At 37.2% G+C, this 576,716-nt stretch overlaps 6 protein-coding genes across 10 annotated transcripts; 3 read left to right on the forward strand and 3 right to left on the reverse strand.

Annotated features, from left to right (window-relative positions):
• Positions 1-10,390: 10,390 nt before the first annotated feature.
• WDR70 (WD repeat domain 70) lies at positions 10,391-132,309 on the reverse strand. Its single transcript, XM_054283576.1, has 18 exons — positions 132,262-132,309; positions 132,109-132,171; positions 131,910-131,993; positions 130,974-131,088; positions 127,437-127,650; positions 102,950-103,009; positions 97,606-97,739; positions 93,049-93,202; positions 91,702-91,778; positions 63,955-64,129; positions 45,116-45,215; positions 39,129-39,213; positions 37,949-38,087; positions 23,326-23,426; positions 21,843-21,922; positions 19,059-19,175; positions 18,559-18,721; positions 10,391-10,864 (listed from the first exon to the last, which is right to left on the reverse strand). Exons 1-18 carry the CDS (start codon positions 132,281-132,283, stop codon positions 10,780-10,782), a joined length of 1,968 nt encoding a protein of 655 aa, XP_054139551.1. The 5' UTR covers positions 132,284-132,309; the 3' UTR covers positions 10,391-10,779.
• Positions 132,310-143,131: 10,822 nt separating this feature from the next.
• On the forward strand, positions 143,132-171,894 carry NUP155 (nucleoporin 155). 2 transcript variants are annotated; one of them, XM_054283450.1, is made up of 36 exons: positions 143,132-143,339; positions 144,340-144,477; positions 144,798-144,894; positions 145,987-146,057; positions 146,886-146,978; positions 147,745-147,911; positions 148,348-148,453; positions 150,430-150,503; positions 150,806-150,897; positions 151,025-151,122; positions 151,206-151,358; positions 151,644-151,744; positions 152,714-152,884; positions 153,937-154,047; positions 154,924-155,018; positions 155,545-155,633; positions 156,938-157,000; positions 157,963-158,022; positions 158,121-158,271; positions 159,104-159,170; positions 159,925-160,043; positions 160,270-160,373; positions 161,625-161,758; positions 163,509-163,700; positions 164,347-164,485; positions 165,130-165,265; positions 165,691-165,844; positions 166,105-166,209; positions 166,306-166,460; positions 166,897-167,026; positions 167,289-167,402; positions 167,871-167,991; positions 168,442-168,552; positions 169,331-169,467; positions 170,108-170,208; positions 171,408-171,894. In XM_054283450.1, exons 1-36 carry the CDS (start codon positions 143,204-143,206, stop codon positions 171,544-171,546), a joined length of 4,224 nt encoding a protein of 1,407 aa, XP_054139425.1. In that variant the 5' UTR covers positions 143,132-143,203; the 3' UTR covers positions 171,547-171,894. The 2 variants fall into 2 exon arrangements, with proteins under 2 accessions (XP_054139425.1, XP_054139426.1); XM_054283451.1 differs by lacking the exon at positions 156,938-157,000.
• Positions 171,895-176,233: 4,339 nt separating this feature from the next.
• Positions 176,234-242,161, forward strand: CPLANE1 (ciliogenesis and planar polarity effector complex subunit 1). Its single transcript, XM_054283435.1, has 55 exons — positions 176,234-176,350; positions 176,500-176,651; positions 177,444-177,579; positions 177,764-177,883; positions 178,674-178,900; positions 179,246-179,352; positions 180,899-181,055; positions 181,807-181,910; positions 182,070-182,252; positions 183,613-183,862; positions 184,984-185,136; positions 186,386-187,143; positions 189,459-189,643; positions 190,520-190,600; positions 191,448-191,612; positions 192,490-192,663; positions 195,549-195,777; positions 196,016-196,149; positions 197,715-197,932; positions 198,194-198,358; positions 199,387-199,525; positions 199,860-199,969; positions 201,022-201,183; positions 201,337-201,445; positions 201,810-202,107; positions 202,529-203,462; positions 209,697-209,860; positions 210,855-210,988; positions 211,549-211,631; positions 212,458-212,526; positions 214,716-214,798; positions 215,657-215,725; positions 217,619-217,808; positions 219,900-220,157; positions 220,330-221,079; positions 221,923-222,089; positions 223,298-223,427; positions 224,353-224,407; positions 225,515-225,619; positions 226,096-226,188; positions 226,833-226,945; positions 227,200-227,407; positions 227,684-227,925; positions 229,278-229,371; positions 229,991-230,158; positions 231,105-231,218; positions 231,586-231,616; positions 232,839-232,967; positions 233,814-233,979; positions 235,650-235,711; positions 236,124-236,288; positions 237,603-237,715; positions 238,046-238,129; positions 239,418-239,587; positions 239,997-242,161. The coding sequence occupies exons 2-55, from the start codon at positions 176,571-176,573 to the stop codon at positions 240,135-240,137; spliced, it is 9,729 nt and encodes a 3,242-aa protein (XP_054139410.1). The 5' UTR covers positions 176,234-176,350; positions 176,500-176,570; the 3' UTR covers positions 240,138-242,161.
• A 6,946-nt stretch (positions 242,162-249,107) lies between these two features.
• NIPBL (NIPBL cohesin loading factor) lies at positions 249,108-396,748 on the reverse strand. Of its 4 annotated transcripts, none has more exons than XM_054283261.1 (47): positions 396,455-396,748; positions 348,246-348,389; positions 345,574-345,739; positions 344,308-344,438; positions 334,332-334,431; positions 332,613-332,764; positions 331,424-331,584; positions 328,496-328,589; positions 318,533-319,165; positions 304,728-306,248; positions 291,170-291,352; positions 286,799-286,996; positions 286,544-286,615; positions 286,365-286,454; positions 285,090-285,193; positions 283,838-283,924; positions 281,413-281,644; positions 280,585-280,736; positions 279,806-279,886; positions 278,622-278,722; positions 277,513-277,651; positions 277,241-277,323; positions 276,408-276,540; positions 275,369-275,512; positions 272,897-272,986; positions 272,388-272,602; positions 272,184-272,286; positions 271,232-271,330; positions 270,995-271,141; positions 269,266-269,400; positions 267,819-267,917; positions 266,283-266,336; positions 265,005-265,113; positions 264,294-264,430; positions 262,663-262,803; positions 262,259-262,352; positions 261,994-262,148; positions 261,633-261,723; positions 258,364-258,537; positions 257,651-257,841; positions 256,799-256,906; positions 255,294-255,494; positions 254,745-254,891; positions 252,876-253,171; positions 252,426-252,600; positions 251,676-251,861; positions 249,108-251,108 (listed from the first exon to the last, which is right to left on the reverse strand). In XM_054283261.1, the coding sequence occupies exons 2-47, from the start codon at positions 348,307-348,309 to the stop codon at positions 250,743-250,745; spliced, it is 8,334 nt and encodes a 2,777-aa protein (XP_054139236.1). In that variant the 5' UTR covers positions 348,310-348,389; positions 396,455-396,748; the 3' UTR covers positions 249,108-250,742. The 4 variants fall into 4 exon arrangements, with proteins under 4 accessions (XP_054139236.1, XP_054139238.1, XP_054139239.1 ...); XM_054283262.1 differs by having other exon boundaries at positions 251,019-251,108; positions 251,635-251,861; XM_054283263.1 differs by lacking the exon at positions 318,533-319,165.
• Positions 394,479-398,813, forward strand: LOC128941478 (uncharacterized). Its single transcript, XM_054283254.1, has 3 exons — positions 394,479-394,631; positions 396,667-397,698; positions 397,787-398,813. The coding sequence occupies exons 1-2, from the start codon at positions 394,479-394,481 to the stop codon at positions 397,639-397,641; spliced, it is 1,128 nt and encodes a 375-aa protein (XP_054139229.1). The 3' UTR covers positions 397,642-397,698; positions 397,787-398,813.
• Positions 398,814-467,638: 68,825 nt separating this feature from the next.
• Positions 467,639-530,802, reverse strand: SLC1A3 (solute carrier family 1 member 3). The gene is made up of 9 exons (XM_054283383.1): positions 530,528-530,802; positions 513,824-513,961; positions 487,844-488,048; positions 486,006-486,048; positions 477,269-477,564; positions 474,973-475,206; positions 473,019-473,213; positions 471,487-471,621; positions 467,639-470,202 (listed from the first exon to the last, which is right to left on the reverse strand). The coding sequence occupies exons 1-9, from the start codon at positions 530,706-530,708 to the stop codon at positions 469,998-470,000; spliced, it is 1,632 nt and encodes a 543-aa protein (XP_054139358.1). The 5' UTR covers positions 530,709-530,802; the 3' UTR covers positions 467,639-469,997.
• Positions 530,803-576,716: the final 45,914 nt, after the last annotated feature.

Below are 576,716 nucleotides of genomic sequence, written 5' to 3' on the forward strand. Positions count from 1 at the left end.
GAAGAAAAAACAATCTACATTTTGAATAATCATTTTCCAGATGTACTATCTTGCATTTGTCAGAGTGACTTCTTGTTACTTCCTGCTTCTCTTTTTTCAATGGCATTTTCAGTATTCTTCTGTATCATCTGTTAATTTCATTAACACACTGTTTGATGATCTTGAAGGGGGTAACCTAAAATTATGTTACATAAAACCGGATACAAACTCCCTTTTCCTGCAGCATCCCACCACTTACCTCCCACTCATCTCTGTGCCCTATTACTTAGCATGACCTCTTTCCTCGCCTTCTGCAAGAGCAAGAACATAAAATTTTCAGGTGAAAATTCCTGAGCTACTGGGCATTGGTTTCTTAGCCTGGAATTACTTCTGGGTTTTTTTGGTGAATTTAAAGACTTAATTAAATTTCTCTGAACTGTTGCAATAGCAACAGTTTTGCACCAGTTCTGTGATGCTCTAGTAAAATATGGGGACATGCCTACAGACACTTCTTTGTTACAAATTATAGTGGTATTACTGTAACAGAGAAGGTACTTCATATTCTCCCAAAAATGTTACATTTCCTCACTATTAACTTTGTTAATTAATATATAAATACATAAGTATATACACATTGAAATTATTTTATGACTAATCAAGGAGATTTTACTGGAAAAATCTTACCATAAAACCATAGACCTATTGATGATAACCCTGCCTGCAAGGGCTATTTTGAAGACACTGATCTCTCTATTGGGAACATTCCTGATATTTGCCTCAGCTTAGTCAGGTAATTTTAGATTAAGTGTCAGCTGCAAGCCATATATAAAGTTACTTACAGAGGGGATTCCTTGTTAATGTTCAAAGTCATAGTGTTGAAATTTATTAGCTAAGACATATACTGCATTAGAATTACACAAAGTCTTTTGCTTGCATAACCACTGCAAACTTAGGGTTCACTGCATTAGGGACATGCCAAGTGGCAATGGACAGAAACAAGACAGAAAGAGGATAATCCTCAACTGGCTTAGCATAGCTGCACTCCCACTTGTGTAGTTTATGTGGGATGGAGAAGTGTTCCCATATGTGGGAAGAGATGGGATGGAGTTGAGCTGTGGGCTGTGGGATGTGCCTGCAGAAGCGCATGGCGGCACAGAGAGGCTGTCTCTGCAGGACCCTGGGGGAAGGAGGTGCCACATGCAGACTCTGGGTGATGGTAAACTATTTAGGCAGCTAAAGATATTACCTTGCTTATTTTTGCTTGGTAGTGCTTGTTGTTTTATTAGATGCAGTGTTTCACTGGGTTGAAAAATGTCCATGTTAGATATGGACAAAAAAAAAAGTGCAGAAATGGGATATACCCTCCACAAAAGTCTTATATGTTCTTAATAGTTTGAATCATATTCAGAGTGACCTAACTCCTGTCCAACGGCACTTTTGTAAATTACAAGCTCACTTAGATTTACTAAGAATCTTGAAAGTGGGAAATGGAAAAAACCCTTTCCGTTGATAACCCGGAGCTGAAGATACACTTGTGTTTCCACAGATTGCAGCCCATGTTGGGTACCTGCAAGAATGATCCAACCAGCCTTCATTACTCCAGCTCTATCATCAGCTCGTGGGGAAGCTGAGGGAACAAGATGAACGGAGCTTGTTTGGTTCAGGCAGTGGGCTAAACTTGTTCTAACACTAGAAATGTTTTGTTTCATGGTTCTTGTTTATATAAAACAAAAAACGGGGAGTTGTGGGAAGAGATGGGATGAAGTTGAGCTGTGGGCTATGGGATGCACCTACAGAAGCACATGGCAGCACAAAGAAGCACACAGGCAGCACAAAGGAGCACACAGCAGTACACAGGCACATGGCAGCACACAGAGGCACATGGCAGCACAAAGGAGTACATGGGAGCACAGAGAGGCTGTCTCTGCAGGACCCTGGGGGAAGGAGGTGCCACACGGCAGACCCCGATGGGACACGAGCCAGCTGGAAGCTGACAGGCAGGTTTACAGGACGTGATCACCCCACAGAAGGACATTCAGAGGCACCTTGCTGAGGTGGCAACATGGGGTAGGTCACATAGGGAGAGTTACCATGCAAGGAAATACTGAGCTTGAAGAAGTGTACAAAACCAGCTCATTTCTCTGAATAAATGGTTCAGATTCCTGGCCGGTCTGGGCCCCTTGCTGCAGTCATTACACCTATACAGAATGCTACAAAAATAAATACTTCAAATAAACAGATATGGCAGCAAGAGCAGCTCAGGCAAAGGTGCTGGCAACCCAAGACAGGTGTGGTGGTCTTCTCTGGAGGTTGTACAAAGCAAGTACTTCCAAAACAGTGTCACATTTCTGACCCTGTTACTTGCACTAGTGCAGTTATTTCATGTGTAACCCATACTGCAGTTGAATATTGTGAAAACTTTCAGCGTTGATCCTGCTCCCAGCAAGGTCAAAACTGAAAGTCTGGTCCAGTTTCTGCAGAGGCACCTATGAAGTTTTCTGTAAAGTTTTCACTGTCCAGCTTGTTTAAGCCTTGTATTGCAAATGTCACTAATCCTTGTCTTAGAGGTCCTAATCCCACTAAATCCAGAACCCCCACTGCAGAGCTGCTGCCTAGTCAATTCACTATCTAGTCCTTATGTATTATTCTTCGAGTTTTGTTCTTTGTGTTGAACTTCACAGTGAAGACTCAGGCAAAGAACTCATTGAGCACCTCGGCCTTCTCTGTATCAGTTGTTACCAGTTCACTCTTTTTGTTTACCAGCAGGGATACAACTTATTTGGTCTGTCTCTTCTGACTTATATCCTTACAGAATTCCTTCTTGTTATTCTTTGCATCCCTCTCCAAGCCCGGTTCCATCTGTGCCTTGGCTTTCCTCATTCTGTCCCTATACACCTGTCCCTATACACCCTATATCCCAGTACTCTCCCCAAGTCACCTGTCCCTCCTCCACTGTCTGTGCATTTCTTCTTTCCTCTCAATTTGAGGAGCAGATCTTTGCTCAGCCATGCCATTTTCTTGCCAGGCTGGCAAGATTTTCTACACATCATGATGGTGAGCTCTTGTGCTCTAAGAAAAATAGCCTTAGAGTGCTGCCAGCTCGGGTCAGCCTCTATGTCCTTAAGGACAGTTTCCCAAGACATCTCACTCACCAACTCCTTAAACAGGTCGAAGTTTTCTCTTCTAACCTTCAGAGTCCTGACCATTCTCCTTGCCAGGCCCATGCTCCATGAGATCACACATTTCACCAGGGCACGGTCACCACAGCCCAGGCTGCATGCAGACTTAACCCCTAAAATGAGCTCATCCGCATCAGCGAGCACCAGGCCCGGCCACGCTTCTCCTCGGTTGGTCTGGCCAGTACCTGGACCCAAAGTTGTCCTCTGCACACTCCAGGAGTGTGCTGGATTGCTTACAGCTGGCTGCATTGCTCTGCCAGCAGATGTCTGGGTGGTTGGACCCCCCATCAGGATGAGACGGGGTGAGGATGATGTGCCCTGCAGCCAAACCAAGAAGGCCTCATCAACAGGCTCCTCTGGATCAGCGGCCTGTATGTGACCTTGACCACCAGGTATTGTTTCTTCGTCCTGTCCTTGTTTTTTAGCCATAGACACTCAACCTGTCCGTGGCTGTTTCCCAGACACAGCTCTTCACAACCTATCCCTTCCTTGATATAGAGGGCAACATCCCTGCTCCTCCTTGCCAGCCTATCTCTTCTGAAAAGCTTGTGCCCTTAATTACAATGCTCCAGTTATGTAACTTGTCCCACCATTTCCATGATAACAATTGAGCTACAGTTTGCCAATTGAAAATGGTTTTCAGTTCCTCTTACTCGTTATGCATGCTGTGTGCATGGGGGTAGAGGCCTTCAGCTGGGCTGTTGACCTCTTCAGCTTTTGGCAGGAGTCCTCCTCCTTCCTTTTCCTTTGGGAAAATTTACAGGTATTTTGCTGCTGTTCCTTAAAGTCCTATTGTTTCCTGATTCCTCACTGACACTTGCTAGAGCATCATTTTGCCCACTAAATCTAGTTTAAAGCTTGGCTGTAAATCTTGTGAACTTGGTCCCCAGGCCACCCTTACCCTGTTTGGTGAGGTACTCCACAGCTGGTGCCAACATGCCCAGTCTCTCCAAGGCACATTCCAGACCACAGCCTCAAAGCCCTAAGCAAAGCATTGTCCTGCAGCCAGTTGTTCACCCCATCTACTTGTTTCACTCTGCCAGAGTCCCTCTGCCTTACCAGGAAGGTAGAGGAGGACGCTACCTGTGCTTCCAATCCTTTCAACTTCTTTCTGAGGGACATGAAGTCCCTTCCAATATTTTGGAATCTCTTTGTCCCAGCATCATTCAGTCCTACATGAAGGAGTAGAAGCAGATTATAGCCCTCAGCTTCCAGACTTGGTAGCCTCTTTTCAACGTTCTGAATGTGGGCCCAAGGTAAGACAATTCCATTGTGTGTTCTCAAAATGTGTCATTGTTTAGGTCAGATTATTTTGAGTTTTCTCTTGCATCTTAAGTGCTGCAAATTTTTACAGCTTCCAATTGTCAATGGATGTAACAAATGCAGTCCTTGTTCATTCAAATAAGCTGTGACTGAAGTTGGTGGTTAGTAGCAAATCCAAGAGGCATCCCATATGTGTGGGAAGGAAATGTTTCATATATGTTAATTTTCTTAAGGGTTCATAAACTTACAGTTAATGTACTCAGAAAATTTTGAGGAAACAGTTGGCTTTCATAGAAATTACTGGATAATTCCCTTAATGTTATTTCACTTCAGGATTTCCCAGTTTGTGTCTAGTAGGAATCCTTCTGACATTGAGTGTGTGATGTGGAAGACCTCAAGGCATCCTTGTGCTCAGCATTTCAATACTTATCATTCTAAATATATATCAAGCCTGTGTAAGGTGTTTTGATCCTGAATTCTCCCTTACGTTGATTTTCCTAAAATAAAAAATTCTATAATTTCGTGTAATTTCTGAATCAACAGTAGGGCCAGTCACACCCCCATAGGTGTGCATGTGTTCTGGTCTATGATGGGACTGAGTTCCTACATCCATGCCTGGCAAGAGCTGTGATACTGCAGGGAGATCTGCAGTTGCCTTTTTTGTGGGGATTGTGTTGCATGTATATGGACTTTCCAAAACATTTTACTGAAAATCATCATCTTTAGGCTTTCTTTTAGCCTTGGCAAATGCTTGTCAAGATCACCAGGACTGCAGTGCAGATGATTTAAGAAGGTAAGAATGTACATGACAGCTAAGAGCTTGCTGGTGTTGGGTGACCCTTGGTGTGCAGGTGTCCCTAGTGTGCAAATGTTGAGGATCATGAAGCATGTTAGAGATTTCTGGAAGTCTGTCTCCAGGCACTGCCTGTACTGCTATTCCTTGCATACTACTGACCACCTAGTATCCCTGTTTCTCTCACACTCAGAGGCAGCATTGTTCCTGAACTGAATATTATCTTTTGTTGTTGCTCCTTGATTTCTGCAGTGTGCACCTGCCTCTGAAATCTGCATTTCTGGTCCATCCCTGTGCTGTGCTATTTAACTCTGTGCAGCTTGGGATGCCCTTTAATACAGAGTTGCCATTGCTAGTAACAGGTCAAGGTACGTGCTAAGCTAAAGGCCTCAGGACGCAGCTGGATTGACACTGATAGTTTTCTCAACATTCAACTGCAGTATGGGTTACACACTAGTGCAAGGTCAGAAATGTGACGCTCGATTTTGGAGGTACTTGCTTTGTACAACCTCCAGAGAGGACCACCACACCAAGAAGCCAAGGGCAGTGAAGGACCAAAGGAGCTGCACCCACAGTGGTGACCATCTTCTGCTTGCACTATTGCTCTCCTTCCCTTTACACTTAAATGTTACCAAATAAAGTCAGTGTTGTTGAAGAGGCATTTGGTCTTGTTTGCACTTTGCTTTGGCCAGAGGACTTTAAAACTGAACAGGTCCTGAACATAAATCTGTTTGGCCAAACTGCAAAAAAAAAAGCAACTATAATGAGACATGCAAACATTTTTCCTGTTTACTTAGTAGCGCTAAAAAAGAAGCTTAATTTAAAACACTGTATAAATTGCGGGCAGTGCACTTCAGGAAATATGGGCAATCAGAACAAGGCAGAGAAAAGTAAGTAACTGGTGATAGGCCAGGAAACATAAATAGTAAAGCAAAACTGAAAGAATAAGAGAGGACATGAGAAGATAATAAAGTTCAAACATAATAAAAAGCTGCAGCAAAGAGGAACATCATAAACTGTGTTCAATGACTGCTGAGAACAGGAGAGGAAATAATAGTCTTAAACTGTTGCAAGAATGTTTTTCTTAGAGACAATTAAAAATTTTCTAGTGCTAAGACTGAAGCATTGGAACAGATTGCTTAGGGTGATTGTGCAGGGTCTATCATGGCAGCAATTAAAGGTCCAGTATACATGCCAGACCTTGTTCAGGTACAGATGCTGCCAAAGTGGGAGACAATACCTTCACATGTAGGATGGGAAGCAAGGAGTTATATGCTACAGACAAATATTCCAGAGCTATCCAGATTGCATGAAGCAATTAGGTGCTGAAGTCCCAGTGGATGAAGTGCATATTGAGTGCATATTGTATCCAAAATTGAGTTTAAATGGGATTAGCCAAAAATCCTAGGAGATTTGAAAACTGATGTAATAAGATACACCCTTAATTCCAGGCAAGCATGAGGACATCTCTGCTAGCTAACTATCCAACTCTTTATTCATGTCCATGCATGAAAGTCTGAAAAATGAGAAGAGCCCAGGGATTAACAACAGTGGACAGAACCTCCTGAACTCCCAGACTGCCCATGGTAATAAGTCAAAACAAAACTGCTGATTTTTAATGGGATAACTGTAGGACTTCCAGTAAATTCCCATTGATGAGAGACAGGCTTAGAAGGGCATACAGGCATTTAACATGACAAAAAACATAAGAGGGATTCTGCAACACTATTGTGACTAGCAGGCCACATCAAAATTCCTATGATTCAGGGTTAAAGGAAGATGTGAGCTACAAATGTCTCAAGTTGAATACCCCTGAAGTCATCAGAGTCCAAAGAAACTGGATAAAAAGCTAACCAAGAGGATGGTGCTTCAGCTCAGCAATGCAGAACGCTCATCAGGATAAAGCAGAGACTGAAGTGATAGGAGAAAGGATCATAGTTTCTTTTCCCATAATACATAATATTCCACAACACAGAAAATGCAGTTGGGAAAAGGAACACAAAATTAGACATGGATTCATCAGAAGGGAGCCAACAGCTGGACCCTCTAGGGGCAAATTCACAGTTCTTGCTATCAATCACAAAAACTAGAGGCAAAAGCATTCCTCTTCAGTTAGTTATAAGTCATAGGAAGGAGACCAGAGAGGAACTTAAAACAGTCACCAAATAGTTGCAATCAGAGGAGGCAGAGGAAAGTGCCAGGATTTGTCAATCTTTTCACCTGCTGCAGAAGACTTAAATAATAAGATAGGAAAATAAATAAGGAGGATGAGACAAGGCAAAGGACTACAGTTAAATTCAGATCTCTGTAACAGTGGCAGCAACACCAACAAGGAGTGGAAAATGGAGCTGACTGATAGCTGGTGGGCTGCAATGGTCTGAAGGGAAATGCCTTGGCCGTGATGACAGGTAAGAGGTACCTAACAGCTGGTCTACAACTGTCATTAGCACAAATGGACAAAGACCATAAATTACTATAAAGAGTTATCCAGAGGCTGCACAGAAAAATCTAGGTATGGAGAAAGCACCATGGAAGCCTTTATCCATGCAGTGACTGTGGTACTGATGACTTGAGACGCTACCCAGAACAGAGGCTGGAGAGAGTTAAAGGAATAAAGTAGGTATTTATTAGAAAGGCCTTCAAGGATACACCTTGGGCAGCACAAGAGCCTGGCCAAGACTACACCCAAGATGGACAATGGGTCACGAGTTTTCATTTTTATAAGTTTTGGTCGATTTACATATTGGGGTTAATTGTCCCATTACAGCCTCAGGTTATGAAGTCCCATCCTCCCAGATTGCTCTCTTTAATTTGCTGTTGTTTGTACTTTTTGGGCCTGAAGCTGCAACGGTGTCCTTGGTTCTCAGGCAGAAAAAGGATTGTTTTGTCTAAGTAAACTGTGAAGAGGACTTGCTAACACTTCATGTGAAGCTCAGAGTTAAGCAGTAATGCAGTACAGACTCTGGATAATAAGAAAGCTAAAACTGAAGGCATCAGTACATCCGTAAACAATTCTAAGGAAACAAACAAAATAAGCCCACCTTGTTTCAGTAATGCAGAAACAAACTCCCCTCTGGACTCTGACCACTTTAACACTAAATACAGACACATAGAGGACCAAGATTATAGCTTGGCAATTTCTAAAAGCTTTGAGGAACTTATAAGAAAATGAGATTTTTTAAAAATTAATATGATAGAGTTCTCATGTTCTAGTTTGCACCTAGAGTTCCATCTGTCATAGCAAATATTTATTTGTGTTGATATTTTTAATGTTAAAGATGTTTCCCAAGACAACCCTTGTTGGTGAACATCCCTGGAAATCCAGTTTATGGGCTATGCCAAATGAACCAATCCAAGAGTTAAAGTATACATAAAACTTAGGTTAGTTTTAAATACTTTTAATACATATCTGTACAGGCACTGCTTTAAATTCTAGGCTGCTAGAACAATCATTCAAGACAATTACTGTAAGTAATGACGATGAACACTTAAGAGAAATTTCAACAGAATTTTTCCAGTGTTCATTTACAGAACTAATTCTTTTAAGAATTAGGAAACAAGATCTAGCTGATATGAAAAACAACATAAAGGAGAAGTTCCTCTTATTCTCAGAGAACAGCTGCAGCATTTTTCCTCATCTGCCTTTCCCTGCAGCTCTGCTCCTAAGACACACTGCCTCAGTTAACAGCTAACAAAGGAAAAGATAAAATGCTAATATTCAGACTAAAATGAAGAACATACTAATCCTTTAAAATTATTAATTGAGATTTTAGAGAAATTTCTTTGAAAATACTTTATTTTGAAGGGCTATAATTGGATGAAACATAAGACAAAAAATAGTCTTAAATGAAACAATGCCATCTTATGATTTTTTTTTTTTTTTTTTTTTGCAGGAAGTGCTGTATAGGGAGGTCTTCAACAGGTTTTGTTAACAACTCCTCTCCATCTGGAATTTCTTTCTCTCCTCCACTTACTTTCCACCCATCTACTCAGTCCCTCATTCTACATATTACAGCTGCAATTTTAAATTAAACATTGATTTGTTATTATACACAAGTAAGTATTAAAATAATTTTACAAGGGTCAAAGACAAGTTGTTGACTATGTACTGAAGTTCTTCTCTTACCAAAAGACTACAGTACTGAAAGCAGTGGAAACATTTTGTAGTGGTTATTTCATGCTTCTCATTACACATTTTGAAGTCTGACTTCATTTTCACTCAAGTATAAAAATAATAATTGAAAAAGAATGATAAGCTTGCAAGAGGAAATAATATAAAGAAACAGTGATGCAGAACAATGCTTAAATAAAAAGTCTAAGCTCTCTTGACTATCAGGACCACCGTCTTGAGGTCAGGAAGGTGATTAAGGGCTTTGCTAAATATAGTCTTAAAATATGCCTCCAGGTTCTATTCATAAATAAGAAAGCCTGATTGCTTATCATGTCCATTATTCTCTACTCTTAGTGGAAATGCAGACTGCTTGTTATATTGTGTATTATTATAATCACAATACTAAGCATACCATGTATTATTATAATCACAACATAAAGGCCTAAAGCTAACTTGGGTTCTCTATTCTCCTCTAAAGGACATTCATTAGTTTTAAATCTGTCCTTTTGTTTATGACACTCAGAACTGCAATTCTGTGTTAAAAAATGAGAATTTTCCATATTTATACAAGCTATTTTATAAAGAATAGTATCAGTCTTCAGAAAATGTGAGGCAGGATATACATAATTCAGGTATACACCAAAGTCAATACACACAAAGATCTGGTATTAAATACATGTATCTGCTCTATCCTAAAACTTATCCATACAAACTAAGAGGGATAACAAACCTCAACGAAATTTTGTATCAACTTGGCAATAAGCATAGAATTTTTACTACACTAAATTATGTAACTGTCCATTGCAATTTCACATTTTTTAAAAAATATAAGCTGTATACAATGCTACTGTAGATACTACACATACTGAAAAGGAACATCATGCAAAGAAGTACAGACATTAGAAAACATGTTTTCTAAGATTCACACAGAGTGTGAACTGAATTGTAACTCATGTGAGCAAACAAAATGAACTGAATTTGAATATACACAATAACTAATCTAAACTTTGTTTCACTTGCAAAGCAGTAATCTGTTAGCTCTTAACTGGAAAAAATAAAAAGGAGTCTGAGAAATTGTACTGTTTTATTTGGATGTTTATATTAATTGAACATTGTCATGACATGGCATTTGTAAAGTTGGCAGTAATGAAAAAAACGCCAACATTTGGCAATATAATGAATTCACTATATATAAAGAAATATTTTTCACTTAACTCACAAAGCTAAGTAACTGACATACAGAAGTTATTTGCACAATATAAGTAATTCCTTATTACAAAATTCAGATGTGGGATTAAACCAGTGAAATTCAACAATCCCTTTTTATACTGCAGCAAGTTCTATAAATGGAAGTAATATTTGCTTTCAAACTTTGACCCACTATCTCAAAAAAAGAAATAAATGTTTCATCTTGTTTCAAATGCTCCAAAATTATTCTTTAAACAAATTATTTTTCAAATTTTACGTTTTTTCCACTCTGGCTTGTCTGTTTCATCATCTTCTGGTTCCACTTCTGCAAAAACTGTTTTTGGCTGCGTTCTAGAAAACATTAAAAAGATTAAAATAATGGTCAGACTACAATACTTCACCAGAAACTGTATGAGACAGGCACTAGACACCAACAAAATAGATACATATAGACACTTTCCAAAAAAGAGTATACTAGGCTTGACCATTTTTTATTTTTGACAATAACCTACCAACTAACCTTCTCAGAACTGAAGAAACCTGCAGCTCACAGACAAACAAGCACAACAAACACACACGTGTTACAAGTATTATTTCCTCATGAGCTTACAATCAGTATCTGTATATTCCATGAACAAAATTAATACAGAAGTGAGGAACAAATACATTTAATTCCACGCTAGAAAAGCAGAGCCACTGGCCTCCTCAATCCGTTACTTTTTGAAAAGAAACTTCCATTTTGATACACTGTAGAGCAACAACAGCCATAAAGTGAAAACAGAACAGCTAAGCCAGGTTTCTGGCTAAGCCTGTGCATGAAAAAACAGTTTCTTCCCCAGAGACTTTATCTAACACTACTGTAACATAAAAAATGTAATGATCTTCAGATGAGAATACAGTGTATCTGACAGTCAAGCTTGATAGTATCAATTCCTCCACTCTTTGTGCAAACTTTAAAATACCACTTAAACTTTACAAAAGTAATTACTGATTACTTTCTAAACGAACACAGTATCAAGTAGCAATTCAATAAATTGTTTGGACATTCAGTTCTCTTGTTTTATAGTTTAACAACTGCATGGTCCCTTTTTCCAACTTAATTCTCAGCAGTCACTGCAGAGCTGAAACTATCAGATTTCTGATGGTGGTTGTGCTCAACTTCTCAACATGACAACATATAAAATGCACCCAAGGCAGTCATCATCTCATTACTATATTAACTAATGTTTTTGTATCACCCTAAGGATGTGAAGCGTTATTATTGAAACAACTGTTATTTGGCAAGCTCTACAAATTGCATAAAATTGTGCCTCCCTTACGTAGCACAATAGGCAAAATCCCATGTTGCCTCTGACTTGTGATAGCAAACCATCCGCTCTTATGGAGCAGGTTCTCCACTTGTTACATATGTGACACAAACAGGTTCAAAAATCACCAAAACGAGTTAAAGACAACTGCCCTTACATGCACGATCTTTCTATTGCCCTGCCTGCCCCTCCATCCTCCAAGCTTGCCATGGAGGAAAGGGTCATGCTGGTAATTCCAGAGATGGCCCCACTCCGACTGGCACATGGTCCCTGGGTGCAGGCTGTAGCAGACCTTGCACCCAGATGAGGACCTACACTGTGGAAGTTACATGAGTCCTTCTACTGCCCATGGAAAGCATAAATGAGATTAAAAATATTTTCCAGTTTTAAAATTTCATTATACAATACCTCTGTAAACTCTACTTAACCCATTGCTGAAGAAAGAAGTTAGAAGTTAGAAAGAAAATCACCATTGAATCTGAAACAGACACCAGGGATGAAGGCCTTATTGGCTGAATACTGGATTTTGCTAGCCTCTGAAAAGGAAGAATGTATGGAATCTTCTCTTTTTTTTCCTACAAACACATACTGACAATGGTTTATTTAGCCCATTTTAGCAATGTACCCTCCTTTCACCACAATAGATGAAAAGTATCTAAATGTCCTCTAGGATGACCTCTGTATTAAGAGTTTCATTAGTAAAGCACAACTAATGGAGGCCCATAATTTCTGACCACAAACCTGCAACTGTCCTAATTCAGATAAACATTTCCAACTTACAGGAATGAATAAATTTATGAAACAAGCAGCAAAACTTAAGTTTTTTCCAAGATATGAGTGGCACTGAAAAATGTACAGACTTCAGAAAAGGTCATGTGAGTATAGGAAAGCTGAGGTAGGGGAAGAAGGAGAAAAAAGGGGAAAAAAAAGAGAAACCATACCATAATCTAGAGGTATTCATCTAGAGGTATTCAGCTAAAGCAAAAATATGCAGAGGAAGACAAGTTTGCTTGCTACCTCACTTTCTAAAATTACCATGAAATAGCTATAGCCTCAGCTGAAATGTAAACTGTTCCAGCTCCACAATCTACATAGCTGTAACTGAGGCATGTAGGGTGATTTATATGCCTGACCATTTTAAAACACTGTTTTTGTTATTGCTTTATCAGCAGTGATCATTTAATCTAATTTAAACACAATTTTTTTCTGCTTAGTAACTGCAGTAAATGTAGGAGTTTGCTGTATGATTAAAATTCTTACAAGTTTTCTTCTATTAAGTATTCTTATTTCTGAGGGCTGTGTTCTTTTTCCCCATCAAATTTCTCAGTTTTATTTATACTTGGCTTTGGGGGTTGATTTCAGTTTGCTAGGGATCTGTGTGGCAGATCCCATGGCAGAATACTATAGAGAGCAAAGGGCCCAAGGAAAGCTGGTTGACATTTGAGGAAATCTCCTCAAAACAGATTACATTTCATCTGCAGAAAGTACAGCCTGGCTGTAGCCTGGCATGGATGCATATGGATCTGACTGTGATAAATCCCAAACTCCAAAAGGGAAGAACACAAAGGAGGCAAGGGTACCCTCAGCTAAAAGGAACAGAGGCATTCCATGAACACAGAGGAACAGAGTCAGGAGAGCCAAAGCTTAGATGGAACTGAAACAGAAAAGAAATGTCAGAGGCAAGAACAAAGAATTTCTACAGCTACACTGACAGCCAAAGGAATATGAAGGAAAATGAGCAGGTAAACCACTAACATAGCATATGGAAAAAGCCAAGATACTCGTTGCTTTTTTCGGCTCCATTTTCCCTGAAAAGGTCTGTCCTCAGGCCTGCAAGCACTCCTACACTATAGTAGAGTCTTTGGTAGGGTCTGAGACATTTCCAACAGGAAGAGGAAGACACAGTTTGTAGCTCACAGGACGTGTAAAAATCTGTATCACATAGGTGGATCCAGAGGTACTGAGGGAGCTGGCCCATGTCATTGCAAGGGCACTCTGTCATCACTGAGGTGAAATGGTGACTGGGAGAGGGTCTCAATGGCTAGAAAAAGTAATTATCGTCTTTGTGAAGGGCAAAAGGAGGATTTGGAGAATTACCTCAGTTTGCAGGAAAGCTACGTAATGAATCCCAGTGGAATGCATTTCCAGATATATGAAGGACATCGAGGTGCCAGGGAGCAGCCTGCATGGACTTAGCAAGGGCATACTGTGCCTGGCAACCAAACTGCAAGAACAGGCTGCCCAGACAGGTGTGGGAATTTCCATCCTTGATGATATTTAACCTTGGTTCAGCAAACCCCCAAACAACCCAAATCTAACTGGATCTGAGCAGTGAACACACTTCATGCAGGAGCTTGGACTACATGACTTCAGGCATTACCTTCCTACCTAAATTGTTCTATGATCCTGTGTTTCCACATGACTGTCAGCTGAAACCAGTATCTCATACACTGAAAAATGCATTCCTATTGTGGGTTATGGTAACAGGCTGCAAACAAAAATGGGAAAACAAACTAGCATGATTTATTTATACTATGTGCTTCTCTTTACTTCAGTGGTTTTCAAGATATTCAGATACGCAGGCCTCTAGAAAATTTCCAGGGGCCATGAAGACTGCTTTAGTCACCACAATCCCTCTGGTTATGGGTGGTTTTTCTTAATTGCTTTTCAGGGATCCAGTAAAAGTAGCTCGTTGACATGTGAGGATAATAGACTAGCAGATAAATAACACTGCAGCAGCACAACCAGCTGGACATGACAACTGCATATCACAACATGTGACTCATGTCAAAGTAACTTCTGAAATTTGTGTTTATGTTGCACTGAAACAAAGAAAAAAGATTTTCAAGTATGCATGGAAACCAGAATAATGTCATAAAGGTCACTTCCAGACAGAAAAGTTAAGGTTTTCACATCATCAGGTTTTTCATTCTTCATCCCACCAACCAGCTTGACTCTTTTCTAAATCTCAGGGGCTTCCCTCTCAAAAGTACCAATTTATAAAATAATATTTAGGATAAATAGAACAATGCATGCCAACAAGGCTGCTATTACAAGACATTCTGCTTAGTCCTGATTTTTCATCTAACAATACTCGAGCCGTTACATGACTAACACTTCACAGACTGGCATTCCCCTTGAGAAAAGGTTCAGTGAACACAACACAGCTACAGACTCTTGCTTCAAGTCATTACCTTTTGACAGTGACAAACAGCAATGAAAAAGACTGCAAAATAGGGGTAACATCAGTGAAATGAAAGGTATTTTTGCTAACTCCAGTTTACCTTGTTGAGGAGGGAAATTTCACCCTTACTTTCTCCCTGGTACAGAAGAAAGCTGCATCTGATTAAGCACTCAGCTACAATGCTTAGTAATTCCTGCTGATCCTTCAGAGGGACATCTGAAGTCATTATAATATATCTGTACAGCTGTGTTAAAACAAACAGCTCACAAAGAATGTAATTTTCAAACATTTACAACTGATGCCTCAAGTTCCTTTCCTGTAGTTCTTTACTTGAAATCTTCAATCTGTCCTTCCTTTCCTTTCACTCCAGTGGAAAGGCTCTTGCCAAGGACTCTAACAAGCCTTTTCCTGAGAAATCTCAAGATCTTTTCCTTATCCTCATCCATTATGACTTTTCTGCTGTGTTGATCATATCTTATTTGACACTTTATTCACATTGGGCTTCTGTGACATGTCATCTCCTGATTCAGCATGTACTTCTTACCACCCCCAGTATCCTTTTCAGCAGCATCTGTTTTTCACCAATTCTTTTGCCTCTTACGTACTTCCCCCTCCTATTTGGCTCAAATGTCAGGAGGAGCAGAAAGGTCAAGCTAATGATAACAAGCTTGAAACATTTTTCAAGTCATAAATAATACAGATGAACATTCAGCTTCAAGAGTAAATTATGCACCTTTAACTCCAAAAAAAGAGATATATTTTTACATAGAATGCATAAACTAACAGAAGTCATGCATTTCTTAGAAAATTTATTGAAGTGAAAAACATAGAATGGTTTGGGTTGGAAGGACCCTAAAGATCACCCAGTTCCAACTCCCCTGCCATGGGCAGGGACACCTTCCACCAGAGCGGGCTGCTCAGAGCCTCATCCAGCCTGGCCTTGAACACTTCCAGGGATGGTGCATTCACAGCTTCTCTGGGCAACTTGTTCTGTGCCTCACTACTCTCTAAATAAAGAATTTCTTCATAACATCTAATCTAAATCTCTCTTTTTTTAGTTTAAAACTGTTTCCCCTTGTCCAGTCACTACCCCCCCACGCACAGAAGTCACTCTCCCTCATATACAATTTAAAAAGCATTACATCTGCCAGCTGATTGAGAAAGATCTAGCAACTACGGATCAGGGACAGGCAAATCAATCCAGTCATCATATTCCAAATTACGAAAACGGATTAACCAGAAAAGTGCATTTCTTAATCTTCTCAGACTAAAACTATTTAGTAACTATTACTGGAGAAAATGAATCAACTATAGTTTCCTTACACATTTTCTGAAGAAGGAGAGTGAAAACTTTATGTGCACAGACAGCACAGGACCAAAAGCCTTGTCAAACAAAAGATATATCAAGCGGATAGTTTTATACCATGTTTAAGTAAGAATTTACTACAAGAAATTTGTGGAAAAACTGGTAGCAGAAGAATAAAGTAGTAAAAGAATAAACATTATTTGAAGAAATGAAACATACTGGACGTATTTACTACAAGAAATGTGGAAAAGCTGGTAGCAGAAGAATAAAGTAGTAAAAGAATAAACACTATTTAAAGAAATGAAACATACTGGATGTATGGCTTTTAGGTCTTAAGACAGTGTATGATTTTTAAAATGTATCAGAATATCACCTTTCCTAAATCTATAGTATAACTAAGTCTACAGTGTAACTAATGCTATAGCTAAAGCACCTGTCCTGTATACAAACCAGTACTGCATGATAATTTGGATCAATTACTTCCAGTTTGCATATTTTATTAAATATAAGTCTGTAAGTACATCTGTAAAATGCATTTTATGTACAGGCTACATATCCATGCTTTGAAAAATCAGATGCAGGATATAATAATAATAGTATATATTATTGTATTGTATATATTGTAATAGCACAGCTTTATGTGGCTGTGCTATTATATACTCCTGAATTTCTGAAAACTAAGAACACAATCCAGTTTCTGCATTTCATTGTATTAGATATTATTAGCATTATTATTAGTGCTGGTTTTATTATTATTATTAGTAGTAGTAGTAGTATTACGCTATTGTTAAAATGTTATTATTCTTTGGGAGTTTTTTCATGCTCTTTGCAGAGACTGTATCTGAAATTGAAACTTTTAAAGCAAGGATAGTGGCTTGAGGCTCTCATCCTCACCAGGATGAGATTTATCAGCCGACAAAGCCATCAAGGCAGTGTGCTGCTGGCTGCAGTCCAATTCCCCCAGTACACATCACTGTCTGGTGTGTAAGTTAATAGCAGCCTGGATTTGCATCCTGCCCACTTCTCAGCCAGCTCTCCTCTTCCCCTGCAGCCACATCTTTAACAAGGAACTGTAATGAGATCTGGCCACCTGACACAGTAAACCTCCTCTAACATAGCTTTGTTTTAAAACTTTCATGTTTACTACATTGCAGGTGTTGGGGACGAAACTTAATATACAATCAATGAAGTCAGTAAGCCAAAAATATGCTGAAGTATCCATCTACCTGATGGAATGTGTGGTTGTACTTACTTTTGAGGATGGATTCCTCAAATAAAACCAGATGCCTACACATTCCAAATATATTTCCCCTCTTGCAATCAAACAGTTAAAAATCAATATTTAACATATTCATTACAACAACTGCTACAGAATTAGCTTTCAAATATCCCCTCTTTGGTACCAAGTTGTTCTATAATGCATTGGTTTGATGTATAACACCAAATGCCATACTTATCAATTACCAGTGTACCATATTTAATTAATTACCTGCTCAAAGCCAGGCTGGGTCGCTGATATTCTCAAGCTGCTTCAGAACTGCTATTTAGTTACCTTTGTGAACATGTGGGTCAAGTCAGAAAACAAATATCATCATCCAAAAGCTGAGATTCTGTGGATTTACCAAGGTTTTACCACAAAAATATTGATAAGGCTCTTCAACTTATGTAACACCTGAAAACTTATTTCTTTATGTTGAATTTTTGGTAGATTTTACCAGTTTTTAATTTTTATCAGCTGCAATTTTTAATATTGCTGTACCTTTAAAACCAAGTTAATTCAAGCAGTTATTTGGGTCCTCATATAGGAAAAATTCAGATAAAAACTTATGATAGTTGAGAAATCATCTTATCATAACACCACATAAATATTTTGAAGGTTTAGTCTAAGAATCAGTCAGAACTAGAGGGTGTGTTGGAAAATCATCTCAATATACCAATGGGACAGTACCCTATTAAAAGGTATACTGAGGTTTAAGACACTGATTTGGAGAAGATTCTAAACTCAAATCAATTTTGAAGGCTTTAAAATAACTTCTAGCACTGACAGGTACATTTTAGAAGCAGAAATGTGAAATTTCAACAATTTAACCTCCTGGAAACTTGTATCTTTATAAAAGAGTATATTCTTGGTTCAGATATTTGTGGCAGCAATCCAAAAAAGGCAAAGTATAGCATTAAAAACATCTATTTTAACTAAACTCCTACTGGCCTCCAGAAATATGACTTGTACTCTTAATTGTTTCCTTACTTAGCATATGCCGGAGCCACCCAGTATGGATTTTCCTCCGCTTCCTTCGCGTGACGTAGAATGGCCTCTCGAGGATTGCTGTCATCTGTCTTGTCCAGGGCAATGTTCTTGACTATGTATGATGACAGGGTGACCCCGTGAGTCCCAACACGGCCACCACGACCTGTGGCATGAAGAGAAAAGTACTTAAGAAATATGCAGAGCCTGCAACGGTGACCTGATACAAAGGGGTTATTTAATGCTATAGGAAGGGTTTAACTTAGGGCTGCATTCAGGTGGGTTTTTACTGACTATGTAACTCAAAGTAAGCCATTGTAATTACTAATTTTTTTGCAGGCAAGCACTCCAATGAGACATCAATGTCTTAAAGTGCTGGACACTGACCATACATCTACGGAACAGAGTCACCACCCAAAAAATGCAAATCCAAATGAATGTAGAACCAAAACATGATGGCTCCTTTGTCATACAACAGTTCAAAATTATTATGACTAGATTACCTGCTCCTGCTACTGGAGGTTCAGGTTTGTGAGACTTCATGGGGTCCAACCTATCCTTCTCCAGCTGTTTCCTCGTGCTTCGTTGTCGTGGTTCACGGAACATTGGAAGTGCATGGGCTGAAGGGTCACAGTTTGGACAAAATGAAATGTTAGAAATTCCATTTATTTTTTAACATTTTAAATACAAAGAGTTGGATTCTTCCTTGCAATGGAAGAGATGTCAGGAGCAGTAATACCATATCCAAACAGTGGTTTACTGAGTTGTATTTTCAGGCATTTCTTTCTGCTGAATTTTTACCAGATGAAAACAGTCAGATATCAGAGTTCCTACAAGCAGGAGCCGCTCATCTGAAATACTGTTATGCATATTTCATTCATACCTCTATCAGCATTGTGCGACCTATCAGTTACTCTCTTCTAAACTTCCCATGTTTCTTCAGCTTTCTCATATTCTAAGAGCACAACAAGGCACTTGATACATTCTTGGATAGGAGAAAGAGTGGAGCAGAAACCCCTCAATGATTCCAAATGTAACTTTATGCACATGAAGTCACAATCATGTTCTTTCTTAAATAATACGATTAATCACAATTGGAAAAATAACGTAACTGTGAAAGCCTGGCTAAATTGTCAGGATTTAGAACTTCTATTTCCTCATAAAAGTGTTATCTTGAGTCACAGTAATGCCTTTGATCCACTCAGACAAGAGAGTACTTTGTCAGCGACAAAGAAACACCACGTAAGTGGGCATGGCTTTCTTGCAGAGAGGCTTAGATGTCACATGCAGGTGTGCTCATCGCTACTGTTTCCCCAAACTTGGGAAATTGTGTAGCAGTCAAATGATCCAACAAAGACAAAAAATAACCAAATAAATCCTAAATTTAGGAAGATCATCTCTGTACTGAATTTTAAAAAACATCAGGTAGCATTCAGGCACTTAGCTTGAGTTTTCAGCTTATTTCTGTAAGCCTGTTCAGTTTATTAGACTGAATGAAGTCACAGCAGGTCTTTGGAAACAAATGTTTAAGCTTTATTTTTGCAGATTTCATTAAGTATGAAATGCCAGGGACAATTTTCTGGCAGGCACTAAGCTTGATCAGTTTCCACAGAGCATCTGAGGTGACTAACACACAGATCCCAAGCCTTTGCCATTTGTGGAGTCAAGGTTGTCTGAGGGAAAACCATGCTGTGTATTCCTATGTTTTAAAAGTGACACTTAATCCCTTAAAACAACATTCCTGCATTTTAAGTAGCCATTACAGGCAATTCTGATATTAAAGAGCAACAAGAAATCTGATCGGGAAAAAAAAACTGAAAGAAAAAAAAGGGGGAAAAAAAGAGAAGAAAAAACAGGTCAGTTCACTTTGCAAAAGCACTTCAGAGATCTTCAGGTCTTCCCAGTTCTATCTGTAAACTTAGACATCTAACCTCTGAAAAGTTTCCAAAATATGCAAAAAAATTAAAAATTTGCAAATTTGCTGAGCAAATCCTTACAGTGTTTTTCTGCATTGATGCATATGGAAGCATCTTTGTTTAGTTTCAAAATTACGTGGAAGAAACAGCTAATCAGCTAAAACTCAGCGATCAAATCCCAAAAATTTGCATAACTGGGACCTGCATCTTTCAATGACATTTATAAATGCCACTGAACACACAAGTTCCACTGGATTTTAAGCAGAATTTGTTTTAAAAAATCACAGAAGTTCTTTAGAATATAAACACTAATTACAGTGCACACAAATCATTACAATGAAGGATGCATTAAGAGCACCCAATGAGGAACAATATCCCTGATCCTTGGTAGTTGCTACTTAAATTTAAGGTCCCAAAAACTGGAGCTGGACATCTGTAGCAGTAAGATAGGCTGGAGACAGCTGCGGATGGGAAATGCCCAAGATGGGAACCTGGAACCAAAGTGCCTTGATATGGGTCTAGTTACCAAGACTGCCCCAACTTCTTCATTCTAAACCTCTTTATGCTTATTATGCTACCAAACAACTTGTTTGTTTTATAGAGAAATGGCTTTAGTATGTGTAAAACCAAGACTACTAGAAATCAGAACTGAACACCCTGGAACTGGAAGAGGATGAAGAGAAGCAGGACACCACAACCCGTGACTGTTCTCATTTCACATGAGAAAACACTACACAGGACAGTGCTAATGGGGATGGTCAAGATCTCTCAGTTAATTCCCTCATTCCATTGTAAAATCTGTCACTGGGAAAAAGCAGATCATTGAACACTCTATACTAGCAATGATAACTATTTCTTATGTGTCAGTGATCCCTACTGCAAACATAAGTGCTCAAAAATCCCCGAGGCTAAGGATAGTTAGGCTATTTTAAACCCTGTATAACTTCAGTAAATTATAAATTTTGAAAAATAATTTGCTATTTGTTCAAGACCTATCTCCCGTCTCTGATTTTGTCACTGGTACTGCAAAGGGGTAAAATTCTTCCTAAACCCATCTACATTGCACAATTAAGTTATGGAAAACTAAAGCTGTAAAAATGTTCCAAAATTTTTGAGGCTTTCAGGAGCACCACAATCAATAAACCAACCATTATTAACAACATTACAGAGCATACAGATTAGATATACCTTTCTGTTTCTGCAACGCTATAAAAAATTTGTATGAAGCACCAATACATGACACCAGTGATAAGTGCTCAATGAAAGACTGGTTTTTAGAGGAAAAAAAATAAAGCTAAACAATCTGAAAATAATTTCAAACCTAAGAATGAGCTAAGGATTCTACTACAAAGATATGTTTAAATTTCTTACGTGTTATAATGTAATCCTGTGTGAGAGTCTCTGCTTGTCTCTCTTTTCGTTTTGTTTTGACCACACATAATTTTGCTCCCCTAGGAGGAAACAGAACAGTTCAGTTAGTCTGTTTATACCAAACAGAAACCAGTTTTTATTCAAGACAGTCTCAACAAAATTATACAGCACTCTAAATATTCATGAATGTGTGTATCTTTGCCTGTTCATGCTCATGTGAAGGAGGGTAGGGAGATTACAGTGTTTCTGTTACAGAGCAGTTTATATGACATGCAGAAATAAGGATGGAAGATTCATTTCACACTTCATTTGTCCACAGTACTGTAGTGTGCACATTGGAAGTGCTGCTCTCCAAACTTGGGCACTCATGTGCTCCTGATATAATTCCTCCTAGGCAGCAGAGTTGGCCATTATCTAACCAGAGGTGCCTGTAACACTGAGGCAGGAAAGACTGCATAAGCCTGGCTGCATCAAGATCGATTTAAACCAGTGGTATTTACCTCCTGATGGTAAATACCAGGAAATAAACGAGGCACAAAACTGCGCTAGGACTCTGTGGTCCAAAAAATTATGCCCAACTCCCATGTTCTCTAAACTGCCAAAATCAGAAAAATAAAACTTATTTCCGATAATCTTGTTAACCAGAGTTTATTTTCACACGGAAGCGCCCAGGTAACAGTAAGTATCCAGAAAACATTAACTCAGTTTGGTTTTGGATGGCAGCAAACCACATACATAGGAAGAACACCTTATTTATTCCAGTCAGTATCAATGAATTGTACATTTCCTCCTGGCTGACAGGAAGGAAGAACGCCCCACTTCTCCAGCCAATTCAGATGGCAAAAGAAAATTAATCACAAAACAAGTATTTATAGGCCCTCTACTTAGGCCCTCTTCATCCTAGGTTGGCAAGTCACTGTCTGATAAATCAGTACCACCTTTCCCTTAGATGTACAGACAAAATCCTTGTGTGATAAATGAGGGGGTGAAGAAGACTAAAAGAAAGGTGAGGATGTGTTTCCTTGCTTTGCACATTGTCAAATTGGGTCTTCCAGCATTAGTTCATGAGCACTGAAGTTTGATGCTTCTAAACAAGATATTTACTTCAGGAGGAAAATATGTATTAAGAAACCTGAATACAATACAAAAACCTAAATACAATAAATACCGACTCAGTACCACTTCCTTGGCAACCTCCAACAGTCAGGATGAAAGGTTCATGCAATTAAAAAATGAAAGCACTTGTAAATTCAGGTAGAACAGCCAGCATACTGCAAAAGGAAAAGCCCAGTGGGAAAAGTGCCACTCTTCATAAGCAAACATTTTAGGATATTTTTTTCTTTTTCTACTGCTGCTGAATAAGTAGAACTCTGCAAAACAAATGTTACCAAACCAGTTCTACTAATTTCTTAGTATAATCATTGAATCACAGAATCAGGGTAAATTTGAAGAAAAAACCCCACAATAAATCATAATTACATACCTCTGGCTTTTGACAGGATCATAGTACACTTTGGCTAAACCATTTCCAGTACCAACCATGATCTGGTTCAGCTTAGGATGCCAAAGGCAACGCACAACACTCTGAAACAGAGTGAGATACTGACAGTTAGTTGGTCACTCATCTGAATCTTAGAATTAATATTCACATTGTCAAAGAAAGCATCACACTGGAGCAGGATCAAGCTTAAACATATGAAGGAGCATGTGAATACGTGAATAAATAACACCAGAGTAGAATACAATATAAAAGGAGTGACAACACCAGCATGTAGGCAGTGAAGGAAGTAAAAATTGGAGACAGTGTGATAACTAGTGGTTTCTACAGAAGATTTGCTGCCAGGATCTTCATGGGCACAATAAAAATGGAAAGTTAAAGAGGGATTTGAAGGAGAACAATTAAGTGCTTCAGATAAGATATAGCGATTCAGGCCCTCATGACTTTAGTATTCGTATTTTTAATTCTTAATTCTTCCACTTCATTCATCACTTTATCTGGTTTTTCCCTTCTTGTCATACACTGTTGACCTTTTCACTTGCTGACTGCAGGAATGGAAGAGATGCTGATTTTCACTTATGTTTCTTTCTTCCCCACAACACTAAGAACTTCGTATTTGAAGCCAGTGTCTCACAGTACTGTCACCCTTCTGGTCAGCAGTGAAACTCATTTTCAGACATTAAGAGTATTGTTCTACATGTGACTTTGAATCTCCATGTGAGTACAGTTCTCAGTCTGATTCAGCAGGACAGCACAGAAACTCTAAGACTCAAACTTCTGATTCCAGAGAGCCAAAGTGGGAACAATCTACCACAAAGGACAACATATCTCATCAAAAACACAAAAGAAAGTATCTATTTTTGACACACAGTAATGCCTTAAATGGATATTGTCCAAGGCTGAAGTTGGTTTGTGCCACTTATGTAACAAATGTATCCAGAGCTAGCAAGATGCATTATCTTGTTAGTATTTCACAGAACAATGCTCCCTTTTCTAGCCTTCCCTTTCTTCTCCCTCCAACTTCCCAGTGTATGTTCCATACTATTTCTAGTTTGGTCCAGCCTCCACTTTTTTTATGCTAGCAGACACATAACATTAAAAATATTGAAAAAATTCTGAAGCCTATTCAGCCATTATGAATCAGAACTTCATTTTACCACAACATGATGCATGGCACTCTCCTAAGCTGTTTTTTCTGCTTTGTATTCTCTTTTAGGAAGAAATACTGAGTGGGACTAAGTTTCTTTAATCAAACAGCCATTCTTTACGAGGCTCCCCAGCAAAGCATCCTCCTACATACACACAACATACAACATAACACTTCACCATTTACTTGCAGATACAAATAAACTTGGTTTGCTTATTAAAAGGAAACTACAGAACAACATTTTTAGAGGTAAACCTGAAGCACACAATACAGAGTTGCTAATAAGTTGTTGGATTTAAGTAAGAGTCTTACATATTGTTATGTAATGCTCAAAATGCTAAAGTAATTCTAAAACACCAGAGCTAGTAACAAATATTGAAGGTCAAAGGTGGGTGGCCTTTTCTTTTATTAATATTTATTGCATGTGGTTAGCCAGCCTTTTTAAAGTCTGTAGTTAATGTGGTTCTCCACTTTCTTCTGTCAAGTAGATGTATTTTATAGCATGGTAGTGGATACCAGCCAACAAAAACAAGCCTGAGACAGTGTGGCTCAGCACTGATGGGGTTTGCTGAGTTTCTAACTTGTCAAACATGCACAGTACACTTAAAACCACCATGGCACGTGCTACAGAGCAGGCAAAAGAAACTGCCATTAAATGTAGCCCTATAAATCTTTTGAAACCATAAAACGTTCCCAGAATATAATTTGTTAAAAACTAAACAAACTCAAGTTCTGAACATGCAAGTAATTTTATCAATCCACTGGTATATAAACCTACTTTATAAGAAATAATAAAAATTACTTCTGTGGTTTTTACATTATTTTAGAAACTGACAATTCTTCAAAAATACCAAAATACTGAATCCCTGAACTATATCCTAAAAAAATTTTCCAATCATTTAATCCGAAAGAAGTCAAAATTCTAAATAACTGTACAACAAAGGGATGATTGTTGGCTAGGTCTTAATACTGGGAGAGAAGGGTAAGGAGAATCTTTATCACACAAAAATAATTAACACTTAAAGAACATTTATTCTTTGATGCCTCTAACTTCTCAACTGCTTCCACCTAGAATAACTCAGATAGTCATCTTAATCACTGGAAATGCTAAATATCAAATTTCATGTCAAAGAAGGTCCTACCTCCCCCAGGCAAGTAAGTATGTTAATTGCAGATAAAGAACTGTTTTTCTGCCTTTGCCTATGTGTGCATGTAGGTAGGTACCCATCTACTGATACTGAATTTTTCACAACTCTAGAATGGTTGTGCTTGGAAGAGAGCTCTGGAGATGACGAGTTCAACCATCCTTCTCCAAGCATGGTCAGGTACTACAGACAGCTCAGGATATCACCCTGTTTGTTTCTTAACACTTTCCAGGATGGAAATTTGACAGCCTCTTTCAGCAACCTGTTTCAATGTACAACCAGCCCTACTATAAAAACAATCTAAAAACCACAAACTGCAAATAATTTTCTTCCATTTAAACAAGAAAAACCCATGTAGATTCTGAAAGTAATAAAATGTCAGGTCATAACTCAGCAAATGGAAAATGACTTGTAACAAAGAAGAATGATAAAATGCAGAATGCATCATTACACAAACATCTTCAACATTTGAAAAAATTACTTCTGTGATGGCTGAATGTTTTGGACACTATGCTTTTGGAGCATAAAGTCCTGGAAGCCTGTCATAAAAAATCCTGAAAATAATTTTTCCACAGACTGATGTGGCCAGCTTTGTGATTATAAGAAAATTACAAAAGATAATTACTAGTAATGATTTGAAAGTTGTTTTGCATTTTCGCTATGGCAAAAGCATTAAGTTCTTCAAATGAAATAACTCTGAAAAGCCTTTGGCAATGTCTATTCATACACAAACACAGTAGCTTGCATTGGGAAATACTGGGAAAACACAGCAAAAATATTTTCGTGAAGACAGACAGGGAAAATATTAAAAATATTACTCAAAAGAGAAACATTGAAAGTTTACCCTCTTGTTTCTCACTTTGAAAGAGGTTAGAACAGATTCAGTGGGTGGCTGTCGCTGTCTGTAGCCAGTTCTGGGGTGGCTCCCAAATAGTCGCACCCCTGTCAGTCTGTTCTCAGCTCTGTACTTCCCTTTGAGTCATGTGAACAGAGCTGTTGCTGCAGGTAAACAGTAAACAACACCAAATAATTTTTCTGTCAGGTTATTCTCCATCTAGGTGAGCTCACTAGGCAACTACACATACAGCTTTTCTGATACTGAACAAGTAATAGTGCTTTGACAAGAGTTAACAGCAGTGTCTCTAAATGAGAAACTGAAGCCTCATTTTCTGTAACACAGAATGGGACACTTATTCTGGCCTAGGAATACAGCCCTGTGTTTAACAGGCACTGTGAAGAATAACTGAAGCAGATTTGTCAGCAAGCAAAAGCTAATTACCTCAACTGAAACTTTCCAGAGTACTTGGGCAACACCCTGACAGGAGTAAACAACACAGAGAGGGCATTTTACAAGGTCAGCAAGAAAAGATTTAAATGATTTGTGGCATAGGAGTGGAAAATTTACCCCCTAAGATGAAACTATGAAGCTGGTAAGGTCATGAAAATTACAGACTGATGTCAAGGACTGGAAGAATTTTCCTGGATTATTGCTTATAAAGATGGTTTGAGACTGCAGCAGAAAAGGCAAAATTCAGCGACCACACTTCAGATAAAAACACATAGTTTTAGAGAGTGGATAGAGCTGAGCCAGGAAGGGAAGTAGAGTCTCAGAGGGGTCAGTACAGGACAGGCAGGAAGGTTAATTACTTCTAGCAAGAGGGACTATGAATGGTTAGAGATCACACACTGGGCAGTGATTATCTGGATGGTGAATAGCTTTGGAGAGGATGTGCTGTGATAAAATATAAAAAGAGAAAGACCATAAATACATTCATTAATGCTGCATCATGCAGCAAGTATTCCCAGTTCCTGTGAATTACAGAGTACATGCAGTCTTCACATAGATGTTACATCTTAAACCTAAAAGATTTTTCTGAAGCACTTCAGAGCCTGAGCAGTCACTTAATCTTATTAGCATCTTTTGAATATACCAAAATGGTTGCTTATAATGAGGTTGTTCATTATGTAACAAAATAACGAGAACATACATAAAGAATGTCTCTTGAAAGCATTATTCACCTCTATCCTCCTTCACTCTGCTGCAAAAGATTAAGGGAAGATTCAGGTTTCTGTCCATCACTGCCTTCATGAATTCCTATACTGACGTTTTACATGTCTGTGAGCTGATCTTGTACAAAAGCATTGAATTGGTTTTTATTTGGTGCATTTCAGCTGAGATTCAACAACATCTCACTAACTTTTTATGTAAACAAGCCCCATGATAACAGTTAATCTTTTTCTGTTAGCAAAATTTCATTAAACAGGCATGTATGTGTGTATGCATAATGGGGGTCATAATTGCAACAAGACTGGCATGATAATAATTTCACCATTTTCCAAAATATTCCACGAACTTTTATATTTTGGACATAAATAGGAATCACCATACACTTCTAGAGCACTTAGGTCAACAGGACTATATTCTCTCCTTGCTACTGCAAAATGAAAAATAAATTAGAGGGGTCCTATTTTACAGTGATGTTTTAACTTCTTTTCCCTCCTTCAGGAGGTCTTAGTGCTTCTCAGTCAGGCACTGTTTTCTTTGGAAGCTACGCTTTCTCCCTAAAGGCAGTTAAGTTTTAACGTTAAGTACCATGCAGTTATCTTTGAAAATGAACGTTTCATGTAAAGTGTATTTTCAGATAACTCATGATAATGTATCAGCTTTTTCAAGTTCATTACTAAATCTTCTCCTGTCATGCAGGTAAGAGGGAAGGCAAACGTGCTTCCATATCAGCTATGCACTCTTGGAATAAACATTTTCCATTTTTCTTTCTATTCACTTCAGGTACACATTTTCACTCTTCCTTGACTGTTCTTGACTTTTAACTGGCTTAAACACTTACTCCAAAACACCAGATATGACTAATGAGTTAAGAGCAGCTATCAGATGTTTAGGCAAAGTCCACTGAATTATTGTCTCCTCCTATGGCTGTTAGTGCAACCATTTAAATGAAAACACTAACAACAAATCTGCTTTGCAGACTACATCTATCTGCTTCCATCCCTACACTAAACTACCCTGAGAAACTGGAAATCTCTACTAAATGATTCTGACATAGAGCTAATATTCATACTTTCCCTGTGCTGAATGTGCAGTCAACATTCCACCTATAAACAGAAAATCAAAAGTGATTTACCAAATAGCCACTAGGAAAAAATACTCCTAATTTAAGAAAAATACTGAAAATGGAAAGGAAGCATGCTAATCCTAGGCTTTCACACATCTCTAACCTATGAAACAAGAATTCGTGAGCATTTGATGTTTCTTTAAAAGCCTTACACTTTAGATGAAGTTCAGTAACTCCATGGTGAAGCTGCTGATGTTTTGACAGTTGTTGGGAAATCAGGTGCACGTAAGAGAGCGTAGGCTTCGCTCTCAGCTAGCACAAGCCTTTCACAGACTGGCAGGCTTTTCTCCTGTGAATTGCCTACAGTCAAAAATTCTTAAATCAACAGAAATGAATGCAAAAGCAACCCATTATCTCCTGCTTTGCTATTGGCAAGGTCAGAAAACGAGAGATTAAATGTTCCAGCCCGTTGGTAGAAGACAATAAACACCCACGAAGGGAAGTGAAGACTTTAGGTGGGACTTGTTTCATCAAACTTAACATGTCTACACTTTTAATCTTTGGAGATCTATTCTTTGAATGTCTACAAATGTCTCCCTTTAAAGTTAACAGAGAGAAATAAGCATTTTACAGCGGACTTCTGCTAACCTATTTGAGAGGTCTATTTTAGGATGGGATAAAATCACAGTCTGAATATGTTTATTTTTCTCTGTTGATTAGAAAAGGAGCCTAGGGTGACTGGATCAACTGTAGACATCTATATTTGGTCAGGTGAATCCCTACACCCTACAGTGGCCAAAATAGCTATAAAAGAAAAACAGAAAACTAATGAGGATCCGTATTACAGCCTGTTGTGCTACTTAGATGAAACTCCACTGTTGAAGATAAAGAATCCTGGTACCCATATTGAATAGTACTAGTGCAGAAAGGATACAGTAGACACAAACTTCTAAAACTGCCCAACAAATCTTGAAAGCCTTAGCTTCAAAGATCAGGTGTAGCTCTGGAGATACTTAAAAACTGAATAGGGGTTAAACAGAAAAAATTGTATATTTGCCTTTGTTGCTTACCCCTTCCCTAACCTACAATCTAATAAATAATTCCTCAAAATCTGTTCTGAAGCTACACAATAAAAAAGTGAAAGCAGGAGCTGCTGACCTAAGAAAATATTTTCGGTCAGGAGCAGAAAAACCTAAACAAACCTTCTCTCTTTCCCATGTGAAAGCTTTGCTTCAGTGGCTGTGACGGTATGTGATGGGCTCTGTTTGAACAGCACTGCTTGGATTCGCTGCACTTGGCTGTCCAGGCAGTCAGATGAGGGACATGTCAGCAGCAAACATGTAAAATGACATTCTGACCGTGGTCGAGGATTCCGTAAGGACAGGTGACCCCAGCCATTGCTAAGTGGGGCTTTTCTGACTGAACTGAGTCCTTATCTTAAATGCAATCACTACAAATTCCAGTCTTTCTGAAAAAAGCCTTGTCTGTCAAAATCAGCGCAAGCATGCATGCAACTAGTTTATTTAGCACATCTATTCTGTCCTTTCTCCTATAAAACTGCCCTACATACTTACAGTGAAGAACCACTTGCAGTATCTGTTGCGCTTGAAGCACAGGAGCTCAAATACTACTTAGGAAGCTTATAATAAATTACCTTCCAAATTAACATAATCTATTGCCTAAGCTTATATTATATTTGTATTTGAGAGGGGTAAGCAATTTCAAACTTGGGCTGGATAGAGGGATGAAATCTCAGTGTAGCCTTCCACCTTTATCTCCCACAGTTCTAGGACTTGTATATTAAGTTCTTCTGACTTTAGCAATATGTCTCCCCATAAGAGAAGAGAAATGTACAAACTAATTTCAGGAAAACACCTCCATTTATTTAATACAGTTTCGATATCTTTGAATAAAATATCAAATGTTTAGATGCCAACTCCTGAAGACAGCTTCCCACTACCACAAGGTTGTTCCCCATTCCTGTTTGGTTACTACTGCTTTTAAACAACTTCTGTAATTAGGAAAGATATTAAAGCAGGGGCTCTCAAGCTTTTCCATTTTACAATAAGGTGTGGAACCATTTAGAAACTTCAAATATTTAGACTGCTGTGCAGTGGATATGAATCTAGTCTTTGTACAAACTTTCACAGACATGTTTTATGTGGCTCACAGTTTTCACAAACCAAAAAAAACCTCTGCCATGTTTTATTTTATACATCCCAGCAAGAATGCATACACTACTTAAGAAAAGAGAGGAAAATTAATCAAAATATGCGAAAAGTCTCATGATAAGGAAAGATCCATATGCATTCTAACTTAGAGGCAGTGGAAAAGATCTGTCTCAAAGATCTTAATGCTTTAAAAGAAAACACTTCTCTCACGCATACTCCATGAAGTTCAGAAGCAGGCCCTACAGACTTTTAAGCGAGTGTTTCAACACATTTTCATCCACGTTAACAAATAATATTTTTCCAGCTCTAAGCAATGGGAATTTAAGTGAAAAATTTTTTGAAAAATCAGAAACTTGAAATTTCAATCCGTAGATAATAGCAATTTTATCTGCAGAAATACCATCATTTCTATACAATTATCAAAGATCATTGACAATGATGCCAATTCCTACTGCACACTCTGTAATCTCTTTCCACTGGTGTCTTAGAGCAGAGCGGTGATACAAGAGTCATCTACCTGGCTTGCCATGCTGCTCCACCTGGAAACACCTGGTCAGCCTCCCGGAAGCACCAGAAGAGAGGATAAAACGGTGTAACTCTTATAAAACTGCTGAGTTTTAAACAATAATAAAGAAGTTAAGTAACAGATTTAGAAATATGCCATTTTCAAATGTCTGCCAAGCTGAATAGCAAATGCTTCCATCTTGTTTCTTCTTTTGAGCAAAAATACGGTTAACACACGTTCATACTATGTATGCTCTGATTTAAAAAAAGGCTGCTCACATAATAGAAATGTACTAATACTATATTTTTAAATCCACTGTAAACCCCGATCGCAAAAATCTTCACATTCAAGATTCGCCTGGAGCTCTTCCAAGGAAAAGAGCCAACTACAATAAATAAGGTGGGAAGCTAGGGAGTATCTACAATGTAGTGACCTGCTATCATTAGATTCAAAATACTCTTGAGAATACAGTAGTGGAGGAAAGAATACTAATGTTTTTCCCTTGTGAAACATGACTCAGAAAATGTCTGGAAATATTCAATAGAAAATGGACCAGAAATGGATAAAACTTACAATTCTCTACGTAGAAACGAGAAATACCCTAAAAATATTTTCAGAGGCCATTATTTTGAAGAAGGATTTCAATACAGAAAACATGGATAACAATGCTCTACCACTCAACTTTCAAGGTACAGCTATAAAATATATTTTTACAAGAGCATGGAGCCACTGGACAATATTTTCCTTTTTTGATTAATAAAAAAGGTAACTTAATCAAGGTGGCAACCTGTTTCCTTGTAACTGCAATGTCAGGCATTTTCAAACACTTGGTCTGTTAAAATTACAGCCACACTTTCATATATCATAAAATTAAGGAAGACAACCTTCATGTCCACTCCCACTCCCTGTTACAGGGATAAAACCCTCACAGTTTATTACTTTGCATACCTCAAACCTCTAGTGACATCTCCCCTAAAACAAAGTACATGCTGCTCCAGGATACACAAAAGGAAAGACCACATTGTCCTTATATATATGGAAGCAGAAAATAAAAATTGACAGGTAACCACACTATAAAAGAAAACACATTCTTGTGATTCACCTCTTATACTGGAGGGTGGTTTTGTTCACTTAAAAAAAATATAAATTTACTGGGCCTTAAATATTGCATTAACTTACATATTGTGGAAAATACGGATTTTCCATAAACATAAAACAAATGGCTTTAAAAACAAAAACAAAACAGAAGTTGCATGATGATTTCTTGCAGAAGTTAAAAGAATTTATTTTTCTTAAATGAAGAAAAGCTTTAAATCTTAGTGAAATGGGCCACAGTGGAAAAGCCCTTTACTAGATTACTGCACCTTATAAATAGCAAATGATATTGTTTAAGGTCAAGGAAAGAAATACTGCAATCCTAAAGCAACCACGCATAAAGGATGCTGGAAGGTTCATATTCCTTATTCTTTCTTTCCTTTTCATTCTTTCATCTAAAAAGAAGCTTTATTTATAGCTTGTCTCAGAAGACCTTCCTGAAACATCCCTTAGAGGTATTTTCAGAAGTATTTAATAATTTAACTTTTGCTTATATTTGAGAAACTAAGAAAATATTGCAGAGTCCTCCTAAAAGAAATAGATTTCCCAAAACAACCATAAATCTGTAGTTTTGGACTGCTGCTTATCTACAATATTCTGTAGGATTTTTAAATTTACATTAAAAATCAGCAATTCCTACAACTATACAACCAATTTTTTTTTTCTTTCTTTCTTTTTTTCTTTTTTTCTTTTCTTTCTTTCTTTCTCAGTGCCCATTCTTGCTTGGCAGTAATGGGGTGTAATACTTGTCCCTTCCATATGGGGAAAATGAGTACTCTACTGCTGCCAAGATCAATCTTGTCTGTAATAAGGATAACTACCGGGTGATCTGTTGAAAGTAGCCAAATGAATGACAGACATGTGAGAGTGATTTAAGTGCCCATCCACAGCTATTTAAAATTAAACTGACACTGGGGGAAATGTTGTGTACCCATTTCTTTTTCCCACACACTAGGTATTTTTAACTGGTTCCCATGAAGATCTCATGCTTGCATAACCAAAGCAAGAATTAGGAATAAAACCTCCCTGGCCCTCATCTGGCAATGAAATCTCCCTTCCCTTCCAGACTGCATATCCCAAAGGTGAGACCTCATTCCGCAGCAGCTACAGGTCTTCCTGCCTCTCACACTACCTGACAAAAAGAAAGGGAAACAGCCTCTGAATTTCTGGACTTAAGCTCTGTAACCCCATATTCTGGCAGTATTGTTTCCTGCCATCAGTTTGTCTCCTTAACCATGTAAACTGAGTAAAGAAAGGTTCTTTACTCAGTGTGCACTTAATATTTCAGATTAAATAAGCCTCTAATGCTCAAATTGATAAAGTTTCATAAACTTATTTTATTATGAACATTGACAGGGAACAGAAGAACCTTCATAAATAATACTGTCAAGATAAAAGAGAAAGAGACAGAAAAACTATGAAAACATTCATAACAGAATATTTTCAAATTCCATTAAAAAGACAGAATTCTGTACAGTTTAGTAAACATTACCACTGTTGCAAATCCCTCAAAATCTCCAATTTTACTAGTATACACTGAGCCAGAGCAAGGCTTAGGCACTGTACACACAGCATCAGCTTTCTTATGAGAGTGGGAGGCAGGAGTTCCAACCCCAATGTAATTTTGATGTAACCTGCAGTAAGTAAAGGACCCTGCCATAACCTGCAGAATGGGTGATTTCTCTCCTTGATAAACTCAGGGAAAGAAAGAAAGAATTCACTGAGTGCTATTAACTGCAAAATTCCACTATCTGCAACAAGACATCGCGAAAACAGCAGTTGCTGAAAGCAGAAAGGATGGTCAGAGAAGAACCAACAATTTTGTCTTTGTCCTGGTCACACCTCCTCCAGCTACTGGCCAGAGACAGAGCCTGTGGTCTCCAGCTCTTCTGACATTAGTTTTCTTCAAAAAGCATTGCTATTTATCTAAGGAGCTTGAATTCTACAGAAGTCCCAATGCCTACATGGTGGGATGGCATTCAGAAGTGTTTGATGTTTGATGTTCTATTCAAACAGCTGTTTAAGCATAGATTGTGGCTGAGAAACAAAAAAACCCAAAACACTAATACCAGAGGAAAAAAGCAAATTAATATTCTGTACCCAGCCACAACAGCAGAAACTAATCAGACTGCTAGCCCATTAGTAAAACCACGAAGTTTCACTCCATCAGCTCTGAAACAGTAATGGATTTTCCCATGAAAACTTGAAAGAAAAGGTGAAAAAAGGTTTGTGTGGTATGATGGAAAGGAATGCCAAACACAGCTTTGGTCAAACATTCCCATTAAATATTTTCTCATTACCCACCAAGTTCACTCACAGGCCAATTTCACTGGCTATTTACCAAGGGGGGGTTAAGATAATGTTTACTGCCATTTACTGCTCTTCAATTTTCTAGGCTTGCTAGCATTTCCCTTTAAAAAATCCTTGTGAAATTAAAAAAGTAATGAATAGTTTATACTATACTGAGAAAATCTCAGTAGATTTTCTGTTATTCTGATTTTATACATTCTACCACTAAACTGCTACACTATTACCTTCAAAAAGTTACTAAAGATGCCTTTTTTCTTTGGCAATATGGACTAAATCTCACTGAAATGATTTAATTAGAAATGAGAGCACATCAGGCTCTTTGCAGAGACAGACACAGTTGCACTTGTGCTTTTATTACACATACAGCATAGCATAACTTCAACTCTGTAATACCTAAAAAAACCCAAAACAGAAAGAGTAAAATTATGTATTTCAGTACTAGGTAATATGGAAAATGTAAAGAAGTGTAACACTGAGTTGCAGAAAACAAACTAAAGTCTTGGATAATATTATGTGTTTATCTTTAATTACACTAATGCTAATGCTATTTTTGAGAGTATAAGGGAAAAAATGGAAACTAGGAAAGCAGCCGGTAAAAAGAAAGTAATTACTGCACTGCTGAAAAAATGCTTTGATAAACTACACACAAGATATTAATCTCCCAGTTTACAGACCAATGATCTTTCCAATAAACAGCATTTACTGCTTACAGAACATAAAAGCCAGCTTCTTGAACATTGATTTGCTTTTAGCATGCCTTTATGCGTTTATATTTCATCAAACACAGTAATTTGAGAAGAACAAGTAAAGAACACTAATGAAAAAGCCAAAAGATACAAACAGTAGAAAGACCTTGAAAAAATATACTGCTTTTATTTTGTACAACCGCTTATAGGAATTTTTCTTCTTTTAGATTCAGATTGATATGCTAAACTGTGTTTTCCTTAGATGTGTAGAGTTAAAGTTATAAGCTAGACAGACTTGTACAGGTATTGGTACACTGACTCACTGAAAATTATGTCATAAGATCAGTATTTGTCTAAATTCTTCACCTTTTAGTTCCATTATTTTCATTTCCACTGTGCAAAGCATTAGAATGACAGTCTTAAATTTTATAACTACAAATGAAGAAAGCCAGCAGCACTAAAACTCTATAGACCAAAGTGATTTACTACAGTCTTAAAAAGTACTATATAAATATCAGCACCTATACAAATTTATAGTATAAAATTATGAACCTGCTTAGACTTGTACACATACTTAAAATTTTACTATATTAGTGGCCCCAGTGAAATTGTTTATTGACAGTTTCTTACTGTTGGGTCTCCATTTCACATCTTTTGCATTTTCAAACATAGAACAGAAATTTAGCTCTTGATTCTAAGAGAAACTGAGAGCAAAGGAATCTTTTGTGGACTCCCTTGTAGCACAAAATATCTTGGCAGGTAAACAGACCCTTAATTTTCCAGACTTAGAAGACAAAGTTACCAAATGAAAACAAAAATTTCTTCAAATGCATAAAAAGACTGGCGAGCAGTATTTCTCAATATTTAAATGGTTTTGGAGATACAGGATCCACCATTGACAAGCTTTTCCCACTTGCAGCCTTAGAGCTTAAGTGAAATTTCTGCACACTGTTACTGACAGGACCATTACTAAAAGGAGAAGCCATCATGACCACCTCCAAACACTCAGGTCTAAGGAGTTCAAATTCATTATGAATGGAATTATGAAACTATTTTGGTTTTGGTGCCCACAGGCAGGAGAGCTCCTAAAAAAAAATCTACTTCTTGCACTTTATCTTATGTAGCTGTTTTCCTCTTCTCTGTCATGAACTTTCAGAGGAGATACTGAGGCATTCATGTTTTCTCTCAGAAAAAAGTTATAAATACTTGGTTATAAGGCTTCTATCAGAAAATAAAAATCCCCTAGAAATTCTCATGAGTTTAGCTTGGTTTGTGGTTCGTTATGTTCCACAGGAGAAAAACATAAAAGCCAATTTCTGCTTTATTTGGTGAAATTATTTAGTAATAAGTTAAACTTCCAAAGTCATATGAAACCCCGTTCTATTTAGATTATATGTTTAAGATGAAAACAGGTGTTCTTCTGCACCAGGAAAAAACACGTGTTGTCTGCTTTGGTAAGAATTCAGCATTTTTAATTTCCGAGACAGCTGCCACCAAAACTATAGATATAAGAAATCCATCTGTAAGCAGATCCCATTTTGTCTTGGGATGGACTAATGGAGAAAGCAGAGTTTGAAAAGACAAGATAATACAAAGCTGGTGGTGTGAAAACAACCAGCAGAAGGAGGTTTGGTCTGCTGTGCTAGGAAAACCTGTTGTGCTTGCTTAAAAAATATGCAGAAGGAGAAAATGGTATTCTGAAACAAAGTGACAAAATCAATAACCTGAAATACTCCAACAACTAAAGGGACATAAGCATACACTGACATACTTATTAGTGGCAATTCTGTTGTAATTTCACCCACTCCTATGGGTGAAATAACACACCTTATGGGTATTTGTTATCACCCATAAGTTTACTTGTACATCACAAGAGTAAAAGGACTTTTCCACCTATGGTACTGAGCTTTTCCCTTCTGCACAAGGGAAAAGGTAGCCAGTTGAAGCCATGAACAGACTCTTCTGTATAACAGGTTCACAGCTGTAGGTTTTTGTAGTAACTGGTGAGAATAGTGTTTTTGATGGATTTCTTAATAATGCCTTCTTTTTGTAGCAAATTGTTGCATTTAGACAAGCAAGAGACACATTCTAAAGTAACCACTAATCTGGTCTCATGAGCAAAAACTAGTTTTGTCACAATAAGCCATTTCATCATGATAACTAGTGAAGTAAACAAATAAACATCTACATATTTTAGGATTTGTGTCTCACTTCACAGATCTAGAAGGGTTCACAGAAATCCTTGAGAAATGCAATGCTAACACCAGAGCAGGGAAGCTCTACTGCCTAAACACCTTGTCCTAGGATTTTTTTTTATTTAATTGAAACAATTATTCAGATTACTCTAGCCCTATCTCTTAATCATGGAATAGGAAAATCAGAATAGTGTTAGTAGGTAATGACCTGTATAAGGAAAAAGCAGCATATGAATATGATTTCATTCATGTTTTGAAGAGATGATTAAACTAAAATACATACCGCATCTGTAACTTCTATCTCATACAGTTTCTGGAAGGTCTCACGATAAAAGAAAAACAGCTTCCCACTGCCACCACCCTTCTTGACAGAGGTGCCTGTGACAAGGATCTTATCATCTGGACTGAAACAACAATCTGTCCTGTTGAAGAAAACAAAGAATCTTACAGGGCAGATAAATAATTAACATATCAAGAACTTAGATATAAATTGCACTCCTTAAAACAATTTTTTCTACTTTTTAGTCCTTTCCAGACAAAGCTTGAAAAGTATTTTGTGAGCTGTCACTTATTGCTGTAGTTATCAATTAAGAGTTATCTGTTACAATTGTTACTACAGTTGTGCACAAGATGTGCAAAACTGGTAGATTCAATAAAAATCCTCCTCCCAGCAAAATTCTCCTCCACTCAAAAGTCTTGCAAGCTTTTCAGTACAAGAAACAAACAACAAAAAAAAGTACTTTAAAATCTGGCTGTCATCTTAAGTAAAAAAAATGTGCTCATCATGAAATCTGGTTTTGCTGATGATACATTCTTCAGCGATGCAAGGTGGTGTGTTTATACACTGGCCAAAAATATTTTTCTGTTTATTTTTCCTCTGTGTTACGAACTGCAATTAAGATTGAGCTGTCCATGACTTGTCTTTCTAAGATATTATTTCAAAATTACAAACTGTCCTTAGGGGATTTGGCTGCATTACAGCAATAGAAATGCAGATCAGACCAATAAAAAAATTGAAAACAATACTTAGCACTATACAGCAAAACAAAATCAGCACTCCTGACACTGTAACCTGAATTCATATCATGTACCTTCGTGTTATGTCTAGTTTTTTATTCAGCTCTTTTTTTATTAATTACAGACTAAATAAGAATAAGATTTACATCTATATCTCATTACACACATAAGGGCCTCCTCCTGAAATGTTACTAATCTAATTAGACTTAAGACATATGAGACTGAAATATCACAAAAGTAAGATCTTTTAAAGCAACATGAATCCCTAAAATAGATGAGAATTGTCACTTCACAGTTCTCCTTGTACAGTCCTCTGTGCACAACTGTGGACCTAGTGACAACTGAGGATAAGAACTCCAGCAGAACTCTTCCATTCAGCAAAAATACTGCTATTTCTGCTAATTAATAAATTAGAATACTTTATTAGAATAAATTGGAATACTTACATTGGAAAGAAGCTGGGCAGTCCATCTGCTGAATTAAGAGGTTTTTTAAATTGTCTAATATCCCATAGCTTTAAAGTATCATCTCCTATGAAACAGAAGAGACAAAGGTTAGCAAAAGGAATTCAAGTCAAGAACTTACACACATCAGAAAATTTCACTCTCTAATTCAGAGAGAAGGAGAACAAAATTACATAATAGAAGCATCCAAAATGGGAACAATTTGTAAGTTTTTCCTTGGTAAGTGACTATGACAGTGCAAGGTTGAGAAGCTCAATATGCAGCACTCCAGTATACCAGAAACTTCTCCTCAATGGCTCAATTCTATTGTGGTAATCCCTCCTATCACAGTGGAATCAGATTCCTCAATCACTAATTTATTCTTTGTTTGTGAGCATTGATGTTTTGCTTCTAAGAGCAAATTTCAAGATATCTAAAGAAATTAAAAATGTTGCCATGAATGGTCTAGATCAAAAACTAAACAAGTTTTATATGTGTGGTTTTTACCTGTCCTGAAAATGCAATCAAGAACATGAAAAGCACATGAAAGTCTTCCCCCTTCTTTAGCAGGCAACAAACTGCTATCTCAGTATGGAGAAGAGGCCCTGGAATCAGTCAGAAATCCTTAGGGAAGGGGGGGAAGGGAAGCAAGTGAAACCACACATACTTAATGAAACATTTTCACCACACTACCTTTAGCTATAAAAGCCAAAATCAAGGTTACAAAAAGAGATTTGTAGCAATTTTCATCTGTGTTTGATAAACATGGTGTGACTGTAGGCCAGTAAAAGTCAGGTTGTTTATCCCTTTTTGAAAAGTTACAACATATAAACAAAATGAGAACGGGGTTAAAAAAAAAAAGAGATTAATTAGCTATTCTCAGAGACATCTACATCTCCTCTCTGATTGTCCTTCTGGAACACATATTTCCAGCATGAGATGAGCTACAGAATTTGAGCTTTGAAGTACCTCACTCAAGCACCTAGACACGTCCTAGCATTTAACAGCAGTGCCTCAGCACTTTCAAGGGTAAAAAGAAGGACATTTAAGCAACAATTCCCTTTGAAAATATCCACACAAAAAGTTACAAAATCCTTCTGACCTAGGAGGCAAGATCTGCTTCCTTCCAAAGTACAAATCTTGCAGGGAAGTCATTTGGTTATCTACAAGTATTTTGTGGATTCATAGCCTTTCAGCTCAAGAGCTCAAAGGAGGCCTTGGAAATAAAATGTTTTTAAAAGAAGTAACAAAAGAAATCAAGGCCAGCAGTGCCCTTTACAGGGAAAGCAGTAATGTGTGGCCTCGTACATCATGTATGTTTATATTAAAATCTAGGATAACTGCTTACTACAAAATATTTTTAAGAAGTGGACAACTTAAATAAATGATGTCTAGAGTAGAGTATATTTCTGTTCATTGGGAAGCTAAAAAACTACAAGAAAGAAAAATGTTGAGTCCCTGTTTTGGGAATATGTGTTTTCTTATTGTTTCCCAGTAGACTCCATCCCAAGTACTTCAAAGCATTTAGTCTCGTAAAATGAGCCATCCCTTTTCCCTCCCACCCCCCGCAAAAAAGAAAAAAAAAAGAAAAAACAAACAAACAAAACAAACCCTTATCATCGAGATGTTACATTTAAAGCACCAGCACTTTATAAATGTATGCAAAGGACAGCATTTGGCCACTTTGCAAATCTCCTGGATAGGGACAGATCTACGGCTAGCAGCCAAGGCTGTTCTGTTCCTAGTGGAATGAGCCTTGACATGATCTTCAAGCTGTAGTGCTGCCAGGTTTTAGCAGGAGAAATGCAGTCAGACATGTAGCTATAGCTCCTTTGCTAGCAAGAAAATGTAATTGGGTAGTTAAAAAATGTAGGACTCAAATTTAGGGTTGATTTCAAGTCAACATTGTCTTAAATTGAAATAGTTTAGAAATAGAAAAGTAAGTATTTGGAGAGGGGAAAATGCTAGTAGAATGACTTGACTTGCTAATGCTTTGAAACTTTACCATCATTAACAATTTGCTCCAATTCAGTTTTCCTAATTAAAACTCCCAGTGTGCAAATGCAAATTGGTTCCTAAATCTAATTTGCATTTCAAGTTGAAATCACTGTCACCAAGATCACAGAATATTGCCTTTCCTCAGCACCAAGGATTTTTCCCAGTAGGATCGTTCTATCAATGCTTAGGAGGCAGCTTTAACAGAACTGCAGCAGTTGTGATCTGTTTTTAATTACTTTATACATGAACAAAAATAGTTATGCTTAAACAAAAGCATATAAACAGAAGTTGTGCAATTCAGTATTAATATTCAAAATAGTCTACTCAGATAATTCAGTATTTTTTCTTGATGGCAGACTTCTCCAAAGCCTGGCAGGCTTATTTAAAGCTTTTATAGCATTTTTAGTAGCATTTCAAACACTATTTTTCACCATTTTAATAAGGATACCAATAAACAGGCTCAAGACTGACACAATCAGGTCAAGACACTGTAACGCCAATGGTATTGAGCACTGGATTTATCAAGAGGTAATAATTAGGTCCTAGAAAAACAGTCTTTGGTGAGCAAAGATAGGAATTTTCCAAATGCCCTTTAGTCAAAATAAGGCTGAAGCACTAATACTATAAAGATTTTATCTGTTTTTTTTCTTTTCTGTTCAGAAGATACTGACCAGGAAGACAAGCACATGAATGCACATAGGCCCAAAAGAAGCAAAAGTGCTGCCAGGAATTCACAAAGCCTACAGTCAGCAGCACTCTGTTTAAAAAGAGGGAGTCCTCTGCTGAAAGCAAAGCTCGATGACAGAAATTGTTCACAGAGATCAATGAGGCAAAGAAACATAGGAAATGGGAATTCTAAAAAGTTACAGCTTTGGGAACACATAGCATAACAAGCTTACCAGAATATGTTTATCAACTCTGAGCCTTTCTATGAAGGCTTATACTACATCTGTGAGAGACACCTTACAGAACAAGGTACAACCTTCTGCATTCTGCACTGGTTCTACAGGAGGAGCTGTGTCAACTACAGAGCAACCTTTGGAGGCATCAAAGATTAGCACCAAAGCCAAAGATCCTGTGAAGGAAATCACACATCGAGGAATCTATACCGACATTTGGAACACTTCTCAGCATCACCTGCATCCATACCAGCCTGATCAAATAAGTGCATCATCCTCTCTAAACATATGGAATGTACAGACAAACATATACCAAGAAGAATACCAGAAGACTTTCATAATGCATTTCAGCTCCAAGTGTTGCACTTACCTGACTATGCCTATTAAAACTAGTAAATGTATTTCTGCCATGGTTAGAATGAACACCAGTGTTCAGCTTCTAAGCTTCTAAAAAACCATCTGGTTTTTGAAATGCCAATGTTTGGATTTATTGTGAAGAGCAATATGTTATTACACTACACAAAATAGTCTCTATACATGCTGCTGCATAACCCTTGAGCATACATATTTCTATGTTTTAAACCAATTTCAAAATGAAGAAAGAAATACAAGTAAAATTTAAAAAGAAAAAAAGACCAACAAAAAAATATCAAGAGTCAAAAAAAGATTTTAAAAATTTTTACAGTAAGACCTCAAGTCCAATCCTAATTCTTATCTCTCCCCTGCTAAACAAAGAAAATGTCCCACAAATACTACCCTTCGTTGTTTCAAGCATGCAGAAATATCACTTTCTTAAGTTTCTGTCAAGTTACTACCTAATATCCAACAAGAATAGCACTGGAAACTTTCATAAGCAGCTCCTTAGGTTTTTATTTTCCCTTGTGCCTGCAGCTGATCCATGCCTCATCTTCTCATATCCAACACAGATCTACATCAGATGCAGGAAAGTCCATCAGGCTTTCAATGAAAGTTCCCATGCCCCAAACAACTATCCCCTCTTTGATCCTCAGCACTTGGCAGGTATGTTAATCTACAAATGCTGGATCCACATCTGCTTTTGTTGGTACAGATCCAAAGCAATACTCATATTAAAGCACTAACCAAACAAGTCAAAATAAGGTATGAATCCTCCTTACTTTCCAGCATAGTGCACACAGAGCTCTTTTTTTTCTTAATACACTAGACAAAGGTAGCACTTTTATCCACATTGAGTGGCCAAAGTTCTGTGCAGTCTTACGTTCTGCAAACAATCAATCAACATTTTGTACAGCTTAGTGCAGTGTGTGGAAGATAAAACCTGAGTAAATGAAAGTCTGTTTAACACGAGACAAAAAGTGGAGACAGATGAGGAAGAGCAGGCAAGTAAAAGTGCCACAGGCAATAAAAATAGGAAAAGGTCATTTATGTGGTCTACGTTCATAAATGTGAAACAGAAGAGAATTTGCATAAATGGAGGTTTCAAGACAGCAGTAGTGAATACCCCTCAATAAGTAATAGCTTTATTTGCTGTTTTATTTAAAAGCACGCCAAGGTTTATCCCTAAATTTCCTGAAATATGTTTGTGTGAAGTTTTTGGGGGCAATCACCACTGGCAGACAGACACAGCATTTTACTTAGTGCAGAATGGAAAGACACAAAGTTCACATATTTTCTAAGCAGGAGAAAGCCCACACATAATAAAAGTCTGGTTCAGTAAGGACAAAAAAGCTTGAGAGCTTTTACCTCACCACTTACAACCCATTCGTGATGGGCAGAGTGGCAGCAGAACTCTGAACAGCAGTTCAACTCAGGACCCTGAACAGCAGTTACAAAACAACACAAGTGCCATTAGTGTCCATATGCCTAGGGCCTTCCAGGATAAGACTACAAAGTCCTTACTCTGAAAGATGTGTTCTGGGAAACAACATTTGGAATCTTTGAAATGTGGCAAGACATACAAAGAATCAGTGAGGCCGCACCCAATATCAGCTGCATTTCACTGTACAGACATGCACCGGGTCAGACACTCTACCCCCTTCGGGGACAGGGGCACAGGGAGGATGCAAAGAAAATGCAAGCTACTTGGCTAGGAAACACACCCACTGCTTCAGAGCTTTTTTCATCTATGAACACCTACATTCTGGTATTTTCTGTATGTAATCTCATTCTGTCTATGTACCAAACTGACCAGATGTTCTAAACATATGTTAGACACAGTGTTAGCCAGCATTAATGTATACTGCCTCTCCCTAGGCCTGTTTATTTGGCCTTGGGGCAATGCTAATGCATACACAGAGCTTCTGGTTACAGCTGTTTTCCATCCAGACAGCTTGGCTTGTATGCTTGCACCTGCCTGCAAAATACTGGGCAGACAAATTTCTGCAGGAAAAGCTGTCTTCAACAGACACCATCCTCTCCCAGTAATGAAATTAATGAGTCCTCAAACACATCTCTGCCTTCTCAAGTCTTCTTCTACTATCTAAGACTCATTTATAGAAGTTTTATGTGAAGTTTACAATGCAATCCTGTTTTCCCAGTCCTGTGAACATTCCAAATTCTTTTGCCATTGAAGTATATTTTGAAAAGTCAATTCCAGTCATCAACTTTTGATGTTTTTAAAACAGATTAGATAAAAATTTCAATTAGGACCGCAAAAGATGTTGCTTAAAAAAGGTGTATGATGAATTAATACGTACAGAGAAGAGATAGTGTTATTGAGAGGCGCTTATCTTCCACGGAAGAACTAAGCAACAAAACTGGACTTTTTTATTTTTAATTAAGCTAATGATTTCCTTTCAGTGTATTATTACTGCTAGATGAGAACACAGATCAGGAACCGTGTAATACAATCAGCAAAGTTGTCTTAAAATATTTCTTAACTGCAGTAAAATTCTCTTTCAGGAACACAGTATTGCATGGTGTATCAAATAAAAGTAGTAAACTGTGAAATATTTCATATTTGAATCACTAGCATCTGATTTCACTACCTCACCTCCACCACAAACATCTACATCAAACAATTAACGTGATCTATGTGGTTCGTTCAATGAACCATTTCATTTCATTGAAAACATGTTACATTCAACAAGTCACAGGGCTCTTTCAATCACCTACCTCCTCTGCTGGCAAGGACAGTACCATCATAGGAAAATGTCAAACAGGAAGTGTCAGTGCCTGAAGCATGGGCTTGTCTGCAGTGGAACTTTGTATGTACCTGGTTGCCAAACAAACAAAACATTACAAAATCAATTATAGTTATGAATCAAATAACAAATTAAACAAATGGGACGAACATTTCTTCGTAGCATTTTCTGTGCTCTGCTGCTATTCATTATTCTAAACAGAAACCTCTACATTTTTAGGAGGTATAGTAGTTAAGTATTTCCAACAAACTTTTTAAAATGTTATTTTAGTTTTAAAATATGCTTTCATAACAAGAGCTTGAATGCAAGATTTGAATTCTTCATAGGTTTAAATATACAGTACAGATTTACATAGCATCAAAGCTCTTGGAAAACTCCCACTAGCATGGAACAAAGGCAGTTATGCCTGGTTAAGATAAAAATACATTCCAAGACAGTTCTCAACACTCCCCTAGCCAGGCATTTAGTTTCTCAAACTACCAAAATACAGTGTACATACTTTGAAAAGGACTGAAAAGGATTGAAAAAATTTACTTTTGCCAAATTTAATCCCTGTCAAAATTCATGGCTTACATAATAGAACAAAGTTCTATTGTGAGGTTTGTGTTCCATTTAGGTACTGTAAAATTCAAGTATGGGAACGATGTATGTTTTATTTTAATTATTCTGATTTTGCTGATAATCTTAAAGAAAGGTTGAAATTACCTTCAAGTTCACATTTTGTTCCTGTATGGTGATCACTTCTTATTATTAAGTCATTATTTAGTAAAATACCTAAAAATTCTATTAATAGGGAAGGAACCTCAAATTAAATTTAAATGGTCGTGACAAATCAACTTTTCCCACTTCCCAATCTAAAACAAGACTCTCAGCTAAGATTCCAAGACAGGAAGTAGAAACACAGGAAGGGAAAAAGGGAAAAGACAGAAACAGAGAGAAAAATTTGAGACAGGTTGATTCCTTTTTTAATACCTAGGTAATTATGCTTTTCATTTGCCCTCTTTTTGTAAAAGAAATCTAATTCACATAGTTGTAAAATCAGGCATTCAAGAGTTTAGAGTTTCCAGTATGACTGTATCTAATCTTCCCCTCTGTAACATGAGGATTAAAACACAGAGGACAAAATGGCAAATTAGTGACCTTGAAGTCCTTGAATTTATGGTTGTGATGAGCAAAACAAAATTCACGCATACAAGCATATCTTTTCAGATGAGAGGTTGAACAACATGCAGCAAAACCAGACCTAGAATCCCACCCTGAACAGTAGGAGGACAAAACAATGAGCAGCTGCTCAGTGATTTTTACCCAAACTATGCATTAAAATAGATACATTTCTACAGAATAAAAAAGAGAATACGATCACAAAAGGAGAATGTGATCACAAAATGCAATCACACAGACTGATTTAGGCTTGCAAATGAATCCTCAGTAAATTTATCTTCAAATTTTTAACTATGCACTTTACTAAGACTCTTTTAATGGGTTATTTTGTAAGAGCCACAAACTAGTGAAGTAATTAATGTTTATTCTTAAGAATAGTTGTTCTAAATGTGGTTCAAAAGCTAAAGAATTTTTGTGATGTTAATAATTATTGCAAGCTTATTTTGATGTGCAGATTTGGTCAGTCATTAAGAGGAGTCAAGTGAGGCATTCCCTCCACAAATTACTCTTCAACAAACAAAGGGGGAATCCAAATACCAACAACATGCTTCTTACAGTATTTGAACACAGAATGCAATGGCCTACACTTAGCCATGGTAATTGTTTTGAAATTACTGCCACTTCCAGCCAATTATGCATACCCTGAAGTCTATGAACAGACTGCGGTTTACAACTGTTTGTCTTTGATGGGAGTGTTTATTAATGTGAAAAACATATTTTGTGCATCCAATAGCATAAAATTTTCCAAGTATGTGGAAATGTGTAAAGAATAAAATGTAAATTTGGCAATCAGGAAATAAATTTTCTGTAGTATTTATTAAACATTAACAAGCAATTAAAACTATGTATTTTTTGTGTAAGAAATACTATGGACACTTTCAAAACCATCATAAATGGTTAATATTCACACTTTAAAAAATGACAGAAAGATTACATTATGATCTTAAGCTAATTCAAACAAATTGAAAAAACTTCACTTGGGCTCCATAACATTCCCATTCTTCCAGGCAATGTCACACTGATATACAAATATTAAAATACCATTTTTTTCACTCTGCTGCCCAACTTATTGTAAAGGTGTAGCGTTTTTTTCTTTCATTTCATCCTCAATCTGAAATTCTTTCCTCTTGCCTATAGATAGATAGCAAATCACATAACAGTCAGAATTTGTGTTATTTTCCTATGGTCAAAGATACTGACTTTATTTAGCATTTGTATGTGAATCCATCAATAAAATTTAAACCGTGTCCTTCAGGAATCATCTTATCATCTTAAATCGGCCCCAAATTGTGCCAGGAGAGGTTTAGATTGTATATTAGTGAAAATTTCTCACTGAAAGAATGGTCAAGTATTGGAACAGGCTTCCCAGAGAACTGGTTGAGTCACCATGCCTGGATGTATTTAAAAGATATGCCAATATGGCACTAGGGGACATGGTTTAGAGGTAGCCTCAGCAGAGTTAAGGTTGTATATAAGGTTGTAAATAGTGGGACTTGATGCTCTTCAGGGCCTTTTCCGAATGAAATTACTTTTTTACTCTACACTACGCACTATAGAGCCTTCTCCATTAAGTACTTATACTCTGACCAGTTTTTGCCCCTTTTTCAACTGTCATGTAGAGAAAGGAAAACAGCAACATAACATATAGAAAACATATAGATGTCCAAAACTGGTATCATTTGTCCCTTAATGACAAAAATTAAACCAAAAAACCAAATTTTGCCCAACTCTATCCAGCTTCGATACTTTAGGATTTCATGTAAAACAAGGCTTGACTGAAAGAGATAGTAAGATTGCATCAGCAATTCTATGTCTTTAAAAACAAATTTGCTCAGTTTACCAGTAAAAGATTGTTTTCCTAACTTTGAGCTCTGCAAGCTTGCCCTCCATATATTATTCTGCAAATGAATATAACCCTGAATTGTAGTAGTAAATCAAATATTCTAAAATGATTGAAGGTTGAAAAGAAGTTTTTACACATACTGGCAAACATTCATTGCAGTTTTCAAAGAAAATAATGTTTCTGGCCTCTGACCTCTTAGTATTTTTAACAGATGTCTAATCTTGCTAACAAATCATTAGCAAAAAAATTGTTATCAGAATGTTTCTAGCTGGAAAGACATGAAACAACAAAACCAATGTACGCAATTACAAAATTTGATTCAAGAAGGGAAAGGATGAGCACTGAAACATAAGACAAAGATGTCAAGATAATTAGGGCAAAGTGTATCTACATATCTCCCTCTTACCCTTCTCTTTTTGTTGCAGAGGTGCCTGCTATAATGAAGTAATAAGTCATGTGCCATGCAAAATTTGACAAGTTCATCAGTCCTTAACATTTTTAAAAGGTTTAGTTACTTCAGCAAATTCTGCAGTTAACCACTAGCTTCTGCAACTTATTTAAAGGCTTTCTAACATGTAACTCCACCAATGTAAGCACTTTCCTCCTAGCTTTGTATTAGCACGTATATTTTTGTTAAGCAATTACAGCTGACTGTACTTGTGTGCAAAATGAGGTGACAGGCATAAAACATGAAGCACATGTGAGAAAGGACACAGTTGCATGTATCAAAAAACCAAAAAATAACAGATAAATGTCAGGGGGTTTCCAAGATTGCCACAGTCCTCAGAGCAAATGAGAGCCAGAAGACAAAAGGAAACCAGAGAAGGGACTGAGAAAAGGTGGGATTGGAGGCAGAGGTACATGACCGGAGGAACATCAGCAATGAGTATCCCATAAAAATCTGTATGGACGGACTTAAGAGGACCCATACAGGAAGTGAAGATGACAGTGGCCACATGAATGGTTTACCACAAAAGAATGACCTACAACAGAGCCACATGGCTGCAGCTCTGCATCTCACAACTGCTCTCCTGCTCCAAAACACTCTATAAAACTTGTTCTAGGAAAAAGACAGATCTACCCAATTTGTTCACCTCAGAAATCCAAACCACATCTATGAGAAAAATAACAGTATGTCTAACTGATGGAATTTTTGAACTTCCCACATTGTATCTGGGATACAGTATTTCACAGTAAACCGACACTTTCCCAAGATTATAATGCTTCTCACATTCTGCCCCCCCTTTTCTTTTAACAAAATATTGAATGTCCCAGCCAAGACATTCTTCTTCCTTCTTATTCCTAACATCTTCTAGATTTTTTTTAAGCAAAGGCAGTAAATCAAGGCAGGCCTTGGGGAAAGTGGGACCTACAAAGACGGCTATATCAATCCTTCTCTGTTTTACAGATGTATAGCAAGATATTACTTATTTATTAGTGTGAACACAGTCAACCATAAAACCACAATCAAGATTTATGCTGATTTCAAACAGGACGCAGAAGGGCAGGACAGCTCAGCAGAGATGCCTGACAAGCAAGTCCCAGGCCAGCTACTTGAGTTTTAAATTAGTCTTTTCACCTAAGATACTTACAGCAAAATAAAATAGCTCACACTGACAACATTCAATTACAAATGTTTTAATTTTTAACAAACATAAATGCCTTCCAAGATAACATATTATCATAGGCCAGGCTCAAGGTGATAAAAGTATCAGCTACAAAGCTGCAAGATGCAAACAAACAAACAAACCAGAAATCTCCTTTTTAATCACAACTGACCAAAGCTGTCTGGGTCTTTGTTCAAAGTAATCCCATCAGAAATGAACAACATCTCAGAGCAGTGATCACAGCTGACAAGGCAGACAGGTTCCCAAGGCAGGAGTTACACTCTCCAAATGTCTACTTCCCCATCTCCCCTTCAGCCACCTCTACTGAAGGGAGCCTATCTCCTTTGCTATCAATTATAATCCACAAAAGAAATCTAAGTGCATTTTCTGGGTTTAGCGTATTAATTAAAAATTGTCAGGTCTACATATGTCAGATGAATTCAAGAATTTCTTCTCAGTATTTTCCCTGAGCAGGCAGTTGCAGGCTGTATCAGATGCTTTCCTTAAGTCTCTGTAAACACGATCCCAGGGCTTTCAGCTTATGTGACGGCTCTTCAATACCACTTCCTGTGGTGTAGAAATGGATGCTGTTTCAGTAGTGAGCACACTGATGCAAAACAAGATTAACTTGTGAAATCTGAGGTTTTCATGTTTACATGACTACACTCTTACATGATTTCCTCTTCTCTGTGACGTGACATCTACACGTATAATTATCAGACCTGAAACACTCCTTGTTTTCTCTCAATCCTAATTAATCAGTTATGAATACAGTAGCCTAACCTTACTTACCACAATCAGGACATCTGACTTACAATTGTATTTAACTGTCCCCTACAACCATTATATTCTCATCTGCTACAACTAAGGCCTTTTATCTGGGTGACAAGTCTTCAGGATTTATCTCTCACACTGAGCAGTGGTTCAACACCCATCAATAATCTCTCACAAGTATTTCACTTAGAAGCTTACCTAGTTATCTGCAATTACTGAATCCATAAAGGACTTGGCTCTTTTTTTTCCCCCAAATATTCTGTAGTTTTTCTTGAGCAATTACATTGCAATGAAAAACCTATATGACTGGGGGTAGAAAAAAAATGGTGTATAATTATTTTTAAAATTTATGGAATCTTCAATGCATCATGCATTATATTATGCAATTGTGAATGAAAATAAAAACACAAGTGTGAAATACTTAGTCAGAAAATGCTTGGAAGTTATGGAAAAGAGCAGTCTAAGAAGAGAAGTCATATAGCGATGTAGCCAGGCAAGGTGAAAAATTATTTAGTGTTTTGTCAATTGCAATTGATTCCAAAATTTCATTTCTATTTTAAAAAATCTAAAACATTTATGCAGAAGGCAATAAGGAAAGCCACCTGATACATTTGACTATACATTTAGGGTTTAGGCAAAACAAGGAAGCAGGCAGGCCAGCCTGTCCCAGAGATGTCTCTGATCCATTGCAGAGTGATGAGAAAGCCTTTCCTATCTGCCCATGCTTCATTCACCAGGAAGAACATCCAGCTTCTAAGAATATTGCTGACCACAGAAACAATTTCTTCTTGTTTAAGCTTATTCATCAAGAAATATTTCAGGAAACCATTTTAGAAAGATAGCTTCTTAACAGCATTGCTAAATACTTGCCTAAAGGTTTGAAAATGAAACTCTAGCTGAATGTTTGGCTGCATGGTCAAACTTTGCATTTGAGAAAATAACCTATCTTGGCCACAAAAATGATACATATTACTAATAAATATAGCTTTTGGAAACTATTCAGTTGGCTTCCTTAGGGGATTTTTTACACTGCATGAGAAAAACACACAAGGATGTAAAAGGAACTTTCTTCTGTATCTTTTCATAACTTATCTATCCCATCTCATCTTATCCTAGCAAATTTACATTTTTCCTCCTTTGTACTATCATAAATATGGCTTTTGTAAACCAAAAAAACAAAAGCCCACTCCTCCTTTTGCCTCTCTAGAAGTCAAATTGATCATTCTTAGACTTGCCTAGCTGTTGAAGGTTTCTTTGCCTTGCAGAAAACAATCAAATGTGATCAATGTTATTCTGCGAAAATCTCATTAAAGATTCAGTTAAGATACATTAGAATTCCACTGAAAATCCACAGATTTCTTCAAACTCATCTGTGCCAACCCTGGATGTTTCATACAATTTAAAAGTAGCTTTTGGTCTACTGGCAATAAACAAAAATATAAACAGGAAAAAAATTATAAAGAAGCTACTAAGTAGTCTTCAAAAGGCAACTATGACAGACTTATTCTCTGCTTATACCCAAACAGTCAATAAAATTTCTCATATTCTTTCAGTGTCCCCAAAGCTTAAACCACTTCTTAACAGAGGCACAGTGTAAACTGTGTATTTCTCTAAGAAATGAAAGCATTTTCACTAAACTGCTTGTAACATACCAAGCTATTCTTTCTTCTACATTCTTTGATTTCTTTCTGATAAAAACATACTGTAATCATCATGCCATATTATCTCTCTGCATATTATTTAAAAGTAAATAATTTTTAAAACTATGGATTTGGTTTTATTAATTCAGATGGAACCATGAAGATGGAACTATGCCTCAGTTGAAGGGGTGATATTTTTCCTTGTGCATGTCAGTGATAAACTATGCATTCTCAAGTAAATTTCATTTTCTTTTCATGCAATATTCTTATCTCAATTCCATAGTTCTTTCTTTGATATTGCATTTCTCTCACAATAGTTTCATATATTTGACTAGCTAAATAAGCAAGCAAATAAAACCCCCACACATGCAAGCAAAAAACTGGTGAAGCAGAAAAAAATTTAAAAATTGTTTATAGTGGTTTGTACTAACAGAACAGAGTGTTCCATGATAGCTTTCAGAGCAGCAATCAAGTTCCTAAGCACTAAATAGAGTGAAAAAGCTTGTAATACCCTTTAGAGAAAAAGTTGTTTGCTATTCTACAGTGCAATTTCTGATTAAATTTCAAACATGGGTCATTTTAAAAATTAGCTTTCTTTTTTAACAGACATTAAAAAAATTACTATTTTAAGTATGAAAGAAGTTTTTTTTGTTTGCAATTAACATCTTTGAATCAATTAAGCCTTTCTGTCTCATGTAATATAAATGAGATAATTACAAAAGGTATGGAAATATAAAAATGTCCAAATTGATATCCAAGAGTCCTTCAAACAGGCTGCAGCACTTCTATGAAAATTTGTCTCTGAGGACTGAGAATTGTTACAGAATTTTTCATTCAGCAAGTAGCCTTCTCTACCATTAATGTTTGCTATTTGCTTCAAACCCCTCTTTCCTCTTCTTTTTCTATTACATCTTTCATGATGCAATACCTCTTTCTGCTGCAATTCTCTTTGACCACTAGCATCCTTAGAATTCTCTTCCATCCTACAGAAAGATGCCTTTCATTCTCTCATTCTGGCCTCCTAATTTCACTACAGCCAAATACTCCACACTTATGACCAGCAACTTCATATTTCTTCTCCACCAGCAATGGCATCCTCACAGCACAGAGAGATACAAATTTCAGAAGCAGCAATTCATGTATCTTGAAATCTTATTTGCATTACCCAGTTTTCCCCAAATAGCTCCATGTTCCTCTATCTCTTGCCTTTTCATTCAGTACTGCCTTCTCCTCCACTTTCACTCCTCGTCAATCCCACTATATTCCATGTGAGAATGCTACTTAAATTCCATGCTGAGTCTCAGGATTATTTCTGACAAATCCAACATGGGATGCTACCCCACCCTTACTGCTACCCCACCCTTACTCCTGCACACCATCTACATGTTGGTTCCCTTCTTCACTATTCCCTCTGGTACATAACTACCTTTCTGTTTCTCTGGCTATTGACTGCTATGCAATCCCCTTGGTCATTGAACTTCTCACTCTACACTGTAGTTTTACACACCTTACTCACAACCATGACTCCCAATATCTTCGTGCCATAAAACTGCCATCCAAAAAAAGGAGTCATTGTCTCTCTCCTGAACACCTCAGTTCACCTTGACATCACTCAGTGGATGTTTAGCTGCCAATACAAATTCAACAGGATGAAAGCTGTTCCTCATTTTTTTAAGTGGATACTGTATCTTCTCAATTCCCTGGAAGATCTTACCTCGTTTAACCATTCATCATACGAAAAATGTTGTTATATGCATCTCAATGTATCATCTCCTTTGTCACATATTGTAAAACACACTGTAATAAATCCAACCAATTACCCACTGCCAGTATCATTATTTAGTGTGTTTTCCCTTTTTGTTTCCTTGATAATGGTTCTTTACTTTTAGGGCTCTTGCCTCATTTTGTCTTTTTTAACAGCTCTATTTCACCAATGAATTAAATACAATCTTTCAATTACAGATCTCACCACTCCTTTTTCTGCAACACATGAGGACATAGAGTAAATTCCTGGGAAAAAAATTATAAAAAATAAAAGGGAGAGTGGGAGACACATAATAATCCAGTTTGAACATTGCCTTGTTTTTGTTTGCTGGTATAAACCTCTTACCAACTTGACACTAAAGGATTCATTTTCTGACATAGCCACCTTTGATTAGGAAGGAAGTCAAAACTGAAATTTGTTTTACACATGCAGACAGACAGCACCACATATTATTGCAGCCCTACCCTGCCCTCCCACCTTGATGCAACAGCCAAGAAACCACACTGACCTGTCTGGAATACAGAAAACATTCCTACACCTCTGCAAACACCTACCCATAACTTCAACACATCAAATATTGAAATCCAGCAGCCATTTTCACATTTGTGATAAGTAACAAGCCAATGGTTTGCAATGCAATGCTTTCTGCTGACTGCAATAGGTGTCCATCCCTGTTTCTGAAAAATCATTCTGGCTCTTCAATATGCCAGTCTTGAATATATGCCAGTCCTCCTGTCACAAGGGCAGGGATGCACTACCTGTCCTCCTCCTGCTCTTGTGAGCCCTGGTGAAACAGCATCTATAAATGTCCACACAGCGTGCTTAGATGGCCTCAGCAGGATGAAGTTTGTTTACAGGTCTCAGATTCTCAAGGTGAGACCACAGAACTGCATGATGGTGAGGACAAAGAGCAGACTACTGAGCCAGGATGCAGAAAAATGCACCAAATATGAAATAAAATTTTTAGCGCTGATTATGGGTGACTCCTTTGAGCACAAAATAGTCACAACCTAAATCTCAAAGTGACACGTATACACATTGCAAAGTGAAATAGTGACCATAAAGGATTTTTTTTTAAATTCCATATACATTATTAATCTAAATTGAAATATCTAATAATGAGTTGTTTAAATTACTGCTTAAAATGGCTATACACATTCAGAAAGTCTATTGAACTGGAATATCATTATAAGTCTCTGGACATACTTAGACACATTGTATATGTATTTACACATAATGTGTGAAACACATAGGTAGTCATATCCAACTCCAAGTCTAGTTCTCTATCTCATGAGAAATTTAGAACTCAGTTTAAGGAAAGCAGCTGTTTCATGGATGTATCTGATTTCAGTCTGTATAGTATCACTGCACTCATACATTAAATAAAACACAGCTGGACAAGGCTCCACCTATTTCACCACCCTCTCTGCTAATTGTTTAGCACTAACATCTGTTGAAAACAAACTTTAGGAATAGTAAAATCATGAAAAAAAAACCCCTTTATTTTAAAATATTTTGCCCTGGGAGAAGTTTTGCTTACTTATGAAGGAAGCCTCACATATATTCAATCAGGTTTTAATTATGAGATATACACCTAGAGCTGCAAGAAATCTGTTCACTGAAGCTGTCTTACAAAAAGTATGGTATTATCACAAATACTTATGATTGGTTTAGTTCTGTACTTGCAGACAAGATATGTTTCAGCTGTGCAATTTATATTTTCATTGATAATCATGAACACAAAAATACCTTGTTAGACTTACAATCTTATTATGAACTCTCTAGAAATGCCACTCAAATATTTTCAGTTGAAGTTAACAAGACTTACATTCTTTAGGAATTGAGTACAGTCTCTAGTGTACTATGGCCAATTATTTAAACTGTATCCCCACAGAACTGCACCTTTTAATGGATGTAACCATGAATCAACTGCTCTTTCTGCAGAGAAAAGGTTGTTCTTTTTCAAACTTCCTGAGTTAAATGTATGTAATGTAATGTTACATACAAAAGCTATGCCTCAACTTATCTCCTGCAAACCTGTATGTTCCATGGCTCAGAAGCTATTTCCTACCTTTTTTGGTTTTAATTCACTTGTTCAAACTGTAATAGCTTTCCTTTTGGTGAGTATTTTAAAATGTGGACGTCTTTGGCTTCTCTAATAAAATTAATTTAATGATCAAGAGCTGCACCAAAAAAAGCTGCAGTTTTCATTGCTTTCACGAAATTCACAGCATAATCCTCCTGTTCATCTCCTTTCAAGAAACAGTGACCTACTACAAAGCAGAGTGAGATACATTTGGAGTCAAAACTAGCTTCCTAATATACACATCAAGCACAACAGTCTTTTCATAATTTACAAATCCTATCAGACTCTAGACCACTGAAGTGTTCAGCTTGCTTGAGCAATGCATATACTGCAGCATCTAAAAGCCATTTCTCTGATAAGCCAAACCACTCTGGAGTTCTTTCTAGATTTCTTTTTAGATCAGAGTGTAGTATTTGTATTTTCCACTTTTTCCCTCTGCAAAAATAGAAAAAATTTCACTTAAGTAACAAAGCAAGATCAAGAAGGCTCTTTTATTTTTCTCCATTATTTTTTATTATTTCATCTTTATATTTCTGTAACATTATTCATGTTATATAAATATTAATAGCACTACAACAAAGTAATAAAGTCAATCATGTTGCTGTAATGCCTACTCTTCTCAAATTGTAATTTTGAAATTATTTCTGTAATTCTACTTTTAGTTTTCCAAATAATAAGCCAAAGAGAGATATAGAATCCTTGTGGGATAAGCCTTTTTCCTTAACCATACACGAATCCAAAGTGAAATCCTTTAACCTATTTTCCTTGGGGTGTGACAGACTTCGAGATTTAGAATTGCCTTTCATCACTATATTAGATAGTGCAAACATTTAGATAGTTCTTAACTATAAACTGTTTATTACATAAGAGAGAAATGCACTTAGAAATACAGCAGGGCACATTTTATCTCAGCATATGATTGTCAGATTCTTTACTGTGGCTGGCTTCAGGGTACAGATAGTGATGTACAGGCTAACCCAGACGTATACAAAAAGGAGTAATATATGAATCTGTTAATATTTGCTGCTGGCAAGCCTGTGTGTGATTTCCAGTTTCTGGAACAGAGATCTGGCACATATACATATGGAATGAAAGGCTGGAATATTATGGATATGGAAAACTTACCTTAAGTTTGAAAGGGGAATATAGTATATTTGGATATCCTTCATCTTGTATTTACACAAGAAATTTCCAGATGTAGCCAGACTGCCCTCTTCAAAGCATGAGGCATGTTACATACTTGGGGGAAATTGGAAGATTTCCCTGCTGTTTAGCTGTAGTAGTGATATTCAGCAAATTTAAGAACAGTCATTGTAAACTGTTTCTATTAAATATTGACATTTCACTGGAATATTTTTAATGCTGTGGAGATATCAATATAAACATTGAATTCTATACATAAAAAAATCATCCAAATAGACAAGTGAATATTCCATGGTGAAAAAAGAGGAATAAAACCTAGCTGGTGTGAAAAAAGCATAACTCTCTAAAGCTGTAACGGACAGGATGCCAAAGATACACAACGAACAGGTAGAAACTGTATCTAAAAAGGCATATGTAAAGTAAAGCGTTCTAGTGGACAGACAGACATTTCAGGAATCAATTACTGAAAGCCATGTCTTTTGCATGCCAACATATCCAAAATGAATCCTGTAAATGTACAAAGATTCAACAACCTTTCCTAATACATGGGTATAAACCCCCTCAAAGGAGCTTCCAATTAATGGGAAAGTATTTACAGCAAGTCTCAGATCTTACTAATAGTTTTGATTACTCTGTCTTGGCAGCATCAGCTGTAAAATCTGTCATTAACAGCAAAATAAAGTTTGCAAAAAAAATTTCCAAATAAGATTTGGACTTCGATTCCATTCCAAAAACAAAACAAAACAAACCACCAACAACTTTTTCACATAAAAATTTTTCATTATCTAAATCTGTGTCCTTAGTTGTACAGTATTTTTTCAAAATGGCTTCAGCACTTGCGAAACTTTTCATCTCTGAAAACTCTATCTTAAAACTTCCAACAGCACACCACAAAACTAAAGCTCACAGAAACTCTTTCAAAGCAAACCATCACTAAATATAGAAATGTATTTATCTTACATCTATAAATCATGCAATTATTTGGAAAATACTTTTAACATGACTATTTGTAATTAAAATGTACAGAGCTTAGATCTGTTTAATTTCAGGGCATACTGTGACATTCCGCTTTACTTCCCCTTATATTTTGAGGACATGGTGGCTTAAGGGCGTGTTGAAAACAAGTTATTGGGACCACCACTTGATAACACCACATTCAGGAATATTTATCTGGGCAGTATGTTATTACAGTGTTGAATTTCAATATTATTGAGAATTTTAAGTTCTGCAAGTGCACTTTGAGCTTCAGCTAAGTAATTTAAACTCATCAAAATACATAAACTATTCTTGCAATTTAAAATCAGAGTAAGGTTTTAAAACAAGGAGAAAAGAAAGGACTAGCAAAGCAGTAATTCAGCTGTACTGTATCAAATACTCACTTTTCAGGTGAAGAACAGAGTTAAACCTATGGCTAAGTCTTTTATGAAACAAGAAACTAAAAAAATATAGGTTAATCACTCACTATAAAAGTATTTTCATGAGCACTGAATCAATTTGCTTAATGAAAATTATGCTGAAAATCACAAAACATTGTATCTTTCCTGTTCAGATTTGCACTATATATAAAAAATAAACCTATTACAGATGTAAAAGACAAACATATTACACAGGTATTTGTCCAAACTAATTCTTTACTACTTATAGTGCAGCCAGTAGATAGGTAAAAGCTTATAAAAACTACTCAAACTCAAAGTTTATAACCAAATTTAACATAGCTATGAAAAAACCAGACAAGATTTTGAGAGTACAAGCTGTTTTCTCAAAGGTACTTAAAATACATGACCACTTCTCTTACAAACTCTATCTCCCCAACATCCTTATTAATATCTTTGTATCACAGCTGCAATGTTTTACCATAAAATAGGTGATGTGTGAAACTGTGAAACATGATTCAGCCTGTCATACACAGAGAAGTTGTTTATGCAGTCCTGTGCTGAACACACCCAGGAAAAGCTGGAGGAAAAAATTCACATAACAGGTAGCCTCATCGGGTGGTTTGAGAGATTATGAAAGGCTAATTAAGTCTAGGTTTTTTTACCCCAAAAAAGCCTATTTGTAACTAATGAAAAACATCTCAAGGCAATCCTGCTTATTGTGGAAAATGAGGGGAGATTTTCTGTTCATTGAAGAGATTTCAATTTTAACTCATAATATACTTCAAAAATGACTTCATTCTTTCCCTATCTCGATGAATGAGATACATTCCTGGACAGAAATATCACGCACAGAAAGGTTTAGTGATGGCAAGTCACTCTGCATTTTGACACTAAAGACTGACTCTGTGGGTCAGTTTGTTCAGGAATATGCACTACTACAGGATTGCAAAAAGCTCTGAATGGGCAAGTGCAGGCAAGATGAGGAATTTGAACTCACTTGAACTGCAGGTAAACCTAGTGCTTTTACTGCACTGCCCTGTGAACCAATAATTTTTGAGGCCCTGTCTTCTTTTGACCACTAATGCTCTTCAACTCTCCAGTGCCAGACACTTTCCTCCACATCTCAGAACATTTGAATTGAGAGTGTTCTAATATGTTGTATTATAATTGACTACTTCACACTGTTGTTTCCACTATTCATACAAAGTTTGAAGGAAGTTATTTTTTACATCCTTTGAAGCTGTTATTTTAAGCCAAGTTGACAGTGTTCATAATATTTCAAATAGGCTGACAGATTGCTCTGCTAATGTGCACTGTAAATGCACATGTACGTGAACCTTAAAGAAAAAACATGCACTGACAAAATAACATACGTGAGAAAATAACACAGATTTATGACAAAACAAAAAAATCCTCTGAGGCAGGTGATTATAATGGATCATGATCCTGCTGAGGAAGTTTGGAAAAAGGCAAGGCAGAGCCAGAATGTATTTGGCTAACTTCAGCATTAGCAAGTTACCAATGTCAGTATGAAGGAAGAAAAAAATCTTCCCCCAGAAGTTCCAGAAGTGTTTTTGCTCTCACTGCATACAGCTGGGAGATTTGGAATCATACCAAAATAAGAGTGGAAGTAAAAAACTGAATGAAACATTCATGGTGTTCATTACTAGTCAGAAGTGAGTTGATCACACACCAAAATCTCTCCCTAGGCACAGCAACATAATTTAAATTTAAGAAAAAAAAAAAGCAGATACTGAGATGGTTCAAAAGTGGCTTTGAAAAAAACAAGTAACTGATGAAGCTAACTTACAACAAACAGCTACTTCGAATTCACAGAAGGATGGATAAAATATGATATAGAGATCTTGTCTTTCTCTAAACTAAAAATCAAAAATTATTTAAACACACCATTCTCTAAGTTCTACACTGTGGAGCAGTGTAGAACACAGGTGATGTGTCTGTGGTGTGAAGCAGAGAATGAAAAAACCCTATACCAGCAGTCAGAAACTATGACTACGGTAGCAAAGGAGATTTGTGGGGTAGCTTCTGTCTTGCAAAGTGGTACAGTATGGCTTCCCACCAACACTGCCCAATTGTGCCTGCTTCTAGTGAGTGCCCCTTTTGCTCTTGGAAAGGGCATCATCAGACCCTCCTTCCTATTGGGATACTCATTTCTGCCCTTGGAACTGCTGCTTCATACTTTAATAGGACAAGAGGCAATGGGCAGGAACTGATGCACAGAATGTTCCACCGGAACATGAGAAGGAACTTTTTTACTGTGCAGTGCCCACACACTGCAACAGGTTGCTCAGACAGGTTGTGGCGTCTCCCCCACTGGAGATATCCAAAAATGATCTGGACACAATCCTGTGCTATGGGCTCTGGGATGGTCCTGCTGGGACAGGCAGAGGGGTTGGACCATATGACCCACAGCGGTCTTTCCAACCTGACCCATCCTCTGATTCTGTGCTGCACTGATGAGCCTTTTTCTGTGGAAAAGCAGGGACCTCACTGAAGCAAACAGAAACCTTCCCCTCTAGTAGGCCTATGTTTGACAGTAGTTTGTACCCAAGTCAAAAACAAATGCATCTAAAAATCTTCACAGATGACCAGGACAACAGGCACTATGGGTGTGTATCTAGCGTGAGCTGCAATATGTGGATGGACAATCCTCATGGATTTCATTTGTCCAGTTACTGTCATACGCAGTGGTTCAGGCACTCAAGATTAGGGCTGAAATATCATTTATATTCTTGCACAAAGGCAAAATCAAATTCAGACAGTCACAACAGGCCTTTATTGGGTCAACCTTCATGACACTGTGGTCAAATAAGCAACAGTCAATTTTAAACACCTTGCTGAATCTCTCCTTCCATCTGCATAAGGACCAAGCACACAGCATAAATAATGATGCCAAAATCATCCCAAACTGATCAAGAATAAGAAAATAAGGCAATTATTTTCTGCTTTCAAACACTAGTGAATTTTGCTACTGACTCAATAGAGCCTTGTCAAGATAAACACAAAGACTCTTAATTTTGACTTGAAAGCCAGGCGTACAGTAGCAGCAAAATCTGTATATATATATGGCTCTACACTTGTTTTAACAGAACCAAATGACATCTGTTGGATGGGAATTACAGCTTTCTGTTCAAAAATCAGAAGTTAATATTGCTAATATATATTTCTTCAAGAAGTTTAACCCTCACACCTCGACTCTCCACGGGAAAATTTACCCATTTTCTTGTGTCACACATAATTTGTACCCTAAGAACTGCAGAAGAATTGTATAGATTAGAATTTTTTTGTTTGCCTTTGCAAGCATCCCTGTATCCTGTCAGGACAGTGAGTGCTTTCACCATTCCACTGCAGGAGTCAGTCTCATCCTCTTCTTTCTAACTGTTGTGTTGAACACATGGTCCATTTGAAAACTTTTTTCTTAACCTTTCCCCAATCCCAAACATAAGATGAAGGCTTTTTCTAATTGTTTAAGCAAGATGCCTTTTGAAACACTTGATTCTAGCAATACACAGGGATCTCCAGAGGACACCAACAGTCTTAGGTGAGAATACCAGTAAAAATCCAATTTACCTGCTCCTTTACCCAAAAATCTTGCACACTTCTTAGTGAAAGCAACAAAGCAAAGACAAAAATTCTTTAGATATTAAAAATACAAACCCAGGAACACCATGAACTTAACTTCCACTAGAAAATTACTTTAGTCTTGCCTTGTTATACAGGGGTCACCCATTGGAAATTGCACAAGATGCACAGGATATATCTTTAAATTACTCATAATCACCTTAAACTGCACTCAATCAGCATTGCAATATGTCATCTTACAGACACAGGAAAGTTCAAAAGGAAAAGCACATGAAAAAGCAGACTACCAAGAGTACTATTGTTAAAACTACACCAGAAAGCTTAATATTTCAATACTGTATATGTTAAAATAAACAACATACACAGGTGATGAAAGCCAGTCTCTGAAAAATTTATTATTCTGTTAGAACAAGTTTACACTTAGGATGAATTCTCAAGCTTCATGCCATTAGGAAGTTTTACTAGGTTTATAGTGGAAATAAAAACAGAAATAAAAATAGATTACAATCCCAAAATACAGGCTGTACTTTAAGTATTATCCACAGGCTTTCTTCTCCTTTTAAATCTATACATTTCCTCCTGCCTCCAGCAATCAGATCTTTTAAAATCTTTGTAAAAAGCTGCTCAGATTGTCTGTTTTCCTTTTCAAAATCAAACATTTTGAAATATGAAGTTGAACAGACTGTAACCTGTACTAGTTCAGTTTTACTTCCACAAAGCCATCCTACTGGAGTTGTACAGCTTTCAGAGATTTATGACACCAGTTTCACAATCCTGCTCTTCTTGCCTCATTTACTCTGTATTCTCATTTTGGCTTTAAAAAAAATTTGACTCTATTTCCATTTTCTCCTCCAATGCATGCCATTGGTACTTATCCCACTGAATCTTCTTGCATAAGATGGGTATAAAGAGAAGATATGGATGATTTACTAGGATGATTATTTTTCAAAGCAGTAAGGCTTAGCCTGGTGAATTTGCACTTGACATTGCATAATTAAACTCTTGGAACTGGATTGGTTTGTAAGCTATACTACACAAACCAACAGTGAGCACTGAATGCTCTAAGCTTCAAATTATAAAGTAGTAGCAAGAATTATACTTGTCAGTTCAAGTCATAACTACTGGAAATGGATTGTTTAGTTCAATATGAAGAGAAATATTTCCTAATTTTGTTAAGTTTGAAATAGTTTTCATTCTAACTCTTTCTGACCACAATGCATTTACATAAATGGCTCCAATTTGCCTCAGTGTTAATTTTTACACATTAGACAATATAATAACGTTTGCCATTTAATGTACAGCATTGGCCATATCCTCACCCACTTGGATGCTATTTTTCTCTACCTATTATATGGATTAAGGACTGCTTTCAGTATCAAGTTTTAAGAGTTACTCCTCAATATATTCAATAAATCAAATAAATTATATAACAACAAAAAATTACAGCTTTTCGCACAAGCATTCCATCATAAATGAATAATAATCTAGATATAGATATGTGGTCTTTTTTCCTTTTTTTTGAAAACACAGATTGTCAAGAATTTTCCCAAACTTTGAACTTAGTAGCAGCACACTTAATGATCAGTTGTGGAGAAGCAGAAGAAATATTAAGTCACGCCTAAAAATTATTGGGTTTTCAGGACAGAGGAGGAGAGGAGAGAAGAGGAGAGGAGAGGAGAGGAGAGGAGAGGAGAGGAGAGGAGAGGAGAGGAGAGGAATAAAAATATGGAAGTACCAAAATTGATTTTATCTGCTTCAACATTCACACTCAAAATAACAGAAGCATATATTGTTATCAAATACTGGACTTACACTCATATTCCTGTCCCAGATCTGGATAGAGCCATCTTGACAGCCAGCTGCAATAAGCTTCCCATCTCTGCTGTATGTGCAAGTTGTAGGAATCACCCGTTTACCTTGAACTGATCGTGGCTTAAATACACTTTTGTGCTTTTTTTCATTGTTAACATCCCAAGTCCTCACAGTTCTGAAAAATAGTTGAAATAAACAGCTGTTTTAGATAATGTTAATATGTATAGAATAATTCTTCTTGTGATAAAACCAAACACCTTTTTCAGCACAGATGGCATATAATATTGTTCAATTTAAGCTGTAATGGCAAAATAGCATTTAAGCCATGAGGACAACTTTTCAGATAAAAAACATCATGTTCACTAAGCAAAAAAATCCAAAACCAAAACACTTTTCCCCAAAACTCTCATGTAAGTAAGTACATCAATGATTTGGAATTTGTAAGATAACAAGAAGTTAATACACAGGTACTACATCATCTCCACTGCCACTGGATGTCAGGAGGAGGAAGTATTCAGTCCTCTACAAAGAATTAATACTTCAGGAAATAGGCATGAATGCTTATACAAATTCATAACTTAAACAGATTTCTTAACTATTCAGACATAACAACAACTGAATATTCTGCTTTTAACTGGTTGGTTATTCTTCACACTATACTTCTAAAAGGCATTTTAAACATTAATTGTAATATTATTGTAGTTCTCTTCCACTAATCCTGAAGGTGTTAAGAGTTCTGTAACAAAAATGTTCTTCAAATATTTTAGAAAGACTAATTTATTGTTTTTTCAGGTTGAGATTTTCCCACATTATTAGCAAAACAAATACATCCTTTCTCTTTTTAATGGAAAAAGAGTATCTGCCTGGATTTTCACTGTTCCTTAGATACAGAAAAACATCCAAATGAGAGAGAACTAAAACACTAGATACAGGTGGACCCTTTAAACTGTCTTAGATACAAATGTTTTCTGTCCATTTAATATGTTGAGGTCTTTCCATATAAAAATTCAAACCTCTTCTGGCATCTAATGCAGAGAAGAGTTTCAGAATTTGGCAAAAGAGGGAAGATCATTCATTTAGAAAGAAAAAGTCTCAAAGTTCTCAAGACAACCTCATTTGTTTAGACTATACAAACATTGCCTATGATCCAACAGCACATAATTCACCGGTCTCTAGCAAAGCAAACACAACTTTAACAGAGGCTGCCATTTCTCCAGAATGAGACAAGATACCACAGAACAACATTAGGAACTTCCATCAGAGCTACAGGACCAGACAGGCCACAGAGCTAACAAATAAATAATCCTAGAATAAAATAGACATGAAAATGAGCTAGAAATACCTCAGAGATGTTACAATCAACTGCATGTTTAACGACAGTAATGAGGAATCAGTAACTGTAAGTTAGATTGAATAAGTAGAATTAATCTTCAGTTTTCCATAAGAAAGTCAAGGTTAGTTTCATTTTTAAAAGTCTTCAAATCTCTTATGTGTAAGGCTTCACTGCTGTATTTGGAGCTCTAGCACGAGACATTCAAGTGTTCTGACAATTAGTTTGGATTTGAGATTTTGGCAGGTTTGTGGTTTGATGGTTTTAACTATTATTTTTATTTTAAATTACACACTATATTGCAATTATGATTCGGTTTATTAGAAGATCTTCAGATGTTGCTTTCATCCTCAATCATTATATGATTCTGACATTCCTTTTTCATCATCTTGTGTGGTCAATAGCCATCTCATTCTCCTGCCTTTCATTCACACTTTCTCCCACTGTGATACTTGCTCAAAACTTGAGTCTTTTTCCATTTCCCTTCCTTCATAATACTCAATCCCTCCAAAATCTCATTTGAATGTTCTGCACCTTCAGCTTCTCTTCTTCCTTCAGGGATGACCATCTCCTACTGAACAGCTCCGTCCTCTCTTACAGTGCAAGTTCCCAAGGTCTGCCTTGGCACACCCCTTCTCAGGTGGTGAACCTGGTAACACAGTTATGTGCAGGGAGCTTCAGAGCCCTTTCATTCCAAATGCCTCACAGCATCTCAGATATAGTTCCAGAAACGATCTCTTGAGAATCCTTTACCATCCTAATTCTTTATTTCTGCTGGCATGGAATGACTTTTTTAAACCCTGCAGTTTCCTGTTTTTAGGGCTCAATGTCCTGTCAAAACCTGGCTACACTAAGAACATATTCAAACCTTTTTATCATTTTACATTTCCACTGCAAAGGAAGAAGAAGCACTTGTATATTCTCATTCCTTATAAAACATTAAAAGAAGTATGAGCCCTAAATCAGCTGTAATATCAGCAGGTCAGTTGAAAAATCCAAGTTCTCTGAATTGCTGCTCCCACTGCAGACAGTTGGCCATATTCCCACACATATGAGCTACATGCTCTGTCAAAAATGCCCACATAGCCTACAGTATATATTTAATATTCCCTCAATGTTTTCTTAATGTCCCCACACCGAGCATGTTTTTGCTGTTGCCTTGCTGCTACTGGATTTAATGAAAAAAAAATGTATACTAAAGCAAATATCTTTTAAGAAACCACCCATACATTATTTGTAACCACAGTTACAAATTTGTCAGTCACTCCCAGAGAGCCTTAATTCTTGAGCAAAGACTGAGTTCTTTAATAAAGAAGTTAAATAAGATCTTATTTCATGTAAGATCTTTTAAGTCTTTCTCTTCTTTATGGAAATATTTCCTATTTTAAAATGGACATTATATTGCAAACATATCTTATGTGCAAAATTTATCTATGTGCAAAATTTCAGCTTAGCATGGTTTCTGACTGAATCACCACCAACTATAACACCAGGAGTCATCTGTAAACTATGTATGTGTTTTATATTTTCCTTCAGACCAGTGAGAAACTAGAAGCAGGGATCACTGAAGGACCTTGGGGACATACTTTCACTGGAAAGAAAGCAGGTTTAGGCTGAACATTGGGAAGAATTTCTTTACAGGAAGAGTCATTAGACACTGGAATGGGCTGCCCATGGAGGTGGTAGAGTCACATCCTTGGAAGTGTTTGAGGAAAAACTGCACATGGCACTAGGTTAAAGGGAAGACTGCACATGGCACTGAGTGTCGTGGTCTGGTTGACCATGGTGGGCCACAGGCTGGAATGAATCCCAAAGCCTTTTTCAACCTAATTGATTCTTTGGCTGTATATGCCCAGCCATGGCACTCACAGCCCAGAGAGTCAAAAATGTCCCGGGCTGCATCCAGAGCCCCATGGGCAGCGGGGGAAAGAGAGGAATCTGCCCCTCTGCTCTGCTCTGGTGAGACCCACCTGGAGCACTGCATCCAGAATAAAAAGGACAGGGACCTGATGAAGCAAATCCAGAGAAGGGAACAAAGAGCATCAGGAGGCTGGAGCACAACTCCTACGAGAACAGGGTGAGAGTTGGGTTTGCTTAGACAGGAAAAAATAAGGCTCTCAGGAGACCAAAGGCAACTGTAAGTACTAAAAAGGGGCTTGTAAAAGAGACGGAAAGTGATTTTTACACAAGCAGATTGTGATAGCAAAAGAGGGAACAGTTTAAACTGTTAAAAGGAGGAGGGATTTAGGATCAATATTAGGAACAAATCCTTTACTGCAACAATGTGAGGCTCTGGCACAGATTGCTCAGAGAAGTTGCGGATGTCACATCCCCAGAAATTTTCAAGACCTGGCTGGACAGGGATCTGAGCAATCTGGTCTAGTGGGTGGCATCCCTGGCTGGAAGAGGGGGGGACTTTGGAATTAGATGACCTCTAACATTTCTTCCAACCCAGCCTGTTCTGTGCTACTGTGACAAACATCTAACTCCTCCCATTCTAGCCAGAAGGAAAGGAGATAAAAAGGAAAAGAAGCATAGAAACCCAAATAATTTACCTTCAGGTAATATTGTCTTTAAATTGGCAATTATGGCAAAAATATATGGACTGCTTCCATATATTCTCTCCCCTTCTGACCCTCAATCATCATACCACATAACAGTCAGCTCAGGGTAGATTATGTAATTATGACTCTGGGGGTTTTTTTCTGGAATATTTTGTACCATTTAATGATTTCCTCTTCCTCAGACATAATGAAAAAATAAATAAATGAGATTGCATTACTCTTTGCAATTTTCACTTCCTAAGTCCTCTGAGCTCAGTCTGTTGTTTGTGTTAAAATGAGTAAAAAACTTTTACCCCTGCATTAATCAGATAATTTCCAGAGTACTCATCTTGTTAAAAAACCCTTCTTCCTAAGAGTATCTCCTCAGGAGTAAAAAAGTGGGAGATGAAACAATAACACTGTTTTGTGCTCTATGTTGCACCACTTAGCAGAAGTGTAACATTAATATTTATCTGTTGATAGGCAGAACTAAGATATTTTTGAACTCCAGTGAAAACAAAAGAAAAGCATTTCCTGAATGAGTCTTTTTTTCCACCTGAAAACAAACTGTTTACTGAAAATTTGTTCTTTAGTAAAAACTAGACAGAGGGATTTTTAAAAAACACTATACTTCTAACATATACTGTTGTTTCCTCATTACATGAAGTTTTAATATATTCATCCCATCAACATTTATGATTTCTCTTTCATAAATTCCTTTTCAATTCAAATATCCATGAAGAAGGCTTCACATACACATGTTTAAATTTAATTTCTTAAATGATGGATTCCACATCTGCAAAACAGATTTTGCAAAAGTGACTTTGTAAAGTTCTTACATTTGCCAAGAGCAATTCAAAGCAACTTAGAAAAGGAGGGGAATGTTCTTTTGGAAAGGTAATGTGGGTATTTTCGTGACCACTGAGAAATTAAAGGACACACAGTAAACAACTAATTTAATTACTGAGGTTCAAGGGGAGGCTTCGGCAGGATTTTCCTCCCAAAAATATTTTTTCTCTCTTTTTCCCCTTTGTTCTCAAATTCTTGTGATGTTATTACTAAGTTAAAATTTCTAATAAAATTAATTATTGGCAATGCTGCTGCGTTACACAAATTATTATAGCTATGTAGCTGCATTTCACAGACTGCAAGCACAGAAAATTTTTCTGTCATGAGTCAGCTAGACACTGCCCTAATACAATCTGTTGAAATTCAAGAAATGAACGAATGTTAACTTCAAAAGCCAGACCTGCCAAATTCCACTAAGCTTTTTTGTCTGTCCCATCTCCTCTGTTTCTACTGGACTGGAAAACTCTATTGCACAATGTTGAATGTTATTGGCATTTAATATGTTAAGTCGTCTCTGAATAATGAAGTCTACTCTTATCACTTGAAATACAAAAGAAGCAAAGAGTACGTTATTGTTAAAATGTATTGTTAAAAGTACAGAACAGGCTTAATGTTGTACATCTAATAACTTAATTATAGTGTTCACCTTTGCAATGTATTATAGTGCCTACCTGTGTAATACAAGGTGACAAAACTTAACATACTTCAAAATCATCATACAAATATGGTGGCAATGGAATTGATCATGCCACCATACATGTACAAGATGACTAAGTCATCAGTGATAGAAAATGCATTTTTAAACTGTTAAATTAGGACTCGTTATAAACAAAAAAGCAACTGATCTTACAATAACGGTTTCTTTAAACCTCTTTTATCACATAAAAAAAATATATGTACATGGGAATGGAATTAAGAAACGTATTGATACAGTAGAAAATTGCCTAAAGTAGAATATGTAAAGAGGTTGGTTCAGAAATAGCTGCAAAGTTCTGTTAAGATGTACTTCATGCGTATGGAAGTGCATCATTATGTCAGCAAGAAAACTTTCATTATTGTGTTCTCTTTGCCCTGTTTAAGTTATAGTCTTCTTCTGTTGAGCACATAGGACCCAAGGAAGGGTGAGTCACCTGCTAGGCAATGAAAAAATTTGTACACATAAATGGATGGAGAAATCCAGAGAAACTTTCCATTCTTGTTTGGCAGAAAAACTTCTAAATAAGATACCTACTTCCAGCATTTGAACAGAATTAAAATAATTTGAACCAGAATACAAGGAAAGTCACATCCAACATATGTAAAATCATAATTACAGAAGGAACTGCCAAAAATATGTAGACAACTTAATAATTTATAACAGCTCTACTTTTCTGTCACTTAAATAAACTCAAAATGTAAAAAGTAGAGAAACATTTAACAGAGTAAAAAAAAATGTATGCGATACACAGCAAAGGAGCTAAGCAAGTATGAAACCAATTTTTCTATATTTTCAAATTAAACTGGTAGCCTTTTTTGACAGGAGAAATTACCATCATTTGTACGTACAAAGTACAAAAGTAAAAAGTACATCATTTATATGCACAAGAGCAGCTGAATCTTAATTACTGGGGTGGAGTAAATTAAAACCTAATAACAATGAATGGGAACTGCTCCCATTCTCCAGTGTGAAGGAACCAAAAAGCAACCAGCTCAAAATTAAAATGACACATAAGCATGTCTGAGAGAGCATGGAGAGAAGGTGTTCTGAATTATTAAGCAAAAATCCTGCTGGTGGCCAATATATGCAACATTTGAGGAAAATTAAATTAGAAAAGGAGACAGAGAAGAACTGGAGGAATGTTAGCTCAGCTAAGAAATCAGAAGCAATGGAGTGCTGTGCAGCATGTTCATGGGAGGAAAACAGCAGCAGCAAATACTAGTGAGTTATGACATACAATCCCTTCTGACTGAGAACACAGTCATTCAGACACAAAGGGTGACCCACAAACACATCTGTGTGACGCTTTAGAGGTTACACTGTAAAGACACTGTAGAATACCTATTGACAGAACCTCTTACTTATGGCATAAAGAGTCTGTTTTTAATGAAATCAAAGACCACAAGCTTTCGGGACAGAGTAATTTTTGCTTTTTCCCAGATTAAATCACTGGGCCAGACTAACAATACAAAAAGGCACTCTTGAGGTTAAAATTTCAAGAGTAGAAACAAATTTCCTAGAAACAATTAAGCAAATAACATAACACAAGTCTTTGACTTTTCTTTTAATCATCAGACCCTGTATATAAAGTGGCATCATATTTGCATATGGATTACTTATCTATTTCATCTGTTCCCTTCTACATACCTCTCCAAAGTGATGGAAAACACATCCTTTGGAATTTTGCACAATTTCTTTTTAAGTAGTTCATTCAAAACCTGAAGATTCCCTCAAAGTATCTACAGATCAGTTCATCAAAATGACCAATTCCAAAATTCAGTCATCCTCAAAGATTACAGCATATTTTGCATGTCATATTGGCAGAAAGGAGTGACAAAATACTACACAGTAAAAACTCAATTCTACATTTTAAATGTTGCCATTTCTTAACTATCACCAACAGCTGCTAAGTCAAAGCTCAAGAAAGACCATCAAGTCACACAAACGGAAATATCTCAGAATGGATCTTAAAAAATTTCCAAGATTCTGCTCTATGCTGTCTTCCACCTTCACTGTGAATTTCCCACTGAAATCCCAAAGTAAAATTCAGATAAATACCTTGCTATACCAGCCTTCAAAGATTCTGAATGCTTTAATACAAAGTAAGTTTCATCTGGGACTTAAAAGTTTCACAAGATTTTTTTTTCTTTATAAAGTTTCTAAGATAGCCACAATTTGCTTTGAATGTAATTGCTACCTTGGAAGACAGTATAATATATTAATACACAAATCATATATAGGGAAAGGTCAAGATCAAAAGGACAGTAAATGATGGAAATTTTTCAATAAAAACAAAAGAACAACAATACTACATGTCTATTCCATTAACAGTTAATAGTAAGTTCCGATGCAGTTACTAATGTTCAGCAGAACTTTCCTCACATCAAAATAAATACTCTGAAAATAAATATAACAAAAGGTTTTGTGGAAGAAACTTTATAACCTCAGATGAAAACACAAAAACAGCTATTATGGGAAAGAACACACAAGCAGAATGAAAGGCTCAGAAGGAATACTAAAAAGTGAAAAGTAGACCAATTGTGTAAAACTAAAAAAAACCAAAGATGACTGCTGGACAGAAAGCAGTACTTCAGAGTATGCAGGCTTGTGATACCAGTAAGGATCCTCACTTCTAAGCAAGGAAGATTAATATTCAACATACATTATATATTCAGGGCTTCTTAGAATATGGAAAAATAGAAGAAATCTAAAAGCATTGATTCTGTTCTGAAGACAAGGTAATGTTAGGGGATGAGGTGGAAATGGGACAAACATCCCTTCCCCATCTCACCAAATCAAACCAACAACTTCAAGAACCTATGCACAAGAATAAAATCCATGGTAAGGAAATTACGTTATTGAGAGGACATTTTACTGAGAGGATACTGCACTTAAATAGAGTCAAATTCTGTAGAAGATTAATTGGAGGCAAATGACTGAGGTATTAAAAAACAAAAAAACCTCCAAAAACACCACCAAATTAAAAAAACGTCTAAAAACCAACACACAAACATGCTCCAGAGGGCTGTTTAAAATCCCAAAAGAGTGACACAGAAAAAGATCCCTCCAGCCTAAGAAAACGGTCTCCAAGTTAAAGGCATATTCATACTGAAAACAAAGGCTGCAGTGCTAATACTGTGATTAAAAATAATTCTTTTAGGAGTTTCAGTCTGTATTGTTGTGATGGGTTCCTTCTCAAATAATTTTTTCTCAAGTTTAACTCCTGGACTCTGTTTGCCTCCCTTCCAATGGCCAATATACAGGCAAAAAACTGAACATATTTATGCCTGAGTATAATAAGCCTCTCTCCCTTAGTATTTCCTTAAATATTAAACTATTCTTCCTTTCATATTTCCCTGAAACGCTGACTGTATTTGATTGAGATAGTGATAAATATTTGGGCAGCTAAACTGCACAAAGAGAAAAAAGTCTTGCTGGTTTTGAATTACCTTCTCACTGGGACTGACAGTTAATTTGCTTTGTTTCTTGTTGATAATGTCTTCACATACAAATGTGACTGAAGAAAAAGGTGCTTGTCTTTGCATCAACCATTAAGAAGGCAATAATTTCTTCAGTTCAAATCAAGGTACCAAAAAGCAAGTCTTCAGAAAACAGTGCACTGACTAGGTTAGAGAACTATCCCCTGAAGATATTTTCTTCCAATGAGTAACAGATTCAGTGATTTTAATGAAGGATACTAAGCATTGTAAGAGTCAGTATGCTTTTGACTTAACAGTAATTCAAAGTCTATGTTTGTGCTGTGCTATTTAAAAACCTGAGCACCAGTGTTTTCCTGAGACTGTGTAGTACTTTATGCATAAGAAGTCCTTAATTTACTATTCCAGCAACATCTAACATCAATTTTATTATTTCTATACAGAATAATAGATAAATTACAGATATTATGTGATTCAATTCTGAAAGTTGTGACAGTAAAAGCAGATATAATTTTATGTCATTTTCCAAATGGGGCAAACAGGCATCTTGAATGAACTGAGATCTCATCGCCCACTTAGGAAAGATAAAGTGGGATGTAATCAATCTCCCTAGGGGGTACATCTGATTAAGACCAAAGGGGAAGACTTCTGGTAAAGAAAATCTTGACAGTTCAAGTTAATGTCACCTGCATGAATTGAAATGACTCAAGAGCAGTCTTGCATGATACTGCAAAAGGAGGAGGGGTTAATCACTAGGATAACAGGATGCTTTCTAAAGGGCTGATTAGTCATGGCTATAAAATAGCTTAGGCTCACTTAGATCTCGAGTTTTTTTCACTCCATTAAATAACTTAAATTGGAACTAACACTCAGCTGAACTCTTCATTACACCAGTGAAAAATCAACTGAAATTTAACAGTCAAAGATTGAAAAGCTCTCTGAGACAACACCTCAGCTGACCCTACATGCATTAGTTTTAACTGCTTTTTGCTGGCATCTTAGATCTCCCTCAAGACACTTTTCTGCAGGTCCATTAGCAATGAACTGCAATCTGACAAAGGTAAGTAACTAAGGGAGCAAATTGTAAATACCTTACATTTAAGGTAAGCCTTAAATGTATTTTGGTTTCTGAAGTTACAGAATCTGCTCTACACAATGCAAAGTTTGACTCAGCTGCACAGATCAACTATGTAGCTTGGGCTATAGAAAATGAGTTTTATTTTCTCTTTATGCATGAAGTACCAATCTTCATACATTGCACAGTGTAATCACATCAAAGTTTATGACCTACTTATAAAGACCAGAATAAACTGTAGCACATAATGTAAATGTAAATTTAGGTACTTGTATTTAGATTTTCCGGAATATCCACCAAAGTCTAAGACACTTCCCTCATTCTCACAGGAATTCAGAAAAAAAAAAAAGAAGCATCTCTTCAAGAAAAGAAATGACAATTCTTAGCCTCAGAACTCCAGAGAGTCATGATACAGTCACAGTTCTGTCTGACTAACCGCATGGGACATTTTTTCATATATCATCATTATGGTCTGCTCATATCATAATACTTACACTACTGAGGAAGCCCCTGTGTTCTTCTCTTACTTTTGTGTGAAGTTAAAAGTTTAAAGTAGTAGATTAGTAGATAAAATAATATTAAATTTTATGACTCTCAAGGACAAACACTAAGGGACTCCCTTATTAATTATATTCTCCATATGCAGAAAAATGGTGGGGATTTTGCTGAGTTTAAAATGTGTAGGATTGAAAATAAGAAAGGCAGAACATATATAACTAAGAAAATGCTTCTAACAATCTGATTTTTCTTTCAAATTAAAAAAACAGCAGAGAAGTGACTTGTTCCACAGCTTAATTTGATAAAAATATCAGCTAGATCTAGAGTTTAAACATGTTACTTGCAGTCCTCTAGTCTTCTGTTTGCTTGAAGCCCTGAAATTTCTGACTGTTCAGAAATTCACCTTTTAGTTCACTGCACAACCTGAGCAACTTGATCTGAGTGAGCTTCGCACTAAGCAGGGAACTGAAACAGATGACCTCCAGATGTCCTCTTCAACCTAAATTATTCTGTGACTACAGACAACTCAGAAGGTACTCTACCATGCATTTAGAACATATAAATATTCCTGCCAGGGACACATACTTCTTAATATCTAGAATTCTACGAACCACAAGAAATCTGCTCAACAGCTAATAAGAACAGAACTAAGTCCAAAATCAAAACAAAGACATACAAATGTCACCAGCATCTCCAATTTTAGGAGCTACTCGAAGACAGAAAAATCTGAGACTGACAGAGACTGGAAAATCTGCAGAAGCTCCAGCTCCAAATTATGTCCACTGTCCTAAATGTTGTAAAGACATGACTTGTCTCCACTTTCTAATACATGCATGAACAGTTAGAAGTACTCACTGACATACATTGCAATCAAATTTTATTTAACTTGCCGCTGAGAGCACTCCTACAGAGATCAATCAAGTAGCAGGAAAATTCTCTAATGTTTTTTTTGTTTGTTTTTCCCCAGCTAGAATTCATGGATGCTTCCTCAATAACTCTGCTATTCTTTAAGTGAGTAGAAATGTCCAGCTCTACCCTTTCTTTTTACCTAGGGCATTAGCAAAATTTTTAATTCTTACTTTCTTAGAATCATAGACCAGAATCACATCATATCTCAGAACAGATGAGACTCATCAGAATCATTGTTCCTTGCAGATCTACACAAAACTAAGCTACCTGACTAAGAGTCTCATTTAAATGCTCCTTGAACACTGCCAGGCTTGATGGTGGGAACAATTCCCTGGGGAATCTCTTACAGGGACCAACCAGGTTCTCAATGAAGAACCTATTCCTAATCTCCAGGCTGAACTTCCACTGAAGTAGATTCATTCCATTTCCTCATGTCCTGCCACTGGTGAACTGAGATGAAATCAGCACTTTCCATCTGCTGTCCCCCAAGAGGAAGGTAAACATTCCTCTATCCCAGGCTGAACAAGCTCAGAGACTTCAGCAGTTCGCAGTTCCTCCTAAGTCTTTCCCTCAAGACCTTTCTCCATTTTGGTCCCACTTCTAATACACTGTAACAATTCCATGTCCTTATCTCCTTATCCTGTAGCACCGAAAACTGTCTCCAGGACTCAAGGCGAGGCCCCACCAGTGCAGAACAATAATTTAGCATATTTTGGTCCCAAATTTCCTCTGCATTGTTGGAACTTTCCCATTTGATTTAAATTTTTAATTTTTAAGATGATCTACCTGAAGCTGTGTGTATCCTTTAAAAAGGAAGTTATGCCATAAAAATGTCAGTTGAAAAAGCCCTCAAAAGTAAGCTCTTACCACCCAACTGCGTATCTTGTTCCAGCAGCTAACATTTGAATCAAGAAAAACTTCAGAAAAAATATTAATGTAAACGCACATAGTTTATAAAGACAAAAATAGCTTTACTAACCCTTTCGTAAACATACAGCTTTCAGCAAGGGCCAGTACAGTCATTATTCAAACTCTTCTTAACCAGGCCTGCTCATTTGCTGTACTCTCTTAATCAGCTCTGCACTGCGTATGTATCTATAAACAGATAAGTTAGTCTAGGAGAAGCCATCCTCATGGATCTGTAATGGACTTCACACCTTTAGACGTATCAAGACAAAAAGCAAACTACTATGCCAGTGCAGTGCAAATTACTACACACCTGTGAGATAACCGCACTTTTTTGATGGAGGTACTCTTACAAACAAGTCTCCAGAGAAAATTTTTCCAAAAACTTAAAATTATGACTTATCAGGAGATTTAAATAAGTGACAGAACTTTAACCCACAATGATCCCTCTTCCTGCAGAATACCATTGTTCTGCACCAAAGGATGTGAATTCTGCTGTTCCAGAGACAGAAGAAAGAAAAAAAAACTCACCAGAACTTAATTGATACACATAATTCCTAAGCCACACTGTTTCAAACAGGTGAATTGCTATGGCTGACATAATAAGTAAGACATCAACTTTGAGAGGATAAATAAAGTGGATATAAAAATTGCCCTAAATAATTTGATCTTCACAAATGCCAATTCTGATTTATTTTTACCTCATGCAACTCTTGAGAACAAGTTTTTAGATAATCTGCATGGCATTTCAATATCAGTATTTAAACAGTAGAAGATTCTATAAAATACTGGTTAAACCAGATTTGCGTGGAAGTAAAAAATATTTTATTTACATGGGTGAACAGTGAGATAAAGACTTAAAACCTCTAACTGACAAAATACTTAAAAATCACTTTAGTAAAATTACTTTATTTTGGGACCAGGTACCAGACAATTAGTTCCTTACTCTTGGAGTTCACTTGTGTGCATGCACACAAACATCAAGTTTCTCTTAAACTGTAACCTTTTGTTAATTCATGCACCTCTAGCTTTTCCCTTGTCTGAATTTTATGAATGTTGCACTAACCACATACATTTGATATTTAGTCCTAAGTAGTATTATCTGTAACAGTCTGGGAGTGTCTCATTTAAGTTAATTTCTAATTCACAAATAGTCATTACAAGAAATAAACTTGTTAGGCTCACTACTTTAAAGTCTAGCTACATTATGGCACCAAAAGTACATGGAATACATTTAAGTTATATTCCATAAAATGACACGTTTCAAAAAAAAAAAAAAGGGTGACTTCCAAATCCTTAATACCTTAAGAAACTTCGCAGTATTTTCTATTTCTCTAACACCTTACACTCTTGAAACTGGTAGACTTCATGAGTACATCAGCTTTCACTTGAAGCATTATGCAAGTTCCAACTAGAGGCTTGGAAACAAGAAAAGCAAGTAACCAACTTGTTAAATATTTTATTTATTTGCATTTTGAATAAATGGATGTTAGCATATATCTACTTGAAGATTTACTTGGCATTGTCCAATAAGTTACCATCTGTTTGTTTCATTGCTAAATCATTCATTTGGATGTAACCTGATGAGGAGGCTCTCCAAATCAAGCCACTGTCTTTCTAACAAAGCAGATCAGGAATGTTCACAATATTCACTCCATCAATCCTGTCATAACAGTGCTAGCCTTCAGAAGAAGTTTTAAACAAAAAAAAAAAAAAAGGAGCTTGCAAGCTGAATAGCTAATTTAAAATTACATTGATTTTTCCTCAAAATATCCAAATCTGTGAAACTAAATTATAATGCTATAATTTTTCATGTACAGTGCCTAACAGTCTATTAATGTCATCTAGATTCTTCTATATAGGTGTTTGGCTCAATATAGAGCCATTCTAGAGTCACTAGAGAGTGACTCTAGAATGGCTCCATATTGAGCCAAACATGTGAGACATGCGAGTAACATGTGAGACATTTACTCAATGGCCAACATTCATGTAAAATAGAAGAGACATCCTACATTTGCTTGAAAAAGTTTTTAGAGCAACCAAATCATGGCTATGGACTCTGGTCCTCTGAGGTTGTCTCATTGTGTGAAAGAACGGGAAATATATATTCCATTTAAATGACAATTTTGATTTAGTGGTCCAAGAAGAAAACTATATTATGTATTTTTTCACAGGCATAACACTCAGTTTTCTTGAAAGACTAACAAAAAACTTTCAAAGGAAAAGCAGTTCATGCTGTGAGTAAACAGATGCTGGAATGACACATCACTTATAGACAAGTAAACTAAAAAATTATTCAAAAATATTCCGAATTTTATAGTTTGAATGAACCAAAGTAGGTTTTTTTCTATAAGAGTTTTAAAGCTAAGCTTTATCTCAAACCAAATCTGCTTTAAGTTAAATTATTTGCTAGATTTTTTTAATAAACATGCTGATAGAATAATTAATTTTTAAAGCCTAAGTATGTACCACCAAAAAAGGGAAGGCATCTTTTTTCATCTCTGAGACTTTTCAGTACCTGCTATTCTGCTATCCATTTAATTCACTGTGAATTACACAACAGAAGAAAGCTACACATGAGTATAAGTAAATTATTTATTTTGAAAGGAGGAATGTATATGGTCTAGTAAGTTTATGATGACAAAAGAAGATCTGCATCTTATCTCACCAAAAGTTCATCCTCAGGAGACTGAAATGTTTTCCAGCATGTTCTAAATCATACAGACACAAGTGAATGTGGATCTTAATTGTAGAGATTAGCTGACCAGAAGTTTCCACTACCATTAATGAGCTAAGCTGAAGAGTATCAGAATATGTTTTCTGTCCTAGCAAACTGGAGATTTCACAAATCACATGGCTGGAAATATTTCAAGGAGAAGAAACATTTACAAAACCAAACTAATCCCTCCCAAGAGAAATGCATTTAATATAAAGCTTTATTAGAAAGTATCTGAATGACAATATTAGCTTAAAAAAGTGACATTATTGGCACAAAACAACTGCAAAATTATCTTTTGGGGAATGATTTGGAGATAGAAAGGGGGGGGATGAGCTAAAAAGTCAATGAGGAATTGGTTGATAAAACTGTGAAAGGAGACTGATTTTGGAGAAAAAAACCCACTCAACTGAATGTGCTATGGTAACAACAATGGGATACATATCCTACCTGCAGCTCCACATGGACAGTTCTGCCATCCTCAGAAGGACTATATATGGACTTCTTCCTACCCTCAAAAACTGAGTACCTTTAATGGAAACTAACAGCTCAATACCAAGCTTTTATCTACAAAAAGGCTAAGTCATATGAACAGCTTGATTAGTTTTTAACACTGAGAATCCCCAGCCTATTCCAATCTCAGATTGATTATATGGTGCTTTTATGTTCACTGGTTTGTCTGATAATTGAAAGAGAAACTTCATCCACAATTTCTGTGCACAAGCTACAACTTGTAAAGAATTTACTGCATTTCTTCCTTAATCAGTCTTAATAATCAGTCACATAATAAATCTGTTTATAAAGAAACACTCTCATTCTCCTAGACGTATCTTGCTAGTTTTCAACTACTGGGTCGACCTACATCTTTAGCAATTTAAAGACTTTTCAAATATTGGACATTTTATCTCTGTTTCAATTATTTTTTGCTATTGCAAAGTCTCTTAATGTCCTATTCGATAAACTGAAATGTATTCAACTTCCCGAATACTCTTGAATTAGCTGAATTTGAATTTCCTTTTCAATGTTTTCTAGCATTCTTTTTAGACTGCTGTCATTGTAACTAGACACAGAACTCAACGAGTATTGCTGAAATATAACATTAACATCATCTCCTTTACTAATGCCATTAGGAGAACTTCATTCTCTGTGTATGAATGCATTTTTACAGGATGTGTATCTGCTTTTCTGCAGCCTCATACTAAAAGCTTATACATAATTAACCCTACATAACTTTATTCTCTGTGCATGATTTCCCACGCTATTGTTTTCTAACACTAACCAGCTCACTTATCAATCTGCTCTCAGAATCAGTGGCTAATACTTAGTGTTCAGATTTCACTAGAAGTACTCACACTTCCTCTGATAAAATCTGCTTTAATTAAAATAATTTATAGAAATATAGAAGTTTGAGGAAATAGTTCAGTCTTATGAAATTGCATTAGAAACATGTTGTTTTGATTACATCAGATTATCAGTTTTAAGATCTCTTCCTATTAGCTAGCCCAGTTGATAGATGACAAATGTCTCACATGTATTTACAAGATTAATCCTTTAAAAGGCAGACACAAAACTTATTGGAATTAAGAGAAAAAATTTCAAAATATTTTGGAATGTAATTTACTGCTTATAAGTTACTAATGGATACTATACAAAAAGTTATAAAAGGTTTTATTAAATAAACAAGAGAAACTTCTTTCACAAAAACCCATACATAATTTCCATGTATTCAATCTCACTTGCGAAATGGGATTTATTGGCCTTAAACAGAATTTTCTGAACTGGAAAATTTTTCAGGCTTCATCATCTTCCAGTGAAACCATGCACCTCTGAAACCAGTATGAGCAGAGAAATGTAACTACAGGCTGCTCCAATTCACTCCATGAAAAATGAAAACCACCCAACATACATCTCTAAACAAGCAACTCAGCAGTGGGATTTTAACTAAAACATATATTTATATAACATGAGGACTCTGATAAGAGAAACAACTTAAAATTACATTACTCAAACAATGAAATTACCTGCAATTCTAAACGTCAAAAATCACAAAGCAAATATTTTCACAGAGTTTTGATCTATAGGATATTAAGTATCATTAGTCATTACTGTGTAGCTCTAATACAGAATCAGATTTAAACATTAATCACTGCAATTTAATTTTATTTTCTTAGATATAATGCATATTTTATCTTTGTAAAGAAATGTGCCAAAATAAATCCTTGTCTACTCTACTTCACTTCCTTACTATCAAACAAAAACATTTTAGTTTAGTTTACTAAGTCTATTGTACTTCCCATTATTGCTAGAATAATCAAAGAATTCTGGTCATTTGAATAACATGCATATCTCATGAAAAAATAGTCCTTTAAACGGAGTTAGTTATAGTTTAAAATTATCATTGAATCTGTGAGAAAAAAGGTTCCATCTTTATAAAATAAAAGATGTAATATATTTTTTATGGGAGAAGACAGGAGAGGAAATTGCCAGCAAAAGATACTTGTGGAACAAAGTCACCACAATGGAAGTATTTGCCCAACAACCTGTATATGACCCTAAACCATGGGAAATTTCTTATCAATTTCACAAATAGCAAATTCCCGTCTTCTTCCCTATCTGATATTAAGTTGAGCTGATAGAAATACTAAAACTTCCAGTTTCCCATAATTTCTATTCTTCCAGAAGTTACCCTACAGACCAGCTAACAGAATTGCACAAAAGTATTCTCTTTTCTCAGTCAAGATGAGCCAGGACCAGAGAAGATGCAAGAGAAAAGCTTTTCCAGTCTGACTGAAAGGAGTTAGGAAACAAGTTTCAGGGAAGCTTATCCATATGACCCAAGTATAGCACAATATGGTGAGAAGTGAACTACCATGTGTTCTGGGATAAAAGAAGCAGATATACACACCAAAACTTCTGCCTTCCCATCTAAGATAAGAACGTTGCAATTGCCTAGCAAAAGCCTCTGAAAAGATTGTCCCTTCTTGCTCTACTCACTGCACAGTTCTAAAATGAGCAAACTCTTCAGGAAGTACTGAGTTACTGTGAAAACTTAAATTCTGCACTTGCTAGATAAATCAATCAATTTTTTAAATGTGTAGTTGCTTATGACGCACAAAAATACTTTCAAGTTTCTTGCTGTAGTAAAAAACTTTACCTTGGTAAAACTAAAAATAAATCAGTTGACAGAACTGTATTCCTCTATGTTCTATATTAATTTGAAAAATCTTCCTAAACTGTACTATTGTACTAGGAATAAAAGTATCTCATAAAATCTTGAAGAAACATTTTCAAACTTAATGATTTCCCTTTCAATATGGAATATGGCACAGTAACTGAATGTATATGTGTATATACACCTACAAACATATGCGCTTGAAACAACTTGGCAAGAGTTATTTCTTTTTCTAAGATGAAAGTCCAAGTTATACTATACCTCTGGCAAATTCAATAATCTCACCATAATGTTATTTGCATTCCCTTATAAAGTAGTATGATGCAACTAGATATAATTCAGGGTGATCTTTTTGATGAGTAGGTACTTTGGACCCCAAAGCAGGTCCTACTCTCTATAACATGCAGCTTGTTTTAAGAAATAAATCTAGAAAGTGGAAACAAAGCCTAAGACAGCAATTAAACATTTTTAAATGATCCCCCAAGTGAAGGTAAAACATCAGTAATTATTTTCAAGCATGCTTTTTCCAATTAGCCTTTAAATCTGTGAAGACAGAAGCAGTGTTGAAGCTTAGGTTGCAACAAAGGTTTGTACAAATATCTTGGTAGTAGCGCTGGCATTGCTATCTTACTGTTCTCAGCAGTTTTCAAAGCTGCAGATGGACCAGTGTTAACTGTGTTTATTACATATAAAATGTTTCAAACACTGAAGGTGTTAGGACTATTAATACTTTTTCAAAGCTTGCTTCAATGTTGTACTTTGGGGCTTTTAAACAAAACAAGGACAATCTACGTAACAAGCTTTATCACTGTATTTCTTCAAATACATGATTCAGAAAAATTCTATAAATTCTGCAATTAAGTAAGACAAAATAACTACACTTACACTAAACCACACAAGTCCAAATTTGGCTCTCAACTATGTTTTCATATGCACTGTATTCCTGATATGTAAAAGCATTAAAGAAAAGTAAAAGTATAGCTTAAGTTCTCGAGTTGTCAACAACGCTGTTCCAAGCTTTAGCAGAGTTCAACAAACTCCAGGGTTGTATTCACTTTCAGCGAAATTAGCTTAGGCTGAGCTGCTGTCAACCTGGAGTAAGCAGACAGTATGTAACCTGAAGCTTAGAGTCTATAAATCTAAGGAGAAATGCCATATAATCCTATCTTCACGGCCAGTGGAGCTGTCCTTCACAGTGCACAGCCAAACAGGCTGGAGATACCAGATCTTGTGCACTCCTGAGAACATACTAAGTATGTGGTCTAAAACAGGTGACTTGGCTCTTAAGCTTATGGGGCACAGACTTCAATTAAAGAAAAACAGAATCATCTGGGCTGAAGCTCAAGACAAGCTGAACAACATCATGGGAATAAGCGATTGTTCCTCATGGGAATAAGTGATTGGTCCATGGGCAGTGAAACTAACTGCTGGCCATTTTGAGCAGTGCTATTCCAGACCTGCTCAAATCTCTTTTCTGTCAAATTACCAGGCTCAATGTAGTTCTGAGCCTAATAAAAAGCTAGAAAACAGCTGTCATGACAGAGAAGTCATTCACTGATAGCTCCCACCTAAAGAGACTGAAACAACGCAGCTAATAGGAGAAGATGAGACAGCAGGCATTATAGATGCAAACTTAGTTAACAGGATGGAAATAGTTAACATATGAAGACTGAAAGGTAAGCTGAGATAAAAGTTGTCATGAAACAGCAGTGTTCGCTAAGACACAGTAAATTTCAGAAGTCCCTAGTAGTGTCTAGGACATAACAGCCATGCTAAAGAAAAATCATCTGAACAGACATGGTTGCAAACAGCAGATACATGCTATGCAACCTACTCATCCTTCATTAACTGTATTTTGCTGCTTGAAATTACAAAAAAAAGGCACAGATAATATTTACTAAGCAACAATATATGGTTAAAACAAAAGTTAAAAACCATATTCCATATAGCAGAGTAACTTCATATTTGAAACATGCATTTGACAAAAGACTAAGAATTCAATTGTGCCTTAAATACAAAATTCTATTTCTGAAGATCTGAAGCTACTTCACTGAAATAATTAGAGATAGATCTGCACTGAAGTTGTCCCTAAAGAACTTATCACAGAGGTCAATTTGTGATGGCAGTAAGTACTCTCTAGGATACCTTTTAGAAAGTAGGAACACTAACTTAACTTACTAGAGGATGAGAGAGGAAAGACTTGTGAGAGGAATGCTCTACAGTAAACCAGCTGTTAATCAAGCATAACCCAAGCTGCAATGACAGATCATAAAGTTCACGACTGCTAAATTTCAAGTTTGGCTGCAATTCTGCTTCTAAAAGGAAAAAAATACATGAGAGTAAGGACATAGAACACCTGTTGCTGGAACATTTAACATCACTGACCTCTCTTGCTTATTCTTACAGCACTACCTATCACATTTGAGATAAGAAAACATCCAAATAACAAAAACAACATTATCCATTTCCTCTTCCTTCTTTGTTATTACATAGACATCAACTGATATTTTGGAATAATATAAACAAAGAGTTAGTTATGTCTTAAAACACAGGGTATTTTTAGAGGTCACTCCACTCAGGTGTATTTCCAGAGAATAAAAACTTTTTAAAGACTCCCTAAATTCCAAACCTTTTTTTCCCTTTTAAGCAATGTATAAATGTTGGAATTTCTGTTGCTATCACCCTTAATGCTGTTCTGAACATTTATCCAACATACTGCTGCTAAAATGAAAGATCCTTGCCTTAAGACAAAAGATCCTTATCTTCCAAATAAGCCCAATAATGTGGCAAAGGATCTACAAGAAATACAAAGACAGCATTGATCACACACTGTATCTGAACCTTATCTGGAATGGCAAGGAGTACATGCAATGGAAAGAGACCAATCTTTCAGGAATAGTTGTGGCATATTTAAAGGTCTAGGCAATATATAGCCATAAATGAAAAAAGACAGCTTGTGCAAGAAAATGGCTCCAGTTAATATCAATACTGATGAAAGCTTTGTGTATATACTTTTAAAACAGTGAAAGGTTGATTATAAATTAATTAATTAATTAGTCTCAAATTCATTAAAACTGAAATTATCTGTAATGCAAAATTGAGAATTACTGCAGTTCCATGGAGAAGATAATTGCTTTTCTATGTTTGTCTTTTCTTTTAACATAATTTTCTAATCACACGAAACATTGGGAAGCTGAAGCACCGAGAATATCAAAATTCCCACAAATGAGAATCTATGCACAACATTTATTCTTGTTTAAAAAATGCACTCAAATAAACACCTACTTTAGTTAAATCTCTAGGCTAGTGTTATTCATTCATATAGTTACAGTTAATCACCAAATTACTGACAGAACTGACAACTTTCTTACTTCCTTCTGCAATTAAAAGCCAATAAATGCTTAACAACCTGCAAAACCTCCCAAAAATTATTATTCATCTGCAATCTCAGAGTAATTACACTATCTGTTTAAAATAAGACCAAAAAGAAAACCAAACCTGGCCATAACATGAAAAAAAAAAAGAGTATAGTAAGAGTATTACATGTTTCCACAAGCCATCATCTGGAATATTTTCAAGGAAAATAAAATGAAGTGAGCTTGCTGAGATGTGTACGTATCCACTAACAACTGCATAAGTGGGCAGGAACTTGTACAAGTTAAGAGGAATTTTCAGACTTATTCCATAACTGCTGTGTCTAGGCTGTGACTCATTTCAGGGTGCAAGCTGACCAGCTTCTGTTCTCTCACAGAGGAGTCTGATGGAACTGTGTCATTTTCTTGAGTAGTTTTTCCTGCGTTTCCTGCATTGTGCCCTTGAACAGTGATACAAAACTCACTGAGACTCCCTGCTGGTAACCCATGTATCTGCAGTCTAAAGTAATAATTTATAAAAATATCTTTTTTAGGCTTTACAAAAAGCCTAATAACTGCACATTAGAATATTTTATCATCAAAACCTACTTGCATTTTTAAAATACATAGCATATTTGAATGCCATGCATAAGTCACCTAGGTATAAGAAACAGATCACCTCTCAAAATATTTCATTTACGATGGCAATTTTAAGAGCTTTCATTTGCATTACTTTTTAGTTCAGACTACTACTACACTCTTAGTCATGTGAAATCAAAAGAGACTGTCACATACATATAAAGACTATCCCTAAGTGAGTATTTGAGCTATAGCAAGTTAACATCAAAAGAAATACAGATTTAAAATATTTGAAAAGCATTTACTTAAAACATATTTAAAATGTGTCACTTTCATTTGACACAAGACCACTTGCAAATTTTGCTTTTTAACTTCTTTATGCATTATGAAAACTTCTGTTTCTACATGCCACCCAGAAAATGCCATTTTCTTTCCTTACTTTATTTTTAAAAAGTATGCAGGTGGCAACCATTCAACTAAAGACAGACAGTGTAAATGCTACAGGAATCAGATAAAATACAGTCTACAACTGGCAAATACTCATTCATTTGGTTTATGAATGACTGTTTTCTCTAGAGGAGGTATACATGCTATCTAGAACCATACAATACAGAATTAGGGTTTAACAGTATATTAACATCCCTCATGTGCTCTCCTCTGTCCTCTTTCAGCCTCAAACCCTGCCATTCAGTGTGCCCCAAGGAGCATGACACACATGCTTCAACCATTATTTTTAGCATCTTCCAAACTCCTGGAGTATTACTGAAAACCCTTAAATCTTTTCTTGCAAGCATCTTCAAAAAAAAAATTATGGTTTTGGCAACCAGGTTTGGAGTACACAGAACCTCTCCACATAGAAATACTCATCATGTAAGTAGAGAAGTCTCTGTTTAAGAGACAGCTATCACTGTGCTTTACTGCTCTGTGTGATGTCCAACACAGATTAAAACCAGCAAAAAGAGATCTTCAGCTTTCCTTCACAGCTGTTAAGAGCATCCCTGGTATCATCTTCCCACATCCATACAGCATGACCCTCTAAAGGATCCCTTTTTGGTGCTTAGCGTCAGGTGTATACTCCCCCACACATGCCAGTCATGGCAGTTCCTCTTCTCAATGTGTGGATTAAATCACAAGTTGTAGATACACACATAGTATCAACATTCCCTCTTAAAAGCTTCAGAGCAGTCACTGTACTTAAGGTAATTTACTCTTACACCAATGTCTAGTAAAAATCTTAGAACAAAACTAATAGTAATCTATGGCAGAATTTCCAGAGCTTGTAATCACTTTATACAAGATCAGCGGTGCACTCAGAATAAAAGACAAAGAGTAGATGTTTGCACCTTTTCCTCTGATATGCAATACTCTAAAGCTTTTAACTTCTCCTCTTATGGGTATAGATGGTCTTCTTAAATTATGTGAGAGTGTAATATGTCAAGTTCTATGAACATCAAAGCACATTAATGTAGCATGTCAGGAATGTCAAAACTGAGTACAAGCAGGTCTCCTGCCTTGTAAAAAGTGTTGGGTTTGGTTTTTTTTTTTTGCTTGATTTGATGTTGGTTTTGTTTTGTTTTTTGATTTTGGTTTTTCAGGTTGGTTTTTTTTTTTTTTAAAGTATAAACATTCGTACCAAAAATCTCTATGCACCAGAGCCATGTAAAGCTAGACTGGGCTTTGTCTCACCACTTGCTTGAGAGAAGACCTCAACAAACAGTTAACTCATTTACATGAACACCACACAACTCCAGATATAAAACCATTGCAAAAGTACTGTACCTTGAGAATCCACACACTACATTATCAACAGTAATGCTGCATGAAATTACATCTTAATTATTTACTGTCACTGAATAACATAAAGATATAAGAAACATCTGGCTACATCTGATCATAGGTTCATTTAGCCCTGTATGCAGTCTGGTCATTACAGTTAATTCCCTTCATTTCACCTTACTATCCACAACTGTCATACAAAAGTTATTATAATGCCTATTGCATTTCCTATCAGTTTATAAGTGCTTCTAAACATGTATTTTCTCATCCTTTTTTAAACTTGCCTCCATGTTTTGCTGTGACAACACATTACAGAATAAATCTGAGCAGCACCCAATTTTTCTTTTCTTTTATTAGTTCTAAACTTTACTATATCTACTGTCAAGAATTTTCTCTTCGGTTTCAAAGAGGTTTTCAAAAACAACAGTTCCACATTCAGCTCACCTACCATCTTGGACATTTCACAAACTTTGATCACATACTCCCCTACTTAGACCTCTCTTCCCTAGAATAAAGACTGCCAGTCTTTTGGTCTGACCTGAGAAGCCCACAGTCTTCAAAATTCAAGTTTTCTTATGATTATATTGTTTTCTTTGCATGCAACATAAACCAAGTTTTATGCTGGATTTCAACAGTTTCAACAGTTTCATCTTTCAGCCAGCATTTAACCAAGGGCAAATCTATTGGCTTGAACAAAAAAGCCAGCTTTACAAATTGATGAAATACTGTTCTTTAACACCTAACGGTCTAGTATAAATACTGGAATAAATGTAAAAAAATTAGACTGACAGATAGATACAATTATAACATTTAATGACATCCACAACTCATTCTATGCAAAATGTCAAATAAACAGTATTAAATGAAAAAAATCTGGTTTCTAGAATGCTTGGTACAAATTGCATTTACTTAAAATTCAGAAAACCTGTTTCCTTTAGGCAAAACCAATTGAAGTTTAAATTATATCTTGCTGACACAGACCATTTCCTTCTTTAGATTTAAACTCTCTGCCTTGACACGTAAGTACTCTAATGTTACTCTCCTACACAAAATATTCTCTGAGAATACCATATTAAAGCAATCTTACGGAAGTTATTTTTCCTCATTCAAAAACTACCACCAAAAAGAAGTCAGAAACTCACATGATACTGGTTAAAATAGCTGGTATAATTCCAGCAACTGCTGTCAATTGGAATCATTAAAGTTGGAAAAGATGCTGAAGATCATTGAATTCAACCATTAACCTAAAACTGCCAGATTCCCCACAAATACATATACCTAATCACTTCCAGGAATGGCAATTTCACCCCTTCCCCTGGGCAGCCTGTTCCAATGCCTGACCACCTTTTCAGAGAAGAATTTTTTTCTAATTTCCGATCTAAACCTACCTTGGTGCAACTTGAGGCCCTTCTCCTCTTGCCCTGTCTGTGGTTACCTGGAAGAAGAGACAGACCAACACCTGGCCACACCCTCCTTTCAGGGAGCTGTGGAGAGTGCTAAGGTCCCCTCTCCCCAGTCTCTTTTTCTCCAGACTTAACCCCAGTTCTCTCAGCTGCTCCTCATCAGACTTGTGCTCCAAATTTAATAATGGAACCTATATTTTCAAAGGTGTGCTACTCACTAACCCAACTCACCTTCACACAACATCGTTAATGAAAATAACATTACAGCTTTTATTTATGTCTTTGAATTAATTATGTTTTTGAAACTGACTAGATAGTGCCACGATCAGATGACCTTCTGTACTCAGCCTTTTTAGCTCTGTAGGCTTGCTGTGGGTCAGCAGTGCCCAGGCAGCCCCAAGGACAAAGCCCATCCCAGAGCACCCAGCAGGGCACAGCCAGAGCCCATCCCAGGGCACAGCCAGAGCCCATCCCAGAGCTCCCAGCAGGGCACAGCCAGAGCCCATCCCAGAGCTCCCAGCAGGGCACAGCCAGAGCCCATCCCAGAGCAGGGCACAGCCAGAGCCCAGGGAGGGGATGGGCCTCGCCTGGGGCCTGCTGGGCCCTGCAGGTGGAGAAGGATGGGAAGGTCCTTCCGTGCATCCTGAGGAGGGAATCAGAGCTGGAACCTCCTGTGAGGAGCAGCTGAAGTCTTTGGGCTTGTCCACTTTGGAGAAAAGGAGGCTGAGGTGTGCCCTCACTGCTCTCTGCAGCTTCCTGAGGAGGGGAAGGGCACGGGGAGGTGCTGAGCTCTTCTCCCTGGCATCCAGGGGCAGGATGCATGGGAATGGCTCAGAGCTGTGCCAGGTAAAGTTCAGACAGGACACTAGGAGGCAATTCTTTGCTGATAAGGTGGTTCCAGACCAACACAGGCTTCCAGGAGAAACAGCTGATGGGTGATTTTCCTTAACAACAGACTTTAACTTCTGGGCAGCCCTGAACCGGTCAGACAGTTGGATGATCATTCTAGGTCCCTTCCAACTGGAACTATTCTTTTCAATTCTCATTCACAGCTCCAATCTTAAGATGAATTACTGATTAAACTCAAGAGATTTTAGTTTCTGTTACTAAATTCTGTTATTAATTTCACAGACAGGATAGCATGTTCAAGCCCTGTGGGGCAAATTAAGCAATACAAATTGTTTACTTTCACAGGACATATCCAAATCCTTGAAATACCTGTCACTAGCATGAAGCACAATGCAATCAGTTTAAAATACTTTTGTTGTAATTTCAGCCATGTAGCGTCTGTGAAAATGCAATTATGCAGCCATTTATAGTAATGTTTATCTGGTTTTCTCTTACTTGCCCAGATAATTTTAATTCACAGCAATTCAAGTATCAGGAATGTACTGAGTGCATTTTTGGTGTATTAGTTAGGGGACTTGATTAGATGGGAAAAATTAGACAATCTTCATCATTTATAGTATCTTAATTTGTTTTCCATGATCTACAAACTACTCAATCTAAGAAACCTTACTAAAGTCTAACTGCATTCAAAATATCAACAAACTGTCTAAAGTACTGACTCTAGCATTTAATAATAATTCCTAAAATCTGGAACAATATACAGTTTGCTCAAGTGTATTTTTAAAACTTAATTTTTCCATAAAGCACAATGTAGTATTCAGGCTTTTCTCCTTCTGACACAGTCTTATCAGAAACTGTGAATTTTCTCCTTAAAATAATATTTTCATGTACCCATGTAAGTCAGTCCCTTTTAGGGAAAAAAAATGTTATTTAAAGAAATTGATAATTGAAGTCTTCTTTTTACAGTTGACTACTCTACAGATACTTTAGTGGGGAAAATCAATCCTTACTGCCAGTCTACAGTAAAGGAGATTGCATATTTAAAACATCAGTAAAAAATCATTCATGAACCTGCTACTGAGAGCTCCAATAACTTAATTAATGCAGATGTCACGTGACATTTTGCCATTTGATTCTAACTATGGGACATTTTGCCATTTGCCATTTGATTCTAACCACAAAGATCAAGACTGAAGCCACAAAATAATTTCTAGCAGTCTCTTTGACACTTGTCAAACAACATCCATCAATATTTAGTTACACCGAAAGTGAAACTTGTAACTTCAAATTGAAATCCTCAATCTTCCTAGTGAATTCAGTTACATTGAGTTTCTCCACAGGAATTATTCTACTCCAAAGGAATACCATATAAAGTAAAATTTTGTCCAAGAACTTTTGTAAAAAACAATTAACCAACAACTTTCATGAAATAGTATTAAAAATTATTTTAAGTTACAGAACTAAAATAGTACAAACAAAATACATTTATCATCTAGAGGCAAAACAAATATAGTATTTCCTTCCAGATCTCACTATATTAAGTAGTTACTAAAGATTAAAAAGAATTATATTTAAAGTAAATTAAACCACAGCAAAACACAACAGCTCAACAAGCCTCCCAAAATACAGTGCGAAAGATAGACCTCAATACTTACCCATCATTAGAACACGTCAAAAATTCTTCCTTTATCTTTGGATGCCAACAGCCTGAATTGAGCATTGCTGTGTGACCCTAAAGAAATAAACACAGAGGTCTTAAAGGGACTTGCAAGCTGTCTTACAAGATTTTACAACTATTACATCACATCCTTCAAGTGGAATCACATGAAAGCTGAGGCACAAATTTGGACCTTTCTGACTGACATCAGGATGATTTAACAGATTGTATGTACTCTATCCATTTCCTCCTTGCTTGTTTTCATCTCTGAATTAGAAAAACCCTTACACTCTTATGCTATTTTTTTTTTTTTCCTTTCAGAAACAAGCACAGAATCACACTTCTTTTTCTCTTGGGAGAATTGTAATGCAGAGTAAGGATGAAACAACAGGCATCACTACAGTGGCACACAAACTTTTTCAAGAGACAGAAGAATAAAAGAACAATGCCAGTGTCAATCTACACTAGCCAAAGACCCTGTTAGAGAAAACTGAGGAAACAGAATTTTAGAATCAAGAGGGGTATAATCTCAGATGAGTTTTTCATAAAACTGCAAATTGACTAGTCAGTTGTTTTGCTTTAAGACAAAAAAAAGAAGGTGAGTGTTTAATGCAAAGTAAGCAATTGCCATTATGATGACTATGAATATAACTACATTACTGGATATATATTGTCCAGTTGGCTTTATTTCTTTGAGGTACAGGCGCATACTCACTCTCTACATTCAAAGAGAAATTTGGAAACTACTCTTGCAATGCTGCAATAACTTCAGTTTGGTTTAGGCACAAATAAGGAGAGAAATACTAAAGTTAATGAGGCAATATAACAAATATTTTAGCATTTTGACTGTTGGACTACGGTATACTGGAATTCTAGACATTTACAAGAGAAAGAAAATCTAAATTATTTTTAAGCAAACTAGAACTAAAGCAGATGTTATTTGATGGTTTTATATAGGTATCACCAGCCAAAAGAAATAGTAATCTGACAAGAACAGCTTTAGGCAAAACAGCATTAAGCCTGGTATATTTGGCAATATATTTTACAAGAAATAAGTAAATCAATTTTATCATCAGTCTGAGCTTTAGATTTTATCATTACTTTTTAGGCTTAAGCTATTTTAAAAACTGACCTGAATTTAAATAATCTAAGTAAATAGAAGCATTGTATCGAAGTTTGTGAAAATACAAGGGCAAAGTGGTCCAAACACAATCAACTGTGGTTGAAGCACTTCAGAACTATGAATGAACCCTTCTTCATTCTACCATTAAAAACAGACACATTTTTGCTTATTAGTCTTACACTCACAGCATGCAAGTAAACAACCACGAGCCCCTGACTTTACCTTTGTGTTTGTCATATCCACAATGTACTGGTCTCCTTTTATGCACTCCATCACCGGGAAGCCATCTCTGTCAAGAACTTTTGCCTGAGAGTTACCAGAGACAACGAGAATGACATCTCCTGTGCTGCTATACTGCAAAGACTTGATTTGGTGACTATAAAGAAAGAAGAAAGAAAGAAGAAAAAAAAAGGGGAGAAATAAACCATTTCAGTTAACATTCCTGTAAACTTACACTAAAACATAAGTGTCAATGGTGAGAAACCATATTGCAGAAACAGATCTATATATAACCCTATATCAGAGAGGCAGGAGGCAGAAAGTCTTTTACTAATGGAATAGTTAATAGTTTTTTATTCCACTGTTGTGTGTGTCGTGTTTCTTTTAACCACACATAGCTTATCAACCATGTAAAATGTCATTTCTGGCAAATATATTTCTTTAAGAATGCTATTATAACTCCAATGGAAAAATAGTATGTGTCAGACTTAACTACCTAGAGATGAAAATTCTTTTTCATCTTCCCAAAAGTAGAATGTGGAATTACAGTAATCTGTAAATTACTGTAACGGGATGTTGTAGTCATACATAAAACTTCATTGTACCTCACATACCAGGATATTAGTCATAGGTCAGCATTCTTGCATCTTTTTTTGTGGTCGGGGCTTTAATTTCATCAAACTTTAAGATAACGTTAAATAATACCATCAGCCCTGGAAACATGACAATAGATAACCATCTGTCTAGGTTACTATGTCTTAGGTGACTGTTCATTTGTTTTAACAGCGTTCTCACATACATGTTCCATTGATTGAGAAAACCTGTGGCAGAAACCATGAAATAATAATACCAAGATGACAAAGATGAACTGAAAGTGCAAAGCTGACTGATGAATGAAAAGCCCAATTCCAGCTTCAGCATATTCTCCCAGCATCTTGAATTATGAAAAAATTTCATGGCTCTTGCTCTATCTGAAGATGATATCCCTTTGATTCCCTATACTTCATTATAAGGATAGCCAAGAATGCAAAGCAGTCTATCCACTTCACACCTGCCAGAGTTTATATCCCAGCACATTAATAGAATGTGCAAAGTAACATTACTTTATATTAATACTTCTTTACTTTACAAAGTAACATTACTTTATATTAATACACCTCTGCCTCTTGATTAATCTCAAGTACAAGACTGGAACACATTTGCCAGCTAGATTTGGATTCTCATGGCATCCAAGGTATTCTCGAAGAAATCTTCTTATTGCTTAAGAACATTACTATGTGCATTCAAATCCTAGCACCTTTCAGGAAACTTTAACACTATTTAACACTATCTTTTAACATTATTTTCCATTAATGAAGTTAACACTCAGATGACCAAAAAAACCAAGTGTGGAACTTCTAACTTAATATTTCAGCATTTTAGTTCTTACATAGTAGTGACTTCACATAATTTTTTCACCAGCAACTATTATCTATTAAATCTGTCCTCAAACCATGAGTTGCTACATGAAACACTTAAATTATTGTAATACTTACTTTAAAAGTTCTTCGTTGATTAGAGTAATGTAAACTAAGCTTAAGTTTCTTATTCAAAAAATGTTTGGCAAAACTGATTACATTACAATTCAAAAGCTAAAAATTGCTTCAAGCACCCTATTATGTAATACCAACTGGCAGCCAAATTGGACTGAGTATTATAAGCTGACTTTTAATAGAAAGGAGACATTCAAATCTGTGAATTTCCAAAATAGATCACAGTCAATGTCTGAATAAACATTCTGATCCTCAAGAGAAAAAAATGGATACTTTTTTAGAAAAGAAGATGGCCAGCTACATTAAGCTCAGAGGAAGCACTGAAAGAAATTACAGGAAATCCACAAGAGAAATAATATCTAAAGGCTAGAATATTCTCTGCAGACAATTGATAAACCTAGACTACAGAATGCATCAGATTCAGTTTTTGCAGAACAAACACCTTAGGAATTAAAAATTTTTTCTCAGTTGTACTTCCAAGCTCTCTTGTCCAACCATACGATTCATACAAAATATTCCTAAGCCCCACCTGAGTACTGTATACAGAATGCAGTACTCATTAAGTTATGTGTCTCATACTGTAATGCTGAAACTGGCAAAAGAAAACAGCCAACATCTCCAAAGCGCTATTCTGCACTTATCACTGTTGAAATGTAAAATTAAAAAGTAAACATTTCAAAACTAGTCTAAAACATATTTCACTTGATGCATGAAAAGGATCTGACCACTACGTAATAACAAACAGCTCAGAAGTAAAAACCTGATTTCTGAAAGAATCCCCAATACATAAATGGCCACAGAGTCGTCTGAAAAAACAAAAACAACCTGTTTTCAGACACCAAAATACTAAAAGTAAAACTACAGGCATTAATACTACTAACACTGCAGTGTTCATAACTCAAACAATGTCATTTCATTTCTTCTTAGTAGTTCTTTATCAGCATGTCTGAACAAAGTTTTCATTTGTCTTAAAATTTCTCCCCGTAAGGAAAGCAACTGATTTTACAGCAACTAGCACAATGAAATATAATAAATAATTTATCAAATCAGTCATGTGAAAATATTAGTTTTAGGGAAAAGATTTCCATGACTTTTACCTAATGAAAAAAAAACTTAAACCCATACCTTCTTGACTGTGCAATGTGATTTCTAAAACCATGTCTAAAAATTGCTTCTATGAGTTGAGTATTTGCAAAATCACAGAAGTTACCACTTTTCTGATGTTTACTGGAACATAACCAAAAGCGAGGCTCTACAAAGGCAGTTCTTTAGGAAAACATTTTTGGTTCTTATTAATGTTATAGCAAAAGTCTTGGGAAACTTATAAAAAACAGTTCTTTTTAATAGCATTAATATGAATAATTTTGGTTTAAAACTGCCAAATGTGCACAGCACTTTGTACCAGGACCTGCAGAACAGAGCTATATACATGGGTAAAATCATGACACACAAATATTTTCTACACACATAAAAGCTTTGCCTTACACTTCCTTTTGGCTTTAACACTAAGGTATGGCTTGAAAGTACTAGCTTTTTGTCAGGCTGGAGGGTTTGTTTCAGTTTACATCACAAATCCAAGGAGAAATTAAGAGAGTAACCTGATATTATGCTACAAAATGGAGCCTTGACAATACAAAATTGATCTCAGGCTCCTTCATTTTTAAAATTAAATTAAATTTATGGCTCCAGATCTGGATTTCTCCTAACACCTAATGTTTCCATACCAGAACTCCTGAGAATTCTTTGAAATTCAAGTCTGTGAATGCTAATAGCCCTTCAATAACAAACTTCACAGTGAAAAAGTAATATAAGAACATATATACACCTGGACACAACTTATATGATATTCCTCATAGTGTTCACCACCTTGTCTCAACGTAAGCATGAAAGAACTTGAAGTTGAATCTTTTTACCAGACAGAGATATAGTTCCAGTTTTATGTTTAGAAAAAGACAGAGAAGTTATATTTGAATAATAAGTTTTTTGAGCCCCCAAAATTATTTCATGGGACTTGCAGCATAAATGTAATTTCCAAACTTCACACCAGTCAAGTCTATTTTTAATAATACTTCATGTTTATGTTTTAAGTACTTTATTTATACATCAATGTACTCAAATCACAAGGATTTCACAAAGAACATTTATATAAAAATCCTTGCAACACACTAAATTAACAGTGTCAAGAATAACAAGAATTTTAAGTTCATATTTTACGATTAGTTTTTTCCTAAAAGGAGTTTACCAATTTATCTGCAAGCTATCCCTGAAATAGAGCATTAACATATATTCTACTTGTGATTTTTCTACAATATTTATGTTTTACACCATTATTAGTAAGTACTACTAAATTTGAACGCACTCTTCTGCTAAACTTGAAAATGCTTCATTAAAATAATTTCCCATGGTGGGAGTAAAGACAGTCAGCTCTTTCTGCTCAGTGATACCAGAGGAAGGATAATACCAATTATATCCTGCTAACTAATCATGTAAATGAAACTCATGCCAGAAATGTCTGAACATGTCACTTTACGTGTGAAAACATTTACTTTTTTAAAATTTTATTTATTTATTTATTCATTCTTAAGTGGTTTCTGAAACAGAGGACTTCATGAAAATTAAATTAATTACCCTTCCTTCAGAAATCCTGGCAGGAACTAGAGAGGCTCCCCACAAAGGGGTCAATTGTTTTAACTTGCTTCTTCTCTTAATTAGTTTTATGTAAGCAGAATATATATAGAAAGTGTATTCTAATAACGTCAGTTACAACTATGATAGTCAGCCTGTCTTTGAGAGGTTCCTTTTCTGATGTTCTATTAACAATTGCATTGGCAAATCCACCAGCTTTCTAAAAGGGGAAAAGATGCAAGTCCCTGCAAAAAGCAGGTAAAGAAATAAGCAGCCAAGTTCTTAGGTTCACATTCCTTGGTATTCAAGAGCCTTTTAAACAAGCTTTCTTCCAAGGCTTTTGTGCATTCTACCAGGAGCTTAACATGAAACATAAAGTGCAAAAGGCAGCCTTCACGCCTACCATTCACAAGGCTGGAGTGACCGAAAAGCTTGGAGAGAGGCATCCATTCCAGCAAAATCCCAAAATTTTACATCATAATCATATCCACCAGTTATCAAACGAGCACCTGAAGGATCCAATCCCAAAGCAGAAACCTGCAAAGAAAAAAAAATTATAATCATAATAATTCAAGCTTTTTTATTTTTCCACAATTCTTCAGGGTGTCACCAAAATATAAAATGCTACTGTTAAAAAAATACCCAAACTCAAGCCTCAAACAACACAGACCACTTGTTTCTTCCTAAAATATCTTAGCTATATTCCCATTTTGAAATTTCACTACCTTGAGTAAAGTGTTAAAAGTACTTTTTAAGTAATAGTAAGAATGGAAGTAACAATTACATCATCTGAATAAACGACTGAAGAGAGCTGAGCAAAAAATAGTTTACAGTGTTTACTTCCTAATCATCTCATTGCAAAATGTGGCTAAGTGTTTCTATGAAGAAAACTGTACTGTAGATTTCTATCAAAAGTACAAACAGTATTTCCAGCAAGATAACAAAATGGTATTTAACATTCACCAGTTTAAGATTCTAAGTTTATTTAAGACAGCTCTTGTGCATACAAACATTGCTTAGTTAAATTTCTCTTCTGAAAAAGGAAAAGAAGAATAAAATGGGGTATAAAATTGATTTTTTTTTTTAAATCACAGATTTAAATATATAATACTGTAACAAAACAGGTCAAAATAACTTCTTAAAACCAATTTCTTTTATATACAAAACCAGCTTCTCAGAGCTATTAGAAATTCGGAGGAAAGAATGCTTATGCTTATTATTCTCATCTGTTATTCTCAAATTACAGACCAAGTAAAATGGAAATTTTACTGAAAATCTATTTTAATTCTCTATTTGAAGAATGGTAATGTTCTATAGTACAATAAATAGTATTTCATATACTAAAACAAATCTCTACATGGAGAAATAAGGTAACAGAAGGCATTTCACTAGAAATTTAATAATTATTTAAAATCATTAACCTTCAAAATTATTTCTTTTCCTTTTACATTTGTAAAAATATCATATTTACTACTAAAGTTTTAAATATTAATGTAAGATTAGCTGGACAATAGGCTAAATTAATTTAGATATCAAGAGATTAATTCTCAAAAAATTAAGTTATCTACATAAGAGAATGATGAAAAGTTATATCAAAAAAACCATAAAACTAGAGTATTTTTGGAATTACTCAAAATTACACCTAATATGAAATGTTAAAATGCCTGAAGAAGTCTTCATTAAAAGACAAAATTCATATGGAATTCATGCTTACAATTTAATGGAGCCCATGGGTAAAACCTAGACTATAACCAGCAGATTACTTTAAAAAAAAAACAAAACAAAAACATGGGTCATCTCACATTTATAAGATAGATAATCATCACATTGAAAAATCCTTTCAGTAAGAAGAAAGATAGTCTCCAAGATAATAAAGTAGTAGTACTAGTACTTGTACTAGTAGTAGCAATGATAATGGTAACGATGATGATGATAATAATGATAACGATAACATTCTATAAAATGTCAGGAAAAGCATTTGAAGCGATAAGCCAGAAAATTCTGAAGGAAAAAGAATTCACCAAGAACATTTGACTTATACAAAACCATGGGGGAAAAACCCCCAATCAAACAAAAACACTGTATACAGAATAAAAAGCAAAAAACTCTTCATTTCTGAGTGGAGGGTAACACCTGAGAACAATGTCATGACTACAAGTTTGCAAAACCTAATTTCTTCAGGGAAGAAAAGAACTCAGGGAATTACTTTCAGATGTCTAAATCAGTATTAAAAAATCTAGATATGGAGGTACAAAAATACCAAGAATTTCACACAGAAGATGCTTACCTATATGTATCTAATGCAGACACATAGTAATACCATTAAAAAAAACTTGTCTCAAACATATATCAGTCTACTACTGTACTTTTATTTCAAAGCTTTAGTATGCATCTATATACACTGTGTTATGGACACTTTTAAAACTTATGTAAACTGTTGAATAGTTCCCACAGAAAATATTTTACAGCATGGAAACAAGTTCATGAAAAAAGTAACCTACAGAAAACAAATGTCCCAATAAAACAGCCTGTATGAATGAAATTTATTCTTTAAGATGGACAATTTGGTTCCCTAGAATTTAGATTTCCTTACATGAATTAGTATGGGCTTCTTTTGAGTTTTGTTTTTCCAGTTTCATGGAGAAAAAGTTCACTTAGCAATTCCTTATCTTATCAAAGACTCATTTTTAGTCATCTTCTCTTTCAGGTTCCAACTGCTGCTGACCAGCTCTGTGCTGGACACTTTTTAAGCATCACCTCCTAAGGCAGGAACAGGCTATTCCCCTGTGGGAATGCTGGAAATCAAGCAGGTGAGGCAGAAGCCTGGCTTGGCTGAGCAGGGATCTTCTCTAGGAAATAAGGCAAAAAAGAAAGGTATATGCCCAGTGGAAGCGAAGTCAGGTGACACAAGAAGAACACAGAGATGCTGCTTACTACTGCACGGAGAAAATCTGTGCAGGCAAAGCTCAGTTGGAGTTGGAGCTGCCCAGAACCATGGGGGAAAACAAGAACTTTTTTTTTTTTCAAGAATATTAATGGTTAAAGGCAGTGCAGAAATAATATCAGCCCATTACAGGATAAGGATGCACACTTCAGGAAGAGGTCAGAGACAAAGCAGATGTTTAAAGCTTTCCTTGCCTCTGTCTTTTAACAGGGAGGGTCAAAACCATGACTGTGAAAAATATCCCAGTCAATCCTGAAATTGAGCAGGATCTGCTGCCCCAAGTGGATCCCTACATCAGGCTATAAAGCCTGATAAGATTCATCTGAGAATCCTCAAATTCTCAGAGCTAGCTGATGTTATTCCAAAGCCTTTCTTGATGACTTTCAGGCAGTCTTGGGAACTTGGAGAGGTCAAAGCTGACTGGAAACTGACAGAAGTGGTCCCAGTTTTCAAGGACAAGAAGAAGGACAACGCTATCATCAGTCACCACCAGCATGGCCTCATGAGAGGGAAGTCTTACTTATCAAACCTGATTTCCTTTTAAAACAAAGTAAGCCATCTAGTTAATCAATGGATGCCACTTGATGTGATCTTTTTGGATATAAGTAAATCTTACATCTCTCACAGAGATGTAATCCTGCATCTACTCTTATATCTCTCACAGAGTCCTTCTTGATGAAATGCATTAGGAAAAGGTCCTTCACCCAGAGGGTGGCTGGGCACTGGAAAAGGCTCCCCATGGAAGCTGTCACAGCAGTTCACAGAGTTCAAGAAGTGTCTGAACAATGCTCTTGGGTACATGGTGTGACTCTTGGGAATGGTGCTGTGCAGGGCCAGGAGGTGAACTTGTTCATCTTTGTGAGTCTCTTTCCAACTCAGAAAAGTCTGTGATTCAGTAACACAGCTGCCTCACAGTATTTCAAATATACAATGCCCTAGTATGGCCAAGTGTCTGAAAATAGTACTTTCAAGAAAACCAAAATGTGGCAGACACGATGATACTATTCACCAGGCAACTGACACCTCCTTAATCTAAATGTTCTGCTGTAATTCAGGGGCATTCACTTGCAGAAATCTTTTAAAATGTGAAATCTCTTACGTGTTTCTAAAAAGAATATACCTCTTTTACAACTTAAATGGAAATTCTGAACCCTAGCCATTTCATTAATGATTTCTGACATGCAAAAAACTGGGCATATCCAGACTAATCAGAATACTCAAGTGTTCCATTCAGTAACTTCTATATGAGGAAGCAGTTGTGAAATGAGATATTAGAAAGCATATATTTCATATTCTTTCTCATACCCACCAATATATCAAAAGTATAATGAGAAATAAAAAATATATATGAAGTTTCATTGGGAACAGTAATCCCTATTACAGTGTACAAGCAATACAACTGGGAAATTAATCAGTTTTCTGGGAAGACTCTCTAGGTTGGGAAATCTTTCCTGAGATTTCTCAGCTGCACAGGAATAGAGTCATCATCAAATCCACATTCACTAGATTGAAGAGGTACAGATGGGATATATAAGCTTAGCTGAAGTACAGTACACTGTATGAACATAATGAGAAGACTGTAGAAACATTAGGGCAAAACACCAAAATCAAGATATGAAGTTACTCCCATCTTTATGTGTCTAAGATCGGGGTAAATGGTTTCACTGTTCTAAAACAAACAAAAAAAAAAAAAACCCAAAAAGACAGCCCTTCTACAGAAGAGATATTTTTTTCAATATGTTTAATTTACTGTGTCCAGTCTAATCCAACTGTGCTATATATATCCCACATTACAATTCACCTCTGTTCAAGGTGATGACAGCTGCATTCTCCTGCAGTCAAAATATCTCAGAAGCCTTCCAGAACTGTAACTTCCACTTTACAAGGCCTTTTAGTTAGAAATAACATGAGCTTACTCTTTAAGAAGCCATGAAAAGATTTACTGGTTTAATATAGAAAAAAATAAATTAAAAAAAATTGCCCAATAAAGTTTGTTAGGACGTGTATTCAAGAAACATACTGCAGAAGCAGGTGGTGTCACATGTAAAATGGGAAACTGATTTGCACTAGCACACTACTCTGCAAAACCTAGTATCCATATAAATTAATATGCAGAGCAGTTACATGCACTGTGTGTAGAAAAATCCACTCTATTTTGTTTAGTGTTGTGCAATGCATCTTTTACAGGTCAATCAGCCCACAAAAAACAATTGAATTTATATTGGAAGATGTGATTATACAGAGATAGAAATATATAGAGCAAAGAAAGATACTTCCAGGTTTGATTGTGGTTCTTTCAAAGAAAGCAAAGGAGCAGTAGTGAAGATAAAAGCAAGAAAAGATGCAGTGAAAGACAAGGAAGAACAAGATCTCAAGAAATTGAGAATGGTGTATAAAAGGCACTAAAAGATTGAAGTAAAATGAAGTATTTGGCTGCAAAGAAGTTGTTGGCAATAACATTCTCCTTTAAACCCATGACCAAAGAAAGGTCTAGATTAGATCCATGTCTACATATTAGCAAGGTCTATCCTAGAAGAAAAACTCTAACAATTACAGAGAACATACTTGATGAAAATAAGACTACAGTTGAGTCAAATGGAGCCATACATTGAGGTTATTACAAGACATTGAAGAGGTAGTCATGAAACACACTTTCAATTGCACTAAGAAAAGAGACCAACTAAAATAACAAATTAAAGAAAAATATGCTTCTTGAACTTTAGCTGATAAATATTTGTTAACCTATTTCACAGATTGGCAGAGTTCTAGAAAAGCATGAAGAGTTGAAAACATCATCACTTACTGTCTTTGTTCCATGCTGGAGTGTAATTTCATGAGAATCTGGGATTTTCTTGACAGGATTCTGGAAAAAAGAAAATTCACCTCTGTGAAAACAGTGCTATCCCAAAAAAACACACTAATGCAATATATATGTAAAAGTAAGAAGTCTTCCATCACACCAGTTGCAACATGAGGAGAAGAAATGGAAAAATCATAAACCAGAGACTGATTTCACATTTTTATTTGCATGAATAGATTCCCAAAAATATGATAAATAATTGTTTTTAAAATATGACACCATCTTAAGACTAAAACACAAAAATATTCTCTTTTTTTTTTCCTCTTCGGAAGATATTAGTTCACACAGACAGAAATGTAATGGAAGTACTCAAGTACTTTTGAACAACTTTCTACAAAGGTCATGTGAATCATTACCCTCAAAATGCTTCTTTATCTAGTTTCTTAAAGCAGACACTATCTACCCTCTTGATGTCTGACATCTTTGCTATAATTTTCTGTCACCAAGTATGATTTTAAAGTAATGTTAGGCACATTTTATACTACACTCCTGCTCTGCCAATCCCTTCACTATTTTTCATGCTTCACAGAAACATGTTTTATCTTGTTTATCAATTCCATCTTCTATTTCTCTGATAAAACTGAAACTTTCATTATCTTTGATTTAGCCACACCTACCCTTCTTCTAACTTTACTTAAACTACAAGGGAGTACACTTAGATTAGACGTTATTCTTTACTTTGAGGGTTCTTAGGCACTGGCACAGGTTGCCCAAAGAAGCTGTGGATGTTTCATTCCTGGAAATGTTCCAGGTCATGTTGGATGATGCTCTGAGCAACTCGGTCCAGTGGAAGGTGCTTCTGCCCATGGCAGGGGGGTTGAAATGAGATGGGGGAGGGCATGGAGGCTGTGCATGTGCTTTCACAATTTGTCTTCCGGAGCAACCACTTTGCTTACTGAAGCCCAACTGGGAAGCGGCAAGACATCCCCTGCCAACAGGAAGTAGAAAATAAATCCTCTGCTTTCCCTTGTTTCTATGTTCAGACTTCACTTTTACTTCATTTACTTCATATATTTACTTCATACTTCATATGAACTTTTACTTCATAAAGCTGCCTTTATCTCAATCCATGCAATTTTTCTCCATCTTCCTCTCTTCTCCTGCTCCATCCTGCTGAGGATGGAGTGATAAAGCAGCTTGGTGGGCATCCAGCCAAGGTCAGCCCACCAGAAGGTAACAGTAAAGGTCTACCAATAACTACACCACACCCTAAAAGGCATAGCCCACATGGAACCAAGCGACACTTTCACAGATTCTGTGGTTTAGAGGCTGAGAAACAGTTGTAGCTCAAAATTCCCAAGCAAAGCTATGATTATGAAAATGAGTTTATTGTTCAATGCACACTATAAAGCACACAAAGGTATAATTATAATACAAATTAAGTTTTCAATGCTCCATCATTCCCTACACTATAAACTAATATTCGTTGTTCTTGGAATGCAAAAAACTGCTCAACAACCATTGCCAGTACTTGTCATCCAAGCACATTCCATAAAAACCCAAATGTGAAAAGCAAACAATTTCCAAGATTCATCCACAACATACATCACACACAATAAAAGATGTACTATTTTTGTGAATCAAAGGCTTTAACAGAAACTTGCTGCATTCTTACCTTAATCACTGCCAGGCTGCTTTTCTTATTGGAATATTATAGAGTTCTGCAGTTCATGTAACTCACCACAAAGGTTGGTATTGTATGTCTATATTGTGTCAGCACTGAATTTTATTTTCAGAGGGTATCTTAACTACTTTGAGAGGTATTTCAGTAAGTCAAAGAAAAAACTAATTTATTAATAAACAAAATTATCTAGAAAAAACTTACTTTATTTTAACTACTAGCTCCTTCAGGTGACAATAATTAAATCCCCCTTTTTATGAGAAGAGTGAAGCGCTAACATGAAAACATTTTTGCCTTACACCACACTCGCATTGAACAGTATTCTGGCTACTCATTTTAGGGAAGAAAAACAGACAGGAATATATTCTGCCACCTGATAAATCAAACATTCTGAGCCTAAAAGTCAGACACTTGGCGACTGCTACTGGTGCTAAACTCTGCAGGGTCCAAGGGATGCCTGACAGTTAAAGTAACTGTTTAGACTATTCAAAACAAAAATTAAGATAACAACATCCAGGAACGTATCTTGGCATAACATCTTAAAATTAGCTAAATATTTACAAAAAAACCAAGGTGGCTTATTCTATTTTAGTTAACCATGAACTTCCTAAATAACTCAGAATGCTGTACTTCTAATGTGATACAGCACATGCCTATATGCACACAAGATAATCAGATGTAACTACCAGCACTACAGCACTTTTCCAGTTATTACATTTCAAAGAATAATGAATTAAATCCTTTTTTACACACTTCGAAAGGGAAATATAGCTAATACATTTAGGCTGATTTGAACATCTGGATATCAGGTACACTGGAATATTACTGTAAGTGTGAAAAAAATTACAAGATAGAGTTTGCCTGAAATGTACCTGCACTTCCAGATCTTCAGCTATTGTCTGGATTTTAGATGTTAACTTTACACAAACTGACTATATGATTTCACTAATATTGTTCTGCAAAAGTTGTATAGTGACTAAAACCACAGGAGATAAAATCTTTAAAGGATTTCCAGGGTGTTTTTTGTCGTTGCTGTTGTTGTTTTCTTTTAAAGCCCATGAGGAAAAGATAGTATTTTAAATTTCTGCTTCAGCAGAAACAGAGGAAAATAGTTATGGTGTTGACATATCTCCTAATACTTTTACAAAAATTCTCAATTCTATGGATGACATAAGATTAATATATATTAAACCTGTGAAATACAGTATTCTACACTTTCACAGGTTTTTGTCAAAATGAACAGTTTTACCTTAAAAGCAATTTCTGCAAAGGGGACATTGTAAATCAGCACCACATCTGCAGTATGGAGTTTCAATATTTTCAGGGAATTTCAGCCCTAGCTGAGTTTATACTCCTGGGCCTAACAACAATCTTCTATTTACTGCACCACTTTCAATAAATAATGTGGATTTTTTTCTCCTTGTTCCTTTTGGGAGCTTCCTTATTCTCAAACAATACTCAGAAAATATACTACTAGCAACCAGAGGCTGAAACTAGATTAGTCTCCCCAGAATGTCTCGAGAAAAATCAGACAAAAACAAAAAATCAAATAAACCAAAATTACTCACTTTTTCATGGCCCAACCAGAGAAGGGGAAAATGGCACATTTATACCTAAAAAGAACCTCTGCTGTTCTGTTTCCAGAGGTTTGTCTATAAATGGAAATTATATTTGATGAGAGAGATTTGCAAACTATAGGAAATCTTTCACATATCAGGCCTTTAAATAGAAACTTTTCTGGGTACCTACAATACTATAATTTGCAGAGAAAAAACACTTCTTTTTAATCTGTGTTTGCAATTGCCTTCTTTGAGAACTTCAAGATCATATGCTGCCCTGGAAAAAATCTGGATAGCTCCTTTGTTCCCAGTTCTCTCCTGAAACACTGGCTTCCCGAAAACTTGCAAAGACTACCTATCATTTGTGAGAGCAGAGCTATGGCACAGCATGGAGAAAAAAAATGCAAAACTATAGCTGGTTGAACTAAAAGGTGAGCACTTTCCCTGTCTTGAGCAAGAGAAAAGGTTAAAGAGAGCCTTTAAATTGATCAGGGAGCCGGAGCACTTCTCTTGTGAGGACAGGCTGGGTGCATTGCTCAGCCTGGAGAAGAGAAGGCTCTGGGGAAACATTATTCCTGTATCTGAAGGGGGCCTCAAAAAAGCTGGAGGAACTTACACAAGGACATGTAGCATTAGGACAAAAGGGAATAGGTTTAAACTGAGAAAGAGGGTAGGTTTTGATTAGATATTACAAAGAAATTCTTTACTGTGACTGTGGTGAGGTACTAGCACAGGTGCTGAGAGAAGCTGTGGATGCCCCATTCCTGAAGTATTTAAGACCAGGCCTGGATGGGGCTCTGAGCAACCTGGTTTAGTCACAGGGGCATTGGAATGAGATGGTCTTTAAGATCCCTTTCAATCCAAACCATTCAATATTTCTAAGTGATTCTACTATACTAAAAACCCCCTTCTGCTCCAAGTGTACACACACCCTGCTCTTTCAGGTCTCTGGTGTGATAAACTCCACAGGGAAGATGCTGTCTGTTCATGGGCAGGAATGATGAGAAGGAGGCAAGAGCTACACTTCATGGATATTTCTCCATTTCTGGTGAAAATGCAGGTTTTGCATTTTCAAGTATCACACAAGTTTCAAGAACAAGTATCACAGAGGTGGTGTGACACAGATGATTACTGCCTTATTCGAAGACAGATGGAAATGACTGGAATACTAAATGGACAGCAGGAATAGCTAGTTCAAGTGGAAAGGGAACAACAAACCCTAGCAACAAACAGTAATGCAAGTACCAGCATCTGCTTAAGAACTTAACTCCCCACAAAAAGGTCCCCCTACAGAAGGCCATGTTTTAATCATACAAATCTCACGCCTTCTGGCAATTAAGAAAAAAGGACTTCTTATTTTTGTGGCTGTTGTTTAAATACATAATGTCCATGTTTTCTTGCAAGTTTTTTTAAAGCTTATTCTCTTCCCATCCAAAATTACTGATTTACATGGAAAAACAAATGTCACACTGCTGAGAGACAAGATGAGAAGCGCAGGAAAATTTGAGACCCTTTGAAAGACTTCTATTTTGTACACCAGCATACAGACTGACAGTGCTGAAATCTGCCTTTTGATCAGATACTAGCAAATTTACCCCTCTGTTATTTTCTTCAGCAAAGCATTCAAAACTGTAAGTGCAATTAAGAAAGTTAAGCAAGATGACAGAAAAGAGTTAAAAATAGAAATGTAATATCTTCTTATAAAAATGTTCATACTCAAAACATTTTTAGGACAAAAATATGGGCAGACAACTCATCAACAATCACAACAGAAAGAACTGGATATCTGACACAGTAATTCCCAAAGCAGACAGTTACAACAGCACAAGCTCTTCACAAAACCATGGAATGGTAAGTGTTTTGGAAGGGACTTCTGGAGATCATCCATTCCAACCCCCCTGCCAAGGCAGGGTCACCTGGAGCAGGTGACACAGAAATTCAGCCTGGTGGGTTTTGAATATCTCCAGAGAGGGAGACTCCATGGGCAGCCTGTAAGGTTCAGACAGATAAAACACCACAGAAAACCAGTGAATTCTGGAGAAAAGCCACTGTTTATCGTGATCACCAAAGAAATCTGGTCCAAGTGCTGCAGTATCTAGGCACAACCATATGTTAATATGAATAGCAGAAGGTTTCAACTCATGCTTGTTATTGCTTGTCTGTATCAAAATGTATTTGGTTTACAGATCAAGTATTCCCTCTCACACATCACTTCAAATACACCCTAAACTCTTTTTTTCAGTGTAAAGAAGCTCTAGAAGTCCATAAAACTTCAGAGGGGGATACTTTCATAACCTTCTTGCATTGGAATTAACCTCAGGCCCACAAAAAAGTAACTTTTCCCCTTCTACCTCACATCCAACTTCAATATGCAAGTGAAGGAAATTAAGAGACTATTTTAGTGATGATGAACAGAGAGAACAGAACCCTGATCTGTTCTTCAATATTAAGTCTGAAACATTATTTGAAGAAAGATAAAAGGAGGTTAAGGGGAGTATTTCACAAATCTGGAAGAAAACATCCCTCATTCCTCTTTTCAAACTAGATAAATGTTTTCAGCTGTTAGGCACCCAGATGAATTTTCCATGACAGCAGTGAAAGCTGAAGGCAGTAGTAAGTGTTCTAATTTATTTTTTCTGTTCTTTTCTAAACCCGTTTTTCAAACAAACACACAGTGATGTCATGTTTTGTTCCACAATCATGCACTGATTAAAACCACACTACTTGTAAAATGGGCAGGTTTACCAAGTCACAATTTTTCACTCTTTTCCTCTGTAAATTAAACTGAAAATAAACATGTAAGATATACACTAAGGTTGCACAAGTGAACACTCAAGAGAAAGACAAAATATGAAAAACTACAATATGAGAGATGGGCAAGATGCTGTTCCACAGCAACAGAAAAATGTAAATTTTTTTGGGTTTACAGGAGTGCATTACCCACAAACTTCCATGCAGAAGGAAGCATACAGATTTGAAAGGACATTTCAACAACTTTTAATTTCCTCTCTTTTAGGTGTTAGAATTGACAGATGTATTCTCATGCAAACTTGCATGTTATTAAACTCAGCTTGGTCCAGATTCATATAATCTGAGTTTCTATATGTGATACATCTAAATAGGGAAACAACTTTCTTCAGACTTCCTGTGCAGTCTTCAAAAATAAGTAAATAACTAAAGAAGAAGAATCAGCATACCAAAAAAACCAAAACTATTTTGAAACCTCTCTCTCTTCATTAATTATTCAGAAAAGTGCAAAGCGTCTGAATTCCTAGCATAGGTGCCTTGATTAAATTGATTAAATTGATTAAATTAAATCAGAGCCCGCCTGTCTGTATTATCTAAATTTCTGGTCTGAAGACAAAGGAAAACATTCTGGAAAACAGGAGGATGCATGCAAACAGTGCATGTATTATCTTGGCTGGCATTCCTACAAAACACCCAAAATATCCATTACTCGTGGAAAAACATAGATAACTATAACTGCATGGTGAATGTAGACAACCTTTAAAATTAACAGAAATATCAGAAGGGTCCTACAAAATGATATTGTTCCCAGTTTCCAGCCTTTGATTTAGGTGAGTCAGAACAGCACAGAATATTTACATCTTGAATTTTAAGTATAGGAAGATCGAGGAGATGTTATTCTTTCCTTTAGTGAATTAAGAGGTATTGCTTCAGTATGCACTCAAGAATTAAATGGTGCTTTAAATAGATGAACTTCCTTTCAAATACCAACAGGAAGTAAATTTAACTATTCAGCATGTAAATAGTACTGTGGCTAGTTTCTTCCAACATTATCTAATTCAAAGATTCATGTAATTTTTCTCTTATGATCTGAACCTAAGTGTTTTGTCAGGTTCAACCAGCAAGGAAAAAGACTTTAGATTAAATTTTTATTCCAACATGACTGCCTAAAAGTAATAAATTTCTATTGCTATTATACGACAGATACAACATTTTTTATTAGATGTTTTGTCAAACGGTAACTCAGAGACTGTGCCATGACAAAACAGGTAACATCAACTAGCTCTCCCCTTCCCTTTCATGCCACTTACCAGCATATCCCTTTCTGAAAAGACTCCAATGGCTTAGCAGTCTAGAAAAGGTATTACAAATACAATCTCAGCATGTTTGCAAGCACCATTTTTAGAGATGAACATCATACTTCTGAAGTACAGCAAAAAGCCTGCTTGATCTCATCTTCCGGGTGCTACTTTTAGACACATTTCAGAAGGTTGCTATTTTTTATCTAGATTCCTTAATATACTCAGATAAATTTCTAAATTTGTAACTACTCTTTGATTTATAAAGTTGTAGTTTATATTAAATTAATGATTATGACATGGGAATTGTTCTCACAATGTATACCAAAGAAATTCTCTTGAGCCTTTTCTAAAACAAGTTATAATCATCAATAAAACTGATTTAAATCTAAAATAGCCTGGAGTCATTCAACTTTCCTCCGCAGTTTCTGGGACACAGGTTTACTTAAACTGAGTATTCTAGTTACATTCCACTCATATAACCACCTACCTGTTTCATCTTTATCTTCTCAGCTTCAAATGGGTGTAAATATAAATATAAATACTTCAAAGTTGCTGAAATTGTATGTACAACTGCCACATACCACCAAAAAGCACCCATGTTCAGTCAAGCTACTGTTTTACTACAATAAAATAATACAAAACATTACTGCTACCTGCCATATTAGGAATGGAAAAAATCTCTAGCATTTTCAGTCAGGCATATCTTTTATTAACGTTATTCCTTAGAGCTGAATAGAGCACTTTGTTTTAATATAATGGAATACTTCCATTTACTTTGCAACAGTAAAACAACTTACACAACCATAGATCAGCTGACAATGAGGAGAAATAAACTCTGAAAGGTCTGTTCAGGTTGGTAGGTTTCCAAACCATAGCTTAATTATGAAATCAGAAAGGACAAATAATTGTGAACTTCTAAGTCTTTGTAGTAAATGTGCCAAATGCTTAGTTCAGATGGGAACAGGCATTCACCTATTTTACATTCCGCTTGTGTATAATTTTGTACCACAGAGTCTGTGTAGGATTTCTACCACAAGGAATATGCCATAAAAGACACCCATGAAAGAATCCAAAACCAAAAAATAGGATGCCCAACCAGACTGAACTTAACATTTGTTAATGCATAACATTTTTCAGCCTGCTAGCCAGTTCATTTAATTATTTACATTAAACCTGCTCCAAAACATCTTTTATCTAAACTACACAAGACACTTTATCATTACCACCATTTGGCAAACTTTAGGGAATAAAGAGCATGAAGTTCTTTCACCTGACTCACCAAGACAAACCATGAACACTTAGATGTTTTTCACTCTTTAAAATAGCTTTACTGTCCTCTAGATTTAAGGACTGTCAAAATAGAAGTACTTATGAAGTATCTTACAATTCAAAAATACATACCAAAAAGTTAAACAAGTTTTTTCAAAAAATATTCCTCCCCTCCATATACTTAAAAAGTCAAAAATACTACTAAGCCTTTGTAATTCATGCAGCAAAATCCAATTTTAGTTACATGCACTTCTATGAATGTACATTAAAATTACATATGCAGTACAATATACATTAAAGCTTCTTTTGAAAGTTGTGTAACCACTGAAATTAAGTCCATCAACAGCAATACAATCCTGGTCTCATCAAAGCTTAAAAAAACAATGTAACCAATAAATAATCAATATTTGGAATTGCTATCTAAAACAGAAATGGTATTACTACAACTGAAATAAAATCCATTTTTCCTCTTATCAAAAAAGAGCCTTATTAAAAGAGCTTATTTTAAGACTTCTGGTGAACATGTTAGCATAGAATTTAATAATCAGGATAATACAACCTCTATACCAGTATATTGGCAACTCCATTAGCAAGCCACCTCTTTTAAACTCTGTTTTAATGACCATAATTGGTGTAGACCAATCCTTGACCTTTAATTGTGCTATTTATTTGACTCCTACATACCTCAGTTTCCTTAGCTGAAAAAATGGGAATAAATAACACCTATTTCAAGGAATCTGCTCTAAGGTTTTCCACAATGATGGTGAAGTTTTTCACATTCCCTAGGGGTCCTGTTGGTCTTAGCAAACACTACCTTCAGCAAACTAAACCATTACAGCTCAAGAGAGAGACATGTCCACAGACTCCACTTTTCAACAGTTCTACAGCTGTTATTGTGAAACATGTTCATTCAAAAGTTTACTTCAGGATCTTGAGAGATAGAAATTTATGTGTAACAACCCATCAAGTGACAATGACTGCAGTTGTTCACAAATTTACCAAATAATTAGAGTAAGGAATTTGAAGTGCGTGTGTGTTTGTCAGTTAGTCATGTAAAGAAGATCTGCAACACAGGGTGAAGGTAGGGGGACAAGGGTTAAAAATTACAGCATGTCTCTGTTACTGCAGGAAGGAAGAACAATTTCCTATGTAGCTTCCACAGCTGGTTCCAATTCCATTACTGTTTCGATTACTAATTCTCCCATGCCACCCATAAATTACCTTCAAAACATTAACATTTAAGCTCTCTTATAGCAGCACAATTTTATGTAATGTGACATGAGGATAAATTGCTAAGTGACTTTATGCATCTGGAAAGAGGAAAAGATACATTTATATTGCATGGACTTGAGGTCCATGCTTGGTAGAAACACACCTTCCTTCATGTTTCACTCAGGTATATTCTTTTCTATTCCATTCTAAAGCTTATGGCAGAAGAAAGCAGTGCATTAGGGCCAAATTATGTATCTCATATTGCTAAAATGGTTGTAATACCCAACGACCCTGCAGTAATTTGTAAGATGTTCAAGGGAAGTACTAAGCACTAGAAATGGTAACCAGTGTGAATATCCTGGCTTTATTTGGAACCATAAAGCAAATAATTGTAAAATGTTGTGTGTAACAATTATGAAACATGCTTGTCTTTTATGCATTGATATGGTGTATTTTACTACAATACCTATATATGTTGAAATCCCTCCAGCATATTGTATCAAAAATACTGATTTCCATACATGTACTGTAGTCTGAAAATTCCAAATGACTACAATTAAACCTGACAGGACACACAGCTAGACAGAAAGCCACTGATTTCTACAAAGCAATCACACTTAACTGTTCAGTATGGCTCAGCTCTGGGTTATACAGGAAAAGAACAAAGACCTTAACACAGCTTTCAGTGGAATGTCACCCATGTTAAATCCAACATTTATTATAGTCATTCCTTAAGGAGCCTGAAGCATACGAGTACACAGACGCAATGCTTTCACTTTTTAACCCAGACTAAGACAAAGATCCATTGTCCTGACATGAACTGTTGTGCACAGAAAAAGAACACGAAAAATCAACATCATACCTTCTTGAAATACCTCATTTCAGATTTTTATTGACATTATTTAAGATGTCATACAACTTCCTTCCTTCCTAACACATAAAATATGTTGATTAAATGCAACCTATGATATCTCTCCTTATTCAATAGATTTCTAGATCTTCACAAGGAGTTGCTCATGATACTCCATACTATACAAAGATTACTTGAGTTACAGGAAAAATCATCTTTTTAAAATCTAAAGTTTAAGTTTGGATTATATTATTCAAATGAAATTGCTACTACTTCTGCATGTAATAAACTTGTTAACTTATCTGAAATGGATTAACAATACGCATCTTCAACTTGGTCATAACAGATAGTTACCATTTTTAGTTCATACCAATCTAGTACAAAGACAGCAACTTCAGATATTCAGATGAAACTCTACAATTACTTTTTTTGCAAGAGTCAGGAAAGAAAAGCACAGTCCATAGGTATAAAGAACTCCAGATTCCAGACCACAAAGCTACTACATTTCGGCTGTAAAATTTTCAATATGACGATTGCTTTTGTGCTTGTATGTTTTAAATAGGATAAAATGCTGATATTCCAGTAAATATAGTATGTTTGTTCATTGAGCTGCTCAGATTCCACTAAGACAGAAATCATTATTAATGCCAATTACTTATAAACAATCACTGGATAGTTTAAGTTGATAGGGACCTGTAAAAGCCATCTAGTCCAATGCCCCTGCAATGGACACGGATATATTCAACTACATCACGTTGCATAGACCTCTGTTCAACCTGGGCTTGAATTTTGTTTCCAGGGTTGGGGCATGTACCATCTCTCCCTGGGTAACCTGTTCCAGTGTTTTACAGGCCTCAGCATAAAAAACCTTGTATCTAAGCTAAATCAGCCCTCTTTTAGCTCAATGCCATTACCCCTTGCTCAGTAACTACAGACCCTGCTAAAATGTTTGTCCCCATCTTTCTTGTGGGACTCCTTTAGGTCCTAAAAGGATGCAGTACGGTATCCTCAGTGTCTTCTCTTCTTCAAATCCCAATTCTCTCAGCCATTTTATCACATGAGAGGTGCTGCAGTTCTCTGAGCATCCTTGTGGCCCTTCCCTGGACTCACTCTGAAAGGGCCTTGTCCTTCTTTTTTATGCTGGGAGCCCAGAACTGGACACAGTGCTCCAGTTAGATCTCACCAGAGCAGAGCAGAGGGGCAGAATCCCCTCCCTCCCCTGTTGCCCATGGGGTTCTGGATGCAACCCAGGCTTCCAGGGCTGCAAGTACACATTGCCAGGTTATTTCCAGCTTATCACTCCCAATTTCTTCTTGGCAGGGCTGCTCTCCATGCCTTTGTCCTCTAGGGATGTAAAAACAAACGAAAAACCCTCCACAAAAAGGGGGGAAAAATAACAAGCTTTGTGTATAATGCTTATGTTACAAGTGCAGCTTTGATGTTGAGAAAACAGATCCATGATATTTCATACCTCCTGGCTGACGGATTGGTGAGGTTCTTAGGGAATGCATGATTCCATAACTACTGTTTCCATTAAAAAAGCAAGCTCTATCTATAAAAATCCTCTAGCAGATCTTGCCCTGTAATAAGCAAGACCAACATGCTATTCTAGTGAAAAAGAAACAAAAGTACAAACTACGCCAAAAACGTGCGTGAGAGAAGCATAGCTTATAAACACTTACTGGCTTTACACAGGAAAAGCTGAAGTGGTGGGCAGGAACATATGACCCATAAAATAATCTGAATCAAATGCAGTCCAAGATTTTCCGCTCATATTTGTTCAAAATCCCCATTATGGACATATTCCAGAGAACTCATAAGGAAGCCAAAACAAGGATTCCCAATTTCGCATAGTTGCTGCAATTGGGCAGAATTTAACTCCTGCTTCTGGAATTCATTCTGTAAGCCCAAATTCTTCACATTAACCTCATGTTTGACAACCCCCTTGAATGTGTGATCCACTAAATGACATGGTTTGGTTCTGAAACTAGCAGTATCTCACATAACACCTACTGCTGTCCCAGACTTGACTGCTTCCCAAGCCTCTTAAAACCTTACATTTCCCCTCTTGGGAGCCACACAAAATGGACAGTAGATATGCTTCCAAAACAAACTGTTTCACAGTGAGTTTAGTGCCATTATTCTGTTTACAGAAAAATTACAAAGTACAGGCCATTTGAAGACGCTTTTCTTTACATGCTTGCTTTCAGAATTTACTGGCCTTCCGTATCCTACACTTCAGACACTCTGGATCTTCAGGTAATTTAGCTACCACAAGTAACATCCAGTCTGAGACAGCAAAAACGGATCTCTGTGTAGAGAATGACCTTGCCTTTAGGTTCCTCTCATGAGATCTAATAAACCACTACAGACAGGGAGAAAGTGCCTCCATTTTATTTAGTGAGTAAAATTACGGAGTTTAGTATTTGCTACATAAATCAATTCTTTCAGAAATTACTGGGTAGGACAATCTATTAAAATGGGAAAACCTTTTAAAATACAGAAACCCTGACACTGGGTGAATTCTTCCCACCTGTGAAACACTTACCCTTAGAATTTCAGTGTAACACAGAATTAAGGAAATGGAGAAAGCAAAAGAATCCTGCTTTTAAAACAAAATCATCAATTTGAGACAAGCAGGTACAAAAACTATTAAAGCCCACTGTAAGTTACTCATGCATTCTGAAATCCTCACAGTCACAATGATACCAAACAATTTCAGTAGCATGGACCATAGGTGAGGGAATGAGCTAGAAAGAGTGAGCAAATATATATAAATAGATTTTTGCAGCTGGTTGTGGGTATCAAGGACTAACAAATATCTATTAATACTGACAGGGACTGGGCAGACAGAAATTGCACTATTAAAATTTTGCACAATAAAGGGAATGGAAGAGTTCTGGCTAAGACACTGAAATTTTTCATAAGTTTATGTATTTGTTCCAAATGATATTTACTGTTCTAGTGTCCACAAACCTGCACTTGAAGAACTCAACCAATAAGCTATAATATGAACTGTACACGATTTAATCCATCCACCCTGAAGGATGAAAGACCTGAGATGACCTTCTTAGAACTTGCAATTACAACAAGGTATGGCATGTTAAGCCTCATGCTTACACAGTAAGCCCTTCTCACTGTAAAAGTGCCAAGCTGAGAGATTACTGTCAGTGTGCCTCCTGCATGCCTTTTTAGCTAGAAGAATGGCACACAGCAAGGTCAAGCAGTGCATTGTCAGGGGCTTTTGTATTTTCAAAGCGCCTACAAAATCTAAAGCTGGGTTGTTTTCTTTGATGAAAAATGAGCTGTTACAGATTAAAGATAAATTAAATATCATTTATTCAACTTATTTCAAATAGAAACATTCTGCAAGTTTGGATTCTCATCAGCTCCTGGCCTGCAAGACAAACTTCCAAACACAGAAAGGCAAAACCTACCAATGATCTTTCTCTAAGATGATCTGCGGCTCAATTACTCCTGATTTAATTTTCTTTATCTACAAAAACTTCAATACGTACAAGGAGCTTTGAACCAAAAACAAAGGAAGTTATAGGAAGTTTCAGTTACTGGGAAATTGGCCTGCTCAATTTAGTTCTGAAAATGAGCCAATCACCTTAGTAGCTGTGCAATCATATGAGAAAACACAGCATAAAAATACTTTTTAATTTTAATATAAATTTGCTTTAAAATGCTCAAAAAAATTATCACTAACTAATATTCCAAAAAAGTGAGCACACAAGAAGTGGCAAGGTTGACTCCACAAAAAATAATTCCTTACTATACTTGGAAAGCAAGTAGGTTTGATAAATACATAACCATCAGAAGGAAACATGAATCTGCAATCCCAAATTTTAAATTTCTTTTTTTCACAATACTTTGGAAATTTTCAACACTTTAAAGCATTACTCAGAATAACATGAACTCTTCTTCAGAAACCCACCCAGAAGATGCAGCTAGACACAAAATTTTACCTGTAAAATTTTGGGTAGCTTCTGTGGTATTTTCCCACCCACTCAAACCTGGTTGCAGAGTTCCCCATGAGGATACTCCCTAAAAGTACTAGACAGAGTTGCAGCTTCCATTAATTCCTACACTATGAGATGATTCTCAAGAGGTAAACTAATGCAAATTGCATTAAACTACAGAGTTAAACTACAGCTGACAACTATTAGATTTTTTTACAGGATAGGACCAGTTTTCATAACTACCATGTGAATTGGGCAGATGCTTATTTAAAACAGCCTTATAAATAGCATAGTTGTAACTGATTTAGATCTAATGACATTCATCTTACTCAGAGGAATTAATATTTCTGCTGAAAATGCGTTGAATTATTTTACTACTACTCATTCATTGAAAAACTGAATACAGTTTCTTATTTGGAAAACAAGACTTTGAGAAATCACAGGAAACTACCATTAGGCTTTCTCATAAATTCACTGTCTACTCAATGTATCATAATTGTCCTCCCTAAGACAAAAAAATTTATGGACAAAAACTGGACTAAGCCTTACACTATTTATTTAGAGATAATTTAAAGAATCTGCCTTTAAAATTGCAGTTGTCCAATGCAAAAACTTTACTACTTACAGGTTTGCACTGTCAGAAATATAAACATTTGTTGTTTTAAAAATATTTTTCATGAATTCCTTTACAGAAAGGAGAAAAGTATGAGAGTCACAACACATAGGGATACAAGCAGGAATGAGAAAGAGTGGATCAACAGAATGCCTGATCCCTAAAAGGCACCTTAGGAAGAGCAATTAATTATGACAGAGTACTGGTCTGAAAAAAAAGAAAATAAAAAGTCCCAAACTAACTGGCTGTCCTCACCAAAGAAAATGCTAGATAAGGCAGCATTTAATTACGGAACAGAGAAACAACTCTGAAGGACTCTGAGAAAAGAAATTTAATAAATGCCAAGTCAAAACAAATGAAGCTATTAAAACAAGTAGTTATTGACAGAAATCCATGTCAGAATTCTTAAACTACTTTCTATTGAGATGTACTATGAAGTTTACTCTCACATTGTTACTTCCGGAATTTAAATTTGGATTATACACTTCTAATGAGTCAAAAATTATCACACGCTTATGTGTGACCCAGCACTTAACCTTGTGTGCCTGCACACCCATGCACGTCATCCAAATGAGACAGCATTTTTGAAACACAAGGAAAAGTAAGTGTATGGGGAAAAAACCAAGTGATATAAAATAAAAAAAAAACCCAATACATGGGGGTTTACAGTTTCTCCAGAATTTTAATATTGTCTATAGAAAAAAATTATGGAGATAAAAACCAATTTATTTTCAGATGGTCTTAAAGCATCTAAAAGAATGTTCATAAAGACCAAGACTTGACACTGTAGACCAAGCAGAGGTTGTCCTTAAAATGATTCAGCACTCTGTGTCACAGTGATCTTATAAAACAGGCATATGCTGTTTGAAGACACTGAGGATGATTCAGCCACTTAAATTTTTCTTCTGAATTTCTATTTCTGACATTTCTGGTACTCAGTAGAAAAAGTAGCAAATTAACTTCAAGAAGGAATGTCACTGAAAAATATCTTTGTTCATATATTTAAGACAAGATCTTTACTTTGTGGCATCAGTTCTTCAAGAGACATACACTGACTATTTGAACTGCAAAAAGTTACAAATCTGGTGGCACTGAAAGCCAGCTGATGCCCAGAGATACCACACACAGCCTGATATGCACATCTGCCTTCTTTGCAGAGACCAGCATGTTCCAGAACACCCCAAGTAACAGGCTGGTTAGAAAAAGATACCTTCACAAATCCAGACAATGCATGAAACTTTTAATATTACTGAGCTAAGAAAGAAAAACTTCCACTGCTGAATAAATACTAAGTAACTTTTCCATCCTCCAACTAATCTTCCAAAGTTGACAAATGCATTTTTAACATGAGAGAAAAAAAGAAAAGGTTATATGTATAACATGATTTCTTTATTTTTTTGCTTCCCCCTTTAAATTAAAGTATTAAATCCATGGTTTGCCTGTAGTACATAATAGCAAATACACAGGCTAGTAGAGGCAGACATTAATATAACATTTGTACTCATTTATAGGACATTGCAACTCTAATAAAGGTTATCAGCTCTTTCTGACACCTGAACTGCTCTAGAAATATACACCCTGCAGTAAGGGATGGGAAAATACCACTATTTTTGTGATATCGATGAAATACTTGACTGAAAAAAACAAGCCAGACTTTCTAACATTTCCATGAAAATAACTAATATCAATTAGACTTCTGGCTTCTGCTTTCATTCTAGATATTTGAATTAATTAACTGAGTAAGATAACTCTTCAAAGCCATTTTTTTCCACAACAGAAGTTTTGGTCACACGTAGAAAAATAAGTTCTATTCCTGATTTCTACAGGTCTTCCTGCATTGTCCTGGCTCCAGCTCAGATCAGCACGTGGGGGCATGGACAAGACATTATACTACCCAGTTACACCTCATGTGAGTGCCAGGGACAGGGAAAAGGGACTCTTCCAAGAAGGGTGCTCTTTTTCCAGTCACCAGAAGCCATTCACCTCTGCTTAACTGTCCCAGGTATGGAGACCATTTTCCATGTAAATTACTCTCTTTGCACACTTTGGCTATTAATATTCTTTATCAATACTGTTACTGTTTGCTTTCCATTGCTGAATCCAGTAAATTTTTCTTATCTCAGCTCATGACCTCTGCCTTTTGTGTCACCTACCAGAGGGAGGGAAGGGAGCAGCTCATGGCCTTCTTTTTAATGGGAGTACTAAATGGGGGAATACCATTCCCAAACCATGACATGGTTCATACTCATTATTATATGAAAGATGACCTAAGGGGCCTCTGTACTGCAAAAGGTCACTATGACTGACTGAGTTCAACCCTTATTTAAGCCCTTGTGTTTCACCACATGAGAATGCTCACTGGTATTAATCCTACACATCCAAATAATCCAAATCCAAAGTCTTTCTTCTTTCCGTATTTGGTTATTTGAATATTTATTAATCTTTATTTAAAATGGTATGTCAAATAAACATTCATGAATAGTGCACAAGGTAATGCAATAAAATACTATCCAAGATTCTAAGACTTTGAAAATAATTTCATTAGGCTTTAAAATACAAAGAAAAGGATAAGCAGGAGTAAAGGAAGAAAGTTCAGTGCGATTGTTGTGTGATCTGGATACTGTTAGCAGCAAGTATGTGTAGTCCCTGTATACTGCTAAGTGCTCACCTGCACATAAGAGATGCCATTGCAGCAGTTGTAAAACAATATGTGTGGTAGACTCACATTCATAAAAATCCAAAGCCATCTTTTAAACAAACAGCAGACATTCCTAGAGTCAACAAAACTGCTCTCCAAGGATTCTATTGGAGTGGTCTGCAGTTCCAACAGTTTAACATAAATCATTCGTTCATCAAAAATCCTGTGAAGACTTGTTCACAGGAGAGGAAGTGTAACTGCATGTCACTTACACTCTCCCTTCAAATCCAATCCTTTTAAATTATTTATTCATCCCCACCATAAATATTTCAAATACTTGTTATCATCCACTTCATTTTTCTCTTGATTCAAGCAAGAGTACTCTATACCTGTATTTCACATTATTCTGTTTAGAGCACAAACAGCTTTTCAAAAAGATAACACTCACATGCCAAATAAAGAGAAAACCTGTTATCTTCAATTTGTGTTTTCCATAATAATGCCAACAAAGTTCAATATAGTGTGAGCATTGCTGTTCCCTGGCCAAATTTAAAAAGATTTTATGTATTTTAACACTGATAGAAACAATATGCTATTTGTGCTTCTTTTTAGAAGTATATAGGAAATTTGTTGCAATGGCCAAAAAATGCATCAAGGCATTGTAAAAGGCATGTAAAGAGGCAGTCACCATTTTGTTTCCACTGTGTTTTCAGTTCTCAAAGAATAACTTAATTTCAGTATCTTCACTTCCAAACATCCCATCTTTACTGGAAGTAAAGAAAGTAGTAAAAATATGAAGTATTCAGTTCAGAACATTCATATAATATTGTATGTACCAATGTTCAGCATTGCATTGCATTTATCATTGCTTGTACCATTGCAACCGATTCTCATTGAATAATACTGTATCAAAAGTACAGTCTTGTGACAGATAAACATGCAGGGTATGTGCTTAGAAAGACCTAAATTTTTTTTTCCTTAAGGGTTAAGTCACAGAATTGTACAGTCTCAAGGTTATGCATACCTTAAACATAATTGGCAGAAAGAAAACCTAGAAGTCTACTATCCCTCCGAGCACAGTAGAGGAGATTAGCTTCCACAAAATCTTGCGCTATAAAGAAATCAAGGGTCTCAAAGAGATGAGGTTGAGGATCCCACATTTTAACTGGGCAAGGTTTACTGCCACAGCAGATTTGGCCTTGAGATGAAGAACACCTTGCATCAGTCTTAACACAGAAATGGTACCAGCAGCTCCTAAAGAAGGCTTTCTACAGGCTACGCCAGCTAAAGCTGACCTGGTAAAGGGTCTCTAAAAGAGCTGATAAAAAGTAAAAACAGGACATAACAAGACCTCTGAACTTTGTTAAAAAGGGCAGTAAAAACTATAGTTATGTTCTGTTTCATGTTTTATTTAAGCACCTCACAGCCAACAAATACACGCCTCTTAATGTTCTCACAAAATATTTCTGGAAACAAACTCACAGTTTCTGAGTTTGTACCTATCTGTAGGGGAAACGTTCTAAAACTTTTCATATTGCCATATTACAAATCTATTAAAATCCGTGTCATCCACCAAAAAGCATGGTGTGTTATACAGCAAAGAAGCTTGGCCTTACTAAGTTCTGCAGAACCAAGCAACAGAGATCTTGCAAGTATACTCTAGGAACAACTGGTAATCACTCTGGGGCACTCAGTTGAAGAGGAGGTGAGTAATACACCATGCCTTTTTATCAAAGACCAATATTCCCCAAGGGAATTACCTTGTTAGCTTGCTCTCCACAGGATGATCTGTTTCTTCAGTTGAGTATGCCTTTCATTACAGCTTCTGTTTGATTCTCTCACATTGGAAGACTAAGAGAAACCAATTATTTTGTTTCCTTCTAATTTTTGCAAAGTTTGCAAATCTGTTTTAACTCACTTTGGATATAATCCTTCTCAATCTTTGCACCACATCAATGATCCTTAGAAAAATGCCACAACTTGTATCAAGTTTAATATAAATAAAATACATTTACCTAATTTTTGTTGTTAAGACTTAAGAACATATCATGCATATATATGAAAAAAACATTTGCTTCATTTTTATATAGGAAGGTAACACACAAGCAAATATAAAGAAATGGTCAACTTCTACCTAATTTTTTCTCAATAACTAGAAATATTTAAAAGATAATGCCTCTCACCCTCAAAACCACACTTTCCATTGCATACAAAAAATTGCTTTGTTCAGCTTACTATACTTTTTCCTCTTTAGACAAGATGAAACATGACTGGGTAAATAAGATTCAGCAGTTACAGGACAGACAATTCTCAGTCTAAATCTTACAAATCCTTAGGAAGACTAAACATTTATTTATTTTTACAACACTATAATTTTTAGTCTGGTACCATAGCCAAATTCTAATTGGAGCAATTACAGTCTACTTAAATTCTCCATCTAAATCAGCAGGAAATGGCTTCCTTCAATTCTGAACAAGTATTACTGGTATGTCCTGTTAAACTTCTGAAAAAAAAATTAAAATATCTCCAAATACTTATAAAACCTGAAATACATCAATGCTATCATTTTGGAAACTGGCCAAATCAGAGTACAGCCTTGGGCTGTGAAGAGGCCCAAGGCTGTACTTGTTTCAGGGACATAATTACAACATGATTAGTATCCCTTTGGTGCTGCAGGGAGAAACAGTTCTCTGTTCTTAAGAAGAATGAACTGTAACTCAGCTCCAAATAGAAGATAAATCCTTGCAAATCCATCTGGCAAATTCTTTAACAATCACCTTTACCTGCTGCCTCAAGCCAGAAAAAGTGTCACAAGATGCTAACACTAAACTAAGTTTTGTTAAAGACCTCAGCACATTTTCTAATGACGTGTAGAACAGAGGATTGACAGATACACACTCTGTTACTAAAGTCTTCCAACACGTGTCATCCATTCCCTTGAAAAATGTTTATGGTCCTAGATTTAAACCTGTCTACCTACCAATCCTGACACAACTGCTCTTGCTACTCTTTGTCCCTCTTCAGACAGATTCCCAGTGCATTTTGCCAGGCAAAAAGAGCTGGCCGAGCTTCTACTATATTTCCCAATCCAAAATTTACCACATGTAATATTGCCCTCATTCTTCATTTGCCCTCTTGCAAAATAAAATGCCTTCTCTTTTCAAGATTTTCCTGAAATTTTCTAGAAATGTTTAGATCAGGATAGATCAGCCCTGAAAAACTTCACACTACAGAAGATGCTCTGCTTCTTCCCTCCCCCTCTCAGCTTACGACCATGTGAAAAAGATCCCACCAGGTTTTTACACCATCAGAAGAAAAGGCACCACAGAAAAATAAGTTGTGATCATAGCTCAAATAGCCAATTTGATTATCACAACTCAAATAGTCTAACAGCCAACTCAAATAGCTTTAATTTTCCTCAGTCCCCAAATTAATGCAAGCCTTTTATATAAAACAGGATACTAAACCAAGAGGAAAATATCAGAGGAAATTAATTCCACATCTACCTATTATCCTTAAAATGTACTTGATAAACCACTACTCCTTACACTACTACAAAACAAGCATTGTAATGCATCTGGATAATACTCACAATCATCTTGTGGTTTGTTAAGTATCATTGGTTTTGACACAAATGGAAGTGAATGATAACAAATTAGCAAGTCATTTAATCTAAGTATTTATTTGTTAAATGTAACTAATCATCAGTATCAACACAGATCAAAGAAACACAGAAAAATCCTTTAAAACAGCACCACAAAGACTCGCAGAGATCAAAATAACTTACATCAATTCGGGGAAAAATGTACTGCAAGTGAGAATTCATACATTTAATACAATATCTAAGGCTCGGTTAAAAAGTTGCGTTTGGTTTGTATCACAGGTGATTTATGCAAATTACAAAAATGCATAACACTCAAAAAATACCAGTGCCAATTCAAAACATTGAGTAATTAATTGCTGTTAGTCATTTTCCCATAAAAACACCAAGAAAGTATGAAAAATTCCCATCAAAAAATAACCACCAGCTATTCCTTCCACCTTAATGTTTATTTAGTAAAAACTCATGTAAGCTGGGCAGTCCTGGGCTAACCCTGGACTCAAAAGTTGTCAGCCTCACAGCAAGTCAAATTTGACAAATGTCTCTACTGACAGTCTGTCATAAGAAAGCAAAAACAACTGAACAAGCAATAGTGAAAAAAACCCCACATCTAAAGTCAGGCTTGAGAGACAGTGGGAAAATGTCAGGGTGAAGCCAGTATTTAGGTATATTTTATTTGTCATACAAAATTCACAACACTTCAGATTACAAATTATAGACAACAACATCTTGTGCTAAAGAAAAATCTGATTCCTTCAGGATCAAAACCACAGATATTTGTGTTTTCAAAAAATTACTTCAGCAGCAAAATATGATAATAAAAGAGAGAGTCTCACACTACATCTGGGAAAAAAAAATTAAGCTTTCAGTTTCTTCTGTCTCAGTTCTGCACCCATGCATACCAATCACCAGCTACGTACAAGCAAGAGAAAGGAATCAGAGTTCTCATAACTGCAACATCTGCCTTCCTTGGGGCTCGCAGGATCATACTGTGATCACCAATCGATCAACAGGAAACCAGGAAAGCACAGCTGCTTCCTGATTCCCTTCACAGGAAAGAAAATAACTGAGTTCATGAGCAGCAGTAAGGGAAGGCTCTAGACCCCAAAGGCCTCTGGCATTCACACTGACACAAAATCTCCCCAGCTATAAATTAACTGTTTAGACTGAAAACCCACAAGTCTCATATTTCTGCTGCTCTGCTTATTCTCAACCAAATCTATTCTAGACTGTTTTGTAACTATTGTCTTAAGTTCAGACAAACTTAAATCACACCAGACTGCAAGTTACCTTTCTGTCTGAAACTTTTCATTAGGGTCTTTTAACTCTGGTCGCCAGTAACTTCCCTTCATCAAGCCAGTTGTAGCATTATTCAGATAGGTATGAATAAAAAATAAATACTAGTATCTTGTTAGAAATTAAAACAGCCGATCAGCACAGTGACTACTGAGAAAGACAGGGTAAAGTAAAGTCAGCTGTTTCTGCAAATTGTTTTGCCTTTGGAGAAGTTGGCAGCAAAGAAACAGTGATTTTAATATAATGTGACCCATAGCAACTGAAACCCACTGAGTCTTATCATGCCCTCAGGAATACAGACCAACTCCACAGTGCCCAAACAGCCAGAAGTTAAGAGAATTCCTAACACAGATCAACAGTGAGTAAACTTAGGGTATATGTCATTCTCAAAGAAAATTCCGGATTTATCTCTTTGTGGTTCTCTGAGACAGAACAAGTCATCTGTGGGGTACAGATACGATGACAGCAGATATGGGACTAAAATGTACATTCGGATAATTATAGAAATCCATACGCAACAGTGAATCAAGTGAATCGGACAAAGAGATATAAATACCTAAGACACCAAAATTTCCTACCACTTATGCAGGTAAACAAAATTTCCCACCACTTATGTAGGTAAACAAAAAAGAAAACTTTGTGACCACGTAAGTTTAGGCTTACTCTAAAAATTAGTTATGTCATGGCATAAGAAGCTCCTCTCAGGCATTTAAAATGAGTTCTCTAAACTTTAAAATACAAGTTCAAAACATGCAAGGAAAGAGATGTTACAGAAAAAGAAAAAACTGAATCGTGAGTAAAAACAAAAGAAAAATCAAAAGGAAAATTTTGGGGCCCTGGAAATTCAGAGTTTTTTAGTTTGGTTTATGTTTGTGTAACAGGACATACAGGTCTTTTTCTGTTACCAGATGGTTCAATATAGCAATAAGTAAGGCTGTTTTCACAGGACTTCTATCGTTGTTGTTACACATGGAAGCCATCACACAAAACCCAATGCCACAAAATATTTGATCCAGGCACTTTTGAAGAACAAACATCAAACCTTTAATCTTTTCACAAAATCATCAAATAATCAAGGTTGAAAGAGACCTTTAAGATCATTCAGTCCAACCCAGCACTACCACTGTAACCCTTAAACCACTAAACCACATCAGTGCTAGATCCAGATGCTTTTTCACTAAATAGAGGAAGGCTGTTTAACTGGATATCTGTGATACCAAAGTTAGGCTGTTAGTGGTTCTCTTGGTCAGGCACTTATTTAGAAAAAGGCAAACCAAAATAAACACAAGTAAACAAAACCAACCAACCAACAAGCCCTCAGTCACCAGGCTTAATTTCCTAAAAACAGAACACAACTGCTCTCCCTAGATTCAAGCCCACCTCTGCCTCCTCTTTCTCATATAAAATTCAACATATGCTTTAGGAAATAAACCATTTAAAATAGCCGTATTAAATATTTATTTCTCTGGTTCTTTCATAACATAAAAACAAGAAGTAAACAATATACACTAATTGATGTTGAATTACCCTTAGACTCTCATGTGTATTTTTGTTTTAAATCCTGATATTTTTAAATTAAAATAATTTGCATTTGATGAATTATCATTAGAAAAACAGAAAAAGTGCAAGAAAAACTGAAAACCTGCATTTTGAACAAGTCATACATCACCTGGGAACTCCATCAAAAAGGAATGGCCCTCATACAAATCAGAGCCCACTCAAAGGATTAAAACATCAAAGAGAAACAAACTACTTACATTATCTTCCTCCTCTGTATCATCATTGTCATTGTCATCATCACTATCCTTGAACCCAGGGGGAAGTGGTGGCCCGATGAATTCTTCATCATCATCTTCATCATCATCATCATCACTATCCTCAGCTGGACCTTTAGCAGAACTCTGGGATTGCATAGAAGGACCACTTAACGCCTCATTTGAGGTGTCATCACTTTCACTGCACACTGACTCTCTGCAAGAAAAATTTAAAATGTTACTATTTGAAGAACATTGTCACTTCCACTGTAATTTTCAGATAAAAGATGTTGAGCACTCTCATAAATCAGCAGACACCAAAATTAGCAGTAAAGCGCACACTAACTTTTATTAACAGCGTGTGGGCCCACCATCATCTTTTGAAACACTCCCAAGTGTTTCAAAAGTTTCGTTAAATTACCATTCTGCTGTTGCCCAGATGAGTCCTGCAAACACATTATTTTGGCATATGGAAATTTCTGAAAAGCTGAGTTGCTGCGTCTATGCTCGTGCAGCTTATTCAAAATAGCCGCGCTCCCTCTGCTGGCAGTTCCCAAGCCACGCACTCGAACGGGCAGAAGGGCTATTACGAAAGAGAAGCTCAGCTTTCAGACTTCGTTTGGGAGCTTATATTTTCAGAATTTTTAAGTGAGCAGGCTGAAAAAAATAGCCTTCTTTTCCTGTTTCTTTTTTAAACTCAGTGGTATTGTTTTGTTTGGTTTTTTTTTTTTTTTTTAGTTTAGGTTATCACTTTAAGACTATAATAAAAATCACAAAAGTTTAGGAACATAACAAAAGATTAAGAAAATTTATTCTGACCTATACAGCCGTACAAGCAGGTACTAAATTGCACAGGAAAAAATTTTGTTGGGCAAGTGATTGAAACTGTGCTTCAGGAAGAAAAGAGAATAAATTAAAACCAACATGACTTAGGTCATCAGATGTTACAGTGAAGAGCAGGCTTTGTATGCCGGATAACTTGTCTAATTTAAAGACCTATATCAGAATATGACTACCTAACAAATCCAACAGAAACATAAAGAGCTTCTCTTACTCTACAATAATAGGGCAATTGATATCCTTTTACCAAAGGGAATGTTTTCCAGCATGTGAGGCATAGACTGGGATCTTCAAAGTTCTTCAAGTAAGCTATCCTAAAAAAAAACTCCATAATACTATATGTAAAAGAGTTGTATTTTGAAAGTTAATATGCATTCCTGCATTAGCAAACCACACATCTTTTTCCCAAAAGCCGAACTATTTAATCACTTTTGGAATGAAACTAAGTAGAAACTGTGCCAGCGATGAGGATGTGTACAACATAATGATTCAAGGAATCCTTGAGTTCCCAAATTTTCAGACACCCAATAACAGGATCTACCTTTTTTCCAAATTACATTTATAATTCTCTCATTTGCTGGGAAGGAAACTGATCAAATCAAATATTTCAGTATTCTGAGGAACAGCACAGCCATTCTGCATGTGACGTGGCCAGAGCTGCAGTGCAATTTTTCACCACACTCCAAGCACAGCAGGGAGAGCCAAATACTCCAGCAACAGCTACAAGTATCCTCTGTCCTGACTGGGATACAAACATAAGAACACGCCAATGCAGCCAGACCAAACGCCCATCTACCTTGGATGCACACTGAGAAGAGCAACAATAAAAAATCCTGGGAGTTGTGCAAGTATGTGGGCATACCCCCACCATGTGTTCATTCTCTGCGCATGACTCAATTTTCTCAGGTTTTTCCTTTTCATATACTAACAGATTCTTTCACTTCTCAAGGTGTAATTATACTTATGCATAAATTATGTACCCTAGCTATTGTAAACATTTCTCTACAGCAAAATAGCTCAGGAGAAAAAATAATCATTAGGTGTATTTCACATTGTTTTGGAGTGTCTTTTTAACAACTGAAAAATTAGTATAAGGGCTACTCTGATAATTTAAGAAAAACTCCAATAATTAAAACAATTTAAAATTCAGTAAAGTGTTGACATTATCAGACAATAACGTATGCATATTAGATCAATATATAGTAAGAAACATCTTTGTTATAAAAAGAACTAGAAAATCCTGTATTTCAGACTAAAAATGTCAGTTGCAGGATTGTTCCTCTGAATTAAGACTGAGTCATAACGGCATGTCTTTCTAGTTTTGTGTTTTTACTTTTAAGAACTAAGCTACATACCCTTTTTTTGCATGGAAATATAAAACTTCCAGGAGAGCTTTACAGGTTAAGCCCTTCCTTCTTAATGCTTAGTGAAAAAAAAACAAAGAAAATTTACTATTAGCAGAGCTCTGTTTAGTTATCAGAGCCTACCTAATAACTCAGCATACTGAAACATACTTGTTATCTTCCTTTATATTAAGGCCCTGGATGTCTCTCTTGTCAAGTCAATTAGAAGAATGAGATAATTATAGAAAGCCTCTGTTTTACCTGACCACTCTCCACCCTATAACTTGTTTAAATTGCTTATGTATATTGGAGTCACCCATTTACAATACACAATCATGTAACATTTAAATTCTTGCCATCCTTCATTATGTCATCAAATGGGTATATAAGATCATCAAACCAAATGGAAGTACAGAATATCAGAATATTCTTCCTTGAGCACAAGACATACATAGGATACATAAAGTAGTAGTATATTGTGCAATCAAGTATTTTAGTGAGAGTGTCCGGGTTTTCCAAAGACCAACACGCAAAACCAAAATTTTCTAATAAAAACTTGTTCAGTCTGAAACTCTACAAGTTTGTCTATAATAACCTACCACATATAGCCTCATATAATAACCTCCCACATATCAGCCCATAATATGCATATATAGAGGCCTACTAGAGTCTTGCATGGGTTGTTAAACTTCCATACATACAGGAACCTAAAAATGTACAACATATTCATGTCTGCCAGCCCTGCCAGACAATGGAGTTATGTGGTCCCCTTTGCCCTCAGCTACTTCTGATTTCCCAGAATTTCAGAATCTAAACTGCAGAATCCATTGAATATATTGCTTGTCAGTAACAGACAAAAGTTTAAGAATAAAACTTCAGACTGAAGTAAAAAAAAAAGCTTTCTCTACCTAATCATTACTCCATAAAATCTGCACACAGAGGGAGGCTGATCCACCTACTTTGCCTTCTTTTTCATCAGGTGTGAACAAGAATATTCTATCTACAGGTAGGCATAACAGCTGGTAATAAAGTCATCACATGCTGTCAGTGTATTTGCCCTAATATTTTTGAAAAATACATGGATAACAACATTGTTCTTATTTTTATAAAAGTACACAGAACATGATCAAGGACGAAGCAGAAAAATTGCCTCTTAAATTTACATAATGTCAATATTTGCAAATATTAACATATCTTTAAGGAAGATTTTTTTTTAAGTTTAAAATCAGTATTCCCACTGAAATACTTAAGATAACAAGACCCATTCACAGAAGCTAAATGATACTTATCAAAACAAGTCAACACCCTCCTCAGACAAGAAAGCTGCTGCATGGAATCTCCCACCATATCTAATTACCTTTCAGTTAATGTGGACCCAGGTCTTGTTGCCCTGGATGCTGAAACTGATGAGGCAGCATATGGAATTCTAAACTCCTTTTCAGTCTGATCTTCTTTTTCTCTTTCACGGGCCTCTGAATAGGGAGACCACAAAAATAACAAATAATCAAGCCCTTTAAAATTACTAAAATTACTGGCTTGCTAATGATAATAAGACAGGGATTTTTTTCAGACCCAGATGAAATACTTAAAAAGGTAACAGCAATTAAAGGATTTAAGATACTTTTTCATTTATATTAAATTTCCATTGTCACTGCAATGGTCACTCAACAAAACATCAAAAGGACAGTGTAAACACCTCCCTGTTGTTCATTCGTACATGTTATCAAACATAAGTTGATCATATAAGGATGCCAATATTTCAATTATTTTCAACATTATACTGAAACAGTGTGATCACTTTAGAGAAATCAACATAGTGCAGTTAAAGTATATAGACATGTAAATAGGTGAATTTTAAATAACTTAAGCACACAAAGTGTTGCATATATTAGTAGTTGATTCTTACTGCACTCATTGAAAAAGGATCCCTATGAAACACTGCAATAAAATCAAAGCAAACAAAAACTTCCATCTCATATTACATAAGAAACATTGTGTTTCATCTCTGTTAAATAAACAAAAAAGAAAAACATTTTTTCAGCAAAGCTAGGAAACACTTTCCACTGAAGAGAAACACAAACAGCTAACACCCTCAGACAACATCAGCAAATCAATAACTTTAACATCGAGGCCCAAGCTGATCAGGGCTGCCTTCCTCGAACAAAACTGCGTTTCTGGTTTTTTTTCTACACAGCCAGTGCGTGACACTTCAAACACCTCCCTGAGGGAGCAAATCAAAATTTAAAACAAAATGTTTTAAAATGCAAGAGCCAACTACGCTCGCACTTCTTACCCAAGACTTTCCTGCTCCTCTCCACTGCAGTTCTTCTCGTTTGCTCAAACATGGCTTCGAGGTCGAAAGTCCGAGCCTTCTTCCCTGGAAATGAAGCAAACGGAGACTGGAACACAAGCCCAATTGGGGCTGACAGGCCCCACGGCTTCGGCCCCGCTCGGCAGCCAGCCCCGGCCCCTCCGGCCGCATCGCCACGTACCGAAGCCGGAGAAGCCCATGGTGGACGCCAGCTCCGGGTCCGCTGTCCCCAGCATCTCTGCATCTGCAACGAGAGGGGAGAAGAAACCACGGGGGTGAGCGGGGTCCGCGGGTGAGCTGGGCCCGCCTCAGCCCCGGCGTCCCCGTCCCTCACCGCCCTCGGCCGCCGGCTCCATGCTACGCCTGCCCCGGATCCACAACAGCGCCGGCAGGAAGGGCGGGGACAACCGAGCTTCCTTCCTACCGAAGGAGGGCAACAGCGAGAGGGAGTCGGAATTCGTGCTCCTCGCAGCGCCACATAAAACGTATCTGCGCGTGTTGTGCAGATACTCCTTGAGCTCTGCCAGGCTTGGTACCCTGACAAATTATTCCCTGTGAAGCCATTTCCAGGGACCGACCACCCTCTCAGCCTTTTCCTGATGTCCAACCTGAATTTTCCTTGGCAGAGCCTCATTCTGTTAAACACGGGACCAGACTCCCGGTACTAAAAGCGATTTTAGCATTTACTATAATAATAAGGCCTAAAGCAAGGGGACCGAGGGCCGAGCAATAGAGTTCTCGTCGCGGATGCTGCAGCGCCGGCGCTGCGGCTTCTTAGGCAGCGATGTCCCCGACGTACCAGGTGGAGCGGCTCAGCTTCCCTGGGCAGATGCCCCTTTCAGTCCTGGGGGGAGGGTTTTGTTTTGTGTTTTTGGGGGGGTTTTTGGTTTGGTTTTTTTTGTTTGTTTGTTTGTTTTTTGGTTGGTTTTTTTTTTTTTTTTTTTGTCCTTTTGCGTTGGTTTCTGTTTGGATCCTTTCATTTGCATGAAGGTTTAAGGCGCTTGATTGGCCCATTACAGTTCTGTCCAGGCCGGCTCGTTTCGCTGGGGGTAGAGGGGGGGGGATGATGCACTTTGCTGAGGTGTAATAGGGTACATTGAGTACCGTATTCCTTATAACTACCCTTTAAACCCCTTTTACAATATAATAACCAAACTAACAGTACATGCTTAACAATTACCAACAGTTTCTAACCTATTTTTAACTCCTACTTTTCTCAGTTTCTCGTACTGTACAGGCATATTTCTGGCATTCTGATCACTTTCTTCTTTTATTAACATTACTTTTTGGCCATTTTTCCTGTCTACGTTACCTTGTAGCACGATGCTGCTTTGGACAATGCTGGTTGCTATCCAGACTAGACATGGAATTGCACATGGTAGTAATATTACACTTGCTAGTGCACACACCACAAAAACGGCCAATTTCTTCCACCATTTAGCGTTCCAGGTGAACAAGTTGTCCTACCAATCAGATTCTCCAAACAAGGGAGTCCATGTATTTTACAGTTCAGTGGGGAAGTCTGGGGGAGGTAGCCCTTTTTCCTTAGTTCTTCTAGGATTGTTGTTACTGTTTCTATATATTTTTGCATTGTCATCCCCGCCTGTAGGTGTTCCCCAATACTGCATGGGGTAAGCAAGAAAGGCAGCCCAAACAACATTTTCTAAGGAGAGACCTCTAGATCTGTTCTAGGTCTCGCTCTCATTCATAATAGGGCTGTGGTAAACATTTGACCCAATTCCATAGGGTTTCTAAGACAAATTTTTTTAAGATATTCTTCAAGATTTGATTCGCCCTCTCAACCGTCCCAGAACTCTGAGGGTGCCAAGGGGTATGTAACTCCCACTTTATGCCCAGGGCCCTGATGACCTGTTGCAGAACACGAATGGAAAGTGGGGGCCACGGTCGAAATAATAATACTTACTAGTCCATATCTCTGAATAATTTCTTCCAATAGAACTTTTTCACAGTTTGGGCTGTCTCCCTTCTCGTGGGGAATGCTTCAATCCAGTTTGATGGTTAACTACAGCCAATAGGTGATTGAGCTGGAGTTCATTCAGTAAAATCAACCTGAATACTCTGGAAAGGTCTTATGGCTAATTTCCTCCTTCCCAGAGTGGCTTTTTGCATCACCTTTTTGTTGACTTTTTGGCAGGTTAAACAATCTCCTGACAGATCTGGCTATTTCATATATTCCCATCCCAATGTAATATTTCAGAAAATGATCACATATTTCTTGTGTTCCCCAGTGACTTAATTGGGGTATCTCTTCCATCACTTTCCTGGTTATTATTCAGTTGAATATTTGTCGCCTGTCTCAGGCCCACCACTTCCCATCCCCTGTTTTTACCCCTCCCATTTTCTCTATTTCTTTTCGTTCATTGTCGTTGAAAATTGATACCCCCTCTTCCCTTATTTTTCCCTGGTCTTCCTTTACCCTTAGGACTATGACTGGGTCCCCCATTTCTAAGGCTGCGTCTTTGGCTGCCAGGTCTGCTAATTTGTTTCCTTGGATTTCAGAGGTATCCCCTTTTTGGTGGCCTTTAAGATGGACTATGGTAATTCTTTTTGGTCCTCTGAGGGATTCGAGTACTTCTCTCATCAGACTTTCATGTACCAGATCTTTCCCTTTTGAGTTAAGGTATCCGCTCACTTGCCAAATTTTTCCAAAGGTATGAGCTATCCCAAAGGCGTAACAAGAATCAGTGTAGATTGTCCTTGTATTGTCTCCTAATAAATCTAAACCTTCTTTAAGGCATATATCTTACAACTTTGTGCAGAGCAATTTGAGGGTAATTTCCCTTTTTCTTTGATTTCCCCTGCTTCAATAATGGCATATCCTGATGCCCTTTTTCCCACTACAATTTGAGAGGATCCATCTATATACAGGGCCCTTCCATATGGTAAGAGGTCTTCCTCTAGGTCTTCTCTTACTTTTGTGTCTATCTCAATTAGCTCTATACAATTATGCTCTAAATTTCCCATTGGTTCCCTGGTTAAGAATTGAGCAGGCTTTAAACATTTTGAGGTGACAATCTCTAGATTCTCAATATTCATCAGGGTTATTTCATACCTCAGGATTCAGGTATCTGTTAGCCACTGAGGAGCTTTTCAGCTTAACATTGTCCTCAAGTCGTGGGTGTGTGTACTTGAATCCTCCTATTGAATGTAAACTTTAGAGTGCCTTCTAATAAGGTAGCTGCGGCTGCCACAGCTTGAATACAGGCTGGCCACCCTCTTGCCACTGGATCCAATAATTTTGACAGATAAGCCACTGGCTTCCTGCTTCCCCCAGTTTTGAGTTACTACTCTATACGCTATCCCTTCATTAACATTAACAAACAGATCAAATGGTTTTCTTAAATTAGGCAGACTCAAAACTGGGGCTTTTGTTAATCAAGCCTTTAAGTCTTGGAACCATTTGGTATCCTCCAGAGTCCAGGCTACAGGTTCTGTGCTTATTAATTTTTTATACAAAAATTCTACAATTTGAATATACTGATCAATCCACAATTTACAATACATTAGACCTAATAGCTTTCTTACATCTCTTTCAGTCTTCAGTGGTGGAATTGACAGAATCCCCACAACTCTTTCAGGACTGAGCTTTCTGTACCCTTTCCCAATTAGATGCCCTAGGTACTTTACCTCTTCTTCTTTAAATTGGAGTTTTTTCTTTGATGCTTTCAATCCTTTTTCTCTCAGAAAATTTAGTAAACTTATACCTGCCTGTTAGACCTGTTCTTGATCTTTGCCTGATATTAGTAGATCATCCACATATTGCAGAATTTGTATTTCTTCCCCAAGTACAAAGGACCTTAAAAGATCCTCTAAGGCTCGTCCAAATAGGTTAAGGGACTCTGTGAATCCCTGTGGGAGGCAGGTCCACCTAAGTTGTTGTTTACGTTTGCACTCTGGATCTTCCCATTTGAAGGCAAACCAGTTCCTGCTCCCCACCTCTAATGGACAGGCCCAGAAAGCATATTTCAAATCTGTTACTGAGAGCCATGCATGCTCTCCTGGAATTTGACTGAGAAGAGTATATGGATTTTATACAATTGGATATCTGCAAATAGTTAGTTTGTTAATTTCCCTCAAATCCTGCACCAATCAATAGGTTCCATCAGCCTTTTTGACAGCTAGAATTGGTTTATTATGTGGTGACATGCATGGTTCTAGTATGCCTTCTTCCACGAGTCCCTGTATCACAGGTGTTAGTCCTTTTTGGCCTTCAGCAGAGATGGGATATTGTTTTACCTGAACAGGGGGAAATTTCAGACTGCTTTTCTATCTTGGGGGTATTTAGCAACCCTCGCCCTCCCCCTTCTGCCCAGGCTATTGGGCTAATTTCTCCCATATCCCGTTCAGTTAATAACATTATTTGGGATACCACCCTCCCCTCCTTTGGCACTACTCCAATTCTGATCTTTACTTGCAGGTCCTGCCCCAATAAGTTACAACCTAGTTTCAGGATATAAAGGAAATCAGCCCTGCATTCCTTTGAATTCCTTTTTATAATTATGGTCTCTGTAACCTGGGCTCCAAACTGTTCCCCTTTTGCTCCCTGCACTTGGCAGATATTTTTGCTTAGCTGAGCCCCTCTGGGGAGCTTCATCACACAGGATCGATCAGCACCTGTGTCCACTAAAAACTCCTATTCTTCGCTCTGGGGCCAATTTCTAAGTTTACCAGGGGCTCTATCTGGTGTCCGATCTCATCACCCAGAGTGTAGAGATTAGACACCCCTAATCATCATTCCCTCTCAGAATCTTCTCCAGGGTGTCCTGTTCTCTCTCAAATGCTTAATCCATTTGTAATTTTTTATAGGACCGCTTAATGTGCTCTTTTCCACTGCAGTAATAGTAAACAGTAAACAGTAAATACATCATCTAATGGTGGTCTTTTCCATTGACCCAGCTTCCCTTTATTTTCCCCTCACCCTTGGCTCCCCTCTTCCCATTTCTACACTTTCTCTTGCTACCACCACCATAATTTTTGCTTCGGTTGTGTTCTTCTCCTCATCTCTCCTTAAATAAATTTTCAGAGCTTCCCTTAACAGATCATTATTTCCCCTTTCTTGCCAGTCTTCCAATTTTTCTAATTTCCATCTAATGTCAGGTCAAGCTTTGGTAACAAACTATACTTTAAATAATACTTGGCCCTCTGGTCCATCAGGATCAATGCTGGAATGTAGCTGAAAATTTTGTTTTAATCGATTTAGCCATGCCCCTGGGGACTCATCCTTTTCTTGACTCCCATCAAATGCCAATTTGGTATTACTGCTTTTGGGTACATATTCTTTTATGCCTCTTGTAATTAGGATCCTGTAGTCTTGCATGTTTCTTCAGCCTTCTTCCTGGTTAAGGAAGTTTCTCTGGCCTTCCCCTGGTTAAGAACTACAGGGAGTTTTTGCTCTCCAAGGGGTCCAGTCCAATTCTCCTTCTCCCAGATCTTTATCCCTGCTGATCTTATGAGGCGTATCTCCTCTGGGGAGAAGAGGATGTTGATAATAGCATCCAGCTCCCCCCAGGTATATATATTGGGACCCAGGCTGATCTATTTGCTGTGCTGTGCCAGCTGGATGTTCTGTTAAACTAACTAGCTCTTTCTTAAATATCCTTACTTCAGAAGCAGCCAGGGGTGCATTTACAAAACCTATTCCTCCTACCCCCTCACCTAGTGAACTTCCCTTAGAGGAAACAGCCTGTCCAGATTTACCTCTGGCCTTACACCACTTTTTGATCTGGTGTTACAGTAAGGGCCAGCATCTAAAGGGTCATTTGACTGGCTCACTAATTCTTTGATATCATTTTGGGAGGGATCAGTTGTTAGGTTGCAGGATATATCCAGAGGTTTTTTCTCAGGGAAAGGCGTTGTATTCCGACTTACAGGTTGAGCAAGCTGCAGGTTAGTGGGGGTAGGAGACGGTGGGGAAAAAGCATCAAGGGGGGTATATATATATATATATATAGGGGAGTGGGTTGGAGGGGGTAAAAATGACATGGAGATTCCGTGAGGAGATAAAGGAGAGGCAGGGATCATTGGAGGGGATAAAGATAAGTTTTGAGAAGCAGGAGGTTGGTGTTAAGTGAGGGGAGTGGCTTGATAGATTGAGGAAGAGTTGGTGGGGACAGGCCCTGAATCTGGTCGCCTCTAGTGTCCGTTCACCTGTGAGGCTGTCTGCGTGTCAGCGCTCAAAACCTTCCCCGCAGCTCCCCACTCGGCCGGGAAGCTGAAGCTGGTTTGCGTGTGACTCACTCTCTTTCACCACGGCTCCCCACCTGCCCGGGGAACAATGGCTAGTTTGCAGGTCACTAATACCTTTTTCCACAGCCCCCACCCGCCCGGCGAACAGTGCCTTGTCAGGCTTTAACGGGGCCTGCCCGGGTGCCGCAACAAGGAGAGCTGAGGGGGGCGCCTCACTCGGTCTTCCCTCTTTTGTTTCCCTCCGTTCCCAGATGGTCTCCTGGCGGAGAGCCAGAACTTTGGTAGTAGGAGTTCCTCATTAACTTCGGGGCTCTGAGCCGCTTGAGCTGCTGGTCCCGTCTCAAACATGCACACACACACTCGTCCCCCGTCCCCTCGGGCCCTCCCCGGCCGTGGATGGGTGATACGTACCGGCTCTGCTGTGGCTCACATGTGCCTCAGGCCTTTTCCCCTGGATACCGACACAAGGTCCCTCCGTGGAGGACATGTGGCAGTCCCGTCCTTCGGCTGGGCGAGGTCGTAGCAAGGGGGCCGAGGGCCGAGCAGGAGCGTTCCCGTCGCGGATGCTGCAGCGCCGGCGCTGCGTCTTTTTGGGCAGCGATGTCCCCGATGTACCAGGTGGAGCCGCACAGCTTCCCGGGTCGGATGCCCCTTTTTATCCTGCGGTTTTTTGTCCCTCTGGATTGGTTTCTGTTTGGATCCTTTCATTTGCATGAAGGTTTAATTGGCCCATTACAGTTCTGTTGGCCCGCTTGATTAGCCAGTTCTGTCCGGGCTGGCTCGTTTCGCTGGGGCGGGGTGCTGCACTTTGCTGAGGTGTAATAGGGTACGTCAAGTACCGTATTTCTTATAACTACCCTTTAAACCCCTTTTACAATATAATAACCAAACTAACAGTACATGCTTAACAATTACCAACTATTTTACAACAGTTTCTAACCTAATTTTAACAATTCCATCTCTTCCTGTCCTGGTCACCAGGGAGAGGGCAGCGCGTCCCCGAACGCTGCTTCCCATGAGGAAAGTGTCCACAGCCTGAGGCTCCCCCTGCACCTTCCCCAAACTCAAGAGCCAAGTGACCTCAGCATCTTAAATCTTGGCCTCAATACTCTTCATCATCTTGGCCCCCATACTCCTGACACACTCTAACAGTGTGATGTCCTTAAATTGAGGCACCCAGAACTACACATAGGACTCAATATGTGGTGTGCAACCCCACAGCACAGTGAAGAATGGGATCGTCACCTCCTGGACTGGCCAGTGGTGCTGTGCCTGATGCACTCCGTGACGTAGTTGGCTCTTTTGGCTGTCACTTGTGGCACACTCTTGACTCATATTCAACTTGACATCAACCCAAAAACTCAGATTGCTTTTAATAGAGATACAATCCAGCCTCTCATCCCCCAATTTCCCTGTGCAACCACAATTTCCCTGTCCTGTGTGGAGAATCTGGCACTTGTTAGATTTTAGATGATTGGTGATTGATCAGCTCTCTGTCCAAATCTCTGTTAGGCTCCTCTACCATAAAGGGAGTCAGCAGCTCCTCTTGATTTAGTAAAATCAGACTTAATTCCTGCAACCAGATCATTTTATAAGAACATTAAAGAGCACTGTCACTAAAATTGAGCCCTGGGGAACCCTGCTTGTGACTAGGCACTAGCTTCTTAATCTTGAGAAGACAGAGAATTTCCTCCTTTGCCATTATGTTGATTTCAGCTGGGTGCACTTAATCTTCACAGTGGGTAGTACAAGGCTATGTTTTGGATTTGTGCTGAACATAGTGATGATAATATAGAGGTATTTCTGTTGTTGCTGGGTAGTGCTTGTACAGAGCCAAGGCCTTTTCTGCTCCTCAAACTGCCACACTGGAAGGAAAGTTGAGGGTGCTTAGGAGGTTGGGAGGAGACACAGCCAGGATAGGTGACTCAAACTGACCAAACAGATATTCCAGACCAGGTGACATCATGCTCAGTATATAAATTGAGGGGAAGAAGAAGAAGGAGGGAACATTTGGAGTGATGGTGTTTGTCTTCCCAAGTAACCATTATGCATGATGGGATCCTGCTCTGCCGGAGATCACCGACCACCTCTCTGCCCATGGGAAGTGGTGACTTAATTCCGTGTTTTGCTTTGCTTTTGTGTGTGGCTTTTGCTTTTCCTATTATACTCTCTTTACCCACAAGTTTTCCAGCTTTTACCCTTCCAATTCTTACCCTGATCCTGGCAGTGGGGTAGTAAATAAGCAGCTGCTTGGGGCTTGGTTGCTGGCTGGGCGTTAAACCTCAACAGTGATGTAAACCCTGCAGGGTTTGAACTTTAACTTTATAATCTTAATTTGGAAAGCAGAGGTTGAGGGTGGATTTCCTTTCTTGTGCCATGTGCCTCTGCCATAGGTGAAGCTTTCTAGAATGGATGCTGGACCATTTGAGGAGCAGAGAGTCAGTGCAGTCTAGGCAGCATACATCACTTACAAACCAAACCCTCTGGAAACCAAATTTTCTCCCAGTCCAAAAATATCCTGTGACATTTTGCGAATGCCAACGCTGTTCAGAGCAGACACATCACTTAACAAAACCTCAGCCTTGTTAAGTTAAAAACTTGATACAGTCACACTGATGTGTCACCACAGATTCTGGAAAACAGCAGCCACATGAAGCCGGTGCCATGCAAAGGCTGTTTACTATGTTTTTACACCTCAGCTCTGAACAGAGGCACTGTGCACGCCTTGGGAGTCCCCACGTTGTCCTGAACATGGGCTTGTTACCCAGTGTGCAGCTTGCACACTGAAGTGAGGCATTTTTATTCCTGTATTTCTGTTTGTTTATTCTTGCTTGTGCAGAGTAGGGAGGGGGCCTCCTGATAATCAGAGCTTCACACTGTTTATACATTTTAACAAAGGTATCAACATTGATCAGTTACAAATTACATAACTTTATTGACTACTATTCAAACCACTATTTGCTGGTTGTATATCTCGTTTCTCATGGTTATTAGTGCAGGTGCTGCTCTTCTAGATGAGTCTGGCATCTCTTTTGAGTAGATGGCTAATGGGACGTGATCACTCACTCCTGGAATAACCTTTCATCCAGTTACTGCTCAGTCCTGCTGACTTCAGTTCTGGTGGTTTTTGTTCCCCCAGCCCATTCACCTTGGGATTGTCTTCTCTTTTCCTCAAAACAAAAGATTTGCCAAGTGTACAATGTTCACAATGCAACTGCACAATCATTACTGTCCAGCCAGTTAGACGAACAACCAAAAAAAAAATTGCAAAGTTTGACTCAAACCTGTATTCAGATATTGAGGCGCGCCAATCCGGAGGAGCCTGATGGTTTTGACTTGTATGAATGCACACAAAATCACAGAATCACAGGATTGTTAGGGCTCGCAGGGACCTCTTGAGGTCATCTAGTCCAAGCCCTTTGCAAGGCAGGGTCACCTGAAGCAGGTTACATATTCAGATAAGGTTCAAATGTCTCCAGACAGGGAGACTCCACAACCCCCCTGGCATTCTGCTCCCATGCTCTGCCATCCTCAATGCAAAAAAGTTCATCCTCATGTTACGCTAGAACTTCTTGTGTTTTTGTTTATGGCCATTGCACCTCATCCTATCACTGGGCACCACTGAAAAGAATCTGGTACTGTCGTCTTGGCACCTGCTTTTGAGATATTTATATACATGAATAAAATCCCCTCTCAGTCTGCTCCAGACTGAGACAGGCCCCGTTCTCAGAGGCTTTCCTTGTATTGAGATGTTCCAGATCTCTAATATTATAATATTATCATTATTTCATTCTATTATTTATCAATATTTTAATAAATATAAACAATGAATAAATTATATAAACATTTATATTTATAAATAATAAATAGATTATAAATATTTTATAAATAAAATATTTATTTATAATATTTATAAATAAGAACTCTTATATTCTATTAGTATATATAATTATTACATATATATCATACATATCTAAATTATATAAATTTTTTATTTTCTTGTATGAGAATAACTAATATTATAGTAGTAGTAGTATACTACTGCTACTACTACTACTGTCTTTGCTGAACCCTTTCCAGGAGCTGCTTGTCTCTCTTGGATTTTCCTTCCAAATCTGCATGTCTGAGCTATACTGTCATTCCACAGTACCCCACTAAGCTGGCAGCAAATAACCACTGAATTATTTATATTGGATAAGATCTTTGAGATCAACGGATCCAACCTTTGATCCAGCATATATGTGATATATGTGTGATGCTAGACCCTGTCTCTGTCTGGGCTGTCACCAGGGCCCAACCAGAGCTATTGTGCCTGCAGAGCAGGCAGGGAACTGCCCAGGGCCCCCTTAGAGGACAGGAGCTGCCTCCCACTGCGCTTCTTGGGGCCACCCTGTGCCTTCGAGGGGCTACAGAGCAGACCACACCTGTCCCTCAGGTGGCCCTGAGGAGGCCGGTAATGCAGCAGCCCCAGCCAGCCTGTTCGAGCATATCACAGCTGTGATGGGTCAGGCTGGAGAGGCCACTGTGGGTCATCTGGTCCGGCCTCCCTGCTGAAGCATGGCCATCCCAGAGCACATGGCACAGGATTGTGCCCAAACAAATGGGGTATCGCCAGTGAGGGGGACGCCACAGCCTTCCTGGGCCATCTGTTCCAGTACTCGGGCACAATAAAGTTCTTCCTCATGCTCAGGTGGAACTTCCTTTGCATCAGTTTGTGCCCATAGTTTCTTCCCCTCTTGCTAAACACCACCGAGCAGAGCCGGGTTCGTCCTCTTGGCACCCTTTCCCCCCTCTTTAGACATTTAAGCACATTGATGAGGTCCCCTCTTGGTCGGTTCTTCTACTGATCCTCTGTGGCAGCCACCACCTTCCCTCCCCAGAGGCGCTGGCCGCCTGTCCTTCCCTTCCCTTCCCTTCCCTTCCCTTCCGCTCCCCGTTTCCCGCCGCCGGAAGCGGCCTGGCGCGCAGGGCCTGCCGGGATTGGGCGGGCGGTGGAGCGGCGCGAGAGCGCGGCCCCGCCATCGCCGTGTCGCCGCCGTCCTTCTGTCGCCGCTGTCGCCTCCGTCGCGATGCCAGCCGCCACGAGCCCGACCGCGCCTGCTGCGCAGGAGGCGCTGGAAATCGCCGGTCGCATCATCGACCGGCAGATCCAGGACGACCGCTGCTACCCGGACTTGTCGGAGCTGCTGGCGGTGCCGGCGCCAGGTGAGTGGGGAGCGCCCGCCCGGGGTCCCTGTGGCCTCGGGCCCCGCCGCGGGGCGGCCTCGGCCGGCACGGCCCGGCTGGACGCGCGGGCGGTCTGTGGGCCCTGCTCGGGGACTGGGGCCGGGTGTGAGGAGGCGTCTCGGTCGCGGGGTGGGGTGAGGCCGTGCGGTGTCCGCTTCAGTGCGCGGGGGAGAGTTGTGGATGTGAGGAGGGCAGGAGGGCTGGGTTTCAGGTGCCTTCTGTCCCTCGGAAAGGTGACGGAAACGGCTCTAATTTTCCATTCTTCCTGTTGGGAGGTCCCGTGCAGAATGCTCTTATGATAGCCATGTGCCCACCACCATGCCTAAGTTGCACGCAGCCTGGAAAGCTCTCTTAAGCTTGACTTTCTTTTTTGTCTGCAGCTTTGTGTTACGGTATATGTACTCCCACCAAAAATTCGTTTTGTTCTGCTTAACACGTGGAGGCAGCATTTCCTTCATAGTGCTGACTGGTTGGCAGAGTGGGCTCCGCAGAGGCATTCTAGTCGTATATATGCAGAGGTGGCTGGATGTCAGCAAAGAGCATCTGCGTTCTGGTGTGCAGGGATGGCATGGCCACAGTGCAGCTGCTCTGGCAGCGTTGTGAATACACAGCACATGAAACAGTGAATATATATAGGTGTTTTAAGTCGGTCCTGCGAGTACAGGCAGCCGTTCTAAGTGAAGGAATGTGCTTCTGGCCTGTTCATGTGAATGTTTGGCCATACAATGAATACAGACCTGCAGGATATCACAGAAAAAAGGGGCTAAAGAGTAGGCTGGAGTCCAGGTGAGTTATTGTAAGAGTTTGTTTGCAAATCTGTTTGCTCTTATCTCATTTGAGACTTAGATTTATTGTTTGTGGTTTTGCTCCTACAGAAACCTCTGTCCACGTGTATCTTGTGAGTAGTGATACTTACGTGTTTAAAGTCTTTGCAGCATCAAGGCATTTTATTTTGTTTTTGTTTTGTTCTTTCTTGTAGGTAGTCCTACTGTATCTGGCATGTCAGATATGGATTATCCCTTACAAGGACCAGGTTTGTTGTCAATACCCAATCTTCCGGAAATCAGCTCAGTCCGCCGAGTCCCACTTCCACCGGAGCTAGTGGAGCAGTTTGGACGTATCCTTATATAAACAAATGTCATATATTGTGTAAGAAGTAATATTAGAAACAACTTTCCTCCATATTTTTCTTCCCCAATCTTTTTGTCAGACTCCCAGCAAAAACTTTCAATGTTGTTTGAGTTGTCTTAATAACACTCTTAAGTGGTAACAAGGTGCATTTGCGTAGAGTTGTTGGTGGAATTGGTTTCTAAATGAAGAATAGAAGTATGCAGTTTGTGTAATACTATGTTTTAATGATTTTTTTAAAAGGCTTTGAAGAGGATTTTGCTTTTGCTACCCAAAATGCATTTAATCCTTACATCAGCAGTGCTTCAGATATGCAGTGCAATTGTATGATGGGAGTATTTCCAGAGATAAGCAGAGCTTGGCTGACCATTGACAGTGACATCTTTATGTGGAACTATGAGGATGGGTATGTAGAGAATGCATTCCTGATGTTGTTCTGTTGGAATTATATCAGAAGTAAGCAACTGGAGCAGTGGGAGGTTGTTTACTGGAAGCATGGAGATGTGCTGTTCATGTTAACTGATCTTAATTCCTTTTAGGCTTTACTGAAACTTTTGAATAGTAAGCTTATAATGATCTGTAAGAGTTAGTAATATTGCTGCCCAAACCATCCACAGGTGAGAGAAAGGAAAATGTATTTCCTTTGGGTCAGACATAACTAATATCCTAAAGTTACTGCTCTTTTTATGCAAGGGCTTTGCTTGTCCTGAAAAAGGAGATAAAAATCCCTCTAATTGCCTAACTTTTATGGGTAGGTTTAGTAAGTGCTGAGATGCACGTGCAGTGACAAGTTATTGCCACAATGGTCAGTAATAGGGCATTAGTATTTTGAAGTATTGTAATTCACACTCTCCATCCTTGCTTATTGTATGGATGCATAAAACTGAAAATAGCTCAGTACATTTTGAAATGGCATTGGTCAGTTTATAGTTTGCATGTTTGCGTCTTTATTTGCCCACATAGTAAGCATTTGTGTAGTATGGATTGCTTTGTACATATTGTTGCGTTTCCTAAAAAAAAAAAAAAAAAGCAAAGTTCAGAATAGCTACTCTGTAAATTTACATTGTGTCAGAGCGTATGAAATACATTCCCCAAAGAAAACAGCACTGCATGGTGTTAGTGGTAGATAGTGGGGAAGAAGTTGGGAATTTTTGCATCAGATAATTTTCATGGGGGAAAAAAAATCCCATGAGATTTCCTTCTCTTGTTGTTAATCAGTATTGCAGATCCTTCTGTGTGTAATTCAGAGTAGACTGTATGAATTAACTAGACCCAAAAATACAAAATGCCAAAATGCTGCAGTTGGATTGGCTTTGAAAATCAACTGTAGGAGCTTCAAGGATGTCAAATGACCTGCTTTCACTGGAAGTGAAAGATGTAGATGGCTTCAAAGTGTTGCAAAAGCATTAATAATTTTTAAATAATTGGTTTTTTTACTTTGTTATTATGTGATGTTAAATGACGAATTTCATGCAATTTTTTGTGTCTTTATTGACAGAGGAGATCTGGCTTATTTTGATGGCCTCAGTGAAACTATTCTTGCAGTGGGCCTTGTGAAGCCAAAAGCAGGTAAGGAATACTATGAAGATATTAGAATTGGACAGTACTGAACCTTCTGTGTATTTTTTCAGTCTTTATGTATATATGCATTTGTATTTTATATAAATAATGCAGTGTACGGTAATATAAAAGCCAGAATATGGTTCTGGGTTTTATACATGAATAGATATTAACATGCATATGTATTTAATGCATGGATGTGGCACTTGGTGCTTATGGTTTAGGTGACATGGTAGTATACAGTCTCAAGGTTGGATTCAGTGGTTCTGGAGGTCTTTCCCAGCCTTCATGATTCTATGTTATGTGTAAATCCGTGGTTTGTATGTATATATATATATGTACACATAGACTGTATGGGTTTGTTTTGATTTTAGAAACATTAAAAATTAATTATGAGCCCAAATAATGTATAGTTTAACAATTATTTTCACTGATAAGCTTGCATTTTTTTTGCCACATCATGCTTTAACATTTCTTCTGTTTATAAATTTACATATTCAAGTGATAATTTCCATGAGATTCTGGTTTCTAGCCTTCCCAGTTTCAGTATTTGTTGCTAAGATAACATTAAGGTCAAAGTTGAATTGGCAAATGAGTTGAATTTAAAAGAAACATGTTGGCAAGAGAAATGTTGTTGTAAAGGTCCTTTATTTCGTGAAGTGGAAGTTGAGCTGCTGGCTGATACTCCTTTCAAATTCTAGAATTCCACAGATCATTAGGCTTAACATGTGACTGTTCAGTCTAATGAGTTGATATGGCTTTCCAGTGGATTTATTTGCTTACATCATTGTGATCAGAGAAGCAGGGTGCAAACTAAAATTTTCCTTTTTTATTTAGGTATCTTCCAGCCTCACGTACAACACTTACTTGTTCTGGCTACTCCTGTGGATATTGTGATTTTAGGGCTTCATTGTTCTAATATACAATCAGGTAATACTCTCTTCTCCCCTGTTCCCAGTGTGTTAATTCCCATGTATATTTACACATGGCAGTTTTATTAGTGGTCATTCAAAAACATTTAAAAACCCCATGTGCCAAGTGCCTTGCTTGTTTTTAAACCTTTAAATCATGTTACAAGCAGGGAAGATAATTTTTATGGTGTGTGCACTTGCTGGATCATGGACTTCATGAGAAGCATTGAGTTTTGTTACTCACCTATTTAATGTAATAAAAGCTTTTCAAACAAGTGCTCCTGTTAATTAAACAGCATATTGGAGAGGGAGAGAAGATAGGTGCATGAGTCTTGAAACTGTGAATAGAAGTCGTTAACTTTGTTGGCATTTGTATTCCAACCACAAAAATTGAGAACCTGATGGCATGTTTTTATGCTATATATACTGAGAGAAAAAATTGTTTGGTGGAAGTGAGAGAACAATACTACGTTTTTTTTAAATAATGTGTCAGTGTGAAACAGAAAACAAGTAGAAACCTCTGTTTTGGACTTGGTGTGATTCAGAGGAGAGAACAGCCTATAGAAATGACATACATTGTGTTTCCTTATGTGGAAACCTGCATAGAATGGATCTATTACTCTGCAGTTCACATTGGACAAAAGATGTTAAAGAATATTTTCGTAACTATGAAATTTTCTGTAATTTTTTCTGGTTTCTGAAATGTTTCTTATCACAGACCTGTAGTATTTATTAGAACAGCTTAAAATCCAAAGAGGATTTATGTTCTTTTTTGTTTACTGAAGGTACTGGATCACTCAATGACAGCATGTCTGGAGGAATGCAGCTGCTACCAGATCCTCTGTATTCGCTCCCTACTGACAACACCTACATCCTGGCAATCACATCCACTGATAACGGCAGGATTTTCCTGGCAGGAAAAGATGGCTGCTTATATGAAGTAGCATACCAGGTAACTGTTGTTTTTACATACAGGCTTTTTTCATTGTTTCACTGTTGTGGGATCTCAACAATAATAGTTGTAAAACATGTCAAGTTTGCGGGCTCTTTTCTTCTGTAATTGTGTTGCTTGTCTTGTTTGCACAACAGCTTGGAGCAGATGCATTTTCTTTGAAGAAGTAGCGTTTATGAGGGGAATAGCAGAGCAGTTTTGGTCAACTTTAAAAATTCAAATTGCATTATCTGTGCACATGTTTTCTGCAAAATTTTCGTTTTAATGATCACTGTTTTCTTTCCCTTGAATAACACTTGCTTGTTCAATTAAATAAAAGTCTGCAGTTAGATCTTTACTTGTTTTCATACTCGTCCTTTGAATGATTTTTAATATTGCTCCTAATTCAGTTTTTGTTTTGCTATTCTTTCAATGCTGTGTTTGTTTTACTTTGTAGGCTGAAGCAGGCTGGTTTAGCCAGCGCTGTAGAAAAATTAATCATTCAAAGAGTTCGTTGTCTTTTCTTATTCCTTCATTGCTACAGTTCACATTCTCAGAGGATGGTAAGTATTGATATCTAAGTTCTTTTTAGCCAATAATTTAATGTAACCTTTTAAATAATGCTACCAAGAAGTCAGTCTGAATATTTTGCTTACTCAGAGAACTTGGTTATTGTCAGTACTTGTAGTGGTTCATTATTATAGAAGAATTCCACAAAGGTTCTAGATGACTGGAAGCTGGCCAATGTGATGCCTATTCAGAGAAAGGGTGGGAAGGAGGATCCTGGTAATTATAGACCAATTGGCCTGACCTCAGTGGCTGGTAAGGTGATGGAGCAGTTTATATTGAGTGTGATCATGCAGCACTTATGGGATGGCCAGGGCATCGGACCAGCCAGCCTGGATTTAGGAGGGGTAGGTTGTGTTTGACCAACCTGGTCTCCTTTTATGACCCACCTGGTAGATGCAGGAAAGGCTGTGGATGTTGTGTACCTGGACTTCAGCAAGGCCTTTGACACTGTTTCCCACAGCATACTCCTGGAAAAGCTGGGAGCCCACAGCTTGGGCAGGAGCACTCTTTGCTGAGTTCAAACTGTCTGGATGGCAAGGCCCAGAGAGTGGTGGTGAATGGTGCTGCATCCAGCTGGTGGCCAGCCACCAGTGGTGTCCCTCAGGGGTCTGTGCCAGGGCCAGTCCTGTTCAGTATTTTTATTGATGACATAGATGAGAGTATTGAGCCTTTCATCATTAAATTTTCAGATGACTCTAAGCTGGGAGCGTGTGTTGATCTGTTGAAAGATAGTAGGACTCTGTAGAGATACCTGAAATGGTTGGATGGATGGGCAGAGTCCAATAGGATGAAGTTTAATAAGTCCAAGTGCTGAGTCCTGCATTGTAGCCACAATAACCCCCTGCTATGCTATAGGCTGGGGATGGTGTGGCTGGACAGTGCCCAGGAGGAAAGGAACTGGAGGTGCTGGTTAACAGCCACCTGGACATGAGCCAGCCGTGTGCCCTGGTGGCCAGGAAGGCCAATGGCTCCTGGCCTGTGTCAGGAACAGTGTGGCCAGCAGGAGCAGGGAGGTCACTCTCCCCCTGTGCTTGGCACTGGTGAGGCCACACCCTGAGTGCTGTGTCCAGTTCTGGGCCCTCAGTTTGGGAAGGACGTTGAGATTCTTGAGTGTGTCCAGAGAAGGCAGCGAGGCTGGTGAGGGGCTTGGAAAACAAACCCTGTGAGGAACCACTGAAGGAGCTGGGGGTGTTCAGCCTCAAGAAGAGGAGACTCAGGGGTGACCTTATCACTCTCTGCCACTCCCTGAAAGGTGGCTGTGGTCAGGTGGGGGTTTGGTCTCTTTCTCCAGGCAGCACTGACAGAACCAGAGGACACAGTCTTAAGCTGCACCAAGGGAAATGTAGGTTGGATATTATGAAAAAGTTTTTTATGGAAAGAGTGATAAAGTACTGGAATGGTCTGCCCGGGGAGATGGTGGAGTCAGCATCCCTGGATGTGTTTAAGAAAAGAGTGGATGTAGCACTCAGTGCCATTGTTTAGTTGAGGTGTTGGAGCATGGGTTGGACTCCATGACCTTGAAGGTCTCTTCCAACCTAGTGATTCTGTAAAATCAAGATAGAGTGTGTGTTTAGTTCAGGATGTACATAGCAAAGCCTAAAAAAATTGACATTTCTTTGACATTTCTATCTAAAGTGAGTGCTATGTATCACAGAATTAATAGGTACTTAGTGGTATTAACATGAATGTGGAAAATGTGTAAGTGACTAGTCTTACCTTCGTTCACTGTTTAGTGAAAAATGATTTTGAAATTACAGGTTTTTTTCTCTGGGATTTTTTTTTGTTGTTTGTTTACTAGCAGTGGTGTTAGTTGATTGCTGTTTTGAATCACTTACAGCAGCAGTCCTGTATGAAAGTGCAGTTTTTGTGAACATACAATTCATTATTTTATAGACAGTCTGTCCTAAACTTGCTTTCTCAAGTCCAATGTTGATTTGCTGGTTCTCCCTTTTTTCCCCTCTTCCTCCAGATCCTGTAGTTCAAATTGCCATCGACAACTCTCGAAATATCTTGTACACCCGCTCAGAAAAAGGAGTCCTGCAAGTATGTGACTTCTTATGACTCTTTGGTCTTTTATTAATGTGTGTAATAATGTACAGGTATCTCTGTAAGTTTACCTCAATACCTGAGAGTTCTCTGTAGCTATGTCAGGCCCTTACTTGTTTTTATATTTTTGTAGCAATGTGCATGCTGAAGATTTGAAAAACTTTTCTGAAGAAAGAGTAGCCTCAATTATATATAAGCATAAGTACAAAATAAAAATACAGCTTGAGTTACTTCTTGTTTAGTGAGGCTGAATTTATTAATTAATTCATAAATCACTAAGCTGTGTTATTGAATTGCAGGTTTATGATTTGGGGCAAGATGGTCAAGGAATGACCAGAGTTACTTCTCTTTCACAAAATGCTATTGTTTCTGCAGCAGGGAGCATTGCCAGGTATGTTCATGACAGTTAAAATGTAAGAGGCTTCCTTTAAGACCCATAGTTTCACAATACAATTTTGAAGAATTTGCATGTTTCTTTGGATTGAAAGTGTATTGGGTTTTTTTGTTTTATTTTTCAGAACAATTGATCGTTCTGTATTTAAGCCTATTATTCAAATAGCAGTGATTGAAAATTCTGAATCCATAGACTGTCAACTACTAGCAATCACACATGCAGGTAAAAAGCAATGCTAATTCCACTCCACTCAAACTGATAAATGGTATCTGCACAGTTTGTGACCTTTCTTGTCTTTTTTTCAGGTGTCCGACTATATTTTAGTACATCACAATTTAAGCATCCAACAGCTCGTCCTTCCATGTTAACCTTGGTCCATGTCCGTTTGCCACCTGGATTTTCAGCTTCTTCAAATGTAGAGAAGCCTGCAAAGGTTCACAGAGCTCTTTATAGCAAAGGTAGGCAGTGGAACTGGCTCAAATAAGATTATTTTTTGTGTGTGACAGTTACTATTACTTTGATCCCTATAAACATCTATTTTACCCTTTAGATGGCAAATGGTGTTAAAAGTGACCTTTTGAAGTACCATATGACATACCAATCCAGGAGATACTAGTTGTTGTTCAGATTGTATGATAATGACTTAAAGATTGAGTTTTGCTAACTTAGGAATGACTTAATGAGCTTGCATTTAATGCATGATTACTGCTTTGACATGGACTTACTATTCCTGTTCTTGATAGGGGTCCTGCTGATGGCAGCTTCAGAAAATGAAGATAATGACATCCTGTGGTGTGTCAATCATGATTCTTTCCCTTTTCAAAAGCCAATGATGGAAACCCAGGTATAAAGCAGACTTCTTTATGATTTTGATCAGATCTAGGTATTATGTTTTCTTTCCTAATAACAGATGCCTGAATCATACTGTCTGCAAGAAATAAGTAGGTGACAGAAAATTTCATGAGAAATTTGGAAACTCTACAAAGCTGAATGAGCCTCTTTTAGTAGGGATTCGTTGTTCAAGCATACTTTTCTAGCTTGATGCAAACTTATGTCAAAAGCAATTGCCTTAACTTCTAAGACTTGATTTCTAATTAATATATTTGAGAATACTTTCAGCAATGCTGCATATTGTGCACAAGCACAGAAAAACGTGGCCCTCAGTCCATAATGGTGTTGATTAAAATTTGATAAAGATTTAAAATGTAGATGCTAGAAACTTTGTGATTCCTTATTTAAATGTACATGCCATATCTTCTATAAAATCCACACATGATTAATGTCTTCATTATTTCATGGTGGGATGGTTTCTGACTTTAATTTTCCTGATTGTTATGTAAGTGTGTTTGTATGAGAAGTTTGGAGGGGGTTAGTTACCTTATGTGTCAGTTTAGGGAAACATATATTTCATCTCTGAAAGACATTTAAAGTCTTCTGCTGAGGTAGAGGAGTGACATTTCAAAAATAGTGTTACTGAAGAAATAGCAGAGTTGGAGTGAATGAAGGGACTATGTAAATTAAAAGCTTCAAAGTCAGGTTTTGATTAATCTGCTGTTTAATAACTTACAAAGGAACTTTATAGTTGTTTTAGATCCCTTCCCGCAAAAACTTAGACATGAATATCCCAAGAGCCAGCCTCTTTTTCCCCAAGGCATCTGACAGCAACAGCTAGGTTTCCCAAACAAAACTGCAGCCTGTTCTTGAGCAGCAATTCTTTCTGGTTATTTTGAATGGTAAATAGTAAAATATTACCATGGATGTGCAAAACCCATTTCTGCTCCCAAACTGTGGATAATATCTATCTATTTTTCAGATGACGACCCGTGTCGATGGGCATTCCTGGGCTCTTTCTGCTATTGATGAATTTAAAGTTCAGAAGATTGTAACACCACTAAATAAAGACATTATTCCCATAACTGATTCACCTGTTGTTGTGCAGCAACACATGCTGCCACCTAAGAAGTTTGTTCTGCTTTCAGCCCAAGTGAGTATTACTTTTCTTGACATAGGTTACTAGAAGAATTAAGTATGAAATTGGACATTTCATCTAAACCTGTACATGATTCATTTTAGACTAGTTTTCAGGATTATATTTTGAACATGAAAAGGAATCAGGAAGAGGATTGCTGGAATTATCTGTACCTATTTTAAATTTACTCAAAGGTTTTAGATCAACTTCTTTTACACAATGTGTTAATAATTTTTGTTGCTCTCCAGAAATCCTTGGAGATACAAATCTGGGAAGTTCCTTTAGCCTTGGTTATGCTCTTGGTTATGTGAAATTGAAACAGTCACTGTCTGCCCAGAAAAATAGTTTAAGTAAATATTGTTGGCAATTGACATTTGAATTAGTAATTTCCTATTTCTCATAGAAAAAGTCCCAGAAAAGGTTTTTTGAGAGGGTTTTAGGAAACAATAAGAAAGAAAAAAAAGAAAAAAAAAAGGAAAGAAAGTGAACTTGCCTATTTTTCTGATTATATTTAGCAATATTTTTGGCACTCAATGTCTTGACCAATAGGCTATTTAAAATAGTGTTAAAATATTAATGTCTTGCAAACTCTGGACCTGCAAGCTGCATTTGTTTAATAGCAACTGTTTTGTTAGTGGCATTAATTTGGCCGTTTCCAGCAGTTAGTTTGAATGCAGGGAAGGTGATTAATGTGAAGTCTGAATTCGTGCCTTGAATTCTTCAAGCATTTTTTCTTTCGAGCAGTTTTCAGGATTTGCAAGATACACAAAGCCTTTCTTTTCTGCATATACTTGCATATGCAGAATGTAATTCTGTGCTTTGTGTTAGGCTAAGAATAGCAAAATTAACTCAGTTTATGGAGAGTTTGTAACCATTGCAGTACTTGCCTGCCTTTCCTTGATTCACTAGTGCTTGGGAACTGGGCTTTGGACGCCAGGTACATTTTTATCCAGTGGTGCAGTGGAGGAAGACTCAGAATGCCAAAGATAAATGTCATGGAGATGGCTGTGTTGTGATGAAACAGAGTAAAGACAACTTTAGCCTGACTTGCTTTGCCTTACTTTTAGGGAAGTGTTATGTTTCATAAACTCAGACCTGTTGATCAGCTGCGGCATCTGCTTGTCAGCAATACAGGTGGAGATGGAGAGGAGATTGAGAGATTTTTCAAGTTGCATCAGGTAAGAGCTTTTCATGTGTTATGAAAAATGAAAGATTTGTCACCTTTTCGTTGTTGCTGCAGCCTTCTGGTCATTGTTTAATTAAAGTGATTGGTAAGTTTTTCTTTTGTCTACATAAAGATATATCATATAGAGAAATAAGTTCTCATTTTATGATATCTAAAAGCAAATGTGTAATTCACTTTCCCTGAAATTCCTATATCTTTTATGTAGAAGTGTAGTGCACTTCTTAGTTTCGAAAGAAGTTCATCTGAGAGCAGGAGAGGAAGAGTTTCTAAAAAAGTTGAATTCCTACCACTTCAAGGGATTTTTAGGTTCTGAAGGCCAGTAGAAATGTGTGTACTTGGTCTGGGTATTCTTTTTTATTAGCAGCTTAAGATAAACAAGAAACAAGCAGAAGCATGGTTATTGTGGATTACAATTTTAATATGACAAGCATTGTGTAGTATCTGCAGTGAGTGTTCATTGTAATCTATTCTCTTGTGCTTGGAAGGGAGATAATTGCTATTGTAACAGCTTATTAGAATATGCAAACACTGATTTTTACAAATGTTTTTTTCTTCAAACACAATTGTAATTTATGTTTTTGTGTTTGTAGAAATTGCATGAATCTTAGTCATATTTAAATGTCAGGCATTATTCCCTACCAGTAGTAACACTGAGTTTGCAAAAACTGTATAGCAAAATCTTACCTAATACAGTGGAATAATTGCTAGGGTTCACTTCTTGTCTGTAATTCAGGAGAGCTGATTTCCCTGGCTTCTAAATAATATAATGCAGTAAGTATTTACCGTTTTAGTTTTTGCCGAATATAACTTCTATACATTTCTTACCAACTTGATATAAGACACCATACTAACATTGTATATGCTCTAGGAGGATCAGGCCTGTGCCACTTGCCTTATTTTGGCCTGTTCTAATGCTGCATGTGATAGAGAAGTATCTGCCTGGGCTACTCGAGCATTCTTCAGGTAAGTTTTAATTCTGCCTGTCGTTCTGAATGTTATGCTCAGGATCACTATGGTCACTAAACACGTGTACAGGCTTTTTAACCTGCTGCCAGTTCTTGTGCAGGTGTTAAAGTCAGTGAGCAGTTTTCAGTAGGTTGTGAATAGTTGTTCTTCATTAAATTCAATCACAAAATCTGAGACAAAATGTGGATTGTAACTCTGGAGTTAGCAAGGAAAGACATAGCAAAGTGTTCATGTAACACTTTAGGATAGAGATTAATAGAAATTACTTGTGGATGATAGAAAGACAACCATGGGTGATCTCAACTGTGCCCTTCTTTCCACTTCCATGTAGAAACAAACTTTGAATGATGCTAAAGCATAAGTCTAACTTAGGAATTGGTAAATTTCTCTTAAAAACTGTTCTGGGATTTTTATTTCCCATTTTAAAAGAACCCCAGAATTGCTGTTAATTTTCAAAGGCGTGAAAATTGAATGAGCTGTGTATGACATTCACGTTGAGAATTTTTGGTTTTGCCAACTTTAGGTATGGTGGAGAAGCACAAATGAGATTTCCATCAGCTCTGCCTCCTCCCAGCAACGTTGGACCTATTTTGGGTTCTCCTGTTTCTACAGGTATGTAGCAAGCATTTCATAATTTTGGACAGATTTTTTTTCCTTGATCATGTTGTTTTGTCTTCTCACAAGTACTTGTGTTCTTTCTGTCTGAAATAGACTGTGTTTTTCACTTACTAGCTAGTTAACGACAAGAGCTTTTTCCATTTCTCTTTAGTGATTTTTGGATTTAGTGAGGGGTTCGTTTTCTCAAAGGATGTGTCCATATTGCATATACTCTGTTAAAAAACACTGTGAAGAGGGTATATATTTGTTACTTCCAGAGTCATTTCACCAGCTCAAGAACAACTTATCAATAACGTATTTCAGACTTCATGAAGCTTAGCTGGTTGCTACATAGATATAACAGTATCTTCCTACATTATCATTGCCATGCCTCTACAGATACTGCTTGTGAGAAGGAAGAAGAAATTTGATCAAGAAATGAGCTAGTCATTTGGAGTGATTTCTCTCTTTAAAAGCTCTGTCTTCAGCATTTGGTTTCTGCTTCAGTCTACAGTGCCACCTAAAAAGGAGAAAAGTGCTTATTTTTTCTCCTCCAAACTTGGTGCTTCTTGGAGTGAAGGTCTTTTTGTACTTTCAGATTCACTTAAATTTCTACAATTGCTGTCCCTTAATATGCATTACTCAATTTCAGATTGGAAAGGTTTTTAAAAAAGAAATTGATGATGATGATTTTGAAATTGTGATTGAAATACTGAATTAAATTAGTTACTGTTTTTATCTAGAACTCATTAATGTATAAAATCCTCTTCCTTCATCTGACGTATGTCATTCAGTTTTACACAACAGACTTGGGAAATAAACTTGTTTGCCTGGAATTCAAGGAAATTCCATTTCATTACCATATTTTGACAAGTATCCAAATTCCTAAGTGTTGGAGAAAAATGTTGTGAACTAGGATGAAATTTAGGAAAAACAGTTGACCCTGTTTTTCAGAATTCTTAACTACTGTTAAAACTCTAAAGAGGAATGACTTCTTTAATGAATTAGTGGCATCCCTTTCCAACCCTTTTGGTGTGGAACAGTAACAGTGTGGGCAAGAGCTGAGGCGAGGCATAAGAATGTAAAATTAAATCTGAGTCGGTGGGAACAGTAGCTATGGGAAGAACAGGTGCTAGGAGCAGACTAAGAGTGAAATTCGGTTGTGGGGGAAATGGCAGTAAGCTCTATAGTCAACAAGGAGACTCATTTTAGGACTAAATATGTTTTCCCAAGTCTAAATGTTTGCTTATTTTTGTCGTTCTGTAATAAACGCCTCTTTCAAACCTAGTATCAAAGCAGATGTTTCCATTTTGCTTCAGTAACAGGTCCAGGTGGAAGATGGCACCATTCTTCTCCTACTACTTTCTCGGTTTGCTCAAAGGGTAGAGAACTGTCATGTGAAATTAAGATTCTGATGTTGTGGATGTCCCATGTGGTGGGTCAGACACTGCTGACAGAAATTCATTCAACCACCTCATAATTTTGCATGTGAAACTAACATAACAATAATGTTAGCATTAAAAGGCCAGGTGCCATTTCCATCTTTCTCCCACTGTTGCAAGTCTAGCCATGCATTTGCATGCTGCTTTTCTGCAATTCTGTGCTTTGCTTTAGCACACATGACAGGGTGCTCTGAGAACGTATTGGCACTGTGTTATCCTTTGTGCTGTTGTGTGTTGCCAAGTTGAGAGAACTTGTAGCAAATTAGGCAAAATTGTATCCTTTGATAAAAGCCAAATTTTGAGAGTGCCAGGTTTTTTTACCTTTTCTGTGATTCATCACCTTGTTTGCTAATGGTATGTGGACATTTTTGTAGATGACCACACATGCTCCTGATGGTTTGAGGTCTTAAGTTAGCTGTCCAGACTTAACTTACAGGAAGAGATGAAGTATTCATGACTGAACTTGAGGCTGTGGACCGTCTTAGATTTAGTGTTTTGAGTTAGCAGTGTTGCTGTAGTGTTTGTACATCTGTCCCACATAAAAATGAAAAGTAACACTACAAGTGTTTGGCATTCAGAAGGTGAGGAATAGCAAAAAAATATGTGGGCAATATTGTATGCAGTGCAGACAACAGATGGTGTGCAATAAATTAACACATGAATGCTGGGAAAAACATGTTGCTTCAACGGCTCTTGAAGGAATTGTATCCATTTATTTGACTTGTGGAGTGCTGGTTGATAAGAAGTGAGTGCATTTTGATACTTTACTATAAACAAAACATTGAAAGTATTTTATTTAACAACTTTGCTGCTTTTGCATAGTTCCTTTACGGCATATATTTAGGAGGGGGCAGTTTTGGATTGTGTTCCACAACCTTACCTTTATTTTTTTCCCTTCTTAGGTACCCCTTTGACTGTTGATAGTCCATATTCTAATCCAAGCATTTTGACACCTGGGCAAGGTAACACCTTCTTCTCTATTTTTATTTAATAATTTTTAAGTTTTTAAGGCTTTTTCATTGGCATTGAAATGAGTAATATTTACCTATTTTTACCCTAGGTATACAACCTCCTGCTATGTCAACTCCCTTTTTTCCTGCTGGAAATTCCATGTCTCACCCTGGTACATCCATTAGCGGAATGATGGGTCCCGAGATAGTATTTTCTGGAAGACACAATGGCATCTGCATATACTTTGCACGGATTATAGGGTGAGGTCTTTGTAAAAAGAGATTCTGTCACTCAATTTGTTTCATAGTTTTTCACTAATATGTGCATATAGGTGGTGCATTCGATATTAATAGCCTTTAAATTGGAAAGCAGTAAATTTTAGTGTTGTATTTATGAAATACCTGTCTATATGAAATGTTGGTTTTGCATCTCTTTTAATAATAGTACATTCAGTGAATGCCTAGGGCAGGAAAGTTGCTTAGATACTGAGCCTGCAGTCAAGTGCATTAACAGAACTCTGAAATCTCCAGGTTTATTTTTCAAACCTATGAGTTGTGTGTTTTAAACTCCTACTGAAGGACGAAACAGAAATGCAGAAGGACTTGAAAGATCAAAGTCCTATCTTTAAATAATTTCTGTGAAGAATGTTTAGTCAGAATCAGAAGTCAGAGCAATGAAGCATGACTAAAGATTCTCTTACCTTGGAAGTTAAGCTCTAAACAACCCAAGCAAGAACAGAGTTCCGCATATGTTGGTGATCTGTCTCCATGCTGACTGGGAAAGAAATTTTTGTTATGAGACATGTTTGTTTACACTGTATTTCCAGGGAATTATATTCATTTATAATATTTGAAAGCATCAAATTTAGTTTAATAAAGTTTTTAGATCTGGAATTTTGCTAATTATTTATATCTGCACTATTCATTGTTATATAATGCCTAGTTTTTAGAATATTTAGTTTTCATCCAAAATTATTCCTTTTACACTTTTAGCTTCAAAGTTTTGCCATTTCTTTTTCAATAAATTATACATAGAAGACTTAAAAAATACTTGGTTAAATGACTTGGCTTTTTTTTTTTTTTTGTTTTGCAGAAATATTTGGGATGGCAGTATAGTCGTGGAGAGAGTTTTCAAAAGTGGCAATCGAGAAATTGTTGCAGTATGTAAAAGATTATTCTGTGTTCTTAAAAGTTTCTTTTGGTATTTAAATCCTTTTAAACTTCCATTCTTAGTTATAAACTGTTTGGTACAAAACCCATTATTTACCATGTCATTGTTTTCTTAAGTGCTGAGCCCTTAACTGATAATTAGTTGTCTTTTAAAGCTCTTCTTTTAAATAGTACTTTCCAAGAAACCAAACTAATTTAATCTCTGCTCTTAATTGGCAATGGTCAGTTTTCTCCATGTTTATTGATGTCACTTCGTGATACCCACTTAGGGTTTCCGCATGCTCCCTCCAGACAAACCCTAAAAATAAAATGCTTTAGTGATTTGGGATTGTCAGTGCAGTTGTGGAAGGACGTAAAAAATTTTCATCATTTGCCTAACTAATATCTTGCTGTTTCATTTTTTGTCCATGATGAAAATAAAATCTTTTCTGGCTGTGGCTGTTAATAGAATCCAGTGCTCAATCCTTGTTCTAGCTTAAAGTTGGAAGTAGTAAAGCATAGCTGATTTAGTTATCAGGGGCAAAGAAAGTAGCATCTTGAATACTGTGTATCTGCAGAGGACTCCTGCCTCTTCACATGTATGCTGCCTCAATGAATGTGATATAATTATGTTGTGTTCCTGTGATCTGTTACTAGCACACAATTTATTTGTATTTTCAGTGATGTTAGCTTAAAACTGATTTTTTTTTGAAAAATAAATGTGAAAGCCCAACTTTCTGTAAAGAAGTTTCCTTTCTTTTGCAGATAGAAAGCAGTGTTCCATCGCGTATGCTGGAATGTGTACTACAAGAACTAAAAGGTTTACAAGAATTTTTGGATAGAAATTCACAATTTGCTACAGTAGGAGCACTTGGAAATCCAAGGTATTATTAATTTTTAATTTATTAATTTTGGTAAATTTATATGTGGTATTTAATGTCCAGCTTTTGAAAAACTACCGTAGGTGTTTTGCTGAGTTGAAGTGTTTGTATAGTCTCGTGCTGCAACATTTAGATGCTAAGAATTAGTTTGTTACATTAATCTTTAAGGGATTCAGTATTTCTAATCATAATAGTGTTTTGGTTTTTTGTTCTTTTTTTTAAATTGCAGTTTCAGCACACCAGCCAATCTACAGCAGAGACTCCTGGGTTTTATGCGGCCTGATGGTGGAAGTTCTCAGCAAGTCCAGCAAGAACTCCAAAGAAAATACCATGGTATGTAATTGTGTTTGAGCAGGAAGTATCAAGGAATGGTGCCTTTGGATGTTGCCTTTCTCACTTTTCTTGTTAAATCATATGAATAAAAAGACCTTTTTTACACACAAATTTTATGTTAAATATCATGCCATTGTTTTGCACACTTACCTGTCTGGTTTTTTTTCCTTCCTAATGCTCTCCATTATGGATAAGTTTTTTTAATCTCCTCACTACAGTACTTAGTAGCTGCAAAACCATTTATATTTACAAGATAGGATTTACTAAGCAGTTATTTTATGAGATGAGTGAGCATGATATCTTTTTAAAAAACTACTGTAGTGCAGATTTCCAAAGGTACAGTCATTGAAATGTCTACAAAACTTTGTTTAGAAATATGAGGTCTGTTACACAGCCCATTTGAATTCTTGTCTTCTTATAGTGCAGCTTTTGCCCAGCACTTGCAGGCAAGTTGGGAAATGTTGTTACTGCATATATGGAATTGAGAATGTTTGTGGTCCACATATGTGTAATCCTGGGCTTTTAATAGTGTAAATATAAACATTTTCTGTAAGTCACTATGTAGGATTTGGTAGATGTTTAATAATTTTATTTTTTTATTTTTATTCTTTACTGAGTTCATCAGTCCTTTCGGATTGCTGAATGACACAATGTAATTATTTTTAACCTCATTTGTGAACTGTAGACACCCAGACACATAAATTGTTGCAATTATGTTCTGCCTGTAAGTATGAAAACATTATCCCTTCAGTTTATATAATACATTTTACCAGATTTAAATGTTGTAGTTTTTGAAGTAGTTGTTGCTTAAATGATAGTGTAGATAGTATTGACCACAGCTGTAATTGTAACTGTTTTCTCTGTAAGTAAATACAGATAATCAAACAAAAAGGGAATATGTATGGGTTTAATTTTATTTCTTTTATGTTCAGCAGAAATACATTTATACATATTGAAACAAAAGTAAAAATTTAAGACTGATGTGTAAATCTAGTGCACAGGAAACCATACTTGTTTTTCAGAGAGTATGATTCCTTTGTTACGTAGTTTGAAATAAATGTTAACAGAGGGTTATTTGTTTTGGGGCAGTGTTAACATGGCATTTATCTCCCAAGAGAGCTAGGCAGCATTGATCAACAGTGGAAGAGAAAAAAAGATAGTTCAGGATATGGTTACTGAAAATCTTCAGAAACTTACATGCTTATTTGAAACATGTGGAACAGTTCTTGCTGACAGTCTCTTGTTTTCCAGCTGAGGCACAGCTAACTGAGAAGACCTCACTTCAAGGCATCCAGCAGCTTGTTCGCAAAACCTGCCAGGCACTGGCTTTATGGAAGTTGCTATGTGAGCACCAATTCAGTGTTGCTGTAGGTGAGCTTCAGAAGGTAAGATCTGGAGAAAGCAATTTTAATTTGTTTGTACTAATCGGCTGAATTTCTTTTGCTGCATAAGTATTCCCAAGGGATTGTTACTTAAATTAATTGAGAAACATACGAATTTTAAACTGCACACAAATTTTTTTATACGTGGTCACAAATGTTTGAGAGACTGACCTGTATTGACATAATCAGTCAATTTTATGCAATTGGAACAGTCACTAACAATAAATTATTCTACTTTAATTGATAACTAATACTGAGTCTCATTTATAAATTCTTTTTTTTTACCTTAAGCACCTTCTGCAGAATGTTCTGACAAGAATAGACCAGCATATTCCAGCCAAGTAGAATTCACTCTTTGCCTTAGTCTTGGTGAAAGATGGAGAGCAGTGGGGTAATAGAGTCCTTGTTTTCTGTGTAAGTAGGGTACCAGAATGTACCGCAGAACAGCTGAGGTTGGAATGAACCACTGGAGATCACTTGTCCCCTTTGTAATGGGGGTAATAATCTAATTGACTCTCAAAGCAGGGGCAGCTAGAACAGATTGTCCAGGACTGTGTCCAGTAAGGATTTTAATATCTATAAAGGTGAAAACTCCACAGTGTCTCTGAGCAACCTGTTCCAGTGTTGAACCACTTCTAGAGCAAGAAAGATTTCTCTTCTATTCACGTATAATTTCCTTAGCTTCAATTTTTTACCATTGTGCATTGTTATTGGTTATCACTGAGAAAAACCTGACTCTGCATTCCTTATACTTTCTCAAAAATATTATTAAGTTCCCACATATTGCCCTCAAAGCCTCCAGGCTAAATGATCCCAGTTCTTTCAGACTCCTGGTTTGTAAAGAAGGAAAATTGTAGAACAAAGGGTGCTACTGCTGTGCACCCTTTGCTGATGTCAAATTTGCTGCCAATCATTGAAAAAAGCTATTCATTTGAATAGTGGGCATTTTATCCTAAAATATGATAGGATTGTTTGTGAAGTTGTATTTTTTGTTCACAAAAATAATCATTTTAAAGCCTTATAGAGGCACTGAGGTTGTTGCTCTTCACAGTGTTGCATTGGGGAGCTTTGTCCAACTTACATTTGTGTTGGGCAAGGAGCTAACTAACTGTTTAACAAATAAAATGTTCTCCTTTGTCTTCAGTAGATTTAGAGTTTTTGTAGCTGTATTATCATGTTGTTAGTATCATCTATAGACACTACATAGACCCTACGTAGACCCTACTGGCAACTATGTGCGCAAATATTCTAATTTTAAAAAATTAGAAACCTTCAGTGTAATTTAATCTTAAAAAGCATAATGAGTTCAGACCTCGAACTTTCCATACTCCTGCTTTTATTGAATCTGTCATTTTTATTGTTCTGAATATTAAAAACTTTGACAGTGTCATAGGATATGCATTCTGACAGTGCCCTGTGAAGTAAAAGGAACTGTTAATTCCATTCTTACTGTCAGAGATCTGAAACAGAGGGACACATAGTGAAGATAGCAGAGGAAGTCTGTTAAGAGGAGTTTTCACTGTCCTTAGGCATCCACCAAGGCCTTCAGTAGTAGCCTTTGCTTTATTTTTTTTATTCTGCTACAAAATTTGTATTTTAAATAATGTATTTCTCTGCTGTACATTGCAGTCATTGGAGTTTTGTATCTTTAATTCTTAGAAACAGGTAATTTTGCTGCTGGAACTTTCAGACATTTCTAAACAGGGTCAAGTAAAAGATTTGGTAAACCAATAAAATTCTGTCTCATCTTCAGGAGCTTCAAGAACAGCTGAAGGTTACTGCTTTTAAAGACTTGGTGATTAGAGATAGAGAGTTGACTGGAGCACTCATTGCCTCTCTTATAAACTGTTACATCAGAGATAATGCAGCTGTTGATGGAATCATTGCCCATTTGCAAGATATCTGCCCTCTTCTTTATAGCACTGATGATGCTGTGTGTTCAAAGGTAAGTGCACTTTCAGATATTTACAGCACCCAAACACAACTTGAGAACATACACAAATGAGATACATTGGGCAGCTTGTAAGTCATTATTATGCTCAAGTAGTTTCAGAAGCAGAAGAAGATGAAGTTAAGTTGTGGGCATATTTTCATCTTTTAAGTGATTAATGCTGAACATTACACAAAAATTATTTGATGCATTTACTTTCACATACATTGATGCAGTTACTTTCATAGTCTCTTAACTCTAATCTGATCTCTAATCTTAACTCTGTCTTCTTTATATTGATAAAATGATGTCTTATTCCAGTCTTTCTCAGCATAGTATCTTCGTTTTTGTCCATTCCACGGTTTACTGGAATTTGTGGCGTACAATTGTGTTTAAGAACTTAGGTCTTTGAAACTTTTAAAATAAATGTGAAACAAGTAACTGGTGAGGAGAGAACAGGAAACCAGTTGGTTGTCTTCAGCTTTTCTAATGCTATTGTAGCCTTTCTGCTGGAAACTTACTGACCAGAGAGTGCTTTTGAGAGGATGATCTTTTATTTTGTTTCAGCTTTGAAATTTAGAATAGTAGTTCATTGACAGTATCCATGATCTGTTCGTGATGTGCTCATGTTAATAATTTCCATTTTTTTATTTGTTTTTAGGCGAATGAACTTCTTCAACGATCTCGACAAGCTCAAAGCAAAATGGAAAAAGAGAAGATGCTGAGGGAGTCGCTAAAAGAGTATCAGAAGATCAGCAATCAAGTAGACCTAGCTAATGTTTGTGCACAGTACAGGCAGGGTAAGAGCCAATCACTGATCATGCTGAATAATTTCATGGTATGCTTTCATGCCATCTTTTCTGTTTGGGTTTTTTTTTTTTGCTAACTTTCAACTCAGTTTTGTAGTTTTTTACCATAAACAATTGCTTAATAAATCTTAAAATGTGCCAGCCTTTTCTTTTTTAAAACCTTGCTAGATTTAACAAGCCAACCAAGAAATCCTTTTCTATATTGAAATAGTCCCATGTATTTACTTCATATTGCAGTTCTCATTTGTTTCATGTATGTGGTTGAAATATTTCACTAGATTCTATGTAAGCAGAGGGTTACAGGTACCTTTTGTACAAAATACGCTGTTTGAAAGATGGTTCTGAATCCTAATTAGTGTAGTATATCAGTATATATACATTTAAATTATGTAACAGCTAAGAAATGGGCCTCTGTACAGTATTATATATTGTGCGGGACATTCCCTCTAACTTCTATGTAACTCAACTTCAAATTTGCATATACATGCCACAGGGTGGGAACAGGTGTAGATTTTAAATTATATGGACCAGAGTGAGTAGTGTAGCATTTGCTTGAGAAATGTTTGATGTCACTTACCATTTTGTTGTGAATTCAATACAATAATGAACAGTGATATTTGTTTTGATTTTCCTAGTGCGTTTCTATGAGGGAGTGGTAGAGCTCTCTCTTACAGCAGCTGAAAAGAAAGATCCCCAAGGTCTTGGCCTTCATTTCTATAAAAATGGAGAACCAGAAGAAGATGTTGTTGGACTCCAAGCTTTTCAAGAAAGGCAAGTTTTCAGGATAATTTATTATGATTATATGAAGTGCTTTATTTCACGTGACTGGGAAAGTAGCTCTTTTAGGCAAGGAGTGCAGGGTAATAATAAACAAGCATTTTATGATAAGGGACAAAGTATAAATATTTTTGCCCATCATGCTCCCCTTGATTATGATTAATATGGTAGGAGCTTAATCTGAAACAGGGGGTAATAGATGCAGAAAACATTGTGATCAGAAGACTGCAGAAATACTTCTTAGAAAGATGAACAAGAACAAACCAGATTGTGACATGCAGCTGACAATAAGCTGACAATATTCTTTAAATCTTAGTAACTGTCTACAAAGGCATACAGTTACACACTTGTAAAAATTATTTTATAGACAGTTGCAATGCAAATTATGAGGTGTTTTTTTTCTTTTGCTCTGTTTACAGATTGAACAGCTACAAGTGTATCACTGACACCCTTCAAGAGTTAGTGAATCAAAGTAAAGCTGCTCCTCAGTCTCCCAGTGTACCCAAAAAGCCAGGTCCTCCAATGCTGTCATCTGACCCCAACATGTTAAGCAATGAAGAAGCTGGACATCATGTAAGAAACTCCTAAAAAAATCATGACTGCACTCCAGAGAACAGTGTGATTTGAAGGGGTCTAGAATTTATTATTTTAATAAAATTGTGGAGTAGTTTAATGAAGTGAAGGTTTGTCATGAATTGGCCTCAATATCTTGAGCACCCATAGAAATTATGACATGCAAATAATGTGAACCTAAGTATTGTCTCATGGTTATTCAGGACTTAAAGTAATGTAACCACTTTTGTAATAGCAGTTCTGACCTTTTCTTCCCTTAGTTTGAACAAATGCTAAAGCTGGCTCAGCGTTCAACAGATGAGCTCTTCAGTATTGCACTTTACAATTGGTTGATACAAGCTGACTTGGCGGACAAGCTGTTACAGGTGAGCTTGTCTATACACAGTGAACTGGGAGAGGTAATAATGCTTAAAAGGCAGGGAAGAGCAAGAGTATAACTGTTATCTTTCTGATGTCTGCAGGTTACTGCCCCCTTTTTGGAGCCCTACCTGGTGCGGATGACCAAGATTGACCAAAACAAAGTCCGCTATATGGATTTACTCTGGAGATACTTTGAAAAAAACAGAAATTTTAGTAATGCTGCTAGAGTCTTGGCCAAGTTGGCTGACCTCCATAGGTATGAATTACATGTGCTCTATTGTACATATATTGAGGTAACTAGAGAAAAACCAAAAAAACCAAAATCAAAACATTTTGTTTAAGTACATTTTAAAAAGGAGGTTTTCTAAAAAAAACTAAAAATAGGATGTGTTAGCTTTAAATCTAGGCAATTACTGGAAATCAGTGATATTGTTTATTTTTGTATTATACATTACTTAACAATGTATTTCCTATAATTACAACTTATTAAGTGTAATTATTGAGTTCTTATTGAGAAGTACACTAGAACTGAGCTTGCAGCAAAGATGGGGCTATGTGGTTGGATTGCGTCATGCATGATTTACTAAAATCTGGAGAAGGCACATATTACTTCGCAGAGTCTAGCTAGAATATAACTAACCCTCAAATAATTATATTAAGTACTCATTTTATTATGAATATTTATTTTGCAGCACAGAAATTTCTCTTCAGCAGCGTCTTGAATACATTGCACGTGCCATTTTGAGTGCCAAAAGTTCCACTGCCATATCCTCTTTAGCTGCAGATGGTGAATTTCTACATGAACTAGAAGAGAAAATGGAAGTAAGGAAAAATACTAATCTAAGTTACACTGTAAATGCATTATTTCACTTTGTCTCATTGACATGTAACAGTTTTACTACCAGTTCTGTATAAATGGATTTATTTGCTTTCATCCTGCAAAGTTAGGCAGATGAAAATAGACTTAATGGTGTAAGTGGCAATATTTCTACATTTAAATAAGCTAAAGTTAATTCTGGGTGTATTTTTAAACTATGATTAAATTAATTGAATCTTGAAGTACTGAATTTTCCTTTTAAACAAGGTTGCAAGGATCCAGCTTCAAATACAAGAAACATTACAACGGCAGTATTCCCATCATTCTTCAGTACAAGATGCAATTTCCCAGCTTGATGCTGAGCTGATGGATATAACCAAGGTGATTGAAATTTCCTTGTGTTAAAGTCCAGTTTATCAAATTTTGGGAGGAAAAAATGTTTTGCAAAGAATGATTCTATATTGACTAGGAAGAGTAATAGGCAGTTTATCATTCCTGGTCTCAATGTCTGTTACCCTGGACTGTAATTTTCTGTATTGTAATAGTACAGATAATACTTGCAGTCTTTAGTATTTTTATTTCTTTCATATGTTTATCTTCATTATGACATCTCTTACATTTCTTCACTCATAGAAAAAATTAATGGAAAATTAGGTTTTCATTTTAAATTCATATAAAATTTAGTGTTGTTTCTAAGAAATGAAACTAAGCGTAGCAAAAAAAAATTTAGTGGTTGATAACAGTTATGTTGCATATTTACTAGTCTGTCAGACAAAATAAGAAACAACTGATTTTTAAGATTTAATTTGATCCTACATGAAAAGTAAAGGTTGGTAATTTTTCTTTCAGCTGTATGGAGAATTTGCTGACCCTTTTAAGCTCTCAGAGTGTAAGCTTGCAATTATACATTGTGCAGGTCATTCTGATCCTATCTTGGTGCAAACTCTCTGGCAGGAAGTCATTGAAAAAGGTAGGTCTTAATGGAGTAGGAGTTGTGATATCTCTCTCGTCCTTTACCATCAGTTAGTAATTCTCTGTTCCTGTTGGTTTTGATTGTTTGGAGGTTTTTTTCCCCTCTTGGTTTTTGGGCTCAAGTTTACCGTTGTGCTAACAGTATTGATCAGAGATCTAAGGGAAAAGCTGTGTGGTGTGGGTTTTTTGTGGGGGTCTGGAACGTGGTTTTGTTTGTTTGTAGTTTAAGTAGGTTTGCATGGAACTCCACAGAAGCATAAAGACTTAAAAATGTACATGCAAACACACCAGAAAAGGTTGTATTTTTACTTCCATGTGCTGATTTTTTTGTTGACAAGAGCGTAAGATTTTAATTTATTATTTATAAATTTAGGTGCCTCAGTGTAATTTTGTATAAATGTGGTACTTTTCCTGAAGTTCTCTCTAAGCATTTTCTTTTCCTTTCCAGAGCTGAGCGACAGTGTGTCTCTGAGCCCTGCTGACAGAATGCAAGCACTTTGTCTGAAGCTGGCATTGCTTGGAAAGATCTATGCTGGCACACCTCGCTACTTTCCTTTAGGCAAGTTGTTAGCCTGCATAGTAAATAAGCATATGTGTTTGATGGATGAGTTTCAGCTTTTTTTTACTTTACTCTTAGAAAAATTTTAAACTAAGAAATGTTTCTCATTTTTTAATCTCAAAAGAAATGGGAAATAAATGAAGTTTAGGTGGCAGCAGCAGTTATATTTGCATGGCTGTGCAGATCCCATTTTAGAAAGTAGTAAAATTTGTTTGCATCAAAGCACAAAGTACAAAATGTGTATTTATACATTTAAGATTTTAAGCAAGCACATTTATCTGCTGTCTCTTGAAATTCTATATGAACCATCTGCCATCTGAAGTAGATTCTGAAAATTATTCGGGAGATTTCTGGATAGCTTTTAGAATTTCTGATTTTCTGATGCTCATATGTTTTGACAATGTGCTGTTATATAAAAACCTGGCAAATATATTGTTCAGCAGTAAATCTTATTTTATTTTATAATACTAAAATAATGTGCAACTAACATTTAATATGAACATTTTGTGCTGACCAATACACTGTTAATTGTTACAGACACTTAAAACAAGCTTCAGGCCATTCTAGCAAAGGTAGTCATAGTATGTGTTTTGTGTAGAAACAAAAGTTACTGAATTTTTCTCAACAGCATAGTTGCAAGGCAAAACGGTAACAAAGTACTAAGTATGAGTAATCCTTGCCATGCACTGCTGATAGTAAAGTACTCTTAAATGCGTTTGTTTCATAGACTCCCAGTAACAAGTTGGAATCTGAATGTTCCCTTATTTATGTCCTCCAGATTTTCTAGTGCAGTTTCTAGAGCAACAAGTCTGCACTTTGAACTGGGATGTAGGTTTTGTAACATACACCATGCAAGAAATTGGAGTGCCATTGCCAAGGCTGCTTGAAGTGTATGACCAGCTGTTCAAAGCACGGGTAAGGAAAATTGCACAAAATAAAAATTCTGTGTTCAACTATTATCAAGGTCTCTCTTTAATGGGAAACATGAAATAATATAAGGAAGGATATAACAAAGTATACATTCAAAGAAAACTTTGCTTTCTTTACTCAAAGACTTTTAAAAAGCTGCATTTTCTCCCTGTGAATAAAATCTGTGGATTTTATTAATTTCAGTACCAGAGGATGATGAGGAAATTTGTTAATTCTTTTAGTTCATCTGGAGCTAGTTTAGGATAAAATAGGATTAGAATTCTTACGTTGCAGAAGGAACAGCATATATTGAGTATATTAATTTTATTTGTTTCCTAATAATGATTAAAATTTGTTGTATTACTAAATCTTCTCTAATCCATTAATGCAATAAGCAAAGAAGTTTGACTTTGTGGAAATGGAAAACGGAGTTAAATTTATGTATATTTACTATGTAATTTAAAATAATGTTTAAATGTAGGCCTAAATATAGATGAAAGTAGAATTCTTGTTAATCTAACTTTCTTGATACAATAAATAAATACTTGCACAGCTGGCAGTTCCTGTACACACAACACACTTTTTTTGTCTTGTCTCCTTCATATTTTTGTCCTTAATATTTTGTGGTTTGTTTTTTTCTTTTTAGGATCCATATTGGAGTAGAATGAAAAAGCCTTTGCACCTGTTGGAGTGTATTCACGTATTACTGTCAGGATACGTACAGGATCCAAGCAGAGTACCTATGAGGTAAAAGGACAGCTATATCCTAATCAATAGTGAAACATAAAATATTCTAAAATACTTCACTCTAGCAATTCCCAAAGCTTTTCTTCTTTAGGGTGAAATTAATATTTTATTCCTAACACTTGTTATTCAAAACCATTTGGTAGAAACTTGTTGAAGTCTGCCTACTAAACTGCTTCCACAAAGGTAATTTTTGTCACATCACTGAAGATACTTGAGGAACTGAGAGGATTATTTTGTGATTTTTGGCAATATACTTTAAGGACTAGTTCAGACAAATCTGTTGCAGTGCGTGAAAGTGGGGGAAAACACAAATTGGGCATTTTGTAACTGAAACAGTGAAGTGTTTCATGTACAAATTCTAGAAGCTCTAAGTTACTCTAGGAAAGAGAAGACTAAACATTGGGATGGATCTTCCCCAATTGTTTATAAGAGGTTGATGATGAATCAGTCTTCAAGACTGAAATTCAGCTTAATTCACATCAGAAAGAAATTTAGGTGTAATAATAGAAAAAGTTTCTAGCGAGAAAGATAGCTAAGTACTTTAAAAAGTTGCCTGCGTATCACCTCTACCTTTGACAATTTTTATTTGAATAGACTATATGAACTTCAGTCAGAACTATCTTGTGTCAAAAACAAAAACCAGAACTACACAAAGTCTTGATAACGCTTCTAAACATAGATATTGCTGATTCTTTTGAAAAATGTACATAAAATATCCCCTGTTCACATACAGTTTACTTCTATCTTTTATCACTTTATTGGTCTTTTATGGTTGGTTGATTTAGATACTCTATTACAACTTCAGTGAATGCTGTCTGATTTTAATACTTCTTTCAATAATACATTGAGATTTCATTATAATTTATGACATTTAATAACTTATACATTGACCATAATAATATCTAAAGTAGTATCTAAATATTTCACATTGCTATAAACTGTGTTATGCTTTTAAAGTATTTAATATCAGATAAATAGTAATGAGTCATCTATTTTCCCATTATGCCTTAGTCACAGGCATTAGATTTCAAAAATTAATTTCTCTTAATAAATAGTTACATACTTAAAAGTAGCTGACAGATGTCTTACTGATACACTATTCCATTGCAACTCAAAGAATGCTCATGTTCTAGTTCAGCTGAATTCTGAGATAACAGGATTAAAAAGGAGCTCATGGTTATTCTGTGTTTTGTTTGCAGGCGACGATTCACAAATGTTTGCTTGGATGCTGTTAGTTGCTACCTGGTTGAACTTCAGTCTATGAGCCCCACACTAATGGTGCAGACTACTATTGGGAATTTTAAATCTCTACAGGCCAAGTTAGAACAGCTTCACTGATTGACTAATACAAGAACAGAATCATTAGTGCAGGTAATAGAAACTGAAATAAAGGCTCCAGTGTTGGCACTGAATTACGGACAAACAAATCCTCAGAAAGAAAATCCTGAGAGAGTTTTCTCCTGCCATGGTTATCAAATGTGTGGCCTGTATTCATGCGCTTCCTAAAAGTATCTACAAATTGTAGAATGTAAATGTGACAAATGGAGTTTCTTTTACTTTTACTACTACTAGGTTTTTTAACGATAGAAAGCTTTTTTTTTACTGTTGAAATAAAATACATTGTGTGATCTTTGCCATGGGGATAAAAATATTTCAAAAATATTTTCTTTTTCTTTGTTTTAAATAATGGGGAAAAGCAAATTATTTCTCCTTTTCCATCTTAATATGTTGTATCTGTTAAAATCAAATAAAGAAGTCACAAAATGACTTCTGTCTACTTTTATTACGTGCACACTAACACCAAATTGTATTCACACCTAGAATCACCTCCCTTCCCTGCTGCCCACGGGGCTCTGGATGCAGCCCAGGACAGGTTTGGCTCTCTGGGCTGGGAGTGCCATGGCTGGGGCATGTGCAGTTTCTCTCTCACATCTCACACACATGTGTGGGGGACCATCTGAAAGGCTTTACAGAAGTCCAGAAAAATACCATCTGTATCCCTTCATTTATCCACTGTTGGAGTCACTCAGTCATGAGGGTTACCAGGTTGATCATGCAAGGTTACCCTTGGTGAAGCTGTGCTGGTTGTCCCAAATCACCTCTCTGTCCTCCAGGTGCTTCAGCACAATTTCTAGGAGAACCTGTTTCATGATCTTCCCAGGCAGAGAGAGGAGGTTGACATGTTAGTTGTTCCCAAGGTTGTTTTTTCTTCTCTTTCTAAAGATGGATACATTTTCTTCAGTCACCTGAGACTTCACTTGACTGCCATGACTTTTCAGTTATCATGGAGAGTGGCTTGGGAACCACATCAGACAAGGCTCTCAGGATCCTGGGATGCATCTCACCAGGCTGTACAGACTTAAAGAAATTCAGGTGCCTCAGGTCATCATGAACCTGATCTTCCCTTGCAGTGGGAAGAACTTTGCTCCCCCAGTCGCCATCCTGCTGTCCATCAACACAAGAGGTGTGGGAAGACAGGTTTCCATTGAAGACTGCAGCAAAAATGTGGAGTACCTCAGCCTTCATCAGTTAACAATTTTCCATCACTGTTTATCAGAGGTGTTACACCTTCTCTGGCCTTCATTTTCTAGATCACATACCTGTAGAAGCCCTTCTTTTTATTCCTTATGTCCCTTGCCAGGTTCAGTTCCAGCTTCTGGAAAGCCTTCCTTACCTCATCCCTACATAACCAATCTTTCTCTACACTCTTCCCAGGTTCCTTGTCCTAGTTTCCATTATATGTGCTCTTACTTCTTTCCTTTTAGTCTGATCAGCAGTTCCCTAAACTGCCATGCTGGTCCCTAGCTTCCCTTGCCCAACTTCTTGTTTCTGGGGATTGCTAGGTCTTGTACACCATGGAAGACAAAAAAATCCATTAGAATAGGGTTTTAATCCATCAGCCTCTGGGTTATAGGCCCAGCACGCTTCCAGTGCTTCACCCTGCTCCTCCCAGTGCCTCTCAAGGACATGGGAACCCCATCAAAGTGCCTTTGTCCAGACAACAGGAATGAAAACTGTTGGAGAACAAGGGCATCAATCCTGCTGCTTCTCACTTGCTGAGTGCTCTACAGCACCTTTACTATGAAATAGGATTGCTCTAAAATTTTGCTTAAGTACATTTCTTTCCCTCTCAACTACCAAATACATTCTGGTGATTTTAAGCCAGCAAATCATTGATGTAATATAAAAATAAAAATACAACTCTTTTTTTACCTTGTTAGATGAAAAAAAGTGGTGAAATATTAGAATAAGCTTTTCTTCTTTGTTGGTGTTAAAAACTTTAAAAGTATTTAAATAGAAGTAGTCCTGTGTGTCCGGGGAAAAATATTTGCTTCTTTCCATGTAAAATAGGGCATCTTTAAGTATTAGAAGTTACCTTCCGCTAAGCTATGTTTCATACCAAGGAAATCATGCGTTTACCCTGGTCTTGTTAGTGCAGTTCACACAAATAATGTCCAAAATCTTGCCTGATATATTTAACTAAATTTCAGTATTTGCATAAGAATATGTTGTGTTCAGCCACATTCTGTAATCTGTGATTACTAGACAGATTTCTATTTTCAGATTTGGAAAAATAACTGAAAAGTTTTGCACAGACACAAATCACAGACTTGAAGTTCAGCTTTTCGGATCCATTCCAGTTAATGGAATAAGGATTCCTCTGGAAATATTGCAAATTTATCAAATTTATCAAAGTAGTTGTATTCAAAGTGTATCACAAGTTACCTCTGATATTTTTCAGATGACAGCAGGTAATTCCAGAATACACATAACCTTTTATTTTCATAACACTTGGTCTACTCTCAGATGGAGAAAGGATAGGTTCTGTTTCCCAATTTAAATTTGGAGGTGTGTGGAAACCTGGGATCAGAGGGGAGAAGGGTGGGTTAATCCAGTAGATTAAATGAAGGATGGTAATCACAGGGAAGTAACAGGCAAACATGAATGTGAAACATTGCTCATTAACAATATTATCAATGTATCTTTTATTTTTTTTTTTCTTCTGTAGCTTTCAAACAAGACTGTGATTAGGGAGAGGTGGCAGAAGATGGGAACAAGGGGGAGTTTTAAAGAATAGCTGCTTTAAGCAAATCAAGGGTATTTCTTCAAGGTGACAGCTTACCCTACTTGTATTTCACCTTGTTGTGGTTTAACCCCTTCTAGAAAGTATCACACAGCCACTTCTCACTCCCACTCCCCTTTCCATAGGATAGAGGGAGTTGGAAAAAAGGTAAAATCCATAGGCTGACATAACTGTTTAATAATTGAAAAAAAGGTAAAGCAATAATAACAAAAGGGAGGTAACAGAAAGAGAGGAATAAAACCAAGAAACACAGACATCATGCAGTTGCTCATCATGAATTGACTGGTGCCCAGCCTGTCCCTGAGTAGTGACAGGTTCCTCCCACCCAACTGCCTCAGGTTATATACTGAGCATGATGTTCCACAGTGTGGAAAATCCCCTTGGCCAGTTCACGTCCACCCTCCTGTCTGTTCCCTCCTGTCTTTTGTGAACCTGCTGGGTGGCAGAGCACAGGACACTGAAAACTCCTTTATATAAAGTAAGTACCTATGGTGTAACAGCTGAAGCATCAGTGTGTTATCAACATTGTTCTGCTAAATCAAAAACATAGCACTGTATCAGATACTTGGAAGAAAGTTACCTTTATCTCAGCTGAAACCAGGACAACCTGAATTCCAGTAATTCCTGAATTGTATAGAGAATGCCGATCTCTTATAGCTATGTCTCCTGCTGTTACTCATGCCCCTCATCCCCAAATACTGATGGTGATGCAAATTGTCCCCCACAGCCACTGCTGTGTGCTCTATTCCCTGTGGGCTGTTGCCTGAAGCAATCCATGGTGTCTGGTTTTCCCCACTGAGGGAGTTGTGTTGATCATCAAGTCTCAATAGTCAGTTTTCTTGACATATAAGAGTTCACAGAAGCCTAAAATTATCTGAGTTTGAAGGGATGTTAGAGATTAAATAGCTCAACCCCTCTGCCATATGCAGGGATACCTTCAACTAGACCAGGCTGTTCAGAGCCTTGTCCAACCTGGCCTTCAGTGTTAGCAGGGATGGGGCATTGTCATTCCCTCTAGGTGACCTGTGCCAGTGCCCTCCCTACTCTCAAAGAATTTCTAACATCTAATGTAAATCTTGTCTCTTTTAATTTAAATCTCTTCCTCTTTGTCCCACACACCCTTGCAAAAAGTCCCATTTTCCTCTATTTTATAAGCCCCCGTTCGGTACTGATTTGCCTCAATGAGGTTTCCACAGAAGTTTCTCCAGACTAAACAAGCCCAGCTCTCTAAGCCTGTCTTCATAGGAGAGGTGTTCTGGCTTTTGATATCGCTACGCTCCTTTGGACCCTTTCCAACTGGTCCAATGTCCTTCCCGTGCTGGGGTCCCCCGAGCTGACGCAGCGTCCCAGGTGGGGTCCCACCAGAGCAAAGAGGCCGAATCCCCTCCGTCACCCTTCTGACCACGCTGCTTTGAATACAGCCCAGGATGCCGGCGGCTTTCTGGGCGGCGAGCGAGCCTCCCAGCGGCCTCGCCAAGCCGGCATGTTGAGAGATGCGGGGGCCCCCCGAGCCGAATGCTGAGCCCGCCCGGGCCTCACGGGCAGGGCCGCCCGGAGCGCCGGCACCGTCCCGCCGGGAGCCGCGGGGCGGGCGGGGCTGCGGCTGCGCTCTGAGCCGGCCCGGCCCGGAAGCTGCGGCAGCGCGGGGCGGCGGGCCCGGCGGCGGGCCCGGCCCCCTCAGCAGCCGGGCTCTGGCGAGCCAGCGGCGGTCCAGGCACGCAGCTCCTCCCGCCGCTCTGCCCTGGGGAAGGAGCCCGCCCCGGGGGCCGCCCTGAGCCGGGCACAGGCGGCGCGGTTGCCGGGGGTGGCGCCCGGTGGCGGCGGGGGAAGCCTGTGCCGCCCCTCGGTCTCCGCGCCAGGCCGGCGCCCCTGCCCTGCGGTTCCCGATCTGCCGCCGGGCGAGGCCGCAGAACGTTTTCCACGTCTTGTGCAATTGTGGAGTTCTTAACGATGTACTTGCGGCTTCTCTCTCTCAACTCTTTCTGAGCGAGCGTGACCCGCTCCGCTGAGCAGCGCATCGCCCGTGAGCTGCCCGAGGAAGATAGTTTGGAAGTACGGGTTAGCATCAGTTCTCTTTGTGTTTAGCAGGAAGCTGCTAGAGATGGTCAAGACTTTCCGTGTGAATTCCTCTCCTCTGCACCTATTCCCAGATAACAAAACCTTCTTCTTTTTTTTTTTTTTTTCTTTTTTTTTTTTTCTTTCTTCAGTTTCTCTAGAAATGTGTGGAAAAACCACTATTTGCTTTTCTGTATAATGGTTACCTAGAGGCTTAGTTGGAATGGAGATTAAGGTAGATGTGCTCGTTTCTACGTGTATCAAGCAAAGAAAACCATGGCCCCGCATATCATGGGTTGGACAGGTAAGTGTAAAAAACTCTTTAATTGTGTAATACTTTGCACTTCCACTTTGCTTAGGAGGGTTTAAAAACAACCTCAGGAAGTATTATAAGTAATCTTAGGAGTTATAAAATAAATTACTTTTATCTTACTGATCTGAGTCTGGAGATTTAAAATTTCTCTGGGAAACTTTGCAGAGCCTTTTTTTTCCCTACCCCAAAGACTCAGAAGAGCTTAGATGAGATTGGTGTTTTGATGGTTATAGTTTTTCATAACGTTTTTTACAATATATTGTGGGAAATGTGAATGATTCTTTTTCCTCATTTAATCCTGCATCTCTTGAAAGACACACTTCTTAGACTTCTTTCATAAAATCAAACTAAATCTTTTTGTTCTATGATTTGAATTTAAGTAGGTAGCAATTTAATGCTGATTTTCTTTTCGATTGAAGTCACTGGCAATTATCTCACTAAATTAAACAGTACAGGACAAGATAGCTATAGCTAATGTACAATTTTTGCAATTTTAGCAGGTAGTTTAGCAGAGGTACTTTGAATGACTTTTTAATAGTGACTGTAAGATGAGTTTGGTGTTTTGAAACATGTGAATCAAATTCATCATCACTGTAGGTCCATGCTGGATATAATATACTGTAAAGCAAATATGCCAAAGAGTGAGATTAGTATGACAATTGCTGCCTTATTGTACTTTTTAAAATTATTTTTTCCCTAATATTTTTTCTCTGCATGATTCTGTACGTCTGTGTAGAAAACAGAATTTTGAAAAATTAAATGCTTTTTTTATTCTTTCAATAGGAAAAAGAGGCTGTTTTTCTTCTAGATGGTAAACATATAAATGAAATTAACTTGTCGTCAGGGAAGACAAAGAAGAAAATCCCTTCGCTGCAGTCGTTGTTGAAAAATGTGGTTGTCTTAACAACATCAGGAAATGGTTAAGTATAACATCTTACGTACAATAAGCTCAGGTTATTTTATTTATATTTGTAACAGTGTGAAAAGGCAGATATCTAAAGGATCTACCAGTTCACTTAAAACTGTGGCTAAGATGGAAGAGAAGTAATTTTAAGTAACTTCACAGTAATATCCTTCAAAACTTCTCTCCCCCATGAACACAGCTGCTTGGTTGGCAGGAATACTTACAACAGGAGAGCTCTTTCTTTGGAATAAAGATCAGGACTGCTTGAAAATTGTACCAGCAATCGAAGAGTCCAAAAAAGTAGTAGCAGGAGCACAAGGTAGGTTTTTTTCAATTAATCCTGTGAAAAAATGGAATAAAGGGAAAGTTATTTTCCTTTCTTTAAAAGTTATTAAATGAGCAAAACTGTATTCTTACATTGTTTTGCATTTGTATAATTTGTTTGCTAGCTAAACTTTGGCAAATGTCATTTGAGTGATACAAGTTTTTAATTTAGTAATCTCTTGTAGATAGTTAATTTTCAGATAATGTAAGTGTATTTTTTAATGGTTAATTTTTTACTGTAAAACATTCCTGACTAGGTTATCAGTTAGGGCAGATGTACATTTGATGTAAACAGTATATGGATAATTTGAAGCTGGTTCTCTGGGTGGGCTTTTATGGCAGATGCTAGCTGGAAAGAATAAAAATAGACACGCATTTGCAAACTTAAGTTTTCAAATATTTTCTTGTATTGGATAGCATCACTGGTACCAGCTTCTAAAGTTAAGTCTTGCACAAGAAATTCTGTCATTTCAGGGAAGATCAGTAGTGTACCTAAGAGCTAAATGTAATCCATAATAGAGCACTTAGGCTGTCCCATGGTTGAGTGTTGTGGGAAAGATAATTCATAGGATGCATAGAGATGAACATCCATCTGACTTTACTGCTGCCCAAGCCTGCTATCAGTCGTGAAGCTGGAAATTACAGATACTTAACAGGACAGCTTGGATTTCTAGTTATAGATGAGAAGAGAAATTTACCTTCTCTATTCTTTTTGATTCTATGTCTAACAAAGGAACAGAAACTATCCTGGCACATTGTTGTGTTTTGTTTTTTTTTTCCTCCAGAGTGTTTAATGAGATTGTACTTGTATGTATCTGGAGATGGCAGAAAGGTACTGTTAACTACTCCTACAGCATGTACCTTTTTGTGGGAGAGTACAGAGCATGAAAATACAGCCTTTGGTAAAAACTCTCCTGGGTGTTGGACACAAGTTTTAACTGATGAATCAGTCATATTGCCTTCTACTGAGGAAAAAGAAATTGGAGTGGATGCTGCATTCATACAAAATGAGGTAAAAAATAAACCCCAAGGCAATAATTTTATTTCTTAATTAAATTAGAGCCACAAAAGCTGCAGTGAATTTTGAAAGCAATGTCTGCCTCTTTGGCATTTTGCATAGTCTTAATATTTCAGTTCATGTTGTATTTGATGACAATGTAAGAACAGCCATACTGGATCAGATCAGAGTTTCTGGCCCACTTACATTCTTGCTAGCCTTTACATTTCTGAATGACAACATTGTGTTATTTAATCGGACTTGTAATAGCTATTGATCTAAATATGTAGATAATTAAAGAGAAATTTGTGTATGACAAGCCTTTTGGGGATGTTTTGATGGTGTTCTCTTTTTTTACAGGTGCTAGGTGATTGCTGTTTGTGTTCTTTTGTATTTTACTCTGGCGAGTGTTTGGTGCTCACATTTTTGATTCTTCGATGGCATGAAAATACCTTTAAAAATGTTAGGTAAGTTCAAAGCTATCTGAAGTTACAGCAGCATCAGGAATATTTAATTAGTTTTTTAGAGCTGGGATTCAGAGATGCAACTGAACACATTGACATGGATGTTCCATTAACCTATGGTTATAAGCACCTATTTATGTTTATGTATGGATGTTTCTCTCCTGTCCTTTACATGTCCCTTGTAAAATGTATTTAATACAACAGCATTTATTTACATATTTCATACTTCATTATTATCTCACATCTAGATAACACTGGGAATATTTGTCATTCTATGTGGGTAGTTATGTATGCCTGTTGACACATGAGTTTCAGTTTCATTGTTTTTTGCATGATGATGATAGAATGTATTTTTCTTGTTTCTTCTTGTATTGCTTACATGTATTTTTATTTTCCTTTATTTCTTGTACTGTACAGCCATGAATGCCTTGACTACCTCTTCCTCTTCATTATGTGGATTTATTGGTTTTCTGTTGACCTTTTCATTTCTTTTGCTTGATGTGAAAGTGTGTGTGTGCATTTCTTTACCTGGATTTTTGGGGCCAAGTATTGAAATAGTTGTACTGATACAACCACTTAAAAATGCTGTTGAGTAATAATCCGGAGCACATGTATAGTCCATTCCTCTTCCTGGGTGCGCATATGCCCATGAGTTTAAATGGATATGCCCTCTGGCATATGTTTAAATGGATATGCAGGTGTTGTTTTAATAACTTGCCAAAATTTTGCCCTGCACATGATATAGTACAATTGCTTTTGTTATATGAAGTCCTTTTGATACTTAGTAATGATGTTCTACTTGACCTAATCTTCAGTTTATCAGTGGCATGGTAATTCCTTTTTGATGCTGTATAAAAAATGAAACAGAGCATAATATACCCAGTGCAGAAATGAATATGTATGTATGTATGTAGCTAGCTAGCTATCGTCAGTTAGATGGAATACTTCAAGACAGATTTTGTCTTGTGTTTTCTGTCATGTTTTGAATCTTTATAGGATCACAGAATGGTTTGGATTGAAGGGGACCTGTAAAGGTCACATAGTCCAACCTCCCTGCCATGGGTAGGAACCCCTTCCACTAGATCAGGTTACTGGAAGTATAATCCAACCTATCATTGAACACTTCCAGTGATGCGTCATCCACAGATTTTTTGCTCAGAGCCACATACTGTTGATTTTCAAGTTCTGAGTATTCCTGTGGTGAATGGTGTTACAGGGTCTGGGGAAGCTGTTTCGGGCTAGAATTCAAGTGCCTCTATTATATGTCATTGATCTGCATATATTTGCATGTTCTAGACTTATAAATCCCATAAATATCCCGTTCCATAAAAATAAGTGCTCCTAGTGCTCAGACATAATTTTTGAACCTGTGTAAGTACAAAATATTTTTTCATTTGTAAGGCATTTGATGAAAAACAGATGGGTTTTTTTTTTACTAGCTCATGCTTTATATGGTTTTGTCTTGCATGGTTTTTTACTGTATAGGAATAATCCCATTCTGCAAAATGAGGTAACCACTTGGTTTTGTTATCTTTTTGTTGGTATTCAGTTCTTTGCCATACCAGATCCAGTGGGTACAGCAGATTTGTTCTCTTGTTAATTTGATTCCTCAGTGTGTGTCTGTAAAGTCAAGAGGAGCTCTGCTATGTGCATTTGCAGGAGATGGGCTTCTGCTTGCAGTAGCTGTAAATCAAACTGATCCAAAGGTATGTATGACAGTGCATCATTTAAGCTAAGAGTTCCATTTGAATGAAGTGGTAACAAGGATTTAAAAACACAGTTTTGGGATGATTTTAGCACTTACAAGGGGACCTGAAATTATATTTACATTGATATCCCTAGCTAAAAACTTTTACTACAACTCAGTTGTTTATGTGTGGTGTTCAGTTAGAAGTTGGTATGAGCTCCTGTCATTTCTAAGCTCTAATACAAAAGAAATTAATTTCAATTGCTGCATCATATCTGCAAAGATTCTTGGTGATTCTCAGTCAAGCCTCAGCCTGACATGTTTTGGACTTCATGATGTTATTCCTATTAATAACTCAGAGGTCAAATTCTAATGTACTTTTTAATGCTAACGATGACAGAGAAAATAAACCCATTTTTTTGTTGTACCCAGTTGGGATGATGCAATCCTTCAAAGCTCCAGTTGTTAATTATCAGAAAGACTAAAGAAGAGTGGTCTTATATTTAGTGTTTTAGAAAAAAGTTACATTAAAAAGAATATGGAATTACATATTAAGTATATAATAGTCCTTACTTGTATTTCAAGTGTAGAATAATGTGTAGAATTCAATAAATGTTCAAATAGTAATAAATAGTGAAACACAATGTCATTTCCATGTATAATGGTGTTACCAGTCCACCAAATATAATGCATAATTTAGTAGTAGACTTTTTTTGCAATAATGGCATTGTGATATAAACATTTATGATGTCTTTTTTTTTTCTTTCTAGGCAACTCAGGTTTTGTTTCTGAACACTTTGAATTTTGTAACTGTTTCGGGTAGCCTGAAAGGTTGTAGTAGCAAGAGTAGCATGACTCCGTCCAGGTTCATCAGGTCAGTAAATGACACTGTTTCTGCTGCTGTTGTGGGTCTTTCAGTTTTGTGTTATGGTTGGTTGGTTTATTTTACAGTTCTGTTTGTTTATTTTATATCCTAACCCTCTGATGCTGAAGTTTGACAGAGAAAAAATATTTTTTTACCTGCCCAATTTAGATCTTACTGGGTTGGCGACATGAGTTGGACTCCTGATAGCCTTTTCTTGGCTTGCATGTTAAAACGTGGATGTTTGGTTTTATTGACATGTATGGGGGAATTGCTGACCTTAATTGCTTCTGGATGCTCTGTAGAATTTGGACCAGCACAGTTTATTCCGTTTCATCCTCTAATAACATACAGGTAAAAGGGTTTGAAAAGGTTTATATGTTTCTGTATTCTGGTCTTACCTTACTTTCTATCATATTTATTATAATTTTGCATAAATGTTATCTTTCAAATTCACTCTTTTGCTTTTCATGTGTCTTTCCAATATCTGTTTCTCATTCATAGTTCTCTTCTATTCCTTATAATGCATTTGTCGTGATGAAAATTGACATTGTGACAATGTAAGTATACATAAAGTGATTTGTTTTCCTAAAATGTTTGAATTTATTAGTAACTAAATTAGCACTCTTTTTATGATAAAAGAGGAAATTAAACTTGCCAAAGTACTTAAAGTGCAAGTTGATTTTAATCCTGTGTTATTTCTCTGCTCCTTCCTTAATTTTACATATAGAATCTATGTGAGATATTGTAAATAACATATTTGCATGGACAGAAAGTAATTGGTTTTTAAAATGTTGTTTTGGCATTCTCTGGATCTAAGTTCTGGGATTATGCTGCTAGGTGCATGAGAGACTAGAAGGATCTTTGAACACACTTTAGCATAAAATGAAGGTAACACAGTCTAAATAGAGAAAACAAAATAGAGTCTAAACTTTATTTTTTTAAATCTTATTAACTTTGCATGCCTTAAACCAAATAGTGTTTGAATATAAAAGCTTGTGAAGACATTCAAAGCACTATATTACCTTCTTACCCTATCTGATTGAAAAAAACAGGTAAAATATATTAAATACATGAATTATGATGATATATTGAATATATACAGCCACTTTTTCTTTTTTTAAATAAAACAGTGTGTTATGTAGGTAATATTGGAATACCTGTATTATAGAGTTTTCTGGAACTCAGTAAGGAGGGATTTCTGTATAATAAAAACCATTTTGAAAGAGAAGACATCTGTATTTATAAAATTTTTCTATTGAATATCTGAACGGATGCTGAAATTATAGGATTCAGATTTTCAAGGGGTTCTTTTCTTTCATATATTGCTTACTTAGCCTAGCCCTTCAAATTTCATCTTCAAGCATTTGACATACAAAGTACACGCTAGATAAAAAAGTGTGATATAGAAATTTAGACTCTAATTATGAAAAAATACAGTTACTACTAATGAAATAATACATGGATACTAAAAGCTGATTTTAATTTATTTAAATTGAAAAAAATTGTGGTTGTAGTAAAATACTAACATCTTGCAAGCATAAATAGTTTTATTCAGAGTGCTCATCCTGCAAAAGGGTAGACACTTCCCTAGGATTCTGATGGGATTTATTTGGATAGTAGATTCCGTGGTATTACATGTTCTGAAATTATTCTGTTCATGATTATTACATATGATAGTTGCTTCTTAATTTTTGATGTATTTCTGTTTTAGACAGCACCACTCTTGTTGTCGAGATTCCAGCCAGTCTCTTGGTTCTTCAGATTCTGAACGTGACCTCCTGAGACAGAGATTCTCTGTTGCTTCACACCCAAGATTACCCTACCTCATTGTCTCTGATGGATACATGATAACACTGCTAAGATTTCCTAACAACTTTTCACCATCAGGATTTATGAGATCCCTTTTGCTTGATTCAGCCCAACAGCTTGAAAACGTCCGTCAGAATTTGCTGAACTTCAAGGTAGGGTTTTGAACTATTTTGTAGGTTTTTAAGTGAAAAATTTCAGGTACATGAAAAAGTGTAAATTGAAGACTTAAGTACCTTTGAATTATAAAGTTGTTTATAATTATATATAATATATATAACTATATATATTTAATTATATATAATTATATATCATTAATTATATATCATTAATGTATTTATAATTTTATCATTCAAAGGTACTTGGTCTTTGTGTTTATAACCGCATTGATCTGCAAAGCAATGAATACAGATTTCTTGAAATTTTATTCCTTCGATGTCTGGGTGATATTTCAGGAAAATGTAGAGAGGGACAGTTTGGGCTGTCACTATATTATTTTTCTGGGACTGTAAAAGAAACATGGATTTCTATATCTGTAGAGTTGATTTGGGATGTTGACAGATGTTATGCTGTTCTCATCAACTTTCAGAGTGATGCAGAAAGAGTTTGGAAATCCTCTATAACTTAGTCTCTATGGTAGTGCATACATTTGTCCACTGGGTCTTCAGTCAAGGGTGGCAATTAAAGCTTAGTTAAAGCATTTCTGTTTCATTTTCTGTTTCTTCTGAATTGAGCTAAGTCTGGGAGAAGAAAAGCCAGGTCCCTTCCTTCCCTTGAGGGAAGAGGTCCTGCAACTGTTGCTGACCATAGAAGATATAACAGATATTTAGTTAAGAATTTCTGGTTTTGCTGATAAAATGCAGCTTGTCTTCTAATTCAGTTTCTATTCTGATTTTTGGAGGAGTGAACTATCATGGTGTTCCTGCATAAGCTAGAATAGTGGGCAAGGATTTGAGGATTTAAAGAGATATGTTACTAGTAAAAATGCAGAAAAACCCTACATACAGGTAAATTTCTACGGCTTTCTTAGGCATCAAGAAAGCAGATTCTCACAGTACTAAAGCTCTCTGTGTGAGAGAATTCTGCTTCCCTAAAGCATGATCAAATGGTAGTTTGTTTCTGTGTAGCAGATGCTTGCTGACCTGTTCTCCCTGTCCATCTGGGACTTTTGAACTGAAGCTTTCTACAACAGTAACCAATTTCCTTGACTTGTTTAGAAACTGTCTGTCTTGCAAGAAACTGATAATATGTTTTCTGTTGTTGTTATTTCTTTTAGTGTAAAAGGAGATCTCGGTACTTACGATCACTGTTGTCTTTAAAGGCCATACTTTTAAAACAAGTTCAAAGTCAAAGTTCTATCTTTTCCACCATTCCGAGATTCCTGGAGGAGGACACAACAGAAATGAACGAGAAAACCATGGATTTACTGGTACTTAATAGCATTTTTCCACTTACTGTGAAATGACGTAGTTTAAGGTATTCTAAATGGTAATAACTGTGGGGATTTAAAAAAAATAACAGGCTTATTTATCTTAACTAGTGTTTTAAAATCATTCAGTATTCTCATTTTCTTTGTAGACATGAGGAATATGCTTATTTTCTCAAACTGGTACTTGATTTTTATTTTTAAACAAGTCATTCCTTTCAGCATGTGTTCCCTTTTTGAAGAATATCTGACAATATACATATACATCAGTTTGTGGTGTTTCAATACATAGAATGGTTTGTGTTGGAGGACACCTTAAGGATTATCCAGTTCCAGCCCCCTGACAGAGTCAGGAGCACCTTTCATTAGACCAGGCTGCTCAAAGCCCCTTACAACCTTGTCTTGGACATTTCATGCATAGGGCAGCCACTGTTTCTCTGGGCAACCCATTCCAGAGTCTCAGCACTTTCACAGTAAAGAATTTCTGCCTAATATCTAAGCCTGCCCTCTCTCACTTTAAAACCAGTGTCCCTTATCCTATCACTGTGTGTCCACGTCAAAAATCTCCTTGTCTCTTGTTGCCTCCTTTATGTAGTGAAAGGTGCTATAAGGTCTCCCTGGAAACAAAATACTTTAGCTTCACTTTATAATAAAATGTAACATTAGCTGTTAGAGGTACTGCGGCTGTAGACTATTTTAATAACAATCTTATTCTTAATAAATACGATACTTATCTTTATCCTGCATTTTAGAGGATTCTTTAATCAGTTCCAAAACTGTTTTGTCTTTTGGAAGAGTTGCCCTGTGATCATAGTTACTGAACAGCCTTTCCCAACTTCATTTCATGCTTTTGAGTTGTGGTTTGTTCTTTGAAGCTTTTGAGCTTTTCTTGAATGACTTTTGTATCTTACAGGAATCTGGCAAAATCTGTGTCTTGTACTTTAGGTTTAATGAAGCATGAAGTTTCACTTTCTGGTATAAAATCTGCTGCTGGACTGGCAGTATAATTTTGTTGTTAGGTAATTTTATTTGTCTGCCCAGCTGTTTTGCAAATAATACTTAATTTGAGATTGAGATGAAACTGCAGTTTATTAAATGTACTAGCATTTAAGCAAGGTAATTAAGCATAAAAACTTCATTTAAGAGACTGACTAAATGCTGATTCTTTGCAATCTATATGTGCTCTCTCTCTCTCTGTCTCTCTCTCAGTAAACTTGAATTAAGCTGTTGATTTTTCGCTTGTCTAATTTAGGACCTTGAAGAAGAATCAGACCATGAAAAGCAGTTTTACAGTACCACTTCCAGCTTCTATAACCAAAGAATCTATTCATCTGTTGGTAAAGCTGATGAAGGCTGCTTAGAATTTGCATCGATGTTTGATACCATCCATGCAGAAGATGATATTGAAGAGAAAGATAAATCATCATTGGAACTATATTCCATTCAGAAAAACCTCCTTGGTGCATGGCAGATAGGGATTTCAAAAAATATGGAAGAGAAGGATGCATTGCTGAATTATACAGTGAACTGCATTATCCATTTTTTCAGCATTGTTCAGTTTGTGAAATGTACTTTGCTAAACCAGGATACATCTTTAAACAAGTCTGTGAAGAGTACTCAATGGATGCATTTTGTCCTGAAATATTTTCAGCAGTGTTTGACTGTCTTGTACTGGCATTCAAGAGCCAGTGTGACTGGGCATGTGGCAAAGCTGACATTAGAAACTTTAAAACTGATGTTTATACAGCAACAAGATCAATTGTTCTCAAAAAACCTTCTGGCATGCTTCTGTCTTTTGAAAATGGTTTCTCACATCCTAAGCAGAGTATGTGTACTACAGTATGAGAATTTTTTTGCCTCTCCTGATGGCAATACTCTTGTGGAACTTGACTCTCTCACAGTGCCTGTTTTCTTAGTTCTTGATGACAATACTACTCAGCAGTTCAGCTCACTGAAATCTCTGCTTAGAGAATGTCCTCAAGTAAACCATGATGCAAAAACAGAAAAAAGGTATGAATAAGCTTTGCATGGGGAAAAAAATGTAAATTAAAACCAGGTGATCAGGCCCAGCCATCACAGGTTTATGAAAGGCAGATCCTGTGTGACCACCCTGGTCTTCTGTGACAGGTGATCTGCTTGATGGATGGGAGAAGGGCTGTGGATATTGTCTACCTGGACTTTAGTAAATCCTTTGACATAGGCTCCCACAACTTTCTCCTGGAGAAATTGGCTGCTCATGGCTTGGATAAAAGCACTCTTTGCTGTGTTGAAATGAATTAATGGCTGATGGCTGGGCCTAGGAAGTGGCGATGAATGGAGTTACATCCAGCTGCAGCCAGTTGCTGTGGTATTCCCAAAGGCTCAGTATTGGGGCCAGCCCTGATTAATATCTTTATCAATAATCAGAGTGAGGGGATCAAGAGCACCTTCAGTCAGTTCACAAATAACACTCAGTTGGGTGGGAGTGTTGATCTGCTGGAGGGCAGAAAGGCTCTGCAGGAGGATCTGGACTGGCTGCATTAACAGTCTGAAGCCAGTGGTGTGAGGTTCAAGTACCAGGTCCTGCCCTTGGGTCACAGCAGCCTTGTGCCGTACCACAGGCTGGGGTAGAGTAGCTGGAAAGCTGCCCAGCAGAAAAGGACCTGGGGATGGATGTATGTTGACAGCAGCTGCACGTGAGCCAGTGTATGCCCAGATGGCCAAAGAGGCCAATGGAATCCTGGCAGCAGGACCAGAGAAGTGATAGTTGTTCTGTACCTGGCATTGGTGAGGCAGCGCACCAAGTCCAGCCCCAGGCCCTGCAGTATCTGAAAGGGTTGTCAAGCATTGGACCAGGCTGCCTGGGGAACTGGGCTGAGTCTCCATTCCGGTACGTATTTAAAAGATGTGTAGCTGTAGGGACATGGTTTAAAAGTGGGATAGGCAGTGTTAATGGTTGGAGACAATGATCCTAAGGGTGTTTTTGAGCCTAAGTGGTTCTGTATGATGGAACAAAATTGTATGAGTTAAATTATAATGAAATATCCATTTGATTTTTTTGCTGCCTTTTACTCCATGGAAGGGCATAATAAACAAAGCATGCAGATTAAGGCTCAGACCTATATTTGAATATAGTTTGGTTATGGTGACTAAACTATAACTGCAAACCAGTTTGGAGATAACTGATGAGTTGACAGCTGACACTAGGCCTTGGCAGTGCAGCATCAATCCAGATATTAAAATTTAGATGCTTTAACTGTCTCTTGTGTGTTTAACTCTTTCCTAGTTGCAAACTATATGGAGCAAGAGTCTGCTCATATGCAGTATGTCAGTGATGTCAATTTAGTCAGCAAACTTTATATTCATTATGGATGTGGTGTCTCAGAGCAATAAGAAAAACCCATTTGTAGAAACTAATTTACTTAAACTGTCAGAGCTATTTCTTCCCCCACATAAACTTGACTGAAGTGTGCTGTCCAACTTTAGGGAAAGTATACTGTTGTCCCTGGAGTATTTCTATTCTGCAAAACTCCAGTGAATCAAAAGAGTGCTGTTCACATGAGCAGGCTTCTGCTTTCCAGAGATTTAGAACTTAAGTAGTCATGTAATTCACAAATTAATTCCTACTACAGTAAAAGGTATTTCTTCAATAATCCTTAAATATAGTACTATGTTCACTGCAAATCTCTTATGCAAGTTTCAGTTGTCTCAGAGAAGATAATCCATATTTTTGATTAATTGTGCTCCATGTGCTGAGCACCGTGCATTTGACTCTGTTAATTATGGACCCAGTTCAAGATACAGATGTGTTGCAGTTTATGCAAGCTTTTTCAAGTCTGTAGCAATGTGTATTTGCTCGTATTGTTAAACTTACTACATATCTGAGCTGGTACATCTAATAGGACTGTGCTAGGCAACAGGGACTAATATATATTCTGCATATAAACCATATTCTGCAATCTTGTTTTCTTTTTGCTTTTTTGTGTTATGCTTTAATTGTTTTTTAATCAGTCTTGTTTAAAAAGATACTCATACCTGTTCTGAGGTTTCTCTGTCTGAGATTATTTCATTTCCCCATTGTTTACCTAGCAAGGGGACTAATTTTGGGGGTGTTAAGTTCTTAAGGTAGATTGCTGTGCTTAAGAAAATTCAGGAGAAATAATGTTTTTTAAGTCAAAAATTAGGCAAAAAGTGCTTCATTTTTTTGCCTCACCCAAGTCAATACAGTAGTTGATATAATTTAGTTTTTGGGTGCATAATGCAAAATAAAAGAACATAAGAAGTTGATGTAGGCAACTTTGTTAACTCTTGCTTAATCTCATAATATTGTACTTCTTGAATTACAGGTTGACTGTACTATGGCGATTATTGTATAAGAAAGTGGTTTGGTATCAGGTGCAGCTAAAAAGAAAAGTGAGCAAGAATGCAGAGGAGGTTTCTGTTGTCTCATTGCTTTTAAGTCATATACAAGCAACCATCCAGTCTTCAGGAGTGAAATTAGAACAACATCTGAGGATTAATTCTGTATCTGGTTAGTAAAAATGTTAATTGAAAATTAGGAAAATTAGGTCCAACTCAACAATCGGTAACTGACTACCAAATTTTTTAAAAATGATCATTTGGACTTCTCTTAAATTCTTATCATTAATTCTGTCTTAAATACTTAATGTCCTGGTATGTCTGTAGATTGCATTATAATTTTTAGAGCTTGTTAAGCTAAATAAAAAGATTGAATTTACTCTGGTTCGCTTTTAGCCATGTCCTAAAGAACCTGAATGGAAGATTTTAATTCTGATCTCCTGTGTTGTTTCTTCTGAAGTAAATGGGCACCACAGTGTGTCCCTTACTGGATTTCTGTGTTGAACGATTGTTCACTCCATGTGATCATTGTGGGCATGACCATGTTGTATTCTTAAATGTTGTCAGCTTCAACTAAACATCTTAGTGTGACCTAAGGTGCTTGGTAATCTAAGCATATTTATTTTCCAAACGGTATACAGTTGTAGCCTAATTTCTTACACTTTACTGTCCTATGTTCTACCTTCCTTTTGACTTCTACACTGCTATGCCCAACTTCCCATTTATGTCTCCCTTTACAATTCTGTTTTCTTGCCATGTTCTTGATCTCTCTCCCTTAAATGACAATTCTAACTCCTCTTCCTACAGTGCTCCATACAATAAATTAGCTCCTCCTGGAGGAGAGCTCATACGTTACTTGTCCCGGCAAGGAGTGTTCAAAGTCATCTTCTCTCAGATGCTCAAAATATAGACTTAACTGTGAGAATAGAAGTTTTCTGGGGGCTAACATATTTTGTTCTGCTTTCAGTAAATGTCTGATGCTGAAAGAAGAGTGTATTTTTAAATATAAAAGTAAAGCTTTTAATTTGTTAATATGTGACTTTTATAGGTGAGGAGCAGTTCCTTTTAGGCTCATACAGAGAATCTCTGGACATTTGGAAAAGATCTCTTTGTGAACTCAAGACAAATGGTAAGGGATAAAATCTTTGAGAGTGGAGGGGTAAGCTGTATAATCATTTTACATTTGTGACTCTGTTTGCTCTTCAGAAAGAGGGGGTGAGATGCATAAAGGGTGCATATTTGAAATTAAGATGGGATGAATAGAAACCAGTCAAAACTTAAGTCTGGTTGCTCTCTGAGAAAATTCTATGCATTTCCATTTTAATACCAGAACTTTTTTGCAATTTTTAAGTACTTGGTACAGGAAAGCTCTAGATAAATTTGTGAGCAAGAAAGAGACAAAGAAAAACAGATGAAGAAAAATCAATTCCTTTAGTAGCTGTAAAATTAAAAGAATTAGTGTTTGGAGAGTAACAAAATAAAATTTAAATCAGGAGTTTTTGTAAGAGTTGATTTGAAACAGATGTACCAGAGTTTCTTTTCCAGGCATCATGAGAAAATTTTCTCCTGGTTGTTAGAATAAAGAATACTTCATTGAGGAAAAAATTCAGAATATTGGAGGCTTGGTGGGTGTCTAAGCAACTCCACTGTGGTTCAGGCACTCTTTCTTTGAAGGCTAGACTTCCTTAAGCTCTCCTGTCTTTTTCTGTGTCTTAACAGTTATGCATAGTATTGCTTTCAAAACTGCCATATCTCAATGTTGTGGATGAGCATTAACTTACTAGGGACTTGGAGGCTGTATAGAGCGATCATATCCTAAAGTAGCTGCTCCTTATTTCTACTCGTCAAAGTGTATAGTTTATGTTGATGTGTTTCTGGAGAGAAAAGAAACAGTACTTTCACTTGCTACATCTCTTTTTGTGTTTATTTTTTCTCTTCCACTTGGACTTGTACCTTTTTTTAATCTTTTAATGCAGGAGGAAAAAGAGCATGTTTTCTTCAGCGCAGATACTATCTTGCAATATTGTTTTGTCACCTGTATCAATATAACCTGTGTGAAGCTCAGGGACTCTGTGATCATCTGGTAAGAGAGATTCTAAGGCGATCACAGCTCTCCACAAGTCAGATGGAAGAATTTTCTGGTATGTTTACATTGCCTAAAAGTGTGATAAGGTATGTTGACACTGTTTGAAGAATCTAGTGTCTAATTTCTGTGCCCTCACATGCATACCTGATAGATTTTGACACTTTTCACTGTACACAGTTTTCAGTGACTTTTTCTGATCCTCAAATGATATTTCAGCTGCACTTGTTGGAATATGTGTTTAGACAACACTCATTGTCTACTAGTCACCTGCTAAATATTTTTAGACTCAAATAATCTCAAAGAAGGCATTTGAATAAGAAAAATAAGGGGGAAATGCTGTGGTTTGATTTTTAAAGTAATAATAAATAATATAATATTATTTATTATAATAATATACTATATACAATAATTTATTATTTAAATTATTATTTATATTATTATTTACAATATTAACATGTTAGAATAATAATATAGAATATTATTATTATTATTATTATTATTATTATTATTATTATTATTATTATTATATAACGTGAAGAAACAGCAGATTCTAGTTTGGTCACCAGTCCTAATTTCACAGTGGGATGTTTTTGCAGACGCTTGTAAATTTTTTTTTTACAAAGTCTGAATCTAAGTGAAATCTGAATTTCCAAGTTTGAAGAAACGTTTTTTTTTTTTACTCAGTGCAGGTCTAAATTTAGATGCTAAAGGTTCATCTCCGATCATTAAAAACTTAGTAGAAAAGTCTTGTAATATTAGTATAATGCATAATTAGTGTAAAAGATTAAGGTCTGTAAGTTCTGAAAGCTTGTCAAAGAATTATGTAAGTTTGTTTGTTTTAAAAAAATATTTTATAACCTGTGATTAAATAATTTTAGCATTCATATTTAATTCTTATTGTAATGTTTTAATTTGATTTTTCTTTCTTTTAGATATCAAGTATTTTCAGCATGAACTATGGATGGTAACCAGCATTCATACTGACACTGCCATGGCTGTGATTCGGTCCATGGCACGATTCATGGCTGCTTATTTCACAAAGCAGCTGCTCTATATCTTTCCTCCCCACAATGTTGACATCCTTCATCCACTTCACATCAAACAAGGTATTTCCTGTACAAGCTGTTCTAGTTGCTTAAATCTTAAATTTTTTTTCACATGTATCAATGATGTCTGTTATGCTTTAACTTGATCAAGTTAGCTTTTCAGTGGGGTAGGAGACAGAAAAATCTAAGGATGTCTCAAAAAAAATGTAGCCGATATAAGTTTTGTTCCAACAGATAGGATCATTTAGGTTGGAAGATACCTGTAAGATCATTGTGTCCAGCCATTAACATTGCCATCCCACCACTAAACCATGACCCTAAATACCACAGCTTCACATCTTAAAAATACCTACAGGAATGGAGACTCAACCCACTTTCCTGGGCAGCCAGGTCCAATGCTTGACAAACCTTGTAGAGAAGCTGTTTTACCTGATATCCAGTCTAAACCTCCCCTGGCATAACTTGAAGCCATTTCCTCTTCTGTCACTTGACACTTGGGAGAAAAGATGGATCCCAACCTGACTACAGCCTGCCTGCCTTCAAGGAGTTGTAGGGTGGTAAAGTCTCCTGAGCCTCCTCTTCTCCAGGCTAAGCATTCCCAGCTCCCTCAGTTGCTTCTCACAAGACTTGTGCTCCAGACTTCCCCAGCCTTGTTGCCCTACTCTGGACATGCTCCAGCACCTCAATGTCTTTCTTGTACTGAGGGGCCCAAAACTGACCCCAGCATCCAAGCTGACCTCACCAGTGCTGACTACAGAGGGACAATCACTACCCAAACCCTGCTGGTCACACTATTCCTGATACATGCCAGGATGCCCTTGGCCTTCTTGGCCATCTGGACACACAGTGGCTCATGTTCACTTCTGTCAAGCAACATGCCCTGGTCCTTTTCCACTGGACAGCTTTCCAAGCACTCTTCCCCCAGCATGTAGTGTGGGCAGGGGTGGTTGTGATCCAAGTGCAGGACCTGACACGTGGTCTTGTTAAATATTATACAGTTGTCAATCCAGAACCCTCTGCAGAGCCTTCCTGCACCCTGTCATAGAAGGAGATCAGGCTGGTCAAGCAGGACCTGCCTTTTTCAAATCCCTGCTGGCTGGGCCTGATCATGGTTGTCCTGTCTGTGTCTCATGGTGGCTCTCAAGATGATCCATGACTTTCCTCTGCCTCACAGTTAGGCTGACAGGTCTATAGTTCTCCAGACCCTTCTTCCAGCTCTTCCTGTTGATGGGTGTCCCTTCTGCCAACCTCTGTCAGCTGTACCTCCCTGGTGAGCCAGAACTGTGGGTAATGATGGAAGCTGGCCCAGTGAGTATTTCCTCCAGCTCCCTCAGTGGATCCCATCCAGCCCAAAAGGAGTGTGCATGTCTAAGTGGTGTATCAGGTTGTTGACCATTTTCCCTTGGACTGGGGTCTTAATTCTGTTCCCCATTCCTGTCTTCCAGCTCAGAGGGCTTGTTACTCAGAAAACTCTTTTTACTATTAAAGAATGAGGAAGTGAAGGCATTAAGTCCCTCAGTCTTTTTATCATCCTTTGTCACAATTTTGCTTAAAGATCTGGCTCTGACTGGCTGTTATCCCCCAAAAGTGGGATAACAGCAGTGCTGAAGAAGTACTTGAACCTGTGATCTGGTGTGACACCAGCTGAAGAGCCAGAGGAAAACATTTTTTGCTTATCTGACAGTCAAAGTCTTGGAATCCAAATCCAAATGCTTCAGACACCATATTGTCAAAGCAAACGGGAATGCCAAGTTGCTTGGCGTTGAATCCAGTAGTACTTGTTAGTTTAAGTACTGCTTCTCAGCTTATTTGTGAGAATTACTATTTATTACAGTGAGTGGTTTCAAAGAGATTCCATTTAAAGATTTCCTTTGTTAGGAAATTTTTATTTTCAGAGCTACTTTTTCAAATGTTTGTGAGAATAAAGAATTGTTTGGAAGCATTTTAAGTACCCTACCAGTAAGTTGATATTATAATGCCATATATTTTTTTACAATAGTAACTTACTTTTTATTGATTAGTTTTTTTGTAGTGTATTTGAATACATTGAGTATTTTTAATGTTTCTGTACTACAGCATGCCCTGGTATCTACTTCTTTCTTCATGGTCTCTTGAATGCTTTATTTGGACAGCTTTCAAGATAAAACCTACAAAATAAAACCTTGATTTTAATACTTGATTAGGCAAAGATCAATGTACATCGTGAGGCAATTAGCATAAAATTACATTGTGCAAGTTGGATTAGTGTGAATAATTACTTAATCTCCTCTAAGTATTGCCATGGTCTGAGCAAAACAGAAGCTATGAGAGAAGCAAATAACTTCTTAGAGTTCATATTGATCAGCACCTCTCCAGGAGAACCAGGAAGCAAAACCTTGAAAAACGAATCTAAATCTGAACAAAAAAGGAGATAGTAAATTTGTCTGAAGTTTGTATCTATATACTATCTTAAAATCAAAGAATCACTGAATATTATGTACTGTTCTTTCTCAACAATGCATTTTAACTTTCAATCTTCTGCAATAAGCACAGTGTGTACAAACAATATGGGTACACTAGTAAAACTCTAGGAATTTCCATTTATCTCATGTGTACCCTCTGGTATACCCTGCACATATAAAGAATATTTGCAAATGGTCCGTCAGTGTGATAAAGTCTTTAAGGTGAAAAAAAAACAACCCCATGAGTTTTGCACTTGCTTTTATATCCAACATTATTAATCAGGAAAATAGCCTATTCTGAACACACTCTTATACCATTGCATGAGCTGCATCTGCTGCTGCAGATGCACTTCCATAGTATACCTCTAATAAAAGTAAACTAATAATAAAAGAAGTTGTACACTGTAACTAATCCACAAGCAATGTGAACAAATGAATCCTAGATTATTCATCTGATAGCATGAGGATTTATGTAAATTTTAATATGTGCCTTTCATTTCACAGACTTATCTCCTCGCGTCATTCCACTGCAACACTGTTTGGTTACCAGAGCTGTCAGGGACCAGAAGCTTTCATCTGTGTGGACAGCTGAATATGCTCTTGATTTGTTCTTTATTGGTGGACTTATTCCAGAGGCTGTGTGGCTAGCACAGACACTTGGGGACTGGAAGCTGTCTGTGTCAGTTGGTTTGGCCTACCAGCTGTATTGTCAGAACTCCGAGGAGCTCTCAAGGTAAACTTGCAATTAAAATTAGTATACTATTTTTTGTTACATAGTTATTTCCATGAAATTTATTGTGACAAGCTATATATATAGCCTCAGAAGTTCATATTCACAGACTCCTACTAGGTGTAGAACTTAAGGTGGTATGGTTAGTTATTTTGGCATAGATATTGGTTTAACAGACCTTCATTGGATTATGTATGGCTATTACTTTGTTATTCATGAGCAGTTTTTGTTATACTTTCAGAATGAAAAAACCAGAGTGTCACCTGCCGTTAAGCTTATTACCAATGCAGACTTTTCAGGAAAAGTTACAGTCTTTGTTAGGACAGCCAGTAACTTCTGAAACATCAGGACATATTAAATACAAGAAGTTCACAGGTACTTCAAATGAAAAATAATTGTGGTTATTTTTCCATGTTATTTGACTACATATACAGTGTTATACCCTGTCTGAGAAAGAAACAATTGCCTTGTCTTCTCCAGTGTGTGTTTTACTGTTATAATATATTCAAGCACTTTAATTTCATGAGAGTGTGTGTTTTGGCTTTGATCATTCCAGAAATGAAATAAATTATCACTCTTGTCTTCTCATTTGTATTGTCCAAACCTTTGTTTGACCATATTTGATATTAACTTATTTGGAAGAGAACCGAATCTTCATTCCAATAAATAAACAAAATAATTTATGTGTTAATAAGTATGGGGAGTATCATCACACTTGAAATTAGCTATAATAAGAGGTTTCATTTTGGTTTTTCCTTTCTGATAAAGTGAATCCCCAGGTCCAGCAGCTAGCAGGGCCAAGAATGTACTCCCAGTAGGCACATATACAGCATCCATGTAGGACTGGTCATCTAGAGACCTGGTCACCATGCACACAGGCAGCACCAACAGTCCTACCATCCTTCCCTCTCCTGTTGGTCAGGGTTAAGATTGGTACATAGTACAGTGTGTGTCACTCCAGTAGCTAGGCCATTGGCAAGACCATTAGCTGAGTGGATGGCCAGCTGACCCAGTTGCTGAGTGTCACAGGTAGCTTATGTCTGTGTATGTAAGCCCTCAAAGCCCCAGCCCCTCTCTGCTTTCTGGTGCTCAGAACTAACTCACAACACCCACTCACAAGCACCCTCTTCCTCCACACACATACGCTGTCCATGCTCCCCCACAGCAGCTGGCCTGGAGCATACAGTCCTGGCAGTATACAGGATCCAGCAGGAGTTGGTCTGGGCTCCTCAGCCTGTCCAGGTGCCTGATCTTTAGAGACACACACATACCAATGTACACACTGTATTTCTGGCATGTGGTCATGGCTCCCTTGGTCTCCCCTTGTCTTGCCCTTAGAGACATGAAGACACAAAAGCAGGTCTCTCACTTGTCTCTGTTGGTCTTCACTGGACCCTGCAGATACTGTGCGCTCCTAGCTTAATACTTAACTGCTGAAGTTCACAGTTAGCTAGGTCAACCTGACCTTATATTCTACAGAAAGTTTACTGGCACAATCTCTATATTTTATTCTCTTTTTGTCTGAAAGCATTTTAAGTTCTTGTCAGCAAACGGACCTACTTACTGATAAAAGAGTTGCTTTAGTCATTATTAATAATGTATTATTAATACATTATTAATAATAATGTAGGTACCTACATAAAGGTACCTGTTTATGCCTTTTTGTCATGAATGTTCTGCCAGAATGTTGTGTCAAGCAAATGCCTGGCTAAAAAGTTCTGTTGTCTACCTAGAAAGGCAATAGGTGTCATGATAATGGGGCAAAACTTAAAATTAATAATTGAACACTAGTTTTTAATGCATGAGATCTTATCTTAATGCAAGTAGATGAGGTCAGTCATTGTAATATATGAATGCAAATTCAGAGAACATAACGTCATGATGTCAGAATGAAGATCCATGTAGTGACTCTATTGATTTCTGGGCTTCGTATTTTATAGATCCTATTGAAGAGGAAGATGCAGATGTTCTTTACAGTTCAATACAGGAACTACTGAAAGCAGCTGTTATGGCAGATGTTGATATTCTCTCAGAGACATTTCAGCTTTTGATGGATTCTGCCAAGGATCTTTGCAGAAAGTTTTATGGTTTGGTTCCAGCTGGGCTCTGTCTTCCAGCACCACCATTGTACTGTCCTCAACCAGCTTCTCTCAGTGAAGTAAGTCTGTTTCTAGTGTGTTTATTTGACAGTATTTAGGAATAATGAGCTTTATTCTGGTTCTTTTGAGCTCATTTTTCTGTTTTCTTCCATGTCTGCCCATTTACCTAAGTAGCACAGCAGTGATGAAGAAAGTATGTGTGCCTCTGTGTTTTTTCCATAAATGATCTATGCTATAAACAAGATGGGATTAGGACCAGCAACAACATTTAGTTATACATCTTTTCTAATTTTGAGCTTTGTTTGTCTTTGCATTTTCAGGAAGACAACGATGACATTCTTTTAAAAACAGAGAAAGAAGTCCGTCAGAAAGTGTCAGGAGTTCTTCAGCGAATTATCTTGCTCTTCCGGGCTGCTCATTGTTCTTGCTCTGCAGCACAGTGGTACATTACACAACTGAAGTGGGCAAGAAAAGTTATGCAGAAAGTAAACATTTAACTTTCTGTTTTTAACTTGATTATCAGTTGTAAATATTACTGATAAGTTTGCAGCTGCAGAAGCATTCAGTCTCACCTTGGCTTTGATGTCATGTTTTGTAAATGTCATCTTCTAGTTTTACATTTCATTTTTATAGGAAACCAGAACTTAAAGATATAGGATATCTAAATCATAAAGTGTTTCCTTTTGGATGTCTTTCTGTAGCTACTTGGTAACATACAAATTAATTTATTTTCCATTAAAAGAAAAAAGCAGACTTTAATTGGGAGTTATAGGTGTTAGCTGGAAAGATGCTCCAAATCATTTAGGGTTGAATAATAACAGAGAATGTAAGGGTCATTTCAGGTAAAGGGATCATCTTAGTGCACAGAACTTGTAAGATCTCATTTTACCTTTGTGCAATTTGTTTGCACAGAAACAAATTCAGAATAAATTGATTAAAAGTTTTTGTGTACAATCAGTCTTTTCTTAGATCATTGTAACATAGCTACTTAAACATGAAGAGAGTGTATATGGCTCTTTCTTCCTTCCTGCAACCTACCTGTATCAGCATTAATGCAGTGATTGAGATCAGGAACTGATCTCACCGAAAAGTATTTACTTCTGTTTGCATGGTCACATGCCTCATGTTGTCATGGAGAGCTGCTCAGACATTCCAACTGAAACTGGAGGCTAAGCTACTCGGCCTTGGTGACAGCAACCTGGACTGTGTTCAATTAGTCTGGTTTCTTGATTGTGGTCTTAGTTCTTATACTTTGTGTTACTCTTGTATTCATGGTAATCATGAGTACCATTCAAACAAAAACATTCTTTGTGCCATAGTTCATATTAAACATATCCCTTTAAATGAATTTTCAGAATAGTGATTTGACGAAAATCAAAAGCAAGCTTCAGGCAGTTTTACTGATCTTGGCAGTATTCTAATAACTGAGAGGCTGTGCATCTAGTAGTGATACATGTAAAGTGTTAACTGATTTTTATTTCCATTTTGGTTGTTTATTTACCTGTTGTTATAGATTCGAATGAAAGGTTCTCTTCCTTTGCTGAGTCCATTCCCAGAGACTTTGCTTTGTTACTGCAATTTCCGCACTGCTCTCTATGGTTCTACATCTTCTGGAGCCCATCAGTTTGATGACATTACCTGTAAAATTTTAGGTCTGTATGCAATAACATGATATAATTTAGGGCTGGAGAAAAGAACACTAGTGAAAATCCACGGCTGGTATATTAGGTTGAATTAGTATATTGCAATGTGTCAGGAACACATTTCGTTTCCAGCTTTTATGTTAGCTACTGAAACTCTTACTGTAAAATGTGCTGTTCTGGATTGGGTGTGGGGAGTTGTGTTACAGACCTGATAGATGTGAAAGAACATGAACACTAAGTGGGACTAAGGAGCTGTAGCTCCAAAACAATACTAAAAAATGTCAGGCTACTCTATTTAATTTATTTAAATAGAATCTCATCATATTGCATTTTTGTATTGTAGGTTGGTTCAGAGAGTTCTGTGCGTTATGTTGGATGTTTCATGTTCGTGAAAAATTATCTGACAACTGTAGGCGGTTCCAAACTGCAAGGGAAAATATTAACAATATCAAGGTAATTGTATTACTAATATAGTAGAGTTACATCTTAATTGCATGAAGCTATGCGAAGAATTCTGAAGATCTGCTGTATATTTCTGTGAGAACTTCTATTTGCTTAACAGAACCAAATGAGCACAGTGCTTGTAATTTGAATTACGTATTTGATGCTATGGAGCAGAGTGCTGTGCCTGTGATCTCCATCTTCCTGACAATATTTCTGTTAGGCTTTTGCTTGGTATTTGAGTCAGAAGAGCTGCCAGGAAAGCAATAGCTTCTACACTTGTTGACCTAAGAATTTACTTTGTGGCTTTTTTTTTCCCTGTTAGGTCAAAGTATTTTTAGAATTTTCTGAATAATACATACTTAATACATCAAAAATCGGGTTTATGGTGTGTTAAATATACATGATTGTCTGAAAGAGTAATGAAAAAAATTAAAATTTTTTCTCTACTTATACCTTCTCAATTCATGTCAGAGGTCCAGGAAGAAAAAGAAAGAAACTACTAATGTATTTGTCATGTATTCTGTAACAAGCTCAAAGTTTTTCTTCACCCAAAAAACCAAAGTTTCAGATAGACAGGATGGCTCTGTTTCAAATGGTGGATTATTCTTATTTTTCTGTACTTTGTCTGACAGTGACAAATGAGATAGAAAATTCTTTTAAAAATAAATCAATCCATCTTAAAAACCTCTTGCAAGGCTTAATTATCTTGCTCACAAGAAAGTATTTATGATCACCTGAAGTCAATGTAGAATAACTGACTTCACAGTTTAGGCAGATCCTCAGGTTTTACTTGTGACAGTAAACAAACTCTTCAGCTGTGTGCTAATGGAATTATTTCCTAAGCTGATTTTAAAAAAGCCCTTTTTTTCTCTCTCTCTTATTTTTTTAACATACATTATGATCCATTACAACATTGATCTGTTTCCTGCCCTCATATACTGCTCTGCTTGCAGACGAGTTAGAGATTTCTATTTTTAAGAAGCATTACAATTTGAAATGTATGAATCATTTTCCTGAAATACATTGTTCATAGTAATTAATGTTTCTGGCCATTTTTTTAGGATCCGAATAAGAATGGATATGATGCCGACACAGTTGAGCATTGTCTGAATGCAGTGGAGTGGGCTTGTCGAATGCTTCCTTTCTGCAGATTCATGAATGTTGAAGAATTAGTTCAGGATGTAATTTTAAGTCTGCTTGGAGAATTGCCACCAGTAAAAAAGGTAGAAGACCTTAAAACTAGAATAAAAGCAATAGAGATTATCACAAATATTTCTCCTCCTTGGGAAACCTACTAGTTAGATTTTCTCATGGTGTAAGTTACATGTGATAAGACACAATAGCTACTGGAAAAGATGCTTTCTTTTTTTGTGTAGGTGGCAGAGATTTTTGTAAAAGCATTTCCTAATCCTGAAGATGTAAGAGTTCCACTTAGAGATAAATATAATGGACTTCAGCAGAGGCTCAGACACAGTACTGTTAAAGGTAATGTTCATCATTCTTCTGGAAATTTTCAACAAGCTTTGTTTTTTATCCTAGTTATTAGCTTGTGACAAAAATTAGTAATTTTTGCCATACCCATACAAAACAATTATTGTCATTTTCAGCTGGAAAACTTTGAGTTTTGTCACAAAGTCTGTGTTTTCTTTCTGATACATATGATTTCTATACCATTCACAGGGTATCATGGTTTTCAAAATGTTGATGTTTCTTCACTTTATCACAGTTTCTTGTTGAATTTATAAATGGCTCTAATTTATGATTTTAATTGAAATCTAATTCATGTCTCAATTTGAGACTAAATTAAAACTGAAAATTAAGACTGAGAACTTGGTTTTCTTTCTTTCAGAAGGTCCTGAAAGTGAAGAAATGATGTCTGTTATACAAACTGCTGAAGAAGTGAGGAAGAAGGCCTTGAGACGTGTAGTAAAGAACATAGGCCCTATAGAAGTAAATATTTGGGAGCCAGTAGAAGAGACAGCATCAAATGATGAGGAGCACTGTTATGACAGATTTTCATTAGGCACTAGTCTAAGCACAAGCACACTTACTGATGTTGGGAATCCTCAGGTATATAGTGATGCAGACACACTTTCTGATGCTTTGTTTACTGAAGAAACAAGACCTCAAACACCTTCATTCCCAAGGTATGAGAAAATTGCAGCAGAAGGCTTTTGATTTAAATTGGGGGAGGGGGGGAGTTGTTTCCCACTGATCAAGTAATCTCTTCACCAAACAGGTTAATTGTCACTATGGATGATTTTTCAAGTGAAGAATTACAGATTTCCCAAACTGTAGAACTGCCAGTGTTATATGAGTTATATGAGTTAGTATGTGACTAAAAAATTATTGAAGTGTAAATTACTATCAGCTATGTCTACATTCATATATGTTGCTTCATAGTTTCTGTCTATGGATTTTGAATTTGATTAACTTGCCACCTATACATTGTACTAATGTAAATTTAGGGGTTTTTAACTTCAGTGGAAGATAAGGAACTAATGTTGCGTGTAATTATTTTTAAAATGGATTTGAGTACTTACAGTTCTTATGTCTATTGTTTTACAGGGAAAATGAACTCCAACGACAAAGGGAAATAGGTAACAAAAATACCACACAGAAGACAAAAGCTCCTAACTGTAAAACAAAACATAAAGACAAAATGTGTGGGAGAGATAGGCTTAATCAACATAATTTGCCTGTAGTTGGTGCGTGGGAATTTGAACGTGATGATGATGAGTATGTTAGATTTTTAGAACTCTTTTTGAGTTATGTCCTTGAGAGAGACCTGATAAAGTACAGTGACCTTGGAATTCCCTTTCTCACTAGCTTTTCTGGGCTGCTTCGAGAGCATGAGTTGAACTCTCTCTTTTTTGATGTTCACACAACACTAAAACGTCGACAAAACAAAACTAGAAGTCAAAATGTCTTTAGAGCAGGGTCTTGCTATACTGTCACCCTGGCATCCTGTGATCCTGGAAAAGTATCTACCTATAATGAAAACAAAAATATTTTGGAAAAACCAACAATTGTACAGACTGTTGGGCAGACCACAGAATCTTCTCTGTGTAACCTAAAAGAAGGACTTAAAGAAGGCTTATTTGGTTTAAAATACAAATCGATATACAGAGCTGAGACGGACAGTCAAGGAGTCAATGTTGCACAAGCAAGCCAGGCCTTTCATAACCATACTTCCTCTACCCTGCAAACTCAGGCAATTCCTAAATACGTTTACAAAAGTCTTGATATAGTTGGTATTGTACCAGCAGAAGAACTGCCTATAGATTTGATGGGCAAATTGAGCAATATTTCAAAATTGCTGGAGTGGATGATCAGATGGTCTGATAAAAGACTGCTCCGTGGATCCAATAAACAAGATTCCTTAGAAGAGACTCTCCCAATGATACATCTGAAAACATCATCGGCAGCTGTCCTTACATCTTTTTGGTTGTTAGAACAGTTGTATGGATACAGATCCCAAACAAGGAGCATAAAATGTAAGGTAAGAAAAAGGATGGGACAAGTGTTAGTGAAATGTGTGAGTGAGTTATGCCAGTAGGGAAAAATCACATATGTGTTTTACCTTATAGTTCTGTTCTCCGTAAAACACGGAATATTGACTAATAGCCTTTCTTTTAAGAATTGCTAAGAAAAGGGAAAAAATCCAGAAATACTGAAATTCTGTCAGGAGAAATACTTGAGTTGGAGATGAAAGTTGTATTTGGAAGTTCAAAATATAGGTAATTTATCCAGACACCATATTTTTTGCACAAATTCTTCTAAGTTTGACCACTGTGTCTGGTTTTAGACATCATCTTTGAAAAAACATACTTCTAGAGATAGAACATGGCAAAGCAAGACAAAGAATGAAGAAATAGACCTCTTGCAAGAGTTTAGGTTCATTTGTGTTTGAGTGCAGATACAGTGTGGCTGGAGTATTTTAAGTGGTTGAAGACCAGGGAAAAATGACTAGCATTGTTACAGAGGTTTGGAGTATATGTGTGGATATTGTCGGATTTTGGGCTGTTTAGATGGTCTGGAAAAGCCCGAACATGGCCTTGGGTCGCCCGCGCTCCAAAGGACGAGAAGGGACTTCTGATATTTTCTCGGTCTCGGTGTTTATTAAATGCTTATCTAAAAGATTTTCTCTTGGCCTGACAGAGTTCTGCTCAGCAGTCAGCCATGGGCACACACCGCGAGCCCCTGGGGCAGCCACCTATCTTTATACTCGGAGTTACGTATACAATATTTATCATTTTTCTCCAATACCCTCTACCCTTATTAACCAGTGTTCTTTTAGTAATGCCCAATCCCAGAGTGCCAACATCACCACAGAAGATGGAGGCCTAGAGGAAGAAGAAGAAGGAGAAGGGCACGCCCCAATTCCTCCATCTTACTTCTCTAGACCCCCTGTACAGAAATCTTAAACCCTTTGTCTCACACTCCAATTAACTTATCCCTTCACCGTTCACCCCGGTGAAATCCTCCCATCCTCATACTGATGTCATCTCCCATGTGGGATCAAAGTCCAGCCACCAGACATTTCTGGCAACATTCCAGGACTCCCGAGCCCCCCAGGGGTGGTCTTGGTCACTCTGTCCCTCAGCCCTGAGAGGCTGAGATCCCACATCTCCCCCTTCTGTTTGCACCAAAAAGATCTTTTTCGTTTTTATGTGAAAACCCCCCAAAGTCCTTAGTTTCTTTTTATTTCTCTTCCGGGTCGTTTTTCGCAGTCTGAGTCTCGACTTCTGTCTGAGTACTCGTCTCTTTGTTTCTCGGATCAGCGTTCTCGCGTTCGGAATGGCTTCACGTGCCACGCCGACACCCACTTCCGACCTCGATCTGTGGAAATACAAGCAAAACCCTTGCCCCAAGTGATTAGTTTGAAAGGACCCTCTATTTGTCCTGTTTCTGGGTTTCTGATCAAAACTAAAGGATTTTCCCTTAGCTTTGCCTGTGTGTTGTTTAGAAAATGTCTCAAGATCGGTGGATCAGGTTCCGAGGATGAGCTATTTAGGAAATTCAGCACATACAGTGCCTTATTTAATTTCATGTGAGGTGTTGCCTCTGGCTCACCCCTTCTCTGTTTGTCCAGAAGGGATTTTAGGGTGTGATGTGTTCTCTCAATGATTGCCTGACCTGTGGGTGAATGCGGAATACCAAACGTGTGTCTGACACCCCATCTTTTCAGGAATCTGTCAAGCACCCTGCCTGTGTATGTTGGACCATTATCTGTTTTTATCTCCTGAGGCACAACTGATGCTGCAAATGCCTGCAGAAAGTGTCGGCAAGCATGGTCTGCTGTTTCCCCAGCATGTGCTGAAGCAAAGACTGCACCTGAGAATGTGTCTACAGAAACATGAACATTTTTGAGCCTCCCAAAAGATGGGTATTTTGTGACATCAGCTTGCCACAACTGAAGACTTTGCAGCCCCCGCGGATTGATGGCCCCGGTAGAAGAAGGTGGCTGCACAAGCTGACAGTCTGGACAAGCACTAATGATCTCCCTCGCATCTGTAGCACTGTCCTCCTTGGGGATTGTTCTCTTTCTGCATTGCCGCAAGAACTTTGTTGATGTTTTCGTCCTGTTGATGGAGTAATTTCTCGAACATCTTCTCCAATGTCTTGTCCTCTGATTGCCCTTCTGAGCGTCCCTTTACTGTTCTTCCCATTCCTCTTTTAATTCATTCTTTACAATCGCTGCGATGTGCTGAGGCGTCCCCACCTTGCTGCATGCCTCCACCATCTCTGCCAAGGATGGCCGTCCTGGCATGGTGCTAATCACCCGTTGACAATCCGGGTTGGCATTGCCGAAAGCTAAATTCTCCAAGAGAGGCCTCTTCACTTCTTCTGTTGTCACCTGTCGATCCACGGCTTGCGTGAGTCGGTCGATGAATGACATGAATGGCTCTGTGGGACCTTGCCTGATGCAAGAGAACGGGACATCCGGAGCTCCTGTCGGCGTAATTTGTATGATTGCCAATCGCGCTGCTTCTTTGGTGTCGTTTAACACTCTTCATGGAAGCCGCGCTGCTTGTTCCCCTGGATTGTCATCTGGAGGATCCCCTGCTAATTGCCCTTCTGTGAGGTTCACATTTGGCCCACCTTGGTATCTGTTCCGCAACTCAGCAAGATATTTTCTCCACCTTTTTTCCCAGATAAGACTCTGTGTGAGGATCATTGCCACAATACTTCGAATATCATATAGTGTGAGATCATACATAGAGAATGTCCCTCTTAATAGCTGTTTGAAGTATTGTGAGTTCAGCCCAAAAGTTTGAGCCGCCTTCCCTAAATCTTTGAGTGTCTCATGACCCATCCTTTCCCACCTTGGATTCTGTCCCTGGGCATCATATGTCACTGGCATTGTCAAATCCCCTGATCCCGGGAATAAATGCTTTTCCTTTTCCAATACTTTTCTGATTTGCCTCCAATCCATCGTCTTCACCGACTCTTGAAATGCCTCTTTGTCAGACTCCATTGGGATTTGCATGAATAATGGTGTTGTGGACGTCATCGGTGTTTCATGGTGTCTCATTTTTCGCCTTGAGGTTTTTGGCCTTGCTCCTAAATCCGAAAAGGAAACTTGAGGATCCTGTTGATATTTCTTCTTTACTATATCGAATGAATGCAAGAAGCTTTTTGCTGCTTCTGCTGCTGATAGCATCCATGTTGGGACACCTTCCGATGCTGTGATCCTTATGACATCTTCCCCTTGTAGCTGTTCTTCATCTGAGCTTTCATCATCTTCATGAAATTCCGAAGTGGATAAGTAATCCTTTGTCGTGTTAACATTGTCTTCTTTGAAGTGCTTTTCTTTTTATATATTGTTGGAAAAAATTGCTGTATTGTTGCAGTCTCGCCACGAGATGGCGCTGTGGCTCCGCCGAGCCGACCCGGCATGTGGTGCACTTCTGCCCTCCTGCCACTAGCTGGCGCTGTCACCGGCCTCCCTGGCTCGGATGACGGAGTGAACTCGACCGCCCCACTTCCTCTTCCGGCTCGGCGTCTCCCGTGAAGGGAAGGGACTGGGACTCCGAGGGTTTCAACCAAAGGCACCGGGTCTGGAGAGGGTGTGGAGCCCCGGGACGTAGAATCCCTAACACGGCCCCTCCTCACCCGAGACGTCACAGGGGACCGGGCTCGGCGCCGCCCGCGCCCTACTTTCTGCGCATGCGTGCTCTCCGAGCTACTCCTTGTGTCTCCTAAGCTGACGTCATCCTCTCCCCCCCGTTCCACCTCTGAGGCATTCCGCCCTCGGTCTGTCCCTGATCCTGCCTCCTCCTCCTCTGACGCTGTGTTCACCTCTCCCGCCGGCACTCCGGCTCGACCCGCAATTTGAGCTGACCTTCGTACCGGGTCTGACGTCACAACCGCGCGCCCCCTGCGTCTCGCCACGGTGGCCCTCTGGGGCTGTACGTTTTCCCCCAGTCCACCGCCCGCGTTCGCCGCCCCCGCGCTGGTATGTGGGTCTGCACCCCGGTTTTTGCGAGTTTCGCCCTCCGCGCGCGTCTCTTCATCTTCACCCGCGCTGCCCGCGTTTGCCGCTGCCGCCGCTTCGCTGCTTTGCCCGCCGCGAACAAACGCCCCCCCCGATCCCTTGTCTTCCTGCTCCCCCCCTTCCGCTCCTGACTCCTCTACACTCTGGAGTTTCAGGACGCTCTTGGGGTTTGTTGCATTTTTTGATCGGAGGGTTTAATATTTTTTCCTGCTCTCTTTTTTCGAGAGCCCTTTCCCCCTGGCTTTTTAAAGCCAGAGCTAATTTTTTCCCGGAGCTTTGCCCCGCCCCCTCTTCTGAGGGTACCGCAGCTTCTCGCTGCTTTTCCAGTCTTTTAGACTGCACTGAAATACCTTGTAACATGATTCTTGCCGGTGAGAGTAGCTTTAACGCTGTCTCATCTTTTTTCGTTGCTAAGACATACAGATGCCTATTAATTTCTTGCCAAAACCCCACTTCGAACAACAGGCATGTCTCTGCTAGTGGGTAATTGAGCCTTGCCCATAGTAACAACTGTTTTAATTCTTTCTTTGGGATCCCTTCTGTATATAATTCAGCCACACTTTGTAAGGTGGATAAGATTTCCCGTTGTTCCTGGGAGAGTGTGGCCCCCATGATCTTATTTTGGCCTTCTTACCGAATCTGTCGTCAGAGTGGTCTGAAGGCTCCCGTTCTCCGTCCAGCAGATCACGAGAGATGGATCCAGAGGCGCCTTTCTGGTCCCAGTCCAGGCCGCTCTGCTACGAACTGTCTTCGGCAGAAGCTGAGAGATGGAATTCTCAGTGACTGCTGATTTTTGCAGCTCCTCCTGGCGGTTTTTCTTTTTCTTCTTTCTTTCTTCAGGCTTCTCTCCTCAGGAGTTATCAGTGCTGTCCTCTTGGCTCTTCAGCTCTTCAGGGCTTTTCCCCCCCCCGAAAGGTTTGGTGGGAGATAGCCCGCGCAGCGGACGCCAGTTGTCGGATTTGGGGCTGTTTAGATGGTCTGGAAAAGCCCGAAGATGGCCTTGGGTCGCCCGCGCTCCAAAGGACGAGAAGGGACTTCTGATATTTTCTCGGTCTCGGTGTTTATTAAATACTTATCTAAAAGATTTTCTCTTGGCCTGACAGAGTTCTGCTCAGCAGTCAGCCATGGGCACACACCGCGAGCCCCTGGGGCGGCCACCTATCTTTATACTCGGAGTTACGTATACAATATTTATCATTTTTCTCCAATACCCTCTACCCTTATTAACCGGTGTTCTTTTAGTAATGCCCAATCCCAGAGTGCCAACATCACCACAGAAGATGGAGGCCTAGAGGAAGAAGAAGAAGGAGAAGGGCACGCCCCAATTCCTCCATCTTACTTCTCTAGACCCCCCTGTACAGAAATTTTAAACCCTGTATCTCACACTCCAATTAACTTATCCCTTCACCATTCACCCCGGTGAAATCCTCCCATCCTCATACTGATGTCATCTCCCATGTGGGATCAAAGTCCAGCCACCAGACATTTCTGGCAACATTCCAGGACTCCCGAGCCCCCCAGGGGTGGTCTCGGTCACTCTGTCCCTCAGCCCTGAGAGGCTGAGATCCCACAGATATGAAAGAGGAGATTTGCCAGAGGAATCTGGTACATATTGCTTTAGTTTATCCTTCAGAGACAACTGGATCATGTAGCTTCTTTAATTAACAATACATAGAGTCAGAGAATACATGAAAGGTTTTGAGGGAAGAAGGTTGGGATTTAGGTTGAGAAGGCTTTTCTCCAGTTTCAAAAGGGATTTTTTTCTTACTTTTGGTTTGTATTTTCTGTTTTTTTTGATAAGTATTTTATTTGCAAATTACAAATCTTGTGCATGCATCTAACCACAAAGTTATGTATCTCTTTTTGCCTTTCATACTGTTTTCAGTGGAAATTTGAGAGTTCTGTATTGTCTGGATGAGGCCAAATCTTACTGTTTATATTTATCTTGATTGTATTGTCATGTAGTGTCTTTGACAATTCGTACTCAGTTCACACTGAGAACCCTTTCTTATATTTCCTTTGGATAATTCAGAGGACCATTGCTTCAGTTAATGCAAAAAGGGGAGAAATGCATGTTTCTGTAAATCTGTAAATCCAGGATTTCTCGGCTCTATAATAAAAAAAAGGATATGAATTAAGTATAATCATTCTATATGAAAGCATTGTGGTTTTTTAAAAGTAACCTGGTATTTTTTTTAACTAGTGAATTTCAATTATTGTTATTTTTATTAATAGCATCCAGAGGATCAATATCTGAAAGAAATTGCATCTTTATCAGAAGCCCAGTCTAGAACAGAGGAAGAAAGTAGTATGGATGAAGGCTCGTCCACAGTGGCCAATTCTCCTCTTGATGTCCAGATTGTACAAATCTATGATAATCTTTGTGAAAGTGATTTGAGGTAAGTTTTTTTTAACCTAAGAACTCTAGCTGGTCATAATTCCTCTACTGAGCAGCATGAAGAGATCTACTGTTATATATGTATTATATACATATTTATATTTATGTATTATATACATGTTTAATTTTGTGCAAAAACTCAAACTTGGGCATATTGGTTACAGCTGCATGAAGCAAATTAAATATTCTCCATCAGCACATGTACATAAGGTAGTTGTTGCATAGTAAGTGAATTGTAGATGGTTGTTTATAAGCTTAGTCATGTGGAAATAGAATCTAGATTTCCAATATAATGGGTGTCATGGTTTTCTCAAAGAATTCAGATAACTTCCTCTCTCTTTAGTGTAATTTTCTTTGATTTGAAATGAGTGGTTCACAATGTTCATTTATTTTCCTCTGGATCTGTAATCTAGCTATGTTCATATGTGTGCATGTCAGAAAAATAGATGGAAAAAGCAGTAAATATTTTTTTGTTAATATCTTGCACTGTCTTGAAGATAAAGAATCCTTAATGTGAATTCCTCTGTGGCATTTCATCTTATATTGCAATAAGAAAAAAAATTGACCTCTAGTATAAGAATATATATAGAGAGTGAGTTATATAGATCTCTAGTATTCTGAAAATAATCTCAAGTATTTTGAGACATGATTGTATGTCTTGTCTGGCCATTTCCTATTTTTTTCAATAAACGAAGTTCCTGTGAGGAGAGAAATGTAGCCTTAACCAGATGAATTTAAAGACATAACACAATTTGTCTGGAAACACATGTCTGAAAGAGTGTACCATTAATGGCACTAAAATATCACAGCTATGCAAAAAAAAATTAAACTTGTTTTAAGTTGTAGTGAGAGAGAAAACCTAAATGAATATTGGTTTTATCACAACAGTGTTTATTTTATAGTTAGGCCCTAGCCTGCAGTACGAAAGGAACAGTATGCTTGAAGGGAGCCAGATACTAATGTTGTTAATTATGTTTCCTAATCTCTATTACCAGAATGTCTACAAAGTCAAAATATTTTTATAAGAAGAAAAATAATCAAGGAAATAATTCTGTGCCTCATATAACTGAAGACCTGAATGAAGTGGAACCGTTTGTTCAGCAGGAGCTGGATGTAACATCAGAACAAGGTTTGTTTTAATGGTATATCCTTTTATTATGGTCTGACATATAAAGCAGTAGGAGTTTTGCATGAATACGATTTTATGTTCCTCTGTTTATTTAGTCAAAAAATGCAAATGTCTTCATTGTTGTATTAGAATTATTTTATCCAGTTTATATTATAACTAAATTATATAAAATTGTTTTATCAAGACTTTCTGATTGCTTTTTCACTATGTCACTTTTTTCTATAGAGATAGAAAAATGTATGTTAACATATTCTATTCTCTCATATATTTTCACTCTGGAAATATTCACACAACTGTGCAAAACACTTTGCAAATTTTAAGAGCTGAGTATGTGTAAATTATCATATTTGTACACTTTACATAAGCTGGGGATTTTTTTACCTCTCTCTTTGGGTGTGTGCATCAAAACCAGTAAGAACACAAATTTTGAATTTGCAGGAGCAACTCTGAACTCCATACTAGGGAAGAAGTGGATCAATATGACCTGCTGTCAGAAATCACGTAACAGTACTATAATCTATGTAGTTTTCTAATTTAGAGTAATTGTGTTTATATTGTAGAATTCTTTGAGGAGCCATATGAAACTTCAAAGAGCTCCAGTAGCTCTGTCAAGATCAGACCTGTAGAACATCAAAGAGACCAGGCAAGTTGTCATATAATCTTCAGAGATCATAGAAGCATTTGAGTTTGGAAGGGACCTTAAAGATCATCTCATTCCAAACCCCTGGCCATTGGCAGGGACACCTTCCATTAGACCAGATTATCCAGGACCCCATCCAACCCGGTCTTGAACACTTTCATGGGTGGGACACCCACAGCTTCTCTGGGTAACCTGTTCCAGTGCCTCATCTCCTCACAGTAAAGAATTACTTCCTAAAATGTAATCTAAACCCACCCTTTTTCAGTCTGAAGTAATTCACCCCTTGCCTATGCTCTTCTAAATGGTCCGTCTCCAACTTTCCTGTAGGCTCCTTTAGGTACTGACAGACTGTTCTGAAGTCTCCCCAGAGCTTTCTGGTCTTTATGCTGAGCAACCCCAACTCTGACAGCCTTTCCTCATGGGACAGGTGCTCCAGGCCCCTGAACATCCTTTGTTCTGGACTTGATTTAGCAGGTTCATGTCTTTTTATACTGAGGGACGCAGAGCTGAACACAGTGTTCCAGTGAGTCTTCTGAGGACAAATAGAGGGGAGAATTGCCTCCATAAATATGCTAGCCATGCTGCTCCGCATGCAGCACAGGATATGTTTGGCTTGAACAGTCTCTCAATATTCCTCACCCTGTACTTGTTTCGACCCTCTGTAGGCTTCATTTTTGTGTTTGGCTTTGAGTGAGAACTCCTTGTTCATCCATGCAAGCCTTCTGGCATTTTTGCCTAACTTCCTTTTCATTGGGATGCATCCCTCCTGAGGTTGGAGGAGGTGGTTCCTGAATATTAATCAGCTTTCTTGTGCCCCTCTTCTTTCCAGGATGCAATCCCATGGGACTCTACCAAGCAGATCCCTGAAGAAGACGAAGTCTGTTCTCCTGAAGTGAAGGTCAGTGAGCTTACTGTGTGCCCTCCTCACTGCTCTGAGGAACTCAAACTTCACCATTTCGTGGTTGCTGGAACTAAGGCTGTCCTTGAGCTTCACATTGCCCATCAGCTCCTCCTCATTAGTCAGAAGGAGGTTCACCATAGTACCTCTCCTCGCTGGCTGTTCTGTCACATGTGGAAGGAAGTTATCATCAATGCCTTTCTGGAAGCCAAGAACTTCCAGAATTGCCTCTGCCATGCTGTGTTGCCCCTCCAGCAGATACTGGGATGGTTGAAGTTCCCTTTGAGGACCAGGGTTTGCAAACATGAGGTTGTTCCTATCTGCATATAAAGGACCTCATCTGCTTCATCTTCCTAGTTGGTCAGCCTTTTATCAGAACTCCCCTGTAATGCCACCTGTCCCTGCCCTCCCTGTAAACCTGAGCCATAAACTCTTGGTCAAATCCTCATCCATCCCCAGGCAGAGCTCCATGCACTACAGCTAGTCACTGACACAGAGGGTAACACCCACTCCTCATGTCCCCTGCCTGTGCTTCCTAAAGAGAGAGACTGCATCCATCCATTCCAACACTCCAGTCATCAGAGCCATCACACCAAATCTGCAATGCCAGTAACATTGTACCTGGCAGACATGCAGGTTTCCAACTTTTTTTTATTCCCCGTGTGATATATGCTTGCATAGAGGCCCCCGATGAAGCTGAGTTACTGGCAGGAGTAGTTGCAGTTCTTTTGTGCAGCTGTTCAGGTGCTCTATTGGCAAGCAGCTCCTCTCCAGGCGTCTCTTTCTGACTCCCTCAGAAAATTTCCCCTCCCCTGACAACTTCAGTTTAAAGGCCTCTTCCCCCTTTCCAAGACTATGACTGAAGGTGCTCTTCCCCTTCTCTGATTGATGAACAGCCCTCAGCAGACCAGGTTCTCAAAGCCAGTCCCATGGCTGAAGGAGCCGTACCCCTGGCTGTGGCCCCCGTCCTGTAGCCAATTGTTGATTCACCAGATTGAAACTGTTTCAAACACCTTCCTTTTTCCTGGGAGGACTGACTGTGCACTCCAGAGCCCTCACTCCCTTCTCAACATCCTCATGGATGTGTCACTGGCACACATGTGAAACAACAGCAGCAGGTAATAGTGGGCTGTACAGGCCTTGGTTGTCTCTCGGAGACATCCCTGACAGGAGCCCCAGGGAAACAGAGAGTGTGTCAGGTTGGCAAGTGAATGCCTTGTTACTTTTCAGAAGAGAGTTACCTCCTACTACCACCTGCCAACTTTCCTTAGCTGTGCTGCTTGTAACACAGAGAGCAGATCTGGCTGCCTTACTCAGCTCCAGCATTTCTCCTGATCTGACGGGATATTATATGGAAGCATTTGAGTTGTTTTGAATACTGTTTTCAAAGTATCCCGAATTCATCAATGTATTTGTGAACTTAAGGGCTAAATTTTTTAGGGTTGGTGAATTTTCTTTCTTGCCTTATAATAAAATTAGCAATTAAAAGGTAGTAAAGTGAGATCTGCTCTAAGCACTTTTGAAAATGTGTGTATGCTTTCATATATGTATATATAGTAGATGTATTATGTATACATAAAATTGAATTGGTTTTAAAAAAAAATACATCAAGATCTTTATTTTGCTTCTGTCTAAAAACTCAGTCTGGATTTATAAATAAGCCTACTTTTTCCATGCATCATTTTTGGTCATAGGTATCTTTTCTTTGAAAGTGGCTAAGGGCAGGGCTGCTATGCTATGTATTGTGGTCTCCAGTTTCTTCAATACATTTTACTATAGTGAATCTATGGCATGTACAAGATCCTACATTTGTTTCATTTTCTTGTTTTGTAGATAGTTTGTGTATATGTAATGGGGTTGTTTCCACATTTTCATCTTTACTAGGGAGTCTGAGGTTAGCAAAATATATATCCAGGGTACTACATGAATATGAATTTGGAACTAAAATCTCATAATAATGAGATTGTTATAAGAAAGAAAGATTCTCAGGTAAATTGTTATATCTCTTTGTTGCTGATCTGTAACCGTCTTCTGATAAGTATTTAATTTTGATTATTTTTAGTCAGACTTTTTTAATTGGATAATTAATCAAAAATACATTTGCCATAGGCTAAAAAACTTGTATTTTATTGAAGCATGAGAGATCGAAAAATTTGTAAGTCTAGATCTTTTCATGTTTTTATATTCAGCAGGCTGCCATTTCAGCTGTAGATAGTGCTCAAGAAGATCCAAGCGTGGAGGAAACAAAGGAAGAAAAGGCTAAACAGAATATGTAAGTGACTTGATTTTTTTAAACTGTTTTAAGTCTTTTAACTTTGCTTAAAAATCTAAAGCAGTTTTGTTAATGATTGTATCCAGTGGTGTCTCAGGTTTCTGCTGTTGCTTGTAGCAACAAAGCCATAGTTTCAAACAGTTTCAGTCATCTCCTATTTCATGTACAGGCATTTCAAATATATGAAGGGCTGGGTTGATGAATCATTATTTTAGTAATGATCTAATAAAACAAGCACAGTTTGTGGGAAGGTGTATTTTATCCAGGAGAAATACAGACTATAACTGGAAAAATAGAAAATCTTACTACGATAGCGTATAAATAAATGTCCCTATGTATACATAACATTTGTGAAAGACTTTAAAATGACTTTTAGAAAGACTTGAAATCCTCTACTTTTTAAAATTACATGTTTTTGTTTTAACTGAATGTAAGATGCCTCTCAAGAATTTATTATGGCATTGTTTTTTCTCTTCTAGAGATGCAGATTATAGTGACGTTAACTGTATTAGTTAAATTGTATTTTCTCTTCCCTTGTCTACAAACCTTTTCTTTGCCTGCCGTCTTGAATAGCTGGAACTTTTTCAGTGCTTTTGTTTGAGTCAGTTTCTGATTGCTAAGGGAGGCAAAACATCAATGCCAATATTTGCCAGCTCAGATTGCAGTGTAATGCAGTCATTGAAGCAATGCAGATCTGTATGGCTTTGATAAGGTGGCTTTCAGGTACTTTATCTGATACTAATTAAAATACTTTTTCAGGAGGTTATGTGTATATTTATACACATACATGTATATAAAATGGAAACAGCATAACAAATCATGGTAGTATTTGCAACACTATTTCTTCTCCCTTTATAGTATGACTGAGGTTGTTACTAGCACCCTTTCCCGCTCATTTTCTTTAAAACAAGATGCAGAAGTTCCTAGGTAAGAAAAACCTATGCTGTTTTATGTAACAAAACAATATTTCTGATTTGAAGTAATGTGGTGTGTAGTTTTGACTGCAAAATATTTGCAAGTAGAGTGTATTGTACCTACAGACTAAGTAGCTGCCAGATTTCAAGAGACATGATAGTTTTGTTTTCTGGTTCTGGACAGAATTCATTATGTAATATTACTATAGAAGATATTTGATTATATAGAACACCTGAACAATAATATTTTAAGCTTATATACATTTTAATTAAAATTATTAAAATGCAGCTATCCTATGGCAACAGATAGATTTACATAAATATATACAAAATAAAGAGAATTGGAATTGGGAAAAGGAGTCAGGAGTCAGTCTCAGGCTTTCAGTTCTGGAACAGTCCTCTATGAGGCTTTTTTCAGTTTAGAGGAAAATATGAACTACACATACTTTTGGGCTCCATTTTCATGTGTCTTTAATCTCTCTTACTTCTTGAGTTTCTCATGCCAACTCTTCAAAAAAAATTTACTCAAACTTTTGGCGCTTCAAGTCATGCTTGCACATTCTAATTGCCTTCTTAAAGATTTCATATGCTCCTTCACACATATCCAAAACTACTCATTATCCATTACTTTATGATCCTGTTTGTTCACATGCTTGGAGGCCATTCTGTACAATTGTTGTAAGACGTTCTCTAAGGGTTGCCTGTTCCATAGCAATATCAGCATTTTTCTTAAACAGAGAAATGTCTTTTGGGTTGATTTCTGTTTGTGCAAGTAAATCCTTCAGTTTCTTCATAGCCTAATGTAAATCCTAAGCATCTCTTCTTCATGTAAGGAATCAATGTACTTAATATTCTTGACCTTGCTATCACTGTGGGAAAGTGTAAAGAAAATAATTTAAAATTGGAGTAACACGTACAATACATTACTCTGAAATCTTGTTACTTTTAATCCCAAATATCTAAAGGAACTTTTATCTTGTAAAAGGCTGAGCTCTCTCTGGGCCGTTCAGGTCCGATCCGGCTATCTCTGGACCCTTGGCCTCTTGCAGGCTTTACAAGGACAAAAGTAAAAGATACAAGGTGCTCTTCTCCTCTGGGCTAAACAATAATTAAGAGAGCGGTGTCCCAGGACAGAAAGAGGGCAAATGCCTGATGGTGGAAGACTTTTAAACCCGCAGGCATGGGAGTCAGAGGAAGAGGACCACAGCCAATGGGATAAAACTGAGGAAGGGGTGAGGAGAGGAGTAAACCTGGGACAAACCATTACCACGGGGGCTTCTGGGGGAAAAGACCATGTGATCAGTGCAAATTGCCAAACACCCAAAACAACAACTAAATAAACTATTTAGTGCAATACAACACCTCACCCTTTTCTGTTAAGAAAAATTAAAAGAAACGTGTCAGCCTGTTCTGATAGAGATTATGAATTCGTCCACCACTCATGATTTGCAGGCCTGTCAGTTTGCTTGAACATTACTTTAAGTCAGAATGAATCTGCCTTCTTCCTTATTTCAACTAAAAATGTCCCTCTTCATTTTCCATCAGCTGTTCATCTTTATGACTAACCAGGCCTTTTTTCTGTCTTTTTTGTCAAATCATTGTTTTCTGCCTGTATCTCTAGTGATAATAATGTTTTAGATACACTTGTGGCTACAAAATCAGATAGAATTACATCTTTACAACTGTTTTTCATTCAGTATTTTAAAAAGTGTTAGGAAATATGTCCTACATGCTCTCTGGTCAAGATTATGCACTCACTGTTAATTATTCAGTTGCTCCTATAAATTAATTATGTTTTTTAAATACACAGGTATCTTAAAAATTTTTCTGGATTGATTTAAGACAACCTCGTCTAGGTGTTTTGAACTCTGAATGTTTTTCATAGTTGGTTCTTTTCTTTCTTAAGTAGTGCAGACACTGTAAGTGATTCTCAGCCTTCTGAGACTGCTGTGTCAACTATGTCAAGTCTTGCCTCCCATACTTCTGTTTTTGCAAAGAAGCAAGAAGTCAAGAAAGAAGTCCCTAGAGAAGAGAAAGCAAGCACATCAGAAACTGTCAGGCAGATGCTGCAAGATGAAATGTTTAAATTAGTTCAGGTGAGAGCATCTAATAATTTTAAGTAGTTTTCTTGGTACCATGTTGTTAAAAAAATGGAAATAGTTACTGTTTTAAGGACCTTCTGTGTGTGGTTGGTTCAGTGCTGGCTAGATGCCAGTGCACGCACTAGAATATACTTATTCATTTCCTGCTGTGAGGTAGGATTAAGAGGAAGGCAAAGCAGGCTCAAAACTTTAAAAGGGTATATAGAAGATTTCATTGACAGTAACTCAAAGAAAGAATAAAAGAATCAGAATAAAACCTTTAGAACACGTCTCTTTCCCTTACAGTCTTTTCTTTCTCACTCACAACCTACAGAAACAATTTAGTCAGTATATCAGCTCTAGAATAGTCTTTCCTCTGCTCACTTCGGGAGGGGAGTTGCCCTTGCTGTGCTATGGACTTCTTCACAAGAAACCGTTCTCTCATGGCTCCTAAAGTCCACGAATAGCAGTCACTCAGAAATCTGCAATCATGGAGTCCCTCCCATCTTTTGCAGCCTTCCCACAGCTGTGTTTATGAGCCATGTCAACTTATGGGGTACTGTTTAAAGGATGAGCTGTTCAAGAGCAAAGGTTATCTTCATCTGTCTCTGAGATAATCATTTTTAGCAACGGAGGTCTTCTTCTCTCCCTTGGGCCACTCTTTTCTTTCTCTGTTCAAACTTTTCCTGGGATCACAACTACTTCAACATCTGCTTGTTTTAGCATATATCTGTGCTTATATCTACAATTTGAACACTTCATGCCCTCATACTTTCAATATTTACAGGGAAAAAGAGTCTGATGTATCAATTATATCTTCTCCATAGTCTTACAAGAGGATTTCAGCCCAAACTTGAGGTATCTCCTCAACCCTCTCATGTGGGACTTGACTCCTTCTTACTGACCTTCATGTCTCATGTTGTCTCTACGCATCTTTACTTTGTCCTTTTCTCTCACCCAAGGGAGTTTTGAAGGTCTGCAAGTCTTACCTATGCCCTAAAAGATTTAATGTCTCACCCAAGACTTGCAGATGCTCTCAGGATCCCTGCCAGGGGTCCAGAGTGCTCACGGTGGTGGATTTCAGGCTGCACTGGGTCTGTGTCAGAGTCTTGGTGGGGCCCAGGCCAGAATGGTGGTGGCCGCTCTGGCTGTTTTCCGTCCCCTGCCACATTCAGTCCCAGCCACGGGGCTGCTCTCTCTGTGGACTACAGAGCTGCCTCTGGGGTATTTTTTTGGCTGCCATGCTGGGATCTCAGCAGTCCCTGGGGCCTGGCCCAGCCCTCCCCCAAGTCCCCCTGGGCCGAGCGGGCCTAGCCCGGCCTTGCAGCAGAGCCAGCCCGGCCTGGTCCAGCTGAGACAGGCCAGGCCAGCCTTGCTACCTGTTGCCAGGCCAGAAGGGAAGGAGAGAAGAATTCCCAGGGTTTGTTCGTTTTTACATGTGTGTATTCACAGAGGCAGGTCTAGTTTTTAATTGGCTCATTAATATTAATATTCTCAAAGCTAGCCAGCAATTGGTTTTGCTAGGCACAGAGGAAGCTCTCAGCAGCTCATCTCAGAAAAAATCACTTCCGTGGGTGGCTCCAGTGCAAAGCCAGCACAGGCTGTTCTTTAAAGAGATTTCTAATTCCATGTTAGCCACTGTGAAACTTATTGTAGACTTAACTCTTGCTTTTAATTCAAGAAAATGAGTGGTATAATTATAGATGTTTGAGTGTGTTTTTGCTCACATAAGTCAATATCCTTCAATAGTTTACACTTGGAAAAATTCTGATGCTGTAATAGCTTTTCAACTGTGGTAGGATTTAAGTGGTGGTAGTATGTTGAGCCAATTTTCTGTGACTTTACATTTATTGAAACTTCACAAAAAATTGAAGATATTTGTTTGCTTTAGCATAACCTGTCTGTGGCAGGTATTTATTGTATCTTACAAGGAAGTCCAAAACAGTAAGCAATTATACAAATTAATCATCATTGAATCATCCCATTATTGGGATGTTGTCTGTTTTGTCACCTGACAGTGAACAGCTGTAAAATAGCCTAGACATTTTTGCTAAGATTTCTGTTAAGGTTATTGGCATTGTTAACTTTGTTCATGTGTGTATTCAGCTCCAGCAGATCAACTTCATGAGTTTAATGCAGTTAGTGCAGTCGTCCTTTACCAATGTGCCAAATGTGCAACAAGTATTGCAGCAGGATCGGTTGGTTCAGCTGGCAGGGAGCCAGTCTGCACACACTGCTGAAAGCAATGCTTCTCCGAAAACACAAGTGCCCACTCAAGAAGAAAAGGGAAAAATTGGTCAAGAGAGCTCTGTTTTTCAGCCAAGGAAGAGTGTAGAAGATGAAAGCAACAACGATCGAATAAAAGTAGGTATATCAAAGCATGGTTTATGAAGACTGTTCAGTATATCTAGTATGTTATCTATCCTGTTGAGTTAGGAAATGTGTCAGTAGTGATTGGTGTAGACAGAACTATTTTTGTCTGTATTTAGTGCATGGTTGATATGTAAGTACTGGTTTGTTTGCTTTTCTCATTTAGAATCATCTGGATAAGAGTGCCTCTTTGACATTATTTGAAAGCAACAGCAAGGAAACAGGATTAATGTCACTATCCCAAGATTTGCATTCTTCAGTGCCTACTAAACCACTTCATCTCCTAGCTCCTTCCTCAGGCATCCAAAAAAAAGTGAAGCTTATCCCTGTTGAAAAAAAAAATAATTACTCAAATGGATTTCCTTTGCTTAAGCTGGAATCAAGTTGTCATATCAAACCAGCATTTTTACATCCAACAGAAATGTCATCAGCGTTTGCCAGGCCACCCCCAGTACCACGAGTAGCTTGGAGTTCATCAGATTCCTTATGGGACCATCAGTCATCATATGCCCCAAGAAAGAGTAAGGCAGAGGAAGATTTCCACAGGAGTAGATACAACCCTGAGATTTCAAGACAAAAGCATGAGGAAAAGGAGAGATGGGCAGAACCCGTTCGTGAGGGTCCTCCCAAATATCTGAATTCAGAGCAGTGTGAAGGACAGCAAGAAAATTCACCTCAGTCACAGATCCCTAAAAATGTGAATCTGTTCAAAGCACCAAGCACTCAGAACCTGGCTGCTATTCCGCTATTGCACTTGCAACTTGACCCAGTACCTAGAGTTCCGCCAGCTGTAAGGCAGCCAACCACTACTACTTTAATATCTGTTAAACCTGCAGCAAAGGATGCTGACTCCAGAGAAACACAGTGGGATGCAGGAATGTCACTACTTCAGATTAATTTACCTCAGAAAAAGAAGGTACTGGATTTTAATAATATATTTTTCTAAGTTGTAATGTTTTGTCAGTTTCATGGTTTCTTAGTCATCACAAGTAATTTCATCTTTACAGACTTTGAATTTGAAATTGTTCAGCACAGATGCCAGGAGGGATCTAGAACTAAGTGTACCTGCTTATTGACATGTCAATATGAAGCAGACTGCAAGCCTGAAAGTGTTTATAACTACATTAAATTGAGTCTACATTCCATAGTTCATCAATGTTCAGCCCACTAGTAATGAGTGTGAAGAATTTACTATCTAAAATACTGGACAATATTTATATGGTAAAAAAATAGGGGTTTTCCATAGAGAGATTGTAATAGAATTACTTACAGAAACAGAATGTGGTGAAAAATCCTGTTTTGCAGGGCAGAAATGGAATGGTAAAAGGCTTGGGAAGAAAATATTACAATGCTGAATACCTGATGTTTTGAAAAATGTTATTTCTTATAGACTTACATGCTTGCATATCCCAGTTGAGAAGAATGGAAATGCTTTCCTTTGAAAGGTGCTTCTTCAGTCCTTGTCTGCATTGGATGGTTCCTAACTTCACCCTGAACTACCTACATAAGAAATGCAAATATTAGTGAAATATGTTCTGTGGAGAAAATTAATACTTTTTTATTTTCAGAAAATAGTTTACACATGTACCTATTGGCAGAGGTTCTCCAATATTAATACTCCATTTCCATATTCTTTACAAAATGTTACGGGAGTTTTGTTTGTGTAACTGAAATCCAAACTGAACTGGCTTTCTTCATCCAATCTGACTGGAGTTCCCATCCCCATTTTCTGTCTTTCTCTCTTTCTGAACCCTCTTAGGCACCAAATCTCATCCCACTTCGAGATCTCATTGCATTTGAGCAATGCCACAAGCATCATTCTGTGCCCAGTAGTTCCTTTGGACAAGACCAAACGAAACCCATCCAGCTACTAAGAACTGATGTTGCACCATTTGAACTTAGAGATGTGCAGAACAAAAGAAAAAGGCAAGCCAGATTTTTAAAGTGGAACTTCATTTTGACAGACTAACTGGTGACTTGTACCTTCTAGCTTTGGCATCAGAGGGAGTGTATTCTCTCAGCAGAGAATAAAATAACAAATGTTAGTAAAGATACAGCAGAAGTGTATCATTAGGATGTGAGGAGTTCTTGCTCTTAGGAGATTGATAGGAAGAAGATTCAAGAGGAAAGAGGAATTTTTCTTTCCACTATCTGTGTTTTGAAGTCTTGTTGTCTTCTGAATGTTTGCTATACACTCTTAATGAAGTGCTCACTCCTTACACAGTGAATATTACACAGCACTGCTGTCTGGGCTGCATATTGTCACTGTTATCTTCAAGAAAGAAAGAATTATATGGTCTTTCAATATAATTAAGTGTGTAAACTGTTTTTAATAGAGACAGTGATTAACAAAATTCCTACTGATCCTTTATTGTTGATGGTTTTTTTGTTAGGTATGTTATTTATAACTTACAAAATTTGATCTATTTGATGTTAATTGATTTCACAAACAATGAAACAGTCGTTTAAGCTGCTTACATATCTTTGCTCAGTTCTTCTAGAATGCTGACAGAATGTTCTGGAATAGAATACTTGGTTTCTTTCAGTTATGTAATTTTGGAGCAGAGGCTCAAGACGAGTTTTTCACTATTGAAGTGAAAACTTGCTACACAAGTGACTGCAGATAGAGTTTAGAATACATTTTAAAAGTATCTATAGAAGTGCTTAAAGCTGTAGTTGCTGTCATATAATCTACTTGTCACATATTAAAGAAGAAGCTGTAGTTGCTGTTTTGTAATCTATTTGTCATCTAGTAATTAGAAAATTACTGCTGTGTAATTGAAGTTTGCTTCCTATAGACTCCTTATGGGCATTTGGTGTAGTAATTATTAATTATACACAAGATATAGATGTGAAGTATTATGAAGTTTGTTATATTTAATAGTAGCCTACTAGACAATTCATAGATTTTAGTGTAATTGCTGGTATTTCTATTGGTTCTTACAACATTTTCAAGTAGTTTTCAAGCAGGCAGAAATTGTGATTTGAACTGATCTATATGCAGCAGATATTGATCTTTTCCAATCGTTATTTCAGTGTTTATTTCCTAATAGTAATCTTTCCTAGAAAACAATGATAGGTATTGTAATTATTTCAGAGCACTTACTCTTTACCTGTCATTAATATGTTGACAGTAAAAAGAAGCGTAGTAAGAAGCAACTGAAAGAGAAGGAGGAAAAGAAGAAACCAAGCGTGTCCTTCTGTCCAGATGACTCCATCATCAGTATTAGTGACACAGCAGTGCCTACTGAATCAGAGACTGGGGTATAGAATTATGGTTTTTTCTTAGCTCTTATCTTTTCCATTCAAGTATTAGCAGAAAAGAAAGGAGAAAAATATCAATCAAACAATAATATACTTCTCTTCCAGGCTCTAGCCTACAAACAGTATGCATATTTTTGATTCATATACTTGCATTTTCTCTAAACTAGAGACTGATTTTTATAAAAGATTCCAATATTGCTGGGTTTTTTCCTGGAATGTGAACTTGTTTTGATAGGATATAAGTCTGCATGTACATTTGTTGTAAATACCTATAAAAATGGTAAAAATTAAAAAAAAAAAATCCTAGTAGTGACAAAGTGACCCAGGCACTATTCTTTCCATGTAGGCCTGGATGTATGACAATACAAGAGTAAGGATGTGCAGCATTGGAATCTCAGTTTTGTCTCAGTCCAGACTCTGAAAAAAGAAAGCCTTCATCAAGCTGGGTTTTGATTAGGCCTTTTTGATATCTTTTTAGGGTTTATCCTTACAAGTACCATGTTCAAGCTAGAACACTACCAGTTTAATGCTGGATCACTCGCTAGAACTGTGTTTCTGGTCCATACCATACTTTCTCTGAGACTTAATTGCAGCACAGCAGTTGGAGTTGAGCAGGTCCTCACCAGACCTGGAGATGTTCAGGGTTCAGCAGGGGTAGGATAGACTCAAAGAGGAATAAGAAATTCATGTTACTGCATGTTACCCTTAGGTACCTAAGAGAATGTTACATAGTAAATTCCAGTAAGTTGGAATAGATCAGAGGAATTAAAACAGCCGTAAAGGAAAGTAAGTGACTGTTATTTCTTTTTTTTCGCCCAAATCATTACTCATATGAGGTATATTGGATAGTTAACATCACCACGAAAGCCTTTACTCTGCACAGGAACTATTTTTTAAAGAGAATTCTTTTTTTTCCTTATATTAGGATCACAAACCAAAGTTGACATCGTGCGTTCAAGATGGTTTTTTCATGTCAATGGGCAAGTACAAGTCTTTTTATTGTTTTGAGAACTCAAAAAAAAAAAAAAAAAAAAAAAAAACCAAACATTAGTCTGTTAGAATTCACAGTTAAACTCTACAATAATCTCCATGTTAAAAACTAGGATAATGTGCTTTGTGGTCAGTAGAGCTTTCTGTCTTATGGGATCTTTCCCTACACCTTTCAGGATGTACAACAGGTGTCCAGATCCAGAATTTTTGGGAGACACTCGTTTTGTTGGGGATTGGTATGAAGAGAGATGCAGGCAAATTTAAAATCTTGTGCAAATTATCTGAAGAATCAGAATAGTTTTCACAAAAATTTTAGAAGTATTTTAATTTTTCTTCAAAATGAGTGATAATCTTGTATTTATGTTTATAAACAATAGAGTTAATGAAAAAATACTAGTATGTCAAGTTAATTAGCTGTGGTTGACAGTGACTTCTGGTCATGTGATTAATCAAAATAATTCTGTAAACATTTCCAATCCTAAATTTTTAATGCATTTTAAAAATATATTATTCCAACATTATTTGCCTGCATATTCTAATTACACAAAATTTAGGGCTCTTGTAAAAGAAACTCAATACATGCAGTGTTTCTAGCCTGCCATATGAAGACCAGACCTGTGGAAAGATTTCCTTCTTTGTATAATATGTTAATTCATGACAATATTCAGTTCTGTCACAGGACAAAATGCAGTTCTTTCTCTGAAGTTTGGCCTTTAAGAAATGCAAATTTGTAGAAACAACAATAGAGAAATGAAGACATACATATCATAAATATTCCTCCCCTCCTTTTAGAATGTGAAACAGACTGTTACTGTTCAGCATATTAAAATATTTAATTTAAATTCACATAGCTAAACTGAATATTGGTTGTAATTCAGTGTAACATTGTGTCAGTTGTTTATTCACATAAAATTGGTAGCATGAACTTTTCTTGGAGTCATTTTTGAGGTATGCTTAGAGACAAGTGAAAATTATCTGTCATAAATACAAGTAAGAAAATGTTGGAGCCCATAGTTATGAGTTAGTATAATTGCTTTCAAATATGTCAATTTTTTTTTATCAGTAATAGACACCTATTTTGTATTATCACATTTTAGATGCAATGGATAAAGAAAGTATTACCTCAGCAGATCTACATTATTTGGCTTCTCTTGGAAAAAAGCTAGCAGAAACTCAAGATGCAAGTACAAATACTTGTCCTGGTAAGTGCTACACAGGTAATCTACAGAAACCAGCTGTTTCTGGTGTTGGTCTTGATTAGTTTTGCTATTTGATCAGTTTTCAAAATGCAGCAAGTTTGTAAAGAGAAAGCAAGTTTTTGTGCAGTTTTCTTGTTTCTAAAAGAATTAAACTAGAAAAAAGGAATATAAATTATAAAGCAGTAGTTAAAATAATTATAATTAAAAATATTACTGACACAATTATGTAAGAGTCTCTTCATGCTTTCTGTAAGTCAGTTCTGCTGAAACTTTTTCTGAAAGCTTGTTTTAATTTAACTTGAATTTATCTAAATGCACTTTAGACAATGTTTCACACTTGACTGAAATTCCTTCCTTTCCTCTTCCCCACTTTTCTTTGTGAACTGGCAAATCAGAAATGTACACTCAGATAATGCCATTGGTGTCTTTTCTTTATGTAAACTCATACATTCTGGTCTCTTTTTTTTTTTCCAATCAAGAGCTCAAATCACATCAGGATCATGGAATCAGTGGTGGAAATGAGGTTTCCAAAGTTCAAGAAAATGGGCTGGTCACATCTGTTCCTGTATCAGGTGTGGCTGCAGTCTTTCTCCACTTCATTTGTTGTTTGGGAAGTCTATAAAAGTATTCTAACATGGGTTTTCTACCTGATACAGCTTAATGCAGGGTGCAAATAACATGCGAATTTATCTGACTTTCTGAAACCCAATCCTCATTTTGTGGATTTTAGCTTGATTTTAGTGCCCATTTAATCTTTAGATTTATTGTAATGTAGACCAAATGAATTGATCAGTGAGATGTTATAACACATCACATGAAATTGAGCTGCAGTGGCATTGTTTCATCAATAAATTACATAGATTTCAGTACCCAACTATTTTGCTGTGGTACCAAGAGAGCATACTAATTTTTCCATTATTGTGAAATTCAACAATGTTTTTTTATTTGAAGATAATTTTACTACATCCCATGACTCATTTGCAGATAGTTTTATTAGAGGTTTCTATCTGAGTAATCTAATTTCTTTGGATTAAGTGCAGATGCAGATTTTTTTTTTACCTAAGTAGGAGGGACTTAGATATTAATAGCAATCTAGATGGCAGCTTAGTCAAAGCTTTTCTTATCTTCTAGAGAATGCAGAGCTGTTTCTTAATAGTCTGAAGTTTTTGTGGCTTTTTCTGTAAATATAATACTGACTATTATTATTTCCTTGTAGAATCATCCCGTTCCTCTGAGATACTACTGCCAGACATGTATTTAAACCCGAATTTCCCCACTGAGGTGAAGGAGAAATCTTTACCATCCCTTCTGTCAGATGCACCTGATTTGGTTAGTGATCTAGTGTACATGTGGCTTAAATGCATTTTAAGTATACTGTTTGTCTTCATGTATTTGGGTTCTTTGCATCTGTATGAGTCACTTGTGTGGTGTGGTAGGGAAGATTGTATTTAATTTGTTCCCAAAACAAAAAAGCCTTTCATCTACAAATGTCAAGAGGTAAACACAGGAAATGGTGAACAATGCACTATAAGTAGCTCATTCAAAACGCATACTGTATAATTCTTCATTATCTTTTTGTTTAGCATAAACAGGAATATATCAGTGTGATTGACATTGAAGACAGTGACATCCTTAGCAATTTGCCCATGAAACCTGAGTCTGCAGAAGAGAGAGCTGCTGAACAGCAGAATGAGAAGCTTGAAATTCCATCTACTGCAAAACTTCATCACACAGCAGCTTCTGTTACTAATGCAGTTCCACCAGTTCCACCTGGAGCTCTTCAGAAGCAAGGTAAACCATTTCAGTTTTAAATCCAAGAAAAAGTAATACTCTTTTGTTGTAATACTCCCACAGAAAATCTGCAGTCTTTTCCCAATTAACCTCATGTTTTTTTTAGTCTTAAACATCAACATTGATACATATGACTTCTTTTGTACTGATTCTTGTCTTCTAAAACACTCTATTAGGTATGGCACATTTATGCCTTACAATTATGTGCAGTATTTAGGTGCTTTTGGCTTTTTTAACTATACTGGTGTATTCTTTTTTTAAAAATTTTGTTTTAAGATGATCAGCAGAAGAATGTGTCAAACAAATTGCAAAAGGAAGATAAGTCAGATTCCGCTACAGGTATTGTAACTTGGAACATAGCACATGAAGATGGAGGAGCTCTTCCTTCTTCAGGGCTTCCACTCAAACTAATTGAAAAAGAATACTTTTCCACAAAGCAGAAGGAAATGGATATGCAATTACGTGTACTAGAGAACATAGTAGAAAATATGGAGCAGGATTTCAAAAACAGCAAAATGGTAAGTGCTAATTGTTGGTATTTAAACAGTTTATATTTTAGCTAAAGACAAAACTTCCATTTTGGAACGATTCTCAAACCTGCTTAGTATCTGTTGAAAGATACTGAGAATAATATCTATCTATCTGTCTGTCTGTCTGATTGTCTGTCTATCTATCTATCTATCTATCTATAATATTTGTAACATTATATATAATATCAAAATATTATCTATATTATAATACAAATTTTACATATATGTATATACAGTGTTCTTTCATATTTAGTGCTGAATTTGTTGGGCGACATGGTTGCTTACAATGGATCAAATGTTGGCCAGAATGGTGATGTTATTAATGAATGGGCAGAACATACTTAATTTCTGTGTAACTGAGTTCAGGCTGAGCAGGAGACCTTTTTTGGCAAAGACTTCTGCAGCTTTACCTCTGCAAAATATTCTGTGACTATTTCTGGAACCTGATCCAATTTGTTTAATAAATTACTTGCATTTTTGCCATCTTTATAAATCCTGCAATATGTAATTAAAATAAAATTGGGCTGTGATGGATTTTTTAGGTCTCTTCTAACTCATGGTTTTCTATGATTCACAGAAACGTAAAGACCTCATTGTGTCACTTACACACAGTTATTACACTCAGGTGGATTATTTAATCACTTACATTCTTCATCAAGGTTGTTACTTAAGTCAGATTTTTTTAAAAGCCTGTAGGGAAAAAAAATCTTGATATATCCTGTATTTGTTTCAGCATTTCATAGCACCTGGGTTTTAAAACTTCTGGGTATCTAGACAAATCCTAAAGAAAAACCCTTTTTTTGGTCTTTTTTTAAAGTTCATACTTGTTGGTCATTTCTATTATAACAATTTCTCATGTATTACGTATCAGTTTTGAGATTTGTTCTTTTTGAGACTAATGGTCAGTAAAGTATCTCACTCTAGGTTAGTTTTAGTTTTCATTTTCTAGTTTGAAACTTCAGACTTATGAAGATGTTGGAAGTCTTTTAATATCTGTGGGTTTTAGATAAAATATATATTGGAGAACTTCAGCTACTTTAAGCACAATGTGATTGGTAGAAGTAAAACTGTTCAAACAAATAATAGTTTATATGTATTTTTCTCTAAGTAAGTATCCAGAAGATTGTAATTCTTACATGAAATTAATCTACTTGAGCTACTTTGATTCCTGAACATTTTTGTTTGTTTTCAGTCAGAACACTACATTAAAATTCAGAAGTTCAGAAGATTCTGACAAGAAAAATATATTTAAAGTGGACTTTGCATAAGTATGTGTGGTGTAAGTCTCAGAAATACCTTGAAGGAAGTATCATTACCTAGCTTTTTGGTTTCACTTACAGTTAGTGAAGCTGATAGAAGATTTTGAAATGGCTGCTGATTCAGACCTTGGTGCTCATCCTGCAGTCTCTGAAGCTGCTGGAGTCATTGGTGCTGGTATGTGTCCAGTTAACAGAAGGATAAGAAATTTACCATGGAATATGCATATTTAATAACTTTTAGTTACCACAGACATTTACTGCAATCCCTAAAGGTGTTACTGAAATATAAATCAAAAATACCAGAGAAGGAAATAAAATTAAAGGTAGTCAGTCTACCTGGTTTTATTAAAATCTTACATCAGCTTAACTGTTTACTAGAGCAGAGGTATTGAATGATTTATTGTTTATCTAACAAGTAACTATGTAGTACCTACTTATAGCTACTGGGCTGTGCCAAGAACATTGTCTAATCCACTTATGGAGTTAATGCAAAGCCAAGTGGTGGAATCAAATCATGGCTATATCTGTGATCATACGTAAGACGATATTTAGGATGTCCTTTAGACTCATCCAGAGCAACTCCTGGTCCAGTAATTTTCTTTGTGTGTGCAGGACTGGTTCACAGAGCACAGCCCAGGAGGTGCCCTTCTGTGGGGAGGCACAGAAGATCCAGGTCCAGGCTGGTGTAGGTGACCGATAAATTAAAATGCCACTAACCAAGATATACGATAGTTTCTGCATTTTGAGGATTCACCATTGGTCTGCACTAAGTACAATTTTGGTTTTTTCCATAGAATCAGAAGATCATTTGATGGGCATGATTTTTGAAGATGTTATTGATGATCAAAAGGAGAGCTTAAACTTGAAATATCGTATGCCCAGTTCTACTACAGTGGATGCACACTCTTCTGCTTCTTCAGCCTTGGCTTCTAAGTTTCCAAGTGGCCTGAAGTCACCTTCTGGTATAAACTTTATTGTATATTTTTCCTCTTTGCATCTTTTAAAAATAAGTAAACCTTTTCTTCATGCTGTAGCACTTCCTCATGGCTGTTACACAGAATGTTACATAATGTGAATGAGCTCAATAAAGTCAGGCATGAGTCTTTCTAGATTGCATTATTCAGAATGGCTTCATTGCTGTGTGATAATGAGTTTGTTGCATGACATAACAGCTTCACTAAGTTTTGAAAACACTTCAGTACTGAATCATACTTGCACTCAAATTCACTGTTACTGAAAGAAAATAGTCAGCATTGGGTCTGTTTCTGAAACCCATCACTGTGCTGATTTGTACTTATTTACCTAAGTGAATATAAATGACTATGATATCACAGAACACTCAAAGCTTCGTCCAAAAACTGTCTTGATCATCTCTGTCATCTACCTGTGTCTAGAGAGGTGATCTCTCTATTAAATCCAGCCTACATTGGCAAAATCAATGGGTTTATTTCTCTGTACAGTAACTACTGTCTGTGTCTTAAAAGATCATTTTATGAGGTCTAGTCATTTTGAAAACTGAGGGTAAATTGATTTTGGCAATTATGAAGACTACAGTAGCATTAAAAGGAGGACGGAAGATCATTCTGCAAGCAGCCTGTTGCCTGAGGTTAAAAATGCAGTTGTATTGTTTTCTCTGTGTATTGCCTGCATTTCTTGCAGTCAGGCTCCCAAAAGTGGTATGTGCTTTGTACATGTGAATGTGCATTTGATAGCCACATTTACAGCAGTCTGTCTTAAAAGGTATTAAAACATGGTTCCTGTGTCTGTATACAGTACTAGTGAATCTCAAATAGTACACACACACAGTTAAGTTTTGAAAAGAGCAATAGAGTTTTCTACGTATAAACTTGTTATTTCCGAGCTAAAAAAACTATAGGTGATACTAAGTTACAACTATAATTTTTTGAGATGGAGAGATTAGTTTAGGAGAGGAAGCAGTGCTCTTCCTTCCAAGACAACCATACTGCTCTTCAGTTGCATCTTCCGAATTCCAAGCTTCTTCTGAGTACCTGGATTTCTCAAGTAAGTGCCAATCATTAATTTTCCAAGAAACACTGTATAATTAATTGGAACAGACTATTTCCAGTTAGTTGGTCATGGCAGAAGACTGTGAACAGTGACAATATCTTCCAGCAAAACTACCTGCAAAAGCCAGGAGCTGTTAATTAATGCTCTCTGGAGCCTCTGTGCTCACCTGGCAGTCAATGATGCGTTGTTTCACAGACTTTTAAGCTTATGTACCATATTAATTTATTTTTAATGTCAACTGTCAAATATCAATTGTTGTTGATATGTTTCTATATTTTATCCTACGGGCTGTTTAACATACATATGATTAGTGTGTGTAAAAGTGCAGAGGTATTATTAACAAGGATTGTTTCTGTTTCAGGTTCTCACATATGCAGAGATTTATGTCCTGGGTATGTATTTTGAGACTGGTGTTATTGACAGCTTACCAAAAAGGTGACTGACGGGGTGGAATCATCACTTTATAAAAATTGAATAATTTATTTTCAACCTCAATAAAATCCCTTTTGTTAGCTAATTTCAGGCATTTACTCTGACTTTGGTGGTGCCTGTTAGATTTGCTTCACGCAAAAGCTCTAGAAGCATTCAGAGTTCTTTACTAATTAAAGGTATTGGAGCTGTTAATGTAGATGGTGCTCTTGTCTGTGTGCATCTGTTATTTCTCCTATTTGTAAACCACTTTTTCAGCAAAATACATGCAGCTGCTGTGGGTAGCTTTCCATGAGGGCAAGCTACCACCAGAATGTTTTTAAAGTCTTACTGTGTGAAAAGTATAAAGCAACAGACTGAAGATTTCAAAACTGGGAAGAGCCTATGCATAAAATAAAATGGTCTGACATATATATTTTCACTTTTAGCTACTGTTAGTCTTCTGTATCCAGTAGAAAAGACTAGCTGGTTTCCTTTCTTCCTGGTCATTCTGCTCCATTACCCATCTTTATTGCTTTGCTTGAAGCATAGCTGTAAACTGAATGGCTTATCCTATTTTTCTGGTATTTTAAGTGGAACTAGTTGTTGTGACTGAAGTAGATTAGGAAGTGATTATATAAGGTGGAGTATGGGTGTAAGGCAAAACTTTAGCAGATAAGGATGGCTAGCAGTCCTAAATTAGGAGATTTGTTTTTTACTGGGACCAACTGATTGAAAGAGAGGAAAGAATTTGAGAGAATATAGGTGAAGCTGTGCTCTCACTGACACTGGTTCTTGCTCAGAAGGTCATTGAGATTTGAGTACCACTGAAACTGGTAGCACCTCCTAACCTTATCTCCTCATGGGCAGCAATACAAACCCTGTGGTGCTCCTGCCTGCCAGGCTCAGCCTCCTGTGGGCCAGCCATGTTCACACACCACAGCAGAGCTCAAGCATTTGAGCTTGGGCTGGGGATTGTCCCTCTGTTGGGACAATCAGGTCTTGCTCCTTCTGTCCTCATCAAAGCTCACTCAAGTGTACTAACCCAGTGGAGATGTGGGGAAAGAATATTCAGTCCAAAGGCTCTATGTAAAACAACCTGGATGTTGTTGTTTTAAGTATAAAAGAAAGGGATTTAGTTTGTTGTTTTTACAGGGATGTTCTACATAAATTTAGTAACAGGTTTTTTTCCTACCTAACATCAAGCTCTTTAGAAGATCTGCAAATTACTGGTCCAAATGATGTTACTGATGTGGTGAATGATCGTGTGCTAGAAAGTGACACCTCTCTGCTGGAGCTGGGCTTTGCAAGAACACAGGCTAAGAAAACCTTTAGGTAATACCATGGCTGGTTTTTGTTGTGTATTGCTTAAATCATTTTAACACTGGTTATTCGTGTGGTCCACACCCTGTAAACAATGGGAGCAAGTATGTGGTTTGGTGTTAGTGGGACTAGTATTAGAGCTTGTAATTGCCACAAATCTACTGGTCATTATTGTCAAATGTACTTATTGTTTTCTAGTATTCTGGTTTTGAAATTCTTTCCTTCTTATTTGCTTATCTTCTGCTAGGTATAGGCTGGAGCACTGGTTTTATACAACTGGTTTTATAGAGGTGATTCAGTTCAGACCTTCAGGTCTTTTAAAGCAGTTCTGAAAGACAGAACAGATATTTCCTGCCAGTGGCACAGCAGCTTCAGAAACTTTGAGCCCCAGATTCCAGCTTGTCATGTTCCTCTCCCTGCTGGAGATTTCTACACCTTCCTGACTGTCAGTTATGAAATCAGCTGTGCTCTTTCCTGAGAGAAGTCATAATGATAGCTGTTTCCTACTGCAGTTTGTGATATCAATTGCTGACAAGACAAAAATATGCAGCTGTTCAAGTCACCAGTCTGCTGCATTAGTGACACAGTTCCCACCAGTTTAAGCTCTAGTTCTGTTATGTGAATGTAGCTGACAAGTAAAAGAATAGTTTTAGGAAATGTCTTGGAAATTACTTGTTTACCAGGATTTTATTTAGTAAAAGTTTGCAAAAGAAAATTTCCCCTCTTGTTTGCTACTTATGCTTCTAGCTATGTCAGGATTTTAAAGGGTTTTCAATGTTTTTTGTTATATCATGTAGTTGCCATTGTTTGCAATTTACAGGATGTGCTAGATTATTTCCTGTTCACATCTGCCCTCAGGGTCCTTGATTCTGCTTCTGGGCATTCTCAAAGAACAGAAAAAGAAAGGAAAGAGATCCAAACATGGATGAAAAGAAAGCAAAAGGAAAGAATGAAAGAATACTTGAAGAAACTAGATGAGCAAAGACAGAAAGAACATCATCCATTCAACCCGAGAAAGAATGTGGTAAGAATAACAGGTGTATTGAAGGGTAACTGTTACTTATTATACAAGGGTTGATTATTCAGGTTAGATAATGTAAAGGCTGGGAGTGGTGGTGGTTTTCTTTCCTATTGTGATGTAGGGTTTCTAGGTGTATGTTTTTATTTTACTGGAAGATGGTCACGGTTGTGTCAGGTAAGTAAATACACCAGCGTTCTCCAGAGGTTGCAGTGGTGACCACTGGCTGCAGGTGGCTGTTACAGAGTAATCCTCAACAGTGATGGATACAGCTGCAACATTCACTGATGAGACATGAGTTTCCCAGGGAGTGATAGCTACAGCAGATCTTAAGACATGTTTACACCTTGTTTCATCTTCCCACACGCCTCCCAGAGAATTTAAAAAGCAGCATTCCTATGCCGGCATCCTTTACAAACATGGCAGGATACTGAGGGTAGTTGTCACTGCCTTTACCCACACAGGCATGCATGCAAAAATCATGAGGGATCAGCAGAGGTGCTAGAATATGCCAAATATGTCAGGTATCTTACAATATATTTTGTTGAAGGCTGATTTCAATGAACAGTCCACTCTCAGATTTTCTTTTTTTACATTTTAATTTTATTAGTGAAAACACATTTATGGCCTGATCTGGAAATTTTTCTGTGCTGGAAATAATAGAAAACTTAGGAAAAACCATACAAAAGCAGTTCAGAAGACATTTTCCAATTGGTGTTTACTCTTAAAATATGCATTTGCCATCTGGATGCCTTCAGGACCTGAAAAGATCCTGCTGAGTTACAGGAAGCTCTGGGGTTACAGGAGATGAGAGCTAACAACACCAGATATATTTTCTACACTTTCTACTTGTTGAATTCAGGATGTGCTGTAAATTCTTGCTGGCTGAAACTCTACTTGTTTTAACTCCCAAGCAGCAAATATGTAACATACACAAGTTCCCTGTGATTAAATAGTTCAATTATATTCACTTTCAGAAAGAGTAACAGATATATGTGAAATAAAGTATTTCCCCTAAAAGATTAAACAATTGAACTGCGGTGTTCTTCTGCACATGTGTGGAGAGAAGTGATTTAAGAAAAATGGGTCCTGCTTCTCTCCCTTTCTCTCCCTTTCCTGTCAGCCCATTAATATACACTTGATGCTTTTGCTATGGGCTTTTCTCCTGAAATCATTAGTGAAGGGATTCTCAGTTTTCAGTGGATGGTTTGGGTTTGGTTTGGATTGGTTTGGTTTTTTTTTTTAAAGAAGAATTAAAGACTTCAAATTGTACTTTAGCGAACACAGTCAAAGTGCAACCTTGTTCTGTTTTATATATCAGTTATTAGGAACACCACTTGATTTTTAGGAAACTGGAGGTGAGGCCATTTGAAACTTTGAGCTTGACTGTGAGGACATCTCCTTAGGAATGTTAATATTTTAAGCATGTGAGGTATGGAAGATGTGCAGGATTTTAGTATGTTTTTTGAGAATGAAAAGTTACAGAGACAATCTTACTTGAATTTCCTGGTTGGACCATATGCTTTCATATTTTCATATTTTCCTGGTTGGACCACATGCTTTCAGAGTTTCTTAAGCAGTAACTTTCAAGTAAAGTAAGTACATTTTGAGAGTGAGAGACTGGAATGCAACCACAGTACATAATTAGTTAAAGATTTTTATACTTTCTTAAACAGCATCATTATCCTACTTCAAAGGATATTAGAGTCTTCCAGAAGAAGAAAGAAGAAAAAGACAAGTAAGTTGCTTTTAAATCCTTATTTTTATATTAGTTTTACTGTCCTGAGGAAGATGTAGAGATCGTTTTAACTATATTGCTTATGAAACTTCAGATATTAATGAAATTTAACCAAAAGCATGAATAATCCACATTTTCTTCACCATTTAGAGAAATTCTGAACATTTTTATCCTTTGACTGTATTTGTTGCTTTCCAAATATCATTGTTTGTTTTCTTTCCCCAACATTAATTCTCTCAAACCCTTTGGTAAGAATTGTTCTCACTTTTTGCTAATGATCTCTTAAAAGGCTTAGTATATTTTCTGTGAAATCTTGTAAAAAAGTTCTTCATGTAGCCTTACAGGACTCACAAGCCAGCTGCAGTGAAGTGAGTGACTGCATGAGGTAATGTGTAATATTATTTCTCTGCAGAGCCCTGCTGTCTGAGCATCACAGAATCAGAGTATCAGATGCACTTTCTCTGATGAATGAAATGTTGTCTGAAACAGTGGCATCACCAGCGAGTGATCACAGGACCTTGTCCAGCACAAGATCAGCTCAAGCTTACAGAAGGAGGAAGGTGGCATCTAGTGCAGGGTAACACTTTAAGCATTAAACCTGCTCTGTTCTACTGGTGTCTTTACTAGCCTCCAAATTTTGTAGCAAGTTTAGACAGGAATAGCTTGAGAGAAAAGTCATATGCTGGTGGAATCAAAGATACAATTTGTCTGGATCAGAGGACTCTCAAGTCCCTGTTCCAGGCTTGTTAAAACCAGTACTGCAAATCATGGAGGGAGCCTTAAAAATGCCTTTTGGAGCACTGAAAAGCCAACTCAGGAGTTGGGCTGTAAACAGTGTTCTACCCATACTCACATCAGTTCCTTTACAGTAAGGGTGGTTAAACACTGGAACAGGCTGCCCAGGGAGGTGGTGGAATCACCATCCCTTGGAGGTGTGACTGGACATGGAAATCGGGGCCAGGGTCTGGTTGACAGGCTTGTAATCCCATCAAAGGTTGTACTTGATCCTGGAGGTCCTCTGAAGCCTTAGTGATTCCATGAGTGCCACTGGACTATAACCAGCAGTATAGACCTGAAGAGCATCAAACAGCAAGCAAGAAGCAAATAAAAATTCTACTGTGCAAACTCTAGACTTGTTCTCTTTCTTAATTTTTCATTGCTTAGGATTTTACTTGTTCTTACTTTCACACCTTGCTTATTGCCTTTTGGGGAGATGAGGGTATCTGAGTGTTATGAACTGATTAATTTACTCAATTTGATGGCATTAATGCTACATGTGTATATATCTAATACAGGTGTATATTGCATTGTAGTTTTTCTTCCTATTTATATAATTTTTTGCTTTTTATAGGAGAGATATGGAGAGAACTGTAGGAGATCTTTGTACTTACAGGGTAATCCTGTCATTTAATATTTCTGCTTCTCTTTTTCACTACAGTAAAACTTCTCTTTTTGGTTACAGTTCCAGCATATAACATTAAACTGAATGTAGTCAGTGCTGTGCAGAGCCTGCTGGGTGTGGCCAAGGGAAGTTTAAGTGCATCAGCCCAGCCAGAATCAGACATGCTAAGGAACAACATGCAGGGATCCACTTAGGAGTGGCAGGAGCTACCAACTAAAAAGTTTTGTTGGACCTAAGGTGGCTCTCTGTAAAGTCAGTTTGATGTGTGTTTACTGTGATTGCAGCAGTTGTGATTCTGGTGAGGCTTACTGACCCCACAAGCAGTGTGTGATGCTGGTCCTCAGCTCTCTGGGCTGAATGTCATTTCTCTGGCTTTTATGTCTCTTCTGAATATGCCCTGTGAGGTCTGACCTGTGTGGAGGAAGGGTATATGGTACACAGTTTCAAGTATTTAAGCTTTGTTGTGTTGGTATTTTTGTCTCGTTGCAGAGGGCATCTGAACAGTCCTGTTCTGGCAGAAAGGAGCAGAACTGCTGCCAAACCTGGCTTTGGTCAAAAAGTTCAACGTTTCACCCCAGCTCTTGGTTTAACACAGTCTAGGGGTAAGATCAGAACTTTTTTAATGAAGGCTCATACTGAAGAGGATCTTCAGGTGACTGCTGGATTTTTGGGAGGGATATCTGTGTAAAAAATCAGATTTATAAACCTGGATGTTTCCTGTCTTAAGGCTTTTGCAATTCTGCTGCTATTGTTTTGCTAAATGATGAGAGTTACCTTTTCTTATCACTTCTCTTTAAATCCCAGGTAGTTTAAATTGCCACAACAAGAGTACCATGTAATCCAGGCAGCAAATTTGTAGATAAAAATTTCTAACCATCTTTGAGTATATTTGATCAGCATTAAAAAAGAAAATGCTTACTTTCTCTTTACAGGAAATGCCTGTATGCTGCTTCAGAAAAGTACCTCCAGAAGAAGACTGAGAAATGCTACAAATGGTCCTGTTAAGCCCAGACACTGTAAGTTACACAGAACAATGACATAATGCTACATAATACAGGGGGGGAATAGGATGCAGATACAGCATTAGTTTAGAAGAATAAAATTCATTATTTTTTCCCCACTTGAAAATAATTTTAATTGGAAACTTGTGAAATATTTTAACCATCTCTGTTTACCTTCTGAATAGTTTTTTGCCAGGTCACAGTTTCAAGATTACTGAAATAAGTGTGCTAGATTTTGGTGAACTCCTGAAACACATATTATGAAATCATGAGGGACAGAATCTTTTATCTTTCAATTCAAACCCACAGAGAGAAAGTTAATTGCAGACCAAGACACAAGAATTCTGCCTCTCCCTTGCCCTTCTATGCTGCTGAATCTCTGAGCTCTTTATAATAGGAATTGTCTTTGTTATCCCTCTGTACAGTATCCATCTAATATATAATTTTGTCATAATTCCATGTTAGCACAGAAAAATTTGACTAAGCTTAACAAAATGATCCCTTTTGGATTTTAGTGGTACTTTTCCCATGCCTGTCTTTGTAGGTCTGGATCCAAAAAAGATTGTTCCTAATCAAATTCTTTAACAGATACAGTACTTGTTAACAGCAGCAGAATTTCTGATCAAAGAATGAGAAGTGAATCAGTCTGAGACTTAGGAAATACTGCGGCCTGATTATATTCTGCCTTACACCAGAATTATACTATTGGCATAATTTGGATAGTCAAAGGTCAATGTATTTGACTTGCACTATAGGAAATTGAGAGAAGTAATGATAAGCAGAAAGACACATTTCCTGAACTGCTTCTACTCATGTGAAAAATAATTTTTCTCCATTCCGCATATTCACTTTTTAAACTCTATATTCAGGTCAATCTTTCTCTGGTTTCCTGACTCCTTCTTGTATCTGTTTTTCCAGTATATCACATCACTGCTAAGGGTTTCATCAAAGTTCCATGTCTTCTGAAGAGGCACAAATTCAGAATTTATTTAGTTTAGTCCTCTGCCAAATAAGGAAGCAATGTGCTTTTTGTGGGGGACGGCACCATCATGATAGTCCTGTTCCACTTTGTGTTCTGCCCTGGGAAGGCAGTTCAGAGCAGGAGGCTGGAAGGAACCAGCAGCCTTTTCTCACCATAAACCCACATCAGTTCTAGATAACAGAGCTTGCTGTTTTCACAAGGATTTACTCACAGCTTTAGTTCCTAGAACCTGAAGCTTCTATTCTTGAAGGAGTTTCAAGAGATTGGGATGAAAAGTGCAAGAAGTATTACAGGGCTATGGTTGGCGTCTTTTCTCCTCAGCTGCTGAGTGCAGAGTCAGCAGAAGCTCAGCACAAAAGCCTCCTCGAGTTGCCACTGCAGTTCAGACAGAGAGTGTTGATCCTGACACTGATCGAGATGTGGTGAGTCCTTGGACTGTGCCTGATGATATCCAAAGAATACTTCAAGATACTCATGACTCCATGTTCCAGGTAGAGTACCTACTTATTCTATAAACTATTTGATACTTGCCACTTTACACTTTGTTTACTTCTGCTTTATTTAAAATGGGGTTCTCTATTCAAAATATGTGGGTGAGATAGATACAGAGAGGCATAAATTGTGGGGCTTCAGGAGAACCATGTTATTTTTTTTTTTTTTTAGAATTGCAGTCATTCTTGTGAGCCTTGAAATTGAATGTTCTTTTTAACAACTGTAGAGGCACATTGCCTGCCCAAGCAACAGACACCAGTGGGAGGGCATTAACAGGAAAACAGATTGCATTTGTTGCAGAATAATCAGACACATCACTGGATTTGGACATGTTTTAAAAGAGTGGGATAATTTCTGCTGTCCATGAATGAAGCACAATGTTCAGTTCATCCTCTCTTGCCCCAACAGGCCTCTGCAGTGCACAGCATGAGCTTCTCTCCTCTGGGCAGCATCAGCACTGACAGTGCTTCTGAAAGCACAGGCAGCATCCTCAGCAAGCTGGACTGGAATGCAGTTGAGGCTATGATAGCAGATGTGGAAGACAAGTGAATAGTTCACTGTGCTCTTCCAAACAGTTGCTGGTGTTTGGGTTTTTTTTTTTAAAATTAGTAATTGTTCTACTTAAAATGGATTGAGGCCTGCATTGGTTTCCTTCTTAAGCAGCATGGAAACTCTCACTGTTTCCAGCCTTCCTAAATGAAGCTGAATTCCTTAAAATGTAGTTTTCCTTCCATATGTCTTCAGGTCAAGAAGAGCTAAATATAGTTGGTAAAGGCAGACCCACAGTCTTAAACTGGGTCTGGGTCAGCTGCTTAATATAGAAACATATATAAAACACACAAAATGTTCTTTTATTTTAAAAGCAGTGTACAACTGTTTTGTATTTAATATTTAACATACTATGAAGTTATTTTTATAACGTAAGGGTTGTGATAAACTGGTTGAATAAAAGTGATTTTATTTGTTTCTGGTATAAGTGATTTACACATGTAGCACCATTAATTATTGCTGTGTACCACTAGAACTGTATGTGTAAATGTGCACTACTGTCATATTTTAAACCCAGCCTGCAGTAGTTTTGAGAAATGTTTAGAAGAGTTTGAGTAATTGATAGAAAGAGGTACAAATAGTCAGAAATGAAAATGAAAAATAGACTTTTGTTAGGAAAGTCAGGCAGCAGAGTGAGACACAAAGGGCAAGTACTTACTGGGGTAAAAACAATATCATTGTTCCTCCTGTTTAGAGCTCCTCCAGCAACCCCCAGGGGTTTGTAGAAAAATCTCCCCTGTGCTCAGTGACCATCAAGCAGTTGTGATGTCTTTTGCATCACCACAGATGCAGCTGTGGTGACTTTTTCCCAACAGCTGTAGTTTTTATTTTGTAGTGAAGAAAAACAAATTTTTCATGGAAGTCAAAGGTGTATTGATTTCAAGTGGTTAATTACTGTCACCCCAAACTGTAATAGTTAAAAACCCTAAAAATTTCATGTTTCCAAGTGAACGTGCATCTTGGCAAGCATCAAAAAATAAAGTTCAGAGGGAGACTGTTACAGGATTACACACGTGCCAGGATAGAACTGACAGTTCCTGTAGGCTCGGGGTCCAAACCGGCTATGATTTTTTTAGCAATCCTCAGAATCTGCATCAGCTTTTCTCACAGAGTTGAGCAGAATGCAAAACTCAGGATTGGGTTTGATCATCTTCAAGTGAAAGGGGCCAGTGCATTTGAAGAGCCAGTCGAAGCATGAAACTGTGACTTTCCCCAAAGTGTAATATTGTGTTTCTTCAGAGTGGCAGCAAACAAATCATCAGGAAACACTTTCTGTTCCTGGTGGAAAAATGGTTTAGCCAAGTGTGGAAATCTCATTATGCCCACAGCCATCTGTGAGAAAGAAGAGAAAGCAGTCAGTCCATTTCATTTTAACAGTGGCAAAGGAAATGCTTTCTTGATGTGGCTCCAGATCCACAGCATCACAAATCATTAACACAAGGGCAGGGAGGCTTCAAAGACCTCCCAGTCAGGATGTCCGCACTGAACTCGCACCCTGGGCAGGCAGAGCTGCTCCTGCAGAGCCACAGCAGTGAGAAAAAGCGCTTGGGACACGGGAGAAGATCATCAAGAGTGACCTCTTAACCAAGCTCCTTCCATGGACTCAAATTGTTTTGCACTTTCTCTTCTACGATACCCCTTTTAGGGCTGAAGAGAAGGAAACTGTTTAGAAGGTCTTTTTCTGAGAGAAGCAGACAGTAATTTTAATTTAAAGAAATCTTGAAATAGACATTAAAAAACCCTTGAGAAGGTCTGCTGTCATAGAAGTTATGAGGATCAAACAAATAAAAATCTGTTATGTCATTGCAACCTTTTATAAACAAATTTTCTCTAATATCCGAGTAAGGGTAGTCTAAATACAGCTAGATATGTATTTATTAATCCAAACTGGTTTATAGTTTAACTGCTTAGTTTTTCAGGGCTGAAGTTTCTCTTGCAAAGCTGAAAGAGAAGTTAATGCTTATGTTCAAATTTGAACAAAAGATTTTCCTCAAGCACCAAATTGCAGAACTTGAAACTTTGGAAAAGGAGGAAGTTGGTAAATTTTTTTCTTTATCCAGCCTGCCTCATTTCTGCCATTCCTTTGGGGTTTTTTTGTTAGTTCTTGGTGGTTTTGTGATCACAGCCTCTCACTTGGCAGTGACTCACTCACCACCTTCAACAGAAAAAATTTCTTCTCTATATTTAGCCTGAGTTGATCTTCTTTCTGTTTGATTCATTGCACCTTGTCCTACCACTCCCTACCCTTGTAAAAAATCCTTCACCAGCTTTCCTGTGGGGCCCCTGCAGGCACTGGAAGGAGCTCTAAGGTCCCTCCAGAGCTTTCTTTTTTCCAGGCTGGACAATCTGTCCTTGGAGCAGAGGTTCTCCATCCCTCTAGTTGTAAGACTCTGTGTCTGGGCAGAATGTTGAGCTATGGACCCCAGCCCACGCAGTCTTACACGGACAAAGGCAAAAGACCAGGAGTGCTGTTCTCCACGTGGGCACCAACACCCTGCCTTTATTTTCCAAGGTGGGAAAGAGGCCAGCAAGCTGTCTCTAGGGGGCTTTAAGAGCTCGGAAAGGGGCTGGAGGAGAAGGACTGCAGCCAAAGGGATACAGGTGAGGAGGGGCAAGGGGAGGGGTAACCCAGGAAGAGACCACCAAGGCTGACACTTGCCCTGGGTGGGGGGGAAGGGGACAACCGTGTGGTCATAGGATACAAATCATGGGAACAGTGCAAACTACCAAACACCCAGTGCAAGCAACTAAATAAGTATTTAGTGCAATACAACATCTAGTCATCTTTATGGCCTCCTCTGTGCTGGCTCCAGCAGGTCCCTGTGGTTCCTGTGCTGGGAGCCCAGGGCTGGATGCAGTGCTCCAGGGGGGTCTCAGCAGAGCAGAGCAGAGGGGCAGAATCCCCTCCCTGCCCTGCTGCCCACGGGGCTCTGGGTGCAGCCCAGGACACGTTTGGCTTGCTTTTTCAGGAGTTTCCAGGATTCCTAAAATACTCAACATTCCCGAGCATATGTCTGTTTACACTTTGCATAGAATAAATGTTTAGAAACAAATTAACTTTGTTTCTTTTAATTTTTGATTAGTGGCTGGCATGGGAAATCTTCAAAGCAGCCTCTTCAGGAAAATAAGAAAAGTGAAGAATAACATCGCCAGACACAAAAACCTCATTTTTTAGTTACAGTGTCCTGCTCAATGTGTTTGTCAGTGGTCTGGATGCTGAAGGTGAGTGCACCAGTGGCAATTTGCTGATGATCCAGACTGGGAGGTGCTGTGGATTCTCTTGAGGGACAAGGGGCTTGTGCAGAGGGATCTAGATAGATTAGAGCACTGAGCAATCTTAAATGAGGTGAAATTTGTGAAGTCCAAATGGTGGATTGTGCACCTGGGAAGGAGTGACACCAGGCACAGGGGTGAAGTGGGAGAGGGGTGGCTCAGGGTGGCTCAGCAGTGCCCGGGCAGCACCAAGGACAAAGCCCATCCCAGAGCACCCAGCAGGGCACAGCCAGAGCCCATCCCAGAGCTCCCAGCAGGGCACAGCCAGAGCCCAGGGAGGGGATGGGCCTCGCCTGGGGCCTGCTGGGCCCTGCAGGTGGAGAAGGATGGGAAGGTCCTTCCGTGCATCCTGAGGAGGGAATCGGAGCTGGAACCTCCTGTGAGGAGCAGCTGAAGTCTTTGGGCTCGTCCACTTTGGAGAAAAGGAGGCTGAGGTGTGCCCTCACTGCTCTCTGCAGCTTCCTGAGGAGGGGAAGGGCACGGGGAGGTGCTGAGCTCTTCTCCCTGGCATCCAGGGGCAGGATGCATGGGAATGGCTCAGAGCTGAAGCAGGAGAGGTTCAGACTGGATACCAAGGAGCATTTCCTTACCACAAGGCTTGTGCGTGGTCACATAGGAGAGCAGGCGTCCTGGAGAGATGGTTGATGCCCCAAGTCTGTCAGTGTTCAAGAAGCATTTGGACAGTGCCATTAGCAATAGGTTTTAACCTTTGCTCAGTCCTAAAATGTTCTTTGGATTAGCAAAAAGGTCTTTGGAAGTGGCAGTTGGATTCGATAATTGTTATAGGTGCCTTCCAACCATAGCAGTTCTGATCTATTCATTTAATTTCATTACTGTGATATTGAAATGCCAGGTTAATTTTGTTAATCAAGCAGTGAGAGAGCAGTGCAGCACCTGCCAATTAATGGCAAGATGCTGGGAAAAGTGATGAACTTTACACTGAGGGCCATTAACCCCAGCAGCTCCTTGGCATCTTTTACCACAGTCACTATGTAAGAAACCTCATTTTAAAAATTAAAATCCTATTTTCTTCCCTGCACAAAAACATGTAAAAGTACAAATTCGCTTTTGAGTTTTAAACCTGCACATCTGCATGTGCCTATTACCCACTAGATACAGGATCACCCAGAGGTTTCTCAGCTGTGCTTGAGTTGGTGGCTCTCTGTCAGCTCTGTGGCTGATGCAGGAGCGCTGCTCAGGCAGGGTGGCAGCAGGATGCCTTCTGTTGTCACTCCCTGCAGGACACCTGGGCAGATGCCCCTCAGGGCTGGGGGGCAGCAGGACCAGGACAAGCCCAGCTCAGCTGCCCCTGAAGATGGAAACAAGGGTCTTCAGCTGTGGAATTTCATGGATCCTACACAGGCTTCAAGAAATTTTATGTAGCTTTGGAATGTGTACACAAGATAAATCTGCACTACAATTTGTAAAATTTTGTAGGAAAAAGGAACAAAACTTCACTACTATCCTAACAATAAATACAACTCTAAAACTTCTTTTGAAATAATTTTTCCAGTTTGAGATAACACACAGGAGGTAAAGCAGAAGAAAACCCTGAGCCTCACCTGGGAACTTTTCAAATACACTAAAATAAGGGAAGGACTTTTTTCTTTTTCTGATCTAGAAAGACACAACTAATAGATGGAAGGAAAGTTCAAAAAGTACTTAAATTTGAAAAGGGCCTGCCTTGTAATTATGTGCACCCTCCTACCACCAATATATTGTATGACATTTAAAGAAGTGGCCAGAGTGGGTTTCCCAGCCAAGACTTAAAAATCAAAGGTAGGAAAAATTTACACTGCCAATGAGGGATTCTGTAATTGGGATCAGTTGTCCAAAGGAAAAAACTCAGCCTGTGCATGGCTGGTCTGGAAAGTTTGGTCTGGATGGCTCGAAGGCTGAACACAGACTGAATAACAACTTCTGCACCAATTATTTCATGTGGGTTTCAACAGGAAGGGAAGGAAAGGGATCCTCTCTCTCTTGAGTGGAGCAACAGCAGTACTTTAGGACAGCAAATAAAACGCCTGGATGAGGAGTGATCTGAATCACCCAGAACTTGGTATTATGTGAATCTGTCCTGCAGTTTGTCAGTGGACAGGGAACTGCAGGGGCTTATCACACAGGAGACCTTGGATCTGAACATCCTCCTCCACATGAAACTATTCAAAATAAAAAAGCTCTCACAAATAAGAAACAAATAGATTTTCTCAAGGATTCATCACACTTTGCCTGTGCTCACAGAATACATTAAGTCTAAGCAGGAAACCCACTAAATGTCTCCCTCCACACATGTATTTCTGGCTTTCAGGAATTTAAGTGCAGTGAAGGAGTATTTCTGTACAATCACGAATGCTAACAAGAGAACAAAACATGCAAAACAAGAGACTGAAAGAAGACTTGGTCAAAGAAAACATAAGTCTTCAGTCTGTGCTTGTGAAGTCAAAATGAAAAGCAGATGGCCCCCTATATGGTTTCTCCAAAATAAATTACATATAGTGACAAAATGGGTCTGTTTCCAGCAAATTTTGTAGCCTTTGATAGTTGAGATGAGAAATACAAATAAGGGATAGGTAAAACAAATTCAGAGGCCCTCATGAGAGAAGAGAAAGGAGGAGGTGCATTGAAAGTGAGGTGATGGACAGACAGTGTGGGGAGTGAGGTGCAGCCCGCACCAGCAGTGACCCCCGCAGCACAGCTCGGTGCTGGTTCTGCAGCTGCCGAGGGGCACAGGCTGCACTGCAGGCACAGCTGCAGCACCCTGCTCATGGCCAGGCCCCAGGAAAGTGGGGCTGAAATCAGACCAATCACCTTTCCAGATTGTAGGAAGCAGGATCTTATTTCAAAACAGGAATATGAGCCTTTCAACACAGCCGCACAAAGACAGCGATTGGGAGAAGTTCCTTTGAAGCCCAACGAGGCTGCTTTAAAGAAGAGGCCGCTGAAGTAAGGAGTGACACGGGTCACTCGGTGCCAGTCTCTGGCCACGTCCTGCTGTCGCTGCGGTGCAGGAGTCCCTCCCCTGGGACGGCTGCCTCGGGCACCCTTGGGCGGCCGCCCTGCTGGCCTTGGTGGCCCGAGCCAGCGCAGCTCCTCGCAGGACGAACCCTCCCGTGCCCCGCCCGTGCCCCGAACCGGCCCGCCCGGCAAGGAGCGTCTGGAGCAGATCTGACCTCACAGCCTGGGCAGCTGTGAGCAGGGCATGCAGCTGAATAACGCAGAAATTAGAAATGATGTGGTTATGTCTGATGGGGGGAACGCAGACTGGCAAGAAGTCTCCCAGAATAATCCAAAAATGCATTCCCTGGATGATTTACTGATGCCCAGGCATGATTTGAGCACTGTGAGCATAGTGAAAAAGGGATCAACAAAGTCTGTGCAAATTCTAGGATTAAAAACTTTCAAGTTTCATTTTGGAAGGGTCCAGACTGAACTCTTAAAACATTTATTTTAAATAAATGAAATATTAAAATACTATGAACTTATTTGTATATAACAATAACACTTTAATATTTAGTCAAGGAACCATGAGATCTAAAAATTTGCTACTTACATTAAGAACTCACCCATTACAACTCAGAACTTCAATGATAAGATGACAAATTCTCTGAAGGATATGGAAATGCTCATATGACCATGGTGTGGCTCTTAGGCGAGCGGAGGAACACTAGGATATAGGAATTGTGGCTTGGGCTCCTGCTGTGTGTAGGGCATGAGAGCTCAGGAGTGTTGGGACACAGGAAAGCACAGAAAAGGTGTTTGTCTGAATTCAGCATCACTGAGATCCACCTGGGGCTCGGAGTCAAAGCAAAGGATCAGCTGAACTCATCCATTTGTTTCCCTGGAATGTCATTAACACATGCACGGGGCAGAATGTCCTGCTGTTAACCAGCACCAGATGAGCCAGACCTGATTAAAAACTTTTTTTTGACATGAGCCACAAACACAATAAAGAACTATTTCAGGGCTGCAAGGTATTTCATGTTAGAGTTACTGTTCAGCACAACCTAATTATTCCACAGTAACAATATTCTCACTAGTGACACCACAATAGCAAAACAAAGGCTAAAGTTTGACTCAAATTTTAAAAATTTAAATGTCTTTTTTTTAATGGCCACACCTCACTAAAATACTTATGCTGAATATTTCCCATGCTTACATTTGTACACATTAGAGTGGTTAATATAAGCAATAAAGAACCTCAAAAATACAAAAGGGTGTTGCTGAATCATTTAAAAAAATACTTGTAATTACAGTTATATCAAAAACTATTGTGATCTTGAAAATATTCAAGAATTATTCTGCAATTTTACAGTATGAAGTGGAAGATTAAAAATAATAATTTCATTCTTATTAAGATTGTGGATGTGTCTGTGTTTTCTTTAAAAGTACAATATGGCTAGTGTTAATTCTAAAAGCTTGGTAATACTCCTTTGTTAGGTAAGCTACTGCAACAAGTTCCACGTATGGATCCTGTACTCAAAGAGAGAAAGCAGGAAGAATAAAAAATTCAATAATCTTATAGTTATATATGTAAAAATCTATAGCCATACAGTGAAAAAATACTACAAAGCTATGTCAATACAAAGGATCAAAATTGTGTCACTGGATCAATCACTGCACTGCAGCACTTAAGGAATAACCAAAACAAAACCAAACATTTTCTCATGTAGAGAAATTCTTGTGTTGGTGTGTGCTGCTGCTGCTGAGGTGGCTCCTGGTGGCACCAGTGCAGCTGCTGCTCAGGGGCTGAGCCCTGCACTGGTGCTGCTGCTGTTGACACCGGCACTGACTCCACCAGCCCCAGTCTCACACAGCAAACTGGAGTTTGCTCCCCAAAACGGGGCACTGCCACCTTTCCCTTCACAGCCGGTAACCAGAGCTCTTCTGATGCGCAAAACCAGACTAGGCATTACTCTGTGTACTTCAGGAGGGCAAAATTCAACTCTTTAACTAGTAAGAATCATATTCAATTTATTTAATCGTCTATAATCAACTTTATAACTGTAAATCATGTAACAACCATCATATCCCATCAAGGAGCATGTATGCCACTGGCATAACATACAGTATAGTAATGGTCTAAATCCTCTCAACTAAGACAACTTTAGACTTCAGCTTTAAACTTATATTGTTCAATTATAACTACTTTCTGATAATTTTATTCCAATAAATACCAAGCAAATTGAAATAACCCCCATCTTTACTATTGGAAAAGCCACATGAAATGAACAAGGAAATATTTGTATTACTTATTAAAAATAAGATGCTTTAAGATAATTGCATCAGAAATTACTAACAGCCAACTTAATTTTAAACTGCAACAGTATGAAATCCTTGGGTTTATCACTTGGGAGTTCTTGGTGAAGTATTTTCAACTCTGCTTATCAATAATATCTGACATGTCACACAACCCCTCTAGTCTCCAAGTATGAGTTTGCCAGTGTAAAGTCTGCACTTGGCCCTGATAAACATAGTCTTTCATTGTTTGCTGCAAAAATGTCCTCTTTCTAGAGCTGCAGAGGACTGACTCCTGCTTCTCCTACTTCTCCCTCCTTTAACAATACCAATCTTAGCCCAAGAGGTGGCTTTTTGTATGGTGAAGAGACCACTATCAACACTACCAAACAAAGAGGTGCTAAATCATATCTGCTCAGAAAAATTCCAGTGGTGAAACAACAAAAAGGCATTCCCCAACAATTTACTAACTGGATTCTGAGGAGTTATTAATAATTTGTTTAATGTGTTGTTTGGGTTAACATATCAATATTTTGAAATACTGTTACTATTCCTCACAAATTGAATAATGTATTAGAATTCCGCAAGTTAGTTTCACAAAAACAGCCCCCTATCATATATTAATTTTTTAAAAGAAACAAAACGTAATAGAAAAATAACTATGTTGAGGAACACCTGTTTTCGATAAATACATTTGAAAAGACACCAGGGTTTAATAGACTCCTAAAAAGTTTAGCCATTTTTAGATTTTTTTACTGTTTGCAAATATGCTGCTTTTCTTGCTGTCTAGGAAGACAAACTGCTTATGAAATGTTGTGGCAAGGCAGTTGAAGCAAATACTTCTGGAAGATTTCAATAGCATTTTTTCAATTTACAAAATGTGAAAACATCTTTCAATTAGTAAAAAAATTAGTCTAGTATACAAACATTTTCTTAAAAAATTAGTCTGTGAAGGAATGTAGTGTAATTGCCCAGACTCACACCCATTCACTCCTCTGACACTGGTAGCTAGCTCCTCTTGACACAAGCCTCTCTACATTAACCCAGAGAAATGCATACACGGCCAGTTCGCCCAAGCAGAAGAGTCATTCTTCCCAAATCTGAACTATCATAAATTATCACTTGGACAGCATTAGAAAGAAATTGAAGCATACAAGGAATAAACTATAGTTTCTTTTTATATCAAAACGTACTCTTGAAAATGTGTTTGGCACAGTGCTAAATCATATAGTTAATACTAAATATTGCAGGATACAATAAAACCCTGGAGTTAACTTGTGTTTACACCCTTCTAGGGATAAAAATAAAAAGATACCAATTATTCAGAAGTCAGCCTATACAAACTGTATAAACAATATTTTATGTCTTGTTTTGAAAACCACTGATATAGTAAATTTTACATAAAAGACTGCAAAATAATATAAATGGATTTAAACAGATCTTTACAATAAGAAATTCAAATGGAAACAGACAAGTAACAAAGAGAAGTAAAAAAATTTATTGCAGTATTCGTTCCACCAGATTTGCTGGGGATCCCTTTTCTTGTATTATTTCAGGGTGACCTAATACATCAAAATCTACATTTACAAAAACTCCTCCTGCAGATAGGTCATAGATACTGCATGCTTTTTTTCTTTTTTTTTTTTTCTTCAACAGAATAAATTATATATCCAGGAGATTCTGCCACTTTACAGCCTGGAAAAACAATGCTTTCCTGGAAACTGGGCTAAGCTAAAGAAAGCCATCCGCTGCTAGGTTAAACTCCAAGAACACTTTATTAAGAACATTAACAGACTAATTTCCAACATTCACTTGTTTATTTTTTTTAAACAGAAAGGTTTTTTTTTCAAGATATAAACAATTTTTTTGTTAAACTATAATACAGTGGGAGTAAAAATGAACTGAGAAGTTTCTGCTGCACAACAGCGAAGGAAGCTCCCACAAAAATGTTTACCAAACATTTCCTTCTTTTTTCCCCGCGTCCCAGGTTCCATTCTTACTCTTCATTTAACTGATTTTTTTTTTTGCCAGAAAGTTGATATTTCAAGTTTTTCTGTTATTTCAATTCCTGTAAATTTGGCTGCATGTACAAATTCATTAGCTGGAAGTTCCATCCTTGGCGGCATACAGCGATCGTAAAGTCTGCACAACTTTATTAGTCAGCTTATTAGCACTCGTTAGAGCAATTTTTTTGTAAATAATGTCTGACTCTTTAATAGTGTCTACCCAAGGCACCAGTTTGCGGCCATCACGGCGCTTAGCCTCAGTCCAGGAGCCACTGTAGGAGCCTGCCATCCACTGAACACTGAAGCCATTGCTGGTTTTCTGTACTACTCTTGCAATTTGTGGTCGGTCTTTGTACTTTGGACAGCAAATAGCGATGACATCCATGACATCAACACTTTCATTCATCTGTGCTGCCAACTCCGTAGAGTCTGAATTTCGTTTTGACCTTCTCAATGACTAAAACATTGGGGGGAAAAAAGACCAAGTGTTACACAAAAGAACTTTAGTGAAATTATTGCTTTTATTGCTTTTAATCCCTTGACGCCGGGAGTTGGGATTCCCCGGCACACATTCCATTGCCGGCAATGAGACGCACCGCGACCGCCAGCGCCAAGGGGTTAACATATCCTTGTAAAACCACATACTCTTAATTTGTACCCGTGTCTTTATCTCTTATTGATATATAAAATTATATATACACATGAATCATAAAGCTACATAAAAACTTGGCAACAATAAAAAGGATAACACACAGTACATTCCAAAGGAAAATTAATAACTTTTTATACGGGATAAATCTCATTTTCTAGTTTGGTTTTTTTTTTATTGTCTTTTCTGTTAAACTTTCTACAAAAGTTGTATAAACGGTTAAGTAGAGAATCTCTATCTACAAAATGCTTTTTTTTTTTCATGTGGATTACATTACTTGGTGTACATTTAATATAATAAACTGACATTTATAAGCACATAAAAATCATTTTACGTAATACGCTGCGAAATACGTTGACTCCTCCTCCGCCTCACCCCTGAAGTGCCTCCTCCTCTATCCTCCCCATCACTTTCATCGTCCTCTGTCTCAGCTGCATTGTTTTTAGGGCTGCCTCCTCCAAGCAGCGAGGTAATTGCTTTGTTCCGAGCATTTGTGCTAGCTGACACCTCTCCATCTTCTTCCTCTTCATCAGGATCCAAATGTTCCATAAGGAGCTTGAACTATTAAAAGAGAAAAGATCAGTTCACTTTGTAACTTTAAACATGGACATTTATATCACATTACATTATATTAGAAACAAGTAGCAAAGGAAAGAAACAGGGTAAAACAAATAACAAACTTGAACAGCTTATGTTGTATTCTACAAACTTAACTTTCTAATTTTTTTTTGGTAGATATACACAAGCTTTCTTCCTCAGTTTTTCAAATGGCAAGTTTTCTCTATCTGTTATTGGTGAAGGGTGAGGGACAGTTAGCAAACCACAGTCTCTGTTCCCGTGATGGAAAGAGTCAGGAATAAAGTGAACAAGTAATATGGGGGAGGTATACGCCGTGGATACCAGAAATTGGAAAATACTCCATAAAGATGAATACCCTTAAGCTGAAATTAATTACCATTGAGTTTAAACTTCTTAGAAATCTTTGAAGTACAGTCCTGCTAAACATCCTGAAAGGAAGATCCACACATCACATAAGGTAACCAGGAACTTAACATTTTGAAATGTACTTTCCAGTTTATACTGTATTAAAAGATTTCAGACTTTCTGCAAAGCAACTTTACTTACATCTAAGTACTGTTTTACTATACTCCTCTTCACTTCTTCTGTGATCTTGGAATTAGCCATATCACTCCGCAGAAAATCCAAAGTTTGTTTTGGATGGAAATGCACTCCTGTCTTCCTGTTTATAGCTTTATCATAAACTTTTGCAGATTCAGATGGAGAATATTTCTGAATTTTACTGTTTGAAGAAAACAAAAGAGAAGACCTTTAAAGGAAAGTCCAGAGTAATTTGAACAAAAAGTGTTTAAAACCTCCAATATAAGTATTTTTCTTTGAATCATTCCATATACAATAGATAGCCCTGGTAAGAAATCAAATAATTGTGGTTTTTTAAAGCCGAATTTCTTTTCTCTGTTACACAAATGTATTGCTTAAACAGGTAGTTACAATCAACTTAAACAAATGAAAAAATGTCACTGCATAACAAGTGTCCTACTATCTAAATAGCCTTACCTATCAGAGAATCCACAAAGGTTCTTTAGATGCTGTTTCAGCATCAGAAGTAATAATATGCCTTGGGAGACATTAGCAAATTCAATTAAAGGAGCTGAATTTTCAGGTAAACACTTCATCACTGCATTTATATCATTTTCTTCATCAGAATCTGAATCAGAGTCCACTCGTTTCCGTAACCTCCGAGGCTTAGAAGCTTCCGCCTCGCTTTCACTCCCGCTGCCACTGTTACTGTCACTCTCGGACTCCTCCTCCGATGAAGGCTTTCTATCCTTTTTTTTGTCTTTCACCATAGACTGCATAACAGAGAAGTTAACACACATTCCAAAATTAGGATAAATAATACAATGTACGTTCCTAAAATAATCTGGCCAAAATCATTACTATCTTAAATTAAAGAGAATTCATTGAAGAATATTATTAATTTATAACTTGATACTCTTAAAATTATTTATGGCAAAAATATACTGAAAAATTTGTCCAACACCCAGATTTTCTTGCAAGTTGCATACAGAAGGAACTGAAGCAACAAGCACTCCCCTGCTATGTTGTCATTAAAAGACTGCTGAAGTTCATTAACAGTGACAGCAAAATACAGTAGAAAGCCAAATGCAATAAATCAGGAAGAAAATTCTGTTTTTCTTTCACCTGAATATACTTTCTGTGCCTCATGGAGATTTCCATAAGTACTTTGGTTTTAAAGTGGTTTTAAATTCTTGTCTCTTAAAATTCTATGACATATGTGATGGTCATAGATAGTGATCATATTAATAATGAACTAATAATGATTAATAGTAATCAGCTGCCCTGTGCCTGGCAGTGTTCAAGGCCAGGCTGGGTGGGGCTCTGAGCAATCTGGTCTAATGGAAGTGTCCCTGCCCAAAAGAGAGGGTTGGAGCAAGGTGATCTTTAAGGTCCCTTCCAACCATAGCCATTTTATGTTTAGTTCTATGATTACTTGTAGATCTACAGATCTAACTTCACATATGCATTATTACTGCACATAGTACGATTTTTCAGGACACAGACCTAAGCAGGATCTCATCCTTTTGGAGCTGGGTGCTACACACTGGTTCTCAACCTGAAGAATGTATTGTCTCTTTCTAGCAGATTAAAAATCAACTTTGGTAGGGTGAGAGTTTAAAGCACAGTACATTTCAGGCAGTGAGCCTTCAGGCATCAACTCTGACTTGTGTTTATTAGTCAAATTGGACATTATAGAAACTGCTTCCTGACAATTTGCACTTTCGACTGCAACAGCTCTTCAGGAAAGGAAGACACTGAAGTGTTTAAGCAGCAGAGGCCTCTCACTTACAGGCTTGTGTGTTGCCATAACAACAGGTACTCTGTCTTGATTCAGGTCCTTACCGATGCCTTAAGAAATACTGCCCACTCCTCTCTTGCAATAAACAATGTATTTTAAATCTCTCAAGCAACACAAATGCAACTGCCATCAGCTACTTGACAACAAAATAACTGCCAACTGGATTTTATTATTAAAATTTTACAAACAACCACAACAAACTAGTATTCCACGATGATTCCAGGTTCATGTGCTTTCAGATGTATACAATTAATTAATATGGTTGTTATTCAGCCATATTGGGAAATCATATAAATTTGCTCTCAAAATTCATCATTATTTTTTAATAATATAAGCAGCAATGTAAGTAGAGTTTTTGACTAGTGTCTACCAGATAAAGGTCAGAACAGACAGTGTTGCTTGGTTTTTGACTATTGTTTACATGCAAAGTAACTCAACTGGTTCACACAATGATAATGGTACTTCATTCACTGAAAAATTGACCACATTATAGAGAAGCTTATGTTTCCACCGCCATAAATACACTAAAATATAAATGCACATACCTCTTTAAATGACTGTAGTAGGTTGCTACCAGAAACTGATAGTGTAATGTCTATATGATGCATTATAAACAGTGGCTCTTCCTGTGTTTGGTACGGAAAACAGGCTAGATTGTCTGCTATGTACAAAAGCATATTCACCTCTGTTTTCTGGAAGTTAAAGAAAAAATTACACATAAATACATGTAGAAATATCCCGGATCCATACTTCTGCAATGCTCCTAAGAATCCAGGGCAAAAAAAAAAAGACCATAATTTTTATTCTATATAGCCCCCAAAAACCACTCTAAACAACTTCTATACATGCAAAATTTAGTCATACCTAAAGATACATTATTTCTAATTAGTCCAAGCTGAGTATAAAAAGGTACAGAGTGATGCAACATATATTCTATTACATGGATAAATACCTTATATTAGAAAGCAAAAAAAATACATATTGGGGACAAAGCTATCAATAATTATGTCATAAAAATACATCACAAAAGGAGAACTTAAGCTTTTAATGCTGCATTTAAACTTCTTTTTAAGTGAAGGAAATGTGGTGCTTACTGCAGTATCATCAAAGAGGTTGAGTAAAGAAATTAGAAAGGCTCGTCTGTGTTGACGGTTCCCTCGAATCATGGAGTAGAGGTGTGAACACAGCGCACTGGATGATTCATCATGTCTAAAACCTCTCACAGGATCTTTTGGGCAGGTATTAATTGCCTGCTGTACTTGGTAAGACATCTTCATACCAGCCACTGCTTTCATCTGAAATGGAAATATATATTTTTATTCAAAACATTGCTTCCAAAACAGTACAACTGAATCCTTTTTAAGGGATGCTCATCTGAAATTTAAATAAAAAACATGCACTGAGGCAATACTACCTTTTGAGACGATAAACAGATCTGAGCTATCAAACAGAACCTGTGGCAGAGATCAGAATGTCTTGTGAACTGCTTTGACTGTAAATTCTGCTAGGACCTAACAGTTAATCTGTTTACCCACTATAGCCAGGTATTTCAATTTAAACAATTTTCAAGAACATTGAAATGTTTTCGTACATGAACAGAATATTTTATGACATGTATATGCTTGGTATCCCCTGTAGGGAAACCAATAACTGAATCTATATGAGTACAATAGGACTAACAACAGAAAATTAGTATTTGTTTTTTGGGTTTTTTTCACATGTCCAATAATTTCCAGTTGATTTTACTCATTTCAATGGTCCTGCTCTAGTTTCAGAACAAACTTATTTTCTAGTTAGGCTGCATAGACAACTGTCCTCATAGTACCTCTGCTACTGCTCAGAAAAGTTGTCTATGTGTCTATACACTGTCTTAAATCCTAGCTGCCTAACACAGCAAATTTCAACTGCTAGCCTTCACTTAATGGATGAGTTATCTGTTTGGATACCATCAACAGTACAATGCTCCAAATGCACTGGAATACAAAGAAGGACATGTGAGAAGTCCTACAACAGAGTACACATAGAGAACCTAGACTGGGACCTTCCAAACTACGGAGAATGCTGCAGCTTCATTTCAGATCTTAAGGAGAACTGGCACTATGTCACAACTTCACATCCTCACACAGAGTTCTGTTTTTCTTTTCAACAAGATTCATCAGACATAAATAGCTTCTTATGCTTCTTCTGCTTAGATTACAATTTATAAAGCCTTGGTGCCTTGCACACTCTAATACACATATTCTAAGGACTTCTATTGACTGTTACATGGTTACATGTTACATGGTGTTTTCTTTTTTAGTCCACTGCTAAACATTATGAAACACTTGTTCTTACCTCTTATCAAATAAAGGCTTTAAAATACTATTTAGTGTGAAAATAATTACTCTGAATCATAAATTAAAGGAAATTGTGGACTAGAAGAGATACTTCAAATTATATTATCCTTTCTGTTTCTCAGGCGAGTCATCTTTACAACTGCTTAGTGTTATTGTTTTTTTTTTTACTGTGTACTCTTTTTCTGGACCTGAAGCATATTCAAGTGTTAAACCACTAGAGAACATAACGGTATTTTGTAAGATATTAAATTAGAATTACTTACGTGAATGAACCCAGCATATTTTTTGTCTATTTCCACCAACTGTTGGTCAGCTTTATTTCGCATAGAGGGCTCTGGATCTGTGCCCATAGCAATTAAGTATGGCACACACTTGAAAAACAAATGAAATGGTTATTCAGAGGCATTCTACCTCCTTTTACTCAGCTCTTTCTTTGTTTCTACTGCAGAAATTAGAATAGAAAGGTCTATGCAACTTACTACCTTTTCTTCAAGTAAATAGAACAAAATACTACAAGACACCAGCATACAAATGAAGTTGTGAGGTTTCAGGTAGTATTTCCCTTTTTCTCAAACTCTAAAGTGAATTTGAAATACAGAAAATTGCATTTAAAAAACCCCCCAAAAAAACACTTATGACTGAACATGTGCAATGGTTGCAGCATCAAAAATTAATTACAAAACATTATGTAAGCAAAGAGTGATGGAGATGATGGTTGAAGCTCGGACACTGACTGTGGAACTCCATAGTGCTTGGAGGATATAGGGATTGAGGTGGAAGCAAGCTGACACAAGATAAAGAACTAAACAAAGAAAACATTTTGGCATATACCTCAAAGTCATAACAGAGTTATGCTCCAATGTACATATCTACATGCTCTTTAGGTACTGCCTGGGCTTTTACATCTTAATCCAAAAAACAGATAATGAAGCATTTGGAATCTTGTGGGCTAACAACATAAAGCAGATTTCAAAATATGCCCTTTGTAAAGGCCTCTGGCTACAGTAAGAAACTGCTGTAATATAAGTAGAAGACAAGACCAGGAAATATATGTAGCAAGTGCGAAAGCCTCTAAAAACATGAATACAAGAAAGTCCCACAAAAGCCTATCATACCTGAACAGGATGGATGAGACCTTGGTTTAATGTCAGTGCAATGACATTTAGAGCAAAGTGGCGTACACTGGACTGGTTATGAAAGAAAGCCTCAAGGACCTGTTTGAGATATAGCTGCATGATGGAACTACTCATCCCTGAGGAAATATCACCCATTTCTTTCAGGTCTTCCTGTTTTGCTACTTTTTTCCCTGTAAAAAGGACAAAAGCAATAGCATACTCATCATGATATAACTACTTATTTTGCCATTACTTGATATATGCTGATCTTTCACAATAAATACATACGTCTGCTGTCTTTTAGAATAGGTTTATGATCTCATGAAACACAGAACAGTCTAATGTATAAACATATATGAAAAAATAAAGAGACAAAATTTTAATTCAAGACTTAATTCCTTAAAAATTTTTTTTAAAATGTTGTACTTATTATTTTTTATCTACAAATTAAACTTAGAGGGTTTTTGGATAAAAAATATTATTTCCATCATTTCAGCAATTATGAATTCTGGATTGCTTCCAGTATTTGAACATCTTGGAAGTAAATAATACATCTATGCATATATGTCTTTTTAAATAATTCTAAAATACTTTGGGTACAGTACTACTGATCTGTTTACAATTTTAAGTGTTTCAGCAGAGGTATATAGTAACGGTATGCAACAAAGTTGGGTTTTGCAAGGCTCATGAGCACAGAAGAACTCAGCACTTACAGTCTCTGTCTGCCTGCTGCATACGTGTATCTTCCTCCTGCAAGTAGGTCTGGAGGTTTTTTAACACCTGGATTTTTAAGTTTACTGAACAGTTCTTATCTGAAAGAATGCTGTTGTACAGAGTCTTCACTTCTTGTTCAAACATTAAACTTGGGTGCTGTATAAATGCAAATCCTAAGAGTGGAGAAAAGAGGAAATGGTTTCTCATTATTAGAATATAGAAATTGCACTTCTGCTTTTCAGGTTCTTCAGAAGAAAGGTATGAAATGTATCTCCTCCCAGCAGCTTTTTCTAGTCCAAACAGTATCACACTTCCCTGTGGACTTCACCCGTTGCTAACAAGGTGCTGTGATAGCCATGACAGTTCCATTAACACGACTCTGATGGATAAAATTGAGTGACCCAGGCAGGGCAGCTGCACAGGAACTTGTACAGGTCTAGAACCAGATGGTTCCAGATAGAGGCCTGCATCTCAAGGACTAGGAACTATCATAAGAACGAGAAAGGAATGTTACCAAAAATTATCTGTTATTTTTCTAATACAAACATTCTAATATATCTAGAGACAAATATTTTGCTGCAACTGTAAAATGTGACTCATACAGATGCAGAGAAAATGTGGAAAAATTGATAAATACCATAGGTATTTAACATCATAATAGAAAAAATAGTCACCAGGGAACACACTAAAATTTGTACCTCTTGCTGTCATTAGGCATATACTTATTGTAGTCTTCACCTGAAGATCATCTGAAGTGTTCCCAAGATTATGTGTTTTGCAAGACACACACTACAGAACAGTTCTTAGCTGCAGCCTTACCCTTGCCAATGAACTGGCTGTTCTTAAGTCTGTATTTAATAAAAACTTTTCTAAATTACTGGCAGTATATACCATTTTAGATAATGTATGTAGATTTAGGAGTGCTGCTGACAAACTCTTACGGAGTATCTTCAAAAAACTGTAATGGGAACATAACATCCTGATTTAATTTACATTTAAGTAATTAATTGTTTTTAAGACTGTTTAGGAAAATCAGACATTAAATGCATTTTCTACGACCACAAAAATTTCAGATTTTAAATGGGCACATAGAAAAAATGGGAACATAAAAGAAAAATGGGGGAAAGAAATGAAAGCAAATAAAATTAAGCAAGAGCTATATATAAGAATAGCTGTAACAGAGGGGAGATTTCGTCAAGTTTTTGAAACAGGCTCCACACACACATAAAGGCAGATTAGGTAAAGGGTAATCTGGCAAGCCCCCAGTGTGTTTCAGATCTCATTTCAGTCCCAAAACAAAAAGCAGAGAAGCAGGTGAGAGAAAAGGAAAAGAGAAGGAAAAGAAATTAGGGTGGTCTTTGGATTGTGTGGTCTATACAAGTGTATATTGATGTTTGTAACTTGACCACCTCTGTGCAAAGTCCAACCCATTTTTTATGGTTAATTTTAAAAATGAAAAGCACATGGATGTATCTGTAACAGCTCATAAAACCTTTTCTTCATTCACTTTAAGAAATCTAAACCACCAGTATTCTCAGGGAAAATTCTACTTTTCCATCCCCAATTAACTGGGGAAGAAATCTTACTTGGCATAAGAGGCTGTCATAGGAGATGCAGAAAGGCACCAGATGTATGTTTTTTTAAGGACTGAATTCACATCTCAGAGATGCTGTCACACCATTTCTATTCATACCTTTGTTTTCACTCTGTTAAGAATCTTTAGAGTAAGAACTAAACTCGGTTGAGTAAAACATTAACTATTAGGTACTTAAAAATTTAGCTAAATTTACTAACAAGTTTATATCCTCAACTTGTTTTTCAAGTACACATCTGGAAGAGAAGCATAACCATAATAATTAATGTTAGGATTAGGCCTAATCCCTCAACAGCAGTGGCATATCCTGAGGCAAAGGCTAAAACTGCTGAGTGTCCCTACTAAAGTGAAAAAGGCTGATAGGAAAGTTCATTCTTCACATGACCCTTTCCACCATATATAAATGTTGAGTTAGCTTGCTAGTGCTTTTCACTGTACTGCTGCTCACAAACATTGAATGAGTTCAACTTTGCTCAGTGACCAGCCTGAGGTGGAAATTTCCACTGTCTACCACATCTCCATACAACCAGCTCTCTCCAGAATCAGTACTTGGAAATCAATATATCACTAAAACCAGTGAGGTTTAATTAATATAAATATAGATATTTTTACAGGCAGAAAAAAAGTCTGAAGAATGACTACTGACAAAACAGATCACAGTTTAGTCAATAATTTATAGACATTTTTGGCAAATGTGATATACTCCATATCCATGAGCAGAGTAATCATGTGTGTGGTTAGGAATACAGACTCTACCCCACATGATATTCTGTAGAGCGCAATTAAACTGGACTGGACTACAGGAAAGTATCATCTACCTTGACATAATGCCTAGAAAACTGCAAGTAGTCCAGAGAATCACAGCATTGCTAATGCAACAGAGGCAACTCCAATGCCATTAATTCTGCTCAATTGTCATGAAATTGTTTCTCACAGAATTGAAAATGAAGATTCAGTCTTGAGCCTTATCCTCAGAACCCCCTCCAGCCTGTATTAGAGTAGGATATCTGAAAACTCACCTAAAAAGCAACATAAAGAGGCAAAGTCTTGTCCACAGTTAAATCATACAATGAAGGCCCTTGGGCCTTGGAGACAATTTATTTTAAACCAAACAATAAACATGAATTGAGCTCTTCCAGACACCAAGACCTATCTGCCCAAACAAGATTTCCTTGGATGCATGATTTCTGTCCCTAAGTCAGTGGCAGTTCATTTTCTACTGCAAGTCACTGAAATGCCACACTAATCTCACAAAGGCCATCCAGCTACTATAAACAGCAGTTCTCTTGACTCCTTCAGAATGCCTGCTCCTACCCCTAAAATGTTCCAAGTGTTTCCATCCTTTTTTACCTTGTGGACTGAAAAACAAGGTTTGGAGTTACAACATACTTGCATGTGGAATAAAAAAATAGTGTCTTCATTACCTGGGAAATCATCTGCCCTCTACAGCTTGGTGACACATCAAATATGCACTGTCAAAAGCACCCAGGCTGCTGCACACTTATGGAACTAGCAACCCTTTGACAGTTTTGCTATGACCAGTTCTCAAACAAAATATGCCATAAGTTTTGATTTTAAGCAAACTCTACTGTGACTACACAAATACATAATTTCCTACTGATATACAAGAATTTCTACTAGAGCAGAATAATAAAAAAAATTAATATTTCTTACCAAGACCAATAATGGCTTTTGTCTGTACTTCTTCATCTGAATGCTTTGTAAAATACATCAGCAGTTCAAGGACTTTATCCTTAATATTAACCTGGGCAAATTAAAACAAAATTAATAACTATTTGAAGATGAAACAGATGTTTTTAATCTCTTATAGAAAGCATATATATAAAAAAGGAAAGGAGAAATACAACTTTACTTCACAGTCCTTGCAAAATCATGTATTTAAAAACCAGAAAGCTATACCATACGCATTATGGAAAAATATATACCTTTGGGGGACTAGGAATAATGTGCTTTCAAAATTAAGTGGAACAGTCATTATATCTAAGATACGGAGAATAAATGAAAGTTATTTTACCTTACTGTTGCCCTTAAAATCTTCCTGATCAAAATCAAAATGCCGACACAGTGCTCCAACAGTGAAAAGTGATCTAAGGAGTGCTGGTTTATTGGCAGTAAGTATTGTACTGTTGGGGTCTTCTTGGTGTTGATTTTTTAATTTAGAAAGTGCACCTGCAGTAAAATAAAAGTTTTTATTACAGAGTTTAATTGTGGTGTATTCCTCAGATAAGACTTGTACTCAAAACTGAAAAGTGACAATTACTTGTTATGATTTTGCTTACCATAGTATCTATTAAAACAGGCCCACACAAATTTGTAGTTCTGGGTGACCTTGTTCACAACAGCCCCAAGACAGCTCACACAGTGCTGAACAACCTAGGAGCAAGAAAGAACAAATAAGTTATCTACTTAGAAGTTTTAAGTGGAGATTATTGTGAAGTTATACAGGAAAAAAATATGCTGAACTAAAATTAATCTAACAGATATAATGTAATGTCCCTCCCTAGACTGCTCTGAAAACCAACTCAAACAGAATAAAATACAGCAAAACCACGCGGAAACCCTGGTAAACCCAGTAGGCTGATTTTCATGACTCAAAGGTTATCTTCATAATGAAGACAAGACTGTCTTTAAACCAAAGTCATGTGAAATGGAATCAGTAGAACAGTAGCAATTAAAAACTTACTGTCATGCCATATTTGATGATGAGTTTCATGAGGTCCTCCTCAATAGTGGCAAGAAAGGTCTCACTTGGGTGCTCCATTAGCGGCACTACAAGCTCCAAGATTTTTGCAACATTGCAGATCACCATGAAATCATTCTGGGTCTGAAACAACAGCATTTACAGTATTTAATACTTCTGGCCATGGACAAACTAAGTACTACTAATATGCACTGACAGTTAAAAACTCCAACTTAATTAAGATATTTCGTAAACATTTAAAAGAATATTTATATACTTTACATCTGCTACCAAATTACATATTGTTATGAAATCTAGTTCTGTTTACTGCAGGCATTCTGAGGAAAAGAAGTCTGGATGAGCAGAATTACCCTCTTATCAAGGCTGTGTCACACCTGAAAACATTTGGGTCTGAAAATTTTCTGGAGTCTTACAAGAAATCTAGGAACTCTTTCTGAGATATGCACACTAGAGAAAACTCAACACCAGAAAACAAGGTATCAGCAACAAAATGAAGTTGTGCTATGACTTAATGCACCTTAAACAAAAGGTAATAATGTGCACAATGTAGAAGTCACAATTAAAATTACTACTGGTTTGCATTATCATAACTGTATGGAATCTATGGAAAACATCGGCTAAAGAGACATGGTGCTAGAACTTGAATTTTGACAAATCCAGCTTGCTAACCTGGATAGTATAAATCCTGAATGCCAGTATCAAGCTATTTGACATGCTCAAGCTGTCAGTGGTAATTTTATGATTCATCTCAACCATGTGTAAATACAAAACAAACCATTTGCAATCCACTAAATGAACCACAACAAGTAAATATTTAGAGAAGTCTTTCCTACACTGTTTGTTCAGAAGCAGCTCTAAGAGCCTGTTGTAAATGTGCCTAGAGAACATGGAAAATGCCTGCAAAGTGCCAGGCTGTATCTACAATCTAAGTTGGTAACAATTACCCCTTTAGCCTGCCCTATTGAAAGGCACTGCTGCCATCCACTCATGCTCATCATCCTTGAGCAGTGGGTGCATGATCCTGCCCTGCTCCTGTTAACCAGTTGGGGGCCAGATCAAAATGGCAGAAACCACTGCAAAGATTCAGAGACCTGACTGGGAGAGGGCTTCAGTGTTAGAGCTCTCTACAATGTCTTATGTGGAATACAAGAGCCCTAGAGCTAGAGAAGAGAGAAATGAAGTCTAGAAAAGGATGAAATAAAATTTTTTTTTTCTTCTCATATATTTGTTACATATTATATCATTCTATCTCATGAAACTTTATCCTTAAATCTTAATATTAATATGTTAAACATTAACTATTTTTAAGACTGTGACTGTAAACAAAACCAATTCTAAGGAACTATTTCCTGAAGGAAGAAAAACTAGGAAAGAGGCAGCACAGGTTTCAGTTTCATTTGGCTGCAAAATATGGATGTAGAATGTGAGGGAGAACATCTTAAAGCTACAGGGATCTTCAAAAGGATCTAGTAACTTCCAAAGCCATAATGCTTAAGAAAAAACTCCATAATTTTAGATTTCCTTTTCCTACCTTAAATTTCATCAAGTATACAAGACAGACGTTCATTTTCATGCTCAATTACCTAGGGAAAAGACTGATTGTCTCTACTTACACTACATTTAGTGGTCAGGTATGGCTGCATGGTCATGGCATGTTTGACCATTAGCTGGGGCCTTATTTTGCTGAATAAGAACAAAGTGGTTATGCAAGCAACCAAGCGACCGGAATTCACTCCTTTATTGTCAGAATCTGCAAAAGATTAGAAAACACAAAAAAGACAGTAAGACCAAGTCCCGTTTAAGCAATGAAAAACATATGGCCTAAACACTGTTTGAGTATCTCTTTCACTGCATATCTTTAAAGATCAAAACAGAATGTTCATATTTGAAATGGGAACATACTCCGTCAACATTTATATATGACTACAAAAAACTTGAAAAAAGAAGCAAAGATGCATCAAAGACATCACCAATTTTTATACTCCTTACTGTAAATGTTAGATTAGCCCAGCCAATGATTCCTATTACAAATACAGACCTACAAATGCAAATACAATTGCCATGATAGTTTTGGTTTCAGTGATCTGAAAGTTTGAACCAGCTATTTTAAAAGTAGTTCTATGATTGTCGTTAGCTACTGAAGATTAGGGAAGTTTTATTATTACACAGTACCTTAAATTTCATCGTTTAAGTACCATGATTTATTACAATCAGCTGTTAACAGGAATTCCAGAACAGTTACTTTTTGCAATAAAGAGATTTCAACAACTGTTATAGCATCATTAAAAAAATTAAAAGGATTTTAGCTGAATTTTAAATATTACCTGATAAAGATTCTTCATATTTAAGAATGTGCTCGACCAAATTGTCAACAAGTTGAGTACAGGCTTTCTTCACAGGTTTATATGAGGCATCCTCTTCTGACTTCAACAGCTATAGCAGATGAAACAGAAAATGGTTTCATGGTAAAGCCGCATTCATTTGCATAGAGTATATTCTGGTTTTATAATAACAATTACTACAGATACACAAGGATTTTAGACTACAAAAGTATTTGATTCTCCATAAAACTTACATGGTGAAGAAAAAATGACAGGAAGTAAAAAAGCAATATAAGCAAAGTAAGTATATTTAAATATAAAAAAAATTTGTAACAAAAATCCATAATAATTCTCCCTATTTTTTGCATCAGGATGGAAGCTGCTTTATACTTAATGAAATAATGCAGAAACTAGCAGGAGTTAGAAGATTTTTAAAATGCTTAGAGAAATAAAGTGCAAATTCAAAACAAATGTTTTTGACACTAAGGTAAAATACCAAATGAGGATCTAACATAGCTGTATTGTATATCAACACTTTATTTAAACTTTTTACATATGAGTTTAGGTACTAAAATTGTGTCCATTAAGCTTCTTCTAATATCTAAGAACGACTGAGACCATATTACAGCCTTTTCTTCAGAGAAGAGGCTCTTATTGAAAAGGCTTTGATTTACTTGATAACCTATTTTAATTACACTCCCGGCAAGAGAGGAATCAAAGGATTTTCTTGCTTGAAAATTAACCAGTGCATGCAAGATGCAGAGAATGATAACCCAGGTTAAGAGATATAAACAAACCAAGCTCAGTTCTTAGAAATATTGGTATTAGATATAAATAGAATATAATGCAGAATTAACTTATACTCTGAAGATTCAATTCTTCCATAAATTGTGTAGAAAATACATTGGATGTGAAAATACACTTATCTACTGTTTAAAAAAAACCTGACATCACTAGATAATTTATTTCAGAATTAAGTATCTTAACTGTGGACTTTGTGTTATGTGAGTTGTTTCTGAAGAACCAATGAAATTAAATGAACAAATGATACTCCTCCCAAATTCAAGAAGTGTTTTTAATAGATCACTTGCAAAGACAGAAACTAATGCCAAAGAAAACTGCACTGAGAAGGATAAAAAAAGGTCAGATGTTAAAGAGCAGGAATTGAATTTGTCTGTTGTAGGACTGCTCTTGGAGTCCCCATTATATGTGTTTTAGAAGCAAAAGGAACACTAAAATTCTAACAATGATTGCACTATACATTAAAAATTCATTACTTACATTTTGAAGAAGCTGTTCAAACCAATCATACCCTGTATCTCTACAAGCTGCAACCTATAAGTATATTTGAGAATAAACTAGTTAATAAACAAGGCATCTGAAGAAAAATTATTTCAATATAAATTTCATCTCAAAAGACCAGCATATATGCATATATTTCTATATGCATTAAGAACAATGGAGAGCAGAAACTGTCTTCTGTATTTGAAAAATATTTCCCACCATTTTAGTGACTCTAGAATTTGTATTTCATACAACAAAAAGCCTACATGTTTTACTGGAGATTGCTGTCCCTAGTGCAATATAAGCTTCCATTTTCTACAAAATTTTGTACAAATTTATGTATAAATATAACTCTGACACTTTGAAAGTGGACATGCATGTATACCATAGAAGAACTCTCGAGCTGGAAGGGATCCACAGGGTTCATCACGTCCCACCCTGGGCCCTGCACAGGACATCCCAAGAGTCACAGAGCATTGTCCAAATCTTCTGGAACTCTGTCAGGCTGGTGCTGTGCCCACTTCCTTGGGGAGCCTGTTCTAGGGCCCAACCACCCTCTGGGTGAAAAACCTTTTGCTTTTACCCAACCTAAACCTCTCCTGACACAACTTCAGGTCATTCCCTTGTGTCCTGTCACTGGGCACCAGAGACCAGAGAAAAGTACACACACACACACACACACACACAAACACACTTAAAACAGAACAAGCCTTCACTGGTATCATATATCAGGAACAGCACGCAGGTGGTTCAAATTTGAACTTGCAAGAGAAATGAGAATTAAACAGAAGTCAAATTGACTGACTTTTCAGACAGGAAAAATGCAAACTAGACTATAATTAAAAAAAAAACTGTAAAGTAAAATGAGGTTTAAACTTATAATTTTAAGTAATTAAGTCAGTTTTTAAATTTGAAATTTAGTCCTTTGAATAATTTATATTAAAACACCTCTTCAGCACAATGGTTTTACACAATGTATTTTCACTACAAATTAGAACATTTTTATCTAAAATAGACTTTGCTATTTGGGAGATACGCTATTTAATTTGTTGCTCCTAAATAGTAAGATACAATTATGCAGACACCAGTTTACTCTGAGTAAAAATATGGCCCTGTATTTATTAAAACAACTCATTAACTTTGCCAAATAAAGGTTATCAATTGTTTGAGGAAAATTTTCTTTTAAGAGACAAGTTCTTAGGTAGGCTTAACTATAGGCTACTAGCAATTCCTGTAGAATGTTACATACAATAGAAATAGGTTGTGTTTTAATTGAACAAATACTTCATAGAAGTATATCTGAAGTATCTGAATATAGTGTGGTCACAGTTATTATTGCCAGCAGATTAGTGAGCATTTAAGATTTCCTACAGCCTGCTCAATCACAATATTTTTGGCGTACATTTCAAGCCAAGAAATATAAAAAGGGAAACCATCTGACATATTATTGTGTTCAAAAAAATACAGAGAATGTTTCTAAGATACTAAAATCAAAACTGAATTTTGTACACAATTCAAATTTGTTTAACATACCACATCAGTGATGTTTAGTATTTTCCTTGTCATTGCTTCTTTGTCATGGTGTGGAGTTGGAGTAAACCAGAGCTTCTGGAATGTCTCATTTACTAATTTCTGAAGGAAAATAAAATATTAGCAGAAATAAATAAACTTACATTAGTATTACATTACATTATTTCTAATGCATCCATAGAACAGATGTGCTGATGATCTGTGCCTTTTCATAAGGAATTATGAAAATGAGACTATACTAGGAAATGTTATCTGAGACAGACCCAGATCTACTGTTACAGGACTTACACTGATCTCATGCCAAACTTCATCAAAACGAAACAACAGGAACTGATGCTACAGAAAATAAAGTTACCACCTTCCTGCATTAATTGGTATTCCTCAGAAAAACACAGCTGAGAAGGTGACAGCTGAACAAACAATCCCTTCAGCAGAACTGCAGCAGCAGTGGTAGGCTCCTTTAGTTTACAAAACAGCTGTGACAAGGTGGGAAAGAGAGAGAAGCCAAGTCTCTACACTCAAATATAGGAAGTATGTTACCTTCCAATGTTTTTGAATGGAGGACAATATAGAATAGAATGCAAGCGAATAAAAATTATTCCAAAATTACTTCTCTTTCATGGAACTGTTAAAAACACATTGAAGTTTATGTCTCCTTTTTCCTTATTGTTAGAAAGGTAAGAGTAAGGAGGGGAGAGAACGTGGTCATCCTCCCTTTCCAGCAGCACCTTGGCTCTAGCTGTTCATCTGCTTGTTGATCAAGAGTCTTCTCAGAAAGCCACTTTACATTAACGTACCTCAAGAGGTAAAAATATCTGCTGCAGCTTTAAAATTTTTAATTTTTACTGAAAGTGTGATACGAAATTACAACAGCTGTGTCCCTAATTACTCAACAATTTAAAAATTATTTTGTCAAATTAAGCAAAATAATTATTGTCAGCTTTATGATTTAACACATTATATTAGGTTTGTGCCCTTCTGCAAATTCTGAGAATGAGCACATAAGCAACATTTCACGGGGCACAACTGCCTCACTGAACATTAACACAGATTAATACTTTATAATTGTAATAATTACACATGGCATATATTAATGTCAAGTAGTTAATTTTTACTTAAAAACTATTGATTTGCAGATATCAAAGTTTTATATGCCAATTTCACTTGTTAGAAAAGAGAAGCACCAGAGAAAATACTTGCAAGAAGAAAAAAAATCTCTGGAAAATATTTAAAATATTTTGATTGTCAGCAAGAAGATACAGAAAACAGAGGATAGAAAAGAAAGAGAATTAAGTCAGAGAGAATTACAGAAAGCTAAAATATAAGCTCTTAAAAATTCATAACTCATAAATATTACAAAGGAGAAATGAAATACTTTTTTAATTTTGTCAAAATAGGGAAACATTGAAGTAACAATAATTAAAATTCTGAAGGATATGTTTCATTCTACCTTAATGCCTTCTTCATCATTGACTCTCCGAATCATTTTCACACACATTTCTGTAATTTTGGGAAAAGTTGGTTGCTCAATGCAGATATCCCTAAGTATTTTTATGACTCTTTTTCTGACACTGATACCAGTATCCTGTGAAGAGAAAATAATTACACTCTTGAAAACAAATCAGAAACATTAGTTTATGTTCTATATATGAATTAATATTTGAAGATCACCCATATTGACTTGGAAAATTTATTTAGAAAAGGCAACTAAAACCTTCTGGAATTCATGTATACAAAAGTTCAGCATAATTTGTTTTAAAGGCTCTGGTTCAGTTCCCAGAATGCTGAAACACTTTCTCCATCTATACCCTCCCATCTAAGAGCTCACGATGTTGCAATCCACTTATTTACTCAAGAACTTACAAGCCAGATATGGTGATGCTTTAGCTACTTTATTGGAACACACAAGATTCCCTACAGATTTGGATAGTAGTACTTTAAGCCTTTGGATAAAGCTTATGGATAAGATACATGCAGGCAGTCATTTCCATTTTACTAGGCTTCATCTAAGGAAATAGATGAGGAGCTTCACTTCATTTCACCTTGCTCAGAATCTGTTGAATCTGAACATCAGGTTCAGCTGCTTTCTGTAGTATTGTATGCACGACCTACTTCTCTCCAAAAGCCTTCACAAACTTATTTTATCATGTAACTATAGTAAATGTGTAGTTGACTAAAATCCTGACACAGATACTAGAAGCTAATATTATCCGATAGTTAAATTAACATTGAATACCTAGACAAAACCCCCACTTTTTTGTAAAAAAACTAACAAACCTTTGAAAACACTAAAAATAGCATAGAAAAGCTGACCTCAATGATCCATATTTCAGACCTCAAAAATGCAGCAAAATTCCTTATTTCTCTTTGTCCTGGTTAAAGCTAGGGTAGAACTGATTTCTTCTCAGTATCTGTCCAAAACACAGTGCTGTGTTTTAGATTCAGAATGACAATGGTGTTGATGACACACTGACGTTTTGGTTTTGGCTAAGTCAAGGACTTCTTTTCCCTCCTTGTCTCATGTTCCGCCAATGAGGAGGCAGGCAGAAGAAACTGGGAGGGAGCATACCAGGACAGGTGACCTGAACTGGCCAAATGGATACTCCGCATCAGAGAATGTCATGCCTGGTACATAAACTAGGGGGAGTTATTAGAAAGCACAGCCAGTCTAGGTTTGGGAACGGGGCTCTGGCATCAGTCAGCAGACAGTGAGCAACTGCTTTGTGCATCAATGGTTTGTTTCTTTTTTATTATCATTATTTATATTTTTATTGTATTTTACTTTGTTTTCAATTATTAAATAGTCATATCTCAACATGTAAATTTTAGTGCAATCCCCTGGCTCATTCCACCAGGGTAGGGGTAAGAGATGTGGGGGTTGAGTGAGGAGCTGCATGATGTGCACTGAACTTCTACTTGGGCTTAAGCCATGACACAGTTAATTTGAACACTAATAATGGAATCAAAAGGAATATAGCACTGGTCCTGATGCTGTATGACTTTCTGTAGAAGTTCACCTTTTAATGTAATAAAGGCTCCCTAGAAGCAAGTGGCGCATTTTACAAGGCTGTCCTTAAAAGCATCACCATTCAAATAATTCCAATTTATTAAACAGGCTCAGTTAAAAGCAAATTTTCCAATGCCACTTATTTTACCATAAATACCACAAGTCACCGTACCAGTATTCTTTCAATCAGCATGTCATAATACTGCTCAGCAAGCTGAGGACGACAGAGCACAAATCGGCCAAGCAGCTCCACAGCTGCTTCTCGTACACTAGTGGAGTTATCCATTAGCCGCCCATGAACTCCTCGTTGCATATCCAGCTAAAAGAACAGATGAAACAAAAATTCAGAATAAGAAATAAAGATATATTTTAAGGGTGATATATGCATGGTAGTTATTTTCTTTTTTACCCTGGCTAGAATGCTGGGATCTACAGCAACAACCTCAGACAAACACTTCATGGCTTTTGTTCGAACAGCAATTGCATTTTCACCAAGTACACGCAGAATCTAGAAGAGAACAAAAACAAAGATTCAATTGTTTTGGGAACGTACCAAATAATAATTAAGAGAAAAATGCAGCACAATAACATACAAATAATACTTCTAAAATAGTAGTAACTCAAAGCTGAGTTTATCTTCTCAGAGAAGAAAAAGGTGCATGTAAGTGATGTTTCATGGCACTGAAAACTAAACATGGGTGTTTACCACGATTTTCTACTTCTCTAAAATTGGTTATAAGGTTCTTAAATTTAAATTCTACTTTTGTCATTCAGCTGTGACTTTTGCCATGGCTCTTTTAACAGCAAAGTTGGACAAGGGCACTCTAAGAATGGCTCTGCATGGAGATCAATTTAAATAGTGGAACCTAAACTAGTACTGAATTTCAAACATGTCACTGTTAGTGCCAGTGTTAGTGCCCTACTCCCAGAAAAAGCAAGAAACTACATTGGTCAAACAGCAGGTTCCAAAGTGACAGCAACAACTGGCAATCCGGCTTTTACTTTGAAATCAAATTAAGCTCAATTTCATTAGTTAATCTTACCAAATGAATAAGCATCTTACAGAAGCTGTGAAAATTATTTCAACCCTTTGCAATGATCCTCTTACTGTGTGCATACAGCCATGACCATATATGAATAAATAAAATAATGTGTGCACATTATAACATACAAAACACATGTAGGAAAATAAAACCTAATCACTTTTGCCATCAACACAGAATATGAAAGCACATGGTGTTATCATGAGCTATAAATACCTCTGCTTAACAATGGACAGATAATACCATAGAGCTGTGAAAATGTTTGGAATCAGAATCCAACTGTGTCTCACTATAGTAAGACTTCCAGTCACAGTTTACCTGTGTCAAATAAATATCGAAGCTCTGGGCAAACGGCCTCATAGAGGCCAAGTAGCGAACAATCAAACATGCATCTTCATAGTCCACAGTATCAGAATTCATCCTGAAATAAATTCCATGTGTTAATCAGGATATGTTCACCAAAAAATTATTTAAATCATCAAATGCATGGCTAATAAAGAAGAAAGTGGTACAGAAGCATACTTTAATGTGCTGAACTGAGATGGAGCAGTTTTAATGATGCTGCGAAGAAACTTTTTGCGACTTTCTGCTCTATGCATGATTTGTCCTGTGGTCTCAACATCTTTTGCATGATGAGTTCCTTCAGATGAATCCTCATCCTTCTGAGATTTAATTGCTTTTTCTGTCTCCATAGTTGTATCACGGAACCACTGAGCTACATAAAACTTCCGAGAAAACTGGAGAAAGAGAGCAGAATTAACAGAAAACAAACAAACAGATACAGAAAAAGAAAATTAACAGATTTATAATGAAATTCAGGGAATCTAATGCATCAACACTATTTTAGAAAACACAATCAACACTATATGTTAGGGTGACAATTTAACTGAATATATATAATAAAAAATAATAATAATAACTGAATATATATAATAAAAAACACTAATATATATAATAAAAAATAATTTTCTTCAGTACGTGCTACTGAAATTATTTATATACATTCCTGATGAAAGAAAGCTGAAATTTACCACTAATGATGCATCAATTTCTGTGTTCTCATCCAGATAATCTAGTAAAGCCTTTTGCAGCTGTTGAATTTCATCATCCCCTCCTGAAACCTGTTAGAAGTAGAAAGATAGTTATAAACAAGAATATTGCACAGTCATAATTACCTTCTGAAAATCTACATGTCCACATATAAAATACATTGAAGTCAGTTGCTTGCATAATTGTACAGCATTACTAATTTTTTAACCAATTAGTTATAAAGTAGAAAAACATTAAGATCAGAATGAGACCGGTTTTAAAACAGACTGACTGAATTGGTTAGGTTTTTTTTCTGTGATCTTGCACAAGGACCCTCCATCACAGAAAAATAAAAGAGGGCGAAAACCAGAAAACACCTTTATTTCCTCAATATTACACTAAAACACCCTGATCCTAGCAATTGCTGATGTTACAGCAGAAAAGAGTTGAAAGCATGCCTATAAGACATATAATACTGAATAGGTTTATATATACATATATATATATATTAAAAAAAACCACCCTGATTTGCAAATTGTGAGTAGAAATTCTGGCCTTTGACAAACCTGAAATTCTGTAGATAACTGGCTTAATATAAGGGGTGCTTAATAATTAACTGCCTAACTACTGTTGAACAAATAAAAATCCCAGAAAAAACAAAAAGAAATTGTGAATCCTTTAAAAAAAAATATTCAATAATCAAAATGAAAGTAGAAGAATAATTTTTGGTTTTAAATTCTCCAGTCAGAAAAAAATATTTCTTTGTCAGCTATGAACCTTCTAACTTAAAACCATCTTCAGTTCTGTACTAACAGCATCAACTGAGAATCTTGACATCTATGCAGCATGTAACATAGCCTGCAAACATCAGCAAGCAGAGAAAAGTAACATTAACAAGCCCAAAACATCTGTGTATCAAGAGATAAACTAATGAAAAGCATGCACAAGTGTTCAAATAAACTGGACAATCTATTTCTAAAAAACAAAATAATGTTTGAAAATGTCAAAGAGAATAGATTTTCCTCTAAAACTTACTCTATGAATCATGGGCCCAAACCACAGCAGGGAGCACTATATGCATTTAGCAATCATTGACTAATAGTGTGGTAATGATATCAGAACGCAGAAGAAAATCTCCAACAGAAGTATTCAATTTAGCAGGGAAGAAAAATCTGTAGAGATCTGAGTTGATTTCTGAATAATTAGATTATAATTTAAGTTTCTAACGACAACAGCAAATGGATTTTCTTATTTTCTTGCCATTTGACCAGAAAGTGAAGATCAGCTGTATTGTACACATTATTCTTCTCTTACAAATTTATAAATAACACAACAGTCTACTCTGATTGATGGCACTGTACAGAACACACTTTCCACAATTATGGATGGTACTGTCTACCTGCAGACATAAGGGTCAGTGAAGGAGGAGTGGGCGGAAATGCTCCAGGCACTGGAACTGAGATTCCCCTGCAGCCACTGGAGGGAGCCACAGCAGAGCAGCTGGGTGCCTGAGAGGAGCCTGAGGGAGACCTGTGGGAAGAGGGCCCTGCTCCCAGGCTGGATCAGCCGGTCCCTGAAGGACTGCACCCCACTGAAGAGTGACCCAGTGTTTGAGGGGTGCTGCTGCCCATGGGATGCACTCACACTGCAGTAATCTGCAGGGAGCTGCTGTCCATGAGATGGAGCCATGCTGGAGAAGTTCATGGAGAACTGAATCCCACAGGAGGGACCTCACAGTGCAGCAAGAGAAGCCCCAGGTGATGAACTGGTTTATATTGATAAACTCCCATTCCCTGTCTCCTTGCACTGTTGGGGAGGAGGTAGATAGAAGGAGGGAATAGAGTGCAAAGGTGTTTCCAAGGGTTTGCTTTACTTCTCATTATCCTGATCTGATTTTGCTAATAATAAATTCACTTCACATCTCTAAGTTGAGCCTGTTTTGGCTCTGCTGGTATTTGGTGAGTGATCTGTCCTGGTCCTTATCCCAAGCCATGGATCCTTCCTTACATTTTCTCTCCTCTGTGCAGCGGCAGAGAGGAGAACACCAAAACACCCCCAAAACCTCAAATTATGCCACATAAAAACTAGCCCTGCAAGACTAATAGATTAACTCTCTAAAGTATGTATTTGAGTGCCAGAAGCTCAGGTTCCTCTTTGCAATAGCAAATGCAGGCTCATATGTATTTTTAAGGCCCCTTAAGATAGAATCCAACTGTTACTCCATTATGTCTTCAGTATCGTCACAAGAAAACTAACAACTATAATTAATTAATTTATAGGAACACTACAGAAATGGTACAGTCAAGACATGAGTTAACAAATGTGATACTTATAAACTGTGTATATTTGATTCAGAAACCTAAACAGTGAATTAAGACTGACTCTCCATAACGTCAATTTTTCAAGTATATTTACAAATGTCAAAGATTTGAACGGATAGATCTCCATCCAGCTGTCGTGGATGTCTCACACACCTGTTTGAGGATTCTGGCTAAAGAGCCTTGATCCATTTTGCTAGTGACTGCATCTTTCCTCAGTCTTGCTGCGACAGTTCCAAGATAGTCAAGTGATGCAACTCTTAATGCCATTTCTGTGGATTTGTTACTGAACTGGTGAACCTAAGAAAAGCAAAATAGACATTTAAAAATAAATATTTATTTATGCCACAGAGATTCTTCTCACAAAAGATTGCTTTACCTTATTAAAATTTCCACCTAACTTCCATATTGCATAAAATTATATAATTTACTATTACATCACACATACATTACTTTATATAAATATTTCTTCTTTATTGGGTGTCTCTTGCTCTACAAATATGTCTGTCAGAGTTTTTTTAAATGCATTTTTTCATTACACAAACTGGACAACTAGCACAGCGTATCTCCAACATCAGAGATTTTAAGCACCATAATGCTATCTCCTTATTATTCACACAAATATAAAGCTACATTTTACCAAGCACAAGACGATACAATACTTTTTCAAGAAGCAGCTCAAATTACTGTATTAATTAGATTACAATACTGAAGAGCAACACTCAAAAAACACACTAACAAACATTCCCATTCTGTAAATGTCATAAGCATTTGCTGTAGTTGTAAAAAACCAAATACTGAGTTGTTTTCTGCTGAATAATCCAGAGGAGATACTTAATACATATAATTACAGCTGTTAGGCTGACTTTACTACAAATAAATATATGCACTTATAAGATGCTATGAAATGATACTTTTTAATGTTGAAAATGTAATCAAATAGTGAAACTAGACTTCCAAGAGAAACTATACATACTATTTTTAACAAGTTCTATATGACTGATCCTCTAAACAAAATTCTATTATTTATGTATTGCATAGTAATGTTACACGCAAGGAAATCCTTATATGCTGCATGTGCGTCAACAATCAGAAAGCATTCCTACAGTAGTAGTGTTTATTTAGCAGAAATAAACAAGTCTTCTTCATTGTAATAAGAAATAAATTAATGTAGTTAAAAACAAGAATCCCTTACCAATAGCCTTCCTAGTAAACTAAGTAGCAACTCTGCAGCTGGCCATTCTGGTTTATTGACTGTTGAAAGAAGATCTTGAATAAAGTTCTCGAACAGTGGCCTGTAATCTTCCTCCCCTTGTTTACTGCCACACCTGTTAACAGGAAAACGCTTTTTGTAAGCAAATTTAACAGCCATATAAAGTTTTTTATTCTGATAGAAACAGAAATAATTCTATGTTTAATCAGAAAAAACAGCTTTACGCAATTCCAAGAAAACAAATCTGAAATACTAGCAGAAAATTTGTTTTATTTGTTTGTACAGAAATAGCTTCAACAGTTATCCCTCCAAGTTGCACTGGAAATAAAGCATCTAATCCATGACAGCAGAATTTTGTTGCTAAGATACAAATACAAACTGAAAGACTTGTTCTTTGAAATCCTATAGTTAATTCAGGTACATTTTTCATTCCTTTTCGAGTTATTGACACTCTTAACTTTAGCTCAGTGGAAATAATTTCTGGATTTTTATATCTGATGACCAAATCAGCATGACTTCACCTCTTAAGTATTTGCTCAGCCTTCTCTTCCAGGCTTCAGGTATGTTAGAAACCCATAATAAAGGAATTCTACATGAACTGTGAGACAGCTTCTTAAATGTATGAAGAACACTGCAGAATTTCTCTTCTATAAACATTTTTGTCTAGGCAAGAGGCTCTCTTTGGCATTTATAAAGTTATAATATTATAAATAACTTTATGAATAGGCATTCATCATTGTTCAGTGGCCAGGTTTCAAAGTATTCATTTGGAGCTGGATTTATCAATATAATAAAGAATGCAACAGTATACTTACTTCTTAAGAAAAATAGAAAGGAAATTTTGTGCTGTCCTCATGGCTGTTTCATATGAGTTAGTAATAAGCACATCTTGATCCACCTAAAAATAACAAGACACATTTGTCTATTATCTCAGCATAGATCTATGATTTCCAGATCAGCATTTTTTATGCATCAGAAAATTACAATGCTTGATTACTACAACACTGTAGTAATATAGTATACCTATGAACACATAAAAATAATTTTTGCACACATGCATGAAAAAAGGCTTTTCAAAATATCTTACTTTCTTGTTTGATTCTTCCTCTGAATTAGAATCCTTGTCTGCTGAGGGTAAGTGCACCACACACTGAATAAGTTGCAGAACTAGGGCTGTTACCATCTGAATGTACATAGGCTCTCCATCAGTGTCACTGCTGTTTAACCTGTTAACAACAAAAGACAGTTTTAACACTAAAAGGACAAAAAGGACAAAACACAAGAAAAATTTTTGCTCCTAAGTAGCATCTTTCAAAAATTATTTGAAAGATAGATATTTCACTGCTAGAAATCCACATGTGAGACATTAATCTATTAATTTGCTTCTTTTTATGCAGTGTAACATTTAACCTAACAAAACCAGTAGGTATTGTTCTTGCACAGAAGAGGTGAACTGAAACAGCACACAGTTCACTGGCTGAAACAGCTACAGGAATATTTAATAAAACAAACATCTACCTGCTAAAATGCTTAATAATAAGCTCATTACATATAACATCATGTTTGCTCCAACACAACAAAACACACCAAACTGTTGCTGTAATAATTTTTCTGTAGTATTTAAAGGGCCACACCTACAATAATCTGCAGCAGCATTGCATACTACAAACTTCAGCAGGCTACTATCTTAAGTTGATAAGAAGACCATGTTTCTCCCTGATGTAACCTCAAAAATAGTATGAGTTTACTGCCCATACACACACCAACACCATCTTATTGCTACATTTAACAACAACAAAAGGTGGTAAACCCTGATATATGAGATGATATGGGTATGAAACTGATTTCCTTTGTGAAAAGTGCTCTGAGTGTATCCTCAAAGCAATTCAGTCAAAATTTTCCAAAATTTCAAAGATTTAGCAATGAAGAAATTATGTAACTCCATACAAACAGAATTAAAGAATTGACCCACAAAAAATAATCCTCAACACACACTAATATTACACCCATTCACATTTTAAGTGAGAAAAATAATGTTTCAATTATGTTTGTAAATAGACTCTAAAGTGATAGCATAAAATTGAGTAATTATTACAAGATATTTGTTGAACAATTTGTTTTGAAATCTCAACCTGCAAAAATTTATGAAATTATAAATGCTATAGTCTACAAGTTATTATTTACATCAGAAGTTACCTGAAGTTTCTCAAACTCCTCTTGCTAGTTGGTAGCCGTGCAAGTGAAGTGAAAATTTCTTCTAATATTAGCTGTCTGTGTTTTTCATACCGGGAGAACACCTATTTAATAGTTACACATTTATTAGACACTGATTTATTGTTACATAAAATATAGCTTTTTTAACATATTGTAAATAATTATATGACAGCATACACTTCACATGACTCTTCAATAAATTACAATACACCTTATTGTTAATGAGTTGCTTTCTCAATGCAAGTATTTCCTTAAAATATATATAAAAACTTTTCCAAATAGAGAATTTAAAAAAATCTTTATATAACAGAAATGTGTAACAGGTCTTGAAAATACCTTCTATTGAAAATATTTTTGTCAATGATGTAACACACTATCAAGGAAAGTCAAACAGTATAATACTAAGTATTTGGACTTAGTATTTATTTCTCTAAGTACAAAGGAAAACTGTTGTAACACACTTTACGAGAACACATACTCTGTTGCAGAGTACATTTGAGAAAACAGTTTTACTTCACATGCCAGGCTTTAATGTTAATGCCTGATATGATATGTTCTTTTAATTTTCAGAATCGGAACTGTTGATTTTGCCTCCCTTTTTGTTTGGGCAGAATACCGAAGTATATTCTTACAATGATTAAAATCTCCCACTTGAACAAGGACATTTGTGTTCCACTACATTTTTCCTGAAATAATATTTTACCTATGCTGAGATGTTTTTTTAGATAGTCACCTGTTCTGAGGAAAATAATTTGTTCTATTATACCATACTAGTTCTATGACTTATTGCACAAGTTCAAATCTGAACACAGGAAATAATGAAAACCACACAGCTAGGATTAAAGTTTTTTAAAAAAGAGATTTCTTAAAATAAAAAAGGGACAGGTAAGAGGAAGGAGTTTGTGTCTACACTTTAACTGACAATCAAAGTTAAGAAAACTCTTGCTTGAAGTAGGCAATTTCTTTCTATACAGTACTCTGCAAATAGGAGCAGCTCAGGTAGATACAACACTATTTCCATATTTATATCAAACTGTAAAACCATCCAAGAATAGCATTAATTCTACAGTCCAATTCTCTACCAGACAGAAAATACAATCTACGTAAATGCCCTAAGAAATCTCAGCAGGACAGGCACAAGAAACCACAAATTAGAAAGTACTTACTGCAGTCACTAATTTGATGGCACATAACTGTAGCTCACTGACATTTTCTACAAAGAAAGGTGTTATTCCCATCGATGACACCTATCAATGGATAGAAGTTATTTTAAGTATATAGGACTAACAAACTGGTACTTAGGCAGTTTCACAAGTTGGTTATTCATTCAGCAAGTAAGGCATTCAACAATTACTTCATATTATTTGCAAATAAAGTTATTAAACTATGGCACCGGTCTTATGAGGTGTGGCTGAGGGGGTATCAGGCTGTGTGGAGAAGAGGAGGCTCCAAGGCAGGCCTTATAGTCCTCTACAACACCCTGAAAGGAGTGTGTAGCCAGGTGAGGCTGGTCTGCTCTCCCAGCTAACAAGGGACAAGACAAAGGAAAGGGGCCATGAGTTGTGCCAGGGATGGTATAGATTGGATTTTAAGTGCCCATGGAAGCAGTTCAGCCAACATCCCCATAGATATTTGAAAGACATGTAGATAGAATGTTCAAGGACATGGTTTTAGTGGTGCACTTGGCAGTTTAGACTTGATGTTCTTAAGGATCTTTTCCAGTGTAGATGATTCTACTCCATACCTCAAAACAAGCAGGTTAAACTTTTCTTAAATGCAGAAGAGAAGATGCAAATGACATACTACACAACAAACTAGCCACTCTGATGTTAAGAATTCAAGAGCTTGTACTCATTTCAAACTTCCCCGAGACAATTATACTTCACATTTACTTTAGGAAAAGCAAAGCTAACATTTTTGGACAGGAATTCTGAATAAAACCTACCTGAAGAATAGTTGTATCAGTGAGAAGCTGTATCTCCAGCAACTCTGACAAGCTGCTGACAATGTCACAAACTTTGTTATACAACATCACTATAACTCTTTGCTTGTGGGTGGAACACTTGGCACGTTTTGCTTTTGAACTTAAAACACCACCTAGAAAATAAAACACATATTCATTAATAATTTCAGTGTTTCAAATACTGGAAAGATGATCTTCCTCACAAAGTGCCCCCAAAACAACTGCATGATTACAGCTTTGCAAAAGCAGTTTAGAAAAACTACTCAGTAGCATCAGCTTAAAAGCAGGAATTTCACATGATAAATATTTTTCATAATTACTCTAAGTGCTGGACCTGTGATTTAAAAAAAGGATCTTGAAATTGGAGCCACGCACCTGTAGATATGTCTATGAAAACAAATGGCTAGAAGCTAAATAGCTTTCCTTGAAACAAATCATTATATACATGGCTATACATGGCTAGTCGTATTACATACTACTATGAAATCACTTATTTCAACACATAATAACTACACATAAAAGTTGAACTTCAAATTTCTAAATACTTTAGCTACATTTACATTATTACAGTAAACCAAGGTGCTACATGACTAAGTTCTTCAGATGACACATTTCATTGATTTTTACTCTGTTTCCTCATCCTCAAGCTAACAGTGCATTAATTCAGGATATTGTATGTGATAAGAAAGGACTACTAGTATAAAAGCTGCATACAAAAATTCTTATTTCAGAAAGTCATTTACATCATCATACAGTAGATGACTGACTTTTTATAGCTTTAAATATGGAAAGATTTCTTAGCATACTAACCACCATGAGGATCCACTCTATACACAGGATCATACTGAGGATAGAGAGTGTTCTGCAAATGAAATTTTGTGTACTGAATAACTCTTTCTATTACGTCCTCAATATATACAGCTTTAGGCATATTTGGTGATGTCATAATATTGATAGCAGTAAGACAAGCATCAGCGGATTTTGTCACTCTTTCCATAATAAGATCTCGCCATAATCTCTCCTCATCTTCAGTGTCATTATTCTGCAACAGGCAAAAAAAACAGGAGAGTATGAACAAGAAATCAAATTTTTATTCTGACCAAGTTAAAGAAAATAACATTACATTAATATGCTTACATAACATTCATGTATAAAATATTGTATTTCCTTTATGATACTAAAATAATTTATTTTTAAAATCAAGTAATATTTGTTTTTCAAGCAACAAGTTTGTAATGTCTCTCTAAGCTACTGGTCTTCAAGTTCCTGTATTCTGTATTCTTCTGTTAAAACACAAAAAAGGTTTCTGTGTCTCATTGGGAAGCACTATGAGGGAAGACTGCTGCATGCTCTATTTAAGACCAACGTACATTAAGCAAAATCTAATTCCTTCATCTGGTGTTTTCTTCAATGGTACCGGTTGCTGCTTTGATCCATTTGATTTCTGCCACTAGAGGGAATTCTTATACAAAAAGACTGTTGCAAGTCCATGAAATCTGTAAGTACACAACTTTTTCTGCTTCATGGACCGACACACCTACTATCAACCTCTTATCAAATATGTCCTTTTAGATTACCTTAGGATACTGAGTCTCTCTATTACTGTGTTTATATGAGGTACCAAAACAAACATAGATGAGGTTAAATATGATAATCCAGCACTACTTAAATACTGTAATAACATTATTACAGCAAAGCTAGGTAGAATTTATCATAGCTTCTCTGGTACAGACAGAGCCTCCAGAGAAAAAGGGTCTTCACTACCTATATGATACCACATCTCAACACTGTTGGCGTTCCTTGTGAAGATCAGAGGTTGGTGAAACTGTAACAGCTTTTTGTCTTTGGGGTAAGAGAATTTGAACCAATAGAACAGTGCATTATATACATGATATACATAATTAGAGAATCAACAAAAATCTGCAAATCAAGAGGTCCCTGAAAACTTCTCAGATACAATGGCTTTATGGAATTTGCTACGTACACAAATGACACCTTAAGGCAAAAAAAAGTGTTTCCCCTAATTATCATGGAAATGAAATGAATATTAAAGCATCCTCTGCCTGTGAAAAACACACTGACATGGAGGTAAGATATTTTCACTGCACTGGAAAAGTAGCAACCTTAAATCTTAGGAGAGACTTTCTTTGCTACAATTATTTGAATAATTTTTAATAGTTTTAAGAAAATCTAAAACTAGTGGGTTTTTTTGCGTTTTTTTTAAGTTTCTTTTTTTTATCCAAGTTTGCCTCTGAATTGCAAGCACTGGACAATTTAATTAACTTCTAAATAAATTTGAATTTTACTTCAAAAAACTAAAATTAAAATGTCACTTTAAAATCATTAACATAAAGACTTCATCACAATGAAGTAGACCAGGTAAACCAGTACTTCCTTTTTATGTATTTTTTGTATTGCCCAACACATTCAGAACCATATACTGAAACTTTGAAACCTCTACAAACTATCTAGATGAAAGTATTTAGGCACCAATAATGTGTCTGGTTTTCATGTGCAAGTTCAAATTCTTCCTTTCTGACATAAACTATTACTCTCTTATTTCTACAGATGAGGAGGTTTTTTCTTTAAAACTCAATTCTAATCTTGCTGCAATATTGCATTGAATAGAAATGTATAAATAAATACATTAAATATGAAATATGGAACATCAGCCTCATAAAACCTCAAAATCTTTGAGCAGTTTTAGGTATACCTGGGAAAAAAACCCATCCTAAAATACTAAACTTCCTATTAATTTTAATTATGTTGACATTGTCACTTTGTAGTGTAAGAACACTTAAATCTTAAACTTCCTCCTTAATGCTCAGGAGAAAGATAGACTCTATATGAAAACTCCAGTATCTCTTCCATTTTGTAAGGATGTTTTATGGACACATAACAAAGAAATGTCCAACAAAGCAAATTACATCAGAATTACCATGAATATTTCAAGATGACTATAATATCTATAATTAATACAGTTGCTCCCAATACAGTTAGTTGTCACTGCTACAGTAAAACATAGTAATGACAACTATGAAAATGTAAGTGACAACTATGAAAAATCACAATTAATTGAATTTTGCATCAAGTATCAAAATTTGGCAAATTTTTATCACAGACATGATATCAGCCCTTTCACACACACAGAGTATTTGAATCTATCACTAAATAGGACTCAAATGAAGAAAACTATTCTGCACAATGGAGTGAAATTATGAAATTTCAAACTCACATGGTTAAGCAAAGTAGAAAGCTTGGATCCATCTTGAATATTCTTTTCCAAAATATTCAGAACTTTTACTGTTTTATCCGTTGAGAGCTAAAACAAATAAGAAACATGTCAATCAACTGCAGGAATAGAAATTATTACAAATTGCTGAAAAGAACATTGAGGAATGAAGGACAGAGCTTGTACAATCTGAATTGTTTCAACTGCAAGGGATTTGGCATAAGGAAAATGCAGTACTATAATGGAAACAGGCAAAATATATTCTAGGACTGCAACTAAACTGCATTTTCAACTAGCAAAATCTACAGAAACAAATTTTTAAATTGCATGTCACTAATGTTGTGTAGTTATTTGCTTCTAGAAATAGAAATTTACCAAATCCACGTACGATCTAAATTCTAACTGACCATATAGAGCTTTATTAGGAGAAAATCCATACCGCATGATCAAGCAGAAATTAATTCCCTGATACTTGAAAGATAATAAAAGGGAAACATATTCTTAATATCATTGTTAACTTCAAAGAAGTAGCATGTTGAAAAAAGTAAACTTACTAATCTTCCATACAAGTCCGATTAAATAATTTGTGGAATATGTTAACCTTGTAGAGAGCCAGTTTCTCACATCTGGATACTATTCACCATTGGAAGCAACAAAAAATTGATTTTATATAGATATGTATGTATGTGTATGTATGTGTGAAAAATATGGAACAGAGTGAGAATGATCAGGAAAGAGAAATGATCATACCACCCACAAACTACAAAGGAAGGTAGGGAGATTGAAGGAAAATCCAGGAGGAATATTGAAAGTTTGGATTACAGAAGTTTGGAATAGTCCAGAGTAATGATAATAATACAGTTTCACACACACTCCACAAACCTAAGTGGTCAAGAGCAGGAAAAGAGTTTAATATTAAACTGCCCAAAGCCAAGAGCTTCAGGAAGATTAAAGGAAATTTTATCTTTAATTTATTTAATTTAAAATTTATCAAGTTTGCACCAACAAAAGTTCCTCTAGCTGACTGAGGAAGAGCAGGACATAGAGGAGGACCTTTCAGCAAAAATGTCTCAGCTTCAGAAAGAGTAACAGATAGATGTTGCAACTACCTAAACACTTCAGCTAAGTGAGCAGAAGCTCAGCTCTTCTGGTCCATGTGCCTTTGAAGAGGGTGGAATGTCATTACAGGAAAAGTAAGTTTTTTCATATTAATGAATATTTTATGTTCCAAAAAAGTTAGATTATGAAGAGGTACCTTGTCCATAATGCCCATTGCCTTGATTTTTGCAGATTCACTACCCAACTCACTAAGTTGATGCTTGCCCAGTAGCAATTCCTGTGGAATCTCATCATCATCACCTTAAAAAAAAGAAAAAGTAAAAAATTAACAGTTGTATTTCTCATAAAACTTCTAGGAAATCAGTATTTTTTATTCCAATAAGAAAATGCTAATGGAAAAAGAGAGCTGATTGTCCAAATAGCCAACAACTAATGGCTCTAAATAATTAGAATCTAACAAAGACTGATAATTACAACTTTTGCTTGTATTGAAACAATGAATACGTGTTAAGTATGACTTAACCATACCAATGGTTCTGAAACCCCATTTAAGAGCCTAACATGAGGCATGCTCTTCTCAAAGTCACAAACTAAAAATGTTTAAAATATCAAACCCCATTTATTGCAGTACTTCTGCCATAATTTTCAATTCAGTAGAACAAATCTCTAACTGTAGCTCTGAAGTTTAAATCTGGGCAAGAGCAATAAATGGAAAACACATATGAAAATTAAGCACCTTGAGATAATCTGAGTCTTAACTGTATCTAACCTTAGACAAAAATCATGTTACCAGACACAGAAAGATTCAATGACTTCACTTCTAAGGTTGCATACACTCTGGCTTTAAAAACTATAGAAACTTGTTTAATATGCCTTTTCCCTTGTTTTAATCCTGTGACAAAGATGTTAGGAAAAAAAATTAATGAATATTCCATTACCCATTTCAAAAGAAAGTCACCTTTGGCAACATGAACTACTTCCTTAGACACTCAGCTAAGGAGGCTGTTTTTTCACTGAAATAGGTAAATGATTCAATGTCTTAGCCATAAATTCACAGGACTCTGCTGTCTTAATTGAAGAATTGTATCTGCCAGTAGCAGATTTGTAATTATGTGCCTCAGACATTGCTAGGAAGAGAACCATCTTGTTTAGATATTTGACAGAAGGTAACACCCTAATGACATCCCAAAGAAGTATCCTTTCCACTCCAAGGGAACTGGGAAGAATACTCATTATGGTTATGCCCCTTCTGGATTCTGCAGGGAGGAGGAAGAAGGATCTTCAGGCAGCAGCAAGTGAAATTGTAAAGGTAAAGGCCACCACTCAAGGTGCAAGCCATATAAATCCAGAAGGCCCTAGTAAGTTTTGACATGAAATTAAGTCACCATGAAGGAAGTTCAAAAATCCCAATACAGTTTTTTTCTCGGGTTTCTAATTGGGGTAAGCATTTTGAAATTGTCTGATGTATTACCAAAAGCTGTAAAATCCATGTCTTCCAGATTTTCCAAAATATTCTCTATTGAAGCAGTAAATCTTTTGAAGGTTGAAGAATCCATCATTTCTGGTGGAAAAAAAAGGAAATTAATAAACAATTATCTTAAATATAAAGCAGAAAATACAAACTGTAGAAAATAAATCTTCTAAAATTACCTTCAGGTGTTAGTTTAGGTTCATAAGCTTTCCTCTTCTTTTGTTTTTCTTTCTTCTTCATTTTTCTAGCCACTAATTAAGAGAATAAGGAGTAAAACAAACACTTTCTTAACACTTCAAGAAAGGATTATTTACATTTCTTACACTTGTATTCAATATTGCATGCAATGATGTCCACTTTAAAATATTAAACATATTCATTAAAAAAGCACTAGTATTATGGAATAAAATTAAATTCTTATAGTGATCAGTTACCCTCGCTGAGGCTAGGAGGAGGAGAATAATCATCCATATCAGAGTCATCGGGACTGCGATTACGGTAACGGCCACTACCAGAAATCCTCCTTCCTTCATGGTAATGACCACTTCTCCTATGGTCACCAGAACTTCTCCTGTCATGCTCTTCATACTCCCAAGCTTCATCTCTATCCTTTTTGTGTCTCTTACGAGAAGCTAGAAATAAATGCATTTTCATTTTAAATACAAAACTTACACTTTTAATAGTTCAAAATCAAACATTTTAAAATATTTGAAAGATGTGCAGATGTAAGATTTAGGGACATGGTCTTGTAGTGGACTTTACATTAGTTATGGATTGGATTTGATGGTCAAAAAGGTCCTAAATGATTTTATGATTTGCAAGTCCAACACTCTTGTATAGCTATTCTCCAAATCAAATGGACATTTAGGTTATCAAATACAATTCTGTTGCGGATTACTTATTTTAATGTTTTCTTTTGAATTATAAAAAAACTGTGCTTAAAACTGGCGAAGATACCAGAAAACATTTAAAAATATGGATTTACAGGACATTTGTCTTTTTAAAAGCAGATTAAACAAAGCTGAACAAATTTAAAAAGTTTCATCCTTCTATAAGAGAATATGGAGATAATTTCCTCAGTTATCTAAATTGTGACAGTTACTGGTTATCCATATTCCTATTCAGTGATTGCCTTATCCGTCTAACACACCAATGAGTTCCAATGAGACTCAATAATCTATTTTCTAAAAGATATTCTGTTTTGTCAAGACAACTAAAATTTTGCCTTGGTATATACTGCAGGAAATTTGTGTAAAGGAGAAAGCTGGAGTCACAATTCTGTGCCAAACAGCAAGCCTCTACCACAGATAATTATTCTAATTAATTTTCATGCAGGACCATAAAGTTCAGCAGAAGTGAATGTTGAAGAAGTTGGAGCAAATATTGCATAGAGATGTGGTGGAAATAAAATGGTGGAGCAGAATGACAGTTCTCTGTTACTTTCAAAGAAAGTCTTGCATGTTTTGAAGTTGACAGAGTGCTCAGTTTTAAAGAAAAGGAAATAGATGAGCATGTAGTTTTCTCCATGAAATCAGCCAACCTTCCAATTTTTAACATGATCAGCTAATTGAGCTACCAAAGAGATGTCTTACACAGACTGTATTGCAAAGCTCAAAATACTTCCAAAATATCACATTCCAGACTGGCAGTGTTTATTGCGAGTTTATTGCTTCTGGACCTGCATATAACAGTCCTGATATTGTGTGTCTCTACCAAAGTCTCCTTGGCATGACTGTATATAAAGTTGTTTCTGAGCAGAAAGGCTCAAAGCATTTAGACAGAACTGGAACTGAACTGAAAAGTTCTTACCACAAGCCATTTATTAAGAAATGCAACATACCAGGCTATAGTCAATAGTCAGCCTAGGATCAGAACTAATAAACATAAACCCCTGAGGGAACACTTCTGTTTTGCAATGAACCCTAGAGGTTTCAAATTCCAAAAATGTAATAGAGGTGGTCCAAGTCTTTAATATTATAACTCAGTTCAGGTTTCAAGATTTACTGCATCTGGATCAGACTTCTTTGTGGAAAAGTACAGTCATGCTCAGGATGGCAGAGGTACTAGCACTGCCTAAAATGGTTGAGAGAGTTCACTGTGACTGACGCAGTGGTGGGCCATTTGGGGCCCCTCAGCAGGTAGGAAATTCGCTGAATGGTCACACTCAAAGAGCTGCCATCAATGGCTTGATGGCCACATGGAGACCAATGACAAATGGTGTCCCACAGGGGTGAGTGCTGGGCCCAGCACTGTAACATCTCAGAGATACTGACAGTGAGATTGAGGGCACCCTCTGCAAGCTGCAGACAACAAAGAGCTGGTGCATTGGAGGGAATGGATACTATCCAGAGGGAGGGATTTGACAGGCTCTAGAGGTTAGCTTGTGTGAACTCTTTCACGAGGACATGGAGTCCTAGGACAAGGGGTAGTGAGTTGAAACTGCAAGAGAGCAGGTTTAGATTAGAGATCAGAAAGAAAATCTTATGTGAAGATGGTGAGGCAGTGAGCAGGTTGCCCAGTGAAGCTATGGATGCGACATGCCTGGAAATGTTCAAGGTCAGGCTGACAGGGCCTTGAGCAACCTGGGCTAGTGGGGCATTTCCACCCATGTCAGGAAAGTTGGGAATAGGTTATCTTTAAGGTTGCTTCCTAAACCTAACTCACACCATTCTATGATACCTGGAGTAAATGTACTGGAGAAGAAACTAAGAGTTCTATGGGGAAAGCTTTTACACATCTTAATTGATTCCTTTACCCTCTGAGACAGTGTTTTGTAGAGGCAGATGGCCCTTTCTCCAGTTTACAAATCATCTGTAACACTAAGCTCTGTAGGATGAATTCTGACCCCAGTTACATCTCCACAAGAAAAGTAACTTTCAATATTGCTTTTTGGCAGAATTTTAGATTGACCAGTTTATCAATGCTGCATGACAAAACAGAAAGGGTTACAGTTCTGTTAGCTCTGCAAGATAAATAATGTGAATACTGGAACACCTATTCACAATCACTGCTCTACAATATTTATTTTGAAGTCAATAAAATTGATTAAAAAAGTAAGCATTAATAACATTTCAAGAGTTAGAGGATTGATTTTATACATAAAGAAATACTATGTGGAATATAAACACGCAATTTCCTTCCAAATTCTGCCAAACATGTATGCAATATCACATTTAGTAATTACTGTAAGATAATGACTTTATCAATCTTTAATTTCTCCTTATTTAGTTTAATGGCATGTCCTTTCTTAATGAAATATTCAAAGAAACTTCTCCTTTTCTATACTAATCACTATTTCATATATTTTTAAGTTCAGTTTAAGGCAAACAGAATAATTAAGAAATATGTATTTGTAACAATACAAATCTCTTCAGCGTACTTGCCATAGATCTTTCACATCTGATAGATCTTTCTTGCCACAGATCTTTCACGTCTTGTTTTAAATTCAATTCAGTTCTACAGTATTCTTTAAGAAATACTGTAATTTATTTTTAAACCACAGGTACTCACTGAATTGATTAGAATGATGGCCAGATCTCTTGAGTGGATATACTGAAACTAGAATTCCTCAAGGCATATCATTATTGTGAAAGTTTTCCTTAACTTGTTCTACTTTGTATTTGAGAACTTCAACAGCCACTACGGCTAACATATAGATTAAAGTATTTGAAAGTGTTTACAAATCTCTCCATTCCCAACCAACTTAAATAACTTTGCCTAGTAATTTTTTGTTTTAATTCACTATTCTGAATTATTAACATCATATAAGGGTGATACGATATGGTAAACAGAGAATACAGAATTCCTGAATGAAGCAAGTCATCATTAATCCTTTGCCAAAATTTAGACTGATTACAATTGACCTGAAGACATCACATTCATGCACAGAGAAGCATTATTCATTTATAATTAAAAGGGAAAACAAACAAACAGAAGGACATTCTTTTCAGCTTTTTTGATAAAGATCAAAGGTAACAGTGTTATAATTTTCATGTGTAAAACCACAGTGTTTATGTTGGATGAAAACTTGAAACATACTAAGAAGCAGAGCAAACAAATCTTTCTCTTTTGGACCTTAAGAAATACTAAACCCCAAAACACTATATATTGTAAAAATTCATTAAGATGTTTCTATAAACAAAGGTGCAAAACTTGGGAGAAACATCATTATAGGCAAGATTGTTTCTAAGGCTAACAGGTTTCTCCTGTAGCCCTGCATGGATACATAGTTCAGACTAACTAATTCACTTTGTTCTAACAAAGCAAATGGTATTTTGAGAATTCATCAAGAATAACTTCCATTTTTCAAGGAATATGACAAGAGAAATATTTTAGGAAACATCTGTGCAGTAAGATTCTCAATTTACTATGTTACAAAAATTCAAGAGGGGATCTTCCACTTTTCTTATCAATAAAACTAAGAAGTAGTCAAGAATTTATTTCTCGCTGCGCACACTTGTATGTAAATTCAGTGCTTCTTTAGAGGGTTTTTTCCTTATTCTGAACAGTTAGAAATGTTTTATGGTACAACTGAAAGCAAAAAAAAAATCTAGGGAGCAGTTTCCAGTAAAGTAATCAGGAAAATAAATTTAACAACCCACTGCTTTTTGTCTTGGATGAAAAACTGCAATCAAGTATTTTTTCTTTTAAAAGAGAAACAAGGGTTCTTGGCCAGGCGGTTATCAGGACAGCAAACTTGGGACTGTATGTTTTAAGGTAGCCAACTTAAAAAAGACGTTTATCTTTTTGTAAAAACAAAATATTCACTTTTTTTACCTTAAGGAACAGAATTATGTACTACTTACATTCAAAAGCTTCTTCACTGTCATTATCTTCATCAGAACTGATTTCAGCATATTTTGGTTTCTCATTAACTGTGCTACGTTTGCGCTTGTTCATTTTCACACGTTCACAAAGTGGCATGGTGGATTCAATCTCTGCCAGGAGCTCAGGAGGCAACTCCTTTAACACTGACTGATCTATGCTACCTATTAGTGGAGAGTAAGAAGAGCAAATGTGAACGTGAAGACAAAAAAGAGGGACCAATACTACAATCCTGTCTCAGGAACCACTCACAGGATAACCACTAGCAATCAGTTAGATCACAGTTACATAGACCTAAATGTATTTTACAGCCTTTTTTTAAAGTCCACACTACAATTAGAAATAATAACACAATAAATTGCACACACATTTCCTTCAATAAAATATTTTCAGTCATAAAAATGAATTACTTTTGAACCACCTTTTCAATTACCTTTGTAGGATGATATCCTTGCTCTATTTCACAAAGTTTAGTTTCATTTCAGTTCATCCTCTGAATTTATCAGGTTTTCTAACAGTTGTAAGTAAATTATGGATTCTTAGTCCCTCATTAACATTTCTGTTTACTATCATTCATAGTAATTAGTGTACCCAAGACAGTACTATTCCCTTTTCCAGTAAGAACAGACAACCTGTGGCAAAACTTGCGGGGTCATACACCTAAATACAGGCCAAATCATTGAGAACTCAGCTTTTGCTTCAGATTTTTTCTTACCTCCTGCTGGTAGTTTGACGATGCAATGAAAATTGTTGCTTGATTTTTTTCAAAACAAAATTGAAACATTTTTTTTGAATACAGACAAACAGCTAGCTGAACCACAAATCAGGATTCTTTTCCACAGTGATAAATATGTAGACAATATCACACTATTCTTATGATTTTGAAACCAAGATTAAGCCCATGTGCAGTTAGAAAGAAATTTGCAGGCAAAATTTTTCCAATTGACACAAGGAAAACAAATCAATTCAAAAGTATTTCTTTTGTTTATTTGATGTCCTATTTTTATTTATCGAAGAACCTACTATACAGATTTGCAGGTTGTCAGACTAAACTGCTAATCTTTTTCCAGCAATGGAAGAAACATTTTTGCCTTAAGTGTCTCTCTCTCCTTCTCGATGCATACTGTATTATTTAGAGAGGAAATCACCTCCAAATTGTTACGCACACATTCAGCCAAAACCCCCTATCTCCTGGATGATAATACATACTACATCACTACACTAACTTTCTAAAACTTATGTCCATTTTTGTGTTACTATCCTAACTTTTATTGCAAGATGGATTTTTTCTTTCTCTCTTTAAACATCTTTAATTGGAATTAGAAGAGTATTACCATGAGATTCCACCATCAAAATATACTTTGCAAGTCATTCAAAAAACAATTTAACTTCAAATATTGTTGTTTTTGAAGCGACATAGTGAAACATAAACAAAGTAATAATAATAGTTAAAGTTGTCCCTGCTTTCTTCACATTGTGCTCACTGTTACCTATTTGTGTTAGGTTGCCATCCTTATACAATCAAATTTCTCATGTACCAAAGCTAGTTAAATTATCAATATTGCTTTTGAAAATGATGAAAAACATTTAATGGTGTGGTTGGCCATGTTTCTCAGTTAATGATTAATTTTGTGGGCTATGCACTTGACTTCAGATGGGTGGAAGTACAGCAGCATGGGCAGACCATCTCCTCTGTACCAGCAGCTGCCTGGATGACAGCGAGGTCCAGGCTGAATGCTGCAGAGCTGTGCATCTGAGCACTGTGTCCCCATACTTTGTATGCCTACACAGCACATGAGGAGCTTACACCCAGCCCCAGAACGCAGAAAAATTTAAATATACAAGTTTTAACACAATTTCCACAGATTAAATTCATAGAGGGCTCTAAATCCAGGTTTTCTAGTATGTATTTTCAAGTTTTTGACCATTGGTAATTTCATTAAAATCAGCAGGACTATACACGTAGCATGAAGTGAAAAAAAATTGACTACTTTAAATATTTCTAATTTTATCTCTATCTCAAAATTTTCAAGTTTCTATTTCTCCAGTGCTAAATTCAACTACTGCTTCATTTGCACTCTCTCCTGTTACAGGTATTTCAGATTACTGTACAAGCTTACCCATTTTTCTTTTATTAGGAAATAGGTAAAGCTTCATTTATTCAAGTAGAGAACACCAGAAAACAGAACAGATAGAATTATTATAAAGCTCTCTATAAGCTATCATTGAAGTTTCTCTTTCTGTCACAATGTTCCCTGAAGTAAGTGTGCCACATACCCAGTTTCCTTAGCTGCTGAGGATTGTAAACAACCAAATCTACGGAGTTTTACTTATGCCATACAGAGGAGTTAAGCATTACTGTACATGTATGTACAATTCTAATATATACGGAGAAGGACTTATCAACCTTTCTGAAGAAAATCAGCCATTTTCTGTACTTTTGGTCAAGTCTGGAGCTTGTTAAGATTTATTTTACTCTATTAATTATGCTGCCTTTAGTCAGGGCAGCTCAAAAGTCATTAGAAATATCTTACTAAAATCCTTCTTTAATATCTTCGATTTTATAATGTAGGCAGTGGGGGTTTTTTTCTTCAGAGTGGTAAAGAAATACTTACAAGAATTCAGCTCACCTAAGAATCCAGTCACATAGCAATAAGAATTAGGTTATAAAACACATGCTAATGCCTTTTCAGTTTATGGGAAACTTTATAAAACAATTAATAGGATATGTAACAAAAACCTTTTTAAAATCGAAAAATCCATGTACAATCACTTTCAAAATTTTTTGCTAAGTTTGCTAAGACCTAGTAGCTACTTCCATGTCTTCATTCACTTACACTTGGCTCTAGCATGCATGGCTTTTTAAATAGTAAAAAAGACTTCATTAAAAAGTTACTTGATAATTTAATAGAATGCCCAAATATCTTGCTGAAGGACTGTCAGCACCAATGGAAAAACTTCATTTTCTGCAATGTGTGTGATCAGTGTACACCATGTCTCAAATGAGACTATAGGCATATGTATTCTTCAGATGTCATTTACACATAATTTCAAAACTTCTGCAACTGTTAAAGGAAACAACTGGGAAAAAACCCAAACAAACAAAACCAACCAACCAAACATCCAAAAGAAAAAAACCCCCAAAACACAAACAAACAAATGAACAAACAAACAAAAACCAGAAGAAAAGTACCATCATAACAAAATATTTCTCTTATTGCCAGGAAGAGCATTCTAACCAACTCCACACTGGTGAGACCAAAGGGAAGACATAGAAGAATAATTCATTTCACAGAACTGCATACATGAACAGTCACTTCTACAGTGCTTCTCCAAACATATGCAATGCTCTCCACAACCTACATGCAAGTTACTTCCCAGAGAAGAATAAATTATTGGTTTTGCTTGATTGCTAGCATCAAAAAGTTTGTAAGGAAAGATGTTAATGAATCTTCATCTACTACTCAATGCCCACTAACCCTCAAGATAACTTGTTTTCTCACCAAGCATTTATTTACAAAAAATAACACAGTTAAAGATCAATCAGAGAACCTCATTGAGAAACTAATTAATCTGTAAGACTGGTCTTATATCTTATTATAGTCTGGGAAGTTTTTCAGAGGGTTTTACTGTGCATAGTAGAAAAATTTCTATAAATATCTAGAGGATATTTATATATTCTATTACTATATATTATATATATATATGTATATCTACATATATGTGTGTATATATGTATATATATAGTAATATATATATACATATATCTCATTACTATATATCCTAATACTATTTATATAAGATTTCTTTCTCCACATATGGCTTAAAAAACTAATGGAAAAGAACAGATCTGATTCACAGCTCAGTATTGTGTTTTGCAGCTTCAACTTTGTAAAACAGCTTTAGCTAACGTTTATGCATATGCTATCTTTAGGAGGATCCAGTATCAATTTGTGTTGACTTTGCAAGTCAATTAGATCTTCCTGATCCTGGCAGATCATCCTTCAAGAGAGGTTAAACAGTAAAAAAGGTAACATCCTTATGGACTTTCGCTGGGTCCATTCAATACGGACAGCACAATTATTTTTTGACTTAACAATCTGTGCTCATATTAGTTTCACCTTGATGTAACAACTTTCAAACAAGCACCCATGGAAAAGAGGATGATTCTTACTGATGGTTAGGTGAGCTTTCCAGGATCAGAGAGGCTGTTTCTATCATGAAATCAAAATCAACATGAATAAACTCTTATTTTCTCTTTAATTATTTATCTTTGCTTTCCAAACTATGGAACATAACTGCATGGTTTAGATCAGATCTTGGTACAATTTCTTGTGAACTATGAGACACCAAGATTAAAATACACTTAGAAATCTAAACTCTGAATTGCTATTTTCGTACCTATGAGACAGTTAATACAGTGGAAATATAAATATATTTCTGTTTCTGCAAAACTGCAGTTAATGCAAATTCATATTTGTAATCTCTCTCTGTATCTTGATTTTAAAATGCACCTTTTCCAACTATGAAGACATTATATGAAAGAACACACAAGGGTGTGAGAAGGGAATAATGCCACCTGTTTGGGGTGAGGATATGAATCTTCCCATTTCTCAGCATTTAGAAATTGAAGTCTGACCACTGAATTTCTATACTAGAGAACTGTCACTCGTCTTCATTTGGACATTTAAAAAAAGCCCTACTGACTGCAGCTCACTTTTGCCCTTTTCTTGCTCCTCTTTTGTTACAAAAGACATTATACCTGCCACTGGACTTTTCTTATTTTGCCAATGACTAATGTATCCAGTCTTGTTATTATTTCAGAGAGACTAAGCTCACCTTCCTTAAATATCCTCTCTGAGCATTTGAGCATTAAAGGATATTCCTCCCTTTTCTAATAAAAGCTTACAGTCTAACTTTTGTCTTATGTTAGGCATATACATGCAGGAAGGAAAGCAGTTTCTTTCTGGATTAGCTCAACCAACTTTGAAACCTGTGCTAAATTAAATAAAATATCCTTATCCTATAAGAAGAGTGTTGCTATCTTGTTGAACAGCCATGCCACTGTAGCTAAAAAAGCAGAGACTTGAAGGTTAAATCTACAGCAAATTCTCAGCAGATAAAGTTGTGTATTAGATAAGGAACTAAAAGAAAAAAAAAAAAGAAAGGACAGAAGTACTTCACTGTGTTATAAACTGTTTAGAAAATAAACACCCTTCTAAAATAGCTAACTATTGTTACAGCATAGCATTCAGGCACTGGAATGCAAAAGGCCACATGAGTGCCTATAAACTCATAAAAAGGTCACTGGCTGAAGTTGAAAAATCTTTGATTCTTTCTCAAGTGTGCAAATTTAATATCATTTCCACCAGGTTCTCTCTTAAAATGCTCCAGTGTGTTCTTTATACGGTGCAGTGAGCCCCTGGTGACAAGTCTGCTGCCTACCAGCTTCACACTTGTCAAAATAATTTTGTGCCCTGAACAGTTTCAGGAACAGAAGGGGAAACACAGGGAAATCCCAGTAATTTTTATAGGTGAATTTAAGTTCTGAGGAGGACATATCTGTTCATATGATGGAAGTTCCACTTTTATCTCAATACCCTATCATCAGCTGAAAAACACATAATCAAATGAATACTGGTGAAAACAAACTGAGTAGGACATTTATGCTCTTTCCTCTTTCCTCTCCTCTTCCCTGCTGTAAAGCTTACGGAAGGGTATACAGCTACATCCTACAGGATGTATCCAAAAGGATATAACCCTCTATTGAGCGCCTTACCCTCTTCTTTTGACTACATATGCGAAGGGATAACTCCAGAGCTCACTTCAGATATACTCATGCCAAAAAAAGGGTGGAGACTGAGATGCCCTCACCACCACCCAAGGGGCTGCACATACAGGGATTCTCTGCTTCAATCAATTCAGCAGGATGGAGAATGGCAATGTTAGGGAGAAGTATGTCCTACATTTCACGGAACCTGCTCTAACATATTTTTTAGAACAATTCTTCCTCAACTGTCCCAACAGTAGCACAATGGAAAGGCTCCCAGCCTAAAAAAAAAAAAAGGAGTTTCGGACTCCCTGCTTTTACTCCAGTCCTTAGCTCAGGCTTTGAAAGACAGGATCCAGACAGGCTGGTCAGAGAAGGATCTGGACATGGTAACAGAATAATTCCATGATACAACAGAGGTCATCATTAACCACAGCTAAGAAACATATATTCAAAAAGAATTTTAAAATAGTACAAAATACTCTGAGAAGAAATAAACATTTTTAGAAGGAGGGAAGGAGGATATTTCAAAAGGAAACTTGGAAATACCCAGGCAGAGAGCGGGGAATACATCCAACACACACTCTCTCTAAATGCCAAGAGAACTCACATTTAGACTGGCATCAATGATGTTCTCAAGCTATATGATTACTGTAGGAACTTACTGCTGGCCTTATTGATGACTTTTTGTCTGTACAGAAATTGACAAAAGGAGCCTACAGCAGCATAGCTTTCCAAGATGCTGTACAAAAAATAAAGGACTACTAAGAATAAAAAGAAGGAAGGTTGGCAATTGAAATAATTATAACGCTGCACAAACTCCCTTGCTTTTATGAATCAGTGTTGGGGGGTGCTTCTGAATTTTGCGGTCATTGCTTTTGAACATATGCGTTGAAATTTAGACCAACTCAATTTATTGTTAAAGAAGTTAAGGTATTTTGTACACTTGCAAAACCCAGCATGCAATTATCTGTTAATATGCTTCTATTAAAACTCCCTTCAGTACTCAAAAGGGGCTTACAAAAAAAGAAGGAGGGTGGCTTTTTACACTGCCAGATAGCAATAAGACAAGGGGGAACAGTTTTAAAACAAAACAGGAGAGACTTAGTCTAGATGTTGGAAAGAAGTTCTTTACTGGGAGAGTGGTGCGGTACTGGAACAAATTGCCCAGAAAAGTTGTGGATGCCCCATCCCTGGCAGTGCCCAAGGCCACGCTGGATGGGGCTCTGAGCAACCTGATCCAGTGTAAGGTGTCCCTGCCCATGGCAGGGGGTAGAAATGAGAAGATCTTTAAGGTAATTTCTAACCCAAACCATTTGTTGACTCTACAATGATTAATGTTTGGGATCTGAAATTTATGACTAATTTATTTTTCCAGCCATGTATTCAGAAGGTTGTTTACTGAGCCTGAGACAAAAGATCTTAATTAAATAAAATCAGATTATTCCTCAGAATTTCTCTTATAAAACAAAACTTTCTATATAAGGAATATAATACAAGCAAAACCTTTGCAGAGAATAAGAAAACCAAAACCATTATTTTACTTCTTATCTGTGACTTCTAGGCACATCAATGCTAATTAACACATAAATGCTTATTTTTCTTACTATTGCATAGAAACATTCTCAGTCCTTATCACTGCAAATATTGCATGAAGCTACTAGTTTTGCTTCTTCAAGATAACAATTACATAATGAACAACAACAAAAGATTGCTGATGTTTTAGCTTTAAATATAAAATAGTACAGGAAAATAGCTTGAGAGATGATTAAACAGAAAGTATATTTAAAGAAAAGTTATTCAATGAAAACAACACTTCAGTAATTTGAAAGACAAAAAAGGTTCCATGCTATTTTTTTCTGTTTGCTGGTAGTATTCCCACAGGGCAAAAAATAAACTCCAATTTTTAAGTAAACAGTTTTAATTTTCTGACATGAAAAGAGTCAGCTAGAACAGCTGACAATGCTGAGCAACAGAAAAGTTAATTCTCCAGAAGCAAATATGAGGCTTTTTGGTATTTGTATTTAGTCAAATTTATCTTTTGGCTAGAAGAAAATTCCAGCCAAAAATTTCAAGCACATATCCCGGCACATAAGCCAAGATCAATATCCACCTTTAGATCCTTAGACACATGAAAAGTCTGCAGTGCATACTGTAATTGACAGCAGACAAATTGCTGGGCCATATTTACACATTTCAATGCATTGCTGCAAAAATTATTTATGCAAAATAGCCTTAGCTATTCCCAGAAACAAGAAGAACTCAATCAAGTATCCATGTCAATGAACCAAGAGCAGTTTTGGACTTTCAAGAAATTGTTCTGACAAGTTAGGTAATAAATGTCTATCACTTACATTTGCCTAAGTAATTTTTCAAAAATCAACTAATTAAACATTGCACTAAATCTGCAAACAGACAAAGCATCATATTTCAGACAAATCAAAGTATCATGAAATTGGTGGTTTGGGTCAAATTCAGTGTTGCTGCTAAGAATTCCATGTGACATACATGAAGTTCACTCTTCCTATCCAGAAAAATACTGTAGGAGCAAGAATCAAAATATTTACCTTAGCAGCAAAGTCTAAAGTAGGAAACAAATAGCAGGAAAGTAGCCACCAGGCAAGGCTCTGTGCTGAAAATGTCTCCTCTATTACCAGTAATAGAACATACATAAGTGCAGTGGCTGATTCCTGCTAGGTACCAATATCAACTTATCCAACATCTACTTTTGAAAAACTAGTACCAAAAATGAAGGCCCCAAAAAGTATGTACAATGCCCACACAAATCCCAGTTACCTTCTGGAATGGGACAGACACACCGTTTCTTAAAATTCTCTGCAAGTAGGAGCAAAACCATTCCAGCACAAAGTATGTTGGAGAAATCAGATCTTCCTTGACTTTAACAAGTCACATATAATTTAGACTTTTAACTGAGCAATGCTTGGAATATTTTTCAGAATGAAACCTTTAAATCCAGGAAAAACACCAAATAGTCAGGGTTCAATGAACAAAGAACATATTAAAGTGGATCCTCTGCAAAGCCAACAAGCATCTTGAAATACTTCTAATGGCACAAGGGTGAGCCAGTTCCTCTTCTAGTCTAGTCAAGATGAGAGGTAGTCATTAACATATCAGAAAAGAGAAAAACTGGAAGACTGTAGAACTCTTATGAAAGTCATAGCTGTTTTTCTATAATTACAATTAAATTTTAGTTTGAAGAAGGTTTAAACATTTGAGCTGAGAAAAGTCTTTATAAATTTTCTGCTGTAAATGCTGAAATACAGTATTTCTTTCCTCTGAAATGTGGCATAATTTTCTACAAATCCACCTGGTGCTGCATCCATAGCAAGATGGTCAGTAGGTTATGACTCTGGCCTCGACACATTCAAATGCAGTTGCTATGGGGAACTTCAGGACAGTCATTTCAAATTCAAGATGTATGGAACTGAGGATTTTCACAATGCTAACCTTTACAAAAGCACAATTTTATGGGAAGCAAGCTGAGTTTCAAACTTTTCCTTTCCCAAGGTAGTATGTTTTTAATGCAGTTATTTCCTTGTGGCCCCTCTGATTTTAGGGTGTCTGTCTCAGCATTAAGAAATTGTTATTTTGGAAACAAATTAGTGTGAACTCTAAAATTTGATGTGTTAACATCCATAACCAAATTTTGCCCTTATAGAATTCCTGTACATGTAGGATTTAAATGAGGTTTAGAACTGGTACTTCCTTTCTGCCCCCTGTTTTCATCTGTACCATTAAGCACCTTTAAGTAGTTTGGCTACACCAACTAGAAATCAGTGAGAGGCATAACAAGTTCACTCAACTGAGCCCACACAATTTGGATACAGCTTTTCATCCTGAAATACTCCCTTTCTTGTCACTACTAGAAGATAATTGATTGCTGTTTCCCAAGTGAAACTATTTCCAACAATGCTAGAACCCAAAGACAGACTGTCATGTTACACAAACACCAAACCAGAGTTACTACACACTCTGAAAAAGTCACCTGGAATTAAAAACAAACAAACCAAAACCCCCAAACAAACCATGTAAGCAGAGAACACAGAAGAATCCAGAAGCATTGTTTTAACGACATAAAGATGATCAAGCAGTAAGATTTTTAGCTGATCCTGTAAAGAGTATGTATGAAGAGCACCTTCAAAGAAACATCAAGTCTTTACTCAAATTTCAGATCAGAGCAGCAGGAAACAGTATATTTAGGAAGACTTGTAGTGAGCAGCAAAACCTGATGTCTTCAGTTCTGTCTTGTGTAGATAATTAAATCCCACAACAATCGACACAATGGAGGAATGGCATTCAGATCAGAATTTTTTTTTCCCTTAAAACAACAAATCCCTTTAGGTGATATAGAAAGATCCAAAAGATGTTTGTTTTGCAAAGACAACCCTTCAAGCATATTATAAACCTACTCAGACATCTTGCAGAGATAGTTACAGTTTCTCTCATTACTTATACTTAACAAAGGAAAATTTGTCCTGTTCAGAATGCAGTAACCACGAAGCTGCTAACAGCTCCCATCCCAACACAGCTGATCAGCATAGCTCTAAAAAAGCAGCAGAGAAGGTGTTCACTGAAGCTCTGAAAAGAAAGGACAGCAAACATGACCTTCTCATTGCAGGCACAAGCTTAAAGGGAAAAGTTTCATGGGTCCCACGACAACATACATTTGCATTAAAACCAAAAAAGACATTAATAGATGTTAAAATCAGACAAAGAAAATGTCACAGTTCATTCTGACGTGGACAAAATTGGCCACAAGACTTCATCACAAGACTCTGCAACAAAAATACTGTGAAAAAAATTCCATAACTTTCCTCTGAGATACAGAATCTTTCAGAAAATGCTCAAAGATCGGGGGAGAGAGAAAAATTACTTCTTCCTTGTAAATGCCAAAAGGGACTCTTGGATTTATTTAATATTAAGGGTCACATACTGTGGCTATCCCCTCCCATTCATAACTTGATAAAATTTCAAACATGTCTATAAAATTTGGTGAAAATATTACCTTGTCTTTTTTGAGTTCAATGCAAATAAAGGCACAAATTTAAAATTTAAAATTTACTAAAACAATGCAAAAAGTTGTATGGACTTTCAGTTTGCAAAGAATTAATTGTAATGTAATGTGAGTCAATTTTATTGAGTTTTGTAATGAATGGGAATTAGCCCCTTAAGACAGAACAACTATCTAAATGGTGTTTTGAACTAGCTGAACAATGATATTTTAAACTGCATTTCAGATAAATTATAGCAATGATGTTGTATATGAGAAAGCCAGTAGAAGACATTTTCTTGAAGGAGGGATGGATGAGAAAGCAAAAAAGAAAAGACAAGAGATACAAGGGTAATGAAATAAGAAAAAGTAAAATATACTAATCTACATGGCATAAGAGGCATGTGAGAATTTGAATAATGATGCTAAAAGGCAAGAATTCACTGGAAAAGAATTGCTACAATCTACTAAGTAGTATAGGATGAACTAAAAGAAGATTTATGAAAATTACTGTTCTTAGTGCATTAAAAAGTTTATAACTAAAAATGGCACCAAGTAAAACAACACTATTTCAACTGGATTGAGGACACCATGTCAGTGGCATGAATACATCTACATCAGTTAACTGTTGACAAATAGACTTTGCCTTATGATTAGAGATATCTATAGAAAATTTGTATCTTTTCAAACACTGGAATTCACCTGGTTAAGTAGCATGCATTCTAGGAAGTAAGTTACCAGAAAAAAAAAAAAAAAAACAGAACTAAATATACACATCAAAAATCTGCAGTTCAAACACACTTTCTCCAAAATCTGCCTGCTGAACACTCAAAACATGATTTGTAAGATAAAAAGAGTTACATTATTCTTTTCATGAAACCTATTTCTATTATCATTGTAAGAACCTTATTCCGAATAGAACTGCAAAAAGACTTGTATCAGATTCAAACCATTTTTCCCTGTAAAACGTGCTCCAAGTTACTTCAAAGTGCAAGAAATGCAAGAAAATGATGACTTCAGAAAGGAAAAAAAAAATGCAGAAAAACATTGTAGAGAAATTATAAGCCTAATGTTAAAATTACTGCATTGCTCATCTGTGACAAGTACTAGAATCATACCAAAAGTCATTAAAACCTTTACACATTACTAAAGCATTCTACATATATAACCACATATAATACAGACTACAAGAAAAAAGTAATTCAGGAACACTTTTGGAAAGCATACATGCACTGCCTATTGTTCAGAAGACTTGTAACTGATTTTCTGCACATAAAAAGGTGTGAATTCAAAATCTATCCTACTGAGACTAGACCTCAGTTCCACCAGAAGGTTTTTAGCATTTTCTATAAAGGACATAAGGGTTTCACGGGACAGCTTCAGATTAAACTGAGAACAAAGAAACCATAATTTTATGGCTAACACTAGATATCTATTATTAGAAATTGAAATTTTGCCTCTTTTGAACTTCAAAAAGGGACAGGGATAATGTTCTTATTCCCAAGACAAAAAGAAATCCCTAACAAGGAGGCTAATATTTTACAAATATGTAAAATACATCACAAATTATTATTAAGGCTTTTTAGAGTTAATATAAACTGGTTAGTAGATAGAAAACAGGCATACCACAAGAAATTAATGATATAGAAAACACCTCTTTACAAGTGCACATAAAACAGTCATACATTCATGAAGATGATTTCTACATAATTTCTTACCAGATTAGCTATGTAAAAAAGTGTTTTAATCTTGAATTCATTATACACCTGGAAATGGATTTATAAATCATCCTCCATACAATTGTAAACCTCTCCTCTGTGTCTATTTTAAGACACAACAACTCTATAAACATAACTATATAAGAAACTTAAATTCTTTAAATGTTAAAAAAAGGAAATCCAACCAGTTAGTAATACTGATTTCACAGTGTGAAATGATCTACTTCAGTCTGAAACCAATGAAGTCAAAATGAAAGTACCAAGAAAAAAAAAGGATCTTGTTTTTAAAAAGTATTAAATCTGCAAAGAGATAATCAGTTAAATATCAAACCTACAAGATATTCTAAATTATTTCCTGTCCATATTACTAATTTCAAAATGCCAGCTAATTGTTCAGCTGTCTTCCTTCTGCATATAACGGACACCAGAGACAATGACAAAAAGAAGTCTCCTACAGATCAAACGTTTTTCTAAGCTACCGTCAGAAAGTCTCAAGTATGGAACCTCCTCAACTGATTTGTGCCTACAGTGTTAAGGAGGTAGGTGGGACTCTGCAACTATGTTCTTACTACCACCATTTAAAAACATGCTTTGGAAAAATCCATTTAACTTCAAATTAAATGCAAAAATAATTGTAGGGCTTGCATAGTGAGTATTTCCCATCATTCCAGCTACAATATTTATAGTAGTGGCAGCCCTTTATACAGACAGACCTAATCAGGTAAAATTATACACACGACAGTTACATTTCACCAGATAAAGGACCATATAAAACTAGTGCAGCTGAAGTACATCTTAAGGCCACTAAAGAGTTGCCAGATTAAGTAGTTGTACTGAAGTAGATAAATAATTTCAGGTACATTTCTAGCAAGATTTCTGATAATGACAAGTCCTTAGACTACTTTCAGTTTATTTCTCACCATATAAGCAAGCATATAAATTATTAAATGTTTGCATTTAATTTCTAACAGCAGAAGTAGAAAGTCTACAAGAACTCAAGTGTAAAAGATACAATTCAATTAATATTAAAACAATCTTACCTTTATTAGGTTTGGTTGACTTGTTCTTGTTAGGTTTAAAACAAGAGCCCCTTGATTTATCTTCTCTGTCCTTAATAAATTTCTGCACATCATCCAAAGAAAGCTTTTGAAGGACAACTACAGGCTTAGCTCCTTTATTTAGATCTTCAACTAGCCCAATCTTCTCTACTTTGTCCTTAGGTTCACCTCTAAATTCAGTTTTCCTTGACTCCTGAGTAACATTGCCATCTTTATCACGTTTGATTTTTGGAATGACAAAATGTTTCAATGCGCCAGATCTTGCCCCCAACAAATAGCTGGGAAACTCTGCTTTATTGTCACCATGTGCTTTATTACTATCTACTTTACTCTTATTACCATCGGTCCTTCGTTCATCCTTGCTGTTTGGTGACTTAAAACCAGGTTTATCAGGTCTTGATTTGCTAGAATCCCCTTTACTTTCCTGTTTAATACGAGGGCTGTCAGGCCTTGATTTCTGATCCCCAGAAGAAAACCTTGAATCACCAGACTCATGCCTGTATTTCCTTTCAAATTTCTCAGGTTTTGAACCATCAGGTTTAATACCATGCTTAGAATCATGTTCATTTTTGTTTGAGGATCTCAAATATTCAGGCCTTCTGATCTTGGATGGATCTCCTCTGTATCTCTCTGATTCCCCCCTGTCCTCAGATCTTTGTTTAAGGCTGTCATGATCACGCCTTGGTGTATCAGAAACTGAGCGCCCATCAGGCCTTGGTTTTGTTGGATCAGGTCGATTTTCAGGTTTCATCCTTGAAGGATCAGACTTCACATCTAGTTTGTGCCTAGGTATTTCAATTTTCTTGTCTGGCAAAGGTTTACTGGAGTCCCTCCTATTATCATGTCTGTGTTTAGGTGTTTCAGGCCTCCCTTCACTCTTCTGTTTCGGTGTTTCAGGTCTGCCTTCACTCTTCTGTTTCGGTGTTTCTGGCCTTTGCCGTATTTCCTGTTTGCCATTATTTTGTTTTCCCTCATTTTGTTTCATCTCCATTTGCCTGCTCTCATTTTGTTTCAATTCTGTCTGTCTGTTCTCATTCTGTTTCACTTCCATTTGTCTGCTTTCATGCTTCACTTCTAACTGCTTGCTCTCATTGTATTTACTTTCCAACCGTCTGCTCTCATTTTGCTGGAATTCCATTTGTCTGTTTTCATTTTGCTGGATATCTGTCTTTTGACTTTCAAAGTCTGACTTTTTCCTAAAAATTTCTGGATGGTTTTCAGGTTTAAATTTAAGAACTCCAACAGTGTCTTCTTGGGGAACACACATAAACCCGTCATTATACTGCTTAATTTCTTCAGGTTTTTTGATGGTGTCCAAATCCTGAGTTACTGTTGCCTGAGAGTCTGCTCTTCCTGCTTGCTGCAGATCAATACTAACCATCAGTGCTGGCCGTGCCCCATTTCCTGTAGAACCTGTCTCCTGAGAAGCTGTTCTATTTCCTCCAGTAGCACCTCCAGCCTCTGGTGGTTTGTTTTCTTGTTTTCGCTTCTTTAGAGGCTTATCTGCAAGTTAAAAGAGAAAAAAATCACAAATTATATATAAAAACTGATAAATGTTCAAGGAAGAATGTCCATTCCCATAACGAATCCTCCACAGCATGGATGTGCACACAAAACAAAATCCACTGAATTTAAAAGCAAGAATAGGACTTCTCTAACTAATACTTTTTAATGTATTCAGACTATCATTCACTGTCCGTTTCCCACAAATGCCAGCTAATCATTAAAAAAACCCTCCCTCAAAACATATGAAATCAAAGGTCCTATGTAATTCCCAAGTGAACCACCTAATAAAGCAGCTGCAATACATAAGGACCAAAAAATCCAACCCCATTAAAAAAACTCCCAAACTCCTTAATTACACTTGAAGCAGAAATCTGAAAAGTCAAAGTTAAGCTGCAACTCCACAACTAGTTTTTGAGGAATACTACTATAGAAGATATCTTCTGCAGATCCAACCTCTTTATTACACAAATACTAAGTAAGCAAGGATCTGCAATGATTACGACAGAGGTTTTCCCCACTTGGTTCAGTGGATCAGCTGGACTTCACACATATTTTAGTCAGGGAACGCACAAACAATGAACAAAACTGATAAAGTAACTATTCCACCCCTCCATGCTTCTCTTTGAAACAAAGCTGTAAACCAAGGGTTGGAGTCTCTACCTTAACACATGCATATTAGGTGGGAGACCGGAGACCGCTACACACTTAAAAACTTGAGATGAAACACAAAGTATTGTGATAATTTTCTGTCAAGAACCTGACTCTGCAATAAGCCCTTCAGTTTACACTAAAAAACATTAGGAGCAGAATACAGAAAAATTAAGTCAACCACCTGTAATTTGGTAGAATTCATAGACATGAGAAGCACATGGAAGTATCCAAAAGAGTATATTTTACCCATATAAAACTACAACCCATTTATATTACCAACACAGAACTCTAAACTAAAAATAATTTCTGCCATGCAAACTAGATGCTTTACCTGCACTAAGGCTTATATTCTCATTTCTCAACTACCACTGCATAATTTGTCAAAAAAAAACCCCTTTCTCTGTAATCAGGGGATAAGATTGTAAGGAATTACTAAACATAGATCTATTGCCAAAATGTCGAGACCACAAATGCAAAGCAAGAAAAATACTGTTCTTTATGCCTAGGTTTGTTGTGCCTTATCACCAGATGCAATGAACCAGCTCTTCATTCAGAGCATGTGAATGTATAGTAAGGAAGATGTAATCAAGAAATAGGGAAATAAATGTCAAAGAAAGAATCCACACAGTCCTCTGGAAATGTAAACCAGAATCACAACATACGAGTTCTAATTTCTTGAAAATTTTTAGAGGATTCTTATTTTGAAATACTTTGAAGGATCACCTCCAAAATTAAAATTAGGCCACAACGACAAGCAATAACATGGTCAATTCCAGTGATGTGAACAGGATTTTTCTCTATCATTTTCATCCTCAAATCTATTTGGATATCTCTAACTTTCTAAAACTCTAAAGTTTTGTACAAGATTTAATGGCTGGAAGACAGGTAAAGACAGATACAATAAACTCCATGCAGAAACTGATCAACTGCAAATAAAGAATTTTGCAAAGCTCAACAGAAGCCTATAGGAATGAATGCCAACTTTGTGATAGACATGTAAGGCAAAATAAATTTTCCAAATCAAAGATGCAGCTTTTCAGCATGGAGATTTTTGCTTTTCCTGTGCTACAGCAACTGCTGGATTCATATGAGGACTTAAATAGATTAATTTTTCTTCACTACGGATTAGAACAAATATGCATACATCCACACACATCATTACCTTACTTCTCAATTAAAACCCTTTACATTTTGAAATCTAAGTTCAGAAACTTGTATTCTTATGAAAAGTTGTCATTTTATTCCAGAAATGCCAGGCACACTGAAAAAGTCCTGAAAAGCTCTGATGGTGGATCTAACAGTAGTCTTTAAGATGTTACTGTTATTCATTATCTGCCCCATTTCTTTAACTGAAGTTATCATCTGTAGCAGAAGGGAACCCACATTAATATTTCCACAACTACTCTCTAATGCATCACCATAAGGCAGTAGTGAAGGTGGTCAGCATTAACCTACCAGGCTGAATGATTCAGCTTTAAGCAAGCAAATGCCTTCCTCTCTTATGCCTACTACAGGAGCAGATGGCCATGAGCTGTGATGCCTTAGACAGCTGTAGCTGGATCAACCAAAACTCACCTTTCAGAGCCCTCATGCTGACGGCACCAAGAACAAACAACCAAAACAATTCAAGTAGGGCCAATTTTCTTGCTTGGACTTCTGTATGGTACCAGGTTCACCATGCTGCTGCTCTTCATCATCCAAAATGTCAAATCGTAAGTTGAGAACACATAAGTAGATGATTACATCACAACTTGATACACATATTCCCTCTAAATACATAGCTCTTCTGATGCACATTCTTCATCTATCTTGACATTAGAATACTGATGTTTTAGTAACTTGACATCTTGCCTGAGAAGAAAGGGACACCTTCACAGTTTAATTTTCTTAGACGGCAAGGTGATTGCAGACAGAGTTACAGATCATTCACAGATTTCTTCTTATTTCCAGTACATCTTGAAAGTGAGCCTCAAAACTAAACTCAATCATTACCACTTTGTCTCTATGAGAATTCTGGATCTAGGACTAAAATGCTGTCCTAAGTATAAGGAAGTATCCAGTTGAACTAGGGCAAAAAAGATAGGATGAATATATAGTACCACTGCCTTCAAAAAGCATAATGAATAAACTCCATTGAATAAGTACAAAAACTTTTGAAGTTGAAATAATAGCTACAAAAATTTGAAAGCTGAAGCAAACCATTGGGTTCTGAGGGCTTCATAAAATCTTGAACTCACTTTCAGCTATACAAGAATTAGAACAGTGAGATGAGAAGAGAGTAGGGAACCTCTAAAAAGAGATGTCTTCAGATCTTCTCTTCCACAGTCAAATATACGGAAATTTGCATACAGCTTCTTCGTTAAGTCATGAGTCCCAATATGAACAGATGAATTTTTACAATATCCATTGAAATATACTTCATATCCTTCAAGGCATCTGTATTCAAACTTCATTCCACAGACAGTAGTATTTTTTGGGGGGGAAAAATATTGGGATCTGGGGCTTCACCAAAATATCAGACTAATGTCTTTCTTTGAAATCTTACAGACCTAGATCTGAAGCTTGTTGCAGTTCCAAATATATTGGGTCACAATCTCTTTAGTCCAATAAAATGTGATCAGGATGTTTTTGCTTACGTCTTTGTAACAGTTTTCATAGTAAAAGGAGTATGTATTAAGTTACAGAAGAGTTTTCTGACTATGTTAATGATTTGGTATACTAGTTCATTGTTTTCAGATTCTTTTCAAAACAATTAATTCACTCCTCCACTTTTCTCTGAGGTTATAGATATACTTAAAATATACCTACATTTTTTCCAATTCCTTTAACAAATCTATTATAGTTCGGAGAACAGTTACTCTATGTATGAATCCTTCTGACTTAGCAAATTCATATGAATGTTCTCTTTACTTTGCAACATGCTCTAAAAGGCAGTACCTTGGAACTCAAAGCAAGATCATAAACTACACTATACTAAAAAATAGTAGAGCTGTTCTATCAAATGAAATTATTCACCATGGCACAAGAAACAAAGCATTACTGGAACCACAAGCTTGACATGGGAAAAAAATAAGCTGGATTTCCAAGTGGTAATCTCCCACAAATCCTCTTATGAACAGTATTCCTGGAGACCAGGTTATTGTCTTCATCTTAGGAAATGTGTATCAAAGTTATGAGTACTTTAAGATTTAGAATTTAATTAATTAGTTACTGTGGAACTTTGTGCAATGAGCCACATTGCACTGAAATAACCACAGACCTCATGAGATATATTTCTGCTGAAACTACAAGGAAATTGTGATTTGAAGACCATTCATCCAGAAAAGAGATATGCTTGGAAGCTGAGGAAGTGTTAGAAGCAGCAGGTGGATGAGGAGAGCTGTTACTATAAATGTATCTCTATTCTTTTACTCACCCTGGAATCTTTCCAAAGCAACAGTCAAGATACCATTAGCACTGAATTCCTCTATATTACTGCTTCCTTGCAAACCTGATAATCCCAGAATAAACTCCTTAAACAATTGAGTAAAATTGGATGATACTCAGTTCTAGAACTGCTTGGTCCATCATATTGAAAATGGGCCTTTTGTAAGTATCTATGAAAAGGCAACAAGTCTAAATAATAACCATCAGCAGGGTTGCTAAGCTTCTTTTTAGCAGAATGGTAACAATTCCTTCTATTAATATTGTTTGGTATACTTATAAATAGACATAACAGATAAATTTTTGCTTCCCCATTTTACACCCTGCAAGGGACTCAGTGGAAGACTTCATATTCAAAATGCTCATATGTAAATGTTCTCCTCTTTGGGGACACAAAAAAGATTGATTCTCTTATGTTGAATTCTAGATGAACTATTTAAATGGTAATTGAAAGTATGAATTTTGGTTTTGTAAAGGATAACTTTTAAGAGTTTTATGTCTTGAAACCTCTAACTCTTCTAATCTCTGACATCAGAGATTACTAGGATATGCTTCCACTCATTTGAAATAGCACTTATTTAATTATATCACAAGTTAACAAATTTAACTCAAATATTCTAGTCCTAATATGTTATTACATATTGTCAAATCTCCTATTTTTAACAACATCAGAGACGAGATAGAGGCCAATTATAAGCTTATCTTATTTAAACTAGCAATCAGGATTAGATATTTTTGACAAATGACAAATAGCTAAATGTTTCAATAACAAACACGTCTACTGTTAACTGTTTCCTTTTCTTAGTTACTATTCACAGATTTCTTTGAAGCTAAAATGCCCTGACCCCCCAGCTAACAGTGCTCTGTAGACCACAAGAATCTAATCTGTATACAAGGAATGTTTAAAATTACTTCAATGGTACCAATGGACAACCTATCAGTAGAGTTAGGACAAATACCCATTCTTTTCAGCTCCCTCACGTATGCACAATCCATAAGAGTTTGCTCCAATCTGACTTCCCCTCAAAGTCTTATGCCAAATGAAAAAAAAGAACTGAACAACCAACAAACCCTTCCTTCAGCAGAAGAGATTTCCACACAACTAGTTCTTCCCCTTGAAGGAGAGATACAACCAACACAGGACAAAGATTTTATTCTCACTACTTCCTCCCTTACAGAAGAAATCAAGAAAGTACAGTCATGAACCTCGTATAGGAAGCTTTATAGAATGGTACATAATTCCAAAAACCTCTGAAGAGACCAGAGGACTTTCAGCTGCTGCAGTTCAAAGAAACAGACTTGCAAGACTCAGAACAGAACAACATGCTACTCTTCAATGACCTGTTAAAAGACTTCATCAAATTTCTGGTCATTGTTCAAAAAGGAAACCCCACCAGAACAATGTCTAAACGCTTTCAGTTTAAAAAACAAAAAGGCTACAGCGATCCCTGATATGCCTTAAGGTGTAGAAGACTTCATCAAAATTAAGATTAGAAAGTTTTGATTGTGTTCTTAAATATAGCAATAATACAATCATCATAGCGTCTTATGAATTTTTCTACTTAAGGATGTCTGGTTGCTCACTATTCTCTGGCAATTATAGTAATACAAAAGAAATGCTACACTAGGAAATAACAAAAAAATTGAACTACAGAAAAGTATAATCAAATATCTACATTTGTTTAGAGATTAGAAACTCCAACTTAAACTCCCTGAATTTAATATTGTTTTCACAAACCATATGACTTTATTTATGAGATAGATTTTTCAGCATAAACACTAGGTTTTACCCATGAGATTTTGCACAAAATTACAGTTTTGTAAACTCAAAATATCTGAGCAAAACCTCAAGTATACTTAGTTTGAAATACCCAGTGTAGCATTCCACAAGAAAAATGCAACACACTAACATCAGAATGAAAACTCTTAAGCATCATGGCTAACATCATCCAATTAGATTTTAATTCATTAGTATAGACAGAAAACTTTAGAAATTATCAGTGACTTTCTCTTCTCACTTCCAGCTGTTGATTTTCTTCTGCCTTGTACTCAAAAATATCATCAATTAACTAGATTAACACTTATATTCCATGACAATGAAAAAAAATATTGTGTCTTAAGTTGATGTCAGCATGAACTTAGTGAATGTGAACTACAGCAATGCTGGGCTTAAGCTCTTAATAGGGTTTATTAACTAGTTGTGCCATCTCTTTATCAAGATTTAAATCCCTTATAAAGAAATGTCTGTCCCAGAATGTAAGTTATTATTGGATTAATGGTATCATAAATCCTCTGATCCACAGGTACAATCAAGTGTATACATTACATGCAATTTATATTGAATTTTCTAGTCTTAGTTTACAGTGTAGGCAGAAACAAAGTAAGTTTCTTGCTAAACTGCTAAAGTTCTGTTATTTTCTACACCTTCTTACAAGAGCAGTTTTCTGCACTACCATATATGAAGCACAACCTGGTATAAATAGAGGAATTTTGATTTCATTCTACATATGAGCACAAATAAAAATGCTATTAAATTATATGATCCTACCTTTTTTTAGAAGAAAAACATTTTTCATTTGTAAAGTACATTAATCTTTATAAAAACTGTAAAAGGAAGTAACTTTTCACAGATAGGCGTAAACATTGCAATATTTCATTGCAATTCCTCTCACAGAACGGGAATCCTTCTTCCCCTTACTTTTCTTAAAACATGTCTAAACACACAAAACCACAAAATCTGTCTTTTATAGGACCTGGAGGCTGCAAAGCTGTGTTTTCTTGGAAGAGCTATATGAGGTACCAGTTTCATCTATTACATCACACTACAAAATGCAGACCTAATGAAAGCTTGTATACACAAAACCCAGGATACCTAAGTCTCACATTCTCCTATACAGACACTCATTTATCTTTCACACTCTATCTCCTCACCTTCTGGTATTAATGACTGTAATCTACAAGATTACCATACAAATCACTACTTGTAGCTCCATTTTTGAGGCAATAAGCCCCCTGCAAAATATTTTTGGAAATGAATGCTAATATCCTGGTTATAATTACACATTGTCACTTCATGAAGTAACTACATAAAATTAGACATAAACAAACTATTCATTCTTAATAGTATTCTTCTATTAGTTTCCTCTTTAGGGAATTTTATGGGGGAGATGGGTAATGGGGAGAAAGGGAGAGTAGCTGGGTAAGAACTTAAAAGGTAAGAGAAAAAGGTTACTTACCTACAACTGTAGTTTTGAGAGTTTTGCTCCGGCAGATTCACACTCTTGGGATGTGTGTCTCTGCTGCTAAGGGCTTGGAACGAACCAAAAAAAGAAGAGCCCACAGCAGGCATCCAAATGCCCCCTAACTGATCCAATTATTGGAAATAAAGTTATTACAGCTTCACTTCTTCCTAATTCAAAGAATCCACAGTAAGATTCCAAAGAAGTGGGTAAAATGGATCCTCAGGGGTAAAATATACAGGGAAAAACACACATATACAAGTCGGTTTGTCTCATTAAAAATTTTTTTCTAATGCTTTTAAGTTTAAAAAAATATTAGCCTCCTAATGAAATGGTTAATGATTTGATTACTCTTTCACAAATGCCAGAAAACAAACTTCTGCCTTTTACAAGCAGACCTCCTCAATCTGCTAACATTGCTGTATTATACAAAAGTATCTTTGAAGAAATCTAAAACTTAACTACACAGTCCTGTGTATGGAAGAGCTCAGATTAAAACATAGCAGATCTGAATAAAATAAAAAAGCTAAATCAATTTGCAAGAAAGCATCTGAAAGAGATGGGTTACTTCCTGGGATTTTATGCAATTTTCAAGGTTATCTTCCCTTTTCCGTGTCACTAAAAGACTGCAAGCTCCTTTTAGCATCAGTCTGTTAAACATTTTTGTTTCACAGTATTTGGAGGTTTAGAAAAGCATGAAAGATTTGTTGTACAAACTTTGTATCTGCAAATAAATTCTAGAATAGATCTAAATTTTGAAAAAGAAGGAGAACTTAATGTAATGTTCTAGGAAAGGTTTAGTCTAAAAGTGATGGACTAACTTTGAATTACTTAACTACATATAAAAATAAGTAACTTGTACCTGAACAGTGGCAAAGCACAACTTAATGCAAAGAACTGAGATTACCAAAATGAAATTTCTCCCCCAACATTCCCATCTCCCAAAAGAAAAAAAGATGCCTGAGAATAACAGAAATTCCTGGGACAATTTTTAAAACTTAATAGGATTTCCTGTAGTCAACTTCAGAATGTGAACAAAGCAAAATGTCAGTTAAGGGAACAAAACTGGTTCAGAATATAGACTCCTAGTTGTTTCAAAAGCCTTCAACTGCACCAAGTAGTACAGGAAGTGTGACAGTACTGGCAGTAGTTAGAAAAGAAGGTGTGAATTAAGTTTCAGTACCTTTCTGAAGAAATTATATAATCAAAATATCACAATGTAACCAGAGGACAGTTTACCAGTCAATTCTTACGGAAAAAGTCAATCCTCTTCTCTAAAATCCCTTTTGAATCACTTTTTTTCTAACTCAGATAATCTGAGTCTTGACAAGTAATAGCTACATCTATCTGTAATACTACAGATTCTTTCAAAAGAGAAGATATGATCTAGTATTGATTAACATATTTTATCTGATGAGGACATAGAGGTCATTGTGAGGGAAGCAATGGAAACTGAAGACCTGAGTTATGCCATGCTCCATGGACTATTTAGCACTACTGAAGCTATTAAATATAAGAGATGTATTAAAATGCAACTTTTGGTGCCAAATGTCTAGATCTTCAAAATCTCCTTTCACTGACAGACACAGAAAAATTAATTGTTAAGTTAATCAATAGAGAGATTTTCTTAAGGATAGAGTAGAAAGAGGAGACGAACTCCTGCCCTTCCACACAGAGAATAAGGATGAAACCAACTTGTTATTGTTAAACTTCGCACCTCTCTATCATGATATATGAAGAGGACACACTCCAAGAGACAAGCAGCGAAAAAAGAATAGAATTATAAAAACATAGCTACGAAAAGCACTTGGATATGAGGAAGGAAGTCTATATTATAAAATCACTCCTTACACATATCTGACACCCAGTAGCTCAAATCTGTCAGATTTTGGATTAGTGATTTTTGCACTAAAGACTCCTTTTCATAAAACAAAAGCATGAAAATCAGATTTCAGAAAGACAAGTTGCTTTTCAAAGAAGGCGCTTCTGCAAACCCCTGTGTTATCTCCTCTTCTGAAACTCAGACTGCTTCCCACTTTGAGAGATTTTGTTTGGTGGAAGCTAAATATTTTAACAGCTTTATTAGAAACAATGATTTGTTACAGAAAGTAATATAAGTACCACAAGGCTCCAATCCCCATTTACCACCAGTATCAAATATAATAAAAGGACCTCAGCATTCAAAAAGACCCAGACCTCACCATTGCCGTAGACAAGCTGTATAACTTTTAGCAAGAATGTCCCCCCAAAATCTCTGCTGCTTTTCTGAAATAAACTCTTCCACACTACTGGTTATTAACCTCGGAAGAACATGTCCTGTGCAACCAAACCCTTACTGTTAAAAAGAAAGCATTTGAAAATCTGTGATGGAGTATAGAACTGTGGAAATTTCATGTCTAAAATAAAGGACAGAAGAGACCACTAATCTACTATCAAAACTGTTGAGTACCACTTTTCTGAAAGTAATTTATGGAAACTGGTGTGAGTATACACAGAAAACACAGTACGGCTGTAATATGCATTTCCATGCCTCTGTTACAAAAGCAGCAAAGACGCTTTCATGCATGTTTTAGTATGCGCTAGCATTTTGAGTAAGCTCTCTAAAGGGATAAAGGGATGCTTGCTATTGTAAAGCATCAGCTGGCTCTATGCACTCCCACTCTAATTACACTGAGCACTTGCTACATTACATCCACGCGCTCTTCCTGACATAATGTGATCTGAAGCTACAGTACATGTACAAAAAGGCACAAATGCCAGGATTTTGTATAAATACACTATGCAGCTTTGCAGAAATGAATTACATATTTAAAAGTTATTGAATATGTTTCTAGCAGACATATTCCTATAGGAACAACAGAGGATGCTTCCTCTTGCAGCCTCACAAAACAAACAGCTCTAACTAGAACAATCCCAGAGTATATCAGATTCTAGACACAGCATAAATTTAGAAGCAATGGCAAAAGCATTACCAAAAAAAATAAGAACTACATATCTCCTAGGTAGCATCTTCAGGAAATCTGTTCCAAGAATGCTAAAAATCTTTCTACTGAATACTATGCAGTTATGGCTGAAACCTCAAGAGCCAGAGTGAAAAAGTGAAAAGTGCTGCTGTCTATCATAGGGGCAACTTAGCACAAGTGAATAAACAGTGATAATCTGTCCCAGTATAGGGCAGCAACTCTTGTACCTGATTTATAGCAATTGTAGGAGGACAGGGAGATCTGAGACCCACCAGAGAACACAAGTAAGGGAAACCATAAGGTCAGAATCTGTATTTGGGAAGATGGTTATTGACCAGCAGTGAACAGGAAAGGTCACAGTCCATAAAAATCCCTCCTTTCCCCAAAACAAACAAATCAAGGCTCTGATCATGGATGTGTGATTGTCATAAACAAACTTTACAACTAATGGTCAACATTTTCTGAAAGCCAAAACAAAACAGAAAGTGTAATTTTAGTTTTGATCAAAGTGTTTGAAAGCTGCTGCATTTTTTCAGCTGCTTCTCAGGCAAAACATGGTAGAGATTCTATTTTAAATATGTGGACATAAGTGTAGCTTTTGAACTATTAGGCCACAAACCACACGCTCTCCAACAATACATTTGAAATTAATGGAAGAGATTTAAGCAAATGAACAAATTCCCCATCTCATTAAATGAAAGACAGTAGAGATCAGTAGAGATCTCTTTTTCAGTGAGCACACCTTTTCTCCTTATATTCATAAATAGTTTTTGCTAAAAAAAATTTATTTAATTACCAAATAAGAAACATCTTAGAAGTCACACATTTTAGTATTGCAACCATGTTTACAAACACACACACACACACAGACACACACACACGGACAGACAAACTCTCTCTTCCTTTCACCACTCAGGCATCACTAAAAAAACCACTTTGAATAGGGAGAAAATTTGCACCCTTTCTGATGTTAAAGACCCAAACTGTGAGAAAATTCATTCCAAGCAAGTATGTCTACATGGGCCATTTTCACCTATGAACTTCCAAAACCAGAATTTTCATCATTTTCCATTCTGCAACACTTTACCTGACAGTATCTAATAAATTAGGATTATGCTACAAAACATTTTTTTGTTCAGAAGTTAAACATGGTGCAGAGGAAGATTCTGAAAAATACTTATGGTAAATTATTACTACCTAATTCATAAACCCCATCTGAAACCAAAGACCTTCAAACCAGTTAACAACAGAAAAAGAAAGAGAAATGCAAAACTGATAAATTCAATTAACTCCATTAAGACAACAAGTGCACCTAACGAAGTGAAGATAAAACATTTCAGAGGCCCACATGGTTCTGTGCTACAGACCATAGAGATATATGGTAGTTCTCTAAAGGTTCTAAGGCCTACATAATAATTAATATCCAGTTGAACAAACATTAGTAACAATATAATTGAATATATTACCCAATCATTATGCTACCTTCAAAAGAACAGAACAGATGTGATTTTAGTCTAACATCTCCTTCACATTAAATCCAAATGGGGATATGAATAGAAATGGGATAAAACAATTTTCCTGCATTTTCTTAAATTAGGCAACATGGATTAATAATACAACTGTCAAAACTTACTATAAATTTTGATTTATGGTACTGCTGGGATTTTAGAAACTATAAACAACATTAAAGGTACTTCATTCAGTCTCATGGTTAAAAGTAAGAATATTTGAAAAGAATTTCGAAACATAAGAATTTCACTTTCCATCCATTAAGACCCCAAATAAAGAATATCAGATATTCAAAGTATGCATATATGAAAGATTACAGTTCATTGTTGGAAGGGAATGGAGATGAATGTTGTAGAAGAACCTACACTGCGTAAACAGAATTGAATTATGTGACAATGACAGGAAGTTTTTTATATATATATATATATGGGGTTTATATGCATATATATATATTTATATAATATATAGTGTATATACACACACACAATCCTTTTACCTTTATCTTGCACTTCTTTTGAAAATCGCTCCCTTTCAATAGCTGATTCACGTTCTATCCGCTCAATTTCAGCCAATGCATCCAATTCTACTTCATCATATGACGTTATAGCTCCTTGTTGCGAAACCTGTTGCTGTGTCTGTACCACAGGAGTTTGAGGTTGTTTTGCAGCAACTGAAGTGTTCTGTTGTAAAACAGGCACTTGTTGTGCCTGAAGGAAAGCTGTCTGTTCATGCTGCGGCAAACACTGAGCAGCGTTTAGTGGGCGGTTAACATCCTGTGGAGTAACGGGTGTTTTAGAAGTCTGTCCTGGGTACTGCACATTAAAAGGAATATCACCCTCTGAAACACTGCTGTTTTCCAAACCAGAAAGCATATCATCCTGCTGGTCCATATCCGAAGATCTTACACGAGACAGTCTTAATGTAAGCTTAGTGGAGTCCTTGGAAGGAGAGCTAATGATATCATACATTGCAGCTTTTTCAGTCTGGTCTTTTTCATCCTTGCCTAACTTCATTTTCTTTTGTTTCTTTTGCTTTCTTTCTGGAGAATCTAACAATATGTCTGGGGGAACATCTCTAGGTGATGAATAAGGTGGAGGCTGAGATTGTTGGATTAAAGGTTGTCTTGATCCTAGAATAATAATTCAGAAAAACTGAACAGTTATGTTGTTTCATGTTTATATAAAAACACACTAAATATAACCTGCATACTTTTAATGTGTATCTCTACATATAACTGTGTTCACAAAAGGTCTAAATAAGATTGGTAGGAAGCACATCATTGCTAGATCAAGATGCAATCTAGATAGTTGCAGTGTATTTTCTAGGAATTTTAGCTATCCACTGCAAGCAGAGAAGGGATCATTTCAGAGAAGATGGAACAAAAAAAACCCACCACCAAAAAAGAATAAATAAAAATAGTACCTAGGGTTCAGAATATCAGCTATTAGGAAATGATCAACAAAAGCAAGTTGATGGCAGAATAAAGGAAAGATCAAAAAGATTCTTATTAAGGTCCAGTGATGAAGATTTAATGATCAGTATATAGGCACTAGCCATTTCAGCCACACATTTTTGATTTAAAAAACCCTCCAAACAAAACCAAAACATACACAATCTCCTTAATTCTGACAGTTATTTTAATTTTTTAGAATTTTCTTTATTTTTTAAAATTTTATATTAGGTAAATTTATTCCAACCTCCCCCACTCATTACTATCTAGGAAACACTAATTATCTAAAGGTATCTTTGTACCATTCCCTTCCTTTTTTGTTTAATGTATGAATTTTTGCTTCGGTATGAATTTTTGCTTCTTTCCAGGATTTGAGAATACCTACAGAAATTTTAAAGAGGACACTTCTAATTAAATAATTTCTCCAATGAATTACATTTGAAGTTCTAATTCCTCTAATGAATCAGCTTCCTGTAACTGTTAGCTTAGAAAAAGAAGTCTGAAAAACAGAGAATCTTTTCAACCTGTCCCAATTATAATTTTAAGCTATAGTTTTGGCTTAGAAGGGAATACTGTGCAAAGTGGGGAAGACACACAGACTCCTCTTCTTAAAGCAACCATTCAGATTCCATTCATCCATTGGGAAATACTGATCTTCAGAAACTTCAGTGACTGATATTATTATTAGTCATTCTGGTCAGGTCATCATAGGTCAGCACTTCTAACAAGAAGAAAAAATTAAGTGGAATCCAGGTCTTGCGTGCTTCATTCAAGAAACACCACTAAAGAAGAAAGCCGCGTTATTCTGCAGCTTAAACTTCTACCCAATATTTTTGAAAGTGTTAAAAAATCATTAAAGAATGTACCAAACCGTAGGTGAAAAAACAGAATGGTTATTTCTGTTGAAGCTTCAATTTACATGAAAAATGTGCTTTTACTAATGGCCTCTTTGCACAGACTGCTATGCTTTCGTCTCCCTAGACCATTCTGTGAAAGTGCCACAACTTCTGTACGCAGCGAGCAGGGTACTACATGGCTTATCTTAAGGGTTTATCTTAATCCTTCTTGGCCCTCAGCAACAAATCCGTATTCCTCAATAACACCCACAAAGTTGGGAAGCTCTGTTTTTTAAAACAGTTCTATTACTCTACTTCCCTTTCTCAAATCAGATACCACACCCAACCACCAGTACCAAAGTTCTCACTACACCCTAAGAAGATTTCTCCCTTGTTTTTCAACAGATTCCTATTCTTGTTATGCTCCTCCCCACAACTACCATTTCTTTGGGTAATTTGAAATATTGAATGTAATGTGTAGCAGGAATCCTTAGCTACTAATTTCTTTTATGGTAATGACTACCACTCAGGAAGCTGCAGGATATTTCTACAAATAGTAGAGGCAACTCAGAACTTTTCAATGAGATATTACAGACATCTAATCTTGATTTCTCCCTTAAATGAATAATTTTGAAGTTGCAACAATGGAACACTTACTATTTTTCATAGTTACACATCTAAACACAGGGGACATACTTTATTCTCTCTTGTCCTAACTTTCTAGATAAATATGACAATATCTGATTTGGTATTACTTGGCATTTCTCATGTTGAAAAGTAAGACTGCAGCAACAGATAAAGTAGCTCTTTTTATCTTTGAATAGACTTGAGGAGGCCAGAAGGATTTCACTGCATTCCATTGAACAGTCTTAGAATCCAGTAAATGACGAAACCAAAGTAAAGTTTTGCCTCTCCTAGGCAGCACTACGAATAAGTATTTGAAAATATCTTCCTCCTAAAGGAAATTCTTGCAACGTTTTGATTGTAAGGCCTATAAGCTGCATTTTAAAACAACATGTTACAGCAATAACTTCACATATTTCTGAGATGTTTAATGATGGTTAAGCCTCTGACAACAAGGAGGCTCAGGAGCTACAATGCCTATGTATGGAGGTGAAAAGAAACCGAAAAATATGAAGCATTCTTGAACAGTTTCACCCTACCACAAACCTTAGCAGTTTTGAACAGATATCACACAATGAACACACAGCACATTCTGAGACTTCAGCAGGACCGAGGCAGTGATTGTACTCAGCACTGGTGAAGACACATCTGGAATGGTTTGATCAGTTCTGGACCCCTCACTACAAGAAAGACATCGAGGTGCTGGAGCATAACAAGAGAGGGGGAAGACAGCTGGAGCACAAGTCCAGCAAGGAGCGGCTGAGGGATCTGGGGGTCTTTATCCTAGAGAAAAGGAGGTTCAGGGAGACTTTATCACTCTCTACAACCACCTGAAAGGATGTTGTGGCCAGGTGGAGGACCAGTCTATTTTCCCAGGCAACTAGAAGAAAAAGCCTCAAACTGCACTAGAGGAGATTCAGGCTGGACATCAGGAAGAATTTCTTCACTGAAAGGATGGGTAGACATTGGAATGGGTTGCCCAGGGAGGTGGGCAGTCACCATTTCTGGAGGTGTTCAAGAAATGACTGGACATGGCACAGGGTGCTAGGGCTTAGTTGACACGATGGTTTTTCTTTGAAGGTTGGAACAGATCATCTTGGACATCTTTTCAACCTCAATAATTCTATGAAAACTATAGCCATTATACAGAGAGAGTTTTGTCTATTAATGGTGGAGTCAGTCTGGAGTATTTCCTATGGGAGAAGTCTTGGGCCATTATATGTCTAAGAATAAGTATCTTTACCAAGACTAGACAACAGAAAAAAAAAAGCCAAAACTTAAATAATACACAGACAGTTACGATGAGTTTGCTGAACCAGTTGAGATTCCAAGATTGACAAGGTTTGACAATTCATTGACAATCATTTCTACAAAATGCTATCAATGAAGTAAATAATACACAAATCTTCAGAAACTATCTTTTGGAAATAACCAAATTTCTTATTTGAGAATAATGAAATATTTAGACAATTTTTGAGTCTAAATCTAGGGCTGGGCAGTAATTCAGGACAAAAATAAATCTGTCTTTCTGTAGCTGATTTTCCACAGATAGTATCATTAAAAGAACTTTGTGCATGCTCTCTTTATATAGCAGGCAAGTTAAAAGGAGGTTCTCCCCTGATTCAGGAAGGTCACTGTATTGTTACTAACCTGCAAATATTAAGAGTCAACCAGATAACACCAAACATAGCTGAGAAGCAGGTACCATCATAGGAAATGAGGTCTCTACAGACAACAAACACAACCATCAACAATACCTCTCTAGTCTTTCAGCAACAGTCATTCTGACCACCCATGATAAACCTAGGGCTGGTTCTCTACATTTCTTAGCTCTTCTATTGGTTCCTAGTAGTAGATGGCACTAAGCATGGAAGAAGTTTTATTAACTTCTGTAGCAATTTGCAAACAATTTTTTCTGTGATTCTTGAACCATATCTTATCAAATCCTATATAATGCAATCAACTATGAAAAGAATTCAATTGCATTGACAGAGACTTAGTCATCTTTAAAATGTAAAGTTTTGAATTCACTTCTGGTTTGTTTGCCCTAGCTCTACTTGCTCACTGTGTATCACTAGCTTGGACAGCAAATAAAGAAACTTCTGTCCAGAAGACTGCACATATCACTGACATCTCCATCTTATGGTTTTTTCTGTACTTCCTAATCACACCACAATACTCACAACTTCTTTAAGTTTTCATGATACCTCCTCTGATGATCTCTAAGCCTCTTCACATCACTTGCCTTTCAAAGATGATGCAGCAAAGTCACACCAATGATCACACTCTCTGTTGTGATCCACATGGTTTAAAAGCATTTACTAAGGTTATCAGGAAGTTAGAACTCACATACTTTTCAGTATTAAAAAATTATTATCTTTCTACTTGTACAATAACAAGTTCCAAAGGGTCCCATGAAACAGTACCTCATTATTCCTTTAATTCCCTTGTAAGCAAAGGTTCTCAGATGTTGACAAAAGCCTTTCAACCATCCTACATCCTGTTTCGCTAGAAGTGTCATTCTCTAAGCATGAAAGCTGGAAAAACTTCTAGAGAACAAATGAAGACTAATATTTAAGATTTGGTTCATAGCACATTGGAGAAAAACTTCAAGAATGTTCAAGCGCTTTTTGAAATCCATAGGAAAGTGATCTTCCATGCTCCTAACATGACTTAAATAGGTACCAAATTGGTGTATAAACCGAAACACAATATTCCAGACATTTACTGGAAAAGCCTTTGAGAAGAGAGGCTTTAAGAAATGTTTATGTGCTGCATGCGAATTAAGATTTTACATATGAGTAATTACACTGTAAACAAGTTCCTAAGGGCAGAAGTTGGGGAAGTGAGGCAGAGTATTCACATTGTCACAATGACATGTGTCTGTTGGAAAACCTAGGAATTTTGTGATTATAGAACCTAAGGAACACACTATTGCCAACAGATTTCAAGAGACTGCAGTTAAAATGTGCAAATGAAGTGTGTCTTTTTTTTTCTTTTTATCCTTATTTACTTAATGATCTCACTTATCACCTTCACATAAAATGGGAGTTTTCATAAAAAATTTCAGACTAATTCACCCTGAAACTCTGGCTAAAGCAGTCTCAAAATTGGTAATAAGCACTTTGAGAATTTGTGCCTCCAGTAGACTCAAAAAGAGAAGAACAATCCCTTCAAAAAGATGGTAAGCCCTACCCAGAGTATAACACACAGTCAGTATGATTTAACTACACATGAGAACAATTCTTCTGTAAGAACTGAGATAATGAAGAAATGGTATTCCAAAGGAATTTGTTAAGAATAAGTATGATCAAATCTTGAAGAGATTTAAGTGCCATATCTGGACTCTAGCATGGCTTTCTATATAGCTTCTCATAATAATTTCACTAACAAGCTGAAGAGTGTTAATCTAGTGTAAACTAGACAAAAATTTGTTGATTATTGTAAACCCTGTTGTGAAGCTATGTTCACACAAATTCAATTTTTCTTAATAAAAATTAAGTGAGTATAGGTGAACAAGTGCAGCTTTCCAGAGCACTGTCATAACAATAATGGTTTAAAATATTTGTCATTAATATCTTCTCACGTAAAAGAATTAGAAACTATTTTATTAATCTAAATATCATTACTGCTTTTAAGTCTTTAAGAGGCCAACCCCTGCTTTTAAAAATAGAATCAAAAGTTTTCTTGACTAATTTGAATAACTTTCTGAAACAAAAAAAATTGTGACAAGAAGCACAAACTTCTTTTTTATCTGTTAATTGCAAACCATAAGAGGAAGAAAGAAAAGCTCTATAGAAATACAGTAGAATGCTTAAAACAACTTGCAGTATAAATCTAAGCTATCAGCAAAGAGCAGCTATACTCCCATATACAACAGTACTATCACAAAAAGTAGTCTTTCCTGACAATTCATGCAAATCTTCAAATAGAGATGTATCTGTGACTTAGGACAGTAGAACATGAAGACATATGCAGACCAATTAAAAGTCAGTTAAAAACATCAAAGACAACTGGAAGCTCAGAAATGACGATTTATGTAAAGGTAAAAGAAACTATGCTGTTCAGTTTGTAGATTAGATTAGTGAAAGACATGATAATGTTCTTTGATATGCAAATGTCAGATGTAAAAAAAAAGGATGCGTTCTGTTTTTCTTTGCCCAGTGGAAAGAAGTAATGAAGCATCATGACTAACTGCAACAAAAATTATTCAGGTTAAGCCTTAGGAGCTTTCTGATACTAAGAATTTGAATAACTTCTATGGCAAAGCCAAGGAAACTCTATTACTGACATTTTAAAATATATGGACGTTACTGAGAGTAGTATTGCTACAGCTCAGCCAACATGAGTGTAAAAAGACGGCAAGACCTCAATTCCTTTCCTGCAGCTTTTTTTAAAATCCTAGAATCTTCCTCTGGAAAGTTTACTAGAGGAATTTTGCATTAGATACAAAGAAAATACTACTTATTTTCATTAGCAGACAACAATGACACTTATTTTCAAAGAGCATAACTTAATTTAAAATTCAAACCTAAAGGGATAGCATATAAGAGACAAAGAACACACATTTGAGAAGTTTTTAGGGACAGATTGTATTCACTTTCCATATCCTCTTCCAATAGTTTTCAGAGAAGAGTCACACCACTCTACCCAGAGTTTGAAATGCCTCATGAAAAACTCAAGCTTTGGCTGTTCTACCTGAGAATGGGAGTATTCAGAGCCTCCCTGCATAAAAAATTTAGACTTGAAGGAAGAAACAGGAATGAATGTTTATTTTGGTACTATCAAAAAAAAAAAACTTGAATAAAGTTCTTCTGCCATTCTTTTGAAGGAGAGAAAGGAAGATGGCATTTTTTCTTCACAAGTAGCATTGAAGAGAGAGTACTGAAGTCTACACTATACATTTGAGAAGATCCCTAATTCTTCTTATCTATTCTATATTCAGAGACCAAATGTAGTGCAATCTGACTGGAGAAATTCCATAAAATCCTAAGAAAATAGATGGGATTTTTCCAAATTATTCAGAAAATAATCAAATATTCATTAACAATTTCTGGAGGGAATACAACATATTTGTGAAAAAGAGTGCAAAATTACATAATTTTGTAAGAGTTGTTGCTAGTCCTTACAGATGTTTTCCTAAGGATTTAGACAACAGTGTGGAAACAGTACTGGAAATTATATGAACACACCTCTTCGTAAAGCAGCGGACTAAAAATATTATGGGAGACTTTCCTTTATCCAAGTCTTTAGAGGTTTCGTCAAGAAAAAATTAAGAATTAAAATAAAATGTGAGGCTGCATAGCAGTAGGAAAGTAGAGCAAATGGATAAAATATTCAGATGAGTAATCAATCTTCAGTAATGGAATCCAGGGGATATTTCATGAGGTCAACAAGAGGAAAACACTCCATGATACTCCATACTCTATTCACAGAATGAGTTCTTAAAAAGTCATCCACTGGCAAGATGACAAATTGAAAAGGGAGGCATTATGATGGTTCCATAGCTAAAACTAAAAAAATTTTGGATTAAACTTCAGCTGCTCTTGCACCTTTAATGAAGCAGAAGTGAACAAAGACAGTGAAATTTTACTCCACTGACTAAATTAACAACCACCCAGAACACAAAAGTAATTCCTGTCATCTCTCAAATACTGGCCTATGTTGCAAACAAAACTTCTCCCTCATTTAGATTCTGTCACACAGACAGCTACATTCAGTGCAAAGGTAATTCAAGACTGTGCAATCATGGTCTCCATTTCTCCAGAAGTCTTGTAAACCTTTGGTAAATGTCTCAAACCTCTATGTTCTACAAGAAAGCTCTGGCATTATAACAACCTTCCTGAAATCTCCCTCTGATTATGATTAGTTACACCTTTTGCCATTCTTCTTGTCCTTCCAGACAAATGGTAAGTATTTTGTACATTTTTCTTTATCAAGGTTTGTGACCCGCTAACCAAACTTTCAGGGACTAATAAGAGAGCAACAAAAAGCTCAGCATAAATACTTTTACTCATCCCAACTTTCACTACAAATCATAGGCCAAAAATTCCCTGTAGAGGATCCCATGTTCTTAATAACACTGAAATTATTTACAACTCTTCCATGCATTTCCAAAATACTAGATGGAGCACCAAGAATTGTTTCTCTCAATCAGGGTTCATTAATGTCTTAATGATGGCAAAATGTCAACACCATTAGAAGCAGTATTTGAGTTGTGCAATTTATCAAAGGGAAAAGTAAAGTCAACATAGAGATAAATCAGGAAGATCTTGCAGTTTAATGCTAATGCTGAAACATTACAATCTGAACTATACAATCAGTCTGTTTTCAGAAATAGTCTGAAAAGCCATCCCTTCAAAACTGGGTTCTGAGACAGCCAATTGAAACAGCAGCAACTTAAACAAAAAAAAAATCAAATATTGTCTGACTGAGTGGTAATCACATATATGATTGGGCTAACTTAGATCCACAACCTTGTCAAACCTACAAACTTGACAAAGAATGAAAAATAACCACATTTACACGAGTCTTATGGGAAGTCCTTTAGAACAAGACGTCCTGAAATACTGAAGCTCCTGGCATACACATACTTCTCACTTGCCACCTGAACCACAGGATAATTCAGTCAGGAAGGGACCTCAGGAGATGTTTAGCTCATCCTCACGCTCAAAGCAGGGTAAGGCAGGGACACATTATGTCAGGCTTTATCCAACCTGACTCTGAAAACCCCCAAGGACAGAAAATTCACAGATTCTATGGGCATCTTTTTCCACTACTTGACTGTCCTGATAGTGAAAAAGTTTTTCCTTAGACCTAGTTAGAACCCCTATTTAAATTTAAGTTCATTGTATTTCATCCTTCTTCCAAAGCAATGAAAAGACTGATTCAGATCTCCCTGATAATCTCCTGATAATCTCTTTCAATTACTGCCCTGTAAACGTACAATCACTGAAAAAGAAAATTAACAAGAATATGTCCCAACTCCTACCTTACCAAGTGGATTTTAGTATAAAGAATTATTTTTTTCTGTTTCCTCTCAACTGACAGACAGTTCACCCTAAATCTCTCCACAGCTAAGGTTTTCAGGCTTCATTTATGCTATGTGTATTGAGGTAATTTATTTTTCTATTTTTAATATTTCATTATTGTAATTAAGACAAGTGCTGCATATTAAAACACTTTTGAGCTGGTTAAGGTTTCAATACTCGTAATGCTGCCTTTAAAACTTTTCTTATGTTGAGCAACTGAATTCTTAAAAAGAATTTAATTCTCAGATTGGAAAGGATTTTAAATCCTTCTGTCCTCCATAAATGTGAGCTTTATTTTGAAGGATGATTGGTTAATTGTCAGACCATCAGAAATTTCTTCTAGATCAGGGCTCAAAATAATTTTGCACCAAAAACATAATGCCATAGTCTGTAGTACTAGTTAAATACAAAACTCAGGAGGAAAAACTGAATTCTTTGAATTCTCTAAATTTCTCTGTTCTTTAAATTCTCTGTTCTTTAAAACTGGGAAATATAAATTGACATGACTGCTAGACTACCTTTAAGGGCTCCATCACTTCCAGCTGGAGAGCAGACTGACTGTGGTGATCTCAAGGAAAAAGACGCAGCATTCCTTATTGAAGGATCGCCATCCTAAATTGAGAATGATAAAAAAAGTTAACATATGAACATAAACATCTGTTAAAATAAAATCTGAAATAAGTACATAAATTGATACAATGGATTGGGCCAAAAAGCACACAAGAAATACTAGAAAAAGAGTCACTTCCATGAAAATCTTTGTAATTCAGACTGCTATTAGGCTATAATATAAGCAATGCTCCAATCAGACATAAAAGGAATTTATAACTAGAACAGACACACACACACACAAAATCTTTATGTATGTTTTCTAGCTAGACAAGAACTTTTGGGTTTACGCTAGGATTCCCTTTAGAATTTTTTGTTGCAAGTATGAGCACATGCATGACCTATATACAATACCATTTGAAAGAAATAGAATATAAAATGTAGATTTTTAAAACTCTAGTTTTTACATAATCTACCCTTTAAAAATTAATCTTAATCTTAAAAGATTATCTAGAACGCTATTTTGCTCTTATAGTTTAACAACGTAACACTTGTATCTGTATCCTCAGCAGAGGGAAGCCAGGACTGAACAGAATCTCTACCAGTCCCATCACAGCAGCTGGGTTAGTCTCACGTAAAACACAGCTGGAGTGATTTTAGCTTGTAAGAGTTAAACAGGAAACCACTGAATGGCAAAATGAAGCACTTCCCCAACCTGCTCCAAAGCAACGAATAATTTCTGACAAACTTCTTCATAATGTAATACTAATTACAATGTAATTATGTCCATGCCCTATTTTTAGCAACGTAAATGTGTAGTTTTTGCCCCCACACTATCCTTATGTAAAAATGTGAAACGCACTACTCCAATCTCCATTCAGAGTTTGACATGGGTTTTTCCAATGCTTTTGTGGAGCCCTCTGCTGGTCACAACTACTCATTCACGCAGTGTCCTAACTAAACTTCAACTATAGAATGGTTATTTCCCACTTCAACTACTGTTTTTTATACAGCATCTATGAGAATGGTTGGGGTAAAGAAAAGCTAGCAAATTCTGTATCTATGAAGAGAAAATTTCTATAATTACAAACAAATTCTAATAATTTTATTCTTCCAAAAGGTACAGCGATACAAATGAACAAATTCTCCAAAGAAGTTCTACAGTTATTTCATGTTTCCTAATCAAATTGGTTATTTTAGCAGTTAACATTCTAATGTAGCTCTTCTTGAGATATCTCTATACAGGCAATTTTTTCACATAGCCATTTCTTTCCTTTATTTTTTTAATCTGAATCATCCATGAGATAAATACTTTTTAACCTTTTGACCAATATTAACCCAAATAACAGAATAAAAGGTTTAATTGTAATTATGTTTTTACATGTCTCTATGAAAGAAATCAGCATCCAGTAGTGAGATAGAAAGCAAAATTGGTATTTCAAGGAGATAGCAGCCTGCACAGATGGACAATCACACTCTGACAATGGCCAAACAGCCAAATTCCATGTGTGTAGCCATAGACTAGACTGTGCCTTCTGAAGGGGTAGATGGCACTGCTGAAAAGGAGAGAGTTTGAAGTTTATGGACTTAAGGTGATTACAACCCCAAGTATACAAATCCATAAGAAATCAGATTTCATCAGTTTTACCACCTATGGGCACTTAGCACAGAACTATATTAGATTTTTTTCTTTTCATTCACAGCACAATAAACCTGAACTTACACTGTAGTGTTAATTACAATTACTTTTTGCAAGAGCGCTTGCAAAAAGAGTTGTTGCCTTCTGAGGAAATTCTCATGGGCAAAGGAGTTTCATATTCAGACCACCACAATAAAGTGAATTCCGTATCAAAAGTATATGATGCTATTTTAAGTGAAACTGAACTGATATCCTAGTGAGTTAGTCATTTAGCTACTGCACTAAAATTATGAAAGTGTTATTTTTTTCCCTAACTTTGACTTTTCTTTGACTTGTGATAAATCTCAGAAACACACCTATATTGAAAATTAACAATTGTCAAAGACACAGGCGAAGAAAAATTCTTCTAAATTAACTAAACAGAATGAGTAGGTAGGTATATGACATTTTGGGTAGAGATGTCATTCCTACCACAGCTGACAAATTTTCAGAAACATGCATTTACACTTGCTTAGTTTGGAGCTTCAACAAATGATGAATTATATTCTAGGAAAGCGCCCAAGTTTACCAAAAATCACCCTTAAATTGAGTGAATGTGCAGTGACACATTAAGGGTACATTAAGGGGATACTTGCTGATTTTGTATTTCAGAGAAAAATGATGTATTGAAGCAATTATGCTTTATGTTTTGTATATGAAGCAAAACATTTATGTAAGCGCTATGTTTTAAAGCCACAAAATCCTAAAATGAATAAAAATAATTTAAGTTCCTGAGTTTTGATTCTTCAAATACTCATTCACAAAGGTCTTCTCCAAAGTACAAAAGATCGCAACATTGTTATTCATACAGAGATGCAAAACTTGAATATTCTTAAATTTGTTTTCAATACTCTTCAAATTGTTTTCTGCATCATAGCTTCTAAAATCAGCTTTAAAAGCTATAATTACAAATAAAGCACAGGCAACACATATGCACCATTGAGAAAGTGCATTAAGAAATCGATAAAAATGCTAGTTTACAACACTTACTACTTTCTGTGTCTAGCATTTCTCCAATTAGACCAGCCAATGAGGATGTATTATGTTTTCATAATCTGTGAATTTTCAAATGAGTCTACACATCTGAAATTGAAATTTATCTTCAATGGTTTTATTCCTCAACAGCATCATAAAATATCTGACTTCTAAGGTTAAACACATACTTGCTTTATCATAGTAAATATCTACTTTATCATAATAAATTGATTAGGTTACATACATCACTACTGAGTCTGTGCACCATCTGTAGGTAGTCTTCATTTGAGCCATGTCTAGAATTATCAGCATGATGATTAGCTGAATTTCCAGGCAACTGACTTGAAACTTTATTTTCATGGAGATTCCTCATCCCAGCTGTGACAATGGGACTGGATACGGAAGCTGGAATACAAAAAAATTAACTCTATAGATCCAGTCATGCAGTCATGAACTTGAAAAGATTCAGAGAAAACACCCAAACAGTGGATATTAAAACGTTGGATGCAAGAGATCTGGAATCGGAACAAGAATCCAACTTGCTACAAGTATCTTGATTAAAAACACATTATCTAAGATTTTTCAAAAGGATTTAAAATATTAATTCCATGTACAAATTAGCCAAATTTTTCTCCATATCTATTCTAATTAGAGTCAGTATCTTCCTCACTGATGACAGAAAATTTTGTTTACTTCTATGTAACTTGAATTCACTACCTTAGGAACTTAAAAGGTATTCATGAGACCTAGAACATTATATATAAAACAGCTATATATATATTCTAAGCACAATGTTAAACTTTATGAAAAAAATATTTAAAAGAATCCAGTAGAATTCTACTTACCAACAAAAAAAATGCCCCAAATACCTTAATACTGGTCATGTGTTCAGGACTGTTTTCAGACAAGGGAAGAACAAAAATCCATCTGTTCTGAAGGTCGTCTTTGCCAGTTACTGCACACCTTGAGCATAATTCTAGCCAACTTAGAATTAATCTAACACTAAAAAGGGCGAATACGGCTAGAAAATCTCTAAGTTAACTTTAGGTAATCTAAAGTTCAGAAAACTTAACTTTTCATTAGCAGAAATGAGATTTTCCCTAGTACACCTAAGTGATGCTCACGGCTAACAAATACAGGTTTTGGGTAGCTCAGATTATATTCATAGTCACACATACAGGGCAACAGTGCAAATTTGACACAAATAGGGGAGCGTTGCTACGTTAACGTGCTTTATTTTTTCTTCTTCTGTTTAATTTTTTTTAATTAAGTAGATACCACCACTTTTTCCTGCCAAAAAAATCAAAGCTTAAAATATACCAGCCTCAAAGATTTGCCTTAAGCATGTGATTCCTTCAAAGAAATTAGAAACCCATGAAATATGCACATGAAAGTATTGAACTAGGTGAATAAAATAAACATCACAGATTTACCTTGCTGCATTTGAGGATGAGCTGTGTAACTTGGAGGATGTGAATATGGCATGTATCCTGCAGGGCTTTGAGGAGCATATGGACTAGGCACTGGACTGTTCTGTTGTGCCAAAAATCTGTTACCAGAGCTTGTCTGTGGTGGCACAAACCGGCTAAAAAGAAAAACAATTGCAAAAAACTTTTTAAAATTTGGAATAGCAACTATAGCCAAATTAATTATTTCTTTTGGAAATTATACCTTCGGAAGATGAAAATTTCTTTAAGATAAAAAAAGTCTCCAACACAATTGAGAACTTCCTTCAAAAGCAGCATTTTGAGCTATCTGTACTTTCCTAATGGCCCATGTTACTGAAGAGTAGAAGATAATAAATGGAAAGCTTTCATAAGACCTCCATCTAGGGAAGGGAAGCAATGACTCAAATATGTATGGAAATCAGATCTGCAATTTCCTAAAGTTAATCTCAGAAGTTTGAACGAAAGCAACAGCAAAAGTTTTAATCAACTTGGTCATTAGGATTAACAAGGAGCCATTTACTCTTTCTTTACTTTTCAGTAAGGTTCCAAATAACTCCATCTAACAGAACTACACTGTCAAAGGAATGTTGTAGGCAAGTCCACTGAACACAACTTTCTCTTTCACTGGCTTTATCTTAGACTCATTTTACAGATAAGAAGCCATACAGATAACATTGAGACAATAATACATGCACATTATTACTTACATTCTTATATGAGTTTCTCAAAATTAAAATAACCAAATAAATACATCAGAAAGTACATTACGAGCTATCACAACCCCAAGTTCTAAACAGGAACTCCATGAAGGTAAGCTTCCACAGAAAGAAACAGCAAAGTATTTAACATAAGGATTTTGCAAGGATTTCAAGAGAACTTTGTACTATTCATTGTAATATTCACAACTCAAACAACCTTTTTAGACATAAAAGTTTAAAAGTGTGTTGGTTGTTGTGAAGACACAGAACATTTCATTTGCCAGTTACAGTAACTTGAAGTGAAACGTGAAGGCAGTTTATTTTAATAATGATATCTAATAACTGAAGATGGGACCTGTTAAAGCCCAGTATCTGGGTTGAAACTACAAGCAGAACTCTCTCCTCTCATCCAGAGTATTTTAATATATTAATAAAAACCTAAATTATAGGTAAATGCTACTTGCAAATGCTCAAAAACTTAAAAACCCAGAAATCTGATAAGGAGTCTGCTGGAAGATTGGCTAAACTACTGGGCCTGTCTTTCTGCAAGAAGCCTTTTGCATAACTGTTACAGTAGTACTCCATGCTTTTAGTAATCTTCTTTCCCATCATTTTGCTAAACCAGAACTGGGACAAGCTGGAACACACCAGCCTATTCTGTCCTATCCTCTTACCACCAGTTTCAGCCTCTGACATGGGTAGAAGACAACCAGAGGATAACAGGAGGCAGAGGGACTCCTTAGGCAGGAAAGAAAGTTTGGACAAATTATGGGACGGAGTGAGAGAGAGGAGAATTCATCATGAATCCTTAGAATACAGGGATTAGCTCACTTACTGAAAGATGTCTCTTTACACATGAAAACACTTACCCTGCCATCAGACAAATGCCAAATTTTTTATGACACTGACCATCTTTCACTTACATATTTGCAACAAGAATTGGCAGTCAGTGTAGCAACAACTTGTAGTTCACACCCCTCCCATCCCACTTAAAAGAAAGGATTACCTGGAAGGGCTATGTGAGATAGTGGTTTGTTGATAATTTGAAGATGCAGGACTACCACGCATGGAATTCTGAGAAATATTAAACTGTGACATCATCATCCCTATTAAAAAAAAGAGATAGCAACATTACTATACACACATTTCCTTTTCAATCAATGAAGTATCCAATTTCAGAATTTATTACATACAATGAGATTATGAACTTTAATGACGTTATAAAATTTGTTGACATTAGGATCATCTACCCACAACTAATACCTAATTTATAAAAAAATTAGAAATTATTGAATCCATGTATGATGTCCATTTTACATCATTACATAAAAAAGTGTCCTCCAAAGTTATGTTAATTCAGCTACAGTATTAACAGTAGTTTCTTCATCTCTTCCTTAGAACTTCCTAACTTAAAATCTACTAGTAAAGAGAAACATTTTAAACCAGGTCATATATTCTGCACCCCAGGCTGGTGTGCACAATACTTGTCGTGCCAATAAGCAAAAGACTTTGCAGATTCACAAGTCAGAAAACACAGAAAATTTATCTTCAGTTGTTGGAGCAAGTATAACAATCAGTCTCTCTGGGTTGAGTGCTGCAAGATATTCTCATTGCTCCAGTAATATATTCAGTGGTCTCTTTCTACCCAGAGACAAAAGCTTTCTATTCCATCTCCATTAAGCTTAGAGGGAATGTCATCAAAGAAGGTGCTGAAATATTTCAGTTGCAAAGTAAAACCAATATCCCAACTGTGACTCCTACATCTAGTAGATAACCATACTCACGTGGTGGAAGTTTAAGTGCTGAACCAGCTGGCAAGCCACATGTATCAATGTTCTTGAAACTAACTAATTAAGGAGGCATTTGGACAATGCCCTGAATTTGACTGAACTTTCAGTCAGCCCTGAAATTGTCAGGTGGCTGGGTTAGATAATCATAGTAGGTCACTTCCAACTGAAACATTGTATTCTATTCTGACTTAAATCATTATAAAGGGGAATTTAATGGAAACTTTTTTTCCTCTCTTCAATACAGGAATAAAGAATATCCTAATAACTACATGACAAAGTGACACAGAAACACAAAAATGTAAATGAACTTGCAGTTATTTTAGTGACAGAATTTAATATCTTACAGTTTAAAAAGTGTTGGAACTCATGAACACACAGTGTCTTGGGAAACTACAGCAAGTGATCTATAGCCTTAGGTAGAAGCTCATTAATAGTACAAGTATTTTAGACAGTTAGACAAAAGTCCTCAGTATGAAAATGTTGGAAGATTTTCGTTAATCCTACAGTTGCTAACACCAATTTCAATTACTACAATAATCACACATGCAAAAGTATTTTCAGAAGCCTTCAGAACCTTCAGAAACCTTCCCTGTCACCCTCTTTTCTCCTCTACTTTCTCCAGCAGAGACAGTAATAATCCTGCAGGAATTAAGCCATTACTACCTCCCAGTAGGTGACAAATTCTGCATTCCATGTACTACTAATACTATAGCACACTAATACTGGGCCTGAACAGGAGTTAAAGTCCTGTGTGGTGTTAAAAAAGTTAGGTATTTCGATACCTCAATATAAGTACATTTCAGTGTCCGGAGTAACAGACAGGGACTCCTCAACTTCCACAAAATTTGTTTAAATGGATGCTGGTTGCCTCACATAGAGGCACGTGAACATGAAATCCCACGGATTTTTTATGCTGGAAGGAGCACCCAGCATGCCCGCTGCCCCCTTCACCTCTTACTGCCACTCTCAACACAGCTAGGTACAACATTTCAGCCAAACAAGTAACATTCCTGTACAGAAAGCTGACATAATGTAACCGTATCAGCATGAACTATTGTCCTCAAGTGACTTCGTGATACTTGTATCCCCATTCATCTGTTTAGCCCAGAAATAAGTTTTGCACCCTAAGACTTGTTCCAAGAGCAAATGGAGGAGAGAAGAAGCGCACAGTTTGTTCGGAGGAGAGAAGAAGCGCACAGTTTGTTATCAGAAACTGCACTTGCCCCCCTGCATCCTTCTCCTGTGCTGTTTTCTGCAGCACAGACAGACAGCTGGACAGAGCTCTCCTTTCCTTTTAGTCAGTTTGTAGCCAGGTGATGCACAGAAGTACCTGGACTGTGCCTTTTCTTTTTCTTGGAACTGTTCAAACTTACTCTAGAGTGAACATCCAGAATGGCACCAGGAGCTCACACCTGTGGCGGACCAGGGCCTAGGATGCTGCATTCCAGCACGGCAGGGACTGACAAAACACTGAGTGAGCTGAGCTACAGCCCACGAAGGGAACTCTCTGAGTTTGTCATCTCTTCAGAGCAGTGAGGTCATTTTTTGTGCTGGTGAATGCTTTGCATGTTAAATAAACAGGTTTTTTCCACTTTTCTCCAAAGAAGTATTTTTCCAAACCAGTTGGGTAGGAACACTGTTTGAACTGCCTTCTAAAGAAACCCCTTTAGAGGTTTTCTCTCAAATGTGTCCTAAACCAGGACAAATACCTTTTTTTGGCACTCAAAGTGAGGTTTGAGGAAGTGGAAAAAGCCTGTACTGGCTGCATTTTAGTTGCACTTTCACTGTATCGAGATAAAGTAATCAGTAGCTATGTTGCTTGAATTCATGATGTCTCTCTGGGTGGAAGCCTTTACTTGTTTCTAGTCCCCAGGCTTTTTAAAGTTTTAATACCTTTCTAGTCCCTAGGCTTATTTTCTCATCTGGAAATAGCTCCAGTATTGTCCCTAAAACACAGTTTTTATAGTAGAGGGGCATGGATTAGAACAGGTATTGCACTGGGTTTGGTGATAATGATTTATAGGGAGTTTACTAAGATACTAGAGCCTATTTAAGACAAGTATGGTTTCTTCATCCTACCCTGCATTCTAGTTCCAGCAGCATGTTTTGGGAGCTCATAGGTAATTGCACCCAGTTTCTTAGAAGAAGAGCAAGGGATGAGGCTTTTCAGCCTTCCCTTTCCTTCTTCTCCTTTGAACACCTTAACTCACTTTTTCAGAATGTTCAGTTTCCCCTGAATGTTAAAGGGACCACCTTCCTAGTATTTAATCTGGTAAGCTTCCTCTATATGGTCTGCAGCTCCTCTAGAATGGAGGCTGAGATGTCCAAAGGAGTTAATGAGACCCCTGACCCAGAAACAGATCCAGGTGTAGAAAATAGGAGAGAATGGGTCCAATCCTGAAGGAATTTTCTGATCCCCCAGCCTAAGAATTTTCACATTAACAAATTCAGAACCCAAACAAGGTGGGGAAATATCTGGAAGAGAACTGCCATAATGACTTGAAGGAAAAAAAGATAATTGCAATAAGCTGGGCCCTGGCCTATGCTTATCACATGCCACTAGATACTGTAGGGCAGCAGATACAGGCGAGGGGCAGGGAGATAAATCAGCAGCTACCCCAGTCACTCAAGCTGCAGCCAACACCCCAGCTACTCAGGTTGTAGCTAAACCAGACAGTGAGTGTAAGCCACTGGCAGTCGCCGCAGGAAAGAAGCGCACAAGCAAAACTGATCAGGCAGTGATTGATGATGATGATCTGGGAGAAGGACCCTCAGTGCCAATTCCTGACACAAGTCAGAGTCAAAGCTACTGACACAAAATCAGAAGGCAAAGCAAATGACTCAAGATCAAAAGTCACTTTTGAGTCCTTTTCCCTGAAGAACCTTCATAGCCTAAGAAAAGATTACACTTAATGACCTGATGAATCTGTAATTAGTTGGTTAGTCTATCTTTGGGATGCGGCAGGCAAGGCTACAATTCTGGATAGTACTGAAGTGAGGCATTTGGGATCCCCGTCACTTGATCCTGTCATTGACCAAGGAATGATGAGGGGGGCTAACCCTCACAGCCTCTGGGCACAAAGATATCTGCATAAGGACAATCTCTATATGCAGCAAACCCCATGGAAGACCACAGAAGAAGGGATTCAATGCTTGAGAGAAATGGCAGTGACAAAAACAGTCTTCTCAGATGACCTAAACACTTTAAATCCAGACTTGGTACCATGTACATCTGTGACGTGCCAAAAACTTATACGACTTAGGCTACAAAAATACGCTCCTGCTTCAGCAATAACGAAGTGCGGTAACAGGGAGGAGACTGTGCTCTATACGGCAAGGAAGCTCCGAGCACATGCAGATGCTGTACATGGCCCAACACATGCCAGAATCGCAACTGTGAAAACATGTCTGCAGAACTTAGAGGATAAGATAGAGGAGAATCACGAGAAACCCAGAGAGGAGATTAGAGAAGAAATGAAAGAGGGTTTTCTCCAAATCTCAGCAGTACAGATCAGAAGCTCTAGTATCAAACGCAGATGTCCCTCAGATAGGGAGAGAAGCTACACCCCATGAACTGAGCTGTGGTTTTTCCCATGTGATTGTGGAGAAAACATGAGGAGATAGGATGGAAAATCTACTGCTCTGGCAGGATTGGTGCTTAAATGAAAAGACAGCAAGACTCAGAGAAGAAGTTCCACCAAAAAAGAAGCAGCTCCAGTAGCCTGTAGCCAAACTACCAGGTATGATGATAATGACGTGTCTAATCCCCTTAAAAACCTCCAAGACATACACTCGAGGAGAAAAGGATAACCAAGATTAGAGAGGCCCTGCCTTTAACCAGGTAGAGAGTAGAGAAAATAATATTTTTTATACTGTGTGAATTCATTGGCCTAGCACATGAAAACCACAAAAATATGAAGCCTTAGTCAACAACAGTGCATATTAATCCCATTGAGACATGGGGGAGCAAAATCTATTTCTATTGCTGGTGTGACAGGGGCGTCACAAGACTTGAGTTTGGTAGAAGCTAATATAAGCCTGACTGGAAATGAGTGTAAGAAACATGCTACTGTGACTAGCCCAAAAGCCCCATGCATTTTACACAAAGATTTCCTCCAAAGTGAGTATTTAAAAAACCCAAAGGGACTCAGGTGGGTGTTTAAGATAGAAGCTGTTAAGACTGAGAGCGTCAAACAACTGAACACCTTGCCTGGACTATCAGAAAACCCAGCTGCAATAAGACTTCTGAAGGGAGAAGAGCAATGAGTACCAATTGCCACTTTGACAGTGCACTGCTGGCAGTACAAAACAACTATGTGATTCCCACCCATAACATAATCTGTAAGCTAAAGAGATGAAGAGTGATCAGCAAAAACCCACTCACCTTTCAACAGCTCATTTAACCTATATGCAAACCTGAAGGAGAAATGGAGACTGACTGTGAACTATCATGCCTTAAACTAAGTGACTCCACTATTGAGTACTATATGCCAGACACATTAGAGCTCCACTACCAGCTGGAGTCCAAGGCCGTGATATGGTATGCCACTATTTTCTCCATTCCTTTAACAACAGAATGCAGGCCTCGGTTTATCTTCACATAAAAGGGAATGCAGTACACCTAGAACCAACTGCCCCCGGGGTGAAAGCACAGTCCTACCATCTGCCGTGGACTGATCAAAGCTACCTTAGAAAAGGGTAAAGCTCCAGAACATCTGCAATACATTGATGACATCACTGTGTAGGAGAGCATAGCAGCAGAAATGTTTGAAAAAGGAGAAAAAAAATCATTCAAATTCTTCTAAAAGCCAGTTTCACTGTCAAAAAAAGCAAAGTTAAGGGATCTGCTCAAAAGATCCAGTTCCTGAGAGTAAAGTAGCAAGATAGACTGTGTCAAATTCCCACTGATGTCATCAACAAGATCACAGCAATGTCTTCACCAACACAAACGAAATATAAGCTTTCTTAAGTGCCCTAAGTTTTTAGAGAAGGCATATTCCTAAACACAACCACATTGCAAGCCCTCTCTACCTGGTCACCTGCAAGAAGAACTTAGAGCTTTCCAGTGGAGCCCTAAACAACAACAAGCCTTCACCCAGATCAAGCAGAAAATCATTAATGCAATAGTCCTTAGCCCAGTCAAGACAAGACCAGATATAAAGAATGTGCTCTTCTCTACAGCTGGAAGCCATGGTCTGCCCTAGAGCCTTTAGCAGAAAGTGCCTACTAAGACTGAAAGTCAACAACTATGATTTTAAAGTCGAAGCCAACTACAGGGTCTAAAGCCAACTACACTCCATCAAAGCAAAAACTTTTAGCGGCCTACGGCAGAGTCCAAACTGCCTCAAAAGTAGTCGGCACTAAAGCACAACTCCTGGGGCCCCGACTACCAGTGCTAAGGTAGATGTTCAAAACAGAAGTTACCTCTATCCACCATGCTACCAAAGCCACACAGAACAAGTATAGTGCTCTAATAATACAGCACACCAATATTAGAAACCTAAATCACCCTGGGATTTTAGAGATCATTACAAATTGGCCTAAAAGTGAAAACTTTAGTCTCACTAATGAAGAGAAACAAGAAATGACACAGGCTAAAGAAGCTCCACCATACAACCAACTGCCGGCAGAAGAAACATGTTATGCTGCTTTTACTAATAGTTCCTGTTGCATTGTAGGGATGAAACGAAATTAAAAAGCAGCTGTATAGAACCCAACACAACAAGTCACAAAATCTACAAAAGGAAAAGGTAGATCAAGCCAACTCATTAAACTCAAAGCCATTCAACTAGCCCTAGACACTGCTAAAAGAGAGAAATAGCCAAAGCTCTACCTCTACACTTAATTCATACAAGTAGCCAATACTCAGTGGGGATAGTTAGAAAAAAAAGCCAATTAACAGTGTAAAACAAAACCAATTTAGGCTACTAAAGAGTAAAAAGACATACTACCAAAATAGAGAAACTACCTATAAAAGTCTGCCATGTAAATGCCCATATCCCCAAGAGTAAAGCTAATGAGGAGCACCAAAACAATCAACAGGTAAATCAGGCTGCAAAAATAAAAGTGTCAAAAACAGACTTAAATTCGCAACACAAGAGAGAGCTGTTCCTAACTAACTAGGCTAATGATGCCTCAAGTCATCAAGGTAAAGGTGCCTCTCATAAGTAGGCACAAGACGAAGGAGTAAATTTGACCATAAACAGTATTTCTCAAGTTATTCATGACTATAAGACGTGCACTGTGATCAAACAAACCAAGCAGCTAAAACCCCTACAATATGGTAGGCAGTAGTCCAAATAGAAGCACGGGTAGGCCTGGCAAATTAACTACATCACACTGCCCCAGACACGCCAAGGTAAGCACTATGTGATCACAATAATAAAAGCCACCACAGGATGGCTGGACACCTACCCTGTGTCTCATGCTACAGCCTGTAACACCATTCTAAGCCTTAAGAAACAAACCTTTTAAAGGCACAGTACCCCTAAAAAAATTAAATCAGACAACAGGACTCCTTTCAAAAACAGCCTTATCAACACCTAGACTAAAAAACATGGCATTAAGTGACTATATCATATCCCCTACCACACACCAGCTACAAGCAAAATAAAAAAGTACAATAGACTGTCAAAAACCACCTCAAAACCACTCAGTAACAGATCTTACAAAAATTAAAAGCAACATCTAGCAAAGGCCACCTAATTAGTTAATACCTCAAGTTCCACCAACCAAGCAGGCCCTGCCCAATCTGAGCCCCTGCATATAGTAGACAGAAACAAAGTCCCAGTGATGCACGTCAGAGGTTTGTTAGAAAAGACAATAAAGATCAGTTCTGCCTCAAGTACAAACAAATGCAGTCATAGAGTTATCTTTGCTCAAAATCCAAGTTATACATAGTAGATAATTCAGAAAGATGAAACAACACAATGTGTACCTCAGGGAGATCTGATTATTAAGTAAGAACCATATGCAAATATCACTGTTTACTAAATATTACTGCCATTGTCTAGATATAGCTACATACTACATGTATATATGTATTGTATAATGTATGTGATTATGAAGTTAGAATATATGCTAGTTTTAGTACTAAGCTAACAATATAGAGATAAGGAATAGAATGTCCCATGGTGACTTTATGGTGCTTGTATCCCCATTCACGTGTTTAGCCCAGAAATAAGTTTTGCACCTTTAAGACTGATTCTGAGAGCAAAAGAGGAGAGAAAAGAAGCACAGTTTGTTATAAAAAACTGCACTTGCTCCCCTGCATCCCTCTCTCCTAGACTATGTTATCTGCAACACAAACACACAGCAGGACAGAGCTCTCCTTTGCTTTTAGTCAGTTTTTATCTAGCTAAGGCATAAAAGTTCCCTAGACTATGTTTTTCTTTTTCTTAGAACTGTTCAAACCTACTCTAGACTAAAAACCCAAAAAACCCACCGGGGCCTAAGACACTGGATCCACTGTCGGAAAGACTAATAGAAAACAAAGCAAGCCAAGCTACAGTCCACTAAGGGAACTTTCTGAGTTTGTCATTTCTTCAAAGCAGCAAGAAATTTTATTGTTTAATATTGTTCATTCTTTATGTTAGTGAATACTTTGCCTGTTAAATAAACAGGTTTTTTCCACTCTTCTGCAAAGAAATCTTTTCCCAAACCAGTTAGAAGAGGGGCTGCTTAAATCTGCTTTCTAAAGGAACCCCTTAGAGGTTTTCTCCCCAGTTTGCCCTAAACCAAGACAACTATACAGACAAAGTTTCAATTTTGTGGTTGAAGTACAGAGTGCTCTTTTTAAGGACTTAAAAAAATTTATCTATTTGTTTTCTCCTCCCTAATTTAAAACATGCTTTGAATCACAAATGTGGTAGTTTCTGGGTTAAACAAATGACAGAAAACATATAATTAATTTTCTAATGCAATTCAAAAAAATCCCCTAATTAACTTAAATCTATGATGGAAAGCTCTCACTTCTCTATCTCTCTTATAGACGGCAGAGACAAGACATGGAAGGCCCAGTCCAGGTAATTTAACAGAAAAAAAGAAAGAAAAAACCCCAAAACTAAACTAAACACTCCCCAACAACAAAAAAACAGGTTTTCCAAAGCTTCCAGACAGGTACCTATATATGTGATAATGATGTAATGAAAAAGAAGTAAAAACAAGCCCCAAACACTGGGTCTGTAATGGATTTGAAATTAGTCTGTGGCCATTAGCACTACAGTACGTTTTACTTTTTACATTGTTGTCATATTACTACATAGCACAGAAAACACCATCCTTGCAGAAACATTACTAGAATGAGATTCCCTACATATTACTCCCAGTCTTACAGCAATTTTTCTTCTTCTAAAAAAGTGATATGCATAAATCCATTTTAGCATTCCTACCAAATGGAAAAGAATGCACTTCATAAAAACATAACTCAAGTTACAAGTTGCATAAAAAATCTTGTACAACTAAACTGTACTACAGCAGCATACATGCTTTAACTAGGATGGCTCAACAACAGGTGATTTTTCAGTTAGATACATATTCTTATTAAAAAGTGCATGTGTTAAGTTTTTTCCTTTTACACGCAGAAGTGCACTTGAGTTCTTGCATAAATGTAAAAACATTATTGAAGTAACTGACATTTATGGAAAGATGCATAAGGTTTTAGTCTCCCAAAATGCATAAATAGCTTAGAGCTGTAGGGCACCACAAGTTACTAAGATGAGGAATGGCACGGAGGAACTATTAAGGATGCCTCAGTCAACCTTATTCCTTACTCCAGAATGGTTAAGAACTCTCACTGCAGTGATACACTAGAATCATATAGATTTTCAGTAAGATCAACACATATGTTTTCAACTTCAATTATTTACCAAGACAAACATATGAACATATGAAAGCATAAAAAATTCAAAATAACACTGTTTCAAAATAAAATCCAATTACTTATTCTAGAGATTACACTTTGAGGTGAAATGAAACATTTTTTAGAATAATACCTGGTAGCTTTTATTTTCCATCTTTTTACTATACAATTGCTCTTAAAAGATGTTAAGGTACATAGCTTTAAATCACTATCAAACACAAGGCAAGGCATAAATACGACCACTGTGCTCCATATATATTTGTGGTTAGTATCAGTCCCCTAGATTTACAGAACAACATGAAATTAATCAATAGATAATCAAAAATCCTTACCGCTTTGTACCCCGTATCTGTTTTGCATGCTTTTCTCCCTGAAAACATTAGGATTCCTTGCCAGAATAGCCTGCAGCAAGACTGGTATATCTCCTTCTGGATCATCACTGCCAAGGTTATCTTTCAACTCTCTGGAATTGTGGAAGTAAGCAAATAAAGAGGCAAATGCATTTTCAAATTATAAGAAACTATGAGTCAAGTAAAAAAAAACAAAAACCAAAAAAACCAAAAAAAAAACCAAAACCAAAATGAAAGAAGACAATTTACTGTTAAAATATATGAAAAATCAAGTCTGCAAAGCACTGCTTCCTGCCTCTAGTTTTTTTCACCCTCTTCCTTAAGGAATGGCAGAAGAAATATTCCTGCAAGTCCTCCCAATTATTTTCCGTTACTAAGCTCTTACATATATGTGGCTGTCAGTTTAAGATTCTCATACGAAGCATCTTAGGCACATTTTTATATTGTGGTCATCTCTACAAAAGAGCACTTTGGCATAACACCAAGAACATATTATTGTAGGAGTGAAAATAACATATGTATCAATGTATAACATTCAGGTAACTGTAATATTCCGGTTTCAACCCAATGCTCTGAAAATCTTTTTACTTTGAAAAGGGGAAATTGGCATATCTTTGAGATCACAGGATTCCCTGTGAACCATAAAGAAATGTAATGGATTTTCTATAAATGCATCTGTCCACTCACTTCTTGTATGCTTTGAGGACTTTTAAAAGCTACTTCCATTTGAACAAAACAGTTAAGGAAACAACAGTGTTGTCAACATAAAACAATTCAAGGGACACCAGGGAGAAATAAAAAAAAAACAACAAAAAGAGAACACATTAGCATACTTAATGGCTCAGTTGCTAAACTACTGAAGTTCAATACCTAATCAGAACTGACACCTAATCAGGTGTCAAAATTTTTCTTGGGTATGCAATTTGTCTGTGTGCATTAGTGACTGATAATGAACGCAAATTAGTATTGCCCGATCAACACCATAAAGTCTGCACTCTAACCTACCAAGAAGGGAATAAGCGTTAGGTCTGTAAAATAACTCCACAGTTAGGTGTAAGGGCTGATGGACAATTATTAACATTGTCTGAATGAAACATCTGACTCTTATATTGCAGCCACTTACTAAGCAAGCCTAAGGAAAAACCTGCACATTCTAATTTTCATATTCTCACAAACATCCTCAATCCAGTAAATTTTCATTTCAAGGAGTAAGGATGGTGATCTGATGTAGAAGTTCAAAATACATACATGTGATCTGTTGACACCTGATTGAGACTGTGGACGAGCTGTGAAACCAGATTTTCATCCCTGCAAGCCAGAAGGCAGTTCACCTCTTCAGCTATCCGTCCATTGAAAAGCAGGCTTTTTGTTGTGGTAGCAGGTAAAGGTGATGGAAGAGGCAGCTGGTTCAAAACTGTTTTTAGAAAAGAGGAAATACTTTATAATCATTTCATGAGACACAAACATACAAATGTGGACACCCCCTTACTCTCTTACGAGATTAAGAAAGAAAACCCGACAACTAGATTTAAAACACAGGGAACACTTCTGAATTTTTTTAATTCTTAAATTCACACAAAGAAACACACATCCCCACTCACATACCCATAACTGGACTATCTAAACACTCCAGAATATTAAGCTCTTTATTACATTATGGCACCCTTCTCCTGGAGCCAAAAGCATTGATAAAAAAAAAGGAAATGCAAAATTTTTGTAGTTACATGAAGTACTGTAAGGGCATTGAGGATTTCAGTTTTCTACTCTGATCTCAATATTTAATTAGTGTTACCACTTTATCATAAAGTCTTTAAAGAAAAACCAAAAAAACCCCAACTAATCAGAAAAACCAAACAACCCAACAACCAATTAAACACACTAATTAAATTCACAGTTTATTCTTCTCTTCTTGTATTTATTCTTATGTAAACCATCTTCTCAAGACAGTCCTAGTATTGTTGGTTGGTGTGCTCATTGAAATGTCAATTCAGTCAGAAAAACTTACTCAGAAATCTCATGAAAAGATTTAGTGAAAACACTATTTCAATCAGATTATAAGCACATTTCAATTTCTTAGAGCATCTTTAGATCTTAAGACATAACAAGGAAGTGTACATATAAGAAGGTTTGACCCAGATGATTGTAGAGTTACACAGACCAGAGGAGGTTAAGCCAGGAGCAGCCAAAAGGCTAGATAAAGAGTAAGGCCACCTCAGCTGGTTCAGGAAAACAAGCTGACTCTTGGCTTGGTAAGAGTCAGCTTGGCTGACTCTGAGCTTACTCTCAGCTGGTAATTGCAAGTTACCAGGCTGATCACATCCCTGAGATCAAGGTTTTAACTGAACCATTACAAACAATTTCAGAAAAAAACTCCAATCAAAGTGAAACATATTTTTTGATTCTTTTGTATTTTGAAATTGAAAAAGTGGGGTGATTCCAGCATTTTTACCCCTTATAATGTATATAATTGCTGTACTTAGGAATAAATTACAATTCAAATAAAAGTTTGTAATATATTAATATCAATAGCTTTCATTACTTGCAGCAGATTACCTTGAATGTGCCTGAAACTTTGAAAAATTAGCAAGATCAGCAAAACATATTGATTATGCTTTAGCATCAATTTAGCTAGCCTACTCTACTGCCTTCAGGATGATCATATCATCCATGTTTTCAGGGCAACTGGCCTTGTCCATTACAGTTCCGTGATTAAAGGAACTCTTGCACCAGAATTTGATCAGTGATTTCCACCAGTTAAGCAACCTTACCTGCAAACACTTAATTCTGGAAAACTCTCCATAGCCAGAAACCTATTATTTGCATCCTGATGGTCTGATATTAGATGGACATGGTCATACACAGATACACACTTAAATACATAACCGGCATCTTTCACTTCAATACTCCAGAATATACCAGAAGTACATGAAGTGGGTTTTTCCTCCAAAACATCTTTCTTTTTTACTGTGAGCAATTAAATTCAATTGCTAGATATATACTTCCAGTGTTTCTTGGAAAGCCTCCAATTTTCAACAGTGTAACAACAGAAGTGCTTAGAAGAAGCACCTAAGGTCACTGCGTCCAATTACAGACAACTGAGCTACAAAATCTTTCTTACACTACTACTACATAAATAAGATGCCTCTCTGTCCCAGCTGCTCTTACTGCAATGGTTGTCCCAGGTCCTCACTATAGATTTATAAATCTCCTCTTAGTTTTCACTAGAAATTATTTTTTGGTCACATTATAATGATTTGGTTTTGTGTCAATATCAGCTTGTAAGGTAAATAGTTATTTTTCTTTCCTTGCATATTTTCTTCCTCACGTACTTAAAGTCAGCATACACACTTCACATGCTCCCTTTGCTGGCTGAACAGCAAAGAAAAAACACTCAAGTTCAGCTGCTTATTTTTATTCTAGCAGTCATTTTGTGCCCCTACTAACTAGTTCAAAATTAATGAACTAGTTTCAAAGTTTATTCAGTACATTCTACAACTCTCTTGACTAGTTGCACATCAGTCTAATCCTGTGTCTCTGTCTTTTTAGCGAAGATGATGGGATGCATGTTTTAGAAGCACTTTATCATTAATATATTTTTCTTTATTTGTATGGTACCCAGATATGTTACTAAATGATGCTGCAAACAAATAATGAATTCCTATATTTTGTTTCAGGTTTCCCTTAAGGGTTTTTTTTTAACCTGCATTTCACTTTATGCCTAAATACGCATGGTTTTATTGGATAGACTTTTACAATTAAAGCAATAATAAAGCTAACATATTTAATGATAAGTCTGATTTTAAACAGATTTAACTGTAAGAACTTTAAAAATAAAACTATTTTAGAATTTTGAAAATGCAGATATTTACCAAAGAGGTAGAAAAAAACATAGCAAAGATGAGAAAAAGAAGAGTACTTACGGTCCGTAAGACTAGCAATCCCTGCAAGAGTAGTGATGGGAACATGAGGCATATCCCCATTCATCCTGAAGTTCTGGGAGAGTAGTGCCTACACAGATATTTCAGTTCAGGTGCCAGCTATCATTACTTCCCATCTCCCAAGCACTAAACACAAAACAAAAAGAACAAAACCAAATAAAATCTCTCAGTTTACTTTTTAAAAATTTTACATTCATTAACATAAATGAAACAGACCATACTACCTTTAGCTGCATACTAAGTAAATTTTTTCAAGAGTGGGTAGAACAGTGGAGATTCTAAGTAACAAGTGGCATTAGCAAATTAAAGGGCAAGCTTCCTTCTGGTCTCAGAAGCAACCTCTTCATCAAAAAAAAGATGCAAGATAAGGCAACAAAAAAAAATCCTTCAAGTTATTCAACACTGACTGAAAAACTGGTAACAAAACTTCTAACTGTTCATGCTGAAGTGTAATCACACTTAATGCATAACCAGTTTAAGTAATTAGCTGTTACATTCACTTCCCAGTATTGCAGAAGGCGGCATTTTCATAAAGAGACTAGTGAAACTAAAAGGAGTAATTTACAGATTCAAAAATAAAGAAGCAAAGATATTGACAAATACAAAATCTAAGTACATTATAGAAGTAGTAGCTATTTCAAAATTGATTTGACAATATCTCTTCAATACATAACTCTGTCTGGTCAAACTACTACCAGAAATTCTAATTACTCCTCTTGGGGAAAAAAACAAAGTTTTGCGACCACTGAATTAGCTCATATCTTTCCTGTAAATCAGCACATTTGATATTCAATAACAGAAAAAGCAATTAGTTCACTTGGATTTCACTAATTATAAAGATCCCAAACGTAAGTAAATCCACACTGCTAAAAGAAACCCAAAAACTGCAGTTCCAAACCATCAAACATCACACACTATAATCCCCTAGTACATTGTGAAATTGGCATGATTTTTCTGAAGACATTAAAGGAATTTGATATGTGGTTACCTGTTGCAGACAGGCATTTGTGTTGACAGGCTGTTGACAGTAAAGAGTCCTTACATAAGCATTTCTCTTACCTACTGAAATGCTGAAATCACAATTTACTTACTCTAAGCCTAGATTTTTGAGAATTACATATAAAATACATACCACTAGGTCCTTATAGGTTTTGATAATTGTATATAAAATACATACAAATTAAGCGATCCTTATAATTTCCTCAGTAATGTTTCTTAGTAACATTATTTCTTATGCCACACCAACATGACAACATATGGCAATATATAAAGCACCACTGCTTATGAATACATACAGACTCCAAGACAAGGAAAAGAAATGTTACAAGGCTTTTTGTGCTCAAAGTTTTCATCAGCCAGTGAAATTACCTTTTCAAATTTTCCCTAACTGCATGTTCTTTGAAAAACTGAGTTTAAACAGAACTGAGAGTGAATGACTTCCTTTGCCACAGCTGCCACAGTCTCATTCTGACCTAAATTACTTTTTTAAAATTAAAAATATAGTACATTGCCAATATAGTCAGTAAGGAAAATGCTACAGACAGATACTCTGCGTGGATTGCTGCGCTTGGAGTTTTTTTAAATCCAGGAGAAAACTTCCATCAGAACAGTTTCAAGTACTACTCAATACCCAAGTGTTTTTTATCCTAAATGAATACAAATATATGCAGAATTTCAGTGGTTGCCTAGTTCCACAAATAAGCAATTCTAAAAAAGAAATTTTAAGAATCAAAGAAAATATGCTAAAAGAGTCTCATAATGAGTCTGCAGCAAAAAACCCACAGGAGATAACACTTTTAAAATCCAAGTTTTCACTGAAAGCCTAGAAACTAAAGAACACCTTTCACACATAAATTGTATTTACTATAAAAATGTCATGTCTGATGACTTCTCCCGACTGAAACTGTATCAAAGGAAAGGCACGTCACTAGCCAGTATTATTGGAAATTTTTATGTAGCACAGAAACAATAAAATATAAGAAAAACAAAAAAGCCTATTCACTTTCACTTCCTCATCACATGAGGAAGCTCTTAACACAGAAACTCCTAATTCAAGTTCATTTCTAATTCAAGTATTACTGCCACAATAAAGAAAATTATAGAGATGTTATACAGGAACAATTCCTCCAAAATCACACACTTAAAATTAGAAACCTTCTCCACAGATATATGGTAAGAACCTGAACCTGGCAAAGTCCAGACCTCAGAGTAGAGCAAGTGCAGTGAGCAGGGGAAAAGTAAAGTTTACTCTTTGTAAGAGAAGAGTAAAAGGGGTTGGTTTGTTTAACTAACAAAACAAAGGTCAAGAGGGGATGTGGTTGCTCTCTCTAAGGCAGTCAAAGAAGGCTACAAAGGAAGAAAGGCACAGAGCAATGCTAACACAACAATAAATGGGCACATAAATGCAATCAAGAAGAAAACCAGAACAGAGTTTTTCACCATCAGAGTTGCCAATTTCTCCAATAGCCTTACATTAGTAGAGATAATCAACACCACTACTCCAAAGATGGATTGTACAGACGTTACAGAAGGGACAGGATGTGGTTGCCTGCACCAGCTGGGGGCTAAGCATGGCAATTCAAGAACTCCACCTTTGACATTATGAAGTTTCTGTAAGCATGATGAAATGAATAAACAGATGAGAGTAAACAAGAGAGAAAGAGAGACTGATGGGATTAAGTGATGGGATTAGTTTACAAAACAAACACAATATGAAGAAACCACATAGTCATATTTGGGTCCAAATACTAAATCTGTCATGTTGAGGGCAAATTTGCATCTGTTATAAAACTGGCAAACAAGGTGGGATTCAAATCTAGAAGCAGAGACCAAGATCCAGTGAAACTACACCTCAAATTTGATGCTACTGAGAACATAAGAAAACCCATTCATTTTAAGATTTTAAAATCCCAAGCAGTTAGGGGAATAAAGATCGACAGCTCAAGACAGTTGTTCCATATAAAACACCAGTACAGCATGTAACAATAGCTTGACTGTTAGACAAGTTTTGTTGGGGTTTTTCTCCCCTACCTCCATTCCCCAAATATAAAACGAGTTAAAAGTACTACTGTAGCAGCTTACTATTAGTCAAGAAGAACAATCATTTTCAACATCTAAAAACTTTCCATTGCCAGGATTGTTCAGTAGTTGTTAAAAATAGTGTAATATTTTTATCCTTTAACTGAAAAAATGAAATATTAGCTGAATTAAGAAAATCAAAGATCTGCAGCAGAAGGCTTTTAACCAATGTATTAGAATGTAGTGTAGCAGTTCAGAAAAAGTACCAATAAATCCAGTCTATATAAATGTATGAGGTCTTGTATATTTAGTATATAGGTATTTATGCTCTTGTTTCTTTATAAGAATGGATACCACAGAAGACATTTTTGGGAGGAAGGAACTGCAGTGAACAAAGGAAGCAACACAAAGAATCCCTCAGTGAAAGGAAAACCGTGAAATGGCAGCATATCTAAAGAATAACGCAGGAAAAAGTTATCATCGTAATATACACTAATATAGAAAAGTCAAGCCAACTTAGCAAGGAAAGTAGTATAAAAAAAGTTTAGGCTGTGGTTAATATGTACAAATTTAAAGTGTTACTTTTGTAAGTTATCCTCTTCCCTTTTTTTAATTTTTTTTTTTTAATTATCTATATTACCCTTTACTGCAAAGGCAAAATTAAGGGAGGAAGAGAGGATGAAAGTAAGCTGGGAACAATTTAAGTACAGACACTGACATCCAGCAAAGAGACACTAAAAGCATAAAAGGAAAAAAAAAACAACAACTCAAGCAAACAAAAAAAAATTACTCTGTAAAAATAAAATAAGAAATAGAAACAAACTGCAGTTGTATTTTTTCAGATATTGCAGCATTTAACTATCAATTAAATGATGAGAGGACTCTGACCACTGGTTATCATATAATGGTACAAGCTCTGCATTTATGAAACATTCGTCTTGGTTGAGAAACTGTCATGTCTCTAACAAAAACACCAGGTTTTCCACAGCTTTGCTGTGTGCATGCATGAGAAGAGTAAAAAACAAAACAAAAGGAAAATCTGTGTACGCAGTAATACAAAAAGGCTCAGCAGCAAAGCACAGTACTGGGCAGTTTCCTATGTATGCTTAAATGTTTCATTTCTCATTCTCCAGGGTGTTCTTTAACTTATTATATCTTCACATTTAAAACAATGTATTCTATGTAAGTGACCTGATATTTTCCAAGAAGCAAAAAGGTAGACTAAATTTTAAAGAAAAGCTATGATATTAGATATCTATACTTTTCTTTTTAAAATACATCCTATGAAGTAAAGTACTTCAAACAGTCTTGTTTTATTTTGCTTAGATTATGAAACCTTTATTTAGCATTAAAGTACTTTAAAAAGCAGTTTCAGTTTCCTATATGTTGAATAACATCATACAGATATAACCACAGCATCATGATCTTGACTTTTCCTCATCTGCATAAGAAAATTAAACTAGTATAACTATGTATTAGCTAATTCATAATTTAGATGAAGAGTGGACATTTTCTTTTAAATCAGCAAACCTGAATCACAAATTTATGAATCATTGTCTCTCAGTTTTAAACTTCTACATTTTGCAATAAGCTACTTTTCTTGTTTGTTATTACACAAATCTCTGCTATCAGTCCATAAACTATCCTTTAAAAATGCTTAAAGAATGAGAATCACAAGGAGAATAAATTAATATCCTTTAGTTCTCATACAGGTAAGATACTGTGACTGAGATACATCTGACAGATTTATCCACAAGAGGGCAGATTTCTGGTTTCTATTCCAGAGCTACAGTTTATACAGCGACACTAAGTTTCCACAACTAAATGCTTTCAAAAATACCTCACACATACTAAAGAAGGAGATATAGTTGACAAAACATAATCTAATACTTAAGTATCTGGGGAGGGGCAAGCATACACATTTACAATATAAAGCATTTAAAGCTGATTCAATCTCAAAAAAAGTCAGCATTGGAAATGAACAGTGAACATTTATTAATCAGCTGCCCGATGCAGCTCTCTAAGGTTAAAAGAGTAACACAAGAAAACATGAAGCTACTGTATATTTATTTAAGTTGACAGCCAAAGAGGTGGTTGCAGCATGTGGGTGGAGGTAAAGGAAAAGGGAGGGTGCAAACAGGGAAGAGTGTGTATGTGTGTGTGTACTAGTGAAATATGCATGTTTCATTCATAAAGTGATCAGACAGGAGAAACAGTGATGCTGACAAAACAAGTGAAAAATGAAGAAGTTTGAGATAAGGATTACCTAGTACAACTTCTAAACCAGTATTAGCATAATGTGTTTTCCTATAGTAGGTGCTCATATCAACACAAACTACAATCACGGTAAGAAAAAAAACCCTTAGTGAAAAATACTATATTATACAACTGTAAGTTGCTTACCAGTATAAAGCAATCTTTAGGAAAAAAAAATTAAAGCAGCCAGCTTTTTAATCTGTAATTACTACCCAATTCCTTTGGGCTCTGCTGCTCTGATTTGATAAACAATGACACTGATGTCTCTCCTGCCCATGCGATACCAGTGGCAGTGACACCACAATACACAAGAAGAGCAATCCCAGCACAAGCAGTGAAAGCACAGACACAATAAGACTGGTCTGTGGATTCAGCCAAAGACACCCCCTAATGCAGGAGCACGCGTATTTCCATCAGGATAAGCATCAGTCGTGCTCTGCACCTGTAAAAAGTATTTCTGGGGAAAGAAATAAAGGGAGTTGACACAATTGGACCATGCCCAAATTCAGACCAGGCCATTTGTAGAGAACAGATGCCTATAAGTAATTTGCAGCTTCCCAGATCTGTGGGACAGTGGGACTGAACACAGCTATGGCAAGTTTGCTGACACTGAGCTGTGTGATGCACTGCCATGATGGAGGGAAGGGGTCATCCACAAGGACCTGGACAGGCTTGACAAGTGGGACCATGCAAACCTTGTGAAGTGAAGCAGTCATGATACTAACCATCACTGAGAAACAAACATGAATGGAAAACATCAACCTACTTCAGCAGCTCATACACTTATTTCTCATCTGCAGTACGTTTTCCACATGCAATTTTTACTCCAATGAAGAAAGCAAAGCTCTTTTGAGTAAGCATAGCCCTTGTGCTTGCTCAGGCTCGTATCAGTGGCTGATATTAGATATAGTTCACTTTATTGGAAGAAAATAGCTAAGGGATGTATAGAAGAGCAAAAGCAAATCAGAGAGTTCATTTAAGTGAGCTCTGGCAAATGGAGAATACTTTAGGTTGCAATACCCATCTTCATTCATAAAATAGTTGAGATAGGTATTAGGGAGGAAGTAGCAGATTAATTTTTTCCAACTTTCTGGAATGTCTCATATTAGCTGTTAGTAGTGCTGCCCTTTCCTAAACACTGACATTTACTTGTATTAAAGATTTTTTCATCTCTTATTCAGCTGGAACTTAACCAGACAAAAAGCCTAGTGATTAAACACTGAATCAAAACCTACTTAATACAGTAGTCTCTTCCAATTTTTAATTTTGCATTTCTGCCCTTGAACTCTCTCAGATGCTATGTAAGCTTTACAAAACAAAACTGGTATGAAATTAATCTCTTGAGGCAGCAGCTGATTTTATACAAGTCTTCATGACAAACAATTTTTGCCTCTTTTATGACTTCGAAAATAAATTAAAATCCCTCCAAAGTTCTTCCATATACACTAAGAAAACAGATTCACCAGTATATCATTTCTTTAGTAATCCACAATAAACAGAAACATAAAATTCTATATAAACAGATTTAGTGAGCTGCATTTCAAAAACACATCAGTGCCTCTTCATACTACAATTAATATTGATCAGTGATATTTTGTTTGCCCTAATATTAATCTTGTAGCCTGTTTTTAAACTTTAACTTCTCCCACATACAGCACTGCAGGGAGTTAAGATGCTTCTCTTCTAAATTGCTGTATTACTTCCCCTCATGCTCTAAACACAATGAAGCAGTTCCTCCAAGCAAAGACTCTCAACTAGCCCTCTGTAACACATCCAGTTTCCCTCTCTCATATAAAATCCACTCCCACACGTCTCAGCTGCTGGATGAAGAGGGACAGCACATGCTACAGCCTCTTTCTCAATGGGAACACAAGAACCTCCTCTATTCAACAACCAATTTTCACAAACTAAACTGTCTTGAGGCTTCCAGCCCTTCCAATGATAACTGAAATTTTCTGACGCTGATGCTTTCCAAAATTATTGGGCTGAGGAACTTACAGATAAAGAGATGACTAATGATCAATAGGTAGAAAACTATTAAATTAAGTGGTGATTTTAGTGACTGTGTGCAGAAACACAGCAAGCTTTGGCTATACTGTCCTACTGTACACATTTGCACAACTATGGCAATGTAATTATTTTTGTCATTTTATAGCATTCCCTACTGAAAATTTGTTGTGTTTAGTTCATATTCATGAGGTATTATATATTGTTTATGCAGCATACAGAGTATATAGAAAGTATGCTAACATTTAAGAGACAAAACCCCCTAAATAATCAATGGAATTAAACAGTTTAATTAAGATTACTAATCTTGCAAAAACATATTGCTTCAGAAGGTTGAACACAAGAGCAAAGGTAACTTGCAAAAAAACCCAACTGCAGTGTTAGTGTCTAATAAATACAGTAACTGCATAGGGGCTTCAAGAGATTAAATTTTTCATATGTTTGATAGCTGATTTTAGTTAATGTTTGTGTTCCAAAATTGAGAATTACATAAGCCTTCTGAACATACACCATGCAACTTAACAATGCTAAAACTGTAAAGCTCGATGACTTTGTAACTACAATTAGTGTCAGGATTCCCTGATGTTTTCCTTTATGGCATTTAAAAAACTATCTTCCTACCCTATTTAGCTCAATCCCTATTAACATTATAAACAAAGAAGTTACAAATAAACCTGTGAAACTGTATCACTAGTCAGCCAAGATAGTCCTTTTTCCCAATTCCACATACACTCTGGTCAGCTAAACTTCTGAAGCACAATGAGCTCAAAAACAGCAGAGAAAACAAATGAAGAATAGCTGGGTGAAAAAAAAATCAAACACATTTAAAAGGTTATTAATAAACCCTGAAGCATAGTGCATGCAACATCTAGATGTATTGGGTTGAAATAACTGCTAATGAACTTAAGCTCAAATGAAGACCAGCTAACCATGAGCAATTTCGGCTAGACAGTAACAATCTGGCATCTCTCAACAGCTAGGAAAAATATTATTTTGGTGTTTGGTTTCGGTGTTTGGTCCTTGTAGGTCTGGGGATGGGTTCACAGTGCTACCTATGAAAGTGCCCTACGTAATCCTGAACTTCTGTTGCTGCTGCTAATTCTCCTACAGCTGCAGCAAAAACACGACAGAAGTTTGTTAAACTCAACAGCTGTACTGAAAGGAGGGATATATTTAAAAAAAAAAAAATCCTCTGAAATGGTGTCTCTTTGACCTTGCTGACCATCTTCCACATCCTCCCTTGATAGCCTGCAGATACTACAAATCGAAACAAAACCTACACAGGAAATGCACCAAGGACTTAGCAAAGCTGCTCACAGCCTAATGCAAGCTCATGCCTCCACCAAGGTTAAGCTCTGCAACTTCCAAAGTTTTCAAACTTCTGCAAGGGCATAAACAAACATTAAATCAAGAACAATTAGATGAAATTATGTTGGTTATGGACAAAAAAACTTGGGGATTTTCAATGTGTGGCCTGTCCATTTTAAACATTCTCAGTTCACCTTCACTGGGTACTGCAGCAATACAAAGAAACACAGAACAGCTGTCAACAGTGAAAACACACTTGTAGAAATCATAATTTAGAGCAAAACAAAAGGTAATTTTTTATATAGATAGGAATGCCATGACCCAGTTAGTATAAAACAAATTCAGTGAAGCACACTACTCTGAAGAAAATCTCCATTTCATAGAAATTCTCTAAAACATGCATATGATTTTTTTTCTTTAACAAACTTAACTAACTGACTCCAGTTTGGAAATTTTCTTCATACCTGAGTAGAGCTCACTCAATACAACTTTATTTTACAGTAAAATAAAAACAACTGAATTTAAGCTACTAATTCTAAAAGAGAATATAAACTCAAATGTTTAATGTAGCTCAACTAAGCCACTTTAAAGTGGCTCCTCTTCATTTGCATTAAAAAAATCTAAAGTACTGTCATGTAGACAAGGATTGAGCAATGCTTTTATTTCCAATTATTTGGACAAAGTCATACATTTTTAAGTAGTTCAGCTGAACACAAATAACACACCTACAAACTAGCTTCACATTTGTTGTTCCAAGAAACAAGAACAATTTTAAGTTACACATTGTACATTTCCTATCAGAACTTCTGGTACAAACGTATCAATCATAATAAAAGTGCACAGAACATAGAAAACAGAAGATTAGGTACAACATTTCAATATTGAACTAGTCAATCTAGTAGCTTACTTTAACCCTAAAGAGCAGAGCAGATCATGAACTGTGACACAAAGAGTTGAGAATTGAGGAGTGGTGAAAAAAATTTCACTTCATTTGCTGACTTTTTTGAACAACACAGAACATGGCCCGTCTGTCATGGTTACCTCCTCATTTCACAACAATTCCTCAAAGTACAAGGCTGGAAGAGACAAGGCCAAAGAGCTTTCTGAACAATCCATGAAATTAAAGAGCCAAACAAGTTCTCTATGCTGACCTTTTCCCACATCAAAATGGATGTTTTTAAATTTAAGGTCTTTGTACATGTGGTTGGTCTAGCACTGGCCAAATGCCAGCGGACCCAGTAGAATATATTTACTCATTTCCTGCTGGGAGATAGGATTAGGAGGAAGGCAAAACAGGTTCAAAACTTTAAAAGGTGGATCTAGCTTTTAATTGGCTTATTAACATGCTTATTCTCAAAGCTAACCAGCAATTGGTTTTGCTAGGCACAGAAGAAGTTCTCAGCAGCTCCTCTCAGAAAAAATCACTTCCATGAGTGGCTCCAATGCAAAACCAACACAGTACTCTAGTGTGGTTTTGTTCTATTCCTTTAGATCTGTTTCATCAGTTTTACACAATTCCCAAGGATGAGGCTGAGTCACAGAGTTAGAAAGCTACAGCTCAGTTGCTCAGACAGGTGGATGTGCAGACACAGCTGTGCACTTATACAGACCGGAGAGATAGATGGAAAAATGAGATAAATTTAAGCAGTAACTGCAACTGGGATTCCCATCTTGTTATGGAATTTGGCTTCTGCTGATTCAGAGGACAGCACAAGGACAAATAACTTAAAAGGAAGACAGATACATTTCCCAAAACATTTATGAACATTTGAAAACAGCATCTAGCTGACTGAAGGCACAATACACAAACTTATTGTTCCCTGACCTTTCTCCTGCTCCAAATGCTTATCATTGAGCTCGGTCCATGATTAATCCCATTACTGCATAAAAAATGGTATGCCCATGCAGATATTTCTCTAAAGCTCTTCTTTTCAGTATGCCACATAAAGAACAACAGAAAACAAGTCACTTCAAATTTGACAGGACTGCAAATTGCCATCACCTCTGCAGCTGAACAAGGCCTTTCAGTACCAAAGAGACAAACAGTTCATGACAACAAATACCAAAGACATAGAACACACATTTGTTTTCCCTTCTTTATTCCCCCCAACTCCTTACTTGTTGAAGGAGAAGGAAGGAATAGAGAACTACTACTGCGTTTATACATCCAGGAAGTTACACATTATATCTGTCCACATTTTTCCCCAAAAAACCACAAATGCTGAAGTAAGTGGCCTCTGGAGGACATCTTCTCCAATCTCCCACTCAAGGAGGGACACCATGATGACCAAAAAACTGCAGGGGGTGGGGGGGAGATAAACCATCCCAATTAAAAAAAATCTATGGACTCAAGTTGACTATGCACTTTATTTTCTTTGGCAGTAGTATTTATTACAGCTGACACAGAAGTACCTGATTTGCTCAAAACCAAAGCAAATATAAAAAGAATTTTAACCATTGAGACAACATACTTTATTAGACTTAGGAAAAAAAAAAATCCTAAAATCTAAGGCTCCCTGTTTATAAAGTCAAAGTGTAAACAATCCATAGAACAACATTATATTAGCAAAATTAGTATTTTCAATGACTGGAGAATACTCTGGTTTTGAATTTCTACTCTAGTAGTCATTTTTTCCATTTTCATTTTAAGAGGAAGCAGTGAGGTTTTTTTTTAAGAGGAAGGCTCCAAGGAAAGCAAAAGTTCTAATCTTGACAGTGACAGCAACAACGCAAAAACTTCCCCACAAGTTCAGATTAGCCTCAATCTTTAGACCAAGTAACTTACAATTAACCACATAACCATACACCAAAAGTATATACAGCTAGAAAAGTTCACCCCAAGTTAAAGGGCATCAGTAATTGAGATATTGTATCCAACTATGCAATTAATTATGTCTACACTAAAGACTTCCAAAGCTATTCCATATTGTAGTTTTTACTTTTGGCTTTTAATTCTATTCATGCATTACTTTGATGGAATGCAGAAAGTAAGTTACTTGCTTGAAGACAGCTAGCATGTACAGTAAATAGTGATATTTTTTAAAAGATCCCTTTTACTGTAAATAACAAATAAAAAAACCCAAATCAAACAAAAAACACCAGAGGCTTTTTAAAAGCACCTTGCAAAAAGAAATTAGTATCTCAACATCTCCAACTGGAAGGGGGTTTTAAAACAAAATTAGAAATATTTATAATGACAAAGACATTTTTCCTATATTATTAGTGGATGCAAGTCTTTTCTATTCTTCTCAATTCAGGGATTCATGGACCTGTACAAGACACTGCTTTCAGCTTTAAGTGCTTTTCAATATGGGCCATAGGCTTCCTACTCTTGCTTTGACAAATATGAAGAACTTTGGTTAAACAAGCTTTCTCCACATGAAGAAGTTGAAAGAGAAATGTAGGGGGATAGAATATAAGAAAATAAAGATAGTGTAGAAAGTAATCTTACCCCTAAGGAGTTGCTGCTGGGCCCATTAACAAAGATTAGGAACAGGCCTGACTTTACCAGGCCACAGCTGCAACCAATGAGAAGAGTGCTATAAAAGAGTGGGGTGGCTGTGTGAGGAGGGAACTGGAGTCAGTGGCTGCTTTGTGAAGAAGGAGTCAGTGCTCTGATGAGCTACCTACAAGAAAACACCAAGAAAGTTTGAAACTTTTGTGATAAGGAGACAGCAGTATGGAACCCCTGCAACAAGACGACAACAGAGAAACACACCCAAGTATCTAACTTTTCTATCTGCCTAATCAGAGTGTAGCGGTAGTTTAGATTTCTCCTTTTGCAACAACCCTTCTTTTAAATTACTAAATACAATGCCTTTCAACTGCTGAATCAACCATTATTCACACTCAGCATATGATTCACAAACAAAATGTTTTAGCAAATTGCTCAATTCTTCCTAAGTCCCTTTTACATCTGATCTGACCCACCTGAAACCTTTTTGCAGGTTTCAAAGTAACGGTCATAGCCTTTGCAACTGTGAGAGAAAATGCATGACGGACACAATGACTGTCTGATTTCCCTCAATTTAATGCAGTCCTCAAGAATGACTTTGCAAGCCAGTATCATCTCCCAAGGGAATTACTGCTAACTAGCACACAAAATTTGACAGAATATTATCAAGAGTTTGAATGAATGATGCTGAAAATTGTATTCCAAATTAATAAATAAAAAACCAACAAAACCTCAAACAAATCAACCAACCCACCCTTTACAGTACTGGTTCTTAGAAATACCTTTACTGGACCTCAGCTCATCCTGGAAAAATCAAAGTCCTTCAAAATCACTCCTCAGCAGAAATTTTACAACTAGATGCAAAAATAACTGGAAATGCCATAGCTCTCAAGCTGATTCCAAGTTCTAAGCTCAGAAGGCAATTTTGGTATCTAGCCTTCATAAACTAAGCAAAACCTCTAATAAAAATGCTATTTCAATGTCCAGAATATTATGTGACACAAGAAATATTGGCAAGAGATGAGCAGTCAGTCACTCTCATAAAATTTCCAGTAAGTTTGCCTACCTCTTCTGAAGTAGATTTACTTAGAAATATCTCATTGTTTATTAACACATAATGTAAAAAAAGGAAATATTAAAGGAAAGTCAAGTAACATACATAATGAAGGGTGAATATAATCTGTGATATATACTAATCCTACCTGGAAAAAAATTTGAGATAATAATTTGAGGAAACTGGAAAGATTCATACCACATTAGTAATTTAAAGCATAGTTCTTTTTGGAAATTATTTAGGGGACCCAGCCTACGTTTTTTTACCTAATCATGAATGACAATGCCTACTTAATCAGTAAGGACTAAAATTAGAGAGTGTAGCTAGACATTTATGCAGCAGAGTTTTTATCAACTGTTGAACTACAATGAAATACAACTGGAGAGGAGGGCCCATGCAAATCTCATTATGTACAACAAGGCAAAGTGCAAGGTCCTCACATGCATCAGGGCAATCCCAAGAACACACAGAGGAAGAACTTACGGGTGCTGGTGGGTGAAAAGCTGGACATGAGCTGTCAATGTGAGCTCTGAGCCCAGAAAGCCAAATGTGTCCTGGGCTGCATCCAGAGCCCCATGGGCTGCAGGGGAGGGAGGGAGTTCTGCCCCTCTGCTCCACTGTCAAGATCCCCCCGGAGCACTGCATCTAGCTCTGGGGTCCCCAATATATGAAGGACATGGGCCTGCCAGAGCAAGTTCAGAGGAGGCCACAAAAAGGCTCAGAGGGCTGGAGTACCTCTGCTGTGAAGACAGGCTTGAGAGAGTTGGGGCTGTCCAGCCTGGAGAAGAGAAGGCTCTGGGAGCACTACAGCACCTTCTAGTACCCTAAGGGAGACTACAAGAAAGCTGGAGCGGAACTCTGTTACAAGGACAGGTTTGGCAATCATTCTGCACCACAAACACAGTCCTCTTCTTTTTAAACAAAACTAGGGGGTGACGTTGCAGTGTGTTGTAAACTTCCTTCCCCAGGTGTGCCAATACCTCTCTTCCCCTTCCCCCCTCGCCCCCTGCTGGGCTGTCAATCAGGCTTAACATTCCAGCAAGGCATCATGTGGTTGGTCAAGTTCAAAGGATGCCCCTCAGGCCCAGGGGTCATTGGCCTGTCTAGGTGTCATCCCCCCCTGAGACCCAGCCCCTCTCACCTGGTTGGTGCTCATCCGTTCCCTCCCCACCCCTGTCCCTGAGCTTAAAAAGGTGATCAGGCCATGCAGTCACCATTCTGTTGGAGCTGTTGCTCACATTCAGACCTCTGTAACCATGGAATAAACCTCTGGATTTAAACCCTCCAGCAGAATCCATCTCCTTTTCTCCTCACCATTCGCCTGAAGCCTTCCCTCCTGAGGTAAACGGAGTTCCTAACAAGCCTGGACTTGCTCAGTGCCCAGCTGCAAGCTCCAGCAGCCAAGGTATCTCTGGGGTGATTACACCACAGTTGCTGCCTTTGGCCCAGCAGCGAGGGTCAGACTGGCTCAGGCACAATCTAACTGGTAATATTGGGATTCATATTCCAAGATTCATGTTCCACTAGACATGCAGTTACAGGACAAGACGGAATAGCCTTAAATTGATGTCAGGAAGAAATTCCTTGCTGTGAGGGTGGTAAGGAACTGGAACATATTGCCCAGAGAAGCTGTGGCTGTCCCCTCCCTGGAAGCATTCAAGACTGGGCTGGATGGGTCTCTGAGTAACCAGGTCTAGTAGAAGGTGTCCTGCCCATGGTACGGGAGTTTGAGCAAGATGATTCCTAAGATCCCTTCCAACCCAAACCATTCCTTGATGATGAAACCCAAGGTAAATTTCCAGAGTTCAATACCAATGCTGCTTTTTTCAGCACTGTTCATGACATTTTGCAACTTTCTTTTGAGTTATCAGTAACATTTTACAACTGTATGTTTTCCTATTCAGAATTAATGCATCTTCTACTACAATGAAATCAGGTGTAAATCTAAATTCAATTTCTAATAATCATATTTATTCTGTAGAAAAAAATATCAATGCACATTGCATACGTAACACCTATAAAACATTTTTTTTTTGACTCAAAGCATTGTTTAACCTCTATGGCAAAAAGCTGTCATTACAACTTCTACCAATACACCTCTCTGAAACTGACCCCATGAACTTAGTGAATACTTAATGACTTCCCAAGGAAAAACAAGAGGAATGAAAAGGATATTTTAATTAGTAAAATTAAGACACATGAAAGGACATATATTTTACAAATCTCCACATAACATAAAATCTCCTATAGATACTATTGCAAAAGCCTTAAAAGCAAAAAGGTGATAAAGTATGTGGACAATAAATTGCTGGTTCTGAAATAAATGTGAGAAAACAAATTCCAGTTTAAATGCTGCTTTAGAATATTACTGTACAAGGTAAGCTTTTTACCTCTTCATCAAAAATTGTTCTATGCTGCAAGGAAGAGAATGTCTAAAACTCTGAACATTTATGCTTGTATATTAGATGATAGTAATTTAATTTATTTGTTTAGTTTTGTAATTCAGTCTGTTTAAATGCAAGGTTGAAAAACTTTTGTTTGCAGAAGCATGAATATAATTTTCATACATTTTTAACATGCATCATAGAAAGACTGAATTTATTGTTAATGTCCTCTAATGTGCACCACAGCCTCACAGCATCATGTCTTTTCCCAGCACATCCTAACCTATGGTACAGCAGTGTTCTCCATAGTTTTTTAGATTACAGTCCTGCCAGACTGCTTTCATCATGCACAATACTTTCCCTATCCCTCTTGAATATTTGAAAAATACTTATTATACAGCACAAAATTAATTTCATGCTTGAAGTTTATGATGTCTCAATAAAGGTGAGACAGAGAAGGTGAAGGACAGAGGGACATTCTTAAAGTTACTTTTAAAATACTCAGTTTTACAATGACAGTGTATTTTTGGTTTGACAGTCAATGAAAAATATCTTTCAGTTGTAATTTGTCCAAGAAACTAGGGTGACATGGGATGGGAGTGGGCTACAGTCATCAGGTTTAGGTCCTGCAATGGCCAGAATGATATAATGGATGTCTGCTCCAGAAGAAGCCATATAAGACTCAATCCATGTAACATTTCAATTTATAACATCATTTCATCTGATAGCATTACCATACAGATAGTAGTATCTTTTTAATTTTTCCTTCTCCCCCCTCTTTTTTCTCTCTCTAAGGAAGAGGGGGTATCAGTCATACAACTTCATCAGGAAGACATGATGATTCTGGTGGGTAATTTCTGTCAATGAATGTATACAGAACACATTAAAAATTTGCTCCTAATGGAACATACTGACCTAGGGAATTGTGCTTTTTTATAGCTGAAATTTTAAATGCAGACTGAAGCAGTAAGCAGAAGAAAAGTGAATACTTTCTGACTGCCTAGTCCTTTTTGGTTCGTTTTTTTTAAACACTTTGTAATGAAGGATTTCTCTTCCCTCATTTGTTTGTACTGGTTAGAAACAGACTGTGAAGTTCTGCACTCTTCAGCAGTAGTTTTGTCAGAGGACTACTCCCTCTTCAGGGGAGTTTTGTCAGATTTTAGCAGGGAAGGAGAGGCTATTTCTCTTCCATTTCTACCCCCTAAAAATTAGTTTATAGAAATAATTTGGGGTAATTTTAATTTTATTATTCTTTTGTATAGATCTCAGTAAGCTGTTCTAGAAACCAGTTGAACTCAGTTGTATGTAATTTACGTCTGTTTAAAGAAAAACAGTCTGGAGTTATATCTGCTATACTTAAATAATTGCAGTTAAACAGCCATAACTTGGAATCTCCGTGAGTTATTTTAAAGTTTGCTTTCTGAGTATTGTAGTTGCATGTTCGTTAGTTTTTATGTTTAATAGGCATTTAAATAACTTTTTCAGATGTTGAAAGTAGGAGTTGGTAGAACTACAAGGTCATTCGCTGCCTATTGGAAGAGCTATGCAGTTTTGGCCACTTTGTATCCCTTGAGAGATTGTTCTTAATACTTTTCATATTCCAGTTTGTTCTTTGATGTTCAGTCCTTTTGAAACTGCCTGATGACGGCTATGAATCCTTGTCATTGATGACACTACTCAGAGCAGCTCCTGAATTTTTCTTAGACCCCTGTATTTGTCAACAAAATGTGTTAGAAAGTGGGAAACAGTCTTACAGTTCTTGTCAAGACTCTAATCTTGGTGAAAAATTTGGTCAATTGCCATATGATAGTCAATTCTTCTTTACCTGGGGATGTTTTTTGTTTCCTGATAGGGAGTTAGTGGTGGTGCTATTATGTAAAATTTAAGTTTATTTCCCTTGGTTTTAACTGGTAAGACTGTGCTGCAGGAAACACTGGCACTGAGGCCAGCTGAGAAGTCTGAAAGTAATGAAGATTACCCTTGGGTAAAGGAGGATCATGCTAGGCAACATTTAGGCAAACTGGATATGCACAAATAAGTCCATGGGATCTGATCAGGTGCATCCGTGAGTGCTGAGTGAGCTGGCCAACATCAGCGTGAGACCATTCTCAGCATCTCAGCAAATGTCATGGTGGTCAGAGGAAGAAGAAGAAAATCCATTTAGGGGAAAATCTGTTTCACTTAAGGGTAATCAAACACTGGCATATGATGGTTTGTGAAAACCATCACAATGGAGTTACTCAAAACCTGACAGGACACAGCCCTGAGCAATCTGCTGTAGCTCACACTGCTCTGAGCAGGGGCACTGGACTAGATGATCTCCAGAAGTTCCTTCCCATCCATATAATAGGATTATATGTGGTTTTTTTTTTTATTTAGATCATTCTGTTAAGACAGAAAAGTGTCTTTATGTTTTGTAATCATCATATCTATTAAGTGCCAGGTATCTACTAAAAGATTCTTTCATAGCATTACTTCCTGGCTTCAGTAACTCACATTTCAGCTGTATTTTACTGTCAGGAAACATGAAGTCTTCTTCTTGTCCCACTAAACTAAACAAATGCACTTGGAATAAATTAAATCACTATCATGTACTTACAAGTATGGATGTTCAGGGTTTTAGAATTATGTACCTTCTAGTACAGAACAATTTTTGATGAAGAGGTAAAAAGCTTTACCCATACAGTAACATTCCAAAGCAGCATTTTAACTGGAATATGTGTCCCACTGTATCTGTACACTGACTGTTGGAGAATTCAAGCTCATACTAGCACCTTGGGTTTTACACATTACTCAAAACTGAAAGGTAACTTTGCAGGAAGAAGAATTTTAAATAACATAGTTTCATTTCCTTTGTAGTGACTGAAAGGTGCTATGACTCTTCCCACTAAGCAATTCACTCAGCATTACCTGAATTGCAGTCTACAGGCTTTAGCCTAAAAAAGGTGAGGTACTTCATTCAAATTGCAAATGAAGTCTTGTATCTTCTGAAGATTTAAGGAGAAAAAAAACCCCCAAAACCTAAGCTAAAACTAGAAGTCTAAGCTGTTAGAGTAGGTAATATTTTAAGCAGTCAAAATAACACCACAGCAGAAATAGAGTGTGAACAGCATCTGGAATAAAGAACCTCTCTACAATTAAATGACTGCTTCTTAGGAAAGTTGTGAAATACACAGTACAAAATACTGCTAATGAAAAGCCTCAAAGTGCCTTGCATTCACTACCCATAGATGATAGTTTTGGGGGTTTTCAGCATTGATTTCAGAAATGGAAAAGCTACAAGGAGATAGTGATGGAAGATTTGTTTAGCTTCAGAAATTAATAATAGGAAGAAAATAGCATGATTTCAGTGTTCTCACAAAAGTGTTGAAAGCATGAGAATCAACTCCAAGTGTAGACTATGACAAATCATGTAAGGCCAAAACTATTTTCAGCTGAACTTTTTTTCTGATCAAGTACAGAGGGAAACCAAGGAACTTCTTTCCAGAAGTCCCTACCATGGCAGCACAAACACATGCATAGGTCCATGTGACCCAATTAAAAGAGTCTCTACACATGTACAGTATAATACCCTCCAGCAGCTATCTTCCCTTCCTCATGCCTGAAGAGCACATCACAGCTCTTCAAAACATCTGCACAAGACTGAGTCAAGTATTCTCCTACACCTTCTACAGTGCTGATTCAGAAAGCTTGCAAATGGCAAATGATTTTCAAAGTAAGATTCAATCCAAGAAGATAAACAAAAAGCTTGCAATACATACTATCCAAGAAAAAAACTGCTGTCTGAAGAAGAGTCTAAATGCACATGGGATTTTCTCACAATTTCCTTGTTTATCAAATTAAAATATCACAATAACTGTCCATAATACAGGGACAACCAGGCTTAGTATGCTTCCTCTGCTCTACACAAGGAAGCAACAATGTAAACTTGATCAAGACAGTGAAGAAAGACATAAAGAAAACCACACAGTGAGCAGAACAACTCACTAGAAAAGCTTAACATAAAGATGAGATGGTAAGTGTCTAAAGCTAGAAGGAAAGCTAAACTACTATTTTAGTTTACAATGTCCCTATTTATTCCATCTAAAACTAGGACTGATTACTCTGAGTACATATTTGGTTGGCGAACTATTTCAGTTTCTCAGATATTTTACAAAATCATATCAGTGCTTGACACACACACACACAAAACCAAACCAACCAAACAAAAAAACCCACAAAAACAAAGCCCAAAACAAGTAAGTGTAAAAAATAAACTGGAGAAAAAAAATCCACTAGCATGCTTTTCCATGGTAAGCTGTAATTTGATGAAAATGTATCAATGGTTTAGAAAATAAAACTGCTCACTTTACCAGCATATTGGTTGTATTAGAAAATAACAAAATCAAATATCAAAAACATTGCAGAAAAAGGCAAAGACTTCTGCAACATGCATGAGATCTCAGGATTTAGTGAGCACTGTGAAACAAATGAAAAAATTGAATACCAGAAACACTGGTAAGGATAAAGAATCTCATCAAAGTGTTTGACTAATGATATTGACTCAGGTATAATAAAGTGCTTTTCAAAAAGAAGCATTCCTCAGAATGCATCTAATTTTATTAATGACAAATTAAGCTATGAATTAAAAGTTACATTGTCCCATGATTCGTATCAGCTGTTATATATACAATTTATAACTGCGCATAAGTGAATCTACTCCAGTAATTCTGGCTGGACATACCAATCATTTTAAAGTTTCAGGGTAATATTACTGAATCATCACCATCATCCTCCTCCTCTGAACACTGAAACAGAATTTCTAAAAATGAACAGCCAGGGTCTCAGTGTAAAATTTCTTCTGAGATGAGAAATGGTTTATCACAGCATCTCTGGGTAACTAAAATCTTGTCTTTTCAAACTGTATGAAACAGATGATAAATCCTTAAATTTTTTTCTCATTTAATTGATATAATTTTCCCACCAAAACACCAACTGATTCAATATCTCACTTAATGAAGAATGTCTTTTAAGAGGGAAATTGTCTCCTCTGATTTAACACAGATCAACAAGTAATAAAGTTTCATTCTACATCCTTCACATGTCAATTATCTAGAGATTAAAAAAAGATTAAATTCTTGTATCTTCTGGAGAGTTGATCCCCAGGAAATATGTTTCATTAAAAGCCTATTTTATACATCACAGCATTGGCTCCTTCTCTGGTTAAAGCCATCAGATAAAGTTCAAATGGATAAATTCACATAATTCTTTATGACAACATTATAAAAAATAAGAAAAGCCTCTATCTATCAAGTAGTCAAGGCAGGAACTATGCATTATCCCCTGACACTTATTTTATATACTTTCTGCTGGTTTCAGTTGGCATTCTACCTCAGAAAGCTAAACAAATACTGACCCTTGCAAAACTGAAGCATATGTTAGTTATGTGGTTGTATAGTTTTGCTTTGGCTCTGCCCATTTGTTTTGGGTTTGGGGGTGGTTTTGGGCATAGTTTTGTTGGATTTTGGAGTTTTTTAAATCCAACTACTCAATAATTAAAGATTAAGTTTTAATGCTGGCTGCAGGGTTTCTGGATGCAAAGAATTACACACTGTCAGCTACTGCTTTACATAACCTGTACAGTGACTGACATGTATTTCCATGTTCTTTTAACGCTGGACACAACTGAATATTTTAGAAATGTTTAATGTTGTTCAGCAACACTTTGCATAATTTATAAGAAACTGTAGAGCAGTAACCACCTGGTCAGATGTCCCAATAACAAAAGTAGTCTTATATTGCAAGGTCTTCCCTCTCACACTGGTGTCTCAGAATTATCAGGAGAGTTTACACCAGTGTTTAAATGCATAATCTGAGAATTCTAACACACTCCATAGAGTCCAAATAATTTGCCAGGGATGGAACAAATTAAGGCATTATCATCAGAAGTTCTAGATATGACCCATAAACACTCTGTTTCTCTCTCCTCTCTGTACACAGAGATAGAGTAAAACAAACAGTTTCATGTACAGTAGAACCAAGCAGAACTTGTTTCCTGCAGCTTTGTATTCATAACAACTTTAACTTCTGCCTTTAGGCCCTAACTATCAGGTTATAGATATGCAACATAAAGCACACAACATCCCATTCCTAATTCAGAGCTACATGGATGCTGGCCAATGCTATAAAGTGAAGTTACAACTGATTTTATTCTGAGACAACATGGCTGGGAAGAACTAATTAAAGCTTATGCCATGTTTGGCCAAGACAGCATTCATGAAGCCTGTCACGGCAAACTGCTTCTCTTCACATGCAGACGACTGGCAGAAAAGTTTCAGAATTTGGTACAACTATGTTTCTTTCTTGTAAGAAATTGAGCTAAGGAATTGCACAGCACTCATAATCTTAAGAAACTCATCTTGATAGACAAGGAAATACTAGAGAATGTGACATATTATAGTCAGAAAGTTGAACAGACTAGCAACTTAACTCAAAGGTGGCTTATCAAATCCCTGATTCAATAGAACAGGAATCATGAAATGCTGTTTCAATTTAGTAAGTCATGAAATGAAGGTGGTATGATCAGCAGCAACTTAGAATATTAAAGTAATATAATCAAAGTCTCACCTACATATATTTATTTGCAGCTGTACTTCACTAATACATTTGAATCTGCTTGTTCAAATCCAAATTTTACAAATATAAAACTTCCGTCTGGTTTCATGTGAATTTTGTAAACTTCAAGAACTGTACATATTTAACTTTCTGTTACTGCCACATTTAACTTTCTGGCACTGCCAAGTTTTTTTTCCAAAGCATTTTCAAATGATTTCCAATTAATCAAAAAACTTTGTGGAAGAGAGCACAACAGAATCAGTTAGTACTCTGCAAGTTTTCATTCTTTTTTGACTGCAAAGGACTGAAATTGCATACTGGTGATGACAAGTAGTTCTAAACTTTTCATTATATTAACACCAAGTAAAGAATAACAATACAGCCAAGTATTATGATGCTATTCACTCTGTTTACTGCGTTCTTGGGACAGGAGAATTCATAAAGTATTTTCTACTCAGCTAATGATTGCTGATCTTGTTAGGTAAAGAAGGAAAGATTTATCACCACATCCATTACCATTGTTTATAAGGCTGCAGTTCAAGGTGTAGATTAAACTCTGTGGTCCCTGATTTTCCTATAATGCAGGTTTATCATAATCAACTCATTCTTTGGCTCCAAGCATATGGATGGAAGCCATGGCAAAAGTGAGGGACTCCAAATTGGGCTGGAAAGAATACGGTTCCTTTTTTTCTTAACAATCAAATAATTTGCTGCATGATTTTTGGTTTAGGCAAACTCACCTCTTGATGCCTGAATTATTCTTTAAATTTGTAAAGAAATGGGATGGCACATCCAAGATATACAGAAACAGAAGACAAAAATACTCAGCTCCCTTCATTCTTTCACACTCTTTTCTAAGATTTATCAAACATGGCCATTCACAAAAGCATTCACAAAGTAAAGTCCCATCTGAGTATACATGAAAACAGTGCAAAACTATTTTAGTGTAGAAATAAAACAGCCAATTTAGTTACTTTGAAACAAAGAAATGCACTTCAGCAACGGAAACAGTTTTAGTAAAGAGACTAAGTGATACAATATGTATTTAGAAAGCAAGTTTTCCAAAACAGGGTCTCAACTATGGGATTTTTTTTCTGAAACACATAGTCCAATGCCATTCTTGTACCTCAAAAGAACAGCTCCTATAGCAGCTTTAACTACAAATCAAAATAATTTCTTTGAAATGTACTCCCTTCAAAGAAAAGGAATACACAGAGCAAGTGCATTTGTTTTTTCAGTGTCCACCTTCAAATGCAGCATCAAATCAGATTCTTCCTTTCAAACACACCACTTCCTCAGTCCTGCATTACAGTTGCACAAATTCTTCAACGAAAACAGCTCAACACTACAAATGTTTGTTTCATTTCCACCTTAAGATACTCAGAAATCTTAATCCTATTAGCACCAGAGGACTCGTATTAATAGTAAGTTCCAGCTGATTGAAGTGAGTGGGACAAATTAATCTCACCTACTAGTCATACCAATGACTCTACATTCCCAACAGAAAAAAAAAAATCAAAAAAACCAACCTCACAAAAGAACAGAAATTTCAGGTAGCAATGCAAAAATTCAATATACATGTAGAAGACCACTTGAATAAATTAGATATTAAGTTCCCATTCAAAGACAGTTACACTCTAAAACTACCAGTAATTCCATTACTCTGAATGTGGCTAAATATACTAGTCCCATAATATGATATTCAGGCTCTTGTAACTTTTGTTAGATTTTTTTTTTTGTTAGATTGTATATTTTCAAACCAGAAATAATTTTTTCACAGTGTTTTCTTAAAAAATAAGGATTTCCCTGATCATGAAGTCCAGACCATTATCACATTACATAATGTACTTCATAAAAATTTTGCCTTCATTATTCTTACTGGAAGGTAATTCCAGTGTCTCATTCTTTTGCATTCTAGAGCTTTATATAAATTTCCAGACTGGAATTACTCACTGCCAGTTTATGTTCCCTGTTTTTTACATCTTCTTGGCCAGTATCTCCTCTCCTTTCCAGATATGAATCCTTCCAGAAAATTTAGTGCTCGTTTGTATCATTCCTCTCAAGCCCCTAAAGACAGGGCTGTAGACCACAAGTAGAATATAGTCTTGACGCATTTAACAGCAGGAGAATCGCTTAAAAAAACCTAAAACATTAAAAAACACAAAAAACAAACCAACCAAGCAAGCAAACAAACAAACAAAAAAAAAAAAAACCCACCAAAACATGATTCCAAGCTCAGAAATGGAACAAGAGAGAAAAAAGGCTTGAGAATTGCTGCATGAGTAGGTTGAATATTAAGAGTACCACTTGTAAATACTCTGAGCTAGTCGGACATGAGCCAGCTGTAGCCCAGAAGTCATGTAAACAAATTAGTTCTAATTAGTTTAAATTAGTTTAGCTGCACTGTAACTTATGCTGAGAGCCCTTTGCTACAAAAGTAAGTTTTTGCATAAAATAAATTTTCCCAACCTTCTTACTATCCTCCACACTTGATACCATCTCATCATTTTCCTGAGCCCAAAAGGATCACACACCAATACACTGCATGTCAATGCATATACTCTGATACTTGAATACCTCTACAAAGACATGTCTCTTCTGTGAGATTAAAAAACTGCATATAATAGTCTCTTTTGGCTGATGACTAAGTATTTTGTAAAAACATTAATATACACAGATCTTATGCTTCCTCTGACACGCCACACAGAGAAGCTGTCTGTTTACAGCATAAATTCTAGTAATAAATCTTCAAATGTACCAATATTTCACACTTGAATTTCATCCCACCTCTATTTCTGCAGCTCTCAAGGTCATCAAATGTTTCCTGACAGGTATTCCAAATCTTCCCTATTCTGACAATAGATAGCAACTTTATATCCACAAGGGAAAACTTTTTTTGTTCATGGCTTTTTAACAAGTCTCTATTTCACAAGGCTTGTGGATTTATCTTTCAGAAATCTCATTTCCTTATAACTATCTTTTAATGTCTAACACTGTGTTACATTACAGTACTTTCCTTCTTGCACTAACCTACAAAATTTGACTCTTAACTGGCATGTAACTTTTCACTAGCTAAAATAAAGTATGTCCTTTGGAAAATATTAAATTATATACTTTAACTACCACTACTGTGAAAGAACATTGAGTTTAAGATACAACAATAGTTTCCATCTACAAAAAAGGCGCATCCATAGGAACTGGAAATAAAGAATGAAAATATTAGGAAGAAACTGAGCTTCTAATTATGATTGCTTTGACTAACACTCAGCAGGAAACACCTCTAGGTAAATTACTTTAGGACAATGATTCCCACTCTTTCTTTCATCATTTAAACATAGAATTTCAAACACTGGATATGCAATTAGAGTAAATCAGATCTAGAAATTTGAAATTACACTTTAAAAGATGTTAATCTACCTTTTAGATTAACATCTTTATCTAACTGAAATATCTAATTCCATCAAATCCATGAGAAATACCTTATAACTCACCTCAGACAAGTGAGTAACTACCAAATGTTGTGGTTAAATGAAACTTTGTATCTACACTTGGATTATCTTGAATATATAAACCAAGACTCTACTTGACCAGTATTTTAACGGCGCTTTCCCTTGGTAACTCCTGTTGCTACCAAGTATGGACAATGATTCTAAACAGAAACTGGCACAAAACCAGCCCATTTACTGTAAGAGTGACATGTGGACCAACCCTTTGCTCAAACTAAGAGCAATCTCAAAGCTATGTCAGGTTATTAAGGGCCATGCCAGTCAAAATCTGCTTTCAAGAATGGGGATTCACTGTGAATTTTTTTCCAGCTAAATCCAGTCAGCATTTCCCTCACTGCAACAGCAGCTGTTGCTTCTTTTGTTTTGCCTCTCAGAGGAGTCTGCCTTTCCTTCTACATAAATGGTCATTATCAGCCAGGTTAAAGACAGCATTTCAATCCCTCTCTTAGCCTTCTCTTCACCACGACAACCAAATCTCAGATTCTACTATTAAATTTCACGCTTCAGCAGCCTAACCATCTCAGTAGCCCTCTGTCACACTTGCTCCATTCGGTCATCTTTTATTCTAGCTGATTGTGTCATTTACATTCTGTTTTCAGACCAGTTTTGTCTGAAACATGCCCTACCGAGTAATTCATTGTTACAACTGTCATTATGGCATTTTGAGCCCACCTTTTTATCTCCTATCTTCAACCAACTTCCATATCTAGCCCAAAATGTTACAGCTGCAAGATTTTGCAGTTTTTCCCGTAGCATTTACACGCTTTTTCTTGCATCACACTTCACTCCATCTCCTCCACACTGTCAATAAGGCCAGCCTCTTCTACCATTTGCTCCTCTCATACCAACAGTCAAATGCTTTGAATGCTTTGTTCTGTCTTCTGTATACAAAGTAAATTTCCTAGACACATCACAAGTCCTTTGTGTTCTCCATCCTGGTATCTTTTTTGAACAGTACTCTCCTTAAAAAGCATAGAACACTTGCTGATTATCCTCAGCAAGGTACAGCTTGGATACACAAATGTGCTGGTTCCAGGTGGGATAGAGTTAACCATGATAACTGTTATATAAACTTGTAAACATAACTGTATTTACAATAATTGTATTTACCTATTTAATTAACCCACAAATTACCCCATCTTTCCTGAGACTTATTGCAACTTTGGTTTAGAAGGCAGCCACATAGCTAAGCTACTCTTTCACCACTTCTGAAAAACTACTTATTTCAGGTATGGAATTGATTGTTTTCCTGATGAATTGCTGAATGAGCTTATATTGCCAATATTCTTTCTTGGGTCTCTTTTTCAGGCTGCTGTGCACCAGCTGAGATATGGTCAATGCTGACTTCCTACAGCTTTGTAACTCAAGTATAGCGGAAGTGCATACAAGCCTCTCTCTGTTAATACACAAAAACATTATGCTATCTTACTTTGACAATGGAAGGTTAGGCCTAGAAAATGTGCATTTTATACATCAGGAATATTTCAGTTTCATTTACTTTTGCATTAGTGTGCCAATTTTAGAAACATTTTGTATTATAGGATGGATTTAAGACATGGAAGCTGGAATCTAAATTACTTCAGAATTATTAATATATTTAAAATATAAACTGTTCACAATCTAACAGAATTTTAACAATTTACTGTATTGTGTAAAAAAGCAAAAGAAATGGAGAACTAAATAACATTATCAGTTGACAAAAGTTAGTCCCATAGCCTTCTGCAAATTAACACATCAAGAAATAGGAAGAGTAAATAGCATTTAACATACAAAACAATAAATGCAGGACAACCTGAGAATGGGAGATGCTGAGGAAAGTAGTAGCACTAAAGGTGCTGACACAAAGCAGAGGATAAAGTTCCATGTAACAGCTGAACTGACTGCCACTAAAAGCTACTGCTCTCACAGAGAACTGTCTGCAATTCATTATTCATTTCAATGAGAAAGCACAATATAGTACATAAACAGGGCAGTAAGAATGAGATGACCTAATCTTATCCTGAAAGGGGGTACTCAAGAAATTTCTAATTTTTTAATTAATTTTCTAATGCGATTAGGAGCTGGACTGAGAAACAGCAGAAAGGTGCTAACTATTTCTTTATCCCCCTTTGCATTTTTCTGTATATTTCCAAACTCTAAAGAAAAAATCAAATATACCTCCTCTCCTGCTACTGTAGTAACGAGCAACTGTTCAAAATGTTTTTTTACAAAACCATTTTCTCAAATTCAACTATTTTACTACTTACTGCTTTCCTTTTCTCTCAATTCTATTCACTAGCCAGGTTTCCTTCCATGCTGTCCCACTGCTTCATGCAAAGATAAAGAGAAATATTTACTACATAAACACCAATAGAAACTAGGATTAATCCTCCTCCTTTTGCTCCCTCTCAAGACAGAACACCAGCAATATCATCAATGTCAGTGGAAACAGTGGTGAGAAAACGACAATGTTTGAGAGCACAGATAGAGGGAATTCTGTCCTATTTATCTGTATTTCCAAATTCTTAAATATTCGAGTAATGATTTAAACCTGAGATGTACACCTGAACCCAGATATATAGGGGAAGAAATTACAAAAAAACCAAAACTGAACAACCCCCGCCAGGTAAAGAAATGAAACCCACACAAAGAGAGAAAGATCATGGCAACTTTATAATCAATGTTGAAAATTACTCTGATGAAAGGCCTCTCACCTTCAGCTACTCCAGAGACGACCCAGTGATCCAAAGCAGGTAATTTCTGTTTCACCTGTTTCTACCATCTTATTGAAACTTGGTCCATATGGGGAAATTGGTCACTTCAAATACTCATATCCCAATGTTCAGTAACTGTCAAACATCCTGACTGTCCCCACATACCTGACAATATATAAATTTATATACCTATAATAAAGTCATATACTATAATCACCCTAAAATGAACACATACGATCACTAAAACACACCTAGGTGATTGAAGAATTTCTATAATATTGTTTGGCAAAATCCATGAAAATTTACCTTACACAGCAGCACAGCAGCATAACAACCTTGGCAGCTTATGGCCATTTTCACTGGTACTACTTTACAGAAAAACACCTAAGACTTCACCAAGTTACTACTATTGCAGACCGGAAAGTCAGCAAAATTATCATGGTTTCTATTTTTATACTGTAGAAGAATTACCCATGCTGCTCTCTGAAGAACCAAAGTCAACCTCCACCTGATATTTCACTTGCCAAGTAAACCCTAACAGTAGATTTGAATTTAGTTTTGGTCTATCGAATAAATTGACTGAAAACAATTCACAGTGGAACTTCTGTATATATATGTAGATATTAACCCATCATGCAACGTTTTGAAGAAGAATATATGACATACTTTCAATTTAATCCTCACTGTTCACTGAAAATCACTAATTTTATATAGGTTCTTATTTCAGATATTAAGGGCAAGCTCTTTTCTAACTTGAATTATATCCTGTGGACAGACTGACCTCAAAATTCCAAATGAAGCACACAGGCCTTCTAAAGCATAACATAATATAAAACCTCAGGAATATTTTGGCACCAATGCCAACACTGTCAAGTAATCCTCTTCAAAAAGCTTAATGACCCAAGATGATTCATGACTCACAAACAACAGCACTAGTAAATACTAGAAATTAAGTAATACTTCAATGAAGGGGCAGGTACAGCCTGGGCTTTGATAGAAATATTTCTCAGGAATATTTATGGATCCTACAGATATATTCACTGGCCTGTAAAGTTGTCTTGAGTTTTAAAGGGTGGTAGGCAGACATGCCTGATAATTAGACGATGTGGTGAACAGAGAGAGAGGCATGTACTAATGCATGCAGTTATCTTCAGCCTTTAACATAAGACTTTTTAAAGATACAACCTTACACAGGAGTTCAGTGAGACCTACTTAGCGCACAGAAAATCCAGAGTCAAATGAGAAATATATGATTAAGGCAAGGCCTAACTAACAGAATATAGCAACACATTCTTTAAAAAAACAATTTGCATGTCAACACAGTGTATTGCTATTCTAGTGGTTAACTTCAAAAAAATTTTCTTACTGACAACATTTCTGCTACAATTCAACCAAGATCTCTCAAGCAGTAGTTATAAAAAGCGTTTCTTAACAATTTGTTTCTTAATAATTTAATTAACAGTTAATCATTCACACAATTTGAAGTGTCAAAAGGCACAAGCTGTGTAAGTTATGGAATGGCTGCACTTGATGATCTATAGTTGGTCTCCATCTAGGAGGTCTTCTCCAACAAAAATAGTTTTGTGAAGCTGGGTATGACACCTAAGTAGCCAGCAAGACTCCCTGCTGAAGGTATGGAAAATTTAAAAGTTGCAAAACTTTTAAAAAGGTTTTTTTTCCCCTTTTTAAGACATACCACCTTCTACATAATTCTACTGTGTTTTGCACACTCTTCAAGCTAAGAACTTCAAAAGCTGAGAAATTATATTCAGAGACAATTTCAAGTACTGAGAAGAGTAATTACCATTAATACTGACATATGGTCTCATAGTTTGTCTCTCACTGGTTTAGTACATTCAGTTGGATAGACAAATCCTTATGAAAAATAATAAAGTGGTTTCCAACACAGTAATGCATGTCCCCCATTGTTTCAGAAAACAGACAGAAAGGCAACTGACATCATCATAGTGAAATAATCAAATATTCTGAAAGGCTGTTTTTTAGGAATCAATACATTTTTTGTTAAGAGTCACAGTTTGACTGCCTGGGGTTTTTTCTGCCTGGCACTCAAACCAGTTTTCAAACCATACATTTGTTAGGTCTCTTTGTATTGTATACAGAAACACACTCATATAGATAATGCAAGCAAGGTTAATGACATCAAGCCAATCATAAAAATTTCTAACCAGTAACACTTTTCAGTAACACTACCTAAATTAAAAACTTTTTTAGTTTCAGTAAATCAAGGCTGTAGTTATAAGGGTAGCTGGACAAGCAATATCAAAATTACGTCTAAGAGGAACCACTGTAAAACTAGAAAATTATTAGAGGATTGCAGATTTCATTAGTGTTTTTCACAATTAAACTCCTGCATATGACAATCTATTAGGTAATATGATTTAAACTAATGCAAAACTGTACTTGCCACCTCAAACACAAAGCATGGGAAGGGAAAGATAAAATCCAGAAAGAACTCTTAAGTCAATATGTAATGACTGCATGCAACAGTATTACCACAGATATTTAATCTTTTGAAAAACTGTGCTCTCTATGCTCTTTATGCTCTTCCTTTTCACAGATTCAAATTAAATTGCAGTGTTAAGGAGGCTCTTACCACAAAAAGTAAATAAAACTTGATAAAGAGATTTCATTCATTAGTTTTGAGTAAAAGCTTTTCCTTACTTTTCCAGTTTTGGAGAGTCAGAAGATCACAGCTATATACACCAGCTATTTCTCACTACAACTCAACAGCTCTGAATCAACTAGTTTAATAGACTCATTTAATGTCAGTAATTGCAAAGCTTCTGCACTACCTATTGTGGAAAAAGCATTGCTCTTCAGATAAATGAAGTACCTATTCTATAATTTAGAAGAGGGTGTGCACTGACTTAGCATGGTCACTCCTAATAAACTTCCTTGATCTGAGAGATTTTATTTCGCATCATCCATCAAGGCTTGAATTTATCGTCTTTATGCTTCCCTAATACTATGCTGTCAAACTCGTATAATTTAACCACCAATTTTATAGTACAGGAAATTGGTAAATTCAACTAAACTTCATTGATTACCATAGCTTACCTAGCTGGTCTTAATACAAGCATCTAGAGTACTTTTATTTAGCTTAGGCAAACTTAAATATAGCACACTCAAAACTGGGGAGCTGAAAAACGACAGATGTTCATATTACAATTGTCCTGTCATATGAACCTGGCCAAAAAAAAATCGTAGGCAGTATTATGGATGAGAGATATCAAACTGAACCATGGACTTAAGACGACCTGACGACCTTAATTCTCTGTGTCTTGTGTTTTCCAAAAACATATCTGGCCAAAAAAAAAAAAAAAAAAAAAAAAAATCAAGCTTGTGCCAAGGCAACTGAATCTTCTCCTGAAGTCCTTGGCATCTTCTGCAATATCTTCATGAACCTGCCACTTCAGCAAAAATTTTAGATAATCCATGAGATCAAAGTTGTCTAAGGCTCTCTAAAATGGACCACAATAGGATCTAGAAAATAACTGGAAAAGCAAGAAGCATACAGGACTGGAAGATATCTTACAGCTACTAACTTATACATGTACAGAAACAGAAACTATTTAACGGCCAGAAGTTTTAGGACATTATTCAGATATCATTACAGCATATGAGATTGTTATAAATACAGACACGGGGGAGACACTGGTGAAAATCCTACTTGTCTCACCTTTAGTGGCTAGAGAGAAAATATTTATGCTCTTCCCAAACACCTATCCATGTAACTCAATGAGAATTTTTTTAATTAGAGTGCTTCACTGAACACTGTCATATGTCAAAGTGGACACATCTTAGAAAATATTTCCACTTAAATCAACTTTAATTTAAAATAACAGAACTTAGTTGTTTCAACTTTATAACATTACATTATTTCTGAAATAGAACACTTTAATTACATTCTACAATTGCAACTCTAGTACACTTTGATTTGAATTTTCCCCACAAATATCACTATGTTGTTCTCAAAAGTCAAATTAAGGATTTTTACTAATGTAAGATTTCCAAAAACCAAAGATGCCATATACTGTTTCTGTTTTGATTTGGTGCAAAGTAGCATCAAAAACTGTACATTTCATACAGAGAAAGTCCTCACTAGATCATATGACTGCTAAAACTTAATATATGTAAGAAAACAAGACAACACATTCATACCATCTTACCCCAAAAGCCAAGAAAATAAAAGATCCTGGCAGAATTATCTGTTGTTATATTTAAATGTGTAAGTTGTTAATATCTTCCAGTCAGCCAAAACATTTCTCAGGATGTAGTGTAGCAACATATTTTGAAAGTAAGTATTCCCAAATAGTTTATAAATATTTTAATCAAGCACAGCAATACCACAAAATAAACAATGAAATTCATTGCAAATGCTCCCTCAGAAATCAAGTTTTCTCCCACAAACCTATCCAACTCACTGACATCAAAACACATCCCTCTGTATTTTGCAAGGCGAGAAAGGGACCATCTAAGTTCACATCACACACTTGCAAAGCTCCAGCCTCATTCATAATTCACTCAACCAATATCTTCCGTCAATGCTCCAAAGAAACAGGGCAAGAAAGATTTTTATTTCACTGGACTCCCTTTCATGATGTGGCTTCTTCACTGGCTTACAAGAGTTAGTGATTAAATAGCCAATTGCAAAATTATGGGGGAGTGAGGGAAAAGACAGAGATTGGCAAGCCCTTACTAATGAAAAATGACTAGACTTTTCTGAAAAGTAGACATTTAAACTAATCCAGAAATGTAAGTCTCAGTGTAAGAGCAGCTTGGTTTATGTTTAGCTAAGTCTGTTTTCAACTTCACTTACTAAAGTATTTACATGGCTAGAAAGCATCTTCTAATTATGTCACATGTACAAGCTCTCACTTATAGAAGCAAGGAGTCAATGAAGCTGGCAAATAAAAAACATGCCAAAACCCCATTAATACGTGAAAGAAAATAGTGCTCTTAGCAATACTTGTTCAAAGAAAGGACTGGTAAAACCTGAGAGAGGATAAATGCACTGCAAATGCTTCTCTACTCATTCATATATTGTAACTACTTTTTCCATATTTATATAAATAAGTCACACCTTCCAATATGAGAAAGTTCGTCATTAATGAATGACCAAAACTGAAAAATTTGCATTTTCCCATTTGTAATCTTTATTTCTATGAGCTGCAGATACCACTTAATTGGTTAAATAAAAATTCATGCGCATCCTACATCTAAATCTCTAAATTCTAAACTGATGAGCTAACATAAAAGAAGTATGTCTTAGGCCAGGGACACAGTTCCACGTTCCGGGCTGCACAGCTGGCTGTGTTGTGGGCATATGGGGAGGGCCCAAGAACTCTTTCGTGAAGGTTCCATTAGACCTCACAGAGCCACACCACAAAAATCCACACTGCATCTTTACACTCCTGACAACACACAGATGTTCTTCTTCATCTTTTATGTAGAACGACATAAAAGATGATTATTCTCCAGGTACTTCATTCTAAATGACAACCACCTCTTCCTAAAGGTTTGAACTTCACTACTGGGCAAGAGAAGCCTAATTACAACTCTCAGTTTCACTGAGGCTTTTATACAAAATTTTTGACTAGAATTCAGACACCACTATTGTCCCAGCTGTTGCTAAGGTAAAGGTGAACCATGGCCCATACACTACCAATACAAGGATAATCATAACTGACCATGCAGATAATCAAATTAATGAATAAACTGAAGACTAGATTAGTGAGTCATGATTAATTTTTTAATAGAAGTCACACAATTGGATACTGAGCACTTTATTTTCATAACCTGTTGAACTAGAATAATTTGCAATTACATGTTCCCTTTTTCTAGGAAGGGAGTGGATTTTAAAATAGAGGTATTTAGCACACAGAAAGCATCACAGAATATTCTGAGTGTGAAGACCCACAAGGATCATAATTCAACTCATAAATCAATGGTCCACACAGGGATCAAATCCCCATCCTTGGTGTTATTATCAGCATGCCCTAATCAATTGTGCTAAATTTTACCTATCTTGAAAAAAACTATGAACTCCTCATAAAATTCAATTATTATCATTGTATCTTCTATTTACTTTAAAACTAAACATTTTAGACTATCTTAAAATAAATGTACAATGATTTTCAGCTCACTGTCTTATAAGTACAGTTACAGCTGTTTGCCAATCATAAATCACTGATGAATGCTAATAAATACATACAGAGCAAGATGTAAACAACAGCACTGCTAGTAATATATATTTTTACGGCAGTATCTTCGAGGGAAGACTAAAGCTGATCTTTGCAGTCTTTTCTGAGATGAAGCTGATAACATGCACCTTTTAGAATGATAGCTCAATCTTTCTGCTGTGAAACATGAACATTATTTCTCCAGTCACAAGCTCATTTGGAGTTTTTTCTCAATTCTCTGCAGCTTTGCCAGGATCTATTTGCTTTTTCTTCCAAACTGAAAGTTATTTTAGCACAAAGGGGACATAAAAACGACACATCTTTTTGGGGATATTCTAACAACTCAAAAGTATCAAAAATTAAGGATGCCACCCTTCTAATTTCACTCACATGTCATCTGAAGAGAAACCAGAAGCATCTCAAACAGATCAGGCCTCAAATACCTTAGATTTGCATCAAGACTGACATATACACACACTAAAGTAGGAATAAGGAATAGCTAATAGTCTTTCATCCTTACTTTTGATGCCAAGGCATCTATACAGGCAGGCACACTAACCACTGGTAGCCACTTGTCCAGGTCATGAAAATACTGAGTTTTAGTCCTGTTTTCCAACAGAATAATTGCTAATTTACCAATCTCTGTGATTAAACATACAACAAATGGTAGGACACCTTAGCAAGGTAAAGACCTGTTCCTGTGCGAACAGATTGTTTATATCCAGAAAAAAATAAAATCTTTAAATTAAACTCACAGGATATGACTGTGGGACACATCTTAACTCACAATCCTTTTTTCTCTTTAAGAGTTGCCATGGGAGACCATAAATTAGAGCCTGCAGAATCACAAGTGCCTTCCCAGGCCAAATGTTTGAGATTATTGTCTGCATGTTTTGGCACACATGAAATACTAGTGTCTAAGACATAGATTTATCCTGACAGTAGTATTCTGTATAGTACTGAACTCCTATTCCACATAATCCAACATTCACTTACATTTGTGTCTTCCAGGTTCATATTACAAGGAACCTGAGCTCCCCCCACTGCTAATCATTCCTACTGTTTACTCATAACATACATCCTCTTCTACATTTTCTAAGACACTGTCAAGTAGGTTCTTCTTATTTCTAAAAGATTTTAAGGTGAATTCTGAAAGGCAACTCCTCACTTTTTCTGTGGACAAGTATCTAAGTTTTCTGTGGACAAGTATCTAAGTATTCTGTAGACAAGTATCTATTACCCTCGCAAATACGTAAGTATTTTACACAGGTGTATCTATTAAAAAAAAATCTTTCAAGTTATCTGATGCTAATTAACACACCACTGATAAGTGTGTTAGTAAACTAAATTAGTGCTGAAATTATTAAACTATGTTCAGAGTTCAGAGAGTTACTGCAAAGCAATCATAATTGGGAGCCCACCACTACATTTCATCAATTAGCACTCCAGACCACAACCCACTCCCCCTTCATTCCCACAAAATACAAACATCTTTAACTTACAAAGATTCATAAAACAATTAACAATGATTATGAAAGAAACAAATTAACCACAGAACAATACTAAGTAACTACAACAGGATCACAAAGCTATTGTTACCCTAAAAATTATCTAGCCTAAAAATTATCATGTCTTACCTAAAGAAAAAAGGAGCTATTTTGTCTTATGTGCACCCACTATTTACTACTATAAAAGTTGAAATCATAAAATAAATGTTCTATTATATGTGAATACCCTAACATTAAAGTTCTTGTTACTTCTTATTTAAGCAAGAAAATACGTTGACATCAATTTCTAGTAATCACATCTGTGTAAACCATGGATTACTTTCAATAATCCATTCACAAAAGTATAATTTTAAAGCATTATGAATGAACCTGCATGTAAGTTGATTTACAGAATGTTTATAAATCACAATCATGCACTAAACTAAATAATCATGAAACTAAACTAAATTCTTCCTATCAAGGTAACTGTCATTTTGCAAATAAAACTTCTAAGTTCTGCACAGCAAGTTTAATGTCTTTGGTAACTGATGCTGTTTCTATAGGGTCACCCTTAAAACTAAAGTATGTAAATTTTCTAACTTTTGTTTGATTTATTAGAAAATAGCATAAGTATTTAAGCATCATCATAAAACCAATATTTCTGTTCTTGTTTAAAAGAATTATCTGCTATATCTATAACAACCTTTATGCTATCTTCTACCAGAATTACAAAATTTGTGTACTTTACAATGAGGATTTCATCCATTTTATTCACCCTTCCTACAACACTTGCTCCAATTTACACCCGTATCAGTAAGTAGGGGCAGGTAGCAGACCATAAATATTTTTGTTTCAGGCAAATAGTGTTCTCACTCAAATTTTACATAGGGCTACACGGAGTGACAGCCACACTTGAGCAAGCTGATTAGTCCAAGTAGATTACACTGTCTAGTTAACTATGCATCAGCTGACTTTCAATAATTGTACATAATGCCATGAAAAATGCAAATTAATCCAACCTTCCTTAGCCAGCAATGAAACAGGTTTAAATTAACCCAAGTTATGGTGCAATTGCCACATCCTACATATATACAACTGAACATTCACTGTAAATGAGCTTGTAATAACTTCAGATTTTCAGGACTTGTGTTGAATTCTCAGAAGTCCACCTACAGAGCTTTTTATGAGACTTCACTGACTAATTGTTTGTCAAGACATGATTAGGAATTTGCTTAATTCCATGACATCATATGTCTACTTTGAGTCTAGGAAAAAGATTTATCAGGAATAAACACAGACATTTACAAAAAAAAAAAAGAGGGAATTCCTATTCTAAAGTCTACTAGGTTCAAGAAAAGCGATTAATACACCACAAAATTAAATAAATAGTTCTCATTATTCTTTCTCCAGGTTGTGGGCTAAAATTATAGTATGATGTGAAAACTGAGTATGTTTATTTACTTTCCAGTAGTATGATGGCTTGTTCATAAGTGAAAACTGAGAATGTTTACTTTCCAGTAGTATGATGGCTTGTTCATGTAATGATATGTAGTGAATTACAGACAAAACAGTCTTTACACCATTCCATTTTTATTTCAATTCCTCAAATATTTTAATTATATTTTCCACGGTAAAAAATAAATTACCTATTTTTGCAAATAACATGACTAAATTTTTCATCATGCTAGATAGAATGCCAGAAGGAAATACTCCAGTGAGTAAATATGCAGAGTCATAACTCTAAATAACCTTCTACAATAGTGACTCTGGAGTGCACAGTGTGTTCCTACAACTCTCTAAGCCATTAGTCACCTAACTTATGACCAGAAAAGCTCACCTGCAACCTTGCTTCAGTGTATGTCAGTACCAAGCAACTCAACATCTGTTTTACTCGCAAGTCTTGGCAAGACCTTCAGAGTAAGAAAGTCCAGTCATAAACATGCTTTGAACATACCTAACATAGAAAATGGATTACTTGGCACTGTGTACTAGCCACTGCCTCACTCACTTCATTTAAAATCTCAGGAGGACAGACATTGAACACCTGCTTGAGGTATCTGACAGATTCTGAAATCCTCCTCAGTAGCAGGACATTCATACATGCATTTGTCACTATCTCTTAGCGCCTTTGACTGGCTTTGTATTTTATGGGGAGGTGACCATTTCCTTCTCCTGCTGCTGAAGGAGTACTACATCACAGTGCAAAGAAAATTAATTAGAACAGGACAAAAACCAGAAGGAGAGAATATGATATTCAAATAAAGTTATTCAAACTGAACTCCAGGATGCAAGAATCTCTTCAGTGTTTTCTATCAACTGACCAATATAGATCCCTTACTTAGCACCAGAGGAGCTAAGTTCCATTTCGCATCTCTCACATCTCAAACTTTTGACTGACATTCAAGCGGTGACCTTTTCAATAGCAGTATCACAACAAAGTCCCTTTTTGATCTCACTCCAATTCCTTTTTATGATTTAGAAATCATGACTGTAAATTTCACTTATTGCACTCTAACAGCTATTTTAGAAGACAGTGCTTAGAAATGCAACACACTAAATGCATAGCTGTATGTTAAAACTCTTACTATTAAAAATGTTAGAAGCATGACTTTAAAAACATCCTCTAAAGCAGCGCATTCAGCACTGAAAAGCTGATGTCAACAAATACTAAAACATTACTTTTTCTGAGTATTGACCCAAAAGTTTCTAGACTTTTAGAGGAAATCCCCCACCCCCAGGTTGAAAGTCTTTGCAATGTCAATCAAAAGTTAATAAATGTCCGTTGCCTCCAAGAATTCTGACATGGTCCTTGGATTTTTATGTAATTGTGTAACACTTCTCTGCCATACCTGGGCCCAATCATCCTCCAGCTTACGGGAGGGATCTGCTCTGGAAATGAATCAGAGTCTATTCGTAAGACTGTAAGGTCTGTTGTACACATGACACTTCAAGTCCAAGTAAAAACAAAGCAAATACAAAGGGAAAGAGGCTTCAGATCAGATAGCAGGAAACAGAAAAATACTACTCTTGGGAATCTCATTCTAATTTTATTACCAATGGCAAATATTTCTGTGTTCCTTTTACCCTGCAGGCTCCAAAGCCTAATTTGAACAAGCACCGATTAGTCATATTTGTAACCAAAATTAACAAAATCTGTTCCACTATTACCATATAAATCATGATAAAAAAAAAAAGTCAGTTAATTTAAAATTAAGATTCTACACTTGTTCCAGTTAGACTTCCTAAGATAATGAAGATCAACTTTTTAATCTCAGTACTCAACTTACGTGATTAAATACTACTCTCAAAAACATTTTAAAAATAAGCATTTGTGGAGCTTAATTGTGGAATTACAATATTCCAATACAGACCACAAAAAAGCCTATGAGGAAATTAAGACTTCTGTCTCTGGAGCAGGGCTTCATGACACAAAACAATTCAGGCAAAAGGCTACACACTGAACACCAAAGAGAATCAAAATGTTTAATCGTAAAAGACAGGACTGAAAGCAATCTCTAAAGTTTATCCCTTTCTCCAAGGCAGAATCAACAATATCTAAGGCAAATACTTGGAGGCAAAAACCTGTTGTATTTAAAAAAAAAATTAAAAACCCAATTCAACTTATTTTACACAATCACTGAAATAGACATCCTGTTGTCAGTAGAAAAGGGATTATAGATTTAAGAATACAGCAATGCATTCTGAAAAGTGGCACACATACTTATAGAGGTAATCTGAACCACAGAATCTCCTATCATTAGCTCTTAAAAGAAGTAGTCTAAATTTCTGAGCTTTTTTTTTCCTAAGTAATTTTCTCAGTTTAGGGGGAAAAAAAAAAAAGACAACTCAAACAATGAATTCCTCTGTGTGAAATAATGATTCTTTGCCCAGCCAATCCTTGTTTTGTTCTTCTGACTTCTCAGGCAATTTCTTCTCCTTCCCTTCTCTGGCCTCTCTCAGAACACCCTTCCCATCCGCTCTCATCCCTGAACTGCTTTCCTTGACTGTACAAGCAAATCCACAGTATCTTTTTGCCTTTGCTTCTTGATAAGGCTGTTTCATCACAGCTCTTCCTTTATCTTTCTTAAGGCCACTTGTATCTGCCACACCAGCTCCTTTGTCCAGCCACTACAGTTCAGTCATTATTTCACAGAACAACAGAATGAATCTGGGTTGGAAGGAACCTTAAAGGTCATCCACCCTGCCATGGGCAAATGCACCTTCCACTAACCCCATCCAACCTGGCCTTGAACGCTTCTAGGGCTGGAACAGCTACAATTTCTCTGGGCAACACATTGTCTCACCACTCTCAAAGAAAGAAATGCCTTCCTAAGACCTAATCTAAACCTTCCCTCTGTCGTCTGAAAGCTATTCCCTGCTGTCCCAGCACTTCATGCCCTTGTAAAAGATCCCTCTCCAGCTTTCGTGAAATGTCCCACTTAGATACTGAGAAGTGCTATGGAGTCTCACCCCAGAGCCTTCTTTTCTTCAGACATTCCCAATTCTCTCAGACTGTCTTCATAGGAGATGTTCTTAAGGCTCTGCTCCTTAAGAACTTCAAAGCTCCTACCTTCTCCCAATTTCTACCCTTCAAACTCCATTTCCTCCCCATCCAAGTCCAGCTCCAGTCCACTGCTCTTCTTCTCCATATGCTCATCCTTCCATCCATCTGCAATTTCTCTTCTTTTACACACTTATATTAATCTGCATTGTGGATAAGAAGAGAATGGAAACCATAAAACTAAGAGTTTGTACAACTATCTCACTGCTTAGAACTTTTTAGGAAAGCTCTGTTGTGCACACAAAGTTTTTCAACAATAGCACCTACAATCAGGGAAATCAGTTAATTTTTTAGACACTAATAATTTGCCCAATTTTCTGAAAGCTTTTCAAATAGCAACTAAATGTACATCCTTAATGTAAAAAGTTATTTCACACTGAAATTCTAAACTCCTTTTCCCAAAGAACAGCTTGAAAAAGAGGTCAGGAATAATTTTAAAGCATTTTTTCTTCCATCACAGCCCTTAGAAGCCAGTGAACTATGTTCACTTTGAACATTATCCAGATAACAAGTCAATAAAGGGCATTCACTCAACACAGAAGATTTTGGCCCAAATGACTGAAGTTGAGCAAAGTCAGAAGTAAAATCATTGCCTTTAAATAGTACATCAGTAATCAGGACACAGAGGAGAAACAGTCCTACCTACATGCAAGGAGTAACATGCATTCTTAAAGTCAGTTAGTAACTCTGTTAAGCAATGCTTCAAATCCTTGACTGCCAAATTTTAAAAGGATAAATGAAATTGTGCTATGTTACAGGTTATGCCTCAACATGAGTTTTTAAAAGAAATTACCAGGAAGAGACAATCACTACTGAGCATGTTAGCAGAAAAAAATCTATTTTCCATTAATTCAAAAGAAAGGAAAAAAAAGGAAACATAGCATTCACACAGTAAAAAGCAATTACATCACCTTAGTTTTAAGTAGAAACTTAACAAACACATGACCAAGCAGATTTAAAATTTTTCCTTCAGAAAAAAAACATAACAAAGTTTAAAAAAATCAAAGATTTTAGATCTTCACAAAGAACTCCCCATAAGTTCTCCCCACAGTCTCATTAGAATCTCACCAAACTTGTTCAGCTTTTACACTATAAAAAGTGTCCTGAGAACCTAAAAAATAATCAAAAGAACCCCACAGGTTCCAGATTATTTTTTCTACGGCAATTTTTTAAAGTCAGCTGCTGTACATAGCATCTGGTGAGGGCCCTCCAAATTCTTCCTCCTATTCTCAATAGCCAGAAAACATATCTGAAGAAAAAGAGAAAGCAACACATCTGAATGGAAAATAGCATGAAAGAAATGCAGACAGTCATATTAAGTCATAAGACTTGAAAACAGAATTTCAGAGATGGAGTATTTGCAACCTCATCCTTTCTGAGGTCAACATAGAGGAAAGACTTAAGTTCAAACATGAGAGATAGAGATTGCATTGGCACAGACATATGTTTGTTATTCAGTGAGCTTGAGGGGAAAAAAAAGGGAGAAAAAAGGTGGGTACTACAAAAACAAGCATAGAAGTATTAAGAAATGTTAGTGTTATGGTTGCTTGTACCTATATTTTAGCTCCTTGTGCATTGTGATACTCATTGATTAGATGATCATATACCATTTCTTGTTATTCAGAGGACCACTGCCCCATATATGGCACATGACATATATGTCATGAAACACAAACTTACAAAGTACAAGGAGGTGCCTTACATGGAACATAACACTTTCCTACTAAGGAATTTGAATAAAGCACAGCTAATAAAACCAGCTGACTGAGAAGTTTCACATTCAAGACATCTTTTGCCGAAAACTGACTTTTATGAAAAACAACTCTTCTAAAAAACAATCAAAACCAAAAGCAGAAAAACAAAACAAACTAACAAAAAGCCTCCACAAATGTACTCTCACAGAAAATCTGCACAAGACAGAAAGGAAATAAGTTAATAAGACTAAAGGGCTACTTATTCTGCCTGTTCTGTAATGTACTCACAGTCCCTGAGCCACGCTTTGAGCATGATACAAAAAGCCAAAGGAGAAGAAAAAAGTTCAAGAACTTTTGTGCCTGATACAATTACACATTTGGGGCTGGACTTCCTATATCCCCGAAGCAATCTTCTGGCTAGGAATGCACTTACTACACCCCAGAAGAGCCTTGCTTCACTAACAGTCTTAGAGGAGCCTGACAACTGAATGACATCGCAGTGGTCTGACCACTGGGCGTAGAGGCGGGCTCTCAAGCACTCTCATCAAGTGCAACAATTATCAGGCCAAGAGCCAGAGCTCTATCCCCAAGAATCCCAACCCCATGCTTAGCATATCTTCCAACAGGAACTAGCAATCCTAGAGAGTAACAGTAACATTTTGTATCTCTGTGTTCAATTTGTAGCCACAACAGTTAATTACTGAGCGATTTGAGTTAATGATCCGCCCTGTTCTCTCCCAAATAAACTTTAAGAGATAGAGGGTGATTCGTTTTTAGGTTCTCAGGACAGGCAGTCCGGTTTTTTCCAACTGTTGCCATGATCAAAAGAGTTGAAATTTAATAGATATTTAAGGCCTCCAGTGAAAAACCATTCTATACTTAGGGTTTCAAGAGGAGAAACAATGAGCCTAACAAGTTGAAGTGCAGAACATACATGACCTCAAACAAGGCCAACAAAAACAATGTTATGAACTTCCTAAGTGCTGTAAAGTAACTTTAAAAATCTGAAGAGTAAAGTATGTCACAATAGATAAGATTTATAAGCTTTTAAAATTCACTATTTTGATTCCATTGCAGTCTTTCATCTGTAAAACTGAAAAAATCTTTTACAGATGTGCAAAAACAAAACTCTCTGAAGTCTGCACCTTGTTTTGAGATAACTCTACAAATTAAAATATGAAAACACTTCAGCCTTCCTGAGTGACTGGGATGTACACAGCAGGTAATAAGGCAACAGGGTACACACTGAATGATAAGTACATAAACTAGGTTATAAGAGTGGTCAGCTGGCATTTCACATGCACTGGATGAGGCACTGAACTGGGGCTGCAAGCGAAGGGTTGAATACTGTGGGCAGTTAAAGGCCCAGCTCCTCACTTGGTTGTTTCCTTACAGGACTCCCTTATTTTGCAGCCTAGGGTTCTCTGACACTGTTCCTCTAAAATGCATTGCATGTCTACACATACATGCTGCTACAAAAACCAGAGCACTTCAAATCAAACCCCAGCAATAAAATGAAAAATTTAATTATCTACTCATATAAAAAGAATCTGAGATCTCTGATTACTTACACTTAAAACTGATACAAATCCTAAAGGCCATAAAATAAACTTTTTCTAGAATTTTTTATGACTTCAACATGAAAAACTGGTCTTGGATATTTACATTCTTTTGAAGTTATTTGTGCAGACCAAGTAATCACCTTAAAATACAGTATTAACAACCATATTCAATCTGACTGGAATCCCTTTTAGTTTCCACATACAGATGGGCCAAAATCCTTTCTTCCCTTCCTTTTGCTGGGGAGATTTTCTATGGTTAACAGTAGGGACAAGAACTGAAACACAAATCACAGGTCCTGCACAATCTCCTCAAACTCAATTTCCTTACTCATGGAGTGTCATACATGTCAATGCAAATCACTTTTTTAACACCTTTTGGGGGTCAGGATCAGCTACTAAAAAGTATGTTTGCAATACAAAGAAAATAAAAATATAAATGTACATGAGTTATATTACGGAGTTTGCAACTGTCAAACACTTATTTTCTTAATTTCAAGAATACTTTTTTATTATTAAAAGAGATCATTATTGTACAGAGTTATTAGCAACAATACACAGGTGTAACCAATTTCAAGCATTTCCTTGCAGAAATCTCTTTACAACAAAGTGCTCATTACTGCTGATGTTTCAAAATCAGAAGCTAACCTAACCTGAATTACTTCTAATAAAGGCAAATGAAAAACAAGATCTAAAATAAGTGGTATGATACTGAAATGGCCATTCTTTCCAATGTTAAATATTCTTAGTGTTTTGTGATACTAAATAACCACCCTAACACCTGAAGACCCACTTCGCACCTACCAGTCAACGAATTCTAAAGCTACAACTACTCATGTTTTTCTGATTAAGTATGTCCATGGTTGTTATCCAAATTACACACATTCATGAATATTATGCACTCCTCTAACATACTTTCTAGAAATTATAAAGTTGTGAATTTGAAGACTTGATTTCTTTCCTAGATCTAGATATTCAGGATAAAAGTAGATATTTTTCTCTCTAGTTACAGCAATTATCCAGAAGTTTCATATGTCTTGTGCAATTTTTATGAAATGTTAACATAAATGTGGTATAATCAGTTTAACATTTTGTAATATAATAGACATGAAAGTCCAGTTGCCACAGAACATATGAAAACAGGAATAGGATCTCTAGCTTAAATCAATCCACATTATTTACCTAGTATCATCCAAAATATTGTTTATTTATATTGTAGAGGACTATATACACAAAACATTTAGGATTAAAGTTATATTACCTTAATAATCACTAACAAACAAATTAACAAAACAACACAAGGAAAAAAAAAGTTTCTCTCCTAAGGAAATTACTATCTATGGCCTTGATTCTGCAAGAAGAGTTGTATGAACATTTATGTACATGGAGTCTCAAGCATAAGGTTTAATGGGGTACCTGTGCTCTTATGTAGAATAATGATTTTCAAAAGGGCTTAGGTATATAATTTGGCTTCTCTGATCTGTCTGTTGCTTCTAAGTCAAAACTTAAACATTGCAAATCTTAAAAAAATATTATTTTACTGACATTTCTGTTTCTATGTTTTGATTTTTAAAAAGTATAAAACCAGCTTTAATCAACAGCTAAAGATTTCAGGAAGGGATTTTTGTTGGAATAACCTTAGGTAAAATGTTCAAGAAGTTGAGAGGAAAAAAACAACTTGTGTAGAGGAAGTAAATTCAAAATGCAAAAAGCAGGAAAAAGTACAAAATAAAATGTAGAAAAAAGCATTTTTCTCTTTTTGATAAAATAATAGTTACAACTAGCATCACGAGAATAATTAATTTTGTATTTTCATAACATCACTAAAATAAATACATTGTCCTTAGGCAGCTAGCTGTTGTGATAAACACTTAGTAGAAGCTCTTAACATCAGGGAAAAAGTAGTATGAAAGTGCCACAGGCCTGCTTCATGCATGCACACACACACTCTCAAATATGCTAAAACATGCAACTCAAAAGAAAAATAAGTCCTCTTATAAATATCTCAACTTTAAATATTTCTGTAAAACTATATAAACTGATCAAGTAACTAATTCACGATTAACCACATACGGCTCATAACAACAAACCCAAAAAACTAATTACAAATAAAAATAGACATCTTATATTTCCCTTTATAAATACAACTATTCTTCATTCCAGAAAAGTGCATCCGTTCTGGTTAAAAAAAAAAAAAAAAGATAAAAAGAAAAAAAAAAGGGTGCTGTAAACACAACCACACAACCCTGGCAAGATAAACTTGACAGGAACTATGTAACTACAGTAGCTCATTTCCTGCTCATATCGAGAATATTTAAAGCAACCCTCCTTAAATGAAAAATCAGTCAGAAAAGTTCACTACTGTTAGCTTAACAAACACATTCTTCTTAGAACGGCAGCTGCCTGAAACACAGACGCAAGAAATGCTAGGGCTGTAATGTCGCTTCCTGATGATGAAAACTACCCAAGAACTACAACTACTTCTGCACAGTCCTTTCTTTCCTGCGAAACAGAGTTACACTCGGTCTCCACGCACACTACGGGGCAAAAGCAAACAGCAATTCCGCTGTTACACACCGAGATGGGGACAGTTAGAGACGACTAGTGGCTCCCTCTGCATTTCACAAAGTTTAAAAATAAAAAGCTGCTTTTTCGAACTGTAAATGGTTCCTCTCCACGCACGTAGGCCTGAGGCCCTGTTGCAAACAGTGTCTAACAGGACCAGGCAGCACAAAGACAGGAATGGGAGATTAGTGGGAGGAAGGGAGGCCGGGATTGGGGCTCAGCAGGATCTTCTGGCTTTTTAAAATTCAAACTGCTCCCTGACCAATACAAATCACGGACACGCTACTGACTACTACACGGATTTACAGCATTAAAAACACGCCTTCTACGTGACAGCTATATTAACTTCACCCTTTTAAACATGTATCAGGGCACGCAGGAGGCACGATAGCAGAGTTTCATTTACAAGACTCTGAACGCAATGCATCAGAAAGTTACTCTATTAGATATAGTAACCATGTATTATAGCAAATCTACCTGAACAACTAAAAATCCTGCTGAAAATGTAACAAATTATGTAATATCAACAATCATTTGCCACTAGCAAAATTCCTCTCTACAAGGATGAAAACTTTGTATCTTAAAATTTCCCGCAGCTATGTAATTTCTGTAGAAGCATTTTTATTAGTTCACAGGGTGTTTGTTTAAATGTGCCTGAGTTTTTAGCAACATTTACAACTCTACCATTTATAAGTACAAGATTTACTTTATTGTAAATCAGCTAGTATTTATTTATAAAGACCTGAGACTAATAAACAGTCATTTTCAAAACACAGTTGACCTGTTAAAATTACACCTAATTACATATTCAAACATCATGGACACAAACAGCCAATAACAACCTCAGGATCTCAAAGTGATATAGCCTGACAAGAAAAGATGACACTTTTTAAGCATTCCTCACACTCCACATAAATAAATTTAGATGTGACTCTCAAGTACTTTGGTTAAGATCTCATCCTCACCTTAGTCCCTTAAATGTCACAAACATAGCACTTTACACACGATCCCTTGCCTGTTTTCCGTTTGCTAGAAGCAGAAAATGGTATTTCTTCCTTTAATGTATATTCCTGTAGCGTATACAGGACACAGACACCAAAATTGTGTGGAATACCTGATATAATATGCTATGCTATCTGTATTTCTTGGGTCTGCAGGTGTTCGTGTTGTGTCAATCATCCTTCAAGCACTATTTTATGCTATAAATATACTAAGTCATTAACATACTAATCAATAATGTTATTTAGAAATGAAACATCTAAAAATTATAAAACCAAAAGCATTTAAACTTTTGAATGTTCAGAACACACTTGGTTAGAAGAACAAGGTAATAGCAAGGCCAAGTGGCATTTTTGTTCCTGAGTATTTACATTGTCTCTCCTCCCCTATGCCTCCACTTCTGCCCCACTTCAGAGGGCTGTCTGCTCTGGGACCCTTCCTTGCCCTAGGTGAAGTTGTAAATATGGGAAAGGATCAGTGCACATTTGCGACTAAATGCATTGTTTCCTCCTCCTCCTCCTGCTCTTTTCGGGTTGAGGCCTGTCACTGAGCAGCCGCTTCGCCTTTCTAATCCCCGAGCTGGAGTAAAGGCGCTGGCCGGCGGGCCTGCGCCCTCCGCCGGGCCTGGGCCTCCCGGCAGCCCGGCACGAACCAACCTCCTCCGCCAAACCCGACCGAGCAGGAAAGGGGGCTGCGAAATAAACACCTCCGGTTGCCACTTACTCCCCTCTACCCCGGATAACAGCTAATCCCCTCTGCTCCCGGCAGTGCTGGGCCGCTGGGCTGAGAGGCCCGGCCCGCTGCTGGCGAGGGCAGGGAGGGGAAGGGGAGACAAGGAGGGGGGATTACCTGAGCAAATCGGCGTCTGAATCCAACGAGAATCCGAGAGAGGGGGAGAGAAATCCGCCCCCCTCCCTCCTCAGAGGAGCTGCCGCCGCCGCTGGGCCGCCGCCGCCGCCGCGGAGCAGGAGGAGGAGGGGAGATAATATAACAACAATAATCCGGGCCGGGAGGGGGGCTGGCTCCTCTTCCGTCTCCTCCTCAGTGCAGCGAACATGTAGAGCTGGGGGGTGTGCGGCCGAGGCAAATCCCTTCCCCCCGAGCCTGCTTCACAACATCAACACGGGTCGGGCCGCGCCGCGCCGAACCGGTTCCGAGCCGCGCTCCGAGCCGGGGAGAGCGGAGGATGGCCCAGGGGCAGCGCTGCCAAGGGGCCGCCGCCGCCGCCGCTCCCTCCGAGAGTGCGAGCGCAGGAGGGCGGGGAGGGGCGGCCTGGGCACGGTGAGTCGGTACCGAGCGGGGGGGGGGCAGAGGGAGAGAAGGGCGAGGAGGAGGGGGAAGGATCCTGTGTGTGTCTCTCTCGCTCCCTCTCAGAACAAAATGCCGACCGGAAGTGCAGCGGCAGGAATGACTCCCTCCACCGGCGCCAAACACCAGCAACCTCCCCCTTCCCTCCGCTGCCTCCTCCTCGCCCGAACGCTCCCTCGCTCCACCAGCGCCGCTTCCGCCGCTGCAGCTGGAGGGGCTCCCTTGCCTCGCCTCTCCCGGCAGAGCCTCCCCTGCGTAGCTCCTCTCTCTGCTGCACGACCTTCTCTTTTTCCCCCCTTTTTTTTTATTTTCTCCCTCCTCCCGGCCTTTTGGTGCGCGGAACGAGACCGAAGTTTATGCTTAAGCCTCCGCTGAGGATTTGCGAAGAAGGGATTCTCTTGGAAAAAAATACACGTTTTGGTGTTTATTTTTCTGTCCTGCCTAAGCATGGTGGAGGAGGACTGCAAAAGTCTGCCTCGCAGGAGGCAGACCTGGAAAGGGCTCTTAAACTGAACCCTCAGAGGCGGCAGCCCCTGGAGGTGGGACACTCGCTGGAGTTACTGTCGCCGCTCATGCCCTTTCTGTGTGGATGTGAGAGGCCGCGCCGCAGGAACCGAAACACCCGCTGCTCAAAGCATTGCAGGGGCGAGGGATTTCCAGATGGACATACGAAAAGGGAGTGGCTTTCAAAAACGGGCTTTTTGGACGAGCACCGGGGAAAATGCTGATGTTCAGGTGAAATGTCCTTCGCTGGAGGCTGAGGCTCCACCGCCACTATATTTACTGTAAATATTTTAATTGTGTGTTGTGAAGGAGTGTTTGGAGAAAGAGCATGTCCTAATCTGAAAGACTCTCTGGTGTTCCTCTCTACAGGTAAAACCGAATAATCATAACAGGATTATAATGAAGAAGCATTTATATACCATGAAGTAACTATGTCTTTTAGTACTCACTTAATGTCGTTTGCTGCTCAGTACTTGGACAAAAATCCTTTCATTTCTAAAGGAAGCACTCCTTGTCTGTCGACTCCAGGAATCAGCTGGACACAGCTGTAAATACCCTGTGACATATAAACACACCCTTTCAGCGCTGGATAAATGTTATTTGCACAAAGGGATAGAATCTTACACCAGTGCACCTGATCTCTGCAATGCTTAGGATTTTTTGAATTGTGCTCTGGTTTTAATATAGACTTCAAATGCTTCTCTCATGCTTAAACTACTACAAAATTCATAATTTTGGATGAATCAAAGTTTGGTTTATAAGTGTATTTTTTTTTTTTTTTTTTTTTTGTTTAAAAGTACAGAAGTGAAGACGGCACTGGAAAACACGGTAATTCAGTAGTGGAAATACTATTATTCTAATGGCACGTATTAACAGAGACAGAGTAAACTAGGCTCTGAAAAAAATATATTACAGATCTTTGTTCCAAGTCAATATAAAGGGTCCCAATCCTGAAATCGTTTATGCATTTATAACTTGAAGTTATCAATTCGAAATAAAGGTAAATAATTGGTGTTGCAAATGAAGTGTGTCCTTAAGTCTTCGCACTTAATTTAAGACATTGCAACTCTGTAACTCAAGGGGAAAACTGTTTACGTTCTCTTGGAAATAAAACATAACTTAAGGAACTACCTATCTGGAGTTCATATATATGTGTACTTACACATCTATGAATTTCCAGGAAAATGCAATTCTAAAATTACAAAGCTCAGGAATACTATTTCAATCTACTTCTAAGTGATTGTTATCAATTCATGTTGATGGAGTCTTTCTGTAATTTTAGTAATCCTATTAAATAATTATTTTTTTCTTAGTTGGTGAATTAATATGTAAATAAAATACAGAACACTGAATTTTTAATTTTCAAATGCCAAATATGTTTTTAAATGGTTCTATGGTCAGGCACAACACCTATTTGGTTCTATGGTCAGGCACAACACCTATCACTAGACCATTTAATGCTTTTAAAATACCACTCAACTAAAAGAACTTGTAGAAATGGCTATTTTACTTGACTACTATGCTGTATTACCTGCACAAGAGAACAACTAATTTAAACCATTAAGAGAGAAGGTAGTGTGTAACACACATGGGCAAATCAGGATTTTATTTTCCTTAAGGGAAATAAAATATTTTTATTCCACTTTTAAAAATGAAAGATCAAATTCTTTGACTGCATTCAGACAAGCAGTTCCTTGTATTCTGCTTCAAAAGCTCACTCACAACAATCTATTGCAGAATGGATGTTCACTATATTCCTAAAAGCACTGTAGTATGCATAGGGTTCATGCCTGAAATGACCAGAGAAGTGATAAATCAAGTATTTCAAATTACCTGATAACTGCTGTAAAAGCCTTTAAACCTTATTTCTGTTCCAGGCCTTAGTCATGGGGTGGAGATAGCCCTAATCTCTATGGGAGGAGCTATGCAGCCATGCAACCATGACTGTAGCACACTAAGGAGCATAAACTGCATGAACAAAGCTGGTTGCAGTGTGGAGAAGGGCAGAGCTCTCTGAATTCCCCTGGCAAATCCACACCTATGTAGTCTAGAAAATGAACTGCAAGTTTCAGGGTAAAAGCTTTAGAACCTAATCCTGCTCCCTTTGATGTCCAGGGCAAATGCATCTTTTGCCCAAAACAAATGACTGAGTTCCCATAACTTTAAGCTATTTACCCAGTCTGTTACTTCAGACTCGTTTTTTGTTTTTCAAAGTAAATCTTAATTCAAAAGGCAGGAATTAAAGATATTCATGGAGAGAGCACTCAAATAATTTTCACAAAATATATGGAAAGCTGTAGGTATGTCTCTTGCTGCTGTTTACAACCGCTGCTGCTGTGTACTGAGATAAGCTTTATAATTGCAAAGATAGTATTGCTCAAAGTAGAGAAGGGACCTCTTTTGCCCTCCTCACTCTGATGTTAACTTCCCTGAATGCTACATATTGTTATTCAGCTTCATAAATTATGGACACCCTGTAATACTGGAGTAAAAATACACCTGGCACCAATGTTTTCTTAGATATGATTGTTGTAATTTGATTTTTTTTCTGTAGAATAAATGAAAAATGCATTGGTTTTCACCATTTTTGTCTTTTTAAGGGCCAGTATAACATTCAAGTACCTGTCATTTTAAGTTATGTGATGCACTAGCACTGTGCATTCTGTTTACCTCCTAGTAATTTACAGGTACGTATATTACCCATATTACAGTATATGTATTGCCAGGTAGATTTTTAAAATAATTAGGACATGCCAGTAAAATATATTTTTAAATTAAGACTGTTTATTTTATATACCCTCTCAATTGGACAGAACTTTCCTATAAAAAGGAAAGTTATTATCTCTATACAGTAACACAATCATTATTTATCATCCTAAATTTAAGTACTCTATTTAGAATCTGGTGTTAAGGCTGGATCACAGTGATTAGGAAGAATTTAATAATGTACACTGCATGACAAGTAATACAAAGTTATGTTCTTGGCATTGCCTTTAGTTCACAGAACAAATAATAACACCATGTAACTGTAAACTGACTGGGAGATATTCTGTGAAAAGTAAGCAATCTGAATATGAAACTCACAGTGGTACATGTTAAATAAAAAGCCAAAGAAGCCAGAGGAGTCAAACATTTGTATGGTTACTTGCTTTAAGTTTACAACTTCATGGAAACTACTGATTTTTATTTATTTTTCCTGGTAAGCCATATGGAGGTAGTATTTTTTCCTTCTTCTAATTATTTAGCTTAATTGACTAACAGGAATTAAATATTAAATTAAATGGTACTTTTTCATTTTAAGTGACTCTCTACCATGTTAAGAATGAGCTTCTGTTTGTACACAGTATGAATTCTACGGCAGGCATATATATTAAAATGTACAGTAATGTTTATATGGAGAAAAAATGAGAAGACAAAACTCTGGTACTTTAATTTGAATGTTAAAGTAAACTGTGAATGTGGACATTAATCTTCTGGCAAAGGACTGAAGTTAAAAATTGGCCTTAAGGGCTGTTGTATTCAGCTCTGTATTCATAAAGTCATACTTGTATGCATTAAAAAAGTTAAGAATATCATAACATACCTTGCCATTCCATTTTTAATGAACTTGCCAGAAAAAGAAGATTTAAAACAGAGATATGCCTATCTATATAGCATATGTTAAAAAAAGTGTCTTGGGCTCAGGCCTTTAAAAACTGCTTCCTTGGAAGAGAGAACTTTCTGATTCTTCAGAAGTGTTAATTATCCTCAGTGAAATCATGAAATGGCTACATATAAATATCAGGTTAAACATGCCTGGGACTGTTCTCTGGCACTGGAGCTTGCAGCCACCAAATGTTCCATGTTTTACCCAGGATAGTCACAAGCATGTTTTGCCCATTGAGAATGGGTTATGACCAACACTAATGTCTAAATTGTGCACAGGAATTGTCTGGAAAAGTGCAAGCTGGCATGCTTTGAGCCTGTGCCAAGGTCTGTTCGAAGAGATGTGCAATTTTTAGACAGATTATTTCCAATGTCCATGTATGTTCCATTTATGTTGCATTTTAGAGACGCACCTAAAGCAATCTTCTCAAAGTGACTTGACAAAAGGAAGGTAAGAAGAAACTGTAGTTCCCCATCTAGGGATAGATCACATTCACATTTCTAATTAATTTTTTATTCAAGCAATTAATAACCTTATAATTATTCAGAAACCTGATAAAAGAAAGTTCATTGAAATTTGGCTATCAGTTGAAATATTTGTTCCTATGAAGACATTTTAAAAAGTCCTACACAGTGTCTAAACCAGACTTCTAACCTGTAGCAGATGTCCCTCTTGGTTTAGACATCCTGTGGCCTTTACAAAAGGATGTTACAGTGGGACTGGGAGGAGAAAACATATAGTGCAATAAAATGAAATAAGCACAAGTAACTTTTGCACTCTTTTGGGTTATGGCTGTCAACATCAATTGGTCATGAAAATTACTTCTGAAGTGTAATTTATTGATTTTAAGATAAGAATAGAAAAGGAGTAAGGATAAATAAAACATCATCTGTTATTTTCTGAATGCCGAATATTCCATTTATAAATTTTTTTTTTTTTTTTTTAATGTAGCTGGACATGTGCTGGAAATTTGCTTCTCAGCATGGCCACAGGGATGAATAGCACTGCATCTACTTTGTCAGGACTTTAGAAGATGTGTGGATGCTCCATTAGTGAACCAGAAAGCAGTATAAATTTATCACTTATTTAATTTCTCACAAACTTGCAATACTGTGCATTCTGAAGCACAAAGCCTTTTTAAAATTTCTGGTTTAACTTTCGACAGGGACAATAAGTGGTCCAGAAAATTGAGCTGTTGACCTGGACAAACCCAAATTAAATGCAAATATATGTCTCTGGCTAGATGATGCAGCTTAAAAATCAGATAAAAATTATCTATTTATGAAAAAATATCCTTTTCTGGACCATGATGTATTTAAATTCCTGGTTTTGATGTTTACATTTCTGTATTTATCCTCCCACAATTTTAAAATACATATTCAACTTCTTAAGGTTTCTTAAACATAATTCATCTATTAAAAGATGAATTCACCATAGGAAATTTTTGTCTCAAAGGTATATGGTTGGAGAAACAACACACTAAGCATAAGCAGTTTCCTTAAAGCTTATAGTTTAAGTGGAAATAATTTAAAAAGTGTGACGATAATGAAAGACCAGTAGTGTACACAGCATTGTAAATTTGTAGTTCTGAATTATTATTGTACATTTTGTAAGTTTGCCGACTTTTTCTACTGTTGATTGCATTCCAGTGCAAGTAGTCATATGAAAAATGATACAGTGACTCTCTTGAGGAGGCTGTGATCCCTATACCTGTGCTGCTGCTAGTATTGTTTTCCATGCTGGATTCAATTTATTAACATGGTCTGCCATGCATAAAATTGCTGTTAGATAAAATGCATTACAGCTAATTGTCATAGGCAGTGCTCTTCAAAATCACTGTAAGAAGTAGTTTAACTTTCTGAAAAAAAAAAAAAAAGAACCAGTTTCCACAAGAATATGGGTGCATGTCACCACCGAAAACAAAGACACATGTGGTTGGCACATGTTTTGTTGGATATTTGAGGATAGGCATGTGTGAGAAAACGAGATGTAAAATGCCATAGAAACAGATGCAGAGAAGACACAGATACCCATACACAGGCCTGAGCAATCACTGGGAATGTAGCTGTAAGAAAAGCAGAGCAAGAGAGGTTCAAGATGACTATCAACCAAGAAGGAGCTGAGACTTTGAGTGAAACATTCACATGGTTTCAGAGGAAAAGAATGTACACACAATCTTTATAAACAGAGTGCATCAAAGCATCTGATGCCATCTCCTTTTTCTGACCAAAGACACCACACTAACCAAGTCAAATTAAGTAAGAGTACACTGCCAATTTTAATGACAGTTGCTTTCTAAATAGATCCATAAATTACAATAACCCAACAGCTTTCAAAATATGCATTTCCCTGTCAGGAAAATATGTGCAGACATGCCACAAAATACTTTATATACTTTCATTCACTAGATTTTTTCCTAAACTTACTCATTACTTTCTTACCTTCCATTGCTGTTTCCCCTCTTTTCCAGACTTAAGAAAGCCTTTTGTTTATTCCAGGCTACACTAGTGATTACTCTCCTCTGGTTAAAGTGCTTTTTTCCTCCTGCATTTCCTTGGGCAATGTTTATCTGTTCTTTGCCATTAGGCTGTGTTTTCCCTATCCTTTTGGATTGTTTCCTTCTTACTTGCTCCCAAAGGTTAGAGGCAGCATATAAAAGTCCTTACTTTATTTTCCTATTTTGATTTTTCTTCATTGGCAAAATAATCCATTATGTGAACCTCTATCTGCTTCACTTAAAGAATCATTGGCTTAAAAAGAGCATGTTTCTATCTATATCTATATAGATAGAGTCTATAAATCTCTGTCTATCTCTATAACAAATTATCTTACTGGGTTTATTTTTTTCTTATACATCATGTTTACAGAATACCCAAATGCCCAAAGAAGAATGCACTATGAGTAGAAAGTGAATGAAAAACCGACTTTGGTGGGAATGCCATTTTAGTAGTGTAGAAAAGGAATTTGTGATTGAATAATGTTTGGATAAAAAGTTCAGTCAAATAAGGAATAATTTGCTGGCAAAGAGATTATTTGTGAAAGCCATGCTATAAATTTCTGTTTGAATTGTAGAATAGCACAAAGAGCACTTACATGAAAAAACTGTCACAAAAATTGTTATATATATATATGTGCAGACCTAAAATTATGATCTTTCCTTTTCTAAATTTTTTCACACCAAATATAATTTATACTAGTGAGGGCAATTTTTTTAAAATTTAAAATGTAAATATTCTGCTGTGTTTATGATTGTCTGCGAGTAACTTTGCATATTGCTAAACTTGGATGTTGTCTCAATAACTCCAGAAGTACTGAAGTTAACTGTCCAGCCTAGGGGCATGCCAGGTAGGGATATTACCCATATCTGAGCTTTCCTTAAGAACTAAATTTCATGAAAAATTGATCATATAAAAATTAGTGATAGACAGATGTTTAGAGATGTTTTGGTTTGGTTTTAAAAACTAGATCTATAAAGGCAAATGTGTTTTTTTCTAGTCCATCTGAATTTTATTGGGAAGTATGCTTTATTTTACAGTTAGTCATGATATCCTTATCATCCCCTTATTTTTTATATCCTCTCATAAATACCATCTAGAACTTGAAAAATGAGAAAAATCCTTGGTATTCCTTCACTGTTGATGATTAACTCAAAATATAACACGGCCTACGGGGGAAGGAGTGTCACATACATGTCTGATGGCCTGGCTATAAGGCATTGTTTCATTACCATGGACATTGTGTTACACATCATCCCTGTGACCTTCATGCTGTTATGAAGTTAGTATAAAACCATGTAACAGCTGAACATTCAAGATCTACCAAACTGATTAACTTTAGCAGTTACACCTTCTTTGTCCTTCTCACTCCTTGAATAATCTTCCCTCCCAGCAATAAAATTGTGTATATTTAAATGAAGATTTTCTTACCAGGCCTCTACCAGCTTTACCCTCTTCTAAAAGCAGTTCAGAGATGTCTATATGAGACTTCTTTATGGCTGGTGTTCTTCACATGTAATAGATATAATCTGTCCAGTTCCCAAAAATTTCATTCAAAATGCTATTTACTGCTGTCAAAATGCCTGAAATAGAAAATGTCATATGTAATTTCTGGGAAGTTATAGAGCTGTAATAACATGGCTATAGGAATACAACTACATGTTTAGGTAGCTGTAGAATAATATTTAATTATTGCCCCTAGAAACTTTGGGAGGGAGGGGGGTTCCACGTGCAGAAATTTTACAGATAACCTCTTAGAACTCCCTATGTGCCAAGGAAAAATTTACAGTACTGTTAATCCAATAGGTTTTCTCTAGCATATACACTTCCCTTTGATTGCAAAAAACATACTGCAACTTTTTAAATTAAACACTATTTTTGGCAATGTAGAGCTCAGGAAAGACTCTGGGTTGCTAGTCCATAGCACTGAGATCCTCATTTAGCCACAAAAAAAGCCAGTGCAGGAATAATGATTAAAGCACACTTCCCGGTGCTGTTTCACTGTTGCACCCCCGAGGGACCCAGGTTATAATGTATTTCAATCTCTCATACATTTCTCTGAAATATGTGGATTCTCCATCTATACTATGTTACCACAGTATTACTGAAACAATACTGCTCAGCTGATACTGAAGAATAATTAGGCAGACAAGAAATTTTCTTATAAATAATACAGGAGAAAATATGTTACAAAAATTAAATTTGCTTCTTCAAGACAATGCCCCTCCTATTCCCTCACTGTAAGCTCCAAATTTGTTAATACTGTGTGGTTTTGATCTACTTTTAAGTTTCAGAGTTTCTCAAAGGAAGTGGGCTTGGCATTTTATAGTTGCCTGGGAAGCACTGCCCATGCTTATGATTCCTCAGAAATATTTTTAGTATGATGGAAAGCTCTCTATCACTAATAGCTGCTTTTAAACCAGCTCCTTTATAAGACTTGAAACACCCTGTTTCCTTTTGTCAGGGTGCAGACCTAAGAACCCAGTTCCTCACTTTCTTAATTCTTACCATTAATAGTAAAAAAAAGAAGGCGCTTTTTTCCCCTTTCTATTCTGACATTATTATGTCGATCCTAAAGAACACGGACAATGTCTTTAAGACACTCTAAAACACTGGTGAGAGCAGATGTCTGAGGACGCCTTCCGCCTGTTCCCGAACCGCCCGGGGCGGATCTCAGCCCCGGCTCTCCAGCACTGCCTGTGAAATCCGGCCGAGTTACTCGCGCTTGTTCTTAGGACTCCCAAACCTGTTTGTCACATCTCTTACACTGGGCTCGGCGCGACCGATTCTATAATTATTTGAGCTAAAGAAAGCCACTGACCCCCTGACCGAGCAGCACCCGGGCTGCTCCGGCCGCTTCCCGCGCCTTTGTCACCTCAGAACCCTCCTGCCGTCACCGCTCTCCTGCCCGCCCTTCCTCCTCTCTTCCCAGTCCCGCTTAGGCAAACAAGGCCTGTTTAAAGCAGCCAGGGAAGAGGAAAACTCTAGCCATGCCGAAAGGAGAAATTAAAGTGTATCTAAAACTCCTAAAGCGCCCTGCGAGCCCCAAACACGCTACCGGGGTGCCGCCTCGCCTCCTCCCTCAGACCGGGCTGAGCGCAAATTGCCCACGCAGGAGAAAAGACGGAGGTGCCCTCAGGATTTTACCTCAGGTTCTCCTGTTTTAACTCACAGACCTGCTTCTCATGCTTTATAATGACTGCTTATAGCTTTCCTTTTCGAGTCTTAACATTATCTGGTAGCGAAAAATTAGCAATGTGTATGCGGGTCCCCCCTCTCGAGGTAATGGAACAGTCCGCCGGGTTCCAGGCGCCGCGGCTCGTCATTTAACCCCTTCCCTGCCGATCCCAAAGAATCTGCCTGGCGGAGGCGGAGTGGGATCCGGCCTCGGGGTCTGATGCGCTGGAGCACCGCGGGCAGCTCAGGGTAGAGAACACACTTAGTACAGGAGGTGTGAAGCGGGGGCAGCGGCCATTCACCCGCAAAACGACCTTAAATACCATCTGATCAAGTCTTCCAATATGTCTTCTTCGTAGTGTTGTGGAAACGTGTGACAATGTTTAAATAGTAATTGGTGAACTGGGGGAGGGGGCGGGTGTTTTCCTTTTTGTTTGTTTGTTTGCTGGTTTGTTTGTGTCTATGATTCCCAGTGGAGAATTGTGTAGACCCCGTATGGACGCCGCCTACCTGTCCGCCAGGTGAGCATTCTCCCCATCCCTGCAGAAGGAGCATCGTCCCCCACGCTCAGCCCGGGGAGCGGCTGCTTTCCTGCGGTGGGCTCGGGCGTGTACGGAAAATCACGCTTTGAAAAGCCAGCGTCCGTAAAGGAGACAGAGGAGTCCTGCAACTTTATTCGCATATGGCAGAGAGTCCACCCGGGCACACGCCCGCCGGGTTTCTCTGTCGAGGTTTTAGAGGGTGCGGCCTTCTTTTATCCTAAACTCCCGGCTGCGTGTTGCCTTCTTCCTTCTCCCACCAGCTGAGGTACTAGGAAAGTACAGCCTTCCCGGGCCACCTACCACATATTCCCCCTTGAACCTGTCATTTTACCCCAAATTTGGGAAGTTGAGGCTTGCGCGGACCCTTGCCTATTTCAGGAGCTGTCCGGGATCTGTAACAAACCTTCCCCTTGAACATTTCTAAGACGTTAACACCCATTCCTTCACCCATAGAATTGTTTGTAAAGATATTAGCACTCATCTTTCCTACCTGTCACCTCTCAGAAGCTCTTCAGCAATAACTGGAGAAATGGAGGTGTCCTGACCCTGAGTGCCGGGGTCCCAATCTGCCTTTCCCAATTTAAACACTTAAATATCTAAGGTAAGATGGTATGGGGTTTTGACATACAGTCTTTCCCAACTGCAGTTGCTGGGAGATTAAAGAAAATTGTAAATTTTGTACTTACTTTTAAAAATAGTGTTATGCAAAGAGTCATTTAGCTGAAATTTCCAGGGTTTGTCTTTTTTCTTTACTATTCCTTTTTTCTCAGTTCCTGCTTCTCCTTAACTCCAAGTGGCAGTTCAATCCCTCAAAGTTTTCTAAACAAAATAAAAATATGTAAAAAACCTTATCATCTTAGCCTCTTCAGTCTATTGCCATATGAAATACAAGAAATTCCATTTCCTTTCCTCACATTATCTCCTAGGGTCACAGTACTGGATCCCTGTGTTGTTTACACAGATGTTAATGCCTACAATTAAACATTTTCCTTTCAGTATCTTCCATCTTTGACAAATTTTCCAGGTCAATATTCCTTCTCAGAACCATACTTTTCCTTTCTTTTCTTTTATTCTTGGATTCTCATAGGATAATGGCCTGAGTCATACTGAACCGTATAGCAAGAGCCATTTACATTTTCTAGGAAGAAGGGAAGGAATATAACTTAAAGTAAGTGCAAGAGGAAATCAGTGATTTTGCTCCAACTCATTAAAGCTAATCTAAATTATTAATTATTAGGCCTTCACTGTTAACCAGAAACATGTGGAAAGACTTCTGACAGAAGAAAACTTTTTGCATGAGTGCAGGAGAGCTTTTTCTAGAAACCTCCCAAGTGATATGAATGGATCTACAAATTTGAGTTTCTTGTCTGCTTAAGGCCAGGCAAGGTGAGTTACTTGTGCTGGTGTTTGACAAATCATGAACACTGATATCATAATTTCCTTTAACATACTAGACATTAAAATATTTAAATTTATTGCTGCCACATGATTTTTTTTTTCTGAAAAGTGTTTTGCACTTTCAGTTCATGTTTCAACATCAGCCCTGGCTATCTAATCTGGAAAGCACACATGGTGTACAACTGTAAACACAGTTTTCGAAAGTGAAAGTAGAAGCAAAACTAATTTTGCGAAATAACAGCAATAAAATGCAAGATTTTGATTAGAACAAAGTGCAAGTGAGTAATGTCTGTTTTTGCTTAGAGTTGGATGAGTTCTTTAAAAAAAGTGTAAAGTAGGTTATTGTATTCACCTAGTGAATTTTGTTGTATGCTTGTCTTCAATCAAATGTAGCTCCTTCCTTTTCATGCCACAAAATGTTGTGAACACTGGGAACTTTTGAAGTGGTGTTTGATTGACCTCCTGACCCCTCTCTAAGTAGAAATGTGCTTTTTGCTCTAACACTACAGTCTTGCAAGATAGCTACATTTCTTTGGGGTTTATGTTTTGTTGTTTGTTTGGTTTCAGGTCTTTTTGTGTGGTGGTGCCCAGGAAGTTCTACTTGAACATGAGGAAGAACTTCTTCACTGTGCAGTGACCAAGCACTGGAACAGGTTACCCAGAGAGGTTGTGGAGTCTCCCTCACTTGAGATATCCAAGCCTGGATACAATCCTATGCCATGTGCCCTGCTTGAGAAGGGATGTTGGACTAGGTGACACACTTCCAACCTGACCCATTCTGTGGTTCTGTGAATGTATTTAGGTATGAAAATACACAGTTAGGTCAGGAGAAAAATTCTAAATGCTGCATTGATCTGTGAAGATAAGAATGACACTATTTAATATCTGAAGTCTACTGGAAGTACGTACCTCTGCCCCATTAAAATTTTGAGAATAGTTACCATGTCCCTCAGGAGAAAAACTCTAAATGCTGCATACATCTGTGAAGATAAAAATGACACTATTTAATTGCTGAATTCTATTGGAAGTACATACACTATGATACCTCTGCCTCAGTAAAATTTTGAGAATAGTTACCATGTCCCTCTAATGTCACTGAAAATGTCAATAGCTTTTAAATATTAGCCCCACTGGATGTAAAATTTGCCTTGGAATCAAATTTTTCCCATACTGTTTCCTTTACTATTGCATTAGAGTTACTGCTTTAATGTCTCAAGAAAGGATAAAAAGTGTTAGAAATCTTTCTCTGTTCTCTGAATGCTTACCCCATAGACATGATTTTTCCAGTAGTTCCTTCTTGTTCTTGTTTCAGGAGTTGAGTAAATTGTGCCCAGTTGTTTTATTTCCCTAAAATAATAAGGCCAATTTGGTGGCTCATTAATTGTCAATAAACCCATGATTTGTGATGAATCTTTACTCCAAATGTCGGTTAGGGAACAGCTTCTAGTTTTTCACCTCCAAACGTGACATTTATGACACTCAAAAAAATATACTGGATGTTTTGGTCCAAGGAGGCAAAAGGTTAAAAAAGGTGAGGTATCCAGAGCTCCAAGGTTGTTATTTGGACACACGTAGGTGTAAGTTCCAGCCTCCTGCCTGGAAGTTAGTTGCTCTCTGGGCACAAAGATTTAGATAAAGCAGATAGTGTGCAATCCATCAGTTGAGCTTCGGTCAGGAACTCACACTCACGGAGCTCGGGAGCTGAGGGATCGGCAGCAAGAGCTCGTCTCCACTAGATGGTGATACAGGAGCAGCTCTGGCTTCCCTGTTTCTGCAGCAGCAGCTTCGCCTCCTGCGATTCACAATCCCACTCGTGAATAGTGCCGTGAAAGTACTTTTAAACCAACTTCTTCCTTCTTTTGTAAAAGTCAAGACTCTGGTAAGATTTTAAAGAAGGTTGAACTTTACAAAGAGAGAGGAACTATTCGAGTCCCTCATTGAATGCGCACAATTTATTAGGACACTTTGGAGGAATGTGTGTTTCAGAAATTTTACATTCTAAATGGCATGAGTTAGACAGGCTTTTTTCTGCCTCAAAAAGAATGCTTTAATTCAGCACATAGCAATCTATCAATCCATGCACCATGAACGATTCTGTGGAAGATCTTAGTTATATCAGAGGCATATCTGTGGAACGGTTTTTCATTTGTAAAGACAGCAGCAAAAGTTGAAGCTGTGATTATATTTGGAAACACAGGTGGGTAGTTATATCAAAAATACATGACATAAACTTTAGGCACCTGGATGGTAAAGGCTGGGGGAAAATAATGGTGAGCATGACATGTAACTAATAACAATTAAAAGCCTCACACTTCTTTCTCACCTGTGAAACTTCGAGGTTTTTTTAAATAAACAGGTAAAAATCCTCCTCAAATGAGCAATTTTATAAGTTGGACTGGTTGCAAAGTAATTCCTCCACAGTTCTTGCTCCCCAGTGGTTTCCATGCTTCTTTGTTCTCTGCATGTTATCTCAGTGCTTACTCTCCAGGCCTGATTCTTCAAAAAAGATGTGGATTATCTGAGATGCAGACTGCAATCATGAAAATATAGCAAATGGGAAATAGAAACACTGAATAATAAGGTTAATTTGGAAAGCCTTTTTTTGTTAATTATTTGTGAGAGGCTAAGAAAATTGCTCAGAGAGGTTTAGCAAATAAAAAACTCCCTACACCAAAAAATTTAAATTGGCCTTTGGCAAATTTTTTTTAATGCTCTACCTAGTTCTCACAGTAATTTCTGCTTCTCATTCAGTTTCTATCTTTATTTTTATTACTTACCATAGTGTTGCATTTCAGAAAGAATAATTCAAAAGACATCTAGACAGACCCACGAAGACCAGAAAGAAATAATGTTCCAGAGTTTTGTTTCTGAAGTAAAGGATTTTTGGAACCACAGTCTTAGACACCAGATTTCTAAATATAAAACAAATAGATTTAGCAAAGGAAAAAGCAAACAAAAAATGGAACATGAACTGTAGAGCAAGTAGGTAAAAGAAATAGTAAAGTAACAGCATTAAAAAAGTAGTTAGTATAGAAAGTTGTTAGTGTTGTGCAGATAAGTGATTTTTACATATTTTTATTATGTTTGTCACCTTCTGCCAAATTCATTTGTGCCAGGAATTAACTGACATTTGAAAATATATTTAGTGAAATGTAAGAAATCATACAGAGCATTCTGTGTATTTAGAGTGGGATCCATGAAGATTACATGTAATAGAAAAATTAAGACGTGATCTAGAGTGGTCCAAGATATTTGTGAGAAATTATTGGACTTTAGAAAGCCAAGTTCATGCTTCTCTTTTATTATTATTTATCCACATGTCCATTATTTGTACTTATCCATGTGTCCACTATTTGCAGGTTTCAGTATCATTTTTACTGCAGTATCAATTTGCCTGGGGTGAACATCAGGCTTTCTAGGCCGTAGTTCTAGGTACATTGGGAAAAACTTTCCATTAGTAATTTTACTTCATGATAGTTTTGTTGTGATGCAAGAAGAATGGGAATTTTACAGGTGAGAAAAAGAAAAAATATTTAGAGTTTTATCTTGAAATAAGCAAGTAATATCAATTCAACTAAAGTGACAAAAGTAATGACTTTATGCAAAATTTATACAGAAATGCACTGAGGACCAGTCAAAGGCATTTAGAATCTAATTTACTAATCATTGTGATATGTAGAATTGTTGTTATGTAGTTATAATAAATAGAAATGTTGTCACTCAGGACTAAAATCTAGTTTATTCTCTTCTACAATATGATTTGAGTCCCCATCTTTAAGATGGACAGATGTTTATTGCACTTCTTAAATGTATTCTTACAAATTCCATAAATGCAGCAATGAATGAATTCTCTTCATATAGTGACTATTCTGTTTTACATCTAGATATTTGGATGAATTAAGAAACCTCCCTATCATGTTTCCCTCTTAAGTAGACTCAGTACATGCAATTGCACACATCATAATTTTCTTCATCAATTAAGAGAATCTGATAATCTCTTGATTATATTCTGTCTTCAGTGATAAATGCACTTATTATGTATTTCCATTTTGAAACCAAAGCAGTTTTTACTACTGCTTTTGGCCAGCATTGACAAAGTAAATTTTTCCATTAAAAAAAGAAATGGATTAGAATAAAAATAGAGCTGTCTGTAAAATGACTGTTTTAGTGTCACTGCAATCTTGCTGAACTGGCCACTGAGAAGGGAAATATCTTCTTTCAGACCCAGTCACTGTTACCTGTGGAACAGCATCAGTGCAAAGCTTGCAATCTTTCCCCCAACAGTGCTTTGACTTGGCAATTTCAACTACCTGGAAGCTATATAATGTGAAATTTCTAGTTGGAAGCCTTCAGCTCTGTTGAATGAGAACTAAATTCACACTAGAGTGGTTCATTCCTGTCTCATTTTTAACCCCTTCCAGTACTTTAACTGAAGCTTCCCTTCTGTCTCTTCAACACTTCTTGCTGGGGCTGCCACTGCCAAATTCTCTACTTTAACTCCAGGGATCTGGCTCATTCATTTATTTAATCTCAGCAAATTTCCAGTGTTCTACTCTGAGGTGTCTAAGCCTTACTCTTGATTGTGAAAATACCTGTTGTTCTTGTATGAAAGAGAATATACATGTTATTGTTTATAATAGTTGCTTGTTAGTACAGAATTCCAGCAATCTGTATGGACAATGAGTCAGAAAGCAACCCCCTCACTCTAAATAGCTTACAGTTTAAATAAACAGCCAAGGGAAGAAGGACTGAATGAGAAAATAATGGAAGAGCAGAACAACTGAAGAGCTAAGTTGAATGCTTATTTTGTTATGCTGTTTTCTCTTAATTTTGTTACTGCACCTCTCCTTAAAAATGGAGAGTATTTTTTTTTTTGACAAGGAGATCTGATTTCCATGGGCCTTTAAGGCCCACATACAGATATTAAAGAAAAAAGAACCAACAAGTAAATACATTTAACAAGTTATTATTTTGATTTTGGAGAACAAATTTCTACATGTTAGTCAACCAATATTATCTCTACAGATTGTTCTAGTGGGCCAGCAGTTGCTTTACTGTTCACTATAAGATTTTTTCAAACGTATAAACTCTTCCAAATAAACTACTGCACTTCTAATTTTTGTCTGTTTCTGCTAATACAATTTTGTAACAGATTCATTCTGATGATAGAAAGTTTCACAGCAAAGGGTGAAAACAGTTTACAGCTGTCTTAAAGAATTATTTAGGGCCTGTGCCGTGCACAAAATGGATAAAACTGCAAATACAAGGTCCATGACCAGGACATTCCCAGATGTATTTCTGTCTAGGGTGGTTTTCATACCTAGACTCTTCTGTAATCATATAAAAATGATGTGGAAATCTTCCCCCAGCAAAGTCTCAGGGAAGGCTAATGGTGCAAATGCTGCTTTCTCTCTTGCAAAGATAAATCACTCAGTGGGCTAAGTACAGCCTCAGCTGGAGTAAAAAAGTTTAATTTGCATACTGCATGTCTGCAGTGGTGAACAGTCCACAGAATATGGAATAACTATGTGTTATGTCTTTTACTCAGGAAAAAGCTAATTTGAAAATGGTACATCTTAGTAGCTATTACAGGCAGTGTGATTTTTCTCTATCTGATCAACAAAAAAGCCTAATAAATAATAACATACTGCTTTATTTTCTGTTTCACTACTGAAGTATATATCCTGCTAGGGAATTTTGTGGCTTGAAATCTGGGTTTTCAGAGAAAATTCTTGCTCATAGTTCTGCAACCATTTAATTTTTCTGAGTTTACCTATTCTGACTCTGAGTAGCTGGTGCATCAGACATAAGAGGTGTACTGTGCTATTACTGCCAAATCATATTATTTGTCTCCTAAAGTGTTCACAAGAGATTCATTGAACAAGACATAAAAATAAATACAATAATTTACACAACACATAGGAGTAATATTCAAAAACAAGATGCACTTTCTAGAAAACACAAATTTTAAATTATATTAGTTAAATATCTTACTAAGACAGCAATTAAATGAATCATCAAGAAAGAACAAGAGACTTAAAAGATTTTCTTGTTCATCTGTAGATGATCTTAAGGAAATTTTAATGTATGTAAAATGTACGTAAACACTGCATAATTGTACCAGACAGTCCATTAATTTTTTTCTGGTATGATTTAGAAATACAGGCATAAAAACTAATTAGAAATATTTTTTCCTAAGGCAATAGCAATATAATAATATAAATACACTTTGACACTGGGATAAATATTTGGCGATAGGGTAGCAATGATATTAGCTCAGCTGGACAACTTCTCAGCATTATTGAGCTGCTGAAAAATTTTGCTTCTAAAATTTGCATCAGATACTTCCTATTTTTAGAAAGGTTCTATTACCCTTAATATTATTACTTTCAACAATTGTTCTTGTGCTATGTATTCACTAGGTTTCAAACCCATGCTGTCATACTGCACTATCAGGAAACCCAGTTAGTAACACATCCACTTGTGAAGTGAGAACAAAAACAAATTAAGCAGATAAAAATCATCTGTTTGATGTAAGAGTAGTTAGGTCTCATGATTCAAATATGAATATAGAATATGAAACCTTATTAGGAATGACAATCAGAGAAGAGGAGTAAGATATTATTTCATATATTGAGGCACACAAGCTTGCTCTGAGTGGCAGAATCTATGAAGTCCATAGTGGTGATAAAAGAGAAAAAACACATTAGTGCTTTCACAGTCAGGATGAAACATCAGGCAAAGGTGATGAGGCAGGTGAAATAATTTCAGACCAGGCTGAACTTTGGTAGAAGTCCAGCATATAACAAGATGCAATATATTAAAATATTAAGGTCTTGGAATGTGTTGACAACATTTGCTATTTCAGCCTTAAGAAGGAAAACAAGGTGAAATGCATCTGACAGTGAAGTTGTCAGTATAGAGCTCTGGGACAATTTGAAGATGAAAACAAATGCTGATGATTGTGATAATGAAACTATAGAAATCATGATTTCTGGGATGAAAATAAAAGTACTATTAGTAAAAAATCCTATAGTAGAGGAACAAAGCAGAATAAAGATCTCAGGATGCCTCAGAAAAAATAACAACCATATTAAGGACAGAAATATGTAAAAGTGAAGAATCTTGGAATAATAAAACAAAAAACATAGGATAGCAAATGACAAATTCGCAAAGAAGGGTGAGAGAATATTAGTAGCTATCCTGAATATCCATCACAATTGCCATACTACAATCCAATAATCAAGCACAATATTTAGATGTTTAAATAAAAATATCTTCAGCAAGATATATGAAGTAGTATGTCCACTGTGTTTGAAACCGAAAAAGACTAAAATGGAGTGGGGTTTTTTTTTCAGTTTTGATGACTGTATTTCATTAAAGTTTTGGACAACTTGAGAATCAACAGAGAAAAATATGCTGCAAAACATGATGTGGTAAGAACAAGCTGCTGGAAAACATGATTTGCCTAACATCTTGAACAAAATGAACTTTACAAAAATATGAATGAACAAAATAACATAAAATTAATTCTGGCTGTACAACCAAAGGTGGGATGGCTTGTGTTCAAATATGTAAAGTGTATCTGAAGATGGGAAGGCAAACACCAGCGTTTGTTCTGAGACAAAATCAGAGCTCAGTTTGCAGGAAGAAAGATTTATGTTTAGCATTAGAGGGAAAAAAAAAAAGAAAAACAAAGCCAGTATTTTCACAGTTTGATAATTAAATACTGAAGTAGATGGCCTGGACAGATTGTAGAATCTTTATCACTGAAGATTTAAGAACATGCGCCATGAACAGTTTAGATCTTGTATTTGGGCAGGAGAATGGACTAAAATAAGTTTCCTTTCAATTCTTTCTGATTCTTATATTTTATATCTCCTTTACAGAATGAAGGCAGCTGTGAGAAAAAGGCACTGAGATTAGCAGAGTAAATGAAGATTGATTTTGTCTGAATTATTGTTCTCTATTAATGAATTTAGAGATTTGCACTGTTATTTTAAAAATAGAAGACCTGCATTTGTAGTCTCCAGCTGGAATACAAGTTTGCAACAAAGAAAAACCAAATTTGAACTCTCTAATGAGACATAGATGATAATAATTTTGCAATAAGTAATTGTATTCTGGAGCTAATGGGATTTGTACCTTTTGGAATATATTTCATGTAGTTCCACAGTAACATAAGGAAAGAAGGTAAAACCTGAACTCTTTTTAAGAAGGACTGATTTGATGTAGTCCTTTTATTTAAAACCCTTGTGATTGTACCTCTTGTGAAGTGATTAATTTCTAATGAATCTGCATCAGGCATCAGCTGCAGAGCATGACTTGTAGATGTGAGCCCCAGGCACTGCAATGACTGCCTTGAGCCTTGTCTTGACTCTGGGACTACATTTAAAATACTGAACTATGTTAAATGAAATTTAAAGGATGGAGATACAGTTAAGAAGCTTTTTTTTTGCCAATTCCACTGTGTGCATTAGTCAATAATAAACTTTATTGCCTTTTAATGGTTGGTTTGTTGGTTGGTTGGTTAGTTCGTTGGTTGGTTTGTTGGTTGATTTTGGTTAGGTTTGGTTTTTTGGTTGTTTGTTTGGTTTTTTGTTTTTTTCCCTTCAGACCACAGAAACTCATAGATGGTAGAAGTCTTTCTCAAGTTGAGAACTGTAAGGGGTTTGTTAACAAAAGTTGTTTTGATTAATTTACTTGCTTTTGGTACTTTCTGTAACAGAAAGCTGTGAGCTACATTTCAAACACTATGAGGGTGGTGGGATAGCTGTGATGGTTTAGGGACATAAGCAAAAATGAAATTTTTCATAAAAATCAGGGTTGTAGATTTTTAACTGCAATGTTGGTGGTGCTGATGACTATATCATGTAGGTGGGAATTGTAAGCAGCTCCCAATTTGTCTGCCTTCCTTTCTTATGTGTTTTGGGTCTACTCAATTTCAGATAACACATTTCAGTGACTTCTGTCTCTTAGTTAATGGTTATGATTATCATTTTGGTCTGTGCATTTAATGCATTTGCTTGATGAGTTGTTCAAAAATTATAAGGGGCCCAACCCAAAATCCAATACTGTTAGTAAAAATTTCCTGTGCGCTTAAAAGGAAATAGGGATAGGCTCTAAAGAGGCTAGCATGGATTTCATGAGCAGCTTTTGTTCCAACAAGTTGTTGGAAAAAAGCTCTTACAGTATATAACACAATCTCTGTATGTTTGTAATACTAGCAAAGACAGAGAGCATAGGGGTCACCTCCAGAATAAAAACTCACATTTTTCAAGCACATGCCTTTTATTTCTGCTACTTAACATTTTCCAATAAAAGGAAATCGAGACTAATGGGATTTTATTTCTTTGTATATTTGGGCTTTTAGCTGTGGCGATCATTTGAAGCAGTCATCTAACTTATTTTGTACTTTACTTTTCACAAATGAAGAGAATATACCTTGAATATATTCAAGGATATATTCCTTGCTCAGGGAAAACATTTTCTATAGAAATGTAGATACCAAGTGCTGTTATTTTATCCAAATGAAAGAATTCTCATGTAATTTTAATTAAACTTTCAATTAATGCAGTAAACCCAACTGCTGCATATCTCTAGAAGCAACTGTCCTGCTTCACTGGATTACCGATGTATAGAAAAGGTGATTTCTGTCTTCACTTCATCAACATACACAGTCTTTTTTGTCCCACAAGCATCTATGCCTTTCAGGTATTTGCTTTGTCTCCTTTTGTCCCTGAGAATGGAAAAAATCCTGTGATAAAGCAGTTAAATAGCTTTCTTTCACAATTCTTCTCCATATCATTTCCCACGACATTTACAATAACCATATTTTCCTCATTTTCATCCTCAGTTCTATAGATAATTTTGTGTATCTTAGTTAACTGTTACTTTGTGGTTCCTTTCTTTCCACTAATCTTATATGTTTAATTTTCTTGTAGTAGAAGATGGCACTTTGCTCTTTTTGAGACAGTTAATGAATTTTGGCTCATTATTTAGTGCAAAGGTGAAGATTTTGGGTGGTAGAAAACCCAGCTAATAATAGTAAACAGGAAAATATATACTTTGTAGGACTTCATACCTTACATAATTTGAGTATCTGACCTGAGACCTTAGCTAATCCTGTTCCTTTGGGGGGAGATTCAGTGTTTCTTCCAGGGACAAAGTTAGCAAGTTTGGGTGCACTAATGCTTAGTTACACTTGGTTGTAATTAGTTTGTAAATCCTTAACTTGGGTATAAAAATATCCAAATGCTTTTCCTTTAAGTTGTTCTTTCTCTAAAAATTACTTTTTGCATCACCATTCTACTATTAGATCATTACACTGGTTCAATACACATTAGAAAATCAATTTAAAATGCATCTTCATTAGTTTTTTAGTTTTGAAGCAACCAACTCACTTACTTTTGTTCAGCTTTGCACAGTGGGCTCAGAGCAGGCTGAACCAGCTCCATAAATGTGGCCAAAATGTGATGGTCACACAGAGTCAAGCAGAACACCTTTCCTCATTGCCACTGATTTCACTGCTCTGCCCTGTGTCCCTTCTTAACACAGATAGCACCTGCCTTATTCTTTGATGTGTTTGTTATTGAAGGAATTATTACTGTCGGATGTAACACAGTTTATGAAAAAATATGGTTTCTTGTAACAAGAGACAAAAGGAAAACCCTTACTTGGAAAATATCTGAATCAGAAGTTGTGGCAATTAATCTTTTTCTAAAGAAATTTTTCTTCTTTAAAATAATTTTTGAAATAATGTATTGATGTTTAACTAATGCTATAATTTGTTTGAGAGTATTATTCTAATGTTTTCCAGTTCATCTTTACAATAATTCTACTTTGAAGAAAAAACAGTTACAGGCAGTCAATGGAGGAAAAGGAGACTGGAAGGCTGTGAGCTGAGGGAAGGAAAATTTCAGCTTCCGAATTCTTATGTGTTCCTTTGGTCAAAAATTGTATACTCACAATTTTTTTTAACTGAAGCAAGATAATTAATTTTGACCATAAAGTACCACCATTTTCATCACATCATCACATTAAAAATATTAATTATAACATCATATATAGCCAAAGAACAACCATTTAAAATACTGTATTTTACCGTAGAACATAAATTTCTGTTTTTCTTGACTGGATTATTTACAGTGCTTTGAAGTCCTCTTGGCATGAGAGGTACTATGGAAGTGAAGACGTCAGTTTTTCCTTCTGCTATGTATCGGCATCACAGTACACCTACACAGATGTGATTGGGATTGTGGGATGGGAAACAACATGCCTTGAAGTTAAATTATGGAATAACTGTCATGACAAATGAGGCTATGAAATTAATTACTCTGCATGCTCAATAATGATATTCTAACACACACAGTATGATTTTTTCAACATAGTGAAATTGTTCTGTTTATTAGCAGCTTGAAAATGTTACATCCTAGATGTAAGTTCTAAACAGGAAAGTATTATTTTCAACTCAATAGGTAGAGGCAGAAATCAGCTCATTTGGATTAGAAAAGACAAGAGAAAAGTCAGGGGAAAAAAACCAAGTAAATAAATTAAAAAGAGAAGGAAGAGAATATACTGTATTATTAACAAAACCCCAGGCTATTTTAAAGTGTTGAAATATTACAGACTTCATAGTGGATTTTAAAACAGAAGGTCAACCCAGTCTTAATTGCAGGAGTTTTTATCAGTCATTTAACCTCTATCTGTGGCAGTTGAGAGGTGCATTCATAACTTTTCTCAAACACATCTAAACCAGAAGACACTTTCTCCTGTTCCAACTAGGTAAGAGTGAGTTCACTGGCCATGAATGGTGTCACCATTGGGGTGAAACATGATAATGTAAGCAAATGAAGTAATGCTCCTTAGATTTCTTTAAAACAAGAATAGAGACTGTTGCATCACAGGCTGCAGGGAGAATTTTGCTAGAAGTGATTTTAGTATTTAGGATACAATTTGGTGAAATCACGAAGAAAAGGTGTCACTCTCTTCTTAATGAGAAGTTTTGCTTCAAGGGCAAAGGAAGGTAGGATGTCAAAGAAAGTATAAACCTCTGCAGCAGATATATTCCTGACTATCCTCAATTCAAACGCCAGCCAGCTTGACTTTAAGTAGCTTCTCATGTAATCTGTAAATAAAGTTAAATTCACAGTAATTTATAAAAAAAGTTACTTTTTGCTTGCAGTGATGGGCAATTCACCAGATAATTCTATATTTTATAAGAGAGGTCTAGATATGTGCTCTTTGTAGATGACTATTCCAGTTAAGTAAAGTTTGCCTATGTTTAATCCCAATTGTTTTTTCTGGTTGCTAATAAGGTTTTACTAATACTAATAAGGTTTTACTAATTTCACCTCAGAAATTAAGGTTCTAATCTCTCACAACCATATTATCTCTCATGTCTGAGCATTAATAATGCCTTTGATATATAGAAGTCTCCCAAAAGTTCTGTCACTTAGAATCTTCCTTGCGTCCATTTGTTTGTTTATCCTCTGGACTATGACTTAAATTTGTGGATTCATGTTGTTCACTTCTGCTATAATCCTCAGTCATTCCGTTACTACTTCTTATTGTTAACCTTGCCACCTTTAAAAGTCCTTTAATAAGCTCTTCCTAAATTTTGGGAAACAAACTGCTCAGCTATTTGAAGACACTTAGCTCAAGTAAGTGTAAATAAATAAACTAAAGCATTCGTTTATTTAATCTTCTTGTATTTTTTAGAGTACTAAGGTCCGTATTCTGAAAAGGGAAATGACCTCTTAGTTTTTAAACATTTTATTCAAGAAAATATGGTCCCTGAAATATAAGTTGAAGGTACAAGGTACAATAATTTTCTTCTGTTAATCACTTATTTAGGGAAAACTCAAAAGTGAGGGTGAAGTAACATCATCTGCCGCACTTCACCTCTACATAACAGTTTGAAATTTCCCCTAGAATAATTGTTTACTGGTTTTCTTGAAGGTCGGTCCCATTTCTTCCTATCCTCCCACAATGGGAACTACTGTACACAACCACAGGATAACAATGGTCTCTCTTCTCCCAGCAGTTACCAGGGAGACTGAACTAATTAGGAATCATACACATTGGAAGCACTTTCAGTTAGGGACTGGGAAAAGCAGAAATTGTTCCTGAATAAGAAAAATAATAACCATATTTATCATCACAAAAATTTGAGTTTGCCTCACTAAAACTAGCGAGACAGTTTTCGCTCTGGAAGTTTAGGTGTCTTCCTGATTACCCAACTTTCCTGCTGGTATGACACTTGTGCCAAAAATTCTGAAAAATTTAATGAACTTCAGGTAAATATAATGACAGAATTATGTTTCTAAGCTAAAAATCTGTGACAGCTTCTGATCCTGGTCATGGTAACCAAAATGACCAAAACTCCATGAAATTCAGTGATGTAAGTTAGGGCCCTGAGAACACATTTAGAACACAAATGTACTTGTTGATTATGATTATGGTTTTGTATTTAAATCCATTGAAGATTTGTGTAAATTTGTTATTAGAGTGGAATGTTTTATATCATCACATTCATTGAGTGGCAGGTATTCTAACAACAAGAATGTTAGGAAGATTTTAGTTGGTATAATTTTAATATGAATTACATTACAAGTGAATTACATTACATTAGTAGTGAACATTTTGCAATGTTCACTTCTTCATTCTGTAAGCTAAGAAAATGGCATTATTCAAAATTTTTTACAGCAAGCTAGTATCTTGTAAACACCTTGTCTTTGGAAATAACTCACCTAGCTGATCTAAGGAAGCCGGCTCGTTGAATTTTTCCTGGGTTTCAGCAAAGTTTTCTATACGGTCTCTCAAGGTATCTTCCTGGAGCTATCCTCCAGCTCACAGCTGAAGAAAACTATCATACCATGGGTGAGCAAATCGCTCTCGGGTGGGGCACAAAGGGTTACAGTGACAGTAACAGTGACAGTAACAGTGACAGTAGAGTGAGTTACATCTTCACAACTTGGACACAGGGCTGGAAGGGATACTGAGCAAGTTTGCCAAAGAAACAAAAATGCGAGGAGCTTCTGACTTCCTCAAAGGATGGAAGAACACGTGAAATTCCCAGGAAATGAGTGGGCTGGGCAATCACAAACCATGTGAAATTTAACCAGGGCAAGTGAAAGATTCTTGCATCTGGCGACTCTGGTTGTGTGTATGGCCTGGGGAAGGAGAGGCTGAAGAACAGCACAGTGGAAAGGGACCTGGGGCTCCTGGTCAATGGTGAGCTGAACAGGAGACAGCAGTGCCCTGGCAGCCAGGAGGGCCAGCCCTGCCCTGGGGCATCAGGCACAGCATCACCAGCCGGGCAAGGGAGGGGATTGTTCCGCTCTGCTCTGCACTGGGGCGGCCTCACCTCGAGTGCTGGGGGCAGCTTTGGGTGCCACAATATAAAAAAAACATTAACTTGTAAAAGTCCAAAGGAGGGCAATGAGAATGGTGAGGGGTCAGGAGGAGAAGCAGAGTGAGGAGCGGCTGAGGTCTCTTGGTCTGTTCAACTTGGAGGAGACTGAGGGGAGACCTCACCGCAGTTACATTTTCCTTGTGAGGGGAACAGGAGGGGCAGGCACTGATGTTTGCTCTGTGGTGACAGTGACAGGACCCAACGGAACACCATGAAGTTGTGTTGAGGAGGTTTAGGCTGGAAATTAGAGGTTGTACACTTCTACACCCAGAGAAAGATTGGGTACTGGAATGGGCTCCCCAGGGAAGTGGCCACAGCACCAATCCCGGACAACGCTCTGTGGCACAGGGTGTCAATCTTGAGGTGTCCTGTGCAGAGTCAGGAGCTGGACTCAATCATCCTGGTGGATCCTTCCAACTCAGAACATTCTGTGATTCTGTGAAATAGTGTTGAGAAATGGTTTACTTTTCTGTATATATTCACATGCATCAAAATCTGTCATGCAAATAAGCAAATAATATTTTTTCTGAAGATTCTGTAGCTGAACCTATGGTTCTGTGAAGGAAATAATTACTACTAATAAGATAATTCTATTTATCATCTTCTTGAACATTTCAAAGGCAGTTAGTAAGTGGGTTTTTATTGTATTTAATGATGCAGACAGGAAAAAGAACTTCACCTTGAAAATTGAAAGGAGAAACTATGTTGAGACACCTGCATGCTGAAATCTTGAAGGCAACAATCCCAGCGCCTGAATAGAGCATTAGCTTTCTAATCAGACAAGATTAGGTGGCAGTTCAGTGTTGAAGGTGTTGAAACTCCTCATGATGGTTGCAAAAGTCTGCAATTTGCCTCTAAGTGAAAACTGATGAAGAAATATGAAGAGGTGCCATACCTATCACACAGAACATAACTCTACTTCTTCTCAAATCAGTGGCAATATAGGTGTTGATACCAACAGGAGAACTGAGTCAATAGCAAAATTTCTTCATAGAATTTCTTTTACTTCAATGTAGCTGGCACATATGACTACAAAGAAATAAAATTTACAGGAAATATGATGGACCTAGGGCCAAAAACATGAGGAACAAGCTAGAAATATTGTAGCCAAAAAAATTTATGATGTTCTGCATTAAAAAATTAGCACAACACTCTCTCCAAGTTTGAAAGTGACACCTGCTTTATAATCAGTGTATATATTGTAGTGTTTAGGCAAAGGAACACCAGTGCGGACTGCAATAATACTGAACTAAAGTAGCACAAGACTAAACTGGTATCAGTCTTAACTATGAAAAGAATATTGTGACATCTCAGTGTCACTTATTCTTCTGGCAAATAATTTGGATTATGAAGTATTGTGACTTTTTGGAGGGAATACAGTGTTGTTTAGGGGATTGGTTGAGATGCTTTGTGTTTATACATTTTGCTGCAGAGCAGAAAGATCAGTTAATTTAATTTGCTAATCTTTACCAATTAATAGGCACACTGTATGAGAAACTAAAGCATGCACTTGGTTGCTGAAGAACTGTTTGATTCACAATGTACCAGCAAATACAACACAACATCTGGAAAATGTCAGGCTATAGACTGAAGCAGTGGAAACACCGAGGACTTCTGGGTGTGTTTATGACATAACTCTTGTAGGTGAGATATGGAGTAAACTGAAAGGAGATCCAAAATCAATCATATACACTTTTCAGTTCCTGTTACACAGTATGTCATATTTATGCAAGCACATATGCAAAATCAGTATTATTATTTCATTTCTTCTGATGTATCTAGGCCACAAGCTAGTACCCTTTCTGTATAACTACATCATTGCCATTGTAATCACAAGTTAAGTTCTACTATTTTGGACAACAGCTGACTGTTTTCCTAAGTACTCTTCTGTGGGTGCAGAACACTTATTCTCCATTCCACTCCTCCTCAGACACCATCTCAGTAATGTTTCTTTTGTCTTCATTCATAAAGACGCAAATATTGGACTTTTCAGAAATAGCAGAAAGCCTACACCAGCAGTGAGAAAGACGCTGAAAAACTTGTTGTGATTCAAATTATGGTCGTCTTCCTCTCCTTGGTTCTGAAAAAAAATCCACCATGTGTTTCACTGCATAGTTATGGTGTTCTACAGTTGGAAATGTAACAAGCTTCTGTAATAACAGACTTCTATGCTTTGCTTGCATATATACATTTGCTCTGCTTATTTGTTTCTGTAGGACCTGCTGGGCTACATGGTAGGATATACTTAGGAGTGAAATCTTTTGAGAAGTTGGACAGACACATACGGGTAGAGCTCAAGGTCCTGTAAGAGATTCATTGTGCTAGTTTTAATCACATTAGGCTAACTGTGCTAAACTGTGATATTCATATGGAATGATGTTAGTGATTTATACCACAAAAGACTGTGTCAGTTTATCTTTGTATTCGAGATCTACATGTGATAAGGAGGAATAAGCTACTAGGATTATAGCAGTAAACTGTGAAAATAAGAGTGCTTTTTTGCCTTTGTCCACCTGAGAATTACAGAAACTATCTGATTATTGCACATGTTGAAATGACTTACAGCTATTATAGTGAATCATCCTTTCATGTGGAGAAAGAAAATGAAAACTGAAATTATGCATGTGATGGACACTTCTCATTTTTAAAATATTTACCATTTGTATATGCTGTTTGCCAAATACAGCCATTTGGATCAGCAGTTGTTGCACAAAATTCAGTAGAGGCCTTTTATTTCATAGCTACTGAGAAGTTCCAAGCAAGGCAAAATATTTCAGCAGACCACAAGGTGCTGCTGAACACCTTCATGGCATGTGTAGTATCTTCTAACTATTATATTGGTTGTCTGTTCATAATCCTCCTGGGAACATAATCCTGTTCCCAGACCTTACTTGGCATTACCTTTCCCTTTTCTCTGCCTTGTTTTTCCCTTCTCCTGCATCTACATGTTTGCCTACACTGGTGCATGATTTCTTATGACCCAGCTGAGCAGGGTTGAGGATTTATACACAACTGGTCAGGAATCAGGATGTGTTTTTTTAAAGTCATTATGTGTGTTTGTCTTTTCAGGGTGGTAAATCAGAGCTTGTGGTTTGCACTGGAAATCTGATAGATGTATTCTGGTGTGATGAAATAGGGTTACATAGGAGAGCAGTGCCGGCCAAATTTCTGTAGCTTGGGGGCCAAATTTCTGTAGCTTGGGCTTTCACCATTTACTTTGCAGATTCAAGATCAATTTCTCTCACAAATAGTTGCTCATTGCTCTTCATTCTAGAAATACATACATATAACTTTCAACATACATTGTACACATGCTTTCAGTTTTCTGAGAATTAAAGCTGGAATTTTGCCATGTCTCTTTACATCCACAAAAGGTCTTGGAGACTGTCTTTAAGTCAGTTTGTAAGAAAGTTACTGACTTGCACAAGAATAAATGGATCCCTTATAGGAGCCTCTCACAGACTCCCATATTGAGCTTGAAAAGTAATATTTTTGAAAAAAAAAAAGTTTATTAACTTTTTCAATCATCACAGAACCACAGATACATCCAGGTTGGAAGAGATCCTCAAGAGCAAGTCCAACAGCACTACCATAATCACTCCTAAACCACATCCCAAAGTTCCACATCCAGATGCCCTTTGAACACTTACAAAACCAGTGCTTCCATCACTTCCCTGGGCAACCTATTTCAATGCCTAACCTCTCTTTCAGTTTTAAAAATATTTCTAATATCTAATCAAAACCTCTAAATATTAACCTTGGAAAGTAGTATTTAACAACTTTCATAAAATGTGCTTAAATCAAAAGATCAAAAGAAATTGTGGCTAAGTGCATAGTGCACTTACTTGGGGTGATGAGGCATCCTGAACCACTCACTTGGAAAGGAGAGTGCCTCTGCAATAAAATCTGTGGGAAACTCTGAGCAGAGGATGTAAATTGAAGCTGCAATATACATCAACATTGAATTAGAAATCAGACTTTTAAAAGGGCATTGCTATTTCTTTGATGCTTGGCCCACAATACAGTTATTGTGGTGTCTATAAAGATGTCACTTTCTGTAGGTGTCCCTGAGATGGACCCAGGCATATTCAGAGCTGAACTGAGGTAAACTGGTAGAAATCAAAGGGTCCCACACACATATGAATCTCTGAGACTTGTACAAGTACAAAAGAAATTTCTTTCAAAGAATATATCAGAATTGAAGACAAAAGCAGTTTCAAGCTTGTTATATGAAAAATTTAAATAATTAACCAAATTATCTTTGAATTTCTGTGTAACAACTTAAAAAGATTCTGCCCTTGTCATGCATCCCAGTGGGAGAAGCATTCTAGGAGTCCCATGTTCTCCATTTGTCTGCCAAAATAAGAGTATCCTATTTTATTGATAATTACACTTTTTGTTACAGGGTAGTGAAGACAATTTTGTTTTTGTTTTTAAGTGGTTTACTCTTCCTTATAATTAAGTGGTGATTAAAATACACTTTATATTATGTCACTGTTTCTTTAAAGAGTGACACGTTAGAGGTGGGAGAAGCCCATAAAATATTGACAACCTGCTTTGATAGAATCATTCCTCTAGCCCGTTCCTTTGGTATCAAAAGGCCATTAATTTTTCGTTGTTCAGAAGTCACACTGTAAAAAGGCAGTGCACATCTACATAATATACTGTAGGCTGAGAGCTTAAGGAAGGCATACGAGAAACAGACTTTGTTATTATTCTCTTAGAAAACACAGCTTACTGATGCAATGTAGGAACCTTCTTGACATTCTCAGCTGGATAATGGGGATTTCCCATGAGTAACTAATTTTTCTGTAATAATTTTTTATAATTACTCAATAAGTGATGATTTACTCATTATCACTTTCTGTTACATTTATACATCTTCAACATTCTGCATGTGCTAGATACAAGATATTTCATTTCTCCCTCCCCTTCCCCTTTTGCTGTAAAGCACTGTTTTAACTTCAGATAAGATACTATCCTATTGAAATCCTAATAAAGATACATGAATTTCGGTTGTAGACTAACCTTTCCAGACATTGATAAGCCTCTGATTCAGTTATAGTGGAGACAATCTACAAAGATTTGTTGGCGCTGTACTAACACTGCAGGAGCTGGCAGTGCAGAGGAAGGAGGTATGTCAGTTTTCCCACTCACCTTTCTGACAGCTAGGCAGATCACAAAGAAAATGTGTGTGAGTATTCAGGGAAAGAACTGATCCTGATGTGGTTGTTGTGCTTGTATCTGCCAATAATTTCCTACATGGGCTTGTCACTCAAGGATGACATTTGTAATACTTGTGAGAGTTTCTAATTAAGGACCTAAGTTCAACCTTCTGGGGGGGGGTAAATAAGTCCTTGTCTGGAGAAAGCTAGATGGAGACAAGAATCTAGTACGTGTTTGTCTTCTACAGCTCTTCTCATGATTCATATGGTCCTTAGCAAATTTGACTCCTTGCCTAATAAAGTCCTGTAAGAGTAATTCTGTGGGCTGCTAGAGGTCCAATTCCTCTTCTTTTCTTCCTCTTCCAATACCACTTCTTCACACCCCCAGCCCATTTATGGGGCTGTGTAACGGCAGGTGCCTGTCTGTCCACAAAGCAGGTACTTGTCACCTGCATCTCTGAGGAGCCATAGTGCTGGCACAAAGTAGCACAGCCTCACCAGCCTGATGTGTGATTAATGCCTGTCTGGACTGTGCCTTGCCACAGGCCTCTCCTCTGTGGGAAAATTCCCAGGCTGTGGTATGGAGATACCAGCTTGAAGCTGGACATCTTCACATACACTGACAAATATCAAGTTCAGGAAACTCAAGGCCAGTAATGTGTTTGCAAAGAATATAAGGATTCATCTTACCTCCCAATTATAAGCTGTGTGAGGTACTCATCAAGGAGCTGAACTTGAACTTCTGACTGTTTAAAACCATTTGAATTTGTAACATAGGGAACTGACACCAAGGAATCCAAGGATGTAGGGGGAGGGATCCTTATTGCCAAGCCACCACTATTCCCACTGTCATTGTTTTGGCTGTCAGAAAGATTGGAGGGGTTTAGAAGTAAGCCCTGCTCTAACAAGAGTCTAGATTTCTTTAGTATCTATTATGGCATCCCAAGAGCAATCCTGTTCAGGAGAGCAGATCCTGGCTAGAACATTTGCAGCAGGTAACTGCAGGCTAGACACAACAGCCTAAGGAACATTAGAGCATGCAACTCCAAGTCCCCAAGTCCAGTCCATGAATTTTTAGGAAATGTATGTCAGATTACCTGACATAATCTGCAGGATTCAAATATCAAATCTATTTCCCAGAATTAATCGAAAACTCCTTTTCTGAAATGCTGAAATCTGGCAAATAGTTTTGAGTGAAGTTTCCCATGAGACTAAGGTATTCATGTAAAAATATAATACAAAGGAAAGATGGACATGAATTTGTAAATAGGAACAACTTGCAAAGACAGTAAAAATTCTATTTCACAAAAAAATTCTGAGAGTTTTAGTTTCCTTTTAGAAGGAATTTGCCTATTTAAATCAGAACATGAAATAAAAGTGGTTGGCTATAAGGACAAGTGTCTTTCATTAAAAGATCTCAACACATACAGAGGTGTTAGGCAAGAACATTGTTATGTCATTTTTTAATAAAAAGAATGCATAAAACCACTAAATTTTCTTCAGAGTTTTCCAAGAACTGCAGAATTTTTACTAAGCAAAAGGACAAAATCCCACTAAGCCAGCAGCAACAAAGACTTGGCTGGTTTCTTGACAGAGATAAGAAGTTTGACTGAAGAGAAGCTTGTGACTCCATAAATAAACTAACTGAAACTGAGGTAGATGGTTTCAGTTGTAGTGATTTCAGTGGAGAGATTCTTCACTTTTGAGTGGAAAGGTTGGGGTAGGAAGATGAAGCATAAAGTATTTACCATTCCAGTATTTACCATCACATCTAGAAGCTGCTTAATTACCTTGTACATGGTACAAAAAAAAGCTTTATTGACTGGGTGATTTATATAAATCAAGATCCATTACAAATGGTTTCTCCTACCCCCATGTATTGCAATAGAATATAAAAATAATTTTGAATATCTGGACTTTCACATAGCACCAAGAAGGTAATTATATTATTTTATTATTATATTCTAGGTGTCAGGAAGAAATGGATATGCCTTTGTGTTTGCTATAGTAGTCAGATTGTTATTAAAAATATACTGCTGGATTGCTGCACAATAATTATGAGAAAGCCAGATGAGTTGAGGATTATTATAGACCTGAGTAAGGTCCTTAAATTTAGGCATTACACAATGAAAATTGTTCAGGGAGAGATTTTAAACTCTGTATGCCAACAAAAAGTTTTGATAGCATTGGTTATATGTTTAAAAATGTTAAAATCACAGGAACACAACAGTTTTCTTTGCTATTTTTCTATTTATGTCACTTTCCTTCAATGTAGCCTTAGTAGTAAGGCACACTGATATAGGTGTTTCAAAGAGAAAGTAATTATTAGTGTGTTCTTCTTTCATGATGAACTTGGTGACAGTGGTGGCCTGTATAATGCTGTGGTAGGTATGAAAGAAAAGAGCTTGTCAATGAAGGGAAGCAAATGCCAGACAGAACTGAATGAGATTAATTTGAGACTCAATTATTAAAAGAAGTCACGAGAGAAAGGTGAGGGTGTACATGTGCCAACTGAGAGGAAGGTTGTGAAGCCTTCCTGATACCTAATAGCATATTTCAGTTAATTAATCCTTTAATTGCTAAAGCTAAATGTTTCCCTTAAAATTTGCTAGAACTAAATGTTTCCCTCAAAATCCTTGGACTGACATTACAAAACAAAGTGAAACGAATGAGGAAGAGAAAAGCTGGAAGAAATAGTGTTTTAAAAATGGACAGCAGGAATGTATTCTGAATTTACTTCTAAATGAATCCTACTATCTTAATCACATGCTGTCTGGGACTCCTTTTTTAACATGGTCTACTTGTGTTTGAAAAATGCTGAATAAAATTTTAAAAAGGTTGAAACAGGAAAACTTTCAAGTGGCTGCTAGGGTCTGAGGTCATTGGGAGTTCCATATAGTCTTGTAAAGCAAAATCTACATTTTAGAGAATGATAACACAATTACAGAACTGATTGATAAATCTGAAAATCAAGCACAGACAGAAACTTGTGAGGCATATTTTTGACAAATGACATATAATGAAAGCAAGGAACTGTTTTAACAGGATTGTGAAGGTAATATTACCCAATACACCCAAGTTTTTAGAGCAAAATTTGAAAATCTCAAAAGAAAACCACATAATGATGCAATATGAAGGCCTTTAGAGAGAAATTGTGGATAGTTGCTTAACAGATGATTTTTCAAGCAGCTGGAGACAGGGTAATATTCTGGGGTTAAAGAGATGGAATTGCTCACTAAAATGGCATTCTGTGCAAAGTGACATTCACATTTCCTAATTCCCAGGAAATTGTTCTAAGCCTAAGTTACACTCACAAACTACTTCAATTCCATCAGATTTAGATAGTCAAGTCAGAAATTTTTGTAGCCATGAATGATTCAGATTTATTGGTCTGATTTCTCTAATGGATTCTTATCTCTTCTGACAATTAGACTGGAAAAACTACTGGAGCACTGGAATAAAGGTGTGCTGAAAATTGTTCTTTAGAATTTATGTTTGCCCTCTTCTGAAAAGGATTCAGGAAGTCAGTCAGACTTAAATGTTTCTATGTTAGAAATATGCTTTTAGGTTTACCACTAAGACACCTTTACAGCAGTGAGTCACCCTCAAAACTGGAATAATTGTCATTTTCAGGGTCTTGTTTAGAGGACTTTCTGAACATCAGAGTCATCCTTTTGACACCCAATTTTGCCTTTGTTTACAATATCTACACTTATATCTGCACATAGCAGTGTATCTACATACATCAATATAAATGTATATTACGGTATCTACAAATATATCTAGAGAGATATCTGATATTAGGGAGATATGCAGTAGGCAGCATGATCTATTGCTTCTTGCTTCTCTCTTTTTTTAAAAGTTGAAAATACCACTTTCCATTTATTTGAATGGAATCCACACAGTGGTAAGGAAAATTCAGGGGAAGAACAAAGATTTTATTCTGGAGTCTAAGGTACTCACTGCAAATACTCTAATCAGCTTTTCCCTCTACAGCAGTGTTTGGATGTGAAACCTCTTCCCTTTCTCAAGTTTGCACTTCAGAAGTGTCAATGTCATGTTCCTCCTTATTTTTTAGCTGTGAATTAGACAATGCAAGTGTTCTTGAGGAAGGTTGTTCTTTGCCTGATGCCCTCCCTCTCTGTACCACGATGTTATGGCAGCACTTGCACTTTTGGATACATCAGGTGTATACTAATGCAGATTTTCGTGGTTAAACTGCTTAGGAAAATAGCACAATGCACAGGGAGCACCAACAGAAATAACATGTTTCTTCAACAGACAGGGTATGAGCTGCTGGTTTTTATTTTTCACAGCCATGTGTGCTATAGTACCACAGTATATGCATGTCACACACTCTCCTGGCATTTTGTAAATTAAATGTTTATAAATTTAAAACGAAAATTTAAAAGGTATGTCAACATTTATCTAAATGGTAAGCAGCCTACCATGTCCACATCAGTCCTCCACAAAGGCAACACTTTAATATGCTGTATGCAGGAGAGTTTTTCAGTAAAAATTCTGCTTTTGGATACTGTGCCATCTCCAGGCAATGGAATGCCATACCACTGACAAGCCTGGGTGTTTGCAAGTTATTTGTGCTGGGAGAGGAAGGCAATTTTGTCACCTGAGTTAAATGAAAGAGTTAAAATGTAGTTCATAGAAAAACCTGTTAAGATAAAAATTGAAAAGTACTTAAAAACCCTGCTTTATAATTATAAGCTATTCTATAGTATTATATCTAAGCTAAATACTCAGATTTTGTAGACAAAATTTCCTCTGTAGGTTCAAAAACTTCTCAGAGTCCTTTTATTTTCAATTATATATATACATTTTCCTTTCTATTGTAAGAGCAAAATCTGATATGCTTTCAGGGAAAAAATAAGATTTTAAAGAGAAATACTGAAAAATATTTTATTATTTTTGCTATTTCATTTCAAATACATAGTTGATTTTCTTTCAAATTTTAAGCTGATTTATTACTTTCTTGAGAGTCAAAAAATGACTGGAAGTTGTTTCTTTCTACCAATTGTAATGAAGGCAAAGTACCTTTCTTAGGGAAGCAAATCCTCAGGTGCCTGCCTGAAGCTAGGTTGTTTTTTTACAAGGGAGCAGAGAAAAGAGGGGGTCAGGAGCTTCCCCTGCCTCGGGCAGCTTGTGAAAATACCAAGAAGAATTGCAATCTTTTTGTGGATGGGGCTGGAAGAGCCTGCTTTGCATTCCTGATCCTTTGGAATGATACAGAAATTATGTTTTAACAGATTAACTCTCAGTGTTACCTGAGAACCATATCAATACTTGATCTATGCTGATAAAGAATTAGTCAGTATGTAGAAATTACATTATTTTTAAGTACAATTCTGCATTCCTTACTAGAATAATAAAGATTTCATGACTAAGTTGAAATCTGAACAAGAGAATATGGACTTTAAATACTTGAGGCAGATGTAGGGTGTGTAATAAAAGGTACATTTAAAAATAAATTATTTTAAGATTAACAGGAAAAATCTGCTCGTTGTTTAAAAGTCTTAGTTTGTATGAGTCCTAATAAAAAAGTACTTTTCACATTTTAATGTGTCTCTTTTAAGTACCTTAATGCAAAATTGAAAACTAGCAACTCATCAGAACAAAAATACCTGCAAGAAAGATACTAACAATAGAAGGTTTCATATTTTGTTGTGGAAATTTGATAATTGGAACTTTGAAATACACACTTGAGGTTGGGATCAGGTTTTCAGGAGAAGAGTCACATGCAATTTGGGCATTTGAAATTTGGACAAGAAAAATTATCTATACCATAATGTGTTGAGTATTACCACTACAAGGTCTGGTTCAGTGGAAATTGATGTATGTGTTTGAGCCCATGCACTTTACATGGGCTCAAAAAAGCTTATTCATGATAAACTGGATTTATTTTACTTTGCTGGATTAAAGGCAGTACTAGAAACAGCAGTCAGAGTTTTTGCAAAGTCAGGCTCTTAGATGGGAAAGCAAGTGTTTCCTACAGCACGATTGGGAAGAATAAAAGTGAGAGCTGGGGAAAAAAGAGGAAGGTTGTTCTGGGTTTAGGGATGTCATTCCTGTCATGTAAATATCCAGCATCCATAGGTATAAGCATTTGTAGTGGAAAATGTTAAGATACTGAAAATCAGAAAAAGCTTTAGAACAAGAGACTACAACAATAAGTGAAACTACTTTGTAAGAGAAAAACGAGGATAGATGACAAATCAATAGAAAAATAATTTAATTATAGACCCTACAGTTTCTGTATTGCATTCACAAGAAGTATTTTCTCCTCCTCTTCCTCCTCTTTTCTTTTACACTTATGCTCCTTCCTGCTTTGCTTCTTTTTCTTCCTACCTTTTCTAATATGTGATTGTTTTGGCATAACATGTTCCATATATCATCTTCGTAATATATAAATGACTATACTTACTGAAGCTTTATAATCATTTTCTTTGTGAACAGGAGTAAAAAACATGTATTGAGAGATGGATAGGCATTTGGAAATTAATGTAAAATTTAGAAATTATTAAGCTCAGAAGAGACTAGATGGAAAGAATGCTGTCAGCATGCTGGTTTCCCCCAGCAGGATAAAAGCTGTGGATCCTGAAACCAGAGAGCTGCTACTATAGCCTTCCACTTCAAAATAAGAGAGACAATATAGACTGCTTTTATGAGGTTAAGTGCTATGTTTCCTGCAGACTTGAAGCACAGAGGTATACCTGGATACAGCCAGGAACTGTGGCAAAAATTGCAGAGCTTCAAAGAGGCACCACAGTGCGTGCTTTTCTGTGATTGCAGATACCCCATGCTTCCACAGCCCATGCACAGAGGTTGACATGGAAATGGCAATCTCTTCTCTCCTAAAAGCTAGCTGCAAATCAGAATAGAAAAGGCTCTATTCCTACCATTCTGCCTTCTCCATGACGAGTGAGATTTTTCCAAGCACTTCAGGCAATATGAGAGCAATCACAGAATTTCAAAGAGGACAAAGAAGGCATTGAAAAGGGGAGTGAGAAGAGCTTCAAGAACACTGAAAAATAAATGCAAATAAGCTACTTTGACCTGTAGAATAAAATGAAGTGATTCAGCTGCTTCTACAATGTATTTTTCACTTCTGAATTGGGGTCTGAAAAGAGGGTCTTTTCGGAGATTTTTACTTCTATAATGTAGAGCTTTGAGGACCAAAAGGAAGTGGCATGTGTAACATCACTGAAAACATGATGGTAAAAAAGATATGTAAACATTTTATTTCATTGTGAAATAACTCTTTCCAAGTACTTGACTTGGGATAACAACCTCCTCGGCAATGATTCCAGAAGCTGCTCTGCCTGCTGGATTTACAAGATTGTTTCAGTACTCAGAGTGGAGATTTTTGGTGCATAAAGGATCTGACTCTCAGGGGAAGCTGACACAGATGCAAAGGGTAGGAGTCAGCTCAAGTCCTGATAATTTTTCACTGAAAGCCATGCTCTGAATTGTTCAGGCTGAAGATCTCATTCTATATGAAGACAAAGTGGTGATTAGGAGCGCCCACAAGGCTTTCATAGGTGGGAACACAGACCCCGTCAGCAGTTTCTAAAAATACAGACCTCTGGCACTCTGCAGTGCAAACTAAACACTCTCAAGCTAGATTGGAAACAATATTTTATTGTTTGGTTTTCTTGCTGGAATTGTCTTTCATTGTAGCTAGAGTGAAATTATTTTTCCAAAATGCAAGGATTATGTCACTGTTACAATCTTCTACAGATTGCTTGACAAAGCAGTTACAAAGACAGCATGGAAAGAGATGTGTATTCCTTTCTTCCACAGGGATCGGGGAAAATAATCTAGAACTGGTTGGAAAAGTAAAGTAAAGTGGAAACTTTACTTTTTTTTTCTTTGATATCTTTATAAAAGTCATATAGACCAAAAGTTCAGTTAGAGCAGAGTGCTTTAGTTCCACTGAAATCAAAGGCATAACACAAAAGCCTCTGCCTCTGAATATAGATATTGTCAAAGAGTCTGCTGTGTTGCTTAGCTGTTTGATGCTGTTTGCCTTATATGAGTGATACACACAATTTACTCTCTTCCCCTGCCCCCTCGGTGGTAAGGAATGAACCTACACAGCCCCTGAAGACAAAGGCAGTGAGAGATCAGAACCTGACCAAGTGATTGTTTCAATCATTTGCAAATTGTTCCACAGTATTTATTGCTTTTTTTGGAGTTTCTTTGATCTTCTTTCACCAGTCTTAATTTGAGATAACTAACATTTAAGGAGTAGTTTATCAGATTTTGTTTATTTGTTTCAGAAGTTTTTCTTGTGGTTGGGGTTTTTTTCTATTTAATAAGTTACTTTATTTGTAATATTCTCTATAACAAATGTACATTGGTTTACTTAGTAGAATCAGTGGTTAGCTGCTATTGTATTCTGCCTGAGTTTGCGATACTATTCTGTAACTTAGTATAAAACTACTTATTTTAAACAGCACAAGATAAAATTTTCACCTATAGTAGGGTATTAAAATATCCTAACAAAAAATCAAAAGCTTACCCTGATGCATTTCATCCTCTTGAACTGTTAGCTTGCCCATTACCTGTGGTGCAAAAAACAGAGAGATACAAGATATACATAACTTTAAACTCAGTTTTTCCCTCTTCCTTCTCTCCTGTCTCTGTCTTGCAGAAGAAAAAAGATCAAAAAATCTTACTACAGAAACACAAGCATCTCAGTTATAAACTTCTGAAGTTATAGCATGAGCAGGAAAAGACTTTGAATGAACTTCCTGTTCTGCTAGTTTTCTCCCAAACAGAGACAATTTTATTAGGATTTATCAAGATGAAGGATGGAAGAATCTGGATCTTATCTAGTTTCAAACCAAAGACTTTACTGAATTAATTAACCTTGAAGATACTATAGTGAAAACCTAAACCATGTATTAAAACATGTCTACTCCAACATTTTATTCCAACATATCAAGGTTTTTCAAGTGAGATAAATAAGGAGAAAATAAGCAGCAACTAACTTACTGAGATAATAGCTGGATGAAACATTTATTGCTGTGAAATGAATCACACCAGAGAGTTTCAGAAGCAGAACCTGGAAACAGGTCTGTCTTCATATACATGGTGATTCATTTGAACGTTCAACTGATCTTTAGACCTTCTAAAAGAAAAAGTGGACTTTTTTTTCATTAAAGATATGACTGTATGAAGTCATAAAAAGAAACTTTTTTATTCATTTATACAAGATTGACAATATACGGAATATTTTCAAAAAGAAATTATTCAAGTCAATTGGAAAACCTAATGGGATGGAAGTATTAAAAAATTACTATCTGCTATTCAGTTTGTAATAACTTTAATTATTATAAATTTTTTAAAAATATTTGTTGACCATAAACTTCATTCAATATGCAATCCTGTATGCATCTATGTTCAAAAAACCATTTAAATTTGGAGGACTTCAAATAAAATCTTAGTGAGTTAAGAGAGATGACACAAGCAAGGCATTTCTATTCAGTTCTTCCTTTCTTAATTTAATAGATTTTTCTATAATTAAGATAGCTTTTACACATGTTTTTTCACCCATAGGTCTTAGAGGATGTAATAAAACAGTATTATTTATATATATAAAAATATATTATGCAATTAATTACATGGAAGACATGCTTGGTCAATCACAAATGACTGGACTTAATATAATGGTCCCTTTGACCTTAAAAATCTTGGTATATTTTTACTTAGTTTACAAATGAAGATACAGAGGATGGAAATTAGTCACTGAGAGTGATGCAGAACAAAACAGAGCAGAGATGACACATCTCTTTTTTCTCTATTGAACACCCTCAATCTCTTGCAGAATTTTGACAGAAATTGTGTGTTCTAGCAAAAGTTAACAGTGTGCCTAGGATACCTGGGTGTCATGGACAAAATCAGAGTAGATGCTTCTGCTTTCTGAATTAATAACTCTGGGGCTGGTAAGCAGCACTTGTTGCAGTGCCCAAGTACCCCTTGGTGACATTTGGGTTGCAGATCAATAACTTGGAAGACCATAACTACTCAGAAGCCATTGCAGTGGATGAACAGAACATTATTTTCTGGCAGGAGAGATTTTCATCTGTTGTGCCAAAGGTGATTGCAGCACTGACTTTATAAAGTTACCTGAACTCTATCAATCTCTCCAGTCAGTGACAGCCAGAGATGAATTTTGCTATTGTCCACATCAATGTGCATATTATGGACTAAATGTTGTGTATATTTAAAGATGAGTCCTGCGCTCCAGATAATGCTTTGCACACAACTATTGTGTGCAATCCTTTGCATACAACTATTGTCCAATAGGGATGCCCTTTTTTGCCCAGTTTAGCTACTACTTCCACTACTTTTCCCATTTTTTTAGGGAAATCCATGCTCCTCCATGTGGCAGCTAACAGGCTACACTAAAAGCCAATAAGGCTTTTAGGATGCTTTGTGGCTAAAGGGGAGAGTTCAGGTTTCCCAGGTGCTCCTAGTATGAACGTCAAGGCACAAAATTCAAATTGTCAGAAATGGTTGTTGTCAGAGGTGGGCTTATGCATGTAGATATTTTCCTTTTCCTCTTTGTCTTTCTGCTCAGTAGTAAAAATGCACAGAAGTCCTTTTTATAGTTAATTATTATTGCTCTTTTAATTAAGCAGTAACTATTGTGAAGAGATACTAACAACCTGGAAAAAATTGCCATGCAAAGTAACAAAAGCAACAAAAAGTCTGCTGAAGTGCTGCACTCTGAAACTTAGTTGCTTAATTTGTTGAGAAATTTCCTCTATAGTAAAACTCTAAATTGAAAACAACTTTCTTAATAATTTTATAATTTTTTTTAACTTTTGTTTTGGGAAAGGCTACAGAAATTTAAATAAATCACATATAGTTTGCCCTTTTCTGAGGTAAAATTCCTGTCCAAGTATTTGCAAAAGATAATCCCCTGAGGAGCAAAAGAGAAGTCTCTCACCGAGTTTAGAAATCAACAAAATGTGTTAGTCAATTCAGAAGCTTATATTATAGGTGGAAGTTTTTTATGGTGATTAAATGAGTAAGAGTACCTTTTATGTCTGAATAGAAAATTAAGTACCTTAAAGAACTCTCTGACTTCATTGTCATGTAGGTTGGTTGCTGAGAGATTATCCCTTTAGACTGTTTTTCAGGTTGTATAGACCAAACCTCCAGTGTGGAATCAAAAAGGAAATAATTGTAGAAGACAGCAATTGAAAAATCGTTGTAGCTTCTACTCATTATAAAAACTCATCTAGTAAATATTCCATCATGTCTCTTGTAGACTTATTGGTTTAGTGTTTTAAATTGCATTTGATGCAGAATCACCTGAAGGGAGTCAGTCCAGATGCCAGAAGTAACTGTGGGAGCTCTGTAATGGGAGGCGAAGCCTACAAGAGATGACAAGACATGGAAACAATTTATGCCACTTGTTATTTGAGAAATAACTTGCATCTAAAATCATATTGCAGCTCAAAACAATCACCAATGGGAGCACAAAGCTGTGCCTGTCAAATGTAGAATGTTCTTCTGCAAACTTATGGCATTGCTATAGACTGCTTGTCCTGTCCTTCATCCTGGTTGTGCCTTTTCATTCAGTCATCCTTAGCAAAAAGTTTTTGACTGACTCATCACAGCCAGTCCCTATGCTTTCTCAGCAAAGCAAAGGTCTGTGTTTTAGCTGGCTTGCAGCATGGCTGCTGGGCTTCGGTCTGTTTGCAGAGTTCTTGCAGGCAGGGACAATCCAACAGTGAATTGGCTCTGTGGAGCTCCTGGCTGGCCCAAGAGCCATCCAGCTGACTCCGTGTGGAAGGCAGACTGTCCCAGAAGTGTAGTGGATGGACTGTCCCTAGGGTGATACTTATAGCATCTAAAATAAGCATTTTAGACACACATACTCTCTAAAATATTTAAATGTTCATAAGATCTTAGCTACTCTCCAGTGTACTAGAAATCAGGATTATGGAATTATTTCCATTAGTAATGGTTGAGCAGTGGCACAAAAAAGTTCTGGTGAAACAGGATGACATTGACAGGGAGGAATAATGCAAATATATATCTACTTGATGTGTTTAACATTTTAAATATTAATAAAATACTGCTGCTTATAATATATCCCTGTTATCTGGGATCCATCTGTGCATTTCCAAAAGAAAAGACTGACCTCTCCTATACAACATCTCCCAGACTTATCTGTTGGCAAGAAGAAAGTAAAACTGGTGGAATATATCAGCCTTTTCTTGCTTGGTAAGAATCTTTCCATAATACACATTCACAGCATGGCTACACTTTCAACTTCAAATGCAAATTAATGCTATTTGGTTTTTAGGTTGATTCTCATCTCTGTTAACCTGTGGAATCCAGTACACACTTTTGTTGGTGCAGTGAATTTTGTCAAGATGTCTGAGTGTTGTCAAGATGTATTCCACATCTAATTGTCAATTTTATTTTACTTAGTATCTCTAGAAATATTTCCATTCCTCTTCCATCATTTCCTCCTCACTGTGAGATTTAAGCACGGGTGAAAATTAAGGCTGTAATTTACAAGTGAAAAAGGTGTATGGCTCTTGTTGACACTAGAGAAGAGCACCCATTAAAATGTTCTCAAGTGCACAATACAAAGCCTGTGAAAATACATGCTGGTTAGGCAGCTGGAGCATTTGCAACATCTTTGCAATAGCTTAAAAATTTTGTTACTCTGAATGAGAAACTATCTCTAAGAAATCCAAACATTTAAACCAGCATATGCTGTAAGCAGGCTTGGCCATGTGGCTTAACCTATTTAAAGCTCAACATCTCTTTCTTCTGGGTTCTAAATCCAAAACCTGTTAAAAAAAGCTGTGGGCTACCAAACATCACGCAAATATATCAGCAGTACTGGTCTAAGGTGTTCTGGGAGATCAGGCCAATCACTGCCATACTTTGTCCCTCATTCCCATCTATACTATATATATCCTTTTCCATTGCATTTTATAAAAATCTTTTTTCCTAGTAAGAGCTACATTTCCTATATGTTATAAAAAGGAAATACCTTGCAACTACAAAAAAATTGTCCTGTTACATGGAGAAAAGTCTTCATTCAGTGTTCCTGCAACACATTATCTTAGTGATAGGAGATGTTGCTAGTTAGTTTTCCCAATGATCCCTAGGATGCGGACCTGAATATTTAATCCTTAAAGGGAGGATTAGAGTCTGAATTTTCAGTGATAAGTATAAGAAATTAAATATTTCCTTGATTCTAATGGGCTCTTCCATGATACTCAACAGTAAAAGCAGTTTTGTAGCAAGACCTCTGCAGTTCTGCAAGTGGTCATCCAGATTTCTGCTCAGGTAGCCTGGAATCTCATACAGCCCATGGACAGAATTCAGATATTCAGAATTCAATTGGCAAATCAGAAATTTTAGCTGTGGCACCAAGGATTTTCTGTTACCTGTCCATGACAGAAAGCTGGAAAGCCTTGTTCCCTCTGTAGAGAGGTTAAACAAAATGCTCATTACTGTGTTTACATGTGGGCCACAGCCTGAGGCCCTTATTCAAGGTGAGTTTGTCTAAGAACTAATTAGGGCTAAGCTGAGAAAACACTAAAATAACAGGGAGAATGAAGCAAGTTTTCTAAGCCCCACATTTCCTGTCCTCTTTATGCCAGACCAGCAAAAGGACTTGTTATATTGGTCACATCTACTTTTGTAGCTTTCAGCTTTATTACCACTGACTAACTCTTTGTGTTAGCCACAGATGAAATTTTAAAACTGGCAGGTACAAAACATTCCTTTAACTATGTTACTTAATAAACTCCAAACTGAAATGTTTTGTGTCTTGCTGCTCTTGTTTTGGAAATTGCTTAACTGCTCAGAAGCTCTGTACTTAAAAAATATCCAATGCATGGATTGCAAACTATGCAGGGATTATTTTTCTTCTCTAGCACACTGTTAATCCATTTGAAACAAAAAAATATTTTTGAAACACACTAGTAGATCTTGTGTTATTGAGTTTTTTAAAACACATAATCTGTAGTTCCATTTAGCCTAGCAGTTTCTCATTAAAAACATTATTTAATGAAATGTTTTCAAAATTCGGTTGGAGAGGGGGAATCTGATTGTTTGGACATTGTTATAGCCATGTAAATTTGCTGAAAACATTTAAAAGAAAAGCTCCTGATCTTGCAGGCATTTAGAGAGAAATATTACCTGAGATAACAAATGTCAAGGCTTGCTGCTGTTGTATGAAAAGTAAGGAATAAATATGCTATTGCTCTGCAAATCTCAAAGCTAATTTGTAAGACAGATTCAGACAGAAAATGTGTACTTTTAAAAGGAACAGAATGAGCTGGATCATTTTTCCACTCTTTCACTCTTTTGTTTATGTGAAGTTCTGACAGGAGAAGTCTACAGCACAGGCCTATGTGAGAGATTCCACAGGAAGGTGTCTTGGCTTAGAGGTCACTGAGTATCATTGCTTTTCCCTTTTCAGTCACAAATGACACAACACAACTCAGCAGCACTCTAAGGCTGGAACTAAAAGAGTGTTCTAAGAAGAAATAGGTACAGTTGGGTTGTGGAAGTTTAATTAAGCTAAATTGATGCCATGGGAGAGCCTTAGAAGTGCATTTCTTAAGTGCTTACTCAAATGTCCTTTAGGGTCTGTCCCTTGAGAGATGTGGTGATTCTGTCAAGACTGTGAGAATATATTGGGAAGGGTAAACAACATCAAGGGACTTAAACACCAGCTGTACTTAAAGCAAAGCAGTTAAAATCTGAGATAACTCATTGTTTACAGCTGCAAGTAGAGGATTTTTGTAGATTTAAAAAAATACTAGTTTTGAGCAGAAGAAGCTGGTAAGGCTTCCTAGTTCAAGATTGATTAATTTATTTGTTACAAAAACAGGATTTCAGAATTAAGGTAAGTCTTTGAAAGAATTAAGTTCCCAAGTGAAAAAGCAGTTGAGATCCTGTGTATGCTTGGTCATACTATTTGTAGTCCTAGTGTATTTTTTGTAATTTTACATAATTGTCCTCTGAAGTGTAGTGCAGAGAATTACATAAACTTAAGCCTGAGGTACCAATTGTATTAGCTGTTGTGAGACATGCATACCTCCCCTCAAGTTAGCACAGTTTAGATGATGTTTGATTCACTGCCTGAGGGATTGCTAAACTAGGAGCTATAAATACACGGTGTGTTTGTATGTGACTGTAAGTGTTGGCTTATTTTCCTTTCCTGCTAACCCCACAATCTTTCTGTCACTGACACATAATCTGTCTTGGAGGCACTCTCCTCATACTGTACTGTGACTCGAGCTCTGACTACTGCAAGGCTCACTTTGGGAAGAACTGTGCTTGAGTGTGACAGGATCGTGGCCACATTCGCAGACAGCAAGTCCTGAACCTTTCAAATTCTGGTGATGGGCTGCTCATGTGGAAAGAACAGGCAATGATGCAAGGTCGAGACCCCTTTCATGAATTAATGATCTACAATGAGTGTCTTTGTTTGGCGCTGGGTGACCAGGTTATGGGAGACCTAAGACATACCTCAGGAACACTGAGTGCTTCAAGTTAGAAAACTGTAAACAGCACTACAGATTTTTCCTCCAAACAGACTTAAAAATTAATAAAAAGCAGGTACAGTCAAACTAAATCTTACAAAATCAATAACGTGTGGAAGACGTAGCAGCTGCGCTCTGTTGAGTTGTGAGAGAATTCCCATTTACTTTAACTGTCCAATACTGCACCCCAGAGGTGAAAGAGCATTGCCGACATTCCAACATGAAAGAAACCAAATCACAATGCTCCAGTGCACTTTTGGCCTTCAGTGCTTACTTTAAGCACCATTGAGGAAAATTCTGACCATTCAAAACCATTCTGTGTATTACCATTAAATTCCTGATTTGCATTTGAGTATTGATAGTGTGCTTTGTTTGGGACAAAGGAATTAGCTGCTGCAAGTGCCACTGCATTGCTGATGAAACCCTGACTGACTGGTGCTAAATGGTTAAAAGTGGGATGGATCAGTAGGTTCTCATCAAAGTGAGTCCTGAGGATGTATCTCAGCTCTGTTTTGACACCTGCCCGAGTACTCAAGCATCAATAAGCAGCGGAATTCCAGCTAGACCCATGTTGGTAAATCACTTTCATCTTTATTCCCCTCCTCATCACGTACTCTTTCAGGGCCTCTGAAGTTTGCTGAGTGGAACTGAAATCCAAAAGGAGCCTGGAGACCAGAATATAGGTCAGATTCACGTTTGGGTCTCAGCAAGTTTGTGATGTTTCCGTTGTTTGTGGTGCTGGATTTAGCTGCTCAGAGACAGATGTGTTCTCCAGACATGGCACTGCAGACTGCTTGCAAGGCTTGTTCAGCCTGGCAGTCTGTGCAAGCTCTGCCAAATCTGCTGGAGCTCAGGCAGTGACCAATCTAGAAGCTAAATGCACCTGTGCTACCCCCAGAATTAACTGGAACATATGTATCATACTTATTAAAAGTAATAATGAACGCACATTACAAATAAAGATGAAACAGAACCTCCTGATGGATGTGATTGTGGCTTGTGCAAAAGAGTTTCAGATTACTCTTTGTGGAAGGACCAGTGCCGTGTGAAAACAATGCTTTTAGCAAGGTAAGTAGTAAATGTTGTCTGGGGAGCCGAGCAGGTGGTGGCAGAGGTAAATTTTTGTTCCTAGGTCTTTGATTCACAGTGTGACCTTGGCAAAATTAGATAATGCCCCTTTATTTTCTCAGGTGTTTTCCCTCTTTTTGAGAAATAGTCTTCTTAAATGGAAGATATCATCTAAAAGTAAAGTATCAGCACTGCTGCAATTCTGCTGTCTTCTATTGTTCTTTTTATTCTCTCTGGTGAACATACTTCCACTGCACAAAGCTTGCAGTCATTTTCATTGTCTGTGACTGACAAGCCATTTTCTAGAAATGCCTGTCTCTACAAAATAAGTACTTGCTATATCTGATGTTCATAAAGTGTGGTTAATTTTACCAGGATTTGGGAGCCCTGCAAACCTTTGGGTGGGATGTGGCTTCCATCCTCACTGATAGCATCCTATTCCTGTGCCTTGTGTTGCTCATTTTATACTGCATGCATGCAAGTAATCACTTCCTAATTTCAGGGAGGAATGCCAGTCAGGTCTTTCTGCCTTCTTAATTAGATAAGTATGAATGTTGCCATACTGAAACAAGGGAGAGTGTAATTTCTGTAATAGTTTTCATATGTGGGAAAGTAGTCAGTTCCTTTTGGAACTAAACAGTCTCAAATGTTGAAGAACTCCAAAGTGGGGCTTTTGTTCATAATCCTTGGTAACCCTGTGGTTTCAATGTAAGAAGCTGAGAACTTGCTTCTGTCATGGATATTGGGGTAAATCTCTTCCATCCCTCATCTGGCCTAGATGATTTTAAGTGGATAGCAAGACTGTCTAAATATTGGTTTTGCATAAAATTCTATTTTCTGGATTAAGGAAATTCTGCCTTTAAAAACATCCTCTTACAAATTAGCCTTCAAATGGTATTTCTTTATAATTCACCACTGAGTTTTATTTAAAACCTAAAAAATAAGCAAATTACTTTGAAGGAAAATGACATGAAATGGAAAGTCCAGACTTAATTCTTTAAGAATAAATATAATCTCTGAATTTGTCCACTCTTTTTTAAGCTATTAAGTACCCTGTAGCTGTCTCTCCCTCCTTTTTGAACAGCTACACATCAACCTTCTCCAGTTTAACTGAATTGTCAGTTCTTCAATACATAAATAATAAACCACAGCTTCTGGTTTATTCTGTGAGGCAATACTTATATATGCAATATAAAGAGATGCTGTATATAAAATTCTTGCCAGCATAGTAAAGACATTATGTGCTGTTATAGCTGATTGTAACATATCAACAGATGTTCAGAATCAAATGAGGTTTGCCCTCAGTTACAGTCAGTTAAACACTATCCCCTGCCTGAAAAGATACCAAAAGACCACAGTTCTTTCTCCTTCCAGATCCTCAACTTTGCACCTACCTTGGAGTAAAAATTCAGTGAGTTGGAACAACAAGAATGTTATTGATGCTCTGTGCTCTTTCTTGTAATTTGCTTCTGAAAAGAATGCCTTCTTTCACATGTTCTGGTTTTATCTTTGTATTTTTTTCCTTTTGTGCACTGATGCACAACACAGTTTCTTCCCTTTTTTGAAAATCCAAATGGTGAAAAAGTTGAATAAATGAGGTAAGGCATTTAAGTTTTGTTAAATGGTATTAATACAGAAGACAGTTTAGAGCTCAAGGTTTCTTCCTAATATAAATTGTAAAATCGAACGTATCATATTGCCCTCTGGTGGTGAAACTCCCATGAAATGGGAGTTTAAAATGCCTTTAATACCATGAGGGAAATACCATGTCAAGGAATTAAATTGACAAAACACAATTATTGCCACAATGATATTACAGTTCAATTTTAAACAGCATTTTCTGCTCTTGTTGAATACAACATCGTTCAATAGATAGAGATTTGGTTGGAGCAATTGCAAATATAATTTTGAGATAAAGAGTAGTAATTTTACTATCTTAAAAACTTCCAGTATGATCATTTGTCCTTATAGCCTTGCAGTATAATCATTTACAAGAGAGAGTTTGATTTTAAAGAGAAGATAACAATATAGTCATCTTTCTGACGACACAAACAGCATGTTTGCAATAAAACACGAATAGATATAATGAGAATAGTTTTCTGCTATATGTATAAAGGGCTATAAACTGTGGTAATCTGGTTTTTGCAGATAGTTTTCCATTCTCTAGCAGAACTCTCTACAGATTGCAACTAGAAGGTCAATATTTTAAATGTACTCACTTGTACTTTCCTAGAATGCATAAACAGAAATAAATGATGAACAACCAACAATAAGGTGCCAAATTTCACAACAACATGCATTTTTTACTCTGCTGCGAAGCTGCTGGAATGTGCTAGGCTCTGCACAATGTTAGGGAGCAGGCGCCTATCACTTAAGCAGATTACATACATTGTTTTCTGTGAGAAAACAAAATAGAATTTCCTCCTTATTAGTCAATCTATAAATTTTTAATCTTGCGGTTGTGTATTTTGACTTATTTATTTGCTCCAGGCAGTGGAATTTTCTTTTTGTGAAAAGAAGAACCACAGACAATGGTTTAAACACCTCTGAACATGGAAGAGTTTCGAAACATCTGGCTCCTAAAATCACTCCTGAATGTCCAAATGTCCAACTCTGATTGAAAGTGAGACCATCGAGGCAGCCAAGCAAGGCTCTGATCAAAGAGATGCCACCTCCATTTTGCACATAGTTCAGATAGGAAATAAACTTCTGATAAACAGCAAGATACTTTGGTATGCCTAAATATGAAAAGAAAATTAATGTGCCATCTAAATGAAATCTCATTTCATCTAAATGAAATCTTTAAAGTGGAAAAGTGTGCTGGCTGTCAAAACAAAAAAAGTGTGCTGAGTGTCAAAATCTTTCCTTTTGAGGTTTTTCTGGTGGTTTTTTTCATTTGTTTGCTTTTGGGGGTTTTTGGTTGGTTGTGTTTTTCTTGTTTGCTTGGTTGGTTTTCGGGCTGGGTTTTTCTCCCCCTCTCCCATTGTTTTTTATAAATATGTATTTCCAATTTTACTTTAAAATTAGAAAAAAATGAGATGAAACTCCTGCGATGCTTGTGCCTGCAGTCAGGTTGGAGGTTTGGAGCTGAATGGACTCCAGTGTATTTTGGGGTTTTGTCTTTTCTTGGGTCTCTCACCCATCCAGTCACCACAAACTTCGTGGTGGGGATACATCAGAGCAGCCCCGCAGCAGGCGGAGGAATGCAATTCTTGCATGCCCTGGTGGAGGATGCGAGCACCAGCACACCAGCTGTTCCTCAGGAGCTCTCACACACAAAGTCAGCCTAGGATTTGTGCTTTCCAGGGTACTTCAATTCGAAGGTTGAAAATTTAAAGGCAATGGAAATAATCTTGAAGTTGCCGGGCATTTTGGGAGGAAAGGAAGGTGTGTTGACATTCCTTGTAAAGCATCAGTGTTGCAATGTAGCTTAATTCCATCTCCCAATGTTACACTTATTTGGGTAGTTACAGAGTATACCTGAGGTAGGCTGAGGAACCCAGCAATGTTGCATCAGATGTAACTAGGAAAAAAAAAGTATCATCTGCCATAAAGCTAAGCTTTTCAGAAACTCCGTTGCGATTGTTGCTTTAATTTGGAACATGTCAGAAGAGACATCTTTGTCTGTCCGACGCCTACCACACAGGAGGCACTTAGCTCCTAATGGAAAGAGCCCAGCAGCTGAGCTGCACCATTACGCAGAAAGCTCAAGTAAAGTTGATTTAGTTGAAGTAGTAAGTGCAACAGTAGATAAACTGCTACCTCAGCGGCAGTCATTCCTTTTTTGTTAACATTTGTGTCCTACTGCCTCTGTTTTGTTTCCTCTCCTGAACACTAAGCACCGTGGCTGCCATTGGGCTTAAAGCCAGCAGGAGATTTCCATTGTACAACAACTGGCTATATTCTCACCACCTGGCCTCTTGTCATTCCTCCCTCCTTCCTCACTCTTCCTTATTTCCAAAGAGCTTTGCTTGGCCTGCTGAATGCTCAAGGCTTTGCTGGCTGCAGAACAGGGGAGCCTGACCCAGCCCCAGCGTGAGAAACAGCAGCTCCTGGAGGGCTGCAAACACCAGCTGCCCTTCTTGTGGCCCCTGTAGCATGAACATACTGCCTTGTGTCTCATTTCAGTCCAAGTGGCACAGGATTCACTGCAGCATGAGATTAATCTTGCCTGTGTGTAGAAAGGCTGGGGTCAGAGAGATCTGTGGTGACAGGACCCTTTGAAAAGGCCAACAGAACAAGTAAAACCACATTGTTGGTTTCCTGTTCTCCTGGGACTTTGTGCGGCACTTGCACTGTGTTTGGGTAAGGACAATCAGTCTGACTACCACATTTTGACGCTAGGAACTACTTTTATTTTCTTCAGCAGCTGTGCAAGGGAAGAACCCTGTGGGCTTTTCCACAAAAGACATATTTGATGCAGCGAGCTGCATGCATTGGGAGTGATGCCTACCCACTTCTCCTCTTTATGCTGTAAGAACCACACATGCTTGGTGCCCAAAGGTTCCTCACAGAAAATCAATGGAGACCCAACCTCAGTGGACAACCGCCTGTACAGTGCTAGCAGCCATTACTCCGTGGGGCTAAAGATCCCAGAGCTGAGTTAGAAGGGAATGACACACAACAGGAGGAATGAGACAAGACACATATGAATCCTTTCATCTGATCTGAAGCAGACATGCAGACTCAGTCTGACTGCATAGTACAGAATGTTATATAGACAAGAATTTGGATTTTTGATTTTTCTGTGTGTGATACACACGTCTTTCCTCTAGGTGTCTTGCATGGGTCTTCTCCCTACTGGAGAAGCTAAAACTTACAGTTGGGAATTGGGAATAGAATGTGTTGGACTACACTCTGATCAAACTTTTCAAAAATAATTGTCCCTTCCCATTGGAAACCAGTCTCTCTGTAATATTCTTCTTACTTCCACAGACTTATCTGTGGTGTATTTTTCCTGGGGAGGATACAAAGAGTTGGAAAAGAATTTGGAGAAAACACTTGTTGCACATCAAAGGGATTACACCCTCTTTTTTTTTTTAGACTAGACCAGACTAGACTGGAATCATTCATTTGGAAATGACATACAATGATCATCCAGTCCAGCTGCCAGACCACTTCAGGGATGACCAAAAGTTAAAGCCTGTTATTCAGGGCACTGTCCAATGCTTCTTGAACATTGACAGATTTGGGGCATTTGGCACCACCTCTCAAGGATGCTGGTGTTTGACCACAGTCCCACTAGAGAAATGCCTCCTGATGTCCAGTCTGAACCTCCATAAGGCAGCTTTGAATCAGTAGAGTCCTTGATTACCAGTATAGTCCTTGATGCCCTAAAAAGTCTTTGCTTTGAAAGAAACATTTTACAGTGACATAGACACAGAAACTGGAAATTCTAAATTTTGCTAATTTATGTAAAATTTAACTTCCCCATTTCTAGATGCTGCCTATCACCTTATTCTCTGATGTGTTGAGCAAGTTTGGCAAGAGGTGTCTTTTTCTCTCAGTCTCTTAAAAGAGCTGCAACTCTGTTGAGTAAAGTGATAAAACCAGTTTTTAAAAACTGCTCTTTGGCTCTATGAGTACATTTGTGTACTAGCATGGGTTTGTCAGGGCTCTTTTATGCTAATTCAGACTATTTGTGAATTTCATAAATCTTGTTTCTATAACATAAGAACTTTATAACTCTGGTGACAGCTCAGCCTGTAGTGAAAAAAGGCAGATTCAGCTGTTTTACCTTACAAATGTTGTGCACTCAGAGCACTCAGAAGTTTCCTGTAGTTCACACAGTGTACAAAAGTCTGCTTGCCTTTGCCCACAAGAGTCATATAACTAAAATGTTGATATAGATGCAAAGTGTGAATTGTGCAGGCCCTTGGCAAAGGCTTTCAGGGCAGTTAGACATGGAGTTGAAAAGCTAGGCATAGAGCTGCACTGCAATAACTACAGATTCACATTGGGTCCAAAATGAGTTTTAGTTTCTCTGTTCAGGTTTTCTAATAAGGAAACCAAACCCTCAAGGTGATTTTCTGTGTAGCTTTCAATCCCATCATCTCTCTGATGTGAAGTAGCCACAAGATCAATCCTGTACAGAGGTTGACAAGTAGAGACAGAATAATGCTTAAACCATTATTTGAACAGAACAGCTGATTAAACACCTCTCAGGGCAGAATATATATTGTAATCCCAAGAAAATCAACAGAGGTTGAAACTGGCTCTAGGTGAACTTGGTGTTCTATGTTTGGAACATTCTAATTTCTTAATTACATGAGAGCATCTTAGCTTTAAGCTGGCACCTTTTTGTGATCTGCATGCCTCCAGGTCCTGTCTTTATACTGATAGATCACAAACCAAACTGAGTCCCTCTGATCCACCCTCCTTGCATACATTCATTTCTCTCCTTGCTCTCATGAAATTCATTGATCACATACTTCCTCCCAAACCTCTTTATCTTTGTTTCCAAGACATTGCTGAGCATTTCCAGGCATTAGCATTACCACCTCACTACTTTTTAACCTTTCACTGGGCCATAGAGGTAGAGGCTGGTATTGCTTTGCTTTCAGGACTTGTTGTTTCTGGTTCTGAGCAAGGGATGTTCCACCCAGCTAATAACAACACTCAGAATTTGAATATCATCATGTTCTGTTCTGTGGTCATCCCTACTCTTTGCCACACCAGCCACTCCCTTGGCTCCAAATCCCCCAGCCCACTGTTATTTTGAATTTACATTTGTCCTAAAACCCCTCTTATGCTCTGCACCTTAGGTGATTTTAATGGCACAGCAAAGTTTTATCAGGCTTTATGCATAATGATAGGAGATTATTGGCATCTCCCATCATATGTGGGATGCAAAGTTGTTGGATGTTTGGGGTGAGGCTGATTAGCATGAATACATCATCTACAGTTTCTTAACATTTAATTCTGAAGCCAGTAATAGGGTTTTTTATGCCCCTAGGGTGAGAGGAAATGTTGCTGGAAACACAGACCTGCTGAGGTCTTCAGGGACATACAAAGCTGTATCTGCTCCCTTGGCTCCTGAGACCTATATATCCTGCCACCCTGAATGTACCGAGGTTAGAAATTGCCAGAGGCAATTTTTGTGGTGATGAGGAGGGTTGCACTGCAGCAACTCCCCGTCTCTGCTGTTTGTTTCAGTTTCCCCGCCTTGTTTGTATTTTGCTTCACATGTTTTCAGGAACAGAAGGGCTCAAATTAATCTCTAATGTGCAGAAAGCATTTCAAAGATGCCAGTAACATCTCTGTTGCTATTGTAAAAATGAGTTTTCCACCTCTGTCAAGTGCAGCATAATCAGCATTCCCAGGGCACTCCCGCCAGTGCTGGTCTCTCCCAGGTGTCAGAGCAGAGAGCTCTGCCCTGCTGGCCCTGCTCACTGAGCCACCCCGTGCTACATCTGACTCATGCGTTTTTATGCTGGCTGAACAATTACTCTTTGAGACTAAAAGATCCCAACCTGTGCATGGCACAGATTTCTTACTCCAAGTTGACAATAAATGTTGGATGCATGAATCCTGTGTGGACTGGAAAGGGAGGGGTGGGGTTGCTTTGTGGCACTCGGTTCCCACATCTGATGATACAAAACTTATAAAGCAGTTGGTGCCAGAAGCTGGATTTTCACAGAACAGCCAAAGGTGCCATGGAAGAACTTCTCCGTGGGGGAAATGTGGCTGTAAACATGATTTGGACACAGCAATCTATGAAGACAGAGGTATTTACTTGAGTGAGATTGAAAGGGTCAGACTTAGCCAGACTTGTTGTTTCTGGCAGAAATAGATTCCCCAGGTGAATCTAGTAATTTCAAGGCATCTGCTTGTAGATTTAGACAGCATAATTTAGCATATCCTTAGCCTAGAGAAATCTTCCCCATCTGATTTCTCCTGTTATAAATGCCACTTACTTCAGTCAGGAAAACAGAGGAGCTGTGAAATGTGCAAACAGCCTCTTCAAATAGCTAGTCACTTATTGCTCAAGAGGACAATAAAAGTTTCATGGAAAATGTCAGGATCCATGCAGAACAACAAGCTCACTGTGCTGGCTCAAGAAGGGATGCTGGCACATCTGGCGTGAGGGCTGTATCTGAGTTTGCTGATGTCTTTTATAGGCAAGTGCCCTATTGTGAGCAGTTGACTGGTTGCTGTGGCCTTTGGAAGCTCACAGGTAGATCCTGCACCTTTAGTCCTGTGCAGGTCAGAGCACAATATCCTATTGTCTCCTCACCACTTTGCAGGAGTTACTCTGTGTCCCAACCAAGATGATTTATTTCCCTTATAAAATCACTCAGGTGTGAACTGAGAAGGTCGTTGGTGATGTGAGGGAAATTCAACACAGTCCACTTCTGGCACTGACTCTCTGACAGAAAATGAACATAATTACATTCCATATTCTTTTTTGTGTTGGAAGATGTCCTGCAAAATATTACTGCATTCTCTTTCTCACTTTCATATCCCCCCTCCCTTTTTTTCCCTCTTCCTCTGCCTGACACTGAGTTTTAATGAAGATATTGCTGCGAGTAAGATGGTGGGTATATTTGTTTCATGAGCCTGTTCCAATAAGTCATTTAACTGCTCTATTATTTCCTTTTTCAGCCTCTGGATAACAAAGTTATTGGTATTTGACAAATTTTTCATCCTTGGGTTAAAATATAGCAGTAAATACAACGTTAACTGCAAAGAGGAACTTTCCTAAGTACTGGGATTTAGAGACTTGGTTTGGTTTTTTTTTTTCCTTTCCCTGAGCAGTAATTACTGAGGTAAGTGAAACTTCTGGGAACTGTTATTTCAGATTGAATTTTAACTACTTGCTTTCTAGAAGGGAAGATATGAGGCTCCTGCCTGACTGAAGCATAAACAAGAATAAATATGGAATACTCAGTGGAGGACTCCCAAGGAAGGCAGAGAGTAAAGTGTTAATGCTAGGTTTTTATGTCCCTTACATTTAGGTAACAAAACATTACATAACTCAAGTGATGGCTATTATTCTAATCTTTTTATCTGGGACAGGGCAATCTCCTTCCCTGAGGAGGTATACTCAAAGGACATTTCAGGCCCAATTTTACTTTCCTTTTTGGAGAGATAGGCATTTACAGCCCTATTACTGGGAAAGCAGAGCACAAGTCTTTAAGAGTAAAATATACTGCAGTCCCTATGGTCATTGTTGCGGGACCATTGCCATTAGACCTGGCTCCTATGGTGTGACTGCGGGGGGCAGGAGGGGAGGAAAATCTGATTGAATTCCACCCTGAGCTTTTCATTACACCTGAAATGAGTACTTCTGTAAGCAGTTAAGTTCAGAGTGTGACCCACAGCGATCTCAAACTATGCAATTGGACTCGGAAATGAGTGGAAAAAAGCAGCTGAAAGGTCTCGTGGCTTTTTGCAAGAAGATGCTTTCAAATAGGACAGATTCTAAATTCTCAAATGACAAAGAGAGAGAGTTTCTGTAGCCTTTTAAGCTGCAAAAAACAGAGGCTTTTCCTTCTGTGTTGCCAAGAGAGTCCAGGTTCCTAAAACCCCATGAGACAACCTGTCACTGTTTAACACGGAGCATCAGAAAGTGGGAAGCTTGAAAAGCTACCTGGGACTGGAACACACCCTCATTCTACAACCTGTGATTGTTGCAGGACAACATCCTTTCTAGCTTGTTTCTTTTAAACACAGGGTAGCAGAAGGTGAGATGAGAGCAAATGGCTGAAAGTCCTCCTGTCATTGAGCAGCTCAGGAGAGTAGGGGTGGGGATTGCAGCATTTGCTGAGACAGACAAACAGAGGGGTTAATGTTAACAAGTGGCTAATAAGGTACAGCTGCCACCTGGGGAGTGTCTCTTGCATCAGATATTCAGGCACTTTCATCCTGGCTGCTCAGACAACAAGACTGGAATTCAAGCCTGTAAACTGATGCAACAATGCTTCTGGAGCTGACAGCAAGGGATTAGTTACCTCTTTGATGGAAGGGAGTGAAAGAAAAACTCCAAAACATATAGTTTAGTATTTGAATTAGAATACAATGCGGACCTCAAGAATAAATCAGTGCTGCAGAAAAATGTGCGAGATAGATGAAATTTGCTGTCAAAATGATAAACTGACCTTTAAAAAAAAAACCCCCACAACTAGAAAGAGCTTGTATTTTACTAAGAATTCTACTTGGGGAAAGGCTTAATGGGAAAAACATTAGGAATCCCTTCAGCACAGGGTGGGAGATCTTGAAGCATGACAAGGCTTGGGTTTCCCAAGAAAAGTCCCTAAGTGTTTGTATTCTAAATTTTTTTATGTGAGCATTTTTTTATGCACAATCTCCTGAACATCTCTTTTGTATTGCAAATGGAACCATGGGATCAAAGTATCTATCTTATCTTACATGGAATTATGAAAAATTTGTGGGCAGACACTGTTACACAGCTGCTGAGCAGCAATTTACAGGGATCTCTCTCTTCCAGAAAAAACAGGGTACTCTGTGACCAAGCAGGCACTCATGGCTGGTTAGCCCTGTGAAGGATTCTTGAAGGAAGGCTGCTAGTGTGAAGTTGTGAATCAACTAAAATCTTATCTGAATATTCTTTGAATAGTTTTGACTGCCATAGAAACTGTTAGACATTTTGTGCTGTTCAGAAGTGTAGCAAGTGTATTAGCTGCCTTATGAACAATTTACAAAATGTGAATTTTCCTGTGTTAATAATAATTCTTTTGAAGTAGTAACCATGACGTAGTAATAATGAACTCTGTAGAGTGATTGAATAGACTTACCTTTTCAAGTCTGTGGCATCAGGGCTTCAGATATGTAGAGCAGAGGAAAAAAAAAATACTTCACATGGACAGCAGGTCCATCTATTTGATCAGTACCTGGTTAAATATTTGCCTCATAATAAGGCTCATTTTGTGTATATTTTTTTGTATGACCACATATGCCCCTGTGCACTTGTTGTACAACAAATATTCACTGTACTAGTTATTGTGTTTCATTCATGTTTGAAACAGGAACTACCTGATTTTAGGTAAAACATAATAAATAGATTTCTATTTAAAATAATTTTATTGAATAAATTAGAGAAAATCCCTGAGATATATTAAATAAAATGCACACTTGTAAAACATGCTGTTGAGAGGGGCTGAGATAGTGGGGTTGTTTGAACATCAAGGAAGAAGACAGTGAAACAGCCACAGTCCATCCATGTAGAAAGACTATTATAAAATGTTGATCAATAATTTTCTCTCTTGTGAAAAAAGCCAAGATAAATCAGCACATTTTGTTGCAGAGAGGGCTTGGAATTAACAGTAGGAGACACTTCTCACTGGAATGTAACACTGGGTTAATTGTGAAGACTTTTACAGCTATGACAGTTTTTGAAAGCAGGTTAATCTGTCAAAGACAGTGTTGATTGTGCTGATCTTGTCCAGACTGCACAGATCCCTCTGAAGCCCCATGGATGTGACACCAAGCCCAGGCTGTGCTTGGGAGAATTAAGCCTTGGCAAACCTCAGAAGGAAGCCAGAGGAGATGAGCTGAGATGAGGTGTGGGAGCTAAGTGAAACAAGATAAAATGCCGTGTAAACTCATGAGGAACAGATCAATCCAAACTTCACACATAATTTTCTTTCTAAATACAAGTAATTTTCTTGACAAGAATAATTTACTGGATCTCTTTTTTTTTTTTTTTTTTTTAATATTCAACATAATATCTAGTCTTAAAGAAAACTGTTAACTGCATTGAAGAAGATTTGTTTAAACTGTGCAGGAGTTTGAGACAGTTCTGAAGAGGAAAAGAGTGACATTGAAGGGTAGGGAGGTACTGGTAAAGTATCTCATTTGCAGCCAGTCTTAACAATTCTGTTACTTGACTTTGAGATAAAAAGAATTCAAGTACTGATGCAATGCAATGAAATTCATTTGAGCAAAGTGCAAAGTCATTCCTCTTAGGGAGACATAACAAGGATTTCTGCTATATATTTGGAGATAATTAGTTGAAAGTGTTTAAAGGATGACTGCATGTAGAGAGAATGAGATGCTAGTAAGACAGTAAATGAGATTTTGGGGTGTGTCAGTAAAGTATTTGGTAGCTATTAGAAAGAATAATGGTTAGTTGTGCATCCCAAACTTCATCTGAAATACCATTCGCAGTTTTGGTCACCTATATGCAAGAAGGGTAAGGACTCAGAAGCACAATCAGGGGAGCAGAGATACCTGGGAATAATCTGAAAAACTTTGTTTAGTCCAGAAAAAGGATGAAAGGAAAACCTGTAAGTCAACAAGGGAAGTGAGAAGAGGTACTTACCTGCTAGAAAGCATACAGAACAGAAACAAATAATTATAAAAAATAGGATGTCGAAAGGAAATTCCTAACCATTGGGTATTTTAATAAACACCTTCCTAATTATAAAGGTGGAAGTAAAAAGTGAAATCCTAACTGCTTTTAAAACAGAGCTTGGCAAATTCATGACAGGAGATATATGGGTTGCTATCAGTGGTAGGAGGTCTCTTGCTTCCTTGACTTCCTGTCCTCCATTAATAAACAAAAATGTCTTTTGTTTTCCTGTGCTGCTGTGGTAACTGGGATGAGGGCTGCCATCCCGGATCAGACCTCCAGGGTCCATCTCATTTGGTAATTTACTTTTGGCAATAATCGCAAGCTAAAGTTTCAGAGAAAGTACAAAACTTCTAAACACAACATGTAATCTAATGTGCTCCTGGGGGATTTCTCTCCCACTCAGCATAAGGAGAATGGTAGATGTCCTGAGGGAAAAGAATTTCTACTTCTAACAAAAACTTATATGTGGTTTTATCTGTTGTGAGTAAGAAAGTTCTTTGTGTCTTTATAAACTGGAATTTTATAAACATGGATTCAGCAGAATCCATGGAAACTCCTGGATTCTGCTGAAATCTTCACCTCAATATAATCTGAAGTAACTAACTGCAATGTGTGAATTTTCAGCCTTTCATTTCATGGACTGCAACTTTACTTCGTCATTGGAGGAGGACATAAATGACATATCTTCCTTACACTTAGTGGAGGTCTTGGCCTCTTAACTTCTTTAGTAGCACTCCAGTTAGGTCTACTCCTTCCTATCAGCTGGGAGTCTCTCCATTCCTTCAGTACAATTTCTCTTCATAGAATCACGGCATCACAGAATACCCTGAGTGAGAAGGGACCCATCAGGGTCACCAAGTCCAACCCCTGCACAGCACACCCCAAGAGTCTCACCCTGTGCTGAGAGTGCCCTAGAACTCTGTCAGGCTGGTGCAGTGACCACTTCTCTGGGGAGCCTGCTCCCATGCCCAGCCACCCTCTGAAGAATGAACAGTAGGAGTTTCCTGATACCCAACCTAAACTTCCCCTGACACAACTTCAGGTCATTTCCTTGGGTTCTTCACTGGTCACCAAAAAGCGGAGATCAGTGCCTGCCCCTCCTCTTCCCTCATGTGGGAGTTGTAGCTGCAGTGAGGTCTCCCCTCAGTCTCCTCCAGGCTGAACAGACCAAGAGACCTCAGCCACTCCTCACACAGCTTCTCCTCCTGACTCTTCAGCATCCTCACTGCCCTCCTTTGGACACTCTGTAATGGTTTCATGTCTTTTTCATGGTGTGGCACCCAAAGCTGCCCCAGCACTCGAGGTGAGGCCGCCCCAGAGCAGAGCAGAGCAGGACAATCCCCTCCCTTGCCCGGCTGGTGATGCTGTGCCTGATGCCCCAGGGCAGGGCTGGCCCTCCTGGCTGCCAGGGCACTGCTGGCTCCTGTTCAGCTCACCATTGACCAGGAGGCCTGGGTCCCTTTCCATGGCTTTGCTTTCCATGGCAGTGTTTTCCCAGTCTGTCTGTTCACCCAGGGCTGTCCTGCCCCAAATGCAGAATCCAGAACTTGCTCTTGTTAAAATAAATGTGGTTGGTGATTGTCCACCTGTCTAATTTACCAGTCTTCTCTGCAGGACCTCTCTGTCCTCAAGGGAGTTTTGTGTTGAAAAGCTTTTTTGCTCTTGCATAGTTTTTGAACTGATGCAGTGAAAGATGAACAGTGAGGAGTTTTTATTTAACCCACTGGAAAAAAACTCCACAACTATTTTCTACTTTTATCCATCTTTTCAGAGTTTGGACTTTTTTGATGCTGCATTTTATACTGGTAGTTCTTTTTTTTTTTTTTTTTTTTTTTTTTTTAGAAAATTGTAGTTAAAAAAGATACTAATTCCTTAAATCTGAATAGTGAAAAGTGAAAATTAGGTTCATAAATTCTGAGCTGGATTTTCACACATCTCTTGTACTGAGTGCCATGTCCAAAAGTATCAGAATTAGTCAGGAAAATCTGTACTTTTACTACTTTTAAAAACAAGACAACTGTGTAGAAACCACTATTTTGCTGGTCATGTAGCAGGGTTGTCCTTCCACAACACTCTTGTACACACGAGGAAGGCCCATGGCAAGTAATTGTCTTAAAAATCAATTGACATCTCTATACTTCATTTAAGTTTTTTGCTTCTCTTGGAAGGTAAATAGAATTCAGACCAAAGACTGATACAAATAATCTTCAGAGGAAAATGCTAGGAAAGGTCATAAGCCAGTAAATTTTTCTCATGACTGAGCACATACTATCCAAACAGGAAACTCGACGAAAAGCTGTCCAGAGCTGCTGACGATGTTTCAGTTTGGGGCCACTAGGTGTCAGGCAGAAAGCAGAATTCGCCCGGCCTGAACAGCGCGACCTCCATGCTGACAAAGATCACAAATCCACCTAAGGAAGGGATGTGGAAACAAGCTCCCAGCTCTGGACTTGCTTTATCTGCAGGGCCGTGTGTCACATCTACTGCTGAAACCTCCTTTGCACTTCTCTGTGTTGTGCAGCTTCTGGATAAAAGCACTCTGCTGAAAGCAGAGCCTCACTGGTTTGGTGAGCTTAAAATCTCTAGCACGTGGGAGCTTACAATTTCTTGTTCTATCTGCTTCTCACCTTGAATGATTTCATGACACAAGGATAGATATCTACTACCCAGCGTCTGAGAGGGACTTCCAGGAGCTCTCTTGCTTAATGTACCTGAATGTACAAAGCCCATCAGTCTGAGCTCCAGAAATTTCTGTTGGAAAGTAATAATAATAATTTAGTTTATTAAAAATAGTTTGTATTAATGACATTTTAAATTGAGCTTTTCAGCAATTGGTTCTAACAGTGCTTCCATTAAGAGATTAATTACTTCACCAGGTTGCTGTCTTTCTTTATCTATTTACTTTCTCCAATCAAAGGAGTGGAATGAATCTGAAAAAAACTCTGGCTTCTGGAGAGGTTTTTTTCCCACAGTCCCAATAATTTTATGAGCTCTTTAAGAGAATTGCAAATTCTTTAAGAATATTGCATACAGTGAAGGAAGCATAAGAATGACAAAAGTAGTGTTTTGGGAAACTGCATGTAAATGAGCTGAAGCCCCACTGCTCCAGACTTTGAATTCTGTCTGGATAAATGGACCATCTGGAAAAACAGCAGAGTATAAATTTACATCCTGCTCCACTGGATTTTCTGAAATTGATTAAGGAACTGCAAAGCAAGAGATGAGAAGATGCGACATTTTATTCAGCATCTCACCTGGTGTTTCTCGCACAATGGTGCTTACTGGGAGCTCTGGGAGTGGGTCTTGCTGCTCCAAGCCTAGAGGAGACGTCTGTGCTTGGGGAAGTCATGTCACTTTTGTAAAAGGTTTAACAAAGGAATTTTGGAACATACTGCAAAGGAGGAGGATAGCAGATTTTACACATGAGCACACACAATATCACAAGTGGGAAGGCAGAAAATACTTTTTCCTGAAACATATGAATCATCAATTTGCAGCTCCAGAATGACTACTTTATGCAAGATGCATAACTTTCAGGAATGTGTTGGTGAAGTGGAAAGTCACTGAAGGAATTACTGTGTCATAGAGTACTTATTAGCCGATAACAGAATGAGCTGTGCTATGTTGCCCAAATTCTTGCTGTTGTTGGACAGATGGAAAAAATGAACACATTAGAAATCTACTGCAAGATCAGACCACTGTTGTGTTAAAACCACTATTTTCTCACTGCCTAGCAATGGAGACACTGTTTTGTGAAAGCATGTGAGCTGCCACTTCTCTGGGTGGCTTCAGTATCTTTCAAAGCTGTTGTATTAAGGGTGCTGGGGCTTGTGTCCTTCATTAGTACTACTCTTTTAGTACCTCTTTTAGGCCTGTTTCTGAGTGTATGTAATCTCTTTTTGAACCTGTTGAGGCTGTTGCCTCAGAGTTCCCTATCCACTTTGTAAAGCTGTACTCCTTAACCAGCTTCAATTCTACTTTAAAGTACTTGCCCAGTTCCCCCTATGACTGGTGTTGTTTGATATGGTGATTAACAGTTCTACCTTTACTTTATCTGTTTCCTTCTTGTTTTTGTTTTACTTCACCATACAGCTTCTGCAGTTAAGAACTTTTTGTATCTCCCAGATTTTTGCATCATCTCTTGTGAATGTTTTACTTTGTATTCATGTCTGTGCAGCTCTCTTAAGTTCTCTACATCCTCCTTGAAACATCCCAAGGGATTTGAGGTGTGTCTGCACCAAGGATCTTACCTAGAAGAAAAACTATGTCCTCTTTTCTCCTTGTTCTGAGTGCCTTGACTGGTGATTCCCAGCATCTTGCTGCTTTATTTTGACTGTTCATTGATTCCAGCAAACAGCAGCAACTCTGAGATTCTTATTTTTAGTTTTGAGTTCAGCATTGTGTAGTTGCCATTTAGAATTTTTTTTTCCCATAAGGGCATAATTTTTTATTTTTTCTTATGGGAAGATGACCTGGAAAACTTTCACCCATTCAGATTTGTGGGCCACTTCTGGAATTTGTCAAGGAACACAACTGCTTTAGAAAAGCAAGATGTTATTTTATCACTTACAGAGATTGGCACTGCAAATTTCTTGTCCAAGGAATTGACAAAACTGTTCAATAAAATTAGTCCCCAAACATTTTTTGTGTGGACTCACTTTAAGTGCTTCTTACTGAGAAGTGTTAGTTAAATGCCACCACTTGTTTCTCATCTTATAACAAGGTTTAAATTCGTAAAGGACCTATCTTTCAGTTCATGGCAACTTATTTTCTCTACTAGCCTTTGGTGTAGCATATTATCTGTAGCTTCCTGAAAATTGAGATACTTGCATCCACTGGTGCCACTAGTTTCCCTCCTAGTGCACCCAAAGAAGTCCAGGAGGTCCCTGAGACAGATTTCCCTGATACAGATTTTCTCTTTGCTGGAATCCTATCAGTTGCTTAGCAATATTTTCCTGTTTGCTCATGTTCTGAGTGAGTTTGTGTTAATATCATACCATGGCAGGGAGTCAGAGTTGGTGCTCTTGTTCCCAATATCTCCCCTGCCCCCTTTTACCCTTTCAATTCTCCCTCTCTTGTGTTCACAGCTGAGCTTATATTTGGGGAATGCTTTACCCACCAGACTAAAGTACACTGTGGAAAGTAATGAATTGAAAGGAAAGAGGGAGCAAACGAAGCTTGGCTGCACTTTATTGGTGATGGCTCTGAAATAGAAGAGCTGCTTTGTGCTGGCAGTGAACAAAGTCCAGCCCATGTTCTTGGAATTATATTTACAATTTTAAAATACTTATTTGTATTTTTAGCAGACAGTGCGCTTTTTGATAATTGTGGAGTTTCATGGTAGTTTGATAAATGGTAAACTGTGAAAAACCTTCTGCCTTTGACAAAGACAGTAATTGCAAGGAAGATTAATATTTTATGGACTAACTTTTGAGGGTTGTAATTTTAGTAGGATTCAGTATTACTGATACATAATTTTCAAAATCATGACCTGAGTCCTTTTGAGTCTGTCTTAAAAATAGTAATTTTGAACTCTTTTTCTTTGTGCTCTGATCCTTTGTGTCATGGGATGTTTTTAGATGGTGCTAAGTGCTGGAAATGAATCTGAAGACAGTGTAGGCTAAATTCTGCCAATTCTGTCTCCAGGAGTTTGCAATACACTGCTAGTACTGCAAGTATTGGCCATGCTTCTGGTTTGTAAGGGAACAGCTTAGGCCCCAGCCAGATGCCACACAGCATTTGCTTCACAGAATCACAGAAGGGTTGGAAACCTCTATGGCCATCGAGTCCGACCCTTAAACCAGCACTGCCAAGTCCATGGCTAAACCATGTTCCCAAGTGCCACATTCATACAGCTTTAAAAAAACTGACAAATGGTGACTTCATCACTTTCCTGGAAGCCCATTCTAATGCTTTACAACCCTTTCCATGAATAAATTTTCCCTAATATCTGATCTAAACCTCCCCTAGTGCAACTCGAGGTCATTTAATCTCATTCTGTCCCTTGTTGCCCAGGAGAAGAGACCAACCCCTCCCCTTCCACAAGCTCCTTTCAGTTGTAGAGAATGATAAGAGCAGCCCTGGGCCTCCTTTTCTCCAGGCTAAACACCCCCAGCTCCCTCAGCTGCTCCTCATCCTTTTGACATGAATTGTATCTAAGTACACTCCACACACTTCAACAGGGACGTGATTTGGCAGGTACAGATTCCAAGTGTGCAAATCTACCATTTTCATAAAACCTTGGGGTACATCAGATTACAAGAGAGAGCCCTTCAAAGAGAAACAGCTGAGACTGGAAAGCAGATTAGTACTGTGTGAAATCTGCTGTGTTGACAGCTAGTGCTAGCAGAATAGTCCACACACACAAGGGAATGTTTTGGGAACTTTGGCACACATTTTCCCCCAGACACTTTCGTCTTGCCTGAGAGATGCTCAAAGAAAGCAGAGACAATGAACACAAAAACCAAAGAATCAGTGTGAGAATGACAGTGTTACACTAAACCTCTCAGAGGCTGTGTCAGAGGACAAGATGATCGAGTATATCCTTTATGTGAGTGAGCATAATAATAGTAATAATAATAGCAACAACAAAATTCTGCAACTGAACAAATGTTGAATGCAGCACTCAATGCATTAAGTGTTGTGCTCCAGTGTTCATCAGAGCATTTAGCTTGATTTTTTTTTTTTACATGGACGCAGAATGTGCCTTGTAAGAAACATTTGCCACACGATGGCAGCATAATCCAGCGAGACAGAAAATTGGGCTGTCCTTGCTGGGAAACTGCGGTTTTTGGGCTCTGATTGTTGCAGCGCCGCAGCACATCTCAAAATGGAGCGCTGGCAGGCGCTGAATAGCTCATTTGCGCTGTGCAGCCTAAGTGGCACAGTGGGTTAGTACTGTCGGCTTTTTCTTCTGGAGACTCGGGCTCGCATCCTGGCCGAGCCTGCGAATGAAAGCAAGCTGGGTGGTCCCATCCCAGTCCCCGTTTGTGCCTATCACAAAACCACCGAGGAATTTGGCACGGCCAGGGGCTGCTGCCTGGGAGAGCAGCGGGGTTGGAACAGGAGAGGGACTGCAGGTTTACGAGCAAGGTGAACTGCAAGACCTATGAGGGGAAGAATGACAGTCACATCTGCCAGTGTTACTACTGTTATTCTGAATATATTTGCTTGAAATCCAACTCAGACCATTATTTTATCCTTCTCTCTTTGCTACTCACGGTCTTTTTGCCAGTGGAAGGAGCCAGGGAGCACTACATGATTTAGCCTGTTTTTAGGTATAATTATGAAGAACTAATTAATCTAATTTCTGTTTTGAAGAGACGGTAGAGTAAATTCTTACATTCACCCAAGTAACTAGAGCACAGGAGATGGAAGTGCAGGGGTACTACATGGATCTCCAGGGTCTGGATGATCCCCGAGATATGGCCCAGGTGTCTGTGTCAGCCCCATTGCACAGGCTCTCCACAATCTCAGTTCCTCTGGAACCCCTGCTGCCAGGGCAACGCTGTTCCCGTGTTTCATTGGTCAGGAACCAACACTCAGAAAGGCTGAGTCATGCTGAAAACTGAGAATACTCCTGAGACCCAAATCTGGGTATGTGAGGACCTGTTGTGGGGGATCTCTAGATGGGGAAGCTGTGAAAAAAATGAGTAAAGCCATGAAAGCAAGTGGGGCAGATGGAAAGAGGAATGTGGTACTGTAGAAAATGGGAAACTGATTCAGATTTTGAAAAAGAGATGATGCAGTAAATGAACACAAGTTTAGGAGCCAGAGAAACAGTAACAATAGTGGACAAATATCAGTAGAGAGTTCATATTTTATCATTTTAATCAAGTATCAAAGCTCTAAAAAAAGCTAATAGTACAATGAAGAATAAACTCTAAGTAATCGGGAATACCAGAAAAATGTGCAATGTCTGGAGAAAGGAAGTTGTAAAGAACAAAGAAAAAGCATGAATATAAAAATATACTGCTGAAAAATGCAGTTTTTGAGGCAAGTGCTTGTGAAGCTGTGCCAACTTCTATAAATACAATTGGCTTTAAAGTGAGGAGATATTATAGAAAAGTTGAAACATTTCATTCTGACATTTTCCCAACAAAATGATTCAACATTCTATTTCCAAGTTCAGTTCATTTTACAGCTGAATTTGTTTTAATTGAAATAGAGTAAAAGCAATCTAAAAGTGAGATAGGTTTTTTTTTTAAGCGACAAAAAGTTGTTTCAATGATTCCCTGGAAGAATTGTTCTCCCCAGTTTTTCAGTTTAATCACTGAAGTGAAAAATCAATTATTTTTGCAGCCCTAGTTGTGTAATGAGGCATGTTCAAGAGAAACTTTGGTTGGAGATGCGGGTACTCCTGTCTTAACATTTTGGAATTTTAGATGTGTCTGTGTGTCTCAGAGACACCTGAGGAGCTGGGTGGGGGAAGGAGAAAAGGAAAGGGCTCATCATGAAGGATTATATCCCCTGACTACTGCTCTCTGTTATCTGTAGAAATCTTGCTGCCTCGCTGATGCTGCAAGCCTGAGTTTCCAGTTTTGCATGGACATGTGGAAATCTTCTTCCACCTTATCCTTCCAGGATAAGCCAATCCCTTTGGAAAGAGGGAAATCCAGGCAGGTAGTGATCTCTCAGTCAACCTTAGAATTTTTGTCGTGTCCTGGGGAATGGCTGATCACACCAGAACCAAGGTGGTCATGCACTGATATCCCAACCAGGACACTGTTGATCACATGAGAAGCAAGATACACTCTTCAGTACCATTTCTGTTGTAACTTTATTAAAACAATCAAGGGTTAGCTGAAAAAAAAGGCCTTAAATTTCTGGTCTGTTGTGCCTGCATTGGAACACAAATGTCACTTGTGCGAGTTCAGTCCTTCAGAAGAAACACTCTCCTGTGCCAGGAGTTCATTTTCCACATGCATGATCACTTTGCTTTTCACTGGCCACACGCACCGTTACAGAGACACAAATTCTTGCCTGAGAATGGCAATGCTGGTTTGTCCCACAACTTCTAAATGAAAATACTGCTGAAAAGTTATGGAATAGCAGAGATCTCGCTGCAGAACGAGGGCACGGCAGAGTCAGCAAGGCCACTGTGCCACTAACATCTCCCAGTGAGAGGCTGGAGCAGGGCCAGAGAAGGGCGGTGTGGCTGGGGAAGGGTCTGGAGGTCAGGTCGTGTGAAGGGTGTCTGAGGGAGCTGGGGATGCTTATTCAGAGGAGAGGAAGCTCAAGGGGAACCTTATCACTCTCTGCAGCTCCCTGAAAGGTGAGTGCAGCCAGACAGGGTTTTGCTCTCCTCCCAAGTGATAAGTGACAGAATGAGAGGAAATGGCTTCAAGCTGAGCCAGGGGAGGTTCAGGTTGGGCATCAGGAATTTTATATTTCTTCACAGAAAAGGTAGCCAGGTATTGGAACAGGCTGTCCAGGAAGATGTTGGAGTCATTATCCCTGGAGGTGCTCAGGAAAAGAATGGACATGGCACTCAGTACCTGGTCTAGTTGACAAAATATTGATCAGTCAAAGGCTGGACTCAGTGGTCTTGGAGGTATTTTCCAACCTAAATGATTCTGTGATACACTAGCCCTCTTTCTTCACACTCTTTCCATCATGACAGTAGCTCCAGAGACACAAAGATACCTACCTGGATCCGGTGAATGAAAATGCATGTAACTAGAAATAAAATTGTTAAAGGTTATGTTCATGTGCCCTGTAACACCATGCCTTCTCTGAACCTTTTTCATCTCCAATTTTTTTCACAAAATTTGTTTACACTTAAAGCACCACAGACGTACTGGTAGAGGTCAGTTTGGTGTTTTGCTGAAGTATGTTCAGGAAGGCAGGACTTCTCCCTGCTGTCTCCATTTGCTCCAAACAACAGAACTTCCCAGATGCAAGTGGTTCAGTTTGTATCTTTTATACCTTTTCAGTGCCTCTGATGAGATATTCACTTCCATTCGATGATAACTGCTAGCTGGTTTTGCCAAACAAACCCAGTATCATAAACCACTTTCATGGGCATAATAGTGGATTGGCTATGAATGTTGTAATGTTATAAAGCTGAATTTGGGGTTGGATCATCTAATTATGCTTTTTTGTTGTTGTTGTTATTGTTGGCTTTGTGGGTTTTTTTAGTTTTCTGGATTTTTTTTAGATTTTTCAGACATTGATATGCATTTATAAACTTGAATTTGAATGAACTTTGGTGGGGTAAACACTGGTTCCTTTAATTCTTAATGTTTCTGCCTCCCACCATTTACTTCTTTATTTTTGATCATGAAACTGGGTAAGTATTTGTAGCGAAGAAGCCCTGTTCAAAGCCCTGCTGTACAAAATGGCCTGTAATTCCTGAAATCCCATCCTATGAGTTCCTCATCTCTGGGATTGTGCAAAGCTTGTGTTACAGAGCCTTTGAAAGAAGTCTAAATCACAATAAGAGCAGTAATGTAAAACTATTTTTATTGAAAATACATCTACAAAGTAATGTTTCTCAATCCACTCTGGGTGCATACCAATGCAGAACCAGTGAGGGATGGGGAAGGGAATCTTTCTATAATACCTGATTTCCATAAGAAACAAAGTTAGTATAAAAAAGATCACATTCTTTGTGACACAATTCATTTTTCTCAGCTGATGTCATAGAAAGACAGCCTTTTACATTGTCTTTGCAATGTATTTCCAAACAAAATCTTAACAAAAATTTAAAATGTTATGCCATAAATTCTACAGTTAATGTTTATACACACAATCTGAATACAGTATCTATATAAAAATATCTCTAATTATATATCAGAAAATGCCTGTCTGTATCCTAGATTTGCATTCTGTTAGCAAAAAAACCAAAAGAAAACCAAAAATGAAAAAAAAACAACCCATATTTTCTTTCGGTCATTCATTTAGAGATTCATTTAGAGCTTTCTTGGTTTGATGGTCAGTAACCTATATTAAACCCTGCTCACTTCATTCACTTGAGAGTTCTTGCTCATATTTTCTGAATTACTCAGCTGGAGAAGATTGGCAGGAATTTTCAGTCCCAAAAAACCAATCTTGCCGGGGAAAAGGTTTGTCTTTGACCAGCATACTAACATTTCCACTACAGTAACTTGTACACCTTTTTGATGGACTTTAAGTGACAAATGCAACATATTGAATGTTTTTTGAATGGGACAATGCAAAGGGATCCTTCATTTCTGTCATCAGAATTATTTTGGCAAGGGGTCAAATAAGGAAGAAAACTGACTATTTCCACAAAACAGATCATTGAAAATTATTGTGCCTGTCCATTTATTATTTTTCTTGCTCCCAACTGCATCTGCATTATAAAACTTTCTGGTCTAACCTCTCTAATAATGCAAGGCAAAAAGGAAAAAGTACATAATTTGTCTTTCTAGAAAAGGACTTCTTCAGGGAATAATCTTGAGCAAAAGAGCCACTGTATTACAAGTGCATTGTTTTCTTTTTTTCATTCTTTCCTTATCTATTCCCTGAAATTTACCTACAATATTTCATTTAAAAAATCCTTTCTAATTAAAATTTCAACATATATTATAGTATTTTTTTTTTTTTTTCAATTTGCATATATTTTCCTAATAAAATACGAAAACATCCATTAATTTTATTTTCTAAAGGCTTTTATTTTCTTTTTCGGGTGCTACTGGTAAACTTTCTAGGAATTAAAAAATTCACATTAAGACAGGGAGCCTTCTCCAGATGGCAAAATGTAAATCCGGTTCATACCTCTATAATTTATTAGTGGATCATGAATTTGGGAGGTTTCCAACCAGAAAACCTCTGCTGGTCTCAGGGATTCAGATTCAGAATGCAGCCCATTTAGGAGCTGAACATCTCACCCTCTGCACCTTCTGTGGAAGGCTGGCATTGCCTTCTTATAATTGCTTATTAAGTAGCTCATTAGTGCATCCAGAGCGTGCAAATTTTTTCATCCAGAGATGAAGACACATTTTCTGTCCCAGACCAGGGCCTTGCTCCTACAAACACACACACAGATTGTTTAACTGGGTTGTGATGTTGAAATTAAGGGAGGAAATCCAGATTGGAAGTCCATACATGCATATGTAAATGCTTGCGAGTCAGTGGGAGCCAACTAGGCTAAATTTTTATAAAGATCAGCTGAATCTAATTCAAAAAACTGTCTAGATAAAATAACTCCCTCAGAAATATTTCATTTCAGCTGGTAAAAGTGCTGATTTGGGGGGTATTTTCTTTTCTTTATTTATATATCTTCCCCCTTTTTATCCCCTCGATTAATCTCCTGCTTTTTATTTTCCTGCTAGTATTTGAACAATAATATAACACTAGAGAAAAACAAAATCAGATAAAATAGCAAAAGTCCTGTTAATTTACTTAGCTGGATGCAGTTATCAAGTTAGAAGGGTTGATTGTGTGTTTATAGATGTTAGGAATTTCGCAACAGGTATTTAAAAAAATAAAACCATTTTCAGGTTCTGTTATCTTTTTTTACTTTCCAGTTCATAGAAAAAAAAAAGAAAAAAAAAAAGATTCACAGGACTGAGTAACATATACACAATCTCTTTTTTTATCCCCAGTTAGCATATGTCTAGCAGGACCAATGTTGTTGCCTGTTAATTTTTTTTTAAGTGGGAAGCCAACATATACCATGATCGCTGCTAGTTTGGAATATATTTTCATTAATTCTTTCCAGTGCGAGCATAAAGGGAGAAATCAAGGAATGGATGAAGTTGGTGAATTCAAGATATAAATCGCCGGAAAAAGTGTGTGTTTTCCCACACTTGCAGTGTTGAACTCACGCTTTCTCTAGCCTACATCTTGGTTTCACTATCTATTGGTTTCTCGTTCTCGTTTTCTTGCGAGATCAGTTGGTATGGTTTCTTCATCTCATTCTCCTCTATCACGGAATTGCCCATCTCAGCATCCCTGTTCTTCAGCTCATGCCGAGATAAATGTTCAACAATTCCTGCTCCAATGGAGTCTCCCAAGACGTTGGTGGTGGTACGAAGGCGATCCCTAGGGAAAAGGCAGTGAGTGACTCCATCCCTTGCTCAGGGAAGCAAGCAGACTAGGCGCTAAAATGGCCCTCAAATAGGTACCAGGTGAGTCACCTGTTTTGTATACACTCACTTATCTGAACTCTTAATGCCATGATTTCATCTACGGCATTAACAAATACAGTGGGATGTGGAGTCACAAAATGTGCTAATACTCTTAGCAACTTCACAGCAAGAAATGGTCGTGTGATGAGGATGGCAAAGGGAGCATATGGCTTCTTGGAGCCAGCATTTTTATACTCTTGGGTATCAAGAGTTTGGGTTTATATCCTCTAAATGTGTAAGCCAGCAAGAATTTACCTTGTTAGTCTTCACCTTGTTTTACCTTTACCTTGTTTACCTTTACCTTGTTTTACCTTTATATTGATTGTCTCCTGACCACAAAATATGATATGTACTTTAGGGTGGAACTGTGCAGGAATGACTCAAATTAAACCACAAAAACTCATCCCTCTCGGAGGACTCTGCCCAGCAGTTGCAGAGGGCAGCTTGACAAGGAGTGACTGGCAGTGTCAGTAGGAAAGCACCCACCTACATCGGGTGGTTGGATAACCATTTGAAGGCATTATGTTCTGATAACAACACAGGGAATCTATTTCAGAGATCACTTGAGAAGACTGAAGGGTAAAAACCCCCAGAAAGGCTAAATAATAGGTGTTAGATGAAATAGAGGTTGGAAAAAGACTTCCTTTCATTTATTTTCTGGACCTAGGTATATATATTTAAAGGTGCCTGTCATCTTCTACAGATAGATGAATGGAAAAACTGAGGGGCAATACTTTGTGCTGTCAGTTACACAATTTTAAAAATTATTTTTAATTTCTGCTTTCATGGGGTAGACAGATGAACCTTTCCTAGATTAGATAGTCAGCAAGGCTGCAATGAATTGGTTGGATCTGATTCAGATCCGAGTCTGATTTAGTGAAAAGTTTTCATTGTCATTCTACAAAAAAAAAAAAAGAATAAAGCAATTTGCTTATTTAATAACAGTGTGTCTGAAAGTTTTCTTAGCATCTGAACAATACAGGTTTCTATGTAAAATTTGCATGCAAAAGGAACCATAATTAAGCAACACCCCTCACCATCTGCTCTAAGAAAATAACTCACTAGCAAGAAATAGTGATTCTTTTTAACACTTGTTTCCAACTGCCTTCCAGAGCAAAACAGTGCAGTGTAGCCACAATGTGCCTGGCTATTTCACTTCTGAATGTGGTCTAAGCCTCTAACGATAAAAAATACTTACAAGAACCAGTCCACTGCGATGATAAGAGTGATATCATCTGTAGGCAAACCCACTGATGTGAGAACAATGACCATGGTGACCAGTCCAGCTTGAGGAATGCCTGCAGCCCCAATACTGGCAGCTGTAGCAGTGATGCTGCGCAAAGAGATGGCAAGAACAGTTAACTGATTTCTGCAATTAAACTGTAATAAAAGCTCTCCTTATCATTTGTCAAACTTTAAAATCAGACATAAAGCAAGAAGGCATTTACTCAGTATTAAATAAAAAGATGAGCCTAGACCCTTATCTGAACACCCTGTAGCTGCAGGGGACTATAACCCTTGATCCAACGTGTTTCACTAAACCTCTATCCAGAAATCTTGAAACATAATTTTGTTAGTGATAAATTCCCAACCAGATGCCAAGGGCCACAAAAAACCTTTACAGTTACCTGTCCCCACCCATTGATAAAAACTCTCTCCACAAGCTCAAACATGTTAAAAGAAAAGCTGAGGAGGTAGTTCTGTCCTGGCAGATCTAACACATGAACTTTTGCTCTCTGTCCATCTCAGTATAACTTCATGCCAGGTGAAGTCTCTGTCCTCCAGCAGCTGCTGTTCTGGCATCAGAAAACAGAAAGCTGCCAGAAACCCTGAGTCATACAGTCCAGTGACTTCACAGAAATATCCTTGTTCACACCTAGTATAGGGGGAATTTGTTTCCTCAGGTGGTTTGCCAAGGAGCAGCTCTAGTATTAATGAAAGTGAAACAATTTCCTTGGAGGGTGAAGGCAGACATTTGCCTTAGGTTAATGAATATTGAAATAAACTGGTGGGTTTTATGGAGGACTATATCCAAACTTTCAGTGCTCCTATGTGATAGATATATGTCTTTTTCCCACAGTGCCCACTTTTCCTTTGCTGACATTTCCTTCTTCTGCACAAGTACACATTGCCCTTTTTCCTGAATTGTGATAAACAAAATGAAATTAAGTCATTATTGAATGCTATAAGTAGTGGGTTGTTTGCTGCTATATTTCAAACAAGAAGGGTTGTGTGCATGAAAACATAACCTGTGTTCACCATTTCCATCAGCCAATGTAATAAAATTGTGTAACTGTTCCTTACACAGGAACCTGATGATCTTCTGAAACCAGGGAAACATTTCCTCCTCTAGCAATAACACTGTGATGGCTTTATGCTTCAGCTTTGTACATGCATTACAAACTACCTGGTACTCATTATAAGTCTGTAGGTCCCAACAGCTGCCAGAGTTCTTAAAAAAGAAAAATTTGAAACTAATTAAATTTTGTACTTGTTTGTCTTTATTAAAGTAGTAACAGGTGCATCATGTTACAGTTTTGCTAAAAGTTTATCTAAATGAGAGTATGTGGTGAGGGTCCTTCTGTGTGAAGAAGATGTAAATTACTGATAATATGATACTGTAGCAGTTCTTGTTTTTAGTTCTAATGCTTTTGTTTAATCCCACTTAAACCAGGAAGGGGTCATCACAAAGGTGCTTTTTTTAAATGTAGGTAACAGTGGTTTCCATACCTGATTGTGATAATCTGCCCAAAGTTCAGATCAAAGTTGTTGACCTGTGCAATGAAAATTGCAGCCAAAGCCTCATATAAAGCAGTTCCATCCATATTAATTGTAGCACCAACTGGGAGTACAAATCTTGTAACTCGTTTGTCCACTCCATTTATTTCTTCTAGACACTTAAATGTAACAGGTAGTGTTGCAGAACTGAAACAGAAAGGAAAAGATAATATATAATATAAATTCTGCAAAGACGGAAAGAGAAGAATGTCACATTATAATCACGAGACGATTCTGTTGTAGTTCTTATGTGATCCATCAGAATAGGGTTTGTTTTTTTAAGCAATACTGAATTTAAACATTTCTAATGGTCTTTCCCCAGCTGTTAATTACTGCTACTTTCTATGTAATCCCTAATCTGAATGTGTCTAAGTTTAGTGTTTCGTCACAAGGTTCTTCTGCCAGGCACAGGAATCTATCTAAAATTCCTGCTTCTCAGTTTTAAGTCATGGAGCTGTGATTAAATCATCCCTAAGCATTATTTTCTTGAAGGTATACCAATTGGACTATTCAAACCTCCAGGAACAAGCTTGTTTTCTCTTCTTGTTTGTGGGCTCTCCTGCAAAGGGCATTTAGATTGATGGTTACATTATTTGACCACCTATGGGCTAACATCAGTAGGCAGCTAAGCACTGCACAGACACTCATTTGCCTCCACACCTTGATGGGACAGGCAAAACAGAAAGGAACAGTAAGAACAAGAAAATGGAGGTGTTGAGAATAAAAATGTTTAGTAAGTGTGTGAGAAGTTTGAAAGAAGAGCAGAAGAAAATAAAACAATACAAGTGGTACTTAGGCACCACTCCCACAGATGGACCAGTGGCCAGCAAGTTCTGGAGTAATGTGTGGCCAGCCTTCCTAAAGTCCTTTTTCCCCTTTCATTGCTGACTATGATGTACGTATACGGAATACCTATTTACTTTCTTTGGTTCATCTGTCTGGCTGTGTGCCCTCCCAACCCACTGTGAACCCCTCAACTCACTGTGGGGGCAGAATGAGAGTCAGAGAAGATCTTGATGCTGTGCAAATACTTAGCAACACCTAAAATGTCAACATGTGATCATTGTTGTTTTGGCTAAAAATAGAAAACTTGGCAATATATGAGTGGCTATGAAGAAAGTTAACCCTGTCTGAGCCAAGCCTGCATCTCTTCATCTGATCATGCCAAAGTAAAGAGGTTTTCCAAGACACAGCAATTCAGATAACTGACGCCAGTGATACCTTCCTTTTTAAATACTTAGCAGACTTTCAAGTCTTTGAAAACTCTATTAATATTGATAAAATACTGACCAAAAATAAAGAGGGGCTGTGGAAGACTGTGTTAGAAAAATATCTTAGCTAACAGCCATCTTACAGTTGAATTTAAAATGGTTTTTAAATCCACTTGCAGTACAGTATGCAGTCTTGCATCAGCCTAGGTTTTTATTCAAAACAATCTCAAACACCAAGGACTTGAATTTAGCATCACAGAATATCTGACTGAAACCCCCTGTCTTTAGGACACGTTTTTAAAATCTACCAAAAATGGCTGCTGTTTTATGAAAGGTCAAATGGTATCGAAATGTACACTTTATTGTAATGTTTCTTTCTGTCATAGATGCAAACAGTTTTTAAAATTCGCATGACATAACTCTGACCACCTGCAAGAACAAAAGTGGCATTTCTGTTGTAGGTTCTGTATCCATAATTGGCTATAGGGATTTTAGGCACAAAATGTCAGCTGCCAATAGGAATCCCCTCAGGACTTTTCTGTTTGCTGCTCCGTTTCACCATGAATATTCTTTGCCAGCTCTATCCTTCATTATTAAGCCATTACAAACTACTTAGAATATCCAACATTAAACAAAATTTTTTCTTAAACCAGCAATACTAAAAAAAGATACGGCTTTAAAACATTTTGTTATACCTGGAAGATGTTCCCAAAGCTGTGACCAATGCCTGGATCAAGCCTCCAATAAATACCCACGGGTTCTTCCGAGTGATCACAAAGTAGAGAAGAGGTAGGACAATGACAGCGTGAATTAGCAAACCAATGATAACTGTTACAGTGTACATGGCAAGCTGACCACCAATCACACCCATATCTTCCATCTCAACAATTTTCCCAGCAATCAAGAAGAGAATTCCAAGTGGAGCATACCTGCAAGTATCAGATCAAAACAGCATTACAAAACAAAGTAGAATTCGGTCCCCCATCCATCCTGTTTATGTTTTTTCGCAAAAATGCAGAATTTCACTGTTAGGATGCTCCTATTCAGGAGCAGTTAAAAAAATTAACTCTTCAACTCTTAACAATTCAACCTGTATTGAACCACAGCAGTGAGTGTCTTTGGTGGGGTTCTGTGGATTCAACATCTGGTGAGGATTTCAATGGATTCAACATCTGGCGAGCCTTTTGGACAGGTAGGGAAATGAATTCTCCTTGGAATTCAAGTGTGACATAAAAGCTAGTTTAGCCAATCCTGCTGTAATTCTGCTGGTGTGAATGAAGGCCTAACTGATATATGTGTGTACTATATCAAACACCCAGTTCTATTCCAGTGTTTTGTTTCCCACAGGGAAAGGAAATTTCCTTGGGGAAGGAACCACACAGAAGTCTGATAACTTCTGAAGATTTCAAGCTGCTTCTGATGCCTAAGATTTTTAGCTTTTTGTATTTTTCACCCAATTGCAGCATTGTAGCTTTGGCTATAGCTTCTTACATTCTTCCTACCTTTCTTCCCTACATTTAGGAACAATAAGCTAACCTTATAAATGCATTCCTAAATATTGTTTAGTTTTATTCCAAGAGGAGTACAAGGGTGTTCTGTTTTCCAACTGGAATCTGGACCAGACATATCAAAAGTGGGGCAAAAGAAACCTCTAGACTGTTTCCAGTGAGGCAAGACCCCAGGAATAATTACCTAACCAAATAATCTTTTAATTGGACAGTGTATGATAAGTACAATAACAGACTAACCATTTAAAAATTGTAGAACTAATATACCATGTGTGACTTTTGGCATATTGTGCACCTGAAAGGTTTCAACAAAATATTTGCATTTATATTCACTCTAATGTTTTTGGGAAGGTCTGTCTATTTTCCAGGCATCAATTCTGGCTATGTTACATTTCATCCAATGGGATGATATATTCATCACCATGAAGAAATCCGTATGTCAAAGGTTGGCTGCACAGGTGGGATGAACTGCTTTTGCCTATGAGGAAGCACAGCTAGAGGTGAAGAAAGAGCTGGTGCTGAGCATTAAACTCAAACATAATTCTGCTGAAGCAGTAATTTAGGTACAGCCCTACTCCTATAAATGTCCCCTTGCCTTCTCACAGTAAGATACCATGGAATAGAATCTATCCATGTATCTCAACTGCCCTTTATGTGATCAAATCCCTGTGGAAACTTATCTGAAGCCACTGCTTTAACATTTTCAATGTGCTTGTGGAGGACAAAAGATTTTAGTTAATGGAGCAAATATACTTATTTTTCGTTTCATATCTACTATGGCAGTATATATGTGTGCTCCTCAACAGACTCTTGCAGTTGATTTGGTTTTTACCTGTAGTAAAGAAGGCAACAAGACATAATTTCTTTTCAAAGTTAAGCTTCTACCTGGAGAATAATGAATATTAATTTTTGAGAAGATTTCATACCTTGAGGGAAAAGGTATTTATTTACCTACTGAACACAATAAAGAAAGCAGGAAAATTATGTGCACGTGTGAGCAGTGCAGCTACATGTGTGAGCAGTGCAGTTGTGGGGTACATGTAAACCCCACAACTACAGGAACCAGTTGTGTTGGAAAATTATGATAACAAGGTCTTGCTGTGTAGAAATAAGGTTATGGGAGAGGTTTGTCGGTTTCCTTTAATGAATTCAGATTAGTACGTAAGGAAACTTCAACAGCTTACTGCTGTGAGTGCTGTCTTTATGAAGGCATAGAATAGGTCTGATAAGGGTAGCAATTTCTGCCATGGACCCTGATTTTTCTCATGTCAAAAGTGAAACCCACTGAAAGTGTTGGTATGTTTGGGCAGATTATGGTCGCAGAGAGTTACAGCTCATGGGTCCACTCATGAAAAAAGTTCCAAGGTAGATACAATCTTATTGTCTGACTTTCTGCCAAATGTATCCTTGCTACCCAGTGCCTGACTGTGATGAAAAAATACTGTTAGTAGCTGAAAAAGGAATTTATCGAAGAGGCACTTACCACATGATCAGAGCTACCAATCTCATGATAGCCTCATTAAGGCTATCAAAGAAGTCTTTCAACGCCTGACCTTGCTCCCTCATGCTCCCAATCACCAGGCCAAAGCTTATTGAGAACACCACCAAGCCAAGGGCATTCACTCCATTCACAGAGCCTGGAACAGGAACTATCTCCTCTTTCATTCGGGTGAGAGCTTCCATTGCTTCTGACACGTTGCTGATTATGGAAGTCACTGTGGATGTGTCGTTGGGTGGAATAGCTACTTTAAACTTTCTCTTTTCATAGTTGGTTTTGAACTGTTAAAATTAAAAGAAAAGAAAGATAGAAGTTCAGTGAATCATATCAAACAAAGGTTATAATCACAAATTAAATTATTATCTAAGTAAAATGTATTATGATGAATACTTGGTTTTCCTGAAAGCAACAAAAGTCCTTTCAACTTCAAAAACTAAATCTTCAGCTTTAGCTTCTGGAAATAATTTTCTCCTAAATAGACTGAAGTCAAAGAAGCAAATTTGTTGTGCTCCTATATTCTGTAACAAAACTATTGACTCTTAATTTGCATTTTATATAAATTGCCATTTTTCCTAACAACAAAATTCCAAATGTTTATAGTCCTTTTTTGGCTCTAGTGAGAATATTTTCTTGTGCTCTGGACTTTCTTTATTTCTTCATCTTTTTGTATAAAAAAAAAATAAGACTGAAGTTAGATTAAATATAACATACCTCTTTTTTCTTTTGTTATGGCAAGCCATTAGTTTGTTTTGCAGAAAAAGTCACCACATTTCATAATTAGAGAAAGGGCTATACTTTAAATGGTTCCTTTATGGAACAAACAATTCACTTTCTAAATCTCAATGCGGTCCTAAATGTCTGCTTTGAAAACCAGCCTTTCACCCCAAAATGTTTTTCCAAAGAGAAATTTACAGCCTCAATATTTCTATCTGGGCTCAAAAAGCCCTGCAGCTCTGTCCTGGCTAAATTTTGTTGAACACAAAGCATACTGAATATCCCTAGGATGTTCCTCATGGGTCTCAGGATGCTTAGTCCATTAACGCAGCAGAATGTTGGTGTTGAGGTTATTCAACAAGTTTGGAATTCTATTTTCCTTTTTTTTTTTTTTTTGGAGCTACCAGGAAAGCTCCAATTATCCTCACTGATATCTGGAGACCTGTTGAACGCTTCAGAAGTACTTGAGTGAAATGAAGCAATTATGACCAAGATGGGAAACCTGAGTATCATCATCTTTCAACACTAGCCTGATTTAATGTTACTTTCTGCACCTGAATAGTTTTATGCACTCCTTCCACATATTTGAGGTACCCCCTAAAGGCTCTAAGTCTCTCAGAATGTCAAATAAAACCTGGTAACTGGACATTTATAGAGGGTTTCTGAATAATATGTAGCAGAACCAAAATTTATGAGGGTCAGATGCTCTTGAGTTTTGAATAAAATTTGCTAAAATCTTTCGAGATTTGGGCTGTACAGAAGTCAGCAGAGAGCTGTGTGAGCAGTTGGCTGACAAGGAAAAGCTCAGTTCCACTGCCTCACCCACTCACATCCTGCCTGTGATAATTCTGATTTGATTCCTTAGTGAGATAATTCTACTTTTTAAAAAGTGTCAGGAATCTCACCAAGCAAAAAATGTAATGATTTTTTGGGTAAAGCCTGGGGATGTGAATCAGCTCAATGGCTGTTGAATTGTCAGAGAGGGAAGGACACAGAGAATGGAATTACACAACCAGGGAAGAAGGGATGGGGATGTCTCTTTAAGTAACATAGGAGTATTAAAGTGTAAATGGAAAAGTAATATAAGTACTCATTAAAGTGTTTTTTATTCTGTCTTTTCAGGAATGTCAAAATACTGCCTAACAATTTACATCAAACACTGTGGTTTTTGTTTTGGTTTTTTTGGGGGGTTTTTGTTTGTTTTGTTTTTCTTTTTTCTTTTTTCTTTTTTCTTTTTTCTTTTTTCTTTTTTCTTTTTTCTTTTTTCTTTTTTCTTTTTCCCCTTTCCATTTCCCTTTCTCTTTCCCTATCTTATTCTCTTTCCTTGTCTCCAGGTGTGGTCATTTTGTTACATTTCTATTTTTATTGCTGTTTTTCAATAGGGAAAAAACCTTAGGTGAAAAATTCATTAATGAAAATGTCTGTAACTATTTTGCATTTGCAGGCACACAGATCAGATGAAAGTAGGAAAGCAAGCTGATTAATGAGTTCTGGAACAAAAAGGTCTGGAATTAAAGCCTAATTTCTTATGAAATTTCCTATTAATTTCCCACTTTGCCTAGCACATCATAACTTACTTGGTTCTGAATCTCCTCCATTATGCTCAGGTTCTTCTCTCCTTCCTACTTGACTAGGTCAAAAGTGTGGACCAGCTGTAGGACAGAGCTGGATGTGTGCTGCCTGCCTGTTGGAACAGGCCATGAGCTAAGCCACAAATAATTTTTCCATCGGGGCCCCATGACTTTTACCTGTCTGAGAATTGCCCCCCTCGTGTCAGATCAGGTCAGAGTTGCCCACGTGGCTACAAAATTGTGGTGGGGGACTGAGGAGGTGTTGGGAGCTATATGGGGAAAAAGTATAATCACGCAAAGGTTTTATCTTCAAAAACCCGTGTTAGAAAGAATTTTAGGTGGTAATAAGAATATGTCTTCGTTTTATGGTCATTCTGCAATTCTGTTACAGCAGGAGCATGCCTTTAATTCATTACTTAAGTCTCTTTTGGGGTATAATATGGATTTTAAGAACTCACTCAGCTAAGTCCTTTTCCATTTCAGCCACAAGAGTGGCCCACAGAGGTGTAGGTCTTTTCTGTTTTCTCCCTTATTCATGAGATTTAAGTATTCAGAAATATTGCTACAGAAAATAATAGTCTTTCTGGAACCCCTTCCAGAGCAGAGGAGAAACAGCTTATTTGGAGTGAGATTCAAAATGTTATTCAGAGTGAGATTCGGAGTGAGATTCAAAATCTAACCAACAGAAACCAGAGCAACTTTATTTCCACTGGAATATTTACTTGAGCCGCTCTTTCTTCCATTATATCTGACTGAGCACCAGGAGATCCTTGTGGATATTCCTGCTCTGGGTCTGTCTTATGCACAAGGTTTTCTATCAAAAGCCACGAGAAGTTTTGTGGTGAAGCAAAAGAAATCAAGGCAAACCAGACACAGGGAACACAAGGGATTTATCTACTGAGGGAAAAAGTGTGAGGTGTTGATTGAGTTTTATCCTTATTATTGCTTTTTCAAATGACATGAAAGGCAAAACATAAGATTGCTTGGCCACCTCAAAATGTATTTTCTGCGTGTGAAATGGTGGAAAAGCCGACTGATCATAGGAAGTGACTGGATGAAGGACCACCTTCAGGATGTTAGAAATTGCTTTGAAATAGCTCAGTTAATAGCAGGGTTGACTATTACTGCTCTGCAGAGTAACTGGTGGTAAGAGTTAATTTTTTGAGCTTTTATGATATTCCTATTTTCAGCAGATCTCTATCTCAGTGGCAATCAGAGTTATCAGCTTTTAATGTACCTGAAACTGACAGTTTAATTTCACATTGTGATTCTGCTGATTCTTGTTCCTTTGCAAATTTCAGAAATAGAAGAAATTAGGTAAAATAAACCACTCATTGTAGCCTTAAGGGTCTCAGAAGAGAGAACAGAGGTCCATACACTGACAATATGTGATGGGCTAGGCAATATCACTGAAGTCCTATAATTTTGGGAGGATATAATTACATTAAACCTCCAGGAAGAGGTTATTTTTCGCTGGTAAAATTTTAGATGCAAAATACTCATAATTTTTCCTTAAATTCATGTACTGTGAACAACTGAGGAGTAAGATAAATGCTATTTGAATGTATTAATTTGAACTGCCTTCTATGAACAATCATATCTGCAAGTAAAATGCAAAAGTAATGAATTTCTGGACTTTTTTTTACAAGACATGGTGATAATGATCAACTGGAAAATTAATTTTAATTAGCTTACTATGAAATAGACAATATAGATTTTGTATTGAGTAATATGATGAATCAGTTGTTTACACTTTGGTTATTTTTCTGATTTTATTAGTGATACAAGATACCCCATCATTTGACTTGGATATATTGAAGGACTTTTGGAGAAGCAATATTATAACCTGGCAGCAGCATATCCCATTGGTTTAACTTGCATAAAAGGAAATTGCAATGGTAGCTATTCTGAAAGTTCATAATTCACTGTGCTAATTTACTCTGTCATTAGTACTGTCTGTGCTAAGTCTCTATGATGATGCAGCATTTGGTGAATAATGATTTTAAAAGCTATAATGGAAGAAAGTTTGCTTAAATGCAGCCCTGAAAAATTTAAAAATATACAGATATTCCATCTTCTTCATTGTTTTTTTTCCTTTGCTCTCCATATGGATATGTGTGAACGCACTCTAAATTTTCTGTGTAAGAGTTGATGACACAAGTCATAATATATCTTAATTACCCTAAATTATCATGAGGAATACACACCATATATTAGTTAGTATTCATTTCTGGATGTGTAATTAACACTTACAATTCCCTTGATAATGACAAGTTCAGGAAAGAATATATCATTAAAAATATCTCAGAAGAAATGCAGTTATCAGACGCAGTTCTTTAGGCTTCAGCTGGCATCAAATTCTACCCATTCACACCAGAGCAACCCTCACCAAATTTTTAGGTTGATTCTGTTTCTCTTGATTTTGCAAGTTTGCTTGTGTTTCTTCTGCCCTTTGATAGACCTCCAGAGCACAGCATAAAGAACAAGATACTTAAAGCAGTATCTGCTTAACAAGCAGACTGCTCACCACTGCTCAGCCCCAGGCTAGACAGCATTTTTTAATTTAGCACAGAAAGAGAAATGAAGAGATAGATCGTGGCCAGAGCTGAAATATAAACCCAATGATTTCTTTAGATCTCCCTAAACTGGGGTGAATGCAGGGGCATAGAGAAAAATTTGAACAAAGTAATCTAATTTTAGGTAAGTGTGGAATATTCACTTGCAGTCAACCTATTCAGATTCTCTTGTTACTCATAAAAATCACAAAAGCCTCATGAGAACTGTGAATGTCGTGACAGGTCATATGAAAACTTCCATCATCAGAAAACATGTTATTTAGATTAATAATCTGCTGTTCAACAATCAGCCTGAGAAGGCTGAGGTACCCAGTGAGTTCTTTGTCTCAGTCTTCATTGTCTGGCATATCTCCCCATATCTCTCAAGTCCCTGAATCTCCAGCTGGAATTTGGAAGGGCCACGTCCCTCCCACTTTAAGCAAAAGTTTGGAATCACCTAATGAAAGTGAATGGATGTGTGCAGAACATGAAAAAATGCATCCCAGGATCTTGTGAGAACAAAACCACTCTCCATCATATTGAAAATTCATGTCAGTCAAGTGGAAAATGGAAATACCTGGGAAAGAAAAGGTGCAAAGAAGGAGGAAGAGGAGAAGTAAATGAAAGGGGAGGCAGCTTGGCCTCTTGTTGGGAAGAAACAGGAAAGGGAATCCCAAGGACCAAACAACTGAAAGAAGAACAGTAGAAAATTTAGGAAGATATTTCCTAGATGAGTCCTAATATTCCAGTCTCCCTCCAGGACTTTGTGTCCCTGCAGCAACCATACAAAAGCATTGCCAACGCCGCTTAAAATCTCTCCCACTCTGGTTATGCTCTCCATTTAATTTCGCACCTCCAGTGGCTTCCAGCATAAACTAGGAAAGAAACCTGTCTAAGGATGCTGCAAGACATAAAATGTGCACATCTGATCTACCCAAATATGAGATTTAAATGTGCAGTGCATATTCCAGTGATGATTTCCAGGTGTGTGAAGCTGTGGCATGGTGTTACACCGTTGAGTGAGGACAGCTATGAGAGGTACTGTGTTCTGACCATCAGACACAGTGTTACACAAACAGATTTGTGCCAGATGGCTCATTCCTCTTCCTAAATCTTCTGAGAAACATATGAAATAATGGATGGAAACTTTTGGAAAGAAAATTGTGGGGTCAGATGTACAAAATCATCTGGATACCTAAGAATATTACACATAGTTGTAAGCTAAGATCTTTTTTTAACAAATCTGCTACAACAAAATAACTTCTATGTAAAAATCTAGGGTTTGGTACCAAGTCCAAAAAGTAATGGTATGACAAATTTAAAATGCTGGTACTTGAGTAAATCTTGGTACTGCTGCTGAAAGTCAGTAAAAACTTTCACTGAATACGTCCAGTTCTTCTAGGTTGTTTTTTCAAAACTCCCTTAGGCTTTAAAGCACATGAGAAATACAAGGTACTTAAATGTTAACATAATCTACAGGACATCTTTAATTAAGAACATGGGTTTAGTACTGCTAGTTACTGAACCAAGTTTTCTGCTACAGTAGAATACTATCAAAGCAATTCTTTAAACTGTATCGGAAAACAGCTGAAGGGTTCCTATAACTCCTAAATGAAGATGTTTTCAGGAATTCAAGTTTAAGTTGTATAGGGTTAAAAACATCACTAATTTCCAGTTTAAATTCGGTAATAGGGATTTAATTTCTTTTTGTATGTTTTTATCTTATTTAGCTCTGTTCCCACTTTTTTTTTTTGTACTTGAATAGTTTCTCAGTAATTTTTTTGCTCTATATGTTGTACTCTTTTGATAATTCCAACAACTCCTCCCTTCACTATGTTCATTTTGCATGAATCTATGAATGAAGAAAACTGAATATACTTGTTATCCTAAATGATCACATTCCTCTGGCCTTAGTTCGTGTCTTGGTGTTCTGTCACTTAATGTATATCCTAGAGCTGAACTGAACATTTTTGGTGGTTTTGATGATAATTTGCTATGTCAAAGAAGAAATTACTGTAACTTCTAAAGGTTTACTTCACATGTGTTGAAGAGCTACTAGGAGGTAACGAAACATGCCAACATGTGCAAGAGCTGAGTCATTTGTTGATGTGACTTTATAATATTGTGTTGTGCCAGGGTCTTATCACCTTCTTTGGCATTTTTTGATATCCCAACACAAAGTGCTTGGACTTTCTTGTCATCTGTAAATTTAACTGTGTGCATCTTTTGGCAATGTCATTCATAAAAATATCAACTGATGTACTCCCAGCCCTTCAGCAACTTCCATTGCTATCTCCACAAATTTTAAAATTCTTGCAGTCCCCTGGGCAACTATTGTACTTTTGTCATCTTAAAAACACTACTGTTTCTCAGAAGTCAAAAAACCCCCCAAAAAACCCCAAAATAAAAAACTTCAACCAAAACAAACAGTAACAAAACCAACAATGAAATTAAAAAAAAAAAAAAGAGGAAATGAGCAATATTTTGGAAGAAGGATGGTAAAATTTATGTTTCAGAAACCTTTGTGGTTTTGGTAGTAGGTTTGTTTTGTGTATTTTTCCTTTTTGTTTATTATATAGTCTCTACTTTTCCCTTTAAGGCATTTATATCCTGCACTACAATCAAGATCAAACTAATGGTCTGTTATCTGCTTAAATAATTTCCCAAATCTTTTTGAAACTGCCGTCTGGGAGACATTTTGATTGCTTTCAAGAGCTCTAGATAATAACTTCCAAACTTGAGAGGTTTATGAAAAATACTTGCTGCTACATCCATAACTTTATGCCCTAATTATTTCATTGTTTTGAGATAAAGATCATATCATTCTTGTACTTTATTACATTACATTCTTTGAATTTATTTCTAGTTTAGATAGAGACTTTTGCATTTCTATACTGCTCTTCTGCTTCTCTGTACTGAGTTCATCAACATCCTTGCTGAAGACAGAGGCATGGCATTTGGACCTGGGTCTAGTTTGCTTTTTAATCTTTAATCTAGAAATCTTTAATGCAGCAAGTGACTCCTTTTTACTGGTTTCTGTTTATACAGCTAAAGATAATTTCTACAATCTCTTTTCAATTCTTCTGCAAGATGTAAGTCAGCTGGATTTTGGAAAGTTTATACTTTATGCTCTTCTTGACCTCCACATTTGGGCTTTTTTATTGCTACAACAGCAACTGGTAAATAATATTGGTTCAAGATTATCTGTGAGCTCACTATGAAGCAATTAGATTATGGAAAGACACATTCTAGGTTTCATTGAATCACTAATGTCCTCATTTTAAAAAAACAATGGGACTGCTATTTTCTCCATAGTACAGCTAAGAATAAGACGAGGCCAATGATAGAGGATTTTGAAAAGCAATGTAAAAAAAGCACTCCTAAGGATTTCTGCTGTAGGTGACAGGAAGATCTTCATTTGCTTTTTTTCTAAATGTCCATAAATTTTTTCCCTCTGTTTCCAACCTATGCATATTTGTCATGTGGCATCCTTGGAAATCTTCCAGTCTTTGCACAGATGGTGAATATCTCAGTATCTCCCAGTTTAACACAACACTGTTTTAGAAAAGCAGATCCTGAATTCACTCTAACGGATCTTGCTGCCAACTGATGCATTTGACATTTTGAAAAAAGTAATTTTTTGATTTGCCAAACTGTGTGGGTTTTCTTCACTTCTCCTAACAAACACTGTTGTCTCAATATGATTGAAAACAAAGCATAGATTTAGGTGGTTTAGTTCAGGGAATTTTTTTTTTTTTGACATCTGGCAGCAAATGTAAGTTATGTTCCTGCTGTAAGTAGATATTCTTAAGGCAAGCATGGTTACATTTAATTTCTCATTTCTTCATGTTTTATTTGGAATTAAAAAAAATTAAAAATTACCTGCTTAAAGCAAGCTTCCACCAGATTTGGAGGGAACATATTTCTGTGAAAGAAAAAAAAAAGAACATGAGAATAATATGGTAATAATTCCTTTAGTAAGGACATTGCTAATAAAAGAATTGGAGAGCTAATTTTTGAGGAATCCTAAGAATAATATGTGATTACATATTCAGTGAGTAGAGCTTTGCATGTAGCATTGGCCTGGTTAGCTTTACCAGGATGAAATGTAGGATTGGATAGGTTCTGGCGATTAGAATCACTGTATTCAATGTTGTTTAACAGGTCTGGTTATGGAGAAGTATATTAGCTAAATTACTAAATGTACAAAGCTCTATGGGCTCACTTTTAATTTTGTACTTATTAATGCATTATGAATCCAGATTAATAAATACTTTAATAATATTTAATGTATTTTGAGTTCTCAAACAATTTTTGCATTTATGTTGTCTAGTATTTAATGATATTCATTACTTGATTTAGTCTTGTTGTAGTTATACCCAAATCTTTCTGAAGTTTGAGTATTCTGTAATAATAATACATACACGTGTCTGTACATTTGTTGCAGATGGGGGTTTGTTTGTTTATTTTCCTTTGTTTTGTGAAATTCTGAGGGATTTAGAAGCAGTCTAACTGAATAAATCTTGAGGAATCTGAGTGCAAACCTCTTCATGGAGGTTTCTGTAGTCCCCCTTTCTGTGAACCTTTCTCCATGTCTCCGTATTCTCCAAATGGGTTAGTGGAACACAAAATTTTGGTGGTTTTACCTGTGGAAAAGCTCCTGAGTTCAAAACCTCGGCTTCCCTACTCCCTGGAATGTATCTGTGACATATTAGCTCTGTAAAAGAGGTACTGCAGATTCTCCGAGCAAGGACAAAACAAGATTTTATGCGCTCTATCTCAAGCATTTTACTTGCCTGTTCCTGAAAGTCATTTCCCATTCATATAAATGGAATAAATTGAGTAGATGCACCCAGATTAGTGGCTACGATTCAAAATTGAAATAAATAAGTAAATAGGGATTCAGGTGAAGTGAGAAAACTGTTGCAAGTTGGAAGAAATGGGGAGGAATTTGGTAATAAGGTCTGTGCTATGGAAGGAGGAAAAAATACTGATGCATATGGGTATGTGCAGATAGCAGAACAAAGGTCTTTCTTTGGAGAGAGAGAGTGGAAAAAAGAAAGAAGGAAGGAAGGAAGTGGCGGAAGGAAGGAAGGAAGTGGCGGAAGGAAGAAAGGAAGTGGTGGAAGGAAGTGGCGGAAGGAAGGAAGGAAGGAAGTGGCGGAAGTGGCGGAAGGAAGTGGCGGAAGGAAGTGGCGGAAGGAAGTGGCGGAAGGAAGGAAGGAAGGAAGGAAGGAAGGAAGGAAGGAAGGAAGGAAGGAAGGAAGGAAGGAAGGAAGGAAGGAAGGAAGGAAGGAAGGAAGGAAGGAAGGAAGGAAGTGGCAGAAGTGGTGGAAGTGGCGGAAGTGGTGGAAGGAAGGAAGGAAGGAAGGAAGGAAGGAAGGAAGGAAGGAAGGAAGAGAAAGAAAGAAAGAAAGAAAGAAAGAAAGAAAGAAAGAAAGAAAGAAAGAAAGAAAGAAAGAAAGAAAGAAAGAAAGAAAGAAAGAGAAAGAAAAGAGTCTTCCTTTTAGTATTAAAAGCAATTTCTTCCCTTGCAACAGCTTGATTTGGAAATAAATCCTTTTTTAGCATTGTATGGGTTAGAGATATTGATATCACACAGTTGAAAAGAATTTGGCAACTTTATGCAATCACTGTTTAAAATTCTCTACTTTTGTTCTCTGTGAGTCTAACGTTACAATAGCTGTTGGTACAGAAAATGTGCAATATCATAGCCATACCTGATTAAATCAAGAAAGGCATCTGCTGCTGTCACTTGCACAATTTTGCCTTCTCTGTGCATGTTTTCCTTCGTACCTTTCCCGGGGTGGATGATGACCACAATGATTATGCCAATCAGCACAGCAATGATTGTAGTGCTCATGTAGTAGACTACTGCTCGGACTCCCATCTTCCCTGAGGCTTTACTATCCAGGGCAGCAATTCCTAGTGGATTTAAGCACAAGGACATTCACCTGATACAGTTGAGAGTAGAGTATGAGCTAAGCATGATGAAAATAGTTTTGTGGGAAGAGTTTTGAGGATTACACTTAAAGCTACCCAAGGCAAGATATCCTTCATTTGCAGCTCATACTGTCACTGTCATAATCTTAAAGTAAAGATTATTGGTCTGATGCAGTGTGACACTCCCTATATTCCAGTGAGACAATTCATGGTTTCTGATCAATGTAGTTACCATAGTCTAAAAAATGTGCTGCGCATAATTTATAATTGTAAGATAGAAAAGTGGGTACTCTCAAGTAATGTTGATAATGTTTGCAACAATTAACATGTATGAAGAGGTTTTCCAACCTCAGATTACCTCTGTCCCAAGCCATGGCAGTTTAAAACAGACTAAATGCTGCTAGCCTGTTTCAGAAAATCCTTACCATTGCATGAATAAGCCTTTATAGACTTTCATAAACTTTGCAGAACTTGCAACATTAATCCTAATTCTTGGCTCTATTTGGATCTACTGTGAATATTAGGGTGCTCCCTAGGGCATCTTCTATAGTGTTTGCTCATCAGATTGCACTGATGAATGGCTGCAATGTGTTTTCTAATAGAAGGTGCAGCTATGCCAGAGAAAGAGCTCTGAGTCTCTGAGAGGGCTGTCAGAAATGGAAATGCTCTTTCTATTTCCAGCAGATGCAGCTAAGTCTCATAGTTCTTCTCCTCAAAATGTCCCACTCTTTCTTCTCCTCACTAATTGCCCAATCTCCATCAGGAGGGCTGTGCCATCTGCCTCAAAGAAGTGCTTGTGCTTCTTGTTGCAATCAAGCTTTCAAAGTGCAGAAAGAAAAATGGGGTTAAAAAAGGATTTTAGCTTTATTACCTCCTACTATGTGGAATTGCCTAGTCCATACTTCCTAAGATTCCCTATACATTTATACGGATGCTACCTTTGAACATATAAAATACAAAAAACCAGACCAACTTCTGCTTTGGGTGCCGGTCTCAGAGGAGAAAGCATTTGAAATAAGGCAAGAGGACCACAGGAAGAGTATGGAAACTTGAATCATGGCCTGGCAAAACTAGAAGTTTTAAAAATTATTGTAGATAGACAATACTTGGAGCTCCAGTAAAAGCACTCTAGTCCCTGATGTGACTGAGATCAAGGATGTGTCCCAGGCTCTGATCAAAACTCCAAAGTATGAAACCAATCAAATGCTTTATACTTACGCTTTCAGTTCAGCTTTTTTCATTTTCTGCCCTTTTGGCAGAGACCATTAGAGTCAGTAAGATTTGTACCCACAAAAGGAGTTGCAAACAGACATCACTAGATTCACACACTGAATTGTTTGGTTTATGTGTGTGCCATTGTAATGAAAGAACAAAGTGTCCAGCAAGAAACTGAGCGTGGAAATCCAGCATTTGAAGCATTTGATCCTTCATTTCTCTACCCAGCTTTTCAATCTGCAAAACTGTATCATTATGTTCATCGTATGTTTACATTTATGATTTGAAATGCTGTGAGGAAAATGGTAAATACTAGCAAGTTACAAATAGCTTTTCAAGTTTTACAAACAGGAAGTCCTGTAACCCTCTTATTTGTGGATGGAAGATTGATTTTCTTTTAGAGTCCTCAAGTAAAGTAAATATGAAATAATGCAAATGCTGTTAGCCAAAAAAAGAAATAAAGTTAATAATTTTTGGGAAATTTAGAACTGCTATCAAACTGCACAGCACATATCTCAGACAGCATTTGTTACAAATTTTATTTTTAAAGTATTAATATGGCACTTAAAATAAAACATAACTTACAAAGTGAAAGATTGAATGTTTACATACTAGTCCAGTCAATTTAATTTTTGTAAATACAATTAGTTTCTTTCTGTTCTTCTTACTTTTTCTTTTTAAAGTAGCAACAATGGTCTATCTATTTTTTCATTTTGAATAAGACTTTTGAAACTTGTTTCACAACCTGAGCACAAACAGTTAAACTGTACAGTTTAGTAGGAATGTTTGGACATGCAGAGATTTTGAATCAGTCAGCTCCCAGCATTCTGCCATTAGAGGCTGAGCACTGTCATTCTTAGAGGATTTGCAGGCACACCTGCCTGCGCTTTAACCAAGCCTGATTTTTTTTTGTACTTCACCCCTTATGAAGGTTGAGCCTCCTACACGCCAAAAGTCACAGGGAGTCAGTGTGGGGCAGAAAGGATTGCTGTTTTGAAGGATTAGATATTTTGATCCTGATTTTTTCTCGGGCTGATTCTGGGACTGAGTGGTGAACCATGTGCAAGCAGAATGTCAGGGAGCAGGAGTGATCTCTCATCTTTGCAAGCTGCTTTCCAGCCTGGCTTCCCGGGATGCCCTCTGCCTGGGACTACACTGCTCCATGTTCTAGGCTGCTCAGTCTCATTCCTGCTCTTGCTATCAGATAATTTATTTCTCAGCTTGGACATGGGGAACAGCAATTCCTCTCTTCTTGAGCTGTAACTGCTTGTGGTATGTATAGCAGAAAGCATTCAAAGCAGAGGGATGACAGGCCTAAGTATGAACAAAAGCTGTGTGAGGGGGAAACAAGTGCTCACCTCTGCGAGCCCTTGCTGGGGACCTGCTGGGCAGTCTCCCCTCCCACTGCAATTAATGGGAACTGGGCAAGCTGCAAAAGCTTCCAGCATACCAGCAACAACAATTGTCTAAAATAATATTTAAAATCAGTTTTTAAAACACGGGAAAACGAGAGGGGTGGTTTCCTTTGCATTTTAAGATGTTGACAAGACTCCTTTGAACTGAATGTGGCTCTGGAAAGGTCCCCAGAGCTTTCATGTGCCACAAAGCATTGTATCCTCAGCGTGTCTTTTCACAGTCAGCCAGCAAAGCCCGCATTGTCCCATTGCGGGAGATGTATGTGCACCTTTCATCCTGCTCGCTGCTCTCTGCTCCTCGCTGCTGGCTCCAGCGCCTCTGCCTCCCCTCTGTTCTGCCTCCCCTTCCCCAGGGGGCCTGGGAAACTGTGCCGTGCCACCAGTCCCCACGCACAGGGATGCTCCAGGTTGCCAAGGGGATCTGGAGCAGAGCCCCTGCAATTTCTCCCAGCGTGTGCGCTCACACAACATGAATGGGAATGATTTTTTAAGTGCTGATGGAGAGGAGGGAGGGAAGGAGGCTGGGGAGAAGGAAGGGGAGAAAAGAAAGAAGGGGGTAGGCGTAAGTGTGCAGAACTGCAAAACCCCCCCAGGCTTTTTACCCCGTCTGTCTTCTTCCTTCAGCTACCCCTTCCTTCACTTGGGAAGTAACACTGTGTGCAAAAAAAGGACATGAGAAGGAGTTCTCCAGAGTGTCACAAAGCAAAGCACTATTTTGGTGCTTAACAAAGATATTAGTGAAAAAATGAAAATATTTCAGAATATAGGAAAGGCAAGGAGAAGGTAAACATATAATTAAAAGAGGAGAAAGAGAGAGAAAAGATGCAGGGAAAAGGAGAAAAAAGATCTAGTTAGGAGGACTTTAACAATTCTGCATTGTTAATCTGGTAGTTTTGATTGCTCATCTGACTTGATCACTGTTGTGTAAATTGGCATGAGCTATTGATTCTATGACTCATCATGAACAACTACTATATTATGAATAGTCACAATATTATGACTACTTTTATGTCAATTATATTTTATTTATGATTTTCTATTATATAAAATTCTAGGATTTACCAAATCCGTATCAAAAGCATGCTGCACATAATCTATGTGTAACATTGGATTATAACAGGGCACACTAAAGCAGAGTGGCACACTAATGGTACTGTACTCCTGGAAGATCAAGCATAAAATACACTGAGCATGTTTTCTTTAGATAACGTTTAAGACAAACAGCTTTGAATCTGTTTGTTCAAGACAAAATTCCAAGGAATTGTTTTAAAAACTGGAATGTAGAACCTATGCTAGAAGTCCTACAGCTTCAGAATACCAGAATACTTTCTCCCTTTAATTAGCACAATAGAATCAATGGAATAAACTGATTTGTGCAGAACAGTCCAATGTCCTCAATGAGCTATTTCAGTCTAAGATTGGAGTTTATGCCTAATTTTCCCTGTTACACTATTTGAAAGTTTCTACCTGTAGTATTTTCCTTTTTTTTTTTTTTATGAAGAATTTTAAACATATTACATAATTAAATGCAAAATGCTTTTTTCCCACAACAGTAACTGGTCAGCAGCTGGTATGCCTGAAGCTCTGTTTCTGTGTGTAAACTCCCAGTCAGCAAAGCATCCTTGGGTTTATATTTGGCTCCAAAATTAATCACTAACAAATGAGAGCCCATAAATAGTAGCTTTTAAATAGGATCTCTTTTCTGACACTCCAAAGTAAATAGCAACCCTCTGAGGAAAAACAGTCATTACGTAGGATTGATTCTAGTACTTTGGGTGATTTTTTCTTTCCTCGGGGCAAGCAAGACTGACACTGGGAGTACAGGGTGTGCATGTGAGCATATACATTTATGCATGCCTATAATTTTAGTTTGAAAATGGTTAAAATGCTCAGCCACTGCTTATCATATTAAAAGTCCCTGTTTCTGAATGTTTTTGGTGCCTTTTAAAAACTTCTGACAAAAACTAAGCAGTTTATGTATTTGCTTTCCTACACTAAAATTATTGTGGTTTTAAGTGTTTTCCCCCAGCGCTTTTAGATTTTTGTTTCTTTAAAATGCATAATGCCTTTTGATGCATAATGATAAGCATTTTAAACATTTTCAGTTGGGGCTGAAATCCCCATCTAGGCCAACTAGACCTCAGGACTGACCAAAAATTAGAGTTGTTAATGCCATTGACCTCCTCAGCACTGACAGGAAGGGGTTATTGGCCACCTCTCTGGGAAGCTTGCTCCACTGTGCTGCCTCCCGCACTGAGGTCAGCCCCTCAGCCCCCTCTTCCCCAAACCCAAAGTGCTCAGTCACTGCTCACAGGACATGGGTAACTCCTCTCAGTAGGGGAGATGGTGTGCTCAGAGCCCTGGTGCAGGCTCTTGGCTGAGCTGTCACTGACACGGGCTTCCCGTCTGTGGGCACAGCACCCAACACCTCCGGGTCAGGATTCTGACAAGAATAGCAACATGTTGATGAAAATGCATAAAATAATGAAGCAGTTCTGAATGAGGATGTAGAAAAATCTGTCCATTCTGGTCCTTATACATGCTGACTTCTTGAAACAAATAAAAAGAGGATTCCTATGACCATGATGAATTCTTTCCCTATTCAGCGTATTAGAATTGAATTGATGGCACTTCCTTGCCAATGGAGATTTTTATATAAATTGCCTTTAGATGTTTTGAGCTAAGTTTTTATACACAAAACATTATGAACAGAGCATCTTTTTATTCCTAATTATTTTCCTGTTTACTTTTTTATGGTCTCTTCATTAGGAAATTGCAGTTGCTTGTTAAGGACTCCTATGGTGGAGCAGCAATAATGGCAACTGTTGACTCAGGAGTGTTGCCCTCATTTTGTTCCTTTAAGGTTGTCTTTCACTCTCCTAATGAAGCAGTCTCAAATGGGCTACTCCCACCCCCTACATCCACTAAGCACTGTGTGATGAGTAAACTCTCAGTGTGAGACCATGAGAACAATCCCTTTTGTGTATGTTGATGAGGATTTGTGGAAATTAAGAACACTGTGCAAGGTCACGGTAAAATATGCTGACAGAAAATTTGTAAGGAAAACAATTAGTTAGGTAAAGGCAGTGGAGGTATTGCCCAAGTTTAATTAACATGATTAAGCACTAGAGTTTTATTCTAATAGCAGCTGAATATGTCCTCTGTGGTGCTGAGCATTCAGAGAAAACAAAAGTTAAATTTAGGCCTTGACATTTGGGCCCTTCACAAGATTAGGTACAATTTTTACCCAAACTCTAGATTAGAGTTTTTAATAATGGTAACTGTAAAATAATAAAATTGCAAAGAAAAAAGACAAACATTTTCAAAGAACTATATGGATAGATGAAGTTCAGCAATATTAAATCAATATGGCTAATGACTTCCTGAAGCCACTTAAAATATATGTCTGAAACACAGCCTTTTTTGCATAAACTGATAAGTTGCTCCCAAATATCAATTTAATTAATCTTTGTTTAGATACAAATTTTTAGATAATGCAATTAGATATTACATTAATTTATTCCAGTTCTGTTAAGAACAGTGGGCAAATAGAGGAAAATTAGCAGTTGTATTTGATCCAAAATTATGTGACCGTGATTAAGCCAAGCTGACTAATGAAACCCATTGCATTGCTGGGATATAGCAATGCAATTCAAAGAGCCAATTAAATGGCTAAGAATGGCCCCTAAATGAGTAGCCTTGCCCCACAGCAGCAATCCTGCCCCATCCTTGCCTGAAAAGGATCAGCTTTGGATTTTGTAGGGTTAGTTTTTTCTGATAATTTGTCATTTTGAATTACCCCAGAACTGTGTCATGTGAACACCAGAACTTTTACAAGGGAAGCAGAAGGAAAGTGTCTGGGGCAGAAAACTAGCAAACACCTGCTTTTTTAGCTATACTTTATTCCTTAGAAGGAGAAGGTTTGTGAAACTCTGGCACAATAATGTCTGAACATCATTGAATGTTATAAATGGAAGAGGTCCAAATAATCTTTAGTGGCTTTACAGTGAGTTTTACCTTTCAGTTAACCATGAATAATAAAAGACTCTCTTGTTGTGGTTCATCACTGAGTAATGCTCTTTAGTAAAACAGCTTCACTTTATGAAACTCAATCTGTTGTGTGTGCCTGAAAGTATTTCTTGGGCCATCAAGTTTAGCCTTCTAATACAGCAGAGAAATACATTGTAGAGTATTGGCTAAAAACTTACTGAGCTTGAGGTTCAAACCAATAGCAACTTTTATCCCAACAATTTCCATGTTTGGATATTCCACAGCCTTACTCTCTTTTTAGTTTGCTTATTTCAGTGGAAAAACAATTTGATTGGTCAATGTCCAGATGGAGACCCATGATGGATAGTGTCCCTCAGGTGTCTGTATCAGCCCTGTTTGACATTTTCATCAATGACACAGACATTGGATTGAGCACAACCTCAGTAGGTTTGCAGATGACACCAAGGAGAGAAGTGTTGGACATGCCTGAAGAACAAGATATCATCCAGAGGGACCTGGACAAGCTGGAGGAGTGGGCCCAGGTGAACATCATGAGGTTTAAACAAGACCATGTGCAAAGCGCTGCATCTGGTCAGGGCAGCCCTGGGTATCAGCACAGGCTGGGCATGAACAGCCCCAGAGCCCTGCCCAGAAGGACCCGGTGGGTGAGAGGCTGGACATGTGCCAGCAAAAGAAGCATAACCAGCAGGTCAAGAGAGGGGATTTCCCACCTCTACTCTGCCCTCAAGAGATTCCACCTGCATGGGAGTGGAGCAGTGCATCCACCTCTTGGGTCCTGAGCACAGGAGATACCTAGATCTGTTAGAGCAGGTCCAGGGGCCACAACGGCGTCAGAGGGACAGGGCACATCTTGTCTGAGGACAAGCTGAGAGAGTTGGGGCTGATCAGTCTGGAGAGCAGAAGGCTCTGGGGGGACCCTTCAGCACCTTCTAGTACATAAAGGAGGTTTGTAAGAAAGATGGGGAGAGGCATTTTAGTGAAGTCTGTTATTACAGGAAAGTGGGTAATGGTTTTAAAGAGGGCAGATTGAGGTTGGACATAAAAAAGAACATTTTTTACAATGAGGGAGCTTGGCCAGAGAGATGGTGTCTCTCCCATCCATGGAAACTGTCAAGGTCAGGATGGAGAGGGCTCTGAGTACCCTGATCTAGCTGAAGCTGTCCCAGCTGATTGCACAGGGTTGGACTAGATGACCTTCAAGGCCCCTTCCAACAAAAACTGTTCTACATTTCTTCCTTTAAAATTCTTCTCTCTGTTAGTGTGAGTCACTGAGGGCAGGGAAGAATTTCATAAACCTCTCCTTCACTCCGCTTGTTCTTGCTAAAGTATTTATAAACAATGAAGTATAACACCTGGTAAAATGAAACGTCAATATAAAGCAGTGCATCTACTGAGTGTTAATGATCCTTACATTACTAAATGAAAGCTCCTACAGGATTATGCTCTTCTGTTCTGAAAAGTGTAGTTGGCTTGCTTTTCAGGTTTGCAGTATAACAGGATACATTTGAAGAACCAGTAGGGAAGCACATTTCCTGAAACACATCTGCCTGAGAAGGACCCTGCTGCGGGCCTGTTGAGATACTCATTTAACTCTTCGCATTATTCCGTCTTTTGCTCACAGTATTGGAATGTGACAAACAATATGCTTTTTGAAGGGAAACTAGGGAGTAATTTATCTTCTTTATGTGTGCTAAGCAGAGCAGGAGGGAGATGCAAGCAGGGATTCACAGCAAGCCATGGAGCAGTGATTAGTAACAGCTGACAGTCTCAAACCAAGACTCTCTTTCTTTGGTTACTTCATTGTAATAACAGAGTACAAAGAACTGACTGTCTTCAAGCCAAGAATCAGAGACCCAGGAACACAGAAAATAGCAGCTCAAAATTTTTTTTGGTAACAAAACACTATTGCTACCTGCACAGTGCAATTCTAAAAAGACATCCTTTTATGCCCAGACACTTGAACTAAGCTTTCCTGGAAATGAAATTCTTATGTTGGACATAAAGCTGATTATTTTCTGTGTAAGGAGTGAAAGAAATAAGTATATTTGTTTATGAAAAGGCGTAATGTAACATGGTAAATTAGTTCAGTTTAATCAGGAAACAAGTTTATTTTGGTAGCTGATAAGCCAAAGCACATTCAATTAGTTTAAATCCTAAAGTGCATGTTGTTGCAAGACTGAAATAAATATGGTTGTAGTTGTGCGACTTTTATCCTACTCCCTGAGGATGAAATATTAGTTTTCATTTGTTTTGAATGTATTGCCAAAAATACCTGCCTTAAGCATGAAATGCACAGCATCCTACGAAGTGATACAAGTGATAAAATTACCTTTGCTTTCTGGTTGGTGCTGAGCACATTGCTCAGTGCTCCTTAAGAATCCCTAATGCAATTTCTCAAAATACATTTGCAAACTTTTAATTTGCGAAAATGCTGGTCTGAGTTTTGGCAGACTGTGCCAGGAGCTCTTCACAGACGTTTTTGCATGTGCAGCACTTTTTAAACAACATTCCACAAATGTACAGCGCTTCTTTTATCTGATTGGCTCTATACAGTGTGGTGAAGCTGCAAACTATTTATTCTACTAAATCACTCCTGATTTACGTTAGTTGCTGCTGAAAAAATAGTGAGAAATTAAAGGTATCCATAATAGACTGCTGGTAGTGCAGTCTAGTGTAAAAAATTGCTTTTACATCTTAGGTATGTTAGAAGTGCCTGAAGAGATGAACTGTTAGAAAAATGGACACAGTTCAAGTCAGAGTGGTGCAAGATTTAAAGAATGGGAAATTAAGTTTCTCCCCTAAAAAAATAGACATCTCGATAGACATCTCTATTTGTGTGCAAAACTACATGGGTTTTGGGGCATGGGATTGTTCTGATCATTAACTGGTCAGAGCTCTATGCTGGAGACATCACCTTCTCACTTAAAATACGATTCAGAATTGCTGGCAAACCTGTTCTTCACTGAAACTTCCAATAATAGACTCTATTGCAATGGTAGTATCTTATTTGGATGTTTGTCCACTAGGATCTGACACTAGTTAAGTTAATTTTATAGACTTCATGCAGCAAATATTGTTTGAAAGGGAGCTTTGCTCAGTTGGATGTGACTCCATAAAGAGTTGAATCAATGGTAGTGTGCGACTAACGCATCTGGCAACATCACAGCCTTTGGTTTTCTGCTTGGATTTTTAATTTTAGCACAATTTTTAAAACATTGAGAGCACTGTTTGTTAATTCATCTATACTAAGATAATTTGGAAACAAACGGTGCGACGTTGCCTTTGGGTGTGTATGAGACTTGGCTTTATTGAGTAGTCTGAAGTTCCACTTGTAACTGTTCACTCACTAAAGAACTCTTCATGGTTTTTGTTGTTGCAGTAGCTACAATCTACTCTTGCAACAGTTTATTAATAATAAAAATCGCCCTGCTTTGTTGTTTTTGTTCATTTTAATAAATCTTGTTAGTGATACTATGCTGATTTGTGCATCTGTGCCCGACCTAAAAGTTTTAAGTGTTCGTTGTGCTTTCATCTAGCGGTTCATTCACCTGCTGCTGTTTTACCCATTGATCTCCCATGAGCTGCTCATGGAGCTAGTGGGTTTTTTTGGTGTATCTTGCACACACTCTGCTGGTGTTTACATCTCCTCATGAACCTTTTAGTTCATTACATTCCTCCCCATGTGCCCTGCATTTTTTCATCCTGTACTGTTTTACAGCACCCTGTATGCTTCCGTGGAGCATCTTTGCTGACTTTTCTTCTTTCACACTTCAAGTATAATTTTAACTCCCTCCAAGTTCAGTTGTTATTTGCACTGTAGCAGCAAAAATCACTTTCAGTGAAACTCCGTGGTACCACTGCTACCCTGCTCCCCACAGTGATAAGAGTAAGCTCAGTTATCTCTCTATGACAGTGATCTTGGTGTAACAGCTTCGCAGTCTGCAGAGGTTTGTCTTGAAACACATTATACCCAAGCCTGTGCTGTTATTTGTGCAGGACCTAATGTAGTGATGCCTCAGTTCCTCTGAGAGCTCAGGCACAAATTAAGGTGCGCCACTACACAGCATCTATTCATGTCAAAAGGAAATACACAGAGCTCTTTCATGTCTCTAAGTCATTTTCTGAACTAGAAACTACAGAGCAGTAACTAATTACACAATACAGACTACTTTAGGATCCTTTTTTTAAAGAATCACAAGAACTTGCATTTGGCAAAAGAAACATTGCGCATAAACTTGTTGATAAAAAAAAATCCTGTGTTGATAAAGAATGTAGAAACAATTTGATACTTCCTTTATCATATATAATTGTCTATTTAAAGAGAATGGTATCTGATACAGAAATTGTTAGAAAAAATTTTGTATAGATATGATTAAATTTCTGAACTTGTTGCCTTTTAAAATGCCACTTATAATCTGTTAGTTAATATGTTAATAATAAATGAGAATATCCTAATGCATAACAAGATAGCATTTTTCCTTTTTTTCATAGGAGTAAATCAGAACCTAACTACACTCTAAATTCACCCCAAAAAATTTAATTAGTAACAATCAAATCAAGTTTAAGAAAAAAATAGCTTCTATTTGTGAATTTAAGGTCCTCTGGTAACATGCCATATGAATACTAAGGAGTCATTACTTTAGCTGCAATTAGTCTATTATGTTTTCAATTGTCATTATAATTTGGAGGGTTTTTTTCACAATTCAGTAATGATGTTAAGGCTCTTCTGAGAACTCATTAAGAAAGTGTGGAATTGGAGTTTCATGTGAACAGGCTTTTGTTTTCCTTCTTTTCTCTTTTTTGTTTCAATGACCTCTTGAACTTTGGTTCACTGATTCAGTTACAGCCTTGCAAGATCAAAGACGTACATATTTTTCTTTGTATTTCTTCATCTTACAGACTTGTAGGAGGGAATGGAAAGAAGTTAATACTTACCCTGGAATGCCTGACAGTAGCAATCAGTACTTTTTAATAATATTATTACACTCTTTTCAGGATGTTACAGTGCTAAGTATAGATGAAAAAGAGGGTTTGGCATCCACAATTCAAGTGCTATACAATTGCCATCTGGACACTATCTGCTTGTTGGCAGGATTCAGAATATGAATCTCTATGACAGGTCAGAAGTATCAAGAAAATATCAGCTGATTTCAAACTAAACACATGGAAGAGAAGAGGGAGGTTTTTTAGGTTATTCTTATTGCTGGACTGTGGTGTTTTGCAGAACGGAAAACTAACCTTTTTTCTTTTTAACAAACAAGTAATCATCCTATATCAAATTTGAAAGGTTTATTTTCTAATGGATGATGGTCCTTTGCACAGGTTCATTGGCCATGAGACAGATGTTAACCAGGCTTAGTAAGAGCACATTCTATAACTTGGTTTTCAGAGTCTGGGGAATTTAAACATAATGGAATTGTAAAATCTGGACAAAGCTGATTTTCAGTGCAAGAATGAATTAGTGCATTAATCAAATAGCCATTCTTTAGGTGAACTCTTGACCAAAACCTACTTTCTCTCTAGCTCTGAAAAGAAACTATATTCACTGGAGAAGCTCTGATTTTATCTAAGTATTCAGAAATAAGTTAGAAGTGGGTGGTGAAACATCAGAAGTAAGTATTCAGCTTTGCATGTGAGTAAAGAGAAAATGAGAGAGCTGTTTATGGTGGGAAGAATCAGACTCATTATGTTAGCTGCAGTGCAAATAGTGTATTTCTAGTGTTATGCTGTACTTTTGTTTTTCTTATCTACCACCAGTAAGGAGCTACTTGTACTGTTGTCTAAGGATGAAAAAACGCATTTATCTGAAAAAGAGTTGATCCTGTTTAAGTATACAATTACAACAAACCAAGGTCTCATTCTGAAAATGCAATGAATTGAGGCATATAAATAAATACTATTGTTAAAGTACTTAGTCTGAAAACCTCTTCACAACTTGTGATACACTTGAAGCCCTTCAAGATCTTCAGTGAAGTAGAGAAGATGAATATTGCTGGAAGATTTATACCAGATCTGGTAAATCAGGAACTAGAAGTCATGTTCTCCAAATACTGGAATGCTGGTTTTGGGTAAATCCCAAAATTTTTCAAACAAGTGCTCTCTGTATTGTGACTGTTAAGTTTTTGGAATACAGTTGGGATCTATTTGTGAGTTTCATTTTACAACCAGAGGCCCAGAATTTAGTTTGCTTTGATTTTTTGCTTCCAGAGATTATGTTTCTTTAAGAATAACATTAAGACCTGAAAGCTTTTGTTGGCACAAACACTGAGTTTTCTTTATTTGCATATTAATTCCTCAGTCTTAGAATTGAATTGCTATTCAACTGTGTGAAGCTGTAAAGAACTTTATCTTTTCCTTTCTACATGACAGTAGTTTTATCTCTCTTTTTTGTCCCCACAAGTCTCCCTCTATTCCAGTAGTTTTTACTTGTCTTTGTAGATCATCATTTGTATATCTTCCCTTGATAGACTCCTGTAGAGAATAGGGTCTTTTCAAGATGCTATTGATAGAAGGAATGCACAGAACTTCTATGTCTGATAATCCAATGAACCAAAATTTCAGAGCTTGTCATCCCAGGTGCCTTTCTTGCTAGTTTGCTGGACATAAGCGTGCCCACACTAGCAGGAGCTGAAAGTGTGGGGAGTACTAAACTGCCTTTTTTTTACAGAGCATGCAAACCTCCGAGGAATTAATGTTTGTATTGACTGGACATGTCCCTCTTTCCTTTGGAAATACTGCGCTTTGCAACAATGCACACTTGTTCAAAATCAAAACCACTAAAAAAACAAACTCTGTTTGTAGTGGGATACAGAATGGGTAAGTGAGGATAGTATAGAATGTAATCTTAGCCCCTAAAGAGTTGCAGCTGAACCAATTACTAAAGATTAGGGTCAGGCCTGATGACAACAGGCCACACCTGTGCCAAATTAGAACAGTGTTATAAAAGAGTGGATTGGTAGGAACTGGAGTTAGATGATTACTGCAAGAAAGAGTTAGTGCTAAGAGGAGCTGCCTGTGGGAGACATTAAGGAGGTACGAGGCTCTGGCAATATGGAATCCTTGCACTATAGTGATAATAGAACTCTTGATATATAAGACAACATCTCTTGACCTGAGGAACAGTCAGACAGACAACTCAAGAAAGGACTGCCTTGAGGACAGGTAGAGGTCTGTAAATTTATTTTTAAACATTTCTGGAATCCAAATGGCACTTGGCACCTTGCAGAGACTAATAGATGTGATTTTAGGTAAGCTAGCGTAGCTTTTCTGTGGTGTGTATCAGGGGCATCATTCTGTCAAACCTGGGAAGACCAAGTCCTAGAGAGAATCAAAGGAAAAAGGCTATGTGGAATGGAGAAATGTGGCACCAGAGAGGTGCAAGTGAACTATCTGATGCAGTGCATGGAAGTGGCAGGTTATGCCCAGACTTAGCTCAAACTGATGTTTTTTGGGGTAAGCCACCATCACAAAACCCCAGTCATTTCTGGGGTCACCAGAGCTTCTCACCAAACTTCAGCAGGGTGAAAGCTGAACCCCAGGCTCACCAGTGTGAAGAGAAACAGATCTGACTCTGTGAGTCTGAAAAAGTTTGCACCAAGAGACTTTGTACCCAATTAAGGAAGACTGGCAACTCTGTGAGGAGGTTCTAGGCTGCAGTAAATACTTTGCAATGTTCATGACTGTCTCAGACATTCATGTGGAGACAACATTGTAACATAGGAATAAGGAGAAGGCATTCTACCATTCTACTAGCCATGTCTCTGCAAAAAGTTAAGAACTAGGGAAAGGAAGTATGATACAACTGGAAAGCAATTCCTATCAGTGAGGCCAGCTCTTTTATACTTGCAATTATTATCTTTTGAGATATTCTCCACACCATGTACAACAGCATCATTTATATTTTGGTGCATTTGTTTCTCAAGATCTGGACAGGATGATATAGAATGTACTCAGAAACAACCTATGAGTAAAGGAAAAATTATGCACTACCTGGAATGTCTGGATGAAAAGAATTCTAGCACATGCTGGAAGTGCTTTTTCACTCCCTGACATATAACTCAAATCCCAGATACTGCTAGTCCTCAGTTGTGTATCTAGTCTCAAGAAATTATTAGAGTCTTTTATTCTGAGAGTTTATCCACCAGTGACAGCTGTGACCTGTGGCTAGAATGCTAGGATGAACAGTTGTCTGGGAAGCCTTCCGCCTCTTCCAGACAATCCAACATGTTACTGGAATCCAGACCCAAAGCTTGAGTCCTGTAAGCCTTGTAGTCCACAGTGGCTCTCCTCATTTTCCATTGCTCAGAATTCAGGTGGAATTTCCACCAATGCTTTCAGTACCTCTGCCTCCAGTGATGGTGACAATGATGGATCTACCTTATAGAAGTTTATAATCCAGATACATGTTTGAAGGACAGTATGTAGTAGATCCAAAAATTACCTTCCAGAATTAAATAGGAATAATATGTTATAGGTCAACAACGGTCAGCTATCAAAAAGCAAAAAAAGAGTAAAAACAAGGCTAGAAAAACTAATGATAGTATATGTTTTTGAAAGTGACAATGTTCTGCAAGTTTTCAAACGATCTGTATAGCTGATGCAATTCTTCAGAAAGTACTTTGTGCCTTATCACATTTCACAGTGCTGATGAAACAATTATATGTGTTACTTCTCCTGGTGTGCAAGTACTTCCAGTAACATCCCTGGTGTTCCCAAAATTCAGCCTCAGGAATTTTCTTCCTTGGATTCTTTCAGTTTTCACAAGCAGTTACAGCAAAGACAGACTGGCAAGGAAGAAAATATGATGAAATCATGCTATATTTGAATGTAGGAATGGAGGACGTGGATCACGATGTTCAAGGGAGAGTTGAGGAGCTGAAAGGAGTAGGAAAGGGAAAGCTGATAAACCCTGAAAGAAGCCTGCATGTAGGTAACTATGCCCACATTTTCTGGCTGTTTGTTGTTATATTTTGATAATGTGATAATGGCTCTTACACTGTTGCTATTTGTAAGTTTCCCAGAAGTGGAATAATAAAGAGCTGCCAGTTCTGTTGTGCATGGTGGCTTGCTTTGGCTGTTTTATTTTGAAGTCCAATTTCATGCCAATGGAGTGAGTTAATGTCTGAGTAAGGTGAGATGATTCTTAAATCCTGCAATTGTTTGTTTCCTTGGTTTTGAACTGGTTCTTGAAGAGCTGTGTGTGCCATAAAGCTGAAACTCTGTACAGTAGTCAATGCCTCGGAGTAATTGGGAGGTGAAATCTTAGCAAGTGAGACATACTTTCAGTCTGTAAAGAAATTCTAAGGAGTGCAAAACCAACATAAAACTATGGGATAAAAATTAGTCCAGAGGTTGTCCAACCCATTTGTCTTCACATTTATCTGACAACAGGTTCTTACTGAGGGACTAAGAGGAAAAGAAAAAGATAGAGTAAATTGCACTTGTTTGCCCTCCCTGCAACAAGGGAGCAGTGGGATCTAGGGCCTTGCTAAATTGCTAGTTTCCAAATTTATTAGCCAGTGATGACTGTATCTGCAAACTCTTTTAATTTAATTTTAATTTTAAACTATTTACTTAAATTAATTTGATTATAATTTGAAGCTATTAACATAATTGAACTGAATTGTGTCACGTGAAAAAGTACTTCCTTGTCTTTCATAGAAATGCATGCTCTTGTTATTTCTTAGGACACCCTATTTTTATTGTGAAATACAGTTAGGAGATATAGTAATAATTAGCCACTGCATTACAGCTTCTGCAAGGAATTAATGATTTCTGTGGACTTTTACAGCAACTTCTGTGCCTGTTTTTTTTCAAGTCAAAGAAATGAAGTCTGTTTAATTCCTCCTTGTCTTTCACTGGAACTTCATTCCAGCCCTGTTACCCTCTCTGGACTGCTCGCAGTGAGTCTGAGAACTCTTGCTGTACTAATGCCCATTTGAGAACTCCTGATTAGGTGTAGCACATTTCCCTTTCCCAGGTGTATTACTTTGCACTTGCCACCATTCTAGTTCATCTGTCAGGTTATCACAGGCTCATTCATTATTGAAGACATCATTCTTTACAGTTTCAGTATTCAATATCCCAAACAAAATGCTTGCTCAGTGTCCTAATTCTCAAAATGCTGAGAGTTGGTTTTGCATTTTGGACATTTTGCTGTACAAAATTTCTGTTTACAAACTAATGTAACTGACTTTACAGCTGATTTTTAATATTTTTGAGGGTTTTTTGGGTTTCAAGTCTGCTGTTTTTCTGTAACCAACAGAAAACAGTTTGTATTAAACTCAAAAAAGTGCTTTAAGTTTTCCCTAATACATTTTCAGTCCTTCTGCCTTTGACTGAAATGTTAAGAAAAAGACAATGTGGTTTTACAATGGTCTACCAGTGCTCAGGCAAGATGCTTTAATTTTTATGTGTTCTTTCAAATAGTTTTTGCTTTGTCGGCAAGCAAACTATTGATGTTATGCATTTGAACTAAGATGTAAAAGCAAAACTAAATCTTTACGGGCAGGAGGTTATCCCTATTGTTAATTCGGCTGGAATCTCATGCAGAATGCAAACTAAATAAAAGTATAACAACCTGTTATTCAATACTTTGGGCAGCAACTAAACTTATATTTTGCAATGAAGTTTAAATCAGCCTTCAATTAAGGACCACTAGCTAAACTGAATTATTTTAGAGGAGCTTTTAAGTTTTACTATCTTTAGTTATTGTAGACTTTGTTCTTGATCACCCCTGCTGTTTCTGCTGTACTCACAGACTAATGCTGCTCTGTACTTTCTGCTTTTGAATGCTCTGTGTCCTGCTTAGGTTTTCTCTTGTATGGTATAATCAAATTTTATCCTATACAGACTCTGATTTTGTGTGGGAGTTTAATCTCTGCTGTTATTTCATTTTAATTCTTGGTCAAATCTGACTAAGAATTCACTTAGAATTGTTCCCATAGGCTCTTGTTAAGATAGATTTTTGTGTATTCCATATTGCCAAATTGTTTCAGAAATGAGTTAATATTTATTTTTATAAACTTTTCTGGAGTCCTTGCTTTTAGCATTTGCATAGGTTGAGATGTATGGCAGTTTTTGAGGAAGATGTTCTACCCAAAGATATATTTATTGTACAAATACTTATGACATTTCATTATGATTTTCTGCCTTCCATGCCTTGTAAAGTGCTAGGTGTAGTTTATTTCCTAACTGATTGCCAGCACACTCAGAATTTGAACATAATTTCTTTAGAATTTTTACATGAAAGTTGATGTTTCTAGATGCTGAATACTTCCTAAGCTGCCTTTTTTCCTTCTGATTTTTTTAAGTGCAACTGCCTGTTATTTAAACTCAGAATTTAAATTTAAAAATATTTTTCCAAAATATTTAAGATTATGTGACATAATTATGGAATGTTTATTGCTTAATAAACAGTGTCTTAAAACTGCAGAGTGTAACAATTTAAGGAGGTTCAAATCTTGTCACCTGTGGGTACCTATATAAGTAATGATTATTAAAGACTATATGCCAGACTTGATAGACACCTGTTTTATACAGAAATACATCTACTGAAGGGAAGGTCTTTAAAATAGTTTTATTATAGAGGAGTGCTTGTATATTTTTAGCTGCTGTTGGCCTAAATCTAGTATAAAGATGCTATTTTCAGATGAAACTGTTTCTGAACTTGGATCAATAATTGTAATGTTTCTTCAACTGATTTCTTAACCTGACAGGATATTCTGTTTACAAGATGACTGGATCTCTACTAACTTTGTAGTTTATATGTCCACACTTTAAGACAGTCTCTATTTTGGACACACAAAAATCAAAGCATGACTTTTCCTTTATTTTCTCTAAGTATGTAAATGTTCAAATTCAATAACTGTCATTCAGTTATGTAAATTGCATACGCAAATATCCATATGAATGCATGAATTCATTTGTGCGTGAAATGTACAAGTGCATAAAACTAAAGCTGCCATGTAGTTCAGCTTTTACAATATTGATGTGCTTATAAAGCTTTGGGTGGCAGAGAAAGAGCGAAGAGTTGCCTTGAAAAAGGTAAGTTACTTTTAAAATAATATTTTATGCCTTAAAAGAAAGCCATAAATGAAAAAATAATACACCCTTAGGATATCCATGAATTTGTTACTCATAGTAGGCTTCATACTACAGGACATGTGTATGGAATTCCTCTATAGAGATATCCCAATACAAATACATAGGCAGTTCAAATTCACTGACAATCCAAGAAGTGCTTTACTCAGAGAATTTATTAATTCTTTTCCCTGTAACTGGAGTAAGCTGAAATGGATGTAAAACTTTTTATTGATTTGGTAGGTATTAATTATTCTGACTTCTAAAATTCTTTCTATGGACCATCAAAAGTTAGAATTTTTGAAAAATCAGAAAATATGCCAAATTTTGGAATTTGGAAAATGGGTTCATTGCTCTGGTGGCTAGCTAAACTGACCAAATACTGCATAACTACTTCTTGGTTTTTGTGTATGAACTATATTAACTGAATCAGGAATGCTCTATTTCTTAAACTTTTCTTAAACACAGAAGTGTAAGACTGACTTTTATTAATGTTTTTACCTTCCAGCTTAACTGTGAGTGCTAAGATGTTTCTCAGGTACTGGCTATGTGTCTATTCTGCCAGAATGAATTACTGCTAGGTCTCTCTTCTCTTTTTTTTCCTCTGGGAGAGAATTAACTGGCTCCACAGGTCTGTTCTGCCTGAATGAGAGACCTTCCATCTGTTGAAATTACCATAAATATTGTAGCTGATATGAGACAGCACCCGGGGCCCTTGTAGTGGGTGACAGACTTTTTTTTCCATAGTGCACTTGTCAGCCAGTAGACAGGAGAACACAGGAATTTCTTAGAGACTTCAAGCAGTGTGGGTCCTGCTTCAACAAACCTAGACATGCGCTGCTTTCACAGCCCCTTTTTTGAAGGGGTGATGCACAGGTCCCTCACTGTTGTGTGCTCTGATGTGAAAGGTTGAGACGAGCAAATTAAAAATCTGGCCCTTTATGTTTACTGCTATTAATTTATTATAATAATAAAGGAGATTGCTATTGTCAAAGAAAATATTCATGATTAGTAGAGGTTAGGGGTTTGATATGATTGATAGCATTTGCATCTAGTTACTCTTCAAGGGTCATTTACTTTCTCATTCCAACATTAAAAAGGCAAATATAAAACCTAATTTCTTAAGTTTAATAACATTAGACTATTTTCTAGAATTATGTCTTTACAGAAGGTAGTGTACATCTGCTGTCTGGATGTGGGAGCCTGAGTCACTGTGTCACAGTCCCCTGTCATACACCCCAACTTAAGTCCATCATTGTAACTAAAATAGCTATATGGATCTGCTGAGCTATCCTTCATGCCTTTACTAAAATTTCCATCACATACAATCATCTTCTTTTCTGCCTAATATCTATTAAAAACCTAAGAACACCTCACCAGCAGTCCATCTGAAAGGAGAAAGAAAGCAGAGATGCAGAAGGGAAACATGATTCGGCTCAGGTTATACAAAATGTCACAGCACTGACTTTCCACATTTTGCATCCACAAGTAGCAACTGGAAAAAAATGGCTTTTCTGCAGTAGAATATGCTCGTGTCCAGATGCTGCATTGTTCCTGATTTAGGTAAGGGAGTGACTTGGAGGCTATGTCAAGTTCAGTTGTTTGAACATTACCCTTGTTCATTGTAGGCAATTTTAAGCAAATGCAGCTACCACTTGTCTGTTGTGAACCCTGAGAGTGCTTTGTTTTATTACTTCAGTAATTTTGTGTGTCTTATTTTATCTCACTGAGGATAAACACCTTATTCCTCACTGGATGTTTTCAACAGGCACCATCCATTGCATTCCTTTGATAGCAAAACTGAAAAGCATTGTATGCACTTCTGAGTTTGCTTAAGAAGATTCCATCCATGGAAATCCCAGCTTTCTTCTCTTTGGCAACATTTTCCATAGTTTGTGTAGCAGTAACTACTGTGAACATTTTCATAAAGTTTCAGGAAAAATTTCTGTGTCTCTGACTCTGCCCCAAACAAAATCACTCGTGTCTCCTGCAGTACTCAGTGTTGTTGACTGTCATTGAAACCCTACAGAGACAGGGAAGTTTCTGTTTCTTCCAGAACCCACTAACAATAGCTGCATTATTTGAGCTACAAAGTTAAAAAATTTAAACTAAGATATTATACAAACTACATATTAAAATGCTCTTCTTCTTTCAAGTAAATTTTCCATGCTCGTTCTTTTAAACTGTTTTTCCACACAGCTTTCTATTTTTGGCAGGGAATCCATGGTCTGTGTTTGTACAGAACCTTTCACACAAAATTCTGGTAAGTGGTTAAGACTTATTTGCTCTGTATTAGTGTTACCCCATAAGCAGTTTGGACAATCAGTATTGTCTAGTGCACAGTGTGTTGTACTGGTGCTCACAAATGGGCTTTTTGCTTGGTTCTGTAATTGCTGTATAATCCTTGGTGAGCCAGCAGACCTCGGTTTTACTGTTTCTATACTCCTATTCTCTTTCCCTATATTGATGTATGTTAGTAAACAAACTGCAGACTTACTGTTCTGCAGCGTGCAGCAAAAATTAGTGTCAGGTCTAGAATGGGCTTCTTATGCTTTGCTATGATTTACCAAACAAAGATATCTGAAATAATTGCACAGAATTTAATACCAGTTCACTTGCATTTAAAAGTTGTTGTTGTCCCTGTAAAAGTAAATTCCAAGCTCTTAAAATTTTGTGGAAGGAGAAGAAGTCTATTAAACTGAACCATGTCTAGAACTGTGCAAAATATCTGCAAATAACCCTCACAAAATTTCTCTAGCTTTAATATTTCTCACTAATATTATGTTAAAACTATGCTCTTCATAAAGACTCATGGTGAATCATTTTCATGGAAGTGATTTCAGGAAATAGATGGTTTTGTTAAGAAAAGATACCTCATTCTGACTGCATTATATTCAGTCAATAACTGAAACATGCAGAAAAAAAATTTGTGGGCAGTTTTAAGGACTGGCCTTTCAATTTCATGATCATCTTGGTGTAACAGCTCAAAAATGTTAATGCATAGTGCTCTTATTGCTGGTGCAATTTTCTCTGGCTTTGGCCATTTCATGATGAGAACTGCTATCATATTCATATATATTTGTTTTATATACCTTTTAGGGACAATGTATATTTTAAAATAATTGTGTAAAGCAATTTTCATGTCATATGGTTCAAGCTGTAATGAAACGAGAAAACATAAAATATTTTTTCTCTTATAACTGCTGCAAATTCAAAACAGAAACAGAGCAAAATTGTCAGCTTTGTGTTTGTATAGGAATTCATATTTAAATTAATATTTAAGACCTGGCCAAAATACAATCCAAACTGGAATTTATTTATTTGGTTATTTACATTTCCTCTCATATACCATGTTATAATCTTGCCTTTGACTTTATATGAGATCCCCATTGGGAATGCTGATACAGGAGTTTTCTCATTTTAAAGACTGTAGACAATAAACCCAACATAGAGTATGGAGCTGAATTTGTGTCTAGACCACAAAAATAAATAATATAGACATGCATATAATAATATTTTCCTACAAACATGAAAAGATGGTGAATGGTATGCAAATAACCTCCATTTTCTCCCAAGCAGACGTTGGTACATGCCTGGTAAAACACACTTCAGAAGATAGAATCTCATGGAGAAAGCTGCACACCTGCTTGAACCACAGGCAGTGGGGGTAAGTCATAAGGCAAATGTGACTAAAAACCTCTGAAAGTGATCCTGCATTGCTTCTTTCATGAAACTCAGAAACCAGGGTTAAAGAAATGTGACTGGATTGACTTCATCTTGCATAGTTTATTTTCCTGAGGTCTGTGAATAACCATCAGAACTGTTTACCTGCATGGCACAAGTCCTCAGTTTCTCAATTTATCTTTTATTTCTATAACAGTGCATTAACTATTAGTTGGATTTTATTGTTCTAACTTCTTTGGCAATCACAAAGTTGGCAAGGGAATGTAACCATCCCCAGCCTATTTCTAATACCACAGAGTCCATAGTTTATGGTTTTGCCACAGTTAAATCCATCACACTTGCATAAATACAAAAGGAAACCCAGGATATAATTTCTAGGAGACACTGTTGCTCCTGCAAACAGCAAAATATTTCTTCAAATAATTAACAACTGAAAGAAACAAGTATGTTATCAGGATGAAGGCCTGGAGGAGTCACTTTGAGATTAGTTAAAAGGCATCCACTTTGTTTGCCACAAAAAATACAGGAAATAAGAGATTTGCCTTCAATATATTGAGTAGTCTGAAGACTAACTTGAGAAGTATAAGACTTTAATCCACTGAATTATCCTATGCAAAAAAAGAATTTAAGCATGCATAAAATTGCACAGTAGTACACCTGCAAAAGTTATATTTAATTATTATTTTTGTATTAACTAATGCCTATGTGTTCATTTTAGTATGAGAGTTCTGCAGCAAATATATAAAAACATCCTTCTTACAAAAACAATCTGTATGCTAAATGAGGCATTGTTCAGTGTAGAAAGGAGTTTTTTTCCACAAGTTTTAGAATAATATGGAGAAGTATTTTATTCCCATGAGAAAGGGTATAGTCCTACAGTACTGAATGATTCTTAGAACGAAATTAAATCTGCCATTTGTGAATTGCATTGAGTTTTCTCTGATTGCTGCCTACCCAACTAAAGAAGTTTAAAATGTTGTTATTCACCTTGAAAATTACTGTCTCTACTTCAAAGGGATCTCTAAGTATAATCCACTTAATATCCACTTAATATTACAAGGCACATGGATGGTAGGAGGGCACATCTTCCCAGTAGAGAAGATTTCTCTTTGCCAAAGAGAATTTGGCAATTCTCTTTGCTTTTCTATAATAAAGAAAAATCATTATGGAAAAGAAAAGAAAAAAAGGATAAAGGGCTTTAAAGGGAAAGAAAAACACATAAAAAGAAGGGTTTTGTTAGATTCCAGAGAATGAAGATTCTTTTCAGAATAGGATTACTTGGAAACTAATTTTTCTGATATTTCACAAAATCTCTCCTGAGAGCTGGTGACACAGCAAATGAGATGGTTTCATCAAAAGTCCAGCTCCTTGTGATGCTTGTGACCCTCTAAGATGAGTTTGCTGATCTTTACCTGAGCAAAGTTTTTCTACTTAGATTATTGAAAATCATTCAAATCCCTCTATAGGATGATCTGCTTAGTTTTCTGATTTACTTTGAGCTCTCTCAGAGAACCAGTATGATTGCAGAGTTATAAGGAATTGAGAACTGATCAGATATATTTTCCTGAAATAATTCATCCTGCAAAATTGAGCAGCAGTGCCAGCTGACATTGAAAAGGGATAAATATCTCCCTTTTTCTACTTTTAATGGTTCTTCTATCTGAAGTGTCCTGCCAATCCACGGAGTTCTGCAGGTGAAAGGGACAAGAAGATGAGAGAATCTGTGACATGAAACAAAACTATATAGTGGTTGGGAATAAAACATACCCTTATTTCTCCTACAAAACTTATACTCCCTAGTTGCAGTGTTCATTTAAGTTTCAGTATCCATATAATGTGTGTGCATAGAAACAAACTTCACATTTTTTTCTTTAAATATAAGAAGGCAAACGATTTTGTAATTGTGAATACCCAAGTTTTCTGCTGTTGAATGAACATCTTATACTTGTACGCACCTTTGATTTCTCTGAACATGCGAGTCTCTGCTCATTTGCATTTTTAAGAGATCTTTATATTAACATATTTGACAATCAATTAAATAGAGAACAACTTATTATCTGGATTCTCAGTCAATCAAGGCAGTGTATTTGTGTTTTAGATACTAGGACTGAGCAGTGGGTGATTTTAATTTGAGTTCTCCAAGCTGTCTATAGACTAAAATCCATACCTTCTTCTCTTCAGATAATTGAAAGAATAAATACATCACAGGTGTATCCTAAACATTCATAACAAATCTGAGAGGTCCGCCACAAAACTTGGGTGGAATGCCAAGGCATACATCACCATAAGGAACTAAATAGTATATCACTAGTTAGAGGAACAACTTGGTAAAGAGCATTCAAAGCTTGTTAGAGCTTCTGACCAGAAGACAACAAAACAGAACTGATGGAATTAAGTTTCTTCCAGACTTTCCATGCAATCCCATCTATCCCCTATGGACACAGGCACATTGGAGTGGGTCCAGAGGAAGTAATGAAAATGATCAGAGGACTGAAATATCTCTCTCATGAGGACAGGCTGAGAGCATTGGGGTTGCTCAGCCTGGAGAAGGTTCCAGGGACACCTTAGAGCTCCTTCCAGTACCTGAAGGGCCTAAAGAGCACTTGTAGTGATAGGAGAGCAAATGGCTTAAACTAAAAGATGGTAGTTTAGATTAGATGTCAGGAATAAAATCTTTTACCATAGGTGTGATGGAGCACTGGCACAGGTTTCCCAGAGACCTTGTGGATGACCCATCCTTGGTAGTGTCAGAGAACAATTGGATGGGGCTCTGAGCAATCTGCTCTAGTGGGAGGTGTCCCTGCCCATGGCAGGAGGACTGGAACCAGATTTTTAAGGTACTTTCCAACCTAAACAATTCTATTATAGGATTCCATTTTTTTCTAATCTATTGCTGGCAAACTAGGAGGCAGACAGATGTTTTGCATATCTGTGGTTACAGGCGTGTGTTATTGCCCACAATCAACAGTTTCAACTTTCTTGGGTTTTGGCACTGTATCTTTGAGATGTGTTATCTTTGATAGTAATAGGACACTGTGGAGGAAATATCTGCTCAGATAGTAAAAGAAGAGAGTGGAGTAAAGAGTCAGCTTCATAGCAGCTGCATATAGTAGCTTGTGCTGTTAGTCTGTCTATGAATTTGGAAAACCACCCTTCATTTTCTCTGTATATTAATTCAAACCTCCTATTACATTGTCTCTAAACCAGCAATAGCAATGCCATGGCTTTCTGCAGATTATAACACTTCTAGGACATAGAATGTTCACTTTTTAGATTTGGTGTGTGCATCTTTGTAAAATTATTCAAGAGAGGTGTTTGGGGGTGTATTTTGTTTTGTTTTTCTTTGTTTACCTGTGACTAAACTGGATACAATTAGTGGCAGGACCAGCATCTGCAGCATTCTCATGAGTAGTTCTCCCGGAAACGAAAAGTATTTCACTTCCCGATAGCTCATCTTATACGATCGAAGAGAAAATCCCAGGATTACACCTGAAGGGAGGGAAAAGAGATATCATTACTCAGTCTTTTAAAGAAGCAGTAGCATCTGAACATAAAGATCTATAAAGCATCTAAAAAAACATCTATATTGGACATATCTAATTATAACCTGTGGTTTTTACTACACTGATTTACTTTGTCTGGTAGCATCTACTACTACGAGTAGCCCTCCTGAAAATGTTAAGTTATTGCCATTTAGGAATGGTGTTCCCAATTTAGTGTTCCCCGTGAAACACTGCAAACCACACCTCGCTTGCTCAGCCCCCTGCTCCCTCCCGCTGTGGTGGGATAGAGAGGAGAACTGGAGGCACAAAATGTAGACACCATGTATCGAGGCAATAGCATTTTACTGAAGACAGCAATGAAATAAGAAAAAGAACAGTAATAATTTTAATAATGAAGTATGGAAGAGGTGAATGATTCACAGATGAGTGCTCACAATGCAGAAATCCCAAACATGCTCCAAGAACCAGAAGGGGCCCCTTCCCCTGACCCCAAAAATTACATCAGGCTTTATAGAATAACCCCGGGGTCCTGGCCGTGCCCCCTCCTGGCCACTGCAAAAATTAACCCTCTCTTGACCAGAATCAGCACAGTCATTTAGAATGATTTTTGAGTGCTAATGAAAAGAAGCAATCCCTGCTACTACAGCCAAGTGTCTTGAATCCTGAGATTTTGAGTGTAATCCTATATGCTATGCATATACATACTAGCTACCAGTCATCAGAAGTCTTGTCCGTGCCTGTCTACTCTGTGGGCCTGATCCTACAGATGTGCTTCAGATGGAAGGAGATAACCAGGACAGACATATTTGAGAATCCCCTTGTGGTTTAGTCTTTTCGAAGTCAAAAGAGAAGCAGGAGGTAAGCATTTCCACCCATGCCTACCTTCAGGAATACTGACACTTGCAAAGAAGCAGATAATCAGGGCTGAAAGGCCTTACTGGATGATTAAGTGGTGGGTTTCAATGCCTGAGGGACAGGAGAAGGGGAATGCCTGGAGCCATTTATTTTGCTGGGAACAGATAAATGGTGCTTGAGATACATTTACAAATGGAAGTCATAGGTGGGCTCAAGTGTGGAAACCTAAACTTTCCAGCTACAACTTTGAAGATTTTGTCCTGTATTTGCCACCAACTGCTTTGTTTGCATATTTATTTAGTTATTTGGTCAGCTGACATGACCAGTTGCAATTTGCAATTGTTAAATGGCTTGGTGCCTATCTGATGTAGGACTGCAATACCCAGCCAAATAACACAGGGCTTTATCTGGAACACATTAGCCATACACACGGTGAAACTCAACTATCCCTCCTCTCCATTCAAGACTCCATGTTCTTCACCACTGTCTGGTACTGGCATTTGGGTAAACTGTGTGTAGAAAGCTGGATCAGACAACTGATCCTGCTGCAAAACACAGTGGGTTTGCAGCAAACAAATTTATTTTACTGGGTTAATTTTCAGCCAGGTCAATTCCCTGATGCAATTATTTTGTATGGCTACACAGGGGTTGGTGCCTTCCCTGGTAGATATGTGCCTCAGAGAAGAGTGGGATTGCTCTTTTTGAAAGGTAGGCAGACTCAGGTTTCATAAAATGTTCTATGACGCTGCTCCTCAGTGATATTAGGCAGCAGAGCATTCCAGATCCACTCTAGATCATGTAGGAACTTGAGTACATCCTGAAAATGCTGCTGATTATTGATGTCTGCTGGTGAAAAAAAAACATCTGTAACTCTCAATTTAGTGACCTCTGTTTGATCATGATTTAGGGACTTCACCAGGTTGGTTAAGCAAGAGGAGTCCAGAAATGTCTTGCATAGAACAGAAAATAGAACTGTGTTCTAGGGAATAGTGTTACAGGATGGAGAGAAAAGTAACTAGAGTGCAAATGACACCAAGCATGGAGTTGGTGTTATGGAAAAGAGTGGCAGGACTAGAAGGCATTTGTTTAGTCTCATTCATGTTCTGTGGTCTCAGGTAGCTAAAGTGCGTTTTGCATAAATTATTTTTTTGGGGGTAAAATGACATAATTAAATGCATAGAAGAAGGGCCCCTGAATAATTCCTGTTTAGAAGACCTGCCTGAGAGTTTCCCTTTTTTCAAAAAAGTTTTAAATTCTGCTGTTGAGTTACTCATTATTTTCTTTTTTTATGAGAAACACATTTCTCAGATATAAAGAATCCATCTGGACTTTTGTTTCTACACTTAATGAGCACTACATTTTGACAACTGGGTAACAAGCAAACAGAGCTAGACTGGTTTCTTACTTAGGCCACAGTTCTGCAATTAGTTCCACATGAATTAATCCCTGCACTAGTACAAAGCCTCACTGAGGTTGGTAAGGGTTTCTGAGGCTGCTATAAGAACTAGTCCTTATGCTATGCTATAAGGGCTTGATTATCTATTCCACTACCATCCAAGCAGCACAAAGTGGCCTGAGATGGCTGTGTGAATGAATATTATTGGTAGCGAGAGTGAGTTTCTAAAGTTCCACGTAAACCTGTTGAGCCAAAAATTATTGGCTGTTTTTTGTCCTAACGTGCTCTGTGCATAATTACAGGGTTTCCCAGCACTGCAGTTTACAGAAGGAATTTCTGCAATGTGAAAAGAAATGTGCCTTGGTAGTGTATTATGTTGAAATGGGTCAACACACAACAACAACTAATTCTTCAGCCTTAATCTTAGCACTGCTATTGATCTCTATGCAGTCATGCCCAAGACATGAGAACCTGTCTCTGACTCAATTTCCCTGCTTGAAATATAGATACAACAGTAGCTGTTTCACAGATATTTCTGAAAATTGATTGTGCTCACACAGAAAAAGAAGAAATTTAGACAAATTATTTCCTCCTTTTAGGGTCTGATAATAAATGTAGGACAGCGTGATTTTACCAGTCCCTCTTGATTTTGGAATAAATTAAGATTGAACTTTATTTTCTGTTCCAAGTCTGAATAACTAAATAGTGGGTATAATATCCCATCTGACAAAGTTTAATTAACAAAATTCTTGAGACAGAAAACTCAAATTTGGCAAAGTAAGTTTGTCTTTGAATTAGCTTCTTAGAACCAGCATTCACAGGCTTCAAATGGCGAGATAGCAGCATACAATGATGATGTAAAAATAGGCACAATGGCAAAGCATCAAAATAAAGTCCTCAACCAAGACCTGGTGGGAGGTACTAAACCTTTGGAAGAGGCGCAGTATTCCAACAACCATCCACTACTTTGTGTGTGGCAGGAGTTTTAGTGCTTCACTACAAAGACTGGGAAGATTACATACTGGAACTGGCCTTTCTCAGTAAAAGTTTCAAGTTTCAGGTTAATTCTGAAAATTGTAATGAGACAAAGCCCTGTGTGAAACAAGCTCCCACAACCTGTTGTGCAGGTTTCTGTGTACCCTTTGTAACAGAAAAGATCAACTAATCAACACTATCAGAGCCTGACTTCTCAAATGGTTAATAGTGTACTATTTCTGCACTGCAGCAAAGAGTAGATTTATCCACAGAATTTGGGCTTTTTCCGGACAAAAATCAGTAGTGCCTGTTTAAGTTAACACAAATTCTATACATGTGTTTAGTGTATAACAGAACCATATTGTTAAATAATTTATACAGTTTATAATAAAAAAGCAAATTAGCTTAGAGTTATAAAAGGATTTTTGAGGTGTTCTTGATAGTTAAGTATATGGGAAAATTTATTTTTCCACTATAGTGATAAAGTTAAGTTTATGGAAAAATGTATTTGTAGATGATCCTGATGATAATCAGAACAATCTAAGAAGCCAAAATTATTGCATTGAGTTTATGTTTTTGTGAATCAAAATGAAATTCAATATGTATGAATACAGTGAAGAGAGGACTTCAAACTTGCAAGGAGCAGAAAGTGGAAATAATTCTGGCAGTTAGGATAATGGGATGGAAATGGCAAAATGGTAGTTAGGATTTGGAATTCTTTATCCCAAAAATAGGACTGTATTGATGAATGGCCTATGATCTTCCCTTCTAGTCACTGGGTACCAGAAATAAAACAATTAAATCTTCATGTTGGACTTTAACAACTATGTATGGCTAAAAATAACCTACACAACCTTCTATACAAAATGTCTTTAATGCATTAACATCAAAGTGTGATGAACTAAGCAATAAAGTCAGGGTCTAAGTTATTGAAATGAATTCTTATGAGAATTCATTTCAATAACTGGTCTCAATCTTATTTCAGAGTTACACAGGAAATAAGACTATACAGTTATCTCAAACTTAAACTTTTTTACAATGCCCATGATGTCTGCTGTATGTTCAAGCAAGAAGTGCAGAATTCTGACAGTTGTACTTCTCAATTGACCAAACATCACTTAAACATATTTCAGTAGAAAATTGCTATTTGTTATATCAATAATGGAACAAGAGCTGCTTTGTCCTTATCAGCGCTTGCCAGTTCAGCCAGAACATACCACTAAGAGTTATATACACTTCTGCTCTTTACTGTAAATCTCAGAACACTGTTAAAGGAGGTCCATATCAATATCCTTTCTCCTAATATATGTGGTACAGAATTACTTCTTCTTTTCCAGTAGGAAATAGAAAACTTCAAAAGTGACTGGGAAAAAAACCCCACTTTATGCTGAGTGGAATGCTGTTCTAAACTAACAGCTGTTAATAGTTCAGTTCCAGAAAACCTTGTAACCAGCAAGCAAATAACATTTTGTTCTATAACAGCAATTGGGCAAGAGCCATGAAGGGAATCAGGCTTCTACCAGTTTAATGGGACATTGTACATTTTTGTTAGCTCCACAGCCATTTCATTCCTACATTCCTGCAGAGCTCTGGAATGACTGCTTTTGTTCTTTGGGTCGTTTGTTATTGCTTAATTTACCATTTTGTTCTGACACCTTTTCTTCTAACAGCCAGCTTCTGATAAGTCCACAACTGTATTTACTTGAGACAAACAGGTAAATTACTTTTCCAGTGATAAGAAATACTTCAAGTTGCCGGCAAAATCTCTTTCTTAATTTCTTTCCTTGCTTACCACAAGAATCACCCAATTTGCTCAGCCTGACTTTGATTTTCATAATTCTTGTTTCAGAATTTTATATTGAATCTTCACCCCCTAGTACACCTGGTGTATCACACCTGCCCTTTCCTTGCTTTCTGGTTCTCCTTATGTAGGTAGGAACGTGTGCTCCCTTTGAAACCATTTTATTGACCATAATGCCAGGTTATAACTGCGTGATGACACTGCAGCAGAGAGTTTGAAGACCTGTGCTGCAAGTTGCCTCATTAGATTCTATATTAAAGTGGAATATGTGTTGATTTGGACACAAGCAGCTACTTTTCTTTTGTCTGAGACATACTGTGAGTGCAGTCATGGGAGAAACAATGTGGAAGAGCTAGATATCCTAGACATGACAATCCCAGAAAAGATCTGGGATCTGCAAAAAGGGACATGTCTGAGAAAATCAGGTTAATAGCAAAGTAAGAGTCATGGTGATGTCAGAGAGTTGTCCACTGCATGAGAAGTCAGTGTGCAACCTTTGCTCAGGGGCCACAGGAGCTCACAGCTGTGCGGGGCAGACACAGCCTTAGGAACACCTGCCCCTGAACCTGGCCCTGAAGGTTTGCTTTATCGTGTAAGAGATTGTTTTCCCCCAAAAACCCACACCAGCCTTCTAACAGCAGTATTCAGTTTTACAGTTTGCAAAGATGCAGAGGTGTTTTATCATGAAAGTGTATTGTGGACATTTAGAGCTAGATTAACAGAGATACATGGGCACTCAATTCCCAGCTCAGAGTCAAATACTGTGCTTGACATCTTCTGCCCAGCTTCGGAGGAGCTTGAATTTCTGACACATCTTTATATCTACAGCTATAAAGCACTTGCATGTTGCCTTTACTTGCAGACACAGCATCTCCTCCTTGGATTTTGTGGACAGAAAACATGCAAGTGGAGAGGGGAATCTGAAGCTGTAAGAACTGATGTAACAAAGCAATGAGCAAAAGCACCATTTGACCAGAGGCTGCCTAAACTGGATACAAAATCTGAGGACAGCTTCTGAGTGCTGCTAAAAAGGCTTTTTAGAAACTATTGAAATTTGTCCTTTGCTATTTCTTTGCTCTAGTGTTAGACTCATACACTTTTTCCCTTTTGTCTCTAGTTGTTTGGCTCATTTGCCTGTCTTCCCCAATTAGGAGGTAATTTTGTTCCTTTGAGAACATGTCCAAAAAATTGTTCTCATTTTATCCAACTTCAACTTCTCTGTTTGCCTTTAACTGTTTTTAAAATTTTTTCACTTGTTTTCCTTGTACTGTTTTTGTGTTTACCTCTTGTTCATAATTGATTTCTCACTTCTTTTTAATTTTTTTTAAAATTTTTATTTCCAGACAAGCAATTGCAGGGCATTAGCAGCAGATTGAGAATGAAGAGTTTTCACTGCTGGCACTGAAGCAGACTGTTCTTAATGGAATAGGGACATTATTCATTATTTCATCCTCAGACAAGAGACTTCATTGAAAGACAAACTATGCCTAGTTTATGTACTCTTGCTAGTCTCTGAGCTATATTAAAAAAATACTTTTAATGCAAAAAATAACAAATAATTCCATGAACAGGAATAATATCTTACTATGCATATATAAAAACTCAGACATTCACAGTATATATCAGACTATATTTTATGTATTATTGCTTAGAATTAAGGTACTACTCTGTGCTTTACAAAGTTACTATAATAGCTGTTCCTTTCATGCCTGGCTTTACTTTGCTGCTTCATGTTCATGACTAAAGTTAATGTATTTACTCCTATAAAATATAGATAAAAACAGATAAGAAAGCTGCTCTCTCAAAGTTTATAGGGTACCTTTCCTGCTTTACATTTCTTTCTTTACTCTTTTTCTTTGGCTGCAAGTTGACATATTCCTTACCAGCACTGAATTCTACTTTTCCCTACTGTGGTTTCAGCTGCTCATCCATATTATTTTGTCTTTTTGACAGTATAGCTACACAAAAGAATTGCAGACTGAGAGACTGAGACCACTGAGGTCCAAGAACTTCATGCAAACATTCACAGACAACAGACCTCTATTCTGAGGAACTTCTGGCATAGTTTGGCAGATATCTTGAAGCTGGATATATACGGTTGCCTTTGTTTTTTTTTTAATTCCAACTTAGACACACACTACAAAGAGTTCATTTTAGGCTGGACTATCTTGATATGCAGTTAAGCACCATCATTAGGAGGACATTCAAATTATGCATACATATCCCTGTGGAGCTAGTCCACCTTTTAATTCCTACAAAACCACCTGTTAATTTAGCTTAGCGCTGATAGTCTAAATCTGTAGATGACTTGTTTGACACTGAGGTTTAAGTATTTTGTTGAATCAAGATATGGCCATGCCAGGACTATCTGGATTATGGAACATATGGCAGACTTAGTTAAAAAATTTCTTTTTTGTCCAGTATTTTGCTGAGACATGCAAACAACCAGGATAGACTGAGAGGCAGCATTTCCCCTTGTAGAATATTTTTGCCAAATCAGGTGTAAGCTTCACCACAACACTTTTTTTAATGTTTGAATTTTTTTTGGTGAGTTCTTTCCATAAGAAAATCAGGCTCATGGCTGAAGTTCATGGAATCATGTCACCATTTTCTTAAAAAGATATCTGGGATGCTTTCAGTCCCTCACTGTTTGATTATGAGCCACTTCATCCCTGAAATCCTCAGTATGGCTGTGAAACTATTCACAAATAGAACCCTCCATCTATTTCTTTTACTTGCCAACAGCCCTTTCCAAAACATTAATTTCCAGAAGTGTTTAATTTCAGTTGATTAAAATGATGTATCATGCCTTACTTCTTGTGAGCTAACTCATCTTGAAGATACATTGTAGCATATTTATTAATTTAGACCCAGCCTCCATACAGGTAATGACACCTCTTTTCCAACTGTTAGGTGTTATTCTGAATGGTAGAATTTTCCTATCTTTAAGGTCACAAAAATGGCACAGGGAAAGTTGCACCTGGAATAATGCTTAGTTACACAGTAAGTACCTGAGTCCAGACTATGACCTTTTAATTCCCTCCAGATAAAAAAAAACTTTGCTCTGGAAATCTATGAAGTTTATGGGCTCTACTGCATTTGCTTTAGAAGACTCCTCTGCTTGTGTTTTTCTCAGATCTGCCATGACCTAAACATCTATTTGCCTAATTCCAGGCTAAATCCTGAGGGACTAGCAACTGAACACAACTGTCACACAGAATGCACAGAATCATCTGGACACACTCCCTGTGTCCCTGTTCTTGCTCCAAGTGCTGCTTCACAGCCTGGGGCTCCCTGTTACAGGTGAGCCTTTTAGTCATTGGGTTAAACACAATGCTGCCTTTTGCTCTCTTGGCATTTGCATGCATCCTTAGAAGTCTTACATTTCCCTCTACCTAAAACCACAGCTTAGAAAGGAATGGTGGAGTTGCCTTCTCCTGTAACTTGCTTTTTGAGAGGAAAAGAATAACCTAGCTCCTCAAGTGCTGCTAACAGCACTCCCACCTGGGCTTCTGCACCTCCACCGGGTGAAAATGTCTGGCATGGTCGTGACTCAGAAAGGAGTGGGAGTAGGAATGCAAGCCTGCTTGTTTGTTTGTTTGTTTGTTTGTTTGACTGCCTGTGTTCCTCCTGGAAGTTTTGGGCAGCTACATGCTTAGGTCATGTAGGGCTTGTGCAGCTACCCAGCTGAGTCTCCTTGCTCCAGCTCATGCACTAAAAAGAGCTCTGAGATTTAGGTTCCATGGGCAGCTTCCTTTGCTTGCACTTTGGAGTTTGAAGAACTTGATTGCACATCCGTATCTGTTTAATATATGGATTCCCAAGTCAAAAAAATTTTAAAAGACATCAAAATGCATGTAGTAGACTTACTTGTCAACTATCTTTGGTTAGTACTCCCAGAAATTCCCTGATTATTGGTCCTGTGTTACAAAGGCAATTCTACTCTTTTATTTTCATTTAGCCCTTGTGCATGGTAAAATCTAAGCATTTACTAGAGCCAGTTTGAGGGGCCAGATTATGTTGCAGTGTAAATGATGCTTAAAATTGAAGCCCCATCTTTTATAAATTTTGTTTTGAATAAATCAATTTACAGTTATACCAAGTTACAGTAAAAGGTGAAAAACAAGCATACACTTTGTAACTCTCAAGCTCATTTCTATTTATGGTCTTCTATCCATGCCAATAGAATATATGTACACATGCTAAATTTCAAGCAAGGTATTGCATTTTTTTAACGCAGAGAAGAGAAAGAGAATTCAAAAGGCAAATAAAACTCATGCTAAAGGAAAGGATATGGGAGAATAACCAGGAAATATGAGTAACAGTAACATTTAGTTACTATCCTGATTCTCCTCTGATCCTTCTAGCTTTCTTTGCCTCTTTTCTAGCATTTAATTATTTTCCTTTTCACTGTTGTGCAGCTCATCACACGTATTATTTTACTCTTTTATTTTAAAAAGTCCCATGAAACCTAGAATGAAGATAAGTTTCTCTTGTATGGGTTCTATAGGGTTACACACCATGTGGTTTCATTGTGTTGATTGAAAGTGTAGACCCTGGCTATACAACTTCAAGTCTGGTGGGTTGACATAATAAATGCAATAATCCAGCCTTTACTAAAATTTCTCTGAAATAATTTCCATTTATTCTTTTACTATTTTCCATAGTTTATTCCCTACTCTATACCATATACATATTTTGTATCCATTAATAATTTAAGACTTCTTGGTGAGGAGCTTAAGTGCTGTCTAATATATGTTGTAGACTCCACAGAATATTCTGTGAACAACAGAGATGGAGAAATTTATATGGGAGACAGCAATTTCTTATTGCTCCTCACTAAGCACTTTTTTAACACCAGTTGCACTGCCTTATTGCTCCGAAGCTCCAGTTAAACTGAATTGTAATATGCTGTGGAAAAAAAAAAAATTATGATCTATGCTAAATCCCATTGAATCATAGAACCAGAGGCTGGAACAGACCTCTAAGATCACCAAGTTCAAGTCTTAACCCAGCACTGCCAAGCCCACCACTAAACCACGGCCCAAAGTGCCACATCTGCACAGATTTTCAGTGTCTGCAGGGATGGTGGCTCCATCAGATGCCCTGCTTCCCAGGGCAGGCTCTTTCAGTGTTTGACAGCCCCTTCAATGAAAGAATTTTTCCCAAAATCCAAACTAGACACCCTCTGACACATCTCCAGACCTTTTCCTCTTGTCCTGTCCGTGTTATCTGTGAGAAGAGGCCAATCCCCACCTGGCTAAGGCCTCCTTTCAGGGAGTTCTAGAGAGTGAGAGAGTCCCCTGAGACTCCTTTTCTCCAGGAGAAAAGCTGCTAAAACCTCACAGCTCCCTCAGCTTTTCCTCACAGGACTTGAGCTCCAGACCCGTCCTCAGCTTTATTGTCTGTCTCTGGACTTGCTGCAGCACCTCAGTGTCTGCCTTGTTGTAAGTTTACTTATCATAAGATTACTGGGTTGTAATTAAAAATGAAATTAAATATAAAATTTTAAAGGAAGGCACAGTGAACAGAAGAACTTTAGAGGATTGTCAGAGGATATGCACAACTAAAGTGACCACAGGGATTATTTCATGGAGCTGGTGGTTGCAAAAGACCTGATTTTCCTTCAACAAGCATGAAAAATAATAAAATTAGCATATCTCAGCTATAGATCTAGATGTCTATGCTACACTACAGCACAAAGTGTCACAATGCCTGCATTTTTATCTTACTTTTTTTAGCAGCCTTTTCAACATCTAGAATATCTAGCCCCTTTGTTTATTTCTTTTTAATATTGGATTTATTAGTAAAGTTTTTCAAATGCACTTAAAGATAAGAATTTTATAAAAACATTTTTTCTATGATATCATATAATCCCTTGAAACTTTCAGATGCCTGGCTATTTCAAGGAATTTTGTCAGAATTTTGAGCTAAATGAATATTTTCAGGAATTAATGAACATACCATCTTCAGCCACACCTTCATTGTGGCCAGCTCAAAAGCATTTCATCTCCAATGACATCTTGTTCTAGCTTTACAAGTACCAGTAAGGATCTAACAATGTTAAATATTTATTCAGCATACAAATAACTGGTATCTTGCTTATGATTTTGTGCTGCCTTCCAGTCACCACAGCAATTATTGTCCCTGTCTACTGAAAAAATGGAAAGAGTTGGCAAGCCTTAATACCAGTTTATTCCATGTTTATGTGTCTTTTCTGACCCCTTTCAGGACTAACATGAAATTTTTCTTGAGAATCCTTGAGATAACTACTGTTTCAGTTGACCATACTCTAATGGCATTCAGAGAATTTTCTTGTAAAATCTCTGAGAGACCACATCCTAAATGCCCCACACTGTTACTGCCATGCATTTCACCTAGGAGAGCTTTGAATTTTGATTTGTTAGAAGCATTACTATGTAGATACATTTATTTTTAACTTCTAGAAAGAATTTTGAGGATCTCAACAGCCTTTTTTCAATCTGTATGAAGAGTGGAATGAATGAATGTTTCTCTCCACTGTTTTATGACCATTGAGACATTCTGCTTTTGAGCACCACTTTGCAAGTCCACTGATTCGACAGCTTAGAGTGCTAGGATAGAAATAAGCTGATACTTGGCTTGTAAAGATTTTGCATCTTTACTGAGCATTTATGCACAACTGTTCTCTCCAGAATGCTTAATTGTTATTCATGAGGTAGCCAAGTTTATTGTTGTTACTCTGTGCCATGTGTGGCAGTTCAACAATCATTGCTGTTTCATTTCAGTAACAACAAAATGAATTGTGGTAAGAAATGTGGATTGTGATAATATATTAACATTATTTTATTTTGCTGTTAAACTAGAGTACTGTTTGTATTTCACAGTCTGACTTTTACTGGTGTCTTCTTAATGGCAGAATTAAGGTTCTTTGAATTTCTATACTTTTTCTTGCTTTTCAAAAGAATCTCTTTTGGAGCTTTAAGTGTCACTCTGAGTTTTATGGTGCATGTTCATGCTTTTTTTCTTCCAAAATTATAGCTATTTTATACTTGAAAAAAAAGGTTTTGATTAGCAAATTGTTCATACTATTACTTAGGAAGGCTTTGTCACTCAGTGCGAAATCAATTGCGTTGGTCGGGTTCTTTAGGAGAGCCCTGAGACAGAGTCAGCCTCTGAGTTCAGCATAAAAATAATTAATTTCTCTTTAACTGTAGCTAAGTGTCTTGATTTTCTTGCATATATCTTATCTCTTTTTTTTTTTTTATAATCTCTCTCTTTATGCTTCAACTTATTCTTTTACCTAAAACTCAGGTCCCACAGCTGTTTCTCCTTCAGTGATGGATCTTCATTTTGTTCTCATGCAAATTTTACCAATCCTGCACTAGGATTTGTCACAGTGTTCAATGTCAATATATAGTGAAGTCAAATACTCTTCTCTGGGTATGTCAGCCTCACCCTTAAGTGGATACAGAAATCTGTCAATAGCAGAAAAGATGGTGCTTCAACACACAAGGCTGCTGTTTTTGTGGGAATTATCCGAGTTTTGTCTACCTACCTATCACAGACTTCACAGGTCTTTAAACTGTTGTTCAGACAGGGAGTCTCTGGAGATAGGAGAATCTCATACCCTGTGCTCCTTTGCGCAACTTTTCACTGTTTAGATATTTCAAGGGCTCTGTGGGTGTTTTGCCTTCTGTGTCACGAAGGATCCTTTCAAGGCTGTATTTATCTCTTTGCTTTCTCTCTTCAGGGAAAAGGGGCAAGGCCAGGCCTGTCTTCTTCCTGTTCTTTTAGCTAGTTTTTTTTTGGTAAACACTGGAAAGCTTTGGAATCTCCCACATGGTGCGTGCTGTTGCAGAACAGAGGTTGTCTGGGTTTATCTACATTTCACACCTATTGTGAGATTGCTGGCAATTACAGAAGCCTGGCTTCAATGACACAGCCAGACCTGCATTCCCTCTTCCCTTTGAGGAGACAGGGAGTCAGAAAACATGGATCCATCCCCCTCCTCCTTGAATGTCCCAGCAGACAACTGCAACATGCATATTCCCCTGGCAAAAGGATTTTAGCTAGTGAACTGGAGCTCAATAACTAAGCAGAAACTCCTTTTCATAGTATTTGCTTCACAGCCTCCTCTGTTTCAATTAAAACAGCATTTCACTGCAGGCAGCTTCCGAGGATCTCTGTACAGAGCAGTGCTCTGTATCTCAGTCCTGTCCTTCAGTACAAGTTCAGAACTCACAGGAAGATTCTTTGGCATTTAGGATCCTGCCAGAGTCTGGGTTCCTGTGCCATTTTTGAGAAAATAGGATGTGAGAATGAAGGCTGGCTGATAAAGGAAGTGTATCTGAAAGGAAGGAGTTTTTGGGGACAGGATGATGGTTCTGAGTAGCGTGGGAGAGCCTTAGATTTTGCCAGTAATTTGGCTAGCACTTCAAAGTTTGTGAGACTTCCTGCAGATTTTCCATGAGCCACCATGTTCCCTACACTACTCTCAAGTGTTCCTGGCCATTGTGATATTCTCAATTTACCAGTGGTCAGCCTCAAAAATTTATCTCGCAGGATTGCTCTCATCTACTAAGTCTTGGCAAGATTGACTACAGAAAATCATAGTATCTTTATGTGAGCAAGAAAAATGTGAAAAAATGGCATCATAATTCGCTTTTTGACTATGCTTTTCTCCAAGTTTCTTGAAGGGCTTGAGAAAAGTTTAAATTTCACTAAAAATATTAAAAATTTTTATGACAATGTGCTAGACAGATCCCATCTATGCAGAAGGTGTAGTCTGAAGGACATTCCATGCATTTTTATGGGAATAGGGAATAGTTCTAAGTATTTTTCAACATGAATTCTAGCTTCTTGGATCTTCATCACTATGTTTTTAATGAGTAATTGGCTTAGTATGGTAACAGCTAGTGAATTTAGTTTAGAATTTAGAATCTGAGTAACAACAGATGGCTATATAAATGTCTGTATTTCTCCTTGTCATGTGAATACCAGAAAAATCTCAACCTATTTGCAAAATATCTGTATACAACAGAGAGAATTGCAAGTTGTAGTTTCCCACTTCATAACAAAGGGCAAGTTCCCACTTCAACACAAGCTCAGGCCCCCACTATAAACTACAGTACTGGAACTAAGATAAGATCCTATGCACTTAACCTCTGCTGAAATCAATCCTGCTCAGCAAAGAAATAGGAAATGCTCTATTAAAAAAGGTTTTTTCATGTTTATCCCTTAGCTAAAGAGATGTGAAAAAAATGTCCCTGAAGAAATGTTCCTCACTCTAAATAAAACGTTTTCTTGAGCATGGTGTCTATGAAAACTTCTGGACTGACAGCTCTAAGAACTGTCATCTGTCTGTTAGATCACAGACATTAAACATTATTTCTTGTAAATTATTCAAACCTGGCTTGAGTATAGCTTGGTTTCCACCTAGACTCACATCCAAGCACCACAAATGGGAGAGCCAGTAGTGCTAATTGGTGGGTTAATTCTGCAACACTGATTATTGTCTCCTAGGGAGGGGATCAAGCCCACCATCTAATTTTCCACAGACCACCAAACGACTGAATGATGAGAACAACTTAGTCCTTGCCAAACCAGACAGATGGAGTTCCACCACTGAGTGTTTCCCAACCACTTCAGCCATCTGTTCCCTACTTCTGAGTACTTCCACAACAGCATAAAACTCTCAAAGGCCCCAAATATTACCTTTTTATAATCGATTAACCATGAAATTACTGCTCTAATCATATATAGGTACTGCAAAATTACACCAAAAATAACAGATGTAAGAAAAATTTTGAGCATTTTGTGATAATAACAAGATGACTTTTTCTTCTACATGTTATACTAGATATGTCTACAGGCTCATGAGCAGAACTGGAGCAGCCAGCTCATCCTAGGCTGCACATTTTCATCAGTTCTCCAACTTGTGTCCCAGTGCCAATTGATCCTCTGCTGTAGGTGGTAGTGGAGTAGTGGGCAGAGTGTCAGTAGTTACCTAAAATTATTTGGAACCAGCAATAACAGCAAAACCACTTGTCCAGTCCACATTTCATTTCCACATTGACAAATCTGTGGGAGTCCTACTGGACGTAGATGACAGAGAAAAAATTGCAAAAATAAATATTTTTTTTCACATGCTGTCTAGAAAAGTAACAATCAAAGAATTCTGTTCTTTGTGGCTGGACAGTTTTTCAAAACTAGGTTGACTTGCTCTGCCTTTTCTGACCATTGTAGATAAAAGACCTAATTTTTTCACCCTGATATTAATGGGGATTTTACATCTATAAAATTCTTAGTTAGGAATTAAAACACTTACTATAAAATGCTATTTTTAAATATCTGAAACCGAAGTTACTGCTTTAGCAAAGAAGTACTTTATTTTACCAATAGGCAAATTAATATAAATGTCTCCCAAGAAAAGACTATCAAACCTGAAATGAATTTGAAATAACAATGCTGATGTGGTATCAAGCAATTTCAATTCCTCTAAGAGTTGCAGAAGCACAGCAAGCAGACCTACATAGAACAGCACTAGTAAGGACATTAGGGCCTACAAAGGAAAAGGATATAGACCATTATCTTTAGGTGATTACGTATGGTTTTTCATCACCATCATGATCAGATTCACAATTTTATATTTTAAATGGGTCGAGAAAGTGAAACCCATACAGTAAAGACACTAAGTTCTTGCTCACCCTGTAAAGAGTGGTTATTTCATGAAATATGGTGTCACTTTGATAATCTCTAGTTAAAGAAAAATTATCTTAAGTGATCATGTGCTAATTTAAAGAAAAATTAGTTTTAAAAATTGCATGTTTTTCTCAGCAGATTCTCTTTCTAATGCTAATTCAAAGTATGTAGCAATATTTTGGTGCATTCCAAATCTAAAGGCTGTTTGATGTACTGGATTCCTCTCAGTATACTCTAAAAAGGCATTTAATCAGGTACTATCTTTCAGGCTTTTGAATAAGTAACACTGCCATTGTTGCCCGAATTGCATCTGAAAGATGCATGTGTAAGATTGTGAGTGGCTGAGGGAGAATAAGTTTAGGCTTTATCAGGGGAAAACTGAAAAGACTGAGGCTGTATTTATTTAATGCCTTCGCTTAGAAATGTCTCCTCATTTCGTTCATTGAGAGTTTCTGTTCATCATTGCAAAGTGTTAATTTTTTGATAGTTTAGGTGAATAAAAGTTGCTTCCTGAGCATTTTGCGGCAACTGGCTCTGGTAGGAAAAGATACAATTGAAAGCATTCAATTTTGTTATTGTATCTGATTCTTTAAGGGAAGAATTCATAAAACAGCTATTCTGGTTGGTTTTTCTCACCAAAATTCTTCTTAGGAATTACTAGAATAATTTAATGGCTCTTCCTTAAACTACATGAAGCTGTCAAAGCCAAAACTCTCCAAGCCAGAACATTCTTATCAGTGCAGAAGAATTTGGAAACTCATTTGTAATGCAAATCACCCAGTCACATCGTCATTGTCAAATGCACTGGAGAACAGAATATTCCTAATGAACAAATTACTCACCAAGAATCACAGCAACAACGGTGAAGAGCACAAAGGCATTCCTCATTAAATAACTTTTAACATCGTCCTTTGTTATGCTCTGCACTTTTTTTTTGGCCAAAAGAGTACGTTTCCGGACTCCTTGTTGAATTCGCTCCATCCTACTTCCAGGTTTTGGGTCTTCTCCGTTACCTTTAGTCATTTATCTTGCTGAAAGCTTTCTTTTATAATTAATTTCTGTCAGTATCCCTTCAGAAAAGTGGAGGACTCTTTTCAGTGGGAGTTACTGGAGAGACCTGCAAGACAAGAAATATCAAACACTGCAGTAAGATTTTAGGGGAATGATTAGCTACGTATTTACATAGGAGCAAATATTCTTCATGTTTCAGTAAAACTTGTATTGTTCTTAATATCTAAGCAGTTTTTGATGCAGAACCTCAATGACTTTGAAAGAAGGATTACATGCATGATCAGTTAAGAGTCCCATGTCTTCAGACATGAACTGCTGTCATGCTCTAAAACCCAGGAGTAACTTTTTTTAATATTTGCTATTGATACATAAATGTAAAATCATACAAATCATAGCAACTTAAGGAATAAGTTGCTCTCTGTCAGGCTTGCTTTTATACTTTTTATCAGGCCATTATTATTTGAAAAAAAAATCTAGCTCACCTTCACATTAACGATTTAAGAGAAATATTTTGCTCAAAATGGTACATTTAAATTGTTCTACATTTCAAATGTTTTTAAATGATTGAATGCATAGTCTCAATTCTTTCTTTTCACGTGGAAAAAGGCAGCAGCAATAGTTTATTTATCCCCCAACCACTATTTAGAAGATATGCCTTTGACAGCTTTATGTTGATAACATTCATCTTTTAGCTGTATAAACTACTCCGAGCACATCTGTAAAACATCAGAAGTAATATCCCACTTAACTTGTTGCTTCAGACAGCAATACCAGCTCACATTGCAGAGTAATGCTTAGCTTGTCCTGATTGCAGTTATGAGCATATTTCACAGAATCACAGACTGTCCTGAGTTGGAAGGGACACATCAGAATCATGCAGTCCAAATCCTGGACCTGTGCAGGACAACCCAAGAACCACACCACGTCTGACTTCAAGAAATCATGCTCTGAATCAACCTTAAAATGTTTCAATATCAAACGTTTTTAATTAAGATATTACTTTTTATTTTAGATGGTGTGGGTTTGTTTTGATGACTGCTGGGTATGAGATTGTTTAGTAATGGAGACTCCTCAAAGGTATCTTCCAGACTGAGAATACAGTTTTCTGAAGTCTTGTCAATATACACTGGCATGCTTTTAAAAAAGTAATTACTAATGAATAAATGGATAGACCTAGGTGCTTCTGCTGAAATCTGTCTCTGTTTATAGAAAGCTCAACTCTAACACCTCATTTTAAATAAATTTAGTGCCAAAACACTTTTTTTTCCCCGGAAGCATTTAAAATATAAATACACTGTGGTTTCAGCCAGCACGTTTTATGCAAAATCGCATGTTGTAACAAGTTTATTTTGGTGGATTTTGATCCCTGCTTTTACCATATGTTTCAAGACGTTTCACTTCAGCACTTTAGCGCAATATCCTCCCTGAATTTTAACAGAACGCTGTAAACTGCGCTGCTTTAAGGAGTGGAAACAGAAATTGTGAGACCTAGCTAAATATTTAAATTTAGTAAGGGTTCTACCGCGGACAGGACTGCTGTATGGAAGCGGGATTTTTTTTTTTTTGCCCCCCCCCCCCCCCCCGACCGATTAATGTACGCATTAAAAAAAAAAAAAAAAAGAGAGAGGGAGAAGAGAAGAGAAAAAAAAAAAAAAAAAAAAGGGACAGAGAGGGAGATCGTTCACAGTGCCTTTTCTTTCTTTCCAGGATGTTCAGCAGCTAATCTGTCCTGCACAATTTACATCAAGATCAAGGAGGAACATGGGCGCAGCCAAAAGATTAATCAATCAAAAGACGAATCGATTAATTAGGACACAAAGGCACAGAGTGAAGGGTGAAGGATGCCTCCCCCCGCTCGGACCCTCTCTGCAGGACAGGACAGGACAGGACACGGGGGGACAGGACAGGGCGGTCTCACCTGGTCGGGGCTCCGTGTCCCGGGCAGCGCGGACGGGGCAGGGGCGGGCGGCGAGCGCGGACGGAGCTGCGGAGCCGGGCGGGCGGCAGGGGGAAAGCTGACATCTGCATGTGCTCCCGAGCACGGCAACTTACTATCCCTGTAACTTAAGGAAAGGGGAGGAGACTGCCGGCCCAGCGCCGGGGAAAAAAAAAAAAAAAAAAAAAAAAAAAAAAAAAAAAAAAAAAAAAAAAAAAAAGGACAAAACCAACCCACCGCGAACCGCGCACCAGCAGAGAGAGAGAGGGGAGGAAAGCGGGGCTTCTGGAATATTGATTAGTCTTGGCACAGTGAAAGCAGGGTCACTTTCTTTGTTTTTTCCTTTTAGACCACTTTCACGCTTTGTCAGTTCAGCTTCGTTAGAAATGCAAAATCAGGATCCGGGAGGAACTGAAGGATCGCACACACACACAGGGCAGGGGAGGCTGGAGCGCTTCTTCCTCAGACATCCCAGGTTGGACATCTGAAAATCCTAAACATAATTATATAACGCCAGCCCTGTGCTTTTTAAAACAAGTGATAAAATATCTGAGCATGCCACTTTGCTCTAAAAACAGGCATGGTGTGAAAGCTATCACGCATTTTCTAATTCTTAAAGACAGCTATTCAAGATCTACTCTTCCCAGGGTGGGGAACCAGACATATCTTTCAGAAGCAACTGGAGCATTATCAAGGAAAGAGAAAAACACGATCAATTGTAATCCTTTGTATGTTTCTTGTAGATATTCAAAATACATAGTAAGACTTGCCTCTTGTTTGGCACTTTAAACTCACAGACAGCAAGCCCCATTCAGCCTGTTTCAATAACAGAGAATGAATGAATGAAAAGTATAAAATATCCACTTTTGAGAAATAAGTGGCATTCAGTTTTCCTAGCATTTTAAAGTATGTGTTGTTGAAAAGGTATTTGTTGATGGGAATCAGGGGAATTCCCAAAGAACTTTCCTTTTTAGAAAAACACTTTCATTTTAAGCATTGGTAAAGTCAGGTTAAAATATTCCGTAATTATATTTTAGTGCATGTTTAAAAGGATTGAAATTATTTTCTTAAAGACAAATATTGTAAATCAAAATGTATATTATTTTATGTTAAATATATAATTAATCTCTATATATTCATCTTTAAAGGTTTGTTTATAAATGATGTTGATATTCAAATTATTTTCCTGAGAAGTCATTTTAAGTAGACTGGAAAAGATCCATGTACAATACTCAAAAAGAATAGATAGGTGCAAAATAAAATTAAGAGAAGATGTACTTCCACATAGTCAGAGTAATGGTTTTGCTATAGTGTTTTCCAATTTGAATGTGATTCAAATAATGATGTATAATGTAGAGAAAAAAAATCTGAAATCTAATAATTTCAAATTTTTTTATAATTTATGTAGGTCTGAGATTCATTTGTGTACCATGGAATCTTGCTCTTTGACTTCTAATTTAAGAAAGAAAACATCTAAGTCAACTTATTAATTGACTTTTAAAATGAAGAAAAAACATTGACAGCTTGTGTTGCAAAGACAGAAACACATGCTGTATTTTCTCGCACCTGGCATCTTAAATGTCTATCTCATCATTATTTTTCATTGTGCAGTTTTTAAATACTTTCGCTATTTTTTCTGTAGATGTGGACTGACCTTTTAATGAACCTTTGCCCTCTAGCAATCTGCTTATTTGATCTTTCTTTTTCGAGCAAGGCTTGCTTTCTGCAAAACCTCCCATATAGTCCTGCCCTCTGCTCATATGAATAGCAATGATACACTTGACTTAATGGGACAGGGCCAGGCCCCTATGAAGTGATCCAAAAGTATGTAATGATTTAATGCTTTCATTAATACTGACTCCATGAGAAAGGAGGATAATCCTGTGAGAGCACTAACTATTCAGTGAGACAAAATAAAAAAACCCAATAATCAGTAGGAGAGCTCAGCTTAACTTCAACAGTGATACTTCCATTATCTCTCTGAGAACAACAGATATTATTACACACTTCTTAGATAAACAGAATATGAAGAGCTTTTATGGCAATGTGTTCAAAATTTTCTGTCTTTTTTCCTTTCTCTTTCATCTTCTGACACTCATTTATTTTATTGATTTTAACTTTCAAGAGTATTATCCTTTACACTATAAAACCCCATGTATTTTGGATATCTCTGGATAGCAAAAAAAAGAGTCAAGTAAGTTCATAGCATGGTGTCACTCTGCAACACAGGTAATTAAAATGGAATTTCCCTTTATAGATACAGTAGATTTAACAGATTTAGTATGCAGTATTTAATACTAGGGCTAGGACAAATTTAAAATGTTATTGGTAATGTTCTTTTACTTGTAGCATTTCCAGCAGTGTTAGTTTCTAGGAAGACCAATTTAGAAGTTAGACTAATTGTAGATTTTAGACTGGATCAGCCAAAGCAAAAAATACAGAACAACTTTGTCATGTTTTGTAGAGTGACACAGAGGGGTAGCCATCAGTGCAACCACCAATTTTACATGGATGAAATAACCTCTACATGCTTCAGGTGGTAGGTTTTCCTCATCAAAATTGACAAGGAATGACCTAAGGCCTGGAAGAGCCTGTCTGTGTTAACACACTAGATCAGCACTCTGATCTGTGCTTTGGGTTCCAGTTTCAGCCCTTCTTTGACAATGCCCCAGGTAGCCTGCAAAGCAGTGAAGTGCAAGTGCAGGGCAAGGACTGGCTCTGACCTGGACCCAAATCCCAAGCAGTGTGGATCCAGCCAGCTGAAATTGTGCTGTGGCAAACCCAAGCACTGTGTGGTTGTGGCTGACAAAGTTCGTCACTAAATGCACTTTGCACAGTATCTCAGTGCCTTTGTATAATAAGTAAAGGTATTAGAGGGGAAGCTGCTGTTCCAACACAAAGTATTGTTATTTTCAGCTGACAAGAGCTATCAAACAAAAACCCAGGGAAGCCAGTGGTAGCAAATTCAAAAAGTGGAAATGAAGCAACCAATTGTACAATCCTTTAATTTCCCAGATAGCAATAAATGTGGCATGAGACTGCATGGATCCCAGCTGAAATAAACTTCAAGATTCAAAGTAACATGGGTTTCACATTAATAAGACAGCAATATTAATTAATGCTGGCTGAATATCTGAAGTGTTTGAGTTCTACTTAGAAGCTCAGTGAAATACTGTTGATAGCATAATGGTAAAATGGGAGTAAAATTGTGAAAGAATATGTTTATTCATGGTAAATGGCATGCCAGGATGTCCCAGACTTCAATTAAGCTGGACAAAATAAGAAAATATATTACTCCCTTTCAAGCTGCAATCCAGCTTAGAATTGTTTATTACCATTATAGACTGTTGTATCAGTGAAGAAGCTGAGTCTCTAAGAGGTCGAATTAAATCCATACAAGTTAGCAAATATTTGGCAGAACTAAGCCTTAGGCTCCTGAATATTTCCACAGGATGATGGCATGGTTTTCTTTCTGAGATACTTGGTTGGCTCTTGCTCTTTTGAGCATGCTAAGATGAGTAGGATAAATTGAGGTTTAGTGTTTGTTTCTTTTCAAATATCAAAGGGGAATTTGATGAATACCTCCATTTTGGCCAGCCAAATGTGAAGCAGCCAAATTTTGTCAGCATGTGCATTACAATCATCAAAAAAAACCCCATGGGCTCTGTTCTGTTAGCAAGTATGAAGGGCTGTAGGAAAAGATCTGCAGATCCATAGCTGGCTCTGAGTACAAAGTTTGCAGAATCTGCACATTGCAACATTGAATTGCTTCTAACATAATTTTGAGCCCCAAATAGCTTTTAGTGCTTAGACTGTATGATCAGGTTTTGTTTCTCCTACAGGAATCCAGTCCATACCTTCTAGGACCACTCCATGAAATGAATCAAGCATGTCTTGGTCACTTCTAGAGGAAACTGCTTTGACTGATTACACTGAATTTCACTTTATCTTTGAGATGTTGAAAACCATTGGTCAAGTTCACTTTTCAAAAAAAACCCCAAGTAACTGTTAAAATGTTCTGTTGATGGTAAGGATCAAATTATTTTAGAAAATGCTACTATTCTGTCAAAAAACATTTGAAAAGTTAAGTTTTTTGCCTAACATAGGATGAACGACTTGCTGTACAGGCCAATCGAATCAGCAGGACTTTGATTTTTCAGTGATCTGTTTCTGTGTTTCTATTTAGTGTCCCATTACAGTCTTAACACTGCTCACTCAAGCCAGCCAACAAATCCTCCTGCATTTCGAGGTCTTGTGCCGTGAGAATAAATGTGATTTTATGCTTTTGAGCTCTGTCAGTAGGCAGTCGGAAGTCACACACAAAAAAGGCGGCATTCCTTTTCTGCTCTGTGAAAATTCCCAGCAGAGAAACACGAACCTTTGGTATCTCCACTCAGCATCATGGGCTGTCTGAGCCTTAACACACACTGTATGTCTGACTGCAGCTGAATAGACAACCTTGTTTCCTTTCAACACAGGGCGTCAGATCAGCGCTCACTCCTGGGAGAAGGGGGGAGGGAAATGAAGTTACACCAGCAGAGGATGTGGCTCGTGAACTTTTCCCCTAACTGTCTTATCAAGGATGTGAATGTCTGTACGTACAATGGGGCGATTCTCACCGAAGAATAAGCAAGGTTGTCTAGGAAGGATTGGGGATAGGATGGGGCTGTGTCATTGTAAGAAATCGAATGGGATCTCGTCGGTAGCTGATTGCATTTCAGACGCAAACGCCTGTACACTATAGCTTCACTGGCTTTCCCACAGCCAGTGGCAACCACTTAAATGGGTGCCGGGGGAGAGGCAGGTTCATTTGAAAAGTTAATGCTGCATTGTGGCTAGTTACAAAAGAGCATGGCATTGGAGCCAGAAATTTGCTACCCCCTGTCGCTGAGGTCCTTCTTGGTTTCCTCTTCCCGATTTCCTTTTTTTTTTTTAAAGCCTTTTCTCTCATCAGCTGCTGAGCTTCAGTAGCTTGTGAACCGGCAGAGCTTCTGAGAGTGCCCTGGGGATGCTCCAGCAGAGTACTCCTTGCCACGGGTACTTTAAATCCCGACCTCCAATCCCTGCCTGTCATAGTGGTGACAGAGCAATGGTCCCACACGGGTCCTGATTTGGGATAATGGCATCATTTTTGGATGTCCCACTGGCTGAACTGTATTCTGTCTTAATTCCCAAACTTGCTGTTGAAGAAGCCCCTTTCTTGGATCCTGTGTTGTTTATATTGGATATTCTTTAAACAAGACACAGGCTTATCATTAGCACATGTGCTAGCTTGTACAACAGATTGGTCTCCGATTATTTTTTCCTTTTCCTCTGCCTTCTTTTTTTCTTGACATGTCTTCCTTACAAAGCAAAGGCAGAAAGGTGAGAAACAAGACTAAAGAGACATGGGCATTTCTGAATTAGAATATGGTATTATCTGCATGAAGCACTTTTCATAAAAAACATTGCTTTTCAACAGACATTTTTGTCCATAGTTATTTTTATAATGAAACAATAATTTATCAGCTGTTTAATACATCCTAGTTTGTTATTAGTATAGCAAGTAAGATAAATGCAGAAAAAACCACTCATTTGTATGAAGTTCATTTAAGGAAACTAATTTATCTGGAGCATTAAGCTAACATGACTTTTTAAATAGACATTTACTACTATGGAATCATAATTACTGCAATCAAGACACACAAAAATCTTTTGTAAAAATAATTATAATTTAAAAGCATGCAGCTCAAAGTTGTTGCTATAATAATGACTATAATAGCAACTGTTTAGCATTTGGACATTTTTTTGGCAGGAGGGCTTTGCATTGTTTATTGTGAGAAAGAAACAGGCTCTGAGAAAACATGCAAATTTTCAGCAAATTTTCAGCAAAAGAAAAAGCAGTATCAGGTTTGCAAAACAGAGTGGCAGAAAGTCTGTTTTGCTTCTGTATCTTTAGTTCACATAGGCTAGGACAATTTAAAGTAATTGGGTTCTTTTGAGGACGTCTGTTTAATATACTACAGAAGATCTCAAAATATCTCTTTCATAGTATCCCTGCAATCCAGACACTCAGGCTGTGTGGTGATCAGCACTTATTTTCTTGCTGTGTTTTTCATTCTGAAATTCCATTCTCTGTTGGGATTCAGAGTTCACAGAACTCATTGGTAATCAGCAATTAGCTTAAAACAGGAACTGTCCTTTAATATTTATTACTTATTGTTCTTCTTGAAGTACGATCAAATGCCTGTCATCAAACATATAGAAAAATTAAGTATTATAGTGTGAACAAGTATGTTTCAAAGGAAAGATGGCATGTCACTCGTATGATATATTACTTCAGTTTTTTCTCTCAGCACTCATTTCTTTACTCAGCTTCTGGGAGGATACATTATATTATTGTTGTACAAAGAAGTTCAGATCATTGTAATTAAATATTAATTACAATCACAAAAAAGATACATTGAATCCACATTGTAATGCCGTCTTTCTGTAACCAGACAAAGGATTGATACACTGCACATTGCTTTTATTTAGATTTCTGTGACATACAAAGAAAGCTTTTCAGACATATATTATAAATGCATCTATAGAAAGAAAACAAACAGTAGACTTTTCATTCGGACCAGAAATCGTTAAAAGAAAGATGTAAATCAAATCTCTCTCCCATAATATAGCATCCTATTCCTCATTTACAGATTCAGTAAATCTGTAATGTCAGATTTGTTTTTATGCTGTCAATTATTACATCCATTCTGCTTCATTCTGAACTTCTACCCCAAGACAAGTTAACTTAATGTTCTCGTCCCCCCTTGCCCTCTTTTCCTTGGTAAAACAACTACTACCCATGTTTTTGCAGGTTCACTGCTTTCCTTCTCCATTTACTTCCATTTATTCTATCTCCAGCTTTAGCCCTTAGCCCACCACTAGTTTCCTTTGAGTGAGAGAAAAATTACTCAGAACAGCTCTTGTTTTAATTTTAATCAATGAATCCAACTTTTGCGGGAAAGTTAGACCTTGGCCTTATTTGGTTCTTAGATGCCTATTCCAAACCATTCCTTTATTTGGGTAGTTTGTAATACTCCTTTTTCCTCTGTTCACTCATGTTATTTTCTCCTTCTTTTTTTTCCTGTCATTTTGTTCTTTTTCTTTAGTTCATTGTATCTTCTTTTTCACCTTTAGCTTTTACCTGTGTTCCACCTATACCAGCTCTCAGTGGTTTGGGAGGCAGCTTGAAGGGGTCACTCATCCTGATGTGGATCCACGGAGGAGTTTGTACCATAAACGTGGAGCCTGGGGTGTCTCTACAGACAGTGGATATGCACTTGCATACCTGCATGCTGAAAACTGGCTAGCTAGAAATCTCTCCCTCCTCCAACTAAACAACGATAGAGGGTATGGACAGCAGAACAGATTTCCCTTCTAAACTGCAAGGATGTCAGCTCCTCCCTTCCAAACAGAGGTGCCTCTTCCGCCTACAAACTGCGTGCAGAAAGGAAATTATTTTAATTAATTTGTTAAACCAAAGGGAATGTCAGAGCGAACAGCCAGATGCCTTTCAAAACAAAAACATTTACGCCAAAATAAGGGGAAATAAGAGACAATGCGTTTGAAAATGCTGCTTTATACAAGCCTTTCACATGGCTCCAAAAATGTCTGCATTTCTTCCAGTTATGTCTACCACCTAGTGTTAATTTCAGAATGGTGATGTGTTGGGTGCTTCACTTAGCCATGCTCTGAATGGTTCCCATTCACCACGACTCTCAGCTCACTCCATATGCAGGCAAAACTCCCAGTGAAGAAAATGCGAGTCCAGGTCCCCTGACTCACATTTTGCTCAGGCAAAACCTCCATTGTCCAGTGATTGCTTTGCTCAATGAGCAGTGATTCAGAAGTGCTGAATAGGAACCCAGTCAGCTGTGCTTTGATATTATTTTCCTGATGATTCATTAATTCTGTAAAATCATTATAAATGTCTTTGTAGAGTTATCCAGTAATTTTTGTTTAGACTAACTGTTAAAAACACATCACCTGTGAGACGAGGGCATTTTGGGAGAAGTATCATTAAAACAGTACTTTTTCTGAGATCTGGATACTTATAAAGTGTTTGTTACTCCTGACTTCCTCTAGGCCAAGGAATATGAGAGCATTTAATTCTTTGATCAGGTTCCTGATAAATTATTAAAGAGTGAATTCCAGTGATTCAATAACACAAAACAGGAGAATAAAATGAGAGATGAGTGAAATAAGACAATCACATTCAGTTGCTTTTGTCATGCTGTATTCAAACAGTTTAAAACAAGTTATGAGAACTTTTTTAAATCACAAGCTATTAAAGTCTACAGTGGTTCAGTAACAAATGAGACTCAGAACTCCTGTTTGCACAAACAAAAACAGCTGAAATCCTGTTTGACTGTAGGAATAACATTTTACTTTGATGGATCTATGTGAATACCATGAAAATAAAATATGCTTTGTCTCAGTTTAAAATTTTTAATATTCTATTTCCCCGGTTTTATCAGGGATATGACAGGAGCCTCAGTCCTTTCTTTTCTGATACCTAAGGGCTTTCTTAATGTCGTGCAAAATAAGTGTAAATACTTCTAATTTCCCTTCCCACTAATTTCACGGAATGAATTCAGTGAAATTCAGTACAACAATGTACTACAGAATTATGCTTTATATAGATATGTGGCATAACCCTTAATATATTTCATTTTCATTACCAGAAACTCCAGGAACCCTATCTAACAGTGAGTCCCATCTTCCACAGAGAAGTTCCTGCTCTGTAAGGTGTGGGACAAGTGATCCAGAAAAGGCAGCTTTCTGCCTATCACAGAACTTTTCTTTGTTCACATTAAAAATATTTAGCAGATATTTAGTAAAAGCCCCTCAAAACCTCAAAATTCACAACATAGTGCAGGGGTCATGAGTCACTTTTTTTTTGTGTTTCAGATGGATGCATTAATAGAGACTGTATTAAACAGAAATATCTAGATAATTTGGAAATCCATTTTTTCCAGTAATCAAGGATCGTTGTCATCTAGGTACTTGATTTCCATCTCCAATAGTTTTGCTTTCATTTGGATTCTTGTGTCTAAAGAATACTTTAGACATAGTAGAATGTAGAATATTTCAACACTCATCATCCTGCTTCATTAGCTCTCTGCTGATGACTCTTTTCATTGAAGGGTTTTTACTTACTTTTAACAGCATTTTGAGATGCTTTTTTTACACCAGATGTAGTCTTTCCCTACTGCACTCTTGTAGGTGATGCAAGTTAAGGACTACAGGCCTTCTTCCCATCCCAAATATTGATTTCCTCAAATTTCTTCAAGAAAACACAAACTAAGATCACAAATTTCCATGCAAGTTTGAAAAGTAAAAATAAACACAAGCTTTTTTCTACTGTGTCAGACTTTTTTCTGAACTTTTTCCTCTGAAGACACATTGGTACATGTAAAACGACCTATCCTACCTCTTTTCATAAGTTATCTTATGTGTTGCAGCCCTTAAATTACTCTCTTTTGCTACTGTGATTATGTAGATTACAGTAAAAAACTGTCTGAAGAGGAGCACAAGAAATCTTCTAGGTTCCTCTTGAATTTTAAATTTTTAAAAAATTTACTACTAAACTGCCTTTCATAAGGCGGTTTCAGGTCTGGATTGCTAAGCACTGTTAGAGGATTTACAGTCCTATTCATTTTCTGAGAGCTTCCCCTATGGGTCCTGAAGAAGGAACACACCCGGTTCCTACTGAAGGGCATCAGGTCATGATAATACCCCCTCCCAGACTCACCACTTCAGAACTTTTCTGTTCATTCTGGTACTTTTAACACAGTACAGTATAATAGGGTACTCACACATCACTTCTAGATGAGGTCTAAGCTGCCAGAACAAATAGCAATCTTCACGCAGCAAGATAATTTCTGCCTCTCTTTTTTCTTTGGCTTTTCTCTCTCTTCTTTTAATAGCAAAATAAACATAATCTTTCAGTTATTTTCAAGTATTAATTATGAATTCCACCACCTGCGAAATTAATTCTGAGTTAGAAGGTTCTGAGGTAATATGTAATCATCATAAAAAGATAATAGAAGTTGTCCATTCTTCTAGTAGAGATGAATCAACATTTTTCTACACTCTAATGTTAAGATCACTGGCAGATAAAAGTTTATGATTTTACTTGGTATAAGTCAGCATCTGTGACGTGTTGAAAGCTAGATGTTTTGAGAAGCTATCACTGTGGAGGATCCAGTGAAAATTTTGCCAAGCAGATGATTTCAGTCTTGTTCCGAAGACATTCTTTAATCTGACAAAAAGTATTAATGTATCCACTGATTGCTTTGGGCATTTCTTAAAAAAAGATCTTTCAAACATACTTTACCCTCATGGATATTCTGTAGTTGGCCATTTGATTACATTACTTGCCAGTAAAAGTCCACAGAAGAGAAAACTTTCCTGACATCTGTATTTGCACTTTATGAGCCTGCAAAATTTGCAATTTTGTTTCAAGAGCTATATGTGGCTTTTAAATGAATCTTTGACCAACTTGTGAGACTACTGGAATATAACCTGGGCTGCAAGGTCATCTACAAATTGTTAGGAACATTCCTATTTCAAAACCCTTTGTTGCTTTGTAACTTGGACCAAATCACAAAAGCATCAGAGACAAGTGACAATCACAGAGAGGAAGGTGCAGCTGGTGGTAGAAATGTGGTCAGAGCTGAGAGAAGATGACCCTTTAAGTCTGTCTCTGCCTGTCTCAACTAGCACCTCAGCTTAATTGGCACAGGACACAGAAATATTTGCAGAAAAGGAAAGGATGGCTCTGCCTGTTTACTTGCCCCTTCCTCCTGCTATCAACCAACCAAAAAGATCCTGAATGAAACATCAGTGAAATCTGAATGCTGCCATAGAATGAGAGCAATGCTGTGATTCTAAACCCTGTATTCAATATTCAAAGAACCTCATATGTGCTAATCTTAAAACTATTCTTCTCGTGCTAACGTCTTTGAAACCTTTCACTCTCTGGACAGGAATGTTAGTTCTACCACAGGGCAGAGAAAGCAGACACAGTTTTACTTGGAATTAATGAGAGCAGCCAGACCTGAGGAGGTTATGTCCTGCCAGCATTGCAATACTAATAATATCCTTCTATTCCTGAATTTGTTTCAAAACAATCAAAAAAGAGCCTTGCCTCTACTAACACTGCTTTTTCCTTTTCTAACAATATATGTAAGATCATTCCTTGACTTTTTTTCTATACTCAAGTGTGTGGAAGTCAGTACTTGCCCTCATTTCTGAATCACAGGAGTGCTATGTAAACCACAAAACAGGTCAGTGATTACACAAGTAGAAAAGTTCTGAACTGATGGATTTGTAAGAAAAATCTTAAAAGGGATCATCAAAGAATAAATGCACTAGTACCACATTTATATTCTATTTCTGTGGTTTTACTGACACTGGTTTATTTACTTAAATTGACTTGATCATGACATTTGGAAATGTTTTTTACGTATTTTGAGGCTCTCAGTACAGCATTCTGTAGTATATTTGAACAAGAGTCTTGCAGACAGGAAAACACTAACTTCTCCCTGTAAGGCACTCCTGCATTTTAACACTGTAAATTCTAAGAGTGAAAGAAATTTGTTATTAGGAAAGTTTAATATTGCAATACTTTTGCCACAGATACTCCAATAACATATTTGGAGAGACTGTTCAGAATAGCTACAACATCACTTTTAAACTAGACATTCTCCAGAGTACAGAAAATCTTCCAAACCTCTCACTTCCAGCATGTTAATCTATCACTGATTATATTACACACATGTAAAACTTGAGGGAGAAATCTCTCAGCTGCATTTTTGCAACCTCATTAATGTCATTCTGCCTTTCTTTTTATACTTGCCTCTCGCTTTTGCTCACAAATGTGGTAATGAGTGAAGTCTTCTTGGTATGAATCTACAATGACTTTGCATAGTTAAAGTGGTTTTGTTTTCCTATTCTTCATTGTTTTCTTGATAAATCTGCACTTTGATCTTGAAGCTGCCTTACCCCTGGCACAGCTTTCATTCCGGTGGTGCCTGTGGATTCTTTGTGAATGAAGAGCAGAAAGTTGAGTTTCTAAGCACATGAAAATGTGAGAGTTGCAATTCAGATGAAGTCAAGAAAGTTGTTGTTTGGCTTTCAGAAAAATGTGTATCCTCTGAGCAAACTCAGAGAAAAAAATTATTACATTTCAGACATCTTGCAGCGAGAGCTATGAATTTCTTCCCAGAGCTATTGTGAAGAAATTTAGTATAAAACTTAGGTGCAAGTTAGCTAAAAGAGTGAAACTGGATTGAAACAGCTATCCTGGTATTTCTCATCATTATGATATCTTCTATCAAAATTTAAAAACAGGACAATTAAAATGACTTCAGAAAAATATCTGTTTTCTGCAGATCAGTTTCAAATTGAAGTTCTAATTATATTATAACAGTGAAAACAGACAATTCAAATTATTTGCATTTCATTTGCCTCACAGGTTTTATGTGAAATACTATTCCTACAGAATGCAGCCTGCTCAGTGGCAGGGAGCTGGTGACTGAGGAGTCAGGGAGAGCTGTTTTCCTGGAACACTGCATTACGAGGGTACATTTTAGATACAGTTTGATAACTGGCATACACCATAGTGTATGGAAATAAAAACTGAAAAGGCAATAAGAAAAAAAATAGATATTTTAAAACTAGATTTCTCCTTCTGGGATCTCTTATTAAGTTGAGAAAACATATTCCCATCAGCTGTTGTGGGTTTAGAAATGCTTTAATTTTGAGGGAAAAGGCAATGGGACCCTCACAAATATCTTTTTATTCAGAGCATTTGCATTAGAATAATAAATACAGCACTTACCTATGGCATGATATGGTTGTGCTGCTTCTTATTTTTCATTCCATATTTGTGTTTACAAAGGTTGATATGTTGGCACAGCAGGAATCTTATGTTTGCCCTCTAGCCATATACACTCCTGGGTCATACAGGCAACCACACTGGGAGCTCCCTGGTAGCCTGCCAAAAACCTCAATCCTGCAATCAAAAGCAATATTTTCTTCATGGACAAGAGGTAATTCAGTCTCTGCATGTGTTTGGTTTGGTGCTAGTGTGATGAGCAGTTTAGAAAACACTCTGTATTTGCATGGTGATTTCATAACTCCAAATGGGCAGTGGAGCCAGAACGCTCGCAGGGATTTGTGTTCCAGGTACTTATTGCCATGACCATGGCATCTGCAGATTCTGCATGTTCAAAAATCCACACTTGACTGTGTATATCGAGAGGTTTTGTTCTGACTAGGAGGCCAGCTTATACTGGGCTGCAAACAACTACAGCATCCTGTGTGTGCTAAATTGCACCTGAATTTGGTGATGGCTTCCATGTGCTGAGACTGATGTCCTGGGACATGAAGGACAAGGAGGTGTTTTAGAAGAAATAGAAGGAATGTACTTCATTTTTATATGGATTTAACATCTGATGACAAATGCTGAAGAGCCTCACCAGACTAAGCCTGATGATATCTTGTTGGGATGGCCTGATAATGAAGTGAGATAAAGCATCTCAGAGAATCCAGATAGCACCCAAGTCCCCAGGGCGGGTTGGGCCTTTTGTGTCATTTAACCACAAAAGAGACAGACTGTGCCCTGAAGGGCTTTCTGTCTAAAGACATGGAATAGAGTAGGTTGTACCAAACAAATCAATTTGTGGAGGAACTGGCTCTGTTGTAACATTTGCATGGCATGCACTCTCTGTTTCTTCTCCTGAGTCTGGAGACTGGGGAGGAAGTACCTTTAAAATGAATAAAGGGATGGGAAACAGCAACAAAATCCTTATAGCTGGAAATTTGCCAGGAGGCTGAGGCCTTACAGGGGGATTTGGTGGAAGATAAAATATGTCTGGTTATTTATTGCAATTTTATGAGGCAGGCTTTTCAAACCACAACTATCATGGTAGAGGAAGTTTTAATTGTGTTTAGAATTTTGGTGATAAAAGGAAAAAATAAGAGATACAAGGTTCTCAGAGCAACAGGTATTATTTATGGTGTCATTACTTTATCAACATCAATTACTGTAAATTAGCCTGGACCTCTGCTTTGAATTGTTGGGATTTATTATTTGAGTTGGACATGTGTGCAAGTTTCCCACTGAATCCTATGAATTCGTCTCAATTTGCCTGAAATGTTTTAAAAGGTGCTTGCAGGAAAGCTCTGCTGGCAAGAGAGAAAGTGTGGCAAACCCTGGGAGGGGTGTACCAGTGAGCAGCCAAGGACAAATAGGAGCTGAAGCAGTGTGAGCTGACACAGCTGCAGCCAGAAAGGACACACAGCTCCTGTGTGCCCTAAAATATACAAGCAGGTACAGGAATGTGGAAAAAGCAACAGCAGAGAAGCAGAACAATCTCTCTGCCTGCCCAGTGGTGCAGATGACACAGTTTGGCTCCGATGTAAACTTCGTGTTTTCCAGACAGGGCTCAACATCTTCACATAGTCACACTGAGTAAAAAGCTGGGGAGACCTGGCTGGCATTTGTCCTGTGCAGGAATTTAATATCATATAGCTTGTACTGCTAGAGTTCAAAATTTTTCTGTTTTCTGCTGTGTTAAACAAATAGAACAGAGAACACTTCCCTACTGTTTGGAGAGATGTATTTCAACTGCAATTTACTAATATTTCTATAAGAGACTCAGGGTGGAAGATGGAGTGCTAATTTTTTTTCCTGTTTTTGGAATTTTGATGCCTTTGTTGTACCATGGAAAAAAAGTACTTTTCTTCAGTACTTGTGATACTGTCTTTCCTTTTTAGTAGTAAAGATAATTTAATTTCCTTTTGGTTGGTTTCTGCTATGCAAACACAGTAACTTTTACATAACTCTTTATGATGGTGACTCTAGCAAGTGAATGCAATGTGTCCTCATCTTTGTTAAGATGTTATAGTTGACTGTCATAATTCATTTTTTTCCACACTGCTGTGACTTTGGGACCGCTGCTGAGCATGTTTTGGTTCCATTGATAGGTTTGCACACCCTCTCTACCTGCATTAGCCTCCAGGGTTCACTGTAAAATGCTCATAAAAGGCAATTAAGCAGACTGGGCATGTGAAAGCTTCAATAATAAACTCTGCTGACCTTTCTGGACGGTGCATCTTTGATCATTTTATCTTGATTTTCTCAACAGCTCTTTTTCTCAGAGTTGTTTTTTCTTGGCTCTTCTCTTGGCAGAACAGCTGCTTCTCTCTGGCCACTGGGTATGGCCTTATTTTATTTATTCTTGCCTTTAACTTTTGTAGGGCAGCCAGATACATGGGGATGGGTGTTATATAACAAATACAATAAATAAATAAAGCCCAATTTGCAACGTTTTTGCTGTCCAGAGTGAAAGCTGTGGTCATGGAGAAAGGAGTTCATTACACAAAAATGCCCTGTTTGATCCTGTTGGGGCAAATGGCTAAAAACCGGGAGGATAGTTTGAATATAAAGCTCAAAAGCTGAAAAGCAAAACTAGGAGAAACTCAACTGGTTTAGGAACAGCTACTAGACTTGTTGAGTGATTTTGTTAAAAACTAAATTTGAAGCATAGACTATCTCTTTAGACTAAACAAGTCACTGAATTTAGATTTAAATTCTTAATCCTTCCAAATTTAAAATGGTTGAAACTCAGGTTGCTGCTGGCAGTGGTCACTGAGAAGCAATGCCAGAGTTTCAGTGTACTGTGGAAAGTTGATTATGCAGAGCCAAAAGACTGATCAAGGATTCACGCACTGCAAGCAGTCACTGAGTTTATTTGAAACACTAGGAAAGATTTTATAGTGTTTAGAACTTTAAAAGGGTTTGAAAGAGGAGGTCAGCAGGGTCTGTTTTTGCAGTAGGCTCTGGGGCTTGAGAAGAGGCCTTTGCTAGTGTTGCCAGACTTTCCAGATGCTTTTAAAGACTAAAGACTTTCTTCCCAGCTTTCACCTCTACAATAATTCTCTTGCCCTTTCCCCTACCATTTCCCATTTTGCCCTTTCATTAGTCCCTCTTTCTTTCTTCCCATGTCATTACTCTCCCTGCTCCTTCTCATTACGTCTCTTCTCTTCCCATTCTTATTACACTCTTTACTCTTTGGGATCAAAAACTATTTGTATTATTTTTCCCCTAGGGAGTAAGAGCTAAGTTGCCATCCTGAGTGGAGAGTGTCTCCTAAAGTGGATGGTAAAGTATAAGAGATCCATAATTGTTTTACTTAAAATCAGAGTAAGAGAGGCCCGATGACAAAATTTAAGTGTACTGTCCAAACAGAAGCTTTTGCTGTTGCTGGCCTTGTAACTCAGTGTCATAGATAGCTTTATCTCTGTTAGAAGCAGCATATTTTCACAAGATATGTTAGTGTGCCCTTGCAGAAGGCCAACCACAATAACAAGATGACTTTTAGAGTGTAACCAGAATGTCAAAGGAGCCCATTATTCCCCTTTATTTGGCACTAGCTATACCTCAGTTGGACTGCAGTGTCAAACCCTGCACTCCCAAGTGCGAGAAAGACATTGACATGCTGGAGAAGTCCAGCAGAGAGCTGTGAAGCTGATCATGGGCATGGAACACATGTCACATATGAGGAAAGAACTGGGGCAGTTCTGCCTTCAAAAGAGGGGGGAAAAGAGGCAGATCTTACTGCTCTCTTGAAATATTTCACCTCTGGGGGGGTGTAGAGAAGACAGATGCATTCTCTTCCTAGAGGTGCCCAGTGGAAAGACAGAGGGCAATGAGCACAAATTGGAACAAGGGACTTAATGAGATTTTTTTAATGAGGTGGTGATAGACTTTGAAATAGGGACCAGAGAAGTTGTGGAGTCCCTGTCAGTGGAGATATTCTAAATTTCACTGGACAAGGCCTTGCTGCACAAGGCCTTCAATCACACCAATTTGTCATTGTGATGACATATGCTTGTGTTGATGGCATTCCCTTAAAAGTCATAACAGGATGTAATTTCTGCAACAGCATACTTCAGATAAAAACCACAAGCCAGCTAACAAACAATAAGGGGGACTAAAATTATCTTCAGATACCAAATTTATATTTTGCTAAAGTGAATGTAAGGTTCTTTAAAGATGGCCTGAGATGTGCATCATTGCAGAGTAGACTCAAGGCTTCTTCCAATCCCTGCCTTGAAATCCACCAGGACAGACTCAGGCACTAGGCTGTAGACCACAGGATATGTATTCATGCTGGAAGTGAATTTCTCACACAGGCACACAGTGGCTTTTCTTCTGAAAAGTGTAAAATGTGACATATAAAGAACACCAAAGCAAAGATGTTGCTGATACAGGGAGAAAAAATACTCAGATCTTGCAGGGCAGTGGTGCATTACTTCTTGCACTCCAGATATCAATATTACCATAGTTCAATCACTATTAAAAGCATCTCTTTACCCCATTAGTAAACTTAAAGCAACACAAGTATTTGATGAAGGAAAACAATGAGTCCATTTGGATCTGAAGTCACAAAAGAACAAACTTGGAGTAGTACATGCAATTCCTAAACATCAGAATTTGGCTTGCATAATGAAAAATTTTTAGAGACAGATCTTAAGTATATACAAAAATGATGCTCTGAACACAACCAGTTTCAACAGAATTTAATTTGAAGACCTTTGCCACTTTATTTCCTTATGGTTCCTGTTGAGAATTTCGCTTTAAGAGATAGAATTAGAGAGTGTTCTGCTCTGTTTTTGTAACTGTGTAAACTTAAACTTTATAAGGGAACAACCTGGGAGAAGTCAGATCTTGTGAATAAAAATGGTTAGGAAACTAGTCATGCCAGCTACAGGAATAATTTGGTATTAAGATATCCTAATTCAGTGGTCTAGAAGGAATTCAAATTACTGGGCAAATTTGGAGAAGATAAGAATGAGATCATTTACACCCACTTCTGTGCTGCATAAACCCTCAGGACAAATTCTTTTCTTCACTCAGAATTTCCATCTCTGAATAAATATTAACTTCACATTCTCTACTTTTTTTCTCCCCCTTTTTCTCCCCTTTTTTATTTCTTTTTTTTTTCTTCTAAGGACTTAGGCACAGGGATGTCTTGCTGTGGGTTCCAAGTGGCCTCAGGTGAGAGCTGCATAGCTTAAAGTGCATCTGGAATGCAGAGCATGTCAAGTTTGGACAGGTAAATAATTTTGGTTTAAAACATTTGATACTGCAGATGTTGCTTAAAACAAATGTAAACATTCAAATTCTGCAAAAATTACACTTCTTCTTTTGATTTTCCCAAAGATGGGGACTAAAAACAAAGGAGGCATCAAAAAAATTTTTTAGGCTTCCCAAACATTGGAAGGGGAATGATTCTTGTCCTGCAACCACACTTAGAGACATGAGAGATGTAAAAAATGTTATTTTTTAATGCTTGATATTTATTTCTATTCTGTCTCATCTTCTTCTGAAGGGGTAAAATAAGAAATTGTAGAATCTGTGACTTCAGTATCTGCATAACATGATTAAAGCATTAGTGATGACTACACACAGTCATTTTATTTACACACAAATTGTTTCAGCTGAGGGTTGTGTGTGAAAATGCAGGAAATGCCATTACTAGAACTCAATTACTAGAAATCACATCCTCAGTGACATTTAGAGAATCTTGGACAAATATTTCTTTTCAGGCTTTTCCTTTGGTCTGAAGTTTTCCTTTGGCAACACGAAAAACAGGTTCTTTTATTTTGCATTTGTTAGCACTTGGATGTCTATAAAGACTCCTAACAATAAGTAGGCAATGGACTGAATGCCTTAAAACCTGGAGAAACTTTTGGGACTAAGGCTGCATGTTAAGTTCTGAAACTGAGGAAAAATAAAGAGATACTATTTAGTACTCACTACTCAGAGATTTTTGTATACAGACTAAAGTAAGAGTCCAAGAGTAAGAAGAAGAAGAAGATAAGGTCATAGCTATACTCCACTGAGTGGACAGAGTAAAAAAAAACAAACATTTGAATGTATCTGCTCTTGTGTTGGGACAGATTGTATTTCTAGGCAGAACAAGCATTAAAACATTGCAGACAGCAATACAAAGTGAAATAATTTTATAGGAAGAGGGTATATAATGACAGAATTAACTGCATATATGTTTTAAAAAATATCTCATTGCTCTTTCCCACATGATTTTTAAATTATCTCATTTACCTGATGAAAACCAGGATGCTTTCTATAGAAATCTTTATTGACTCTATAAAAAAACAAAGTACTTCAAACAGGCTTCACAATTATCTTTCTTCTGTGATGTAACACCAAAATAGCTCCCTCCCTGAAAATAGAGCACAACCAGCATTTTCCAATGACAAGGAAAGTGTTCAAATCACTAGATTGCTGTGCTAAAGATAAAACTACCAGTCTTTACTTACAGTATTTTACACTTTTAGGAGAAAACAATGATCTGGTGTCAGTGTTGAAATTCTCAACTTTAGTTGTTATTGTTAACAGCCGGTGTGATTTAAGCTATACCTCAAACAGTTCTGACATTTCCAGCAGCAAGTCCAGCCCATCTCCTCTTTGCTCCCTGTATTGTCCTGCCCTTGTCTCACTTCTCTGACTCCCCTGCCCTCCTCAGTGGTTTGCACATTATGTGGGTGGGTGCAGAGACAGTGGGATGATCTGATGGGAATGCAGTTTTCCTCCCCCTGTAATGTTGGTTTAAGTCAGTTCAGCTTCCTGATAGGGGTGACTGCAGTGCCAAGAAAGAACCATTGCTAATGCAAGGGAAGGAGCAAACACCCACAGGCCACGAGGAGAGCTGTTCTGCCTGTTAGCAGCACCCAGCTTTAGCTGCCCTTAGCTGTACCATTATATATCCTTAATCTGAAGTGCCTTGATTTCTGTAAACCTTTGCTCAGCTTGCTGTCCAAAGTCTTTTTTTTTGCCAGAATGAATTCTAGCCAAGCTAAACAGTTGGCCAGTTTGAGGGACTGATCTGGCTGAGAATTAACTTGTGGCATCAATAACAAAACTGCAAATTTTCAGCTCACCTCCATGACTAGGAAGTGTCTCCCCAGGTAAATGTGTCAGCACCTCATGTGTCCTAGGGCTCTGAGTTCTGAAGTTTCATAACTGCAGGTTTCAGGCAGGCAAGGCACAGAATTCTGGGATTTCTTTTTCCTTAGCATTTCCTGCCCCCTGGATGTATTGCCTTATTCTTGGACTGACTGCTACTTACAATTGTCTAATTCCTTCTCAGTCACTGTATAGGGAATTCATCAGCACCTTGGATTCTTACTTTTAGGCACTGAAGCATTAAGCATTGCAACACCAAACTAATTTTTTGGATCTCACCTGATGAATGAGATTAGCAAAAAGCTTAGGAAAGATTGTGGAAAGTATTTCAAAGCTTTAATAGCTTATTTTATTGCATGGACAGGGGTGTTTTAGTGTTTAGACTCCTTTTTACAAAGATACTAATGTAAAAATTACCTGTGATACTCCTGGGCTGCTTATTCTGCAGTTCACATAGAGACTTCTTGAAAATGAAGAAAGAAGTTATGAGAAGAAAAAAAGTTGCCATTTTTTGGTTTTTGTTTTGGCAGATCTTGGTTGTTAGTTTGGCAGATTAAAAATCCCACTCTATTTGTATCCAAGAGAGATCATACATTGCTAACTCTCTAGGGGAGGGTTTCAGAGTTTATATACTTTCCCTTCTGTCAACCTCTACTCTACTGACCTAAAGATCTGCCTTTCATGTCTTACAGCCTGTCTTGTAAGCATTACAAAAGACTTGCCCATGCTGGCAGCTGAAGCATCCCATTACTTCATGGACAACCTTAAGATGTTCACAGAGATAGTGTGTGCTCTCAGAAGGGTCACACCTTCCAGTGCTCTGTCCTCAAACAGTCTTCTTACTCAGGCTCAATCTGTACCCTTTCTTCTCAAGTTAGGATTTCTGCTAACATAACCTAATAAGGATGGTGACACATTCAGGGAAGGTTTATCACTTCTACATAATTTATAAAAACATAAAAACAGAAATGCCCAGGTTGAAAAGTCTTCAGTCCAAGAAACAGATGAAACCTACTAAGAGCTATCAATTTTTTAAATGAGTAGAATACAGTTTTCTACCCTGTGACTTGGAATTTAATTTGAAACTTAAAGTCTAAATTGAAACTTAGAATATTTATAAATACATGCTGGTAGGTGTTTATTATACTAACAAAACCAACATGTTTGGGTTATTTTCAGCCTTCTGAGACTGAACACATTAGCGATGAAATATTCCTGTAGTAGATTCGGGTTACATGCCTTTTAACTGAAGATTTAAGATAACTTGGTGTCTCTCATAAAACATTTCTGAACCATAAGGCAATGATTTTTTTTTCACATTTGCCATGGCTAGGAACAAGTGTAAAGTAGTACCATGCCTATGCTATCAACAGCACTTCATGACACTGTGTACTGTGCTTGCATATCTAAATGAGTTTTTTGTGTCTCAGTCTTCTCTCTGTTTGCTCAGCTCATTTGACTGTCTGTACAGAAGTTTTTTTGAAACTAAATACACTAAGAATTATTGTACTTATAACTTGAATGATTTTTACGTAGCTTGTAAAAACAGTGATGGTACCAGATTTTAAATTAAGGTCTATTTAAATGAAGGGCTTTTTTGTCAGCAGTATAGTGAGAATTGAAAAGAGCTATGCAGAAGTGGGAAACTTAACCTCATGGGGTAAATTAAGATAGTCTGATTAATTATGTTAGCTTTTTCTCCTTAATCAGGCCTGAGCCTTAACTCACTGAGTGAAAAAGGGGAATGGAATCTGGTCCTGCAACAAGTGAACTGGAGTAAAAATGTTTTATCTTCCTGCAATTTAGTGCAAGATGTGTTTCCTTTTATTTTTTTTTCTCTTTTCTTTTCCTTTAACATTTCTTTTCTGGTGTCAGTTTACTAAGTGTTGCCATAGCAGTCAGCGTTGCCATAGTAATTGTAAACAAGTGAATTATATGGCCAAAAGTTGGAAGAGGTAGAGCACATAAACAGCAGCTCTGTGGGCAGTTCCTGTAACTACCAGAGAGTGAAGGGAGCATTTAAAAAACCCAAAAACCATGAGTACTCACCAACCATAAGTGGCACATAAAAATAAATAGAGGTTTCTGTTGACCAGGATTCAGTTAGAGATGATGGGTCTCACTTTATTGTAGTCAAAGCTGCAGCCATTTCACAAACCCCCCACACTTTCTGCTGTTGCCTTTCTCTGGAATTACATTCAGGCCTGTTTGTAATGCACCAGTACTCAGAGGAAAATAATAGTTATTAGAACCTGCTTCATTATCTTGTTCTTCATTTCTGCTGTGTGACAGGGTATGCTTCCATGAATAATTTTTCCCTTTTTTTTCCTTTCCCTGAGAATTCTGAAGACCACATTCAGAAGCTGCAATTTTTATCCAGACAAAAAGCAGCTAATAAGGTCCAGCATTTTGTTGGTAATTTAGCTGGACTTCATGACCAGAGTTTTATAACATCAAAAATGTAACAAGGTATAATAGCAGTCAGTATGAAAAGAAAAAGGTTTCAGCTGAATAAAAAAAAAGAAAAACAAAAAGAAAAGAAAATCAGACACAATGCATCCTCCCTCAGCTTTCTGACTTGCTGGGGCTGGAAGGGAGCTGTGGAACTGCTTGGATAGCCTCTGTGGAATGGAAGAGATGTGTGAACCAGGCACCTTAATTCCTCTTGGTGGATTCTTGTGCTTGCTTTACCAGCAAAAATACAAAGTATGTCTGCATGGAAGTGCATATTAAAAGAAACCACAAATCATTGTAGTATGCCAGGAACAAGAGCTACAACTCTCAGAAGTAAATACCATTGATAAAAGGAAAAGTGATCCTATCTTTTCCACTTGTCTGAATATTATTTCAGACATATATGCTACATATGGAGATTGCTCCAGTGTCAGTTTTTACTCCCACTATTGAAATTAAAATGCTAAATATGAAATTATTAAAGAAAACAGCCATAAAGTTGATGTTGCATGGAAATTTGAAGAATACTGCAATGAAGTTACAGTCAAAAAAGTCAGGTAATAAATGGGAGGCATGCTCTGACTTGCCAGTACTAATACTTTTATAAAGAGAAATTTGGAGAATTTGAACGCAGGAAAAACTTTCCACAGCTAGTTCTATCTGAGAGACTTTTGCAACCTCAATGAATTTAATTTTGAAACTAAGATCTCACAAAAAGCCCAGATATTTAAAAAGGAAACTACAAGGAGAAAATAATCAAATATAGTAGGCTGAAATAGATATAGTTCTATAAAAATTATTTCAAAACAAATTAATACAAGGATAACAGTTGCCTGTTTTTTCCAACTTTATTAGTTGGTCTAAAGAAGAACAGTTTCCCCTTTCTGTAGACCTTACTTGCCCATTACTTCATCCATTTGTATCCAAGGTATCAAGGCCTTCTATAGTAAATATAAAGTTCTGTAAAATTTCTCCATCAGGTAGGTGCCAAAAGCTGACATATGTGACTTACACTTAATATGACACCTTTAATATAACCATTGAGTACTTAGATGACTAACAGGCAGTAGGTGTAAATTATTGATTTTGTACTGCTGGAGGACACAAATTCTGCCAACACTTGTCACTGTGTTCATTTACTAAAATGTTGGTGCAGCAAAATTTACTGGAGGACATTCCCACCCTTCTGTTGGTATTTGTTGTACTTCAGAGCATAAAAGGAAGGTGCATACCTTTCTCATTTTCCTCTTTAATTCTGCCTGCCTTTTATGGTTTTTCAGTCGTGTTTAGAAGCTGCAGGCAATCCAGCTCCATTGGCTGAATTCCTGCAGTAATTTTATATAATAGGTGTTGGTCTGCCATAGGGCAGCTTTGGACAGCATGTTGCTGTTCTCTGTTTAGGTTTGTTCCCAAACTTTACTAGCACAATGCACTAGTAAAATAGATAGCAGGGAAATGCTGTATTTCTAACCAGGCTTGCATGAAACAAATAACACCAAATATACAGCAGGTAATACATGAAAGGTAGTTTTTATATTTGTCATGAAGTACTGGGTGCTTGGACACGAACATGAAATATATTTTTCCTTTGTTGGAAAAATTTGAAAAAAACCCAGCAAAAAGAAGATTTATCTCAGTCTAAATTTCCCCATTATATATGTTCCAGACCATTCAGAAAGCTTCCTGAAATCATTTTTGTAGAAGAGATATCCATCCAGAAATTAGTCAGAAACCAGTCATAGAAATTATTCTAGTGAAGAAATATTAGAAAGATACAGAATAACAGTGAAATCCATAATTTTATAAACAACCTAGAAGTCAATATCAGAAACCACAAATAAGTCTGTAACTATCTTCTAATTCATAGGAAATTCTTGAAGGAAATGCTTGAGCTTCATTGTTTTTTTGGGTTTTTTTTGCTGTTGGTTCTTCACCTATATAATCAGAAATACTGCCTTCTTAAATGGAAAAAAGTCTTGATTTTTCAGAAAGAACAGAGCATGAATCATGTTAATCAAAAACATTTCGTTACATATATCTAAATTAATGTAATCTGAATCTGCAATTGAATCTGAATCTCAGATGAGGTTTAATGTTATATATGGTTTCTAATTTGATTTAGAGTAAAGAGTTTATGCATATTTAGACAAAAGTATGTTCAGTTAATTTATAGAATGGCAGAAAAAAGGGCAAGGGTAGTGGTTTTGACATCTTTAAAGAGGTGGAATAGATGAAACCTTTTGAAGGAAAATTCCTTCAAATAAATATATATAAATATATGTTTTTATTTAAATTTTGGTTTCAGATGTGATCTTGAGGGAACATACCTGCACAGTAGTCAACTACTTGAAACCTGCAACAAACCCACAGCTGAGTCTTCATGGCATTTACAGCTTCCAGTCCCAGTAATGGGTAGGGATTTTTCTGGTTTATTCACTGATTTTGTAGGCCACACTTTCTTGCAGCACTATCCATGGAATAGCGTCAATCTGGAGGAAAGAATTAGGCAAAATAATGGACCATGAATTACCCATAACCCCAATGATGCTTAATTTCTTTACTCCAAATAGGTAAAATCAAGATACCAAAGAAAAAATACCAAAGAAAAATACCTATCCCTCTAAGAAAATCTGTTATTCAAGATGTTCACAACCTCAAGAACAATATGTTAAAATTAATAAATATTCATAAATTAGCATTCATACAAAGAGATGCTACAACACTGTTTTATACTCTGCTGTAGAGGTTAATATTACTCACTTCATTACCATAACAAAGCATTATTTTATTCTGTAGGTCAGACATGAAAACCGAGATGACTTCTAATAAAAGATAGGCTGAACTAAGTAAAGAGTTTTGATATTAGAACAAAGGAAAAGACATAATGTTTTGGGTTGATGCCGGCCAGATGCCAGGCCCTCACCCAGGCTGCTCACTGACTCCTCTCCACAGCTGTACAGGGGAGAGAAAATGTAAGGAAGGGTCCATGGGTTGAGATAAAGACCAGGACAGATCACTCATCAAATACCAGCAGAGCCAAAACAGGCTCAATTTAGAGATATGAAGTGAATTTTTACTAACAAAATCAGAGCAGGATAATGAGAAGTAAAACCCGTAGAAACACCTTTCCCACCCCATTCCATCCTTCCCAGCTCTACCTCCTACCCCAGCAGTGCAAGGAGAGAGGGAATAGGGATTGTGGTCAGTTCATCACCCAGGGCTTCTTTCACTGCTGAGGGAGAGGAGTCACTCCCTACTGCACCATGGGGTCCCTCCTGTGGGATTCAGTTCTCCACGAACTTCTCCAGCATGGCTCCATCTCATGGACAGCAGCTCCCTGCAGATTACTGCAGTGTGAGTGCATCCCATGGGCAGCAGCACCCCTCAAACACTGGGTCACTCTTCAGTGGGGTGCAGTCCTTCAGGGACCGGCTGATCCAGCCTGGGAGCAGGGCCCTCTTCCCACAGGTCTCCCTCAGGCTCCTCTCAGGCACCCAGCTGCTCTGCTGTGGCTCCTCCAGGGGCTGCAGGGGAATCTCTTCATTCCTGTGCACCTCCCTGTGCTGCAGGGGCACAGCTCCTCACCAGGGCTGCACCAGGGGCTGCAGGGGAATCTCTGCTCTCCCCGGGCCTGCAGGGCCTGCAGGGGCACAGCTGCCTCACCCAGGGCTGCACCAGGGGCTGCAGGGGAATCTCTGCTCTGGGGCCTGCAGCAGCTCCTGCCCCTCCTCCTTCACCGACCTGTGTCTGCAGAGCTGCTGGTCTCACATGGTCTTGCTCCACTCTTCTCTGCTCAGTATTACAACTGCACCAGAATTTTGGTTTGATTTCTTCTTAGATATGTTACCAGAGAGACATTACCACCATTTCAAATTGGCCCAGCTTGGCCAGCAGCACCTCCATCTTTGGAACCGCCAGGAATTGGCCCTGCTGGACATGGAAGAAGCTTCTGGCAGCTTCTCACAGAAGCCATCCCTGCAGGTCCCTCCCGCTACCAAAACCAGGCCATGCAAAACCAATACACATAAAAAGAATCTTCCTGGAATGTTTTAGGTACAGTTAAACCCATGTCTATTGGAAGGCAACATTATCTATGGAAATCTGGAAACTTTTATTAGGCCCTCATTTTCAGTTCTAAAGGCCAAGAGTGATGTCAGAGAACATGTGCAGAGTGAAAGAGTATATGCTGGTTGCATGCATTATCCAGATTATCATGAACATTTTCCTAAGGTTTCAAATTTTCAGGCATGCCTTTTCAGACTGTCTAATGCTGATCATCACACATCTAGAATCCTGTCTCCTATTAGAGTCTAGAAGGAAAATACAGTAACATGGGTTTCTCAAATGCTGTACAGCTGTACAGCTGCTTGGACAGACTATGAAGAGAAGTACCAATGTATATTTACATTTAATCTGCATCTCTTTAAGGGTGCATAAATTTGCAAAAGTTCTGTGCATAAGCTGGTTTCCCAAAACATAGATTTTACTCAATATTGCTAACTTTACTTAAAATAAAAAATACCTAGTTCCCATGAGATTCCCATCTGAAGATCTGAAAATATTTCACAGAGTAACTTATTATATTTTCTTTGTTTTACAAATAGAGAAACCATAGTGAGAAGAAAAACCAGGACTTTGGGTTGATTGTTTCTTAATATTTTTGTATGTTCTTTAACATAGATGGCTTCAGTTATTTTATGTCACAAATATTGCTTTTGCTGTGTAGGGGGAAGAGCAAGTTTCAAGTTATCAAATAACATATAAAAGGAGTATTTATACTGAGGGAAGAATTATGGAAGAAAGGCATTCATCTTCTAAAACTGACTTCAGTAAACAGAGAATAAGAGGGTGTGTATGCTTATAGTGATGGGTTTTCTTAAGGTGAATTTTTTTTGAAAAATGAATCATTCACAGCCATTTGGGAATGTTTCAACAACACAGTCTTTCTGTGCCTTGTTATTTAACGAAATAGAAATGAAATTTCTTCTTCACCTTTGCTCATAATTCTTTGAACAGTTTTTAGTTCTCCTTCAAAGAGAAGTAACAGAAAAATCCGTATCATCTTAGAATAAAAAGACAGAAATCTCTTTCACATGACTTAGATGCTTGAACTATTAGCAAGCAACCCAAACACACCATTTGAGTTACCTCAAAGTTTTTGAGACTGAAGCTAAGGAACACTGAACAGGAAAATTGACAACACCATGAAAATATAAATACTTACATGTAAATCTGTCAGAGTCATAATCCAACCTTTTTTTTTTCCTCAAACCTGTCAAACAGGCTGACAATTGGCAAAATTCTTGGCATGTGATGTTCAGACATGATACATAAAAATGACTTTTAAAATTAAGCTCTCACAATCTTTTAGTCTTCCAGCTCCATTTATTTCAATCAGGTTGAATAACTCCAGGGTTTTTTCCTCATTTTCAGTTACACATGATATACATTAAACATATTGGAAAGAATCATAGGTCAATTATTTATGACTCAAATCAACTCTAGATACATGCACAAAGTAGAGCTCTGCCAAGCCTCTGTCACATACCAGTATCACATTTCTAACAATAAATAATCAAGAATCTTGAAAATTGAAAAGTCCAGTAAAATTTCAGTACTCTTTTTACATTGCTCAGAATTTATAAATAATTATGGTTTAATTGTTTGTGCTTTGAAAGCAGAGTAGCAGAAAGTAAGATTAATAATTTTTTTCAAGCCTAACACTGATTTTCCAGTAACACAGTTTAAAGTGTCATCTTGCAGCTGCTCAGACCTTTCTAATCAGAGAAAATGCTTTAGGTGTTGACAGACCAACCACATCCTATGTTGGCCTGCAATCTAAACAGATCCCTCAAATTATTCTGATAGGTTCAGCAGTTGCATGTCATAGCCTGGAAAAAGTGTTTGCTGCTGCCACATTAGCATTTCAGCTCATAGTAGTTTCTCTGAGCTAATCTCACACACGATCTCAGTGATGCTGCTTGCATGAAATATGATGTCAAACCCTTGCCTCATCTGAATAGTGATAATATTTACAGCACTATTCTTAAAGTAGGGTTATTACCTCTGTGTCTTTGCCAAGGTTAGAAGGAAAAAGAATGAAAAGACCATACAGCTGGGTTGCCATCTTTGCACTCTCCACCAAGTTGTTGCACATCATAAAATGACCGTGCCCTCTTCACAGGCTGTGGGGCTGAGGGTCATTCAAGAAAATGACAAAGATTTCACTCATCTTCCATGAAATTTTAAATCTACTGCTTAGCTTATATTAAAACCCATCAAATATTTGCAGATTTCAAGCCAGGCTTCACGTTTTTTAAGAATTTCATTAAAATGTCCTTCTAAAATATTTTGTAATTATTTTTTTTAATTTAGAAGTGGCACTTGCAACCAGGATTTTACTTTTATAATCTGAATTTGATAAAAAAATCTGGTTTTAGGTTGGGGATTTTGTGGGGTTTTGTTTTGGTTTGGTTTTTTTCAGAGCATTATACTTTATGTCTTTATTTTTATTTTGTTCATTCATTCATTCCAAGCACTTTAAACTACTTCCCTGCTGTTGGAAGCATCACAGAGTATTCCACAGCCGACAGCATGAGGAAGGTACTCCGTGGGATGGAAGCACAATTGTTTCATGTTCTGACAGCAGAAGGTCCTAAGTTTGCTTGGCAGTATTGAATACAGAGCACACCAGATAACTTTTCACACATAACCTTAAGATTACTGTATAGCTGCCATAGGTATCACTATATTTTTCTGACCTCACAGGCCTATAACTGACCTCACAGACCCTAATTTTACTTTTAATATGGGCAACTGCACATCTGGTAAACATTGAAACAGAAGTATTCCATCCACTCTGCCTAGATAGTCTTTTAAAATGGAAAAATGAAGCCAGGTTCTGGAAGAGTAGGCATGGAGTATTGTGGGCTGTAGAGTGGATCTTGTTTCTGAGTTATGTGACAATTCCTGTATTTTGTGTAGATCAAGATGACCCTCAATTTTTACTAAAAAAATGATTATTTGTTATTGGACCATGGAGTAGAAGTGACAGTTACAGTGTCTGCTACCAACTTTGCAAGGGGGGCTTGGTGTGACCTAATCCTTTCAACTTAAGGGTCTCTTTATCTACAAATACAGTATAAGCAGAGAGATCTTTTCTAGATCTGAAAAATGCTCTGAGAACCAGGAACAGAAGTTAGCTATTTTTATTTCACAGTGCATTTCAGCAAGACTGGTCCCAAAATAATTAGCAGGCCATGTAGTTTAAATTAGTTTTCTCCAAGAGCGAATTACTTATAAGATAAGGGCTAAGCTGTACCAGAGGAACATCCACATCTGCAGTCAGGCAAGGTGAACTCCATATTCTCTGCCAGCCCTTAGCTCTGTTCCACAGACATCATAACAAGATGTACTTCAGAATACAAACTGAAGCCATGTGGTGACTTTCGGTAAATAAAACAGATTTTCCAAAATTAAATTTGTCAGAATATCGAGTCATTTTATTTCAAAAAAATGCTAAAAGGGGATATTCTCAAATGCTGAGGGCAATAACAGAGATATATCTGTGATTAAATTCTGGCAACTTTTGAAGATGCTTTCTTACACCATCATCCCATTTACAGTACATACTATAAAGCTATCAAAAAAAAAAAAAACCAAACTCAAACCAGCTTAAGCCATTAACATAATTAAAATACCAAAAGGCAATTTTCTGTGAGAAAGCCTTACTTCTCTGAGCATAAATCTAATTCTTTGATAAAATAAACTGTTTTAAAAAATAACCGTACTTCATGAAAGTTCGTGTTTAGAGTCCCAAGTACTGTTTGATTTTGTACAAGCAATTTAAAGTACAATTAGCAGTAAAATAGCCAGTTGTTAAGGCCACCAATAAATTAAAGCCAGAATACAATGGTGACTTGTGCTTAGTATGCAGATCATACAAACCCCAACTGCAGAGGCCAGCATTAGGATTCTGGACACCTGGTCTGCTCTGGCGGTGAATAAAGAGCAGGGCTGAATGTTGGGCTTCAGTCGTGCACTTCTGGTGGTTAATCCTCTTTGTAACGGTCGATTTACATGTTAGAAGATCTAAAAGAGAGGAAGTACAGTGTCTGGCTTTGAGTCTTCGTTCAAGAGATTTCTGTTCATCTTCCTATGGCAGGAATTGCAATTTATTGTCCGCTACTTCGTAGCTTGCTTTGAAAAATTTCCGTATGTTATCCAGTGATTTAGCAATCCACAACCATGAATATAGTGCAGATTGTTTGTATGCTGTGTTTTTTACAGATGAAAATAAGGCTGTTCCTAATATATATTAGAAACTGAATATTGTCTACGTAGTGTAACAGCAATATTGCTTATAACTTAAATATGGAAAAAAAAATGTTCAGGTGAGTGTCAAACAACTACATTCATAATGCATAAATATATTCATGCCTGAATGAAATAATTCTGCTTATCAATTTAAAAAAGAATATTACTAAGCCAGTTATAAAAATGCTTGAAGTTCAACAGTCAGTCACGTCAGGTCACACAATAGGCAAAAATTTGTTAGGGTAACCCAGAAACATGAAGGGTAACCCAAAAACATGAAAGTACCATCCATATCTTAGAGGGTCCACACTCTAAATTAAGCCTATGAGCAGAAGTACAAATCTCAGTGCCCCATGATCACCAAACTGCCCCCCTGGGACATCTGTGCTCGCCTGACTGGCAGAGGGTTGGAAATAGATAATCCTTAAGGTCCCTTTCAACACAAACCATTCTATGATCTCTGAGTCTGTGACTTTTCTTCTGAATCAAACAGTGCCCTGATGAAGGACAGGGAAGTCACACGAGAAACCATCATGCTGGCCAGCCCAGCTTCTCTCCTGGGCTTTGCCATGGCTCCTGCACAAGGAGCACTTGTTTAGCATTCAGCAACATGTGCGTGGCTGAACGTGCTGTGGTTTCATTTAGTCTCCATCAAGTCACTTCAGTCTCAAACATCACTTTGATCTCAGACTGACTCAGATTGTGCTTCTTTTATGATGGTCACTGATTTTGTCCCCAGGTGTTTTGTATTCCTCTGGGTCTCTCTCACAACAAGTTCTTTTGGCCAGCACTTTAATTACTGACATCAGCTTGAGTCTGCATTTCTGTCAGGTATTTCCTGTGCCTCTTACCTTTTCCAGTGCAGCCAAGCACACAGATGAGATTTTGTTTGTAGCTCATTAGTGGCAAAATATGGCATGTTATGCTAGATGCTGAATGACTGCTAGTGAATGCATTTTTGATCTAAGAAGTCTTCAGACTGCACTCAAGCTGATAGGTATGTCAGCTGCTGCCCACTCAGTCAAAATGTGGAAACAAGTGCACTTATTGTTCTTTGACTGATGGCTGAAACAGTGACACATCATCCAAACACAAAACCTGGAGAATGATTTGGATTCATCCGTAAACAAGGCCACTCTGGTTTCCCCAATTAGGAAAGAAATGTTTGCCAGAAATTTTTGAAGCACAAATGCTGCTAACATATGATACTGACTCCAGCTTCCCTCGCTGTTTCTGAGTGAACTCAAGCTTTGCACTGTGAGCAGATGAAGGATGATGACAGACTACCTTTTCAGTATCTAAAGACTCATCTGTTTGTAGATCAGTGTCTGAGATTTTGGGTTCTTGCTGTGTCTTGTAGAATATCTATAAAAGGCAAGATGAGAACATAGGTGTGTGTATGTAATAAAAATATCTAAAGAGCAGAGGGATGGCGGAAACATTCACATACTGTGACACAAGCAAATAGAAAGGGTAAGAGACTCTTTTTCTGTGTGCTGTCTGGAAAGATAACTTAGGGCTTGTGAGCAAGGAATTCCTTGGACTAGTCCGATCTTAATGCAGTCAATGAAAAAGGAGTTCTTATCAATTCTGTGTTAAAAAAGAAATTACTTATAAAGGAAACAAACCAGTAACATTCCATCTTTTTTTTGTTTTCATTGGAATTGAAGAGAATCTGGTCGGTGTTTATATTCTGGTGGCCACAATGGATAATAGTATTTTTCTCTGTTAATGAAGTGTAGTGCCCATGAATACATCTGTAATTTTCAGAGGAAAAGGGTAAGGGTTGGACTAGCTTATAAATGCTTGTTTTCTGGTCAAATTCTTGACCAACACTATTAAATGAAATAAAGCTTTGGTTTTATCACAAGTATTTTAATTCAACCGTATAGTGCTGGCTACTTTTCAGAATGAATGCCTATTACTATTGATCTTTGCTACCTTTCTTCATTCATTATTTTTTTTGAGAGAGATATGCAGATCTCTGGTGATCAATATAATAAAAGTTTTATGGTAGTTTGGAATCTTTGGGAAATTTCTTGTTTTCTTTTGTTGTTTTGGACTGCATCTGCTACTTTTATCAGAGGTGAACAAAATTCATAAAATTACAAAAGAAGTTACTTTTAGCATTTCCCCAAATATAGTTAATTTAAATAATTTCAAATAATTACAGTCAATTGTTTAATCAAACTGAAAAAGATGTGAACAAATCGATAGAGGTGGGAAAAATTTGAAAATGAAATGTCAAGTGAAAAATTAATCTCAGTGGAAACTTGTCCAACTCAATAAGTATTTTCAGAGGTTTTGAAAACAAAATAGAGATTCTGTAAGTGGATTTCATATTTTGCTATTATTTTTAAATCACTTTTCTACATTTAATGGAAAAGAAGCAAAACACATGAAAGCAAGGGATAACATCTTGTTTCAAGCAAAATATTATCTAGCTCTTTATTAGGTGAACTGAAGGATGAGTTGTTCACTTCATGGCATAGACTGACTTCATGCCATGCTGATGTACAGCTCTGCCACGGTGGCAAGAAAAAAACCCATCAGGAATCAAAACAATTTGGCAAAGATTTCCAAAGTTAGTTAATATTGGCCTTACCTTATTTTGTTTTCAATTGTGCTGTCCAACCTTTAGAGATTTATCAGTGGGATTCTCCTTTCATTTATGTCTATCCAAAAATATTGTCATTGGTGTTAGGTTTCCACTAACTCAGTCTTCAAGGATAAACAAACTTATATTAATAAGAGGTTCAAAAGTGAGGCAACACATCTATTAAAAATAATTAAAGATTAAAATTTGGAGGAAGACCTATTTTTAAGGACATATGCTATACATTTAGCTCTAATGTATGTTAAAATGTAAACTATAAACTGCTTTAAACTAGATTAATTTAGCAGAAAATGAGACTTGAGTAGATACACTATAGTACCTTACAGTTTCCAAAGCAATTAATCAAATATTTCTACCATCTGACTGCATTGCTTACCTTGTGGAATAACATCACAAACTAACTTCTTCCCTGATCTACAGTTCTTATCCTGGTATTTTAAGGCTTTGATAATTTAATAATCTCAAAAACTTCCTGTTTGTTCACACACTTACATTAAAATTTGATTTCCACAGTGAATTTGACAATTTTAAAAAACATCATGGTGGTTGTTGGAGGTTTTTAGTGGTTTTTGTTCATTTGTGCATTGGTTTTGTTGCTGCTGCTTTTTTCTAATTTGTCTGAATATACTGCCTAAACTAACTCCTATCAGATAATTCCACAAGACCCACTTCCTTGAACTTGCAAGAAATAAGCTGTAACTTGTATAAACTAGGAGGAGAACACATAGATCTGTAGCTGTAATGTACACAACAGTAATTATAGGTTGGGCTGGTAGCAATCTTTTACAAAAGCTAACTGACATTTTTTGTTAAGAATCTATCATTGGTTGCTTATAACTTTTTCAGGCTTTAACTCACATTTCAGACTGAATGTGTGCCTCAGCTGAGCATATGGTGGCATGTTTTTGTATGTAATTCTTCCATTCAGACAGAAGAAAACTTCTCTCTTTCAAATTAAGAAAGATATCCATCAACCTCTGCTTTGAATAGCCCTGCCACCTCTTTACTATGGTATTTGCAGCTTGGCAGAGCGCTTATAGCTATTCCCACGGAGTTCCACCCACACATAGCCAAGTTACACTTTGAGTTACTTCACTTGGAATATGCTGCGAGACTTCAGAAGAGTTCAGCACCTTAATCTCAAGTCTGGTGGAGATGGCCTCATGCTGGCCAGCCTGTACACCTCACTCTGAAAACACAGCTGTGCACGCTGTGCAGTAGCCAAGGCACAAAACCTCTCTCGGCACAGTCAGTCCAAGCTGCTCCTGGGCCAGTTCTGCTCCAGTCTGTCCTGCACCCCAGCTGTGTAGATGGGGCTGGGGCAGGAGGAACCTGGCAGGAATGCAGTGGAGACAAGCACTGACCCAGGGAAAGGACTGGGGGCTGGAGTGTTGACTTGCGGGGGGCAGATGGGCAGGGGGAATGGAGCACTGAACAGGGAGTGGGGCTTGGGATGTGTACGCACATAGCACAACATCATGGACAGGGAACTGACAGGAAATGGAGATGGAAAATACCTAGCAAGACAGAAAAAGAGAAGATTTAGGCTGCAGTTCCTTATGAAAGTTAGGAAACCAAGGTGTGCTGTGTCCTTTAATCCACATGTCCTTCCCATTCTTGCCTCCCTTCCCCTTCTTGCATTTGGTATGTTGTCCAATTTCTTGCTGTGGTAAGTGACACTAAGCTGCCTCAGTACACCATACCCAGCAGAAATTATCCAGTCTTTTCCACTTAGTTTGTCTTAAGCAACATTAGGAGACTAAAGTGACCATTCAAGGGCTCCAGCAAGCGCCAATTCTAACACAAAGTGCATTGGAGGGGGACGCAGCCCACAGCACAGAAAGGAGAAGGATAAAGCACCATCACTGAGAGAGTCTCCCTTTTTGAGGCACTTTCTTTAATTTGATTTGGGCTGAAAGTCAAGGAAGAGAAATGTGACAAGATTCACTATGGAAGCAAGATGGATTTTAATGGAACAAAAGAGTAGTGATAAGGTCTAAGAATGGTTTTGACTTGTACAAAGGAATGTTGCTGGTAATGGTGAAGTGAATGGTAAGCCAGGAGGGTGAATTTATTTCCTTTTAGTTTTTATGTCTGTATGCTTAGGGACTGCAAGTCTAAACATGGATGAAATGGAAAGGGGAGAACAAAAGATAACCCCATTTATTCTGTAGTAGACAGGACAGGTAAGGAGAATGGGACTGAAATTAAGATAACATAGGTCTTTAGACTCCCACAAAGGGTGGATGAAATATAGGTTGATATTTGGAGGACCTGTGAGTGTCAATACATGGCACATGCTGCACAGCAGTGTTGGCACCCTTTAGCATAGCAAAGTGTGGAGAAAGGAGGAGGAGATGTGAAAAAGAGCACATAAAAGAACACTTCTGTCCCAGTTCTCTGCATTCCACTGCTCGTCTGTGGGCTAGTATCTCTGTATCTCGCCAAATAGCAATTGATCCTGGTGCTTCTCAGGGCCTTAATAAGGACAGTGACTGTCACTGGTTTACTCCTTTAGCACAGTTGCTATGCTGTTACCTTTAAATTCTTCTTCTTGTGGTTTAGAAAAACATAAAAGAACAAATTTTAAAAGACATAATTTAAAAAAAGGAAGAATGGAGAGAACAAAAAGGGCAAATCTCAAGATGAAAGCTGGGATCTTTGTTTTGGTTGGTTGGTTGGTGTTTCTCATTTGCTTTTCAGGGAAAGCCTAGAAAATAATGCAAACTTCAGAGAAATTGCCTAGAATATGTAAGCTTGAACTCAACAACACTATTGTATCTGTAAGGTGGTATGTCCCATTTGTTCTGTATGAATGTCATAAAACTTAAATTAACAAGAACGAAAACTCAGATATTGTCCTAATAAATGTTAGAGAAAAGCAAGGAAAGCAAAAATTCTTGTTGTCAGTCAGGAGTTCAATAGTATGTAGTAAATTTCTATAGCTAAGTCTAAGGGAGTAACACTGCCATTTGAATGAGCATAAAAATTTCTTTCATATGTAAACAATGCAATGTCATGCTTGTATGTGACATGTTTATTGCAGATAAAATTGTTACCATTGATATTGTTAAGAAGAAGGAAAAATGCCAAGGTTGTCATATCAGTGATGGTGTTGAGGGCTTGTTGACTTAGCATTATTCCCGCACACAAAGCATTGTTTTGCAGTTTAGGCATTAACTGAGACCTTGGTGATTTGGGATCATGTCTTAGCTAAGTTACAGGCATTATATGGGACTACAGTTAACTCACATGGACTCACTGGCCTTGGTTCTTACCTAATTTCTTATTTTGGACCATAAACTCAAGACAAGAACTCCTATGATGCCTGTATGCACTGCCATAGGATTGGGAGGCACCTGTGGTCAGAGAGAAAGGTTTCAACCGTCTTGAGACTGGAGTAACAGAATGATAGTATGAAGTGTAAGGTAATGTACGTCTAGATAATTGAAAACATTCCTAGGAGATTAGCACTTTGAAAAGCTGTTTCCAGCAGATGAAAAAGAATTTAATGTGCTACTCTAACGGATGTGGTGAGTCAAGAATTACAGGCATGGTTGCAATAGAATTGTACGAAATAGTCAGGGTTTTTTGCTTAATGTCAACTGATTTGTGTATATGCAATGCAAAATATATTGGGTTTTAGCCATAGCTCTTTGCACACTTACAAGTTATTTCTTATGTGCTGCTGGCTGTGATGCCAAAATGTTATTGGCACATTTATTGATGTTTCCACTCATTCTTCTTTAAGTTTATACTGCATTTGTATGTATAGGAATATGTTTGCATGTGTTTCTGTGTGTCTCTATAGAAAGTATATAGCAATGTATATGTGAGATGCTGATTCACTTCAAACTCTGTGTTTAATCTTTGTGTTTTATATCCCTCTTTTTCACTTTGCAATGTTGTTAAAGACAAGTACTTTCATTACCATAGCAGCCACAGAAACATGATACTGTAGATGTGACACATCTTTCAAAGTACACAGAGCCATGGGAACTGAGCTATGGAGTCTTTGGGGGCAGCAAATGTTTGCAGTAGAAGCAACTCAAATACATAATTCAAACAAATGGTAGAAGTCTCATACTAAGTGATGCAAGACAAAGACTGAGGGTCTGTGCTGCTGTAGAATCCTTCAGATATGTCCTCTAATTGCTTGTGGCCTGGAAATTTTAGGGATGCTAGTCAGGAGATGGAACACTGTGATCCCCTTGCAATGGAAAGTATTTTTCTGAACCTACTGGGCTTTGTGACTATATTCTTTTACCTTTCTAAAACTTCCCATAATCTTTTGTTTCCAACCACTATGCTCTTTAATTTATTTTTATTAAACACCTCTGATTTGGACACTGTGTAGTATGTATAATCTCAACTTTATTCCAATGACTATGTAGATGAAGTGAGTAAGTATTTTAGAAGTTCCTGCAGAAAAATATCAGAGTGTAAGCCATGTATTTGGGGACTGTTAAGACCTTTTTACTTAGGATTAACTTAAAATTCTTCCTCTTTAATTATAGCTGTTTTTCTATTATATGCTCAGTTTGTAAACACCCAGAAGTTGAGGGGGGTAGTGTGTAGGTGTCCAGATATTGAACACCAACAGCCACATAACTGAGGAGCCAGCTAAGGTTTGTTGGTAATTCCAAGCAAGGATTGTTGGTACAAACATGCTGTGAGAAAGAACAGGATGTGGCTGCAGAAGGAGACATACACAGTAGGGGCAGCACTCTTTGGAACAAATGTCTTTGTTCTGGCTCCTGGGAATAAGCACAACACAACACAGCACAGCAGGAATGAGGCCAAGAAGTGGGCATGGGCTGTAGGGGGGATCAAGACCACCCAGGACCCCCAAAACCTCCAACTCATTTCCACAAAGGTCTGAAAGAATGAATAGCACCTGAGAACTGATTTGCATAGAAAGAGAGAAATGCATCTCCAAAGTGGGGAAAACTTACCTGTAAAAGGATACTCCCAGCAATTCAAGTGCATGCGGACACTGGACACCCCATCAGGTGGATTGATGCAGGAACCAGGACTGTGAACTTTTTTTCTCTTTTCCTTTTTCTCTCTCTTACTGACTAATTAATCCCTCTCTTTTCCTTTTGCCAATCTATGCCACACTGTCTGTCAAACTCTTTCCTCTAGCAGTGGCCATAAATGAAAGCCAGGAGAATGGAAAGAGCAGGAAAAGGTTACCTGTGCTGTCAAGGTACAGCAAAACCTGTACAAGTTGTTTTCACCTCACACTTGATGTGTTCTATTGATAAACAAAGTGGGTTTTTTTCTCAGAAATGTGTCCAGAGTGTAAAGAAAGACCTGTGGTCTAAAGGGATGTCATATGTGTTCATACACTAAAACAGGGAAAAAATTCTAAATAATAGAAGACGAACTTCAATTGTACTTTTTCAGTCAGTAAATGCACACTACAGCTACCTTTACAAACAACTAAAATTACCTACCAGAGTGAATATCTGGTCTGACTGAATCCGCTGATTTCACAGGAACTGTGATTCATCCTCAAAAAAGCTATTTTCTTCCTTTATAGATAAATTGCATAAACTGCCTCCTTTCATTGCCAGCCTTATCATCTGCTGTTTTGCAAGGCCTTTTGAACCATGTGGCATAGAAATGTAACACTGCAGCATCCCAGTTACCTGTAAATAAATCTTACATCTATTATTTAATCCTTTTAACCTTCTGAAGGTGGATTAGGGAGTGTCCATCCTCCGGGGATTGCCTGCATTGATGCTGAGAAGGGGAACAGGAGCCCTGCAGGGTCACTCTGAGGACAGAAACATGACCAGCACACTGGAACTAGTGCTGCTACTGTGATCCTCCTGAATTAAACTTCAAATGAGCCCTGCTATTCTCTTTAATTACTGTTGACTAGAAATAGCTACTGGTAGTTCTCATGTCTGAAGAAGAACATGATCTTTTTTATCGGGACCTGCTTGATAGCAGATATGTGATTTTACCCTTTTTTAGGCAATCACTAAATGTGTACTTAAAAAAAATCAGTTGAGCATACAGTAACTGCTTTCACATTTAAACCAAATGCAAATTAGAGACCACCCAAATTAGCGACCACCAAAATAAAGGAGAAAGCATAAGCCTTCAGTTATTTGCAAGATGCAGCATTGCTAGAGTACTTCCGAGTGACTCACCATGAAAGAGAGAGCACTGCCCTGAGAAAGGAAGCACTTTGAAATGAAGAAGAAAAGACAGTACAATCCCTCACAAAAAAATGTGAACACTGCATTGTGCAGATTGGTGCATGATAAAAGTCTCACTGGTCTAAATTGAAAAAAAAAAGCATTATACCCTATCCAAAAGAATTTAAGTGTCACCACTAAAATCACGTTGTCTGGATGTTACCTACAGTTTTTGTTATGGATTCTTCACAAACTTTTTTTTTTAATTGCAAATTATACCTTTGCTTATTCTCATAGTATTGTAACTGATAGAGTGGCACAAACTTTCTATACTTTTTTGCCAATCTTGACCAGTTGTGTATGCACATCTGTGCATGCAGCTGTCTGTATGTTACATATTTGTTATTAATAAATTTACCTCCCATTTCTATTAAAACTTTATGAAATCTTATTTTTCAATGGTTACACATTTTCACCACTCTAATTGTCGTGAGCTGGAATTTTTTTGTAGGAGTATTAGCTTGGCTGTTGCTAAAATGACACTAGAAGCAGCTATCTTTTCCTCACATAGCATTACAAAAACTCAAAAACTTTTTGGGTCAGGAACATGCCTGTTTGAGCAGGATATCCAGTGTGAAAAACACTGAGAACTTGTGAAAGCCAAGGTTGCAGAGGGGATTTCCTAAATTTTTCAGTGCTCGAATTTTGCAACATCAGTGAAGTTTTCGTAAAAAGCTGTTTCGTGAATACAAAACCATCTAACCAACTGGTTTGTTGTTTAGGTATTGTCTCTAAGTACTTAAAGCCTCTTGTCCTCAAGAATACAGAATATGCTCTCAGATAGTAAACAGGGCTCTATCTTGGTCTTGTACCTGTGGAATTGCACTCATGTACCTCCCCGTACATGTGCTTTTGCACTTTCATTATGTGAGAGGGTAAATTTTTACTATCTGCTGTTGACAACAGAAAAAGTAGCAGTTCATACAGCATTTGAAAAATCTCAAATTCTTCCATAGCACCCGGTTGGATGTCTGTTAACCAACTTTCAAAATGTGGTAGCAGTGGAGATCAGAGAACCTTGGTTTCTTATCAGGACAATAAATGAGTAACAGCTTAAAAAATAATGAAAATTTCATCAAAACAGTTTGCAAATCCATCTCAGTTTCTAAGATTGGCATTTTAAGGAGGAAAGAATTTAGTCTGAGTGGGCAAAACCCAGTATAAATTCTGTACTAATTTCCTTGCTGACTTTATGAAATATGAACCAGTTCTGACAATAGTATTTCAAAGGAGTAATTAATCTGTTTCTTTTCACTAATTCTTTCCATGCGCCCCATATGTAATGTATCAAGCAATGCCTGTGTCACTGTCAGTCCAGCAGTTTAGTAAATTAAAGTAATTCAGCTCTCATGATAAAGATTTCCCTCTCACTCTCTAGAGGAAAAAACAGTAGCTAACACTAATAATTATTCCTAAAAAGAAATGCAGTGAAATTTCCACTCTGAGATACCATAGGGCTTTCAACCTTAAGAAGTGTTCTGCTTTGCAGAGGTGATCTACTTTACCAGCTGTTTTGTTGAGGTTATTTTAATACTATGAATTTTCCCCATTTTTCACTTCTATTTTAGTTGCTCAGATTTAACTGTAAAATAAGGTCTTGGAGAGTCATCAGGAAAGCAGCACTCTTATTTTTTCAGGGTTATTTCAGGAGTGCTTTCTGTGTGAGAGAGGTTATTTAAGCCAGCTAGCTGGAATTTTTTGGTTATTATTGCATAGGATAAAGGAATATAAAGCAAAGGAAGCTAGAAAGAAGAACATTTTTTGGTTTGGTTGATGTGTCCCTTTAAAAGGGAACTGAAGAAGCATTAATTAAAAACAATTTAGGAACACTGTTTGTATATGTATACTGCATTTTTCTTGTGCTGAAGAATGTGACAGTTCTGAGCTGGAGTTGATGACAAATGTATGACTGGTATATAGTATGATATATTCATTACAGTAATGAAAGTTTGAACACAATTTGCCTTCTACAATGTTTTTCCAAAATAACTGATTGAAACCACAGGAATGTGCCTAAAGTTTGGGAATTTAGTAAATAGGCACATAGAAAAATCATTCTGTCAGCAGATAGCAGTCACATGCAGGTACAGAAAAAAAACTATCTCTTTCTTTTTCTCTTTTTCTGTTCTTGACTATTATCACATTTATTTTCAGTGTTTTTTTGGATTTTTTGTTAATAGTCTATCTAGGTTATGTTTTCATGGAACCTGTGGTTCCATTAGACTTTCCACTCGAGTGGATCTAAGTGTTCCTTGAAGGGCAGTGCCTCACACTGGTTGCCTTATCCAGCACACCCTGTGGTTTATCAGCGCTGATCCGACTAGACAGATTACGTCACTTGTTCTGCGGTATACATTCTGTTTATATAACCCAGTCTGAGTCTTTGCTTCTTTTGTAAGAGCAAGTCTGTCTTGGCTCACATTCAGTGTGTGATTTACCCCCAGTTCCTCCTTAGCCAGCTCTCCTGTCTATGGTATTTGTGTAGTTGGTAGATTACCCCTGCTTTCTATGGTTATTTTATGCATGCCTGCTGGGCTTCATTCAGATCATGGCATCACTCAGTACTGCCCTCCTTTTTGACAGCTAAACATAAGTAAGGCCACTATGGGTATGGGTTTCCAACAAATTATACACTCTTACTATGTTGAGAGAGTCAAAAAAAGCTCCTGTAAGCTGTTGATGAGGATGTTTTATTGGACAGTTTTCAAAAGCCTCTGCAGTGTCTGAAAACATTGAATTACCTGCTGCATCCTCAGCTGCAAGTCCTGTTACATTATAGAAAATACTTGACATTATTTCACTGAATCATAGAATGTCTTGAGTTGGAGGGGATCCATAAGGGTCATTGTTAGTGGGATTTTCTCAGTCATTGGACACTTTCTCCTTCTTTCCATCCCTCCAAATGAAGTTATATGTTGTATTTTCCCTCTGTAGAGGCTTCTTATCTCTGGTTTTTTTCACAAGTACTCAGAGGACTGCTTATGCCCTGAGGTTGCATCAGGCATTATGCTAAGAAAATTTTGATGGTGGGTCAAACCAATATGGAAGTTACTTTGAGTTGTTTTCACATATAACATATTTAAAAATTGCCTAGCTTGTTCTTCCTTTATAAACTCAAGCTGTATATTTTAGCACTCAATGAAATGTGTTAGATTTGTGTTCTCAAGTGATCTCTTTAGTGGTTTCTGAAGCTTTGCCTCTCTCCTATTATTCTTGTTGTACTATTCTTGGTGTACTATTCTTGCTTTCCTTATTGTTACTAATGTAATTATTACTTATATATTTCTTCATTGCTCCTCTTTGTCTTCCTTGCTAATTACAGCTCTTTGTGCCTTGGCCTGAGTTTTGTGTCTTCTGAAAAATACTTGTCCCCAGCAGTCTAACCTAATTTCCACTTTCTCTGTGCTCTCTTCCTGTGTTTGGGGCTAATAACAAGCTCATACTTCGCCAGGCCGGTCTCTTTCTACGCTTTCCATCCTTCCTCTGCATTGGGCCAGTTTGTACTTGTGCCTCAATACCATTTCTTTGAGGAGTTGCCAGGTCTCTTTAAATCCTTTCCCCCATGAACTTGCCTGCCATAAATTCTTAACTAATGTCTCCCTGAGTTTACTGGAATCTACCTTCCTGAAGTTTATTGTTTTTATTTTGCCTTCCTCTCCTTGGTTTCACCACTCTTCACTGCTGTTCTCATAACAGATTTCTCTGTGGTGAGTAGTCCTGATACTCCAAGGAAGCAGTGGAAGCTTTAGAAGTACACAAAAATCACATTCAGAACCCAAGGTTTATCCAAGAACCCTTCCCATGCTCTCACAGCTCTGCATAGTCCCTTCAGTTTCATCTGCTGAGAGCGAGTGGGAAAGTTTTTAATACATCTTTGTAGTGTCTTTTATTTCTGTTTACAAGGTTACAGCCAGCACTGTGTGACAAGCCAGCTCTCCGTGGATGACTGCAAACAATAGTTTGAAAACTACTGATTTAGAGTGCAGGAGTTGCTCTATTGGAGCAGGTCCTTGGTCCATGCAAAACAACATAGGAAAAAAACCCTTAATGATTTAGAATGCAAAGCATGCATGTGAAGATTACTCAGGATAAAGTTCAAGAAAGAATTACAGGGAGACCATAATTGCAGAGAGTATTCAAAGATTGACTCAGTCCTTAAAATTCAAGCACTTCATTTTCCAGTCTAATCCAAGTTTTATAACCAAAAGAAAATTGACATTCCCACTGAGCACTTAATGTTATTAGAATAGGCAGGGGTTTTTTTTCTCAGCTTTCAAACTTTTCTTTGAATTAGCTTTGTTTCATTTTCTCCTCAAGCATGTGAATTCTCTGAAAACCTTTTCCTTCTTAAAGAAGTCTCCTGCATCAAGCCATCTGTTTTTTAAAGTTAATCCATTTTGTCTGAACTCAAGTTATAACTTCAGAAAAACTTTTGATTGTGTCTATCCTGGTTAAC

This window comes from Melozone crissalis, unplaced genomic scaffold (assembly GCF_028551555.1).
Source record: "Melozone crissalis strain CALT ecotype California unplaced genomic scaffold, PUWL_Pcris_2 ptg000036l_1, whole genome shotgun sequence".
NCBI classification, from domain to species: domain Eukaryota; kingdom Metazoa; phylum Chordata; class Aves; order Passeriformes; family Passerellidae; genus Melozone; species Melozone crissalis.

Bases quoted from the DNA above. Each gene is read 5' to 3' on its own strand.
- WDR70 (XM_054283576.1), bottom strand. From the start codon at position 132,283: ATGGAGCCGGCGGCCGAGGGCG. The intron at 39,214-45,115 runs GTAGGTGATTGA...TCTGTTTCATAG, and splicing joins TGTCCTTGCCAGCAGAGGAG to GAGATGATACTTTAAAGCTA. The intron at 21,923-23,325 runs GTATGTAATTAT...GTTTCCTCCTAG, and splicing joins GATCCTGTCAAAAGCCAGAG to GGGAGCAAAATTATGTGTGG.
- NUP155 (XM_054283450.1), top strand. From the start codon at position 143,204: ATGCCAGCCGCCACGAGCCCGACCGCGCCTGCTGCGCAGGAGGCGCTG. The intron at 165,845-166,104 runs GTAAGAAACTCC...TTCTTCCCTTAG, and splicing joins ATGAAGAAGCTGGACATCAT to TTTGAACAAATGCTAAAGCT. The intron at 166,461-166,896 runs GTATGAATTACA...TTTATTTTGCAG, and splicing joins AAGTTGGCTGACCTCCATAG to CACAGAAATTTCTCTTCAGC.
- CPLANE1 (XM_054283435.1), top strand. From the start codon at position 176,571: ATGGAGATTAAGGTAGATGTGCTCGTTTCTACGTGTATCAAGCAAAGA. The intron at 196,150-197,714 runs GTACTTCAAATG...CGTATTTTATAG, and splicing joins TAAATACAAGAAGTTCACAG to ATCCTATTGAAGAGGAAGAT. The intron at 236,289-237,602 runs GTAACACTTTAA...GTCTCGTTGCAG, and splicing joins AAGGTGGCATCTAGTGCAGG to AGGGCATCTGAACAGTCCTG.
- NIPBL (XM_054283261.1), bottom strand. From the start codon at position 348,309: ATGAATGGGGATATGCCTCATGTTCCCATCACTACTCTTGCAGGGATT. The intron at 279,887-280,584 runs GTAGGTTTTATT...ATCCATTGATAG, and splicing joins CTGATACAACTATTCTTCAG to GTGTCATCGATGGGAATAAC. The intron at 253,172-254,744 runs GTATGTGCATTT...TCTGTTATGCAG, and splicing joins TACTACAGTCATTTAAAGAG to TCTATGGTGAAAGACAAAAA.
- LOC128941478 (XM_054283254.1), top strand. From the start codon at position 394,479: ATGTCGCTTCCTGATGATGAAAACTACCCAAGAACTACAACTACTTCT. The intron at 394,632-396,666 runs GTTAGAGACGAC...GCGAACATGTAG, and splicing joins TACACACCGAGATGGGGACA to AGCTGGGGGGTGTGCGGCCG.
- SLC1A3 (XM_054283383.1), bottom strand. From the start codon at position 530,708: ATGACTAAAGGTAACGGAGAAGACCCAAAACCTGGAAGTAGGATGGAG. The intron at 513,962-530,527 runs GTGAGTAATTTG...CCCTCCCTTCAG, and splicing joins CGTTGTTGCTGTGATTCTTG to GTGTAATCCTGGGATTTTCT. The intron at 486,049-487,843 runs GTATGGCTATGA...TTTCTTTCACAG, and splicing joins GCCTTTCTTGATTTAATCAG to AAATATGTTCCCTCCAAATC.